Genomic DNA, 418270 nt, shown 5'->3' with positions numbered 1-418270 from the left:
AAGCCGGGTTCAAATAGCCAGCTCAAGGTTGACTCAGCCTTCCAGCCTTCCGAGGTCGGTAAAATGAGTACCCAGTTTCCTGGGGGTAAAGGGTAGATGACTGGGGAAGGCAATAGCAAATCACCCATAACAAAAAGTCTGCCAAGAAAATGTCGTGATGCGACGTCCCCCCATGGGTCAGTAATGACTCAGTGCTTGCACAGGTCCTTGCACCTTTGCCTTTACCTAGTTACCATACCCCAGATATGTCTAGGGTTTGGTGGTTTTACTTTTGCTGAGGCAATGAGGGAAGTCATGCTAAGTGAGTCATGTTAGCAGCCCAACTTCTCCCAGCATAACAATAATCATTCTTGGTCCTTTCTATTGCTTGGTATTCCCTTGTAAAAGAGAGAAAAATATACTACAAAAATGTAGTTTCAGGTGGGTAGGCATGGTGGTCTACAGTAGAAGAGCAAAATTCGGGACCAGTGGCACCTTAAAGACCAACTCGATTTCCTTGGTAGGCACTTTCGAGAGTCAAAGCTCCTTTTGTCAGATATGAGGAGCAGAAAAAGGAAGGAGTCCTTAAGAACCTAGGTCACTGGACCTAACAACTCCAGCTACACCGTCTCAGGCTCATTCACTTGTTCATCTTCCAGTGTTATATATGCCATCAAGTGTCAGCAATGCCCTTCACCTCTCTCTGTTGGATAAACAGGTCAGTCCCTTTGCAAAAGAATAGATGGACTTAAATCTGGTATCAAAAACCACAACATTCAAAAAGCACCAGGCGAACATTTTAACATTCCCTCGCTGACCTAAGAGTAGCAGTTCTCAAGCAGAGATACTTTCAAGAAAAATTACAATCTGAGATTGCTGAAATTGAGTTTATTTGCAAATTTGGAATGATGGATCCCTCAGGGTTAAATTGGGAGATAACATTTTTCTTGCATTACAGATGCTACTTTCTACGTTTCATGCTCCTGCTCTATCAAGCTAATGACAACATGTATTATAGCTAGCTTCCTGACAGAGACAATACCTGTTCCACCCTTTGCCTGGATTATAAAGACTCCTTCCTTTTTCCGCTCCTTGTATCAGACAAAGACATCTTTGACTTTCGAAAGATCATACCCTGGAAATTTAGTTAGTCTTTGAGGTGCTACTGGCCTCAAGTCTTGCTCTACAAAAATATATTTGTGCTTTAATATGCTAAATGAACAGTTGTGTACGAAGTGGCATGTCATGCATTTTATGGAACCATAGTGCTCACATGTCCATGCCTGCATTTTTGCACGAGTGTGTAGTGTACACCATCATTCTATTTGGTTTTATTTTTTTAAGATCTGAGAACCAAGGGTTGGATGAAACCTGAACAGCAATTCCAGAAATTTATTTAGAGAGTTTATATGCCGCCTCTCCAGAACATCTGCTCAAGGCAGCTTATTAAGTAAAACATGACAAAAGGATAAAACATAAAATAATTAAAAATTAACAAAAAGGAAATCTAAATTTTTTCTGCAAATAAAAATGGATAGAAAATAATGACAGTGTGTGACCAGAAAATGTAAAATCATGGGTTGCTCTTGTGAATGGGGACCATTAACATAATACATCGGCACACTACAAACTTAAAAATCAATTTAACAGTCATTATGTACTTGGATGTTTTCATAAGGAGGCTTTGCAGTTCCTTGCCACATCTGTCATGCAAATACCCAACCTATATCCACAACAATGTAAACTGATTCAATTCCATTTTCTAATCTGTATTAATAACATTCATGTGCAAATAAAGAGCACATGAGTCTCTCAGAGGTTCTTTGTGGCATGGAAATGCTATTTAATTGCTCTGGTTTCCTGAGAACTGTGTTTACTCCCAAAGGTAGAATCATGATTCTTAGGGTTCCATGGGAGAAGACAGGTAGTTAAATTGATTTATAACTGGTCTAAGTTTGTAGTTTATATGTGACCACCCAAGATTGAAAAGATGTAATCTGGGGATCAGGGCTAAAAACATAGTCCAGTCATTGTATTTAAGTACATGGAACATTGAAACAATATTGTTTCATTTAATGTTGACAAATTCATTAATAACCATAGATCCAGACGAGTTAGCCGTGTTAATCTGTAGTAGCAAAATAATAGTCTAGTAGCACCTTTAAGACTAACCAATATTACTGTAGCATTAGCTTTCGAGAGCCACAGTTCTCTTCGTCAGATGCATCCGTGATCTGAAGAGATCAGGTTCACCTGGGCTATCCAGGTTAGGGCTGTTGACTTTACACCTTGCTGTAAAAACCTCTGATAGACATGGGGACACGGATGTCTCCTGTGTACTTTCTGGCATTCCACATAAGGGGTAAAACATCTGTGTGTTGTCTATTGCAAACTGAATGTGATCACACAGGGAGAGGGATAACAGGGACTGTGGGCAAGGCTATTGGGTACTATGTATTGTGGAAGGCTTTCACGGCCGGAGAACGATGGTTGTTGTGGGTTTTCCGGGCTGTATTGCTGTGGTCTTGGCATTGTAGTTCCTGACGTTTCGCCAGCAGCTGTGGCTGGTACACCTCTGAAGATGCCAGCCACAGCTGCTGGCGAAACGTCAGGAACTACAATGCCAAGACCACGGCAATACAGCCCGGAAAACCCACAACAACCATCTATTGGGTACTGTCTGCTGATTTAGATTTGAACTACCTGCTAGGTAGCTCAACATTGCTAAAGATGTCGTGTTAATTACTTACTCTTTAATTCAGAAAGGTTTCATGTATGCGTTCGGCTTTATGCTCACAGAGAGGGCGAGCAAAAAATCGAATAAATAAATACAATAAAATGCTAGTTTTCAAATTTGCGGCCACCATACCCTATTGTATTCGTTTTCATTGAATGTCCCGACTGCTGATCATATTGTGTTTTTGCTCCAGCTATTGATTATATGGTATTCACTTGCAGTATGTGATCCGGCCCCGATCTCAATGAGAAAGGCGGATGATAACAACAACATAATTTAACATAGGGCAGGCTGGGGCGAATGTCTCCACATGTTCACCCGACACGTGTCCCTGGTGTGAAAGCCTGGGGCTCCCTGAACCCTGGTTCTGGGTCCGGAGAAAGGGAGGAAATGGTGCCTTTTCCTCGTGCCTGCCTTCCAGCTGCCGCTCTACGCATGCTTGCTCGGGAGTAAGCCCCTCGACCTCCGCGGGATTCCCTTCCGAGGAAACACACCTGGGCCGGGGCTGCATGTGGCTGTGGCAGCCGGCGGGTGCAAATGCCCCCGGCGCATCCAGCCCTCCTGCGCGTAGCGGGCGGCACCGGCTGCGCGCCTTCCTCCCTCGCCGTTCCTCCCGTGCGCCCGGGTGGCTTCTCGCAAGGACCAGCTGTTGCTGGGAGACTGGAAGGCTGCGGCTCCGGAGAGCCAGCGAGGAGAGGAACCTGCGGGCCGGGCTCGCCCATCGCCGGGGCTTCCTCCTCCCCTCCCCGGGTCACGCCTTCGCGGCTCTCCGGCGACGCAGGGAGGACAGCTTCCCAAGCCCCGCTGCCCTCCCCAGACCACCTGCCCCAAAGCTCCGGGGGGGCAGAGCATCCCGATCCGAGCGCGCCATGAAGGGAGAGGCAGGCGGTAGGTGGCTGCGCTCGGCTGTCTTGCTCTTGACGGTGACCCGGGTTTTTTTCCTTCCTCCCCCCTCCCCGCCTATAATCTCACTACCGCGTCGCTGCTGCGAAGGGGGAATCGCCGGCTTCTTGCAGGCTGGCGATCTTTGCAGTTCTTCCAGGCCGGGGGGGAGGAGAGGAGAAAGGCTGGCGCAGTTGCAGCTCCAGAGGAAGGAGGCCTGGCGGCTTGTTGGGGTGGGGGAGAGCTAGGCGAGCCTTCCCCCCGTTATTTTTCACCTGGGGTGGAAGGGAGCGATGTGGCTTCTATCCACCACTAGGAATATGGGGAGGGAGCGAGATCTCTCCTTCTGGAGGGACGCAGCTAAGACCTCTCTGCATCTTCCTTTTCCTTACTGGGGAACTGGGCTTGGAAGCTCCCTCTCCAAGCCAGCGGTCCCCATCAAGAGACGGAAGCAAAGGCTGATTGGAAAAGGCTTTTGGCAGAGATCTGAGTCGTCCCCCATTTTGCACAGGTGCCCCCTAAAATGGCAGAGGCCTGCTACTCTTTGGACAGGAGCCCCCTATTAGCCTCTTCACCAGACTCATAAGCGTCACTTGGCATTGCTTTCGCTCTGATGTGGAGGCCCTCTTCAAGCAAAAAAAGCCTGCACAGATAGAGGCTGCAAGTTGCCCCCCCATAGCACATCTACATTATAAACTGAATTCAGTTCGGCGCTGGAGGCCACCATGCAAGGAGGCCTGGGAAGTGTAGTTCTAGAGGGGCCTAGGGCTTGGGGCATTTTAAATGTACCCCATGGACATACTCTTAAAAAATCCCAAAGTTCCTTGGGAGAAGGTGTGACATATTAACTGAATTAAGTATGTGGTGCAATTGTGCAGCATTTTCACATGATACTACAGTGGGTTTTTTTTTGTATATTCTGCTGTTTGTGTGTTATGTTTGAAGACTGTAAATCCTAGAATGTATATTCTAGCCTGTGTGTGGTATATAATTGTGTTACATACATGGGAAATACAAAAGTCAATGTAAACATCCTGTGTGAAAACACTATATGATTTATATCAATTTGAAACAACTTTAGTGCAGTAGTATATCATATCAGTTTGATCTTGTACCCATTAATTGCCACAGCTTCTGCAGAATTCTGGAAACTCTTGTTTGCTAGGGCTTTGGGAACTCTGCTATTGATTATTTTCCCTCACAGAACTACAGTACCCAGGGTCCCTACAGGGTTCCCTCACAGAACTACAGTACCCAGGGTCCCTACAGACCGCAAAAGAAGGATGAACCAATTTAACAGCCTGATTCTGTGAATGTTTACTTGGAAGTGACTTCTTGTCAGTATGTTCTTTTATCCCTCAGTGTAACATTTAGCCCTGTTAATAACTGATTGAGTCTCTAAACTTTCCTTTAGTATCATAAGCATATGGTAAATTAGTATTGCAAAGTATGGCTTTGAGTACCCATGACTTAGTACTGTATGAAGACAAAATTATACTCATTCTTACTTGATACATTTCTAAAGATAGGCTTGATCTCTAAAGGCCTAAACCAGGGGCCTGTTGTGTTGTACTTTCTGAAGTGGGCCTGCATGTTGATGGTGCCATATCTATAATCTGTTGGCATGTGATCTAAAATCTTGCTTTTGATAGGTTTCTGGTTCTCTTGATTCTTTCTCATAAAACATGAGCCATTTCTGGCTTCAAACTTCAGGAATGCAACAAGTTTCTATTTTAAGCATGATAGGTTATGGAGAATAAGTACCATGCATGAGTACTTGTATGTATGGTTGGGAGTTCTATGTGTAATGAAAACTTCAGGCTTTGATGTAATAAGTATACACGCAAGGCTTTATCTTAGATCCTTAGCCTGCACCTTTTATTCAAAGATACTTCAGTTGGCCAACATTTGAAAAAAGATACTTCCTCTCATATTCCTTTCTTTGCACATCTCAATGTACATTTATATAAATTTATACATTTATACCCTGCTTTTTCTCCTCAGTGGAGATCCAAATAAGCATACAACATAGTTCTCCTTTCCTCCATTTTTATCCTTACTACAACCACTGTGTGAGGTCGGTCAGTTTGAGAGAGTATGACTGACCCAAAGGCATCCAGTGCGTTCCCGTGGCAAAGTGAGGATTTGGAGAGGGGTATTCCAGAATTGGGGGGGGTCTCACATCAGATGTTAGAAAGAGCACAGGAAATGCAGGTAATCTGAAAATGTTCCATAGGACTCTAAGAGCACTTCTGAGCCTTGGTATGACTGTCATTGTGCTCGTGTGAAAGACAGCAATGCAGTTTAAAATAGATACAAGGCTGTTAAATTGGTCATGCAAGAAGGTGGTTTTACAATCACATGCTGACTGTCCAAGGGGTTGTTTTTTTGTACTTCAATTGCAAGCAGATGCATCCTACCTTAATTATATTTTGAATCTCTTGTGTACCTTCACAGAGTACCTTCCTGGATTAGATCTGATTTTTTCTTAATCCTCCTCTGCCCATCTTCATTATTTAGGAACACTTGTCACCCATCCTGAATGGCTTAGTTTCTCTATGATCATTTGTTTCAGACTGGTATATTTATGTACCATCTCCCCATTCCCACCTCCGTGTTGCTTGTAACAGAGGTAAAAATGCATCTGCCTAACAGATGTACATTTCATGCATCTGGTGAAGTGAGGTCTGACTCATAAAAGCTAGAACGAATCAGTTTTTAAGGTGCCGCTGAAGTTTTTGTTTTTTGTTTACATTATTTATAGTTTGCCTTTCTCACTGATTACACAGTGTAATTCAATACCTTCAAGAGCTAGGACATTCAATAAACAATACAATAATATGTAGATTGCAGACATTTGAAACAATGTTGAAACAAAGCATAAGCAGTTTGGTGTGACATAATAAATGGCAGCAACAGCCAGTGCACAGTAGTAAAGTCTACAGTCTCTATCCTGTTACCGAAGCACCTCTTTGAACCATTGCAGTATAGCCCTGTTACCTGTGTATGAAAGCCCTCCTGAATAATTCAGTTTTACACATTTTGTGGAAAGTCAGAAGAGTGGGAGCTTTCTTGACCTCTTCAGGCATTCCATAAGGCGGGGGCTACTGCAGAGAAAGCATGCATGCGGGCAGATGTTGATGTAGCCCAACTGTAGGGTGGTATTTGCAGATGAGTGAAGCTGCCATGGCAGAGCATAGGAAGAGAAGTGCTCCCACAGATACGAGGGGCCAAGGCCACAAAGGGCTTTGTATGCGACAGCCCAAACCTTGAATTGATTTCATTTTTTTGTTATGTTTGAACCCTTTTTGAAATTGCACAGCTGAATGTGTGAACTGATTCAACTGAAAAACATGGAAGCGATATGAAAGTTTATGTCTCTAATGTCTTTGTGTGCTTTTATGCTTGTGGGTTTTATTTGCAGGTATTTAATGGCTGTGAATTTTAGTTAACTTACGTTTTTATGCCTTTAACTTTTATTTTATGAGCTGCCCCAAGCAGGTCTCTGAAGACGTGGCTTATAAACATTTAAAATAAATTAAAAAGTTTTTCACATATTTGGTTGGGAGTCAGCAAGTATCGAGTAACCCTAGAAGCGATCCTTAAGTAGGTCTATGCAGAAGTAAGCTGCTTTTCATTCAGTGGGGGCTTATTCCCCAGAATGTGTTTCTAGGCCAGCAACCAAGCCATGTGAAGAGATGCCACTGTCTGACAGAGAGCGGTGGAAATGAATATATAGAGACGAACAAGATTGAAGAAGTGGATCTTCACCAGAGAAAAGTGTTGAAAACAGCAAATTTTTAAAAGTGTTTAAAATGGATTGTGTCTTATCACGGTGCACAGCTATGGACTGGTGTGTACCATTGGGACGAGGTGCATGACTAGTGTTGACAGGATGTGTCTTATGTGGATGAATTGCACCAACTTTAGCTGCACATAGTGGTAGGACACAGCCCTTTGTCTGGATTATGTCGTGTGTGTTTTTAGAACAGAATCTCAGTGTGCAAAAAAGCCATTTTGGAGACTGCTTATCAGAGCTGTCTAGCTCACTCGGGAAAGAAAACATAACAGAATATGTGTTTATTTCAAGTTAGCTGGAGAGGGAATAGAGTGAGGTTGCCATATGGTCCTCAACTCCACAGTAGCGTTCTCGCTGGATTAAAATGAGATTTGCACAAACACCAAAGGCGGAATATGCCCTTTTGGTATAATTATCTTTTATTTGCTTATTACCTTAGTGTCATCTATATAAAGCTGTGAGATGAAAAATTATTCTTATTCAGAAATTTCTGCTTGCTGATTCCTTGCACTTCTACCTTCTGAAGGTGTGTCTTTCCAGCTTTGCTATTTCATTTCTTGCCGTATCCTTTATCTCTCTTCTTTTTCTTTTCTACCCTTCTCTTTGTTTGTTCTGCTGCTTCCATAAGAACCCGATTACTGGCAATGAAATGTCAAGCTATTTCCTGAACTGTCAGTCACAAACACATTTTATGGGCCTTTTGAAAGGACAAAAGCCTCCTTGATTTCACAAGGCGTTTAAATTAAGAGATTTTGAAGATTCTAGCATTTATTATATTTATATAGATCTCACTTGTCTTCCCAATGGGAGCCCAATATGGTATACGGTATAGTTCTTATCTCATAGCAACAAGCCTGTGAGGTAGTTTAGGTTGAGAGACGACTGACCCAAGGTCACTCAGTGAGCTTCCATGGCAAAGATAGTCAGGGCACATTGCTGTCCCCTTCCAACTACACCTGTTAATGCATATCTTTTGTGACTAGGGTAAAATATGAAATAATTCAGCATTTTTGTCCACAAGGTGAAAAGAATACTATGACAGACAACAGGATTACTGATCCATAAAAATCTAGGAGTCACTCACAGGACTGGGGGGCAGAATTAAGGTGACAGAGGGCATTATAATTATTTGTTTGTTGTCTTGGTTTTAGAAAATTATTCTGACGTGTGTGGCTTGGATTTTTATTCCTACCTGTTGAATCTATATTACGGCTGTATTCAAGGCCTTGTTTTTATCTTGAACAGTCTTTGGAAGTCTTCCTTGCATTTCCGTTGGCTGCCCCCCCTCACTTTGTGTTTTTGTTTGCTACTCAAAAGAAGCTGAGTCATATTTTGATCCACCCATACTGTTGCTCTCCCGGCCCTTTAAGCTATCAGCTGGCAGTCAGCAGGGGGAATCCCCCCCGCCGCCTGCCAGCTGTTAGTTTAAAGGGATCTTTAAAGGGCCAGGTAAGTGGGTTTGGGGGGGGGGCTAAGTGGGGTGGTTGGGGTTGGGGGTGGTTCTGGCCCCCACGAACAACGAACGTGGCTGGGAACAGTTCATGTTTGTCCATGTTCATTGTTTGTTGTTCATGGATGGCACCGAATGTCTAACAGGGTGTTCAGGGTTTTTTTTCCGTTCGTGCCCATGTCTAGTGGTGACAAGTCCCTTGCAGGAGATTATTTATCTCTCTTGCAGGGACAATTCCCTAGTCCACTCCAGGTGATAGTAAGACCGTTTTTGAAGAAAGCCTCCTTGGATAACTGAGCTAGCAAATGACCCCAACGAACAACGAACGTGTCTGGGAACAGTTCATGTTCGTCCATGTTCGTTGTTTGTTGTTCGTGGATGGCACTGAACGTCGAACAGGGTGTTTGGTTTCTTTCCCCCCCGTTCGTGCCCATGTCTAGTGGTGACAAGTCCCTTGCAAGAGATTATTTATCTCTTTTGCAGGGATAATTCCGTAGTCCACTCCAGGTGATAGTAAGACCGTTTTTGAAGAAAGCCTCCTTGGATAACAATGAGCTAGCAAATGACTACCCAGTCTCAAATTTACAATTCTGGGCAAGGTAATTGAGCAGGCAGTGGTGGAGCTGCTCCAAGATTTCTTGATGGAAACATGTGCATCGAACCCATTCCAATCTAGCTTCAGGTCTGGATTTGACACTGAAACAGCTCTGGTGGTGCTGGTTGATGATCTCCACTTGGATAAAGGTGGGCATGCACTGCTGATTTTGTTAGATCTGTTGGCAGTGGGTGACACTCTTGACCTCTCAGTTTTGGTCAACCACTTGACCTCACTGAGGGTGATGTGAACTGCTTTGGCCTGGTTCTCATTCATCCAAGGACTCTTCTTTACGGTTGCCATTGGGGAGAAGAAGTTGGCCTGGCAGGAACTGTCTTGTGGGGTTCCTTAGGGCTTGATTCTTTCCCCGAGGTTAATATTTATATGTGCCCTTTAGTCGAGATCATCAGGGATTTTGGAGTTGGGTGCCACCATTATGCTGATGATGCCCAGCCATATATCCTGCTGGACAAGCAACCAGAGGCTTAGATCTCAGTCCTTGCCCAGTGCCTGGATGCAGTGGTTGGTTGGTTGAGGGATACTTGGCTGAAGTTAAAGCCATTAAAAACGGAAGTCAGGTGGCTGCCTCAGACTGTGACGATAGTGGATCTTGCTCTTCCATCACTTATTGGAGTCCAGCTTACAGCAATGTACTCTGTCAGGAGTTTGGGAGTGTGGCTGGATTCTACATTATCCATAGACAAGCATGTGTCCATAGTGGCAAGATTGGCATTCTACCATCTCCACCAGGCCAGCCAGTTACCTCCATATGTGTCTCAGTCTGACCTTGCCACAGGGATTCATGCTATGTTATGGTCACCTGTTGTCTAGACAGTTCTAATTCACTTTGCGTAGTCTTGCTTTGGAGACTCCAGTTGGTACAGAATGCCGTTGCTAGACTGATGACTGATAGTGCATATCACTTTGATCTTGAAGTAGCTACACGGACTTCCGGTTGGCTTTTGAATCAAATCCAAGGTGTTGGTTTTAACCTTTAAAGTCCTTAATGGTCTGGGACTTTCATACCTATGGAAACGCCTCTCCCGATATAACCCCCTCCCCCCGCATGCCCTACAGTCTGCAATCAGGGCCTGTTGGTGGTTCCTGGCCCTAGAGCTGTTGGACTCTCTTTAGCCAGAGGGAGGGCTTTTACAGTTGTGGCTCCCTTTCTCTGGAGTTCATTAACAGAGGAGACTTGGGATCCGGTGAAATTCCAGAGTTTCTGCAAAGCAGAGATGTTTCATCTGGCGTTTAGAGGCTCAGTTAAATATGTGTATTGGCTTGACTCCATATGATTTATTTATTGTAGATAACGGCATGAGTAGCGTGGGACAGTGTTTTTTAATACGTTCTTTTAAATGTATAGGTTTTAACATTTGTATTCTGCTATGGGTTTTAATATTTGTATTTTACTATGTTACTGGGTTTTAATGTCTGTATTTCATTTTAATATTGTGTTATTGATTTTGATGTTTGTATTTTATATGTATTTGTAAACCATCTTGAGAACCAGATATGGTGGAGAGATGGTATATAAGATGAATGAATAAATGAATGAATGAATGGTGATACACTGTACAACACCCTCATCAGGGTATGACAATTTCTAGGTGCCATCTAGTCCAGTCTACCAAATATTGGCTCCTAGGGCCCAGTTAATGCTAGCACGATCCAATATTTTCAAAGAAGCGAAGACTACAGTGGATGCTTGTGTGTCTGGCGCAAGGTTCGAGCTGAGCAGGGACATGTCAGTGGGGTAGCCCCGTTACCAGGCTACTCCTCACTTCCTAAGGCTGTGCCACCTTCTTGCTTGCTAATTCACCCTGGCTAAGTAATACTGACAACCCCAAACAAATTTGCAAAAGCTTGAGAACTCAGAGGAATGCCAGTGAACGAGGTTGTCACAGCATTCACTCCCCTGTGTATGAAATGAAGGGGAATGTATAACTCTGGTTTTGGGGGAAATCATCTTGGATTTTTAGCTTCTGTGTGTTAGTGTCAGAACCAAAGCCTGTTCTTGATTGTGGATGAGTTGAGGTTAAAGTCTTCTTGATCATGCTGGCAGGCATGGTCTAGCATATATGGATGAATCCCTAGGCAAAATACTGAAACACAGCTGCTTACTTTGGCCACATCATTTAACTTTGTGTTGATGTATTAATGTATTTATAGCCTGCATTACAGAAAAAAAACCCCACAGCCATCCTATCAGAGTTCAATTTTAAAAAGGAGCGATATGAAATGAAAACCAAACCATCAAAACAGACACAACAGCAAATACAATAAGAATACATCCCCTCCCAAATTAGCAGTGGAATTAGCAGTAATCCAAATGCAAATGATGAGCATCTGCCAAATTTGCTGGGATTTAGGTCATGGAGATGGTGCTCCCTCAGAGCTTTGGAGCATTTGGGCCCCTGTAAAGGGCGGAGCATGCCCACTGCTGGGTACAATGATGTCATTGTGGCTGGAGGGAGCACTCCCATTGTGCCCTGGCCTGGGAGGCAGACCCATTCCCCAGGCCTTTTCCCTCTGCTGGCCAGGTGAGTGGCAGCAGGGGACAGAGGCTGGGAGTGGGGGATCCCCACCCCCACTAAGGGACCTGGCAGCCCTACAAGGTAGTGATGGTGTCAATGGACTGTGCATCTGAATGTTAATTTCCATGCAAATAAGTAAAGTTTGTGCTTGTTTTTTAAGTATTTAAAAAAACTACAGCCTTTCACATTTCTTGCATCTTACCTTTTTTGGTGTTGTTGCTTACAAGCAGCCAGACTACACACTCACTGATGCTTGAATTTGATTTTCAGAGTGCAGAAAACTTGGTAAGAATTCAGGGAAAGTATCATGTCTGTGCCCCATTCATGCCACTACTTAACGCTGACCTGTTGTTTCTGAACCAATGTTTCATTCTATGACTTGATGTCATATTGTCAGTGCCATAACTGTTTCCTTTCATAGGCTTATTGGAGCTCCAGGAGCCTTATCTAATAGGCTGTAGAAACTTTCGGTGCTTCTGACCTTGTATACTGCTCACTCCCATGCACTGCTATGTCTCAACGTTGATCTCTTGCTTTCTCAGTGTCTCAACTTGATAGTACAAGTATGTGAGATGTTCTCTTGATGAGTTTGCTCCAAAAGTCCTGTTTTACTGTTGGGAGGGGGAAGGAGCAAACGTGTGTGTTAAGAGGAAGGATTTTCCCACAGGTTACCATTCCTGTCAACCTGTTCTTACTGCTTAGATGCTTACCTGAGTAATTCTATGGACATATCTGTGGAAATGATCTGATTTCTGAATAAAGCCATTTGACCAAGTGCCTGGATTTCTTGCTGCAATGGTACAGGGATCTATCTGCCATAGCCTGTCATCCATAGCCTGTCAGAAAGAGGGATGAAATAGGATCAGAGATGGACACGAACCGAAATATGAACCAAAGTTTGTGACGATCCAGGCCGGTTCGTGGTTCGTGAACCAGAAGTTCATCAGAGCTTATTTCTGATGAACTGCCACAAACTTTAGGCTGGTTCGTTTGGTTCGTTTTTTGGTTCGTCACTGTGATCAGCCTGGCGCCGATCTATCAGTTTCCTAGGCAACAGGGGATGGACTTCCGGCAGATCTTCTGCTGACCCGGAAGTGGCCTTCTGCTGACCTGGAAGTGACAATTTGCTGACCTGGATGTGACATTTTCACAAACCAAACGAACCAGTTCGCGAACCGGGGCAGGTTCATGAAAGTTGGTGGTTCATGGTTCGTGAAATGCGACAAACCACAAACCGCATGGTTCGTTTTTTTTCTGGTTTATGGCCATTTCTAAATAGGATAAAAGGCTGTAAGGCTAAGGAAAGGGAACTGTGGGAAGGAGAGAGTAGAGCGGGGTCTGTCAGTGGATGGAAATGTAGATGGAAGTTTGGCTTCAAGGATGGACTTCTACAAAGTGGGCAGGGGCATTCCAACCAAAATTCTTTATCTGCCCCCACTTGATTTTGACCCGCCTTTCTTTCTCTCCAAATTCTATTTTATTTATCTCTCATTTATTGTCCGCCTTTCTCACTGAGACTCAAGGCGGATTACATAGTGTGAGATGAGTACAATCAGGATCAAGGACATTTCCATACTAAGACATTCTGTTATTGCATGGAGTCTTCCTAGTATATTATAACAGGAAAAAACGTTCAGATATTATAAACCAGTCCAGGAATGAATGCTTATTTTTGTTTATTGAAATAATGCCCCCCTTTTTTTCCTTTTCAGGGGAATTCATGGTTTTGAACTATCAAAGCTAATTTCAGTATGCTTAAAAGAAAGCAGAGTTCTCGGGTGGAGGCCCAGCCAGTGACAGATTTTGGTCCCGATGAATCTTTATCAGACAATGCTGATATCCTGTGGATTAACAAGCCAGTAAGTTGGTTATTTTTAAAAAAACTCTTTTAAGCGTGATAAAGTTATTGGCTGCAGTAGTGTAGCAATATCAAAAAAGTGGTTATGTTTGTAGCTCCTGGGAGGAGCCAGGAATTAGGCAAGGGGAGCACGCACATCCCATTTCTCCTCAGTTTGACCTGAGGAAGATGATTTAAAAGCAGTCTGAGAGAACGCTGTAAATAAGTTACTCAAGTTGGAACTTTGTTCAAAAACAATGTTTTTATTAAGATAGGAAGATCTGACTTATATGAAAAAAGGTTAACAACTTTAGGTTCTAACCGTATATTAGGATTTTGAAACTCTGCGTATGGAGAAGGATTAATAAATACATGAAAGACTGCAGAAAGAAAGGAAAGTAGAGTTGCCAACCTCCAGTTCTCCTGGAGTTACAGCTGAATTCTAGACTACAGAGATCAGTTCCCCAGAGAATATAGCTGTTTTAGAGGGTAGACTCTGTGGCATTATACCCCACTGATTTAGGGTTGCCAGCTCCGGGTTGGGAAATTCCTGGAGATTTGCTGGTAGAGTCTGGAGAGGGAGGGGTTTGGGGTGGGGAGATACCTTAATGGGATAGAGTCCATCTTCCAAACCAGCTATTTTTTCCAGGGAACCTGTTTTCTGTGGCTTGGAGATAAGTTGCATTTCTGGGAGATCTTCAGCCACCACCTGGAGGTTGACAACTCTAAACTGACTGCACCACCAAATATCCAGAAATTTCCCACACTGAATTGACAGCTTTAAAGGAGAGAGATTAATAGGTCTAGTTTGTATACTTTGATTCTCAAACATACCAGGAGTGGAGGTTTAGAAATAAGATCTCTATGAAAAATAATATGGTAGAAAATTATCAAAATGTGTTAATGCCCAAATGCTCTTGAGTAGAGATGGGCACGATCCAAAAAAAAATACCGATTAAGCCGTTCGTGGATCCGGGCGGCTGCCGAACCCAGGCCACCGATTCTAACCGATCAAGTCCCATTTCCGATCCGGAATCAAGAAGGCCAAAGCGGGAGGGCGCCCCGCTATTTCCAGCGATATAGGAATGGTGGTTGGTGGCAGCGGCTGTCAGGCCCGGTGGGCAGGGGGAGGCGGTGATGAGCCGCCTCCCTTCAGGGAGGGAGGGGACATTCACACACACACACACACTTAGAGTAGGGGGGGAAGTTTTTAAAACGGCAACGAGCTGCCTTCCCTCAGGGAGGGGACATTCCCAGGGCCGGATCTACGGTTGCCAGTGCCCAGGGCAACCGTAGTCAGGCTCTTGTGCGTGTGTGCGCACTCCTGGGTCGCCCCCCCACCTACGCAGCAAGCCGGCTGTCCCGGTGTGCTGCGGAGCTGGCGGCAGCGTGAGTGGCTTGGCGGCTGCCCGCGCCGTTCACCTGCCCCGCAAGACAAGGGGCGGCAGGCTTGCCTGCGCGCCCCTTGTCCTGGGGAAATGTGAACGGCGCAGGCGGCCTCCCAGCCTCCCGCGCTGCCTTTTGCCTTTCCCCAGGACAAGGGGCGGCCGGCTTGCCCGTGTGCCCCTTGTCCTGGGGAAAGACGAATGGCGCGGGTGGCCTCCCAGCCTCCCACGCTGCCTTTTGCCTTTCCTTTGTGCCCATGGCTTCAGAACACCCCCTCCCCCCTCCCTCCCCTGGGTTGCTGCTCTGTGGTTGGAAGGAAGCCTGCTAATCAAGGAAAGCTGGGCTTCCATTCGTGTTTCAAGGGCGACAGAAGGAGGGCAAACACAGCTCATTCCCCTGGCTCCGTTGCCCCAGGAATAAATTACTGGCGCAAGAGTGTCTGCAATTTCGAACAGAAACCGATATATCCAATCAAGTCCCGAACAAGCAAACCCCTGACTGCTGGATCGGTTGCCGTGGACGGAACCGATTAGCTGAGTCACGATGGCGCAAACGCCAAAATCGGGGTTTTTTTGAAATCGTAATTCAGATCGTGCCCATGTCTACTCTTGAGTGCTCTTTTCCAATAAGTATTCAAATTCTTAAGAGTCTGAAAATAATTTTTATATAATTAATACTATAAATACCTTTATGGTTACCAACTAGATTGAATTGGGAGATACATTAGAAATCACCATGAAGTAACATTCCTTGAAAAAAAATTAAATTGAATAGTTGGAAAAGTTTAGACTGCCAAAGATCTTAGTTCCACCTTTTTTTTTGGTTTAAAAATGGTTTTCATTTGCATCAGCAGGCAGTGGTGAATTGGCAAGGAGGAGAGGCCTTATAGAACAAAGTGTAAAAATTCCCCTCCACCCAAATAATTGTTTACAGTGCTGAAACAAGGATACACAAGGACTAAATACTCATTTCCTTTTTCTATCCTAGTACAGTCCCCCCCCCCAAATGTAGGTCATGGGAGCTCATTAAAAATAAAGTCATGGGAGCTCATTAAAAATAAAATTGCATATTTTTACTGTCGATGATAACCTGATTCCTGCTTTTTATTCCTCAGTGGGTCCACTCTTTACTACGCATCTGCGCCATCATCAGCGTCATTTCGGTTTGCATGAACACTCCAAAGACCTTTGAGCATTATCCTCCGCTGCAGTATGTGACGTTTGCTCTAGACACTTTACTGATGTTTCTCTACACAGCAGAGATGATAGCAAAGATGCACATCCGTGGCATAGTCAAGGTGAGTTTTTCAAACTCCTTATGTAAGCAAAATGACTCAGATCCCATTGAAAATATCTGCTGACAGAAAGGATTTCCTTCAGTTCTTCCTTGTCTTCACCTTCCTGCTGCTTCAGTGCAACCCCTGAAATACTGCCCTTGGGGTACAGGGCACCCACAGGAGCAGAATGAATGGGGAGCTTGATGTCTATACAGTGCGATCTGAAGAAGATACAGTCCTATACAGTGCAATCCAAAACAGAGTTAGTCCAGTCCAAGCCCATTGACTTCAATGGGTTTAGAGTGGAGTAACTCTGTTTAGCATTGGGCTGACAATGGGAAAGGGTAGTCAGCAAAGATCTTCCCTACTTTTGTCAGCAGAAATTTTATGCTGGATCCAATACATATAATTACATTCTTAATAGCGAAGAGTCCAGTAGCACCTTTAAGACTAACCAACTTTATTGTAGCATAAGCTTTCGGGAGCCACAGCTCTCTTTGTCAGATGCACGAAGAGAGCTGTGACTCTTGAAAGCTTATGCTCCAATAAAGTTGGTTAGTCTTAAAGGTGCTACTGGACTCTTTGCTATTTTGCTACTGCAGACTAACACGGCTAACTCCTCTGGATCTACATTCTGAATGGAACCGACTCTGGGTCCGAAACACACTCATGTCTTGAACATATTTGCTTGATGAGAACTCCATTGATTTTAATCAAATTTAAAATAGTGTTCATTATCAAGATGTTTTAGTGCTGTATTACCAGTTTGGTTCTTTGAAATGTGTCATCATTGCCTTTTTGTGCTTATGTGAAAGAAAGAAAATACAATGGTATGTTAAAGGTTCAGATTATTTGTTATATTTCATTCCGATTATTATATTTTGATTTTGTGTTTTCAGTATTATTTAATAGGGGGTAACAAAGGGTCTTGGGGCAGAATACTTTGCATTTAAGAACAATTGCAGTTTTATGTATTGTCGAAGGCTTTCATGGCCGGAGAACGATGGTGGTTGTGGGTTTTCCGGGCTGTATTGCCGTGGTCTTGGCATTGTAGTTCCTGACGTTTCGCCAGCAGCTGTGGCTGGCATCTTCAGAGGTGTAGCACCAAAAGACAGAGATCTCTCAGTGTCACAGTGTGGAAAAGATGTAGGTCATTTGTATCTACTCAGGAGGGGTGGGGTTGAGCTGAGTCATCCCTCCTGAGTAGATACAAATGACCTACATCTTTTCCACACTGTGACACTGAGAGATCTCTGTCTTTTGGTGCTACACCTCTGAAGATGCCAGCCACAGCTGCTGGCGAAACGTCAGGAACTACAATGCCAAGACCACAGCAATACAGCCCGGAAAACCCACAACCACCATCAATTGCAGTTTTGACCACAGTAAATTGCAAATTTTGTACATCATCTAGAACACTGGCAATTTAGGGACTCTTGTGCCCTCCCCTTCCTGCTGCAGACTACCCATTTCCCTGAAATTCTGTTTCTCAGGGGATCAGATGTCCCTCAATACACAGGGCAAAGTGCACTGGAAGTCCTCAGTAGGAGGGGGAATTAGGGAAAAAAAATAACTTTCCCATCCTTCTTTAGCAGAAGTGACGCTACACCAGTAGAGCAGCATCTTTGGATGCCATCCCATGCAGATTTGGAACCGATTTTTCAACATGAAATGACACATTGCTGTCTAAGAATAATGTCTACTGGATTGATGCTAGCTCATTCTGGATTCTGGCTTGGATCCACCAGAGCATTTTTGTAAATGGAACCGAGTCTTCCCTTGGGGTGGGGGGATTTGGGGCTGCAGCACGAGTGAGGAGGTGAGAAAGTTGGGTTCTGTGGGTAGAAATTGTTCTGTTGGTGGAAGAATTTTTGGTGGATCAAAGCCTATGTTTTGAACCACTCACATGAATTTCCATCACAAGTTTACTGCAGAAGAGCCACATTTTGGTGGCCATGGTGATGATGGTGGTGAGAATGATGGGTGTTTTAGCTCTCCCAAAAAGTGGGTTTCTGAGGCAGGCACTGGCGATTGTACAGATGCAACACAATTCAACAAAGAAAGTCCGTAGTCAACATTTAGGATTCTGTATGCATATCTGATTGCAGATGGACATGCACACTTGGAGGCACAAATTATTTCATGCAAGCTGTATGCAGTTGTTTGTGTATAACTAGGTCTGTATTTGAGTCCAGGGGCACCTTAGAGACCAGCAAGATTTCCAGCGTATAATCTTTCAAGAGTCAGAGCTCCCTTCTCATATCAGAAGGGAGCTGTGACTCTTGAAAGCTTATACCGTGAAGATCTCATTGGTCTCTATAGTGCCACTGGACTCAAATCCTTCTGTTCCACTGCAGAGCAACATAGCTACCTACCTGAAACTAGACCTGTATTATGGCCAAAAAAGGCTCATGGAATCAAAAGGCAAAATAAAGCAGATATTTCTGCATTCTGAATGAGTACGGATTTTATATTGTGATTTAACATAGTAGTTAGAACAGTGATCATTTTAGCCAGGGCTTTTTTTCTGGGAAAAGAGGTGGTGGAACTCTCTATTATCACATGTGTGCATGCGAAGCTCCCAGAAATGCATTCCCGAAGTGATGCCGCTTCCCGGAACCCAACATACTGCATTACAACAAGATAAATGTTAGTAAGCTTGGAAAATTACACTATTATGAGAGAGGATTTTTTTTTCCTTTCTGTATCTTCTACAAAAAGTGAAATCTTCCATTCCTTTTCCCAAACATTTCGTTTCTTTGGAATCATATTTTTAAAAATAGAGCCTCTAAAAATCCAAAACCCATCTCACAAATCTAAATTCTAACAGATTCTCTCTGCAAGCATAGAATTTTTTCCCCAAAAATTCTTTCTCAAAATTCCACCAAGTCTGAAATTCATAATCTAATTAATATTGAATTTTCAAATTTTCTGGGAGGATTTTGCTTTACTGGAGTAATTCACAATTACTTGCTCAACTTTAGCTGCATTAGATTTATACCTAGTTTAAAATGGTTTTTTGTTGTTGCCTGCCAACTCTACAATGGCTAAGCCGTTGTGACCTTGTGAAATGATCATAAATATTCCAACGTCCCAGACAAACAATATTCATATAAACTTCCTTAACATCCCTATGGCCACTGCAATTTCAGTGATGTTAATCAGCTGAGGATGGGGAGAACCATTTGAGTTACAGCTATTAAGACATAAGAACACCTATATGCTGATGAATATATTGATGAAAGCCTTCTGTGACGTGGACACAGCTATCCATTCCTAGCATAAAACTGGAATAACTATAACTGATACTTTAACTAATACAAATAACCATAACTGATATATTTAACACAGAACCAATCTGCATTCAAAAGCTGTGGGAACCATAACAATGTCAACTTTAGTCAACAAAAGAATGAAAGCAACACACATACACACAAGCACAGCCCCCCCATGAAAAGAAAGCAGAATGAACTCAAAGCAGCACACATACACACACAGCCCCACCCACCCACTCCCCTAATTAAAATAAAACAGAATGAACTCGAAGCAGCACACACATACACAGAAACCCCTGAATGAAATGAAAGCAGAATGAACTCAAAGCAGCTAAGCTTCCTCTGCCCCAGCTCTCTCTCTCTCACTCTCACTCTCACTCTCTCTCTCTCTCTCACTCTCTCTCTCTCTCTCTCACACACACACACACACAGAGGAATGGGAAAAGAGCAGAATGAACTCAAAGCAGCTAAACCTCCTCTGTAGAGCCCGTCCCAGGCTCGAGCAGCGTTTGCTTGCTCTCTCTCTCTCTCTCTCTCTCAATCAGAATGAACTCAAAGCAGCTTAGCCCCCTCTGCAGAGCCTGCAGGGCTGAAGGAGGAAGGAATCACGTGGGCAGATTCTAGAGCTTCCAGAACGGCGTTCCGAAGCGTTCCCCCTCAAAAAAAGCCCTGATTTTAGCTATTGAGGAGTTATTTCTAATTTTGGCAGTTGAGGAGATATTTCTAATTTATCTTACATTGTTAGATTTTTTTGTTGATTATGAAATGCCAATAATTTTTGATTTTTAGCAATACTGTCTGGTAAATACTTGGATTGCTGTGAAGCTGCCCTGCCATTACACTTTTAATAGACAGCACACAGTTACTCACTGTAGACGAAAGCTGAAATCTAAATTACTATTTGCTTATATATTCAAGAGATAATTATTCCATTTTGAAAATAACGTAAAGAATGTAATACATTAATTGTTATACCCTACATACTTTTGCTCTCAAAGTCTTTTGCATTGACATACAATAATTTCAGGCTGTTCTTTGGCTGTGTTTATCAGGGTGTGCTGGAAGTTCAATGGGTGACTAAGGGAGCATCTTAAGAACCAGAGATTTAAATAATCTTAAACTGGATTCAGATACTAGTGGTGTGAAAATATTAATTCTGTTATATAGGCTGTAGTGGTTAGAAAAGAATCTCTGTTGTTAGTTATAAAGTGCATGTTTTATAAATGCCTGATTTTCAGCCATTCTCATAAAGAATGGAAAAGTTCCATGTGCGCTGGCATGGAGTGCACTTCCTCTTATGCTATCACTTCCTCTTGATCTTGCACAAATGGAAATGTTTGTGCAATAGGAAGACTGCTCTGCATTGAAGACTAAGCAGCACACACTGAATTTGTTCGTAGAGTCTCGGCCCGTATTGATTTTTTTTCCCTCCCTGTTTTTTGACCAAATTAGGATACAGTCCAGTGGTGGTCACTCCCACACAAGCTGTGCTGAAATGAATGAGAGTTGTACTGGTGTCATTCTTGGATGAATGCACTGTCAACTAACCTAGCTTAGTTCTCATTTATTTATTTATTTTATTTGTTCCTCGCCTTTCTTTATCATCAGGTCCACTAAGAAGTCTATGATCTACAGATATAATTCTGGCTCCCTAGATAACCGTAGTTTGCACATTGTGAGCCAGCACTGGTTTGCAAATGCAGGTGAAGAGAACCTCTTTAGCATTAATCATGACGAGCACTTGTAATGTTTAAATGGGGGGGGAGGGTCTGCAAGTGGTACAGAAGGAAGGAGAGAGAGGACAAGTCTCTTTTCCTGAGCCTGACTCTGCAAACCATGGTCTCAAGGAGGCCTCATGTAATGTCTGCTCTGGACCTACATCATAGTAAATCCTGCTACTTTAAGCTTAAATGGTAAAGAGATTAGATTATTTTTAGATGATAGGAGTGAGTCACAAAACTGCTTTTGTCTGTTTTCGCTTGTTCTTAGCAGAGTTCATCTAGTCTCCTCTCTCCAGTTTGTGTGCACATGAAGCTACAGAGCAAGGTGCTAGGGAGCTCTGGTGTTTGTTGCATTTTGTTGTCCCTGTTCCCCACAGCCTCAGTGGCTGCTCCTACTTAGGAAATAGGAGTGAGCTAGCCAACAGTAATGGATCCAGACAGTACACAAGGAAGGGGTGTGAATGCATGTTTATCTCTTGGTAACTTTTAGCCATTACTATGGTTGGAAGTCCAGGTTGCAACAGTGGCCTGGAGTACCTATTGTCAACTCCACAGCAATGAGAAGGCTTAAACCTGTTGTTCATGTCATGTGTGTAGGGTGACTGCTTAAGATGGTGGCATACCTCAACATTTACTAACTTAGCTGCTGCCAGAGAGAAGTGGCTTCAAGGTTTGTGGCCAGGTTTTGATGTGTCAGCAGATAGAAAAGATAGAGTGATCTCGGTGCAGCTGGCCCTGCTACCAGTAGCAGTTTTTAAAATGGCACCAAATGGTGGGGGTAGGGTTCAGTTGTGATTGGTAATGGATGCTGTGGTTTGGTAGTACAACCATTGCTGTGCACCATTGATGCTATGCCTCTGCAATATCAGCCCAGACCAGATCTGCCCAATGTGATTTGTCAACTTGAAAGCAATCCATCAGGCATGCGTTGAGGCTGATTAAGTGCTTTTGGAAGAAAAATCCCTGTTGTTGGCCTCTAGGGAGGCTGCTTTGTGCAGTGGCGGCATTTGGCTTGGTTGCAGGCTTAACCAGACAAAAAAAGAATGCCCTTGGCAAAGGCTGCCTTGGAAGTCTATCTGGAGGCTTCAACAGGTGTAAATTGGAAGTCCAACTCCCAATAGTGGTGAGATGCAAGGAACATAAGGCATTATGCTTTGGCATCTGTACTAGCTTCCCTTGTTCCTTGCTTATGGATTTTCGTCATTTCCATTTATTTTTACTTTCACCTGTATGCTTACGCCAAATATTTTAATGCCTTTTGCACATTCTGTCCTTTCACTTTGTGATGAATTCAGGATTTCAAGTGCATGACTTCACCGTGTCAGTATGTTCTGTAGGAATCATTTTTGCAGTGAGTTAACAGGTGCCTGCTCAACTAATCAATCGAGTAATTCTATAAACATTTTAAGAATTAGTGGCATACTTCAGAACTGAACAGTAAAGTGTTGTAAAATACTACTGACATTTGAAAAGTTCCTGTTCACTGTCAACAACCTTCCTAGATAAATTGGTCTGAATCGGAGGGTGAATTGGCCTGAATTATATTGGTAAAAGAATAGAATGTCTAAAATTTACTCTCTTATGAAAAGGGAGGAAAATTTAAATGTATGGCCAAGTAGATAGAAAGACCTTGTGACATTTTATAATAATTTTTATTATTTGCTGCTTTCAGTTTTTTAAAAAATTGTTTATAATTAAGAGTTCCTCTGAGGCTGTGTTTATGTTTTGGCACAGATCCTACAATTTTGAGTGCAGTTTTATAATAAGCTTATTATCGCAAATGCCTCCCTCAAAAAGAAATCAAGTAGATGACGTTGCTCCTCTGGGGCAATGGAGTTAGCCTCATATTCAAGTAAAATATGGGTTGTTATCCCACTAAATGCAGCTGGCACAGTGTACTTCAGTACTACTTGCTCTCTGTTGGAGGAAAACTAACTGCCTCTTACTTCTGACTAGGGTAGCAATTAGGGCTGTGCTATTCGGGTTTCGCTTCGGGTAAAGATACCAGAGGTGGACCTGATTCGGCAAGCTTCAGTATTCCCGAAGTGGGGCCAGCATGCCCCGGGAATACCGAATCTCCCACCTGTGCACAGCCCTAGTAGCCATGATACCTGTAGCTTTTCAGTAGGATTGCCACATAACTTCATCAAAACTAGTAGACATGCTTCATTTATTTGTTTATTTTATTTACTTCATTTATAGCTTGCCTTTGGCACTGAGACTCAAGGTGGATGACAAAAATTTAAAAATTATTCAGATCAAACAGCAAGAACCTACACTAAACAATGCAGTAGGACTAGGATTATGGAATTAGAGAACTGCAATTTTTCAATCTACTTAGATCTTCTTTCTGAAGGTCCCACTTGTTAGTGAAAATCTCCATTGTGAGCAATTTAATTTTCTCAGCCTTCCTTATTCCATAAACATTTTGAGATTTTGCAGTGAAATTATGTCATCCAAATATAAAATGTGACTGAATTTTTGTTGAGGAAATTTCTTTGGTTTCTTTGAGATTCCGTAGAAGTTTATTTAAATCTCCCATGAAACTGAGCAATGTGTAATTTACATAGCATATGTTAATATTTTGCATGTGGTGTTTTAGTTCTCCTGTTTCGTGATTCTGCTTCAGGGTTGCACTAACAGACTGAATTCATGCTACACAAACATTTTTGAACTCCACTCTTGCTACTAGTGTGCATGTTTGAAAAATAGGAAAGCAGCTTTAAATGTGCTTCAATTGCATCAACTCATGGCCATCTCGCTGGCTCCTAGGATTAGGGGACAGATTTGAGCCTCAGTCAGCAGCACCCCACCCGCATTGAGTGCTGAGACCTCTGCTTTGCCCAGTACAGAATAAAGAGATGTAAAGCCCTTTTCTATAAAGTAAGTGTGAGAATTTGGGGCATTCCATCAGGACTGGGATGGAGAGCCAAGGCCTCTGCCCACCTTGCTAGTCTCTGTGCAGCTACTGTTGCTATGGGCTGTACATCTCTTGCTCAGGCTCCAAAAGAGGCTTTGGGTGCCTCAGGGCAGAGCTAGTTGACTCCGGAGGGGAGGGAGGAGCCAGCAAATGCAGAGATACCCCCATACACCATCCAAGGATTGACCAAGGCCTGTGACAACCCTATCCTGCCTATTTTCTACTTAATTAGAAAATACCAGAAATTTATGTCTGGTATTTTCCCTTTTTTCCCCCTAGACTGTCAGTGCAAATACTGGACTGACCAGTTCAACCCTGTCTTTCAACCTTGAATCGCTACAAAACCCATTAGGATTGTAAAATGCCACAATGGTGGTTGTCTCTGACTTTGAAGAGTTCGACAGACTAGTGCCATATTATTCACAAACTATACTTCTCCTGACCCCTCTTGGTAGACAATACCTCCCGTACTTCCTTGTGTATTGGACTCTCTCCCCTCCTCCATTTTGTTTGCTTCAGGAGCTTGTTGAGTCGCTGTGGTAAATAGCGGAATGGAGGACAGTCCCTTCTTTTTCCAAATTCTGGATATTGATTAAAAGCCTTTATAGTCTTTTGAGTTCATAGGTCTCAAGAAGGCAGGTTTAAAAAATGCTATACAATTTATTGCTCAAAATAACTGAAGTTCTTTGCCAAGCCTTTTTGTATTCCATTATGTGGGGCTTTGCTTTCTTTTGGTAGAATGTTTAGGGAGTTGCTGCCCGTGAAGAATTTCCCACCCACCCCTAACCTTCTTATGTGCACAGAGCATATAAAAAGGGATAAAAGAGCAGCCGAAAAGGCATTTGTCCAATGTTGCATATATATTTGCTTGGGTTCTGCTGAAAATCTCCATTGGTAGAAGAATTTCTGACAGTGGAGCATGACTTCTCTGCCTCTTGTTTCCCACTCCAAAAGAAATGACAGAAGTTTTCAAAACAAACTAAATGGCAGTTCTAAAGGACACTATTTTTAATTTCCCCCCCCAGATGCTCTGGTGCATGGTAGAAGATGAGAAGCACGCCACACAAGCACACGCTTTTCCCTTCCCTTTTATATGTGAATTTCTGTCTTCTTTCTTCAAAGCCAGCCATGAATCAGTGTTGCATTTGGTTTAAGGTTAATGAGAGCCATGGCTGGCTTTCAACCACAGTTTGTTAGCATGGTTAGACCCTTGTCTGCAACCCCTGGTTAAAGCTAATTATAGTTAGCATTAACATTGGCGCATCATGGTTAGCTCTAAGAATGGGAAAAATAGCATGTGAGAAGGTAAGAAGAAGAAGAAGCACGCAATCTTTTTGAGTTTGTAAAAGGATTTGACAGGACCTTGCGAAGACCATGTGGTTTTCATGGAGTATGTCATGGACCTCTTGTAGTTCTAATTATTTCTCCCAATTTTTTTGCTGAATTCCTTTGCCTTTCATGCCCTTTTATTCAGTTAATGAGCTCTGTGGAGGCTTAGAGCATTCTCCTTGCCTTTTTGACTCAGCTGTAGCCATGAAATGTGAATGTGAATTGGCGAGAAAAGAGTGCGGGAAAGCATCCTTCTACCTTTTCCAGAGTACATGAGGCTCTGTGCCTTACAACTGCCCCTTGGTGGGAAAATACGAATTGCACGTTACCGGGGGCCTCCTAACAATCCCTGGCATGGAGCAGGCATTTTGCTAGGTATAATAAACATTCCACACTGTCAGACTTTTATGCACATGTTATGGGTTCCAGCAGAAATAGTAATTACTGTGTAACAGGCAGCCATGCAAGAAGTAAGTGGCTGGAACTGCCAGGGGCTTCTGGGGAGTTGTGCCTCATCACAATAGGGACCTTTTGTCTAGCTGCATTAGATTTCAACTTTGCTTTGCTTCTGTTTGTCTTGTCCCCAAACACACTCTGCCTCCTTTCAGCATGCAGTATTTGGAGGTTGTTCAGCTGCTGCTAAGCCTTCTTTGTTTTGTAACTTCTCCTTTTGTCCTTGTGTGTGTGTGTGTGTGTATGTTTCAGGCCACTTCAGTTTCTAGAACCCCCTAATCAAAATTGTGTGCTGAAGCCAACATCTTGAGGGAAAACTGGAAAAGAATGGGAGGGCTTCCTGGCTTGGTGTCTTATAAAACTGGAACATTCATGATTAGGGAATTAGCTATCCAATATGGCATTGACTAATGGTACCTTAAAAGGCAGGAGTTATTAAAAACCTAGAAACGAGGCTTATGTAATAGGGTTTCCTATTTGTTATAATAATGAAGGTATTGATTCAGGATGATGCTCTCTTCTCTAGGCTATTTTGTTCAGGAATTAGGAAGTTTCTTCAGAGTAACTTAAAGACACAAAGCTGACTGAGCCAGCATTAACTAGGCAAGGAAAATGTAGGGCACACTTATACAGACATACCCAGTTTGACCTGCTGCCACCACTGAAAAGGCCCTGCCATATGCTAAAATATCTTAATTTAGTAGGAAGTTCAGTTGAACAGATATTACTGCAGATTTACTTAAGTGCTCAAAGATCTACATACGAGATACGACAGCTTCAATAAGAAGACGATGGGAGCAAGTCTTAAACAAGTATACTCAGAAGTAAGTCCTACTTTATTCAATGATGCTTACTCCTAGGAAAATGTTCTTAGGAATGCAGCCTGTCTTTGTGGGGAGGGTGTTAGGGCAGGACAATGGAAACAGGTGTATTTTTGATTCTGTAAGAAGAGGCTGCTGATAGCTCCTCGAAATATTTTGTGCAGGAATTCTCCATGCATTCTCTGGAGCATTACTTGTGGAGGGCAGGGGGAGTGAATATAAGCTAGTATATCTTGATTCCCCCCCCCCCTTTAATCCCTGAAAAAGGCTTAGATGTTGAGGTGGGACTTAACTTGCAGTGTAGACTGATGTCCTGAATGTGCACACCAAGTTCCATTCCAACATCTCAATCTTCAACTTAGGCTTTTTTTCATACCCTAGTTTTTAAACAAGATGCTATGTTTGAGATAGAGTTTGTATTTTAACGGCAGAATATTGATTTTGAATATGTACACCAATATTCATTCCTACTTCTCATCCTTCAAGGGAGATGTTGAATTGCACTATAATTTGTCCTCCCTTAACCAGAAAATACAATAATATAAAAATATTAATGCAACAACTCAGATATAAATGAGCAATCTAATAAATATACAGTAAATGATAATAATAAAAATACAAAATGTCCGTTGCAAATGCCTTCACTACCCACTTTCAAAGCTTAAAAGTTAGTTTTAAAAGGAAAATTTTACAATTTCAGTGTCTTAGATCTGCCATCTCATCTAGGATCCTCTAGAAGTGTGACCTTATTTTTCATGGTCCTGGCATGAGAAAGCATCGAAGTTAGGTGGAGACTCCTGCACTTGCGGCACCCACATCGCTTTGGATGCCTTGAAGTTTTAGGTGAGGGAAGAACATCCTTACCTCCTCCTCCTGTTAGTCATAAATTCTCCTCTGCCCACTCCCCTGTCTGCATATGCACACCTAGTAGCTGCTGCCTTGGCATCCTTTGGCAGCCGCTGATTGCAGGGATGTTGTCTTAGGCTTAGCACACAGCCAATTGCTGCCCCCAAAGTAAGAGTTGGCAGCTGTGCTTGGCTCAGATGCCTGACAGCCCTCCTGGCTGAGTTTATTTTCTGTTATATGTATTCTTTTTTTCTTGCTTGCTTTTCCTTTGCACATTTGTTCCAGTCTTTTTTGAGGGGGGAGAACAGCTCCTGCTTCATCCATGCTTCTTTTTATTCAATCAAGTCGTTAACTGGGGGAGGGCCACATGGCATCTTTCTGGAGGCCAGATTGGACCAGTTGCTGAATCCTAAACCAGATCTTTGACAGGGATTTCTATTGAATTTGGATTAAAAAGTCCATTAATATAAGAATTGTTCTGGTACTATACTGTAAATAAATATATACAGGGCTTTTTTCTGGGAAAAGAGGTGGTGGCGTGGAGGGCAATCTAAACTCCTCTCTGTCTGGAGATCAGGGGGCGGGGCCACCAGCCATGTGACCATTTTCAAGAGGTTCCAGAACTCCGTTCCACTGCGGTCCAACTGAAAAAAAGCCCTGAATATATATATGTTGACAGGATTGAGCCACAAGCTCTATTGAACAATTGCAAGGCCAGGAAACAATCAAGAAAAGCCAGTGTATCATTAGTGAGTAGTTATGTAGAAGGTGGGGAAATCATCCTAGACTTTTTTTGCAACCTGGAAATCTTTTCTCTGCATTTGCCGTTCCCAAGGGAAAGCTTTTCAACTTAAGCATCTGCTAAATGTGAATTCTTTTAAAGTAAGAACATACTTTCCCGCCCACTGGCTTACTTGTTTAAAAATGCCAACGAGTAAGTTCACCTGCAGGGCTTAATTTCCTCCTCTACTTCCTCCTGATTTGAGAGAGAGGATAAATGTTAACAAGTATGAGAAGGCACACACGCAAGTAATGTGACAAAAATGCAGGTGGGGATTACTCAAAACTTATTTTTCTTAATACAGGAGATGCATTAAGCATATGGTGGTTTGCAGCCAGAAGGAAAAAAAAATAAAAGCTTTATTATGAGACTAAGCCCATGCAAAATTTCTGCGAATGGAGTGGGTTTTTTTGATTTTCACTGATTTCCCCTCCCCCTGCAGACCTCTGGTTTCCTGTTCATGTTTTTCCGGGGGGGGGGGGGGCAGGAACGCCAAGGAGCAGCATTTCATTTTGGGCTGCAGTGGAAGGGAAGAGGTGAGGAAGTCTTGTTTTACCAGAAATTCTCAGGATCCAGAATTGGATTTCCTGTATTTTATTTGGAAAACTTGCTTTGCAGCGGGAAGTTTATGGCAAAAGTGGTCTTAAAGAAAGATGTTGATCCCAAAGAAAGATGGATGTCATCCAAAAGCCCATTGACTCCAGTGAATCTAGAAGGGTAGCTCTTCTTAGAACGGTACTGCCAGCGAGCTTCATGGTTGAGCGGGAATTTGAACCCCGGTTTCTCCCCTCCTAATGGAGCACTCTAACCATTACTCTGCTCTTGGCTGCATTTGTTGAATACTCACTGTTTTTCATGTTGTTTCTGTCTGGGGGGTGGGTAGGAATGGTTGGAACAGTCTAAAAATAGGAATATAGTAACAATTTAAGCTCTGCCATGTGCACACCATGTAAATAAGGGCATACAATTTTAAATTTGTTTATTTAAAATATTTATAGCCCACTTTTCATTCATTTGAAGTAGCTTACACCAAAAAGTGACACGCTGAAAAGAAATGTCTCTCCTCACGAGTGTTAAAATTTATGTGCATTTAAAATCTATAGATATATACAGATGATTCTTTGGGAAAGACAGTTTGCCTGGGAGAGATGCAATGTTTAAGAATAGCTAATGCAAACCATTGTTTGTTGCCTTAACCCTGCAATATTCTGCAGGTAGAATAAATCCAGGGGTCAGTTGCCAAGCTAAGAAATTACACCAGAAGATGTTTTTAGGGAGATACAAAAAAGACTTGCCTGATGTCATGTAAGGGAGGGAAAGCCATTGAATCCAGAATGGACCAAACACATTAACAGTGCAGTCCTAAGTAATTATTTCAATGAGCTTAGACTGGAGTAACTCTGCTTAGAATTGCACTGTTAGCCTGGTAGACGTGACAGGGCTCCTCCTGTTGACTGAACATGTTGAGAGAGAGCAGGCATGAGTACCTACCTCCTCATGATCGTTGGCTTGCAAGCATGGTGTCTGTGTTCAGAGAAGGTGTCCTCATGTACTCTGCCTTCCCATGATTGGTATTGTTCAAAAAGCAGCATTCCTGATTGCAGGAAAGGAGCGTATGCCCAGACACTTCATCCATACATTTGTATCATGCAGATGACCTGGCAGTTGTATGGATGGAAGGGGCAGGTCCAGAGTGCTTGTGTCCACTTTTTCTCCCTGTGTAATCAGTCAATGCATGGAGGGGTTGGGTATAAAAAACTACTGTGTGCTGTTTTGTTGGATTACCTCTTTTGGTATATTTTATTGTTGTTAGGCACTTCGAGCGCCTTTGGAGAGATAAGCAGGGTACAAATACAGAGAATTCAACCATGATTTGTCTGTCTACTACTTAAGTGTAGTGCAATCAAACCATGTTTGTGAAGCCACTTTTAACTGCGGTTTTACATTAACCATAATTTTAATATTCAGACATGCTTAACCATGGTTAAGGAAAAGAACGCATGATGAAGTATTATGTCTGCCTAGGGAATATACTGCATTTCCAACTGCAAGGAGTTTTACAGTAGCAAGAAGGGTCAGTCTAGTTGGGCACTTATTGGAGTTTGTGGGCAAGTAGAAGAAATAGTGTGGAATTGTTTAATCTAGATCTTGGGTACATTCACTGCTGTGCAGTGCAGTCCTATTTATTTTTTTCCTGCTACTAAGTGCTACTTGGTTCAACGGGTCTTACTCGCAGATAAGTTTGGAGCCATAAATTCCTTGAGATAACAATACAGCTCCATTACAAGTCGAAAGCAGACGCAGAATTCCTTTACTCAGTGTGATTGGATTTGAACAGAAAAATGAGAGAAGTGTGATAACCGGCTTCATGGGAAACTACCCTTCCTTCATAGACTCATTTACCCTATATGTGCCTTTGACATCCGTTGTTGCTGCACATTAACTCCTCAAAAGAGTGAGGTGATAGAATTGGCCGGCTTTGCCATAGGTTTGACACAAGTCCATAAATTATCCCAATTACTTTAAGAGAACTGCATGTAGTCCCTGGCTGAAGGTCCCGGGGTGGTTCAAAAACTCTGTATTGTCCAATTAATTTTCTGTGGACGCTTCTCCTTTAATATTTTAACTTGGAATTTTGAGGTCTGGCTGTCCTTTGTGTTCAGCTGCAGGGGAATTCTAGTGTTATTCCCGTCAAATGCTTGAATGGTAATTTCAGCACCTCGTGTGTCTTTCACCCTAGAACTGACTGACAGCCTCTTACTGTGATGTCTTTCATAGAAAATATGATTGATAACCTTAGTCGAATAACATGCTTAGCCTGCAGATCTTAATTTCCTGCCTCCTTCTCACCTTCTTAATTATTTTAGCTTTCCTTTTTCTTTTGTGTTCTCTTGTTCCGCTAATCCTACATCTCTGCAGTGCCTGGTATACTAGAACGTTCCTGCTGATTACTGGAGTTATTTTGGCATGAGATTTTGTGCTTGTGGGTGTGAAATGACTGAATTTTACACAGTAGGGCTATTTGCAAGTTCTGGGTGTACTCCACAGATGATTAAGGGAAAAAATGAAAGGCATTTGGGTTATTCTGTGTGTACCTATTATTAGGCTCATACTGTTACTTTATGAACTTGGAAAATCAAAGGTTTGTTAGCTTTTTTATTATTGATTTGCTTCCCAGTTCAGTTTAGAGGAGAAAGCCTTTTATTATTATTCTTAATCCTTGGTTTTGAACTCACAGAACTTTTAAAAGTTCCTTTCAGTGTATTTTTTTTGCCTTTTAAGGCTAAAGAAATACAGTAGCCAAAGCCAGCAATTTTGTGTTTTGCTTTTGTATTATGTTGTGTTCGGTACCATGTGTTTTGTATTATATTAAGTTGGAAAGACATACCTCGGGGGATGATGGTTATAAATAGTTATGTGTTTATACCAGTCCCCCTCCCATTTTATAAAATGGCTTCTTGGGAGTTCAAAGTCTTTCAGTTCGTGTTGAATCATGTTATTTCATGAGTAGAGATGGGCACGAACAGGAAAAAAAATGAACGCGATGTTCGTTGCCATCCACGAACAGGGAATCGTGAACAACCACGAACATGACCCTGTTCACAAACATGTTCGTGGTTGGCTATTTGTGGGAGGGAGGGGGGAGACTTGGAAGGGAGGAAAGTTCCCTGCACCGTTTGCAAACGGCATGGGGAACCTCCTTCCCTTCAAAGTCTCCCTCCTTCCAACTGGCTGGAGGGAGGCAGGGGAGACTCTGAAGGGAAGAAGGTTCCCCATGCCATTTGCAAATGGTGTGGTGAACCTTGTTCCCTTCAGAGTCTCCCTTCTTCCAGCTGGCTGGAGGGAGGGGGGAGACTTTGTCAGGAAACCCCTGACAAGCAGCTGAGTGGGGGATTTAAATGTCCCTCTTCCTGGGCTGCGCAGCAGTAAGGAGAGGGAAGTTTAAACCTTGGCAGGCTGCAATCAGCCCTTGTCAGGGTTTTCCTTGACAAGCAGCTGAGTCGGGGGTAAAGTGCCCCTGGGCTTAGATTGGGGTTTCCAGGGCAACAGGAGTTCAGACAGTTCAGAAAGTCTGTACTTACTGTTGCCAAGGGAATTGATTGAAAAGCGCCAGACTATCTGGCTTGATGAATGGCTGATGAACACCACGAACAGGGCTTGGAACGAACACATGTTCGTCGGGAACGGGGCTTCACAAACAGCTTGCTTGTGAACAGCTGATCGGGCTGTTCCATCGTTGGCTCATGGATCATGGTGTCCATGGCATCATGTTTATCAAGAGGGAAGGAGAGAACTGGTCACAGAGATGCCGTTTTCAGCAGCAGTTCATATCATTTGTAACATGCCATTCCAATATATAGTAAAACTTTTTTTATCATGGGAGTGCTTTTGTCCTCCATGCTGTTACTCAGCTCGCAATCACCCCCCTTCCCCAACAACTGGGCTTATTACATAGCTTGTATACTATTTATCCATTATATGCAAATTTTTGCAATAGGAATGCAATAGCCCTTTCTTAAAAAGTGAAAAGCGATTTTTTGAATAACTGGTTGAGACTGGAGAAGCAGTACATATAGTTGGTGCTTAATCCTTTACCAATCCTCTTTTTCTCTGCTCCAAACGTGCATTTGAAACCCAATGGGGGATATTTAGGAACAAAGAAAGTGGGTAGAGAAAGTTTGGGTGCCATCTCCTTCTGTTGTTCTGTTTCACTGGCCTGAACCAAAGCAGATTTAGATTTTTTGAGAAAGGATTGTTGAACTGTTGTTGATTCCATGTAACATATATTCCATGTAACATATATTCAAGAACTTTCATCTTGCATTCTTGGATGAATTGCCACTGGACATCTAAGCTGGATTTTCAAATGAGGTAAAGGTAATTGCTACAGCTACAGGAGCCCTTTTCAGACACATGTACTAGGAGCCTGACAACTGCAAGTACTGGGAGTGTATGCTACCCTTGATACTCCTATTACATGCAACCACCATGTTGTCTGAACAAGGGGAACTAACACATTTTACACCTCAGTAGGTTACTGTAAGTTGGCCGAGATTTGATGGCACTTTACACACGCACACATGCACAGTTTTAGTATGTGCAAACCAGTATCCTGACAAATCCAGTGTTCAGTTTGCATATACAAAAGCACGTGCAAAATATATGCATTCCCCCGTTCAAGCAACACATATATTGGGAGGACCTGTGTGCCCTTGGGATGTTCTTGGTATACAAACATATAAAAAGTCAGTGAAATATATGAAATACGTTTATGCACCATAGATGCAGCCTCTGTCCACCCATTTTCAGTCCTCTTAAGAAATATTGCCTGATTCAGACTGATCTTGATTCTCATCTCAGGACTGGTAAATGTGTTTGTGAAGTTGTGACAGTGGGGTGATGTCTGTAGTTCTTGGGTGGTGATTCTAGAAGAAACCCAAAACTCGGACCCTTTATTTAAATCAAGGCAGTGATTTAAATTGTTGAGAGAGACTGGTTGAAATAATTAATTTTAATCAAGTTTTTAAATTTCAGTTTATTTTACTGCAAGAATTTAGAGATCCCGAGATGGCAAGGATGTATTAGAAAAGGCATTCCAGAATTTTCCACATCATCTGGAAAAGAATGTCCACCTTTTTCTTTGCTTTGGAACTATTTTTTTTTATTTATGTGCAGGCTTGTGTTGACTTAACTGGTTTATCAACTAAAACTCATAGGATTCAACGATGGGGTTTTCTTGAACTGAGCGTCATTTTTATTTTTATTTTTTTTAACATTATTTATAGTCCACTTTCTCACAGAAACTCAAGGTGGATTTTACAATGTAAGTCAATACGATCAACAGCTGGGACATCAAGTAAACAATACAATAAGGTTTGGATTTCAGAATTTGAAAATAAGCAGAAATATTATACGGAGCTGAAACAAAGCATAAGTAAATAAACATGACATGTTAAACAATAAGGACATTTCTTAGCTGGAGCGTATTTACAGAAATAGACAGTACACAGTAGTATAAAGTCCCTCTTCTTTTAACCAAAGCATCTTTCTAAACCATTTTCTTACAGTATAGAGATCATTTACTTGTTAAAAAGGCCCTCCTGTATAATTCAGTTTTGCATAGCTTGCAGAAAGCCGGGAGAGTGGGATCCTTTCTAACCTCATCAAGCAAGTTGTTCCACAAGGTGGTGGGCACTATAGAGAATTTGTGTGTTTGGGCAGTTGTTGATGTCCCCATTTATAGAGTGGTACCTGCAGAAGGCCTTGTTCAGATGAGTGAAGCTGCCAAGGCGGAGCATAGGGAGAGAGGCAGTCTTGCAGAGACGAGGGACCAAGGCCATGAAGGACTTTGTATTTGATAGCCAATACCTTGAATTGAGCCCAATAACTGATAGGTAGCCATTGGAGTGACTGCAGAATGGGAGTAAAGTGAATGCTCCAATGAGCTCTTGGTAATAACCAAGATGCAGCATTCTGTACCAGCTGGAGTCTCTGAAATGACTTTGAGAGGAGACCTGTATAGAGTGCATTATAATAGCGTAGTCCTGATGTTACTGTGGTGTGGAACCAGGTGGCCTGCTCAGTTGTGTCAAGTCAGGGGGGCATCTTCTGGACTAGACTACATTGGAAGAAGGCTTTTTTTGAAGCTGCATTAATTTCTCTAGCACCATTGTTGGATCCAGTATAACACCTAGTTTTTTAACCTAGTTAGCAAGGGTCAGCTGGAACCCATTGAAAGTGGAGAGCACAGTGCCCTTCCTCTGCCTTCCCAACCAGCATCGTGTCAGCCTTGTCTGGGTTCAGTTTCAGTTGGTTCGCTTTCAGCATTTTGACTACAGCAATCAGGCAGTGGCTCAAGACCTCTACTGCATCACCCAGGGATTTGGATAGAGATAGAGAGCTGAGCCTCATTCTCATATTAATGACATCCAATTTGCATAGCCATGAAAGATTTTTCCCAAAGGCTTTACATTCACATTGAATAACATGGGGAATAAGATTGCACCCCGTGGAATAATAAGACATATTGATTTGAAGCTAAACAAAGAATTTATGCTATTTAAAGGTTGAATCTAAACAATTGATTCTTAGAGAGAAGGGTAACAATTGTGTAAAACGGGTCTGTAAAGCACCCACTCTTCCACTTTGCAGGTGCTTTAGATGTTGGGCAAACCATCTGGAGCATGCTTTCCCTTTTTGTGGTTTCTGTACAATAGTCTGGGCTGGCTGCATCCACCCTGAATTGGACATTATGCTATGATTGAGCTATAGCGATCTTTCTCAGCTGTATTATCCTATGTTGGCAATCCATTTGTGAAGGATTGCTATAGCACGTCGATGGTGCAATATCCAAAGGTGTTTGGATGCAACTTTTGAACAAGGGCTGCTTTCACACTGCTTAGCAGCCACGGAACATTGCGCCAAGCTCCCAGAACAACAGTGTCTTCCTGGCACGATTTTACTTCTGTTTACTACAAAAGGTGCTGGTTGATCCACACCCTGTCATGGCCATCTAATGGTTTCTGAATGATAGACAATTATGATTTTTAAGAAGCTTGATTTCTAAACTCTACTTTCACTAAAGGAAAAGAATTTTTTTTCTGGGTGGACAGTGTCGCCCTTTCCCACTTTACGGGTTGAGAAACTGACTGTATTTGTGAAAGAGCATGACGGAATTGAGATTTTTAGGGTCTGCAGACCACACCTGTATCACAGCATGAGAATATTTCTCTTACATTGGTACATTGACAGATAACGCTAATGTGCAAAGCTCATGAATGGAGGTAATCTCCTTTTTTCTGTAGATGGAGTTGGGAAAAGGCTGGAGGTTAACAACAACACAGCCCTTTCAGATGTTCAAGGTAAGATGGATCAAGTTCACCTTGCTTGGGGATATTTCCCTTCTTGAAGTTAACACCAGAATTTGCTTGTCTGTCAAAGCCAAAGTGGAGTTTTATACAAAGGTTTATGGAGTCTTAAAAACAGACTGTGTGTCATTGCGTCATTTTCTGTGCCATAAACATTAACCTGCATATTTCAGCTACAATTTTCTTTCTCATGGATGCTGAAAGCTAGCACCAGCTTTCCTGCAAAGGAGGTTTGCATATTGCATGTTAACTCGCAAAGTGTTTCTGCTTTGAAAATGCCCTCCAACACATAATCCATTGAGGAATGAAACCCTGTATTAGGAATGAAATCCTACATATATTCCTATACATATTCCTACATGTATGCAGTCTTGAATAAGAGGTCTATAAATGCTATGACAGTTTTGAAGGTCGTAGTCAGATCTTTATTTTTCCAGGATGGACACAAATGCAGCAGCTTGTGTTTGCGTGCACCATTCTCTCTTCCCCTAGTGTATGGAGGACCATGATTGAAGACTTTCTAGGTTGGCAAGGCTTGAAGCAAACTCAGTTTGGATGTGATGGCTGAATGTCAGGAGCCTTTCTTCCCTACAAGCTAAAAGTGGATCAACCCATTACAAAGTCCAAGCATGTGGCAACCACAAAGGCTTTGAATTAGACATGTGCTTGGAGTCCAGTGCTGGGACCTACCTATGAATGCACAGGCCTGATTCAGGTCAGGACCAGGTCATATGGGGATAGGGGGCTTCGCGCCTCTCTCCTGAAGCACTCTTTGCCCCATTGGGAAATTTACATGTAGCCATCAGTACATGTAAGTTTCTCCAGTGAGCAAACAGCACTTCATGGGTGCCATTTCAGGTCAGGATAATGGTGGAGGGGGAGGGGCTGGAAGACCCCTCTCATGTTTGCCATGGCCCCAATTGGAATCAGGCTTATGCTCAGTTATTTGTTACTGAGCACAAATCTTCTGAAAGTCCTCGTTGGGAGCATGTGCGGTTGTAATGTGTGAATCAGCCCACAGATTTGGAACTAGTTATATGGAGGTTTAGGGCTTAACTACTCATGACACCGAATGATGGCTGTAGCATTTTAAATTCATTATTTATAAACCTATGTGTGAGGGCCCAGTTTGGGTGGAGGGAAGATGCCCAGCTTGCATTTTAACTTTTATTGCATGGCTGTCACCATCTTGGTTAATTTTTGCTAATTGTATTTCCAAGTTCCACTTCCTTAATTTGAGATGTCATCCACCCTGTGCTTTTTTCTGACATGAAGCTTACAGGTTCCTGTATGAGTACTTGTATATTTCCCCAACAAGCCTCCCTGGGGCCATTTAAGATTGGGAAAATGAGGATCTGGCGTAGCATGAAGGGAGGGCTTCCTCCCTGCACAAGTCTAAATCGTGCCTCTATGCACATGATTTTTAGACAAATGGAGCTGAGATCTCCATTCACAGAATGCCTGGCTGAATATGTAGATGAACTCTTAGAATCCCTGTTAGTGGGGGAATCTAGTTTGCTGAGATGAAACAGGAATTGCATTAGGCATTAAGGTGAACAGGGACTCAAAACCCAGGAAGCCTTCAGTTGCATTCTGCATAAAAAGGGAAGAGAGGGAGGAGGGAGTGTGTGAACATGACAGCAATCTCTGCTGGTGCCCATCCTGGACAAACAGGAAGTAATTGTAAATGGGGTAAACTACTTTGATTGTGCCAGTGTGTGCTCGGCACCAAACAATCAGCTTTCATGAAGGACCAGATTTTGCACTCAGAATAAATTATAATTGTTGTGAAAGAAAGAACTGAATGAGAACACAGAGGTTAGATAATGCTTTCAAAGGGTTATCAGAAAGACCCTTGAAGGAGTACATACCCTTTGTCCTACCCTTTCAGATCTTGAGTCTTTATTGAACATTGCTTTATAGATCTGCATAGTGCAGTCTTGCATATTAGCAACTGCCTTCTAAGAAAAATTGTGAAATTGGCCATAGACAGTCCTAGGACCAATTTCATACCATGCACCAGTATTCATGCTTTCATAGTGAACTGCATATAAGCAAATGATGCCCAGATTGCATTTTAACTTTTATTGCATGGCTGTCACCATCTTGGTTAATTTTTGCTAATTGTATTTCCAAGTTCCACTTCCTTAATTTGAGAACATAATGATGCAAATAAAAAGCAGGATGGAGACCTGGATGATTCCACAGTGAATACCCCCCAGCCTGCATGAATTTTTAAGACTATTCCATTATTATTCATATTAGTGGGAAAGTCCACATGAACTCCAAATTCCGTGGTGGTCAAGTTTGCCCTGTTTCAGTAAAACATTTTCAAATTAGGTAGGGCACCCTGCAAAATGTCTTTTAAAGGCATTGTTCTCCTTTAACACAGAAAAAAGCCACCCTTTTATTTGAATGTAGTATGTGTCTCCAGGACCAAAACCACATACCTAAAGAATTCAGGCAATCAAAGAGGAGACATCAATCTTCATTAAACTTGTACTGTCAAATGATTTAACTTGTCTGTTATGACTTCCCCAGAGACCTTGCATGGGGTGAGAAATCAGATGAATACAGTAAAGAAACAGCTAAAGGTTCCTTAAGTTTTCCGGGCAAATTTGGAATACAATTTGGAGAACTTGTACACATAGTTTATATTTAGTATATCTTACCAGCTTTACTTCTTGGCAAGGAAGACAAAACTGTCCAGAAAGCTGGGAAATAAATATGAATTTGTTTTATTTTCTGTGTGGACTTTTCTTTCTTCAGATTCATTCCCTCCCTCAAACTTAGAAGCCCACGTGTAGTTTTGTTCTGCTAATTTGTTCATAACTGAAGGCTGCAGTGAAAATTCAGAATGAGCCAGAAGGGTGCTGCATCATTAACATCATTAACATTTTTCACAAACCGTGACATCAGGTCATTTCTAATGGATACATTGCACTTCTGTGTTGTCGCTTACACAGTCTCCAGTGTGAACCTAACAACCAATTCAGATATTACCTTATTGTAGGTATGGGAGTTATTCCATATTTGCATATGCAGGAAAGCATATTGCATAAAAGGAGTACACTGTGAATCTGATGGCAAATTTACTTGATCTGTATGCATAGTTATTGGTATGTTTGGTCCATATGCAGAAATCTGCAGATTCTCCTTCTAACATTTCTGTCTGGATAGGAACACACAGTTTTTTTCTTCCTCATTCTCCATATTCGAAAACTCCAGCTTTAGCCCAGAAACAAAAAGGACACAGGTAGCAATCAGCAGCACCTAAAGATACAGTGTGGTGTTATAGAACAGTTTTCCTTCTCCTAAAAGACAGTATACAGACAGTGACACCTAGTGACAGAACATGGCATTAACCTTTCTAAATTGAACACTAAAATAACTGCTGCTACAAAAATTATTTGCTTGGATACACCAGTCCTCTCCAATTTTGTAAAAGCAGCCTGGAAATGCTGTCCACAAACCAAACACTCACATCAAGAAAAGTGCATTCAAAGAAAAGGGAGAATTTCAGTTTATAATAAGAATGATCTCCATCCAAAAACTTTCTTCAACTTTATTACAAATCGTTGAAGAATTTCAGTAATAAAAATGTGAGAAAAAAGTCTTGTATAAGTCTTTGATTATGGAAACTAACTCTAACTTGCCAGTGAAGGTATAAAAAACAGAATTATATGGGTTTATCAGCAAGTTGCATTCTATGCTCAGACACAGTGGCTCAGACACATGTTGGACTTCGTTATTGAGCATAGGGTGTTTTAAAAAGAAACTGCTCTGCATCATTTTGGTAATTGTTTCTGATGTAAGAGTTGTGAAAGCTATTCTCTCTTTTTTTTTAAATCCTTTTTTAAAAAAAGTAAAAACCACATTCCAAGCTGGTATGTTTTTGGTGTATGTTCCACATGGTAATGTCTGAATTGGGTGGCTGTTCTAGAAAACTCTTTGTTGATTTATAAATGATTGAACAGTGAAAATGTTTGCTCAGAAACGCCTGCTCTACCAAAGAATTTAAAATTATGGTACACAGTGTGTTGTTTTTAGGATATAACCTTCAGGACGTTGGGGAAGATTGAAGACACATCTCTTACCAGTGAAGTTTTCAGATCAGTTGAGATGACTAAAATCCCATTTATTGCTAATTCTAGTGTTCCAAGTCATTTTGCAGCACTGAATCAAAACTGTGTGACTTCTGAATTTATGTATTTTTAAAAGTCTGTCTTCTAGTTTCTTTTCAGTTTTAGGGTTTAGTCGTATCACTTTGTGATGCTAGAAATCTCCTTCCAAAAAACCAAAGCCACGGATCCATTCAGAAACTATAGAAATGTCCATGCTATGGGATGGATCCAGTAAGTTTTCTGCTTGTGGAAGTGGCTTTTCCTTTACAACCCCAGAAAATCTTCTGCTAAAGGTCAGACGACCCTCAACTAATATGCAGCCCAGCACAGAAGGGAGCAGTATTAAGGGGGAAATCAGGTGAAATTGCCCCCCCCTTTCTTGCATGAAACAGAAAGCTCACTGATATAAGTATGTTTTTCAACACTCTTGTTACAGAAGTATTTTTCCTCCAGGGGAAAAAATTCTAAATGGGCACAAGGCAGACGTAACTCCGGGAAACTTACAACTGTGGTTTAGTGTTCACTTGTACAAATTCATGCTTCCATCCATGGTTTAGTTTTAGCTGTGATTCAGTGTTACAGCTGCACCACTGCTAACCGTTAATTTCAAATCAGGGTATGTACCCAGCGTTAGAAGCTGATTTTCACATTCTGATTAAAGGTTTCCGTGGCTGGCACTGATGCAGACGTAGCATTTCACCCTAAGTTCTAACCAGTGAAATGAAGAGATAATTAGCAGGGTAGGGAGGCAGGAGAAGGTGGGATGGCGCCCATCGTTTCTGACAAGCTATCAAGTTCCTAATAAGGGCGAGGAGCTTGCTAGCAATAAGTGTGATGTAGTGGACCATAGGGTTGTATAATTGGAAAGATTTGCTTTCCCCCCCCTACTAGTTCCCTCCCAAAGGTCCGTATGTTGGGGAGGGGGGGAGGTTACAATGCTCCTTCTACATATTGTCACCTACATCTTTCTATTTCCATAATGGTTCCAATGTTCATTATCTCTCAATCCCGTACATGCGGTTATGGGAGTCTTCTGCCCGATCTTGCTGTATAATTTTTAACAGAGTCCAAAAATATATATTTTTGGCCTTTGTGACACCCTTTGGCACCCTGTCCTGCTGTCGGTCAATTTCCAAAGTAACTGGGGAATGAGTGGAAATGAATTTTGAGAGATTAAGTTTTGAACAAGATATTTTCTCTGGCTGCATGTTCTCTCTCATAGTATCTGCTAGCAAAAAAGTCAATTATTGCTATGGGTACATATATATAAAGGAAAAGCTCATATTTTTGAGAACCCTGGGGTGCCCTCTGTGCATAAAGATACATTACACTTTCTCCATGGGACCCCTCCTGATGAAGTTCAGGCTACCCAACATTAGTCACAATGAGCAGGTTTCAACCCTGTTTGTCCTCTCCAAGTGCAGAGCTATTATTTTCATCAAAAGAACAAATGGCTACCAGTCACTCAGATGACAGTAAATAAATTCTCCACTTGAGAACATCACTTTTGTGGGTGTGACATCTGTCCTTGGTGACCCCAGCTTCTGGGTCAAGGAACAAGTTCTGTTTATCACCCACATGTCCCAAGTTATAGCCAGCTTGGGATCAAAAATACAGATGATGAATTTGCATCTCTGCCATCTATAAACTCCAAACTCGTACAGAACTGGTCTGCAAATTGTAGATCCATACTGTCTCAATTTATCTTGGAGCAATGTTACAAAGGGATAGGGAGTTTAACCCGTCAACCTCCATTTGGCTTTGCTAATTGAAAGGTTTCCCAGTTCTTTATTATTGTTTTAAAGGGAAAAATGACATGCATGTAAAGAGCAGTTTGGTGTAGTGGTTAAGAGTGTGGGATTCTAATATGGAGAGCCGGGTTTTATTCCCCATTCCTCCACTTGAAGCCAGCTGGGTGACCTTGGGTCAGTCACAGCTTCTCGGAGCTCTCTCAGCCGCACCTACCTCACAGGGTGATTGTCATGAGGATAATAATAGCGCACTTTGTAAACTGCTCTGAGTGGGCGTTAAGTTGTCCTGAAGGGCAGTGTATAAATCAAATGTTGTTGTTGTTGTTGTTATTTTTTTTTTAAAATGGGGTAGCCAGTTTTGAATACCTAAATTGAGTGGAGGTTGAAGAGTTAAACTCTCTCCTGCTTGGAACTGACAGCCAGGCTACAAGTGACAAATGACACAGGTTGGACACTTGTCAGCTTCCCTCAAGTTTTGATGGGAAATGTAGGCACCTTGGTGGAATGTTGGACAAGTGACAGTTGAAAAGTTCATTGGACAGCAGTCGGAGAGCCAAGCTGTAAAACCAGGATGGCTACATTTCCCATCAGAACTTGAGGGAAGCTGACAAGTGTCCAACCGGTGTCATTTGTCACTTGTAGCCTGGCCCTGAGGCTGCAACTTAGCTCAAGAGAAGAAAACTGAAACAAGGGAATGTCTTGTGCTTATGGCTGGGCACGGCTTGGTTCTGTTCTGTGGTATTCCCCCACTGGCTGAACCCAGTGCCTGGCTGCTGTGAATGACGCTGGTTCTGATGGCTCAATTGTCACAGTATCTCTTGCTTCAGTTTGGTTTGGATGGAATGGGCGCGATACTCTGGTGTGATGTTGGTCCCGTTGCTTCACTTTGGTTCTGAGGGGATTCCATTCTCTTGCTTCATTTTATTTATGTTGGATTAAGTTGCAATGGTATCCCTTGGTTCAGTTTGGTTTTGGCGGAATGGGTGTAATTCTCTGGTGTAATGTTGGTCCCATTGCCTCTCTATGGTTCTGGGAGGATTCCATTCCCATGCTTCAGTTTGCTTCTGTAGGGATTTCTCTGGGATGAGCATTCAAGAATGTCCCTTGGCCATGGCAGACTTGCCCCAGTGTGTTTCTGCAGCGGGAATCAGCTTTGACCTTTTTTCCCGTAGGAAACAATGGATTGGCTGGCATCACCTTCTTTGGAGGACCATAGAATTGGCTGCAGAGTCCAGTCTTCCTGAAACTTGCGGGGGAGGGGTCTTTAGAGGACAGTCAAGAGTAGGTTCCCTGCAAATTTGCTGAAGGTTTCATGAAAAATGACTCCACCCAGCATCCCAGATAGCCTCCGATTTTCCCATAGGGAATAATGGCCAAATTAAACTGAATTTCTCTAATATAGCTGAACCAAATTAGAGAATCGATTCGGTATTCCCAGAATTCAGAATTTTGCAGAATACCGAATACAAATTTCCTGATTTTTTGGAGAGTGTGTACATCCTTAGTGCAGTTGTAGGTTGCCTGTTACATGTAACATAACACCTGAAAGGAACTTGTTTGTGTTTATATTTGGATATTTTTATACCCAGATTTAAAAAGTTGTGTGAATTGTTCTTGAACCAGCTCCGAGCTGTTTTGAATTCAGTAGTACCTGAAATTCCAGTAAAGACTGTTAACAATTTACATTTTGGGGCATTCTCCAACATCATTGCTAATAAAGGAAGGATTCATATTAGAGGTGTAGATTTGGATATTTCTGAGCTGAAATTGTACCTGTCATTTACTGTTTTGTTTCGGCTTGGGGACCTCCAAGATGGCAAAAGGCACTCTGACATTCTGGGATTCCTCAAATTTCTGCCCTGACATTTTCTTTGGCGGGGGGGGGGGAGTTCTGGGTTATTTCAGCTTTCATTGAAAACAGTGGCAATAGACCTGGCCTCTGCAGTCTGCATGCCATACTTACCAATGCCCAATATTCCTCACCCCCCCCCCAATTTCTCAAAATCGAGTATAGTATAGTATCAATACCCCTGAAATTTCTGGGTAGCAGTAATAATACCTTTTCTGAAATACTGAAATGAAATTATTAAAGTGAAAATTTTTGGAATGCACACCCCTAATTCATATCTAGATCACTGATTAATCAGATATTGGTATACTGGAATTCCTGGAGATTACTGACATACCTTTATTTGAGTAATATATCAACACCTATATAAATCCTTTTGTTGTTCTTTTGCTTGCTGAAGAAACATCTAGAGCATACGTGTGGGAGGGAGAGATATGGGCCATAAAGAGCTATGTACAGCATAAGCTAGGGAAAAAGAAGATAGTGGACAATGTTCTTTTCCTGTGTCTTGGTATATCCAGAGCACGCCTCTACTCCAGATGTATTGCCACAAAATCATCAAGACGTGGAAGGTTATAGCTTATAAATACTGGCTTTTGAAATCTATAGCAAATGGTCACAGGCCCTTGTGAGCCACAATCAGATGGCAGCATGTATGGCAGTGTTCCCCCAAGTGGTGCCTATGGGCATCATGCTGCCCACCAATGGGTTTCTTGGCAGCGATTGGCTTCTTTAAAGTTTCTCTTCCCCCAAACAAATAAATAGTCCTGGCTTTCCTCTTCCTTCTTCTAGTACTTCAGAAGAGCTCCACAGGCATCACGTTTCTGTCTGTAGGGGGTGCCCATTTAGAAATAACTGCCTTCAACAATAGCTTGCAAACTTTTAGTCTTTTGTGATTGGTTGGCCCCAGCACTTCATGGCAGCCATTTTGTGATAGGGCTCACTCCCTATTTTCAAAATTCAAAAAGTGCCCACAGGCTCAGGGAGAGTGCAGACCCTTCATGTAGGGCATAAGAGCTGTTGTAGCATAGTTATTAAGTGGCTGGGCTGCAAATCAGCATTCTGCTAGTTTAACTCCCACTACTGCCATGAGCTCAGCAGGTGGCCTTCGGTAAGCCATTCGTCTCAGTCTCAGCTCATCAGTATTGTGGCAATAATAATAACTCTCACTTTGTTCACTGCTCTAAGCATGGCACTAATTTGCCCAGAAGGGTGGTATATAAGCACACTGTTGTTATTCTTATTATAAATTGTTTGGTCTGTATAAGTGGTTGTTTGTGAAAAACTGATGGGAGCTCCTTCCTAGAAACTAAACTTGCAACTTCCTGTCTTGGGATACACTATTCAATCACTTAAATGAACGAATTTTAACCTGTTAAAATTATAATTTTAAATAATAGAATATTATTGCTTCATTGTATTGAAATACTAGTGAAGTTTTTTTTTGTCTCTGATTACTTCATTTAATGTTAGCCGTTAAAGACTGCTGAGCAGCCTGTATTGATTTTTCTTTTTTCTTTTTAGGGGGATAGCTCTTATGTGAAGGACCGCTGGTGTGTATTTGATGGATTCATGGTTTTTTGTCTTTGGGTATCATTAGTTTTACAGGTAATTATATTGCATTACGAAGAATGCTAAAATTCAATTTACATTCCATCTAAGTCCTGGGTTCTGCTTAAAAAAATTTCTTAAGACAGTGCAATCTCTACGGAGAGTTATCGAACTTAATGGTCTTAGATTGGTGTAATTTTATTATTATTTAAAACAGTTTTATGCTGCTGCGGCCTTTCCAGTGAACTTAAGGTCACCAAGGCAGTAAACAATCAAAAATATTAAACTTTAAAAATACATATTGAAAACTCAGCTAAACAAAACAGATAAAATGGAAGGAGGGTCAGTGAGGGAATGCTGAACAAAACCGAACAACCTCTAGTGGAAGGCAATGATAGAGTAACTCTATCTGGGATTTTCCTTGGTGAGACTTCCTTTCTTGTAGGCAACATATATCCCCCAGGGCCAAGCTACACATGACGAATGACACTTGAACGGCAAGTGGATTGAGTGGAGGGCAAGTGAACAGAGAGAAATACACTTGCCGTTCAAGTGTCATTCGTCATGTGTAGCTTGGCCCTCAGTCTGGATCTTATTCCTCAGAGTCAGGCCAAAAAGGAAGGTATTCTCTAGGTCTGGGTAATGGTCTTTGTGGGGCAAAGGTGTGCGGTCCTCTCCTCATTTCCATTGCCTCTTTCATTATTCTACTGCAATTTCCTTATTTTCGCAACAATTGTTTTCACAGCAAATTAATTTTAATCTTTAATTAATTTTTTAAAAGTTCATTTATATCTCCCCAATGGGGTTCCCAAGCAGCTTACATCAGTCTTCTGTCCTCCATTTTGAGCAAAACGGCAAGATCATGTTTCCTGATAGGAGTAAACAGCCACCTACAGTCCCTGAGACATCCAGCTATATTTTGGTCTTCTGTTGGAGAGTACTTTTAAGCAGAAGGTGCTTTTCCTGATTTTTACAGTGGGTGACCAAAAAGAAAAGAAAAAGATGCTAAATTCTGGCATTGCTTTCTGCAAGCACCACAAATGCGTTCTGTTTCCTGACCGCGTATCTGAGAAATTTTGGCTGTATGTGCTAAATGTGTTTATTTTCAATCTGTACAAGGTTTTCAAATCTGAATTTCTTTTCAGATTAATATTTTTAATCACTTAGAGCAAACTGGATCTCTCTGAAACAACTCATACACAAAACATCAAGATTATATTTACATGCCCAAATTAATATACTTACCAAACATTCAAAGGGTGCAAACCCTCCACCCGGCAGAGCTATTTGGCACTCCCACTCAGCTTGAGTTCAATGTAGTAAATAGTATGCAGTCATTATCCAGCGCAGCGAACCAGCAGGCTTCTCAGTCCCTCATCCAGCTCTTCCTCTTCAGACCAGGGCCTAGGCTTGAAAATGAGGGAGGGCGGAGGAGAGCTTCATTGGACCCTGTGCCAGTTGCTGTATGAAGCCATAGTTAGTACCCAAGAAGGATCTGTTTGAATATAACTGCATCCTCATTTCAATAGAATGGGTTGGAAGTGGACTAACTTGGCAGTTTACACTCATAAAGGTTCCCGACAAGACTGCCTGGATCCCCAGGGGGCTGTCGGTTACCTAAGACAGTGTCAAAGGGCAAGGGAAGCCTCATTAGCTAGGATAGCAAGCTGCCACCAGCCTGTTTCTAACCCACAGCTTATGGCCAAGAGGCAAGCCTCAAACCTTCTGGGTGCTAACAGGCAAAACCAACCCTGTAAGCTGGCCACGTTGCAGGCTTGATTCAAAGAACAAATAATTAGGTAGCTTATGGCCAACCAGCCTTGGTCTCCCAAAAGGAAAAAAAAAGTCTCAAAAGCCTGAACCAGAATGTTTGAACTGAACAAGACATGAATTAAATACACGAGTTTCTTTACAACACTAATTTCCTTATGCCTCTGCAAAACTTTCTTCATATTGTTACGGGGTTCCCTATCCCCAGCAGTCCAGCAGGCTGCAGGGGGAGGAAGGAAAATTCTGTTCTGCTGATGGAAGATTTAATCTGGATCCAACCCAATGTCTATATGGTTTCTATTATGTAGGGTTTTTTTCCTTTTCTGTCAGATAAGTGGAAATTTCTGTTTCGGATTTAAATTCCATAAATGAAAAGAACTGATGCTTGATGATTTCAAGGTTAATTTATCTGAATCACAACATTCATTTCTACGGTATTGTTAAAAGTATTCTTTAAAATTGTAGAAATCAACCTTTACTTAAGCATGAGTACTGAAAGATGTCTACTGAAAAATACATTGCTTGTATTCAGTGAACTGCTATTGGAAGGGGCACAGATTTTTCCTGCATTCCTCTCTCTCCTGCAACTCCTTTGACCAATGAGAGGATTATTCCTTAGGTTGCAGGACCTGCATAGACAAGCTGCTGCGTGGGTCAGAAGGCTGCAGTAAGGAGGAGGAACCTGTTGAAATCACTGGCAGTGGCTGGATACAAATTACCCATTTGAAGATTATTTTGCATCCCTGACTTCAATATTGATTTTTTAAAAAATCATAATCTTTTGATCAGGAAAATTCAATGGGAAAAGGTATTCATTCCCCCCCCCCCCCATAATTAAGTACTGTCAAGTACTGACTTACGGAGACCCCAGATCAGGTTTTCAAGGCAAGAGATGAACAGAGGTGGTTTGCCTTTGTCTTCCTTGGCATAGCAGCCCCGGACTTCCTTAGTGATCTTCCATCTAAATATTAACCGTGGCCAGTCCTGCTTAGCTTCCAAGTTCTGACCTCAGGGCTATTCAGGCTGCTACTTTTTCCCCATAGGTGTTTGAAATTGCTGAGATTGTTGATCAGATGTCACCTTGGGGCATGCTGAGAATCCCGAGGCCTCTTATTATGATTCGAGCATTCCGAATTTATTTCCGTTTTGAGCTGCCCAGAACCCGGATAACCAACATTTTAAAGTAAGTTGTTCATTTATCTTTTGTTCTAATGTGGTGTTTTGCCAAATCTAAGCATGTGTATGTTAAGTATACCAATGGGAAAAAGTACCATTTATTATTGTTTTTATCTTAAGCATGATTATATGCATGATTATATGATTAAGCAGGACTTTTTTCCAGCGGGAACGCAGTGGAACGGAGTTCTGGCACCTCTTAAAAATGGTCACATGGCTGGTGGCCCCGCACCCTGATCTCCAGACAGGGGGTTTGGATTGCCTTCCGCACCGCTCAGCGGGGCTTTAAAAAATGGCCATATGACCATTTTCGCCGAGGGCAATTTAAACTTTAAAAAACTCCCCCCTTGTTCCAGCTAACCCAAAGTGATGTCAATGTGCGGTCTTGAGTTCCACCACTGAGTTCCACCACCTCTTTTCCCAGAAAAAAGCCCTGCTTAATCATATAATCATGAGTTACTTAATTTCAAATCAACGTGTTACACATTGTTAATGACTGAAAATATGACACAGGGGCTTTTAAAAAGTATTGATCTCTCCAACATATTTTGAGAAGGGGATTTTTTAAAAAAGTTTTAATTTTTTTTCTTTTAGGATCAAACAGTCCAACTAGTTCTGGGTTGCTATAATCTAGATCATCAGAAGCCAAAGTTCCCATTTATTATTGGCTACTATTGCACATTAGTTTTCTTTGTTTTTGAGTGACAAGGGGGATTTTGCACAATAAATACACTTTTGTATCTCATTTGTTTTACACAGTCCACACAATTTCTCTTGAAGCTGTAGATTTTTCTCTGCTGCCTTTAAAAAAAAATCTGACACCTACCTGCCTCCTCTGCCGTGGAGTCTCCCTTTCATTGATTTAACAAATCAGATTATAAGCCCCCTGTCTTGGCCTGTCTTGAATTGTTTTGTACAGAGCCTAGTATTTTAGAAACAAATAATAAATAGAAATATGTGGTTTCTCTAAACTATTTCTTACTAAATGTGCATGTGATGTATACTGTTTTCACTTACAGATTTTTTCCCCCTTAGGCGTTCAGGTGAACAGATTTGGAGTGTTTCAATATTCCTGCTGTTCTTTCTTCTTTTGTATGGAATTCTGGGGGTCCAGATGTTTGGACCTTTCACGTTTCATTGTGTAACAAATGATACAGAAACAGGGTAAGTATAAAAATCAGGATTCCTCTCACTTTATTTCAAATGTTCTTCCATATTGGGCTAAGGTGAGGTTAATTACTGTGCTGAAGAAGTCTGTCAAGCAAGAAATGGGGTCTACTGCCGAATTCCTCTAAAAGTAGAATTTGGCTTGAAAATTTAAGGGTGTCCTGAAACATCTGATTGACTAGTGGGAATTTTCCATTTTCCAGCAAACCTACCCTCTGTGCACCATTTGTAAGAAGGCAATTACAGTTCACCTGTGTATGAAATGCATTTTCTTGAGAACATCCAGAGTCTTCCTGCAGGCTGTGGCCTCCATGGTACAGAGTGAGTCTTTCTTGACACTGCATGTTAGGATGGGCTAATGTACCCAAGAATGATCACCCTTCCTATTTTTCCCAGCCTGGGTAGCAAATTTATCCGAGCATCTGGGATTGCTGCAGGTATCCACTGCTTTGAATTAGATGATTGAAGGCCCCTTCCCATTGTGCTTGGGATGGGTTTCGTACATCTCTCAAGAAGTCACATTTTCCTCTGCTTCAGAAATCAGAAGCTAGTTGCCCAGACTGAACGAAAGACACCGATTCTTTCCTTACCCCAGTCTATAGCATAGAATGCTAAGAACAACAGCTCTGGATGCTCGAATAAGTCTGGAACTCCCATTAACTCACTTTCAGCTATTTTGGAATACTCATTGCAAATTTATGTGATACAGAGCCCAGCCCGTGGGACCATGCTGAGTGCTTAGCATCAGCAGCTCTTCTAGATAAGTACTCCAGATGGGCTGAGTCCCTAGATCAGTGATCCCCAACATGGCACTGTGGTGCTCGCTGGTACTTCTGGCACTCACCATGCTTTTCTGAAATGGGTGGGACTGTTATAGGGCAGGAGCTGTGACTAGCTGCCTTCATTCAAATGAAGGGGTTTTCCACAGCTACAATAACAGCCATGGTGTTGGAGGATTAGGAGGATCGGTAAACACCCAGGTTTTCATTAGTATGGGGTTCCATTCTGCTCCTCCCCACCACGTTTGGCTTTCCTTCATTTCTTTCTATTCCACTTCTCTTTCTCTCCCCCAAATCCAGATCCAGGAAAATGTTTTTAAAGAAAGAGCTATGAGCTATCAACTAGCATTTCAGCTGCCTGGAACACCTTTTCAGGCTGTTGTAGGGAACAGAACACCTTTTATAAGAATGAGAACTGGGAGTGGGGAAGTCAGGGGGGATATAATTTGCTTCTGTTGTAAACCACTTTGAGCAATGAGGAAAAGTGGCATAGAAGTACAGTAAGCCTTGAATCTCAGTGAGAAAGGCAGACTATAAATATAATAATAATAAGCAATTATCATAGTACCTGATGTGAAAATCCAGCTGTGGATCAAAGTTTTCTTCCTGATAATCTTTGCTTCTCAGATCATTTCAAATATGGCCTGAGCCATGTGCCTTCTCCAACCTGGAGAAGGGCCAGGAGGCTAGTGGTTGCACTTTAAGCATAGCTATCTCAACTAGACAATTCACTCTAGGAATTTTCTAGGCAGCTTCCTTCTCTGACTGACAAGAGAGGTATGCCTTCCAGCTGGGTTCAGATCTTGTATTTTTGGAATACCTGGGAAGTGTGCCTTTTCAGTCAATGAGAGAAAGAGTTAAGGCAACCAGGTGCAAGGAGGCAATTTCAACCCAAGCACCTATGCATGACAGAGAATCAGTTTGGTGGTTAGGGCCCTAACAATTTTCAACAGGAAAGAAAAATCCTTCCAGCAAACCTCATGAAGACAAGGTAACAAGTAATGAGAAGGCTGAAAGAGTCAGCTGAGAGTTTTAGACACAGAATACACCTCTTTTCACTTATCACTATATATGTTTCTGAAAAAGGAGAGGAAAGAGGTGCTTTCAGTTGGCTTTTCTATTCCTCTTGCATATAGATCCTAACTAACGTTACCTGCCAGATTATCCATTGTCTATCAGTTGTGTGTCGGCCTGATGGCTGCTTGAGATTTTTGTAGTCCCTGGCAGGAATTTTATTTATGTAGGTTTTTTTGTACCCCACTTTTTCCCAATGGGGACCCAGAGCAGCTTCCATCATCATTCTCCCCTCCTCCATTTCATCTGAGTATGAGAAAAAGCTGGTTGCTTCATCTGGCTGGTGGGTTTCATTCAGATTGGTGAATAACAAGCTTTGCAGGCCTCCCCTCTGGTCTGTGGAGAGCAACCCTCTCAGGGCCAAGCTACACATGACGAATGACACTTGAACGGCAAGTGGATTGAGTGGAGGGCAAGTGAAAAGGGAGAAATACACTTGCCGTTCAAGTGTCATTCGTCATGTGTAGCTTGGCCCTCAGTTCAGCTTTGTGAAACACATTGTCTTGTTTTTAGGAATCTGTCTGTAGTGTACAGATCCTAGTCCCCCAGTGGGGGTAAGGGATCCACCTCTCACCTGGCCGATGGGGTGTGTGTGGGGGGGGGAATGGGACCAGGAGCCCCACAGTGTTGGGGACTGATTTTTATCAAATTTTTATCAGATCAGCCCATGTGGGGGCCTTTACTTTCTTGTCACTCTGGGAATGACATCATTCCTCATGTGACAAGGAAGTGTTCCAGAGTGTGTGTCCCCCTACCCAAAACTCCCCCCTCAGTCCCCCAGTTTGGGCTCAGGTGACCTGGCAACCCTACTGTAGTGCTTACTGTTCCCAGTCTGGCCTAAAAAGAAGTATGCTGCAATTAGACTCTTCCAGTTGTCATGCTGAAATGAAAAAGCTTACCCCTGGTTGCCAGAAACGCCACTCTGATTTTCTAAACATCGGGATTCCCTCCTATATTTTGAGATGAGGTGAAAATGAAAATTAAATAGGATAAGTGACTAATTTTGTCATTGAAATCAGCATAATTGAACTGACTAGCTGCTAACAAGATTGTTTTTGGGGAAAAAAACGATTGGTTCATTTGCTTTTTGCATTGTTTTTCAGCCTTTCTCTTGAGAGGAAGCTAAAACCTGTTCTTCTTCCCAGGAAGTTTTCACACTCATTATCTTGTTGTTATAATTGCTTATTTATTCTGAGGTAGCTATTTTTTCACACTATATCATACTAGGTGATCTCTCCCTCTGTCTCTTTCTTCACACAAGTAGTTCATTTGATGAAGTGAGTGGATATTTTCCACACAATCACCAAGCACACTTTGTCATCCCCCCCCCCCCCGCATTCTTCATCTTTCTTCTTGTAAGGGGTAATATATAATGGGGCAGGAAGATAATTTTATATTTACTGTATTTTTTAAAATGGGATTAAATACAGCTGCTGTTCCCCAGTAGATTGCCCATGGGGTTTGAATGTTGGAAGCCCAGGTTCAAGTCCCCATTGTGCCATAAAGTAAATTGGATTATGGAACGACTACAGTAATGCCTCCCAAAATGTGGCTTCCTGTAACGCTGTTTCATTACTGTCGCAGCTCCACAGCATGGTTGGTCTTGTTACCCAAAGGACAGGTCTCCTTGTGAGTAGGGAGAATTAGCAACAAGGAGAAGCTTGCGAGAGGGGGGTATACGAGGATCCCTTCCTCTAGAGAACCCTTTCAATAAGCAGGCAGATGCTCAGTCAAAAAGGAGTTTTTATTTAAAATACCACAGATCAATTGCTCACAAAACACACAGCACACACACAGAGCTAACTAGAAAAAATGGAGAGGAAAGTTGGAGAGAATTGCAGAGCTGGTTTTAATAGTTACCAGGTCCAGCAGATTGGAGGTGTCTGAGGGAGAGCAGCTTCAGTGTCTAGTACTTCATGGCAAGAGGGAGAAAGGCGCAGACATGCCATCTGAGGGCATGTGGAGGGTCCAGAACACACACACACTGAGCACATGGCAGGACAGTCAGATGTACTGTGAAACATGCCCTGAGGCGGGATTGAGAGTCTCTTCCCTAAAACAATGCTTTAATGGTTCTTCCCAGGGTGGGACAAAGGACTGGGAAACTGTCTCCACAGTGAGACAATGAACTAGGAAGGTTTGATTTGGTCTTCCTGAGAGGAACTAAAAGTGTAAAATTATTATTTGTTGACCCAAGATGGCTAGATGGTTGAGGCTATAATAGGAGAATGGATAAAGGATAGAATTGGCAGGGTGTATGAATCGATTCATTTAAGTACTTCTGGAGACCTCCATTGTTCCATGGTTATGCACAAACTCCTGGGTGTGGGGCTAAGTTAATCGTACTTCACTTCTCACATTCCAGTACTTTTCCATCTCCTGCCTAGTCAGGCAGCTTGTCTATGTTTTAAACACATGAGCAGAGGGGCATATGATATTGCCATATTCATAAGCCTTAATATCGTGAGGGCAAGTATGACCACTTACAGGCCTGGCTGGAAGTGAATGCAGCAGGGCCAGAGTTGGTGTAGTGTTGCCACGGGTGGGATGGCCCTCTCCCACTTAATCTGTGAGGCTGAGGAATTAAGCCTCAGTAGGAGCTGTGAGGCTGAAGGAGAAAGCTGCCGGAGCTATTCCAAAAGGAAGCGCAAAAGGCGACTAGGAGAATGCTCGAGCATGAGAGCCTCACAGAGCTAGTCAGCTGGTTCTTGCCGCCTCCTCCAATCAGCATATAGTTCTGACTGCGGAACACCTCAGCATGCAGAATGTGTAAATACCCTGAATGCATCCCCATTATGAAGTGTTAACTTATAATTGTCTCTCCTGTAGTGCTGTTTCATGTGGCACTGTCTTTCCAGGACCATATCCACAGTGTTATAGGGAGCATTACTGTATCTGCAAGGCAGGAGAAGCTTCTTCCTCATACTAATAGTTCCAGCTGTGTTATTCTGTTGCAACAAAAATCAAACAGAGTTCTTGGGGCGCCTTAAAGACCAATAAAATTTTATGCTGAAATTTTCACATCTAAATCCCTAACTGTATATGCAAATATTGGCTTTTTAAAAAATAGAATTTTCAGTCTCATCCTGGAATAATTTTTTGTTAATCTTTAAGGTGCCATAAGATACCTGTTTACCTGTACTTTAATACTTACGTAGAAGAGGGAATTCTAGCAGGTTCACCTATTACTATCCCTTCCTCGTTCGTAAGAATCTGCATTTTCCAAAATACCTTATTAAAAATACAAGAGCTCTATTGTTTGCTGCTAATCGTTTTGTGTGTCCTTGGGTATGTTGCTATCTCTCTTAGCCTAACTTGCCTCTCAGGACTGTTGTGAGGCTCAAAGGCTACTCCTTTGAAGACCAAGCTGCATTTTACATTTTACATGTGATTGCCAGAAGAACTTGCAGCAGTTTCCCATGGGAACTAAGTTCTCAAATCTGTGGAGCCTTGATTTGAATCAAGACTTCGGCTTGTGAGGACTAGGGGCTCCTGCCTCCCCCCTGTGCTGTTTTCCTGACTCAAAATGGCTCTGGGAGTTATTATTTAATGATGTTTATTGCTATTGAGGGTGCATAGTACCTTTTCAAAGTAATTTTCTTGTTTAAGGCCCTACTCTGCCTGTTTTAGTATTTCTGTTACTGGTAATGCTGACTAATTTTAACAGCTGCATGTTCTGTTGTTCTCCTTCAGTGTATTGTCCTATATTAAATCTCAGTTTGATCAGATAAGTTTCTTCTGATCATTCTAAAGCTTTTCACTTTTCTCTATTCTCTTGAGCCGTTGCTCCTTTCAGAGCATGTGGGAATGATTTTTTTTTTAAAAAAAACCCAGTTCTTGTTGTCCCCAGGTTCTTAATGAAAATGGAGAGCTTGGTTCTCAAAGTTAATTCCTGTGAGAACCGGATCAGACTGCTCTACACACGGGAACTGGCTTGCTAACCATTCTTTCTCGTTTATGACCTGTCAGCTCATCTTAAAGCTTGCTGTGATATTTCTGTATGGGGCAGCAACGTGAATAGTCAAGAAAATGAAGATCAGAACTATATAGATGATATTATAGAGGCAAAATGCAGCACTGTATTACTTTGATCGACTTGCTGCAATCTCCTGCATTAACAGTGCAACTCTGTTAATTCCCCTGGACCTCTCAGCGGCTTTTGTTATCATTGATCATATTATCCTTCTGGAACACCTTTTGGGATTGGGATTGAGCGGCGATGTTCTGCAGTGGTTCCAGTCCTACATTGAGGGTAGATTTCAGAGTGTGGGTACTAGGGTACTGCTGCTCTGCCTCTTGGCTTCTGACCTATGGGGTGCCTCAAATTTCCATCTAGTCCCCCATGCTTTTCAGCATCTATGTAAAGCAACTGGGAGAGCTCGTCTGGATATTTAGGCTGAATTGCTATGAATATATGGATCGCACAAACAGAGAGTTACTGTAAAGCACTGAAAAACACATAGGAAATTCCTACCGTAACCGGCTCACTCATGAACATATGCAAAAATAACATTGACATGTTATTTGTTGAAAAAGTTCTCGAAATGAGGGAACAAGTCGGCTCCTTGTAGAGCACAGCTGCAAAAGCAGTCTTCTTTCACGTACAAAGGAAATAAAAAAGAGACAACAAGGTTTATGACACGACAATGCATTTTGGCACTACAGTAGACATAGGCACGAACCGCAAAAAAAGCTGAACCGTGCAGTTTGTGGTTCGTGGCATTTTCACAAACCAGGAACCATGAACTCCCGCAAACTGGGCAAGTTCATGAACCAGTTCGTGGTTTTCGGTTGGCCAGCCAAGCCTTACCTGCTCTTTAAATAGCCATTTCCCCGCTGCTCCAAGCCATTTAAACTGTGGGGAACTCCTGGCTGGGCAGCCGAGCCCCGCTGTTTAAATGATCAGCTGCTTGTCAGGGATCTCCCCGACAAGTAGCTGATCTGCAGGTTTAAATGCCCCTTTCCCTGCCGCTTTGCACTTGATGTAATCACAAAGTCTACCTGCCTTCCCTCCTGTTGGCTTTTGTGCCTTATGACATCATATGCCCTTGTGACATCATGAAGAATCTGAAACAGGAGTAGCACATACAGTGGCCCTCGAACTGAGTTCTGAGGCACCAAAAACATTAGGAAAGGGAAGGGCGTTCCCAGGTATAGAAATGTTTGCTTATACTGATACTGAGTATGCACGCATGAAAGCCAGTAGTCCATCTTCTAAACTATTATGCATATTACTCTGATCCATATTATATAGCTTACTTTATGAGTTATTTTTAGTCCTTTAAATATGTTAAAGTAGAGATATCACACGGAGATGCGTTTTAGCCTGATAATTTCTCTGTTTTAATTTTTTCCCCCTTAGTGCCTCACTAATCAATACTAATAGATTCTTTGCATGTGAGGGGGTTGTCACTGGTTATAGCAATTTGAGCTTCAGACTAATCGAAGGGACTTGCTCATGTGTGACTGATGTTAGGATTACACCTTCAGTAATGATGCTGGTTCCTCTGGCTACCCATATTTTAAACAGATAATGGAATAAGATCTTACCAAAATGACTGACTGGAAATGTCCTCTCTCTCTTTCTCTCAAAGAATGTGATGTGAACAGAAAATAGGTCAGCTAAAAGCTATCTCTGGGAATGTCCTTGTAAGATTTTGTTCACGTTAACATTTCTTCCTGGCAAATTCTTAGCTCTTAGTAGCTCTTGTTTTTGCTTCCTGCTGAATGCTAGGGAAGATGATTCTCCCCCTGCCCCCGAATGGCCCTAGATGCCTTTTCTGGTAGAATTTATGTATACGTAATTTTAATGCAGAACTGTAGCCCAACTGCTTAACTGTTGTATTTACTTAATTTGGTCTAACTGCTTCTCTTTTTATCTCAACAGAAACATAACCTGGAATAATTTAGCAATCCCCGACACTCACTGTTCAAAGTTAGAAGAAGGTTACCAGTGTCCACCAGGCTTTAAATGCGTGGACCTTGAAGAACTGGGCTTGGGCAGGCAAGAGCTTGGCTACAGTGGCTTTAACGAGATAGGTCTGTCTATCTGATTTAACATTGGTTTTCAAATCCTTATAAAATATGTAGGAGACACCATCGAGAGGCATTTCATAAATGTACAGCAAAGGAGCTTTAATGTGGTGACTATTCTGCTCTGTGACAGATTTTCCCCCATCCCCGTGATCAAATTGCAGATTGCTTATTGTCTATGCAATCAGTCTGTGCCGTTGATTTCCTGATACCCTGAGGACCAAACTGCGTTTCATGCTCAGTTGCATGCAGTTTTTCTCCAGAGCTTTACTCTTTATTCTAAAATGTGGCTTCAGAAGCTGCAGTCTGCCATATCTTTTCCCCCTTTGGTGTTTTTCTCCTGACTGAACATCATACACACGCACAGCTTTTCCCTCAGAAAAGAAGGAGGGGGAGATGCAAGTCTATAACACAGAGAGAGGATATTTTTTGCAGTAATTACCACTAGAGGGAGGGTAAAGAGCAAAGCCAGCTTGATGTCCAAGCAAAGCAGCTGCTTGGGATGCCAAATCGGCTGGGAGGAGGTATGTGCCCCACATCATCTTTGGCCTGGCTTGGGGGCACCTGCAGGGCACCACTTTGGATGACACCATGTTTTCTGTTGTTCCTGGGTGAGAGTTGTGCTGCCTCTCCTTAACACGACATCCGGCGATCCAAGTGGTATTTTGGGGTGCCATAATCCAACAAGGGCACCAACATGGCACAAAATTTAAGCTTGTGCCTCTCATTGCTTCCCAGAGCCATGCCTCAGCCACCAGGGTCCAAGACAGGGGAGGAGGTCCGAGAGCCCACCAGCAGCAAACGGGAGAAAGACAAGCACAGATCTGTTATTTATTTATTCGTTTATTTTCAAAATGTATACCCCTCCTTCCTGCCTTCATCAGGCCTGCCAAGGCAGTTAGATTAAAAACATACATAATAAAAACACATCTTCAAAGCCATTCAAACCAAAGAACGTCATTAAAACAACTAAAACCAAAGCTACAAAAGCAACTAAAACCAAACACATACAACAACAGCCATTAAAACATAGGGTACGGAGGAGAGAATGCAAGACAAAACAAAGGAGTCACCCACTGGCAGAAAACAGCTATAGAAGGGACAAATGAGTCTCCCTGTGGAAAAACTTGGTGCCATGAACAAGAAGGCCCTCTCCCAGGTTGCCACCCTCCTAAACTCACAAGACGGGCCGCTGGAAGCAGGACCTCATACTGGCTGGGTAGGTTTGTAAGGGAGTAGGTGGTCCTTCAGCTATGCTGACTTCAAGCCATATAGGGCTTTAGAGGTCAGCACCTAGAATTGTGGTCAGATACAGATTGGGAGCCAGTGTAGATGGGCCAAGACTGGACTGATACGGTCTCTGTGACCCATTCCAGTCAGAATCTGGACTGAAGTATTCTGCACCAGTTGAAGTTTCCGAATACCAGGGCATACACTTCAGTGGCCAGATCTTTTCTGCCTAGGAAAAGCTGTAGTTGGCTAACCAGTTGAAACTGGTAAAAGGCACTCCTGGCCACAGCTACCGCTTGCTTATCCATAAGTAGCCTCTAGCACTTGTCTTTCTTCAAGCTGCTGGTGGCTTTGGAGGTGGGATGGGAATAACCTACATCCGTCATTGCCCTGTATCCTACCATAGCACTTAACAAAGTTTGACACCTTTCTCCAGCCTAAGAAACCTTCGCCGATTCCAGATGGGCATAAATAGAGCGAGTGCTTTCGCTTTTTCAGCGACCTCACTCGTAAAAACCCGCAATTTCCCGTCCCGGCTTACCTGCGGTCCATGGCGCTCAGTTGCGCTCTATAAGCGGACGGTGTGAACGCGGTATTGCGGGTTTGCACACTTCTGGACACTTCGTCGCCGCGGAGAGGCCCTCCCCTTTCCCTCCTTCCTTTGCCGGCCGGCCGGCAACAATATTCCCTTAATTTTTTTTTAAACCGGGCGCCATTTGCGCAGTCGCACGTTTGCGCACATCAAACTGTGCAAATGTGCACAAACGCACAAATGCACAAAAGCGCACAAATGTCGACGCTGCGTATTCGCATACCTGCGCGTTTGCGCATTTGCACAAAACACATAATTTTTAAAAAACAAAAAAACAAAATGCAAACCAATGAAGGCCCCCGACGTCAACTGTGACGGGGAGGAAACAACCAATCCCGGGTACCTCAGTTGGCCGTGCAAACATCCGGAAGTGGGACAGCACGGCACGCTGCGAGATAAAGCGGATGGAGACGAAAGTGAACGTGTGGCCGGTAAGCGATTATTTCCGCAGAAAAACTGCAATTTCTGGCCATCTGGAATCGGCCCTTGTTACAACTTAAGCGTCTTTTCCATTGGAGGAAGAGCCCTTTAAGTTGGAGGAAAACTCCTTCTACCTACTGTCTCCTGAACTCATATTGCCTCTTTCATCCAAGTCCCTGAGGCAGTGCTAGCACCACTAGGAACCCACTTGGACCCATAACAGGCAGTGCTCAGTACGTGCTTGGGCCAGAAAATGAAGTTTGCGTGCCTCTGGCTTTCTCACTAGTCTTTTGCTGCATTGTGTCAAATGGAAGAGCTACATGCAACTGAGTGTCTCTCATGTAGTTTGTCCTTTCATTTCATACTCAAATGTTGCTTTACAGACGCTTTTGCACAACTGTCCAATATCTATAAGTTTAAAAATATGAGAAATAGTCATTAACAGTGCATAAGCAGAAATCCATGTACAGAATTGTGCAGTACATCTATTAGAAATCTGTTGATTAGAATAGTCATGCACATTTCTCAGTGGGGTGGTTGTGTCCGTGTGTCCGTGCGTGTGCAAGTTATTTGAAGGGGGTTTCAGATAAAAGTGGTTATTCTGTATGAACTTGTTTTTTGTGTTCGATCTGGTCCCCTATTTTCTGATGTTGTCTCTTGAGAGAGTCATTAAGAAATTAACTACTAGTGAGTATCTGATGCAGAGACAGTCCTGAGTGTGGTTTGTTTTCCCCTCCTCCAGTATATTATTAAAAGTCTTGTTTAACTCGGTAGCATGTGTCTATTGTTTTGATGACTGTACTCATTTGTGGTGCTAACTTTGCAGAAAAGATGCCCTTGTGTTCCATGGATAAAAACCCAGTAATTGCATGCCTAATTAGATATGTGATTTTGTTTGCGTAGACTACAAGGTTTTCAACAGGTGTCTGCAAAGACCAGTAGATTACAAAGGACTTGAGTGACAGCACAGAGAGGGAAAGGGAAGTGATAGGTCAGGTGGACATGACCGTGTCATTACATTTTCCGCATAATTCAGTGTGTGATTGTGCATCTAAGTTTAGCTAACCTATTTGTGCAACAGAGTAACAGTGGTTCAGAGAGCTGTGTTCAATAAGGCTGCATTCCTTATTGTGATTTAATCTATCTTCCTCTGATTTGTAGTAGAGCAAAACTAAGGAAATTCATATTCAGGATGCTTCTTATTCTGAGATTGTTTCTTTTTTGCTAGAAATTCCATTACTGTCGATTGCCAGAACCAGACAGAATTCTCATTGCTAGGTTTTGCAGAATATGGCTCTTGTTCTCCAGACTTGTGCATCGTACACTTAGTTGCAGCACAGCCTGTTTTTGGCAGCTAGGCAGTACTATTTCTACAGTGTCCTTTACTTAAAAAAAACCAAAACCTTCCTTCTAGTTAGTAGTCATCGTGAATGGTTAGTAGTCATCATTGATGGACATTTCTTTTGCAGTTTCTGGCTGTCATCCTGAAGCTCTGCACGCATCCTTGTGCTGAAGCAATGAATGGGTGCACTTGCAACTTTCATACACCTCCCTGCCAACAGCTCCCTGGAGCTCTTGCTTTCGTGAAAGATTTCTGACCAAGGCCTTTGATTGCTCCAGCCAACTGGAGTGGACATACTAGGGCCAATGGTATGATTCAATTGTAAAGCAGTTTCCCATGTTTGATGGACCTGCCCACCAGACAAGTGTAATGCCTGTTTGTTGATGATGAGGTTAAGCTGTCTTTAGGAGGTCAAGTTAAGAGCTTGGGGGATGCCCAGGGACCCAGTCCAGTCATTTGGATAAACTGGTTGGTGCTGTTGCTGGGAGCATCATCTTTCAGTTACTTCTAGCTCATAACAGGACTGTTGTGACCTTGACTCTGCCACTGTAGCCACACTGGTCCATGCTACCATAACCTCCAGACCAGACTACTATAATACGTTCTGTGCAGGGTTGCCTTTGAAGATGTCCTGGAAATTTCAGTTGGTACTAAATATAACAGCAAGAGTCCTGTCTAGGGTCACTGACTCAGAACGTACAAACTCCAGTGCTATGAAAACTGCACTGGTTTTGCTTCTGGGCCCAATTCAAAGTGCTGGTTATCATCTGTAAAGCCCTTCACAGCCTACACCTCTTCATACCTCTTGAACTGCATTTCCTTGTATACTTCTCTGAGCCAGATATGCCCCTCAGACAACTTCCTCCTTGCGGTACCTTCTCCTAGTATTGTCTATATGGCAACTCTTTGCTTTTAGTACTTTTAGGAAGGTAGTTATGAGATAGTTATGTTCCAGAAGGCATTTGGGCTCTATTGAGTTTTGCTTGATCGTGGATAGTTTACAAATGTGTGCACAGATTGTTGTTTTGTCCATGTATGTATTAACTCAAGGCAGTGGACATATTGTGCCATCTGTGCACTGACCAGATGCGAACATCCTAGGACCGAGGTGATTGCTTAGCCTTATGTGTTAGACCAGAAGGGTTGGACTGTTTCCTCCTGAAAATGTGGCTCAGGCTTATGAACTATACACATTCCTGATTCTAAACGTAAGGAAGGGAGAGATGGAGTGCCTTCAGAATTGCTCTTTTTGTTTCTTGGTGTTATTTTAGGGGTCAAAACCTCCTATCCAGCCCAACATAGATTTCTTTAATTGCTTAATTGTAATGTGAAAAGTGTGTCATTCAGAAACTTGATCCATCATGGACTTTGTTTGTTTCTGGTGGGAAAACCCTTAAGGTTTGAGACATTTATTTGTAGGGATGGGGGAGTGGGGAAAGGAATGCAAATATGATCTTGTCACATCTTTAATATCTCCCATTTCCCATGTAACTATCTGCTTTAATTTTGCTTTAATGTTTGTTTGTCCTATGGTGTTGTTTATTACACTGAATACAATTCCTTGATTTTATGTCACATCCCTCTTTTTTACAAATTGAGATCTAAAACAGAGTCACTTTCAAGGACACTAATGTATGTTTACTCAGAAGCAATATCCACTTTGCTTGGTGGTGCTTGCTTGCTTCCCAATTAAGCATGCATACGTGTATAAATTGTAATGTTAGAAGATTAATTGGTGTAGTGGCTATGAGTGGCAGGACCCTAATCTGGAGAACCGGGTTTGATTCCCCACTCCTCCCCTTGAAGCCATCTGGGTGTCCTTGGGTCAGCTGCAGCTCTTCCAGAGCTCTCTCAGCCCCACCCACCTCACAGGGTGATTGTTGTGAGGATAATAATAATATACTTCGTAAACCACTCTGAGTGGGCATTAACTTGTCCTGAAGGGCAGTATATAAATTGAATGTTGTTGCTGTTATTGTTGTTATTGTTATTATTTATTCTTTTTTTTACACTCTGGTGGGAGAAATACTTTCAACTGTTCTGTGGCTTGTTCTCCTAGAGATGAGCCTCCCATGTGACAAGTCAGAGACCTAGTCTATATATTTTCCTTGCAGTGTGATTGACATTTTCTCTCAAGATCAGCTCCAACATTATGTTGGTAATCCAAATCAAGTAGGCTCCCGTGTGTAGGGGGAACCCTTGGAAATTGCATTCAGTCTAACGTGAGCTGGGTGGGATGGGGAAAGCAACATAAATCATGCACATCTAGGCTTAGATTGAGTGGAAGATTTCCACAAATGGAAATTTGGTGATTTAGGCCTGTTGCCTTTAACCCTGCTTCACCCTCTGACTCGCTCCTCTTGATGCTCTTAGAGGTCCCCAGACTCCAGGAGCAGCATTAGTGGGGGAGATGGAAATCCCTTCTGTCCACAGAAATTGTCACTGAATCCAAGCCATACTGTTGTACAAACTGTCTTCATGTGCCTAAGATTTCCCACTGATTCTCTATTCATTCTCTAGTCCCCTGTACCATATCCCATAGTGATCAGCAGCATTGGGCATGGGGGACTGCATAAAGAAATAAAGAAATAAAACACGTTTTTCCATAAGTAGAGCTCCCTTCAAAATATTGGATCTAGCCCAGCATTGATAGCAACAGGAATTTTAAAAGAAGTATTTGGTAGCTAGCTGTGCAGTGGATAAGGTGTTGGACTTAGCCCCTATAGTTAGAAAATATTGTGGTGAAAGTACTTAATCATTTGCTTATGCATTTGGTTTGATCTGAATGGTATTTTCAGACATTTAAGTATTTACATTTATTGAAGGCTGTCTTCTAATACTGAATCCCCATGTTGGATTACAAGAGGTAAAAGGAACAAAATCAAAAGCAATTTGTCATCCTAGTGACAAACTGGCATCCTTTTTGACCTTTTCCAGCTATATCCCAAATGTATTACTTGGAAGCGTTCCACTGAATTTGGGGTTGCTACTTCTTCATTTTGTCCAAGTTCTTATGGAGGGAGCAAAGGAGGAGATAGAGATTCAGCAGTGTGGCTGTGTACTGAGGATATCTGTATTGTACACATTAGAAATAAAAGGTGATTTTTAGAAATGGATGTGGTTGATAATAGAGCCAGTGTGATGAAGTAGATGGAGATTGTATTTGAGCCCTGGAGACATGGGTTCAATTCCTGCTAAGCAACAATGCTGACTGAGTGGCGTTACAGAACATATTCTAATTGTTTCATAAGGTTATTGTTGGCCAAAAAGGAATAACTCCACACACCCCTGTAATTTTTGAAGGAAGGGCAGTATGTAAATGGGGGGTTGGATCCAACCAGCTTTTCTGGTTGACTTTCACTACCCAAAAAGGCTATGCTGGAACCTGCATGGACAAAAGCCATGTGTGGCTGGGCTGGAGTAAAGATGGAAATTAGGCAAAAGAGATCAGAAAAACTGGCTGGATTCAACCCACAGTGTTGAAATACTTATTTCAGGCAGTGCCTCAACATCTGCTTGGCTCTGAGTTCATTACTGCTTGAACTTGTTACTAGGAAAATGTTGTCTTTGTGAAATAGCTGTGCAACTTTTGGTACAGCTTGTTGGCTGGTGAGCCCTGATATGAGCATTCTCCCTCAGAACATTCCCACGCTGTCTTTCATTTTTAAAGTTTGATCACGATCATTGAACCCCCTAAGAACAATGTATATTTCTGTTACTTCAGAGAAGGGCTTTTTTTCTGGAAAAAGAGGTGGTGGAACTCAGGACTGCACAATAACATCACTTTGGGTCAGCTGGAACAAGGGAGGAGTTTTTAAAAGTTTAAATCGCCCTTGGTGAAAATGGTCACATGGCCGGTGGCCCCACCCTCTGATCTCCAGACAGAGGGGAGTTTAGATTGCCCTCCGCACTGTGGCGTGGAGGGCAATCGAAACTCCCCTCTATCTGGAGATCAGGGGGTGGGGCCACTGGCCATGTAACCATTTCCACCGCGTTCCTGCTGAAAAAAAGCCCTGCTTCAGAGTATCTGATGCCAGTAACATTCAATAGGGGAAAGATTGCCACACTATAGTACAAGTAGTGTTTGTTGTTCTTCACATTAAAGCTGTTTTGAGTCACCCCTAATTGTATTCGTTTTTATCTGTGAACCCAGAAAAACTGTGTCCCAAGTTTAACACCTTTAATCTTTCTCTCTGAAATGGTTGAACACTTATTTCCCTCATTAAAGACTATTTTAGTGAAAGTTTGTTTTAATTACTGGTCCTCTTAATCATTCATTGTATGAGCCAAAAATTGGTACCCAATTTTCCATCGTACATCCCAACAAGCATGAAACTGAAATTTTGGAATTTAGGGAAGTTGGACAAGTTCAGAGCAGACCCTTGGGATTTTAATCGATTGCCCTGTTGATCCCAAAGCAATGGATGCCTGCATTAACCAAGGCAGTCGTGTGAAACTAATGTGAATAGATTAGTACAGCTGCTTTGTAGTGACAGTCAAAGAAAACATTGCAGCCCTTAAGCAGCATTCAGTGGAACAGAAATTCCCTTGGTGTTCTGGACCATTTGATATTAATCCCACCTGATAAATAATAGGATCTAAACTGGATTAAGCAACTTTCCAAAAAGCTTGTCCTTCTTTCCATTCTGGTTTTGTTTGCAATCAAATCCTTATTATTTGCCACCAGTCACGACTATAGGGCACCAAATAATTAGGGTTGCCAGGTTGCATTGAAAATGGCCAATAAATCAGGGGAGAAAGCAACCAGTTCCTCCCATCTCTTCCTCCCTGGCCTTACCATCTGTTCTCCCCTTTATTACCTGCAAAGATCCAAATGTGGACTCTGGCATCTTGTTGTAGCTAAGGGGGAAGTCAAAGGGATCTAGGCAGAAGGAACCAATAAAAGTTGCAGTTACTTTATTTCTCATCTATGAATTTTAAAGGTAATGCATGACCATCAAGGTTATAGCCTGGCAACCCTCCACAGTAATTCTGAGTGATTTGTTTCTCCCATGTGTACTTTTAAAATAACATGCAGGGGATAAATTTTGTAACACAGATGATGTTTTTAAAAAGTTATTAAGCTACCATGTAGAGTTTTTTTAAAAAAGAATTCAAAATAATCATAAAATTTTATATGGTTCCCCTTTTTTTTAAAAAAAACACCCTTTTATTTTAGCATATACCAATAAAACAAATGCTTTGCAAGCCCTATAATAGCCCAAGAGAATTTACAAGATTTCTTTTTTTTTTGCATGTTTGATTGAGTACTTTTAATCCCAAGAACGCTGAGATGAGCCATTTCTGTTTGTCTTGCTGAAGATGCTGTATAACTCATCCCATGAGAAAAGCACATAGAAAAATGCTGATTGCTTTTCCAGAAGAATTTTGCTTTCTTAAAATTTAAAATTGCCACACTTTGTCACTGTTCATGAAATAAATGACTCCTTGTCAGAACACCTGGGTGGTAAAGTATCTTTATTTTTTTCACTCATGGAGTTTGGAACTGCGGGATAGCTTAGATTGTTGAAAGTATGGGGGTAATAGGTTAGTTTTATGAGGTAGTGGAAGCGTAAGAGAGCAAGACTTTTCAATCCTGTTGTTGCTTATGAGATGAACAGATATTGTAAAGGAAGGCGGCCCTTCTCTGCCACAAAATGACCTGGTCCGAGGCAGGTCGCTCATGCTTTGCTCAGGCGACAAAGTTTTATTAACCACATCCATAATTTCCTCAGCTGAAAAAGCAAGCAGATTTGAAGGATATTTCCCCTCCTTCCCAGGAGCTGTCTTTCAGCCAATGATAGCTTACTACTCAACACTATTTAAATGTGAAAGAGAATTAATTTCTCCAAGGAAGGAACATAAGTGATTCAATCAGCCTGTTAATGGTCATTTGCAATCTGAATTGCCACACGCCTTGTAACACTTCTTCCCCTATACGGAAACAGGTCGAGTGAACAAAATTGTGATTTCTTCCTTTTGGTCCAGCCAGCATGGGGTTTTTTTTGATAGCATACAATAAATTGCTACTATGAAAAATACAAGGATGTTTCTTTACATGTTGCTTTCTGGATGTCCCAGCTGAGCCTTGCAAAATGCCAGAAGAATAAAAATAAAATGTCTTTATTTATTTAGGCAGTTTATAGGCTGCCTTTCCAAAGACCTGCTCAAGGTGGCTCACAAGTAAAAAGAATTTCATAAAACCTTAAAAACATTATCATTATTAAAAACAAGCATATATTCGTAGCTGTTAGCGAACTACCTGGGCAAAGGACCATGTCACACTCAGGATGCTAGCCTCCACAGAATACTGGCCTGGCCCAGCAGACCATTTTAGCATTCATATGGTAGAATTACATGACTGGCAACTTATGGCTCTAGGAATCCCTCAGCTGCTGCTTCCCCAATGCTAAGTAGTGAGAGGAGGAAACTGGGGGCAAGGTTAATGGATTCACCACTTTGAAAACCCAACCTTGAAGAAATTCATATTTTGCAATGAAGATTCTATGGGGCAGTGGGAGGTGGTTGCAGTGGAAAGGCAGCGGACAAGACGAAGCACACTGTTGCCTGCCACTTTCCACCTGTGCATCATCCGCTTTGCTTTTTTGCAGTGGAGACATATCATCCCCAGACCCACAAGTGCCACAGGAAGTTCCATGCTTGCTATTCTAGCAAAAGAGGAAAAAGCTTTCTGATCATTCTGTATTCCAGCTTTAAGGCAACCTCTCACCATACTGAAATGTGTCATTGGCTCAGTGCTTTTAAATCCTTTCTTTTTTGCTATCACTTTTTTTTTGGAAATAGGAACTTTTAGAATCCTTCAACAAGGATGTTCACTTGAGATGTACACAGTAAGGGCAGCAAAATGAATTTTGTACAGCTTCTTTGAAGCAAGCTTTGTCCACTCTCCAGAGGAGTTAGCCGTGTTAGTCTGTAGTAGCGAAATAGAAAAAAGTCCGGAAGCACCTTTAAGACTAACCAACTTTACTGTAGCATAAGCTTTTGAGAACCACAGTTCTCCACAGGATAAGAAGAAACTGGCCATATATGTATAGGTGGTGAGGGGAGGGGGGAGTTACTTCTGATAATGAGATAACCATTTATAGTCTGTATTCAATCCAAGTCTGACTGAGTCAAATTTACATATGAATTCCAGTTCAGCAGTTTCCCATTGGATTTTGTTTTTGAAAGGTTTCTGCTAAACTATGGTGTCCTGGTAGATTGAAGTGTTCTCCTACTGGCTACTGGATGTTGCCATTTTTAATTGGTAACCTTCCATGCATCTGATGAAGAGAACTGTGATTCTCGAAAGCTTATGCTACAGTAAAGTTGGTTAGTCTTAAAGGTGCTACTAGACTTTTCTATTTTGTTAACTCTGTATTTGACAGTGACAGGTTATGCTTGCTATTATTGTACAAAGCTAACTGCACAGCCAGAACACTTAAAAAGGGGTAGGTGAAACACTTGGACGGTGGAGGGAGGGAGTGACATACACCCAACAATACAAACAAGAAGAAACAAAAGCTCATTAAAGCCATCAGTATTAATGAAGAAAAAAAACATCCTCAAAGTTCTGCCGTGGATGAAAACAAAATAAAATTGCTTCATAATTAAGAAACCAGAGTTATATATTTTGGGGCACAGCTTTTGTGCCTTGAGTGGCATGCACTGAGTGGCATGCATAGACTATGAACCAAGGCAGCTGATGTAGAATTTCTAATAATAGTAACGGAATTCATTATTGCAGAATGTTCTGATGAGCACTAGTTTAGTTGGTGATCAAAGAGGATTAGCAAATGCGTAGAGGACAGGTCTGTCAGTGGCAGTTAGCCACAGTGACTAAATGATACACCCATGTTTGGAGGCAGTAACTCGTGATTGCCATTGTTAGGGGGCAACAACAGGAAGAATATTTGGCCAATCTATCCTGAATGAAGATCTTCTGGGGGTGTCTGGTTGGGTACTGTGTGAATCAGGATGTTGTAATAGATGGACCATTGGTCTGTTCCAGCACAGCTGCTCTTATGTCCAGGGTGGTATGAAAAGGTTATAAATATAAAATCTGTGCCATCATTGTATTTGGCAAACAAACAAAAAGACACGAATTTCTTACAATTTAAACTTCAAGATGAGGAGAGGCAATAGAGTGAAAGGAGGTTGATGAAGCATAGGTCTTCAGTTCCATGTCCATAAGTTTAGTTTGAACAGGAAATGAGGACCAAGAGGTTACACCAACAGCATGTAGATTTTAGGATGGATTTGAAGACGGAGAGGGTGAATTACTTTAGTGTTCTTCGAGAAAGTTTTGTGAATTTAGAGTCGTTTAAGGGAGTAAGAGATCTCAGAACAACTAAGGGTGGTGGAATAAGAGAAGCAGAGGTCACAAACCGAGATGATAAGACAATATAAGGGTGGAGAGATAAAGGCAGGAAGGTCACGGAGTGTTAGAAGTTAAGGATGAAGAATTTGTACTGGATATAAGAGTGTTCAGGAGGTATCTGCAAGGATTTAAGAAAATGTGTTATGTGGTCAGGTCTACAGTAGAAATGATTTTTCTTTGTTTTAAGTGTAAGATTTCTGGGTTGTGGTTGCCAACCTCCAGATAGTGCCAGGAGATCTCCTGGAATTGCAGCTAATCATCAACAGAAGGGAAGACTTCAGATGAATAGTTTCTTCCTAAAACGGCGGATGAGTGGCTTGACGGGAAGGAATAGAAACATTTGAGGACAGATTTATGTGGGCCTTAGGCATGAAGACTGTCTAGTAGGAGAGGGTGATCAACAGTATCAACATCAACAGAGAAGTTAAGAAAACGATGACAGAATTTTTAATTTGACAGTGAGGAGATAGTTTGGTAAGGGCAGTTTTAGTAATGTAAAGGGTCAAGGGAGGCATAGAAAGTGTAAGAGTCAAATGAATGGGAGTAAACCATGTATATATATATATATATATACATGGAAAAGGAACAAGAAAAGGAACAAGAGAGCTCAAGTCCTTGGTGAATATCGAGGAGGGGGAGACTGGGCTACTGGCATTGGTAGGACATCTAAGATAAACAAGAGGCACTAAGAATGCTTCTAATGGGTGGGCAAAGGTTATAGAATAGGGGACAGAAGCATCCATGAAAGCATCTTGCAGCAATGAATGGAAGATTATGGAAGAAGGCAAAGAATGGAAAAGTGTAGTGTGTGCATGGTTGAAGGGAAGCCAGGAGATGTTCAGACGGGGCGGAATTCTATAGCAAAGAGTGCTGACACAGAGCAGTCCTTATTGATAGCAAGATCGAATGAGAGGCCAAGGCTTTAAGTGAGGATTTTGTGCAGAAGCTGGGGGTCAAGGGTGAAGATTAAGAAGATGAAGTAGGAAGTACCTGGATCAGTCAAGGATGTTGAAGTCACTAAGGAGCAAAGTAGTAGGAGGAAGGTGAGCCTGGTACTATGGTCTGAACTGAAAACCAAGAAGGGAGGTAGGGTGGGTTTAAAGCCTTGGAAGAAAAACACAGTCTAACACAGAACATAACAGGAAAGCTGTGCTATGAGTGAATAGATTAGGATATCAAGTTATTAGAAATTTGTTAATGCATGTGAAGAAAATTAAGTCTTATCGGTTTAATTATCAGTCAACGGTAGCAAGACAGTATAGCTTTGCATAATGAAAGCAGCAGTCACAAAATAATGGAAGTAATCATTTTCTAAATGAAGGTGGGCTTTTTTTGAAGGACATTCTTATAGCAGTCCTGGTATTTTCCTTATGTAATATCTAGCTACAAAGTGATTCAGCAATTCACTCATCAGCAATGTTCTGTCTGTTATATATTACTAAGTCTGAAAAGACCAGGTATGGGCTTCCCATGATTCCTATAGTCTGAGATGGGTTTCTGTCCTCTTCATTGAAGACCATCTGCACACTTGGGTGCCTTTGTTTGTAATGAACACAATTAAGGGTGGGATTCAGATAATAAAGATAATATGTTACCAAATCTAAACTCGTTTCAGGGCTGGAGCTCCAAAGCAATCTCAACAGGTAGCTTTCTAGCCTCTGCTTGAAAACCTCCACTGATGGAGAGCCCAGCACCAGACTCATGAAAACACTGTCTCTCAAACTGTTTAAACACTTTGGCTTATGGAGGACAGTATATCCTCCAGTGCCTGGAAGCAAGAGGGCATTCAGTATGTCCAGTTGTGCAAACCAGATTCATTTAATATCTTGTATTTTTGCTTGTGAGCTTGATCAGTTGAGATTACAGAGATTTTGTGTTGGAGTGAGTAATGGACTTTAATTGGATTGGGTCTCTGATTATATCTCTGATATATCTCTGGGCATCAACCTTACATAATGCATAAAGATCACAGATGTGATTTCCTTCAAGAATCCAGCACATAGTATAAGACTTCTCTCTTCTTTTCTGATGGTCTGTATTAAACAACTCATACTGATGATAAAGCTCTCAGAGCATGAAAATGGACTTTTCTACTGCATGTCATCCTTTCCAGTTTCCTAGGGAGATCTATTATGGAAGACATTTTGATGGAGGTTGTGAAGGGCCAGGAAAGGAAATTGATGGGAATACCTGCTTCTTGTGACCTGCCTCACAGTTCCATCTCATAGTCTGTGAGGTGGGTAGCCATGTTGGCTTGCAGTAGAACTGCAAGGTTTGAATCCAGTAGCACCTTAAAGACCAACAGGATTTGTAGGGTATAATCCTTAAAGAGTCAAATCTCCCTTCATATCTAACAAAGAGAGCTATGACTCTCGAAGCTTATACCCTGGAAATCGGTGAGGACTGTTGTCCAGACAGACCCTTGTAAGATGTTGTGCAGCACCTTCTATATATGACCGATTCATTGTCACTAAGCATACACTCTTGCATGTGTTCGGATGCCATGTGGCTTGGAGACCGTGAGTGACAGTGTGAAAATGACTGTACTTGTACAGACAAAAACGCATGTCCGTGCCTCTAGAGTGCCCAAGAGACCTGAAAAGATCAATAGTAACTGGTATTTGCTAGCATATTTGATCATTTTAACAGGTTTGTAAGTAAGAAAATAATTAGATATTTTACCTAATTCAGGTGTTGGAAAAAAACTCAATCTCCATGCCACGTGTGTGGGTTAGGAAGGAACTACAGAATTCCTGGCTCACACTCATTATGCAAAATGTTCATAATCTCGGGGGGGAGGGGGTGAGTTGGGAAGCTCCTGATTCAAATCTCACAAACTCTTGAGGTGACTTCAGGCAGTCTGCTAACTCAGCTTCAGCACGATAGAGATAATGTTGGTAATGCTCGCTGACATCACCTTACAGGGTTGTTGTTGGAGTTAATATATGCAGAGGGCACTGAATACTCAGCATTGCTCTAAATGTTATTAGATTTAAATTTATTAACCATGAAGGGATGGATCATCAGTTACTGTTGTGCCTGCATAAGAGCAGTTAATTCTCTTAATTCCCCCTTTCCATTGCAGCCCCGGACTTTGACTTCCTGCAGTTTTCTCAGCCCACCAAAGGGGAATTTTTAAGAAGCTCAGTGGGCTGTAGGTGAGGGGGAGAGAGGGTGGCGGGGAAGTTCTGCTCCATGGAATTCATTCCACTGGTGGTACATAGGATGCAGTGCTGTATATTAATTCTGCATGTGCCAAATGAAATCAAGTTTCCTGAGATAGGTATCAAGATAAACATGCATTAGCACTAAAATATGCAGAAAGGGGGAGGGGAGCATTAGAATTGTTCTTGCTGTGAAACGACCGTTTTGGAAGTACAATCAGAATGTTCTAGATGCCAAAGTTGTTTCAGTGATTATGATGGATGTTGCTAAGCTCTCAACTCAGCGCTTAAGCTCAGAATACAAAAGAACATTAAATAAAATAAGAAAACAGCAGGCATAAAGTCAATTCAGACAAAAAACATTTGAACTCAGAGGGTGGTAAACTTATATAATGCTTTTCTAAGAAAGAATTAGTAGAAAAATGCATACAAGCAATTAAATGCGTGCTTATCATAGACAGGTAATGAAAGGAAAAAATATTATAGTCTGTCAATTGAAAGACGATGGGGAGAAGCTCCAAGCAGGGTTGTGGCAGATCGCCTTTATATAGATTTACTGGTTCTCAGACATCCTCTGTGAGTAAGTTTCATGTACCAACAGAGAACATAAAGTGTTTCTCAAGCTTTCCCACATTCAACATGTAATTTGAAAAAAGAGTTTGCTTAAGGCAAAGAGAAAGAAGTCAGTGAATAGATGAGAAAAGGTGGGTGGGTCTACCAAGTGGAAAGGCTTTCCTTTATTTCTTAAGTGGTCCGATGATTATCTGTATTAGTAATCTGTGGCTGATGATGTTGAGTAGGGAACTCCCCCCCCCCTACCCCGCCAACTGTAGCATTTCAGTTTACTTCATTTTTCTACTTTACCTTTTATGGTTTTCAGATTATGCATTAACAAGTATTTTAGATGTACACTGGAAGATTAAATGGCAGTTCCATGAGCGTTTTTTTCCATTTTTCCTTTAAATGTTCATTTATGTATTTGGGTTTCACACCTTTTTTTTATTGAGAAACTATACCTCAGTATTTCTGAAGCTGTGTGTGTGATCATGAGCTTTGTGATGAGAGAGTTTTGTGGGTTGTGTGTGTAGGTAGGTATATGTGTGTGTATATATAATAAATATATATATACACACACACACACATATTGTAATAGGTTGACTCAGCCTTCCATCCTTCCAAGGTCGGTAAAATGAGTACCCAGTTTCCTGGGGGTAAAGTGTAGATGACTGGGGAAGGCAATGGCAAACCACCCCTTAAAACAAAAGTCTGCCAAGAAAACGTCGTGATGTGAGGTCCCCCCATGGGTCAGTAATGACTCGGTGCTTGCACAGGGGACTACCTTTACCTTTATGTGAAGTGAATGAGTCTAGAGATTTGTTTCATAATTTTTTGTTTCATAATTTCCCCCCATTTTTTAGAGATGTTGCACATATGAGATGTGTCCAAGTGTATGGTAGTCACAGTATATAAAAAAATCTGATTGAGCAAACAACATGTGGGAAAGAATACATGTGGATAGTTTAAATTACACATCATGTTTTTGTAAACAAAGAACCAGAAAATAGTGACAAAATAATACTACAATGCATGGTAGGGAGGGTAGGAAAGGGCTGAAGCCCTGTGGAGCGTTTCCACTGGTGGAAAGATTTCAGTCCCAGGGACAACATTTGAGGATCATTTGGGGCTAGAGGAGAAGAAAGTCATGTTCTGCTGATGGAAATCTTCCATGGTATCTATCCAACCTATAATCTTCACTCCTCAGCAATAGAATGAAACAGTATCTATGAGCTGAACGACTGTGGTCACAGACTGTTATTGAACAACGCATGGCTAATTTGTACTATGCAAGTTTAGCAGACATTTGAACAAATTCCCCATATAATGTCCTGCTTATCCGTATTCATCCGGAAGCTGAATTTGACCTTTCCTCAGGGCCCCCGGTCTTCATGCAGTGGAGCATAGGAAGAGCTTTTGGTTTCTGAACTGTCCATTTACCTAAAAAAAAAAGTCTGTTATAACCTGAAACAGAAATGCACATTCTTTTGAAAACAGAACCTGCCATGCTGATTACTGATCTCTCCATTGGCATATATAGGCATTGGCATATATGCCAAGATGCAATATCAATGCCTGCTCTTTTCCCAGTCTGTTGAATCTACATAGTAGGATGTGGCATGAATTGGTAAGATAGTAGCTACAGTTGTAATTGCTCCATGGTGAAATAGTACCACTGTGTATATGTAGCTAATATGTACTATTCAAAGCTATAGTGGAAATGCGGTCTTACCATGTAAATCTAGCTGGAGGGTGTGTTACTTGCTTGTGTCTGAAGACGACTAACCTCAAGACTAGGAGTCTTCTTTTCCAGACTGGCTGTAGCATATTGGTGCAGCAGCATCTAGAATATGTTACTGGAAGGATCTGGGAGTCTGCCTTTAACAGGCAATATCTGCACTACTGCATCAGTTGCTCATTTATTTATTTATTTATTTATTTATTTATTTATTTATTTATTTATTTATTTATTTATTTATTTTTATCGTATTTATATTCCACCCTCTCTGCAAGCAGGCTCAGGGCTGATAACAACATTAAAACATTTCATATAAAACATTTAAAAACATTGTACAAAGATATTAAAATAGCAGCACTCTTTTCTTGATGGCGGCAATACCGTTGATTACAAAAAGTGCAACAGTGCAGTTGAACATAGCAGTTTAAGAACGGTGGTGGGCAGCTCTCATAGGGAGGGGATTCCAGCTTCTAAGATTGAATCTTTGCATTTTAAAGGTGATAGCTGTAAATGTATATGTACCTTAAAATATACATATTAGCAGACAGAAAACTGGCAGTAATGTTCCCCACAAACTCTGCTCTGTCTTAATAACACCTAATACCCTAGCAAGGTTCCCTAACTACATGTCAAGACATTTCAAGGAAGTACTGGTCCTATTGTAAAACTGAGGTAAAGCGTGAGGGTGGAAATCAATCAGGCCTTCCAAAAGGCCTTAACTTTGGCTGGATTGTGCCCTAAGTTTAACTTCCAAACTCCTTTTAAAGTTTCTAGTACGTTAGATTCTGAGTGGAAATGGTGAATTTCCCTTGATTAATTTTGCTCTAAGAAGACTCCAGCTGATCAAGTGCATAGAGCTATTAGCTGCAATTTTACGAAGAGAAAGGGAAAAAAACCAAATAAAACATGAACACAGCAGGATACCTTTTGATGTTTCCTATACATGCAGGTTTCTTATTGAAGATCCTTAGGTAATTTAGTTTGATTTTTCGGCTTTTGGAAGTAAGCAGCTGTTTAGGCCTACAATCCTTTTGATAACTTTTAAGGGGAATCCCATTGATTTCTAAAGAGACTGCGAGAGTATGTTTGCCTCTGTTTTTAACAATTTGCATGACAGATGCCGTGGCAGGCACCACCAAAATTAGAGTTGGCAGGCACCACCAACTCTAATTTTGGTGGTGCCTGCCAACTCTAATTTTGGTGGTGCCTGCCACGGCAGGCACCACCAAAATTAGAGTTGCTGGGTCCCCCTGTCTTCCCAGTGGGAGGTGGGGGATCTGGCACCTACCTGCTCTGTTGTCTTTCACATGCACATACGTTCTCGGGTCTGCACGATGATGTCACTTCCAGGAAGTGACATCATCACATGGGTCGCAGCCACCCTGGGAGCATTCCCACTCCCAGGGTACCAACCAGTTAAATAAAGCTTGTGTCTCCTGGGCAGTTGAGGGGGTTTACACAAATAAAAGGAGGGACTAGAGAGAGTGTGATGTTTGAACAGTCGTAAGTCCAGACGGCAGTTACCTCAGAAGTTCCTTTTGTCTCTTCCTCTTCTCCCTTCCCCAACCTCTAATCAGTATTGCCGCCACAGATGAGGTTTCAACAGATGCAACCTTGCCTAGCACAGCGAAACATTAATGTGAACTGCCCCTCTTGGATATTTGTGATGTTGCTTTCTCCCCTATAGGAGTTGTGTTATACATTTCTTTGTAAAGGAGGGGAGGTAGTTAGCTGCTTAAGCAGCATTTGGTTTAATTTGTCTGCTTGGCATTCTGTTTGTAAGTTTGTTTGCAATGCATACCTCTGAGTGTTGAATGTGGAACTATCTGAATGAAATGTAGTACATGTATTCAAGATGCAGTTCTACACTGCAAGTTCAAATACCAGTTTGAGTGCTTCCAAGGGAGGGAGGAAAATATAAAAGATATTGTTATGTGATAATATAACAAAGGCCAAGGCTTAAATTAGATATTATACATAATTGAGTGCAGGACTTTTTTTCTGGGAAAAGAGGTGGTGGAACTCAGTGGGTTGCCCTTGGAGAAAATGGTCACATGGCTGGTGGCCCTGCCCCCTGATCAGGGGGCAGGGCCACCAGCCATGTGACCATTTTCAAAAGGTTCCGGAACTCCGTTCCGCTGCGTTCCAGCTGAAAAAACGCCCTGATTGAATGTATCCCAACTTTAATTATTTTGAACAAAAACATAAATAGTTTTTAACCCTATCCTCTTGGGCTGTTTTCCCACTCAAAGATCATCCCCCTCCTACCTGCTTTCCACTGCTAAGTGAAAAGTACCTAGATCTCTCCCCTGCTTGAAAAACCAAACATGTGAGTTGTTTTTCAGTAGAAAAATGGCTGGAAGGGAAAGCCCGTTCCTGCTGTTTCTGTGTTTCCTGAGATGGCTTTTGATTTAAAAGAATGCTGGGATAAAATTACATGCAGTTTCATGAAATACCTGATTTCTCTGAGGAATAGAATGAAAACTGATGTATACCAGGGCCAGCATCAGCACATCCTGAGGCGGGGCAGCTGCCAGGGCCCAGATCTTCCAGTTGGGCTTCCTGTCGCCTCCACAGCTGCCCATCTGCTTGTTGTGAGCTCACCCACCACGCACATGCTCTACCCAGCACAATCAGGGAAGGGCATGCAAGGACTGGCAAATGAGCAAGAGGGTGGGGGAAGGATGCTTGGTGGGCAGTGGGGAGAAGAACATGGGCAGGTAGGCAGGGAGATGTGAGAAGGGGGGCACAATGGCAAGCAAGGGAGGGGAGGGGAGCCCTGGACACTGTCTGCCCAGGACCCCCCAAAAACTGGAGCCGGCCCTGACGTGCGCATTCAGAATACTGTTCTGTATTTTACATTAAAAAATCTTGGACCTTTCAGGAGGCCAAGAATCCCACCCAGAGAGTGGTGTTTCATTTGAAGAATGAGAGATTGCCACACAACATAATGTATACATTTATAAATAATTCTGAGTTTAAACACCTGTTCAGCCTCCACACCCATTTTCTGTTGCGGGGGAGGGGAGAAAAGCAAACTCAATCGGACAGATGAAAGGAAATACATTTTTCATGATATTAATTAAAATGTGGAATTTGCTCCCAGAGGACGTAGTCATAGACAGCTTTAAAAGGGAATTAGAGTCATAAAGGATAGATCCAGGGCTTTTTTTCAGCAGGAACGCAGTGGAACGGAGTTCCGGAACCTCTTGAAAATAGTCACATGGCTGGTGGCCCCGCCCCCTGATCTCCAGACAGAGGGGAGTTTAGATTGCCCTCCGTGCCACCGAGCAGTGCGGAGGGCAATCTCAACTCCCCTCTGTCTGGAGATCAGGGGGTGGGGCCACCAGCCATGTGACCATTTTCTCTGAGGGCAACCCACTGAGTTCTACCACCTCTTTTCCTAGAAAAAAAACCCTGGATAGATCTATCAGTGGCTATTAGCCATAGTGACTAATGGGAACTTCCACATTCATAGGCAGAAAACCTCTAAATACCAGTGCCAGGAGGAAACTTCAGGGGAAGGTCTCAGTCTGTATGTCCTGCTGTTGGCTCTCCGGAGTAACTGGTTGGCCACTGTGTGAGACAGGTTGCTGGACTGCATGGACCATTGCATGGACTACTTCTGTTCTTACAATAATATCATATTCTCTTTGTAGATTGCGATATTGAAATGAAAGTTTAGTTCTGAGTAAAAATGCATAGGACTGGTAAATTGGACTGTAAAAGACTTTTGCATTGCAGGGAATGCTCTGCCAGAGACATGTCAGTTCTTACTGATGGTATCAACCCAGATGGGCACAGAGCTGATCCAAGGACTTTGGGCACTGTAAGTGGTGATCACCATCCTGCCGACCCTCCTGGCCCCCTGCACTTCGTTGGTACTGTACGACAGGGTCAGCCCTCCCTGCCCTGCCCTGCCCTCCCCCCCACTGTGGGGACATGCATCCTCATTTCTCCTGCACCACATTGGAAAGCTACCACCCACATTCATTTCTGTCCATCATGACAGCAAGGGAAAAGTAAGTGGGCCCACCCTGAAGGAGGGAGGAAAAAACAGGATGCCTGTGGCTGCCCGTTGGGACTGGTGGGGGGCGCCTCTTGGGCTGCCACTTGCTGTGATAGACCCAGACACTGCAGGTGGGCAAAGGGGGCATCAGTGCTGATTGGTGATCCTCCACCTCTGGTGCCCTAGGCTGTTGGCTGGGCTGTTTAAATGTACAGGTGGTTCCATCCTTATATCCTTGACTCTGCATTCTGGAGTTCCCTGTGCTACTCTGATAAATATGCCTATTTATCAGAGTAATTAATCCTTTTACTGTCAGGGAAGCTAGTTCCGCAGGTGCAAGAAAGGAAATTACTTGGGGGAATGCTTACACAATGAAATAGATGTAACTGTGTTTAAATATAGTCACACAGGTTATTTTGATCTGATGTTGCTTTTGATCCTTTGGTTCTATAAACTATTCACTTGCCTCCTACCTTTATCATCTGTATGCTATCATTACTGCCAAATGCAGCCAAGCGGTATTAAGAATGTGTAGAAGAACTGGCAGGTCCCGCCCACCTGTCAGAGTTTTAAAGTTTTTTGATGAGGGCAAAGGTTTGGTACATGAGAGCAAGCCTAAGCAGGCCTTCGGAGAAGCCTATTCAAGTATATTCAGTGGGGCTTACTCCCACGAAAGTATTCTTATGATTGCAGTGTGTAGGACTCAACTGCATTCTTCGGCTTTGTGCACTACACATTTATCACAAGGCAAGAATGTTTGGAAATGATTTGATACATCTGTAATTTATTCCTTGGATAACAGTCATTTCTAGAATAGATGTGGCACATCAGTGCAACAATATTTTCCATAAGGATCTTAGTCAGATTGGCATTTTATCAACCTGTCAGACAGTTATTTCCTTGTAGAAAAGAAACCCTTGACAATTAATATTAAATGATCAGATATAGCTCATTAATTAATCATGGTTATGATGTTTCTGTTTTTGCAGCTTTTGCTGTTCGGTTAGCCACCTTGAGTCTGAGGGGGATAAGACCGAGTATAAATGGTTAAAATAAAAATAATTATTTGAATGTATTTCAAATGGCAATTTGGGGAAATCATTTTTTCCACATGCAATGCAATATATATTGATATGCAACATAATTTTTTTCAGCCACATACCAAACTGTTTTCTCCTTTGGTCAGAGACATCCTCTTTAAAGGAGATTAAAACATTTTATTTTAGAATACGAAAGCACAAAGGCTCCAGTGAATGGAAACAATAACCTAAAAGTGGAAACTTTCCAGGGAAGTTTAATGTTAGCTCCGTCCTTTTTAAAATGTTGAAACTCTAGCCAAGAACAGTCAGAGTTCAGTTTTGACTGGGTCAGATATGGGAAAATTCCTCTTTAGGGTGTGCTGAAATAGTTTGCATGAAGATCAAAAGTATTCCTACTGAAAGTAGTTGGGTTTAAATAAGGAATGTTAGAACTTTGAATGCCCCCCTCCCCTTTAATCTGGCAAAGAAACCACTTGCAAGGACTTTTGCTAGTGTCTTTCAAGGAACAGCCAACTGGTAACTATCAATTCCAGTCTTTGGATAATTGTTTTTGATATAACCGGTATGTTACGACCCCCCATTTTCCTTTAACCCTCTTCTTATACCCACTGGGTGGATTGCTGCCACCAGGAATTATATTCCAAAATAAGTAATATAAATTTCCCTTTTAATAACATGCTCTGTCAGGCTCCTTCGTGAGACTATGTGGCCCTGAGGATAGGAATGGGATAAATAGGAATGACAAATACTCTGGGATAAAAAAAACAAAACCAAAATAAAACTTTTATTTTTACAAGAAGCATATCAGTTTCACTCTAGTACTTAAGCTTGATGGCTTCAAAGATAGTTCTCCATTCTTAAAGTTTCCTCACATAGGCTCAATCACACAGATTTTCATAAACTTTCTCTCTTAGCCGCACACACAGTTTGCCTGCTTAAGATAATCTCTCACTCAAATACACATAGACTTTCTCTCAGGTGCACACACAGTTTGCTTGTAAAAACCCAGAAAGCAGGATGAATGTTCTCTCACAGACACACACAGTTCAGGCTTCCATACAGGTTGCCTAACTGAACTAGAATGAGAATCCCCTCAGGCTTAGACAGAGGGTACCTGCCCTGCCCAGATTGAATGTTCTCTCTCCACTCAGGGCCAAGCTACACATGACGAATGACACTTGAACGGCAAGTGGATTGAGTGGAGGGCAAGTGAACAGGGAGAAATACACTTGCTGTTCAAGTGTCATTCGTCATGTGTAGCTTGGCCCTCAGTAACTAAAAACTGCAGTTCACTCACTCCACACTCTCAGTCATCAACCAATCATCTCACTCACTCATCCCTCTCTTTCACCCCCACTCTTCATCTGTATCACACCTAACATTTAAAGACACGCATACTCTTAAAATCATTACGCTGTATATAACAAGGCATAACAAACACTCTTACAAGATGAGGAAGAAGCTGCTCTAGAACTGGAACTCTTTAAAAGCTAAAGTGTCTTTTACAATTTTGGGAGGAGATACTAATGAAAATTAAAGAAATCACTAATTATAAACTCCCCTTTGACCCGAAAATGATCTTTTTAGACCTGTGGGAAAATGTACACATCCCTAAAATCAGAAAGGAACTTGTTGCCTCATTCTTTATAGCAGCTAAGAGTGCCATAGCAACAGTATGGAAATCAAAAAGATTACCAACCATTGAGTTATGGTTTTCTAAAGTTTGGAACCATTTCATATTAGAAAAAATAAGCAACGACATACAAAATGCAGAACACTTCACAGAAAATACTGGTTTTATTGAAAAATGGCTCCCATTTCTGGAATACATAGAAGAGAATAATCTGCAACCTAAATCAAAAATTTTACAAGTTATAACAAACAATGGATATCTCTCTTTCTACTAAACTAATAGCATAATAATGTAAATACATGGATATATTTATGACAACTAATAAGAATACAAGAATAACTCTGTAGTGTACACTGATCTATTAATCAGATTTGTAATGAAGTATACTGCTTGTAAACTATTTGTTGCAACAAATGTTTCAATAAAATTTATTATATTTAAAAAAAAAAGCTAAAGTGTCTTTTAGAGAAAAAATTGTTCTACTGGTCTTGTCTTTACTAGTATGACAGCAAATCTTGTTTTGAAATGTACACCAGAGAATCAAGAATTCTTCCTTATGCTGTTCATCTTGGAGAATCCCCCCCCCCCACATTCCACTTCTAAAATAGGCAAAGCAATAACTCCCTTCAGTAAAGTTGGAAATAATGATGCAGTGTGAAAAAGCATTGGCACTGAATGATTGCTGCTAATCATTACTTAATTGTTTGTACCTCGTCTCCCAGCAATGCTTTCTAAGCAGCTACAAGTTAAAACAATATACAAAACTATAAATAACATTATAAAAGAAAAGCCAGCCACCCCAGCAATTTAAAAGGTTATTAAAATAATTATTTAAAACCCCTGTGCCCATCAATAAATAAATCACAAAGTCCAAGATAATCACAACAGAGTATTAATATGAACTGAAGAATAGGAATGGAGAGGGCAATAAAATCAATCAAACTCAAACTAGGGGAATAAAAAACAACCACACAAAGATCCTCTAAAAACTGGGGCGGGTGGGGGGGAATGGTGACTGAAGAAGGACTGAAGTTGGGGACGGGGGCAGTCCTTTCCATAAATGAGGCATCGCAACAGGCAAAGCAATGTCCTTGGTTCTCACCCAAGCGGTTAAATATGGTAAAAAAATTGTCACATGGACACCTGCTCAGTAATAGAGGATATTTTTTTATTTGTCAGCTACTTAATAATCACTTGAAAAGATCTTGAAGTAATTCTTGTTTTCTTCTTAGTGGCCTTCACTGTATGTTCCCAGATATCCATTTAGAAAAATGCTGTTGCTGCTTTCTGTCAGACTGTAGTCTCCTATATGCAAACTTTACAAAAAAAAGAGGCTCCAATAATGTTTTTATATATTAGCTAACTTTATTTTTGTAGGTTATCATGCATATCCAGCATAGATCACTCCTTAATTTACAAAGGGACGGAATTACTTCAGCTCTGTCAGACTTGTAAAATAGCAGGGTTGCAGTCACTGAATATTTTTGATTGACAGATAATGAAACGCAACAGTGAATTACATGCATTTTTGCAAAGTTCCCTGTGCATTCAGGTATCTGTTTGACAGTGACAACCATCACTAGATCCACTGATTTTAAGTGCAACATATTTTCCCTGTATTTTAGTATTGCTTTAATTTGGCTTGTCTCTTTTCTCCACAGTCGGGGACAGAGGGTGGCGCTTGGGGAGAAATCGTCACCCCGTCACCCATTGGTGTGTGGGGTCCCACAGGGGGCAATACTCTCCCCTTTACTGTTTAACATCTATATGCGCCCCCTTGCCCAGCTGGTGTGAAGGTTTAGGCTTGGGTGCCATCAATATGCAGATGACACCCAGCTGTATCTGATGATGGACGGCCGGCCCGGCTCAGCCCCAGATGTCCTGGAACATGCATTTGCAGTCGTGACTGATTGGTTGAAACAGAGTCGACTGAAACTGAACCCAACAAAGACGGAGGTCCTATACTTGAGCCATGGGGGACTGGATTTGGGACTTCGGCTCCTGACCCTCGATGGGGCACAGCTTGTGCCTGTTCCAAGGGTTAAGAGCCTGGGGGTGATCCTAGATGCCTCCCTGAAAATGGAGGCACAGGTCACAGCGGTTGTCAGGTCTTCTTTTTTCCACCTGCAGCAGACCAGACAACTTGTCCCTTACCTGTCTACCTGTGACTTAACTACAGTGATCCAGGCAATGGTCATCTCTAGGTTGGATTACTGTAACGCGCTCTACGCGGGCCTACCCTTGTGCCTGACCTGAAGATTACAGCTGGTGCAAAATGCAGCGGCACGCATCATTATGAAAGCACCAAATAGGGTGCATATTACACCAATATTGCGCGAGCTGCATTGGTTGCCAGTGGAGTATCGGATCAGGTTCAAGGATTTGGTATTGACCTATAAGGCCCTGTGCGGACTGGGGCCAGCGTATCTGAGGGACTGTCTCTCTCCATATATTCCCCAGAGGACCCTCCGATCAGGAGAAAAGAAATTACTATCAGTCCCTGGCTCCAAGGAGGCCCGCCTGGCCTCGACTAGAGCAAGAGCTTTCTCAGTCTTGGCTCCTACCTGGTGGAACACTCTGTCTACCGAGACCAGGGCCCGGCAGGATATACTATCCGCCGGGCCTGTAAGACAGAGTTGTTCCACCAGGCTTATGGCTGAGGCTGGGCCTCCACTGGCTGGAGGATATAACATCTACTCCCCTCCCTATGAGAGCTGCCCACCACTGTTCTGAAGCTTCTGCCATGTTCAATTGCACTGCTGCACTTTCTGAAATCGCCACTAAGAAAAAAAAGTGCTGCTATTTTAAATATCTTTATACAATGCTTTTAATGTTTTATGATAATGTTTAATGAAATGTTTTAAATGCTGTTATCCGCCCTGAGCCTGCTTGCGGGGAGGGCGGAATATAAATATGATACAATAAATAAATAAATAAATAAATAAGAGCCAAAATGTATAATGTCCCCTTATAAAACATCCCACTACATTTGCTTGCCTAAGATAACAAGTTGCTGGCTTCTGCTTCTTTGGTTTGTGTGGTTGTGAAAGGAATAAAATCTCAGTGTGTTTTTGGTTTCCAATTTGTTAGTCTTAAAATGTACTAGCTAGTGGCCCCATTCTAGTTCTTCTTGCATATAACTAGTAACGGTGAGTAGGGAAGTTGGCCTCCATTCTCATCAGAAGAAACATTTGGACAATTCAGTAGAGCAGTTGTTCTCACACTTCTTGAAGTGCGACCCACTTCAAAACTCTGTGATTTTGGGAATCTACTTACAAAGTAACACCATGCAACTTTTCCTCTCCCTAACACAAAAAGCAAGATGCTTTCAGCAGTTACCACTGAATGGTGTGGATCCAACTATTCTCCAAGTAGCTCTCGTCTAGCCTAAGGAGACCTCTTCTAACTTAACTGGTTCTTCCTCAGGAACAGCCACTTAATTTGCAGGAAGACTCCTTAGACTGGAGGATGGCTTCAAACTTAAGCCAAAAGGAAAGATGGGGTAGTAGGATAGGGTTACATCCACCTCAACATTTTTACATTTTATGTTTAGTATTTATAAATATAGAGAGCATGGCTGAGCAACACGCTGGTTTTTGTTACCATTTCACAAAAGCCCATTTGCTATCGAGCCTCCTCCCCCACTTCACCCTGTTCTTCCTCCTTCCTTCCAGCCTACATGCGCAACCCACTTTGAAGTCCTGTCTGAGAGCCAGGCTACAAGCGACGCCTGACACAGGTTGGGCACTTGTCAGCTAACCTCAAGTTTTGATGGGAAATGTAGGCATTCTGGTTTTACAGCTTGGCTTTCCATTACAGCTGCAAGACCAGGATGCCTACATTTCCCATCAAAACCTGAGGGAAGCTGACAAGTGTCCAACCTGTGTCAGGCATCACTTGAAGCTTGGCTCTGACTGCAGTAAAGCCTGGATAAGCACCATTCCATGGACCCACATCTTGGTTCATATCTGCATTTAGCTGCTTATGGGATTTCTCTTTCTGTTTTGGGGACAATGTATTTAGTTGACTTAAAATGTTTCAGTGCTTTCACAATGCAAAGCAAGCCTTTCAGAGCGTAGTGTAGCTCGTATCTATGAAGTGACAAAATGTGTGCCCTCATCCCTTCCAAAATAGATTCCGCACCTCACTCCTAAAAAGACATAGCCGAAATTGATTTGTCACACAGATAATCTGTTGAAACTTGCCATGAACGAGTTGATTGACTTCAAAACCACAATTTCTGAGTAATGTAAAAAGAGAATAGATGGAGACCTTTTAAATGTGTTTCAGCTGTACTCTTTTGTGACCTTGGAGGGAGGAATATTTGCTTAGAAAACTCAGTCTTCCCTCTGCTTATTTATTTATTTAGGAGTTTTCTCACCCCACTTTTCTGCCAGTAGGGACCCAAAGTGGCTAACAAAAAACACCCCAGTAATTTAAATAAATGAATGGCAAAACGGTAGCATTAAACAATCTGGGCTAGTCCTGGATCTATTGTGCTGTTCATTCAAGGCCGCAGAACATATACTAATGGGTAAGGGCCAAAACACCCTTTGGCTCTTGCCCTTCAGGTTGTTCCAAAAGTTTCCCACCTCTGGCCACACACAGGCTTACAGGAGGAAAACAAACGTTCAGTCTTGATCTTAAATGGCTGGCAGAGGTGTTGCCACAATTCCCCCCCTCCTCCGCCCATTCGATTCCCATCATGAAAAGTACCTTCATCTGTCTTATTCTCATCCTCAAGCCCCACGCTTCTTACCTTTAAAACCCTTAAGGCCTTAGGCCTGGTAACGTCCAAGAAACCTCTTCCCTGCCTCCCCCTTTTTTTGCTAGCCTCCCTGCCTACTAAAACCGGGTGTGCAAGTGAGGCTGTATAATTATGAGGTGTCAAAGCATACATTAACATTTTGCAGGTCTAGATGCCACACACATACACCTTGCTCCCATAGTGCTTCACACATTTAAAACTAACATATCAGGGAGAGAACTTCTACATCTAAGGGCCAAGCTACAAGTGACGAATGACACTTGAACAGCAAGTGTATTTTTTCCCTGTTCACTTGCCCTCCACTCGATCCACTTGCCATTCAAGTGTCATTCGTCACTTGTAGCTTGGCCCTGAGTCAGTTTACTGATGACTGTGTTGGCCATCTACGTCCGAAGAATGTTATACACAAAGACACTGTTCAAAATACCATCCCACATTTGTAGTGGTAGTCTATTCTATCACCTCAACCACCGTTCCTTCCTCCCCACCCCCGCTTTCTGCTGCTTCCTTTTGTATTAAAATTTTCTTTAAACTAAAAACTATATACCACAACACAATAAACCACAAACATAAAGAACAAGAAAAAACACACAATTCTAAACATAACACACCAGGGCTTTTTTCAGCGGCAACACGGTGGAACGGAGTTCCAGCACCTCTTGAAAATGGTCACATGGCTGGTGGCCCCGCCCCCTGATCTCCAGACAGGGGAGTTTAGATTGCCCTCCACGCCACGAGCGGCGCAGAGGGCAATCTAAACCCCTCTGTCTGGAGATCGGGGAGGGGCCACTGGCCATGTGACCATTTTCACAAAGGGCGATTTAAACTTTAAAGAACTCCCCCCTTGTTCCAGCTGACTCAAAGTCACGTCACTGTGCAGTCCTGAGTTCCACCACCTCTTTTCCCGGAAAAAAAGCCCTGGAACACACTAACAATACTTCTTTAGGCCAGGCTTCAACTCCTCGGAGGACGCTGTGCTCTGAATCCCAGCAAATGTTCAACCTTAAATTCTCAGGAGCTGACTGTGCATAAAGCCCAACAGAACACTTGAATAGCTTCTCTTCGTTTTTAGTGTGACTCATGGAATAGCGATGCTTAATGCATTGTGCTTCCAACAGTGCAATCCTAACCGAAGTTACGCCCTTCTAAGCCCATTGGCTACAGTGGATGTAGACAGGTGTAAGTTTGTTTAGGATTACACTGCAAGTGACTCAGTTAAAACTATCTGGACATTCTATCAAGTTTACATTTTATATTAAATAAATATGCTTCTTGCTCACAGGGCCTTTATATGATTAAAAAGGAAGGGGGTGTTTTCTATTGTCATCAGCTCTGAACTGAATTTCCAGTTGCCTTAGAACTAGGCTACAGTTTTTACTCAAAGATGTCCTGGCTCCTGCTAAAGGACTTTTGCTTTTGAATGTGATGTGCAGTGACTTATGAAGATACTGAAATATATTAGATCATTAGCAGGGCTTTTTTTCAGCTGGAATGCGGTGGAATGGAGTTCCGGAACCTCTTGAAAATGGTCACATGACTGGTGGCCCCGCCCCCTGATCTCCAGACAGGGGGGAGTTTAGATTTCCCTCCACGCCGCTCCAGCGGCACAGAGGGCAATCTAAACTCCTCTCTGTCTGGAGATCAGGGGGCGGGGCCACCAACCATGTGATCATTTTCGCCAAGGGCAACCCACTGAGTTCCACCACCTCTTTTCCCAGAAAAAAAGCCCTGATCATTAGTATATTCAGAATGGCAAATATTCACCTTCTTTCCTGGCCTGAAGGGTCACCAGTAGCCCCCAGATGAAATTATAGCAATTAAAATGTAGGGGATTCTTTGGAATTGGTGGTCTCTCGGATATAAATTCTTAACTGCACAGGTCTACTGAAATATGGAACTTCACTCTGAAGACCTGTTCTGCCATGGAGAAGCCAAGGGGTTAATGAAAGCAAATGAACAGAATAAAATGGCAACTAAAAGCCAAGTTTAAAATTATATTTAGCAACCTTTAAAAATAACAGCGACCATTATTATTCTTCTGGGATAATTAGGTTTATGAGATCATAGCTATCACCAATACAATTACTAAGAATTGTTAAGCAAGGATGCTTGTCAGGAAAAAAGAAAGTTTCTAGCACATTAATCTGTTTCTTCTCAGATTATGTGAAAAACAGCCAACCTTGTATTGTTCTAAATGTAATTGGCTTGGGGTGGGGGAGCTGGGAATCATGAGAAACCATAATATGGACATGAAAATGTGAACAAGTGCATTTTTATATTCAAGCTCTTAATTAACTTTACTGTTGAAATGGTGAATGTACTGGAATAGCAAATTATGCTGAATACTTTGTATAGAGCAGAAGAAAGCACAAACTAACTTCCATATATTATCTTTTGGGGAATGAGTGCTACAATGCATTAATTGCCAATGATAATCTTTAAACTTAACATACCATTAATAGTGGACCCACATCTCATTTGTGATTTCTGGCTTTATTTGTTTAGTTTTCTTATCTTGAAGCCTTAAGGTCTACGGCCTATGTCTGACAAATCTTCCTCACTGCTGGTTCTTCCTCCTTCCACAAGGACAAGTTTGCTTAGGAATGGGGAACTGGCAAGGGCGGCATATTTTCTTTTTCTCTTTAATACGTGGACGGAAAAATCACGGTAACATGTAAGAACAGGCTTAGTTGTACTTGGGTCTATCCCAGGCTGCAGAATGGGTCGCTGAGTGACAAAGTTAGATCTTTGAGTGTGGGGTGGACGGTTGTGGTAAACCATTTCAGTCAGGCATTACTTTGATGGTTGCCAAAACATGGCAAGGAAATGAGATCTATCTACACTTGAAAGGCCCCCCTCCCCTACCAGTTCTGATCAGTGTCCAGAAGTAAGCTACACTTGAAGATCCTATCATAACTGTTGATGGGAAATGGAGGAGAATATTCAGGATTCATTTTCGTTATAGTGATTATGCAGGTTTCTTCATCAAGACCTATGTGACCTCTGAAGTGAGCTTTGACTCACCAAAGCTTATACTCTGGTAAATAACAACAGTGTGCTTGATATACCACTCTTCTGGATATATTACTGCTACACTCAGAGTGGTGAACAAAGTGAGTGTTATTATTATCTCTACAATACAGCTGGGGTGCTGTGACTGAGAGGAGTGGCTTACCCATGGCTACCTGCAGAGCTCATGGCAATAGTGGGAGTCAAACCAGGAGAGTGCTGATTCGCAGTCCAACTGCTTGACCACGGTGCTACAGCAACTCTCAGGTGGTGGTGGACTCCAATTCTGGCCTTGGGGGATCACCTTAAAAGTTTCTCTGCAAGACCTCTTTCTACTGGCTTCTTCTCCCCAAGGACTTCTCTGCAATGCTTCTTTTTCTCAGATAGCCTTTTTTTTGTCGCTGTTTGATGAAACATAACGGGCTAAAACTTGTACTGAATCATTTGGGATGTATTTACCTGTGTCAGAGTTCGCAGTGAACCCTGAACTTGTCAGACAAAGACTTGGCTTGTCTGCTATTTCTAAGTGTCTGGATGAAGAAGGAAACAACACGGAAACCGGCCTCACCAGCAAGGAAACCGCATAACAACAGTCGGTCAAAGCAGATCAGAGGATTTTCTCTGACTCCAACAGTAAAGCCTTACAGCTTAGGTGTGCACCGAGTAACCGGGGGTTCTTTTGCTGTAAGAGTCGGCTTTGGCCTTCCCAGATCTTACTTAATAAGGAACCGGGGACTTTCCCTTATTACAAGTACTTTAGTGCTGTCCTTTTTTCTTCCTCCCCCCTCCCCCCAGTAGCAGGTGTTACAAAATAAGCAATTTATGGACTGAAGCCTTTTTTTTCCTTTCTATCTAGCATATGTGCTCTGCTCAGTATTTAGAGAGAAAAAATGTCCTCATATTTTGCATTCCCTGCTATTCTGTGTGAAAGATCCAGATGGTGCAGTATGAAAGGTGTGAACAATTCTTCAGTTCAGTGAATCTTTTTCTTTTTGAAACTGCCAGTGTGTGCATCAGGGGATATTTAGCACTAGGGAAGGGGAGGAAAGATTATTGACTATTTACCCACGTAAAAACTTTCCAGTTCTCTGTCATGATATTTCTGCTCCTATTTACTTGTGGGTTATTAGTGAGTTTATCTGGGGGGAAAAATTATTTGTTTAAGAAAAGAATGGCCACAAATAAGAACGTGATCAAACATCCAGGACTATCCTAAACTAAAGATGGTGTAATAAAAACATTGCTGTGAAAGGTAGGAGCATATTGGAAAATGAAATATTTGCAACTTGGTTTTTTTATTGAAAGGAAAATAATTTAGTTTATGTGCGTAACCTACACAGACATCACAGTTCAGAAAGAATGCTGGAAAGTATTCAGAAGTAGAAAATTATGGTGAAAATTAGTTTCCATGTAGTGATAGGTCCAGGGCTTTTTTTCTGTGAAAAGAGGTGGTGGAACTCAGGACCGCACAATGACATCACTTTGGGTCAGCTGGAACAAGGGGGACGTTTTTTAAAGTTTAAATCGCCCTTGGCGAAAATGGTCACATGGCCGGTGGCCCCACCCCCTGATCTCCAGACAGAGAGGAGTTTAGATTGGGCAATCTAAACTCCTCTCTGTCTAGAGATCGGGGGCGGGGCCACCGGCCATGTGACCATTTTCAAGAGGTGCCAGAACTCTGTTCCACCACGTTCCAACTGAAAAAAGCCCTGGATAGGTCCCTGCTTCTCCTAAGTTGTATTTGCCATTGCACTTAATAAATCAAGCTGTTTTTCTCCCCCAAAAGTCAAAAGCTTGAGGATTTTTAAAGTCCAAATCTGAATAACAGAGAGCCTGTGGCATTTGCAAAACCATAATTGGGGGTGCCAAGGGATTTCCAAATCCCCCCACTCATTTCACTTACCTGCCAGCAATGGCTGTACAGTGTTGGCAAGCAGACAGGTCTCTTGTTTCCTCCCCTGCCTTGAATGCTGTTTTGTCAGTACCTAGGGTGCAGGGACATCAGTCTAGAAAATGTAGCTCCGAGGGTGCCCGATATTTTTTGTCAGGCCCCCTGGCAGGACTACTTTTTCAAGGGTGGTTGGTCCTTCAGATACTTCTTAAAAGGTGTCTAAAGCATTCAGAGTTGCGAGATCCAGAGGAGTTAGCCGTGTTAGTCTGTAGTAGCAAAATAGTAAAGAGTCCAGTAGCACCTTTAAGACTAACCAACTTTACTATAGCATAAGCTTTCGAGAACCACAGTTCTCTTTGTCACATGCACCTGACAAAGAGAACTGTGGTTCTCGAAAGCTTATGCTTCAGTAAAGTTGGTTAGTCTTAAAGGTGCTACCAGAGTTGAGAGAGAGACTTTTTCTTCACTAGAGTTGGGAAAAGAGAAGGGAGTTATTTTCTGTCTTGGATCACAATCTGAATTCTTAGGTTGCAATGCCTGCCTCAAATTGGAGGCGAGTGTTGTGAGTTACCAACATTCATATTCCAAGCTTAGGAAATAGGAGCTTCAGTGGAATCACAGTTTTCAAGAACATTCTACAGTGGGAAATCTAGGATATGTTTAATTTTAAAGAAAGAAAAAGAGTGAGGTAAGGTGTCTGTATGGAGCATGTACATTGGTGACTTTCAAATTCTTAATAGCAGAAAGGAAGGGACTCAGACCAAGCTACCAAGGGTCCCACAGTCTCCGTAAGTAGGCTAGCTTACTTCATTGTTGAACATAAAGTGTGAGAAAAGTTAAGAAATGAGAGGAGTTACCATGAGCAGTTGTGGAACATCTACTTCTTTTGGAGGAATGGGCTTTTACTTCACTTCTGAATTCTCACAGCTATGACCTGGCAGGGCATTTCATCAGTTGAGAAAAACATCTTACGTTGTATATTCTTAATGGTGGGGAAGCATTGTTCCATGAATTCTGAGACCTCAGACAAGTATGACCTCAGAACCAGAAAAAGAAGCCTGGGAGCTGTAGCGGCAATTAATGCAGAGTAGAGATGGGCACGAACCGGAAAAAAAAACACCATGCAGTTCGTGGTTCGTCACCATGAACCATAAACTTTCACGAACCTGCCCTGGTTCATGAAATGGTTTGTTTGGTTCGTGAAAACATCACATCTGGGTCAGCAAATTGTCACTTCCGGGTCAGCAGAAGGCCACTTCCGGGTCAGCAGAAGGTCTGCAGAAAGTCCATCCCCTGTTGCCTAGGAAACTGATTGATCGGCGCCAGGCTGTCTGCAGTGACAAACCAAAAACTGAACCAAATGAACCAGCCTGAAGTTCGTGGTGGTTTGTCAGAAGTGGGCTCTGATGAACTGCTGGTTCGCAAACCACAAACCGGCCCTGTTCGTGCCGAATTTTGGTTCGTATTTCAGTTCGTGCCCATCTCTAAAGCATAGCTGTCATCAACAGCTGGTATTGATGGGCGGCTACTAAGATCCAAGAGTTTAAGGAAGGTGCGTCATGAGTGATCACAGCCTGTCTCTTTTTTTCTGGGTGTTGTCACTTTGCTCCCATGGAAGGACAAAACCTGCCTAACCCTCCCCTCTCTCTCCCTTGGAAGGCCCACTTTCCTCCCCTCCTTCTCAGCCAAAAAAACCAGCAGCTGTTGGATGCTGCTGGCTGCTGATCATTCACCAACCTGAGTGAGCAGTGACGGCAGCTGGGGTTGGCAGACACTGCTCTCTATACTGAAAGGACAGATGAGCAAGTGATCACTGCTGCTTCTAACAGCTGCAGTGGTCTCTCGTGTGTCTGGGACAATGAGTGAGAACCAATAGTGACCTGGAACAGCAGCTGCTGCCATTCACTTGCTTACTTGCTCTGTTGCAGCCATTCCTGAGGAAGGTGCGGTATCTTGCTGTGGGCTTCGAAACCCTAGTGAGTGTAAAGGCACTCATCAGCCCTGCTCTCCTGTCAGGTTGGCTTCCAGTAGCCAGTCTGGCTGACTTCACTGATTCTGAATAATCATTTCTTCTCTGTCAGTACCCCTCTAAGGGCCAAACTACGTGATCGAGGGGAGTGCAAGCGGAGCACAAGTGAACAGGAATACACATGAATCTGTTCACTTGCCATTCAAGTGTAATTCGTCACTTCTAGCTTGGCCCTAAGCACCGATGTCTTTCAGAATGATGTTGATTGAGTCGCTTGTCCGTTCACCCTAAAATAATGTTCCTGAGCCAGTTTTCTAAAGGCCATGTTACTCAAAGCCTCAAAGAAATTCTCTGCTTTGAATTTATTTATAACATTTCACTCCGCATCACTGTTTTTCAGTGTCCAGCACGGTTTAAAAATGCTACAGGATTGACAGTGATTCAACAACTGCTTGTAGCATGAACTTCAGAAGCATAATTTTTTTTCAAGGTTTAAAGAAAGTCCAAAACACCAGAAAAGTCATAGTCAACCCGATCCTATTTGTTTAGATGCTGGTCCAGCCACAGTCTCCAGCATACACAAAGTGCTTGATCGCCACCTAGTGGGAGCCACGAAGTTTAAAAAAGTACTGTGAAAAATTCCTGAGGAACTTGTTTGTCTGCAGTATCCCAAATAACTAAGAGTCTTGTAGTATCTTAATGACTGCTACATTTATTGTTGGTCTACAAGGTGCTACAGATTCTTTCAGAATGGAATAAAGCTCTGTGTTTGCGATCTCCCCTCCGCCATAACTGTATTTTGACAATAATGTTTGATTTCTCTTGGTAGCTGAGGGTTAATGCAGGTGGGAGCAGCCTGGTTTACAGGATTATTTTTCCTGATTAATCAACAGGATATACATACAAATTGACATATATGCTTCATAATTGGTTCAGTTCATATAAAATTAAGTTACAGCATGAATAAAAAATATACAGTCCCTTTTGTACTCATTAAAAATACAAGCCTTTAATGGGGACCTGGCAGTCAGAGAGCACCGTTGATAGACAGCAGCAGCCGTACTGCCTACTTGGCCCATGGAGCAAGGAAAGTGCATTGTTACCCACCTGGTTACATTCTAAATGATTGCCTGATTAGAGAAAATTGTTATCAATGCATTGAGATTGACTGTAAAAGATTATATTGCACTTTAAAGAGGCTGGTGAAGAAGCAAACTGAAGCAAAACGGGATGTGATTAACACTGGCGCACCCGTTGCCAACTCTCTGGGAGCGGCCTACCCGCCAAGAGCATTGTTGCCCGTCGGTTGGAACCTATATGGCCACGATGGTCTGTTGCTTGAAAGAAACAAGAGAAAGACATTTGGTGGACGATAAACAACTATCATATATAGGATGGACATAGCTTTACACGATTTTGCAAACTGGTGATGTATAAATCTTGATTGTGCTTACGCGTTTTGACTGACATTGAAGCTTATTGTATATAGTCTCCTTGGATATTTGGTCCCTCCTCTGTTTTGTTTCACTCTAAATGAGCCATGTATCCTCTCATTGGCCTGAATGATGCACCGTTATCAATTACATATAAATGTATCATTATAAATATACATCATAAAGTTACTAGTTGCCAGATAGCTTCCCTCCCCTCATTGTTGTCACAAAGGGGGAAAGTGAGGCAAGAAGCTAGAAAGGAAGAAGAGAAAGGAAGAGAAGAAACGGAATGGTGTAAAGGGCAGGAGTCTCCATTAGAGATAGCTGCCCTGCGACCCCCCTTTCAGAGGCTTCACTACCAACTTTTGGTCCCTGATCCACAGGTTGGGAAACACTGGCTATTAACACATGTTGCATGGCAAAAATATGTTGTGTGTATTTTAAGATTAATTTGACATATTCACTGTCACACAATTCTTTTCTTCAAGCATTTGGTGTGACATTTGCTAAGCAATCAGGCTTTAAGGGAAACATTACAGAAATTCTCTCAGCTGGTGCTATTATCTGTTCTGAAGAGGAGCAAACACAAATACCACCTCATCTTTCAACCCTTTCATTGCAGCAGTATGAGATTTGTTTCCATTATCATTCTTGTAACCCACAGATTTGAGATTAGCACACAGGGAGTAGGGAAGAACTGGTTGGAACCAGTTAGGGGCAATCTAGTTACGATGGCAGCGCAAGTTATGCCTTAGAAACGGTTGTAAAGCAGGTAGATGACATGCAATTTCGAAGAAAGGAGTAGGAGTGGGGTGCTGAACCATGCTTGACACCGTCTGCTTTTGCTCCTGAAATTGTCTCACTAGTCTGCATTTCTTCTACTTTGGGTTATTTTTAGGTGTAAACCCTGGCCAAGGGAAATGTGGCAAGAAGGATGGGCTGTGGAGAAGAAAGCAGTGCAAAGAGGAAGGGGTCACATATCCATTTTCTGTTCCCTGTTCATCTTCTTGAAGCCCTTGAAATCTTCTTTCCTATGCCTACTAGACACTCGTGTGGTAGTTGACCATCTGCTGCCGTCAAAGGCCATTTCACCACCTGAGCAGTTGTGTGGGGTACCAAATTCATGGAGGGTTGCAACTAGGGGTGTGCACTAAAAAAATCAGGGTTTTTTTGGTTTGTTTTGGGTATCCCAAATACCATATATATTTGGTATACCCAATGTTCAGGTCCAAAAATACTGGTATAGTATTCAGATTTGGGTTTTATTCATAATTCTGAATATATTTGGCTCCATTATTCCTCATGGGGGAATCTTTCCAGGGGGCTGGAGGGGCTGTTTTTCAAGCAAATGACACACAAAATTGTAGGGAACCAAGTTCTGCCAGTTCACTAAAGACTCTCTAAGTTTCAAGTTTATTGAGTCAAGGGATCCAGTTCTGTAGGCCCCTGAAAATGTGCCCTTAGCCACTATCATTTCCTATGGATGAAAAAACAATATCCAATGCAGGTTAAAGACAGAAACCTAAAAAATGAGCCTTAACCAAACACACGAGAATAACCACACTGGCCAAGCCCCCCAATGCAAAAAAAGTTCAACAGAACCAATGTCAAACCAGAGAATCCCAGAAGAACCAAACTTAAATAAGGGATACTATCACAAGCCCTACAACTAGTGTGAATCACAGATGCCAGGAAGAACCCAGAGCCAATGCAAACCAAACAAAACCTTTGTCAAACCAGAGAATCCTAGCACCCAAACTGGCACGCCAGTAGTACCAAGTTAGCCAGCCAGACCTGGCAGTGGCATATGGCAAGCAAACAAAATTCTCTCTCTCTCTCTCTCTCTCTCTCTCTCTCTCTCTCTCTCTCTCTCACTCACTCACTCACTCACTCACTCACTCACTCACTCACTCTCTCACACACAGAGTCAGGCTGCCTCTCTCCCCCTCCTCCTGTAGCCTGGGAAACCTGCAAACAGGGAAAAAACTAGCTGCAACCTTTAAAATGTGATTCCAGAATATATCCATATAATTCAGCAATGCAAATACCAGTTTATCTGAATATACCTGAATAACAGATATATCCACATATATACTGAATAGGTATTTTAAATTATTTTTTTAAGCCAGAAATCACACATCCCTAGCAGCAACATGAGAGGAGGCAACCGGTATGGCTTGCATCCATCCAAAGCATCTTGCCTAGATTTCCTACTTATCTGCCCAGGGTAGGGAATTAACAGCCCCCAGCCCAATTTTTCCCCAGACCCTGAGGAATTGAGAAGATGGGCAGCGGCCTTCTCATAGTGAATTTCCTCACAGTCTGTGTGGTAAGGACCTTAGAGACTGGGGAGGCTGCCTAGAATGTCACCTGGAAGTGATATCACATCCTTACCAGAAAGCATTTGCTGAGGCAGTGTTGGGGGCCCTACTGTGGCTGCCACCTGGTTACAGAGCCACCGCTGCTGGAACTTGTTCCGGACTGTGCAGGAATGGTGTAGACAGAAGGAGACTTCCTCCAACTGTGCCTCCACTCAACTCCAGGATTGGGGGGGGGGGGCGGGTGGCAGATGTGCTGCTTCTGGAGCTTGCCTTGGATTCTGCAAGGGTGGTATGAATTCCACAAGTGCTGCCTCTCCAGTTTGTGTGGTCCTCCCTCCCAAATTCATGTTGTTGGAGCTGCTTCCAACCTGGGCCTCCCCAGGGTGATACTGAAGGAAGGCTACTTGGGATGGTTTAATGGCTTCAGCTGGCCCTGCTGCCATTAAGTCTAACTAGCCCCTTACTTTTGAACAGGATTGTTAAAGCGTGCCTGAAATGCTGAGAAAGTAATGCATGTCACTTGCTTTAATTTTATTAGAAACCTGAGGGAGATGAATTGAAGAATATCGCAGGTATATGTGTCTCCTTTTCTGATTAACATACGAAACTGTGCCATAAACCTAAAAGTGAGTGTAAGAGGCCTCTTTTTTCAGCCTTATCAAGGAATTCTGCATATAAGACTTCTTTCCTCCCTATGAAAATCAGGGTGTTTCTGAGGGCCAAGCTAGAAGTGACTAATGACACTTGAACAGCAAATGAACAGACTCACATCTATTCCTCCCTGTTCACTATGTGATCGAGTGGAGTGCAAGTGGAGCGCAAACGAACAGGGAGGAATACATGTGAGTTTGTTCACTTGCCATTCAAGTGTCATTTGTCACTTCTAGCTTGGCCTTGAATCTACAGAGATAAGGGCATTCGAGGGAGTTCCAGTCTCCAAATGATGATGAAAGAAGCCAGGGCACTTCTAACACATAACAAACAAGAAATCTTCCCAACTCACTGGCTGCTTACACACCAGGAGTGAGGGAGTGGATCAGGACCCAATCACAATCTTGCTGCCACTGCCTAGAGAAAGAAAGTTGGCAGTAAATCTGCAGTGTACTGCTTTCATAGAGATTAGTTTTAGAGTTCAGCAGAGAATCTTCCGGAGGCCCGGGACCCTGACCATTGTCTAGCATTGGTGAGTTCTTGAACTAACCATTGATCTTGGTATGGGAAGTATATGTATAATATGAGCAACCCATAATATATTTCCAACTGTAATCATTCCAACTCTACTCGTTCTCTGGAAAAGTCAATAATGCTAGGAAAAGTGGAAGGCAGCAGGAAAAGAGGGAGACCTAAAATGAGATGGCTTGACTCAATAAAAGAAGCCACGTCCTCCAGTTTGCAGGATCTGAGCAAGTCTGTTAATGATAGGACATTTTGGAGGTCTGGACTTCATCAGAGTCGTCATAGGTCGGAGGCAACTTGACAGCACATAACACATACACACAATCATTGCTAATATAACACTGATGGGCCACAGGGGAATAATGACTGTGGGCCAAGCTACAAGTGACGAATGACACTTGAATGGCAAGTGGATTGAGTGGAGGGCAAGTGATACACTTGCCATTCAAGTGTCATTCATCACTTGTAGCTTGGCCCTGAATCAGGCCTTTCACACCTGGTGGAAATCTGATTTTGTGTATTCTGTCCTTGTGCTTAATATCAAGTGTACATTTTCAATATTGGCAGGTATTAGGTGATCATTTTCTTTTGCACCATACCTCGTCTTTTAAAAGCTTTTCTGAGATTGGATGGTAATTGGTAAGCTTCTATTATGTCACCCTCCCCCACAAACACATACACACACTGACTAATTTAAATGCTTTGGAAATTTCAGATCCTGTTTGTCCTCTGCAGAACAGAAAAGGGTTAACATCTCTGGCAAGAGAGGAAGTCACTGTGTCCTTACTTCAGAAGGAAATTAACTGTGTCAGAATGTAAATGTCAACACAGCCATTGTCCCCAAGGGTACCCTGTGTGCTTCTAGCAGGGAAAGAAAAAAGCTCTTTCCATACAGAGAAGGTGAAATAGGGGTGGGTGAAAGGTAAAGAGCTACGGGGACCTGGTGATCTCAGCCAATAATCCCTCCTCCCTCTGTAGATATTTCTCTTTTCCTTGGCATGATGTCATTCAGTTTCAGACTGAAATACAGTAAATGCCGCTTGTGAAAAGGAGTTTAAGGTTCATGGGTAATACATTATCGATCACAACCCCAATAGCTGGAAAGAGTTCGGGAATCGAGAGTGGTGGATAACAAATTAAACACATGCTGCAGTGATTAACATGTTATACAAATGGTTGGCTTTGACACTACAAATTACCAACTGTGATTAGTTTCTCTATGTTCCATCCCGCCCATGTGCCCATTAACTCTATTTTTCTATTCTTGGCAGTTACTTGGTTAAATGCCAATCTCGCTTTACTACAGAGTGTGAATGAACACATCCAAAGGGGACAGATCTTTGTATCGTAAGAAAATCTAGCATGTGGGACCATCTGGATTTCATTTATCTTTTTATTTTTTTGCAAAGAAAAATATTTTATGCTGTACTTGATCTATCTGTGTACATGAATAAAATAATCTGTTCCGTTTTCCCTTCTGCCTTCCCCAGCTATCATGGAAACAAGTGGAGTTGTCCCCTTTAATATATTCCTTTTTCTTGTTAAGTTGTTTGCTCCGACATTCCTCTTGAGGCTCTTGTTTCCAGCTTGTGAGTTTCTGTTGAGGAAGTTGCATCCCATGTGTTTATGCAAAGGTGGTTACTGAATGCCCCTTTCATAAAAAATGTCCCACTGCTTATGCTTTCCTCCCAAGTGAGCACAAATCTGCATTTATTTTTATGGTAGATAATATACTCTATATTGCCTATTCCTAGGTAATTTGAACCTCATGAGAAATGAAAGTTAACTGCTCTAATGTGTTACTTGGTGGGAATGTCTGCTTTTGTATATTATTTTTCCCTTTTTGAAGATCTGACATCCAGTGTTTGTAACAAATACCACTTTGGTCAGATTTTTAAATTCTACAACCGAGAGGCCTTTTATGTGGCCGCTTTATGTCTTTGCCAGCAGTGTTCATCAAGCCCAAGAGGTTAGCTTATTAGGACAAGCAATCAAGGCTTGCTTGTCCTAATATGAATGTATATGAATGTGGAACCAGTACAGACCGAAGGTCTCGGGAAAGTGTCAGTGTTTTATTTATGTGCCATATTTCTGTACATTTAACCAGATTTTCAAAACAGTTCATAACCATTAAAAACAATATCCTATTATGTATTTATTTACTTCCTTAAAACATGTATTTGTTTAAAACATTTATATGCCATCTCTTCAGCGACCTGCTCAAAGCAGCTCACAGAATCAAACATAAATCATTAACCAGTGGAGGAATTGCAGGATTCATAAGTGAATACAATCCTGAAAGCTCCACAGTTTTTCGCTTCATCATCACCATTTTTCTGTTGTTTCTGCCCTCAGTTGCTGTTCCTTTCTCCATCCTTTCACCATGGTGCCAGGGTTGAGTTCCAAACCGTGATCTTGTGAGGTTTGGTAAGACAGTATCTTAGTCTTCTCCAAACGTAGGATTTCCACTAGGTTTGCAGACAAATCCTTCTTATCTGTACATAGTCCTATTGTGTAGAATTTTTGTTCCATTCTCAGGAGCCATCGTTCAGATATATTGATAAACAACCATTAAAAACCAGAATCCTAAAAGCACATTAAACATTAGAACAATACATCCTAAAACTACTGTAACATTCCTTAAATCATTGTAATACATTTCACGAATGTCATTAGTCAGCAGTGGTATGAAATAGTTTTAATATCCCATCCCAGACATCCCACAGAATACAATTTTTTACCACCTACAAAAATTTGCATGTTAAGAAGCAACACTCATTTTTAGATGGAGCAAGTTCCATAATATTAGGCAAAAACTGTTCTTGGTAAATGATCTAGCATTGATTTGAATTCTAAGCAGGTCTATTTGGCAGATCTTAAGGAGTGGAAGGGCTTGTAAGGAATGTTCACTAAGGGGCAGCATTCATTAGAAAGATATTTTCCTCAGTGTAGAAAATATATTAGAAGGAGAAGGATCTGTTTCAGGCAACAACCATCAAATAGCATTTTTTTCAGTTTCAGCCTAGGAGTATTTCATATTCTTGTATATCTTCACATCATGTAATTCAAGGCCCAGTTCAAGGTGCTTGTATTGACCTTTAAAACTATATGGCTTGGGGCCAACTTATCTGAAGGACTGCCTTCTCTCATACACACCTACCTGTCCTCTCTGGTCATCTCCTGGAGCCCTGATTCAAGTGTCCCCACCATCACATAGTAGAAGAATAGTAACTCGAGAAACAGCCTTCTCAGTTATGGTGCCGAAATGTTGGAACTCTCTCCCTAGGGAGATTCGTCTAGCTCCCTCTATTGTTATCTCCTACTAACAGATAAAGGCTTTTTGTTTGTTTGTTTGTGTTTCTTTGTTTGTTTGACATCCCCCCAATAACTGTTATTGTCCCCCCTCCCAAGTTATATTGTTATGTCTGTTTGTTTTATATGTTTAGTTGAAAATATTTTGTATATACTTGATTTAAAATGCCGTTTTACTGTCTCAGATATTTTAATGTGAAATGTTTTGATGTTTGCTGCTTGGAGAATGTATTTGGGTAGATAGGAGGCATAAAAATGTTTTCAATAAATAACTATCTTTGCTATAGGATGTGGTGGTGGCAACCAGTCTAAAATGGAATTAGAGACATTCATGGAAGGTAGGGCTGTCGGCAGCTATTAGTCGTAATAGTTAAATCTGTTTGGAGACGTAGCTCTAAATGCCAGTTGATGTGAGGCTGTTGCCTTCATGCTCTAAGCTTCTAAGAATAATCTGGCTGGCCACTTTTGGACATAGCATTCTAGAGTAGACGGCCCTATGGGTTGTCATCTTATGTTATTTTTTCTAGTCTCATTGCATTATGCATCCTTTTTTGCACACATGTAGAGACCATGTCTGGTATTGGTCATCTCCAAATGAGAGACAAGCAAAAAGATGCTCGATTGATGCTTGATGATCTGCAGTGAAATGAGGGTTATGCTGTTCATTTTGTGCATCAGTTTAGTTTTTTCAAGTAAGTAAACATAGCCAATAACATCACAGATAAATCTGGAGGGGCATTTTGTTTCCAAAAGGAAAATCCATATGCCTGTTGATGAAATTTGATGAAGAAAATGTGAACTTTGCTGAGGAGGAAATAACTGTCCCTCAGCAAAACTTATTTCTGAGGTTTGTTAGTAGGGTGGGTGAGTATAAACAAGGACAATGTACACTTTATGTACTAAGAACCGAATGATGCTTTATACAGCAGTTGTAGTTGCCATGCGTACACCCACTTTACATCTATGCTTTTCACAGCAAGCTCATAATGTGTGAATAACAGATGTGCATCCTAAAATAACCATGTACCAATGCTTGAGAGCTCTTGCTGATCCAGACTGCTAGGTGCATGTACACAAGTGTTTACTGATGCATGCCCAATAGCTGCATTTAGTGTGGAGGAGTAAGTTTTCTAACTTTTGGGGGGGGGGGCGCTTCCTGTGCATCAGCTTACTAGCAAGCAAAGCTCTTGCTGTTATGGAGATAAGTGGAGGGAAGAAGCATCTGTGAAACAGCTTCTGCTGAATAGGAACAGAAGGAAGGGCCAATACAAAAGTTGGCCACCCTACTGAACGTTCTGTGGCAATAATGAATGATTATGATAGGCTTTAGAGAGAGGAAATAAATGGCAGCATTGGCAAGATTCCGTATTGTGTATCTGTGTGTATCCAATCTTCCCAATTTTGCATTTGGGCTTTGTGTGTGTGTGTGGGGGGGGAATAACTCTAACAGCTGTTGAACTTCATCTTGGAGGAGGAGGAGGATTACAAGGCTCAGTAAAAATCCCTAGTGATTTCTTTGACACCATAATTAAGAGTAATTAAAACCTTGAAGCTTCAAAGTCTGCCTACATATCCCGAAATAAAACCTCCCATATTTAATTACTCTCATACAATATGACGGGTTGTGGGGGAGCTTTTTAAATCCCTTCTCCAAGATACAAAGATAGAGGTGATGGACAGCTTGCAATAGATAGGTATCATTATGGACAAGTTTCACCTTCACAATAGACATTTGCCATTCCACCCCCTCCCGCTTGAAGTCTGAGTCTGGTAATTTTAAGTAAGTTTAAGGACACCTTGAGAGTAAAGATCAGCAAAGGTCAGAGTTGCAGATTTGGGAACCATAATAGCTTCTGCTTTTTAAAAAATGAAGATACGGGTTTCCAAATGATAACATTAAAGAACATCTTTTCTGGAATGTTAAAATATTCTCTTTAGTTATCGTTGCAAACCTTTTATTTTCCCACAAACCTATCCAATTACAACTACCTGTTAACACACATCACCAGTTCCAAACTACGGCCCTGAAACAGAAATATTAATTCATATTCCAAATAGCAATTTAAGGCTCTTTTAAAACATTTTAAAAATTTTAAAAATCCATTAGGAGGAGGAGGGGAGGAATAACGTTACTTTCTTCGTAAAAAGGAAAAAATATTAAATCAAAATGTATTTTTGAAAAGAAATCCAGTCAGTAGGAGAGAAAGAGAAATATGCTTACTAGATGTCAGCATCCTGATGCACTTTGAAGAACTTATACAATCAGTCCAGATGTGCTTTTTGATTAGACTTCATTTTTTTTTAACAATGCTTGCTTACAGAGAGAATGCAAGGTCTTAAAATGCTAGTGTTTTTTTTTCTTTTGAAAGGAGTAGGGAAAGAAACAACACAGGCCAGTGTATTTCTTAAATGCATTTGAGAAAAGGGGAAAGTTTATATTCCCAGGAAAGGCACAGACTCATCAGGGATGTTCAGTTTAAATCACGCTCAGTCATCCATCCCACTTCCATAGGTGGGCACAGCTGACAAAGTCAAGTATCAAGGCAAGTGGAATGGGTTCCTTCTTGCATGCTTAACTTTGATGGAAACAATTTTAGAAGTGCTGTGGTGTAAAAGCTATAATTTTGCAGAATGTATTTCATTGTGAAACTCAAAAGAGCGTTGAACTTGGGTGGAAGAGATCTGGATCCAAATCCATGAGCAGTCGTGTTGCTCACAATGTGGTCTCAACCTCATCTATCTTACAGGGATATTGTGAGGATACTATGGTAAAGAGTTGCAAAGGATGATGCAGTTAAGAAAGAGTCGATGTTTGGAGGAGAGGCCATCTGCCGCCTGGTGGTGTCTGGGTAGAAGAAGTTGTTTAAGATGGGTGCTGGAATCTTTGCAGCGAATGCTTCAAGGTCCACGTTGTGTTTATATGTAGATAAACTAATTGAATTCCTTCACAAGTGCTTCGGATCAGTTCTTTAGGGGAACCTAGAAGGATCTTCTTAAGTTCCCATTATAATAGATACAATAAGATAACTATAGAGTACAGCACATTGAGCTCTTTGTAAGAGAAGAGGGTTACATATCTTACATACATATGGTTGTGATGATTCTGCAAAGATGGAGAGCCTTCGGGGTGGGATGTAAAATTACCTTTACCTGATTCCTTCCAGTTTTGTGTCACACAGTTTCTTGATACCTCTTGTGTGTCAGTGAGAGTTGGGTAACTGCGACAGTCCACACCACAGTGCTGGAGAAACAGCCTAAATCTCAAAACACAACCAGGATATTATTCTTGCATAGCCACCATTACAGTCTTTTTTAAACAAACCAGCATTCAAGTAGCTCATAAAACTGAACCATTAGAGAAGCAAATATGGAGACTGAATATGCATCAGTGTGTGCAGATTTGTTATTGACTTCATATACACTTTATTTCTTCATTCAGCCTTTTCTTTCTGTTGAATTCTTTCAATGTGGTGATGGCTTATAACAGAAGACCTTTTAAACAAGCTTTTGAAGTAATTCTGTTGAGCTTAAAAGTCTCTCTTTGTATCTTTCAAAGTGTAGTACCACATAGGCATGTGTGCTCTAAGGTATAACTATTGCTTTTAGCTTAATTGTGAATTGTGTTTAAATGCCAGTGAGCGACAGGATATACTTGAAATTGGTATTTTGAAAAAAAACAATAAAGAGAACCAAGCTGAGATGCCACAGAAATTATACAAAGAAAGCTGGTTACAAGCCTTCAAACTCTGCAATCCTTTGCGTGTTTACTCTGTGATCAGCCCCCTTTGTATGCTTCAAATTGCAACCTTAAACAATTTTGACTCACATTTATATTGTATATCTTTAGGAGCCAGTGTTGCATCATCTAATCTTGCAGTGATAGAAACCTAATCCTAAGAATAAGACATGAAAAATCTGTGCTGCTCTTTTTGTGGTGGGCTTGTATTATGGGAAGAAACGAAAAATAAAAATGTGACTGAAGATCTTGAAAATGCTTCTTTTTTTCATTTTCTCACATTTATAGGTACCAGCATTTTTACTGTCTATGAAGCTGCTTCTCAAGAGGGCTGGGTCTTCCTGATGTACCGAGCAATTGATAGCTTCCCCCGATGGCGTTCCTACTTCTATTTCATCACCTTAATCTTCTTCCTTGCTTGGCTTGTTAAGGTACTGTAGAAATGGTTCTGTCTGAATATCAGTCAGGTTACACTGGACTCCTTTGTGTCCCTACTCTATTCTACCTGTTTCAGAGTGAGCCATTGCTTTTAAAGATCTATAATTCTTTTGTAGAATGTGTTTATCGCTGTCATCATTGAGACATTTGCTGAAATCCGTGTGCAGTTCCAACAGATGTGGGGGTCCAGGAGCAGCACAACTTCAACTGCTACGACACAGGTAATTATTGCTGATGTGACTGTGAATGTTTAAATTCCCAGTTTTTGGGGTGTGAATTTTTGCTTGTACAGTAACATGCTTCCTGCAGCTATTATAAATGGTGTCCTGTTACATATCCAGTTCAGAATTAGTTGATTTTAACACCTGCACAGTCCAATATCTATACAATACACTCACAGCATATATGCAATTTGTTAATCCTAATTAGATAATGAATAAAGTGAGTTGAAGGGGGCAGAATTCTTTCCCCCAGGGACTACTAGTTATGGGGGGGGGGAGGGATAGTTGCTTTGAACTCCAGTAACTGTGTGAAACTAACAGCAGCCAAGACAGACGTAGCATTGTGCTGAAGCAGAAAATTTATCAAGAGGGAGGGAAACAACAAGGGAAAGAATTGTTATCCTATGAAGGTATGAGAAGGAAAGATCTCCAGAGTAAAGCTGTAGGCATGAGGTGTGACTCTGTGGCAAGAATGAGTGATATATTATGGCAGAGGTGCTGAAACTTACTGACCCTTCCAAGTCCACACATACAGTAATCTTCAGAAGATCAATAACAACAACATTTGATTTATATACCACCCTTCAGGACCATTTAACGCCTACTAAGAGCGGTTTACAAAGTGTGTTGTTATGATCCTCATGACAATCACTATGAGGTGGGTGGGGCTGAGAGAGTTCCAAGAAGCTGTGACTGACCCAAGGTCACCCAGCTGGCTTCAAGCGGAGGAGTGGGGAATCAAACCCAGTTCCCCAGATTAGAGTCCTGCCACTCTTAACCACTACACCAAACTGGCTCAACAGCCGTGAGGCACACATTTTGGGGGGCAGTTTGTGTAAAAATATTAAGCTCATACTTATTGTATCATGGCTAATTAGTTAAAATGCTAAATCATAACATAACAGAATCTTAGAATTAAAGACTTGTTGAATATTACATGCATAAGAGACGGGGAGGCGGGAAGAGAACTATAGAGTGCCATTAAGTCATGACCCCCTTAAATCCATGTGAAGGGTCAACTTGACCTTGTGTGTTTGAATCCAAGTCTGCTGCACAGATACAAAGCAGGAGTGGTGGAAGAAATGTTAAATCCAAGGAGAAGCAGACTGGAGAGGAAGACAAACAGAATATATTAAAGTGGAGAAGAGCAAGAGTCCAGTAGCACCTATAAGACTAACAAAATTAGTGGTAGGGTATGAGCTTTCATGAGCCATATGTCACTTTTTCAGAATATATTTGTGAGCTGTTGCTCCACCTGGCCTGCTGGCCGCGCCCGCAGCCATCTTCCCAGGTGCCACGGCGGGGGGAGGGTCTCCCTCAGCTCAGAAACAGGCAGGGAAGGGAGTTGCTCCACCTGGTTCCTCCTCCTGCTTCCTAGGTCGTGACCATCTGCGTCCTATCTGTCTCATGTCATGCCAGCCTTCTCCTCCTCAGCTTCCTTGGGAGCCCTTCCCTTTATGGCACCTTTCCAGCCTGCCCCCTCCTAGGGCAGCCAATCTGCCCCCTTGCCATCATATCCCTTGTGCCCTCCACTGTCCCCAGCTGTACTCCCTTCCAGGGACTGGCCTTGCCCCTGTCTGTCTGCCTTGTGTTCCTCCTGCCCTCTGAGCTCGTGTCCAGTAGGAAGCTCGCTTCCATTATCCCTGGATCTCTCAGGTCACTAGCCCCACCCTTCTTCCTGCCCATGCCCGGCCAGCTGTGAGTGTCTCCTTTGGCCTGGCTGTGGGGTCAGGGCTAATGGCTTCCACCCTAGGCTTCCCCACATTGACCTGCCTCGGCGTCAGCCATGGCAGCTGCCCTGTTGCACGGGGCCTCTGCAGGGTCCCAGAGAGCTGCTGAGCTGCCAGCTGAGCTGCCATCCAGCCTCTCAGCCCTGTGGCACCCTCTGAGTGCTGCTGCGCCACTGCGCAGCTCGCCTGGGTCGTGAGTGGCTGCTGCTGTGCTGCCATGTAGCTCAGCTGTGCCGCAGGGGCCTCTGTCTTCCGGGCCAACTCCTGCCGCGCTCCCCTCATTGCCCCCCCGGCATGGCCCCTTTACCACCTCTCCTGAGGGTAAGGGGGTCAGGGTTGGGGAGCACGGAGTCAGGGGGAGCGGAGAGGGCCCACCCAGTTCCTGACACGGCTGGCGACAGCCGGGGCTCAGGGCCAAGTCTGGGGCAGCCTCAGGCAGCTCCGGACAATATTAACACTTATAAAATTTATTTAACCAAATTTATATCCTTACAAGGGCCAACTTTAGCAACCCTGAGAACCCCCATTATGACTTAATTTTTTTCATAAACATCCCCCCATTCCTAATAGCCAAACATCCCCCCATTCCTAATGGCCAAACAGCCCCTTTTCAAAACATATTACAAGCTACAAATCCTCCACGACTGATTCTGTCGTCTGATATTCTCATAACAGTAAGAACCTCATCAGCTACATATCATTTTTTTATTGCCTGTTCGTGGCTTATAAAGTCAGGTCTGAGAGAGAAGCTCATTCTGTAGGGCCACAACCTCTGATCAACCGTCCCACTGATTGGAAACAACTTGCGAACTCTGAGCAGCAGTTCACGACCTGCTGGGTTCCTTAGACCCCAGCTGGGGAAACCGTGTCTTAAACCATTTGTCCAACTCATTAAGGCAGAAACTTACAAACTCTCCTTCTGGAAGCAGAGGGTTTTTTTTTAAAATGCACAACCATATGCAGAATATGGGGCAAATCGTGGCTCGAAAAGACTATTTGTACAGTTCACAAATTCAAATCATGTACAAGTAACATTATGCTGGCTGATGTAAAAATTGATCAGTAAAAATGGCCGTTTCCAGATGGCTTACCTGCATCCGGTACGTCGCACCACGTTGTGGGGAAAACGCGAAATATCGCATTTTCGCGTAAAACTCGCGCAAGAAAACGCGATATTTCACGTTTTCCCCGCAACGTGGCACGATGTACCAGGTGCAGGTAAGCCATCTGGAAACGGCCAATGTGAAAAGTAAATTGAGTGGACCAGGCTCCTTTGGAATTGCAAACCTGATCAAGTGTATCCATTCCTACTCCCCCCTGCCAAGCTACTCCCCACAGAATAGTACTGTGATCTTTCATAGAGAGTGTTCACCAATGTTTTGAAGATGAAGGAAATCATCCAAGAACATGGGCCCCCTCTCCTGACAAGTCATGAATTTTTCCATGTTACAATAACGGAAATGTTACCAGAGGATATCTAACATGACATGCTTAACAGAAATCTGGAGCAATGCTACTCTGAGGATCCGGGCTTCCCAGCACCTGACCCACCAGTCTGCCACCCTTGGTAGCACCTGACTACTCCTGGGAGGGCCTAGTGTTGGCCTTAGAATCAGAAAGGGGAGGGGATTTCCTACACTTTATTCCTTCTCCTCTGCTTCTCAAGCTCTTCTCCGCAGCCTGGAGAGTCCTTATGAGTTCTTCCCCAGCGTACCTTCTAGCCCTTATTGAAACCCCCACAAAGCCTTTCATAGCCCTGTCCTAATCCTTGCAAGACAACAGAGCCTTATAGGGACCCAAGGAGCAAATAGACCACAGCTGCACCTGGTTCCCTCTCCTGGTGGTGGGACTGCTGGACAGGCCTTGCTGCTCCTACTGGCGTAAAGCCCCCCCCCCCAAGCAGTGGAGCTACCAATGGGCTCAAGAATGGCCCGAATAATGGCTTCATTACCTCAGCTGGCAGACCCCATGGTACAACTGGGCCCTTGGTCCAGACGGCTACCTAACAGCTTCTTGTCCCAGCCGCCCCCCCTTTGAGTATCCATCACACCAAATAAAGTTTTATTGAAACTTGTTTGCTGTTGGTTGAAGTTTGAATGTAACACTTTTCTGCATTAGTTCTGTCAGATTCCTAATTCTGAGGATTTTCTGTATGTAGACTTCTAAATATAATATAATTTGACTCTGAGTAACAATGCATGGGAAATGCACATTTGTGTTGTAGTACCCAAATAGCCATAACATAGCATTGTGCAACTCCAAATTTTCATTTTAAAAAGCCATGGCTGAAGGAGTAGGTTTTCACCAGTCTTGTAACAACTGGGAAGAGGGAATGGGAGAAAATTCTGTAAAAGATCCCACAACAGAAAGTCCTAGATGTTGTTGTCAGTTGTATTGCTAATTGTACACACATAAGGTCCTGTTTCGTGAGTGTAAACCCACGAGGCATGGAATCCCTCACATTTGTACCTAATCCCCCCAGAAAAGCCTTGTATTGTCCTATCTCTGGCTTATGCCTTCTTCTCACCCCGTGCATCTTCATTGCCTCAGTTTAAGCGTTCGTACCTTGAAGCTAACTCTTCCCATCCTCCAAGCCACTTATTTAGTAAATGTCACATTTTTATTCTGCCATTCCTTCAGGGCAGCCTACACAGAGCTGCCTCCTTTCCCCTCATTTTATCTTGTTGTGAGACAGTTGAGGCTAAGAAATAGTGATTTGTATCCAATTAGTGTTTTCTGTTGTTGGAAGGAGATTCCTAATGTCAGAGGAGGGGGTGACTTCCACCAATTCCTCCCTCTAATTAAATACCCCTGCATTGTGCTCCCATTTCCCTAAAGCAGCATTTTAGTGGGCGTGGTGGGCTACAGAGGGGGAGGGATAGGGAAGTCCTGTATCACAGCACCTGCTCTGCTCACAGATATCTCATTGGATGCAAGTAAATGACTGACCCTATTTGCTACCCAGTGAGCTTCATGGCTGGACAGGGATTTGAATTTGTCCAGTCAAAATCCACATTGGCTCAACCCCTTTAAATTGTTACAGCATTCCCAAACTCCTCCTAACCAAATTATCTTTGGGACTCCTGTGCATCTAACCTTACTGTCCTTGATTCTTCCCTCCCAGGTGAGACCAACAAAGACATAAGACATGAGGCAGACAGGCTGCTTTCCTATAAGAGTTACTTGAAATACTACAAAATTCTGCTCAACAAACTCTTTTATGTAGGAACTAATATGCAACCCACGGGAAGTTCATCATATGTGACAATCATATACTCATATTTTGTTGCTTACACACCCACCTGAAAACTGCAGGCAGTTAGTGTTGCATAGCATAAAACTATTACAGCATTTATGTAGTCTTCTAGAATGTTCAAAATGCTTCACATACATTTTCTCAGAATGTACAACCCCATAGAGGGGCCAGACTTTATTTTCCTTTTACGTATAGACTCGGGGCCAAGCTACAAGTGACGAATGACACAGGTTGGACACTTGTCATCTTCCCTCAAGTTTTGATGGGAAATATAGGCGTCCTGGTCTTGCAGCTTGGCTCTCCGACTGCTGTCCAATGGACTTCTCAACTGTCACTTGTCCAACATTCCACCAAGCTGCCTACATTTCCCATCAAAACTTGAGGGAAGCTGACAAGTGTCCAACCTGTGTCAGGCATCACTTGTAGTTTGGCCCTCAGAGTTGAGAAGGAAACAGGTTTGCTCAAGGCTATCCAGATAATCCATGGCATAGAAAGCAATCTTAAGAAGGTCTATTTAGAATCCTACTCAAGTCTATTAAATGAGGCTTACTCCAAGGAAAATATTCTTAGAATGGCACTTACAATGAAGTCCTAAGCAGAGTTACTCAGACTGGATTTCAGTGGGCTTAGACTGGAGTAACCCTGCTTAGAATGTCACTGTAAGTCTCTTAAGCAATCGACTGTAATAAACAGACCGGCATCATATGACTCTCTTCCACAAAGACAGATTCTATAACTCCCTTCTACCAAGTCTTCCAACAGAGAAAAATTTCCTTCAGCACTTTATCCATCATAAAAAGTCATTCTCCATTGGAGGAAATCTTTCTCTGTTGAAGGAAGACTTAACAGAAGAGTGTCACAATATCCAGCTTCGCAGGAGCCATAGCATCCAACCCAGAGGCTTTGAGCAGACTCCTACCTTAGGCTGGATGAAGTCCCTTTAACCTAAGAAGCGTACTGCAAAACACAGGCATGGGCAGTTTCTACTTACTGACTGTGTACAAATTTGATGCCCACTAAATTCGTCCATGAAAGGATTGTTCGTGCGGGAAGTTGAAGTGGCCTTAAGTGTACCTTTCATTTGTATCAGACCATACATATCCCCTGGCTAATACAGGGACTGCATCTTTCAGCTTAGGAACTGTAGTTAACAAAACAGTTGAGTGATTAGTGATTCTGCCAAAGTTTGTAATTACTTGGCATGGTGCGTGGACTTTGTCAGCTTTTAACGCTTGCTGCATTTTTAGGTGAAGTTTCCAAGAAGTCAAGTACATACGATTCTAGGAATTCCGTGAACGGAGCTTGCACCTGAACAGTTTAATAGCAGTATCCATCCCAGATGTCAGGGGAACTGCTCTGGGAAATGAAGTTTTCCCAAGATGCCTGAGTCCTCCACAATGATATTGGCCATAGTGGGAATGATATGTCCAAGATTATCCTTGTGCCTGTTCAGCTCCGTTTTGGAGCTGAGTTCAGATATGTATTTTAAATAGTTCTGTTTTCTGAATACCATGCCGTATCAAACTTTGCATAGGAAAGCAATGGGACCTTAGCATCTAGATTTCTTTCTAGATGGAAGTCATTGGAATGCACAGCAGTCCAGAAATGGAGTTCGAGAGGAAATATACGTTTTGTTTATGTCTCTGAACACCTCAAACACTTTTGACAAGTGTTTTTTTCCTCCTCTAGATGTTTCATGAAGATGCTGCTGGAGGATGGCAGCTAGTAGATGTCGATGTGAATAAGCCTCAGGGCAGAGCTCCAGCATGTCTACAGGTACAGAATTGTGTTTTAATAAAACTATCAGTGTAGTGTTCTCCGTGGGAACGTTGTGTTGGAGTGGTGACAGCAAGAGAAAAAAAATCACAGTGGACACAATTAAAATTCAGGCACTGCTCTAAATCCAGTCTTTACTTGTCAGTTCTGTTCTACATTATGTGTGTATAGTTAAACACACACACACACACACGCACAAGAGAGAGAGCACTCAGCAGAAGCTGTCTTTTTTTTATTCTGGTGCTATAATTTCATTCTCTTTTTGTCCATGTTTTGTTGGGTTCAGTGCTGAAGAAGGAACTGTTTGTCAGGGCTTTGGGCACATTGCGATTGATTCCAGTTTTTTTTTTAAAATTTTGTTGTTGTTGTTGTTGCTGGATATCTGACACTGGGGAATTGATGAAAACTTTTCACTGTTGATGGTTTTAATGCTGTTGCAGTAATGATGCTAGCTTAATGTTTTCATTATAATGGTAATTGGGCTTTTAGATGTCTTGTAAGCAGCTGGGCCTGGGAGAGTCCATTTTATGGAGGGATAAAAGTGATCATGGGGGTATAGAACTAAAGGAATGCTTGAAGAGCTGAACCAGTTTTAGAAGTTTCTTTAGGGCTCTGCTACTGCATAACGTATGAATAAGAAAAAATGACTGTGAAGACGCACATCAGTATACACCTCTGCTTTGCACTTCAGCTTGGGAGCTTGAAGATTTTGGGGGATTCTTTGGTAAGGCACTTTTATCTACAGTGCAACCCTAGGCAAACTTGTACCTTTCTAAATCAGGCTTGGGCGTAACTCTGCTTGAGTTGCCCTGTGGTCTCCTTAATTAGGAAGAGGTTAATCGGGCATAAATCAAAATTCTCTCACCTGCCTCTGTGTGAAGTAAGGCTTACAACACTGTTTAGGCAATAGGACACTTGTGAGTCCTGGGCCGATGGTAAATACTTAACTGTTGCCCTTTGGAGCTGGCACTTCCTAGGGAGATTGAACCAGGCAGCAAGAAAAATATATAACCTACAGGCAATAAACAAAATGTGTAATTCATAAGAATTCTATAGCTGAAATTTGCTGTCAGTACCTACATTGCAGCAAGCTTTGTGTGCAGGTTGGAGGATTCTTTCTCTTAACAGCTGTAGCATTTTCAACAGTAACTCAGTACTTATAAGATACTCCAGAACCTTAGATGCATGCTTCATCTATGGATCTGTAGTCAAAAACAAGTGTAGACGCAGCCTAAGTTGTAACTAATATATTTTGACATTTTTTCTTTTGTGTTTACTTTTGCATGGTTTCTCCAAGGCCCAAGGACAAATGTAAATCAAAGGTAGACACTAAGCTAACTTTGCTCACAGAAAGGCATACCTTACCCCACAAAGTGGGGCTCTGTCTTTATTTACATGCTAGAGAATGATGCGCGTTAATGAATTGGTAGCACTTCAAAGCACAAGCGCCAAAGGAATACAGTAATCAAATTACCTTGTCCGTGTGTTCCTGGAAACAGTCTTCATAATGTTGGGTTCAGCTTTTGTTCTGCAGACAATAAGGTCTGTTTAAGGCAATACAGTGTGTGTGGGGGGGGGAATCCTACCAATGCAAAGAAATTACATAAAAATAAAAAGTAACACATTTGGAATTTGGTGTAAGAACTCTCAGTGGAAATTGTAGGGGGGAGGAACTGCACTGATGCTAATAGCAATGTCATTGAGTTTAAACTGGTCTTATGCCAGATCTACAAAATAATATATATTTTTTAAAAAGCATAAGAGTTCATTAAGAATTGATTTGGGTATTCTGGGAAAGCAACTGCTGAGAGAATTTCTGGGGGAAATCCACTCCATGAGTAGATCCTATAATTGTGCTCTACTGAACTTTAGGCCTGCTTTTTCTATATAAGTAGAGTTGAGTCAGATTGGGAAGGGGTGCATTTTTGGGCAGGAAACATCTTTGTACCTTGTAATTCCCCCCACCCGCACACTTTGCCTCCTATGTTGTTCTTGTGTCTACTGACTTGGGGGGCTCAGAGGGAGAGAGAACTGGCAGAAACCTTTGACTAATAAAGTATAATTAACACAATTTGGTATATTATTGTATATTATTGTTAGTATTAGAAATGTTTAGATTGTAATATGTTTAAAATAATTAGTTTGAAGATAAGAAAAGTACAAAAATGAATATTGTTAAATACTCTAAAAAACAATATTATAGTTTCAATATTTGATTTTAAAGTGGGATATAGTAAAATAGAGAGAGGAAATGTTTCAGGTTGTTAAAAATCCAAATATATCTAAATAATATAAGGTTATTGTATTCTAGATAATCTTTGTAATGTGTACCTTAATGTTCCTTTAGTATAATTTGTATTTCTGTTCCATTTTTGTTTTGTATCCCTTTTATTGTTTAGAAAATAAAAAAATATACATTTAAAAAAAAAGAAAATAATGTGAGGCTTACTCAGTTGTGTCTAAATAAGATAACCACACCCTAAAATGAATCCTGCAGATCTGGGCTGTGGTGAAACTATCATCTTTTCTGAAAAGCCTTGGAAAGAATTTTATCTTTAAATGTAGACTAGGTATGAATGCTTTATATAGGAGTGCTTTATTTATAATTTCATTTACATATGCTAGTATAATTATATTCTGTATAATTGTGATTCTGGTTTATTTAATTTGTTTAGGAGAAACTAGAATGATTTTAAATAAAGTTTTTAAAAGACAAAAAAATGAAAACGTGCTCTTAAGTTTTCAAAACTGTGTGATTTGTTAGACCACAAGCTTGTCTTCAACACGTTCCTCCATCAAAATGATGGGTGACTAGTGTCACATGGGTATTTTTAAAATGACCTATTTTGGCCATTTTGGGGCTGGATTGGGCCCCAAATGGCTCCGATTGGGCTGCCGGCAGGTAGGGGAAGGTTCCCCCGCTTGGCACCAGCCAGATCCTGGCTGTTTCGGCCCCAATCCAGGCCGTTTTGGGCCCTAAATAGGCCCCAAATGGTGCTAAAATGGCCCAGATCAGGGCCAAAATGGCCAGGATCAGCGATGAAACGGCCAGGATTGGGCCGGTGCTGGGCAGGAGAGGGTTCCCCTGCTAGGCAGCCACCTGTTCCAGGCTGTTTCAGCCCCGATCTGAGCCGTTTTGGCCATTTAGGGCCCAAACCAGCCCGGATCAGGGCCAACACAGCCAGGATAGGATGTGTTGGGCTGGGGAGGGTTCCCCGCCTGATGGTGACCCGATCCAGGCCATTTCGGCCCTGATCTGGGCCATTTCGGGGCCATTTTGGTCCCATTTAGGGCCCTCCTGGGGCAGCCACACCTGTGTAATGACATCACTTCCTGGAAGTGATGTCATCATGCAGTCCCGGAAGTGCACGCGTACTGCGTGCACGCACATGTATTGAGAGGTGCACCACCTCCTCCCAGGAGTTGCCTCAGGTGAGAATTCCCCCACCTCTTTCTCCAGAAAAAAAGCCCTGGAAAGAAGTATGATCTGTAACCCTCACAAAACACCAACCACACAGATCTTTAATGGTTCTTTCTAAAGAATTGACCCATAGAAAAATGGTCCATATATTTAGAGTGAATAATGCAATATAAACCTATTGATACAATTTTTCAGAGATGGAAGCTACTAGTGGTTGAGTTTGCTTCTGTTCCTTTGAGATTCCCTTGTTGTTACCACTGGAATGTAGACTGTTCCTGTTTATTAATCATTTGCTTTTCACTATTGTAACAAATCATTTGGCACACCCTGCCAGGGAACTTGCTTTTCTACATGGTTTGCAGTTCAAACCAAAGCAGCGTTCCACCCTTCTAATTCCATTGAGGTCAATGGGCGTAGAAGGGTGTAACTCCAGTTAGGATTGCGCTGTTGGTCTTGCTATTGTTGCTGGTATAACATTTTAGCTTTCTGTAGGTTCCTGCCTACTATGAATTGCTCCTGCCTTCATGCTGTGCAGTTCTCTGTCTCACAGAAACAGTTAATCTAAATGCCAAGTTCCAAAGGACTTCTTTCCCAGACTCTGTTGGAAATAACTTATTCTTTTAATCCTGTATGAAAGACGTGCTTTCTTTTATATTGTTTCTGTTCTTGTTAAGAGCCCTAAATAATAGGGCGGGGGGGAATCGTTTATTACTCAACCTTTCTCTTCCCTTTTCTAACACTGAATGTACTTTTTCTGATAACATATACAGAGCATGCATGGTGTGATAAAAAGATACAGAAATGCAGCCAATCGGCAGTGTTGGTATGCCAGCTAGCAAAAGCCAGCAGCATTACTTAACACATAGTTTAGGGCTTGGGTTTGCATTTGCTCCAGGTGCCAGTGCTCTCCTAAGAATATTACGCGAGTTACAATTAAAATGAATAGTGCTGAATTTGGAGCGCTCAATTTATTTAGTAGATTTATGTACCAGCTCTCCAGAGATCTGCTAAAGCGTCAGGAGGAACTCTTGGCTTATCTGCTTGGTTCTTTCCCTGTGTGGGCAGTTGGTATACCCAGCTGTTTTGACAACATCTAATGATGTTGTGCCCATTCTGCACACAACTTGTGGGGTTCCCAGGACTTTATGAGTTGGATAAAAGGTAAAACATCCATTGAGGTGTATCTTGTGTAAACCACCCTCCAGTTCACATTACTGTGAGCAGATCAGTCTCAGGGATTGAGGCTCTTAATTACATGAGCTGGAGAGAAGCTTTTTAAAGAGAGTACTGCGTTTCTCATCACACCAATGTTATTTCATCGACAAGTGTGACACATGCCCCCCCTTACACACCACCACCTACCATAAACCTCCCAATACAGGTTTGAGGCTTCAGATGCTTAAAGACAGTCATAACATGCTACCTGTCTAAACCTCTGTTTATCAGGTAGAGAATTCTGACCCAAATCCACACAGGTTCCCTCTATTCCAAGACTTCACCAGACCCCTTTCCCTATATTTATTTCCCCTCACCCAACTACTGGGGAAAGGGAACTTAGTGTTTAATTTCCCTAATATACGCTGTCACCATTTGTTAAATTCAGCCCATTTGTCTCAACCAAAGTGTTTGAGTTTTGTGCTGGTTTTTTATTTCCCCTCAGCCAACAACTTTAAGACAGCCCTAATTAAACAGAAACAAGAATAACTTTTATTTACAACATAGAGCACCAAAGTAAGTAATTTTAAAACTCATAGGTATATTCTATTTAAACAGGGAATGGTTATAATATATAATTGCATCTCTGCTGCTTCTCCTAAGCAGCTTCCAAAACCTTCTCCCCCACACCAATAACTGCCTTAACTCCTCTTCCAATGGACTTTCAACTGTCACTAGCCCCAGAATTCCACCTGCTCTCATTGGCTGTTTCTCAGGAGAAGTACTCATCCTGTCTGCCATGAGCTTATCAGAAATCATGACAAAAACAATTATGCAAAAGCACTTTTTACAGCTACAGCATTCCTACCTTCCAAATTTCAACCAGGTATTTCTTTCCCCACATTGTGCTTCAACTAATTAATGTAACTCTCACTTGTGAAAATGGATAAACAAACCCACAAGCCATAAGAAAATTTTCCCCAAAACAAAATATTTAAAAAATTAAAAACCAACTGAAAGCTTGACAAAAAATATTAGGCCATCTTGTGATTAGAAAACCAAGAATGAAAAGCAAAAAAATTCCTCCCTAAGCCATGGTAATAGGGAAGACAAGTGGGGACCCACGAAGACTTACAGAGAGCATCTCATTTTCCAGTCCCCCATTATGTTCTCTTTCCCTTTCTTGCCCCCCATAGCCTCACCTCCTTTCCTGTTTCCTTATTTTCTTTCCACCCACCTTTGTCTGCCCCCTTGTCTTACGTTTCCTCTTTTCCCTCCCCAGCAATCTCTCCTCTGTGGCCCTGTTACTTGGTGCTAGCTGAGCCAGGCCCAGATGCATGGTAGGGAACCTGCATAGACTTGTTGGGGGTACTTCACTTTCCCCTATATCCTCTTCCCCACACTATTTCTTCTTTTTCTCCTCCCGGCAGTCTCCATTTGCTCATCTTTCCCTACATCCTTCTCTCCTTCAAACCCACTGAACAACTTACCTTTTATCTGCCCCCATTTTATCTATATTTATTAATTTTCTTCATTTATATACTGTCGTTTCCACAATTATGTCCCAAAGCAGCTTACATCATTCTCTGTATTATCCTCACAACAATGCTGAGAGTTAGGATGAGAGTGTGTAACTCGTTCAAAATCTCCCAGTAAGCTTCCACAGCAGAGTGGTGGTTCCAACCTGGCTCTCCTAGATCCTACTCTGAAATTCTAACCATTACATTACACTGGTTTGTGGGGAGGCCTGCTGTTCAACAATAGCAACAGCCGGGCCTGGATGAGTCATGCAAGTCATGTAGTATCAAGGCACCTGGTGGTTGACTCTGGGCCTGGCCTCAATGAGTTCTCTCTCAAAGGCCCAGAAAGCCTTGGAAAGGCCCCTGCCCCCTCCTGTTGCCCTTTACTGACAGAACTCAAGCTGCGAATGGGGCTATTTCCGGGTAATGCCAGTTTTACTGACAGAAAGCAACCTAAAATACCGGTGCTGAACTGTTATGGTTGCCTAGCAGCAGCCACTGAAGGCATCTGGTTAAAGCTACAGGCACTCCTTTTATCATTTAAGGTTTTTTAAAAAATCCCCATTATCACTATCCATCATCATCATTTAGATTCCAGAGTTTTCTGTAAACTAGTGGCATTTTTCAAGTGTGCAGGAAGATCTGTCTTGTTCATTCATGGCTCCAGTCTCCAGATTTAAGTATCCTCAGGTCAGGGCCACTTGGCTATGAATATATAAGATATTGCAGTTTACTAGTACTGGCTCACTTATGGCTGAGTTACAGAGTGGCAAGTTGAATGTATGACAAGAAGCTTAGTCTTGAGGTAAAAGGTTATAGAAGGCAAATGAAATGATTTGAGAAAACTCTTGTTGGCCTTCTACCACTGGATGTTTGGTGTAGTTGTTAAGAGCCAGTTTGGTGTAGTGGTTAAGAGTCGCAGGACTCTAATCTGGAGAACCGGATTCCCCACTCCTCCACTTGAAGCCAGCTGGGTGACCTTGGGTCAGTCACAGCTTTTCGGAGCTCTCTCAGCCCCACCCACCTCACAGGGAGATTGTTGTGGGGATAATAACATACTTTGTAACCTGCTCTGAGTGGGCATTGTCCTGAAGGGCAGTATATAAATCAAATGTTATTATACATTTGTTTTTATTGTGTTGTTAAATATTTATATATACTTTTAAATGCTCTTGTAATGTTTGAAAGGTTCTAATGCCTTGCTGTTCACTGACTTGAGAGTCTCTATTTGGGTGGCAAGATGGCATGAAAATGTTTTAAATAAAGAAATTGAGTAAATAAAGATTACTAGAACATGCTCATCACAGCTGGGGCTGACTGGGTAACATCAGGATGGACTGGATGGAATAAGTGAGGCATCAGTTCCTGGTTAAGGTGGGAGAACCCAGAGCAGAGAATATTCTATTTTCTTCCAGAATTCCATAATGGCAAAAGCCAAGGGGAGGCTGCTGTGACTCTTTCCCCTTTCACAGCAAATACCAATTTTGAAATTCATTGGGTTTGCTCCATTTCCAATCTTCCTTTCACCTGTGTAATGCCTGTGCCACTCCAGACAGATTAAGTGGATGTGCAGTGATAATGGGCTCTTGTAAGAAAGACTCCCCAACTTGACCTTATTGCTGCGTTTTGCAGAACTTCTCCCGGAGAAGTGACTTGGGAGCCAATGTGCTTCATTTTTATTGTGTTCCAGCAACTTCTAATATACCTTCAGGGCTCCCCTGGCAATCTGTGTACAGTAATATAAAATGATCTCATCCAGGGTCTGTGTAATTCAAAAACACACATTGCCCGAGGTTTGACAAACTCTCTTCTCTCTGAAGATTGCAGACTGCTGTATAAATCTGGGGGGTGACAAAATTGAATGTGTGCAATATCTAAAAATAGTAATAAATTGGTGGTTTCTTTCGAACAACTTGTTTGGCCATTTAAAAACACCAGGAGCAACCACTTAAGAGAGAATAGCAAACACTTAACACTGTACTGCATGGTACAAATTTGAAGCGTATGGATTGGACTCTCTTTGCCTTTTGGTATACTTCAGAATCATTTTTACTTGGTTTGTTTTGGGAGTGAAGCTGCTATGAAATTCAAAGCATGTTAAAAGATGTCCATTTTCTCTTTATAAAGCCAAAACTGTTAATGGCTTGACAGTTTCTCATGTTGTCATTTTCCTCCAGTACTCCCCTGTCCTTCAAGAATGCCCTAGAATGAATGTTAAATGGTATTTTACATATCCAGAACTATTTTACCCAAAGGATATGCTAACTGTGCAATCCTTAGCAACGGCCCTCTATGCCTCTTGGGCTTAAAAAGGGTGTAACTCTGTTTAGACTTGTAGTATAAGTTTTCCGAAGCTTTTTTTATAGATCAGGAAGAACGTTCATTCTTGGGAAACCTAGGGTGAGCTTTGTCAAACTGGAATCAAAGGCAAATTTGTAGAATACTATTCAGACAAACCATTTGTAGGAATTTTGAGTGAAATTTGAAGGAAGTTGCCAGGGCTTTTTTTCAGGGGGAACGCGGGGGAACGGAGTTCCGGAACCTCTTGAAAATGGTCACATGGCTGGTGGCCCCGTCCCCTGATCTCCAGACAGAGGGGAGCTTAGATTGCCCTCCGCGCTGCTCGGCAGTGCGGAGGGCAATCTAAACTCCCCTCTGTATGGAGATCAGGGGGCGGGGCCACCAGCCATGTGACCATTTTCTCTGAGGGCAACCTACTGAGTTCCACCACCGCTTTTCCCAGAAAAAAAGCCCTGGAAGTTGCTAATATTTGCGAATCTTTCAGACAGAGGGGTTCATTCGTGTAGGTGTTACCAGAGCTGTCTTCCCTTTCATCTCATTTTGAAAAACAGCATTCTTGTTTTATTCCGTTACCTACTCAGTGTTCCATTTTATCCAAATCTGTCATCTAGTGGTATTTCACTAAGGTGGTCATTTTAGTCAGCAGTATGCTTTGATTGCTATAATTGTGCTAAAGAGGGGGAAAAAAACGCTACATGGTAATTTAAATGCCTGTTTTCAGCTTGATGGGGTTTGAAATGCTGGACATAGTTAACCCCACAGATCAAGCTTTGTAGAAGAAATTAAATTGAACATTAGTTTTAATGGCGCTATTGAATACTCTCAAGACCCAGTGACATCAAAGCAGCTCAAAAATAGTTTGTAAATGCAAATGATGGACAGTGGGACCGGTGAATTAGTCCACTTCAGAAAATAATTCTAAAGCTAAGAATTCCTTTTTGAATCAGAACGCATAATACAGGCCTTGTGACTCACCAAGCCAAACACTGGCTATCACCTCTATATGGTGGCCTTGATAAAACTCTTTTTGTTACCTGCTTGGGGATGAGGCCTGAAAAACAAAGGGCCTGCCAAGAAACTGACAAGCTAAGGTAGTTAGCTGAAGAGCTGCGTTCAGCTTTGGGGTTACCAATTGTAGAAGTATGACATTATGAGTTAATTTGTCTCTTTGGTTCAGGCTTCAGCACATTTTCTGGCTCTCTTTTTTTTTAAACCGCAAGAGCTAGAAACTTAAGAGGAAGTGCAAGCACAGCTGTAGGAACACTGGGAGGGCTGGTGGAAAGAGAGATGCCCTTCTATAGATGCAGCTTTGTATGTGTAAGGGCTTAGATCTGGAGAGGGAACACGGTTGACAGGCATGTCATTACCAATAGGAAATAGGAGGGGCAGCAGGGACTTTGGGGGGTGGCTGTCAATGACAGCATGTGATCCCACTTCCGGAAACACCCTGAAGTGACATCACGCCCCTCTAGGAATCTCTGGATCTCTTTGGTAAAGCTAAGAAGAGGCAGGGTAGAGCATCCTCTGCCTCCACCAAGAAGTGGCAACGCTAATTATCCACAAATTATTTATTTTAAAATAGCAATGTGAAACTGGAATTCTAATAAAAATTAAGATTTCTGTATCATATTTCCTTGACACTACATTTGACTATAGCTAGTGCATTAGATGCTGTGAGAAAAAAGAAATTGATTTCTTCATTTTTATTATTTATACACTACCCTGGATATTTCATATAAAACGGTATATAAATGTAACAGATGCATCTGGCCAGTTGTTTCCACCCTTAATGAAAAAAAATAAAGTCATGATATTCTTCTATTTTCCATTTGTGTTTTTCTGTTTCCTTAAGTAGAATGGCTTGTAGCAGAAATTAGGCATACATTTCCCTTTAAGTATGAAAATACTCATTTCTCTTTACTAGGACTATCCTGTTGACCATTAATAAAACATTTATAGTTGATAGTTGTGCCCATACAGTGAATAGACAGTAATAACATACATTCTTAGTAAGAATTCAATGCCTATTTGAAAATGAGAATAAAGAAGCCACATCCCTTCCAAACTGTTTCCCAAAAAACTCAGAGAAAAGGAAGCAAAACTTTAAAATAGAATGAGCAGGGGACTTTTTACACATTACACACTATTTTACACATTATGCAAAGTAGAATTCTGGACTCTGGTTGCTTCAGAGAACCAGTGGGGCAATATTTTTCAATTCTTCTCCATAGTTATGGAAAAGGCATATGATACGGCATCAGAAAGCTAAGCAATAGAAGTGGGCACGGTCTGCAAAACAGACATAAACTTGACATGGTCCAGCCCGGTTCATGGTTCGCAAAAACATGGCTCATGGGACTCACGCTTTTCACAAACTTTGGTCTGTTTGGACTGGTCCATCGGTCCATGGTTCATGAGTCCAGACATCCTGATGCCGATCTATCAGTTCCCTAGGCAATGGAATGGACATTCGTAGACCTTCTGCAGCCCTTGGAACACAAATCCTAGCCCTCAAAACATTGATAGGCAGCTCTGGCTGCCAACCAGAGAGCTCCCATTCTTCTCTATGCAAGCAAGGAGCAAGAATTAATTCCCTAGGCAATGGAAGGGAGGGATATTCTACAGCCCTGGGAACACAGCAATCCTTCCCCTTAAAAACTTGATAGGCAACTCTGGCTGCCAACCAGAGAGCTTCCATTCTTCTCTATGCAAGCAAGGAGCAAGAATTAATTCCCTAGGCAATGGAAGGGAGGGATATTCTACAGCCCTGGGAACACAGCAATCCTTCCCCTTAAAAACTTGATAGGCAACTCTGGCTGCCAACCAGAGAGCTTCCATTCTTCTCTATGCAAGCAAGGAGCAAGAATTAATTCCCCGGGCAATGGCTGGGAAGTTATCTGTGTGGTGAGTGACTCTTAGTATCTACTGAAAGTTTCCTGGGGGCAGCCACTTTGAGGATCTGTAACTCGGGCCTCTGAAATGCAGTCTTGGTCAAACTTGGAGGATGGCTGGATGAGAGCCTGCTGAAGCCTTGCTGCGAGTTTGGCATCTCTGAGTGTGAAGGGGGCGGTCCTAGGGCCGCCGGAAGTGACGGACCACAGACTGATGAGCCAGTCTGTGAATGGGGCAGGTCCATGAAAAGTTCATGGTCCGTGAAATGCAATGGGCCGTGGGCTGATGGTCCATGGGGTTTTTCCGGTCCGTGCCCACCTCTAATAAGCAAGTATGGGTTTTGTCAGTGCCTGGATAGGAGACCTCCTGTGAACCCAATTAGGCTGCGTTGATTTGCATAACAAGAAATGCTGTTCTATTTCTATTCTGTTTATTCCATTTCTAGCCCACCCTCCCCACGAATGGGTGTGATGTAATGGAAATAAATTCCCCTGTGTAGTCATCAAGGACATCCTAAACTTTGTCCCTTATGTGTTAGTTTTCTACATGTATGGAGATTTCTTTTAAATTAACACAGATTTTTTTTTTAAAAAAAATGCCACCCTGAACTGTTATATCACAAACACAACATTTTTCAGTGGAGCATTTGTACTTTCAAGCCTGGTCTATACATGGAGCAGAATGATATGTTAGAAACTTAAGGTGGTATGTTGGACTGGACCACTTCAGACTGCAGATGAAAGAAATGCCATTTTTAAATTTTCCCTTCTAAAAGTTAGAGTATGACCCCCTATCTTCAGTTGGAATTGGAATGGTCCAGTCCATGACTTTAGGACTCTACTAACTCTTTCTGGTTTTTGGTTTCTCTGTATACCAGGCCTCAGTAGCTAGTCATGAATATAGAGTGATCAAATGTAGAGACTGAGTGTAAAAGCATGTATTTGATATTCCTTATATTTCAAAATTCTCTAATGTGTAGTTTGTCTGAAAGATACATATTTTTCTCTTTTAATTTTGAAGGAATAGTTACTCTCCCCACCCCACTAATGTGAAGTAGCAAACTGCAGCCTTATACAACTGAGTTCAGTTAATTTGGGTTTATTAGCTAAATTCAGTGTTAAACTAAAACTTCTGGGTTATTTGCATATTGTTAATCTCTGCTCCTGGCATTGAAGTACTGCCAATTCATTTCCATTGTGTGTCTTCCACTGAGCTGCTGCTTCTTCACGCTATGATTAGGAATCACATTGTGGACAATGTTACACCAACAACAACTGACCAACCCCATTTAGCATTTTGAAATATCACTGTAGCCATAAACATTTTCAGGCAAGAGCAATAAATCCTGTTTTGCAAGGCCATTACTATGGATGGGCTGGGGAAAGAAACTCAGGTGATATAGGGGGAAAGGCGGGTTGTAAATGGCTGTTACAGCCCCTGCCTCTAGAGACTATAGTAAAATCCCACAGGCTTGTTCACAACCACCACCACCCTGAAAATGATGGGCTCTTTTTGTTGCTTGCTTGCAAAGCTGTAAAATTTGGGGATCTCTTCCAATTCAGTCTTAATAAGGAGCCTCTTTCTGCACCCTAAAAGTACCATTGATTGGTGGTGTCTTATTTCATTGTCCACTCTGGTTTATTTAGCCTCCCAGTGTAGCATCATAAGTACGATAGTTGATCCTGAATTTTTCAGAAGAATCCAATTTTAGTTTTGGGGAAATACTTCCCTTCTTGTTGTTCCTCTGAAATTCTAGCAGTTGTGTGAAGATAGATCTGTGCATTTGTCATCTTCAGTCTATTTATTTGCACAGCAGCTGTTCTGTTAGAGATTAGACTCTGAATCTAACCCCAGAGAATCTTCATTATTTCAAATTAATCATCTGATCATTTTCTTCCTACTGGAGCATTTGATTATCTCAAAGCACTTTCCACTTTTATATGCAAATTTTGTCCTGAGTTTTGCAAAAATCTATAGCAATTAAGCAAAGCAGGGAGAAAAAACTAAGGAATTGCCTTGCAGTTGATAAAAAAAGAGAATCCAATAACAAATGTTGGTAACTGTCTTAGTAATTTTCTTTCCATTCTATGTACACAAATTACTTTTAAATAATCATAATATATGCTGTTTTGGTGGTTGAAAATAGAAGGGGGGGGCACCAGGAGCCCCTTTCCCCCCTTGCCTCAGTCCCTACAAGATAGAGCCCCTGTGATATTTTAAAAAGTAAAAAATCAAGGCTGTAAAATGGCTCTGCATCCCCATGGCAGACTCAGGGGTGCAGTATTGTCTAGCTTCGCTATAAGTTCCAAGATAGAACAATAGTTTCTTCTATTTCAGATCTTTTAACCAGTTAAATGTTCTAGAATATATTGCTATATATGATGTTATTCTAGCGTAAATATATGTATGTACAGAGAAAGTAACACGTGAAGCACAACTACATGCATGTTTGACAGCCTCTGGAGCCTCTCCAATGAGTCAGGACAATCAGATCATTCATGTGCATCAGGTACACATGTTACTTCTTTCATAGGAATGTTGGCATGTTCTAAACTGGGAACATTTGTTTATAGGAAGTCAATAGTTCACTCTCTATTGGTCTAGAATCCATCCATAGAAATGACTACGCTGTAGCGCCTGCCCCAGAATTTATATTGCCATCAGTAGATTACCTGGGGAAATGTGAGTGAAAGATTTTTTATTTTATTTTTTTGGACCAAAAGGCTGCATTCAGATTTCACAACAGAAGTTTGTTCATCATATTCTGGTTTAGCCTGCCAGAGTTAAGTAGTACTTTTACCTCATGAAAATGCCACATGTATTTTGGCACTAGTGGCTCTCAACTGCTGTATGAAGTCACTTACAGTGTTGTCCTACGCAGAGCCCATACCTTTTTAAGTTCATTGACTTCAGTGGATTTAGTTAGGGTTAACTCTGTTTAGAATGACACTATAAAGGTATGAGCTGAGAAACCTGTAGTTGAGCTTTTGCCTGAACCAAAAATGGTTCATTATGCTGTAGCCTCCCTTCAGAAATATGGGGATGATGATACCAATACTGATCTTGCCTTATAGGGTTCATGTAAGGATTACTGAAATAGCATACTTGAAATTGCCAAGACCATTGCCAAGACCACGGCAATACAGGCCGGAAAACCCACAACAACCATACTTGAAATTCCCCAGTTATTCTAAACTTAAGCACTATGTCAGTTGTATCCTAATTTTGCTGCTGCTGTTTCTTTCCAGGGCCAGCCTCATGGCACACAGATTTCAGGAGGTCTACTTTGGAGTCAGATTCTGGAAGACATAGACATTTTAATGCTTTTATTCTTGAGCTGTGCGTTAGCTATCACCGAGGCAGTAAACCCATGTCTTAAGTGTATCACAATTCTCTTCACGTAGAAAACTGGTATGTCAAGGAGAATATTAGGTCACGTCTTTGGGGTTAGAATGTGGGGCTAGAATGTGCGAAATCTGGGTTTAAATTCCTAGGATGTGGAAGATCTGGGTTTATATTCCTATTTTGCCATGAAGATTGCTGGGTGAACTTGCACTACTCTGTCTCAGCCTAGGTGAAGATAAAACGAGGAAGGGATAATCACATGTATCACTCTGAGATGCTTTGAGAAAAAGCAGGATGAATTCCTGACTTCTCGATTTGTATATGGATGAAAGGTTTTGAATGAACGTGTCGTCAATCATGTGACTCCCAAGTTGCGTCTGAAGAGCTATCACTAATTTACAGATCTTCTTCTTCAGTAAGAACTAAGCTGCTGTGTGTCACCTTAAAAAATGAGATCCTGTCTAGGGACAAGGAATGGTGGAGGAAAAGCCCTACATTTTGATTTTTTTACTTATACTGTTGGTGACTACTGCAGTAACATACAAATAAGAGAAGCATGGCATAAATTAATTCCTTTCTAAATTAAGGACAGTGTGATTTATTAAATATTGACATAAATTTGAATTAAGAAATATCAGTGGCTTTTCAAATATGCTTGAGGGAAGGACCGTGGAGAGAGATCGTTCAAGACAGATTTTTTTGGTTTTATTCATATTCAGTTGAAGTATTCTTGAGAAAGAAGACGAACCATAGGTTTTTTCAATAGAGTTGAATGGAAATTTGCAAACAAAGGATCAGTCACTCACTACTCATAGTACGTACTCTTATCCCAACTTTACCCCTGGTAAACAGGGTTTTCAGGTCTTTGTGAAATGTTTTTGACAAGAAATGAAATATCTCCACCCCCCAGCTGAAAATAAACTTGTGTACACTGTAGGTCAGTGCAAACATAATGAGTTATATCCAGCAAGCTTTAAACTCAATCTCATTCATTCTCATTATCATATCTCCTGTCCCAAGTGCCTTTTGTCCATGACAGTTCCATGATCCTTAGCATGGCCTTTTCGGTGGTCAAAGATGACCCTCACCTCCCTTTTTTCACCAACTAAAACCCAGTTGGATCCAATCTATTGCTCAACTGTATTTTAGCACAAATTGGTCATTTTCACACAGCTCGGCATAGCGCTGAACTCGCAGGATGAAGGCATAAGAATTGCTGGTTTTCTATTCATTCCTTTGAAACCCATCTGAACATATGGTAGTTAGGCAAGGGAGGCTGGCGCCAGTCATGACACTTGGTTTGCAGATGCACGTGTTTTCGTCTTTATTTTTCCGATGCTTCGTTTTCTGCAAGAATGAAGACAAAGTTTATTTATAAATATCATAGTTCAGTGACGATTTGATCTTTTGAAATTTGCAAATACAATCGGAGTTTTACTCCCTAAGCTAATAAAATACAAAAATGTATGCTGAGGAAACCATAATAGTGCATGACCCAGAGGAGACAGCTGTGTTTGTACAAGTGTTCAAAGTTTCATCTTCTTTGCTGAGCATAACTCGCTTTTAGAATTGGTGGCTTTCCAAAGTGGTTTTTTTCTGACAGCGTATAAATATCTGCAATATATAATATCTGAAGGCAAACCTATTGTGAACTAGGAATGGATGAATAGATACACTGCTCTGGAAATAATTTGGGGAAAACAGATTATTTTATCAGACATCCATTGGATGTTTGAAAAAGAGCCCTAATTCCAAATGATGTCTCAAACAAGAGACCTAGATCTTGATACACAGCGATGATGGCATTGCTGTGGCCAGAGATTAAAAAACTGAGAACCTGCTCTGACAGTTCTTGGGAGCCCTTCCTGCTGCTACTCTGTCTTGAATTAATTGAGGTGAGGGCGATGTAAGATGGGTTCCCAAGAACCACTCACGTCCCTGGATGCTGCCCAGCATCTTCAAATACTTTCAGTTGTATTGTCCGCTCTTTCGTTATACTGATCTCTTAAAAATCAGCGTTTGCTTTTAATTCTTTCTGTGCTTGATGGATGGGAAAACCTTCTGCTGAAAGTTAATTCGGTTTTATTGAAAGAGTAAACTATCAAATAGTTAAAATATATGGAGAATTTAGCCATCTATCAGGCATCGTACATCCTCTTCATGTAGGATGCAGTTGTATCATTAAGTTTACCCTTACTTGGAATTAACTATGCATAAGAGAATTAAGTTTATATTAGGTCTACAGAAATTAATTATGGTATGGGATCTCGAATTAAGATGGGGCTGCCCTCCCATTAGTAACAGGCTAATGATACACATGAGTTCATATAAGAATCAAGCACAAAATCATTTAATGTAGATTAATTGCCTTTATCCACACAGACATATTTGCAATCTAGGGTAAAAAGCAGTAGAAGAGTATATTTCTGTAGCTTATTCATGCATTTTCTGGATGAAGTAGAATATTGTGATGAGGCAACATTCACTAAATGAAGCAAGGCAATCCTAGCACCCACATGTGAGGACAACTTACTCCTTTGCTCTGTCATTAGGATGTGGTACAAATGCCTTCATTTCCTATGCATCTGCTCCTATGCCTAGAACTATCTACCTCTCTTCTTGTGCCATGATAGAAGATGAATTGTCAGGAAAAGCATATAGGTTCCTTTTTCCTGTCCCAAACACTTACTTTCCAGCAACAGAAATTCAAAAGACTGCAGAGGCAAATGCTGATCCAGTCCAAAAGCCTTTCAGAAGTTCTTAGCACATAGGCTGCTGGGAATTGTAGTTTAAAGCTATTCTTGGAAATCCCCTGTCCCCCAGGCACAGCATTTCAGGGGCATTTTGGGATCTGTGGACATTTAGGCAGGATTCAGGCCTATGTCAGTCTCTAGTGACTTCACATCAGGAGGGCATTTTGCCTAATTTATTGTAACCTGTATGCAAGAACACAGTCTGATTGATGGACAAACTGCACATGACATGTGTATTCATTGATTAGTATCTCTAACGGGATTTTTGTTCTTCTAGTGGAATTTAACTGCATTTTCAGTCGTAAAAAAGCCATGTGCCTGTATGAGAACTTCAGTTGTCCAATCAGGGTCTTCTTTCCATTCTGGTCTTCGGTTAGGTTTGTGACCAGTTGCTGCCCAAACATAGACTTGTCCAATCTGTACCTCTTGATTTGGGAACACCTCCCAGAGGAGGTAAGAAAAGCCCGTACCTTGTTGGCCTTTCAGAAGTGCTATCAGACTGAATTGTTTAAGAAGGTATTTAGAGAACCTTGTTAGTGTTTTAAGTGCTGATAGCACATAGGACGTGTTTTAATTTGGTGTTATACTGGCTACTTTGCTGTTTATATTTAGAGTGTTTTAAAATGTTATATCCATTCACTATTCCATTGGCTATTTTAGATGTTCCTCATTTTGAATCCTAGCAGTGCTGGAAGAAAGGCAGATTTAGAAATTTTCGGAGAGGAATAGGTTAAATGATCTGTTTCTCCAGAGACTTCTCACCGATTTTCAACACAGCCATCTAGGACGGCTAATTATCTCTAAGAAAAGCCTATGAAAGATTCTAATCACAGAATTCCCCTATCCCCATATTCTATGACCCTTAGTTTTATTCTGGAGTACTCAATAGCAGTGCTAAACAAAAGAAGAAAACAGTTAATCAAGAATTTCACTTACACCAATTTCTTCTTTGTAATTTAAGTAAAATACAAGTCGTTTTAAGGAAATTGCTCTGGAGGTGATGACATATCAGCAGTCTTCAGAACTGAATGGAAGTTAACTGTTTTATTGTGCTATTGTTGTGAACTTTCTGCAGTATTTTTAGGTCACTTTTATCATACACCTGTCACTCTTGAATTTTCTAGAATCTGTGTATGGTGGTTGAGAATTTCTTATGTTGTAGAGACAAAATCATAAGGTCCCTCTTCTTTATAAACTGCTGAGGAAAGGCAAATTAGGTTGAAACACAACGTTATTATATTGCTTGAGGGCAATTTTGAATGTGTTTTTATAAATATCTGGCAGGAAAAGTAGCTGCTATTGGATTTATCTTCAGCAGGTGACCATTATAGAGCAGAAACTATTAAAGTATTCTGAAACAGGCATAGTCAATGCTAGCATTTAACGTATGTTCTTCGTCTTCCTTTCTCTCGCTCTCTCTCGTTTTAAAGGATTTCAGCTAACAAAAAATAAGAGCCAGATGAAACATCTATGAATGCTGTTCAGATGATATTTTTTGGCAAAGATTATAATTTAGCAAAGAGTCGACATGTTTTCTAGAGTTTAAAAAAACAGGTTTGAATAGGGGTCTTTTGTCAGCTTGAAAACTTGAGTCAGGTTCTTTAGTTATTCGTCAAGAAATGGGTCAAATGGCTTTGTTTCCATACGAGAGAAATGCATAGTGAGAAATACTTTCCGGTGTAATTTCTCAACAGGAATGAAATTGTATCCCTCATCCAAGGAATCATCCCTACCAAATATCGGGCAGATAAGAGCAAGTATTCTATAGACAATTAAAATGTTATGTGTAGAGGGTGAGAAAGTCTTCTTTAAAAAACAAAAGTAGTTTACAGGTGATGGAAGCTTAACCTTTGTCCCTTCCCACTGCTTTTTTCAGCATTCTGGTAAATGTTTCAAAGATCAAGCCAAACAAAACACAAATAGTGGTGCCCACCCTCAGTCACTGAAGTCCTGTTCACATGTTATGGCGAATGCATGTGTAACCTGCATGTACATATATACACCTGTTTGTAAGAAAGAGCCAATGAGAGTGTACATATTACAAATGAAAACAGGGACGAGTACCTTGATAATTTGGGGTTTCACCACATGTTCAACTGTATATGCATTGAATGTAATGTGAGAATTACTCAAGTGTGTATAAAGAACAATAAAGTGTACACTGTTCACTGTAACTTATGAACAGGGCAAGAGATTGTGGGAACTGCTACTGAGCAGGTTCCAGTAAGAAAACAGGAGACTTTGGTGATTGGAATAGCTGTAGATAATGCATTCCATAGGCCATTAAAAATCGCTGTATTTAAAATAGTGCAAAGGTGTGGACCATGCCTGGATTTGTTTTAAATAGATATATCAGTACCTAGGTAGGTTTTCAGTTTGTTTTGCTAAAGATATGGTTGTAAAAGTCAGTAGTATTGTGCAGAAAGTTTGCTAAAATGTTACTGGTTTATCTTTGCAAAACAATATAGTAAGCTAAAACCAAAAAGATATATAGGAAATAAGTTACACTGCATGAAAAATACCTTACAGCCATTTGCAAACAAGCTGAATATTTATTAAACTAATGTATCACTTAATTTGGTGATATGAATTCCCTATGTTTAGAAAGGGTATAGAAAGTAATTTTCCAGAAATCTTTATGTAAGCAGGGTACTTTAGGTAACTTGCTATGAAAAAAAATCAGTGCCATGGAAACTGCAAGTGGCCAATATCTATAAGAATAGCAACACTTCTGCCCCTCTTGTGAGTGTGTTTCCCCCCCTTTTTTATTCTATGAAGCCAGATGGAGTTTAATGAATGGGCCACATAATGGATTTAAACGCAGCTAGAATCCACGCTCTGCTCTCAGAGTGATCAATGCAATTTGCAGTCCTGGCAACATCCTTTTCACAACTCCACCCAGGATCTTATGCCCTCAACTTTAGATAATTTTTTAAAAGGACAATACATCTGTCAATGGATATTAGCCATGACAACCCAAACTGGGGTAGAGGGGAGGATGTAGAGCAGTCAGAATGAAAAAGGAAGATCCTAGGTTAGGCATGTGCATTCTGAAAACAACTAATCAAAATCCAATCTGTGTTTGCACTTTGCCTTTCATATTCCTTTAGGCTGTCTAAATTTCTATTTCCATGGCTCACAAGCGGTAAGGTAGGAGCAGTGAGGGGAGAGAATGACTCAGCAGATATGTGCCTGACAGGCACACCAACTGGCTAGACCCCATACAGTACAATCCAAAGCACAGTTACTCCAGTCTAAGCTCATTGATTTCCATAGACCGGAGTAACTCTGCTTAGGATTGTACTGTTAGACCATGTTGGTACGACACAACAATGGCTCTGGTTCCTGTGAACAGCCTTTCCCCCCAATCATATTGCTGCATCACTGGCATTGAGCATGCAGTGTAAAAAATAAATCCTGCACTCTCCCAGGGCTTTTCTTCTCACAGTTTGCTACTCAAAGCATTAATTTTTTTTAAAAAACGAGCCCACCAACTTGTCAGAAACCTAGAAGCAAGTGCTAGAAGAAAAATGCTGAATGAAGAACTCTTGAGTGAGGGTTACAGTCCCTGACAATTTCATCTGAACTGGATTGAGAGGGGAGTTAGATCAGGAAAGTTTTGTGCCTTTCCTTGTCTCTAAAATGAGGATGCTGCCTGACATTCTGAACAGAGGATCCCTTGGGTGACAGGTACAGTCTTTGGGAATTTCGTCTAAATTGAAGTCCTGTAGCACCTTAAAAGCCAACAAAATTTTCCAGGGTTATACATTTTCTTGAGTCAAAGCTCACCTTGTTGGGTATCTGATGAAGTGAGCTTTGACTCACAAAGGCTTCTAACCTGTACAATTGTGTTGGTCTTTAAGGTGCTAATGGACTCGAATTTTGTTCTACATACTACAGAATAATACAGCTGCCCACCTAAAACTATCTTCATATTGGCTGGGGAGTTACAGGTGGAAATGTGCTTCCCATTGAAATGGATGGGAGATACTCTCAAAGTATTAATTGGAATATTATGTGATATTAAAGAATCCAAATAGAGAAAAAACAAAAAGAAGCAAGATTTGAACTCAAATTAAACATTGCTTGCCCAGACTAAATATTTTAGAATGCTCAAATTCCAGGGTAGTCCTGCCAGTTGCTCTGCTATATATACTCGTTGCAAACAATGTACACCCCCATTCCCTATAAAGTAAGTTATGGTTCATTCACTGGATCATACTAGTGACTGTAATGAACAATAACACTCTAAGTGGTCAGTGAATTCCTACCCTGCTCCTTCTTACTGTCTTTTCCCCAATTAAGAATGCTTCACTTTGGCTAGCCTCGTCATTGCTTGTTGTGGTCCTCATTTGGAAGACTGTTTGGGTTGCTCACAAACAGCTTGAGCCCGTTTTTGCCAGGTTGCTTTCTATGCATGTGCACACGCAGTTGGCATTCTCCATTGATTGTTAGCAGTCCAACCCTCCCTCAGACTGAGAGGACAGCTTATGAATATGGACATACCATAAGCCTTTTCCACATGTGCTTCAAGCACGTGGCATGTTGCCTGGCTCTGCAGGACAGTTCCCAACTCCAACTTGAGATGAAAAATTACTGAAACGTATGTCATGAGGCAGGACTGGCTAGCAGCCCCACACCCCGGAGATGTGCATAGATGTAAAGACCAAAGGTCTTCTGGAAGTTCCTGAGTTAATCTCACCCACACCCAGCTGATCTTCCCCCTTCCTCTTTCTTAATCAGAGTTAATCAGGGACCTGATAACTTCCCTTCCCCTAATCACAGGTCATCAATCGCTTTTCTTACCTTTAGCCACACCCAGGAAGGTTTAATCAAGCCATTCCCATTTTATTGTCTTACCTCCGGAGACAACCTTTAAGCTGTCTCTTCTGTTTGGGGGCAGAAGATGCGATCTTGCCCCATGGTACGTTCCCCAGAATAATTGGACTGCCCTGCCTTATGCTCAGTGTGTGTGTGTCCTGGAATCCTATGTACACCCTCAGACATGTGTCTGAGCCTTCTTGCAGCGGAGCACTGGTCGCTCAGCCGCTACTCTCTACTGACATCCAGTATGTTCTAGACTGGTCAGTATTGTCCGACCCTGTACTCCTCTCCCTTTTCCTCCCTATTTTCTAGTTAGCTAAGTGTGTATATTGTGTGTGATTTCATATGTGTTTGCTTTTGCTGCCCCTTTAATAAAAACCATTCCAGTTGAATTCCTGCCTGGTTCTTTCAGAGAGTTCTCTAAGGGAACGATCCTTGTGCTCATAGATGGAGATCCTGCTAGTAACCCCGTCTCACTGCTTCTCCTTGCACAATAATTCCCTCAACTCACAAGGACCTTCCCCCCCCCCGCCCCATTTAGAGTAATATGATGAATCAACTTCCTTCTCGCCACACCACATGCTACTGGCAATTGTTTAGATGAAGAATTGCAAATCTTTATAGAAATAAACTATGCAGGGGGGCAGACAATCGATTTGTTTTATTTTGACATTTATACGATGTTTTTCTCTCATGCTGGGGACTCAGATCCATTTGAAAACTCTTACTGTTTTGTATCCGTCTAACACAGCCACATTAATGGTTGCTTATCTGTATGATTTGTTATTGGTCAGGAAACCTATTTATACAAAGGGCTCGTAACCCAGCTGCAACCCTAGGTGAGGAATGTTGCAACAAAACAGGGAAACTGTGCACTGGCCAAAAGCAGACAGAAAGCAGATCGTTGAAATGACACTTTTGCTCAAACACAAAGAGAGGGAGTAAATGGAGTTATCTTTGTACTGTAATGACTTGGTCCAGTTATGACTAGACATGGGCACGAACAGCATTACAAACGGAAAAAAACCACGAACAGCCTGTTCGTCTGTTTGCGAATAAGCCGTTCGTGAGGCTCCATTCTAAACAAACAAGTGGTCGTTGCAAGCCTTGTTCGTTGCCTTCGTCAGCCATTCGTCAAGCCAGACAGTCTGGGGCCTTTCAATTAATTCCCCTGGCAACGGCAGGGACTGAACTCTGTTTGAACTCCTTCTGGCTTTAACCCTTCAAAGTACTTCAGCAGAGAGTCCCGTTTTTGCCACTGTGAAGAGAAAATGACAACAAAGGGCCCATGGATCATGCCTTTCCCCGGGTGCAATCTCTCTGAAACTTGGGGGGTCTTCGGAGGACAGTGAGGACTATGTCCCCTGCAAATTTGGTGGGTATTGGACATCAGGAAGATCAGTTTGTAACAAGTAGCTGTACCTGCTTGTGCAGTTGGAAACATGCCTGGCTCAGTGCTTGAGTTGGTAGCAAACAGTTGAGGTAGGATGGGATATGGGACAGAAACAAAGAAGCAATCCAAGGCCTGACTCCCAAGTAAGGTATGACTGACAAAGAAGGTGTGTTTGTCTGGTAAAATTGCATAAGGTGAATTTCTCAGCCCTGGCTCCAATTACTTTATAGTAGCTTTTGCTTATCATTTGTCTAATCACATTGCCTTTCATCCTAGCATGCTCTTGCACAACGTCTGTCCTTGGAACTTGTATAGAGCAACTTTGTGGAGAATCGTGTCCAAGGAAATCAGATCAGAAATAATCACGTTAACCCTACTTCTATAAAATAAAGAATAGGGACGTTTAAAGATGATGTCGTTTTTTTCTTCTACTGTTAGCAGTTCCATGCATCTTACTTGGTTTGTGGCACCTGCATTAAATCCTCAGTGTATTAAGGCCACTTCTCAAATAGTTCTCAGGCATTTTACTGCGAGGACCACCCACTCAGACAATGTCCTGTTTCCTCTGCATCCTTTGTGCCCAGTGTTGTTGCTACTGAGCCATCCTGGATCTGTTTTCTCTCAATGATGGTTTCAGCTGATTAAAGTGTCATGTCCCCAGGGCTGTTTTCGTTTGCTTCCGAGAGGAAGGACCACTTGGGAACATGGTTTAGATCCAGTTCTTTCTTGCCTTCTAGCTGTGCTTAAAATTGAGGTCATGGTCCCCAAATATTCATGAATTATTTCAGCCACAGTTCCCACTTAAATTAAATGAACCTTTGGCAGACCATTTTCCTTTCCATGAATTTCTAGTTTGATCGCATTGTAGATGTCTATGCCCTTATTTATTTCCAAAAGCATTTGGGTGGCTTATTACACACTGACATACGCTTTTAGGAATATTGCATATTTAATCACCTGTCCAGTCTATAATCTCCAGTGACCCCTAGGCTGGGAACAATGTTGCCTTTTTCACATTCATAAATTACTTACAGGATTATTAGAACACCTATAGTTTGATGCTGCCTTCACTTTGGAATGTCCCATTTGTGACGAATGACACAGGTTGGACACTTGTCAGCTTCCCTCAAGTTTTGATGGGAAATGTAGGCAGCTTGGCAGAATGTTGAACAAGTGACAGTTGAAAAGTCCATTGGACAGCAGTCAGAGAGCCAAGCTGCAAGACCAGGATGCCTACATTTCCCATCAAAACGTGAGGGAAGCTGACAAGTGTCCAACCTGTGTCAGGCATCACTTGTAGCTTGGCCCATAGTTAGTATGTCCCTCGCAGCGAGCTTGTTTTCCTGGATGGTTTTTGAGAGCTGGAAAGCATTTTGCTTGCCATTTCCTTGGTGCGGCTAATCATTTGTTCAATTTGATAATGTGCGTAGATTTTCTATTATACAGATTTCTGGCACTTACTTCTAAGTATTTCTTTCATCTCATTCCTATATTGTGAAAGAAGCTCTTTGAAAGGATCGGAAAAGATAGTAATTTAAACAAGAACAACATCTGTCCACATAGCTCTTTTCTCGGGTTTTTATATCAGCTCACCATAATATGTTCTCTGAAAAGCTCTGTGATCCAAATGGCGCAGGGCTGGCCAGGCAGTAATCCAAAAATGCCCTTCAGTTTGTTCTGCCTAGTGAGTAAAAATTCTGTTCATATGTCCCACTTCCCTGGCCTGTTTTGGAAGTAGTAAAAAGCATTCAAGAATTAGTTCAGAAAGGATTATGTGGTTTTTTTAGCCTGTGCATTCTGATAAAAATTAAATTAAAATTCATAATACATGAAGTTTTAAAAGATACCTATGCACATTTATGACCTGAGTATATTCTGTATCTTAGTCAGAAATAAAGGAAAAGATTAGTAGTATACTTTTTTGGAAAAAAGAAAAATTTCAGAACAAAATGTGAGTTCTCAGAGGGATGATTCAAAAGGCTCCCCTCTTTAAAAAACCCTCTGGTATATGTGTTTGTTTGTTTGTTTTGCCTTGGCTATATACTTCTTTCTCTCTAGTTTCAGTGGTGCCATGTTCTTCTCATACCAGTTAGGGATTATATAATGACTGAAGTGATATCAGAACACTGTTACAAACAGAGCAGTCCTAACCTGTAATGGGCACGTAAGAATGCCCATGTAACTTAGTGGCATCAGTCCACTTCCAAAGGACTTTCAGGGGGGGATGACATGAGTGGGCAAGCCTGGCCAGGCACAGGCAGCAGAGCAAGCTCCCCAGTTTCCATAGAAACTCTGGCAGCATTCACCAATCACAAGGCAGCTGAAGACGGAACCAACCTCCAGCAGCGAACGCAGTTGCTGCCTCCCAAAGCCAGTGCCCCCCCACAAGAGCCAGCAGACAGGGATGAAAGACCCTGTGATTGCAGTGCCCCCAAAGAGGCACGTGGCTTAGGAGGTCTTCTCCCAGCCCAGAAGGGACCAGCACCTGGCAGCAGAATGGGTGCCCAACTTATGGGTGGTGAGGGCCGGACTGGCAGCAAACACACCACCCACTCACACTCTCCTCCCGAGCCAAACACCTGCTTCCTCTGGAAAAATAAAAACATAAAGGCAAAGGGCTCAAAAAGACTAGACCAGGCTCAAACCCCCTGACTCTCAGGACCAGGTTCCAAGAAGCATTACAGCAGGGCCTAGACACCCCGTTGCAACTCTGATGTCACTACCAGCCTCCTGGAGCCAGACAGAGAATATCACACAAGTTGGTATGTCTGGGGTATCATGCCTGGGGTTTGTGGTTCAAACCCCATTTGGACAGGGGGGAGAAGAAGCTCCAGGTCTGACCCTTCCCCCAAATGGGGGAGCTGTGTAGGGCACCCCAGAGATGTATCCTTTTAGCCACTGTGTGGCTCCACAAGTCCCCTTCTGCTTCATTCATGGCCGTGGAACCCTCACTTTGACCATGTGCTAACAATCTGCATGCCAGCAGTGCTGTGGGAGAGTCTGGGACCCCCTTAGAGCCTCCCCTCCCCAGGGCAGCCATACACTGTCTCGGACAACCCTCCAAGTCTCACCCTGCTCCCTGCAGTGAATCTGAGGGGGAAGAAGGGGGTGGGAATCAGCCTCCTGGACCACTGCTCCATTGTTCAGCAGAACACAGTGGCACCTGGAAAACATTTGGGACCCTCCCCATCATTACAAGCCCTGAGCCAGAGGCCGTCCTCTGGGATGTGTGAAGGGGCAGCCCTATGGAGAAGAGACAGATGGGGGGGAGGGTTGGGGCAGAGAGGGGCACTGTCATCCACATACAAGCGAACACTAAGGGAGAGAGTTGTGGTACAACGCAGACTTTATTGAACTGCCAAACATGAAAGGGATGTCTTGACACAGGTTGCTAACTCCCTTTGTGAGGTGTGGCACTGGCAACTGCGCCTGTGCATGCTGCTCCCAGGAGCCTTTTGGAGGCAGGTTGAGCCATCCCTTGTGCTGCTTGCAAGCAAGCAAGTCAGACTTGCAGGTTAAAAGTTTCCTGAGGGAGAATGCTCCAGAAACTGGACTGGGAATACAGTCTGGGAGGATTGCAGGCCATGCTCCCACCTCCCCCTGTTAGAATCCCACCTGCCTGAAGGAAAATAGAGACATATGCAGCAATGGCAAGGCCAGGTCTGCTGCACCTTGGGAAGGTCTGTAGCCCCATGTGGAGGGGGGGACACAGGAGACTCCTGTGAGGCAGAGGCTGCTGGCATCAAATTGACACTTTCCCCTTGTTCTTTGACTACATCAGTTTGCTTTGCTCCTGCTTCTGCTGCATGGAGCTCTGATCCTCTGAGGGAATAAGTCCAGAGGTTGCTTGGCCACCTTAACAGGGGAGTTTAGAGAGCCAGCTCTCAGGCAGTGTGACCCACAATTGTGCCCTGTTCACTTCCTGAAGTGGGGTGGGGGGCGGGGAGGACAGTCAAGATAATCTGTGCACAGATCTGTAATGGGTTGGAAGCATCTCCTGCCCCCTCTAAGGTAGCTGTGTCAAGTACGCTTCCCTGGGACCATGAACCATGATGGCTTGAGGACCAGACTGAGGAGGCCAGCACTTGTGGCTTGTTCCCTCCCTGTCTTGGGCGAGGGAACAAGGGAGGCAGATGTGGATGAGCGGGCCAGGGCAGCCAGCTCCCCAGCTCCTCCTTAATGGTCGGTGCATCCTAGCCCCTTTGAGCCAAGACTCTGGGGATGGGGCACCTGTTAGGGGTCTGGAATGGGAGATGTTAGTCCGACACTGTGGACTTAGTTCTCCCCCCGGGGTGTGAATGCAAAATGTTTGCCCAATTTTGCAAAGTGCTACAAATTAGTTGTGGCTTTAGTCAGCATCCTGTGCTGCTCCGGACCATTTGGGCAGATCTGAACATAGAAGTGGGAGGCTGTGTTGTATCTCCTAGTACATCAGAATGTAATGAAGGTTGTCATATCTTATGTGCAGCTGGTTCTTATTTGTATTATACCTTTGGACGATATGTAAGAATTTTAAGGCGTGTATTACATTTTATTTCAAGGACTAACTAGTTTTAGATCATATAAACAAAAATCTTAGTTTATGAATGACTTAAAATCTAGGGTGGTTGTGGAAATCCATTTAAAAAGGCAATGTATTTATTAGGGTAACCAGTTGATAGTGACAGAAAAGAGTGTCAAAGTGGTGTGTATACTTCTGAGCATGGAAAGCTCTAAATGTGTCTGTTCTGGTTTCTGGATCTTTTAATACAGTCTTTATCTGCCTGGATGTTTACAGATTTTCTCTAAACCCTTGAAGACATAAGCATCCACAGTGGTTAAAATTCTGTGCATGTCACCAGTAATTCATAGACATTTCTAGACCCACTAATTCTGTCTCATATTGATGAATATAATTATTTTTATGTCTTATTATAAAGTTACACTCTGCTATGCATGTACTTTTTTCTCTTCTGCAGAGAATGATGAGATCTTCTGTTTTCCATATGTTTATCCTGAGCATGGTAGCAGTGGATGTTATTGTTGCTGCGAGCAATTATTACAAGGGAGAAAAGTTTAAGAGGCAGTACGATGAATTCTACCTTGCAGAGGTGAGTGCCAGGCATTTTTCATCAAGAATAGGTAAGGGCACCCAGGTGATTATTATTCATAAAGAACAGTAATAACCTTTGACCAATCTGTACAGATTCTTTGACAACATCTGACAGGGCTTAATGTCTAGGTTCTGAAAGACAATTTCCTCAAACAAAATGTCAGCAATAATGATATAAGACAGAAGGCAGTGCTAGGTTTTTCACAACAAACTGTAGTGAATGTACACAATTTCTGCCATTTCTTTTTCATAATTGAAAAGAAAAATTCAAGTTCACCGCCAAGTTAATAAAAGTTCAGGAAATGTCCTTCAAATTGCACTTAATTTTTCTCTGACTCAGGTACCCATTTGCTCTGTTCTAGGGCTATCAAAGTCAAATTATTATCAATATTTTGGGAGTTTGCAGCTTTAAAGTACAGAGAAGAAAAGCCTCAGCCTCCTGAGCCGTAGCTATTTTACCACTCTGTGCAGGATCAAGATCTTTTTTTAAAAGTAATTTTTACTAAAAAAAAAATAGAATGTACAGTTCATTGCCAAGTCTCACCACCAAAGCAAATCCCCCTTCATCTCAACAACAACAAAATTACAATATAATAACAAGTTCAACTATAAGTTATAATTATATAAATTGCAAAGCTTATTGATATAGCGATTATTTAATTAGCTCTCAGTCTTAACAATTTACTAATTTCCAGTATTCTATTTAATATAAAAGTAAGGCACAGTTGTACAAGTCTAATGATATATTTAATATACTCCTCCCAAATTTTTTTTTAAAAAAGATTTCAACTATCAGAAAAATAAGCTTTTTTAACGCAACCGTTTCTTAATTGGACATGTTCTGACAATTTTGATTATTTCGCAATAGACCAAACTTTTTGAATCCAAAATTTAATTGTAGGATGTTTACTAGTTTTCCAGGGTTTTTTAAGCAGCTATTTTGCAGCCGTAAGCTTGTCAAGAATGATCCTTATAAGATCAAGGTCCTTGTTGTTATTGTACATCACTAACAAGTAGGATGGCCAAGGACCCCAGGGACCGAAGTGAGTGGGTTGCGGATGGGGGGCAGTGTGGTAGTTACCACCCATACACGTAGCGCACACATGCTCCCGTGCTCTCCCATCCCACTGAACTAGCTTCAGTGCACTCAGCCATGATGACATTATTTTCCAGCATGAAAGAAGAGTACAGGGCAAACGGAAGCCAAAACTTGTCCATTTAGAGGCTTCAGCGCACCCAGCCAGCACAAAGGAGGAAACACTGATCGCCTTGAAGCCTCCAAATGGGCAATTTTGAGTTCCAGCACACCCACAGCTCTTCCTTTGTGCTTGAAAACAATGTCATTTTTCAGCACAAGGGAGGAAATGCTGGGCGCACAAAAGTCAGTTCAGCGGGATGGACGAGTACATGCCCATGCTTCTCTAGGGGTGTGAAAATAAGCCACTGGTTCGGCTCATTAAAGTGGCTTCTGGAATATCAGAACAAATTTGGGAAATGAGGCTGTAATGAGTCCCCTCTGCCAAAAAAATTGTGTGTTCCTTTTTGCACAGAGGCCAAGCAGGCAGACCAGGCAGTGGTGTGGGCCATCCCAGCAGTATCTTGTTTTCCTTAATGGCAGGGCTGTCTGCTCTCATCATGCACCCAACTGAATCCAATGGGGAGAGACTGAACCCTTAGCATTAACATTAAACCAAAACTTGCAACAATCATTACAATACAATACAATACCATATAACAATACAACAAAACAGGTAGGTGCAAAAAAACCCCAGAAACTTGCAGCCAGTAATGTCTTTGAGTTCAGCCAAGTAACTAGTTGTCTTTTGAAACTACTTCTGGGTAAGCAAAGTCCAACATTTCAGGTCCCACCAAGTGCCAGAGTCCTTTGCTACAGTCCTCTTGATTATGGAAGCAAGTGGAACCCAGGCTTCTGTCTTCAGCTTGAGAATTACAGCCCTGCAATAATAATATGATGCTAGTAATAATACCAAACTAAATATAACACATACATACCACTTTTACTCATTATTTTTTGCATACAGTGTGTTTCTGTTAGCCATATGTAAGGTGATAACAGCTCATCAGATTTCATCTCGCTCTCCAGCAGCCAGCCTTTTCCTCAGCTGCCAGGCTCTAGATACTGACTCTGTCCTTCTGGGCTAAACCAGCTATGGGGTTTACACAAGGAAATGCCAGCAACATCCATGTGGGTGTGCAAACATGGATTTGTGGGGGAAAGGGAGTCTCCAGCATCTGAGCCTCTGGCTGCTGCTAAGGCTCATGTTGTGTAGAGCAGGGTGAAAATTGGCAAGAAAAGGCAATTTTTAAAGGAGAGCCACCCTGAAGAGGTCCCAGGCATGTGAAGTTGGTTCATGCCCATTCAGTGGTCTGCTGCTGCTGCTGCTGCTGCCCTTCTCTTAGGTGCCTGGGTGCCAGGGCCACCACTGTGACTAAAGAAGCCAGACAGAAGTTTCATCTCGCCTTTCTGGGCTTTGCTGACTAAAACTGTTAACCCAGCTTTAAACGATGGGAAGGTAGCAGGAGTGTGCATTGCGCATTCACAAGTGTTTCCAGATCAGTATTCCACATGGAAGGACCGATCTGATCAGATTTTTTCCTTTCTGCTGGTCTTCCTGTAATTTCTCCATTTTCCTTTAAAATCAACTCAGTTTTAATCGGAAAGGGAGTCTGGCAGCCAGCAACCTGTCCAGTCTGCCACTTTTACTAGTAAAAAATAGGAACAAAAGAGGGACATCCTCCCTCTACCTCCCTTCCCGTGAAGGAAAAACCGACATCTAGCCCTCCCTTTTTGTACACTTTTATGCGCAGTGTAAGGAAAGGCCAGTGGGTTTAAACAGGAAGTGTGTGTGAAAGAGAGACAAATATTACTTTGGTGATCTCCAAGCGTATCTCAGGACTGCTGGACTGCAGCTTCAACGTTTGCAGTGAAACCCTAACCAGAGTTGTACTCTTTGAAGCCCACTGAAGCCAGTGGGGTTAGAAGGGGGTTACTCTGTTCAGGGTTGCACTGTTAATCATATATTCTGCAGTCTAGGTACTCCATATATTTTTCCTGGAGTGATTCCGCACACGTTGGATAATGCACTTCCAGTCCTCTTTATAGATCATTTGGAACGGATTTTTTTGTGTGTGGAACAAAAAATCCACCTCAAACGATTGATAAAGTGCATTGAAAGTGCATTATCCACCGTGTGCGGAATCAGCCCTAGAGAAGGAAATCCATCATAATGTTGTTCAGCAGGAGTTCCAATGTCCATAGAGTCAGCACATCTGAAAATAAGGTCACATTGATTTGTTTACTTGCGAGTGAAATGCCCATCATTATTAGAAACAGGATGCGTCCGCCAGAGACAGAACTTTTGTTCTGCCCTTGCCACAGCAGCATTCTGTAATTTTAACAGCATTAACCTGTAGGGGGAAATGTAAAAATGCTGCATTTGGGAGCAAAACATACTCCCCCTTCCCCTGTGACCCATACCGTTAAGAATCAAGACTGCTCCTATATGCATAGACCCTTTCTTGGTTGCTCTGTGATGTGATTGAATATTAAGAACTGTGTTTTAGATAGAACGGCACATGTTATTATACAGAATCTTGTGTGGCAGATTCTCAAGCAAAAAGGAAAAAAAAATTAAATGCCACTCTATTTAAAGCAGGAACAATTAAAGCGAATTCTCAAGCACAAAGGAAAAAAAACGCATCAAACACCATTCTATTTAAAGCAGGAACAAGCAGGAAATCTCTTCTGGAGATTTCTTCCAAGTTAGGTGGAAAATACTCTCCTTGGTGACATCTCAAACTTGTTGCTTTCCTCACTTTGTTTCCTATACAGTTCCTTCCTGGGAGGCATAACTGTTTGGGCAGAAGAAGTGGTGACAGCCTGGCGAACGATGGTCATTTATGTTCCCACCTTACCTTATAATGCTTTTTATCATTAACAAGAGCTTCCCAGAAGCTCTTACCAGTTTGAATTCCAAGTCTTCGTACAGTTAATAGTTATGGCTGCAAGACTCCGGCTTCTGTTTTTGAAAACATCAGGTGTTTTAATTGTATCCAAATGCTATGCAAAGCCTTCAATACATTTTGTTTAAAAAAATTGTTAGTGGTTTTGAGCACTTTGACAAGCATATGAAATGCAAATTATCCAACCCACACCACTCTGGAATAAATTAAAATATATTTAACTTTGTAATTGTTAATCTCATAATGGAACAGTGAAAGTGTTTACATTCTACAAGATGCTTTTACCATGACCGATTAAAAATCTTGAGTGGCTTTTTTTGTTTTAGTTGGCAAAAATCCCTACTTTTCTCTGGGCTGAGATTCTATTTGCTTGTTTTTGTATTGGGATATTAAAACAAGCAACCCACAACTATGTTTCAAGTAGATTAATTTTTGTAAAGTACACAGTGAATGTTCTTTCTTCAGACAGTAAGGTTGCCATGAGTACAGGGGCCAGAGTCAGGCAAGCCAAAATAGTTATGTGAACAAGTTCTAGGTGATCTGAACACTAAAGCTGACATCCTATGATTTGTTCCCAGTGGTGGAAGGACTGTTCCTTGGGGGAAAGGAGACGATTTCCGTCAATTCTCACCTCCCACTTCATGCCCCTACTTTGCCCTGTAAGCCATTCATGAGGAGTGAGTTCCCTGCAGGTACAAAATGTGTGTATTAAACAGTGGATTGCAGAGGGAGGCAAGAAAGCCCTGTTCTGTCTGCTTACTCTGCTCATGGATCTCATAGGATACAAGCTCTTATTCTAGGACCTGTTCTCCTTCTTATGTTTTTTCCAGGTTGCATTTACAGTCCTGTTTGATCTGGAAGCTCTCCTAAAGATCTGGTGTCTGGGCTTTACGGGATACATCAGTTCCTCTCTTCACAAATTCGAACTGCTGCTGGTTATTGGAACTACGTTGCATATTTATCCAGACCTCTACCACTCTCAGTTTACATATTTCCAGGTACCACGTAAATTTTTGCTTCAAGATAATGCTGTAAAGGGAAACTGGATTTTGTTTTGGATATATTGCAATGATAGGAAACACGGTAACATGGGTTCATATATGTGAAAGTTTGATCATCTTAGTAAGTTAACCTTGATGAATCATTTTTTTTTCTTAAAAAGGGTTATAAAGGGGTGGAAATATAATTTAGAATCACCCAAAAGGTTAGCCACTAGGAATCATGCATGTTCAACTCAGCGTTGTTTATTTTATCTTGAATAGTATGGTAGAATGACAAAGGCTGAACTCTTTGCACGCTCATCTGGAAGTAAAGCCCATAAAGCTCAGTAGTGCTTCTCCCGAATAAGCATTTGTAGGATCAGGCTGGTGTGCTGTCTGTTTAAAGCAAGTGAGTCAACTAGCTGCTTGGGGGCATTATAAAATTCCTCCTTGCCTTGGCTTGTGAAGAGAAAAGCTGTTCCATGTGGTAGCCCTGCCAATCCCCAGCTGTTTCGGCTGTTTCGCCTTCATGGGGCACTCTAACTAAAGCACCTGTCTGATTGAGACTGTGGAGTTTGGGGTCATTATACCAACTGCAGGAACTACTGACTATGGGACAGCTGACTGGAATGTTTTAGAGTGCCTCCTATGCCTCTTTTCTGCCACAGTGAGAGAGTCCAGGAGCCAAATGAGAATCCTACCATCAATCTCAAGTCAGGAAATGTTGCCCAGTAGTAAATGGCGGTATCTGGAAACTTCAGCAGCTGCTTTGGGAAGCAGGGAGGGAGGACAGGGGCCAGTTAAGTTGATTTTTTTCCTCTATTGTGTGGGACTCAGTGTGGCGTTGATGAAACCTTAACCTAGAAGTGTGTGTGTTTTGTGTGTGTGTTTTCTTGCCTTGAAAACCTCAGCAGGGGTTGCCATAAGTCAGTTGCAACTTGATGGTATTTTACCCATACACACACAAAACATTTGCTGCCATAGCTGTCAAAAGAGGGTGCTTTTATACAGGGCCGGCGCCACCATTGAGGTGGTGAGGCAGGCCCCGCGGGTGCTGAGGCGCCGAAGGGGGCGCCAGGGGCGGAGGCGCACGCGACAGAGCTGGCGTGCCTGGCCCGCAGCTGCTGCAGCCGGCTAGCCCCACACCGCCACCACCAACACACACTCCCGGCTGGGTGCAGCAGCCGCGGGCCAGGCACAGCAGGCATCTGGAGTGGCGTGTGGAACCTCCCCAGCCACCCACCAAGCCCAACTGGGAGCGCGGACAGCATCTGTGTGCCGTCCCAGCCACCCGCTGGCCAATGGGGCCGGCTTGCTGTGTGATGACGTCATCACACAGTGACATCATCACGCAGTCCAGGGGGGTGCGTGCGCGTGCACTATGTGTGCGCGCAAGTAGGTGCAGCTGCAGGCGCCAGAAACCTTGGCGCACCCCCTGCTTTTATGTGCTTACCAGACAGGAGCACAGAACCAGATTTGTATTTTTTTAAAAATAGAAATTAGCACTTTGAAATTTCTTTCCCCAGACCTTGCTCTTGCCCTCCTAGGTATTTTCCCTGAACCCACAGGTAAGGTACCTTGTAAAAGGTAACACTTTTAAAAAATAACATTTGCCAGCTTAATCAGTGCTAGGGAATTCTAATTGTAACTTCGGCATTCAACTCTGGTACAGGAAACTGTGCATATTGCCGTGATGGAAAAGCTTACACACCAAATCAGACTCCGGCAAAGTCAACCATCTCATAGAATTCCCTCCCTGCATCCATTTCATTTGGCACCTATGCTTTTGCATTTGAGATATGAGATGAAGACAGTTTAGTTTCATTTTTCAAGGCTTTTAGTGGTGAATTTTTATTATTATTGATTCTGTTGCCTTTGTTTTACTGCTGCTCTGTTGTCGCTTTTTGGTTGATATTGACATTTTAGTGCTGTTGGCTTTCATTTTAAATACTAATTAATATTACTAAGTATCAGGGCTTTTTTTCAGTGGGAACGCAGTGGAACGGAGTTCCAGCACCTCTTGAAAATGGTCACATGGCTGGTGGCCCCGGCCCCTGATCTCCAGACAGAGGGGAGTTGAGATTGCCCTCCGCACCACCAAGCGCCACAGAGGGCAATCTAAACTCCCCTCTGTCTGGAGATCAGGGGGTGGGTCACCGGCCATGTGACCATTTTTGCCGAGAGCAATTTAAACTTTAAAAAACTCCCCCATTGTTCCAGCTGACCCAAAGTGATGTCATTGAGCAGTCTTGAGTTCCGCCACTGAGTTCCACCACCTCTTTTCCCAGAAAAAAAGCCCTGCTAAGTATTATTATTTACAACTGTTCAAAGTGCTTCACAAACAACATTTTGCTAGAATCTCTGCAACCATCCTGGAAAGTAAGGGAGTGTTGTTTTCCCTATGAAGTACACAGCAGTTGTTAAGAGTGTTGGAATAGTGGGAAAACAGGGTTCAAATCCCTGCTAAGAAATTGAAACTCATTGGGTGTCCAAAAGACATTCACTGTTTTACAGCCTAACGTACCTCACAGGGTGGTTGTGAATATAAAATTGAGGAAAGAGTGATATACATTACCCTGATCTCTTCAGATAAAGGAGTGGGATAAAAATATGGCATAAAGGGGACTAGTATGTCTGTGCCTATGTGCATGGTTTGCCAGCATCTAATGAGTTCATGGTAGAGGTGAGATTTGAACTGAGAACATCCTGATTTGTACCCTGGTGTTGTTTTGACTTAGTGTTCTGCATTTTAATGGGTTTTAAGCTGTTGCACTGAGGTAATGTAAACATTATTAAATAAATTAAACCCACAGTTCCAGGTCTTATTATTGGCCTGCACAGATACTATATTGCATTACATTAGGTCCATACCCTGATGAGGAATTCTGCCCAATTGAACTTGCTGCTCCCAGTCCAGTTCCATGACCTATCAGCCAAGAGGGGGCAAGGAGAGCCAAGAAACAGTGGGAGTGAAGCTCCCACATTGATTTTAACTAACCAGCCAATTCTTTGACTACAGGCTTCTAATTGTCAAGCATTGTAGATAAGCTCTTGCTATCAAATTCAAATCCAACCGCTTTCTTTGTTTATTTGCCAACCGAGGAAACATAGCTGCAACATTTTCAGGTTAAACATATAACTTAGTGTGATAGGAAAGTCTGGAAAGAGAAAGCAGCTTCACCGAGCTAAGCCAAACCAGTGGTTCAGAGAGAGAGAGAGAGAGAGAGAGAGAGAGAGAACCCGTGTTCCATCACAGCCAATGCTACGATGAATTTTCACTTAAAAAAAAAATGAAAAACTCAGCCACGCTCATACATTATTTATAAACAAATTTGAAGTGAATGACAAGTAATTAATAATACATAAAGGGTAAATAATGAATGGTGCAGATAAATCTTTTAAAAATCATGAGCCGGGATGCAGTCAACTGAGAAAAGCGTCCTGTCTTCTGAAGTTATGGAAATATGAATAACTTTCCATATTCAGCAAATGAGATTCAGCAGAAATCCATCCAGAAAAAAAGTGCCAACTCTAAAATATCATTTGATTATATAAGAATTCTAAATTTTAGCAAATAAAGAATTTCCTGATTCCATCCGAGTCATCAGCTGTGAAGATGAGACATTTAACGGGGTATGCTAAAATTAAGAAAATGGACGCCAGTTTGTATTAGGTCTTCTGGTGCACAGACCCTGTTTGTTTCAACAAAGCAGTGGAATTTCCCAAAGCATTATACATACTTTTACTATCAACCCCTAAATACACAAAGGCAGATAAAAATAGATAGGTACGCTCATATATAGGCTGTCCCAAATTCTTTTATAGCTTCCAGATTTAGTAAATTCAATCCTAAACTCATTTTCCTGGGACTACTTAGTTGATTCATTCTTTGTCGGCAATTTATTTCCAAGTCTAGAATGGGGGGGGCGGGGCGGGGTGGTGTACGGTTCAAATTCCCACTCTTCCATGAAACTCACTGATTGATGTTGGGCCAGTCACTCTTTCAGCATAATGTACCTCACAAATTGGTTGTGAGGATAAAATAGTCACACAGATATCTATCTATCTGTGTGACTGAGCCTATGTAAAGGAACTTTAAGAACTGAACTATCTTTGAAACCATCAAGCTTAAGTAATAGTATGAAACCGATATGCTTCTCTTAAAAATAAGTTGGGGTTTTTTTCATCCCAGAGTATATGTTATTCCTATATCCCATTCCTTTTCTCAGGGCCACATAAGTCACACGAAGGAGCCTGACGCTTGGGCTTGTTATTAAAGGGGAAATTTAAATTAACTGTTTTGGAATATAATTCCTGGTGGCAGCAATCTACCCAGAGGGTATAAGAAGAGGGTTAAAGGCCAAATCTAACTGGAAAAGAAAGGAGGTCATAACAACATCATTTCAACATAGATTGTCTTTTGCCTGCATTTCTCCTAAGTCTCCTGACAAACTTCTATGATGGACTAACAGCATGGTTGAGCGCTTCGTTGCTCAACCCATAGTTCTCAAACATTTTTAAGTGGGACCCACTTCTAAACTTAAGATTAGTTTTTAGGATCCTCTTGTAAAGTAACTTCATGTTACTTTCACCCTCTCCAGTACCATTTCTTCTCTCCCCATCTGGCCTCATGACCCACCTGTAACAGAGTCACAATCTACTTTTGGGTCCTCCTGATCTGTCGTTTGAGAATCACGGATTCAACCCTTTTTGTTAAGGTTTGCAATAGTGCGTTCAACTGAAACCATGAAGGAATTCTCACATTGTGTGTGTAATGCAACTCAAGGGCTAAGGAATGGGAAGTATGCCAGACATTGGCAAGGAAATTGGTAATTAATTAGTTTTAGTACTGCTGATTTGCTCTGATCTGGATAGCCAGGTGAGCCTGATCTCATCAGATCTCAGAAGCTAAGTAGGGTTAGTAATTGGATGGGAGACCTCCATCAAAGGCCAGGGTTGCAGAGGCAGGCAATGGCAAACCACCTCTGTTAAAACTAATTTAAATAGGCATTACTTCCAAGTAAGAGTTTGAAGCTTTCATATGCTTGGGGGAAAGTCCTGATTCAAGTATTAGATTTGCAACATGGTTGCCATCAAATGTTGTTCCATCATAACATCATATTATCTGTAATGTTATTATGGATGTCATCCATAATTATATTATCTACAATGGGGAAACATGTGAGATGGACAAATGACATTGCTTCCCACACCAGTGTGGGGCAGTGCTGTCTTGGGAAGCAACCATTTCATCTATCCTTTCCTCATGGTTCCCAAAAAACTGATGGTGCACTGTGGAACTGGGCCACACAGAAGCAACAACCATACCATACAGCTAAACGTTCCATAGAAAGCTACTTCCCATGCAGATGTAATTATCAGGTTGTGGTTTATTTACAACATTCATTCTTAAGATAGTTCTTTTGCCTTTTGGATAATGTTGCATTCCCCTGTCATTTTAACCAGTCTATTGCCCACTTCACTGCTTTAAATAAATCAGGACATGAAATAAGGGAGCTATTGTAGCATAGTGGCTGGCTAAGCAGAGGAGCTGTGATTTAGAATTCCTTTGTTTAAATCTTGCCTTTGCTATGAAAACAGTAGATAGTCCTAGGCAAACCATGCACTCTCTCAGCCTTATCCTGTAATATGGGGATAACAATTATGCTTTGAATACCAAAAAAGAAATTGTTATCAGAGCCATTTGGTACATGTCGTGAATGTGGAGAGTTTAATATACATTTATGTACATTATCACATGTAAATATCATGCTTGAGCCTCCCATTCCAATATGGGTTGAAAATCTGTGACTGGCAACACATTCTCAACGCATGTACACATATCAAAGAGTACACATTCATAGACACGAATGAGATTTTCATTCATGACACATTTGCTTTCTCTACAACCCACCTTTCTCCCCATTGGCAACCCAGCTTACTCTCCGAATCTGACTTGCTCAAGTCAGAATCCAGCATTGCAGTGCCCTCCAGCATCCTTTCAAGACAAGCTGTGATGGGCTCCAGTTTTTAAAAAAGCCTGGAAGTGCTATACAAACAGCTGAAGGTTAATCCCTCACAGATACAGAGACCTTTGAAAGATAGATTACTCCAAGGAATCTGATTGGGTAGCATGAGCTGGAAACAGGAGGGTCTGTTTTCAGCCCTAGCTGAGAGGAATCGAGTATGAATAGTTGGGAGACAGAGGTCGAATCCACATTCACCCATTACCCGCATGTTTATCGGATATCTTCCGTTTGCCTCCAATCCGCGATTTTTTCCTCTTCGTTCACATTCCTGCTTCCAATCCGTCTTTCTCGCGCGTCCCTCCGGTCACACGGCCGCTCGAAAACCGCTTTTTGGGGCGGGACCTTTTTTCCCGCCCATTTTTTAAAATTTTTTTGAGCGCACTTTTCCGTTATTTCGATCTTTCCTTATAAAGAAACATCATTGAAGATAATGTTGCCTCTCTTTCCCCCACTGACAGCACTGATGGCTCTCTCCCGTTTCTTTTTTGGAAATTTGGAAGCATTTGGGAAGCTTTCGTGGGCATTTCCTATGCAGGACAGTTCAGTGCCTGAATTTTACTGAAGTTTCACTTCCTTGGAGTGTCATTATTTCGATATTTCATAATTTCGATATTACAGTAATATAAAATAAAAAAAATAAAAAACAGTTAAAAAGGAAGTTTCGCGAGTCCGTTCTGAGGGTGGATTCACCCCAAAATGATTTTTCAAACTACTAGATTTGATTCAGAAACAGCATAATCAATAAATCCAATGCTATGAAGTCAAAAACAGTCTTTTGCAGACTATGGAGCACTTGCAAGTTGAATCAGCCAATAGGAACTCTCAGAACGGCCGGAGAGACAGGAAGGGGGGTGGTTTTTTAAAAAAACTGCGTAAATTGCGCATTGGCCCATTCACGGCCACCGTGAAACTCCCGTTGAAAACCTGTGACCACATATTCGGGAGAAATGTGAATGAAATGCGTCTGTTTAATGAGGTAATGTGACCGGCACTCGGGATTGCGTGGGAAATGCGGGGAACATGCGACTTAGAATGAGTAATGTGGATTTGACCAGAGTCCTAAATGAGACCAGTTTAACACCAACAGGAGAACTGGGGAAAAGTTGGCAAAGCAGTTTGAGAAGTAGGTGCAGACTCCCGTTCGGGCCAAAGGAAGGGGATAGATCTTGTAAGGAGAGGAGACTCTGGAGAGTGAAGAGATCCCTGGTGGAGTGTGGTTGGAAACTTCCTGTGGAGACCTTCAGATTCAGGAAAGCAATGGTGTTTGGAGAGAAGGGGATTGGGGTATTAGAAAGTGGGTACCAGCTTTCTTAAACCCCAAAGAGAAAGGGAATACTAAAAGAAAGTATACCAGAGTGTTTGGGGGAAACACAGAAACAAAAGCCTCTAAACATAGGAATGTTAAGTATCTGTGAAGAGCGTAAGAACTAAAATCTTTGCATTTGCTGATTTTACCTCAGAGATATCTATGCTGAATTACCACAGAAATTTTCAACCACTAATTTCACTTGACCTTTTCCCCATAAAATACATAAAAGAGTTATTTTTGAATTTTAAAAGTGCCCGTGGTGCCATTCCTGCTGTTTAAAGTCAAAGAAGAGGGAAAGAGGAGGAGGGAATATTATACAAGCCTTTGGAGACACCTCTGTCAAAGAAGAGGCCTCAGCCTCACCCACAGCCCTCTCATCTCCTGCCATGCACTTGTCCCCTACCAGATGGGAGCGGTCTGGCCCATCCTCGGCTCACCTGGGGCCTGTCTTTTAAAGGAGCAGCTGGGAGTGGGGCACTGCAGGCTCTCCCAATGTCCCTCAAAATGTGGTGGGACTTTGTGGGGCCTGAAGAACAGGCAGAATTGAGCTTTCAGTGTGTGCCTCCTAGCCTTGAGTTCTACCTCTCCCACTGCCTCAAAAGGCCACTCTGCTCCCCAAGTAATTATGGGCCCAAGAGGATCAGGGAAACTGCCAGCCTCAGCTGTGAAGTTGCCAGCAGGAGCAGCTTGACAGCGGAGTCTTGCCTCCTTGTTTGTTGAATGGTGGGCATGGCTGGATCTGGAAGCAGCCTGGTCTCACACATCCAGAATCACTGCCCACCCAGCTTAGGGTTCCCAGGTCCCTATACCCTCCCAGTCAGAAGTGGGGGGCCCTGGACTTACTTGTTGGAGTTTCCTTGCGTGTGTGTGCTCCTGGAGATAAATGATGACATCACACCAACTACAGACATGCTCCCACGCTTTGCACAAGGCTAGTTCTGGCACATTTGGGGCCAAAATTGGCCCCAGTAAAGCACAGGAGCATGCCTGCTGCTGGCACAATGATGTCACTTCAGGAAGTGATGTTGTTGCTAGATATGGGCACGAACAGAAAACAACAACAACATGGTGTTCGTTGTTCATTGCCATCCACGAACAACAAACACTGATGAACATGATCCTGTCACGAACATGTTCATTGTTCATGGGGGCCAGCAGGCTCTCCTCCAGCCAACAAGATCCCTACTGCACCACTCCCAGAAACCCTACCTGATCAGGCATCAGGAAATTTACCAATAATAAATAATAGCTTGGTCCCAGAGCCTGGCAGCAGCCCCAGAACTTGAAGGGGTAGATCCCTACCGCACCACTCCCAGAAACCCTACCTGAGCAGGCAGCAGGAAAGGTACCAATAATAAATAATAGCCCCAGAGCCTGCTGCTTGGCCCCAGAGCCTGGCAGCAGCCCTGGAACTTGAAGGGGTAGATCCCTATCCCACCACACACAAAGAAAATTCAAGCTCCAATGCACTCATCCTGTCTCTCTAACATGGGGCCTCACAAACAGCTTGTTTGAGAACAGCAGATTGGGCTGTTTGTGGTTTTTTTTTTAGTTCATATTGCTGCTCGTGCCCATCTCTAGTTGTTGTGCCCTGCTGGGAGTGTGCCCAGTATGCACTTTCCTGTGTTGCCTGCTGTTAGTGGGTAATCACTAAGGGGGTTGCCACCTTCCGTGGATCACCAGTGATCTGCGGGCAACCAGGCAAACCCCTGGAAGATTGCCCGCTACCAACGAGCAACTAGTAAACCTAACCCAGCCCTGTCTCCGTCCCTTTTCTTTCTTTTCCTTGCTGTTTGCCTTGCATGTGGCTCCTTCTATATATCATTATGCTCTCTGTATCTTATATTCTACTGTAGTATAAAAAATATCTTTCTTTGGTTAAGTCAAGCTGTGTCCAAGCCTCACCTACAAGCCTCCTGCTCAATCATTTGTTAAAATTTTGTGCATGCATAAAGGTTCACCAGCATCCCAAATGGCTGGTGAGGGGCTAAACCTTTTCAGTTTTGGTTGTGGAGGGTCCCAGAGGAACCAAAGGCTGGGGGTAAGGGAGAATCTGCCCCTCTAGTCATAATAGATGGAACTTGTTGCAGACCACTTGGTGGACTAATTTGGGTCAAAATTGGGGTGAAAATATTTTCAAGAAATAATTGTGATCTTTCTGTTGCACCCAATCATCCAAAGTCAAGAATGTTTAGATTCTGCTGATTTCATTCATAAAAACCTGACACTTGTTTAAGGCTCTATTTGTTAACATTAACTGGTGCTAAAAAAGCTTGACTTTGGCTGGATATTACTCTTAGTTTTTAACTTTCTCAGATATGGGTGGGATTTTTTTTAACTTTTCACAAGACTACACTTTAGAAATGCATCTTTAAAAAACTATGAACACTTAAGAGGTCTCTTAATCAGAAGCACTATCCGTATTTTATCTACCAATAAAAATGTACATTGCTATTGGCTGCTAAAAGACTTGTTAATAGAATAGTTCCTGAGGGTCCCATTTCATTGAAAGCAATCGGAATTTATGAAACTGAAATTAGTGGCGCGAAATGGGCCACTGTTATAAAGTGGGCACAGAGTCCTAAATTATGTAGCATTTTTAAAGTTTAATAACACCATTCTCCGTTACTAAACTGTGGCACCACAGATTAATTGCTATCTGCGAATTAAAACCTCTACTTCCCTCCAGAAGAGACGACTCCCAGAGAACTAGCTGCCTTGTAAACGACACAGCTGTCCTGGCTATCTCAGCATAGCCTCAAATTTGATGCAAACGAAGCATGGCAATAGCTTTTCTTTTAGAGTCGTGTCCAAGTTGATTGCCTCTCAAGGTAGTGAAATAATGACAGATTTCTTTCCACTGTAAAAAGCCGATTGGGCTGTGGTGCCATTAAGGTACTTGATATTGTGGATCTTCCACACTACCCATGGTTTTGAATCTGTTTTTTTAAAAAAAAAATCCTGGGGTGTTTTATGGTAATAGGGAACATCCTATATTTTGCAGTTCATTTTTAAAAGGGCGGTATTACAGAGGGTCTTCCTATGTAAGACTGAGTAACTTTTCATTGCAATCCTATGAAGAGTCGTACTAATCTAAGCTAATTGATTTCAATGGGCTTAGACTGGAGTAACTCTTCATAGGATTGCACTATTTGTTTATTAATCTAAGTTAGTAACATACGAGCATAGAATAGAGCTTCTTTGTTAACGGTGGTATAAAAATATACTGATTTTTTTTAAAGATGCATTCCTTGAAGTTTTGAAAAACAACTTATTGGAGAGATTAATTAGGGGAAACCAAATCTCCAGTTAATTATCTACATCTCTAGGTTCTTTTGGTGGATGGGAAAATCCTCATAATATCTAAATCAACATAAACCAGGCACTGTAGGTTTTTAGCAAGAAATACCCACTCTTCCAAGGCAATGTATATCAAAATATACATTTTTTGTTGGTTTTTTTATAATTTGGGATTAAGGAAGACCTGATGGCAAGTAAAGAATTATTTTCCAGTACATCAGTATAACATAGTTGCCAAAGCACCATAAAATAAAGTGCATCCTTCCCTTATTAAAAAAAAATGCAGCCATCTACTCCTTTAACATCTCTATAAAGAGACATATATCTATGGCATCAAAAGCATCTGCCACACTGAAAGATTTAGGTCCTCTTCTGAAATCCAAGACTCCAACTGGCAAATGACAAGGGAGGTTGAAAAATACATTACTGTTTGTGTCAGCTCACATGCCAGAAATCTACCATATCCACCAGTGATCAGCTTCCTAGGGAGTTCTGTAAGGCTTTTCCAACTCAGCGAGGGTCAAAAGATTATCTTCACCTAGATACTTCTGGTGGTTAGGCAAATCCTCAGACATTCTAATATTTATGATGACAGGTCTGTGGTATCCCCAGCCAAGCAGAAAAGAGGTAGCTGGGAAAGGAATTCCCACATTTAAACCTACCTCATTTTATCCACAGGCCTGTTTTTCACCTTCCTAGGATTCCCTGCTGTGTATCAGAGCCTGCATTATTTATTAGCCTTACAATTTAGCTAGTACATCTATTGCTCTTTTTTACCGTTTTGGTTGCCATTCAGCTTCTAAGCCTCATAAAGAATTCTTTTATTGAGTAATTTGTGTGGTCTTCTGATTTCAAGCATTAAAACTTCACATTATCTTTGTGGGAGGAGTGGAAAGAAATCCAGATGAATGCAAGCCCTTTCAGACAGCTCTTAAGGAGAGATTTAAGCACATTTCACTAAAATAAATGGTATTTGAATGGGCTTAATTTTGCTCAGACGTATCCCTACAGATCTATTCTGCCCTTCCTCCAAGGAACTTAGAGCAGCTGCCCTCTGAAGTGACCCCCCTTACCACCATAAGTGTGTGCAACACCCACATATATAATGTGAAAATATAATTCTAGCCACTGCAGGGCAATTTCTTCTCTTTTATAAAAATCACGAAGCTCAGAACCTTCCATTTTACAAATGTACTGTCCCTCATGGCTGTGAAAAGATGCTGGATGGATGGACCAACGAATCAATAAATGAATGAATATGATGAAGAGTTTGAAGCTTGTTATTGTCTAGGGCTAATCCATCCCAGCAGTATGTCGGGATTCAGACTAGTATCATTCATGGAGTGATTCCGCACACGTTGGATAATGCACTTCCAATCCTCTTTATAGATTATTTGGAATGGATTTTTTGGTGTGCGGAACAAAAAATCCACCTCAAACGATTGATAAAGTGCATTGAAAGTGTATTATCCAACGTGTGCGGAATCAGCCATGGTCTTTGATGCTGCATCTGGATTGAGTTTTTGTGGAGTTTTGTGATTATTGCCCTAAAGCAGGGAAATATTCTTGTGCAAATAATTTTCTGCACTGACCTTTCCCAATGTTGAAAATGAACAACCTTTCCTCTAGTTGACTGGTATTGAGAGCCTGATGCGACAGAATATGTTACCCACCCAACCACTCATTTATTTCCAAGGACATTCTTCTGTAACCACCAGTACCTTTCATGTGGACAGGTTTTGCTAGATCACTAATTAATTACTGGGGCAAATATCACAGCATAATCTCATCAGGTATAAATTTTTTTTGCATGGATTATCTTTGCTGTTTTTAATGATGGTAATGGAATTCCAAAAAGTATAAATATGTTCTCTCACCAAAGGCCATGTCAGCCAATGCAGCAAAAATAAAAAATTCATTATCATATACAGGCTGGACTTCAGACTACTATAACCGTTTGAGCATTATTGAACTATACTGGACATTGTCTTCCTGTGATCCTCAAAAATAGTTGAACTGGATGAACAGAATAAATGCATGAATTGGTAGAGGGAGAGAGCTCTGAAGATTTCCCTGCCCTTTTCTCTTAATGAAAACAAACGGGCTAGCAAAATAGTCCCAGGAAAGATTAATGTGCTACTTAAATGTCAATTAAGTTACTTGGGGGGGGGCAGAAGAGGGCACCCATACTAAACAGTTAAATGGAAAACTACAAGGCTAAAAGTTGTTGAGTATTCCAGGAGGAATCTTAGTTCAGCAACAATTTCTCCCTCTACTCCATTAACTCCCTTTTAAATTTGTATGTAGTTACGTTTTTTCCTGTAATCTGACTTCTGCATAATATAATAGTTCATTAGCTAATCTCTCTGCTGACCCAATATAAAGCATGACCCTCAAGGGTTAAAGAGCACTTAGAAATCTGGAACATATGGACAAAGTATGTAACCAATGCTGTGCTGGGGGGAATTTGCTCCCTGGATGAAAAGGAAAGGACTGCCTCAGCAGGTTAATATCTGTGGTAAATGTGTAGTGATACAACCTGAGATACCACGTGCACTAGAGATGGGCACAAAACGAACTATGGAACAAAATTCCGTACGGAACGGCCGGTTCATAGTCAAAGAACCATGTGTTCCGTGGGACTGTGTTTTTCCAAACCAAACAAACTTTTCTTACCGTTCTGTTGCCGGTTCGAACACTTTTGGAGCCAAATACTCCCTCGCCCAGGCAACAGTGGCAGTCTTTAGCTTGCCCCCAATCTGAGGTGTCCAGGCTTGATTGGCAGCTGTCCCTGCCAACTAGAGAGCTCCCACTCTGGCCTATCCAGCCAGGAAAAGGGGGGGGGAGGGTTAGAATCTCCAAGGCAACTGAGGAGATGGGCCTTCAACAGCCATGGTAACACCAATCTCTTCCTTCCAAAACCATGTTAGGCAGGTTTTTCTGCCAACCAGAGTGTTCCTGTGTTGTTCAGTCTCTTGGTTTTTCCATAAATAGGGGAAGCCGTGTGATTCCTGGTTTCAGTTTCTCTAGAGTGGGAGAGAGAGGAGAGCTTGGTGGCTGGCTGTGGTGTTGGGATTGGGATTGGAACTTGGATCTTTGGCCTGCACTTCTGGCTTCTGGAAAAGGGGTTAAAAAGCCTCTTTTCTCTTGCTTTCTTGTTTTTCTAACTGACTGGGGAGATATTTGGGAAAGGTTCTTTTTTCCTTTCTTCCCCCGCCCCCATCCTAGTCTTAGCTTTTCAAAAAAAAAAACACCAGACTTTCCTGGGGGCACCATCTTTGGGGCTCTATAACTCAGAGATCCGTATTGCAATCTTCATGAAACTTGGAGGGTGGCTGGAGGAGAGCCTACTGAAAACTCCCTGTGAGTTTAGGCTCTCTGAGCATGAAGGGGACCATCCTGCCCCCCCCGAACCCCAAACCTCAAACTGGTTTGTAAATTGAGTGAGTTCATTAAGTTCATGTTCCATGGAAATTAACGAACCATGAACCGAGTGGTTTGGGGGGTTTTTTGTTCCGTGCCCATCTCTGATGTGCACCATTTTTAAAATTTGCTTTAGATCACTTTCCTTTTTAAAGATTATTTTTCTTTCTTTTTGTTATATGAATAACAAAACAATAAATAGAATAATAATTCTATTTATTTATTTTTACCCCTTTGGATTCAATCTTACTATATAATTGAGTAAGCGTGTTTCAGACAACCTCCTCTACACCTCTGAGCTTATAAACCTATTCTGAAACACGGATGCCGTGTTCGGCCATGCACTTTTTATCCTGGTGCTCCCACACAGGCGCTCTAGAATACAATGTGAGTCATTGGAAACCCGCTAACACCGTTATGTTATGGGACTTTTGAAACTACCGAGCTTATAAACCTGTTCTGAAACCAATGTGACTATCAGTACTCTGCAGCCATCACGTATATGAACTTATAAATAAATTCTGTTTCTGGTTAAGCAAAATACCTGTTTCATCTGAAATATAGGATTCTTATTTCTACCTCACAACCACCCCCATATGTTGGGTTAAAAGACTGGGAAATACTTGAAGCTCTAGGGGGGAGGAGGAGTGTTGGTTGTGACCAGAGCCCTCCTGTGGTTAAAATTAAAAGTAAGGTAAGGAGGAACTGTAATAAATAGCTAGGCAGTTAAAAGGAACGCCACAGGCTTAATCTCCCATTTCCCTGCATTACTTGGAGTTCCCACCATCTGCACATTAAAGAGAAGAGAGATCCAAGAGACTTCTCCAGTGTCTCATCAAGTTTTTAGCTCTAAATCTGAGTGTCTTTAAGGTGTCACAAACCTTTATTTTAGTTCTGCGTTTTGATTAGTTGTTATATTTTTGAAATTCTGTGCACTTTCTGTGCTAAGAACAGCACTTATCACTTCCCATGTCAATGCAAGTATTTATTAGAAGCTGTGGAGGTTTTTTAAAACAAATTTTATACTAAAAGGGGGGGATCTTTCAAAACTGGTTTTTTTTTTTTAAGTAAAGCTGGTAACTCTGGATCTGGCATAAATAATTAAAGCCTTTAAACCCAGAAGCTGATACCTTCAGCTGTTTTTCCCATTTAACTTAAGAGCTTACATGTGGTTTCAAGATCAAAGTCATGTCTGGTTGATCCTTCTTTGAACACATGGTCCCATTGTTGATCACTGCAGATTCATTCTTGTTTGAGTTCCACCAAAAAGCTTTTATTACTAATGTACAGTAATATACTATAAGACTGAGGGAAAACATCCAGAAAATCAATGAACTGGAACATTTGTTACTTTCTTTTTCAACATATGGTACTTAACATCAGGAGGTTACTTGAAACAAAATATTTTCTGTTATTCTCATTTGATATCCTACAGTAAAATCAATAACACTTTTCCTTTGTCTTTTATCCCAGGTACTTCGGGTCGTCCGACTTATAAAGATTTCGCCTGCCCTGGAAGACTTTGTGTATAAGATTTTTGGACCGGGAAAAAAGCTTGGGAGTTTAGTTGTTTTCACTGCCAGCTTATTAATTGTAATGTCAGCAATCAGCCTGCAGATGTTCTGCTTTGTGGAAGAGCTAGACAGATTCACAACATTTCCAAGGGTAAGTGTAAAAAAAAAAATCAGCTACACTGCTGTCATTTTCTTACAGATATCTTTTTAGTCTAGCTTTGTTAACACCAATGTTAGGAAGGTGTGAAGGGGGGCTGTTTCTATATGATGGACACATTTTTTGGCTTGTTTCTGAGGCTTTGTGGAACATATGCAGCAAAGATGGACAATGTGTTTTGATTATTTATTGCATTTTTTGAAATTCTGTGCCACTTTCTGTACTCATCAGGTATAGTTATATATGTCTCTTTGTTTCATTTGTATCTTTTTCTTCCAAAGAGTTCAGAGGAATGTATATTGCGTTGGATCCAACCAGCTTTTCCGCTGGTGAAAGTAAATGGAGGGGACTCCTTTGACTACCCAAAAAGGCCTATGCTAGGGATCATGGGACCTGAATGGACAAAAAACATATGGAATGGGCGCAGTAGTAATATATTGAGACAGATTAAGCAAAAAGCTGGCAGAATCCAGCCCCCAGACTCCCAAGGGTTATCATATCAAGGATGGGTAAGCCAAGTATTCAGTCATACTTCACTTCAGAAGCAGAGCCCAGATAGGCAAATATCAGGCAAGGATAGTCATCCAGATTCCATCAGTGATAAAGCAATAGTTGAAGAGTTTTTTTAGGTTTTTTAATGTGTCAATACGGCACTTGGTTCTGACTGTGAAAGAATCCTTCACATACTCAGTTTCAGGGCACTATGCAGCTTAGAGTCCCACAGGCATAGAGCCTCATCTTCAAAGACAAATATTCTGTGGATACTCAAAGCAATGCCTGGTACATCAGACATTCAGACCCATAACAAAATGAAAATTTCAGTCTAAGACATGGAACGTTTAGAGAGGACAAGTCTGGTTTTACCTACGGTGAGACAACCCTGTCTGGTGGCCTGTTATGGGCACTATTGTAAGGATTAATAAATATTCCATAGGTTAATTTAGGGTTTTAATTTTTTTAAAAAAATCATTGGGGGTATAGTTTAGATTTTCCACCAGCTGCTAAAATGACTTGATCTCAAAGAAGAAGCTACAGATGCTGCATTGGAGAGTGCTAGATTTATGATAAGCTTTTTCATGGAGAGAAAATAGCCATCATCCCAGGATTTTCCCCAATATCTGATTAATTGCAAACTGTATTGAATTTAAAGCGTATTGTTGGTGGTGGGAGAGTTTTGGCCTTCACTACAGTCTCTGTGTGGGAGTACTAGAGCAGCCAGAGGCAAGGATACAGAGAGGAATCCTTGAAGGACAGCTGCAGGGTAGCAGCAGGGTGATGCTGGTGAAGGATCTTTCACAGACAATGGCAGTGACACTTCAGCTAACCATAGTTAGTACAGTGCAGAAGATGGCAATGGTAAATCACTTCTGATTGTCTCTTATCTTGAAAACCCTGTGATGAGACAGTCCAAAATGAAAGAAGATACAGTGCTGGAAGACAGGACCTCCCAGGTCAGATGGTACCCAGTTGGTTACTGGGGAAGATCTAAGGACCAATTCAAATAGTGCCACTCTTAATGACCAGACTGAATTAAAGCCCAAAGGACATCCAGTTGTTGATCTGAATAGATGCAAAGGAAAGTCCAAAGCTGTGTGACACATAATAGGAACATGGAATGTGAGAAGCATGCATCAAGGTAAGCTTGAAATTGTAAAATGAGAAATGGAATGTTTAAACATTGTAATCCTTGGTGTGAATGGACTAAAATGGATTGGATTAGGACATTTTCAGTCAGAAAATTATGAAGTATTTTACTCCAGTACTGACAAACGCAGAAGAAATAGTATTGCTCTGATATTGAGGCGAGTTATAGCACAAACAATCAAGAGCTATAATGCAAAGTCTGACCGAATAATATTAATCAGACTTCATGGTAGGCCTGTCAACATTATCATTCAAGTTTATGCCCAACTACAGATTTTGAAGAGGAAGAAAATGAAAGTTTTTATGCAAGTGTCCAAGAAGAAATTGATCATACTCCTAAACAATCTACTCTGATAATCATAGGTGACTGGAATGCAACAGTAGAAGACAAAGCAGAATCAAACACTGTCAGAAAATTTGGACTACAGTTATAAAATGAAGCAGGAGAGTGATTCATAGAATTCTGTGAAACCAACAATTTTGTTCATTGTAAATACATGCTGTAGGCAACCGAACAGATGATTGTGTTTTGGAAATCACCAAATGACCAATACAGGAACTAAATAGATGACATAATTGGAAGCAGAAGATGGAGAAGCTCTATCTTTTCTGCTAAAACAAGACCAGGAGCTGATTGTGGTACAGACCACAAATTGTTAATGGCAAAATTAGAATAAAGCTGAAGAGAAATAACAAAAGAATCATAGTGCCTAAATATAATCTATATACCATTCCTGGAGAATTTAAAGACCATATAAAGAACAGGTTTGCATTACTAAGTTTAATTGATCATGAACCAGAGAAATTATGAAGGAAGAATGTGGAAAGATTATTCCTGTAGCCAAGAGAAAGGAGAAGCCTCAATGGATGACTGATGAAACTCTTAAAATTGCTAAAGATAGACAAAAAGCAAAAGTAAAAAGTGACATAACTAGAATTCTAAACAAATCTTTTCAGCTCACACACAGGCAAAGAGAACAATTATAAAGAGTGCAAAGAAATAAGAGAGCCACAAAAAATTAAGAACAAAAGGTCTCTTCCACAAAATCCAGGAAATGAAAGGAAAATTCAAAACACAACTAGGGATGCTAAAAGATCAACAAGGAAATACAGTGTCTGCTCAGGACAAAATAAAGAAAAGATACGCTGAAGACCCACCGCCTCACCGATATGGGGATACAAGGGACTGCCTTACAGTGGCTTGTCTCTTTTCTCCACGGTCGGGGACAGAGGGTGGCGCTTGGGGAGAAATTGTCACCCTGTCACCCATTGGTGTGCGGGGTTCTGCCGGGGGAAATACTCTCCCCTTTATTGTTTAACATCTACATGTGCCCCCCTTGCCCAGTTGGTGTGAAGTTTCGGGCTTGGGTGTCATCAATATGCAGATGATACCCAGCTGTATCTGATGATGGACGGACTTAGCCCCAGATGTCCTGGAACATGCGTTTGCAGCCGTGACTGATTGGTTGAAACAGAGTCGACTGAAACTGAACCCAACAAAGATGGAAGTCCTGTACTTGAGCCATGGGGGACTGGGTTTGGGACTCCGGCTCCCAGCCCTCGATGGGGCACAGCTTGTGCCAGTTCTGAGATGCCTTGGTGCATGTTCGTCAAGTGTTGGGAAACTCAATGTTAGCCGGGAAGCATAGTTTTGAAAGACAGAGCTGGCAGTGATCGCTCCAGAGGAGACGAACTCTCTCACAGCCCTCTTTTACCTCTGGCATGCAGGGCTGTTTCCCCTTCCAGAACTTTTACCCTGCTGCCCTTAGTGCTTAAAACTTTGAATTAACTGAGCCTTGGCACGGCAAAGGCTCCGGAAGGGGAGATAGCAGGGGGCTATGAGAGAATCTGTCCCCCAACACTTAACGAACACGCACCCAGGCATCTTATGTAGAGAGCCTCTCAGTCTCCGCCAAATAAGGTGAAAATGGGGTAATAGAGTCCATGAGGCAGAATTTTCCCCACCTCATAGTGCTAGTAGAGGTTCATGTTTGTGAAAAATAAATAGGTTCTCTGCAAATAGAAAACTAGCATAGCAGGGATAATGATAAAGAAACAGTTACCTAATTTGCTAAAAAAAATTTTACTTGCATGTTTTTGCAGTTTTTAACACAGAGAGGCATTAACAATATGATCTCCAGCTTCCAAAATGCAAACGATCACCTCAGAACCCTGCCATGAGTAAGCCATGTTAGTCATGATGATCCTTATCACACAGATGAAGACCTGGAGCCTAGCTTTATATTGTGGACCTCCCAGTTCTTCTGTCTTATTAGTACCTTGAGGCAATAATGTCCTGTGCAACACTGAGAGCTGAAAACACACAAGATAAATTACACGTGAACGCTCAAGTGAAGGGAGACGCAATGTTAGCTGGGAAGCTGAGTTCTAAAAAACAGATTGGAAGGCTTTGTTAATTTCCCGTCTCTACAGAGGGTTTGTTTATTTCATCTTTGCTTCCTGGAAGGCTCTGTCAATTTCACTTCCCATTCTGGGAGGTAAAGATGAAATAGACAAACCCTCTGTCATATTGTCGAAGGCTTTCACAGCCGGAGAACAATGGTGGTTGTGGGTTTTCCGGGCTGTATTGCCGTGGTCTTGGCATTGTAGTTCCTGACGTTTCGCCAGCAGCTGTGGCTGGCATCTTCAGAGGTGTAGCACCAAAAGAAATACACCTCTGAAGATGCCAGCCACAGCTGCTGGCGAAACGTCAGGAACTACAAAGCCAAGACCATGGCAATACAGCCCGGAAAACCCACAACCAGCAAACCCTCTGTTGCTTGAGAGCCAGTTTGGTGTAGTGGTTAAGAGCACAGGACTCTAATCTGAAGAGCCGAGTTTGATTCCCCACTCCTCCATTTAAAGCCAGCTGGGTGACCTTGGGTCAGTCACGGTTCTCTGGAGCTCTCTCAGCCCCACCCACCTCACAGGGTGTTTTGTTGTGGGGATAATAATGGCATACTTTGTAAGCCACTCTGAGTGGGCATTAAGTTGTCCTGAAGGGTGGTATATAAATCGAATGTTGTTGTTGTTATTATTGACAGAGCAACAACAATGTCCATCCCTGCCTTGTGTGGAGCATGGTAGCTGTCAACTAAACAAAAATGAAAGCAAAATGGCAGTCTCACAAGCTGACATGGTACCTTTTTACCATTTCCCCAGATGCTGCAAAGCAAATACATTTAGCCAGATGAGAACAATTGATTATCATGTCCATTAATGTCGCTGAATCAGAAGATTAGAACTAAAAACAGCACAAGGCACTGTAGGAACATTACTGGTATTTGAAAGAAAGGGGGGAGGAGAATAGGCAGAAAACCTTCATTCACTAATGCCTCTAAATTGCATGCTTTCACATGGTTACCTGACAAACAGTAAATAACTAGAATCTTAGGTTGCTATGGTTACCAACTACAGCATTCTCTGGCCTGTTTTTGTCTTCCTATGTTGTCTGATGGATCTGTTTTCAAGCCAATATGGACTTCTAAAAGATACTTTTGAAAGTGTTTTTCCTTTAAAAAAAAAATTGTAATTTTCTGAAGTCATGCCTAAGCTAAAGGAAATTCAAATTGTGCTTATTTTGTTTTTTAAAGTTTTGATTATTTGGGACTATGTGCTCTTATTTCTGTCTGCCTTCCCTCTGAAGAAATGGCATTGATCTCCTAAGAACAGGCTGCTTCATTTAAAAAAAAAAAGTGTGCCAAGTCCTTGCTTTACCAGTAAACAGTGCTTACTGAGAGCAGATTCCAAACACTGTAAGAAAAATGGGACTGATGCTCAACATGGCAGCCTCTTTTTGTGTTCAACTGCCCTTCCTCCTCTGTAGAGGCATTTTAAGTGTATTGATAAACCATGCTTTGCTGTTATGTGAATGAGCTTGGAAGATGCTCAAGCTTGTGAGCTCCCACCTTTCTCCTTCCCTCATATTCAACTACCTAATGAAAGGCTTCCACAGATAACAGTTTGTTTGTTTGTTTGTTTGTTTGTTTGTTTGTTTGTTTGTTTGTTTGTTTGTTTGTTTGTTTGTTTGTTTGTTTGTTTGTTTGTTTGTCCGCTTTTAACACTGAGACCCAAGGTGGATTACGCAGTTCAAATCAATATGATCAACAGCTAGGACATTCAGTGAACACATACAATAGGGTATGGGCTACAGAAACTTGAAAACAAGAATAAATCCGAATACATAGATGAGACCTATCTCATCACTGTAAAGCCTAAGTGATTAAACATGACATCTTTAATGACACAGAAACTTCCTAGTAGGAGCATATCTACATCAACATATAATACCCAGCATTATAGTCTACAATCCCTGTCCCCTTACCAAAGCATCTCTCTGAGAATTCCTTACAGCACAGCTCTGTTACCTGAGTTTAAAAAAGCCCACCTGAATAATTCAGCTTTGCATAGTTGGCAGAAAGTCCTGGCCTTCTCAGGCAGGCCATTCCATAAGATGGGGGCTACCACAGAGAATGCATGTATATGGGCAGCTGTTGATTTTGCTCAACTGCAAAACTGTGAAACTAGAAAACTATGGTTTGTCAATTACAGCCAAACTACAAACTTTGTTTTTTCTCTTCTCCACAAACTGGGACTCCAAATGAGGATCAGACCAAGTTCAGGGAAGACAATAAACCACAGTTTGTGGTTCAGGTGTATCAACATTATAGTTTCCCACAAAAACAGGAGTCTTCCATGTTTAAAGCACTGCATGAAAGGGAAGAGAGAGGGAGCAATTTCTCTCTAAAAAAAGAAAATAAATTTAAATTATCCTAACTTGGGTGTGAGGCACCACTAGCAAGTGGCCTACCAAAATTTGGGGTGGATCCACCCTGGTTCTGAACTTGGTGAGACTACTGCCAGTTTAATACCTACCCCCTCAGTTAAGACCTTATCAGCCTAGAAACTAGGTCTTTCTAAATAGATTTAAATTAAAGAGGGAGGAATCTTAAATGCAAGCTTAAACTAAATTATACCCTTATAAACTCACTGACTTCAAGGTGTACCTCTATTTCGTTTTACATTATAAAAATCTCCCATGCTTGCTCTTGTGACACAACCTGTGCTTTGTCACTGTGTCTGAAGGATGCCCTTGTGTGGTACAATTTACCTCATTCTGACATCATTATGCTGCTGTGAACTTTCTACCCCTTCTTCAAATCAGTCGCTGCCATTGGTACAAGAATACTGATCAACTCTCCGTTTAGATCACCGTTTGTAATCCGCTTCTGTGAACAATTGAAAACAACTTTTTCAAGTATTCAAAAATAGGGAATTTTATCATAAATACGGAGAGGCAATTATAAAAACAAGCAGAGTATATATGGGGGGATACAGTCATGTAACCTGAGTGTTCTTTCTTTTGACAGTTGGCACTTTGTGCTGCTTGCTGAGGTAGCCTCTTTAATTGAGGCAAAGCTAACTTGGGAGTCTTTTGCCTTGTAGGCCCAACTTAAAACCCGTTACAGAATAGAACATGTGACAAAGAAAAGAACCCAAAAACTTCGATAATCCTTCTTTATTCCATACTGCCCTCTATCAAGGTGTATAGAATCTATATGATATCCTAGAAGTTCTCTGTCAGCCTCCTCAGAAGCTTCCACAGTTTCTCCTCAGAAGCTGAAATCTCTGCAGCACATGCAGCTCTATTCCACTCCTTGCTCTCATCTTGCCAGACACACTGCTGGTTGATGATACCAGGGTTACAAACATGTCGTCTCACAATGCTTTACAACAGTTGTCTCCAGTCCTATCCCCCACGAAGGAAAAATGTTATCCATCCAAAATCAATTTACAGGCATTGCAAGGGATCTCTGTTTATGGCCAGAGGAAATCTTGCCGCTATCCATAGATTCCCCCCCCCTTTTGGTGGGCAATATATTCTCTCAGCCATTCAAGTATTTGTATGGAGCTCCAATTTGGCTCCAGACTTTCATCCCCGAAATAGAGCATATTCAGCCTGCTGGTCCTATTTGGAATTCCCAGACGTATAACTTCATTGGCTCTTTAGTTGGAGGCTGGGATGAAACAAGTTTCCACATTAGCATGGTCAACAGCAATTAGATTTAGATTACTCCTCTTTCTTGCAATCTCCTCTTCTGACTTGGCTGCTGTGACTTCTCTCAGAGTAGTGTTCGGAGACGTAAAGTAGTGTAGACAGAAAGATTACCAAAATGGATTTCTCCCACACTAACCTAGCAGTCCTGGGTCTAAACAAAGCCTGTTCTTCTGTGACTGGAAAACTTGAAGAACTTGACTAGCATCTTTTATTAGCTGATGCCAAGGCTTTTTGCCTCCATCCCCTTTTATTTGTAACAAATACTTGTGCCATGCAGAGCTGCAGTACTGCAGCCCAAGCTCTGCTCACAATCTGAGTTCGATCCTGGTGGAAGGTGGGTTCAGGTCAAGGCTCAAGGTTGACTCAGCCTTCCATCCTTCCGAGGCCGGTAAAATGAGTACCCAGTTTCCTGGGGGTTAAGTGTAGATGACTGGGTGAAGGCAATGGCAAACCACCCCATAACAAAAAATCTGTCAAGAAAACGTCGTGATGCGATGTCCCCCCATGGGTCAGTAATGACTCGGTGCTTGCACAAGGGACTTACTTTTACCTTTTTACCCTACTTGTTCCATGTTACGGTTCTGACTTACCATAGGTTGTTGTTGGCATGCTTTAATGCACTCTCTTTGGTGGAACTTCATGGCAGATTTGCAGGGATTCTTCCAGAACACATATAGTGCTTATGTGGAGCCAGATCCACCCCCCCTTTTTTTGCAAGTTTTGCTCCAAGCCAAGAGCCTCTATCCTCGTCAATGTCCTAGTTACCTTCCCTATTCATTCTGCAGATTATCACCTTTTAATTATTCTTGCAGGTAATAAACAAAGGGTCACGGGTATTGCTGCTAAGTATATTGCAGTGGCTTTAAAAATTTGAGGTAAAGTTTTGATGCCTCTTGGTCAGTTTTGTATTTTAATGATAAATTTTTAAAAGTAGTTGGATCAAATGTTTTTACCTAATACTTATTTACTTTGTATTAGTTCTTCTAATTTTATTTATATGAGAAGCACATATATCTTAGTTTAGTTGCTAAACTTTTCCTGTTTTAGTGTTACAGATAGATATTACCTGTAATTGCAAAATCCAACAGCCTCTGGGCATTTGAGACAGGTTCTGAATAAGTATGTCACTGTCAAATAAGTTGCAGAATAAGCAGTGTCTCAATGAGGGATACGCTGTCCACAATGAAGCATCTTTTGCATTTCCCCCTGTATTTCACAAAAGAGCACACCTCTGCCCCTAAGAAAACCTAGGTCGATGTCATTCCATTCCTAATTTGGTGCTTCCACACGCATCTAAAGTAGGGGTCATTTATGGATTATATTGGACACCATGTGATACCATGGTTTATTTTAACAGTGCTTAGTTTGTGAAACTAGGAAAATAGATTTTTTTTTTTTAGGGAAATAGATTTTTATTAAAGAAATCCTTTCTACAAACAAACGTAATCACAGTTCAAAAATGGAAAGGTTACAAAGTTATTAAAGTCATAAAACTGTTAATACAAACAAATATTTTAGAACATTGCAAAACCATTATCAAAACACTTCAAAAAACTTTAAAATGCTTTAAACACCAGCAAAGTTATAACTACATTCAGTTGTTTGTGAAACTAGGGATCAGCTTGGAGGCAATTGTTTGATCCTGGCTAACCTTCCTAATTCCTGGTTTCAGCACCATTGCTTGTTCCCCTTCTACCTTACGAGGAACCCAGCTGGTATCCCAGCCACCTTCATGGCACTCTGCTGAGGACAAAGTCTCACTGCATCACCAGCTCACTTAACATTAGCCAGTGGCAACACAAGGATGGGAAGCTGTGTTCAAGCATCTTTGGCTGCAGTGCCAGGCTATGATCTTCTTCTCAGAGTCTACCAAAGGAAACTGCCAGACTTTTGTGTTAACCCTTTCCTCATTAACAACACTGAAAAACAAACTCCTACTATAGATTTCAGTGTACCCTCCCACTGTGGATTTCAGTGTACCCTCCTGCACACACAAAGACAACACACACACCCCGCCAGCATCTTGTCTCTTCTGCCTCCCCGTTTCATGCCCCAGCAGATTACTTCAGAGTAATTTCTTATAGAAAAAGAGAAAGGCAACCCTCCAGAGCAACCAGTGTAAAGTGTAACCACTAGAGATGGGCATGAACTGGGGAAAAAACAAACCGTGTAGTTCATGGTTTGTCGCATTTCACAAACCATGAACTTTCACAAACCTACCCCAGTTCATGAACTGGTTCATTTGGTTCATGAAAACGTCACTTCCAGGTCAGCAAATCGTCACTTCCAGGTCAGCAGAAGGTCTGCAGAAAGCCCATCCCCCATTGCCTAGGAAACTGATCAGCGCCAGGCTGTCTGCAGTGATGGACCGAAAAACGAACCAAATGAACTGGCCTAAAGTTTGTGGCGGTTCGTCAGAAATGAGCTCTGATGAACCGTTGGTTCACGAAGCACGAACCCACCCGGTTCAGTTTGTGCCCACCTCTAGTAACCACATGAGAGGGAAAAACCTGACACCCCAAAATAATGAAAAATAATTACAAAATCTATTTGAAAATATTCTTTTTCTGTCACATAGACTGGAGCCTTTATAGGTACAATTCTGTACTGCATAGGTAATCTGCAGTCAGGGATGCTGAGTGTGGACGTTATTGTCCTAAGCAGTACTGTTTCATGGCTATTCTTTTGTTGTCTTCCCTGATTTTACTGCATGGATATCAGATTTCATGATACCAAGTGTTGGTTTTGTACTTCAGAAAGCGTAAGCAGCAGTTTCCAATAAATATTTTTGTTTTGTCTTTTATTTAAAAAAAAGTATATGTATAAAGTGAATCTTGGAGATTTTTTCCCCATTTTAGGAAAGTGGCACACGCATGTGCAAAACACTGTTGTTTTTTAGAAAAGCAAAATCCAGTTAAGTAAAGAATGAACATAGATGATGTGTGTGGATAATTTTAAATCATATACAACAGGAATTTGTTTTGGCCTCTCATAAAACCATGCATATCAGTTAATGAAGAAGCAAGAAGTGGTAGTAAAATGTTGCTGCAATGCACAGAGGGATGGACAGAACTAACATCTTCATAGTTTCAGAACGAGAGACTGATTAAGGCTGGAGCAAGAGCAATCATGGAACATTGCACAGTAAGCCCCATTCACCTGCCTTTAAGTGCACATTTAAGAAATGGCCAGCCTTTCCCTATAGAGTAAGCTGGTCTTTTGTATTTACCCTTTGTGAATCCTAGATTTGGCAAAACCAAACGAGCACTCATTTAACTGGTAGAACAAAAATATTAGATTTCTTTTATGTATTTTCAACATTTATGTTGTATATTTGAGGATGAAGACTATTTGACTATCGACATCAGAAAAGTAATACTGAAGAGGATTTTTTAAAAAATGTTGGTGTACCCCCCCCCCGCCCAACATAAGATGAATTAATTCAAAACCCTTCCATTTGCATACATCTCCAGGACTCATTTTCACAGCTGTTGGTTCTGTCAGCTAGATAGCTGCATTTCAGATTCATTTTAGCATAAATGGTGGAAAGTGTACTTTCAACTAAAAATATCTTGCTCTGAAGGAAAGATTGCTACTTGCTGAACTTAAAACCGCTATACAGTCTTATTATTTTCTTAAATCTGGTGCTTTCCAATACAGAGAACTTTAATAATAGGAAAGATTTAAATTCTATTGAGATACTATTAGAATGAAGAAAGTTTTAAATGGAAGGTTTGGTTTTCATCAAAATGAAAAGGTTATCTATCTTTTGTTTCAAAGCAACATTTATTCCTTCTAAAAATAAATGAAGTATTATAGACTTTTGTGCCATTTATTTTCCATGAAGTGCTTAAGAAGGAAAAGTTTCCTTTTAACTAATTTTTTAACAGTTGAGATACATGTGGTAGAAATGCTGCAGGTATTCCAAATGTAACCCCAGTTTCTCTCACCAGCTGCAACTGAGGGGACTGTTTATGGGACTTGGCTTGAGTAATAGAAGGGGAGGGGGATGAAAAAGGAAGTGGTGATGCTTTTAGCATACTAGTTTCAACTACTGCTAACTAAGGGAAGTTACCATTAAAAAAAAGAAAAAAGAAAATACTATTTCAAAACAAAGCCGTAGTCTCCTTAATCACCTTTTGCTCTTTCAAATATAACTCACAATACAGATCTGTCCTTATTCAACAAAGAGGAGAAATCATAAATACATAAAACGCATAAAAACTCAAAATTTGCAGTAAACTGAGTTGCATCCTTCTAGGACAATTGGCTTCAATAGACTTAGAGCCAAGCTACAAGAGACGAATTACATGAGGAGGAGCACGTGAAAGGAGTCGCAATGTTAGCCTGGAAGCTGAGTTTTAAAAGAGATGGGAGGGCTTTGTAAATTTCCCCTCTCTACAGAGCCAGGGAGATGGTTGCTCAGAGAGTTTGTTAATTTCCTCTTTGCCTTCTGAAGGCTCTGTCAGTTTCACCTTCACCTCACTAAGAGGCAAGAGAAAATAAACAAACCTGAGCAGCCATCTACTTGCCTCTGTAGAGAGGAGAAATTGACAAAGCCTTCGGATCTCTTTTAAAACTCAGCTTCCCGGCTAACATTGCGACTCCCTTCACGTCCTCCTCCTTGTGTAATTTGTCTCTTGTAGCTTAGCTCTTAGAAAGTGTAATACTGCTTAGACGCTCCTCAGATAGTTTGATTTTGCCTTTCTCCTCAAAAACCTCTCTTTTTCTCGGAAACTCTCCTTTTTCTGTTTTTTCTTCTCAGCCGCCTCCTGGGCCTCCCTCTCAGGAGCAAAAAAACCCCTTTTCCTCAAAGATTCCACTGTCTGGAAAATCCATGTGTGTACAACACATATGTACAGAGTAACTCTAGACCACTTGAGGAGGTTTATGTGGAGGTATAATTTGTGGCAGGTAGAATATATTGGAAATAGAGCCTAAATCTCAGGCTGAGTATCAGAAGGAAGGTGAAATTGCTTTAAATGGGAAACCGTTTTGATCTGAGTTTTGAATACACATCCTCATTTACGTTCTTGTGCAACTGACCCCATGTCTTTATCAGTTACATCGGATGGATCAGGTCCAGACATACTTAGAGGCTTTCTGAAACTAGTATCTGATGCATGATACAATAAAGTCAAGAGAGAGGCCAATATATGAAGAAACCTTCATGATAATAGCTTACACAAGAGAGGGACCCGCAAGAACTTGCAGGGGACATCTCATTTCCCCCTCCCCCATCATGCCTTCTTTCTCTTTCCTGCCCCCTTTACCTTCTCCCCTTTTACCCCATTTTACCCCCTTCCTTCTGTCCTTCCCACCCATCATTTGAGGGAAATAAAAATGTTGCACACACTTGAAAAATCAGCAAATTCTTCAGTCAGAATTGTTACCTTTGAATATAGGTAAATCGCTTTAAATCCTGCACAGCTTTGATTTGATGATAAAAATAGAAATGCAATTGAATTTTTCAACCCTGCTGGTTCAGCTTAACTCCCCTGATTTTATTTTGCTTTGGGGGCAAAAGTAATGAACAAATTATCAATAGCAGCAATGAAAATAAACATAACAAAACCATTACCAGTGAAAACATAGTGGAACAAAAAGAGATGAAAAGCGCACATTCATTTTATCCTGAGATAGACCCTTGGTTGCACAGTTTTGGTCCTTAAGTTCCCCTTCAGGAATGAAAATGTTTTCTTTCTTTTGCTTTGCTGCCTTTTGTAACTATGAATTCATTTGCTTACATTCATTTCACTAGTAGATCATTGCATGGGTCAGTACTGGTTTTGATACACCTTGCTTTTTAGTGAAATATGGTAGTAATTGGGGTGGTCAAAAAGGTAATATTTGGTAATGTTAATAGTAAAAGAAGCTCGCTGACTCACCAGCGTGCAGAGTTGTCACCATTGTGAAAGACGCAGTGGAGGCGTCACACCCAGGATGGGGAGGAGCGCCCAGACCACGTCCGGTCAGCAGCGTGGTAGGCGCCATTCCTCCCAGGACTTCAGCAGGAGCAACGCGTTTCCCACCCACCCTCCGCTCAATGGAAGGGAGTGAGGACTGTCACAACTTTATGGGTTTGGCGGGTTTGTGGCATTGGGCCGGATCCCAACAGGGTGAGTGGGCCACGGGTCTGCTCACCCCGACGGATTGGAAGGAGAAGGCCGCCTGGCATGTGCTGGCGGGGGATGACACTTGCTGTGTCGGGCCAGCATGGGACTGGCGGAAGATGCATCGGTCGGCAGGATGGCCCCCAATGCCAACGGGGATCCGTGCCCAGATGCTGAGCCATTGCTCCATCTAGCTGTAATCAATAAAGTTGTGGCCATTTTCTAACCCAAGACAGGTGTCATGTGAGTCATTTGAGCCGGAACGCAGACTGATATAACACATAGGTGACAAAGGTAAACGTTAAAAGTAATGTTTTGGTAATGTCTAGTAAGTACTGAGGCTGTAGATGAAGGAGCCATACATACATGTTGTGTAGACATCCCTGTTTGTTTGTATTTTTGTTTTGTTTTGCAGCATTTCTTTTTCAGAAACCTCCATAACAGACCTCACAAGGCCAAAATTGATGAGGTATTGGGGAATCTGTGATCAGGTTCTCCAAGCTTTGTTAGAAAGTAAATCTCGACCATACACAGATCAGGGCTGCTCAGGAAGGAGATAAGGTTCACTTCTTCTATCTCTGCATATATACCTATCAAAACTATCTTCCTCCAATCTACTAGCCTTTGAAAAAAAAAGATGCCTTTTGCCCTTCAAAGAGCAGCAAAGAGGTAGCCATTTTAGTAAGAAAAACAGTGCAGGGAAAGAATGGTTCAAAAATTTTCCTTTCTCCATAGAACCCTAATCTGAATTGGGTCTTGGTGTGTAGCAGTGTCTGAAAAATGGTTAATTCCATGCTGGAGATTACTGGAGAGGGATTGGAAATAAAACAGTCAATATTGTAATGTCTTGGTACAGATCATGTGGCCTCATTCAAGAATATTGTGTACCATTCTGGTCACTATTTGAGAGTCAAGAAAAGAGCAGAAGTGCTGTACTGAGTGTCTGCTTGTTTGTTTGTTTGTCTTCTCTTTTAGGCATTCATGTCAATGTTCCAGATCCTTACTCAGGAAGGATGGGTAGATGTCATGGATCAAACCCTTAATGCTGTAGGGCATATGTGGGCGCCGGTCGTTGCCATTTACTTCATACTTTATCACCTTTTTGCCACTCTGGTAAGTTGCATATTATATTCGTTCAATATTTCTATTTGATATTCTATTGTTTGTGCTATCAAAATTTTTCTCATACTGGTTCCCATGAGGGTTCAGTTAGTGCATTTCCCAATACCATGTTCCCCTTGGTATATCAGTGCAGGGGAGAGAAACTTGCCTGGAAAGATTTGCAGGGAGGGGCTTAACTCTTCCCCTTGCCCAATTCATTCTTGCAGAATTCATCCTTCCCCCACTGCCCCGCCATGCTATTTTAAATTATTTTTGGTGCCCTGCAAGGTTCTAAAACTGCAAGTGAGCCCAGCTTAAGGAAAAGTTGCTAAGGATGGAGAGGGAAGTTGTAGAAGAGACTCAATTGGCACGGCTGAGCAATTATTCCTTCATTTTGCTCATCTTCCTCCGCAAATTTCTCTCTTTGCATCTCCATTCCTATTATATTGGGGTGGGGGGAGCAAGCATTTACCAATTTAAAAAACCTCATGTTCTGCTGTGTCTTGCCACTCTTTGCAGATTGGCCTTGATAGTGAGATTCTCGCTAATAGCAGTAGGTTGTGCATATAATGCTGCCCACAAAGGATATCACCACTAAACAGGTAGTTTGGCAATGCTGGTCATGTGTTTGAGGAAGTGGTAAAAGGATAGGTCTGCAATTAAGTCCCTCCCTAACGCACATAAGTTTACAAGGGGAACAGAATTCTACATTCTTGCCTGTCCTCTGAAATCCAGGGGTGGGGGAGCTATGTCTTCCATCTTTTACCATAGTAAAAGCAGTAAGAGTAGTAACACACTTCCAACAGAAATCCATTTGACCACATTCCTAATGGTGCTTTGTCAGGAAGTGAAATGTCTATTTATAGAACGTTTTCCTAATACCATGAGCAAAGGACTTGCGTAACACCCAACTCTACAAACCAGTTATACTCCCTCTGTGGCTCTTTGACATGCCCTTTGTGGCTCTTCTGAGCACCATTGCCCAATGTGGCACCTGCCCCAGGTTACAGGAATGTGGGAAAAGTCCTTACCTGGTAGGACTTACGGTTGGCCAGTAATTTCTACCTCGAAACTACCACCACCAAAGTGAACAGGTAAGCTGCAAACCTCCCTGAGGTGTAGGCCTCATGCTATAGATGGACATAAATGTGGCTCTTTGATTTGAGCTGTGGAGTGAGTACCACTGCAATAAACAAACAAGCAAGTGGAGCTACATACACCAGTTAGGTTCTAGATGTAGGAATTTAATAAAGAAAATTACATTTTGCACATGGAAGTTTACTTATGTATATACTAGATCAGGGAACGTCAGTTAATCCTTTAATGTAGATCTAGACTTTGGTTCTGTGGCAGACACAGAACCACTGGTGGCCCAGTGGTTGTTGCAGCACAACAGTGAGGTTTTAAACAAGGCCATCCACCTTCTCATAAGCTAATATTATAGTTGTTAAGCACCAAGAGCACTCCTCCAGGTCAGGGATCACAGTGAAGCAGGAACTTACACTTATTGTGTAGAGATACACACTGCAGTTGATTGCATCCTGCCTTTAGCTGTAATTAAATTGAAGTCTGACGCATAAAAAGCTTCAGGACACCAACTGCTAATTAGAATGTATTACAATGCTTTCCTGTTGTATGATGCCCAAATGAGCACATGGGAAATGTCATTATGCTACAGCATGCCCACTAACAGAGCAAACTAACTAACAATTAATACAGCGTATGAATAAAGGTTTTGTTTAAGGCTCCTTTCTTCTCTTTGTAGGTTTTGATCACTCTGAGATTTGTTCATTGTTGGACAATAAATAGACATCTTTCCAGAGTATGCTAGACATGAAAAGTTCTCTCCCCCCCCCATTTGCAGTAGCCTAAATGGTAGAGCAGTTTTTAAGGGTTCCCATAGAGCTTCAGGAGGTGCCAGCTAAATCCAAAATTTCTCCATGTTGGATGGGAATACCTAATTGCAGATGAGTGGAGTTGCCATGCTTTCATGCGTCCCTTGATGCTTCTTGGACCTTTCTTCCTTGAAAGCACACTCTGAGTGATTCTGCACATATTGGATAATGCACTTCCAATCCTCTTTATAGATCATTTGGAACGGATTTTTTCATGTGCATAACAAAAAATCCACCTCAAACGATTGATAAAGTGCATTGAAAGTGCATTATCCAACGTGTGCGGAATCAGCCTCTGTATCCCAGAGGGAGGAAACGTCTCTGATTAAATCAGATTTAGGTTGAAGGGGAGCTATGGCAAGACGGTCTAGTACATCTTGGGGTAACCATTGGGATAACAGGTCAGCAGCAACAAATTTTAAACCTTTTATTTGATCCAGATGATATTGTGAATGTCATGAGTATGAATTTGGAATCCACTATGGAGTGGATGAGGGCTAATAAAATGAAATTCGGTGCAAACAAAATGAAAGTACTATTGGCTTTCCATATTTCCTGGTGTTTGGCCTATATTAGGTTTCCCCTCAGAGAAGAAGTTCAGTGATTTGGGGGAACCTCGAGTGCCAGCTCTGATGATGGCCTGAGAAATGGCATCAGTTTTGACTTGGTGTTCTAGCTGAGTCCCTGTTTGGAAAGAGATGATCTTGCCACAGATGTTCATACTCCGGTTGTGTAAGATCCAGTGTTGATTACTGTGACGTGTTGTAGTAGAAGCTGTCAATGAAAACTATTCAGAAACTTCAAATTGTTTAGAATTTGGTGGCTAGGTGAGAGACTTGCTATGTGGCACCTCACTACTCAATGCTTTAAAATCTTCAGAGGTTCCAGTTTCTTATGGGCTTCGTTTCAAAGTGCAGTTCTAACCTATAATGTTCTGAATGGTACAGAATCGGGTGGTACACAGAGGACAGTTTTCTTCCCTATGAAACTGTCTGTCAGTTGAGATAATCTGCTTGAAGCCCTTCTCAAGGTTCCCCATCTTCTGAAAGTAGACAGATAGCTACCGGTGAGAGGAATTTTGATCTGGAATTCCCTCACAAGGACATCATTGTCTGGTTCCTTCATTACTGTCTTTTAGATGCCCTTTAATGTCCACTAGGTTTCACTTCTCCTCTATGTTTTTAAACTGTTGTTTTATGTATATATTTATGTATACTTGATTATTATTAATCATCTCTTATTATTAAGAGTTATTATGAAGTTGTTTTAGTGTATTTATACACTACTTATACATACTACTTTGAAGGCTTTTTCAATATATCTTTCTCAAAGAGAACAATGTCTATAAATTGCACAACTTATATTTTAGCACAATAGAACCATCTATGTATTTGTGTGCTTATAATTGATACCTGCTTATGATGAGTTCATGAGATTACTGAAGGAGGGTCCATGGATGGATGCTTATATTGAACTGCTTTGATTTTTAAAAACCTTCTTTCATTTGGGAAAGTATGAGTACTGCTCATGCGTTTTATCTAATGAGCATTCATGTAACCTATTGATCCCCAACATAGTGCCCACTAATGGGTTTCCAAGTGGCCATTTGTTTTGTCAACAAAATATCTCTTCCCCAATGTAAAAAGTCAGTCCTGGCTTTCTCTATTTCACTGATGCCAGAGGCACTTCAGAATAGCCCAGGAAGCATCATCTTTGTGTTGGCAGGGAACACCCATGAGGAAGCAGCTGTCTGTGTGTCATAGGAGAATGCTTGACTCACACTTCCCCAGCATTTTGTGATTGGACCCAACACCTCATGGCAGCCATTTTGTTTCCATATTCTCAAGATTCCAAGAATACCCATAAGCTCGGTAAAATTGGGTACCCCGAGCTAACCCATTAAAAAGAAGAAAATAATGATAAGTTCCAGCACTCAGAATGAGAAGGGTAAAGCTCAGAAGTGCTAATTGTATGCGCTTGGAAACGGAGCCTGTAAAGAGCCAGAGAGAATGAATAGCTTTCACAACAGAAGCTGGAATAGAATTTAGGTTTGAAAAAATACCCCAAAAACCGTGTTAGGAGTGAAATCTATTATTAAAATCCAGAAGGGAATGGAGGAAGTTAAACAAATAATAAGTTGAGGTTTAAATGTTCTTTTGTGACAGCGCTCTACATTTGTTTTTGACATTCTGTAAAAATCTTCATTGTGTGCCTGTCATTCTCAGCTATAGAGACTGGAGCTAATCACAGATTAAACCACCAGGTACTGCTAAACTTCTTGATTTTTTAAAAAAAATCAGCTTTTAATTATGATTGTGCTTTGGGGCACAGTAGGAAATAGCCTGAGACGAATTTTGCAAATTAAACTTCTTACTACTGGAGAGCGGGGGAAACCTTTCTGAGAGATACTATGTTTGCCAAATATGCTGTCCCCTGTTCTTTTTTTAAAAAAACCTTCTCTTTTCATTCTGAAAGTTGGACACACCTTTTGGTCTACAAATAATAAGTTGCATATATGCAGCCTACTCCTATCTGTTTAAGGAACAGTGAGTTTATTAAATAAAGTAAATAAATAAAATAATCCATTCCAGTTGCCTCCTAAAATGAGCCAATCAAGAAAGAAAGCACAAGTAGGAAGAGAAGTTGTGTGGATACAAGCTCTCTTATGCACATCATCCATGGCTAGCATAGTGATTCAGGTGAATGTGATCATTGTTGCTGGGAAGATGCTTTGTCCCTGCAATATCTTCTTCCCTTCCAAAAATCTTGTTTCCCCTCTCCCTTGTTTTCTTGCCCCTTTTTCCCTCTGGCAGTGCACCACACATACTAAAAGCCATAAATGTCATATCCTACATGTTAACGAAGCAGACATTACTACCTTAAGTGCATGTGTAACCGTTTATGAGTATTGAAGGGATTTCTTCTTTATTTGAAGGAGGGTTGCCCACTCCTGACATTTTCTGAATATACAATTCCATGTTCCTGGCTGTAGTGCTGCCATTGCCCATCCATCTGGTTTGTTTGTACAGTAGGACTGAAAACTTGAGCCACAGTTGAATGGGAAGATGCTTCGCTGTGCTGGGGTGGGAACCAGTGTGAAATTTCTTTGAAGGCTATTGATAGAAATTCAGTCGACAGTTCACAAATTCAGTTCTCATATGCTAGATGAACACATGCCGCATGCCCTATCCAGTCACTCCATTTCGATCTCAAAAGGAACGCTGTGAACAGCTCCCAGTTCAGGCTCTACATTTTCTTCATGTAATATTACTGCTACTACAAAGGTATCATTCTCCGGTTGTACAAATTCACCAAAGTCTCAAGCAGACACTATATCAGGACAATTTCTTTGTTACTTCATTTATACCCTGCCTTTCTTCCCAGTGGGGACCCAAAGTGGCTTGCACCGTACTCATCTCTACCATTTTATTCTCACAACAACCCTGTGAAGTAGGCTAAGCTGAGAGTGTATGTCCGGCCTAAGGTCACCCAACAAGCTTCCATGGCAGAGTGGGGATTTGAATTTGCGTCTCCCAGATAATAATATAATAATAACATTCGATTTATATACCGCCCTTCAGGACAACTTAATGCCCACTCAGAGCGGTTTACAAAGTGTTATTATTACCCCACAACAATCACCCTGTGAGGTGGGTGGGGCTAAGAGAGCTCAAGAGAACTGTGACTCGCCCAAGGTCACCCAGCTGGCTTTGTGGAGGAGTGGGGAATCAAACCCGGCTCTCCAGATTAGAGTCCCGTGCTCTTAACCACTACACCAAACTGGCTCTCAAACTGGTTAGTCTGACATTCTAACCCCACTACAAGTACAGTTCAATCCTAAACAGATAGTGTAATCCTAAGCAAAGTTACGCCAGTCTAAGCCCATTGAAATCAATTGGCTTAGACTGGAGTAACTTTGCTTAGGATTGCACTGAGAGTTACTCAAGCCTAAGTCTGTTGATTACAATGGACTTAGACTGCAGTAACTCTTCTTAGGATTGCACTGGTAGTGTAATAGTTGGACTAGGAGGAGAAGAGAAGGATGTCAGCTGTTTTCAATCCCCATTGGAAAGGTGGGGTATAAATGATGTAATTTTTTTTTTAATAGACTGCTGCACACAAAATGACCATTCGCTGGAATGGCCCATTATGTGCATCTATGTGCCCATGCACATGCACTGAGAGGTGTTGGAGAAATAGGAACTCTGTGGAAATCTCTTTCTGCATATGCTCTGTGTTCACCTGGGGAAGGATAGAACTCTCACTAATTTCATTCGGTATTTAAGAATTCATATCAAGCCTAGGTTAGAGACTGATTGAAACCAGACACTGCAAATTGCAATGTACATGAGGTGTACCATTTTATTGCACCAGACATATTGGAAGCCAATGGAAAATGAACCTGCATCTTCTTGTAGTCATTAGTAAAATTCTCATGAATTTTTGTCGTCATTAGTACTACATGAATTCTTGTAGTCATTAGTAAAATTCTCATGAGAATTCTTGTAGTCATTAGTAAAATTCTCATGAGGAAATCCTTATGTTTTCAGTAATTAATATATACTTTTAATTCTTTTGTAGATTCTGCTGAGTTTGTTTGTCGCTGTTATTCTGGACAACCTGGAACTCGATGAAGATCTAAAGAAACTTAAGCAAGTAAGCTTTTTCTTGTTGGGTTTCAGCAGCAAAGCAATATCATGCCTTCATTTCTCTGTGGAAAATACAGATGTAAAGAATTTTTTTACAAAATGAACTAAATAAGGTTCCTGTGCTGAGTAATAGAACATGAAATATGCCAGTCCAGTTATTTTCTTATGAGTATTGTTGATTTTTCATATTGCACCCAAAATAGTTCTTAACACTTTAGCTTAGCACTAAAGGAAAACAAGTCAGTAATTTTCTATTATAGAAACTCAGGAAAAACATCCCAGTTTGGTGGTCCTTTTAGAATGCAGACATTGCCCATGCTACACAGTCTTTCTGCAAGGAATACATGTTTGATGCTGCCTTCTCCAGGAAGGCTAGTGGCTTATACATGACATTGGTTACAGCACCCAAGATTAGGGTAAAAAAAGACTTTACTGTGATTGGAATAGAGTATGGAATACATTGAAGGAACCAACTTTTAAACCCAGCCTACTTGGAACCTTAGCAGCTCTCCCAGGAGTTCAACTCTGCTTGAAGGCGGACGGCTGATTGGGAGCTGGTGTTAGAGGCTGTGTGCATGGAGCACCACCTGTGAGTGTGGAGGAGGAGGATGAAAACCCTATGAATCATGCCCTATGTAAAGCACTCTTTTAGAAAATGAACTGAATCATGCCCTATGTCTATTAATAATGCAGAAGTAAAAAGCAACGAGCTGCTTACTAAGGCAAATGTTAAGATCTAGTGAAGTTTGCAGAACCATTTTGACAGTGGGAAATTGCTACCTTAATGTTGCATCTTAAATTGTCCCTCCTTTCTCCAGGAGATGAGGAGCTTGTTTCATAAGAGACCATTTTATTAGCTAGTTAATGCAAATGTTGCACATGTTAGTATTCTGTTCATTTGGGACCCCAGTGAAATCTACTAGCCAAGTGAAATATTATTTGAAGTCTTTCTCCTGACCTTCTTTCCATATTTGAGAAGGCACTGGTGCACCAATGGATCTGTAGCTTACTATCCCTGTGTCACTCGAGGACTATATCATGCCATTGAAGAAAAGGAAAAAACAGTGATTACATGGTGCATATATGTGTGCTTCTCAGAGCATGTGCACTACTTTGCTGTAACAGTGCTGTCTTTGCAAAACGTCACTCAGTGGTCTTAGAATTCTCTTCTTTAGACATGTCCCCACATCATATCTGGAAATGTCCCTTTAAAGGTATGTTTAGAATGAAAGGCACTAAGAAATTGCTCCTTTGAAAGGGATGATTGTCCAGCTGATTAAGTGACTCAAGGAGAAAAGGTTTTCCCTTGAGCTAAATGTGATGGAATCCCTGGCTTCATGTTGATTGCATTTGCGAGCTATTCTACTGAAATAGAGGTTTTCTTATCACAGAAGATAAAGCAGAAAGAAGGTGTGTGTGTGTTAATTCAGTGACATTTTGACTTCTCCATTATATCCTAGCCTTAAGAAGAGAAAGAGTAGTTGCTGTTTTTGTCAGGCATATTTTCATAATGGCAATGGCTTTGTATCATTGTGGAAGGAAATATTGTTCCCCATCTGTAATTAAAAAAACTAAGTGGAATGCCAAGTGACGGCTGATTAATTTGCTGTGTGCTGATTCTCTGGAAGTGTCTTATGAATACCAATTCGACATGCATCACCTTCTGCAAAATTCTCTTTGCCTGTGTTTGTTTTCATTTTCCATCCACAGTAGCCATAAAGATCAAGGTAAGAAAGAAGGCTTGCTTCAGTAATTAATGGGTGCCTGGAAGGAATGCCTGCTAATCAGCTTCTTCTACCTATTCAATTATTTCTGGAGAAAGGGCTCACTCTGGATAATGCTATTGTTATTATCTTGGGGCTGTTTCAAACATCAGAAAATTGTCCAAGTTCAAAGACTCACACTCATTTACATGTACAGATGTACCCTTATTTATGGCCTACCTGAAATTAATAGACGTCCTATCATTAACAGCCTTGCTCAGATCTTGTGAACCCGAGGCCGTGGCTTCCATTACTGAGTCAAGCCATCTCATGTTGCATATTCCTGTTTTCCTACTGCTTTCAACTTTTCCTAGCATTATTGACTTTTCCAGAGAGTCTTGTCTTCTTGTGATGTGAGCAAAGTATGGTAGCCTCAGTTTTGTCATTTTAATTTCTAGGGAAAATTCAGGCTTGATTTGACCTAGAACTCATGTACTTGTCTTTTTGCTGTCCATGGTATCTGTAAAACTCTTCTCTAGCACCACACTTCAAATGAATCAATTTTCTTCCTTTCAGCTTCTTCATTGTCCAGCTTTCACATTCATACATCCATACATAGTAATAGGGAATACTATAGTATGAATTATCTTGACCTTGGTCCCCAGTGACACATCCTTATCCTTAAGGATCTTTTCTAGTATCTTCTATTTTTTTCTTCACGTCAACCCTATAAAGTAGGTGTGGCCGTGGGGCTTACTTGGGCAGCCTGGTGAGGTCCATGTGGCATCTCTGGGTCTTTGACAGGCTGATCAGAAGTAAAAATGGCCAGACTGAAGGGAGTATCAGGATACTACCAGAGGGCAGGGGACCGGACCCACCCTGGCCAGCCTCTCAATTAAAAGGCAGGGGAAGCAGCACCACAGGGGCAGACAGAGCACAGAACATAGAGCTCCCGCCCGAGGCATGAACAGGAATGGAGGCACCTGGAACTGAGCAGATGAGAGGTGCCCAGCAGCCAGCCACAGGGAAGAGCAGCTGTGGATGGGGGGGCTGGTGGTGAGTGCAATTTGCAGAGCCTGGAGGTGCCTGATGCCCCAGCCTGTGGCATGAGGGAATGCTCTGCACCTGCTGAGCTCCTAAGGGGGGAAAGAGGCTACAGGGAGAAAAAGTGTAGGACAACACACATGGGAAGGCCAAGGAGGAAAAAAGGTGCCTGACTGGAGAGTGGAGGAGAGGTCCCAGTCTGAGGCCAAGGGAAATGGTGACATTAGGTAAGATTGAAACTGGCCTAAAGTTACCCAGTGAAATCCGTAGCTGAGTGGGAATTTGAATATCCAGGCCTTCCCAGTTAAAGTCTGACACTTTATCACCTATACGGCACTGGTTCTTGGTAGTCTCTACAATATGATCGTATAATTCATAGTATCTTATATTACCGTTTACTGTGCAACTCTAACTGTCCCAGTAATAATAGATGTAGACAGTAATTTCCCATCCATGCTGCTATAGAATGTTGCCTTATAGAAGAATGGTACCCTCATTCCACTTGTTTATATTTTTCTTTTGCTATTGTAGCTACTGGGATTGTTTGATCAAAGGAGAGAATGGATTGAGGAGAGAGGAGAAAACATTAACATGTTCTTCTGCCATTTTCTTGCTTGGAAAAAAGTACAAATAACTTTTTCTCAGTAAGATTAAATGCAGGTTGGGGGTTGTTTTTTTTCCCCAGAAAGAAAATAGCAGGAGAGGCAAGAGTTAAAGTGTGTCTCTCTTTCTCTCCTTCCTTCCCTTATGAAACAATCGGGGAGGCTGCATTTGCAAAAGAAGAAGACATCATATAAAATAAACATGGATAAAATGTGGTATAGTTAAGCTTGTAGAATGAAGACATGCTGTGGACCTTGATGTGGCTTTAGCAAATATTACAGGGTATCTCTTCTTGATAGAGTGCAAACATTGGCTCTGAAAAAACAGCTGCATAGTAATAGGGGTGCCATTCAATGAGGGAACTAACTCCCTCTAACCTTACCCAGCTTGGCTGGAGGGATTGTTTTGGGACTAGTTTCCAGAAAAGCCAGGGACAAGGTTATACCATCCCTCTCAGTCATCTGTTTTTACTGTGCAATTTGAGAGAGAGCTTTTGTGTTGACCTACACACCTAAAATACAAGGGAAACTTTTGAGGCTTCTTCCCAGACTCACCAAACCTCACAGGATTCCACCTCCTGGCTGCATCACAAAACCTGCTCAGGGCTTCAACCACTGACTATCTCCCAACCCTTCCCATTACCAGACATTTTGAGTGTGTGTGTGTGAGTGAGTGAGTGAGAGAGAGAGAGAGAGAGAGAGAGAGAGAGAGAGAGAGAGAGAGGAATGTGCCATTAAGTCACAACCAATTCATGGCAACCCTAGTCCCAAGGCATTCCAGGCAAGAGAGAAGCAGAAGTGGTTTGCTGTTGCCTTCCTCTGCACAGTGACCCTAGTCTTCCTTGGAGGTCTCCCTTCCAAGTACTAACTGTGGCCTACCTGGGCTCCGAATGTTTGTGTGTAATAAAACTAGAGTCTTAAAAATATGTACACACACCATGTTTTTTTATATGTGTGTGTGAGTATATAATTTTTTGTAAGTGAACTGCAGCATTGTTTGGTTGTGGGGTAGAGGTCTGTCTCTAACAAAAATCATGAAATATTTATTCTTTTGATTGTTGCTTGTGAATAAATGTATGCCACGGGTCATTGTATTTCAATGTAGTTGCAGTCTTATGCACACTTTTTAAAGTCCCTTTAACCTCACTGAGAGGCTATAAATAAGCGTGCATGGGGCTGTTCTGTAAAAATACTTGATGAGACAACCAGTGGAGAAAATGTAGAATATAGACTTGAACTGGGTTCACTCTGCCATGGTGTGGAGTTCATTCCCAGTTGTTTGGAAAGTTGGTGGTGCTCAGTCAAACCTACTTCACCAGGTTGTTGTGGCCTTCTGAACACTCCCTGGAGGAGAGTTAGGATGTGAATGTGATTTGTTTGTTTGTTTATTAACTGTTTTATATAAATGGGTGGAGTATTTTTCTTATTCATTTTAAAGAAGGTGTGACTAAAGGTAAGGTAGTGCTGAAAACGATGGGAATAAGGAGTTATATTGTCAAAGGCTTTCACGGCCGGAGAACATTAGTTGTAGATTTTCCGGGCTGTATGGCCGTGGTCTTGGCATTGTAGTTCCTGACGTTTCGCCAGCAGCTGTGGCTGGCATCTTCAGAGGTGTAGTACCGAAAGACAGAATTCTCTCAGTGTCAATGTGTGGAGAAGATGTTAGCAGATAATTTATATCTACTAAGGAAGGTGGGTTTGGGATGAGTCATCCTGTGAGAGTTTCCCAGGGTGTGGAATGCTAATGGGGGGAAGCTTCACTGTATCCTGAGGAGGTTCTTTTGCATATGGATTGGTGGTTAGTTTAAGGCAAATTGGTAGGTCCCAGGGTGTGGAAGGATTGTACGTGGATCAAAAGAGGCCCACGGATGCTCTGTTTCGCAAAAGCTCACAAAGCCCTGGTATCTTTTTTGTGATATGATATGCCACTTGGCTGTTTGGGTAACCTTCCTGAAGTAATAAAATAGGAACATGTGTAAATGTAAATCATCATCTGAAACAGGTGAGCTAAGATTACTGTTTCAGGACAATATTCTGACACCCTTTAAATCAATGAACAACTCCCCGTTGACTTTATATGTACAAGAACTGCACACTTCATTCTGAATTTATATTCCTTCAAGGGTTTTGTGTTGCCAGTATCCTATTGATTTTAACTTGTTTTTTAGGAGTTCATTTCCTTTTTCAGAGAAAAAATATTAAACATTTCATTAAAATGAAAAGGGTTCAGCTGAAATGTTTCAAAGTTGAAAGAGAAGGCACACCTGTTACGAATGTTAGCATTGGCCTTATTTCAACTCTGAAACTCAAGAGGGCTGTAATGGGAATAGAAATGGGAATGTAAAAGATGGCAATTGTCTGAAGATTCTGAATTCTTGGTAAGTCATGGAATAAGCTGAAAAGATGTTATGCATGTATGTATGTGCGATGGCATACACATTTTAAAAAGCCTGGAAGAGCTGTACATGCAGATTTCACAACTATTAAGGGTTATTCCCTCACAGAATCAGAGAGTTGTGACAGGCTACTCCAAGGAATCTGATTGGGTAGCATGAGGTGGCAAGAGGGGGGGGGTTCAGTCCTCGTAGCGGTAACCAGCATGAAGCGTTGGGAGATAGAGTCCTAACAGAGAGAGAAGTTTTAACACCAACCGAAGAACTGGGGACGATTGGCAAGGAGGTTTGGGAAGTAGATGCAGAGTCCTAAATGGGCCAAAGAAAGGGGATAGATCTTCTAAGGAGAGGAGATTTCCCTACCCAGTCAAACAGGGAGGTAACTGGAGAGTGAAGAGATCTCTGGGTATGGTTGGAAACTGCATGTGGAGACCTTCAGATTCAGATAACAACTGAAGGAAAGCACTGGTGTTTGGAGAGAAAGAGGATTGGGGTACTAGAAAGTAGGTACCAGCATTCCTAACTCTAAAAGTGACAGAAAATACTAAAAGAAAGTATATTAGAGAAAGCCAAAGGAAGAAAAGTCTCAAAATACAAGCATTGAAGTATCTGTGGAGAGCATAAGAACTGAAATTGTGCATGTTCTGATTTTATCTCGTATGTGTGTGTGTTGAATTACCTCAGAAATTTTCAACCCCTAATTTCACCTGACCTTTCCTTTCTAAAATAAACTACTTAGTTATTTTTGGAATTATAAAAATGCCTCAGGTGCCATTTCCATTGGCGAGGGAACATCATAGTATGCAACATATGTCAGGTTGTTCCATCAGAAGGTTATTGAGATTTGCACTGGAGGGCCTTGAGATGCAAAGGAGGCAGGAGTGGGTATTTTGAGAAAACTCTATACAGAAACAATTTTGAATCTTCTAAAATGTGGTGGAATTGGTGAATTCCAAGTCATTTTTTTCAGCGCTTCTGTCTACCTAGGGGGCTGTACAGGACTTCTAGCAAACATAGAGGATGAGAGCAGGGCCAGCAGATGTGATCCTTGTACATGCCTTCAATGTAGAAATGATAGGACATCTGTGCAAGGCTTGTTTTAATAACTCTTTGGAAGACACACTGGGAACAAAGATAGTCCTATGAACTGCAAATGCAAGGCAGATCTTTCCACCATCCCCCTCTGAAAGAAGCTGTCTGAGCCTCCAAAAAAAGCTAAGCTTAGCCAAAAATTGACCAGGTCTAAGGCTTGAATTGAGGAGGAGGAATCAGGCAAAATTACTCCCTGTTGGGCCAGAATCCTTGCTGACTGAATGGCCTTGGCTAAGTTCTCCTCCTTTCTACTGCCCCCCTACTCTATGCCCAGTGAGTTTTTGGCTTTGGGGTTTGCCAAGGGCTGATTTGAAAGGGAGAACAAAGTGCCCATCTTTTACAGGCTCCAGCTTATTATTTCTCTCCCATGCTATTGCATCAGCCTTGTTTGAAATACGAAATATAAAACATAATGAGGTTATTTGAATCAACATATGTGAAGCAAAGTACAGCTAGAAATTCCGCATCAAGGGATGTGGGGAATGAAGTTAAATCTGTTTTAGTCCAGCTTTTTGCTATCCTTGAACAGTCTTCCATCAGGATTGTCAGTTTTCTGTCTCCCCTGGCACTCCAGGGAATGTAGCATGAAAAATATTTGCAGTTTCACACATCTATAAGTGAAAGTCTCAGGGTAGCACCAGCAGAGTTGTACAAGCAATTTCATGGTCTGAAGCTGGTTCCTATAAATTGATTAACCTGGACTGTGTGTTCTTATTCTTCAGAGACCTTGGCAGATGTGAAAGGGGATATGGGTATGCAGCATTGTTACCTGTAGTTGGCCGGCAGTGTGAAGGCTCTCTGTTGACCATCTTGTCCCCCCTCCCTTTTCTAGTCAACATGGCAGTAGCCTGGTCCAGCCCTAACCTCAGAGGCTGAACTCTGAACTGAAGAGCACACCATCTACATGTAACTTTCAGTACCTGTAACTTTGCCTTGGCTGGCCCTGGTATTTATAGTTCCCATGAAACAGATGGGTTCAGATGTACACAGTGAGATAAGGAGCAAGTGTGAGGCTCATGTACATCCCCAGCATCCTTTTACCATATCTAAAACTAAATTGGGCAATACTGTATTAAACAAAACAAAAAAAGGGCACATGTTATGGATGGAGATAATGGAATTCTACAGCTTTGCTGTGGTTAGGCTGAATGAGAGAGAAAACCTTTGATAGAACTGGGAAGGGATTCCCAGGTCTTCTGAGTCATCATAATCCAGTTCTTCTGTCTGTTTGCAACTTATTTAGCTTACTTTTTTTTCAGTTTAGTCTTTCAAAGGAATATTCTCTTGGGAAAGATCAGCCAATCTTTCTCTTTCCACTGCATATTTATGATTTGAATGGTGATGTTGTTCATTACTTGAAAACATTATTGCTGTGCAGTGTTACCTACAGCCATACATTTTCTCCGGCCTGAATATTTGCAGTAAATGTATTGTGTTAAATGAATAAAAAATTTTGTCACAAACTAATGTACCTCAAGTTTTTTCCTGCGTGCATACACAGGTAACAGTTCACCCAATTTGGTTAACACTTTTCCCCCCTTAGCCTTGATCATTACGTTGCATATCGAGATCAGATACAACAAACTGCCTTTTCCATTCACTGTTATCTTTGAAGCTTTCATAATTGCTTCTTTGCTTTTCTAATGTAATTATAATTGTATCGTATGAAAAATTGCCTTGAGATTTTACTCTGTGCTCCAGTGTGGGGTAGGATTGGATTCACAGGTGCTGTTCCACTGGTGTTAAGGCAGTGGTTTCTCCTTCCCACTGTAAACCCTCACTTTGCCTGCTGCACTGTTCAAGAGGAGAAGAGTTCTGGGGAGCTCCATAGGCTACAGTGGAAAGGGGAGGCAGAAAGATGTCAGTGTGCCAGCTTCACTCCTTTGGTGGTAATTTGGATTCAGCCCCGGGTTCCTTCTTTTGGTGCAAAGTACAACGGATACTATCACAGCTATAGCCATCAGCACTGCTGTGCCAGCAAGGTGATCTATGGAAACCATAATTCAGTGGAAAAGTAAATGATAGAGCATGCATAAAGTCCTATGTTCAAGCACAGGGACTTCTATATAAAAACTGAAAGAAGCAGAACATGGTGGGGGTGGGAAGAATATGGTTAGACTAGACAATACAAATCTATTCAAAATTCTTTTGTCTTTGATCTGATACGGTCGAAGGGGGGGGGATAGAATTTCCCTTTGGTCTCCTCCCCAGCTTCCAAATAGCATGTGGACTTGGGATGTTGACATAACCCTCTGTCACATTTTTGTTAACTGTAATAAGAAAGGAATATAGCATTTTACACTTTTATTCAACGCTTCCTACAGGCAACTCAGAGAAACATACATGGTTCTCTCTAGCGATGCTACAAACTTTGTGGTGACCATATTTGACAGTCAAACATACCATGTTTAACTGTGAATATTAGATGTGGCCAGTCACCAGAAGAACTGTTTGGTTCAGCACCAAATGATTCAAACACCTGTACTGGGCTTTTGGAAAACGCTGCTGATCCAGCCACGAAGACTGCTAAGGTTAACTGAGATAAACACTGATTGCTAGATTTTTTTTTTAAAGCACAGCATTTATTTATGACTTATTTATGAGTTGTCATTTCTTTAACTGTTTGTTTAAACAATTACTGAGTGGAGCGGCATTACAGCAAGGGGGGTGGGATTAGAATGCTGGACTGTGTGAGAACTTGCATGTATCATGGAATCCAGAGAGTCCGTAAGTTCTGGGATTCTGTCCAGGGTCCACCTGCTCCAAAGTCAGTGGGTTGTCACCAGGTTCCCACTAAGTCCTAGCACAGGGGTGTGAGGTTCTGCCAAGTAACTCTCAAAAGGCTTCCCTGCATGAGTCCAGGAACTGCATGAGTTAAAGTATTTTATCTGATAAGCTACTAGTTAATTCCCTATTACATTCCTTGCCAGGAATGGTGGTTCTCTACAAGCATATAACGTATATAGGATTCTAAGCCCAGTCCCTGAGTTCCCACCCCCGTTAGGAAGCAGTTAGCTAAGTTTAATAAATGAGCAACAGGATACAGCAGAGATGATGTGTGAGAAACTCCAAGGCCATGAGGCTCGGCTTCTCAGGCAAAAGAGAAACCGCAGGCTGAGAAAGAGATAACAGGACGCTGTCACATTCCAGGCAGAGAACAGCTTCTAACATCAGAGTCACCCAGAATCAAAGAGGCCTTGCAGAGTATGACAGGAGACGTCCTGACATGGGGCTTGGAACCAAAGCTTCGGGGGTTACCAGACTGTACTTGGGAAACCAGCTAGGCTGAATCCCATCAAAAGGTAGCGTGTGGCCAAAGTCAGGCCAAGGCACTATCTTAGTATGAAGCCACAAACCAATGACTCAATCCCTACACAGATACAAACTATAATTTGTTTATTATAAACACAGCAGGTTAGGTAAAATAACAAAGAGTAGTTAATCTGAAATCTAAACATGCCTGACAGAATCATATTGTCAGTATAACACAGGGTTCACCGTCAGAATTTCCAGGAATCAAAACAGGATTGTAAATCCAGGTAGCCCTTCTTAGCAGTTTCAGGGGAGCCTTGCGCCTGTGAGAGATAACAAGCTTCAATATGTCTCTGGAAATGAGCTCATCCTTTTTATTAATGCTTACCCGGAAGGCTGTGAGACTCTGGTCAGGCAGGCATAAACTTTTAACATGCCTTAAGCCCAAAATGGCCCGGTTCCTCACAGCATACATACCGCACTGTACCGCAACAGTAGAAAGTAATACAATGAAGCAACCTGCCAAACAACTACAAACAGTTAGATGGACAGACTATCTGTTGAAAAATCTATTTGGAAAGAAGCCCAAGAAATAGTTAAGATGAAAATGTCTTAAAGACTCCAGTGCTATTTATACCTTTAAAAAAGGGAGGAAGAAAGAAAGGAAATCATCTCCTATTTGCAAGGAGTGAACAGGATATGAGCCAAACCAGCGGTTGCTCAATCATCCCTCGTTCTTCAGTCCTTAAATGGATCTTAGGTTGTCATTAAAGCAAGTGACACATTTTGTAAAGAAAGAAATTTCATACTTTTAGCAGTTGCATTTTCCTGGCAAGGAGATGCAGTGATGGAAAAAGCTTTACCTGTTGTTTTCTGCCTGTCATCAAGTACTAACGCTGTTAATTTTTTCACACCCAAAGAAGAAATTATTACAAGAGATAGTGTAAGTAAGAGAGTTTCTTAAAGCACATTTTATTGCAGAGAGCAAAAATGAATTAATGAAACCATCAGAAGGAAATTGTACAGCAGTAGGTTTTCAGGTTTCGTCTGCACAGGCAGTTTTATCAAGGCTCTTTCCTAGCTCTAAAACCCAAAAAGGTATAGAGTGATTCTTGTAGCTCTTTAGGCAACAGTTGGAGAGATTTGCTTCTATACACATATGCTTTGTTCTCAACCAATCTGAGAGTCTGAGATATGTCACATAAGAGCTCCATCCTATTTTGTCTCTTGGAGTATAAGGTCAATGAAGCAACAATGACCTTACTTTGGAAGTCAATGATCTGGAAAGTAATTGAGTGCATAACAAGTATATTTGCTATCTTACTGGTACAGCTGCCCACCTCTTTTCAGTCTTGAGGGGTTGCCAGTATTTCTTGATTATCCTTTCTATGGCACACTTTACACTACAGAATGCTTTACAAATCTTAGCTCGCTGTTGAGAAAGGCAAAGAGCAGTCTTTAATTTTTCCAAACCTGGTACCAGGTGGCAGCACTGAGCTGCAAGCATAGGTCAAGAAGTCCCGTGACGTCACAGTCATATGACAGGAAAGAAAAGCCGGGGGGGGGGGGAAGCAATAAAAAAGTAGATGTGTAAGGCCTTGCATCCTAACACATGGCACACTATGACTTGAAGACCACTATATAGAGGATAATCTCAAACAATGAAGGTCTTCAGTCTCAGATGGAGCAAAGGCAGCAAAGCATCTTCAGAGAGATGCTTCTACAATGTGGACAAGCTACTGAGATGCACTCCTTCATCTATATAAGGACTACACTCAGGGCTGTCATGAAAGACTGGCCTGGTGAAGCATCTTCCAAGGCTTTTGGCCCAACAGAAGTTCCACTATTTAAGACTGGAGATGTTTAGCTCATCAACTCCAGCCAAGAATTAGAGATCATTTACTATGTATGTTCAGGTGTGCACAAAAGGGGGATACCCTTGGTTGGTAACATTTACCCTTGGTAAATGTTATCTGCTGAGCCCCATGCCCCAAATCTGGAACTGGTCCTTTACACACTTCCCTGAAAGAATACACATAAAGAAATCAGGCTTTCATCGCGTGATCTAAGTGCATGGGTAGTGTCAGGGCTTGCCGCCGCTGCCGCTGGGCGTGGCATTGGGCGGTCTGCTCCTGACGTCATAGGGGGGCCAGGGATGCTGCAGGACCCTGCTCTGTGAAAGGAGGGGCGGTATACCTCACCCAGACTCCCTCTCAGTCCACTCGCTGGCCTGCTCAACCTGGCCTGCTTGCCCCCTGTGTCCTTCTTCATCCCCTCCTTCCAGAACTCTCCTCCAAACCTCCACTCTTGCATTGCACCGCTCTCACTCCACATTATCACTTCTTACTCACATCCACCACCACAGGGCTCTTCCCAGCCAGCTTTTATAGGGCTTCCTTCTACTGCCCCACCCCTCTTCCAGCCTGGTCTTGGGCTGCACCAAGCAGTTGCAGCTGGGGTAGCTGATCTGGCCCCACTGACCAGCACCAGCTGTGCCTTGTTCCCTGGCTGCCCAGCCTCCCTGCCTTGGCTGATTGCTGAAGGCCTGTCCAGCTGCAGTCCCCTGGCTAGCAGCTCGGCCTCCCTGGCTGAGCTGATGGCTGAAGGTGGGTCCAGCTGCGGCTCCTTGGCTGGTTGCCCAGGGCTTCCTGCAGAGTGCCTCCAATAGCCCCACCTGGAGTGGCTTGGCTTCTGGCAACTCCTGGGCCAGGCTACTATTTTCTAGCTGGGGCGTGGCTTTGGGCTGTTGGGGCTGCTGCTGCTTCTCCTCCTTAGGTAAGGTCTTTGGGTGGGTGACTGCTGGGCCCCCAATCCCTCTGCCCTTGCCCCCTTCTGCCTTGCTTAGTCCCCTTTCCTTCCCCAGGGGAGTGGGACTCGCTGGCTTCTCTCTGTCTCCCCCTGACTCCTGAGGCCCTGGGCCTTTGCCTCTTGCCCCTGGCGCCGGCAGGTTCTGGCTCCATTTGCCCGTGGGAGGGGATGACCTGCTGTCCCCAGGCTGCCCCCTCTGCTTGCCAGTCAGACCGGTTGACCTACTGCCTGCTGGCTGACCGGTTGACCTGCTGGCTGCTGGCTGCCCCCTCTGTTTGCCCATCAGCCCGGTTGACCTGCTGCTCCCTCTTGTCAAGTCTGGGAGCTGGGGCTCAGACCCCGGACAGGTAGGAATATATGAGAGAAAGTACTCCTGTGTTTCCGGGCCATAAATGGTAAATTTTTGAAACAGGACCACTCACCACCGGTGCCAGGGTTTCTGGTGCCTGCGGCCACCCTCCCATGTACACATGCACAGCGTGCGCGCCCCCCAGACTGTGTGATGATGTCATCAAGTGATGACATCATCACGCAGTAAAGACGGGGCCATTGACTGGCGGGTGGCTGGAGCAGTGCGAAGAGGCTGCCCGCGCTCTGCATGCCACCCCGGCTGCCTGCCGTCTCTGGCCCGCAGCTGCTGTGCCCGCCCAGGGGGTGTGTGGTGGCGGTGCGGGGCTGCCCGCCGCCAGCAGTGCAGACCAGGCACGCCAGCTCCATGGCACGCTCCTCCACCCCAGTGCCCCCTCCAGCCCCACAACACCCGTGGCCCCCACCTCACCGCCTCAATGGTGGCACCGAGCCTGGGACCACTGTACCTAAACCTGATGAAAATGATATTTTGAATAGTTCTTAACTATGAGCCATTGCTATAATGCAAACGCATGAAGTTCTTCTGAACAGAATTTGCAAAATAAATAAAATACATGTTTTTAATTTTGTAAACTAAATAATTTTATAAAGTAAATCAGAATTCCTATTATCCTATAATAATTCTTATTATTATTACTATCATTTTTTTTAGAAGATTGAAATATTCTACTACTACTTTATAGATGGCCAGTAAAGAAGACAAGCTGTATGGAATATGATCCCATTAACTATATATTTGTAATAATGATCTTTTTTCCACCCTTTGCCCACAACTTGGTGCATTATCCTTTCAATAAAGCACACTGCAGGTATTAAAAAGTGTGGTGATCCATTTGGAAAATTATTTTTTGGTTTGTTTCCTTAAATGTTGCTATATATTAAGTTGATAGGTTCTGAGAGCCCTACAGAAAGCTGTATCTTGAGATAACAAGATTCTTTACTGTGTACAGTTTCTTTTAAGGAAAAAAAACTAGTGAAAGAACATGCTATTTTTATAAATGTTGCTAGACACTCCTGCTGCTCCTCGAGTTTTTTATGTGATTGTCTAGAGAGTAAACGAAGACACTCCATGAGATCACAGCATCTGATTCTGCTGTTTGGCAACATTTTCCCACGAAATCATATATGCCAAGTTTTCCATTTTTAGGGCCTTTTTTATCATGAAGGATTTGCACTAAAAACAATAAAAAATGAACAATTCAGCTTCACAGGTAAAATTCTTGTCATATCACACACGTATTCAGGAAGCTGCCTTCTACTGAGTCAAACCTTTGACCTAGCAAGGTCAAGATTGTCTAGTCAGGGGGGTTGAATCTAGGACTTTCTGCGTGCAAAGTAGCTGCTCTGCTCTTCCATGAGCCGTGGTCTCTGTCTGGGGACAAAGGGTTCCCGCATTCCTGGCAGTATTGTGCCCGAGCAGGAAAGCCGGAAGCATTCCGGGAAACAGCAGGGTTCTTTTGTCCAATTATTGGGCTGAATATGTGATAGATTTTTTTTTAGGAAGGAGTTTTGTTTTGTTCTTTACATTCAGAAAGAGGCTGTTTGCAGCTGGAAGTCTACTCTGCCACTTTATTCTGCTGCACATATCAGCCAATTACTCTGACTTTGAAACGTTTGCTCAAGAGTAATGAGAGCACATAATGTTCCATGTCAACAATGCACAGGAAGGGCTAGATTATGTTGAGTGTGTGCCTATCATACTCCATTTGAATGTGATATCAGCCCTGGAATATTTGGTTTATTATTTGCAGGGAGTCTCAAGAAGCTTTCTGTTACAAGGTCAGTTGCTGGCTGATTTTTCACAAATGACTTAATATCGCAAGGTCAATGATTTTCATGTTGAGTGCGACAAGCTTAGCACAATTTATAATCAACAGGCACACTGCTCTGTCGTTAGAACACTGCTGTCATCAAGAACTGTACTCAGAGTGTGAAAAGCCAGTGGAGAGGAAATCATTTCTGCCAACTCTTCCCAAAGCAGGTCAAGTTTCACAAACCCCATTGTATACATCTGCATGTTAATTGCACCCAATCAGCATCTTGGTTCCTTTGAGAATGAGTAATAATTAACTTTGTTCTGGAAATATTTCCTTTGTAGTATTTCAGTGCTTAGGAACATCAGGCTAGTAACCGATTACCCGATTCATTATGACCCAGGAGTTCATTCATAGCACATGTGAGGGATATGCCACACAGCACAATTATAGCAGCAGCAGCACAGTTATCTAGGCAAAGTCTCTGGCATTGATTGGACTTTAGCTACATTACATAATAGCCTTGAGACCTTGGCCATTTCCACACACGTTGAATAATGCACTTTCAATGCACTTTCATAATCCTTTAGAAGTGGATTTTTTGCTCCACACATGGAAAATCAGTTTCAAATCTTCACTAAAGAGTATCGAAAGTGGATTATCCAACGTGTGTGGAAGCAGCCCCTGTATCAGATGTTTGTGCCTGGATGGAAAACAGGTTGAGAGCCCCCTACAAGTCATTCTGAGTTTCCCGAAAGAGCAGGATATCTGCAATCAAATAAAGGGGGCATTGAGTAAGCAGAGGCCTATTTAACCCCTTCCACGGCCCCAGTAAATCCAATCTATAGCTATATACTCTGCACTGAGCTCCTCAGAAAAAGGCAGAATAGATAGTACCTGGATAATAAAGACTTACAGTAAGTGGAAAAGATTAGTGGTAAAACCGCATTTTGAATTGCATCTGTACAGGCAATGGTGAGGCTGGTACCCTGGGCAATGAATACATAACGCGCCATTGTTGGATGAAAATAGGCCAGAACTTTATTGATTACAGGCATAGGGTGACAGATCCACTGCATTGAACAGTCCCTTGCATCTCGATGGACACTTCCCCGGCATGCTTGCTGGGCACTGTAGGATGGCAAGGGGCTGTACTCCCAGCCAGCAAGGCCCAGGCAGTCGCTGCTACCCAGGTGAAACCTGCAGTGGCCATCCCAGGTGCATACCCTTCAGCTTCCCCCAGATCCCTTAAGGGGATTTGAAAAAGGGAAGAGGTGACCCGCCCAGTCAGCATGACTCACCCCAGTGAATCCAGCCCAATGCCTCAAAAACCACAACATTGTGACAAGCAACCCCTAGCCGCAGGTGGCACCAAGGGACAGAGGGAGGGAGACCATCCCACACCCAACAAAGGAAAGGCAGTACCAACCATGAGGGGCTGCTGGATAGGAGTCAGGTCCCTCCTAAGCTCCACCATTCTCTCCTCCCAGCTGATCCCTTCACCCAAACATGGCACTTGTCCTCTGCCCCAGCCTCACCTGGCTGCAATGTTGCCTGCTGATAAATCTATGGGCCCCTTTATACACTTATGGATATACTAAGGAATAGATAATCTATGAAATATGCCACACTCCTGTTTTCTTACCCATCACTACAACACAAAGAAGACGAATTGCAAAGCTGTTTTTTAATTTTATTTACATAATTTGCCGATCCATTAATGAATTCCTTTTTCTTTCAATAAATCTTTTCAACTATTTCAGAATGTCTGTGAGATAGTAGTAACCCTAAAAGCTATTTCTAAGGGAAATATTTAATGCATCTGTCCTGATAGATATTTCATAAGTAAATCATGTTACTGTTAACTAATATAGGCAAGTTGGCTGTAAGAATTCTTCTGACACCTAGAAAGTAGTTTAAAATTCCTAAAATGTGCTACATTCTCTTTTGCTCTAAAAATAACATGTGAATCCTTGCAGAATGAGATACCCTCTGGGCTGTAGCATAAACAGTGTATTTCAGGTCAAAACAGCACAAATCAAAATGTCACAAACAGCTCTTCTCTTTCCCCGCCCATCCGTAACCTGATTTTGATGTTATTGGATAAGAGAGCAAATAACAGAGACATTTTGCAAGCCACTATCTTAGCTTATATCAGCGATACACATCCAGTTTGTTAATCCTTAAATTACATTGATTCTTAGTTTGATTTTAATTTTAGCCACATTGTGGATCATGTTTTGCCTCATATGTCTAAAGAGACAAATGAAGGTTTAAAATGGGAACACATCTGATCAATCTCTCCCTAAGGCAGGATAGTAACTTCCTAAAGCACTCTTTGACACATCCTTGTCTACTCTTTTCTTAAGAAGAGAAGGATTGAATAATTGATCTCCCCTGACCCTTTTTGAGTAGGAAGATGTGTACAGACTGGACCTCTACCTTTACGGTTATATCACCTGATAAAAGAAACCATTAATCAACTTGATATTACTTGATTAATTCATTATATCTGCATAAGAATAAACAATATTTCTGAAGGGGAAAAGATTCTTTTTTGTTAGGTGATGCCATGGCGCACTGTGCTCTTTTTAAAAGTGGTATCCCTCCCATGTGGCTAGAAGGGAGAAAGCCTCTTCTGAGCCAGCACTTGTTACTCAGGTCTTTTGTAAGCATTTTTCACAGTAGTAATTTAAAAAAAAATATGATGCTCAGTCAATCATAGCTGTCTTTTTAATCAATTAAAAGGGTTTGCTTCATATATATATATACACACACAGGGCTTTTTTTCAGCTGGAACGCGGTGGAATAGAGTTCTGGAACCTCTTGAAAATGGTCACATGGCTGGTGGCCCCACCCCCTGATCTCCAGACAGAGGGGAGTTCAGATTGCCCTCGGCGCAGAGGGCAATCTAAACTCCCCTCTGTCTGGAGATAAGGGGTGGGGCCACCAGCCATGTGACCATTTTCTCCGAGGGCAACCCACTGAGTTCCACCACCTCTTTTCCCAAGCTATATAATGGGAGGGGACATGAACTTGATTATGTAGCACACAAAGGTAGTGACTGACCTGTTAATTGTATGAATCAAAACATGGGAAGATTTTTAAATGTTTTACTTAAACTTACCTTTCTGTAGCTGAGATCACTTTTACTTTTGCTATCCTCAATTGACAGGAGTAAATAATTGTTTCTCTTGTGTTTTTGGAAAACTGTTGACATGTGTTCCCTTGAAGCCATCTCATTTCTAGCCTTAACATATCCAGTTTTTCCTTGTGTGATGTCTTCTAGACCCTTTTAATATTCTTGTAGCTCTCATCTTACTCAGTTTGTCAGTATCATTTTTGAAATGTGAAAGTACATCTCTGAACAGAGAGCACTGGGGTTATAATAAGATCTTGGCAGGTCTTGTTGGAAAAATACTACTGCAAAACCATGGTTGCAGCAACCAGCCTAATATATTCCAAGTGAATGTGTTTATGTGAAATAATACAGTTATTTTCTGTTTAAAATCATGTGCGTCATTTATAATTGTATGCATTTAAAAACAATCTAGCACCTGCTAGTATTGCCAGCTGGACTTGCCCTACCAGGCTTCTGTACATTGCAGATCGTCTTGATGTGTAGAAATCAGCAGGTGAAACTTTTCGCATCATGGAAGATAAACGTTAGCCCAGGTACGAAGTGTGAACAGACCTCGTGCATAGAGGAGAGCAGGACTCTGTCCCCCAGGGGTCTGTGCATGCTACCAAATATCTGCAGTAAGCTGTACATGCCTACTTGTGCAAGACTTCATTGTATAATCAGAAACCTTCATTTCCAGACATTCAGCTGTACACATAGATATAGAGGAAAACAATCCTGTCCCTATCTATATGTGTACATTATATGTGATTTTGGTTGCTTCCACTTAGAGGTTTTGTTCCCTACTGCCCCCCCCCTTCACTGTAGCAGTTTACACATAACTTTGTCTTCCAAGTGGCCCCCTTCCAGGTTATCCCCAGCTTTGCAGCATAGTTTCCTAGTGGTTAAGTGATTGGCTTGTGAATCAGTGTTCCGCTTATCCAAGTCCCACTACTGTCATGAGCTCAGGAGGTGGCCTTGGGTAAGCCACTCCTCTCAGCCCCAGCTCCCCAGCTGTATTGTGAGGATAATGATAACCATTCTGAGTGGAACACTAATATGTCTAGAAGATCAGTATATACTGAAGCTACTGTACTTTGGTCACATCATGAGAAGACAAGACTCACAGGAAAAGACAATGCTAGGAAAAGTAGAAAGCAGTAGGAAAAAAGGGAGACATAGAACAAGATGACTTGACTCAGTTGTCATCATGGACAAACATAACTACATACAGGAAGCAGAGAGACAACTCTCCAACACAACATTCTATAAAACACTACCTTCTGAAACTACAGAGCAGTACAAAAGAGAATTCAATAAAATATTAAAGACACTCCCCACGGACATACAAGAACGTATCCATACGGACACACCCCAGGAACCACGACCAGGAACATTCTACCTATTACCCAAAATCCACAAACCAGGTTACCCAGGATGCCCCATTGTTTCAGGAATTGGACTATCACAGTAGGAGTCTCAGGATATATGGACTCTATCCTCAAGTCCTATGCCACCAGCACACCCAGCTGTTTACGGGACATCACTGACTTTCTCAGAAAAATACAGTCCATTGACAACCTACTAGATGACACCATCCTAGCAACCATGGATGTGGAGGCTCTGTACACCAATATCCCACATGCAGATGGACTACAAGCCATCAGGAATATTATCCCGGACAAAACCACAGCACACCTCACCACTGAACTTTACCACTTTGTACTCGCTCACAATTACTTCAAATTTGGTGACAGCTTATATCTACAGGTTAACAGCACAGCCATTGGCACACACACGCTCACCTCCCATCCACTGAAACTACTCCTGTACTTAAGATTCTTGGATGACATCTTCATCATTTGGACCCATGGGAAGGAAGCCCTTGAAAGATTTCATCAGGACTTCAACAACTTTCACCCTACTATCAACCTGAGCCTGGACCACTTTATACAACAGTTACACTTCCTGGACACCACTGTACAACTACATAATGGACAGATAAATACCACCTTATACCAGAAACCCACCGACCGATACTCATATCTACATGCCTCCAGCTGCCACCCTAAACATACCACTTGGTCGATTGTCTACATCCAAGCCTTACGTTTCAATCGTATCTGCTCCATTGCTCTTGATCGGGACTCCCACTTAAGAGATTTACAACAAGCATTTTTGGGGCTACAGTACCCACCTAATGAAGCGAGGAAACAAATCGACATGGACAGACTAGTACCCAGAAACAACCTGCTCCAGGACAAACCTAAAGGAACTAACAACAGAACAGCACTGGTTGTCACCTGGTTGTCACCTACAGTTCCCAGCTCAAACCCAATGTATCATCAGTGACCTACAATCCATCCTGGAAAATGATGCCTCACTCTCACAAGCCTTGGGTGGAAGACCTCTCCTTGCCTACACTCAGCCTCCCAACCTTAAACAACTTCTCACCTACAACCATGAATCGGCTAGCAGAGTCACCAGCACAGGTACCAGACCCTGCAACAGACCCAGATGCCAGCTCTGCCCCTATATCTACCCAGGAAATACAATTACAGGACCCAATGGCATCAACTACACTGTCTCGGGCTCTTACAGCTGCTCATCCTCCAACGTGATGTATGCCCTCATGTGCCAACAATGTCCATCTGCTCTGTACATTGGACAAACCAGCCAACCTCTGCGCAAAAGAATAAATGGACACAAATCTGACATTAAAAATGGCAACATCCAGAAACCAGCGGGAGAACACTTCAATCTATCAGGACATTCCATCAAGGACTTAAAGGTCACTGTAGTTCAACAGAAACCTTTCAAAAACAGAATCCAACGGGAAGCTGCTGAATTGGAATTCATATGTAAATTTGACTCAGGCTTGGATTGAATAGGGACTATGAATGGTTATCTCATTATCAGAAGCAAATTGATCCCATTATCAGAAGCTACTGATTGCATCTACTTCCCCCTCCCCTCTCCACCTATATATCTGACCAGTTTCTTCTTACCCTCCATGCATCTGACGAAGAGAACTGTGGTTCTCGAAAGCTTATGCTACAGTAAAGTTGGTTAGTCTTAAAGGTGCTCCTGGACTCTTTTCGATTTGACTCTATAAAAGAAGCCATGTCCTCCAGTTTACAAGATCTGAGCAAGTCTGTTAATGATAGGATGTTTTGGAGGTCTTTCATTAATAGGGTCACCGGAGGCATCTTGACAGCACATAACACACACGCATAAGCACATTGTTGTTATTGTTGTTGTTGTTTCCAAAGCCTGCTTTAGTATAAAATTACATGAAAGATTGTACTCAACAGATTTGGTCTCAGAGTGCACAGGAAGATACAGATTTCCACACCTCCCCACCCACATCTGGCACTATTTCCCCTTCTGCCTGCCATTTACCTTCCACAAACACACAGCAGCAGGCTTTTCCCTTTTAAAAAAATCAGTAGTATGCATATTGCTATAGTGTCATAACACATATATCTACTATTTTAATTTTTTTTTAAAAGCACTCCAGTGGTGGAAGCATTTGGGGAGGGAGGCAGAGCATAAGAGAAAAGCATTTGCAGCGGCAATGAGAACATAACAATGAATGGTCCCCATGTCCCCCATATGGAAGCAACCTTTGAATTCCTTAATTCTGCTAGAATCACTGATGTTTGTACTGATGTTGGCTGCTGATGTTGGCTGCTGTTATAGGCACAGCTACAATGGCTAGTTGAAAAGTTGACAACCATAATACCAACAGGTCTTTATTACAGAACTCAGCTGCTTTGGGGATTGTATCACTGATTATGGAGCTTTTGTTTGTGTTTAAAAAAAAACACTGAGCAGAAGACAAATACATCTTCTGCTACTTCATAAAATGTCTGTTCAAGAAAAGAAGTGCTGTCATCTTAGATCACATGCTTCTTGATGCAGGGGCTTGTTTGCTTATGTTACTCTGTAAAGTGCCTTGCATATAAAGAATAATTCGCTTTAGCCAAGACAGACATCACAGGACCTTCACTGGACCTTCTTGTTCTGGGACTGCCCAAGAGGCCAAGCGAGTTCAGTAAATCAGTAGAGTTGTTCACACTGTCAGGTTTTTACGGGGCAAAAGGGGAGGCTGAAACAAGATGATAAGGTGGCTGTTTATGGATATTTATGAGAGTAGAGAGGGATATAATTCTTCAAGTCACTTTTTTTTCTGTGCATGTCCTTCTAGCACTTCCCTTCATCAAGCTTACATTTAAAAAAAAACAATTCTGACAAAGTGAATAATATATCTGATAAATCTCACAGGATTATTCCTCCCTTCTGAGCAACCTATTCACAATGATGTACTTCTCATAATCATTCCTATGCATAAGCATTACTCAGAAGAAGGCACCACTGCACTGGAAGTTATTCCCAAGTAAGTGTGCAAAGGATTGCTGCCTTAAAGCCCTGGTGCCCACACCACACAAGTAGCAAACAGCAGCCAAGAAAATTGTGAAGGCAGGCATGCATTCTTAAAGAAGCTTTGATGGCTGGAAGTGATCTTGACATTGTATCTGAGGACATGGCTCTGACTCATGAAAGCGCATAATGGAATAAGTATTGTTAGTGTTTAAAGTGCCGCTGGACTTCCGTTTTGTGTTTCTCAGACCAAATCCTCAGCATGTTGCAAATGTGTGTTCCACCAACATCCAAATGTACAGGTGTATTTAAATCCATCTTTGCTTCACCAATAATACAGCAATGTAAAAACTTCTGGGGACAATCCAGTCTCATTGCTTTCTGTTTTCACGTTCCATATCACATGCTCAGCTTTGGGACAATTGATTTTCACAGTGATGAACAGTGTTTGTGTGAGGGCTGCACATAGGCGTGAACTGAATTGTACCTTTTTTCTTGTTTTGTGGAAACACGAAGGCATCATTGTGTGGCCTCTTTTTCTATCCTTCAATCAGTTTGGTATTTTGGTATTCTTGACTTCAGTTGTTGTCGGGGGTGGGGGCAGTTTAACTGAATGCTGCTAATCCAGTTGGGTTGCTGTGGTCAACCTTAACCAAAATTTATTTTCTGCATTTATGCTTGCAAGATTCTCCTCTTTTATATTTTATGTGTAAGAAATGTGTGTCTGTAGCAAATTATTTTTCCAGCCAACTGGTCTGCCAGGGGAGGGCACTAGAGTAAAAAATGCTGAGGGACTGGGCCGGCCCTGGGGACTCTCACAGCCAGATAAGGTGGTGTTGTGGAATAAGAGCAGCTCACCTTTTTCAGTCAGGCATATTGTGTGTGTGTTCTGACAGGAGACCTAGAGGGAATTATGGTCTTTGGGGGGTCCATGGGGGCTTTTGGCAGTTCTGCATAACAACTCACATCTTGGTTGCTGCCACTCAACTAGCTTCCTCCCACAGCATAAATACCATGGGTGGTTTCTGACCATTCCGAACAAGCATAAATACTGACATTTCTACCTGGTTAGTACATATTTTCCTCTCTTCCTCAAAGGATTTTAGGGCAGTGCAATAAGGCTGTAAGGTAGGTTAGGCTGAGAGAATACGACTATTCCAAGGTCATTCATTGCAGTGTGGGAATTTTGAACCCAGGTCTTCCCAGATCTTAGTCCAGCACTCTGCCGATTACACTACACTGGCTTTCTGTTTTCCTCTTTTGATGCAACGCGCATGTTGTGGGAAGGGAGAATTAAGTCATCCATCTCTCCTGCAATGGTCTCTATACATCTGGAGCTTCTGCATCTCGTCCTTCGAAATTTTCTAGCTCTCACTTCCCAGCTTATACAGAATATACCATAGGGGGATGCAGAAGTTACTCTTACTGTGTGAGCACCACAAACCACTTTAAGAAAGCGGAACATACTTGGGAAAGGCCTACTCCCGTATGAACCTACCTGACCTCAGTTATCTTCGGAGGCCCTGCTTCAGGTGCCCTGTTAACTGAGGCTAGACAGGTGGCAACTTGAGAAAGGGCCTTCTTGACCACTGAACCTTTGAAACTCCCTCCCCAGGGAGATTTGCCCGTCTCCCTCTGTTTTTGCCTTCTGCCATTGGTAAAGTATGTGTGTATATGTTTTGGTGTTCCCTCACCGACTCTCAGTGGTCTCCTCCCTGTTTGTGTGTCTCTATGTTCATGTGTTTACATGTTTTAATGTTTTGATTGCTCACTGCCTTGGTATCCTGTGTTGGGAGGAAAAGTGGCATACAAGTGTTTTAAATAAATATAGCTAAATTTAAAAATAAGGTTACAATGCTGCTATTTCCTCATTTTGGAGTATTTGGTCTTCTTATTGTTTCTCTGCCAATTTCCTTCACTAATTTTTGGCATTAAATTGCATTCAGGATAGAATTTGTTTAGATATATAACAAGTGTTTTTTAACCTTATGAAATATACAGAAGTGTCAACTGCCTTTATATACAGGAAGGTCCCACAGTTGTGTTCCATAGAGGTCTCATTGTTGGCTGCAATTTTTTTACAGGAATGTATCCTGAGGTCAAGGACTTTTAGACTCACTCATATTCTGTATAACTTTTATGTTGAAGAACTGAGTGTTTTTAAAATTATAGTCACATCGAAGCATTGCTATTCATAGACACTACTATGAGCAATTTCATTTGGGAAATACCCAGAAAAAAGTATGCTAGAGAGAAATATACCTTTCTTTTATATATCAGATCCTTGTAAATAGTGTTTATTACAACTAGCAAGATAGATAAGTATCAAGCCTTTTTTAGTTACCTTCAAGCAGAGCTCCATGCAATGCATGTAAGATGGTATTTTCTATATTCGCTCTGTTGCAATGGTCCTTTTGCAACCTAAATAAATAAATAAATAATATAACTATTTTTAGGATTAAAAAGCTTTACAGAAACCATTTTTTCATTCCTAGTGAAAAAGTACCTTCTTTTACAAGAGTTTGGAACTTTTGATACTTAAAACATTCTTGCCTAAATATAAATAATGTAAAAACATATCTCCATCATCTAGCAGAATTTTGCTAGTTACACTGGTTCACATATTGTCCGCATTCTGGTATTTATGAGATGAATTCCAGTATAAGGTGCAGTGGTGATGATCATCTTAATATACGTTGCCTTCAAGAAGCATGAGGAAATGTAGATGATAACCTTAGCGAGGAGATTACTTCCAGCCATGTTAGTTTGTTGCAGCAAAATAAAACAGGGACAGTGGCATCTTAAAAACTAACCAACTTTGTTTGGACTTGATAAAGTGAGATCTGACTCATGAAAGCTTCTGCCAAAATTTTGTTAGTCTTTAAAGTGTCAATGGACTTCCATTGGCTGGCTGGCTGGTTGGTTGGTTTTAAAGAAAGAAGCCCATGGCTTTTACATAAACTGTACTGGGTGAAGTTTGCACTGAACTAAAAATGCATTTCTTGGAAATTCTCAGTTAGGTAGTTGCTGTTGATAGGAAATGTGCCCCCCACACACACATCTGGTATGTATCTGGATCAGAATAATACTGATTTTGGAGTGGCTGCACACCTCTCGTTGTTGCTCAGTAATGAGGGTAACAAACTCTGAGGCTTGGTTTAGATATAACCAAAATTAATTCAGATGTCATGCAGACCAGAAGTCCTGGCTTCAGAACTAGTTTGATGAACTTTAAATTAGAGGCGTGACCCACATTCAAAACAATCTCATTAGTAGGGTATTCTGCATTCAGAAGGTTACACTAGCTGCTTTAAACCATGCATTTTTGTAAGGATGTCTCTACCTTGGGAACTCTGAGTTAGTTGGTAAGGAGACATAAAAATGTTTTAGATGATGGTGGTGGTGGTGGTGGTGACGACAACAACAATAACAACCAATACCACCACCACCATGATGATGATAATATCTTTACTGAGTTTTTGGGTGGTCAAAGATACACTCTATTCACTGGGTCCAAGCAATGAAAGCTGATTCTAGGGCAAAGCCTAATGCAAATTATGCTATATATATAGCATAACATAATGAAAAGGTATTAAGGTATTACAAGCCCACTTTATTACCGTAAAATACCTCTAGAATGACAAAGGTTTCAGGTTGATAAGTGTTCTGATCTTGCAGCAGAACACATTTCACCAAATTGTAGCAATCGTTTAAAACGTCCCTTTGACTTCCCAATTGGTTTGAACTTTTCACATTCACTAGGAAGTCTCTCTGAGCAGTTGGCCAGCATGTAAGTAAACTCCATGCACACTGGTACTGGGTCCCCTTTCATTTTAACCAGATGATTGATTTTAGGCAGGTTTGACCTTTTTCATAAATTGAAGCATGTGCAATACAATAGAATATTTCCATGAATTCCTGTAAATATTTTTATTTTGTTCAGTTCTTTTTATATCTATTTTACATGGTTGTAGTACTTTTGGCTGTTTAACAAAGTGCCAAATACATCTTTGAGATGTGTAAATGTACCTCCAGAGCACATGATAATGAATCATGAAGAAGATGTGGAAGAGGTGCGGACGAGACCCATGATTTATTTTTAACCAGAGTCTGATTTTAAAAAATCAAATCAAATTAAAACTTACTGTTGTCCAATTGTACCATCTCTTAAACTGCCCACATTTGCAGAAACACATTTTTTCCAATCTGATACAGAGGGGAAATGGACACCAATGAAATCATAAATTTTAGAAATTAGATGCATTTATTGTTTCTTCTAATATATTAAATTGCATTACAGAAGTATTCATTCATTCATTCATTCTCTTCATTTATACATGGCGTTATCCCCAGTAAGGACCCCAAACGGTTTACATTGTCCTCCTTTCTTCCATTTTACCCTCACAATTATCCTCTGAGATAGGATTGGCTGTGAATGTGTGACTAGCCCAAGGTCACTCAGTAACCTTCCAAGGCACAATGGAGATTTGAACCTGGGTCTCCCAGATCCTAGTCGGTACTCTAACCATTACACTATGCTGGCTGTCAGTACAGGGGTCCAGCTATATAGAGGTGGTAGCTGGGGTCTCTAGTGACCACTGCTTCCCCAGTATTATCTCATTTGTATACATTTCCCTTCCATCCAAAACCTGGAGAAAAAATCTGAAGAACAAGGAATAGTTAATATTTGCTTATCTGGGTTAACATAAACTAGCTATTCTCTGTCAACATAAACTATTTGATTTCTAAATGAGAATTTCTGCACATCGGGGAGACTTGGATCTCAACTGCCTTGCCCTGTAATGTTTAATTTTTTTTCATCAAAGTAATATGGGTCTAACTGAACCCTATGCTCTTTGAATGATCCCTCAATTAAAAAGAAAAACACCAGGAAGGTGTCAAAACACCATTCAGCTATCAACCACTTTACTATAGGGAGTACACGTGGAATGTGAAGATGAAAGAGGAAATTTTTTAGGAGCAATGTCTTTAATATTTATACTGCTTTTGGAGTAAGAACTAGAGATGGGCACGAACCAGAAAAAAAGCAAACCATGTGGTTTGTGGTTCATCAAATTTCACGAACCACGAACTTTCACGAACCTGCCCCTGGTTTGCGAACTGGTTAGTTTGGTTCATGAAAACATCACATCCAGGTCAGAAAACCATCAGTTCCGGGTCAGCAGAAGATCTGCAGGAAGTCCATACCCTGTTGCCTAGGAAACTGATTGATTGGCACCAGGCTGTCTGCAGTGATGAACCAAAAAACGAACCATATGAACCAGTCTACAGTTCATCATGGTTCATCAGAAATGGGATCTGATGAACCACTGGTTCGCGAACTATGAACCGGCCTGGTTCGTGTTTAATTTTGGTTCATGTTTCAGTTTGTGCCCATCTCTAGTAAGAACCCCAAATGCTTAACAGGATTAAATCAATTTAAGAACATGTGACCCTTATAAAAAATCTGCATAAGAGCTAATTTTTGGCTGAATAAAAATGTAATTAAACAAATGGCAGGCAGATGTCACTTTTCTCAAAAATCAAATGAACCACAACCATTTGAGTGTGTTGGTTGAATGTGATGTCAACTCATAGAAGATATAAATCTGACTGGGAGCTCAAGATCAAATGTGACTGTATAACGAAGAGCATTACTTAATTTTACCATTTATCTACTACTGAATTATAATTTTGTGTCTAATAAATGAAGAATGTGTTGGGAATCAACAACCTTTTACTTACGCTAGTGGGGTTTTTTCATTGAAAATAGGATTAGCTGACAAACACACAATAACCAAAGTTCACATAATTCTACTGTGTTTTCCATATTCTTTCAGATGTAAAAATTTTTCAATAATGAATGCTAATGTTCACATTCCTCACTGAATTAATTTATTGTGAGGTATTTGACGAACTGAGGATTCAGTAGAAGAAAACAAGAGCAAAAATGGTGCTTGAATACTAAGAACTAATTTTCAACCTTTCCAGAGCTGAGACCCACCTTCAACCCTCAGGGGACAGAATGGCATCCACTGAACTTGCAAACACATGGCAGGAAATCACATGACAGGGAGAAAGTGGCAGAGTTATTACCTCACCACTGTTGATGCTAAGAATGTGGGCAAGAGATCACGAGCTGGGGACAGGAAACAAAGCTAGGCATCAATGAAGAACAAACCAAGGTTCACCACCATGGAAGAATGCTCTCTGCTTCTGAGTGGCCTTGCATTGCTGGTTTTTACTCTCTTCAGCTTAAGTGCAAAGGCATGAGTTGTGGAGTCCTTACTTTCTACATGTGTTATCTTAGCTTTAGGTTCTTCCAAAAATCAGCCAAAACTGAGAACTCTATAGATTCTTGCAACCAATAGGAACAGGAGCAGACTGGGACAGAGAGACAGCACTGGATAGGGGCCCTGGCCCAGCCTGGCCATACCCACAAAAGAATGGAGGAAGAGAGGCAGCGTGCCTGCCCTTCCAGAAACCTGTTTTTAATCTCTTCATGGGGCTCAGATGGACTAGGAGCCTTACCAGCGCAGACCTTGGGCATGCTGGTCACTGCATCCTCCAGGCTGCATGGGCTGGGCACCACTTCCTCTGGCCACATGAGCCTCAGGTGGGCCATGTGCTGCCTCCCCACATGGGCCCTTCTCACCTCTGGGATGGCCTGGCCTGAGTGGGGTGGGGGTCAGCCCACTGGGAGAAGTCTCAGTGGTCAAAATGGCAAGTTTGCCTCTGAACAGGTACAATTAGACAACCAAACTGAAGGGCCCTGTCTATGGGATGAAGACCACTGCTGAATAAAATAGTGAAAGAATGAGGAAATCTCTAATAACGTATATGAAATGCAGACCTGCAGAGCTGTTGTTTGGTACAGTTTAGATCATAGTTTCCCACAATGGTGCCCATAGCCACCATGGTGCCCACCTATACTTTCCTGGTGCCCAAGTGCTTTTAGACCAGCTGTGGCTTTTGTCCAGCAGGGATTCTGGTTGACCACTGTCTATCTAATTCTCTATTCACAGCGATGTCAGAAACAGCTCCAAGCAATTGCAGATGTATTTCAGAACTCTCCCTGACACTTGCAATGGAATGCTGAATAAGAACTTGGCTTTCTGGGTGCGTCAGAAGCCTGTCAATCAGAAAATTTATGTAATTTATGTAAGTCTTTAAGCAAAGGACCCAAATGAGTCCTTTGCTTAAGACTTATCTATAACATATTAAATATTTGTCTGAGGCTACCTCTCCCTCTGTTCTTATTTCAGAAGTCATATTTTAATCAGCATTTAAAGGTTCCTCTTCAAATATGTGTCCAGTCTGCATGTCATCCTCTTGAAATTATACCAGTTTTAATCTTCTGTTCCCCCCTGCCCTTTCATACTCAGTCTTTGTAGCACTGGATTTACATTCATAGCCCTTCTTTGCACTTAATCTCATGTTTCGGTACTTTGATCATAGGGTGGCATTCAAAATTCAATGTGATATGGCAATTTCAGCCATTGTAAATTGCTCCATGGAAACCTATAGCATCCTTATATTTTCCATCATCTTATTGCTGTGTGCTTCTGAGGTATAGGAGAAGGCTTCTGAAAAGCGCTTTGGGCTGCTACTTTAATATGAATATTAAAAGGAACAATGATTTCTCATAGCTATCCACAATTGCATTTGTTTTTTGATAAGTCATCATCATTGGGGTTTGTTTTGGTTTTTTGTTTTTCATTTTCAACTATATTAAAATGTAACTGCTGGGGTTTTGCATAATTTCTTTCAAGTTGTTTTTTCCTCCTTCAACAGATGCCAGATGTCTGCCTCCACCCCTCTCTCCAACAAATAATATTAGTTTGCAGTTTTGAGGAAGACTCTTCTGGCATACTCTCCCCCACCCCTCCCAATCTTCAAAATACTGTGTTGGATCTGATTCTCTTCAGGATTTGCAGCATATCTCAATTTATTATCAAGCTAGTTCTAATTAGTATACTGCTTTTGTACTCTGAATTTATTAGAGAAGATAAGGTTGAACGTAATTGTGGCCCTTTCAATGCCCTTTAAGGCCTCTTTCCCCTTAGCTCACTACACTATCCTATCATTAATCTGTACCCTTTGTTTATAAACTCAAATGTTTTTCAGTCCATGAGGCACTTTGGTTGTATCAATGATAACTGTTGTGAGGTTGTTATCCTTCTACACAGGAGTCTGGGGAGCAGGAGCCAGAGCCCGTCCTTCAGATACCCTCCTCCTTATCTATGATTAGATGTCCTCCATCAGATACCCCTGGGATTGTACAAAAATCTAATTATATTGTTCCTTAGCTGTTCACTTCCCTCAGCAGTTGGAAGTTTAATGGGGCAGCCTTTTATAGAGTCAGTTTACTTCTGAGGAGAGAGTGCTTGGAGGCTTCCGTTGGTATTGTGAGGCCTTTTTTTTATATGTAAACTTCCGTTGAATCTAGAAAAGCACTGAACTGGGCAGTACAAGTTATTTAAGCAGTATCAGTTTCTATCAAAACCACATATCCCAACCAGCTGTAAATATATTCATATTTTTGTCCCCTTAATTGGTTACTTTACTGTTTTTCTCTAGCCCAGTCCCAACAGGTCTAGTTTGTCAGTAGCAGGTAGCTGCCAGCCATGAATACTAATCTAAGAAAACTTCTTGCCATCAGAGACCCTTGAAGATTATTTATAATGACTAATTATTCAAAAAAGCCTGAAGATAGCTATCTCTTCTCTTGACACAATGCAATGACATACCCATTACAGTATGTTCATTCCTTTGGGAAGAAGTGTCTAGAGAATTTGCTAGACATTAGTTTACTAATCTCTCTAGAACTCTTCTTTCCTAATCCTCTCATAGGCATGCCTGTATTTGCTTCCAGCTTTCTTTCCCCCTCAGACTCCTCTAGGCTTAGCTGTACTAGCAAATTCCTTGTCCTTGATTGGCAGAGGGTAATGACCAGTTAGATTGCCTCCAGATACGCAAGCAGGAAGTGACACTTCCTGAAGAAGCATCAGGAACTTCCAAAGCTAACTTGCTTAGTATGTGAAGAATGTTTCAATGTCTCAGTAGATAAGGAACAGTTCTTTCATCACAGTGCCCAAAACCTAATTTAATTTGAATGTGTTGAGATTTACATATTCAGACCCATCCTGCCATACAAAATCTCCTCAGTGTGAGATGTGTGCAACAGTCCTTTTATCTACAACAGATGAGCCTAATAAAAGGAAGAAGTAATATTTATTTTCTTACCAGTGTGTTAGAGAACTGTGAAGAAACACATAAAGGAAATAACAAATATTTACTATAACATTCTTTGAATTTTAAGTCTTTCAAGAAATGGACTGCTGTAGTTTCAGTTGTATGGGTAGTTGTTAAAAAAAATGAATGTCTGAACAATGTCAGTATGCTCTAAAGTTCTTTGCTGCCATCTTGTGTTTCGTCAATTGATTGCTCTTGTGGTCTTTGATTTCTGAAATATCCAAACTTTTTATTTGACTCCCCTCATCTTTTTTTTTAAGCTGAAACAAAGTGAAGCAAATGCAGATACAAAGGAAAAGCTCCCATTACGTCTACGGATCTTTGAAAAATTCCCTAACAGACCTCAAATGGTAAAAATCTCCAAGCTCCCTTCAGATTTTACCGTTCCCAAAATAAGGTAATCTCAGCTCTCTTTTGTGACCTACTAGGCCAGTATGAATAACATTTTAAGATACTCCTTCTCTATTGTGTCTTTGATTTTTTGTCAGCCTCCGCCCCTTCTTGGATGCCTCTGTCCTTGCTTCTTCAGTGGAAGTACTCTTATTACATTCCATTTTTTAAACTTTCTTATTGACAGAATTATCTGTTTTTCATTTTTAGTTGGAATATCAGTGGTACCCCAAAATAACACAACTGTGGGTTAATTCATATAAGTCATTGTGCATACCTAGAAATAGATTCCTGAGGATCCACAAGGTGGGCCCTGTAACTGCTCCAACTCATGGCAAGCCGCATATTTGTATTAGTGTTAAGATTAATATTATCATTGGCACACAGCCAGTATGTGTCAAGTTAGTCAGTTTGGTGTAGTGGTTTAGAGTGCGGGACTCTAATCTGGAGAATCGGGTTTGATTCCCCACTCCTCCGCTTGAAGCCAGCTGGGTGACCTTGGGTCAGTTACCTCTACCTCATGTGCTTACTTAACCAATTGCATTGATAATTAATCTCTCATAAAACTGTAACCCTAAGGACAAGTTTCCAGTATTATCAGAGACTGGTCAGTCTTCTGAAGGAGCATCAGAAGAGTGTCATGGATTAAAAGTCTGGATACCCGTTCCAGAAACTTACAGCCTGATTCTGTGCCTTACTTTCTCAGAAATGAGATCCATTGTGATCAGTGGGGCTCACAAGTGAACTCCACTGATGCATAAGATGCATAAGTACATGCATAAGATTAGACAATTAAACTATTTTAATGGCCATTCTTTTTCTCCAGGGAAATCTGGGAACAATATTTCTGGGAGTCAACTCATTTATGCCTCTCTCATGGAATTCTCAGCATTTTCACCAAGATATTTTAAAAGAATTTAGATCTCACATTTCTTCATGGTGAAGCTCAGGCAATGTGCATGAGGTTCCCAGAAGGTCTCGAACTCGTGCTCTGACCCAACACAACCTGTTTAGATTCAGCAAGATTGCTGTGCCGTGTCCTTTTAAGCCATATACTCAATGCCCCAAACCCCCCAGCATTTTTTTGTAGATGCCAGCGACAATTAAAAACTGTACAATGTTGAGGTACGATCCTTGAAATCCTTCCTGTGGTGAAGACAGAGGATTTCTTTATGGTACTGGTTTGCTTTTCCTCAGTAGCTCTTTCAAGGCAATATGTTGGGGGACAACGGATATTCATGTTGGAGTGGAGTGGGATCAAGGTGACAGGCTCTGCCCCAGCTGCTCTCTGTGCGCTTGTGAAACCTGAGAAAACACACCACATTACACGTTCACGTTAGGGGCTGTCTTTTAGTTTCAAGAAGCTGGGGCCTGTGGTGAATCATAGTAGGGAGGAACAATTTGCACAACCTTCAGCTGTTCTAAACATTCCATCCTTCCTGGAGAATATTTAGACCTCATTAGTTCAGCAGCTTTACTATTAGATAGTGATATCTGAGAAGGCTTAATTTCTCTTGTATTGCAACTCTGTACTTCTGGACATATTAGATGAGTCATCTAGCTCTATATTGTCTGCTTTGGCTGGAAGCAGCTCTCCAGGGTCTTAGGCAGAGAAATATGTTTTGCAACACCGGCTTTTGTGATTCTTTAACTGGAAATACAAGGGATTGAAATTGGGACCTGCTGCATGCAAGTCATGTGCTCTGCCTCCAAGCCACAGATCCTCTCTATGCAAAGTAAATGGTAAATGTTTAAGGAAAAACATGATTAAAGCAGAAAATAACTTGTTTGGGGACCGTAGCTTAGCAGAATCAAAAAATCATGTTATTTTGGTGATTAAGTTCAAATCTGCTTTGTATAATATGTCCTCCATGGTTTTGAGTTTTCCATTTTATCTTTTGTCCTAGCAGTGAGCAATTATGACACATTCCAAACAAAGACTACTTAGGATTATTTTAATCACTAACAAACAAAATATGATTTGCTCTCTCACACGTGCACTCTCTCTCTCCCTCTCTAATTAAAAGGGAAAGCTTTATGAAGCAGTTTATCGATCGACAGCAACAGGACACAACTTGTTTATTAAGAAGGCTTCCATCAGCATCTTCTTCCTCCTGTGACCACTCCAAAAGGATGGCTATTGAAGAAAACAAATATATTGACCAGAAGGTAACAATAGCAAAAATATGTAGTTGTGTTTGTGTTCTCTACACTTAACATGAACTAGAATCATGCAAGCATGTGGAACCCTTAAGGGAGATGACACAGCTCCAAATGCACATCTCAGCACTTCTTTATTGCTGGCAACACAGAAGCCCATTTCGTCCCTGGGTGATGTAACCCTGCTAAGCTGTGAGCCTAGTTTTTGATAAGCATTGTGAATACAAAGGGCTAGCTCCAGAATCAGTCAAAATGTTAACAACTCGGATTGGATCCAGACTAAATTGGTGTTCTCCACTCGTTCCTGATTCCTGACTCAGCCCCCTCTTCATGTTCCTCCTCAGAAACCCCCCATCCCTCAGGAGCAGAATTTTGTGAAGATCAGTGAGCTACAGTGGAATGGGGAGGCAGGGAAGTTCCATTCCACTGGTACAAAATTTAATGTGCCTCCAGTCCCTGCATTGCTGTATTGTGAAAAGATGGGCAATTTTTGCTGCATCCAGACTTACCAAGCAATAAAGCACTTATTCAGTTCCACATTACAAAAAAAAAAAATGTGCACAGCTCTATCCATGCTTAGTACACAGAATTCAGAACATACAACGCTAGTGGAAACAGAATAAAATGTTTCATGTCTAACCAAATGGAGTAACAGTGATCATGCTATGGGGAAAGCCCATCACACAAGAATGTGTTCTTGTGTTGCATACAGAATGTTCAGTCTCCAGCATCTTCAATTTAAAGATTTTATATATGCACTGGCATCAGTGAAAGACATGGACAGGCACCCCCTAAAGCCCTTGCCCTGGTCAAGGTTCCCTTCTGATTGGAAATGTTGAGTCAGTCTCTTGCTTCCTAATGGGGGATGTTGCTACAGTGGAGGAAGCAGCAGGCGGGAGTCACATCCCCTGCTGTTTTCTCCAGGCTCCCCTTCCACCAGAAATGGGCAATCACTCCTGAGGCCCCTGACATCACAGGGGTTTCTGGGGCATACTCTCACTTCCTACTCCTTCATGTTCCTTTTAGGCTCACTGTTATTAGAGGGCAAGGTAGTCATGTTCTCTTAGCTACAATGCAGAAGAGAATGACAATTGGGGAGGAGCGGAGTTGGCCCAGTTTGGGAGGAGAAAAGGAGCTGCAGTGAGAAGAAAATAAGCCATTAAGGTGGGCCAAATTTGAGGGGAGAGAGCAGGAAATGGTAGTGGAGATACCAATGACTTTGCCTAAGGGCCCCTAAATGTGCAGCTGGCTATGTCTCAAATAGCTGATTGGGAATTTTTGCCTTGTGACTTCAGAGAATGACTGCCATTCAGAGCAAACAGTTCTAGGTTATACAGAGCAATGGTCAGACTTGATATAAGATAGCTTCCTGTGTTTGATGAACAGTTTAATGCTTTGGATGGAACATCAGGTTGCATTTTTATAAGGCAGATTCCGGCTTTCTATAGTTACAATTACCATAGCAACTTCAGTGGATCATTCCACCCCACCCCCCCGGCCATGTTCTCTTTCTAACACAAGTTTGGAATTAGTAACTTCAGAAAGCAAACACATGTCTGTGCAGAGTAGAATTAGGAAAAAGCATGTGTGCTGAGAATATTAGTTAATCAGACAAAACTGTAACGAAATAAATTAAATTCTGCTAACAGATTCTGCTCCTTGGTGCAGGCTTCATGTATACTGGAGAATCTAAGGGCCATACTAGACGTTATAGTGTCCACGGGTCCAGCCTGTGGAAGCTGATGCCTTTTTAAAGCTGAACCCACCATTTGAAAATGTTTCAGTGGCCCACAGTACTGTAGGACCACGTGACCTTATGTGCATGGTTGTGTTTTCCCAGAACCTTTTCAAATTCCAAAACAACCTGTTTCAGCACTTGAAAAGGTGCGGGTAGTGGGGAACAAGCTCTTTGCAGTGCTGCAGGGCTTGATCAGGATCAGACCTCACAGCATTTTTAAATGGCCAAGTTCAGCTCTAAAGTGGCACCTAGTACTGTCTAGTTTGGTCCGAGAATATTTCATGTCATTCAGAACAATGAGAATTTAAGCTTTGTAGCCATTTATTTATTAGGAATTTATACCTTATTTTTCTCCTCAGTGGGAACCCAGAACAGTTTACAACATCGACCTCTTCTACCATTGTACCCTACTATATAAAAGCCTAACCGTGTTCTAGACAACTCACTTTCTACCCTGGTGTGCCTCCAGAGGGCACTGCCATGGAGGGAAGCCCAGATGAGGCAGCCAGGCCTTGAGAGAGCGCGCCATGGCAGGAAGCCCAGACCAGAATCAGGCACGGAGCAGGCGGCAATGCCTGCTCCTGCCTTCATACAACTGGGATCAGGAGTAGAAAGGTGGCAATGCCTGCCCCCGCCCCTGCCTTCACCCAGCTGGGATCAGGAGCGGAACAGGTGACAATGCCCAGCCCCTGCCTTCACCCAGCTGGGATCAGGAGTGGAACAGATGGCAATGCCTACCCCCTGCCTTCACCCAGCTGGGATCAGGAGCGGAACAGGTGACAATGCCCAGCCCCTGCCTTCACCCAGCTGGGATCAGGAGCGGAGCATATGGCAATGCCCAGCCCCTGCCTTCACCCAGCTGGGATCAGGAGCGGAGCAGATGGCAATGCCCTTCCCCTGCCTTCACCCAGCTGGGATCAGAAGTGGAACAGATGGCATTGCCTACCCCCTGCCTTCACCCAGATGGGATCAGGAGCAGAGCAGGTGGCAATGCCCTTCCCCTGCCTTCACCCAGCAGGGATCAGGAGCGGAGCAATTTGATATTCAGGGAATACCGAATTTTTTCTTTGGTTCGGTATTCCCAGTTCAGATTTATCAAATTTTTGTGTGTGCGCACACACCCCTACTGCATATTGTCAATGAAAAGGAAACCAAGATACATTCATTGGAAAGGGCAGCTTTATTGCTCCATAACAGCAACAACCAAGAAATGGGGGAATTGAATTTGTAATGGAAATAATCCGTTTCATATTTGTCTAGATGACTGGTACAATAAGTTAAAGTTGCTTTTCTGTTTGTTTTACAGCTCCGCAAATCTGTTTTCAGCATTAGGGCCAGAAATCTTCTGGATAAGGAAACTGCAATCAATAAAATTCTTAGGTAACTGTTGTGGTTTAATGCTGCCTCCCATGTGATTTATAAGTTGCTCTCTGCTGATGAATAATGAATCATTTTTAATCATTTTGCCCAACCCTCTCTCTCTCTCTCTCTCTGTATGTATGTGTGTGAATGCATGTAACAACGTTTAAGCTTTGCATCTGAATTAGTATGACTTGATGCAAAGCTGCTAGAGGTTGACAGATGTGTTCAGTGGAGTTGTGTATCAGGGCCCAAATGCCTTCCTGCCACAAATTCTACTCATTACGCACACACACACACACACAAACTCAGGAGCAGATGGGAAAATTAACTACCTTTGACTACAATTGCTGGGCAATCACTTGTTATTTATGTAGTTTAACAAACAGAGACTAAAAAGCAGAGGTTCTTTAATTCAACACAAGTAGAAGTTTTGGGTGCTGGCTCTGGCATGCAAAACTGGATTCTTGAAGAAGAAGAATCCATTTTTGCATGCCAAAGCATGCAAAATGGCCCATTTTTCAAAGAACAAATAGCTTCCATGAGCAGGGAAAATCATCCAAATTGGCCCTTAAAGTTTATGTGGGAAGTTATGCACTGAATATAATCATTGCTTATGTTCATGTTTTCCCTGAGCACAGTTGTGTATATACTGCCTTACCAAACAAATCAGGAAGAGTGATCCATGCCACTCCCCAAAGACATGGAGTAGCAACTTGGCCTAATTTAAAACCACTTTGAAATTGTGCATACTGTAAGTCCTCCAAGGTTAGTCCCTGTGTCATAAAAGTAAAATCTGATGTTCCATGTAACAAGGTACCCAAAATCATGAATTAAGGTACTAGAGATGTGCATTCAGATAACAACTAATCAAAACCTAACTGAATCAAAACCCAACTTTAGTATAATTAGAATAACTAGTCCCACTACAATGATGAAACACACAGATCTGACCATTAGTCTGACATCTGTTTCCTTGGTAGTGGGAGGAAGAGCAATCCTACCACCCACTCTCAGCTGCTATTATCTTTGGTAGAGAAAAGCAAGTTCCATTCACATAAAGAAAATAAGGGACTTCTTTTTTAAACACAATCAGAGCACGCAGTCATGGGACATTAAATAAACCTTGTCCCCTGCCATGTGGTTGTGTTGCAAATCAGCACTCTGCTGGTTCGAATCCCTCTACTGCCATGAGCTCAGCAGATGGCCTTAGGTAAGCCACTGTATTATTGGAATAATAATAACACTAACTTGGTTCACTGCTCAGAGGGGGACACTGATCTGTCTAGAAGAGCAATATAAGAGTGCAGTTGTTGTTGTTGTTATACCGGCATTCAAAGGATTTTTCTTCTGGGCAAGCTCTAGTACTAGAAGTCAGCTGAATTGAGTGAAAAAAATCTGAAATGAATTTTCAGTTAACCTAAGCAGGATAGTATGAGATACAGACAGGGTTTAGCTTTTCTCCCTTGCAGTTTGTTTTTATTAAAAATAGACTAACCCTAGTTTGAGGACCCCCAGAAAGGTAGCAGAACTTCCCAAAGGCCTCTTCATTATGGCAGCTGTGCAACTGATTTTGGGGGGGGGGGGGTTGCGTCTAAAATAGGGATGCTTTTCCCACTCTACCTATTCCCACTGTGCATGTTTAAGTACAGTTCTGCAGTCCTTGAGAATTTCAACCCAGCTGTATAAAAAACAACAAAACAAAACGTGTTTCCCATTAAGAGCAATGGGATAACAGTTTTTAAAAATCAGACAGGTTTAAAATGTTTCATGAATAAATATTACTAATAATTGAAAAAAAGACCAAAATAAAATGTCTAGTCACATCCCAGTTGAGTACCTTGTGGTGATGAATGTGACATCAGCATTAGTAAGAGGCATTTAACATTCCGATGTAATTTAGGTGATCTTTTCAACGCAGAATTTCAGACGTTGCTGATATGATTTAAGACCCAACTATGGGAAGCAGTAGCTTCCCTGTCTAGGGAACTCAGGTCTTTTCCACACTGGGTTTTTTCATCGGTTCTAGCCCTAAATTGCATCAGTTTCTCTCCAGAGTTCTGCATGCATGATCAACATACTCTGATTCAGTCTCCAAACAGCTTCCCAGTCTGTATTGAATTCTGTACAGTGAAAGGTTGCATCAGTTGCCAAGCAGATGTGTCAGTCCTTGGCAGGTAAGTCCCCAAGTTCTCCACAGCAATCACACAGGTGAATTGGTTGAAGTAACTTTTATTGGAGATCTATCAGGTTCAAGGTGCTCAGGCAGTGGAATTGGCAGAAGTGAAGTGTTAAGGAAAAGCATGGTTAGATATAGTGTAATGCCCCAGCCCCAGGTTAGAAGTCCGTTGAAATTCTGGCGCGAACACCAGAGACAAAAAATATCACAGTTTAGGCTACATCTACTGAGTAAGCATGAAATCATCCCTGTTCCCAGGAGAAGCCTCGTTTGTGTTAGGTGCAGCCAGTCTCAAGGCCGATCGCTTCAAAAGGAAAAGTATTCTGCTTCTTCGGGAGAGTGTTTATGTTCAAACAAAGTAGAGATAACACCCTTAATTTCCCAAGAACAGGCAAGGAGAGGTAATCAGAACTCATCATAGTGTCAGAGGTTCAACAAGTGGCATATAACATACACATGGAATGGAGTGCAGGCAGGCATACATGACAAGATGTTTCCCTTGGGTTTTGTTTGTTTGTTTGTTTTTTGTGGGTTTTCTCTATGCACACAAACCCCAATGCGTTTTTTTCCCCAGGGAAGTCAAAACAGGGCATTTTTGAAGTGCAGAATGCTTTCTTCGGTGTGGACCTGGCCTTGGGCCTGCTTTTCACCCTCCCCTTTATCCTCCTGCATCCTAATTGGTTCAACCGCAACCAATCCATTTTTTTCTTTAAATTTTTTTTTTACAACAGTCTTGCAGTGTTGCAATGTTGGTGCATTAAAAAAAAACCTTGCAAGTTTCCTAAGCCTATCAGCTGCAGTATGGCTTCTAGTGGCTGAAACTAAGTTTGGGGAAAGTACCTTATTTCGTTGCTGGATTTATAAATTTCAGTTTTGGTGACTTGGTAGTATTTCAAATCATTCCGCTTGTCTGAAACAAATGATCTTCAAAACAGAATGAATTTTTCTATTTGTCAATATATCAGAGGGCCAAGGAGAATACACCTGTGAACATACTCAGCATGCTGAACATACTTAGCATGCCAGACAGTTCAACTGAAAGTTCCGCTTCCCTATATTTCCACAATAATGCGACTTTATTTTCATAGGGCCTGCACTCGTCAGCGCATGTTGAGTGGCTCCTTTGAGGGGCAGCCTGCAAAAGAAAGATCAATTCTTAGTGTCCAGCACCATATACGTCAAGAACGCAGGTAAAGAGTTATTAAAATGTTTAAGAAAAATGGACAGTGTGAGGCATTGCTTTAGACCTTTCTAAATGAAGACTAACTTGCACAAAGAACTAATGTGTCCATTATTTAAATAATAACAGTAAAATTCACTGAAATTTCCAAAGGTTTTTTTTTATTTTAAGCATAATTTGCTTCCATAATATTACAGTTATCAGTTTAAAACAGTAAACGAATAGAAGAAAGTTGCTTGTGCTTTGTCCAGCCAGCTTGGGGAATCTTACAAGTTTCTGATGTAATCTGAAAGAAAATGATTAGAATTTAATGTACTTTGTATTGGCACACTGTGCGGGACATCATATAAAGATAATGTTTGATCTCAGTATTTATCATCCAAACGAATGTGATTGTTTCAGGTCACTGAGACATGGTTCCAACAGTCAACGGATCAGTAGGGGGAAATCTCTTGAAACATTAACGCAAGATGTAAGTCTAAATACAAATTATGAGTTGAGTAATGGAACTAAAATGCTCATGACAGAACATAAATGCTGCTATCATTCATTATATAATGCTATATAAACTTAATAGTTTTGAGACATTGATTTTGTCAGCACATAGCTTTAAAGAAATGAACAATAAAATATCTCACCTTATTATAAATTCTAAATAAAGAAACTTTATAATTTGCTTCTGTGGAGAAGTACAAATATGATCTGTTCTTCTTTTTTTTTTTGATAGAGTTGGTATAATAAGGAAACATCTGCAAAAAAGTGAAACATCCGTTATTTTTATTACTACTAAATGACAAATGCAATATATTTTTAAACTTTTGTATAATAATCACCTGCTAAATAACAGGTAAAAAATGAATGAGTTCAACTATGAGAACTTGACTTGGATAGAGAGATTTCCTGCTGGCTCAGAATCTGCAAACCCAAAGACCTTAGACATTCCTCCACTTTTTCTTCATGAGTGTGCCCAAGCCATACCACAATCTACTCTAATTCGCTTTACTGACTACAACAGTCCTTGCTCCAATCCTATCCCACCCTTCTGTGCCCTATCTATTATATAATTCAGCTGTCTTTTCTTGCCTTCTTATTTTCTCTGGTCAAAAATTTAAGCAGCCAGGAGCAAATCACACCGTACTGATGCTCTTCTAACTCTATTCCAGGGCACATTTTGAGGGGGAACGCACAGGAACGCAGTTCTGGCAGTTCCCCAAAGAGGTCACATGTCAGGTGGCCCCGCCCACCTGACTCTTGGCTATTTTGGGCCCATTTCGGCCTGGATTGGGGCTGAAACGGCTTGGATCAGGCCTCTGACAGGTGGTGGATTACTCTCCCACTCAATAGTGGCACAATCCTGACCATTTTGTGCCCCTTTTCAGCCCCTTTTTGCCATTTTGGGCCCAATTTCGGCCCTGAATGTCCAGGATTGGGTCCAAAACAGCCAGAATAGGTGATGTCAGGGGGTGTGGCATATGCAAATCAGTTATATTAATGACACTCTTCCGGTGATGGCAAGAGGCGTGGCATATGCTAATAAGTTATGCTAATGAGTTCCTCCAGCTCTTTTTCTACGAAATGACCCCTGCTCTGTTCACCCACAAACGCAACTGTGGCCCCTCCCAGTGACTAGGACTAACTGGTTGCGTCCAAGCTCTACAGGAAGATTTCTGTGCTGTAGCAATCACATTATATTGAATAGTTTCTGTGACTACAGTGTGGTGTCATGGTAGGTTCCTGGCTCCCATTCTTGCTCCATTGTCTAATATAAACTAGGCTTGGAACCTATGGACAAGTTCCACACACACTACGCAACCTCTGCAATAAAGCACACTTCCTCTTCCAAATGCACAAGGGCCCATTGAAAAACACTGATCTTGCACAAATGTGAGGAAGAGGATGCACAATCCATGGCAGAGACTGTCTACTGAGCACAAACTTGTTCATAGGATCTAGGCCATAGTACGTTGCTGAATGAATACTTCCTGTAAGTTCACAAAGTTTCACATAGGCATACTAGAAAAATTTACTGTTTCCCCAGATTTCTAAAGTAGCCACCATTGGATGAAAAACAAAACTCAGCAGAATGCATTTTTAAACAAAGCTTTTCCTGTTGCCATGCATAATAATGTAGAAATAATATAACCTTTAGTTCTGCTGAGATCCTTGTATATATTTCAGTATGTAAAAAATAGCTAGAAATAAAGGTTTCTTTTCTTCCATCCTTAAATTTAGTAATCAATTTCTAGTTGAATAGACCAAGTGACATTAAAGGGTTAGACCACAATCGAACCAATGTTGAGCCCTTTTAATTTCCATTGATTTCACTGACTGAAATTTAAACATGTGTCTAATTCTCCTATTGAAATCCATAGAATGGAAAAGTGTTTAATGACGGCTGGCTCATGCCCTTGTCTAATGTGTTTAATGGTCGAGTACCCAGATTGCAATAGCTGAATGTAATAACTAATCAAGTTACTAGTCAAGGTTTCTCAGTACCAGAATAAAATCCTTATAACATAGTACTAATGTTCAAAGTGAAAACTTTAAAAGGTTACATACAATTACCTAAATTGTCTAGCTTTGATCTTACAGAAGGGAAAAAAACGCAGAAAACTAATTTTTAAAATACTTGTTCTGCTTCCAGCATTCTAACACTGTACGGTACAGGAATGCACAGAGAGAGGACAGTGAGATAAAAATGATCCAAGAAAAGAAAGAACAAGCTGAAATGAAAAGGTATTTTGGATTTAAACCTCTTTAGTTGTCTTATATCAAACATCTTTACTGAATGATCGATCAAAAAGACACTAATGACAGCGTATATGATACAGTTTGATAAGTTAAATGCATATGAAATATATCACTAACCAAGAAAGAACATATGTATAAACTGTATTTGTTCCCTTTAGAATATATGCAGATGCAAAAGAGGAAGACATATTTTTAAAGGGCGATACATGGCCATTCTGATTCTTTATGTGTGCATTTTTTATTTGAGCTTTAAATTACTTGTGTGTACAACAAGCATTTGTTTAGGGGTGGGGAGGCCAGGATCACACCTACTGGCTTCAACCCACATGCACTCAGGGAATTCCCTGCCACTTTGTTTCCAAAGGGTTGTGCAAAACGCTTGGTTTTTTTCCTCTTTGCAAGGCCTGAAACATGGCTTGGAGGGAGGGAAAAGCAGCTATTTAATCCTTTCCTGGCTTTTAAAGCCAGGAGGAAAGTGCAGTAATGTTACATTGTTGCAATGCTACAATGTTGCAATGCTACAACACTGCTACACTTTCTTGCCTTTGAAAAAAAAGAGTGTGTGCATACGCCAAAGGAGGAAGGGAAAAACAGCCATTTAGCCCTTTCTTGGCTTTAAAAACTAGCAGGGAATAAGCAAACTTCTGCAAGCATGGGAAGCAGAAACTGAAATGCTTTGAAGTTCCAGCCAGCATTTGAAAGTAGCAATACTTTTTTTGCACGCAAGAGAACTGTTGTTCCTTTCAAACACAGGAGCTTTTTTAAGCTCATGGAGGATCCCACTCTCATCAGCTGAAAAGCAGCTGGGTGCACACCTCTACTGCAGAAAGCTTATCTCTGGTTGCCTAGGAAACTGATTGATCGGTGCCAGGCTGTCTGCAGTGATGAACTGAAAACAAACCAAACAAACCAGCCTAAACTTCATCCCAGTTCGTCAGAAATGGGCTCTGACAAACCACTGGTTCACGAACCACGAACCAACTAGGTTCGTGACAAATTTTGGTTCGTATTTCAGTTCGTGCCCATCTCTATTTTTGATATTACTTTGCCATTAGTAGGCATGTGGCTGGGTAAGCAGTCAACAACAACCTGGTTTCAGTGGTTTGTACAGTTTCCTTTCTGATCCAGTGTAATTAACTATCTCTGCAAAAAAGAGATATTCAAAGCATTACAGTGCAGTCCTAAGCAGAGTTACATCCGTCCAAGTCCATTGAATTCTATGGGCTTAGAAGGGAGTAACTCTGTTCAGGATTGCACTGTTAACCATCTAACAGGGCTTCTAGCTCCCCATATAAAAGAGCATAAAGTAGGAATTGGGAACGAAATAGGGGGACTGGACAAGGATGCCCTCCTCATGATTGGCCAAAAGTCAATCAATGGTGACCATTACAGCTGTACATTTTGTTTTCAAAGTCCAATATTCTATCATTTGCACTGCAGTGGTTCTGTTATTAGAATCTGTGAAGGTGTAGATATTTGATTGCATCTTTGTCAATGACTGACTATTATGCAAGTTCTTACATTACTCTTAAAAAGGAAAGTCCAGGAAGAGGAGCTGCGGGAGAATCATCCATATTTCGACAAACCTCTTTTCATAGTTGGTCGTGAACATCGATTCAGAAATTTCTGCCGAGTGGTTGTACGGGCTCGCTTTAATGCGTAAGTATGTGACCACTTATGATTAAGTGTATATACACTAAAAAGAAATCGGTATTATTTGGATCCAGGTATACAGAATATCATATATATGTGATATTCCTGATATTTGGGTCCAAAAATACTCGTATAGTATTTGGATCCAGGTTTTATTTAGGAATCCAAATATATTTGGCTACATTATTTCCTATGGGAGAAACTATTTGTGGGTCTAGAGATTGTTTTTGTGTGTCCACCAAAATTGCAGGGAACCTAGTGCTTTCTGTCCAATGCAGACTCACCAAGTTTTAAGAGTCCAATTCTATGGGTCTCTGAACCAATAAACCAATAAAACCCAACAAAACCAATGCCAAATCAAGGAATCTCAGTATATATATTCTGTTCAGAAATACCAAATTGCACACACTTTCTTTGATATAATGAGTGTGTGTGTGTGTGTGTGTGTGTGTGTGTGAGCGAGAGAGAGAGAGAAAGAAAGAAAGAAAGAAAGAAAGAAAGAAAGAAAGAAAGAAAGAAAGAAAGAAAGAAAGAAAGAAAGAATAATATACCATAATAAAGCTTTCAGGATTCTGAAGGAGTGCTTCCTCTGTTACAGTTCTAAAACAGATCCTGTTACTGGAGCAGTGAAAAATACCAAATATCATCAACTTTAGTAAGTATTGTAACTTAAATTGCTGTGGGAAATGGATAACTTTTTTTGCAAAAAATGTTATTAAACATTTCTTAAGTATGGGGCTTTCTGTTGAAACCTATCCTTGCTGTATGTCCAATAGATGTTTATCAACTCTTCCTCTGATAATCTTATTTCATTCCTCTGATAATCTTATTTCATCTTGCAGTGATTTGGTGGGATTGGTAACTTACCTGGACTGGGTAATGATCATTGTTACTATATGCTCCTGCATTTCAATGATGTTTGAGTCCCCCTTTCGACGAGTGATGCATGCGCCAACACTTCAGGTAATTCTATGGATGTAACTCTCATTTGTTGTACAAACTGATCTCTGATACAAACTGATCTCATTTCTTCTGGCATTAAACATTGGTCTTTGCTTTGCTTTCCAGATTGCTGAATATGTTTTTGTAATCTTTATGAGCATTGAACTTAATCTGAAGATTATGGCTGATGGCTTGTTTTTTACTCCAACGGCAGTCATAAGAGACTTTGGGGGTGTCATGGACATATTTATCTATCTTGTAAGTTTACATTCTTTATGAAGTTTTCTCAAACATCCTTAACGTTCCCTGCTAAATTTTATTTCAAAATTTGAATTGGAGTCTGTGTGAGGAACTAAAAATTATTTGTATTCATAGATTCTGTCTAAACTTCAAAGTACTTTCAGTATTTTACCCATCGTACACATCAATCTGAACACTTACTTACTTTTAAATGTTTGACAAATGTATATGCTAAAGTGTGATTCAGTTGTACTGTTTCCTAGTAGGGTTTTTTTATCCATTCTGCTCTCTTCAGTATTTATATCTTCTACTCGGAGAGGCCATGGCTCAGTGGTAAAGCCTCTGCTTTGCATGCTAAAAGTCCCATATGCAATTCCTGGCACCTCCAGTTAAAATAATCGGATAGCAAGTGATGTGAAAGACCTCTGCCTGAGATCCTGGAAGAGGGCCACTGCCATTGAGAGCAAACAATACCGACTAATGGTCTGACTCAGTATAAGGCAGATTCATGTGTTTCTCTTGGCTGTAAATTAAGTTCTCAGCTGGTTTTATCTTTCTATCTGTTCATCCCTCTTAACTCTTTAACATCATTATTTCCCCCTCTTGCTCTCTTCAGTGCCCTGCCCTGCCACTGGACTATTTATTTTCCTTGTTTGTTCTTGAGCTACAGAGCCAATTTATCCAAAGAATGGAATATGGGACATGAGCCTTACTGGTGTCTTCTATAGTGACATCCAAATCCCATTTCCCACAGAAATGGAGAGAAAGAAGCATCAAATCAGTGGCCATTTCTTTCCACTCATTGTCTCTTGGTCTTAGTTTACAATGCAAATGTCTTCTGTATCCAGTCTGATAATGCTCTTTTTTCATCTTGGATGCCTGAGTGTTTATTCACATATATGTGTACGTCCATCTGTGACACTTTTGCTTATAGCTGAATCTGTGACCTGCATCATACATCTGCTACCAGCCTTATGTCTAATCATCAATTACCATTTCTCCTTTTCATTGGGTTTTCTATGTGTGAGACATGCGTTCAAGTAGCTTCTGACTTATGGTGACCCTATGAACTAACATTAAGTCTTGTTCAGGTCTGTCCGGTGCTGTCACTTGTCATACTCAGCAACATGTGGTTGCTGAGTATGGTTATAGTTATGAGTATGGTTATAGTTGAATGCTATTCCTTTACTTGCCCTCAAATGTTATTCATCTTTTGAACCCACAATGTCCTGTGCATGAGAGGCATTTGTTCCTGCTGTTATCTCTGTAATCCTTTGAACTGCACCAGGCCCTCTTTCCTTCTCCTGGGAAGAAGCGCCTACCCAGATGCCATGACCTTGAAAATCCCATACATCAGTTCTGCTGTTTTCCTGCTTAAACCTTTTCCCTCTGGGCTTAGCTGACCATTAGTCTGGAGGGAGGGGAAGGATCTTAGAATTTACCTGCACTCTGGAAACCTATATACCGGGCTTTTTTTCAGCGGGAATGCAGTGGAACGGAGTTCTGGCACCTCTTAAAAATGGTCACATGGCTGGTGGCCCCGCCCCTGATCTCCAGTCAGAGGGGAGTTTAGATTGCCCTTTGCACCGCTTGGCTGTGTGAAGAGCAATCTAAACTCCCCTCTGTCTGGAGGTCAGGGGGCAGGGCCACCGGCCATGTGACCAAGGGCCACCGGCCCTGTGACCAAGGGCAATTTAAATTTTAAAAAACTCCCCCCATGTTCCAGCTCACCTAAAGTGATGTCATTGTGCAGTCTTGAGTTCCACCACTGAGTTCCACCACCTCTTTTCCCAGAAAAGAAGCCCTGCCTATATATGTTTGCATGTGGACATCATTCCTGGCAAATATGGAGTAAGATCCTGATACTAGCAGCTTTTCAATAAAGTGCTTTTACTGCTTACAGTGGAGTCTTTTTGAGAGTTGCTTGGCAGATCCTTATAAGGTCTTGCAAACTGAAGCCCGAGGCTTCCTTTATGGAGTCAATCCATTGAATGTTGGGTCTTCCTCTTTTCCTACTGCTTTTAACTTTGCGTAGTATGATTGTCTTTTCCAGTGAGATTTGTCTTTTCATGATGTGACCAAAGTCATTTTAGCTTCTAGGGATAATTCAGGCTTGATTTGCTCTAGATCCCACTTATTTATTTTTTAAGCATTCCATTTGATCCCTTTACCACTGAAGTGACTCCTGAGAACCTACTTTTCTGCTTTGTTTTTCTGAACTCACAGGTTCCGTTCCTTCTTCTTTTAATTCCTCTTTCAGTTCAGAGGAACGTGCATATCTTCCTTGGCATGCAACTTGTAGGGTGTCCTAGCTGGCTAGACTTCAGAATGGAATCTGCCTCCTTTTTGTGCTTGTTTAGTACATGCCTGTACTTGGAATAAGAAATAAATGTATTTTATGTAATGTCAAATTTCTCATATTCGGCATTGTATAAATAATAAATCCAAATGTTATCTAAAAGAGTCTGTTTTTAAAATTCATACAAACTGGCTAACACCATGAACAAGACTTCTGAGTGAAAACATTATGAGCTTGATTAAATCTTACAGAAATTAGAATGTGTCACAGATATAATGAATATAATTTGTCACAATGAATTTATATTTAAAGCCTGCGTGCCTACAGTCAGAAAATGAGGTCATTTCTCACAAAGCCTTCTCTCTTTGATCAAAAATTCTACATGAAATGTACATTTTCCAAATAATTTCCAACATCTTGAAAAACTACAGAAAAAATTTAGTTAGTATGTGTTATACCATATTGATTTATGTGCTGTTATTTGAGAAATGAAAAAGTTGCATTAATCCTTTTTTTTCAAAGACTGACTAATTTTTTTAAAGAAAAAAAGATGTATTCCAATTCTTAATCACCTTTGCTGAGAACTGAGTCCTATCAAAATAAAATGAGTCATGCTTCCAAGAAAAGGAGGGCAATCCAGTCTCATTGAACCCAACGAAATAATTTTAATGTCTTTTCCAATCCCGTCAAAGCCACCCACACCTTCATTTCAATCAACAAGCTACTAATAAAAGTCCAGTCTGATGTCACTGCTCATAAGAAAGTCACAAAGCTCATGAGATTGACTAAATCAATAATTATCATTGTACAAGGGATTCAGGGTTCATACTTTGCTATTTCCTGGGGGCAGATATATATACTAAACTGGCAGGGAGGTAGTAACAGAATTAAGATGGGAGGATTCCCTTTTTCTCTTCTCCTTTCTCATATTTTCTGAAGGGGTTCAGGGTTTTCGTTTCTACTTATTTATTTATTAAGATACTTATGCCTTATCATTCTCTCGCCGTCAAATGGTAGCTTCTAACTATGGCTGTCTGTTGCCTCTCATTTCTGATAAGGTAGCTCTGGAAAGAGGAATCTATTCTCTCCTCAACAGTTGATTGGTAACAGCATTTCTTTTGCCCAGGGCTTTTTTTTCTGGGAAAAGAGGTGGTGGAACTCAGTGGTGGAATTCAGGACCGCACAATGACGTCACTTTGGGTCAGCTGGAACAAGGGGGGAGTTTTTTGAAGTTTAAATCGCCCTTGGTGAAAATAGTCACATGGCCGGTGGCCCCGCCCCCTGATCTCCAGACAGAGGGGAGTTTAGATTGCCCTCCACACAGCAGCACGGAGGGCAATCTAAACTCCTCTCTGTCTGGAGATCAGGGGGTGGGGCCACTGGCCATGTGACCATTTTCAAGAGGTGCCGGAACTCCGTTCCACCGCGTTCCTGCTGAAAAAGCCCTGCTTTTGCCTCTGTCTCCATATCCTGCACATGTGCCTACTGGAATGGACAGGTTTCCTACTAAATCCTCTTATATCCACTGGTGTAGTGAACCTCTATGCCAATGTAAGACTGTTGAAACTGTTATGCTGGTGTATCATTGGTAGTACAAGTGTGGTAACTTGAGTGAAGGAATGGAATGAAGCTTAATCAGAATCCTATATTCTCTCAGGGTTTGCTCTCATAGCCAACACAGCATTACATTACATAACATTACAAGGACAACGCTGGTGGCACACGTAATAACATTTCCGTTAGACTCAGTTGGAAGCTTCATGTGGAAGAGCCACTTCCTCAACCACATCAGAGGATTTCCAGGGAGTCAGATGGGAAATCATGGTGCAATTGTGTCGGACTAGGATCTGAGAGACCCTAGCCTTCACTTTGTCTTGAAGCTCACTGGGTTACTTTGGGCAAGTCACTCCCTTTGCCCTACCTTGTCTCACAGGATTCTAGTGAGAAGAATGGAGAAGGGGAGAATGATGCATGCTTCCTTGTGTGTCTTGGAGCAAGGGAAGGATAAAAATGTATTGAATAAGTAAATAATAGTAAGCTCTAGAGCTCCTTGAGTACTGATACATATTGCCATGGGTTCTACATAGGGACGGAAAGGGGACTTGAATGTTGCCTGGTATGGTTGCAAAGGTCCCATCCTTGATGTCTCTTCTGGCTGCTCCTGTGGTGGTTTGTTGCAGAGATGAAATCTGGGTTCTGTTCTTGCCATCACTGCCTTCTAAGAGCTGGGTACAGATCCACAGATCGTATTTCCGTTGCATTGCTTTTTTTTTTTTTACACTGAACCAGGATGTATTGGTTCAGTAACCTTCTATGTCCTTGCTGTTTTTTTCCTTATGTGGCCTTTATCTCTCGCTCCTGTGAAGTGCACATCATCCTATTCAACCTATTAGTTGATGCCTAATGTGTGAGGGCATCATTGGTGAGTGTAATTGTAATTGGCAGGTTGTGAAAGGATTTTGTGGACAAGTTGTTATTGTTTCTGTAAGCACTCCCTACCGGTGGGTGGTGCTTTTATTCATCTGAGTTGTTGGTTGGTTCTATATTGTTTCTAGTTGTTCTGTGCTCGGAAAGGGGGAGTTGACAATGACAAACTGTTTTGAAGAATTCTTCTGAAGGCTGTGCAGTAGATCAATTGAAAACCTTCAATAAAGCTCCTTGAAGAAGTGTGTTAAACTATGCTGGCTCCTTTTTTGTGTCCCCTTGTGCTATTATACTGTTTTCTGCTTTCCTATGGGTGTGTGTGTGTGTGTGTGTGTTAGCGCTGTGACCATATTAGATTATCAAAGTAACCCCTGGTATAGCCGGAACAGTAGCATAGACTGCCCATGTCCATTTAGGATGGCATTTAGTTCTGTGTAAAATAGCACATTATGTTGTGGGTTCTTATTTCCTTATCTGATTGGATTCTTAGTCTTCTTTCATATCTTTCAAAAGGTAAGCTTGATATTTCTCTGCTGGATGCCTCAGAACGTTCCTGCTAAATCGGGAGCTCAGCTCTTAATGGTGCTACGTTGTCTCCGGCCCCTCCGAATCTTCAAATTGGTGCCTCAGATGAGAAAGGTTGTCCGAGAGCTCTTTAGTGGCTTCAAAGAAATCTTTCTAGTAAGTGCAGTTTTGTTTCCATTCAAGTCTTCAGTAGCTGAAGAAAGAACACATTTAACTGTAACCTAAATATTGCAGGCTTGAAATTCTGTTTGTTCTTGTGCCCTGCAGCCATCTCCGAGTCCTTCTAGTTATCTCCTTGTTGCATCTATAGAGTAAGGGAGTCGGAAATAACAGGCCATGGTGCTGCTTATACCACTTTCTACAGATTTTTCTGCACATGCTGAGTGATCCATTTGCAGCACACAGTCTCTATACCTCATTCTTTGAAATTTTATCACTGTTGTGCTATGTTTGGAAATCCTAACGCTTGGGCTTGGATCCCATGACAATGTTCTGTGCTTTATTCTTTCTGGCCACTGTGAAGACTGTCTTTTGCTCAGGCTAGATACTTCCTCTCAGGGTAGGTACTTCCACAACACTCCTTGGAAAACTTTGGTCATGCACAAACAGAAGAACCTAGCCTGAGACAAAGCCGGTGGCTCAGTGGAGGACAGACTGTATGTATTGTTAGGAAAGGAAGTTAAAAATAATTCGAATTCAGAGTTGCAATGGATCTTGAATCAATAGAGAGTCAGATGCTTGATTGCTTTTAAAGAAAACTTTACTCTAAAGGAGAAAGGTACATGGGGTTACTACAAAACAAAGAACCCTATCCCCTACATCTTTACACTATGGAGTACAAACTTAGACTAACACTAGGTCTTCTCCTTCTTCTTGACCTTAGAGAGGAAATCACCTGACCTATTGACCAATAGTAGTTTACAAACGTATCTCATTTCCCTGGGCTTTGAATTAGGTAAGGCTATTGGCTCACTGCCAGGTTTCTCTTCCAGGTCAGTACAAAACAATAGCACACTGGGCAAACATATTAACCCCATAATGACTGAATGTCAGACCTAGCAGCCTATATTCCAACACGTGTAACATTTGTTCTAGAGAAAATCCTCTAGGCAGTAGATTCATTGCTATCATGCTTCCTGCGTTGAATGCAGTTGTGCAGGTGTCCTGGGCTTCCATGCCCCTCCAAAGCTAAATAGATGATCCAGAGAATCCATCAAATGTAAAGGGCCCATTGCTAAGGAGACCTAAGGGTATGTGAGAAGTTTCTGACTGTGTTTGTGTGGCAGAGACAAGACAAATGTGTATATGCATATGCATGCAGAGCAATATTTGTAGATACTTATGCAAATAAAATGAAACATTTGTGGATGTGCACATACTAAGATGAAATGTGAATGGTTGTGTATTATTGCAGAGAGTGTACATCATGCTCAGAATATACTAGTATGGGAATCAAGATTACCCGTCTACGAGTTCATCATGGGAATCCATGTGAATAGAACATGGTATTACAGGGGGAAAATAGACATTGACAAAAATAAAACAGAATAACAATTGGGCAGTATTCCCCATGCCACATCTGAAAGGAATGTTTCTTTCTTAGAATATACAGAATCATTGAGAAAGGTCAGGCTAGTGATCAACCAAGTTAAATTCCTTGGATTATACTGTGACTCCGTTCCCCTAATGAGGAGGCCTGCTGTACCAGGGAAAGGGTTCCTCTCTGAAAGGGCGGGGGTTGTTTTCTCCCACCTGTTGGATATTAGATCTGCCAGGTTCCCCAAGAACAGGTGCCAACCTGATATGAAGGAACTCGGTTTGTTCTTTTCCATATTATGCATTTTGGTCCTGGAGACCCTAACCTCAAATATTCTAGCAGCCAATTCACAGCGCTGATTTTTGTTTTTTCCTCCCAGACCCCACCAGGAGGCAGATAGTCTTGTCTCCAAACAAATTCTTTCTTCACTGTTTAATCCTTTTACTAATCCCCTCTGCCTAAATTTTCTACTTTGCATGAACAAATCAAACGTTTGGGTCTGTTGGTACTGCTCAGGAAGAGCAGTTTTGCGAGGCTGAGTGACATACTAGCCCAAGCCTTGCCCAGAAAGACCCCACTACCCCTACCCTACCACTCCACTGAGTGAAGTTTGAAACTTTTTTCCAGGCTGAAGAGCCTTTCAACAACTTAAGCGGCTCTTCCTCTAATGGAGAAAGGTTGAATCCACATCATTGTTTCATACTTTGCAGCAAAGCCCATAATCTTGATTAAACTACTGCTTTATTAGAGGTATTCACAGAGGATCTGGTCATTAAACATAGGCTATTTGAAGGAAGTTTGATTACTTTTAATTCGTCCTTACAGGTCTCTATTCTTTTGCTGACATTAATGCTTGTTTTTGCAAGCTTTGGAGTTCAGCTTTTTGCTGGGAAATTGGCTAAGTGCAATGATCCACACATTATTGCAAGGGTAAGAATAAGTCTGTTTTCTTCAAAGACCATTTGCTTAATTTACACATAGGCAACAAAGGAGACTCATTACAGAACAGTGGGAAAAGATTATTTATTTATTTAGATATTTATACCTTGCTTTTCTCCCCGAGACCCACAGCAATTGACAACATCATTCTCCCCTCCAAGTGGGGAGAATATCTAGCTCATACTAATATTTCTACAATGAATAAACATGACTAAATGGCTCTTGAGTAGTGATGTCACTCAAGTTCAGAATTGCCTCATTTGGGAAACCAGGTTGTCTTGTCATATTTTTCCAATGTATTATCAAATGAGCATCATTGCAGCAACCGTGCTTCTCAGTGGTCGGGGTCTGGAGAAAAAAATGGATCAAATTTTGAAGGGCAATTGAAAGCAATGGCAATATGATAATGCACAATCAGTGATATGGCAACAGTGCAGATAAACACCAACGCCATACTGACTTGGACTTAAGGGCGGTTGGACATCAGTACTCCTGAAATAAGATATGGTGGGTTGGATTCAGCCAACCTTTTCCCTCAGTCTTGCCCAATCCACATCCTTATTACAATCCCCATTTCATGTGTCTTTTACCCATGCCAGTCCCATAATCCCCAGAAATAGTCTTGTTGGTAGTCAAGACTATTTTGTACCAACTTTTGTTGGTACAATTTTGTACCAACTATTTTGTAGCAAGTCCCTTTTGTAGTAGTGGAAAACCTGCTTGGATCCAACCCATTGAGGGTCTTACGTTGCAGCAACAAGCTAGTACTGTATCTTCCAAGTAACTTTGACCAGTTTGGTGGCAAGCCCTCATGCATTAAAGTAGTATAGGCAGGGTACTCAAGTGGGTCTGGTGTGAAGGACAGCTTCTAGTTCAGCCCTCCTGGCATCACAGCAAATCCCTGCCTATAGGTGAAGTATGCAAATACTCAATGGCATGAGCCAATTGGAGGCTGTGGAATCTCAGGGAGATGGAGAAGAGAGGAAAAGTTGGGTTTTTCGTCAGATGGGGTGAGGAAAGCAACAGAGAAACGGGGGTAACCTACCAGGAGACCGTTAGATAACAAGCAAAGGAGAGCAGAAGCTCTGCTTTAGAAAAGTTACTATTTCACACACCCACGGCCTCAATGAAATGACAAGCTGTTCCTGTCAGAGAAAGAGGATGATTCTACTTGGCATTTCTCACTAAACTCAAGAATCTTAACATCTTGAAATAGTGTTAGCTTGTCTCTTGGGACATTTCCCTCAATCCCCTTACAAGTCACTATCCCACTGTCTCCCTTAAGGTAACACTGGATGCTTGTTACATTCCTCCCTTCCCCACTGGCCCCTGAGCCCTATGTATCTAAACTATAGATGTCTGAGTCCTTTTTTTTCTTCTTCATCTGGCAAAGCCCAACTACCTAGCTGTCTAGCTCCTAGTAGTTTCCCTTGTTTCTTTGTCACTTTACCCAGTCCTATTTGAGACTGAGTTTTTCCTCTCTCCTACCTGTCCTTGATTGGCTAATGCTACTGAGTTTCTGTGCACTTCCTCTGTAGGCAGGAGTTTGCTGTGATGCCTGGATGGCAGAACTCAAGGCCATCTGTCACAGCCAGTTAGTGGTGCTGTCATCAGCTTTATCATCAAAGCAGGTGGAGAGTAGCAACGGAAAGAAGGAGTCACCCAGCTGGTGACTGGTGTTTTTGGTTTGATGTGCATGTTCATTGTTGGGCAAGGACGTATACACACCTCTTTGGCTGTAGGGTTTTTTCATCATGAATAGCACCTTTTCCATGCATGTATCGTCCTTGCTGGAGACAGAGGACCCACGAGTAAGGTATTAGTCCATTCGATTTTTTTAAAAAAAAATCCTTCCAATTCTGTGTATGATACGTGGAATATTTTGATTTATCTGCAGAGAGTTATTTCACCAGAATTATTTTATTGTTATGGCAGGAAGACTGTTATGGAATATTTCGAATAAATGTAAGTGTTTCCAAAAATCTAAATTTAAAACTAAGACCTGGTGAAAAGAAGCCTGGATTTTGGGTGCCCCGAGTCTGGTGAGTAGTTTATCTTAGCCTGTTAACTTCTTTCAGAAGATACAGATAGTAATCTAGAATGTGGTCCAGACACTAGGCTATTTAATAGCTGATTTACACGAAAGAAAAAAATGAAAGCTTTATAACTACAGCTTTGACTTTTGAGCATTATTTGTGCAGTGGAAAGGATACAGCTCACATCTGGTAGTTAGCACCTACGCATGCTATGTAGAGGCAGATGACATCAAGTGTGAGCTGGCTCTTTCCATATAGGTGTGATTTTCCCCAGCCACGGAAATCAGACAGATAGCACAGACATTTTTATGTGCGCCTAGCCTTATACATAGCATTTACAGTGGTGTTCACGCAGATTTCTGAGGACCATCCCACCTCCACCATGCATATACTACCAATGCAAATGCCTGAACTGCCCCACAAGTAACTCTTCTTTCCAAACATTAGTTCCCTCACTGTCCTTTGAGCTCTAAATTGCACAATCCACAGCACATCTGGGTGCATTCTTAGTAATAGTGTGCCAAAAGCAATGAAAATAATAGTGCTGGTCTATTAAGTGCGCCAAAGTTTTTAAGAAGTTTAACCAGCATGACTAGAGACTGATGGTACTGGGTATGTGTAGCCGAGGGGTAATAAAACGATTTGAGGCATACAAAGCAATTTTCAAGCGCTATAAAGGCTACAATAGAAGAGCTGGATATATTAGTTCTGCCTTGTGAGAGAGGGAATCGGATTTTCTTTGCAGCCACATTCATTTTAGAGCTAGACAAAGACAAAACCAGTTAAACGTTAGATGTCCCAAGGAAATTATGGAATACACTCAGTGACTTTATAAGACAGAGTGAATTTTTTATTTATTACACTTGTATCCAGCCCTTTTTTTCAAAAAGCTTAGAGCCAGGGCTGATGCCAGGATTTCTGGCGCCTGAGGTGGGATACCTACTTGCGCCTCCTGTCCGTGCGTGCGTGCTAAGCTTACACACACTCTAGCCCTGCGCGATGACGTCACTTGTGATGTCATCGCACAGGAGCATCCCCCTCACCTGAGGTGGGCAGCAATGGTGAAGGGGCAGGGAGGTGGCCTGTTTCCCCGCTTGCTGCCGCACCGCCTGGGCACCTGGCTTGCCGACAGCTGAGCCGAGGCAGGCAGCAATGGTGAAGGGGCGAAAAGGTGAGCGGGGACGCAGCCGACTTCCAGGTCGGGCAGGGGTCATCGGGGGCCAGCACGGTGCCTTCTTCAGAGTTCAGCGCTTGAGGCGGCTGCCAGTACCACCTCCGTGGACGCACTAGGCCTGCTCAGAGCACTTATCATGTGGCTCCAGATTCTGGTCAGAGCCATGCTACTGTACTAAGTGATCCAAGATCATTCACTGGGCCCAAGTGTCCCTCAAAAACTGTCCTCAAAGGGTTTCAGTGATTAAGCACTAGTGTGGATCCAGCCTTCCTTCAAGGAGTCTTCCTCCAACTTAATGAGAAACTGGAGAAAGTTACACTTAAATAGGAGGAAGGCTCCTTAGACTGCAGGAAGGCTGCAAACTTTGTTCAGTGCAGTGGCATGAAATTATCTAAAACCCACAGAGGGGAGCCCCAAAGGGGTGATTTGGAGCTGGGCTTGGTACCTTCTCCCCCTCCTGCCTCTCTATTCCCATTTAGCTTCTTTCCAATGTTGTGATTCTAAGCAGAGTCACACCTTTCTAAGTTTGTTTATATGAGCAGAGTACTACGTGGCAGAACCAACAGCATTTCAAATGTTTGCCCATGTGTCTCTCAACAAGGCACCAGCATCAACATATATTTATACCCAGCAATATGATGAAGGCTCTGTTGTGATATGCATTATATGTATCATCAGATGCTTCCTTTCTTAGAAAGAGAAAAAGAAAGGGAAAGAAAGGGCATGAGGAAAATAGAAACCAGTATCCTAGCGCTTGTATTACTGTCCTGCTGCAGAACCTATTCATGCATGGTGGGTAGAAGGCCTAAAGAAACAAACGAGGAGCTCTGGAAATAGTGGTAATTTTCAACATTAAGCACAGGCAGGCATTTTGCTCTTTCAAAAAAGGTTCCAAATAGTGTAGTCAGCCATTTTGCTGCTTCGTTCCCGAATATTGTTGTAATTTTTATCTTGGAAAAGGAAAATTACAAAGAAACAAACATCCATTGCTTTCATGTGAAAATTCTCTGTAATGGTTAAATTAGGTTGCATTGCAATTTTGGCTAAAGCACCAAATAATTTAATGTCTGAAATTACGTGTAAATAAAAAAGTACCACTCTTCACTAATGAAATAATGCACTGTGCATTGAGTGGTCACTGAGGCTGTGATGTCTACAAAATTCCTTTATTTTGTTTCAATATAACTTGGAAGTAAGCAGTTTGTAGTATTGTCAAAAGTAGAGTTATACCTTCTGAGACTATTGAATTTAACTTTACTTAGTATGGCAATGTAAGGCACACTACAATAACACTTCACTTTGAAGCAGAAATAATGAAAAGGCTTTAATCAGCTCAGTGCTAGCCCCCCGCCCCCCAGCTTTTTGCAAAAGCAGAAAATGTGCTTACCATGGGGAGGGCAAAAAAATACAATTTGTTAGGACTGGACTAGGATTTTAGGGAAGGAGTGCATGGCACTGGTTGAAATTCAGTCATGATATTCAAAAAAATCTGCTTACTGATTTTGACAGTGCTTCCTGGATGCAAGCTAGAAGTTGTATTCCACACCTAATAAATATTTTTTTTAGCAGGAGTCAAAATGCCACTTTTGTACCTGGTTGTCTTCTCTCTTGTGTTTATTAGTTAGTCAGACCAAAATGATGTCACAGAGAAAGCATCAGAGATACCACAAATGAATCCAAAAGGTAGCTAGGGAAACTTTCCAGTCCCCCAAATTATATTTAGAATTCCTATGGGCTCCCCCAATTTTCAAGGAGCAATCCAAGAAGGTCTGCTTGGAAATAAGTCCCATATTATTCAGTGGAGTTTACTCCCTTAGGACTGCAGCCTCAGTTATAGTATGTAAGGCCCTACAGCATGGTTTAATAATGTTATTTAACTTCATTGTTTAGTTTATGATCTTCAATGGGTATAGCAAAAAATTTTACTTTCCTAATAATGGTTTCACCTCTCCTTTGCTGTCTCAAGCTAACTTTAGACAGACAGACAGACAGACAGACAGACAGACAGACAGACAGACAGACAGACAGACAGACAGACAGACAGACAGACAGACAGACAGACAGACAGACAGACAGACAGACAGACAGACAGACAGACAGACAGACAGACAGACAGACAGACAGATAGATAGATAGATAGATAGATAGATAGATAGATAGATAGATAGATAGATAGATAGATAGATAGATAGATAGATAGATAGATAGAACATCTCTTTAGGATGTTATATTAATGCCTCTATGGTTGAGAATTGCATCACTCATTGATTTCACAAAGAGTTTTGTCATTGAATTCAGTGTTTTCAGAGTCCGATCTAATTAGAGAAACAGTGAAAGAGCTTAACAGCATTAATTTTCCTTCTTGCCTTGCAGGGCTAATCCCCGGAATTTTAATTTTGACAATGTTGGAAATGCCATGCTAGCATTATTTGAAGTCCTTTCATTAAAAGGATGGGTGGAAGTCAGAGATGTCATCATTCATCGTGTGGGGCCAGTAAGCATGAGCTTCAAAGCTTTCTAATGTTTCATTCTCTTTTTTACAGGAGAATAACCTAATTTTTTATGTTTGCGCAGATCCATGGCATCTATATTCACGTTTTTGTATTCCTGGGCTGCATGATTGGATTAACCCTTTTTGTTGGGGTCGTCATTGCTAATTTCAATGAAAACAAGGTAACAATGTTAGGCTTTGTATTATGTATTCAGTTATATTTGTATTTTGTGTCATCTGTAAAATGTGGTTCTGTAGTGATGAGGGTGGCCTAAAATTACACAGTTTTGGTTGATTGATAATTTCAGCCGGTTGATCAATTGAATTTAAATACATTAGCATGTCCAGAGCCTCAGTATAGGCACCTTGCTATGAGCTAGAAAGATCTATGAGATATCTGTGCTGTAGCACAGTGGTTAAGCTGTTCTGCTGTGAATCAGCACTCTGCTGGTTCAAATCCCACTACTGCCATGAGCTCAGAAGGTGGTCTTGGGTAAGCCACTCCTCTCAGCCCCAGCTCCCCAGCTGTATTGCGGGGACACTAACACTCATTCACTGCTCTGGATGGGGCACTAATCTGTCTAGAAGAGCGGTATAAAAGTGCAGTTGTTGTTATTGTTGGTTGTTGTGGATTTTCCGGGCTGTATAGCCGTGGTCTTGGCACATGCCAAGACCACGGCTATAAAGCCCAGAAAATCCACAACAACCATCGTTCTCCAGCCGTGAAAGCCTTCGACAATACAACGTTGTTATTGTTATTATATCTTGCAACAAGAAAGAAAAGCCATCAGTGTTGACTAGTTTCTAGCCAAGAGTCATCTTTCAGGCTTGAGAGCGCAACTCTCTTTCTCTCATGTGTGAATTCCTCCCCCCTCCCTTTTTTTTTTTTTGAGTTCTCCATGGTTAGCCTTACGCTATACTAAATTTGTCACTAACCATATAGGGCTGCTCACCTAAGGAGACACCCCTGTCATGAGTCACAAGCACCCACTTGGTGGACAGAACAACGAAGGAGGCCTGTTTCTGGGAGTCACAAGAGGCCAGCTAGCTACAGGGCGTAGGTGTGCAGCACCTAGTTCCCCTGCCAGCAGAGAACCACTTGCTCGCATCTGGGGCAAGAGTGAGAGAGCACAGCATGGCCTAGATGGAGCAGTGAAGGGCCATGGTTGAGGAGGTAGCATGGGAAAAGCAAGGGTGGGGAACAGAGAATGAGGAATGCTTAAAGGAGATGAGGAAGGTTGCAGGACTGGCTCATAGAAGGAGAAGGGAAAGCCAAGCAGCCAAATAGATAAGGATGGGAAGAAGGCATGGAGGTGAGAAGCCCAGGGCTTTTTTTCTGGGAAAAGAGGTGGTGGAACTCAGTGGGTTGCCCTCGGAGAAAATGGTCACATGGCTGGTGGCCCCGCCCCCTGATCTCCAGACAGAGGAGAGTTTAGATTGCCCTCCGCGCCGCTGGAGTGGCGCGTAGGGCAATCTAAACTCCCCTCTGTCTGGAGATCAGGGGGCGAGGCCACCGACCATGTGACCATTTCCAAGAGGTTCTGGAACTCTGTTCCCCCGCGTTCCCCCTGAAAAAAAGCCCTGGAGAAGCCTATGTAGGAAGAGCCAGAGGAAGGGAGATGAGCAGGCAGGACCCATGTGCCATTAACCATTGGGCAAAGCCATGTATCAAGCTCCAGCAATAAGTTTGATTTTTACCACCAGTCTGTCTTTTCCACATTCCTTTCCCATCAGAGGATGCTATACCATATTTGACTAGAAGTAGATTTGTGAACTCTGTTTTAAGCCAACCGTGGTTGGCATTAACATTGCTGCAGATCCTTCAGAAAAGGAAATGGTGTCTCCTGAAAGGGCAGGGGGAAATCAGAGAGGGAGGACCCATCTTCCTTACTCTCCCTGGAATTTGTTTGACTGTTTCATATACCTGAAACAGTAGCCCACACACACTCACCAATATGGGAGCCAGTTTAGTGGTTAAGAGTGGCAGGGCTCTAATCTGGACAACTGGGTTTGATTCCGCACTCCTCTGCCTAAAGCCAGCTGGGTGACCTTGGGTCAGTCACAGCTTCTTCGAGCTCTCTCAGCCCCACCAACCTCACAGGGTGATTGTCATGAGGATAATAATATCACACTTTGTAAACCACTCTGAGAGTTAAGTTGTCTTGAAGGGTGGTACATAAATCACATGTTGTTGTTATCGTTCATCTGCGGTCTTTGGTGCAGCCCCACATAGAGACTGCGTTTGCTTAGGCCAGCCAATTGGAATAGGATTTTTCAAGCTTTTAGGCTATTCGGGGGAGGGCGACTTCCCCTGCGGACCACCTTGGCCAGTTTTTCCCACCGAAACAGTAATGCAGTGAAGAGGCCACCCCTCATTTTCCCTCAGTTCGTTTTTTGCTGTCATGGAGAACCAACTCTCTTTTAAGCTTAGTAGTTAGTGAATCATTATATTTGTTGTTGTCAAAAAAAGTAGTGTAGTGTTGTGGTATTTGTTAGTTGTTTAGTGTATATAGTTCATCTTCGACTTCATAGAAGGGTGAGTTGTGGAGCTTTTTCGCCCACTGGGGGCCAACATTATAGATCGCTGCAATGGCAGGTAAGTCCATTTTCAAAAAATGTGAGGGCTGCGTGACCAAAATGGCAAAGACCGACAGCCATTTGTTGTGCCTGGCTTGCTTGGGAGAGGTGCATGTGGTGAAGCATTGCAAACACTGCCAACTGTTTACTCCCAAAGCGTGAGGAGAATGAGCGGTGAGACTTAAAGCTATGCTCTGAGAAAGAGCTATGTCTAGCTTTTCATGCCTAGCAGCTAAGAAATCTGCCCTGGCGGAGCAACCCACGAACTCGACTTCTGGAACTGTAGTGGATCAAACACCGACATTGTATCCAGTGTCTACAGAGTCACTGTCGGATCCATCAATTCCAAGTACTTGAACCTGACCACGCTTTCAGTCCCAAGAGACTTCAGCCTCAGCTTGCTCCAGAAATAGCATTTTGCTAGTCGAAGGCGATCTTTCAACTCCTAGAAGGGGGGGGGGGGCGGGTGTCAAAGTCACCGATTCCAATTGGAATGGAGGAGAGTGTTGCCAAACCTTGTAAGCCCAAAGATAAGAGCAAACATAGATCTCGGCAGTGAACGGCTTCACTTGCTCCGATCCCCTCATCGGAGCCAAGTTGTCAGATACCTCCACCCCCATCCTCAGCAAGGAGATCGAGCTCTGCTTCCCCTGCATTGGGCAACAGCGCCGAGCTGACAGAGCATTGGAGACAGAGGTCCAGTTCCAATGAGAGATCTTGGTACCACCAGACAAGAGCACTTTGGTATCCACCCTGCCCTCCGCCGGGTTATCTGCATGACTGGAAGTACTACCCAACATACCTTTCTTGGCTCCGAGATCGTCCAGGTTGGTTCTGAGCAGGTCACATGAGTCGGATAGCACATGGTACCCTCGAGCCCGTCCATCAGGCTTGCAATGTGGTTCAGACTCGGATTCAGAAGGGGAGCTTCTCAGATCTGCACAGAACCCTAGCTGTACTTCAGAAACCATCACCAGAGGAGGCAGTAGGGGAGTCAGAACAGAAGTCCCTGACCATTGACTACAAGTTGTACACTGAACAAATGATGCATATGGCAAAGTCTTTATGAATTGATGTTTCAGCACCCCAGCCCAAGGCCAGGGATAATATCCTGAAACATATTTATGCTGACTCACCTGAAGTAGTAGCCTTTCTGATGATAGAGGGCTTTGTTGAAATAATGGATGAGCTGTGCCAGAAACCTGCTTCTATCCGTGCCACAACAAAAAAGGAAAAGGCTCTCTACAAGATTAAAAAAGACAAGTGTCCTTATCTCTTCACTCATCCGCCAGCATCATCTATGATAGTGGAGGAGTTGCAAGCAAAACTGACAAGGTAGTTTTGCTACTCCAGCAGACAAAGAAGGGAGGAAGCTGGACGCAGTGGGAAGGAAATTTTATTCATGTTCTGCTCTTACAATCAAAATGGCTAATTTCTTAGCCGTCATGAGTGGCTATCAGATTTTCTTATGGCAGAAGATAGCTTCATGTATAGATGCCTTACTTGAGGAAAAGAAACTGCTCACTAAGCTCATTCAGGATGAAGCTACCATCCTCTAAACAACAGATCAGCTCTAACAGACACATCCTGGATACAGCAACAAGAGGTTTGAATATGGCAATTGCCCTACAAAGACATGCTTGGTTGAGGGCCACTGCATTGCCCTTGGAGACCAAAAATAAAATAGAGGACATGCCTTTTGAAGGGGGCACACTGTTTTCAGAGGCAACAGATGACTATTTGTCAAAGAAAAAAAAAGATCAACAGACGACCAAATCATACGTTATCCTGCCTCAGTCCTCTGGATTGGCATTTTCCTAACAAAGCCTCAACAGGAGAAGTTACCAGTCCAGGAGGGAATACCATTTGTATAGGTTTCAACCTTGCAAAAACTAGTATCTCTACGAAGCTCAATATCGAAACCAAAACAGTCTCGGAGACGGCCAATGGGAAAGGCAAAGTCGAGCCAGCAAGCCCAAACCTCAAAAGACCCTCTTCAGGGTCATAGGGAACAATTATGACTAGTAATCAGTTCACAAGCTGCCAGCCCTAAGTCGTTTTTGAACAGGTTATCAGTTCTTTGAGGCTTGGCACGTCAATTCTGAAGATGTGTGGGTTCTGTTGATTATTTTCAAAAATTGGAGTTTAATACATTGCCTCCTACGTGTTATCGAGACAAGCTCCTATGAATGTTCCCCCTGAGTTGCAACAGGGGCCCTGCAAAGAATGCCTATCTCAGATAACCCTTTTGGGTTCTACTCACGTTTCTTTCTGGTAGATAAAAAGGATGGGGGGAAGAGACCCATTTTAGACTTGCGTGGCCTGAATGAATACCTACAGGCATCTAAGTTTAGGATGGTCACCTTACCCTGAGTAATTAATATGATTACCCCAAACGTGGTTTGCTGTGTTGGATTTGCAAGATGCATATTTCCATATCATCATCTGCCAAGAGCATAGAAGATACTTGCGTTGCAATTTTCAGGGTGATATTTTTCAATACGCAGTGCTGCCGTTCGGTCTAGCTACAGCCCTAAGAGTATTTACCAAATGTGTGGCTGTAGTGATAGCCTACCTTGGGAGGTTGGGTTGTGCCATTTACCCATATTTGGAGGATTGGCTGATCACTGCCCAGTCACCAGAGGAGTTGCTATCCCACATAAGCCTCATACTTACCACATGTAAAAAAATAGGCCTTGTGGTGTATGAGAAGAAATCCAATTTGAAACCTATCAAGGTAGTAAAGTTCATATACGTGACTTTGGACGCCACAGCCAACAAGGCCTTTCTGCCTCCAGAACATAGTGAGAAACTAAGGGCATTGGTACAGTGCTTCCGAAGAAATAGATTTCAATCCGCCCACTCTGTTCAAGTGTTGCTGGGCCTTATGGCCTCGACCACAACAGTGGTCCGTCCCCCTGGCACGTTTGAGAATTATGATACCTCTACAGCTGTGGTTTATCAGGTGATTTAACCCCCAGACCCAGTCACCCCAGACAAAATTGTCTATCCCAAGAAAGATATTGTGTTCCCTGATACAGTGGGCGGACGCTAATAACCTGTCTAAAGGGACACCCGTTGGGTTTCCTAGTCATGATATCGCTCTTACCACAGATGCTTCTCTGGAAGGATGGAGAGGTCATTGTGAAGACATGGCTGTTAACGTACTATGGTCTGAGAGCAAAAAAGAAATGTCATATCAGTTTTTTTAGAGTTGATACATGTTTATTATTCACTTAACTCATGTGCAGATACGTTGTCTGGGGGAAAGGTCCCGATTCTGTCAGACAGTGTGACAACTGTCTTCTATATAAACAAGCAGGGAGCGACAGGGTCTACAAAATTGTGTCGAGAAACTCTCCAGTTATGGGATTGAGCTATTTCCCAAAATATTACACTTTCTGCACTCCATATTGCAAGTTCCCAAAATACCAGAGCAGATTACTTAAGCAGGCTAGGAAGCTTCCATCATGAATGGGTTCTGTCAGACAAATGCACACAACACATTTTTCAGATATAGGGGCTCCTGGACATTGATCTCTATGCCACTCAAGAGAACAAAAAAGCCTCCCATTTTTGTTCAAATGGAGGCATAGGCAGGAATTCAGAAGAGGATGCTTTTCAAATCAAGTGGACGGGAAGCCTCTTCTATGCACAACTACTACAACAACAACAAAGTTTATTAGCCAGAGGATATCACATTCTTGTCTCTTCTATGCCTTCCCTCCAATTCCCTTCGTCCAGAGGACCAATCTGCAAAATTCATGCAGATCAGATCAAATGTATCCTAATAACCCCATTCTGGCCATGACAGCTGTGGTTCCATATACTCAGTGACATGGCCAAAGGGAACTATGTGCATCTCCTGTTAATACCGGATTTACTGTGCTTTGGGCAAATACGGCACCACGATCTGAGCAGGCTACACCTGACAGCATGGTTTGTAGAACACTAAACGTCCCAATTCTCAGAAGAGGCGGCAAACATCATCTTAAATGTTCACAAACCTCAACTAGAACCTCATATGCCTTAATGTGGAACAGATTTGCCGTATGGGCTGATTCAAAGGGTATAGCCCCTGATACTTATCCATTAAGTGATATTTTTGATTATCTAGTGTCACTACAGGCTTCTGGCTTAGCTTCCTCATCTATCAAAGTTCACCCAGCAGCTATTTCAGCATTCCATACCAGTGTGGACGGTAAAACGATTTTCTCCCACTTCCTTTCTAAGATGTTCCTGAAGGGGCTATATAACCTATACACCCCATGAACCCAGATAGTTTCACAATGGTCCCTATCACTAGTGCTGTCAAGCTTGATGCTCAAACCCTTTGAGTCAATGGAGACATGTATCTTGGCTTTATTGTCAGCTAAGGTAGCATTGTTATTGGCAATTAGTTCAACTAGGAGGGTCAGCGAATTACAAGCATTAAGGGTAGATCCCCCCCTTTCTACAGTTCTTTCTAGACAAGTTAGACTAGTCTCCAGTCCCTACCTAAAGTGATTTCCAAATTTCATGTCTCCCAGTGCTTGGCTTTACCAGTGTTCTTTCCCAACCCTGCCTCTCCAAGAGAACAAACACTCCATATATTGGATGTGAAAAGAGCTATTTTATTTTACATAGATAGAACAAAGACATTTCACAAGAGTCAAACATTCTTTGTGTGTCCTACAGGTCAAAACAAGGGAAAAGCTGCATCCTCTCAAACCATTTCTAGATGGGTGGTATCAGCAATTAGACTTGGTTATAAGATAGCGAAGGTCCCCTGTCTGTTTAACCTGAAAGCACACTCAACGAGGGGAGAAGCAGCATCAGCAGCATTCCTGGAGGGAGTACTGTTGGGAGACATCTGTAAGGCGGCCACATGGTCTTCAGAGGAGACATTTGTCAAGCGCTATGCAGTGGATGTCAACTTGTGAAGAGAGACTGCTGTGGGACAAGCGGTTTTACAGTCACTCTTTGTTTGAGAGCATCACCCCACTTCCTTAGTGAGTAGTTTGCTATTCTCCCTATGTGGGACTGCACTGAAGACTGCAGATGAAAACAGAATTGCACTTACCTGTAACTGCTGTTCATCTAGGTCTTCGTGCAAGCACATATTCCCTCCCTCCTGCTCCACTGTGAGCTCTCTGAGAAGCGTATTACTGGAGACTTGCAGGAGTGCAGAAGAACTGAGAGAAAATGAGGGGTGGCCTCTTCACCGCGTGACCATTTCGGCGGGAAAAACCAGCCTGAGGCGGTCCGCAGGGGGGATTGCCCCCCTCCAGTAGCCTAAAAGTGTGAAGAATCCTATTCCAATCAGCTGGCCTGTGCCACGTTCCCTTCTTAATTTGTTTTTTCCCAAAAATGTTAAAACTTATTGTTTAGAGAGCCTGAGTCATCTACAGATTGCTTGAGTGTTAAAGGACCAGGTTTTGTGTACAACATCTCTTTAAGTGCACCAGGCTGTTTGTTTAACTGAGTAAGGGTGTGTGGGTGTATAGAGAGAGAAAAACAGACAGAAGCAGGCCTGTCAGATTGACTCTGATCTCTAAGTGTCAGTTGGTGGCTGCTACCTGTGTGTGCTTTGCTAACCTATTGTTGTTCTTGCTAGAGAGGCTGCTCAAAAGGGTGGCCTTATTTTGGAGCTGAAATGAAATGAACCAGAGTGGGACTTATAACACTAGGGAAGGAAGATTTTCAAAAGAATAGGGGCAGTGGAACTGAATTCATTCCTCTCATTTTTATCCTGCCCTTCCCTCTAAAAGCTCAAAGGCATAAATAGTTTCTTCCTACCTATTCTGTCCTCACAACAATTCTAGATGATAGACAAAGGCCGTTTCCACATGGCCAAAGCCTCTGGAAGATTGCGCGAAACTCACAGAATGAAGCGTCTTCCTAGCGTGATTTCCCGGCACAATCCCCTTTAATGGCACGATTTCTGACGTCATTGAGCCGTTAAAGTGGATTGTGCCATGAAATCGCTCTAGGAAGATGCTGTGTTGTGTGAGTTTCATGCAATCTTATGGGTGCATGTGAAAACAGCCTAGGCTGAAAGATAGTTTCAGGTGGGTAGCCATGTCGTCTGTAGTAGAAGAGTAAAATTTGGGTCCAGTAGCACCTTAGGGCCAAGCTACACATGACGAATGACACTTGAACGGCAAGTGGATTGAGTGGAGGGCAAGTGAACAGGGAGAAATACACTTGCTGTTCAAGTGTCATTCGTCATGTGTAGCTTGGCCCTGAGACACCAACTAGATTTCTAGGGTGTGAGCTTTTGAGAGTCAAATATAGTTGGTCTCTAAGGTGCTATTGGACCCAAATCTAGACTAAAAGAGTGTCACGGGCCAGTGAGATTCATGGCAGAGTGGAGATTTGAACTCAGGTCTCCCAAGTCCTAGTACAGTATATTTATTTATTTGTTTCGGTTTATTTGTTTGACGAAATTTATATCCCACTTTTCTGCACTCCTCAGGGCCACTAAGACAGCTACAACTACTACCCCACACTGTCTTTTTTACTTAAGTATATAAGTTCTGCTGATGTACAATAGTGAAGTGGCTAAGAGAATGAGCTATGATCCAGAAGGTCCCTGGTTCAAATCTCACCTTTGCCACATGCTTACTAAGTGGCCTTACACAAGCCACTCTCTTCAGCCCCATAAATGCAATAATCAAAAAGAGTCCGGTAGCACCTTTAAGACTAACCAATTTTATTGTAGCATAAGCTTTCGAGAAACAACTGTGATTCTCGAAAGCTTATGCTACAATAAAATTGGTTAGTCTTAAAGGTGCTACTGGACTCTTTTTGATTTTGCTACTACAGACTAACACGGCTAACTCCACTGGATAAATGCAATAAGGAGATGGTAATAAGGGCATACCTCACAGGGCTGTTGTGATCACAGCAAGATAATGCATATGAAGCTCTTTGAGCAATGAAAGTGTGATGTATATGCTATAGATTATCATGCACCGAACAAGGTTTCCATGGGGACTCAGAGAGCAGACCTAAACTGGCCTACTTAGAATCCTGTTTGGGATTCTATTCAATGGAACCTACTCCCAGGAAAATATTCTTAGGATTGCGCTGACCTTCAGCTTTGCAATTTTCTGCCTCAGGAGACTTCACAAATCCTGAATCCTGTACCTAAGGCATTATTATTCTAATTGGGTTTACATGTTCAGGGAATAGAATAAAATGATTAGCATGCTACTCCCTGCTCTGACTTTATAAGCCCAATAAATACATTTCTTTTGTTCTTCTTCCTTGTTTAGGGAACAGCTTTGTTGACTGTGGATCAGAGGCGATGGGAGGATCTGAAGAGCAGACTGAAGATAGCACAGCCTCTTCATCTCCCACCTCGCCCAGGTATCAAGGCAATTTTAATTTGGTTCATGTTGAGCACAAGTGTTCGTAATTCTGCAGGAGTCTAGGATTCAAATTAAAATTGTAATCAGGAGGCCACTAGGAGGCTGTGCATAAGTTAATGTGGAAATGCGCTCCATCTATCAACTGCTGCATCCGGCTATTAAAATCAACTCCCCAAAATGTTGCGCTCTGATGGTTTTAGGGTAAGTCATAAGGACAGAAATGAATTCTTAAATTAAAGATATTTGCACTTGGCTGCTAATGATATGAAAGAACTGTATTAACCTGACAGTAGTAGAGTTATTATTTTTTCATGCACAAATGTTGAGGAACATAGTTAAAATATGAAATTGTTGCAGATCATTATCAGTGGATGGTGGAAATCTAGATAGAATGTCAGAAAATATAGCAAGAAACAAACAAATTATGTGTTTTATTAAGTCTGTTGCTTTAAATTCTTCCCCCTCTCCAGATAACGATGGATTTCGAGCCAAGATGTATGATATTACGCAGCACCCATTTTTTAAGAGAACTATCGCTGTGCTCGTCCTGGCCCAATCCGTACTCTTATCTGTGAAGGTATTTTTCTGTACTTGTGAACATCTTATGAAGTAGGAGATTAAATGGAAAAAATATGGAAAAAAGGGAGAAAAACACCCATGGAACCTTCAGAATCTGTGATGATTGAAAATGAAACATAAGTCAAGGGAAAAAATTTAGAATTCTTCTGCTTCTTTTTTTACACTCAAGTGGAATGCTGAAGACCCAGTGACAACTCCTTTAGCGGCAATGTCTGTCGTCTTCACCTTCATTTTCGTTCTCGAGGTATGATCATTCCCATCATTTTCTACTAGTATCTGACGAAGGGAGCTTGACTTTCAAAAGCTTATACCCCAGAAAATCTTGTTGGTCTTTAAGGTGCTACTGATTGAAACTTTAGTCCAGCTATGTTAGTTTGTTGCAAACAGATTGTACAAAAGAAGCCAAAACAACAATAAAGGTTCTGTTCGGACATAACATGAAACCCTGGTTTATTTTAACTACGGTTAGTTTGTGAAACCAGCTTATAAATAATCATTCAAATCCAGCTTCATACAAAGATACCATAGTTAAATGTTATTTAACTGGCCGCAGATGCTGGCTTAATGGACCCTAGCCCCTGCATTCAGACAATAACAGTAGCCATAGTTTAATTAACCTATAGTTTTGTGCAGTGTCTGAACTGAGCCATAATCTGTGGTGTTTAAAGTCTAAATGTTTATTGTGGCATAAATGTTTGTAAACCATATCCCGTATACAAGATAAATGTAAGGAGGAGATCAGTAGGATAAGATGAGGGAAGATATTTTACAAAAGAAGTTCAAATCAAGAAATAGGCATATGACATTACTATACAGCATACATACGAAAGCAGAGTCAAAAGAGTAAGCGATCCACACATCCCTGTGGGTGTGAGCCGCCCCAGTGGGTGATGGATGGGCAAAAGTAAGCTGAACACTGCATATAAATCTCTGAGAAGGGACCATGACTTTCTGTGGTGAACTAGCTACTCCCGAGATTGATTGAGGCAAAACTAATAGTGCCAGCAGGGCATATGAATTCCAACTCAGCAGCTGGAATTTCTCTTTGGAGCTGCTGAAGTACAGACCCGTAAGTCTGTTCCTTAAAGTCCAGGGAGGTTGAAATGCTCACCTGCTGGTTCTGAGGTATTTCCATTTTTAATGTCCTTCATCCATTTATTCTCTTGCACAGAGAGAGTCTAGTTCTGCCAATGTAAATGGTTAAAGGGCATTTCTGGCTCATGTTAGCATATATCATGTTTGAGGATGTGCAGGCAAATGAGCCTTTGGTACTGTAAGGAGAACAGAGTTAGTGCCAACCAAGGCTTGTTGCAGAGGCTATTATCTGGGCTTGTCAACCCTCTTCATGGATTCAGTAATGCAGGTTCTTAGCATCTTTTGTTCAGTGAAGTGCTGTGCATATTGATAGCACTATATTGTTATTATTGCTGTGGATGTTGTAACTTTTTAATCTGTTTGTATGCACGCTGATTTACCAATAATACTAACATTTGTGGGGGGGGGAGTTGATATTACTTTCATGTAGGGATATTTTGAAGAGCAGTTGCAACATGTCAGTTGATTTCCTGTAGGTCACCATGAAGATTATTGCCATGTCGCCTGCTGGATTTTGGCAAAGCAGAAGGAATCGCTATGATCTCTTGGTTACGTCCCTGGGTGTCATATGGGTGATACTCCACTTTGCTTTAGCTGTAAGTTCCAGCGAACTCCATTTTCTACCATTATGCTCTGGTACAATCACTTCAATATATCTGGTCACATGGGAGGTTCAAATCTTGGCAATTGGTCTGTTTATCTAGTGCATTTCTGTCCTTCCCTTCTAAGGATCTTGGGGCAGTGTACATGGTTCCTTCCCCAAGTTACCCTCAAAACAACTCTGTGAAGTCGATGAGGCTGAGAGAGAGTCATTGGCAGAGTGGAGATTAGAGTGCAAGCTGCATAGCAGAGTGGAGATTTGAACCTGCATCTCCCAGATCTTACTCCATCCGCTTGGATCCCACAGCAGATTTTCATGGACAGGGGTGGTTTTCATTTATTCACCTCCCATTGCAAACCTCCAGCTCCCTCCATGCTTCCCCCAGAAGCAGTGTTTAGTGTGGTATTGAGCACTACAGCAGGAGTGGAAGCTGAAGAAATCATGCCTCATGGATCCTTCTGCCTGCAGAACTCTCCAGAGGATTCAAGCTCCTATATGCCACTGATTCTCAGCGGGGCTCTCCAAGTCCTGTTCTTTTAAGTACCCAGGAACCATAAAACCCTTTAGATTGTGGAGAGTGAAGGAGCTTTTTTTAGGATCACAGAAAAGAGAAGGTTTTGATGTTTTGCTTCCTCAGTGCTTGATTCTGACGCATTCTTGGCAGCACAAACTCGTAGTCTACTTTGTAATTATGATAAAAATTGTAGATCAATCAATTAGACAGCCACAAACTCAGAACCAACACAGTCTGTCTGTCTAGTACATTTTCTTGGTAACTATTCACAGTAAGAGCCAATAAGGGCCAATTTATTTCGTCTTGCACTGTCTGGTGTTCATGACAAATACAGTGTTCAGAGAATAATGTTCTGAAGGCTTCCCTGCAGGCCCAGATCCCCACAATTAAGAAAAGAGAAACATAGCATTTCCCATGCTTGTTCTTGGCCTAGTTCTCACCAAGGTTGTAAACCTGTGCCCAGACTGTGCCCTTTCAGACTGAATGCTCCTCTTGTCTAAAAACAGCCTCCACACAGGAGACTAGATGATAGAGGGCCAAGCTACAAGTGATGAATGGCACAGGTTGGATGCTTGTCAGCTTCCCTCAAGTTTTGATGGGAAATGTAGGCGTCCTGGTCTTGCAGCTTGGCTCTCCGATTGCTGTCCAATGGACTTTTCAACTGTCACTTGTCCAACATTCCGCCAAGCTGCCTACATTTCCCATCAAAACTTGAGGGAAGCTGACAAGTGTCCAACCTGTGTCATTCGTCACTTGTAGTTTGGCCCAGAGAGAAGCATTCTAGCCTAACCTTCTCTTGACATTCTTGTTTTCTATATCAGACATTTTGCTTAAATTTTTAGGGATGGAGGAACATTCAGGGTCAAGCTACAAGTGACGAATGACACTTGAACGGCAAGTGTATTTCTCCCTGTTCACTTGCCCTCCACTCAATCCACTTGCCGTTCAAGTGTCATTTATCACTTGTAGCTTGGCCTTCAGTGACATGAACTCTTACCTACAATCCAAAGTGGCATGTCCAACATATCAGACCCATGGTGTTTCTCTGGGTTTAGAAAGACAGCGTTTGTTCATTATTCTAAGGCATAGGAGAGGGTGTGCAAAGTGTTTGTAGTCTGAGGTTTAATTTGTCCATAGTTCAAAGCTTGGTACACCTGAAAATACACAGAGGCATTTGTGTGAGCTGAGTCCCTACTTGTGACAACACAGTTTCAAAACAAGGTACCACCCATGCATGCTGAAAGTGACCAGTTAGGAGCTATGCCCTATAAACAGCTGGCCATGTGGCTGCATTTTTCAAGCCTCAGGACACACAAAGGAGGGCCTTTATTCAGGACTTGCTTGTGGAATTCAGTGCCACAAGATGGGGGAATCAGCTGAATTCATGGAGGACAGGTTTCTCAGTAGCTGTCAGTGATGATAGCCAATTGGAACCTTCATGTTCAAAGATAGGATGCCTCTGAATATCATGCAGTGGGGTCAAACAGTGGGTCGATGTTGTTACCTTCATTGTCTCCTTCCAACAGTTGACCACTGTTGGAAATAGAATGCTGGATGCAGTCGACCTTTGGCCTGATACAGGAAAGCTATTCTTAGCACAACAACACCACCATTCGATTTATATACCGCCCTTCAGGACAACTTAATGCCCACTCAGAGCGGTTTACAAAGTATGTTATCATTATCCCCACAACAAAACACCCTGTGAGGTGGGTGGGGCTGAGAGAGCTCCAGAGAACTGTGATTAGCCCAAGGTCACCCAGCTGGTTTCAAGTGGAGGAGTGGGGAATCAAACCCGGCTCTCCAGATTAGAGTCCCGTGCTCTTAACCACTACACCAAACTGGCTCTTAAGCTATCATCAGCCCATTGGGGTGGTTTCTACCCCATCCAAGCACTCCACTGAGCAAAGGTGGAAGCCTTTCTACAGCTAAAGGAGACTTTCTACAGTTTATGTGGTTCTTTTTTGAGGAAGAGGCACTTAATTTGGAGACAGTCTTCTTAGGGTGGGGGAAGGCTTCCAACTTTGCTTACTGGGATGGTGTGATAGGGGTAGGATCCACTCTGCTGTCTCCATATAAGAATGAAACATAAACAATGAATGAAAGTGCAACTTGCCTTTTTCACTTAGAAGATGTTGCTGATACACTCATTACCTTTTATATGTGTATTGTTGTGTTTAACACTCAGAGCAGCTGTGTTCAGACATACTATTGGAGGAAAATAAAACTGTGTTTCATTCCAGAATCCCTACACATATATGATGGGAGCATGTGTCATTGTCTTCAGGTTCTTCTCCATTTGTGGCAAGCACGTGAGTACAAATTAGGAGTATTTATTTTTGCAGCAGTCATGTATTGAGTATAAATGAGGTCTTCTTTTTTGCTTTTGCTTTCAAGAAAGCAGTCCTAAGCAGGTCTGTTCAGAATCCTCTCTTCAGTGGAGCTTACTCCCAGGAAAGCATTCTTAGGCTTGCATTGAAAGCCATTCTAAAGCATTTGAAAAGCCAGGAATTAAAGCAAAGCTCAACAGAAAGCTAGACTAAATGTTTAGTCAGCCACGTCAAAAACATTTGAAAGCCTCTTGAAATGAAACTGGAACAGGAATAGCTGTGCCATCCTAAGCAGCGATATACCATTCTAAGCCCACTGATTTTAGTAGGCTATTAATTCAGAATAGCCTATTACCCACCCTCAGGGGGAAAAAAAACCCTGATGTGATTGTTCTAACTAGAAGTCATTTAGGTTATTTGTGGGATTTGGGGCCAGTGGCCATAAGGGTTGGTATGCATAGATTCTAGGCATTAGCAAGACTGCTCTACCTTTCAGGATTGCATTAAAGGAATTTATATCACTTTCCTCTACTGTCACTGGAGCCTTATGATTTGGCAACCCTCTGGGGCCAACAGGACCAAGAAACAGTGTAGTGGTATACTAATTATCATATATTGATGGGAACCAACCAGCCAGTTCTTTGGCTTTTGGCTTCTAGCATTATTCATTCGCATCAGCAGCAGAAGTTTATGCTTCCTTTCCATTGGTTTGTCTTATGTCTTTCCAGGTGACACTGAAAATGCTGCTGCTGACTGTAGTTGTCAGCATGTACAAAAGTTTTTTCATCATAGTAGGGATGTTCCTGCTGTTGCTTTGCTATGCTTTTGCTGGGGTAGTTTTATTTGGCACTGTGAAGTACGGTGAGAACATCAACAGGTATGGAGCTTGTTTCTTCTTAATAAAGTAATTGGTATAATGATATTTTTGTTTTGAGAATTGGAATGCTTGTTGAATTATTGAGATGCTCAGAACATTGGACCCTGTGCCTGATACCAGAATTCATGCTTGTACAGTAGGTTTATGGACACAAAAAATATACACAGTGTCTATATTATAGTAGTCTATATTAGACATGGGCACGAACAGAAAAAAACCCCACGAACATGGTGTTCGTTGTTCGTTGCCATCCACGAACAATGAACAACAAACATTGACGAACATGACCTGTTCACGAACATGTTCGTTGTTCATGGGGGCCAGCAGGCTCTCCTCCAGCCATCAAGATCCCTACCACACCACTCCTAGAAACCCTACCTGAGCAGACAGCAGGAAATGTACCAATAATAAATAATAGCTTGGTCCCAGAACCTGGCAGCAGACCTGGAACCTGAAGGGGTAGATTCCTACTGCACCACTTCTAGAAAACTTATCTAAGCAGGCAGCAGGAAAGGTACCAGTAATAAATAATAGCTTGGCTCAGAGCCTGGCAGCAGCCCTGGAACTTGAAGAGGTAGATCCCTATCCCACCACACACAAAGAAAATTCAAGCTCCAATGCACTCTCGCTGTCTCTCTCTCAAACTGCCAACAGCAACTGTCTCTTCCTCACTGTCTGCAAAACCAGAGCTGGGAGCCTCCCTCCCCCCTGCTCTTTGCTTCCTTGTAACAAATTTGGAGCTCCACACTTGAAAGGAAGACCTGCCTATCAAGCTAAATTGGGCTTAGATTGGGGTTTCCAGGGCAACAGCAGGAGTTCAGACAGAGTTCAGGCAGTCCCTGCCTCTGGTTGCCAAGGGACTTGATTGCAGGTGCCAGACTGTCTGGCTTGACGAACAGCAACGAACAGCAACAAATGAGGCTTGCAACGACCACCTGTTCGTTTAGAATGGGGCCTCATGAACAGCTTGTTCACGAATAGCTAATTGGGCTGTTCGTGGCTTTTTTTTGTTCGTATTGCTGTTCGTGCCCATCTCTAATCTATATATGTACCACCCCCTTTGTTAGTCTGTGTAAGAGGAATAACTTGATGGTAAAGGATTTGCAGAAGAATGTGGAATTTACTATACAGAAGGCACAAACTAACATCACATTGTAAAAAATGGTCAATGTACTATATACGGTGTTCATGTTAAGGGCCAGCCAAGATGCCGAAAAATGGGAAAATAGTCCAGTGAACTCTAATTCAATTTTCCTTGCTTCCTAGAACACATGCAGTTGTTCTATACAGAGTCATGCCCCAGCGGTCCATCTAGTTTAGCATAAGCAGTGGCTCCAAGGTCTGAAGGCAGAGAAAGGTCTGGTATTTGAAATCCTTATAACTGGAGATGCTGCCTTCTACTGCTGAGCTACAGGCCATTAAGCTGAACCCAGTGTGGGGAAGAAGGAAGGATTGGGCTATAAGATTCCTTATGCTGAATTTTCTTGTGATACACTGACTCAATTATTTGTTTATTTGTTTAAACACAGGCATGCCAACTTTTCATCAGCTGGTAAGGCCATTACTGTACTCTTCCGAATAGTCACAGGGGAAGACTGGAACAAGATAATGCATGACTGCATGGTAAATTAAACACAACTCTAAAAGACATAAAAAAACACAGAGGCACCCAGCACCAAACAACTTAGCTTTGTATCTTAGAAGTGGTGTTCTTTTTTTAAAAAAATGAATCCTTCACACAATCTCATTTGTTGTTTTTTGAACATAGTATAGGAATAATTTCATGAATTCAGATCTACCCATCTTGGCAAAACACCAGCAGATACACATGTGTTTTGCCAATCTATATATCCCCATCTTTGATTCAATTGCTAGTTGGTAAATATTTCTCACTTTTTGTACACATATGCTCACAATCCATGTTGGTGCAATAAATGCTAAAACACGATACAAGTTTCTCAGTAGTCTTCGCCACCTTCAAGTATGTGTAGTATTGTTCCACAAAGCTCACACTGTTTTTATCTCTAACCATCTGCTTTTAACTTTGCCTGAAATATAAGCAAATATAAGCACACAGAAGTGTGGAATGTACCAATGGTCTAATCCTTTAGACAGTACGGTTCCCTCCTTTCTGATTTAGTAAGAATAGGCTGAAAGGTCTCTGCATAGCCTTTTACTCTGCCTCATTGTCCATGGTGAAGTCTACAAGGAAAGTCTTGAGAGTTTGGGGCTTCTGAAAGTCAATCTTTTCTAAATACTGGGAGATCTGCAACCTTTTTTCAATGTAAATAGCAGCCATAGGGGCAGAGAGGATTCACATCAAAACTGTGGTGCAAGAGGAGGGACGTTTTATACCTTTCTTGATTTCTCTATCTTTCCCTTTCCACAAAATTGCTCGATAGAAGCAAATAGAAATGGAACGTGGAGTCCATTTTATATCCAAAAGAGGCTAAGGGGTGAAAACAGCAGATTGAAAATTCCTCCTACAAAAAACCTCTGCATTCTGATTCTCCCATCCTGTTAGGTGTATTCCTCAATGGGGAACCATTAGTGGAAATGTGCTCACCTAGGAAAACAAATTCAGAGAAGAGCTACTGGGGTGTAAACAATGGTTTGGAAAGGAAGAATTCCAGTATTTCACTCCTGCATGCCTAATTCTGTCTTTTACATGACTGAGGGAGATATGGGGAAAGATCCAAAATACAGATCTGCTGCCATTTCCTTGGCCCTTCAGTCCTTACTATGTTGCCATAGTATTGTTATCATTTTAATGACCGTATTGTTCCCTAACTATGTTTCTTTTGTAGGTTCAGCCTCCTTTTTGTACACCAGATAACAACACATACTGGAAGACAGATTGTGGAAACTATGCTGGTGCACTTATGTATTTCTGTTCTTTTTATGTCATTATTGCATACATAATGCTGAATTTGCTTGTGGGTAAGTCATCAATTACTGTAATAAAAACTGGCATTATTTATATCTATGTATAATGTTTATGAATATTTGTTTATTTATAAGCCACCTTTTAGTCCTCTAGGGCCCTTCAAAGTGGTCTACAACACTTAAACTATATAAATAAACAATATAGTAAATACAGTAAGAATAACATATGCATACGGCCCACCATAAAACATAACAGTTAGTATATCTAATAGCAAAGTAGCTGGCCTCCATGCCAATCATAAAAACAACAAAACCAAGCCACCCAAAAGGTAGGGGTCTCTACACATGTGTGGACCTACCGTACTATGCTGGAAAAGATTGTTCTGTGAATTAACACAAAGAAAAACACACACAAAATGGCCCAGTGAGGACATAACATGCTCCAGGAGTATAGACTACTGAGAGTAGTTGAGAGTGAAAAGAAAGTGGCGGGGGGCGGGGATGAACCTTCTCAAGACACTGAGTGCTTATATAGGGGAGATTTTGAAAGGGGGGAACAGAATTTTTGTATTACCCCCCCCCCCAGAAAAAATCCTTGTGACTGTGTTTTTTTTAAAAGGTCACTAAAATAATAACAACAACAACATTCGATGTATATACCACCCTTCAGGACTACTTAACACCCACTTAGAGCGGTTTACAAAGTCTGTTATTATTATCCTCACAACAAGCTCTCTGTGAGGTGGGTGGGGCTGAGAGAGCTCCGAGAAGGTGTGACTGACCCAAGGTCACCCAGTTGGTCTCAAGTGGAGGAGTGGGGAATCAAACCCAGTTCTCCAGATTAGAGGTCTGCCGCTCTTAACTACTACACCAAACTGGCTCTCAAAAGTTCAGTCAGTAGCAGGGCTTCAATGCAAAATCAACAAAACAAATGCTGGGCAAAAGTTTCAAAAGTGTTGTAAACAACTGGATTGGAGAGCCTGTGTAGGAAAGCCATTCCCCAGGAAAGGTATGCAACCATAGACAGGGTTCCTGTGCCTTGCAGTTGTGAACCTGGTATCAGGAGGCAACTGAAACCAGAACAAAGACTCCACTCCAGATCTTACCATATAGAGTGAGGACGTAATAGGAAAGGGTGCTCAAGAGTTATTATTGCAGGACTAGCTTATAGTTTTAACACTGGAAAAATATGCAGGATTTAATTCCTGCATTTTATACAAAGTTTGCTCTGTGTTTAACAATACGTGGGTCAGAAGAAGGATGATTTGTGAATTAGTTGTTTGGAATAGAGGTGGGCATGGACCAGGAAAACCCACGGGCCATGGGTCTGTGGTCCATGGTGTTTCACAGACCACGGACCATGAACTTTCACAGTCCAGTGCTGGTTCGCGAACTGACTGGGAGCGCTTTAAATGTTAAAGCACTTCCAGCGCCACTTGCCAGCAGCACCAGGAGCACTCTAAGGGGGGATTTAAATGTTAAAGCACTCCCGGTGTCGCTTGCCAGCGGGCGGGGACACTTTAATGGACCATGGACCAACTGACCAGCCAAAAGTCCGTGGGGTCTGTGGAAAACAGGCGTTCCGTGACCCGCCAGTTTGCGAACCGGCCAAACTGACGAAGCAGCCTAGTCTGTGTTAAATTTTGGTCCGTTTTCCAGTCCATGTCCACCTCTAGTTTGGAAAGTGAATAATTCTCCTTTGCATGTGTATATGAAAGGAACATACAGTGGGCCTTGACAAAGCTATTATAATCCTCACTTTGCTTTTTTGCAGAGCTCAATTTCTATTGAAGTTAGCGGAACATTTTCAAAATATTCATATTACTGCTGGTGTATCAAATTGTCTAATGTGAATTAGATAACATATATCGGTTTGTTTATGGATGTTCACCTGCAGATGTTAAGATCAAGCACAGAAGTAAACATCTATTTCACAATATATATGTAGCACATGTGTATGTAGCACGTATGTTTGAAAGTTCTTATACTGTGTTTAATGTTGGTGTCTTCTATAGCGATAATCGTGGAAAATTTCTCACTATTTTACTCTACGGAAGAGGATCAGCTCTTAAGTTATAATGATCTTAGGCATTTTCAAATTATATGGAACATGGTTGATGACAAAAGAGAGGTAAGAGATATCGTCATAATTCCATTTGAGTTAGTTGCCAGAAAGCATATGCAGTTTTCCAATTACCTGCAGTAACTGAAAACTAGTTCCCCTTTCCTATGAATGGCCAGTGGTGCAGTTTGCTTATGACATTTCTTTTCAATATGTATGCTCAAGCTAAATCTAAGTTCAAAAGCCTTGAATATGCTTGCAATGACTTAAGTTTTGGATGTATTGGTAGATTATTAGAGAAATCTTAAGCCAGTCTATTTTGAAATATGTTCCATGTTATTCAATGGGACGTAATTCCCAGGAAAGTCTCCTTAGGACTGTATCCTGTATCTTCCTGTACAGAAGATCTACCGAACATCTACCGAAATAGAATCTCTTAATAAGTATCCATAATTTCAAAGCTGTTATTTCTCCCTAGGGTGTGATTCCTACTTTCCGGGTGAAGTTTTTGCTGAGGTTGCTGCGAGGGAGGCTGGAAGTTGACCTGGACAAGGACAAGCTTTTGTTCAAGCACATGTGCTATGAAATGGAGAGGCTCCATAATGGCGGAGACGTAACATTTCATGATGTGCTGAGGTACACTGGGAAGCACACGGACATTTGGAGCACAGTCCTAAGCAGATTTACCCCCTTCCTAGCCCATTGACTTCAATTGATTTAGAAGCATATAACTATGCTTAGGATTGCACTGTTCATCTCCCTAAATTACTGATGGCTTTCTAGCCACTATTGAATATAAATTACAAAACAGTGTAACAATACAAATTTGTTTTTAGGGATTATAATTTATTTTTTATGTAGGATCATAGAAAATTTTAATAAAAACTAAATTAACATTCTTTCCCCAATATACATCTACACAGAGCCAGTTCCCATTACTCCATTCATCAAAAGAATCTGTAACTGTTTCTGGTTGTGTGGACTTGATTAGCAGTGCCATCCTAAGGGAAATTATACCTTTCTATGACCATTGACTTCTGTGGACTTAGAAGGGTGTAACTTTGCTTCTGTCAGCAGAGACAGATGCGAACTTCAATTGTATGTGTAAAGTGCCATCAAGTCACAGCCACTGTATGGCAACCCCTCAAAAGGTTTTCAAGGCAGGAGACAAATTGTCTCCTGTGTGTAGTGGCCCTGGACTTCCTTGGTGGTCTTCCAGCCCTGCTTCACTTCCAAGATCTGATGAGATTAGCTTAGCCTGGGCTATCCAGGTTAGGTTTTTTAAAAAATCATTTATAACCCACCTTTCTCCCCAGTGAGGACCTAAAGTGGCTTACCTCATTCTGTTCTCCTCCATTTTATCCTCACAACAAACCTGTGAAGTATGTTAGGCTGGGTGTGTGCAACTTGCCCAAGGTCACCCATCATGCTGCCACAGCAGAGTAGAGATTTTAACCTGGATCTCCCAGATCCTAGTCAGATACTCTAACTGATACACAACACGCGGTGTCTAAATAAATAAAAAGCCAAACATCCCAATCCTGAGTGGTTCTGTGCTTGTGATCAAGGGAGGGGTGGAAGGGAGTACCTGGACTCACTAGTCTCTCCCTTTCCCCATGAAAAAGGTTATTAGCTTTGTCCAGGGGTCATTTCGTAGAAAAAGAGCTGGAGGAACTCATTAGCATATGCCACACCTCTTAACATCACCAGAAGTGTGTCATTAGCATGACTGATTTGCATATGCCACACCCCCTGACATCACCTATCCTGGCTGTTTTGGACCCAATCCTGGCCATTCAGGGCCGAAATTGGGCTCAAAATGGCAAAAAGGGGCCCTAAATGACTGAAAGTGGCCATTTTGGGCCCTTTTAGGCCTGGTTTGGGGCCGAAACGGCCCAGATCGGGTCAGTGCTGGGCAGGGGATTGTTCCCCCACTCGGCACTGATCCAATCCAGGCTGTTTTGGCCTGAATCCAGGCCGAGATGGGCCCCAAATGGCTGAAAGTCAGGTGGGCGGGGCCACCTGACATGTGACCTATTTGGAGAACTGCCGGAACTGCGTTCCTGCGCATTCCCGCTCGAAATGAGACCTGGCTTTGTCAGAGGAGACAGTATTGACCACATTTTTAAAGGCATCCATACTTTACTCCGTGAGTTATTAAATTGTGGGATTCACTGGAAGCACAGATGGCTAAAAATACAGATGGCTCTAAAAGGGGATTAGACAGGTTTGTGGCGGTTCATCAATGACTCCTGGCCATGGTGACTAAGGGGAAACTCTACATTCAGAGGTAATAAACTTTGGAATGCCAGTGGTAGGAGGCCATACTATGGAAGATCATAGTCCCTGTTTGAGAAGTTAGTTGGCTGCTGTGTGAAATAGGATGCTTGGCTAGATGGATCACTAGTCTGAACCCACAGGGCTACTCTTAAGTTCTTATTGCACTGTTACCTTAGTGATTGTTAGCTGTTTTGCAGATCCTGTTAGGAATGGCAAAAGGGAAGTATTTTTCTGTTATAAAATATTTAAATAAATACTAGTATGACCACCCATGCAGGTTGTGGACTGGTGTACTCATTTCATAATAACCATTAGATTTATTAATATGCAGAAAGCTTTTTTTTTTGGCTGTTTTTTAAGATGGAGGTTACTATAATTTCTTAGCTACCTTTCACTTCTAATTTTCAGGAGACCCGATGGAATAAGTTTTAACTAACCCCAAGGGCATCCGGTGATGTCTTAAAGAGCAAGACGATCTGTTTTCCAAATGAATCGTTGTTTGCGTTTTACAAATAGGATTGAAGTAACCTCACTATTATTATTCTTATACATGTGTATATTTCTTCTAGCATGCTCTCATATAGGTCAGTTGATATCAGGAAAAGTCTTCAGCTGGAAGAACTGCTTGCAAGGGAGCAACTGGAGTATACGATAGAAGAAGAGGTTGCCAAACAGACCATACGTATGTGGTTGAAGAAGTGCTTGAAACGCATTAGAGCCGTAAGTTTAATAATGTTAGTCATAGAAAAAGTCAAGGGTGAAACCTTAACTTTTATCACTCGTCTCTGTTGCTACATTCCCCCTTCTCAATACGTTTGGGGAAATATTATTAAGCAACAAAGTGCTTATTTCAGAATTTTTTTCTGCTTTTTAGGTGCAGGTTTGTATGTGTGTTTATTTTTTTTACTGGTGCTATTTTCTGAGAGATGTTTTAATGTTTATGATTTGTTAGGAGGAAATACTGCTATTGTATTGAAAACTGAAATTTGGCTTGAGTAAATTGATATTCATTTAAATTCTAAACATCCCTCACATGAGCGAGAATGATGATTTTCTACAAGTGTCCTCTATGTGAAGTACTAGAATAAATCTAAAAAGGGAACGTCGACTTTAAAACTTATTCCCTGATATTTAAGGTGCTTCTGAACTCGGATCTTGATATTCAGTGAGGCTGACCATACAAATGTTGCTTTAAAGAACAGTAATCAACATTAACATAACCCCCTCCCCAATTTTTGTAGTCATGTTACAGTTTTGTATTCATTTACGTTGAAAACCTTCTACTTGGAAAGTTGGTGATGTGTTGAAATTTATAGGAGGGAAGAGGGAAAGGAGAAGATTTTCTTTGGGTTTTGGATGGATTCCAGTACTTCCCATAGAAGACACATAGAAATTTTCATCTTTCTAGTTCATGTGGTGGATATAATTTAAATATACTCCTTTAAGTATACAATGTCATGATACATAGAAACCATGGCTGAATCCACACACCCGCAGAGCGTCCCGGAGTTGCGCTAAATGTTCGCTAAACACCCAGAAGTGTAGCGTCTTTCTAGCACGATTAGACGCTACACTTCCGGGTGTTTAGCGGACATTTAGCGCAACGCGGGGACGCTCCACGGGTGTGTGGATTCAGCCCATGTAACAATGTAACATGAAACTGCACTTCATAGTTTTTTAGAAGAGTCCATATTATTATATTGTTAATCTTATATAGTATCTAATTTAAAAGCCACTAAAAGTAATTTACTTTAATAGCCTGTGGATGAGCTCTATAAATATTTATTTCTTTTAAATGATCATTTTCTTTAATTGTCACTTTGGCTGGTCTCATAAGGTAGATTTAATTTTAAATTCAATGGTATATATATACAGCTTTAAAGCTAAAAGATAAACACTGCCTTTTCCCCTACCACTGCTAATAGGAGTTCAAGGGGAGAGGGTGATTTCTCTCAGATAAGAGGAATGAGGCATGGTTTCTTTTAAAGAAAATTAAATGTGTCTGGAAATTGGATCACTGTTCTTCAAAATCCCATCTGTTTTCCCCCTTTTACAAAGAAAAAAATGTGAAAAAATGTGAAAATCAGAAACAAAGCTAAATTTTTGAAGAATACCTTTTAAAGACATGGAATGGTTATTTTGTATTTTTATAGAAACAGCAACAGTCATGCAGTATTATCCATAGTCTTCGAGAGAGTCAACAGCAAGAGCTTAGCCGGTTCCTAAATCCACCAAGCATTGAGACAACACAACCAAGCGAAGATATGAATGCTAACAATCAAGATAATGCACAACCTGAGGTAAAGTCCTTTTTCTGACGTTCAGGCATAAACCAGAATTTTCAGTTAGAAAGGCTAAAATTTTTAATTTCTCTGGGCTCTTCAATATGTGTTTCTACACTCTAGCTTCAGGTCCAGCAAAACTACTTCATGAGCCCACTGTAACCAATGTGAGAGTGACTGAGAGCGGGACCACAAGTGACGCCTGACACAGGTTGGACACTAGACTGCATCCTGGTCTTGCAGCTTGACTCTCTGACTGCTGTCCAGTGGACTTTTCAACTGTCACTTGTCCAACATTCCACCAAGCTGCCTACATTTCCCATCAAAACTTGAGGGAAGCTGGCAAGTGTCCAACCTGTGTCAGGCGTCACTTGTGGTCCCGCTCTGAGAGTCAAATTGCATAATGTTCTAGAAATAAGAGTGTTTACTGTGTTTACTGTGATTAGCATTATATACATTAATATTATGCTTATGTTTAATAGAATATTTTTGTGATTCAAAACCAACAAAATAAGAGCCAGTAAGGAAAAGATCTTGCTTGCTCATTGTGCCTCTTTAAAGGCTCATTAATTTAAGGAGCTATATATCTTGGAGCTATATTAATGAATTTTATCTCTTTTTTGCTCTATTCAGACAAGTAGTCAACAGCAGCTCCTTAGTCCAACACTTTCAGACAGAGGTGGGTATCGACAAGACTCTACTGACGCCGGTAAACCTCAACGGAAGTTTGGACAATGGCGTTTGCCTTCAGGTAGGTGAAGGTTATCATCAGATAGCAAGATGGGACCTCCAACTGGATGTGGCAGTTGGAATGGGAAACTCTGTTTAAGGATGGTTTATTATTACAAGAAGGATGAAGATGTACACCCCCTAGGGGAGAGGCCTTTCTGCCACCCCTTCATTAGAACACTCTGCATAACTCTACAGCATTTCATATTTTTCTGATGAATCCACAGACTTCTTTTCGATTGGCGAGGATTCCAGAGCATGTTCTTGGTACATACGAAGTTCTGTACCTACTATGCATATCTGATGACCCATGCAAACATTCGATTTTTAAAATTTAGCAGATCTCCAAGAACTGCCTTCCTCCCTCATGGGCATATCCTGGGCAGACCCTTGTTCCTAGATTGTGCAGCAAGCTGTGTATGATCCACAGCAGGAGTGCTGCAAATGAGTTCAGCAGATGAACTTTAATCATTGAAACTGACGACTGTAATATTTCTGGATCTGCAGATAAAGACTTAACAAAATGAGGAATGGCTTAAAATAACTTTAATTTGAACATCAAAGAGTGCCATCTTAAACAAAGTTACCCCATTCTAAGCCCATTGACTTGAAAGGACTAAAAGTGGTGCAATTCTATTTAAGATGGCAGTGTGAAGCATATTGTAAAGTATTATCTAAGTCTTCTTCTGGAATAATCTAAGGTCATATGATCTTAGGGCAACTAACAATTCCCTAATGCTATTAAAGATTTGGGAATGTCTCTAAATTATAGATCCTGTCACCATAATGATCATTAATAGAAACTATAAACAGTCATTGGAAATCAATAAAGAAACCAATATGAGGATTTGTTACTCGGTTTCTGCAAACTGTAGAACATTATGGTTGCTTTCACATGGTGTTCTTGTTCCATGTCCATCCATCCCCCCAACTGCAACAGTTTTTATTTTGAATTCTGCAGGATTTCATCATGCTTCTGCTAACCTTTGGGGTTATCTTACAGCAGTTTCCCCCAATCGTTATTTGTACTGAAAGAGGGTTTGGTGAAAGTATGGACAGAAAGATGCTGATTTTTACACCTCCTCATCCACTTCTGGCACATTTTCCCTGTGCACGCAGTATTTCTTCACCACCATATCCCTTGGTGGGCTTTTTGCCTTTTTAATTATCAGTAGTAGATACTTTGGTATAGTAGATACATTGGTATAGTATAGGAGAGACTTAAAGGGAAAATACAGGAAATTACCCTGCATGAAAACAACCTATGACTCTACATAACTGATTAACAGCTATAAGTATCTTAGACTAAGCATGTGTTCCAGTGCTGTGTTGGCTACAGAAACAAGTATTTAGAGGACCTAGGTTGGTTGTGCTAAAAACAAGAGTTTATGGTTTACATAAATCCATTCATCTTTAAGGCATTTAAAATGTGACACTAGAAAAGGGTTTTTTTTTAAATCCAGTTTTAATACATATGTAAAACCTATATTCTACAATATAGATTAGATATTAAGGTCTGTTGGTTATATATATTGCAATTGAATGGTATGCTTCTCCTCTGATATTTTTGAGAGTTGGTTTAGTCTCATGCTTAGTTCTGTTTTTTAGCTAGAACAAGTCCCTGCCTAGTCAGTTCTGTTAGCTAGAAACTGCATGAGCTTCTTTGTTCTGAATCCATTTCCTTGCATCTCTGTATCTTGTTAATAAACAGATGTTGTTTTGAGCACATCCATCTCTGCTGTAGAAACCTGAGTAATCTAATCGTAACCAACAACTAAAAGGGAATACTACAGACATAAAATTTTTAATGTAGTACAGAAAGAAGAGAGCATTGTTGAAAGTAGCACAAAAATAGCACTTCAAGCACATTTAACGTCTCAAAGGTGTTTTGTTTCATTGAGTGAAACTTTTTCTTTAGTGTGAAAACATCCTTACGCTTAGAGTTAAAACATTAAGATAGTGGCTGAGTAAAACATTTATAGTAATAAGTATTGTTCTATTTAATTTCCTAGCTCCAAAGCCAATAAGCCATTCAGTGTCTTCAGTCAATTTACGGTTTGGTGGCCGCACAACGATGAAGTCTGTTGTGTGCAAGATGAATCCCATGTCAGATGTGGCTTCTTGTGGCTCAGAAGTCAAGAAGTGGTGGACAAGGCAGCTCACAGTGGAGAGTGACGAGAGTGGAGAGGACCTGCTCGAGATCTGATTGGGAAAAGATGCCCTTTGGAGTCACACTTATGCAATTGTAACTTTGGACTGAAATCCATTTCTTCTTGTTTTTAAATTGAAGATCTGGTTGACCTACCATTTATAAAAAGTCTTTGGACTCACTGTCCTTCAGCTTGATAAGATATTCTACTGATTTGATATCTTATCTATGTGATGATTATTCATGTCAAGAAAACTAACAGTGATTATGTTCACTGAAAAATGAAAAGTTTATGGCTCAAATCTTAAGTCATATGACTGATTTTGGACAATAGAGGCTGGTCCATTTGGGTGAATGGGGCAGTGCCCCACCAATTCAAGCTGCCCTCAGCTTCATCAGGCCTTAGTGTCCAGAGGGTGGCAGGCTATCAGTTCTATAGTCAGTCCTGTCTTTTTCTAAACTCAGCACTGCAAGCAAGCAAATTCCTCAACACAAATACAGAGTGCCCCCCCCCCTTACAGGCCCATCCACCTCGGTACTCAACCTGAGATCTGCAGTACTCAAATTCTTTTTTATCTCATAGACACCTCAGATTTAAAATTGGGTGTGTTGAGTAGTGTGTTTTAGGAAAGGGGGTGAGGATGTGGCAGAGTTTCTTTCTTGAACTGGATAATCCTACCGTTGCAAACAGTAGCAAAAGGAGAAGTTGCATCAGGTTGGCAACTGTGCGGTGTTAAGGAACTGTACAACAGTGCGTAAATGTTTTTAGTATCATTGCACAAAACCAGACCTTGTAGGTTACCATTGACCACTTTGCCTTCCACCCCACCAAAGCAGATCGGTACCAGCCACCGCTGATTCTTGGTTTTCTTTCTTCCAGCAGCCCTTTGAACCACATTGCAAGCTCCTTTTTGGATCTTTGTGGGGGAGCAGGATCTGTGAAACCGCTTTGTAGTACAGTGTGGCAAGAAGTTATTAGGAAAACCATTAAAAGCCACAGTTGATACACCCAAGCATTTCTAGACACTTAAAGAAAAGTATTGGCTTGATCTTGATATTTGGGAAATTTCACACAAAAATAATTTGTAATGAAGTGTCTATTTCTGTCCCAATGAGAATATTTGCCTGATACAAGAAAAAAAAATTAAAATGTTTTTGGTCCTCAGCTTATCCAGTACAGATATTGACAAACGTCGTGCAAGGACCTTAGGCAAGAAATCTCTTTTTTTAACTTAACTGTGATGCACATGTTCCATACTAGAATAGGTTTCTAGTATATGCCTCTGTGTTGACAACAATCACTTGTAAAGGCTGAGACAGAGAGCCAAGCTACAAGTGATGCCTTACACAGGTTGGACACTTGTCAGCTTACCTCAAGTTTTGATGGGAAATGTAGGCATCCTGGTTTTACAGCTTGGCTCTCCATTACAGCTGCAAGACCAGGATGCCTACATTTCCCATCAAAACTTGAGGGAAGCTGACAAATGTCCAACCTTTGTCAGGCATCACTTGTAGCTTGGCTAAGAGAAAACTGAGTGAGGCCTATATTCAACTTAACCGCAAGCAACTCTTTCTAAACAAGTGATTGGTGCTTTCAGAGCTAAACCTTTTGCCGTTCTGAAAGATGCATGTATGGACCTAATCCAGCAATTATTGCTGTGTGCAAAATCCTGGGTGCTTCATAGTGGTGTGCAGAGTTACTCTGACATATGTAATGCATCCAGGAAGTTTGCTTCTGCATTCAGTTGCCCTTGATGAAAGTAAATATCTTTAGTATCATTGCACAAAACCAATCTTATCGGTTGAATAATTCACTGTGTAAAAAAATCACCACTGTGTTCAATTTCTGAAGTACTTTAAGCGTGTAGTGTTGACATTTATGTTATGCCTTTATCAAGTTCCCTGTCCTTGTTTTCATTGCAGATGTCCTTATTTTTTAGGAATATGTGATACTAACTGTTGTGCTATGGGGAACGTGTTAGGAAAACAAGACACATTGCTGGTTTTAAAATACTGTTAGCCATGTTTGATGTGAATTCTGTTTTCTTCAAGACCCTATGAGTGTGCAGTTGCACTAATATCAAACAAGCTTTATTATGTAAGAGTTTATTACAGACATATTTTTCTGGTCTTTTCCCCTTGTTCTTTGGTGACCACTGAGGTCTAGCAGGTTCTATCCAGGACTCTTTCCTGGCTCAACTGGCCTGTCCTCTGGGTTTCCTGTGACCACTGAAGGTCCACAAGCCAGTCAAGGCCTACATCTGCCTCTGTCAACAGGAAAGAACACTTCTGAGATGATTCACTTAATAATTATTATTATATACTACCCTTCAGGACAACTTAACACCCACTCAGAGCAGTTTACAAATTGTGTTATTATTATCCTCACAGTAATCACCCTGTGAGGTTGGTGGGGCTGAGAGAGCTCCAAGAAGCTATGACTGACCCAAGGTCACCCAGCTGGTTTTAAGAAGAGTAGTGAGGAATCAAACCTGTTTCTCCAGATTAGAGTCCTTCCGCTCTTAACCACTACACCAAACTGGCTCTGAATGATACATTCAGAGCAGATTTGAAGATGTCAAGTCCTTAATGGAGAGTCAGAAGATGAATATCCTCCAACCAGTAACCTTTTACAACCTCTGAACTAGAAAAGAGTGTCCCAAGCAAACAGGATACACCTGCTAACAAAGAGTAATATCAACCCACTTTCCGAACTCTGTTTTTGCATTTGCCAAATTTGGTTACAAACAAATTTGTGGAGAGCTTCTTTTTACTACCTGTCTCCTCCCATACACAACTGCACTTATAAATTAAAAACCACACTGGTTTGTGAATATATAAAATGGATGGGTAAGAAGCCCTTCCCAAATTTGCAGCAGATTAAGTCTAATCTACTCCAAGATTAAGATTTACAAAAGGATGCAACTGGACAGTGCGCCAAAAGCTATTGATCATGCCAGGAGGTAGACATCTCTTGCGTGTGTCTGTTGGCAGAGCAGGATTCCTCTGTAGCATTAATGAGCAGCAGTCAATGTTAATGACTGCTGTTCAAGAAATATCAAGACCATGGCACAAGTTAGCAATGTAAGAGCTGGTTTAATTTATTTCAGTATCTCACATTTCAGCCATGTTATTTCTTCATTTTGTGTGATGGTGAAAGAACGGGGCCACTTCTCTGGCAATGTTAACGGACTAAACATAGGCCATGAATCCACGTTTCCATACAAATGGATGTTATGTAGCCAAACAGTGATGAATAACAGCCATCTTATTACTACTACAGTATTAAACAACGTACAAGGAAGGGGCAGGATTCTGATGCCTTCATACAAAACCGCAGAGCCTTTAGGGTTTTGTAGCTGCGTCCCAATCTTGACACCTTTGGGATGGGATCTTTGCCACCACCCTTATTTCCTATGGAAATTATGTTGTACTACCATAACACGGTGTGGGATCTTCTAAGAGGCTCACCAGAAACTTAATTCTTCATTAAAAATATTCATTTAAAAAACTGAACGTTGTCCATGTTCTCCCGAGAGCCTTGTGGGTAAAATACAAGCAACCCTGAGAGCTAGTTTTCCTTTTTTACTCATTCTTCTGTTAATGCAAAATTTGTTTAGACCAAAATAACAATTCCCATCAATTCAGAAAGTGTTTAATACCCCTTGGCTGCACTCATTATTTTGAATACTTTTGTCTTTACAGCATTACAATGTACCTGTGTCTCTTGTACATTTACAGTTTAGGTTAACATTCATGCTAGAAAGAAGTTTAAAAGTTCCTACAAGGTGTTTATTAAGTCTGTGCATTCTGTTGTTTAAACTATATTGCAGTAAAGGTCTACAGAAAATGTCATTCCCATCATTGTCAAGGACAGAATTTTGTCTTCTCTTTTGTGTCCATTTGAACTTCAGATTTTGTACCAAAACAACACCGAACAGTCAATAGGAGTGTTATTGGATTTATAAAAGATGTTTTCTTGAACTTTCAATAATGTGCTGAACTGCAGGACCTTTCTGAGCTGTTACTATGGCAAATGTTCTTTTTAAAACTCGGGCAAGCATTATCCTTTTTGCCTTATTGTCTCAATAAAAATCAGCTGCTTTCAGCAATTCTTTTTATGGTCCAACTTCCATTCGCATGGCATTTGCTGTTCAGGATTCTCACGTGTTCTATGCAGTGCTTATATTTCACACAAACTATCAGCTGTTCTCAGCTACGTACCTTAAGGCACATGAAATGTTATTTATTCTGTTGGCCATTGGATCCTGAGAGTGGTGCTCGGACTGGCATACTTGATCAAGTGGAGAGCAAGTGAATGGCAAGTGAACAGGGAGGAATACACGCGAGTCTGTTCACTTGCCGTGCAAGTTAATTCATCGCTTGTAGCTTGGCTCTGTGTGAAGGAACAGCTGTCTTGAGCCTACAGGCTGCTTAGGGTTGCCAGGTCCCCTTACCCTCCCAGCAAGTAGATCCCTTTGCCGATCCCTCATGCTCACAAGGTGCCCATGCGCTCCTGGAGCAGCACGATGAAGTCGCTTCCAAGAATAACATCATTGCACCCGTAGGGGGCACGCCCACCGCTCACTGGCCCGGGAGGCTTTTTGCCTCCCAGGCCTATTCCCTGGGGGCTCCCCCCACACCATTCAGGTGAGTGCTGGCAGAGGTCAGAGACTGGGAGCAGGAAATCCCCCACCCCCACCAGGAGAGTGGCAGCCCTTAGATTGCTCCATTCCTCAGCCTTAGGCCTAGGATTATAGCGGCTGCCATTAACACTTCGGAATGGATTCTGATCCAAGAAACTTTTTTTGCTTCATTTTTAACTACTAGTACCTCGTTTACAGTAAAACAAGAGAAATGAGAAGACTTAAAGCTTTGATTTAATGAGTATATTAATCAACTAATGCCTTAGTTGATTAATTGGTGAGGCTTTGAAGCTTCCATTAACTCCACAGGAACAGCTCTAGTGTTGTTTTTTAAACTGGCATTCCTTTTTTGACTATTTTGGTACCAGTGTGTTACTTTAATAGGGAAGGATAAAAATTATATTTATTTATTTATTTTATTCGGCTCATACCCCACCCTTCCTGCAAGCGGGCTCAGGGCGGCTTCCAACAAAATATGCAGTTAAAAGATTCAGTAAAAACATTATAATCACTTGACCCAAATAACATCAGAAAAGTCCAGGCACCACTGAGCAAATCAGGCTACTGCAAAGTCACCATAAACCATGTGCACTGCCATGATCCAGGGCAGCTGCAAAAGGAGGGCATGGCAGTCAGAAGGGGAACAGAATCTGAGAGGTCATTTTTGTTTAAAGGTGAAGGTAGTCCCTTGTGCAAGCACCAAGTCATTACTGACCCATGGGGGGACCTCACATCACGAGGTTTTCTTGGCAGATTTTTTACAGGGTGGTTTGCCATTGCCTTCCCCAGTCATCTACACTTTACCCCCAGGAGACTGGGTACTCCTTTTACCAACCTCGGAAGGATGGAAGGCTGAGTCAACCTTGAGCTGGCTACCTGAACCCGGCTTCCACCAGGATCGAACTCAGCTTGGGCTGCAGTATTGCAGCTTACCACTCTGTGTCATGGACTGCAAAGGATAATTATTATTTGATTTTGATAACAGCCACAGATATTTATTTCACTTCAATCAATCAATGGAAGGGCAGGAGATAAATACTAAAAATTCTTTAATTTACAGCCCCTGCTTGTAATTATCAGGAGAATGATGAGTGCTAACAGTGCAGCACTGCTTTTGAATTTTGTTGTTTCCTGCCTAGATTGCTCTTCTGCCCCCCTTCGGGGGGGGGGGAGTTGGGAGTACTTTCAACTGTCCAAAGGCACCCCTGAATATTTTGCAGCACCAACCACCTGGCACAGACTGACACAAACAGTACCAAATTGCAAATAAGGATGTGAAGGTCAGAAAACGGCCATCTGGTCAGGTCATAATCTTTCATAGGATTCCTAAACCCAGCAATCAATTCTAAGGTCCCCACCAGCTCTTTGGTGTGTGGTTTTGCTGCCAATTCCTGACTCTGAGCAGGGGGAGGTGTAGTTTCAGCTGATGGATGGAAAGGAGAAAGTCAGCTGTTATGGCCTCTCTTGTCTCTGTGCTACAACCATCTGTCCACATCTGCTGCAAAGCAGAGCTGGAACAGTCTAATCCACAGCAGGTTGGGAGGGGGGAAATTAGGAGATTGCAAGAGTTCCTTTGTGGACAGATCCTGCACCTGCCATCTGCCTTGCATCTATTCAAGGCGCAAGAGGCCCCCACCTGGCTCAGGAGTTTGGCAGCCCAACACACTGTGCCTTCTAATTCTTCCCCAAACATCGTTCAAGCTATTTGATCAGGGAGGGAAAAATCATGCTGACTTGTCTTTTGCAGCCATCCAGATGTTCTCTTTAACAAAAACCTCATGGATTTAGAGGTAAAAAGAAATCATAGAGTAATTCCTTCCCTAATTTGAATGCCGTAGCTTAAAGATCCATGCATACATACAGATCATTGGCAGAAAATTCTTCATCTTGCATTATTCAGCCTTTGCATAGCAAAAGGAGGCTTGCTAGAATTCAATTAACATCCCTCTTAACCTCAAGGCCTTGGCAGTCACAGCCTAGGTACACTTATAATCCTATATTCTCACTGAAATACTTTTGAGGAACCAAGATTTTAACCTATAACCTATTATTTAGCATAGTTAAGACTTCTCCCTCTACCCTGACCCTTCTCCTGAGTAGACATAAAGGCCTGTGGAAAGCAATAGAAAAACTAGTAGGGGAAAAACCAGGCCCAGTTGTGTGGTGGGGAACCCACAAGTGGGCACCTCGCTTTCCTCCTGTGTTCCCCTGCCCATACTATTTTCTCTTTCCTCCCAGCAGCCCCTATATCGCAACTTTATCTGCTTCCTTTTCCCCACCCACTCACCAACCAACATTTTATCTGCCCCTTCATCTTCAGCTATATTGATTATTTTCTTTATTTATACCTTGCCTTTCTTCACAATGGGAGCTCAGAGCAGCTTACGTCATTCTCCTCTCCATTATTTTATCCTCACAATATTCTGAGGTAGGCTGAGAATATGTAACAGGCCAAGGTCAGCCAATGAGCTTCCGTTACAGAGCGGTGATTCAAATGTGGGTCTGTCAGATCCTAGTCTAAAACTCTAACCACTACACCACAGTGGCTTTCACGGAGTGGCTGCCGTGGAACAATATCAAGCAGCTAGTCCTCAGAGAATCGTTTATGTCACATGGTATCATGTTGCCCAGTGGTTGCTGCCATGCAGGGCCCCAATGGGTCCTCCCTCAAAGGCCAAAATAACCCTGAAAACCCTGCTTCTCCCTGCCTTTTACTGACAGAAAGGAAAACTTGAAAGCTGGCAATACTGTTGTGAGTAAAAGGCTGCTTAATGATGGGATGAAGGCAGAGAAACTGGATGAGTTGATGTCAGTTTTCACTGTGGAAAATCTGGGGTATGTGGTATTCCCTCACCGGAGCATCTGTTTTCAGCAACGGTATGAGGAGTGAAATTCTAGAACTGCTGGACAAATTAAGAACTAGTCAGTCTCTGGATCCAGATGATACATACTTGAAGGGTCTTACGAAACTCAAATAGGATACTGTTGATCTTCTGTAACTTATATTGTTGAAGGCTTTCACTGCTAGAGAACATTAGTTGTAGATTTTCCGGGCTGTATGGCCATGGTCTTGGCATTGTAGTTCCTGATGTTTCGCCAGCAGCTATGACTGGCATCTTCAGAGGTATAGCACTGAAAGACTCGGTGCTACACCTCTGAAGATGCCAGTCACAGCTGCTGGCGAAACATCAGGAACTACAATGCCAAGACCACAGCCATACAGCCCAGAAAATCTACAACAACTAACATATGTAACTTGCTGCTAAAATTGGCCTCTGCACCACCAAGTAGTAACTTCTTTCTGTCTTTAATGCTAGAGCTCAGAATTGATATGCCACCCCCTCCATTGACCAGCTTGACACCATAGATAGTTTAAAAATGGGATTCAATCTTCATGAACGGCAGCCAAGATGATGGTGAAGGGAACCTCTGGCTTTCCTAGCATGGTTCAGATATAAGACCAAACCGTGATTTGATTTTACATGCATCTCCCCTCCTCTCTTCCCCTCACAGAATCAACGCATTACATCTGTGTTAGTGTATAATTTGTCATTGCCAAGTTTACTAACTGACAAACTAGAATTACAACAAAACAAAGCAGGAGGAGGTTGTATGTAAGCGAAAAGCTGGAAACCTCTGGAAAGAAAATGTTGCAGATTTTTATATTATGCAGTTGACACTGTCTAGAAAATGTACTCCTGGACATCTCTTAGATTTTATAAAGTGGCCATTGTATCAAGATATTATCCAAAGAGAACTTTTTGCAGAGTGTCATGTTATGATCACATGCTTTATGCTTACTAATTCAAATTGATTGCTATTTTGCCAGTATTCTGCTGTGGCTTCTTTACAAAACAAAGCAAGGATACCATTGAGCAATATTCCTTTTTTCAAAGTTTATGTCTGCCAAGTTTTTGAGTAAACTATGCGTAAATTTGCCCTCATTCAACCTCTAACTTTCCATACTTAATAACTGAAATAATTCAGTCAAACAAAAGTCAAATCAAACTTGATTTTTACCTAAGGTTGTTGTCTTGTTGAACTGAATGATCAAGACTGAATGGTACATATTCTAAGGCAGCAATTCTGTGCACCTGACTTGAGAGTAAGCTCCACAGAGCAAAGTGAGAGTAAATTCTGAGTAAACATGCATGAGATGGCTGCAATCCTATGTACACCTAGGAATAAGCCACATGGAGCTCGGTGGGGCTTACTGCTGAGGAAAGTTTAGATTAGGCTGCTTGTGTGAATTTACACGTGTATGTTCACTAGTTATTCTATTGTCTGGAGACTACTTGAATGGGAAAACATCCATTAAAGATCAGACACCACGGCAGGGGTTTCTAAATTGCCACATGTCATACAGACATTTTTGTGCTCAGCTGTGAGCCACTGAGTGACTCATTCTTAAGCTAGAATTTGACTTACTCTAGTTGCAAAAAAAAAAAACCATTTCAGGAAACTTCTACTCTTTGGACACTAGAGGGCTAGCATTACCTTACAAATTGATTTCTGCAAACAACAACCATCAGATAGTGTCAGCTTTCTGTAGGGTAGCAAACATTCTTTTTTTAAAAAATGTTCTGAGAAAGCTGGAGTCTTAGTACTTGCAGGAAAGTTTGCATGGTTTTGTGGTATCTCTAACTTGGTATTTCTATCACAGTTATAGGACGAAGTATTAGCCTTGAATTACCCCATCAAAATGTATTAGGAAATATTTTCAATAATTAGAAGAAACTGACTGCACAGATGTTATCACATAAGTCTGTGGCTGTAGTGAATTCTTCCTTAGTTTTGTAGACCATACCATGGTGGTATTCATAGCCAAACTATAATAATGTTAAAAATGAACGTGCCAGAATGCAACTTGATGAGGCCAAGCTGATGAAAATGGTGGCAGAGTTTATGTCTATCTAATAGCTGAGCCACGTGAGAGAATTTTAGAATCATTGATTTTCTTGTCCTTGAATGACAGGCAGCACCAGGCAACATTTCCTCATCTACACAATTATTAAGCAGGTAAAGCTTTTCCCACTTGTGTTGCTACTTGGCTGGGGGAGGGGAATGTCCTACCCCTTTAATAGAGGTGAATATACAGAACGTACAGAAGCTAGCAATTTTACAAAGGGAGCAGAATTGTAGTGTATTCCACTGTTTACTGTCTGTATTATATTGGTCTTACTGCTTTGTCTTCTACTTTTGTAATCCATTTTATGCTTTCTTTATGATACGTCACGTATGATCTTTTTTTTTTTTTTTGCACTTCTGTAAAAAAAAATGTAATCCTAGTCCAGTTATGTTATTTATCGGATGCTGCATTGTTTACAGATGATAGATAGATAGCTAGATAGATAGATAGATAGATAGCTAGCTAGCTAGCTAGCTAGATAGCTAGCTAGCTAGCTAGCTAGCTAGCTAGCTAGCTAGCTAGCTAGATAGATAGATAGATAGATAGATAGATAGATAGATAGATAGATAGATAGATAGATAGATAGATAGATAGATAGATAGATAGATAGATAGATAGATAGATAGATAGATAGATAGATAGATAGATTCTGCCTTGAGTCTCGGCAAAAAAGGCAGCCTATAAATAAAGTAAATAAAATAAATAGTAAAGAGTCCAGTAGCACCTTTAAGACTAACTAACTTTATTGTAGCTTAAGTTTTCAAGAACCACAGTTCTCTTCATCAGAAATGACATCATTTGGTGTTGGCTGTAGATCAAACTAATATTCAAGGGGCAGTCAGGAGGCCCATTTTAAAGGCAGGCAATCCTGTTCATAAGCATGCTGAGAAAACTTCCCCTTGCATCCTTATTGTAGCCTGTAAAGGCACAGAAGCCCTTCCATGACCTAAATGGACAACCCAATACTGGGCGTCAAATGTGTTTCTGAGATGAATGGTTCACAATCTTGTCCCTCTTGTGGGTAGAGCCATCATGTCAAAAATCAATCTGTGTTTATCATATGCCTATATGATTTCCCTGTATGTTTATCATATAGGTAAATGTTTACTTCCTGACACCTCAAAATGGGCAGGGTTTTTTCCCACTTTGCCAGAATCTTTCTCATTGACAATGCTGGCATGTAGTATAAATGAGAAGAACTTTGGACCGCAGAAGCTCCATGAGAAACATGGAATGAAATCAATGTTTGCTTGAAGAAGAAAGAAGAAGAAGCAATGTCCTGCTGAGAGAAACAACTGATGCAGGAGAAGGTGGGGGATATGTTATTGATCGCAGGTGACCCAAACAAAAATAAAAACCTTGATTCAATGAAGTAACTTGCCCGGGCCGTCATACTTCTTCTTTGCACAGGGATTCACTATGGTCATTGTAATCTCCAGAGCTGCTTTCCGCGTTTGATAGGCAATATTGAATACAACTGTGCTTTATCACCCATTGTGTTTCTGAAAGTGAGCTGGTATGGAGCAGGAAACAGTGAAAAAGAAAGAGGGGCATGTTTTCCCCTTCAGGTTAGTAGACAGAAAGAGCCTTTGCTTGGCTTGTCTTCTTCCTAATTTTTATATGTTGTACATCAAGACAATGTGAATGGGCCCAGAATGGGATAGTTCATTCTTATTCAGCACTGTACACTAGATCAGGTTATTGATTTATCTTCAGTTTGTAGATAAAACCCAGACTAAGGAGGAAACTGTTTTCACACTTGACCTCCGGCATGTTCATCAGTGAATTGTTTCCTAGCAGGGTCTCCGGCATCTGTTCTTAACCTTTATCTGTTGGTACCTCTTTGCCCACAGCATGAACGTACCACATATGGTTATATCTTCCTCGCCACCCATTAATTGGACATTACAAAATACAGTACATTCAGCTAGAAATTATAAAATCAATGTTTCTTTTCTCTCTTTAAAAAAAACACTTCTCATCATTTATCACAGCTTTTCTACTTTCTTCTTGCTTGCTTTGAGTAATCATTGCTCACAGGAAGCAGAAGTTTTTTCTGGAGAGAATCTTCAAGACTTTGTTCTCAGTTGCCATCAATGAAGTTGAAGAGATCTGAAATAACATTGGGAAAAGAAGTAAATGGTTGATTAAATCTTGCCTCGCTAATCTTTTTATAGTGAGGAACCAAGAAATGATCACATTTTCAGAAAAACACATGGTACAGTCTGGACTGTTTTGAAATGAAGGTGCAGATTTCATGTTTAAATGCCATCCTATTTTATTATTAGGTTTTGTAATACCCTGCAGTCTTGTATTCATTTGAGTAATCCTGTTCAAACATGATTCTAATATCATCTGGAGAGGGTAGAGGAGGGAAATTAATCTTGCAACCAATTGAAATGATTAAACAGTAGAATAACTATAATGAAAACAAAGCAATTACTAAATAAAGCAAATATAATCCAAATACAGTTTCTATACATGCCTTTTACTCTGAAGTGTTAGGGTGAGACATGAAAAGGTGATTCTCACATCATACTCTTTTGTTTTTATGGAGTCGTTAGGGCAACGTCCAATAATTTTCGTACTGAGCATTTCGGGGTACAAACGGTACAAATAGCATTTATCGTGTATAGCCAAAGGCCATTACAATCAAACACAAAGAATGTAAAACATACATTGTAAATGACACTGGGGAAACCAAGTCATAATGTCTGGGTGCATATTCTTGGAAATGTTATTCAGAATTCTTTATTCTTTTGGGATGGGTCCCAATCTTTTGATCTAATTTATAATACATAAATTACAACAAAGAAAATTTTCAGTTGCATCATAATTGTCAGAACCATCTTTTGTGGAAGTATCCCTTTTAGCCACGATGTATTCAAAATGTTCAACTCAATCATCCCCATCCCATGTTCACACTCATTTTATTATTGCACAAACTCTTCTGGTAGATTTGCATTCATGAGAGACTTTTGGATCCCCGCATTTCACGATATGATGTTGCAAATGAGAACAGTTTTTCTATAATGTGACTTTAACAATATTTGGATGGGAATTTAGGGAGTAAACCCTAGCATGTCTGCTCAAAAGTAAATCTTTATTCCACAGGGCTTACTCCCAGGAAAGTACAAGCTGTAATTTGTCATGTGCAGCATCCCTTGTGTTTATAGTATTTTTGTTGTTTGTTTGTCGAATGCACAGAATATACTGTGGACTTCATCATACACAGCACTGTTATCTTTATTTGTGTGGGTTGGGACTGTCAGTTGATCACAAAAAACTGGCCAAATATATCCCTGCACCATTAAAAACAGGCTGTCTCACAGAACTCAGCAGGTAAAGCTTTTCACAGTGTGGTGGCCAGCATTAGCAACTGCTAAAGCTTGCAGATCAAACAGCCCCTAAGAGCACAAGAACAGGGATCACTGAGAAATTTGGCATCCCTGTTACGGATGAATATCCCACGAAGATATAATTGACTTTGCAAAGTTCCAAAGACATGCCGAAATTATTTGTATTTTTAAAGAATTCTTTGTGGTAATAAGGCTACTGGTTGGTTTTGAAAACTAGGGTCTATTTGTACTTTGGGGGGTGGGGTGGGAAGTGTTTGCCTTTTAAGATTGCATTAATCATATTTCACTCTTACAGTAGCTGGAAGTACAGAAAAAGAATACAAATAAATCAGAAGGATTAATATTTTCAAAGACTTCCCTTGAATGCTGTCGCAGAAACTGCCTGGCTGGTCCCATGCTGAGATCCATATCTGTCTTGGCATCTTGTAGTATTTCAACTTTTATCTTCTGCTTCAGTGACAAAAGTGATGCCTGTGAAGGTACTGCAAGACACGGTTACAGTTCCATTGTTCTTTGATCCTTATTGCCTATAGAAATGGGATGCTACAAGAACTCCTACAAGAATTTTCTGGACAGATTCCTGTGCCTAATGATGATTACTCATTTGGAGTGCTAAAAAGAAAAATCGTTACCATTCCTTTTGGTGTTATTTTTGTACTTGTTTCTTCGTGTCTTTTAGAGTGCTTATGCGCATGTTTCCCTTATTAATCTCTGTTCATTTCCTTGCTCATTTGTTCACTTACTCATTTACATAACTTAGACTCCCTATATCTATTATGTCACCCACTTCCTTCTTTACTTTCTGTTCCTCGCTTTCTTTTCCTTACTCATTTCCAAAATAGACATTACACGATACCCATACCAATACATTCCAAGTACATTGTTTGATAACAAATTGTATTCATGTAGCACAGTCCTATGCACTGTGAAGTTTAGTACATGTAGGCTGATTTTGCACACATTGGATAATGCACTTCCAATCCTCTTTAGAGATCATTTGGAATTGAATTTTTTGGGTGTGAAACAAAAAAATCCAATTCCAAACGATTGCTAAAGTGCATTGAAAGTGCATTATCCAACGTGTGTGGAATCAGCCATACAGAAGAATGGGCAAGATTTCTGTGATGTTTTATTTCCTTTATGAGACTTATATTATACTGCATCCCTGACTTTCTTAAGGCCAAGCTACAAGTGATGAATGACACAGGTCGGACACTTGTCAGCTTCCCTCAAGTTCTGATGGGAAATGTAGGTCTTGCAGCTTGGCCCTCAGACTGCTGTCCAATGGACTTTTCAACTGTCACTTGTCCAATATTCCACCAAGCTGCCTACCTTTCCATCCTCATATGGACACCAAGGTGGCTAACAAATTAAAGCAGATTAAAATTTTATCTTCAATTGAATACAAAAAAATAAAACCAACAGTTAAAACATTGGGGAAGGAGGAGAGATCATTGAAGAAATGCCAAGCCAAGTAAGAAAAGTCTTCACCCACCAGCAGAAGATGGCAACAAAGGCGGCAGGTGAATCTCCTTGGGGGAAGAGTTCCAGAGACTTGTTGCCACTGCTGAGAAGGCCCTCTCCTGGTTTGTCAGCCTCATAGTCTCAGGGCCAAGCTAAAAGTGACGAATGACACTTGAACGGCAAGTGGATCAAGTGGAGGGCAAGCGAACAGGGAGAAATACACTTACCATTCAAGTGTCATTCGTCACTTGTAGTTTGGCCCTCAGAAAGCAAGGGGGGCACAAAGCACGGCCTCCAAAGAGGATTGCAGTGGTCGGGTGGGTTCATAAGGGAGCAGGCAGTCCTTCAGGTATGTTGGTCCCAAACCATATAGGGCTTTGAATACCAGCATCAGCTCCCTGAATTGTGCTTGAAAACCAATTGGAAGACAGTGTTGATGAGCTGAGGGCCAAGCTACAAGTGACGAATGACACTTGAACAGCAAGTGTATTTCTCCCTGTTCACTTGCCCTCCACTCAATCCACTTGCCGTTCAAGTGTCATTCGTCACTTGTAGCTTGGCCCTGAGACTTAAGTGATAAGATCCCTATATGCCACTCCAGTCAACATCCTGGCTCCAGTATTCTGCACCAACTGAAATTTCCAAACACTTTTCAAAGGCAGCCCCACCTAGAGCACATTGCAGTAATCTAATATAGATGTAAACCAGGGTATGTATCGCAGTGCCCAGATCTTTTCTTCCCAGGCAAGTCTGTAGATGCTTAACCACAGCTGTCACCTGCTTATCCAGCAGTAGACCAGCATCCAAGAGCATCTCCAAACTACAGACCTGTTCCTTTGAGAGGAGTGCAACCTCATCCAGAACAAACAGGTGTGACCTTAAATCCTGGGTCAGACCTTCCACTCACCAGTAGCTCCTCCATTTTGCTGAGATTAAGCTTCAGTTTATTAGCCCGCATCCACTCCGAAAATACCACCAGGCACCAGCTCAAAGTTTCTACAGCCTCCCTGGGATCAGCTGTAAGTGTGAGATAGAAGTGAGTGTCATCTGCATGTTGGTGCCAACTCAGCCCAAATCTCTGGATAACCTCACCCAGTGGTTTCATTTAAATTTTTAAAAGCACAGGGGACAAGATGGAACCTTGAGGAACTCCACAGGCCAAAGCCCAAGGAAATGAGCAGCAGTCTCCCACCACCACTTTCTGAAACCTACCCTCCAGGTAGGAGATGAACTACTGCAAAACACTGCCTTGGAATCCCAGCCCAGAAAGGTGGTCCAGAAGGATACCGTGACTGGTGGTATCGAAAACTGCTGAGAGATCCAGGAGAAACAACAGAATCACATTCCCTCTGTCAATCTCCCAGTGCAGGACATCCACCAGGGCAACCCAGGCTGTTTCAATCCCATAACCAGGCCCCAAGGAAAGGATCGAGATAATTTATCTTATCCAGGAAAGCTTGTAGTTATCTAGCCACCACTTTTCAATCATCTCGCTCAAGCATGCAACATTTGAGACTAATCGATAGTTGTTGAAATCTCCTGGTCCAGGATGGGCTTCTTGAGAAGTAGATGCACCAGGACTCGGTTTAGTTTTCGCAGCCATGTCGGACGCTCCTCTCCGCAGGTCCGAGAGGAAGCATCCGAGCAGCCTGACCGGGCGGCTGATCTGCAAAGATTAGCCCCCAGGACTCCCAGGGAGGGAGTCAGGGTCCGGGACGCGGCGGGAAGAGCCCCCTGGAAATCGATGCAGGGGGTAAATTGCCCGTTTGTCCCCATGGAGGCCGGCAGACGTGCGTGGCACCTTGCGTGCTGCCAGGCCATGGAAAACGGCAAAGAACAGGACTAGGCGGAAGCCTGTGAATAAGCGAATCCCTTCTGTTATTACAAGCGCATGTGAAGGAGTGGTGGGATCTGAAGTTAAGAAGACTCGGATTTCTTCCCCCTCGCTGAGTTTCGGAAGGTTGGCGGTCCCCCCCCCCTAAAATGGCAGCGAAAAAGCAGAGTCCTGCTTTGGGCAAGTCAATTTCGGCTGCCCTGCAGGGAAGAGGGGAGTCGCTCGAGGAGCTGGTGAAAAGGTCGGTTATCGAAGCCATAAAACCCTTTGTTGACAAGCTGAATGAAACAGATCAAAGGGTGGGCTTAATTGAGAGCGATGTGAAAGCCATCAAGGAAGTAGCGGGGGGGCAGAGAAGTCTGCTTGGGAAAATGCGTCACTCATGAGAGCAACGAACAAGGAGCTAAAGCTGGTGGAAAACCAGCTGATCGGGCTGCAAGTGGAACGAACACAGACTATTTTGTGCCTCCAGAATGTTAAAGAGGAGGAAAACGAGGATCTAAGGGATCTTGCCTCGGAATTATTGGCGACACCCGCGAGGGCAACTAAAGAAGAAGTAAAAAGCGCCATTTTGGAAGTCTGTCGGGCTTCTTCAAAATATGCAACGAAGCGGCAGCTGCCTCACGAGATCTTTATTGAGTTTTCATCTAGGAGGGTCCGGGACACTATCCTATACAACTCATATAATGCGGACTTGGACTTTCTGGGAAATAAAGTCAAGATACTGAAGGATGTTCCATTTCTAGTTCGGAAAAGAAGATTTAAGTATAAAAGGCTGGCAGCTCTCCTGAGGGAACGTGGGATAAAGTATAAATGGCTATTTCCGGAAGGAATTCGGTTCAGTTACAAAGATCAAGCTTACAAGATAAATTCAGAAGATCAGCTAAGGGATTTTGTGGACAAAAATCAAGAATTTGGGCAAGACACCAAGCAAAAAGAAGAAGATCCGAAGCCTGAAGGGAGGGGGGAGGCAACGAGCGCTGCGGCTGTAGCTGCTCAGAGAGAACTGCGTCCGAGGCCTAGGGGGGGGAAGAAGACTTAATTTGAATTGGAATTTGAATTATGGCAGTATGAAGGGAAAGCATTGTAGTGTAGTGTTTATTGTTTGTACGTTGCCTTCCCCTTTTTTCCACCCCCCCTTCCCTTTTTCTTTTTTCCTCCCCTTTTTCCTTCCCTTGTACTTTCGTAGTTTTTTGTAGGTTTCTGTTTTAGATATTAAAAAAAGAGAGAGAGAGAGAGAGAGAGAGAAGTAGATGCACCACAGCTTGCTTCAAGGGCGGGGTCACCTCTCCTTCTCTCAAGGAGGTACTAACCACCTCTTGGACCCAACCCCGCTGCCCCATAGATTTAATTAGTCATAAAGGGCAAGGGTCATACAAAAAGGAGGTAGGCCACAAACCTCCAAGGATCCTGTCCACACCCTCAGACTAAATATACTGAAAAGTATCCCAAACAACCAGACAAGTCAGTACCCTGGCACCAGATGATCCTGTCACTGTTAATGTAGAGTCTAAGTTGGAACAGATGGGAGAGATTTTATTTGCAAAGTGCTGAGCAAAACTACTGAGCAATCTACCTCCTCTTGCAGGCCAGGTCCCAAAAGCCTCTGACCACCTGAAAGAGCTCTGCTGGCCTACATTATGCAGACGCAACGATGGAGGGAAAGTGCTGTTTCATTGCTTGCCATCACTGCCATAGAGTATGATTTAAAATGAGCCCTTGGCAATGTCTTATCATATTTGTCCTGAGGCTTCCTCCAATGTCACTCTAGCCACCTCATTTGTCCTTTCATCACCTGTAGCCCTTCAGTAAACCAAGAGGTTACCTGGACTCTAACACCTGAGAGAGGGCACATGGCAGCAATTTTGTCAACAGCCTGGGTCATTTCCTCATTCCAAAGGTCAACCAGGGCATTGCCAGGAGCATCAATTTTATTAACAAAAAGATCCCCTAGAACAGGGGTCCTCAACTTGTGGCCTGTGGGCTTCATGTGGCCCCTGATCAGCCCATGGCGAAGCGTGAGAATGCTCCTGGGGCAGTGCAATGATGTCAGTAACATCGTTGCACTGCCCTGGGAGTGCGCCCTGAGGTCCGTTCTATGCCTTCCTCCCCCGCCAGCAAGGTAAGTGGAGACAGGGGCAGAGGGTAAAAGCAGAGGATCCCCCACCCCCACTGGGGGGGGATGGGATCCTATCCCCCTCCCACTCCAGCTAGGAGTCTTCTCATGCATCCATGATTGCAGGAGCCAGTGAGTGACCTCTTGGGTTGAGAGGGAAGTAGTACTCTCTTAGCAGGGAAGCTTATGGGTTTACCCTTCCCACATCTTCCTCCAGCCAAGTTCCCCTGTCCCCGGCATTTCCCTGCTCAAGGTGGGAGGCTACCCTTTCATTAGCTCTCTCTCTATCTGCCCTTTTTTGTAGGGTCCCCAAAATGTTAGCATGTGTAGATTTAAATCTCAAGGCAGTGTATTTATTAAGAAACTAGTAACAAAGGCCATTGTGGGAAAAAATACAACGGGCTCTAGAAAGGGGAGGGCGGGCAGGCAGGCATTGCCTTCTCCTCCTCCATGACTGATCCTGGCCAGGTGAAGGTGAGGGGTGGACATTGCCACCTTCTCCATTCCTGATCCCAACTGGGTGAAGGCGGGGGGCAGACATTGCCACCTGCTCCTCTCCTGATCCCAGCTGGGTGAAGGCGGGGGGCAGACATTGCCACCTGCTTCATGCCTGATCCCAGCCTGAGCTTCTCATCATGGCCTGCTCTCTGGAGGGAGAGCTGCCTCTTCTGGGCTTCCCTCTACTGCAGCACCCTCTGCTGGTGCACCAGGGTAGGAAGTGAGTTGTCTGGAACACAGTTAGCTTTTTATATAGTAGGATAAATCTCAAAGTATTCAATGTATTTAGGATTGCAACTCTGCCATCTGGTAGGTCAGGTTCATAATCTATACCTAGCCTATACTTATGACCCAATACTCCTTAGAACTGTAGAGGCAGGGTATCTTCTTTTCCTTGCCATGGTCGAAATGAAAATCCCCAGCTAATAGCAGCTACAATGGGATGGATTTGATGGGGAAGGGAAGAGTTAGACCCCTAAAACTATACTTCTCATATCTTTATTTATTCAAGGATAATATTGAAACTCTGAAACTGCTGCTCTGCTAAGAATTCGGTAAGATGATGTCTGCAAATGAAAGTGCTGTTTCAAAAAAACAAAAAATTGCAGATGAGCACTGTTTCTTTAATGGCAAATGGACTAAAGCAGTTTGAAACTGTCTCATTATTAAAGGAATACAATGTTAAAAGGCACTTTGAATTCTGTCACAAGAGCTACTCAATATATCGAGGGGTGAGCGTGAACAAGATATATTCTCTTAAGAAATCAATATTTTTGCAGCAAAATGGTTTTAGAAAGCACTTTGAAGAGAACCAGTCTACTGTGAGGGCCAGCTATCATATTATTAAATGTATTGCTGAGAGTGTAGGCCATTCACTGATGATGAATTTGTTAAAAAGTTCATGGTTAAAGTAATGGAGGAAATGTGCCCTCATAGGGTATTTTGTTGTGGGGATAATAATAACATACTTTGTAATCCGCTCTGAGTGGGCATTAAGTTATCCTGAAGGTTGGTATATAAATTGAATATTGTTGTTGTTGTTGTTATCTGTGATTCTGTAGTAGTTCAAAGGAGGAATCAGCTGCCTAGGGTGGTGGTGAGCTCCCCTTCACTGGCACTTTTCAAAAAGAGGCTGGGTGAATATTTGTCAGGGATGCTTTAGGCTCATCCTGCATTGGGAAGGGGGTTGGACTAGAAGGTCTGTATGGCCCCTTCCAACTCTGTGATTCTGATATCTTGTGTTAGTTGTGTCAGTTCATGTGCATCTACAATCACCAGGCATTTTGAAGAACTAGAAGAAAAGCAAGTTTGGTGTAGTGGTTAAGAGCACAGAACTCTAATCTGGAGAACCCGGTTTGATTCCCCACTACTCCACTTGAAACCAGCTGAGTGATCTTGGGTCAGTTACAGCTTCTAGGAGCTCTCTCAGCCCCTCTCGCCTCATAGGGTATTTTGTTGTGGGGATAATAATAGCATACTTTGTAATCTGCTCTGAGTGGGCATTAAGTTGTCCTGAAGGTTGGTATATAAATCAAATGTTGTTGTTTTTGTTTTTGTTTTTGTTGTTATATAGCTGCATATGTCACTAATTGTCAAGGCAAAAAGTTTTTTTCCCCTTTGGCATTAGAGGTGAGTAATGACATTATAGACACCACTCAACGACTAATATTTATCAGGGGGATAGTTCCTGCTTCAGAATTACAGAAGAGTTGTGTGCACTGCAGAGTTTGAAAGGTTCTACAACTACAGAAAACATATTCTTGAAGGTGTGTGAATCAATAGAAAATCTTGGTCTGAGTTGGGATAAATTGAAAAGGATCACAACTGATGGTGCAAGAAATATGGTTGGAAGTAAAACTAGTGTCATTGCAACCATCAATGAAGAGATACTGAAATTAAATGGTACACTTTCCATACAATTTCATTGCATCAACCATCAGCAAGCCTTGCGTAGTAAGATTTTTCAGTAGGAAAGTGTGATGCATATTTTTGTATCCAGCATTAATTACATCAGGCATCATGGCTTTACTCAGCATCAGTTTCATCTTTAGTTCTTCCCAGGAAGGTTTAATCAAGCTTTCTCAATTTTACTGTCTCGCCTCTGGAGACAACCATCAAGTTTTGGGAGCAAGACATTAGCTTTGCCACAGGATACGCTTTGCTCTATAATTCGGTTGTTCTGCCATGTGCTTGGTGTGTGTCCTGGGATCTCCCCCCATGCACCCTCAGACTCAGGTCTGAGCCCCCTCCTTCTCCCTGCCACAAAGTGAATGTTGCTCAAGGCTGCTACTCTACAGGACATCCTCCTCTTCTCATAGACTGGTAAATATAACCCAATTCCAAATCTAAGTCCTATTTTCCCCACTGTTTTCTAGTTAGCTTTGTGTGTGTGTATGTGGTGTGCATTTTGTGCAATTGATCCTTATTATTTTATAAATAAAAATCCTATTGGTTAAACATTTGCCTGCTTATTGAAAGAGTTCTCTACAGGGACAATCATTGTATACATAGGTGTAATACCTTGCAGTTACCTGCCCCTCACTGCCTCTTTTTGCATGCTAATTTAAGTAACATGATGGACCAGTTGCTCTTGCTAGTTCAGATCTGAGCCAGGGAAAATCGGCTCATTGTGTTGCAGTATTTATTTATGGTGGTATTTTCAGAGAAGTTGTTATCAGCCATGCTCTCCCTCTTGTCAGAGCTTTCCTTTCCCAACTGAAAAAAATGAAGTTGGGTAAGAATGAGTACCTCCTCTCTTGTCCCAGTAGAAGCAGCAGCCAGTCTTCCAGCTGGAAAGGTGTTTGTCAAGAGTGCAGCAGGAGGGAGGCTGTTTCCAAAACTTGGCCAACTTATCAGAGCTGCTTATTAAGAGCTGGCCAACAAGAATCAGCCTTGGAAAACGGTTGGAAAGGTTAATACCATTTTAGTCATTAGCATTGTGGTCCCTGGAGATTTATTTATTATTTATTTAACAACATTTATACCCTGCCTCTCTGCCCTTATAAGGGTCACCAGAGATGGTTGATGCAGCAGCCTTGCTAAAGCTAAGCAGGCCTGTATCAGGTTTCTGTGCATATGGGAGATTGCCAGGAAATCCTATATACATGCCTTAAGGTCCATGGGGAAAGTACAGTACAAAAATAATAAATATATGCATGTTTCCAGAAGTGGTATGGTGTGAAACAGCTGGATGAGTCACAGAGGCATGAAGTTTGAGAAGTTGCTGTAGCACATAGCTCCAGTATTTTTTTTACATGGTTTTGTCTCTGGCAAATTGTATGGTAGTTGTTTCACTTTGGATGAAGGCTGGTGGTAACTTGTCCACCATTGCACAAGTTGTACAGAGACAGGGGATGTGTGGATTGTTTATTGGAATGGCACAAAGTATGTGTCTATTACTGAATATATTATGGGAAGGATTTTTCCAATTAAATGCAAAAATATCAAGAGAAGACTCTGATTTTTGGCTTTGGAAAATGACACGATTTATTCCATTATTTATTCCATTACAAGGTCTCTTGCTGTCAAAGGTTGGGTGGTTTCTAAGGACTTTCAAGACTGGAAACCAAGTGAGCAAATTAAATGGGACAGGAGCGTAAAGTGAACGCTAGGCTTTCAGCTGTTCAAGAATGTTAAGCAAAACATAAACTGTTCTTTGAAAAGGTCACATACTAGAAGCCATCATTTTTAATAAGGCATTCCTCACAACACTTGAAGCAAAAGAACCAAGTTGTAAAATATTGTTAACAAAGGCTTCTGAATTGCCATGACGAAAGGACCTATGTTGTTTTTTATATGCTCCAACTGTTCCCAGTGCTGGTAAATCACTGTCTTTGTTTGGTCCCTTCTGTCTGTTTGTTTTTCAAGAATATTTTTTTGTAATTATTTGGGTTGTCATTCAAGCTCTCTTCAGGATCCCGAAGTTAAATCCCTGCTCAAAGAGGAGTGGATGCATCTCGACAGTTGTGCGCACAGTTGTCCTCAAACAGGTTGGCTGAGATATAATCACAAAAAGAGATGATCTCAAAATCCTGTTAGACCAGGTATTGCAACTGAATCAGGTTTCCTCCCCGCCCCTTCGCCCCCAGCAGAGTGAGGAAGCAGAGTGAGGAAGATCAGAGGGATCTTATTAGGGACCTAACATAATTGTGTATATATACAGAGAGAGAGATGGGGTGCTAGCTACGTGGCTAAAGAGTGGAAACAGTTCTATGGAACGTCCAAAAAGAAGGCAGAAAAGGTTGAGAATAGCATTCTACGGGACACACAAGCAGAGAAAGAAAGTAGAGACCCACATGCCCATCTAACTAGCTTTCCACATGCTGCCCCCTGCTGGAGCCTCTTTTCTTTTTTGTATACCAGATATCACATATTCCAACATCCTCACATGCCCACTTTGATGGCAATTTCCTGGAAAGCTGCTGGTGACACCAGGAATGAGCAACTCTGCCAGCTCCCCATTTGTCAACCATTATTTCCTCCCACTCTGCTCCAAGTTCACAGGAGGAAGCAATGGGTGGGTTAATGCCCATTGTTGGACCCATTGAACTGACTGACTCTACAGTTAGGGCTGCCAGATCTCGTACTATATTAATAGTCTTTCCTCTGGCAGCCCACTCCCCCTATTGTTCAGTAGGGTGGCAGGAGGAAAATGCCAGGAAATTCACCATCACTGAGCACACGGCATCACTTCCAGTGTAACCCCATAGACTGATGAGACCTCCCAGAATTACAACTGATCTCCATACGACAGATATCAGTCTCCTGGAGAAAATGGCTGCTTCAGAGGGTGGACTCTATGCCATTATACCCTGTTAAGGTCCCTCCCCTCTCCAAACCCTGCCTTCTCCAGACTCCACCTGCAAAATCTCCAGGAATTTACCAGTTTGCAGCTGTCAACCCTACCATAGAGTTTTAGCTAAAGCATCACCTCATCACTTCCAGGGTTGTGCTGGAAGTGATGTCATGCTGTTGAAGTAACTGTGATTTGAATCCTCCCCCCAACCCCCTGCAAATTGCCAGTTGGCTGGAGCACACAGCTAAATGGCACGTGTAGGCTCCACAGGACAATTACAGGACCCAATGGTGAAACTACACTATCTCGGGCTCTTACAGCTGCTCATCCTCCAACGTGATATATGCTGTCATGTGCCAACAATGTCCATCTGCTCTGTACATTGGACAAACCGGCCAACCTTTGTGCAAAAGAATAAATGGACACAAATCTGACATTAAAAATGGCAACATCCAGAAACCAGTGGGAGAACACTTCAGTCTACCAGGGCATTCCATCAAGGACTTAAAAGTCACTGTAGTTCAACAGAAGCCTTTCAAAAACAGAATCCAATGGGAAGCTGCTGAATTGGAATTCATATGTAAATTTGATTCAGTCAGGCTTGGATTGAATAGAGACTATGAATGGTTATCTCATTATCAGAAGTAACTGATTTCCTTATCAGAAGCCAACTGATCCCATTATCAGAAGCAACTAATTGCATCTACTCCCCCTCCCCTCTCCACCTATATATCTGACCAGTTTCTTCTTACCCTCCACTCATCTGACGAAGAGAACTGTGATTCTCGAAAGCTAATGCTACAGTAAAGTTGGTTAGTCTTAAAGGAATGACTAGATGATATCTGGATTTAGGGATTAAGAAGCATGAACAATAGAAGAAAGAGGGCTCTTAGGTTTAACATAGAATAAGTGAGAGTTTGAAAACAATATATATTTGTTGCAGAGAAAATTGGAATTCAATTTGTAGTTTAGTTGTAGTCTTGTTTTTTCTTATCCTTTTAAATTGTATTTTCCTTTATTATTACTAGCTACTTGTTTGTTATTCTATGTTTATATGTATTGTATTTTATGTTTATATGTACTGTTAGTGTGGGTTTTTTAGAATATTGTGGTTTTTTAGCTTTTATGTTTTCTGTTTATAGCTTAAATAAAGAAAAATTCACACACAAAAAAAGACATAAATATTTTTGTTCAATATCTCACCCAGTTCTCCTCCCTACTACAACCCCCCCTCCCATCCCATATGGATTTTGTCCAGGCAGGTCACATAATCCTTTCAGGGTAATGTAAAGAATCCCTCCTCTTTTTTTCACCACCAAAACCGCTGATTGGATCCAACCCAAGGAATTCATTTCAGAGAGCGAATTAATGTGGTATGTGCTTGAGTGGAGATATCAGTGCTTGCTTTCCTTCCCCCCCCCCCCATTCATTGCACTTAATGAGGCACCTAAATTTGACTGTTCTGTTGTGGTAGTGGTTGTGGTTGTGGTTGTGTGTGTGTAAGAAGTATTTATCCATACTTCCTGTTATCAAACCAACAAGAACCACTTTTCATATTATTAGCCCCTGGCTAATACATATGCAGCTGCTAGTATAATGATGATATCCCTTGCAGAAAGAAGCATTAGAGCTGGTTGTGATTCTGATTGATATTTAAAGGCCTCATTTTGTAGAGGTTGTGTGCAGAATTGTTGCTTTTTTAATGAACGAAATATAACCTCCAGATTGTGAATTGTCACCACGATGTTTCTGTCATACTGTCATCTATTTCAAATGCTTTGTCACTATATTTCTAAACTCCCAAAAGAGAGCTCCCCCCACAACTCTTCCCTTTTAATGGGTAAGATGGGGGTGGGGGGAATCAGATTTCTAAGATCAAATCCAGCAAGACATTCTCTGACAAGTGGCAGAGCTGGTATGTACTCTAATGTGCATTGTCATATCATTAAAGTTTACTGAAGCACAAGAAGAAACAGGAAATAAACCAAAATAAAGCTAAAATTGAAATGAACGCAACGCTGTTTTTCAACACAATTTGAAAGCCCCTTACAACCCATCCATCTTTTCAAAAATCCCAATAAATTATTAAATCCTTTTTTAAAAAAAAAGATAATCCATAAGCATCACTGAGTCCATTGGGGCTTATTTGGGTAAATAGACTAACAGAACAATTTTACAAACACTTCCCTGGAAACAAACCCCTCTAAATAAGAGTCTTTCTACACAAGACCCCTCGGCGCATGTTCGTCAAGTGTAGGGAGACACAATGTTAGCCAGGAAGCGTTGTTTAAAAAGACAAAGCCGGAGGAGGTCCCGCTCCTCAGAGGGTTTGTTAATTTCATCTTTGCTTCCCCCAAAGGTTCTGTCAATTTCACCTCTTGAGTCTAAAACTGTGTGAGATCACAACCAGAGGACAGCGAGGAATGGAAATGGGCTGGATCTGTCTTCCAGAGCCAGGCTGACTCCTGGAGAGATTATAATGGGCTGAAGTTTCCCTTCTCGCATTTCACAGCCCCTTCACACAGCTTCAGGGTATAGCAAAGCCTTTGTCCTGCTCCCAGCTCTGACTTTTTAAACTACCCTTCCCAACTAACACAGCATCTGACATGTATTCGTCACGTAGCAGATGTCTTCTGAATAGGATTCTGAGTAGACCTGTTCAGGATTGCTCTCTTATTGTTACAACCTTGGAATCTGATACTTCAGTCCACATACAAGCTGGATCTAGTGCGTGAGCTTGGGGGGTTGCAAAGATTCTTGTTAAATGGGATACACATTCATTTTGCTATTCTGTTGTCAACATTGCAAGTCCTGTATGCTTGTAGTCTCAGCAAATACAGCCATAGGCTACCTTATACTGTCCACTTACATGCACATAAATGGTCCTGTTTGCTTCAATGGACACATTTCTAATGAGTGATTTCTTTTTTAAAAATCAGTGGGAATTTAAGTAAGAATAACCATCTGTGTATCCCACCCAGTACTCCTGATGATATACTGCAGAAAGGGGGCCTCTGTTACATTGCTACTGGAAATGGAGTATATCTATGAATATTATATACTCGTACTCGTACTCGTATTCGTACATACGTACATACATACATACATACATACATACATACATACATACATACATACATACACCTTTGCAGGTAGGCATGCATTCACTCCGTTGAAGGGATGGGGGGGGGGGAGGGTGCACACATATGCACAGGAGTTCTATGTCTGCCACCCAGTGCATGCAGACAGATATTAAGGCAGAAAAGCCAAACGTGAGTTCCCAAACACTATTTGCAAAGTTCAAGAGAACCAGGATTTTATTGGAAAGGTGGAATATTGCAATGGAAAGTAACTGGAGCGCAAAGCATAGGTTTTCAGTGCTAGACATGACAGTAGCCGACCTGTGTCTTGGAATGTGGCTCTGCCTCCATTGTATTCACAAACACCTAAAAAGCGTGTGCGATCAAGAAAAAAGAGAGGATGGTCATCTTATATTTGTATAAAAGTGACAGGTATGTTTTGTAATAAAATAATTTCCTGTGTAATTTAAGGGGATTGTCTTACATTCAGTGTCGTCCTTTTGAGTCAATATAATAAAGTGGAAGCGAAGACTCAAGCAAAAAAAAAAAATAGGGGGGAGAGCTGCTGAAATCTCCTCCCACTGACGGCTTCCCTCTTGTCTCCAGTGTTGTTTTTCCCCTTCATCCAGGGTCTAATACCAGCCCAGCTGAAGAAAAGTCTCTCAGGGAAATTCTACAGGAAGGAATAGTCGTAAGCCATGAGTCAGGCTTTTTCAACCCTGACTTGTGCACCCCTTTTTGCTCTTGAAATGATGTCCTTTGGACCCTTGCTTTATATGTGATGAAACAGGTCAGCATTTAAAGAGGTGGGTCTACCATCATCAAATCTCGTTTGGCCCTTAAAGGGTACTACAGCAGTTCCTGGTGGGTATATTTTAATACGTGTCCTCGTGGCAGTAGGAGTATACCTCCTTGATCATCTGGCCAGTGTTTTGTCCATCCCTCATCTTCTACATGAGGTGTTGGACCAGTATTTTGTACTTCGGCTTGGGATTGGATTTGAATTAGCTTCAGATCCTGTCTCTGTGTTTAGCTTTGTATAAGAACTGGAAACATATAAGCTCTTGGAGAAAGTCTGAACTCCCATTCGACCACCCAGCTTAACAAGTGAGGGATTAATTGTGTGGCTTTTGCTCAACAGCTCCTCTGGTAAAATGGCACCTGAGCATTCATTTTCTTTTGTGATCATTTACTCTAATTTTCCGGTATAATGTAGTTCCATGCAATTTAAAGATATTCAGGGGGGAAGTGCTTTGTTTGAGTGGAACAGGAATGGGAGCTCTTGCTTTCCAAATGAGCTTTGTGCATTTGTGACATTCAGGAGCTTTTTTTGATTATCTTTCTTTTGTTCAGCATAAGTAACTGTGACAAAGACTGGATCAAAATGAAAAAAGGAGAAATAATATAGAGCATGGGAACAATAGACAAGCCAAGTGGCTTCAGAGGAATTAAATGGCATGTAATTAAACTATAGAATTGCTATCAATAGATATTTCAGTCCAAATAGTAGTGCAGGAATAAGAATATACTTCCTCTTCTCTCTCCTGTCTGCTTCCCTGTAATCAAAACTCTAGTGTGGTCTTACATGTGCAGCCAAATGAAATGGGTAGAGGTCGTGAAGATCTTGTGCAAATTATAAGCATTGCTGAACCTTTTGGAAACAATGCTTTTGAATTCAGAATGGAAGTCAGTGGAAAGCAGTCCAGAAAGCCCAGTGCAGTTACATGTGAACAGATGGATCCTCTGCATGTTTCCCTGAAGTAAGCTCAGCGGGTCCTGCTGTACTCAGTGGGGCTTATTCCCAAGGCAGTGAGCGTAAGACCACAGCTTTAATTTCAAAAAGGCCAAATTTCTCAAAAAAATTAGAAGATTTATTAAAAGGATATTGAACAGCAAATTTAGTAAGGTCAAGAGGTTACGTGATTATTTAAATCCTCATTAATAACAGGCTCAGACAAAAGGCAAAACAAATCCAAACTAAAGCTTGCATATTCAAATAGCAGTTTTGAGGAGGCTGTAAAAGGGTGGGAAATTCTTCTTTCCGTGGTAGGCATTTATAAAATGATGAGAGGACAGAGTTATCAAGGTTTTTCCCCACATGTGCAATAAAAGATAGGGCTGAGGGAAAAGTGGGTTGCCTCATAGACAAAAAGACGTGGGTGGTTAGGACAACTGGATGAGATGACCTCTTCTTTCTCTTCTGTCGGCAGAATATTAATAGGGTACAATCCAATATATTCATTCTCACAAAATTTTAAACTTTTTATTGCCAGATCACTCGAATTCTTGTGATGTTAACTTTTCATATGAAAACCATATTCAGGTCCTTTGTTTTATCTGAGTCTGATCTGGACCCAAGAGTGTGGATCAAAACATCCACACTGGGGCTAGGGACAGGAGCGCAATATTTCTACAAAAGTGTGGGAAGCCCCGGTTTGCAGAAAATCTGAAATCGTAAAAAGTACATTTGAGAGTTAAAACCTCCCTATATTATAGAAGCAACATGTGCAGTTTTAAGAGATGAATGCACATGTTGTGGCGTGGGTTCTCCTGGATGCCATCGTTCTTCAATGCAGGCAAGAGGGCAGCATGGAGCTGGCAAGAGCGTGGTCAGAGTACATTCTGTAGGTTGTAACAGCAAGGCAAAGTCAGGACCAGTGGGGGCCGAGTGGTTGTCACTGGGGCAGATCCGAGTCGTAGTCCAAGGTCGCAGTCCAAGGTAGTCCAAGATTGCAGAAGCTAGGCAGAGTCAGATTCCGTGGCGGCAGGGGTGAGGGTGATTCGACTTGCTGCTTCCACAACCAGTCTCTCCCCCTCTCCACCTTTTAACACCGAGGTGCTTGTTTCACCACTGAGCTGCACCTGGTCCAGCATGCTCTCTCTCCATTCTTGATTGTCTTCAGGTGTCTCCAGGCCGCTATTCACATGCTTCACCTCCTCTCCCATAGTTTGCACTAAACCCTCCTTCGCTTCTGCTCCCAGGCTCTGACAACAGAGGGAGCAAGGTGGTCAGCGGAGTGTTGGTCAGAGATGGGAGTGGCAAGGTAGGTAGCAGGGTGCTGGTTGAGACAGCAGAAGCAAGGTGGGTAGCAGAGTGCAGGCTGGCAATGAGGGAGGTGAGTCAGGGGCTGGTAGGTGCATCGCAGGCCAAGACTGACAGAAAGCCATCGCCAAGTGGTCGTTCCTTACGGGGCAGGGTAGCCATGGCTTCTGATGGTGGGTTGTCCATTGGTGGCAGCAGGTAAGGCCTTGCTGTGGCCCCTCCATCCTCTTCCCCTGAGCGATCTGCTTCATTGGAGCTAGCTGATAGGTTGGCTGGTGGGTGGAAGGGTAGAAGGAAGCAGGAAACGGGGAGAGGCTATGGGAGATTCCAGGAGGTGAGAAAGAAAGAATAGAGTGGGTAGGGAGTAAAAGGGTAAAATGAGATGTCTCCCACAAGTTCTTGCAGGTCCCTAACTTGATATTTTAGTCTGAATGTACTATGAATGTGAGGTAAAATGTGTATGCATGAAATCAGCAATTGCTGTCTTAAAATTACAAAACCTATCATGCAGTGTAGCTGTGAACAATTAACAATACTGCATGAACAATTGGATGTACAATTGGAACCTCACTGAAATTTTCAATTGGCAGCTGTGTTTTGCATAATGTAAGCTGTGCAGTGCTTCAGGGACAAGAGGAACTGTTGGCAAGAGCTCCCTCGAACTATCACAGTACCATAAGTTGCAGCTCTGAACCAGCACTGAGACCTTTGCACCAGATCCCAAGAGGCCCAATTCATTTTTCATGCAAATCACCAGCCATTTCATGAAGTCTTATGCATATAAGAACAGATAAATGCATCACATTTCTTCAAGCACTGCAAATAAGATTTTAAAAATCCTAATAGTGTAACAGTTTAACTTTCCTAGTAGCCTTTTACTCTCTTTTGTCCATAAACCAGATATAAGAGAAAATAACCTTACATTTACTTTGGTTTCATCCATGCTATATAACCTATAAATGGGACAGCATTTTGGAAATGCCACCCTTATCTTAGCTGTTGAACCAATTACTACTGGAAATGCTTACCTGCAGAATAGGTCGAAGAGGTAAAATAACCCAGCCATTAACCGTACATTAACCTTCATAGTACACAACCTATTAGGCCTTTGTTTATTTTGAAATGACGTCAATTCAATTATTTTGCAGTACAGGATATAAAAATAACTGCTTTATGTAGTGCCAAAGGTAAGTTGTCACTAATATGGTTATTAGAAGACAGGCTCATCATTTTTCCCACTAGCCTTCTAGGAGACAGATAAGAGAAAGGTCAAGGGAACTTGTTACTGCAAATCGGCTTGAGCAGTACCTTGGACAGGCACAGGGCATGTGTTGGATTTAGTGGAAAGTTGACTAAGAGGCTACAACTGTGGAGATATTTTATAAGGCGCCTTGATATGTATTAGATAAGCACCAGGTTCTCACCTAGATAACAAAAATGCAAACCATGCATATTAGATAAGGGATATATTTATTATCAATTTCCATTTCCTCCCAGAAACAGTATTTTATCCTTTATCCTTTGATATTCACTCAGAGTTACTGAGTGAGCATGATAGCAAAATATGGGTCTAAACATGGGTTTCCCTATAATTTTCACAGCAATTATTGTACCGACCTGGATTTCACCACAATTTACAGGTGTAATTTTTCATCAGTGTTGCCTTCATATAGCTTATCCAGGTGTCTTATTCACCATGAGTCCTATCTATTAGGGGACCTTGGCCAAATCCACACTTACCGGCATAGTGCTAAACAGTGGCTGGCATCTTCAGAGGTGTAGCACCAAAAGACAGAGATCTCTCAGTGTCACAGTGTGGAAAAGGTGTTGGCAGGTCATTTATATCTACTCAGGAGGGGTGGGGTTGAGCTGAGTCATCCTGTAAGAGTTTCCCAGGGTGTGGAATGCTAATGGCAGGAGGCTTCACTGTATCCTGAGGAGGTTCTTTTACATATGGATTGGTGCTTGATGTGCTAATCTTCTCTGCAGGGCTATTGTCGGGTGTAGAATGTTTTGTTTGCCTGGTGTTTTTCAGAACTGGAAACCATGCTCTGTTCATTCTTAAGGTTTCTTCTTTCCTGTTGAAGTTTTGCTTATGCTTGTGAATTTCAATGGCTTCCCTGTGCAGTCTGATAAAGTAGTTGGAAGTGTTGTCCAGTATTTTGGTGTCCTGGAATAAGATACTGTGCCCTGTTTGAGTTAGGCTATGTTCAGCCACTGCTGATTTTTCAGGTTATCCAAGTCTGCAGTGTCTTTCATGTTCTTTTATTCTTGTCTGGATGCTACGCTTTGTGGTCCCGATGTAAACTTGTCCACAGCTGCAGGGTATACGGTATACTCCTGCAGAGGTGAGGGGGTCTCTACTGTCTTTTGCTGATCGTAGCATCTGTTGTATTTTTCGGGTGGGTCTGAATACTGCTTGAAGGTTATGCTTTTTCATAAGCTTTCCCATCTGATCAGTAATTCCTTTGATATATGGCAAAAACACTTTTCCTGTAGGAGACTGTTTAAGTAAATTACTAAGTGTCAAGAGAAGTTGGAATGTTCTCCCACTGGTTTCTGATTGTTTTTTAACATCTAGTTCGTGTACACTTACTCTCTTGTGTAAAGACTGTTCAGTTTGGTCATGTAAATAGCAGAAAAGCATAGCTTGTGTATGACAGCATTTTATCAACTTGGATGATGTGTGCAGATGAATGAGCCCTTAATAGCAGTTTTGGAAAGTGGGGTCAAGATGCAGCCAACTTACGGCAACTCAAGGCAAGAGATGTTCAGAGGTGGTTAGTTACTCTCTGCCTCTGCATAGCAACCCTGGCCTTCCTTGGCGGCCTCCCATCCAAGTACTAACCAGAGTTGACCATGCTTAGCTTTCAAGATCTGATGAGATTGGTTTAACCTGGGCCATCCAGGTCAGGGCGCCCTTAATAGTACAGGTAATGTTATTGAATCCTGTAATAATGTCACTTGAGTGGATATGAGACAAAGTGTAAGCAGTCGGCTCAGCCTCCGCCATCTTTAATAGACATTTTAACATGGCTGCCAGTGATATTAAATGGCAGTGGATTTAAAATGGCAGCTTATATTGCAGCCAGAGGACCTCCAGCTAACAGTTGCTGAGTCCCACCCAGGAGACCCAGGCATGAATGGAATGCCACATAGGAATGCGGCGTGATTAGAGGTGATTGGATTTGCAGTCCCTTCAGCCCCTAAGGAATCCAGCACAACAACACATTCCTTTCCCTCCTACGGTGATGAGATCTCCTGTCCTTGATTGAGGAGCTAATCAAATGGCATTCATAAGTATTTACAGTATTCCTGGGAAAGTACATTCCCCCAACTAAATTCATCAACTTAGCTCCAGTGGACTTCATTAACAAACTATCCCTTTGTGCAGCGCTAGAACAAATTTTGCATTTGCTTTCACATGCCCCGGCAGCTACCAATCAAGGTAATCAAACCTTTTGTTAGTCCCAGCAACTGACTGTTGGAGTCTTTGTTCTTTGTCTTGTTGCCTGTTAGAGTCTTTGCTAGGTGAGTTCTCCCACCTCAGCTCACGTTTTACCTATAAAGGTAAAGCCCTGGCCTCATTCAAATTGTACATGCTTACCGGATCCAAAGCACTGTTCCCTTGAGGTTTGCCCTAAGCCTCTTGCTCCCTTGGCTGAGAACACTGTTATTTGAAGCTCTCCCTCCGCGAACTCCCCTGCTCTCCGGATAGGTAATTATCGCCTTGCAAACCCTCAAATCTATCCCACCTTCACCACTGCTTTTCTTAGGCCTCTTGTGTGTTTGTGTGTGTATGCATTTGCCCCTTGAATAAAAATTACCCTTTAATTAAGGACACCAGCTTCGTCCTTAATTAAGGACTCCGTAAATTATTGGTGAAGAGATCCCACGGTTACCAGCCTCTCACATAGCTGTCATCCTTGCTTGCTAATGCCCCCCGCAAATTCTATTTACTTGCAAGGAGACCAATTCAGGTAACAAAAGTAGGCACCAAGTTCATTCCATACACTAGTCTCTAAGTTTGTATTTCTGTTTGGTAATCCACTGATAGTGAATAGTTGTTTCAAATTGGGGGGCTGTATATCACACAAGGCCCATGAGCGGTACAAATGTGATTCTATTACAGGGCTTGGATATAGACAATGGTTTGTATGGTGTTCTTTGGATAGCAACTAAGAACATGTAGGTAAGTTTAATTATTAGTAGGTTTCTAATATAAAGAGCTATTTGTATGTCCATCATTTAGAGCTGTCCAGAAAGTGTTGCCTGGACTGATCCAGGCTCAGGTTGATTGCTGATCAGAAGCTGTTAAAGTCCTGGTGGTATTTCATAAGGGCCTCTTTCCTGAGGATCAAGATGCCAAAATGTCATCAATGATGTCAAATAGATGAGAGACACCTGGGGACAGGTTCTGAAGAAGCATTCTAGAACTGTCATAAAGGTACCAGCATACTGTCAGACTGTGCAGGTATCCAAGGCAGTGCGACTTAACTTGAAAATACAGGGCGTTCCCAAACCTGAATCCATTGGGGTGAGTTTCAATTCACACAAAAGCAAGGGTTGCTCTAGTGTCAGCAGGGATCTTTGTGTGGGGTGATGGTAAACTCTGATTCATGAAAGCTTATTGCTTAATAAATTACTCTCAAGATGCCAGAAGAGTCTGTCCAAGAGCTGGAGCAGACTAACAAGGCTGCCTATTTGGAATTTTGCTTTATAGAAGGCACTGAATTTAGCTGTATGAAGTGGAAATCCATAACTTCATGAAGAAACGTTATGCCTGCACAAACAGCTGTGAGTGTAAGGTGCCATCAAGTCACAGCTGGCTTAAGGCAACTCCGTAGGGTTTTTGAAGCAAGAGACTAACAGAGATGGTTTGCCATGTCCTGCCTCTGCCTAGTGCTCCTGGTCTTCCTTGAAGGTCTCCCATCCGTTTCCTATCCAAGGCCAATCATGCTTAGATTCCAAGATCAGGGCTAACGTGGATCAACCAGATCAGAAACAGATGAGCTGAAGGTGAAAAATCCACTGCAGTCCACATACTACACAGACTATGGTGAAAGATTGTACCACACACTCGCAAAGAAACTACATTGCCATCAGATCAGCATCCTTCCTTCATGGCAAACCAGAGAAGATAAAAAAACATTTGGAGTCCACTCCACTTATGCATGTGGCTTGTGCGATCCCTACCATATTAAATTGCCTCAGAAGTCAATTACTACATTTGTAGTCTTTATGTCTCCCACCAAGCAGATGACCATGAACCATCAGGAGCTCCACATATCTACCTACCCCAGATTCGGAGCATTTGCAACCCATTTTTCCTATCTAATTCATCAGTGCAGGGTTGTAGGTAACCGTGATTATTCTCTCTAGTTCTGCCCAGACATCAGTGATACCCAGACATCAGGTGCACAAACATCAGGCCTTGGACAATTTGATAAGAAGTCACGTACCTATGTGCCCATGCACACAACAAGCCTTCATAATCTCTGTTTAAATGCATCATTCTCATCTCATCCTCATCGGGCAATCTGGCCTTCACTGAATGTGTGATAGGTCCCAGAGGTTTGGCGTGGAAGTCTCTGCTATGCTGTCTATCAGCAAATAGCTTCCCAGTGACTTCCAGCATCCTTTTCAAAGCTTTAGTGTATAGTCACTGCAACTGAGGTTTAGAGTCTTCAGCCTGTATCTTAAATCTTCCATCACCCAGCATCTCACCTGCGTGCCCGTCTCCATTTGCCACTCTGGCATTCACTTACTCTCCTCTTTCACGATGGGAAGCAGATCTTGGCAGCAGACCTGGGCACAGAGGCACGCTGCTCATGGGGGTGCACTTCTGACAACCCCGCTATTGCTGTCACAGTCTGGCCATGAGATGTTCTGTCACATTAAGCTTTCTGAAAACTGTGCAGTTCCTTCTTTGATGTTGGCAGGCCGTGGCACTAATTTAAATGCCTCCTACCTCCTTTCCCAAACAAACACTTGGGCATGTGTGCAATGCAATGTGTCGGGGCTGACAGCTCTTTGGGAATTAAAACTCCCCCAAATGACTCTCAGCAAGCAAGGGAAATGGCATTGTGCCTTGTCTGGTTTGCAGATTTTAAATACAGAGAGCCTCCGGTGGCTTATTTTTTTCATTTTCTTTAACTCAACAAATGAGCAGCTTTCTAAAAAGAAAAGGTAATGTTTTAGCCCATGAAAAGAAAAGGAGAAATATTTCCTTACCATTCTGCTACCCCCTAACCAACTTTGAATAAGAATATCTAAACCTGAACCAAAGACCTTCCACATGGTAACTCTTTGGCTGTATTCATAAGTAACACATAAATGCAGTTAAGAAAAAAAGATGCATGGATTTGGCTTGTTGCCAAGATTGTGTATGTACCCTCTGTGTCTTCTTGTGCAGAGAACTGGGCTAAAAGCCAACTCCTTTTACCATTGATGTACACATACAGACGAGCAGGGTGTCCAGGGTTAGTTCTTCCTCCTTTTAATTGGGTTTGTACACCAGAGTTTAACCCAAATTTAGAGTCCTGACTAGGTTGGGGGGCACTATATCAAAAGTAACCAGAACTAGTTTCTTCTAGTGTGATTCTCTTAGCAAGAAGTGAAGGGAGAGAAGGGAGGCATTCACATGAACCTGGGTTCAAGCACATTTTTACTTTAATTGCAGTTATGTGGGATGGCGGAATATAGCCTAGCATTTTCTTCCAATTTCTTATGCATCCTGTACCTCTTGGATTATTCCTTGGACCTGTGTAGTGATTTTAAAGAACGTGTTCTATGAGAAGCCATGCATCTCTACAGCTGAGTCTCCAGGGCCACTCAAGTGGATAGGCAGTTATCAATAGTAAGTAACTTATATGCCAAGATAGACCAAACCCCCATAGCCAGTCTTTCTTTTCAAAGAAACACTTGTCCTTATTTTTACAGGCCCTACTAGATTTTGTCTTAAACAAGTTTTTATGAATCAGTGGACCATCTAACTGTCAAGAGAATTAGCTTTGGATCTTTGCTATCACAGCACTACTGAACAAATGTCGAAATGCTTTGGTCTGAAGGGAAACAAGCTTTCTCCGGGCATCTGGTCAACAACTGAAATGGATAGCACAGCAGCATTTGAAGAGGATATATGATGCAGGCTGGAGTACGAGGGAGAAAATTTTAAATAAGGGCTAAGCATAAATTTTAAAAGTGCTGTAAGCACTCCAAGAACAGAAGATCTGCTGGGTCAGGCCAAAGGCTCATCTTCCCAAGCGTCCTATTTTGTATTCTAGCCGCCTTCAGAAGAAGAGTAGAAAACTTGAAAGGGGATGCTGGATCTTTCTCAAGCACTCGTTGGTTCATTCATGATAAATCTGTTGCTCTCCAGCTTACTGGAGATCATATGCTGAAAGAGATGTGCCTTTGGTCTGATCCAGCAAAAGAGTGGGTGGCTTGATTTATTTTTTTTCTTGGGAATTCTTGTAGTGGATTTTTTGTTGCCATGGTTTCCACTCATAGAATCTTGAGAGTCACAATTTGATGAGAGGGAATGGCCCAAAGACTTCTCTTGGAGATATCCCAAGCTCCATCAGAGAAATATAGCTTTGAACACCAGATGTGTAGCTATATACATACACACTTACTGTATCTTTCTGTCACATACACAGAATTCTCCATATTTTCTTTCTCACTATAGCTAATCTGTATAACTTGCTCTCTCATGGGCAAATTCTCTGAAATTTCACCAAATTGATTCCTAGCGTCCTGTGAGGGTAAAGCATGATAATAGAAAACTATTGCAAAAACACTAAGAAAAATAAGATACCACCACCAATAATAATATTATAATAACATTCAATTTATATACCGCCCTTCAGGACAACTTAATGCCCACTCAAAGCGGTATGTTATTATTTCCCCCACAACAATAATCACCCTGTGAGGTGGGTGGGGCTGAGAGAGCTCCTAGAAGCTGTGACTGACCCAAGGTCACCCAGCTGGCTTCAAGTGGGGAATCAAACCCAGTTCTCCAGATTAGAGAACCACAGTCTTAACCACTACACCAAACAGACCCACATGATCAGATCAAAGGTCATCTAGTCCAACTTTTGAGCTCCAACAGTATCCTGCTGAATGCCTCGAAGAGAACTGGCAGGTAAGAGTCTTACTGCGTATGAGAGGAAGCCATGACAGTTAAACAGACACACAGTCGATACAAGTTTACAGAAAGCGATATAGCCATTGCCTTAGCTGAATTGAGTGTTGGCAAAGTAGACAAGAATAGTTTGCTTTTTGTTCTAAGATAGCCAGATGGGTGTTGGTTATCTTGTACTGTTGTTGTTGTGGGACTCTCAGTGCTCATACTGGCTGCTTGCACCTTCTCGTATGGAACACTGATAGATATATTTTCACAAAGAAAACAGACAGACCCTACAAAGCTCCCTATAGCATTTCCTGGCTCCCTAAAGCATACTTGCATAGCATTATTGTTGTAATGCAGGACTATTATAAAGGGGAGCCAGGCAAATATTTCTCCACCATCTTTTGGTTGAAATTAATATATTCACTGTGTCAGCTATCTCAGGAGTGTGACCATCAATTCAGGATGTTGCTCGTTCCCAGGATTTTTCTTTAAAAGAGTCATGCCATTGCTACACGAGTCTGTCATTGCAAAAGCAAAGAATGTGAAAATTTATTTTCATCACGGACAATTCTAGTGATTCTATTCCACAGTATATCATGCTCAAGAGTTCCCAGCAGTATTTTCAGCCAAGACTTTCTACAGCTACCAAATCCCATGTTGCTGATGAGAGGAAGCATTGGCAAATGTGCAGCCAGAGCTGACAGCCGGTTTGATGTATTTTCTCACAGCTTCTCCAGGTCGCTGTCTGGTTGATGGGGGAAAAAAGGAGGGTATAGTACATCCTTTGCAACGCTGACTGTTTTTTCTAAAGGTGCCCCAGCAAATTAAATAGAAACAGCAGATATAACTGTACAGAGGGACAATATATAATCATAATATATATGTAATCCCAGGGCTTTTTTTAATGGGAACGTGGTGGAACGGAGTTCCAGTACCTCTTGAAAATGGTCACATGGCTGGTGGCCCCGCCCCCTGATCTCCAGACAGAGGGGGGGTTTGATTGCCCTCCATGCCGCTGAGCAGCATGGAGGGCAATCTAAACTCCCCTCTGTCTAGAGATCAGGGGGCGGGGCCACCAGCCATGTGACCATTTTCTCCAAGGGCAACCCATTGAGTTCCACTACCTCCTTTCCCAGAAAAAAAGCCCTGTGTAATCCATATTATTCCGAAGTTCCCTTTGTAATTAATCCAACCTTCTAAAAATATATGTGCCAAACATAAATTACAACTGCATCAAAATAGTCTCTAATTTTTGATAATAATTTCAAAAGTTTTTCATTTGGCACCACTAAACCCACTGCAGGAATAAAGCAGACGATTTGCATTGTTATACTAGTGTTGTTCAACATTCCTTTGTTCCTTAAGCTTCTGCTTTTCTGTAAGCTGTTTTCCTTGTTCATCCTCACAGTCACCAGCCTAATGTGCCCACATTGGAGTTTGGTCCTATTGGCTGTGGTGACCCATGTGTTTTTTGTGTATGAGATTCGGTGATGTCATCACATCAACTGAACTGCTGTGAAATTACCTGGTTTATCCCAGCCAGTTTGATTAAAACATCTGGGCAAATTTGGCTGGAAATAGAAAGAAGGACAATTGTGCCAAGAAGCAGAACTTTAAAACAATGCCAATGTGTTCACAGAGAGCACCAAATATCAATACCTGATTTTGACATTAATTTTTTAAAAATCCTCAGGTAAGTAATTTGGGTTCAGCATTCCTTCCCTATAAGAAAAAGTGAAGGAGGTCAGGGCAGAGGTTTATACAATTATGCATGTGGTAGAGAAACTGGATGGAGAGAACTTTTTCTCCATCTCCCTTAATACTAGAACTTGTAGACACCCCATGGGGTGAAGTTCATGGCCGAACAAGACGAATTCTTACTCAATAAGTACTTAAGTTGTGACATTCACTATCAGAGGACATAGAGATGGAATCTGACAAAGCCATGGAGGACAGATCTGTCAGTGGCTATTCCCTAAGTATGTGCTGTTAAGTTGCAACCCACTTATGGTTACCCCAGCAAGGGGCTTTGAAAGGCAAGTGAGAAGCAGGGGTGGTTTGCCATTGCCTTCCTCTTCAATGGTAATGATTAAACAGAACCTTCATTTTCAGAGGCAGGTAACCCTCTAAATGCCATTGCTGGGAGGGAACAACGAAAGAGGTGTTGGCCTCCATGCCTTGTTTAAAGGCCTTTGGGGAACATCTGCTTGGCCAGAGTGTGAAATAGGATGCCAGACTAGATAAACCATTCATCTAATCCAGCATGGCTGCTCATATGTTCCGTGTTTTTTCACATTAGGTTGAAAAGTGGTGTTGGAAAGTGCCGTCAAATTGCAGCTAACTTGTGGTAACCCAAGAAGAGTCTCTCTGCATGAGGCAGCTTACACAAGAACACTCAAGTGTGTAGACAGACACAATGTTTTCTCTTAGCCTTCCTGAAGGGAAGGTGGAATTGACAAAGCCTTCAGGGAGGTGATCTTTGCCAGCTCTGCAGAGAGGTGAAATTGACAGAGCCTTTGGCTCAGTCTTTTTACACTGCACTTCCCAGCTAGCATTGCATCTCCCCACACGTGAGCATTCTTGTGTAAGATGTCTCATGTTTAAGAGACTCCCTGCCTCTGTGTAGCAACCCTAGATTTCCTTAGCAGTCTCCCATGCGAGTACTAACCGGGGCCCATGCTGCTTAGTTTCCAAGAGCTGACAAGATCAGGCTATCCTGGGCCATCCCGGTCAGGATATGTTGGAAAGTACTTTGTACTAAATGTATAGACTTAGAACTAGTCTAAAGAGAGCAGCTTGATGAGTTCAGCCTCACTTTGAAAGAATTTGGCCAGAAAGGACAACGTTTTGAATTTAAAGACTGATTTAAATCAGTGAGCAAATTTTTCCCCACATATATTATTTGTTCGTATTTTGAGAGTGAACTTATTATTATCCATTTACTCAGTTTTAGATAGCTTTCAGAAAATTGGGACTAACAGATATGTATAATTTAAAGAACATCCCCATAAATATGTTTGTGGTAATTGACTTCAAAGCCATAAAGGCTAAAACTGACCTTATTCACCAAAAAAATCTTTATTGGTAAAAGAAAAATGCCTCTCACAAAGACATTCCTGGACAAAGCATATATCTGTATCTATTATATACAGAATATATGGGGAAAGTATATTACTCTAGTTTTATCATCAATGATCAAAGCAGTAATTTGTAGCACTGCTAAAGTTAGCAGTTGAGACAAAAATCATGTGTCTCAGTCCATCCATAAAATGCAGTTTGCAGCCTCTGTTTGGCTTGGGGCCATGCATAAAAGAGGGGGGGTTAACCTTTCAATCTTTGCTTTTTCATTATGCAAAACCAGCTGCCTTGTTCTGCTATTAGCATTTTGAAGGAGGAAGGGAGCTTGTTACAGAGTCTCTCTACACAATACTTTCGACATGTGTTCTTCATGTATCAGGAGATGCAATGTTAACCGAGAAATGTAGTTTTAAATGACACAGCTGGCGGAGATCGCTCCAGAGGGGATGGATTCTTTCACAGCCCTCTGCTGCCTCTGGGGTCTCCCATTTTGGAGCCTTTGCCCTGCTGAGGCTTAGTGAATTCAAAGTTTTAAGCAGCAAGGACGGCAGGGTAAATGCTCTGGAAGGGGAGACAGTCTTGCATGCCAGAGGCGGTGGAGGGCTGTGAGAGAATCTGTGCCATACAGAGCAATCTCCGCTGGCTCTGTCTTTCAAAACTGTTCTTCCCAGCTAACATTATGTCTCCTGACACTTGACGAACACGGGCCCCGGTGTATCATGTAGAGAGACTCTTAGATTTTCCTCAGTACAACTTGAAAAGACCTGTTACAGTGATTTGGCCATTAAAACATGTTAGGGCTATGTGTACCATGAGTTATGTCAGTTCTACATAACTGTCTCCAAATCTCTGCAAAGCTACATGCAGTTCCCTGAGTATAACTATTTCTGTTTCAAAGGCACAAGCTGTAGGTTTCCTCTCATGCTCAAAGTGGATCCTTCTGACTATATGAACCATAACTGCAGGATAGAGACTTCAATGACAGAACAACTGGTGGGGATGAATACAATGTAATAAATAAAATGCAACTTCTCAATATTTGTAGGCAAGGTACTTCATTTCTGATGCGAAAGTGTGGGGAACATCTGGAAATTCACAGCACTGTAGAAATCAACGTAACATCTTCCTTTAAAATGACATAAATTTGGGCTCATTGATTCTATTCTATTGATTCTCCTGCTGGGAACTCATTCCCAACTAGCCCAAGTTTCTGGTCCTGTAATCTGTATATTATAGAGGCGATAAGGAAATGACAGATTAGAAAAATCAGGATTTTCACTCCCTCGCCACCAAAGCAAGAGATGAGTAAATGCATGGCATGAATTTCAGTTCACGTTATAAGCACGGTACTGTCTTTCCTGTTGCCCAGAGGGCACAAAAAAAGCAGAAGGCAATTTTCCAAAACATGAGCAAATGTGTATACAATTGCTTACCAGTAGGGGAAAAAACCACCATCTGACTTGCAATTATGCTACTTCTTTGCTCCCTATTGCTCATTTACATAGTGACAGGTGAGACTGGCAGATGCTATAATATGTTTTGGCATCAAACTGAAATCATAGAAGAGGGGGGAAACATTACACACTTGCCTATCTCAACAACTCCTACTGCTAAGTATTACTTGTGCCGTCTGTTGGTTGAGAGTTCCCTTTTTGCTTTCTTCTGCTTGTCTGAAGAGGAGGTCAGGACAGCTCTTAAATGGATTTCCCAAGTATGAGTGGCCTAGTACAAATAACTGTTTTCCTGCATGTTTGCTGTTTATGTTCATAGATATAACTGCAATGCTCCATAAAAAAAACAGACTAAAGTGAAAAGATGTTATAGAATGGATAGTATCCTAGACATTAACGCCTATAAAACATTTCACCTAAGTTACCTGCCTATTCTTAAATGAATATCAGTTATAAATAAATTGGTCCTGACTCTTAACAAGCTTCATTCAAAACATGGTGGCCCCATGGAATGGAATGGAATGGAATGGAATGGAATGGAACCAATATTTCTATCTCACAGCAGGTAAAGCCTCCTCTATTGGAAGGGTCTTTGTGCTTGTAGAAGTCATCTTGCATCAGTGAAAGGGTCCACTGTTAAGAGAATGGATATTCATTGACTTAATAGAATTATAAATTTTGTGTATGTGGATTACTGATTGTTTTCCATCCACTTGCGAGTGTCTCGCTCCTTTGGCATATCATTTGTGGTGGAACTTCTTTGATTAAGTAGGCTTCCCATTACAACTAGGCAGCTTCTCACCTTGACTCTCAACGGAGAATTCACAATCAAAACAAGAAGGTCTTCTTCGTGATATCAGAGAATGAAAAAAAAAACTCAAATGTGGCATGTTCTTTACAAGGTGAGGTCTGTCAGATCCAAAGGCCATCAGGTATCAATCATGTTAATATCAAAAGTAACCAGGTCAGTATGTATACATTATAAGGTGGTTCTAATATAGATTAGATTCCAGCAAGAAAAATGCCCTCTGAAAAAGAATGGATTTTTGCCTGTTTTCCAAAGGTTGACAAGTGAGGTAGAAATTCCACAACTGTGGTGCCACCACAGAGAAAGCCCTGTCACACTCTAGATGGCATAGGCGTTTACATAATGCGAGGCCCCCCTAACATTATTTTCATGCAGTGGGTAGGATTTGTGGGTTTAATAATTTAACCAATGTTATTGCTGTAAGCCTAGTGGGCCATTTTAACGAGTTGCTACTTATTTCAGAGCTGATGTGTCACAAACAAGAAACGGTATGCAGCCAAGAGCCTTTTCTTTAAGTTCCACCTCACTACTTTTTTAAATGGAATCTTTTTTTTCTTCCTCCTCCACTTCTGTTAGTGAAGCATGAAGCTAAGCAGGTTATAGGGCACTGATTAGATGCAACTGTAGGTGTGGATCTATGTGTCATTATAAGCTAATTTTGAATGGCTGCCATTACAATCCTACTTTGACTATATGAAATAAACTGATTCTGCTTTGCTTAATTCTGTGGTGGTACCTGCCTTTATGCACAAAATGCAGCCTGAACAGAAGTGAAAGGTATTATTGGACTTTCAAGAATATAAACGAGAGCCAGTTAGCATATTGTCATAACATTACTAGAGATAGATTATCTTTAATTAGCCATTCTTGATGCATTTAAGTGAGGATGTATCCAGTTAATAAAATACAAGGCATGCTCCAGCCAAATTTAGACTGTTAAATCCCAGTGATCTTTATAAGAGCAGTTGCTTACATTTTTCTCCTCTGAAATCAATGCTATTTAATAGTTATAATGCCAAATATTACTACCAACTCACCAGCTTTCTAAATTAAAAGGCATGCACATTCAGTCGTTCACTTAATTTCTTCTCTATTTTTTTTATGGCAAGGTTGAAATCCTTATAAACTCATTTCTTGTGCATTTCCATAGATGCCTGTTGATGAGAAAGCCACGAATAATTGTTGTCCCACAGCCAAAGACAGAAGCAACTTCTCTCTCATTAAACCCCCATTGCCAAAAGATGTGCTGTGTCATCAATCATTGATACTACAGATTGTAAATTCTTGCTGCAGCTGAGCGGGGTTCCTATACATTACTCTCCCAAGTAGAATTTGCAAATCGTCTCTAAACTGCATCTTAAAAAATAAAACAAGTTGCCTGCTGTTTGATTATATCATTGGAGCTTTGATTGGCTCAGATTGGCTGTTAATACTCACTGGAAAGCATAAATTGCATCCTGGAGGATACTGGGGGAGTTTTTTCCATTAAAGAAAAGAAGTGTTTAGTATAAATGGCTTCCCTCCCCCCACCTAATTTTAGTTTGGTTTTTTCACATACTGTATAGCTTTCAAAGTTATTTCCTTCCTTATAAAAAAAAATCCCAGCAAACGGGTGTCCTGCAATTTTAACAGTAAAATCATATTCAGGAATACCCAAACAGAAACCTATTAGGTTTAATTCATGCTTTAACTCAAATAGACTATGCAAAACGAATCGCCAAGTAACTGCGGAGTTGCTCCAAAAGATCATATGCAATGAAATCCAGGGCACTTTTACTTAGAAGTAAAACTCATCTTGTTCTTCGGGCCCAGCTCCCAAATAAGTACGCATTAAGTTGATTACTATCTAAGATTAATTTTTAACTTCCAACAATTCTTTTGTCCACACAAATAGGATTGAGAAATCATGTTTCATTGACAAGGCTTCTCTGCTGCCCCACATCACTTGATGAAAACAGGTTCACAAGTAAGTGTAACCCTTTTTTAAGGAGTACATTTTCTAATTTGTTCAAAAATGTTCTCAAAGAATGAGATTCTATAGAGCCACTGTTTATATTTTAATACGTGCAAGTGATTTTCTTACATGAGTAATGACACCATCAGGAGCAGAAATTGTGCGAGAATTCCATTTCCTTTTCAATGAACAGGAAAATCATCATGAAGCTGCAGTTTCTAAAGGACGGACCACTTTTTGTCCCTAACCCCCGTCTCTCTACATCCTTTAAAGCAAATAATAGATGCAGTGCAGAGAAAAAATTTGGGGGGGGGGGGTTGTATTCAAATATAGACATATCTAATGCCGGCAAAGTAAATAGAAGGCTGCCTGGATAGGAGATGGGGGAAAGGGGGGCACCATTGGACAACTGTGTGACAACACTTCCAGGCATGATGTCTCTTTCTATGATAAAACCATAGAGTTTCTGGTGATTCCTAGAGGGACATGACATCCCTTCCAGGTTTTTCCCAGAAGTGACCACAGCATCATGGCTTCCCCCACCCCAATGGGAATTTGGCAGCTCTATCCACAGGCAGAACTGAATTATTTATCTGTTGGTTGTTGTCAGGAACTACAATGACGTCAGGAACTACAATGCCAAGACCACGGCAATACAGCCCGGAAAACCCACAACAACCATCGTTCTCCGGCCGTGAAAGCCTTCGACAATACATATTTCTCTGTTTCTTCTAGTAATGTTCAGAGTCCACATGAGCAAGACAAGGCTTTATTTGTGCTGCAGTACACAAAGCCTCAGCCAGGCATCCATCTTGGAACCTGCTTGCACTAATTTCATCTTCCTCAGGAGCATGCCCAGTCTGACAGCTCAACAAAAAATATCTGCCTCTTGGCCACTAGGTGGCAACAAACAAGAACATATATTATACTTTTCGTCAGTTCTTCTGAAAGCTGGTCTAGGTCCCGAGGAGGGCACGATTGGACAGGTTGTAGGCGTTCAGAATCAGAACTAACCCACTGGCTCAGTAGACATATCATTTTTACTCTGCATGGAATGCCCCATAAGTATTAAATTATTCTTGGTTTTCATGACTGCCTCTTTAAAGTGAAAGTGCTCAAGGAAGACAGCTGGCCCTCAGGTCATGCTCCCCATCCTGTCTCAGAAAGATAGAGCCTTTAAAGAAATTAGAAAGTAGTATTCTGAGCTAAAGCTCAAAACATGATATCCACGCCCCTTTACCTTCTACTTTCAATTATTTTGCTCTATCATCTGCTCTCAATTTCTTTGAGGTTAGGGAGGTGCTCGCTTGCCTGTAATGAAACAGCAATAATTCCACAGTTATCAGTAGGAACCCAACAACCCATGTGCCAGAATAAATCACTCATGTTTTGCACTGTGGATGATTTGCAGCTTCCTAGTCAATCTGATATCATTTTTGAGGTCAGAGTGCAGCAAAATTGCAGCTTATTCCACTTTCCTACCTAATACCCATGTCGAGTATTGACTCATTTCCTGCAAATGGGTCCATAAAATGCCTTCGGAAAATGTTCAGACCGGGATGTCATAAATGCCACGAGTGCTTTTCTGTTGCTAAGATGTTCTTTAGCAGAGTGCCTCGTCTCCTTGGCGATATAAGAATATACCTCAGTAAACAATGTTAGTAACCTATCAAGAGACCTTCACCTTAGTGGGCACCTGATGCCTGTGGAAAACTCATCATATAATAAACAATCTCCAGAAATGAGATTTCAAGATGACAAGACATTTGTTATTTTTAAAATGTTATGGTGTTTGCAGAATATTTTCCCCCTTTTTTTTAAAAAAAAAAACTTCTTCTGTAGAAGCAGCCTCTCCTAACTGTAAGTTTCTCCCATTAGATTTTTCTCTTGCTTGGTATAATCTATCCATGAACACGGTCTGGAGCTTTTAAGAGCTCTGAATTTATTTTTCTTATCGAGTACAGCAAAGGCCAAAACACCACAGCCACCCACAAAATCAAACTTTGTAATACAATGATTTATCTTTAAAACAAAAGCATTGACTTGAGGCATAAAGCAACATTCGAAATGTTCAGAGGCCCTGGTTTTTTCCTCTCACCACTTCCCATTACGGTAGAGATGCTTGCCTCATTACATATTATTGCTACTTATCACTGCAGTTTTTATCACCTGTTGGGAAGATGCTTGCACTATTTCAGTGCCATTTTTCCCTAGACCATTTCCCTACTTCTTCTTTGCCCTCCCTTTGTCACACTTGCACATGTGTCTGTTGACCCACTTAAATATGTCAATTCTCTCCTAGTGCTTTATCTGCTATAGGGTTGTCAAGGATGCTTATAAGGAAAATCGCATAGGTCACCACAACAAATCTGATTAAACAGCAGTCTGAACAAATGAGGCCAAATGACACCAAAGAGAACTTGTTCAAACCATGAAACACCTCATTAGCTACTGTAAGAAAAGTATACTGGGGTGGGAGACAAAGAAGGAAAACAGCCCTATAATCTCACCAGGCCGAAGGCTCTCAGTGTTCATATTGCCTAAGCCTAGTGGACAAATTTAATTTTACTCATTCAGCCTTTCACCATTGACCTTTATTTCCAGAGATCTGCTCAAGGTGACTCACCAAGTGCCAACAATATAGCAACCTGCTTTCCTACTCTTTTCCTTTACAAAGTACATTTGGGGAAATGGAAGAGAAGAGAAACTGAGAGGGCAAAGAGTTGGAAATGAGAGGGATGTCTAGCACAGCATTTCTGGGATGAATTCAGTCTTTTTGACCTTTCAGAGAACTGTCAGAAAAGCCTGAGCTTTTCCTACGAACCTTCTGAAAATGATTGAAAAGGCAGACCCCAGTCCTAATTAAAATGGGTGAGTTTAATATATCTCTTGTCAGAATTATACAATCAGTAATATCAGAAAGTTTGTGAATTTCAGAATATACAGAATAAAAGCTGGTATGACTCTTAGAGGACATTAGAACAACATTCAACCACATGATTCTGGAATTCTGGTGTGTTTTTTTATTGGACTGTTGTGTTGCTCTATTTTTTTAAAGAAGATCCTGGCTAGGATTACTTGTGTTGAGTCCCATAAATGATGAACAAGAACAGCCTGGTTATTTTGAGAATATACCGATTTGTAGTGGAAATAGCAGATGTTTAATATGTTCAGTATTTATAATAGAACATTGTCAGGTTAACAGACTGTTCAGAACACATTTGGTGGTTGTACCAACATTAAGGTTTCATTGATCTTCCATGAGTCGCAACAGTGTGCATGAGTGATTTAGAAAATCTCTACGCTACAGCTCCAAGATAATTTTAGACTCCTCTTCAGCCCAGAATTAGCTACGTATTTAAAACTGATGAAGGCTGCATCAAATGCTCCTTTTTCTGGCACAATCAATTTGTGTACCAGAGAAATGTATTTTTAGCATATGCAGGATAGTATGTATATGTTCCATGTCTGTATTCTTCACGCATATTTTATATATGATACAGGCCATGGTTTTTACGTTTACTCATATAAGTATCCTACTCATACCCCTATCATTTTTAAATGCACTTACCATATTTTCTGGACCATGTAAGTATGTTGTGTTAGGAGTTCAGCAATGACTGGCCCAGAGAGTCATCTGTTACCATATTGATGCTATAGGAGTATACAGCAATACCCATCAACATTTGGCATGCACATTTTTTTTTTCACTAGCTTGTTGCCCATGCTTCATTACAGTATTTAACTACTTTAAGTCCAATTATAATACTTATGAGTATGTAACATTTTTTGGTTTGGGTTTTTTTTTTTAGTTGGTTTTGTATTATAATAGCATAGTGCCCGAGCTTCACAAAAGTATTTGAAAAAAGTGAAGTGTGTTGATGCCAAAAACTGATGAAGTGAAATTCGAAATGTAACAGTTATCTAAGAGATTTTTAGAAGGAAAAGATTGTAGTGCAATAAATAAAGTGAAAAATATGGATTTTTTCTACTGAAGGACCTCTTTGTAGACCACATTGGTGGTTTTCTCCACAGGTGCTAGGATCACCAGGCTGCTGGGTGAGCTCACTCTGGAGCAGGCCACGTAGAACTGCTTGTGTGAGATGCAGTCAATTCCTGCCACCTTCAGTGTCTGCCCCTGGGACTTATTGATTGTCATAGCAAAGCAGGCCTTGAGGGGAAACTGCAGTCTCTTAAATTCAAAGGGGTTCTCTGATGGTATGCGTGGTATGAACCCCAAACCCCGCTCCCCGAGCACTACCAGTGAACAGTGTAGCCTCGATTACCTTCCTGTGGAGGGCTTTCACTCACAGTCTGGTGCCATTGCAGAGTTTGGGTTGGTTGAGGTTCTGGAGCAGCATCACTGGAGCCCCCACTTTGAGGAGAAGCTTGTGGTCTGGGAAGCCAGGAGGGTTGAGTGTGTTGAGGAACTCCATGGGGTAGTGGACCATGTCATCCATTTGCCCCACTGAGTCCCCAGATCTGTACTCAATTTCTGCCCCTTTGAGGGAGTTGTTTTTCATTAATGATGGCAGCCTTGTCATTCCTGGGGTTCAGAATGGCACACTTGCACAGCCAGTCCATGGACTTCTCCATTATAGTGATAATATCAGGATATTTTGTGGCTGTTAGGTCTGCTAGGGTTGTCACTACTGTGCCCAGATCTGCAGGTATGGTCACCTTTCCCTTGAACTCAGGATATTCTCTGTTCCCTACTTTTAATAGGAGTTCAGAGAATTCCCTAGCAGACACCTCAGCTCTCAAGTGGACCCTCATGTTCTTTCTTAGTGAGAGTTTCCTGATGGAAGGCCACAGATACGATGCCTTGGCACACAATAACCTCATCAGCTCAAGTTCCCCTTGGGACTACTGGCAGAGTCTGCCAGAAGTCTCCAACCAGCAGCCCGGTGACTCTACCCATCACTCTCTTGTAGCTCCTGACATCTTTGGGGGTTATGCTCAGTGCCTCAAAACACCCCTTCCTCCTTTTAGCTTGGTGTATCCTGCATGATGTCTGCCAGGAGGCTTCTTGGGGGCAGTAAAAGGTGATGGCTGCAAGAGGTGTGAGGTGGAGTTGGACTGAGGAAGGGGTGGTGTAGTGGGCACTTCAACAGGTTCGTGTGAGAGGTTCACATTAAAATAGCCCCTAGAAAGGTCATGCAGCAACTCCCCATGAACATTTAAAAACTCAGTTGCCATACTGACTTTTATATTCAGGAGTCTTGTACTGTCTTTCTTCAACTGTCTGCAGTTTCTTGACCCAATTTTTGCCTCAGAACAGAGTTCCACAACTGAACCATCAGAGAGAGGGGGGTGCAAGCAGGCAGGCATCACAGTAGGGTTGCCAGGTCCAAGTTGGGAAATTCCTAGAGATTTTGGGGGTGGTGCCTGGATAGAATGGGGTTTGGGGAGGTGAGGGGCTTAGAATGGTATAATACCATAAAGCCCACTCTCCAAAGCAGCCGTTTTCTCCAGGGGAACTGATCTCTGTCACCTGGAGATCAGTTGCAATTTTGGGAGATCTCCACCCACCACCTGGAGGTTGGCAACTTTACACCACAGGGAGATTGGCAACCCTAGTGAACTTTTAGGGGAAGACTGTGAGGTGCTTTTTACCTCAGGACACATTCAATGACTCCCTGAGCAACTGTTTAGAATGTGGGGCTGATCCACTTATGCAAATGACCTTGAAAGCTTGCCCAATCAGGGAAGAGTGGCTGAGTTGGCAGTTGGCAGGGCGGGGGATGAGCAGCCTCCCAGCCACACAGGGAAGCTGTATCCCTATGGGAAAACACATTTTACCCCTTTTTACCCCCTTAGGGGGCAAATTTCTTAAAGTTCCTTCTTTAGTGAGCCCCTACATCACAAAAGGAATGTCCTGTCCAAATGTCACGTTTCTAGGTCCAGGGGTTTGAGCTGGGCATTGATGAGTCAGTCAGGACACTTGTCTTTATATATATATATATATATAGATTATATTCATTGTCATGAATTTTTTATTATTATTTTAATGATGCTTGTTTTCATTCATTTTAATGGGGGATACATTTCTATTTGCAACTTCTTGTTTTCCATATAACTTGGGTAATTAAAAAAAACCAATATAGAGGGGAAACAGCAGCAAATATTCTGCTTGCACCTCCAGGAAGACAGGCAGCATTAGAAGAGGAATAATGGGGATAAACATTATGCTTGCACCACCTGAGAGCTAGCAGAATTACCAAGGGAGACATTATGCCTATACCTCTCAGGAAGATGGTAGCAGTACATAGTAAGCAGAGGATGAAATCTGGCACCCCCAGGAAGACAGGCTACAGGTCAGAGATGGTATGTGCAACTGGTATAAACAACACAGAGACAAACTCACTGGGCTGTATCCTGTGTTAGGAAGAGGATGTTCTTCCATCCTACGGGGCCTTCCTCCAAATGAAGTGGCTGTTTCACGATTAGAGAAAGAGCCACTTGTGTTGAAGACTATTTAGAATGGAAAGAGGTTTCAAACATTGCTGAGTGGAACCTTGCTGAGGCCGCTATTTGTGAGTGCTGCGATCAGGAACCCACACAGTCAGACGGGCTGACTTAAACCAACCATTAAGTCCGCAATGATCAGTGGAAATATTGTCAAAGAAAGACCTGTGACCTCTCTAAACCAGGCATTTGTTCATTCATTGACATCTATTCATTCATTGTCATTGTCAAATGTCTGTTGCTTTCCATTTGTATTCAATATCCTAATGAAAATAATAAATGGGGCTTTTTCATTCACATTCCATTTCTTTGGAAAAACGAATCTCATGGTAAGGACACTTAAATGTGATGGGGAATACATGGATGCCTACATAAATGTTTTATCCATAGTCTGTTTTCTAAATTAACTGACCCTCAATCCATGTACTCGCAGAGGAAAACATTAAAACATGTGCTGCCTTCTATGTGGTGCCCTCAAGTCATAGCTGACTTATGGCAACCCCTGGTGGGGTTTTCAAGACAAGAGGTGGTTTGCCATTGCCTGCCTCTGCAACCCTGGTCTTTGTTGGAGGTCTTCCATCCAATTATTAACCAAGGCCAACCCTGCTTAGCTTCTGAGATCTGAGAAGATCAGGCTCACCTGGGCTATGCAGGCCAGGGCACTGCCTTCTATGCATTGTTTAAAAATAAAATTGAACTGTCTTGGAGTTTTATGAAAGAATCCTGTCCCTGAGTGGAAGAGACATTAGTGGAGTTAAATACCTTTATGAGGACAGCACACACGCAGGAAAATGTAACGCTTCACTTGAGAGCAAGAACACTTATCAGCTACATGTTCCAGGGTGAAATAATTGCTTGTGGAGAAAGAGCCCCCTTCAGATTCCACTTTCTCAGCCTATCTCACAAGGTCATTGTGAGGCTAAAATGGAAGTGAGGAGAGCAATGTAAGCCATTTGGGGTATGCACTGGGGAGAAGGGCAGGGTATAAACGGAGTAAATAAATAATTCTGTTTCCTTACAGCCCATCAATGTACCAAAGGGAAATTCTTGGTCATTTTTGACTGACTGCAAATGAAACAGGGGCAATGGCCAAGGAGGTACAGAGCCCTGGCTACGTATTTCATTTATTGCTGCTGTTTTAAATATATGTATCTAAAAATGCGCATCTCTTGGGACCCACCAAGCCAAACACAGCCCACCACCAGCTAGAATTTTCAGGGACATCCAGAACATCTTCAATATACCTATGTCGTATCCAGTTTTGGGGAAAACATGACATCAGGTGACATCATTTCAGCCCCCAGACATTTCTCCCACAAGGCTGAGGAGCAGGAGAGCAGGTGGACCCACCACAAGAAGAAGGGAAATGGTCAGCCTATTTACAGTTGTAGCTCTAGACATCAGTGCTGCCAGATCAACCTTGAATTCTGGCAAAACTTCTCTCCAGTGCTGCTTTTTGACACTGCCCTACTAGAGTACTATGTACACTTTATAGGGGTGTGCAATCTGGGATTTGTGAACTGGCTAAATAGCCAGATTTATGCCAATCTGGTATAATCCGGCTATGCTGATTCACACTGGAGAATCCCAGATCAGATCCGGGAGCCTCTACTCAGATGGGCCAGATTATTCGGTTTAATTTGGCAAATGGCTTCTCCAAGCTTTTTCTTTTTCAGGCATGGGGGAGGGAAGGCAAGACCGTCCCCCTTGGCCCATGCCCTCAGAGCTCCTCATGCTCCCAGTTGGCTCCTCTCTCAGCCTCTGACAGCTGCCTTCTGTTCTTCCCAGCCTCCCCCTGCTCTGCTGCCGCAGAGTTTCGAGCCATTTCATGCTGCTGCTCTGCTCTCTTGTTGCTGCTCTGCCTCTGCTGTCTGCTTTTCTCCTCCATGAGCCCTTTAAGCCATTGGTGGCAGCTGCCTTTTAAACTCTGCCCTGTGGCTTGTGCAGGTCCAGTGAGCCCCTCCTCTTGCGTCAGTTTTTGAGGGGGGGGTCTCTGGTTTGACATTGGTTTCCTTGCTGTAGTTTGGTTCTGTTGGGCTTTATTGGTTCATCCTGCATTGGGAGTGAGAATAGCATCGGGACTGGCTTTTGGCCAGAGGTTGCCTTTGCTAAAGTTTCTCTTTGCCTGATAAACCTTGGAAACAATGGAGAGTGACTGGGGCACCCTGTTCAGGGGCCCACAGAATTGGACCCCTGGGTCCAATCTTCCTGAAACTCAGAGGATCTTTAGTGAACAGGAAGAGTAGGTTCCTTGCAAATTTGGTGAAGTTTGCTTGAAAAATGCTACCCCAACCACTCGGATAGTTTTCCCCATAGGGAATAATGGCCAGATAAATTATGGATGCTCTAATCCTACTGAACCAGATTAGATAATCTGACTCAGTTTTCAGAGATGCCGAATTTTTATGGTGTCCCTGAATCCGGATCCAGATTGAAATGATTTTTTTTTTCAAAACACGTCACATGCCGATGCTTTACATTACTTTAATGCTCAACTTGTTTCTGGGGTTTTCCATACAGGGATGGGTTTCCATGGTTTTTACCCATAGCCATGAGGGACTGAGGCAGAGGAAATGGCACTGATACAAATAGGACTGTAAAGATCCGGACTTTCCCATCCACTCCACCTCTTCTGCGATCTTTCTCAAGACCTTGCCACAAAGCAGGTTTGGGAAAGATTGCAGGAAAGGCAAGGGGGGGACCGGGAGATGCATAAAAACACTGTGGAGAAGCGGGGGGGGGGACTTCCCAACATCCTACCTGAGGCAAACAATTTGGGTTTAAGTGGCCTCTATCTGAAGGAGTGTTTTCCTCTGGAAACGGGTCCTCTTCTGTAGCTCCCATTCATTTCTATGCGGATTGTACAGGAGAACGTCTTGAGTGGGTTGTTCTATAAATTAATGGTTGAAGAATAAAGTTAAGACACTATTTGCGGCAATTACAAAGTGGAAAGCAGACTGCTGGGTGGAAGATAGGAATGTTAGACGTAATGAAAAGTCTTTAAAATATTCCAGTGGATAATTCTTTTGACAATTGGACCTTCTGCTTTGTTTAAGAGAATGGCTGTTGAGCTGTTTCATTCTGAGCCTGTATAGGTCAAGAAACGTTGTTCGGGTCTCTGCAACTGTAATGATAGTTTAAAAAAACACAGCAGTTTCTACTTTGCCTTTGCTGGTGTTTTTTTTTTTTAAGAGTGATATTTGGTTCTGTACTGAGCTACATTTGGCTCTGGAGCCATAGGCTGTAGACCTCTGGTTCTCAGCAAACCTGGAAATAATTATCTTGCTGCAGGTAAGGTGAAATGGTGCAGGAACAGCATTAGCAAGTGAGCTGGAAATGCCTTCAAAACTCCTTCATGGGGCTGTAGTCTGCGGGCTCAAATGGACACATTGGACATGGGTAGGATTGCCACATGTCCAATGTAGCATCGGGGAATCAACACTCTCAGGCACTGCTGATCTGGATTCGGCTTGCAAGTGTCATGCAGGGGAAGGAGGGGCCTTCCCTTCTGCATTGTTTACCCAAGCCAAAGCGGCCTATTGACCCTGCTGTGGGGTGCCACATGCTGCAATGGGTACACAAGAAGCCCCACAACAGGGCCAAAATGGGCCCCCCACGGCCGCGTTGGCTTGGAAAAACAGCATGGGAGGGACGACCGTCTCCCCTCCATGCTGTGCTTATGGGCCAAATCCAGACCTGCAGTGCTAGGGAGTGTTAGTGCCTCGCTGTTAAGTATGACAGGAGTTGGGTTGAGGAAGTCCTGATTCTGATCCAGCTTGTGGGGTTTGCCACTTTGTCTGAACCATGTGTGCTTCCAAATTCAAATTGCCAACTCCTTTTTTCATACACAGGAGCCTCTTGAGCATTTTCTCTCCCATTCAAGAAATAACAATTAATCTCCCTGAAAATCAACAAGCAATCAGTTTAACAAAGGAGGATCACTCAGCAGCGCATTCATTGAGCAAGATCCATCAGAAGACCCAGTTTTAGAAGGATCCTGCAGTAAAAACCTGGCAGCCTTCAAATCTGCTCATGGCCAATCAGAATACATTTGTATACTTTATTTTGTATTCCATTTTGGACCTCTGTCTCCCAGTCTATCACATAAATCAGGCATTCAGAATCAACATATAGGAAAATGCACTAATCCAAATGCTATGGATTTATTGCTTTTGTTTTTGAAGCAATTTGGTGCCGATAGCAAAACAAAAAAGCAGGAGCCCCGTAGCACAGAGTGGTAAGCTGCAATATGCAACCCAAGCTCTGCTCACGACCTGAGTTCGATCCTGGCGGAAGCTGGGCTCAGATAGCCGGCTCAGGGTTGACTCAGCCTTCCATCCTTCCAAGGTCAGTAAAATGAGTACCCAGTTTCCTGGGGGTAAAATGTAGATGACTGGGGAAGGCAATGGCAAATCACCCCATAACAAAATGTCTGCCAAGAAAACATTGTGATGCGACGTCCCCCATGGGTCAGTAATGACTCGGTGCTTGCACAGGGGACTACCTTTCCCTTTAGCAAAACTTGCTCACTGGTCCTTTGCAGTTCTTGAGAACTAATGTGTCTGCTTTCATTCTGCACTGTCATAGCTGCCTTGTTATATCACAAAAACACTAAGCCAAAAAGAAATGACATCACCGTAACTGTTTTAGGTGGCACAAGGGCCATTGATGCTTTTAGCTTCTGCAAAAATTTGACAATATTTTAAAGTAAAATTTCCATAAAACATATTACTCGATAAATAATATGGGTAATACAGCAGTTTTATTACCATAATATAAAACCATGGAAGGTCACAACTTAATCCATATACTGACAGAAAGTGTTATAACACCAGGACAAAGCACCATCAATTGTTTAGCCTGTAAATATAGGTATTAGGCTCTGCACAGTTAATTGTTATCATCCTGTGGGAAATGAAATCACCACCTATTGTTCCCTTGCTACAATGTCTAGAATTTAGTTGTGACACATCAACACTTGCAAGTTTGAGAGTTTGTTTCTGGGAACTGGGAAAATCAGCTTTTATATTTAGAGCCCTCCTTGCAAACTCTTAATACTTAACACATACTTTAGGTAGTTGGGAAGAACAGTTTGCAAACGAGCTATCGGAATCACTATTTTAAAGTGTAAAATGGTGTGTTAAAATTATTGCCATTTTCCTAGAACCTAAAGAATACAAATCAGTAAGATACTCTAGCAAAAGCAGGAAATGATGTATAAAAACTATTTAGAAGAAAATTCAGTTTCGGTTACCATTTACTGATTCCCGGTTTTCACTGTTACATGGATGGATTGGTGTATAGCTTTTCTAGTTTAACCATCTTTCTGGCTGCTTGTATAAGGTTATGAGATTATATTATATTATATTATATTATATTATATTATATTATATTATATTATATTATATTATATTATATTATATTATATTATATTATATTATATTGTGGCTATTTTAATTTAATTTTAATTAATTATGGCTAATTAAATTTAAGGCAGCATAGAGGTAAGTCACTGCAAAGGCATAACAAAAGTGTTTAAAATCAGATAAATAATAGGGCAAATGATATTTATGCAGTTCTACAGTGGTTGAAGGATTATTTCTTTTGTAAAGCACCTCAAGCCACAAAATCCTGAGGGCTGAAACAAGCCCTCTTGTTAATAATATATAATTAGCACCATTCATAGCTGCCCCCCTCCACAGGTATGCAACTACATTGATCCATAGTAAAAATCATGTAATACCTTTTATAAAGTCCAAACAAAGTAACACAACCCTGCATGCAAGCTTTTGAGTTTACCAGAACTACTCTATACAGGATCTGATGAAGAGAGCTGTGGTTCTTGAAAGCTTATGCTACAATAAAGTCAGTCTTAAAGGTGCTACTGAACTCTTTACTATTTTGCAACTGTAGGGTTACATAGCTAACTCCTCTGGATCTATACAGGATACTGCCGAAGGCAATTTCAGGTCACGGATGTCCCCCTCCTTTTTTTGTTTAACATCAAGAGTCCTGGAGGACTTGAAGCTTGCACGATGTGTTGTGTTATTTTGACTGAGGTATAGCTTGGCTTTCATTTTTGGAAGACACCTGCAAGAACAGTAGATGAAGGCAGGCAAATGACAGAGCTCAGTATCTGCTTTGCGGTCACCAGGATCTTTGCAGACAAGCACAGAATAAAGACAGCTGTCACAGATTTTGGGTAGTAAATATGGTACAACTCTGCTGAAAATACAATAGGATCTACAACGAGCAGCATAGCTAACAATTCGACTTACATTCAGTGTGGATAATAACAGGATACCGAGGAGTCACTCCTCCTGTACATAAATATCCCTAATGCCTGAACAGGTCCATGTAGCACTCAGCCTTGGAACAGACTTCTGCACTATTCAAGCACCTGCTTGCCAAATACTATCAGGATTTTGAGGAGAGCAAGATTTGAGTCCAGTAGCACCTTAAAGACCAACAATATTTTCCAGGGTACAAGCTTTTGAGAGTCAAGCTCCCTTCATCATATTTTGAGGGGACCCTGCTAGATCCTTTCTTCCTAGGCATGAGGTCTTGTTCATGCATCATGGCAACTCCATTTCTAGCTGCCTCCAGCCTGCTCTTTATTCGACAGTGGCTACATATGAATATGCAGAGTCCCTCTTTTGCTATCCATCCCCAAAGCCACCCCTCCATATCCAACCTCTTACTGAGAAGGCATTTTAGAGCCATCCGAGGTAATGGTTTATCACCCCAACTTGTGGTAATAAATTCAAGCTTTCCTTACACATGATGACTGATCAGAAAGGGAGGGGCTGTGGCTCAGAGGTAGAGCATCTGCTTGGCATGCAGAAGGTCCCAGGTTCAATCCTTGGCATCTCCAGTAAGGATCAGGTCATAGGCGATGTGAAAGACCTCGACCGGAGACCCCAGAGAGCTGCTGTCAGTCTGAGTAGACAGCACAGAGTCTGATAAAGAATACTTCATCTGTTTAAGGTTTCTTCTGGCAAAGAGCAGGGCAAAATGGACCTCTCCTGCCTGCCAGGATCTTGCTTTTAGGTACAAGCTACTGCTTTAGGTATTGCAAGGTTCACATGCTACAGTGAACACAAATACATCTTTCTTGTGGCTGAGACACCAGAGAACTGCTGTAGCATGGTGGTTAAGTGTTTGGGTTGCAAGCCAGCACTCTGCTAGTTTGAATCCCTTTACTTCCATAAGCTCAGGTGCCCTTGAGTAAGCCACTCTTCTCAGCTCCAGCTCCCAAGCTATTTTGTAGGGATAATAATAACATTGACTATGTTCTGTGCTCTGAACAGGCACTATTCTGTCTAGAAGAGTGGTCTATAAGGACACTGTTGTTATTATCATTATGTATACATTTGTTTGGTAAAAAAAAAAGCCAGTGTGTGTTCACTTTCCAAATGAAACTGGGAACCAGTGCCTGGATAAATGTGGTATTTAAACCACATGTTCAGCAGTACCTGCATTATACATGACACATGAAATACTTAATACATGTATAAAGAAAAATCATGTGTATATGCACTCAGTGTAATATATGAATTGGGGTGGTTAAAGGACATCACGTACTGGATTTTGAGAGAGCTCACTCTCTGCTAGAGGTCACAGAGAGCCACCTCCAGTCAGGGAAGACAATTTTGAGCTATACATGCATTCAGTAAAACTTGTGAACAGACTTACAGGGCAAGTATATGGAGAGTTACTCCAGGCGATGTCCATTGACTTCAATGGGCTTAGACTGGAGTAACTCTCCATAGGATTGCACTGTTAGAGTTGGAATGCTTTGTTGTACATCTGGGCCGTTCCCACACGGCTTACCTGAACCCGGAACGCTGCGCAGCATGCCGAAAAAATCGCAGAAGATCGCGTTTTCTCTCGCGAGTTTTGCGCAATGTTGCACAACATAGTGTGGCTTTTATAGAACAGGAGGATAATACTGTTTAGCACTCATGTCTTTTCAAAGCTGTCCCAGGAAAATATTAGTCACAAAATATCACTAACAGGCAGTAGTCAGTCAGGTATGCAGTTATTAATGAAGCCAGAGTCTTCACAGTGCCTCTCACCATATATATCTTAGGGACCTCCAGAACATGGAAGCAATACAAAGAATAGGAGATCAATGTTCTCTTTTAAATAGAATACTGCCAGTCAACCCCAGAGTCACAAAGCTTTCCGTAAAGGATCATAAAGGAAAGAAAACATCTGGAGACTTCCTGAACGGCACATGGGATCCCAGCTAACTGGAAATGGCCATGAAGAAAAAATATCTCCGTAGCCAATATTTTTCTCTGCTGGTATCAAATGAAATTCATTTGGTATCAGCTGGAGTTTCTGTACTGCTAATGGAAGTTATTTTCAGTTATCACATCAGTCCATAAGTATACAAAGGCAGCAATTTTGTTGGTAATCTAGAGATCAGTTGGAATGCCAGGGGTATGCTTTAGAATGTTTCTGCAGTGACAAGCCTTTATTTTAATACTTGTAGTACATCAGAAATGAAAAGAGACAGGCCAAAAGAGCATTCAGCTAGGGTGGAGATTAGGGACGGAAACATTTCACAGTGCGAACATCTGAACTCTTAAACACGAGGAATGCCTAGAAAACCCAGTGCTCAGTGGAGAGGAGCTATGCCTGGAACCCGATTTTATGCCCACAGATGTTTCTTTAAAGATGATAAACGATAGCGCTGAAATCAATCAGGGTGGGAAGGACAGGATTCCCAAGCAAATTCTGGTAACTCAGATACGACTACAAAGCAAAGTTGATTCCGCCCCCCCCCCCATCTATTGATACTGTTTATTTGGGGATTTATTTTTTCTTTTATTGTTCCAGTGAGCTAAGGATGGTGGCTAGGGTTGTGCGCCCCCGTCCCCCAGCCCCTGTATTTTATCCTCATAATAACTCTGTAGCTGGGAAGCACTAGCCACCCTAAGGTGTGATTGGTGATAACATTTATATGTGTTGTTAAGCCTGTATATAATATAATATAGTTTCCGTAGAGTGGAACTGTATTTATTGATGTTTTGTTAATGTTAGCTGCCCTGAGCCCATTCGTAGGGAAGGTAGAATATAAATCTAATAAAATGAATGAATGAATGAATGAATGAATGAATGAATGAATGAATGAATGAATGAATGAATGAATGAATGAATGAATGAATGAATGAATGAATGAACGAACGAACGAACTTCTTGGTAATAAAAGAAATTTGAACCTGGATTTTGCATGTCTTCTTAATCCAGCTACTGCACTACATCTGTATTTTAGCACACACAAAAAAAGAATGCTAAGAAGTACTTACTTGCCTTAAAATAATTCGTAAAGATTATCAACAGCTATTAGCTGTTGTAGTTGAATGGAATTTCCATGTTCAAAGGAAATATGAATACCAAATATTGAGGATAAATGATGGGGGAAATTGGTGGTTGCTTGGAGGCTTCCTAGAGGAACTGGCTGGTCACTGTTGGAAATAGGATGGTAGAGTAGATGGGCCCTGGGTATGATCCAACTAGGTTCTTTTTTCTGTTTTCATGTTCTAAAGTATCTCTCAAATCAGAATTTTGAAAGCAAGATTTGGAAATATTTGTAATTCACAATCATGAATTTGAATTGATTTTTCTTCCAAATGTCAACGTTCAGTAAAATTTCATTTTGGTGTTTTGGAAATAAATTGGTCAATCTTCATTACACCAGATGGCTCAGATACACCCACTGTTCTTTAGTCTCTAAAAAAGCAACAGTATCAAACTGCCTTGCAGGGATGAAGGAAGTGGAAGGGATTTAGATACAGCCGCACACAGAGATTTAAATGAACTATTAAGAAAAACTTTCTGAGGAGCCAGTTTATCAGGATGTCTTTCCAAGTTAAAAACAAATCCAATTACTGAAGGGTTTAAAGAACAGACTAAGTAAAATATCTTTTAGGATGGTTTAGATATCAGGATTAAAAAAAATTCACAATTTGTTCCATGTACCTAACGTGGCTGAGAGCTCTTGATTCATAAACAGTGGCCTTCCATGATACAGCAGTAACTATTCTTTCAGAAGTAATTAGTGAGGGTTTGCCATTAAAAAGGGATGGGAGTTAAAAAAAACTCAACCGAGAAAGTCTAAGCTCTTGGGTGCACCTAACGTAGCTTGGTTCTCTTCCAAGTTTGTGGTTATAATCTAGAGAAAGATAGAGACAACTAAATTCCTCTAGAACTAAAACAATTCAGATGTTTATGTTGGCACAGGAGGGAGTCAATGGGACTACTTTCCCTGAGACTTAGTTGTACTTGCTGTTCTTTATTCTTTAGATCATAATTTTATGATTCTAACAATACAATCTTATGCACAATTACCGCAGTCTATGGCCATTTAAATCAAGAGGCATTGGAGTAAAAGAGCTGGGTTCTTACTTTCCACAAGCAAGCGAATTCTCAAGATTGACTCTTACATGATGTCCCCATATGGAAACTGATGAAAAATGCTTCCACAGAGCACCTGGAGAATGCTTGAAAGTGACTCTCACTGGTGATCAGTAAGAATGTGCCACACCTGCCCTCCAAGCAATGACACCTGTCCACATGGTAAGCAGTTTGCAAACATGCCCTTTGTTCAGAGGCACTAGCAGATAGAAGCATTTCATGGGAAGGCTGCCACATTTGGGTCAGTCTTTATAGTGCAGTACTAAACAAAAATAGTTGTTTCCAAATGCATTGAAGGCAATAAGGTTATAATTGTATACATTTGTTTAGGATTGCACGTAAGTTGCCCTTTCTTGATGGATAAATAATGAAGTCCTTCACATTTCCAGAAAGCATTTAAAGAGTCTTGCAGTATAGCTGTGTCCCATAGCAGTAAATGGGACAATACGCCAGGTTAATTAACCTAGCCATAGCACAAGAGAAGTGAACCTAAGATGGAAAGTGCACTCCTGCATAAAAAAGTAGAAGGAAACTATCCAGCTCCTTATCATGTTCCGATCACTCTAATAATGTGAACAAAAGAGGAGGAAAGCGTTAACTCACTCAAGTGAAGTGATGTTGAGAACACACAAGGAAGAGTGAAGTGGTGATTATAAACGTCAGTGTTTGTTATTGTTAAGAAGAAATTGGGTCTCTGAAGTTACAGAAAGCTGGCGGAAAGCAAAAAAGAGGTTTAATTAAGTCACACATTGGGTTCCCCAAAAGGGGCCTCCTGTATAGAGAAGCAATTTTGAGTTACAAGAAAAGTGTGTCTTTCCTTATGTTACTGCCCTGCTGCTTGAGGAGAAGGTGGGGAGTCAAGAGTGGTCCCTAGGTACTGAGGCTGCCAGCTCTGCCTAATTATCTCCACCATTTGTTTTTCTTCTGATGAATAATTCCCCCATAGAACCATTCCCCTTTGACCCACCCACATCTCTGTGCCTGTTTGACCAACTCTTCCACACACGCCCCTTCTCTAAAAGCCTGTAGGAATCTCTTGAGGCCTCTTTTGCTACTGAAAACAAATTCCCGAGAGGTAATACAGTGTCTGTATTAATTTAAGCTGCTTTACCAAATACTTGAGGTTGGATCCATTCAGCATTTCTACTCCATCTCCTCCAATCACCCTCCTTAGTAAAGCCCCCATCCCACATGGCTTTTGATAACGCAGATTCCCCAGTGTAACCATTTGGGATGGTTAAAGGGGTTTCTTTCTTCCTTTCTCACCAGTGGGAAAGCTGCTTGGAGCCAACCTGTTCTCTTGGCCAGAGCCACTTCAAGGTGCTTTGTTACCCCAAGCAAGGTAATGCTCATCACTTCTTGGGTGGACTTTGCGGCCAGCCAGTTCCAAAGCGATCTTGGGAAGGACCTGGTTGGCATCTGGGCAGAAGCAGGAGGGGATTCCTGTCACCTCCTGTGCAAGTTCTGCTGGGAGTGATTCCTGTGGGATAAAAGGTAGAGGCATGGAAAAAAGAGCCGTTTGTTTGAGAAAAATAAAGTCCTTATCTGTATCAGTAAATTAAGTAAATCAATAAACAAATTAAATCATACATACGAGTAGCTAGCTAGTAAGTAACAAAGTAACGAGGCTATACAGATGTGTGCCTGCATCTGCATCAGCGTCTCACACCTGCTTGCTGGTAATTAACCCTTTTATGGTTTCTGAACAGGATTGACACTAAGCCAAGGTTATACTTCCAGGTTAGGTCTCACAAGATCAAAACAAATGTGTTAACCCAATAACCGGAATTTGGATCTTGCCAACTCCCAATTCCAAGGCTGTGCAGTGTCCTCCTCCCTTGAGTGACTCCTCCAGAGAACTGCCCGTTTTCTGTAGTCGCTGAAACTGAGGCTAATTTAATTTCTTTACCGCTATGAGTTAAAAACTTACTAAGGAGGAAGCATCTCAGCATCCTTCTTACTGTGATGAGAATGCCGAGGGATATCTTGGGTATGCTACTCAATATGTTTAAACTCAGCCTGTGGAAATCAGGCAGATATATTTGTGTGACAGTGCAACTAGAAAGAAGATAATGTTTCTGTTCTTTAATCTCTGTTTAGAGAAAAATAGACAAAGGTGTGAAGACACACCGCACCTACCCAGGGAACTCTGTGATAAGCAGATACACACAGAGATACAACTCCCGCACACGCATAATGGCATGCATTTTCCCAGTTTTAAATCATCCGCATGTAAGAATTCTTTGTGCCGCTGTACTTTCTTATTTCATTATCCTGAAACTACTACTCTTTGGTCTCCATTGGGATGATAGCTCTAACCATAATAATGATTAATCCTGGTGCATTGGGGTAAGAACAAAGATGAGAGGAAAGGGTTAGATGAGAAAGGATGAGAGGCAAATCAGTTGGAGGGAGATGTCTGAAACCAAAATTTAAAAAATGATGTACCCCAACCTAGGTAATACTATACTAATACACAGTTATTTACTGATGGCATATAAGAGGGAGAGCCATGTTCACTTCCCAACCTCCCAAAATTACTCTGGATCTGGAGCCAGATTGGTGTAGTGGTTAAGAGTGTGGGACTCTAATCTGGAGAGCCAGGTTTGATTCCCCACTCCTCTACTTGAAGCCAGCTGGGTGACCTTGGGCTAATCACAGTTCTCTGGAGCTCTCTCAGCCCCTCCTCACAAGGTGTTTTGTTGTAGGGATAATAACGACATACTTTGTAAACCGCTCTGAGTGGGCATTAAGTTGTCCTGAAGGGTGGTATATAAATTGAATGTTATTATTATCTTGCACAAAAATATGAAGAGATCCCCAAAATTTCTTGACTCCAGCCTGAGCAACCTTTTCCTACCACAGACTGTTTGGAGAAGCCTTCCAAATTTCAGAAGTGGTATACCATGCAGCCAAGGCAAGGGGCTGTTGTTTGAGAAACACAAATGCACCCAACACCCCCAGGGGCACAAGGTAATACTTCCAAAGACCTTTTGATCTAAGCTCTCATTTCTTTCTCCCTAAAGACATATATATATATAATTCTGGCGCTGCTGAAGCCTTCTCATTTGTAATGGCTTCCACAAAGGTTTCTATAAAGGAACAGATCATTAAAAAAAAAAGGATTCCCCCAGTTACCAGTGCAGTGCCAAGCAGAGATGCATCCATTGAATGGATTTAGAAGGCTCTGAGAAGGATAGCACTGCAATTTACTGAATGTTTTGTTTTATTACAGCATCCCTGTTTCAATATGCTATTGCTTCTCATATTGCTGTCAACGTGATTTACATATTTAGCATAACATCTTTGCATCTGTTTCATTTCCTTTGCAATTAAGCTTTTTTTTTAGCTGCTACTAGTGTTTTTTTTAAGCTGCTAGTAAAAAAAGAGACTTGAAGCCACTTACTCCTAGGTGATAAAGACTCACAGTAAAACCATAGATGGAGTAGAGTGAGAATTACTGTAGCAGCAGGAACTGAAGATAAAAGAGGATTATGCATGATGAAATGTAATAATTGAGTAGAAATCGCTGAAAAATACCAGATGGATGTCAGGATTCCACACAGTTCTAATATGCTGGTATGGCCCTTATCGAGCTTCAATTCTCAAATTTCTTATGTGTAATTGAGGTTTATTGATATAGTACAAGGCCCAGTTAATAGGTGATCATAAACAAGACACGGCTGTATTCCTTCTGTATCCCAGAATATGGCCCTTGTCTGCTTGGCTGGAGAGACCTTTGTTAATGACCCACCATAAGACACGGCTGTATTCCTCCTCCTGCTTCTTTTCATAGTGCACGAGCAGTAATGGCTCTGTGTAGAATTTAAATTGCAGAAGGGCCTGGGGCAGAAAAGATGAGGTGAGCAATTATGTGAACTGCCAAAAGAGGCTTATGTGGGATTTCTATGTTGGTTTTGAGCAAAACCAACAATAACAACAACAAAAAGAAACATGAATATATAGAGCAATGATTTGTCTAGGCCAGCATGAAATTCTGCAGTGTTCTAAAAGCTGGTTTAACTATTTATTTAATTGATGGGGAAAATAGAAGAAGCCATGCACTTGTAAACATGAGTGTTTTCCTCATTTTTTTTAAAAAAGCTCTGTATTATAACCATCATGGTATGGTGGTTAGAATAACGGACTACGGTCTGGGAGGCCTCATGTGTTAGGGACTGTGAAGACTAGGTCCAAATCTATGCTGGAAGACCTGCAGCTACACAGCATGCTACACCAAGGTTTGCTTTCAAATGTAAGTTGGCACCATTTAGAGACTGTGGAAAGTCTTAGATCGTGTAAACTAGCTTTGTTGTTTTACATCTGTATGACTTCTGACATTTGTTGGCTGTTGTTTGTCTTTTTGTGTTCTAATAAACTATGTAAATATGTTTTTAAAGCAAGTAGTCTGATTACTTGTTTTCTCACATCCCGAGGGGAACTTACGGGCCAACCTGTGCAGCTCCTTGACATGGAAGCTTGTTGGGTGACCTTGGGCCACTCTGCCTAACTTACCTCCCAGATTTGTTGTGAGGATAAAACAGATGAAAGAAGAATGTTGGAATCTGTGTGACTGCCTCTCCCCCTATGTTCTGCCCCAGCAACTTCACTTATCTGAACAGGGCCTTCTGAAGATATCAGCCCACACTTGGGCAAAATCAACAGCTGCCCACACACGTGCTTTCTCTGTGGTAGCCCCCACCTTATGGAATGACCTACCTGGTCAGGGAAGCCCCTCCTCTCCTGACTTGCTGCAACTATGCAAATCTGAATTATTCAGGAGGGCTTTCTACCCATATTTCAGGACAGTGAAGTCTTTCGCGCTCGGTTTTTACAGCATGTTCGATACCGTTTCACATTCCATGTTTTCCTGACTTTGATACTTGTCATCTAGTCATGTGATGCTGCTCCAGGCTATGTTAGCTTTTTCCCGGGGTATCTGACTACGGACATATCGTGACTTTTTTTTGCCTCAGATGCTGACTCGCGTTTGAGTCAGTGAAAGTAAGCGTAAAATGTTTGCCTCTCCCCCCCTTTTTTTTCCTATTGCAAGTTGATTGGCCAGAGCAGATTTAACCACACCCACCCTTGTCAGCTCCCCTAATGCTTCTTTTTGCCATTGGACAGCAGCCGTTGCACCAAGTAGCAGCTCAGCTGTGTCCATTGCTCGCCTCCTCTGCTTCCTTCCCAAATGAGCAGAGGTGGTGCTGGCTCTGCCCCTTCCCTTCTCATCTCCCCATCTGATTTTTTTTACTGCTTCTGAAGAGTAGTATCATTGAAGTGTTAAGCACTTTAAAACAGAATTGTGGGCATTTAACAGTCGTGGAGATGTAATCTTTCTCCAACACAAACCTAAGAAGATTATTTTCTTTAAAGCGTTCAGTTGGGACCTGGTTAAATGGAGTGGTTCCCCCTCCGACACACACATACACACACCCGTTTCCATCCTGCAGCCTTCCCTGTGTAGAACCAGCTTTCTTTTATTGCTCTTCTCTGGTTGCAGAGAACAGTAGAAAAGGTGGGGAGGGGGGAGAAGGAAGATCATTCTGTGAATAGTAGGCAGTGGGGGGTTAAAGGATTGGTGTTAATCTCAGTGCAGCTGCTCTTGTGCTGCCTTCTAAGTAAAAAGACTCAAACTTTCAACAGTTAGGGTTCGAAATGACAGCACAAAGAGAGTGGAGATTCTTAGTCTTAGATGCAGAGGAGTTAGCCGTGTTAGTCTGTAGTAGCAAAAACTAAAAGATTCCAGTAGCACCTTTAAGACTAACCAACTTTATTGTAGCATAAGCTTTCGAGAATCACAGTTCTCTTCGTCAGATGCATCTGACGAAGAGAACTGTGATTCTCGAAAGCTTATGCTACAATAAAGTTGGTTAGTCTTAAAGGTGCTACTGGAATCTTTTTGTTTAGTCTTACCACGCATGCTCAAACTTTAAAAAAAAAAGTGACGTGTGTTCAGTAGCCCACAAAGCTCGCAGTAGAACAAGTGAATATAAAATGCAGCAGGGAACGTGAGACCAAGGCCGGATCCACACTACCTATTTGTTTCCACGTCTTTTTCACAATTGGCGTGCTATTCATGCAGATACTCACACGCTTTCCCATTCCGTGTGTTTCCTGCCATCACCGCGCCACTATTGCGCCTTCCCTCCAAACCACATGATATTCGCAGAAATCCGTTTTCTTCCCCTTTTTTTTAACAGTGCATAATGGTCGGTATACCGGTAAACCAACCGTAGTGAGCAGCGGTTTGTGGGGGAAAAGAAGCGGTCACCGGAGCATGCGCATGTCACACGGGGACCATTTCCCAATTGAGTTCCCCAATTTTCAAGAGTGCAAGTTGCTAAGCTGAGCAATCCTGGATTTCCTACAATGTAATAAAGTGTTCTGTGATGAGAAAAAATGAGCCAATCAAAGATAAGGGGGAGGGTACATTGCCAGTTATCAAAAGTCAAGGTATCAGTATACCGGATAATTGACCCTTTTTTAAAAAAAAAAAAAAAAAGGGAAGTGACGTGCGCCGTCAATTCTGACGGCAGAGGATGGAACCGCCCACGGTAACGCTTTACTCGGTGGTGTGTGGAGAACTGATTGCGCCATGAAGACGCACCGGAGGGGTGGATGTGAGGATGCACAGCCTGGTAGCGGAATGAAAGTGATTGCCACGACAGCGCAAGATAAGCTGAAGATGAGTGAGTGTGGATTTGCCCCAAATCATGAGCAGAGAGTGTAAAAGGGGGCGGTTCCAAGCTGGTGCGAAGGCTATAGGTCTGGCTGCTCAGATCTATCGCTTTTAACCTTGAGTGTGAAAGGGCACTCTGTCAAAAGAAATGGCTCAGAGATGCCTTGGTAGTGATGAGGACTGAATGCTTTGCTATTGGGTACTGTCTGCTGATGTAGATATGCACCTACTAGTGAGTTTCTACATTGCTAAACACGCCATGGAAATTAGTTATGCTTTGTTTCAAATAGGTTTACAGTGCAATCCTAAGAAGAGTTACTCCAGTCTAAACCCATTGACTTCAGTGGACTTAGACTGGAGTAACTCTTCGTAGGATTGCACGATTAATCTCTCTGCTTAGCTTTATGCTTGTTTAAAAAAAAAATTCTGCTACCATTCCCTATTGTATCTGTTTCCCTAAACGTCCTCCTAACTATTCTTCACTATTATACTTTGCTCAGTGAATGACTTAGCTGTTAATTATCTTGTATTGTCATTTGCACTGTTGTAATCCAACTTGGATCTCAGTGAGAAAAGCGAACTAGAAAGAAAGAAAGAAACCTATGACCTTCATCTTCATCTAGCCTTCAAAAACATTATATAATTACACACCCACAGCACAAGCAGTAGCCAGTGTACGCAGGTATGAGTTGGAATGGGTTTTTTAAATGCAATATTGACATTTGTAGATAAGTCAGCATTGATGAAAACATCCCTTGCTTAAATGTCACAAACGTTGCTTTGATTTCAACAGCAAGAGCTAAGGACAAGAGATTTAGAAAATACAGCATTGCACTAAAAAATAAGGCAGGGATCCAACATACTTACTAGGACCTCTTTGGTCTTAGTTTTGGGCCAGATTACACAGAACAGATGCATACCTGCATCTTTCTACTCCAGTCACAAATGTAGTGGAGTACAGTTTCTAGACAAAAGGAGTTCAGGCATGGCAGATGCTAAGCCCACCTGCTTCTTTATTCACTATCAAAAGTGAACCTGACCTAGAAAAACGAGCTGGGATAAAAGGCTGCTGGCAAGAAAGTAATAGGCATATCCTCTTTGCCATTTAAAGTGTATCCCGTTTTACATGTGATTGGGACATAGATGTGTTTAGAGTCCCTGGTCAATTGCTGTCACTGGTAGTTTATTTACACAACTTATGGTGAACCCAGCAAAGGGCTGTTATGGAAAATGAGGTGGTTTGCAAGTACCAACCCTTCTTAGCTTCTGAGATCTGACAATGGCTGCTTCCACACACGTTGGATAATGCACTTTCAATGTTCTTTAGTGATCATTTGGAACTGGGTTTTCATGTGTGAAACACAAAATCCACTTCTAAAGGATAACTAAAGTGCATTGAAAGTGCATTATTCAACATGTGTGGAAACGGCCATCATCAAGCTATGCCATATCATTCCACATCCCGTCTCTGGAAGTTCAACTGTAAGTAAAACTGCATAGGACTGTATGAATGTTTCAGACATGTCTTATTACATTTGTTTCCCACTGTTCCTCTGTTGTAAAATTCAAAGTTGTGTACAGTTTTGCAGGAGATCTCCCACTTAGACATAACCAGACCCCAACCTATGTAGCTTCAGCAATGCATTATGTGCTTTCTGAAACAGAAGAAGCAAAGCTAAAACAATCCCATTGATCATTGTTGTTTTCTTTAGCAGTTTCAAAGGAATGGCAAAACAATCCATCTGGAGTCTCAGATTCAAAACACTTTGGGTTGCAGAGCAAACTGAGTGTTTGCTATTAGTATTAATTATTTCTCAGGTGCACCAAGTAGGAATGTATTTATATTCCAAGCAGTTACTTTAGAACGTGAAACATGAGAAGAGAAAAAGATCAATGAGCAGCAAAAAAAAGTCTTTTAAACTCTGTTTCTGTCTCCCTAAAGGAATGGCCTCAAAAACCGCCTAGAGTCATGCTGCTGATGTGCAGCTTCTAATGCTGATGAAAAGACAGAGATGTCTAGAGGAAAGGAAGCATAAGTGCTTCACGCTCATGTACACCTCTTGTTACTTGTCTTGTATGACAGCTGATTATTTCAGATATGACAGAGACAGCCATATTGTAGGCAGAACCTACAGAAGTCACTTGGATAAGGAAACAGGAGAGGTAAAACTGGAAATGCTGGTGGTGAATTGAGGGGGAGGGCTAAGGTCTAGCATGCACCCTGCAAAACCGTTAACTGCGTATGTCCCTGCTTATTCCCAGCGAGGTGATCTCTCCTTCTCTAAGGTCACCAGTTCAGGATCCAGCAGTGATTAACCAAGAACAAACACACACGGTCCAGAATTCATTTGCATTCTTAGATCCAGAGGAGTTAGCCGTGTTAGTCTGTAGTAGCAAAATCAAAAAGAGTCCAGTAGCACCTTTAAGACTAACCAATTTTATTTTATTGTAGCATAAGCTTTCGAGAATCAAGTTCTCTTCATCAGATGCCTGATCCGAACTGGTCAAACTCTTCTGTATTTGACCAGTTCGGATCAGGCATCTGATGAAGAGAACTTGATTCTCGAAAGCTTATGCTACAATAAAATAAAATTGGTTAGTCTTAAAGGTGCTACTGGACTCTTTTTGATTTTGCATTCTTAGACACTCCACACTCCAGTGAGCATCATCGCTTAATGCTGTCGTGTCTACAGCCATTAACACACAAACCTCTCCATGGAAATCTGCCACGGGTGCTAGTGATGATTATGGGTTTCTACAGTTTGGTTCTCCTTTACCTTTGGTTTCTACCTCCTGTCCATCAACTGTATAGAATGTTGTACTGCCCCACCAGCTTTGGGGAAGAGGTTAAAGCCGGAACAAGCTGGAAAGGGCCAGAATGGGCATTAAACAAATAGTGGTACCACAAAAAAAAGTAGGATGTGTTAAAGACACTGCAGAACAATATTTTAGAAATGAAAACATGGAAATACCATGCTTTTATTAACCCTTTCCCTGCCCAAATGCTCCCAGAACACCACAGAACATGCCAGAACGGGCACTAAAGAAATGCTAGTACCACAAAAAACAGTGGGAAGTATTAAGGACACCCAAGAACAATATTTTAGAAGTGAAAATACTGAACTGGCATGGAACGGGCACTAAAAAACGCTAGTTAACCTTTTATTAACCTTTTCCCTGCCCGAATGCTTTCGGACCCCATTATTCCCTGTGGTCAATCACTGTCCCCATTATTCCCTGTGGACAAATGTGCTTTCCATTATTCCCTATGGACAAGCATACTCTACATTATGGGCAGTCTATGTCCCCCTTATTCCCCCCTTATTCCATGTGGGCAAGCATGCTTTCCTATAAGAAAGTGTGGTCTCCATTATTTCCCTATGGGCAATTGCTGTCCCCATTATTCCATGTGAGCCCAACATTCCCTATGGGCAAGCGTGGTCTCCATTACTGCCTATAGGCAATTGCTGTACCCAATATTCCCTATGGGAAAGCTTATTCTTCCTTATGGAAATATTCTGTTTTTATTCTTTCCTGTGAAAATGATCCCAGAACAACACAAAACAGGTTGGAAAAGGCACTAAAGAAATACTAGTGCCACAAAAAACAATTGGATGCATTAAAGACACTGGACAGCAATATTTTAGAAAGGAAAATGCTGCACTGTTGTGCTTTTATTAGCCCTTGCCCTGCCAAGCTACTCCTGGGACACCACAGAACAGGCCGGAATGGGCACTAAAGAAATGCTAGTACAACAAAAAGCAATGGTAAGTATTAAAGGCCCTGCAGAACAATATTTTAGAAATGAAAACATGGAAATATCATACTTTTATTAACCCTTTTCCTGCCAAAATGCCCCCAGAACCACGCAAAACAGGCTGGAACAAGCATTAAAGAAATGCTACTACCAAAAAAAAAGTGGGGGGGAGCACTAAGACACTGGAAACAATACATTAGAAAAAAGAACAGGGTAATGTTTTGATTTTATTAACCTCTTTCCAAACTAAATTCATTTTCAACAAAAAATACTTTATAACAATAGTTTCTAAGGCACACCAACCAGCCGTGATGTACCAAGCTACAAAAGTTCCACAGAACACACATTTCATTACTGATTAGATTCACTGATTTTGTGCAAAAACTGCTTGGAATGGCTATTTCTTTGACTACAGCAACCAAATTCACAGGAGCAACAGAACTAACAGTGCAACCAGCCGCAAAAGTCCCACAGAATGTCAGGTCCAGTATGTTTCTAAACTGTACTGACTCCATTTTCTAATGCTTCTAGTGTTTAAGTGCTTTCTCCCCAGGTGCACCAGTTCCCAGGCAGCATTCCCACCAGAGGAGATTGTTGTGTCTAACCCAGTTCCACCAAGCATTGGCCTTGAAGGAGAGCAGCTTCCCAGGACTGAAAGATGTTGTTTTGAGAACTGTGGGGGGAGGCTGTTCCAGATGGGTATTGTTACTCTGTATCCTATGCTTGCTCTTCATTGGTAACAATGATCATGTACCATCCTGAGTCTCCTATTCAGGACAGTGGACTATAATGGACCTTTTCTGCAATAAAACTTCCTTTGCTAGACATTGGACTTATTCTTGCTTCTAAAGGGAATCTGGCAGAGAGTACCTTATCTAGCCACAGTCTGACATTTTGTTACCAATCATGTCTGAGTCGGGCCCAGCGGAATCCAAGGTTGTCCCGGACAGGGATCCTTTGTTCGAGCCGTATGTGTCTCCCGACAAACAACCCGTACAAGCCCAAGACTCCCAGGAGCTGGGAGCAGCCGGGAATGGAACCGAAGTCTCCACTTCCACCCCGCCTCTCATCGACCTCAGTGCTCGGGTCGAGACCGAAGCCGACCTCGGGGCAAGGCCGAAAGCGACCGCTCTCCCCTTGATTTCGGTACCCACCCCGTCGGAGTGGGGTGCCAGACCCAGAGAAACTAGAGAGCGTCGTGTAGGTGGGCTCCATCCTCGAGTTTCTATGGAAAGGCGCCGAAGCCTAGGAACCGTCCTGGAGCTAGACAGCAGCCAATCATGGAATTATTGGAACAGGACGCTCGAGCAGACGGAAGAGGACACGTCTCGCCGCGGCGCCCTGAGTTGGGATTACTCCGAACTTGCTCCGTGGAAAGAGCCAACGGAAGTCCCTGAACAAAGTTGGGAGCAGATACAAGGTCGCACCTATGCGGTGGATACCAGCATCTCGGCCGTAACGGGCATGGCCAAGGGGATCCTAGCCGCGAGATCGAGAGTCGTCCAAGGGGACCCTCCTCCTTGGGGCCCCTTGTCCCCGGTGAGTGCAACGAATGAAGCTTCCACGAGCGAACAACCGGGGGCGAGTCGTATGCAACAGTTAGAAGCTAAACTGATGGATATGGAAGAAAGTTTAGCTCGTGCCATCCATTTAATTTCGGCAATGGGAGCAGGGGAAAGATTATCCCCTGAAGAGATGGCGATACAGATAGCTACCCTTCAAAGTGTCATATCCTATCCGGTGGAGGATGCCCAACAGCAGCCGTCACCTACCGGCGAAGGGGGCACCTATCTGGGCGAATCGGGAGAGCAAACCGAGGAACTTCCCGAGCAGCAAGAAATTCCACCGAGAAGGGATGACTCGGTTGAGCCACCCGGAGAGACCCCCACCGAACAACCTAACCAGGAAGGGGATGCGCCCCCAGATGAGACTCCCGTGGAGAGGCCTACAGAAGGTGACGAAAAGCCAAGTGATACACCGGTGATACCCCCTCTTACTTCTCCTATAGCGGTCCGGCCGGACCAAGAGGGAGCCCCGCGTCAACCGCCAAACACTGTCCCCGTCGGCCAACCTACGGGAGAAGGTCCAATAGCGCCCAGAGGCCAGCCGCTGCTTCCTAGATTGACGACGCCCGGAGGGGCAAGCCCGCGCGGCCTTCCACCTACTCAACCCTCGCCGCTGCGGCCCCTCTTACCTCGACCGCAGCTCACACCGGTGCAGCAGCCTCAGGACCAGCCCGTCTTGCCACCCCCGAACCAACCGGGACGGCCTGCACCACTACGACCCCTCCGACCGCCTCCGCAGCGGCCGATCCCAAATCAACCACACCAACCTACTCCACCTCGACAGCCACCGCCAACGCCTCCGGTGTTACCCGCTAGACCGAGGATACCGCCACCTGCTCGCCCGCCATTGCAGCCGCCGGCCCAGCCAAGGCCAACCCCGCCAGCGCAACCACGACAACCTCCGCCCGCACCACCAGGTCAACCCCAGCCGGCACCGCCGGCTCGACCGCCGCCAGCACAGCCGGCACCGTTGCCCCTACCGAGGCCCCAGTTACCTCCGCCTGTGCCTCAGGGACAACTAGAAATGCCGATGGACTTTTACCCAGTGCCTGCTCCGAGACAAGACCTCCCGATGGGCTGGGTAAAGCTGGAAGCCACCTTCGATGGGGACCCCTCCAAACTGGGATTTTTCTTAGTACAAGTGGTACAGTTTTTCAACCGTTGGGGGCACCTATTCGGCAGCGAGGCCAGTCAAATTGAACATCTCGGATCTCGTCTACAGGGCAAGGCAGCAGACTGGTATGTAGGACTATACAATGTCGGGGCCCCAGAACTTGATACTCTCCAGGGGTTGGTGGATGCTATTCGAGCCCAATATGAAGACCCCTTAGAGGAAACTAGGGCCCGAACAGAACTGCAAGCCATCAAACAAGGCAGCATGACAGCAAGAGACTATGTTACAAAATTCCGACAATTAGCAGCCAAGTGCCCCAGGTGTGAGGAGTCCACCAAAATTATCCTGTTCAAACAAGGCCTTAACCCGAGACTTTTGGACAGAGCCCTCATGCAAGACAATCCCCCTACGCTGTTAGGGTGGATCCAACTTATTTGTGAAGTGGAGAATCGCATATTAGAAGTCCGTTTGGTTGAACAACAACAACAAACGGGACAAAGAAGACCATTAACCTTACAGAGGGCGGCACGGGGAACTAGCTACGCCACCCGTGGAGCGAGAGATGCTAGATGGCAACAAGGGCTGTGCCTGCATTGCGGACAGGCTGGTCACTTTGCAGCACAATGCCCTTACCGGCCTGTGCAAAGACCTCCGCTCCAACTACGCCGTCCAACTCCGGCTCAGTTTTCTGCGCCCCAACGCCCGACTCCAGCACCCCGGGCGAATAGAGGTCGCGGCACTTCCCAAAGGCCAGCCTCAGAGAGAGGGTTGGAAGCGGAAGAAGTCATGGAATATGATCCCGCTTCCCCAACCGCAGAAGTCAATCCAGAAAGTCCCCAGTCGGGAAACGAAATGGATCTGTCGTAAAAGGACCCAAACGACAGATCCACCAGAAGCCCGTCCCTGCACGGGACCGGCCACCTGGGTCCATTTTATTCATGCCAGTGACTCTACTCAACCCTGAGAGGAAGATGCACATTCGGGTGCAAGCCCTTATTGACTCGGGCTGCTCAAGAGACATTATCGCCCCTGCGTTAGTCAATGGACTAGTCCTACCAACCCGGGATTTACAAAATCCAGTAATCTTTGAACAAATGGATGGTACCAATATGAATCCTGTAACAACGGAGACCATCCCAGTAATCACGGGCATGGGGCAACATTGGGAGAAGAGGTCCTTTGTCATCAGCTCTACTGCCAAGTACCCGTTAATTCTAGGCAGTAGATGGCTATGTGATCACAACCCCTATATAGATTGGGCACAAGGATGTATTACCTTCAGTCACACCAACTGTAAAAATCACCGTTGGAATCAGAACTGGGGCGACGATCCAACGCATAAAGAAAAGGCCCTTCTCACCCAAGAAGAAGTCAGCCAAATACCCGAACCGTACTGGCCCTTTCTAAAGGCTTTCTCGGAGGAGGAAGCGGATACTCTACCCCCGCACAGACGTACGGATTGTGCGGTAGAAATTTTACCCGGAGCCTCACTGCCCAAAGGACGGCTCTATCCCATGAGTCTCCATGAACGTGAAGAGCTTCGAAAATTCATTGACACCAACCTCCAACGCGGATTCATACGCCCGGCCACCAGCCCCCACGCCGCTCCAGTCCTCTTCGTGAAAAAGAAAGATGGCGGACTCCGACTGTGTACTGATTTCCGAGGGTTAAATGCGGTATCCACAAACAACGCCTATCCTATACCGCTCATCCGAGACCTTCTCAACGTCGTGGCCCAAGGTAAGATCTTTACAAAATTAGATCTAAAAGATGCTTACTTCCACGTTCGTATTAAGGCAGGGGATGAGTGGAAAACGGCTTTTAATACGCCCCTCGGACAATATGAATACTTAGTTATGCCTTTTGGTTTGACGGGAGCCCCATCCGTATTCATGTCCATGATAAACGAAATTCTACACGAATTTCTGTACAAAGGGGTGGTGGTGTACCTTGATGATGTGTTAATTTACTCAGACAACGAGGAGGAACATATCCAAACCGTACAGAAAGTATTAGCCACCCTGATGGAAAATAATCTGCCCATCAAGTTGTCCAAATGTGAATTCCATAAAACCGAACTTACTTACCTCGGGTATTGTATCTCCCAAGAGGGTCTGAAAATGGATCCAGCCAAAATACAAGCGATCCAAGACTGGCAAACACCCACCACCCGTAAAGAACTGCAATCCTTCCTGGGTTTTGCCAACTTCTATAGGGATTTCATAGCAAACTTCGCCCAAATCACGCTCCCTTTAACAGACTTGCTAAAAACCAAAGATAAAGGGGACCAAGCTAAGAAACCATCTTCCAAACTGCTATGGACCCCCGATTGCCAGGCGGCCTTCGAATATTTAAAAAAGCAATTTGTAACGGAACCCGTCCTCTCCCACCCCAACGAACAAACCCCTTTCATAGTGCAGGTCGACGCCAGCGACACAGCGATTGGGGGAGTTCTGCTGCAGAAGGGGGAGGATGGGAGGCTGCGGCCTTGCGCTTTCTTGTCTAAAAAGTTTTCGGAGGCGGAAAGAAATTGGAATGTGTGGGAGAAGGAGGCCTTTGCAGTAAAGGCAGCCCTCACTAACTGGAGACATTGGCTGGAGGGGGCGCGATACCCTTTCGAGGTCTGGACGGACCACAAGAATTTGGAGGCCCTCCGAAGCCCGCGCAGACTGAATGCTAAGCAATTGCGATGGGCGGAATTCTTTTCCAAATTCAACTTCACTCTAAACTATCTCCCGGGCAAAACTAACTTTTTAGCGGACGCCCTATCGCGCATGCCCCAACACAAGAGCAAAAGGGAGGAGACTGTCGACACTGTATTCTCACCTACGCAACTTGGGGGCGTGGTGACCACTCGCAGTCGGGCCAAGCTGCCCCTCCCGGCTAACCAAGAATGGAAATCGAAACTCAAAACTGAAGTAGAGAAAGAGGGGGATAGGGCTCCACGAAACAAACTAACCCAATCCCCACACGGGGATTGGCTAGCTGGGAGCAAATTTTATGTCCCAAACAGCCTCAGGCTGGAGATCTTACAGCGCTGTCATGACGCTCCCACTGCTGGACATTATGGGTATTTGAAAACTTTACACCTGATCCAGAGACAATTTTGGTGGCCGGGCATGCGCAAAGACATTTCCCAGTACGTTAGTTCCTGCCCTATTTGCCTCAGCGCCAAAACCAGGAAAGGGAAGCCTCCGGGTCTCTTACAACCCTTGGAGACACCAAACAGACCCTGGGAAGTAATATCTATGGACTTTATCACTGATCTGCCTATCTCTAAAGGACATAATAGTATCTTAGTTGTGGTAGATCTGTTCTCCAAGCAAGCTCATTTTATCCCTTGCACTGCTATACCCTCCGCTCGAAAACTAGCGGATTTGTTTCTAAAACACATTGTAAAATTACATTCCTTTCCGTCCAAGGTGATTTCGGATCGCGGCGGACAGTTCGTTGCCAACTTCTGGCGGGAGCTTTTGAAAATGTTGAATATTGAGCAAGGCCTCAGTTCAAGCCACCACCCACAAACCGACGGGCAATCCGAAAAAACAAATCAAATATTAGAACAATTCCTTCGTTGTTACATCAATTTTCAGCAAGATAATTGGGTGGACCTCCTCCCTTTGGCCGAGTTCTCATATAACAACAGTGTACACGCTTCGACGGGAGAGGCCCCCTTCAAAATTGTCTACGGAGCCCACTTCAACCCCTTCCCGTTGGACGCACCCCCTCTCCATTCCTCAAAATTGCCAGATGTGTCTTCATGGTGGGGGGAGGCGGCACAGCAATGGACTCTCATTAAAAAACACCTCGAAAAAGCCAAACTGGATTACAAAAAATACGCAGACCGCCATCGTGTGGCCGAATGGGAATTACAACCCGGAGATCATGTATATATTTCCACAAAAAATCTGAAACTAGCTCAAACAAGCCGCAAACTCGCTCTAAAATTCCTAGGACCTTTTCCTGTGCGCAAGATAATAAATAAAGTGACTGTTGCTGTAACTTTGCCCAAGAACTTGCGCCATGTGCATGATACGTTCCATGTCAGTCTTCTGAAAAGAGCTCCCACCGACAACAAATGGCACGTCAAAGCTCCACCCATTCCAACTTTGATTGACGACCAAATACACTATGAGGTACAACAAATCTTGGACTCTAAGCTCAAACGAAGCCAGCTTTTTTACCTCATTCGCTGGAAGGACTTTGATTCTGGTTACGATGAATGGGTGAACTCTGCACATGTTCATGCTCCTAGATTAACCAAGGCTTTTCATACTCGCTATCCATATAAGCCAGGGGGGGATCTATTTTAAGGGGGGCAGAATGTCAGGTCCAGTATGTTTCTAAACTGTACTGACTCCATTTTCTAATGCTTCTAGTGTTTAAGTGCTTTCTCCCCAGGTGCACCAGTTCCCAGGCAGCATTCCCACCAGAGGAGATTGTTGTGTCTAACCCAGTTCCACCAAGCATTGGCCTTGAAGGAGAGCAGCTTCCCAGGACTGAAAGATGTTGTTTTGAGAACTGTGGGGGGAGGCTGTTCCAGATGGGTATTGTTACTCTGTATCCTATGCTTGCTCTTCATTGGTAACAATGATCATGTACCATCCTGAGTCTCCTATTCAGGACAGTGGACTATAATGGACCTTTTCTGCAATAAAACTTCCTTTGCTAGACATTGGACTTATTCTTGCTTCTAAAGGGAATCTGGCAGAGAGTACCTTATCTAGCCACAGTCTGACTTTCCGCTACCCTTTCCGCTGCCCTTTTCAGACAATGTAGTATTTTGCAGAAAAATAAGGTGGAAAGGGCATTTCCCACACCTGCCACAAAGACAGGTGTCATGAGGCTCTTCATATACTGTTAAATTTCATCTACAGCTTCTCTGGATCTTGATGGAAAGGAGAGAAAGTTGAGTGTCAGCCACATATTGGTGACCCTCATCCAAAATCTCAAGATGATCTCTTCCAGTGGTTTTGTGTAGAACTTAAAAAGCATTAGAGACAAGACAAGATCAGTGTTGCCTCACTGATTCATCCTTGTTCGTGTATTTTCTGTTTTTAATTTTTATTTTTATGTATTTTAAAGTTTGCTTTAACGTACTTTAAAGTTTGTTTTTAATGTTTTTGACTGTTGCCTTGGGGACCCTATATTTGGTAGAAAGACAACAATGAAATATTGTAAATAAATAAGTAATAGTACCCCATAGACCAGTGACCCAGAAGGCAAGCAGACGTCTCCCAGCAGCATCTGTTGAAAGCTCCCTTCCAGAAAGGACTCGAACCGGTCTAGCATAGCACCAATCAGGCCCATCTCTGCCATGTGGTTCTGAAAGATTGTTACGCAAAAGCCTACCCGTGTCTGTACCCCTTCCCTTAATGAAAGTACTCTGATCATGTCTAGGGTGCAGACCAGAAACCAAAGGGTTAACATAAAATGGGGCTCTTGTCCCATAGAGAGTGCTATTCTTGCTACTGGGAGAAATGACAAAGGGGAATGGGGGGTGGGGAGGAGGGAGAAGCCTGGGCTTGCTGCCTCCAGATAACTCTCAGTGTGGCATTAACCAAACAAAAGCATTTATGATGGGAAATTAACCAGGCAAAACACTTAAGGATCCCCTGGTAATGCAGTAGAGTTGTTGCTTGACAGCTGTGGTCAAATGGCTGAAAGAAAACAAATTGAAATTGAACCCAGATAAGAAGCAACATCCCCCCCCCCCACACACACACACCATGGGTCAGTAATGACTCAGTGCTTGCACAGGGGATTGGTTGGGAAGGCAGAGATTTTGAAAACATTGGGTTTCCCATCTTTAGTGGGGTTCAGTTGACCCTTACTGACTCCAAGTCTGTTCATCAAGTGTAGGGAGACGCAAGTTAAAGCAGCTACAAAAAAGGACTTCTCTCATTTCAGGCTAGCCTGCCCACAGACGTACTTTACCTTCACAGCCAATCTGGCCACCTGGATTCATGCCACGGTAACATCAAGACTAAACTATTATAATGCACTCTATATAGGAGATTCCAGCTGCTGCAGAAGACTGCAGCCCATTTACTTTCAGGAGCTAGGCAGAGCATGCATATGACTCCCGTTCTGCAGTCACTCCACTAGCTGCTCATCAGCTACCAGGCTCAGGTCAAGGGTTTGGCTATCACACGGCCTTGGCCCCTCATATCTGCAGGACCACCTCTTCCCTCCATGATCCACCATGGCAGGTTTGCTGCCTGCTGTTCCGATCCAATTCTCCATTGTTCTCCCCTGCTGAAAATCTGGCAAACTATCCTTTCCAGAACTCACTCATAGCTCGTCCCTATCTTTTTATGGAACTTGGCAACCCCGTATTTCAAACAGTTTTTGTGCAATGTCTGAGCAAGTGAAAGAGTTGATCGCTAGTTTGGATGGATTGTAACCTCTACATTTAGTTCAAGATTTTTCTGCAAAGAAGGGTGCACCTGATATTTGTATAAACATATATCCTGTCCTTAAGTGGCTCCATCCTGACCCTTCCATGCCATGAAAATCTTCAAGTGCCCATTTCTTCTGTTAAAGGGACAAGACATTTTTCTCCAGAACGGTTGGTAACCCTGCTCCAGACCACTTTGTCTTTGATGCTTCCCGCTGTTTTTTGTGGTTCTATCATTTCTTTAGTGCCCGTTCCGGCCTGTTCCATTGTGTTCCAGGAGCATTTTGGCAGGGAAAAGGTTAATAAAAGCATGCTATTTCCATGCTTTCATTTCTAAAATATCGTTTTGCAGTATCTATAATGCTTCCCACTTTATTTGTGGTACTAGTATTTATTTAGTATCTGTTCCAGGCTGTTCCATGGTATTTTGAGAGCTTGTTGTCAGGGAAAGGGTTAATAAAAGCTTGATATTTTCATGTTTTCATTTCTAAAATATTGTTCCCTGGTGTCTTTAATGCTTCCCACTGTTTCTTGTGTTACTAGCATTTCTTTAGTGCCATTCCGGCCTGTTCTGTGGTGTTCTGGGAGCACTTGGGCAGAAAAATGGTTAAAAAAAGCACGCCAGTTCAGTGTTTTCACTTCTAAAATCTTGTCCTGTAGTGTCTTTCTTGCTTCCCCCTGTTTTATGGTCTTAACATTTCTTTAGTGCCTGTTCCAGTCCAGTGTTAATAAAAGTATGTCAGTTCAATGTTTTCATTTCTATAATATTGTTCTTTAGTGTCCTTAATACTTCCCACTGTTGTTTGTGGTGCTCGCATTTCTTTAGTGCCCATTCCGGCCTGTTCCATGGTGTTCCGGGAACATTTGGGCAGGGAAAGGGTTAATAAAAACAAGATATTTCCATGACTTCATTTCTAAAATATTGTTCTGCAGGGTCTTTAATACTTCCAATTATTTTTTATGGAACTAGCATTTCTTTAGTGTCCATTCCGGCCTGTTTCGTGGAGTTCCAGGAGCACATTGAGAGGGAAAGGGTTAATAAAAGCATGCTATTTCCATGTTTTCATTTCTAAAATATTGTTCTCCAGTGTCTTTAACATATCTCACTGTTTTTGTGGTACCAGTATTTGTTCCGGCCGTTTCCAGCCTGTTCCAGCTTTTACCCCTTCCTCGAAGATGGTGGGGCAGTACAATATTCCATACAGTTGATGGACAATAGGTAGAAACCAAAGGTAAAGGAGAACCAAACTGTAGGAACCCATAATCATCACTGGCACCCGTGGCAGATTTCCATGGAGAGGTTTGTGTGTTAATGGCTGTAGACAAGACACCATTAAGTGATGATACCCACTGGAGTGTGGAGTGTCTAAGAATACAAAACAATTCTGGACCATGTGTGTTTTTTCTTGGTTCATCACTGTTGGATCCTGAACTGGTGACCTTAGGGAAGAAGGTTCTTGTATGTTTATACACGTTGTCCTTCCCTAAGGATAAACTATGTGGCATGGATAATGGACCAGAGAGCGCACATTGTTGGGAATAAGCAGGGATATATGCAATAGGGCTACAGCTGAACCCGCTAAGGTGGGCCAGTGCAGGGCGAAGCCTCACAAAAGAACTATAACCACAGCTTTCCCTTCAACATACCTGTACCATAGAAGGTACATGTGAAGTGGTCAGCAGCAGTAAGTAGTATGAGAAGGTGCAGATTATTTAAAAAGAGTAAATAGGTATAATATCTATATTTATGTACTTGTAGCCATGTTCAGATGTTACAGTGAATGCACATCCAGAGAGTGCCCAGTGTACACTTGATTTTTCTTTATACACATATTTAATAATTTTCATGTTACATCCAATGTATGTACAGTTGAAGTTGGGATTGAAACCACAAATTTATTGGGATAGTTATCCTGGTTTCATCTGCAAAGTGAACACAAGTTGGTTCTTATGCACATACATTCAGGGAATAGATGCCTTCACTGTAACATGTGAACAAAGCTAAAATAGGGCAATGACATCTAATGATCCATCCATGATCTACAATGTGAGTATATTTTTATTTATTAGAATAAATTTATTAGAATAAATAATTATTGCCCATCATAATCCACTTCATATTTTACCTAGAACTGCATGTTGGGTATACAAACATCACATTCAAGGGAGTGGACACAATCGCAGATTCTAGATGGAAGAAATTGTGTCTCTCATCCTTCCTATTTTCAGTTTTCCAGTACTGTGTATAAAGACTGAGTGCACGCTAACAATAGGAACAAGGAAGAGCCCTTTGGAAGAGCTGGATCGGGAGCATCTAGTCAGCATCCTGTTTCTTACAGCGACCAATCATATGTTCCCAGACAACTTACAGGCAGGGGGCAGAAGCCCAAACATCTCCTTGTTACCTTCCAGCTACTACTATTCAAAGGTACACAGCTTCTAAATGTAGAGGTTTCATTTGGTTACCATCAGGGCTTTTTTTCTGGGAAAGAGGTGGTGGAACTCAGTGGTGGAACTCAAGACTGCACAATGACATCACTTTGGGTCAGCTGGAACTCAAAACCGCACAATGACATCACTTTGGGTCAGCTGGAACAAGGGGGGAGTTTTTTAAAGTTTAAATTGCCCTCGGTGAAAATGGTCACATGGCTGGTGGCCCGGCCCCCTGATCTCCAGACAGAGGGGAGTTTAGATTGCCCTCCGGATGGCAATCTAAACTCCCCTCTGTCTGGAGATCAGGGGGCGGGGCCACCAGCCATGTGACCATTTTTAAGAGGGGCTGGAACTCCGTTCCACTGCGTTCCCGCTGAAAAAAAGCCCTGGTTACCATAGCTAATAGCCACTGATGGACCTATCCCCCACTAATTTGTCTAGCGTCCTTGAAAAGTGGCCATCTAAGCCAGTGGCAACACTACATTTGGTGACAGAGAGTCTCCAGATTTAATTCTGTATTGTGTGAAGAAATGTTTCACATCTATACCTGACAAGCATGGAAACAATATATTGTAATCCAATATAACACTTTGCAAGAGAGGATAAATTATTTTCCAAGTTTCAGTCACAGGCATGTAAAAAAAAAATTGTCGCTGTCTGATCTGTAGTAAGAAAATCAAGACAGAGTGTCAGTTCTAGAATTTATAAAGTCCGACAGGAAAGCATTGCTTCAAAAGGTTTTGATGTGTGTGGGCAGCACTGTTTGTTTTGTTTTGCTGAAAGGATCTGACAGAAATTCCAGTCAGTGGTTAGCAAGACCACTTTATGCATTAGTAATAATAACATACATTAAAAGGAGGAATGCCACCGAGTTCAGTTTTTCAACTGAATCTTTGCCCTACTCAAACCGCCTGCAACGCTTTGGCCCACAGATCAAAGATTTGCAGCCCTGATAAAGAAAGCTTCCCCCCCCCCCACCACCACCAATCTGCTTTTTACTCTTGCTGGGGAAATCCTTTACCCCTGAGAAGCTTCACATCTTTGGATCTATCCTCTCTTCTTGAAGCAAGAGAAGGAGACGTGATGGAATGGGAAAGGAGGGGGAGGGGAATCTGGCTGGCTGCAAGGAGGATAAAGTTATGACTGTGAAGGGCAGCCGTACCTGGATTTAGACCACTGGTCTTTGACTGTTGAACCACCAACACCCACCAAGTACCCAACCTGAAAACTGAATGCCATCCCCAAGCAGCGAGTAGAAATCTAAGTACTCCTTTATTGCTATAGGTCTTTTGATGAAATATGCAAAAAATGCACAGGTCTCAGGCAATCTTTCAGTCAGACCTCGTGCACCTGCTAGCCATCATCAGCCACCATCCAACTCCTTAACCTCAGGCTGAAAGCTGGAATTTAACTGTAACTCTGTACACTTGGATGTCGTGACTTAACTTAGTGGTATACCCAGGAAACGGTCAACTACACTGTGGCTTAAAAAACAGCAACAAAAAAACCCTTCTTTTATTTATCAAATGCAGCCCTATGAGGTTGTTTGAGTTAGAGGAGAAAGATGTGGCGTGAGAGACAGAGGGTAACGTTAACCCTTTCCTGCCCTGCCATTTTCTCATGGGTGGGGGAGAGAAACTACCTCCTCCCCAGCGGCTTTAACTTTCTTGAGGTAAAGGATTTCCCCAGCAGTTGGGGGGAATTTTTCTTTCTCTCTCTCTTCTCTTTTTTTGCTATGCAATTTTTGTTCGCTCTTGAGGAAAACTGTGGGTTAAGGAGAGTGCGATGCAGGAATGTTTCACTGTTATGTTTGTGTACATTTGGAAACAATTTAAAGCAATTATATTTTCAAGTGGTTTAAGAGTCTCTAGCAATAAACTGACATTCCAGGAGGTTGTAAGAATACTTAATACAAACTCTAATACTGGGAAAAGACTTAAAGATAATTTCTTTCTCCCAGCCATTTCTGCCACCCCCACTCTCCCCTCCCCACCATATTCTGTAACAGGGGATCATAACACTGACCAGCCTTACAGGGTTATTGTAGAATTACAATATATCCAAAGTTCTTTGAATATTCTGAAGTGCTATAGAAAAGCATATTATTCTTATCATCATCTTGGACCCAAAAAACAGTGAGCAGAGCCAACACCTTGCCCATAATAATGGGTTTCATGCAATCCTCATTTGCGTGAGTTCGTGTAAGAGATGTGCGGTCACAATGGTTCTCTCCCGTTGCTGCAGCTCCTGGCCCCTGCAGAAGAAACAAGGGCTTATTCCACACATATTGGATAATGCACTTTCAATGCGCTTTATCAATCGTTTGAGGTGAATTTTTTGTTCTGCACACAAAAAAATCCATTCCAAATGATCTATAAAGAGGATTGGAAGTGCATTATCCAACATGTGCGGAATCACTCCTGAGCCAATATCCCACCAGCTGATCTTAAAGCACCAAGTGCACTGTCAAGCGTTCCATCCCTTTGATGCCTTCTGTCCTCAACTCCTTTTATAGCAAATATTTCATAGGCATGCGCAAAGTAAACAGCAATGAGATACATGTCAGAAAACGATTGCGATCTCACAGCATGGGGTGCACTAATCTTGTTGAAGGCGCTGCCTCTTGGTTTGGGCTGCCAGACATCCTTCCCCTTTCCTGTCCCCTGCTTGCTCAAACCTGCACCTGTGCTCAAAGCATTAATCAGCACCGTCCAGATGGATGTTAGTGACAAGGCCTTTGGGCAAAGCAGTATTATAAATTGACATTCCTAACAAGGTTGTTTGTTTGAGTGTTTCTATTTATAGAACTGGTTCAGCACTCATTGATAAGCTCCACACTCCTCAGACATGCAAATCTCACACTACATTTCCATATTCCTATTCAGGGGCTGCAATCCTAGGCACACTTCCCTGCAAATAAGCTCCCATGAACACTGTGAGATAGAATTGGGCTGTACTTCACATTCGCTGAAAACTGAGCATCTCAACAGTCTTCATTCCTTCTACTGAGTGTACTTGTCTTGTATCATATTGATAAACTGAGAGCAGAACCACAAGTGACAAAAGGCACAGATTGGACACTTGTCAGCTTCCCTCAAGTTTTGATGGGAAATGTAGGCAGCTTGGCAGAATGTTGGAGAAGTGACAGTTGAAAAGTCCATTGGACAGCAGTCAGAGAGCCAAGCTGCGAGACCAGGACGCCTACATTTCCCATCAAAACTTGAGGGAAGCTGACAAGTGTCCAATCTGTGCCTTTTGTCACTTGTGGTTCTGCTCTGAGTTGCCTACAGCCTTACAGCATTCCTTGAGTGTGCCTCAAACCTTTCAAAGCTGAGATTCCTGGAATTTTGCTTGTAAAAACTTAAGAGGTTTAACTGTTTAATAATCGCCAAATGATAATTCTGGGTATTGGGGTGGTATCTTACTTTAGGCTTGACGAAGTTCCTGTAGTTTATGGGGCTTTCCTGCAGTCTAAGAAGCTGGAGTGGAAATGGAACGACTGGAGTTGGAGGATGGCTTAAAATTTTGCTTAGAGGAATGGTGGGATACAGGCCACTCACTCTGGAAAACTGTTGAGAAATTGTATTGTCGAAGGCTTTCACGGCCGGAGAACGATGGTTGTTGTGGGTTTTCCGGGCTGTATTGCCGTGGTCTTGGCATTGTAGTTCCTGACGTTTCACTGTGACACTGAGAGATCTCTGTCTTGTGGTGCTACACCTCTGAAGATGCCAGCCACAGCTGCTGGCGAAATGTCAGGAACTACAATGCCAAGACCATGGCAATACAGCCCGGAAAACCCACAACAACCATGTTGAGAAATTGCTCCAAAGTGCCACATACTACAGGAAGTTTACATTCAGGCTTGGTTGGCAGTCTCTTCTTACCTACATTTCCATTTCTGGCCATGTGATTTGGGCCTACCTACCCAGGTAAACTGATGTAATAACTGTTGTGTAGTGACTGAGCTTCTATCTGAGCTTAGGCTCCTAAAACCCTCATTCCTATTGGCTGTTTTCCTGCTGGCTGCATCCAATCCACTATGTACAATAAAGTCCAACCACAGCTCTGTAAATATGTTACATTGTATATAGTTAATGCAAATGATGGTATTCTTGGGCGAGTTGAAATTATTGCTGGCTGAAATCACTATTGAGCACAAGGCTCAGTACATAATAATAACCGTTCTGCCTTCTCAGGAACCCTGCGAGACTGTAATTCTGTGAAGGGGCTGGAAATCTCTCAGAAAATTTTCAACTGTAGCAAGCTACAATTCCCATGCTTCTTTGGGGAAAGTCACGACTGTTAAACATATGTGCACTGTAGTAGCTAAGTGTTAGGATGTATTTCTCGCGATTGATTTATATGTCATACTTTAAATGAAGAATTTGTTGCTGTCATCTCAAGAAATGGAGGGTTCTTTGCAAGTGGGAACTTCTCTTTTCCTAGACCGAAGATGGTCTTTCTGTAGCACCTGTGAACTTGCAAACCTGTCTTACTTTGAAAAGTATGTGGTGTTATAATATTGGGAAAGCACAGAATTATAGATTACAAGGCAAGAAGAAATTATTTGGTACCTTGTCCATACTAGAATCCTGAACACATCTGCTCCCCTCTGGTAGGAATGTAGATACTTCTATAAATGCTACAATTTCATTTTGTTTATTAGACTTATATCCTGCCCTCCCCACAAGCAGGCTCAGGGTGGGTCACTCACAACATCAAAATTACAGGTATAATTTACGTTAAAACAACTTACATCAAAACAGTAAAACCATCAATATCAACAGTCACAAAATAAAGAGGCATCTGCTATCAGTTTCAGTCTAAAGCTGAATAAATAATAAAGCAGCAGGCAGATTAAAGTCATATCCAGGGCAGGGTGGCGGGATGTGGGCAGTCAGGGGGGATGAATTGCCTCAGTGAAAGGCCCAGTGGAACAGCTCTGTTTTACAGGCCGTGCAGAATTGCAACAGATCCTGCAGGACCCAGATCTCAACTGGAAAAGTGTTCCACCAGGCTGGTGCCAGGGACAAGAAAGCTCTGGCCCTGGTGGAGGTCAAGCGAATGTCCGTCAGGCCGGGAACCACCAGCAACTGCTGGTCCATAGAACATAGGGACATATGGGGAGCGGCATTCTCTCAGATATGTTTGTTGAAGTAAGAAAACCACACTGATTCCTCCACCACTGTGGGCCACATTTGAGAGTGAATTTAGATTTGCATTTACAATACCAAATTCACCTTTTTCGTACACATATTACTTCATAATATCCCATGGTGCACCCATTCATACACATCATTACATACATTACATGAATCACATTCCATACCATTAGAAAGCAGTCTCCTCTACCACCATGTTAAGGATTACATACTCAGGAATAACATTGTTATACAATAAGTACACATCCAAGTCCATTATGAGAATCCAGAATCAAAACCATAAAGAATCATTCAGAGAGAGAGAGAGAGAGAGAGAGAGAGAGAGAGAGAATGATCTATTTCACATACAGAAGTGGCAGAAAATAACTTTTGAAAGCAAAGAATGTCAAAGACAACAGCTTTCATGGACAGTTTCAAGGGTAGTATATTCATTGCCTGCCAAGTGAGGAATCCTTCAGATATCATCCAAATTTAACTTCCTCACATAATTTTAAGATTCTTGCTATCTTTAGATGGTTTGGGTGTATGAGGTGAGCTCAGTTTATTCAGAAGTATCCTAATATACAGGAAATTATAAGTCTTTCCCTAATATCGTCTTCAAGAATACAGAGGATAGTCAGGGTACAGAAACCACTGAGTCCTGAAAAAGTGTTGCAACTTGCATAAGAATTTAATACATATGATTGCATACCTCTCTTGTTGGAATCCTTGGATAAGCCTAATAAATTGTTCAGAGAAAACAAAAATACCTTTTTAAAATGAATCCAACAGTACATTGGAACTAAAATTCTCTCTCTCTCTCTCTCTCTCTCTCTCTCTCTCTCTCTCTCTCTCTCTCTCTCGTGCTACAATAATTCTTAAGAATCTATTCTAAAACTATGTACCTATAAAAACCTAAAATCTTCTGATTTCCAGTCCAAAACTGGACAATATTTTACCACCAGAGGTCTCTTCAGATGTTTACAGTTTATGCACATCCAAAGGGCAAGATCATGGAAATACTCCTAAATCCCATAGTTGTTGTGTTGTCTGAAAGGGTCAATGTACAAGTTTTCAGCTTCAGTGCTCCCAAAACAGAACCCTGAAAAATTGAGCTTTGGTGTAGCATATACAGAGGCTGTGTACACTCATGCAATATCCACTCTTTGTCCCTTTCAGACAACATGGCAACCACACATACCAGGAGAATTGGGGGTAGTGCATTCTCCCAATACATGTGGTTGGCAGGCTTCTGGCACGAGTGCTTATACTGTCAGAAGAGAGCTTGTTTCTTGCATCAATTAGGATGAATCAAAAAGACTTCGTGCAGGAAAAATCCCAATCTGGAAGTAGAAGTTGACATAGTTCCAAATCCTAGAAATCTTTAACTTAAATTAATTCACCTTCATCTACAATAATTGCACACTTTTTAAAAGGGGGGAATACAATCCTCTTCTTTTTCTTCAATTCTGAACAGGCCAAGATGGTTTAATCTGTGTTGAATTCTACATTCCTGAAACTATTTTAATTATTCTTAGGGATCCTGCTAATTTTGCCACAAACATGTTGGACACTTGAATTTACCATATTCAAACGTGTCAGTCAGAAATGAGCTGTTCAGTTCATGCCAAACTGGCACAATGCCCTGCCAAACCGGCTTGCAGAGGTTTCTTGCAAATCTGTGTACACACAATGACATTGACAATTCAAACTGATTTGCAGCCATTGACACTAAGGATTATTTTGTCAAACATCGAAGGACAGGATTTAAGGGTGTGCATAATGGGAAAAAATGAGCTGAAATTGCACACAGAATTCACTGCTTTGGCTCATTGAAGCAGCTTCCAGAATGCTGAACCAAATCCAGAAAACTAAGTTCAAACGAGTCTCTCCAGCTAAAAAGTTTTTGTGTTTTATTTTGGTTCGTGTCTTCCAGTAGCAGGGAAAGAGAGAAACGTGGTAAATAGCACAAGAAAAGCAAAATTACCCACGTCTGGCTTACTAACACTATAATACAACCAATGTCAAGCCTCACAGTGGTATAAAGCAATTCACACAGAAGTACAAGGCTTAATATACAATTTCTTCAGTTTTAATAATTGCAAACCCTACTCATAGGCGGAAAACCATTCATACTAGTGCTAACATGGAAGTTCTATGCCAATAAATAAAGTGCAAGGTGTCTAAAGTGCTATTCATATATTCATATATTGCACAGAAAAAATAAAGTGCAAATACATTAAGAACACCATATACACAAGTCCACTCAGTTATTGTAGTTTCCACAGCACCGTGTATCCGCTTCGTAGGTAAGAATTATTCAATGTCAATTTCCTCACAGATGGCATAGAACTTCCATGTTAGCACTGGTATGAATGGTTTTCCGCCTGTGAGTAGGGTTTGCAATTATTAAAACTGAAGAAATTGTATATTAAGCCTTGTACTTCTGTGTGAATTGCTTTATACCACTGTGAGGCTTGACATTGGTTGTATTATAGATTTATTAGTGTTAGTAAGCCAGACGTGGATAATTTTGCTTTTCTTGTTCCAGTAGCAGGGAGGCACTGGCCCTATAGGGGAAAAAAGTGAGCATGAAGCAAGATTGTTTTTTGCCCTTGTTGCAGCCCTCTCCTACTTGGGAACAACCCCTTGTGTAAGCAGTCGGACCGGCCTCCACCATCTTTAATAGCCATTTAACATGGCTGCCTGTTGGAGTCTTTGTTCTAGCAGCTAGGTGGGCTACCCTACCTCAGGGCACATTTTACCCTATGAAATAGGGACCCTTGCTCCATTCAAATTGTGCAGCAAGCTTATTGGACTTGAAGCATTGTTCCCTTGACGTTTGCCCTAAGCCTCTTGCTCCCCTGGCCGAGAAGGCTGGTGTTTGAAGCTGTCCTTCACAGACTTCCCTGCTCTCCAGATAGGTAATTATCGCTTTGCAACCCCTCAAATCTATTCCACCTTTACCACTGCTTTTCCTAGGCCTGTTGTATGTTTGTGAGCAATCTTGTATGTGTGTTTGAATTTGCCCCTTGAATAAAACTACCCTTTAATTAAGAATACCGACTTTGTGTGCATCCTTGGGATAGGATCCCATCAATTATTGATGGAGATCTCGTTGTTACCGCCTCTCACATAGCCGTCTTCCTTGCCGCTAATTCCCCCACTTGCTTGCAAGGACACCCATTCCCAGTAACATTTGCTTCACCTGCCAACACTCGCCTTCTAAGTGTCCATTGTTGTTGTTGTGTGTGTTGTTGTGCTTGAGGAAAAATTCAGTGGATCAATAGTTTAGACTAGGAGGGGGGCTAACGGTAGATGCTGTTTTTGGTTAAGCGTGAAAACAGCTGCCCCAGAGCCTTGTTTCCTCACTCCTAAAAAGAACAGTGTGCATTTCTGCATGTGCATGCCCAAAGAACCAAAACGAAAAAATGAAACTGATCAGTTCCGAGCCAGGACTGGCTGAACCAAAACAAATTAGTAATGAAATGGGATGATTCCCAAACTCTTGGAACCGAAACGGAAACGGAAACTTTCTTGAAGCACACCCCCAGAACGATTTTATGAAAATACAGCATTTATTTATGATAGTTTGTTTACTTCATTTTTACCCTGACTTTCTCCCCATTAACAACCCGAAGCAGAATGCATCATTCTTCTCCCCACCATTTTATGACTGGCTCATGTGATTTAATTCTCTATTTAAAGAATTGTCTGTTGAGCAAAACACTGATGCAGCAGGGACGGGGCAGGGTATTATAAATAGACTGGGCTGTGTCAGAGAACACTTGTGTGTGAAAAGCCAGTTGCACGGTATTGCATGATGAAGGAACACAGTGAAGCGACGTGCCAAGCAGCCATAAATGGGTTAACGAACAGCTGATGCGATCATGGAAAAATCAGATTGCAGTTGGTGAACAGGACGTGAGATGAACTCGTGAGTGTTCAAGCATCCCGAGTTATTCTTTATACTAAAAAGGAATAGCACTTTTTGACCTTACTTGGACTCTAAGCTCATGCCACTGAAGATAAAGCTCCCTGAGATGACAGCACCAACCAAGCCCATAGCAAGCACTGGAACACTAGCCATCCTTGATAATATTGTTATCATGGTAACCTGGGGCACAATGAAATCCATTGTGACCTGCTCTCTGATCATCAGTGACATGTTCCTTACCACACTCTAGTGAAGCACCAGAACTGAAGACATACAATATCACACTGGTTCCGGTCATGCAGACTTGTAAGTAGATAGCCCCATGAAGTTAATTACTTAATTAAGTACCGTGGATGGAACTCCTAGAGCACATCTGGTAAACAATACCAGGGCAGACCTGAGGGGGACACCAGAACTTTGTAAGCTTTATAGTTAATCCCGCAGCATCACTTGGTGTACAGGGTTATTGTAAGGTAAAATGGAGGGGAGGTGAAACCCTTAGAGGAAGAGTGGAATAAAAATGTACTGAATGCATAGATGTCTAACACACAACTTCCTCTTCACTCTTTGTTTCAGATATTTGACAAGGCTGATAAAATGACCACAGTTACTGGTCAGATACTTACTGCTGTGGCTAGTCTGAGAGATACAGATAGAACCAATATTGAAGCAGCTGCAGCAATGCTGACTTCAGTCTTGAAAAAACAAAGGAATAAACTGAGGACCAAGGTGCTTCAATAGATGACGATAGTATGGGGTTTTGTTCCTACAAATCTCAGAAATTGTGTTTGTATACCCCGTATAGACCCTACGGACATCTGTGGTATTTGTTGTGAAAATTACTGAATTTTCCAAAGGTTCTAGTAACTGTTTTTGTTCTGGTCTGTTATCTTATTTACCTCACAAGGAAAAGAGCAGTCTAAGAATATGAAATGACTTTCCGCTGTCCATTACCATATATAAAATGCAGCGGCGGGGGAGGGGGGATCTATAAATAAACGTTTTGAAGAAAACCATGTAAGTGCAACGGTGCTCTGCCAGCATTAAAATAAGTGACCATTCAGTGCACCGATCAAGGGGATGCACAAATGATATATACATCAGCTAATAAGGCCTTTCATGGTGGTGGTGGAAAGTGTCCTCGAGTCATAGCTGATTTATGACGAGCCCTGCTGGGGTTTTCAAGGCAAGAGGTTTAAAGAGGTGGTTTGCCACTAGCTTCATCTGCATAGCAACCCTGGTCTTCTTTGGAAAATACTTTCATTACCCTGTTCACACAAACTGGCAACCATGCACATTGAGAGGACCATAAATAATATAATTTCCCTTTATGTGTAATTTGAGCACCAGAGTTGTAATGACTGAAAAGGGCTATAGCAGGGGTCCCCAATATTTTTAAGCCTGCGGATACCTTTGGAATTCTGACACTGGTTAGTGGGTGCAACCACAAAAGGGCTATCACAGGAGATAGAGCCAAACACAAAAATGTCAGGAAATGAGGTAATGCGTAACTAAAAGTAACTCTTCAACATTTCAGGCAGAAGCTCTGTTTAACAAGATGCCTTTTAAAATGAACATAGTGTTTTAAGATATTTTCTTGGAGCTTACCTCAGTCACTCAGTGAAGATCCTTATGCTGTGGGGGCAGCTGCTCCTAAAGCAACATTTTAAAAATCTCAGCCAAGTGGATCTCCAATGGCCAATCAGAAAGCCCCATCTGGCCTTTTAGAAAAACTTGGCAGGGGGTAGGAAAGGTGTTGGCAGGTGCCACGGTGCCCGTGTTGGTTTTTGTTCCACAACCAAATATTATCTAAATATTAAATGGTGTTACATTTATCACTGAGGACTAAAGTTGCCAACTCCATGTCATGAAATTCCTGGAGATTTGTTGTTGGAGCCTGCAAGGCAGGATTTGAAGAGGGAAAGGACCTCCTGTGGGGTGTAATGCCATAGACTCCGCCTTCCAAAGCTGCCATTTTCTCCAGGGGAACGGATCTCTGTAGTTCAGAGGTTAGTTGTAATTCTAGGAGATCACCAAGCCCCACCTGGTGGTTGGCAACACTATTGAGCGCCGAACACTATAAAAGGAACAGTAAACAGAAAATATTTAAGAATCATATGTGACAATGCCTTATCTGTGTTATTTTTTTTCAGGTACCAGAAATCATAGATATTATTTATTTCCACTTACAAGCTCTCCAGGATCCCATTGCTAGAAAAGCAGCCATGGATGCCATTTGCCTGTTGGCTGATACATACACAGAGGAAGTGATCTCGAGTCTTCTGAGCCTCTCGCTGCCCTGTGACACGTAAGGAACAGAAGTATTGTCCATATTTCCAAAGAGGAATACAGGGAAGAAAAGTCTCTTCACTGGAATGTGTTTCTGATTGTTGTGATGAAGAAATGGGAGGACTAGAGTGGAAACAGTGTAACTGATTCCACATTTTCAAAGTACCTTCATCTTCATACCTTTACCAGACTATGCTAGATAAATGCACCCCTGTCACTTGGCCCTAATGTTACATTGCTGTACTGAAAAAGAGGGTTTTAGAATAAATTCCTTATGAGGAAAGACTAAGAAACTGGAGGCTTTTAGAGGGAAAAAATGACTGAGGGCCAAGCTACACATGACGAATGACACTTGAACGGCAAGTGGATTGAGTGGAGGGCAAGTGAACAGGGAGAAATATGATGGTTGTTGTGGGTTTTCCGGGCTGTATTGCCGTAGTCTTGGCATTGTAGTTCCTGACGTTTCGCCAGCAGCTGTGGCTGGCATCTTCAGAGGTGTAGCACCAAAAGACAGAGATCTCTCAGTGTCACAGGGAGAAATATACTTGCTGTTCAAGTGTCATTCGTCATGTGTAGCTTGGCCCTAAGGGGAAAGCATGATACAGGTTTATACAATTATGTACAAATGGGTAAGAAGTTTTCCTCCCTTTCCTGTAAGACTAGATTTTACAGACACCTTATGAATTTGACAGGCAGTAGAAAGGAAGGAATTTTTAACTGAAAGTGTGATTCATTTATGGAAGTTAAGGTGGCGTGTAGTGGTTAGAGTGTCAGGCCGCGAATCTGGTAAACCCCGTATTCAAATCCCCACTCTTGCACGGAACCTTGTACACATCTCACACTTTCAGCCTAAACTGTCTCACTGGGTTGTTGTGAGGATAAAATGGAGGAAAGGAGAACAATGTAAACTGCTTTGATGGCTACTGGGGAGAAAGACGGGGTATAAATGAAGTAAATAAATACATTCGCTGCAGTGGGAAGTGGTGATAGACACTCGTTTAGCTAGCTCTAAAAACGGATTCGGCGTCTTATTTAGGCTGCTTCCACACACGTTGGATAATCCACTTTCATTACTCTTTAGTGAACATTTGAAACTGATTTTCCATGTGTGGAACAAAAAATCCACTTCTAAAGGATTGCGAAAGTGAATTGAAAGTGCATTATTCAAAGTGTGTGGAAATGACCTTAGTCACAGTGGGAATCCATCCCATGTTCAGAGGCAGTAGTCCTCTGAATGTGAATGCTGAGGGGGTGCAACAGTAGGGAAGGCTGCGGCCTACTTTCCCTGTTTTTAAGCCTTCTGGGGGCATCTGATTGACTGCTGTGGAGAACAGGATAGCATACAAGATGAACCATTGGTCTGATCTGGCAGAGCTGCTCTGGCTCCCTTGTATTATAGGCCATTTGTTTCCAGTGAATTGATAGAGATGATAACTTCTCTGTCACTCTTTATTTGTGTTAGGAAGCAAGAATATCCATTCTCCCCCCTCCCCTGCCTCCCGGTTCATCTCTGGTCCCAGAATTCACATTCTTTCCTGAATTCTTTTCCATAGTAGTTATTAGATTCTTTACGCATTTCAGAACAACCTATAGAGATCCAGAGCCTCTGGATAGGTGCAGCATACTTTATAGCCTAGATTCCTGTACTGACAACACTGAGTTGGACTCTTCTCTGCCTACTTGGTCAAGTAGGGGATAGGGATTAGTCAGAGTTCCTTGATTTGGAAACTCAATTTGTAGCAATAATTGCTTATTCAAACCACAGCCAAAAGGTAAAATTAAGTATTTAGGGATTGAGATCCCAAGCAAATTATCAAAATTGTACAGGCTAATATGGACATGCTAAGCTAGATTTGAAATACTGAGCAAGCATTAGATATTTCTCTTTGGGGTAAAGTTAATGCAATTAAAATGAATCATTTATCTGATTTGATTCATTTAATTAGAGGCTTGCATGTAACTATCCAAATTACCTGTTTCTGTAAAATAAACTCTATACTCTGCAATTTTAATGGGTTGATAAATTATTGTGTATCGCATATTCAGAGCTGCAGTTAAACAGGGAGATTTCCACTTTCTAACAGCACAGATTTTTTACTTTCACATCTAACACCTCCGTGCCCCTTTTATGCAAACAAAAAGGCTTAGCTTTGAAATAGCTGCAGCCACTGCATGGCATTGCAGCACTGGGAGCAATAGCTACATGCGGGGGGCGGGGGGAAGAGTCGCTTATCATTAGTTCTGCAACAGAATTAATTAAGGACCTGGGATAACAATTTTCTGTTTGATCCTTCTATGTACCAGATGTCACCTTTTTGGCTTAACCTCAATTTGAAATAGGTGAAGGGAAAAACAGTTAATGGGAAATCTGAGCTTACTAAGTGTATCATTTATTAAACTTCCAAGATCTCTCCAAGCTGGCAGGGACGGGGGGAGGCAGATTTGCCAAGGGCCCAGAAAACCAAGGAGCTGCCTGCCTCAGTTCCCGTATATCTCATTGGCTCTTGCCCTAGCCTGCCCATCAGAATTCTTGCTATTTTGTTTTCTCACATGTACACCCACAGCATTATGCCCCCATGCTCAAGCCCTGGTAGGGGGAAGCGGGAAGGTTCCCAGCATCACAACTGCCCACATCTTACCCTCTGAAATGTCCGACTCCTGATGTCTTTTGAGGAACTACAATCAAAATATGACCTCCTCGTTAGACAGCTTTGAAAATACACACCACTGCACAACTCTCTTAGGGCCAATTAACTATTGCCAGCAAACTACATGGAATTTAGAAAGGGGGCAGGGGAGATTGTAATACGTGAGAAGAGATGCTATTAGGGTTGCCAGTGTCCAGGCAGTGGCTGGAGATCTCCAGGCAGAGATCAGTTCCTGTGGAGAAAATGACTGCTTTGGAAGATGGACTCTATGATATTATACCCTGCTGAAGGCCATCCGCCCCAACCCCATCCTCTTCACACCGCACTCCTAAATTCTCCAGGAATTTCCAAACCTGGAACTGGCAACTCTAGATGCTATTCTTGTTTATTTTGATGTATGTTTATGTTCCTTCCAAAATCAAAACTTAATTTTAAAAAATCAATACACAAAATGGAAGCTTCCTGCACTAACTTCCCCCTTGGCATATCCTTCACTTAACATAGGATAGGGTTCCCAGCTCTATGCTCACAAATGCCAAGAGTTTTTTGTTGTGGTGCCTGGAGGAGGGTGGAGTTTCAGGAGGATGTGACATTATTTCTGGGTGACACTATAGGAATTTCCTGTAATCTCTATGGTGAAGATGTTAGCCTCCACCCCACTTTTTCTCCTGCTTCTCAAATTATCAAGGGCAGGAGTGTTGCCAAGTAGGCCCCCTCCCCTGCTTTAAAGCCTGCCATGAACTGTGCTAGAGTTTCCTGCGTTGCTGTTTTACTGTTACACCAAAGATTGCTTTACACGTGTGTGTGTGTTAATACACGTGTCAGTTTCCTGCCTGCGTGTCAATTACCTTGCTGCTGCAATAGACTGTGTGGTTCACCGACTCCATGTTTGGTTAACTGCACAAAAGGACTCTCTTTCTGGGCAGCCCTGCCCTGACCTGTATCTGGAATTCCCAGTGTGTGTTTGGACTGTGTTACAAGTGTGCCCCGTGCCTGCATTGCCATCTACCACGGACCGTGCCTGTTCCCTGCTTTGGACTGTGTTTTGTGTGCTGTTTCCCCTGCCTCCATGGAAGCCTGCCTCATATGGGCCCAAGCCGCTGCTAGCAGCCGGGCGCCTGCCGGGGAAACCTCCAGCGAGCCTGGCTAGGCGCTCCCTGGTCAGTTCCCGCCTGGAGGCTCCCGCGGGCCGGTCGCCGAGCTTGCCCTCGCTACCGGGCAGCCTGCTATCCAGCCCCAGCTATGCCCAGCCGGCGTCCATGTTCTTAGGCAGCCAGAAGACCCAAGGAAGAAGCCTGCTTTGGGAAGCCATTTCGGCGAAGCGGGCACATCACGTCCGCAGCGAGAGCACCTCGCCCCGCTCTGCATATCTTAGGAGCCGCCCCGGAGAAGAACTAAGTGCTGACCATCCCAAGCACTTAGAGAATGCATCTCAAAGAAACCTCCGCATTCCAGAAGCTGATGACATCAGGACAAGCCCTGTCCGCTGGAACATCCTTTCAGCCCACTTGGATTTCCCCCTCCCTCTTTTGTCCCCTCTTCCTGAGGTGTCACTTATCACAATCTGATTACCAAAGTGGCCCATCCAAGCCATTCAGTAGCCCATTAGACCCTTTGTTTTAATCTGTGAGAACCACCAAGTACAGCACCAGCCCCAGGGTACGTTTTGGGGTATTTAAGCCGGCCTCTCAGACCGCATGGGGCGCGTGCCATCCTATCCAGACTTCCTTGCTGTCCATCTGTGGTTCCAGTGCTGGCATTGGACCACTACCCTCGCTGCTGTGTCTCTGCTTCGCTCCAGGATAAGTGAGTATTCCCCCTATCATCGTTGGGAACCAGCTAATGCGAACGTCTCTGTATTTCCTACTCTGTATTTCCTAGATCCTGTGTGTTCCTTGTATGATTGTGCAAGTTAGGCTTACGCCACACTAAATACACGTGTTTGGAACTTATTTGTTGTCTGCCTCTTTTTCACTAGAGTGTCTGGGATCGGGACCTCCGTATACATAGGTTATGATCCGCGCTTAATATTAAGTTACAGACTGCTACAGCTAATTCCCCATTATAATAAAGAGCAGTTCTGGTAACAGTTTACTGGTGGAGAATGCGGGCATAACCCAGTTCGTGTGAATACACGTGAGTCGACACGCGTGTCTTCAGCGAACTGACTTAGAGGAAAATTTTCCAGACCTCAGTGTAAAGAGCGCAATTTAGCTCAGGGAATTAAAAGTGTGAGTGTGTGTGGCTCTAGCGAGCATTTCTATCTTGTGGGTTGGCTTTTCCCCATTTCCTCCTTCAGCCAGCTTTGGACTACTTGCCTTTTGTGGTGCACCGCGAGGCCCTCCAGCCGTTATAACCGGTGTACTGTGGGTGAGGACCTCTGAACTGGTGAAGTTCCTGGCCACCTTCCGGGCCGCCTAAACGCGTCTATGTGGGTGGGATCCCAGAAGTAGGCTCTAGATATATACGCATATATACTTCCTGAAGCAGCACATATAAAACTCTTTTCCACCCTCCCCCATCTCTCCTAAGTCCGTCCAAACCCCGTTCCTGCCAGCACTTAGGCTTCAATCCCCGCTCCGGAGGAAACGTGAAGGGATCGATAGTCCGTTCGTTTGTTTAGTTAGTTTAGCTTTGGGAATCTAAAGCCAGGTTCCTGAAGCCCCACGGCAGCCGGCCGCATCGTGCTTAAGAGTTTTAAGTTAGACTCTTGGGCGCCTTTCCGCTTGCGAGTTTTAAGTCAGACTCGTGGGCGCACCTCGCTTGGGAGTCAGTAGGACTCTTGGGCACACCTTTGCTTGGGAGTTGTTAGAACTCTTGAGCGCACCTCGCTTGGGAGTACAGTAAGCTTTACTCCTGGGCACTTTTGCTTGGGGACGTGCAGAGGCAGTCCTTGAGCACTTTAGTCTTTTGGTCTTAGCTTGGAGGCAGTTTAACTGTTTGTCTCTGAGCACGAGGCCTGGGGACACTTTGAGTTTAGTTCTTGGGCAGAGAGCTTGAGAGCATTGTTGGCTTCTGAGCAGAGGCTTGGGAGACCCCTTAATTGCAGTTTCTAAGCAGAGGCTTGGGAACACTTTTTGGTTTTCTGAGCAATAGGCTTGGGAGACCCCTGAGATTTGGTTTTCCGAGCATTGGCTTGGGAGACCCCTGAGCTTTGGCTTCTGAGCAGAGGCTTGGAAGCACTGAGCGTTTTGGTTCTTGGGCTTAGAGAGCTTGAGAGCACCTTCTGAGCCAGTGAACTTTTCCTGGTCCCGTGGCTTGTAGGCAAGCTTGAAACGGGAATAGGAATTTTCCCCTCTCCCCCGGAGGAGAAGGATTGAGTGTAGGACCCTTAGAAATACCCTTGTAAACCTAAAAGTAAAACCTTAAAACCCCCTGGTTAAAAAAAAAAAAAAATCCTTGAGAACCGGCGGGAAGGATAAACCTCCCAAAGGAACATAGAGAGGAAAAGTTGTTAAAACCCCTGAGTAGTTTTGAATAAAAAGTAAAATGTACCGGGCAAACCCCACCGTGCCCCGCCTGGAGAAGTGGCTAGTTAAGAAGGGAGATTGCCCTTGGGAAGCCGGTTCCTTCAAGGGACCCGACCCGCTCCAGATAGTTAGAAGCGCCTTCCAGGATTTCTGTGACAAGGAGAAACCTAGATCGAGCAAAAAGGACAGATATGGAGCCTGGGCACTTTTCACTGCCCTGCAGGACAGCGTGTCCCTAATTAGTAAGTTACAAACCACGCAGGAGGAGCTAGAGGAGAGGTCAGAGCGAGAGCAGGACGCCTTGCGTCTAGAAATCCAGACTCTCAAGACTAAGCTAACTGAACAGGAAAAAGAGTATGAGAGAAGAGCAGTTGAGTGGCGTGCCGAACGCGTCAATTTCATACTAGAAAAGCAAGGAATAACTACCGCCCTCCAGGACGCTCAGCACAAGGCTGAAGCGGCCACCGCTCGTGCCGACATGGCTGAGCACACATTAACTGAGGGACAGGAGGAGATTACTAAGCTCACCCATGCCGCCCGGTTCATGGCGGACCACAACCAGTCTAAAACCGCAGCCGCGGATCATTCAGCTTGTAAGAGGGAGCTAGAGGCCCTGAAGCGACACTTGGGGATGCAACAGGCCGTAATTTCCGCCGTGCACCCCTCAGCCCTCTTGGCCCTCCCAGAAGATAGTAAGGATAGCTGGGCATCTCAGTCGCCCCAGCCCGAGGAAGCCCCACAGCCCCTCCACCCAATAGCCACTAAAGAAATAGTATCCATGGACAAGGATGGCAGAAAGACAGACCGGGTCGTTAAGGAAACCCGCAATTGGAGGCCCGACGAGCTCCAAGCCATAGCAGATCGCATGGGACCCCTAAATCGAGACACAGCTATCCAGTGGTTCACCCATGTGACCACCTCCCAGCCCTCCGCTAGTGGTTCCGATGTAGCCCAACTGGCCCGCCACTGCGCCAGCCCCGAAATAGTCACAGCCCTTAATGCCTACGTGTCCAACCGAAGGCTAGCCACCCGCAGTCAGTACGGGTCCATCAAAGAACTGTGCGCATTCCTATGGCCCACCAAAAGCTTGAAAGCCCTGTACATTGCAGAGTCCCAAAAGCCCGGAGAGGACCCAGAGGCATATTTAGCTAGGAAGCAGCTTCTCGCTGAGCTAGCAGACGAAGTGGACTTAGATGCCAGCGATGTACCCGACTTTGACGAGTTAGAATTCAGGAGGGCAGTTATAGATGGACTCAACAGCACCACTCGCCTAGCCCTGGCAGGAGTAGAACCTGGGAGCATCTCATGGGGAGACCTGGAAGCTCACATCAGGAGCATTGCTGGCCTGTTGCGAGAAACCGGCGCCATCCGCCATGTGAAGTCCCCGGCCTCCCGTAGGAAGGGGAGCAAGCCGATAAGTGCAGTCACTTACGCCAATCATGGCCCCCACTCTCAGTACCGACCGCAGGGACGCAACTCGTACTCGGAGGCAAGGGGAGGAATCCTGAGGGGAAGGAGCAGCAGTTTCAACCGGGGAAGAGGGCCAAGGGACTACCGCCCGGGAGTTTCCTTTGCACCCACCCCGAGTCACGGTTCCTCCTCCCAGCAGGGACCCCACGAGCCCCGACCGCAAGATGCGCCCCTAGCCCCTTCCCATTCTCGAGCATCGCACCCGTACAACCATCAGGTCTACCCGCCTCCAGATCAGTCTAACGCTTGGGGAGCATCACAGGGCGACCACGAGGGCTACCGGGACCGTGGCAGCACGCCCCAGTCCAGGGACTCCCTTCGCTGGGAACTTTGGATGCATCTCAAAAACATTGGAGCGAACATGGAGCTATTCGATGGAAAGCCCACGTCCGTTCTAATGAAGGCGATCATGGAGTGGGAAGACCAGCAGCAGCCCCCAGTACCCCCGTCGGCGCCCCCTTTACCGCCAGACCCTCCCTTCTCGAGTCCCCCGATAGCTGCGGTCCGGGAACGCCCGAGCCCCAACAACCCCTTTAGAGGAAGCGCCGCTTCCACCGACCAGGGTGCAGGATCAGAATAGGGTCGCCCCGAGTCCCAGTCTCCTTCCGTGGGCATAGTTGCCAAACTAAAGCCGGACACATGGGGGAGACCGACAGTAAAGGCAGGGATCGGGACTCCCGGGGAAAAGAAGAAGCCTGCCACCCTCCTCATAGATACCGGAGCTTCACTTAATATACTCCGGCCCACCTTAGTTACGAAGGGCATCCAGACCCCCACAACCATGCAACTCGCCGGTTTTGGAGGCGGCATGCAGGAATCCCCGGTCTGGCAGGATATCCCCCTCTCCGTCGGGAACCTGGCCACCCGGATTTCGGCATGCGCAAACCGGGGAGAAGATGATGGACTTCTGGGCATGCCGTTCTTCCGAGCCGAAGGACTGACCATTGACCTAGCGAATGGACTCCTGTGGCGCATCCCAGGAGGCCCAGACTTTGTCAACGCAGTCCATCGATGTGCAGCCCTTAAAGCCCCTTTGCCTCTCGCCCCCATCACAGGAGACCCCTGGGTTCAGGACTTTCCCGAAGTGTGGGTGGCAGACAAGGCCGAGTGTGGGATAGTGAAGGGCGCCTGCGTCCTGATTGAAGGAAAGGACCCCCCTCCCCAAAGACAGTACAAGTACCCAGCAGAAGCTGAGGCAGGGATAGCCAAGACTATAGAAGGACTCCTTGAGTGGGACGTCATACTCCCGATGCAGTCCATCTGCAACGCCCCATTGTGGCCAGTTCTAAAAGCAGATGGAGTGACCTGGAGAATGACGGTCGACTTCCGTGCCCTGAATGCCACCACCCCTCCAGTTGCCCCGGTTGTGGCCAAGTACAACGAGATCCTGACGGCCATTGCCGCTGGGTCCCGGTTCTACTCGGTCATAGACCTGGCCAACGCTTTCCACTCCATCCGGTTGCATGAGTCTTGCTGGTACAAGTTCGCGTTCACCTTCCGCGGCCAGCAATACGCATTCAAGCGGACACCCCAGGGATTCCACTCCAGCCCCAGTATTTGTCATGCCCATGTGGTTCAGATGTGGGAACGCCTCCAACCCTCCTCGAGGCCCCACGTACTGAGCTACGTGGATGACATTTTGGTCCACGCCCCTACGGAAGAACTAGCCCGCCAAATCACCAGGGAAGTCCTGGAACTCCTCCGCGAGACTGGGTTCAAGGCAAGCAGGGAAAAGGCCCAATTGGTGCAGACCAGCGTCAAGTACCTGGGTCTGACCCTGGGACCCGAGGGTCGCACCCCGGATGCCCAGCGAATGGAGGTCATTTCCAAGCTGCCTGCACCCACCGATGTCCCCTCACTCAGAGCCCTTCTAGGAACTTTTAACTTCTCCCGAGACTTCATCGAGTCCTTTGCAGACAAAGCTCGCCCCCTTTATGCTCTCCTCAAGAAGAACACTCCCTGGGAGTGGGGACCGGATCAACAGACAGCCTTAGCCGAACTGAAGCGCAGCCTGGCCGCAGCCCTGGCCTTAGCCCATCCAGATGTTACCCAGCCATTCTTTATTCAGCTAGCCGTGGCAGACAAGAGCATAGGAGCCACGCTCACCCAGCAACAAGCGGGAGCCGCTAGAGTAGTAGCCTATGCCTCTCGCAATCTAACTTCAGTGGAGACCAAGTTCAGCCCATGCGAAAAGACTTGCCTTGCTCTAGTCTGGAGTCTGACCCATTGGGAATTTATCATAGGAGGCTCACGCACCATAGTTCAAACCACTCACACGCCCCTCAAATATATTCTGTCTGGCAAAATACAAGATGGACAAGTCTCAAACGCCCGCATAGCACAGTGGACCCTGGCCCTGGTTAACCGCGGAGTAGAGTTTAAAAAGGAAGCCACTGAGCCACCAGCCCCCTATGGCCTGTTAGTAACCGGGACTGAGCATGAGTGCCCCCTGGACCCGCCACCGCAGGTTGTTTGGCCAGTCACTTGGGGAGTCCCGCTAGAGGAAGCCCGACTGAACGGCTTCACATGCTGGTTCTGCGACGGCTCCTCCTTTCACGTTGGAGGCTCCCCTCGGACAGGCTACGGCGCTGTGCGAGTGAGCGACGCATGCACTCTGAAGGGTCCAGCCCGCCCCTATTCCAGCCAAGCGGCTGAGGTGCAAGCGCTTCTGGCAGTGCTTGAGTTTGAGCCCCCAGAAAGCCCACTCGCCATTTACACAGACTCGGATTGGACGGCCAAAGCCGCCACGGTCTGGCTCCCGGTATGGCAGAATCAGGGGTGGAGAGTTAGTGATGGGAAACCCGTAGCCCACCTACAGCTGTGGCAGCAAGTAGCAGCGCTCCTTCAGTCCCGCTCAGGCCCAACGCAGGTTACCCATGTCAAAGGACACCAAAAGATAAACTCAGAGACCGCTTATTGGAATGACCAGGCAGACCTCGCAGCCAAGGCAGCCGCTACTGAAAATGCTCCCTTACCGGAACCAGCCACCGATTGTCCCCTCCACCCTGTCACCACCCGAGCACAAGCGCGCAACCAGGCTCAGGGAATCGCAGGAACACTAGACCTAGCACAACTGCAGATATCTGACCCAGAAGTAGCTGACCTCCTAGCCGCAGGAAGAGATCAGACAGGAAGATTATTGATCCGAGAAGAAGAAGGCATAGTTTGGGCAGTAGATGCAGCCGGTGAACGCCACTGGGTAGTGCCACTGGAAGTCAGGGCCGACCTGATTCAGTTTGTCCACGAGCAGGGACACCGAGGCAAGGATCTGACTCTGGAGAGGGTCAAAGAGGTTGGTTGGTGGCCTGGCATGCGCACCGAAGTAGCGCAATGGGTAGACAACTGTCTGTCCTGCGCTATGGTCAATGCAGACCCAACTGGACCTAGAGCTCCCCTCCAGCATCAGAGAATTGATGGACCCTGGGCTCGTATACAGATTGACTTTATCGGTCCCCTTCCTCCCACTCCCCGCGGCAATCGCTACTGTCTCACTGTCATAGACCCCTTTAGCAAATGGGTTGAAGCGTTTCCGTGTAAGCGCAACAATGCAGCCACCACAGCCAAACTACTGTTTAATAATGTTTTTTCAAGATGGGGCATTGTGAGAGTCATGGACTCCGATTTAGGCTCACACTTCATCGGAGAAGTCACACAGGAACTTTGCAAGGCGCTAGGCATCCAGCAACGCTTCCACATAGCCGGCCACCCTCAAGCTTCAGGCGCCATAGAAAGAACCAACCGGACCCTCAAGGAGGCTCTCCGCAAAATGGTTCGCTCCTCCGGGAGAGACTGGGATGAAAAACTCCCCATAATCCTAATGGCCATCAGAGGCACCACCGCAGTCCACGGGCTCACACCCCATATGGTAATGACAGGGCGAAGAATGCAGCTCCCAGAAGCCTTCTGGCTAGATACGCAGCTCCCTTCTGATATGCAGCCTGTAGTAATTAATGACGCCTGGGTTCAGGACCTCATCTCATCCATACACGCCGTCCACATGCAAGTGGCCCAGAAGTTGGGCACAGCTCAGAAGGATATGGACCGCAAATTAGGATGGGTCAGGAACCCAAGGCAGTGGGAAGAAGGACAGCTCGTTTTATATAGAAAGTTCTCACAGAAGGCACACTCACTAGCCGCCAAATGGCAAGGCCCCGTCCCAATCACGAAAAGAGTTTCTCCAGCCGTCTATCAGGTAGCTATCCAGAGGAAGACAGGAGGCACTTGGCTAAAATACTTTCACGCCTCTCAATTAAAGGAATGGAAAGGAAAGCCGCTCCAGACCGCCCCACCAGTGTATGACCCTGGGGGAGCCGCCGCCAGCCCAGCCCCCCTCTGCCCAGTGATTCGCCAGATCTCCCTACACCCTGGGCCAGAGATACCCTGTGTCCCCTTAGACCAGACCTTTGTAGACTTAGTATAAAAGAAACAGTAGAATATGTAGATATAGGTGTGAATGTCGAAAGTTTTTCCAGTTCTATTCTTTAACTTCATTAGGCGGGCCCCACAGTTGGGACCCTTGGGGAGGACACGGCAGCCAAAGCCAAATAGGACCACCACCGAAAGTGATTCTTAATTGGATTTTAGAGCCGCATGTTCGGAAAAAAATTGCACAGGCAAAAGAGATTTGCTGTGTGTGAAAGTGTTTGGAGAGGCTTTAGCCCAAAAGTGAATGCAGTCTTCCAACGTTGAAACCACCAAAAAAGGTGATTTCTTTGTTTGAAAACATTTCACCCGCCGTGCTGGTGAAGATCCCGCATCTACGTAGATTCGGGGTCTCACCTGCCAGACCCACGCTTTCGCATGATGGTCGGCTTTGGCTTTGAGGGCCGTGCCTCCCCTGGAAAAGAACCCCCAGATAGCCCAACATCCCTCTTTTACTAATGTTCATATTCGTCATGGTGAGTTGCTATACGGCGCCACCATCCAGTACGCTTTAGTGCAAAGGTAAAAGACCCGCCAGTATTTTGTAAATATGTGCCCTCTGGAATATGTTATTGAGGTGCGTTCGCCACGCACAAGGGGCAGCGTGCCTCATTTACATAGCCAGGATCCCCCGCGCCAAGATGACCCCCGAACAATCCAGACACAGTGGCGCCGGCAGATCTCGGCCGTCTCCGCCGCTTTTCGATAAACGCCGCCGAGCGCCCTCGGCTCCACTTCGGCCCTTTCCGCCAGCAGCCGCCCGCCCCATGTAATCTTTTCCCTTGCCCGTACCGTATAAGGGAAAAGAAGGGGGGGGAGACATATTGAAGTTTTAATGAAGCCACGCCAGGCCTTCCAAGTGAGGGCAACCCGAAAGTACCCCACACCCATATGCTTCTTGCTCAGTGTATTTTTCTTTTCGCCCGGTGTACCTTTTTTTTTTTAACCAGAAAACGGGGCCTCCCGAGGGAGTCCCTCCAAAAATTGGTAGTCCTGCAAACATATGACGAAAGCCCATTTTTAGGAAGGTAAGCGAGGGCCCCCGTCTGCAGCAACCCTTATAGTTACTGGATACCGCTCTCTAGGTTTTTCTTCCTTTTAAAGCGGCAAGGCCAGGCCGAGCCGGACCGATAGCTCTCAGCCCGCAAGATAAGAGCAGCCCGCCGCCAAGCAAGGGGCACCTGAAGGCCACATAGCCTAGGCACCCAGGGACCCCTGGGGCGAGTTTGCATAATCCCGCCTAACGCACAGCCGACCCTTGCTCGACGTAAAGACGTTACCCTCTGAAATATACATGCTTTAGAAAGAAACCTTCGCACAGGAGTTCCCCAGAGCAACAAGCTGGAAGGCTCGCTTAGTGCCCCTGGGACTTCTCGTTCGAACCCCGCTTAACATACAGTGCTGGCAGAAAAACGCTCTCCCTTTTCTTTCTCCCTACTTCACTTCATTTATTTTGCTGCAAGAAACTCAGGGAACCTGTACTTATATCCGCAGGTCTCCCCAGGACATTTTCACTACAGAAAGGAAAGGAAGGCCAGGAGATGAGGCACCTGGCTACCCTGTGTTTGCTCGTGCTGGCAGGCACCCTAACAGAGGGACGCCCGTCCAAATTAATGCCCTACCCCCACTGGAGATGTATAAATACCCTGGCAGGGAATGAAATGATGGTCTGCAAAGTTGTGCAGCAGAGCAATATGACCACCCCCACGGACCGCACTAACTTCCGCAGTTGCGAAGAGCAGTGGATCCGGCCCCCAGAGCTTGTTATTTTATGTGTGGGAGTAAAAACCATGTCCCAAGAATTAGTATGCTATTCACCTACTGATACAGTTTCACCACTTGCTCCGATTCCTTGTATGTTTCTTCCCCGTATCAGGCCAGCCCCCACCGCAGTCCCGGTGGTAGACAAATATACCACCCCTGCCAACTTCGAAACCTCGCCATTTGTCACTGAGGCTTTCGGACCATACTGTGAAGTTATTTTAGTGTCGGCCGCAGTATGGAAGGCAGGAGACCCCTTTAGAATGACCATCCTACTAGGCACCACTACCACTGAGTCTGCATCAGTCACTGTCACGCCCCCTTCAGGCACAGTTCTCTCCTTTGCTATAGAACGCTGGGAGAACCTGACCTGGATTGTAAAAGAGGAAGACCTAGCCAAACATGGCCCACCCGATTGGATACTGGTTCAGCAGACGCCCGAATGCCAAACCAAGCCCCTAGTAGAGAAATTTCACCGGCTTGGGCTGCTCTTTGTAAACTTGACTCATGAACCAGGCAATTATTCCCTGCTGATCCGGACCCAGGAGACCCACACCATCCAAATTGACCCTTTGATTGCTAGCAATGAACAATTAAGCCAAGGCGGCACGCATATAGTGGGCTCCCATGTTTTGAAAACTGACATTCGAGAGAGAGTTCTAGTCCGCCCGCAAATGTCTTTGAAAGAAATCCGCATAGACTTAGCTGAGCTAAATGTAACCCAGAGGCTGCCGCAGTGCGCTCCCTATCTGGAGGCTGGTAGCAAGGGTTGGAATGCATGGCTACAACTGTGGATCGATCCCTCCCCCTCTCTCTCGCGTGCCAGACGAAGCATCGCCGACTGGACTGCTCCTGCAGCCGGAGGCTTAGCAATCATGGATTCGGTCAACATTGAGACTCTCGCTAATAAGTTTGCCCATGTCACGACTAGCATCTCCGACTTAGGTAAACCGGTGGTGCAGTCCCTAAATTCCATTTCGAATGGGCAACATGAGATCAGCTCCATTCTAGTTAACTGGGAGAGTCAAATTGAAAGAGATTTTTCTCTGCTGCTCAAAGGAACACAGTCTGTGGAACGCAACGTGTCAATAGCCATGGCATGTATGCAAGCCCAACAATTAAACCAGGCTGTGGCCATGGGGCTAATTCGGCAAGCCATGGATGGGCATTTGCCCCTGGAAATTAAAAGATTGATTATGCCCAAATTGTCACCCATTGAACTGGAGCTTGAATCCTGGTGGTCTCTCGTAAATTCCTCATTCTCACCAACCACCCAGGAGCTTAAATTATTTTTATTAACGGCCAGTGCGCACGAGTCATTCCACGTGTATCCAGTCGTGCCTCTGGGACTCCAAGTCAGCGACACCGAAGTCCTCTACGCCCGCCACCCTGACCATTGGGCCCGCTTCACCCCGACCGGATGGCAGCTCGTCAGCCTCCAAGGGTGCCAGCATCGAGACCAGACCGGCTTCATTTGCCAGGACCAAGCCTTTGCACCGCATCACCCCTGTGTAGCCCCGCAAGTCGACGCCCTCAACGAGTGCTCTTTCGAGGTCGCCCGGGAGAACAGCTCCGCTGTGGTCTACCTTGGGAAAGGATGTGCCTGCGTGCGAACGGCCTGCGACTTTGTGGTCCTGAATTCGTTCCAGCTCAAGCCCGTGATCCCGGGAGTCAACCGCTGCTTCTGCAACCTGTCTTCGGTAGCAGCCTGCGATTTCACCTACACGGTACCGGTCTGGACCCAAGAAGAGATCCTGGTGGCACCCTCCATCTATCGTTATGTGAAGCCCATTTCCCTTGGCATCGGTCTGGAGCTACTCCATGAGCTCCTGACCCACCCCCAGCTCCACCGCACCCTCCAGAGCATCCAGAGGGACGGGGACACTACTGCTTTGGTTGTGTCCCACAACGGGAAGGAGATCCTGGACCTGGTCCAACGAATCAAGACCACCGGAGAGTACTCGTGGTGGGAAACCCTCTTTGGCTGGAGCCCCACTGCCACTGGAATTTACAATTTGGCTTTGCACCCGATCGTCGTCATTTTGGCCTTTCAAGTCTTGTTGTGTGCCTCACTGCTTTACCTGGGCTGTTGGAGCCGCCGACAGCTCCAGCGACTCCAGCTGTCTTACCGCTTGGATCACTATAACCCCGACCTTCTTCTGCCTTAAGGGTTGTTCTTGGCGCCCCGTTTTAGCCTTTGTTTGTTTTATTGCTTGTGCTGGTATGAACTATGCTTGTATTTTACTATGTGTACGGATCCTGAACCAGCCCCATGGACGCTTTGCCGCTGGACACCGCTCCGAGGCCCTCTTGTGGACTAGGGGGGGACGTATTTCTCTGCCTCCCAGCCCACGGCCCGTCTCCAAACGACCGCCAGCAGCGCCACCTCCATGAGGACTAGAACTGTGTGCCTGAAGCCCTTCTCGCCGCTCACCGATCCTGCTCTGCGGATTGACGCAGACAGCAAGGGGGGGTGGAAGTGTGTTTTGGAGCACATGGACTAAGTTTGCTTGTTCCTGTATATATGCAACCCAGTCTAGCAGCTGTACTGCGGACTGAGCCGTCTGTGACCTTTGTTGCTCTATTGTTTTATGAGTTTCTTTCCATGACTTTTATGAATTTCACTCCCATGAATTTAGCCCCGAACTAGCCCCTCCCTCTACCTACTGCAAGTGCGCCCATGATCTTCCCATGAACTGGGACCCTTTTATCACCCCCTATTAACTTTATCCCTATGAAGTTGATTTTAACCTTAGGAATTGCCTTTTTAACCTGACTCCCTCCGCCGAGGTAATTCTAGCCTATTTATCATTTTATGAATTGGGTTTTATCCGGGACTTCTCCTGAGCAGTCTCTTTTAAGGGTTATTTTATTCCTGCTTTTAGACTCTATGAATTTGGTTTTAATCTGGCCGCATGAATTGGTCTTTTAATTGCAGAGTTTATTTTTCTGCCCCCATGAGCCCCTCCGCCGCTTACCCTCATGAATTATTTCCTCGCACTTGCTTTTATCATTGCTGCTTTTATCTATGAGTTGGTTTTAACTTCCTGGTTTATTGCTTTTAATCATATATATATCTATGTATTTATGATTTTAACCATCTATGAATTGTTCCACCCTCGATGAATTGGTCTATGCCTTGCTTGCACATTTCACTTTTATCTTGTATGAATTGCTTTTTATCCTGCATTCATGAATTGACCCATGAATTGCCTTTGCTTTTAATCTTATGCCTATGAATTAATCCATGTATATGAATTGCTCCTTGTTTTTAGTGCTTTTAATCCACCGTGAATTGCGAATGAGTTACCTCCAGTTATGAATTGATCTATGTACGCAAAATATGAATTGTTGCTGCTTATATGCATGAATTGCTCATTGCTGCCTATGAATTGCTGTCTATGTTGACTGTAGCACTTAGCACACCCCCTGGTGTGAACCCAGAGACCTGCAGCCCATTGGCTGATCTAAATTGCACTTATTCGGTTAGGTGGTTCTCTAAACTAAATTTTTGAGTGACGCCTCCCCCTCCTTCCCTTCCCACTCCTTCTTCGCTCGAAGCTCGACCACCGGACATTGCCGACCACCTCGCCTTTGAAGTCAAGTTCGGAGACCCACGCGCCTGACGCCACGGGGTCTCCGAGGGGGGGAATTGTTGCCAAGTAGGCCCCCTCCCCTGCTTTAAAGCCTGCCATGAACTGTGCTAGAGTTTCCTGCGTTGCTGTTTTACTGTTACACCAAAGATTGCTTTACACGTGTGTGTGTGTTAATACACGTGTCAGTTTCCTGCCTGCGTGTCAATTACCTTGCTGCTGCAATAGACTGTGTGGTTCACCGACTCCATGTTTGGTTAAATGCACAGCCCTGCCCTGACCTGTATCTGGAATTCCCAGTGTGTGTTTGGACTGTGTTACAAGTGTGCCCCGTGCCCCGTGCCTGCATTGCCATCTACCACGGACCGTGCCTGTTCCCTGCTTTGGACTGTGTTTTGTGTGCTGTTTCCCCTGCCTCCATGGAAGCCTGCCTCATATGGGCCCAAGCCGCTGCTAGCAGCCGGGCGCCTGCCGGGGAAACCTCCAGCGAGCCTGGCTAGGCGCTCCCTGGTCAGTTCCCGCCTGGAGGCTCCCGCGGGCCGGTCGCCGAGCTTGCCCTCGCTACCGGGCAGCCTGCTATCCAGCCCCAGCTATGCCCAGCCGGCGTCCATGTTCTTAGGCAGCCAGAAGACCCAAGGAAGAAGCCTGCTTTGGGAAAGCCATTTCGGCGAAGCGGGCACATCACGTCCGCAGCGAGAGCACCTCGCCCCGCTCTGCATATCTTAGGAGCCGCCCCGGAGAAGAACTAAGTGCCGACCATCCCAAGCACTTAGAGAATGCATCTCAAAGAAACCTCCGCATTCCAGAAGCTGATGACATCAGGACAAGCCCTGTCCACTGGAACATCCTTTCAGCCCACTTGGATTTCCCCCTCCCTCTTTTGTCCCCTCTTCCTGAGGTGTCACTTATCACAATCTGATTACCAAAGTGGCCCATCCAAGCCATTCAGTAGCCCATTAGACCCTTTGTTTTAATCTGTGAGAACCACCAAGTACAGCACCAGCCCCAGGGTACGTTTTGGGGTATTTAAGCCGGCCTCTCAGACCGCATGGGGCGCGTGCCATCCTATCCAGACTTCCTTGCTGTCCGTCTGTGGTTCCAGTGCTGGCATTGGACCACTACCCTCGCTGCTGTGTCTCTGCTTCGCTCCAGGATAAGTGAGTATTCCCCCTATCATCGTTGGGAACCAGCTAATGCGAACGTCTCTGTATTTCCTACTCTGTATTTCCTAGATCCTGTGTGTTCCTTGTATGATTGTGCAAGTTAGGCTTACACCACACTAAATACACGTGTTTGGAACTTATTTGTTGTCTGCCTCTTTTTCACTAGAGTGTCTGGGATCGGGACCTCCGTATACATAGGTTATGATCCGCGCTTAATATTAAGTTACAGACTGCTACAGCTAATTCCCCATTATAATAAAGAGCAGTTCTGGTAACAGGAGATTGCCCTCTCCCAGAAGGAAAATGGCAAGCCTTCCAAAGAAAGAGGATTGAAAATGACTTAAATGATCCTAGTAGTACTGTCTCTCTTGGGGGACCTAAAGCAGATTTGAAGTACCAGTTCAACCTCTTTCATACCAGTACTCCATACCAGAGTGAACTAGCTTACTTGTCTTGCACCCCTCCATGGGAAATTAGCCATTTAGGCTGCAAGAACATTTCAGTGGTCGCAGTATCTTCTGCATCAGCTTGACAGTGCATGAGTGAATTATCTTGCACTCTTAATGTGTTCCTATGCGTATTGTTTAATGGCCAGACAGGTATGCAGAACTGTGCAGTTTTAGACTGTGGATATTGAAGCAGCCTATTCAGATCCCTAAGAGCCATTAGAATGTGCCTTAAGCAGAAGTCTGCAAACACAACAAAAATCCAGTTTTTCAAATAGTAACCTGCTCAAGGAGCTGAGTTCTGTGCAGGCCACACCGGATTGTTGTGGATCTCAAATCAGAACCGTACTAGTTTGCAAGAAATGCATTATGAGATTGCCTCTTAGAGACAGGCTATTCATCAACTGGCCTGCAGGGATTTATTTGTATGATTATTTATTTATTACATTTGTATCTTGCCACATGACTCAATTGAGCCCTCCAGGTGGCTATTTATAATGCTGTAGTATGCCAAATGGCTTGTCCTCATGCTCAGAAAATACTAACACTGCAAGGCTGCAAGTGCTATGAGAGTTGTGAATACTGCATTGCAGACAATTAGAGTTAGTGAAGGTAGTTTGTCAGCTGTTTTAGGTATAGATTGTAAACTACTGTTAGATTATAGGGATTCCAGATTTTAAAATTTACCTCATTTATACCCCACTGCTCTCCACAAGGAGGTCTAAAGTGGCTTACCACATGGTCCGCTTCTCAGAGTCTCTCTACACAAGACGTCTGGGCACGTGTTTATCAAGTGCCAGGAGACACAATGTTAGCCAGGAAGTGTAGTACTGAAAGACAGATCCTGTGGAGATAGCTCTGGAGGGGATGGATTCTCTCACAGCCCTCCGCCGCATATGTCATGCTGGACTGTTTCCCCTTCCAGAGCTTTTACCCTGCCGCCCTCGCTGCTTAAAAGTTTGAATTAACTGAGCCTCGGCAAGGCAAAGGCTCCAGAAGGGGAGACAGTCCAATGCACCAAAGGCAGCGGAGGGCTGTGAGCAGGGGTCATTTCGTAGAAAAAGAGCTGGAGGAACTTCTTAGCACAACTTATTAGCATAACTGATTTGCATATGCCACACCCCTTGACATCACCAGGAGTGTGTCATTAGCATAACTGATTTGCATGTGCCATACCCCCTGACATCATCTATCATGGCTGTTTTGGACCCAATCCTGGCCATTCAGGGCCAAAATAAGGCCCAAAATGGCAAAAGGGGGCTGAAAATGACCAAAAAGGGGCCCAAAGTGGTCAGGATCGGGCCACTGCTGAGTGGGAGAGTGATCCACCACCCATCAGAGGCCTGATCCGGGCCGTTTCAGCCTCAATCCAGGCTGAAACTGGCCCAAAATGGCCGAGAGTCAGGTGGGCGGAGCCACTTGACATGTGACCTCTTTGGGGAATTGCCAGAACTGTGTTCCTGCGTGTTCCCCCTCGAAATGAGCCCTGGCTGTGAGTGAATTCATCTCTGGAGAAATTTGTGCCAGCTCTGTCTTTCAAAACTACGCTTCCTGGCTTACATTGCTTCTCCCAGCATCAGACAAATATGTGTCAGATGTCTTGTGTGGAGAGACTCTAAGTTTTAACCCTATGCGGTAGGTTAGGTTGTATGTGACTGGCCCAAGGTCACTCAGGAAGCTTCTATGGCAGAGTGGGATCTGGGTCTCTCAGATCCTAGTTGGACACTCTAACCAGTGGTTGCCTAAGTTTCTAGTCCTCGTGGTTGAAAAGGTAAGTTTGAAACGGTAATGGCAAACTAGTTATAACAATACTATTAGTGGCAATTGGCAAACAAGCTTACAGGTATAGTGGATACATCCTTTGCAGTGCAGTCTCAAGCAGAGTTACACCTTTCTAAGTATATAGAAGTCAATTATAATTCTGCTTAGGACCGAACAGCTGGTTTCTTTGCTGGTCTTATATGTATCTAGATTCAGTAGTAGGATGGCACTTCAGGCATGCATACTCGAGTCACAAAGGAACAGACCAGAAGTGTTGGTGTCTGTATTCACGGGTATTTGTTTTGTTTTGTTAATTTCAGGCACGTCACTGAAATTTGGGAAGTTCTGGGTCAAGCTAAACAACCAGTCAGACTCCAGGTTCTGGTGAAGCTTCTTGAAGTGCTGAAAAGAAGACCTTGCCTCCAGCATGAATCCCCTAGCTTGACCATTAAGGACAATTCCTCCCTTCTTCCTCTAGCGGTGAGCAAAAGACAAATGTATTAATTCCTGAACTCCACACTGCACTGCTGTAGATCATTGACTGAGAACTAGAAAATGGCACAGCTGTGACTGGAAACCACCACCCAAATAAAGGATTAAAAGTAATAGTTTTACAGTGTTATCCTAAACCGAGTTATACCTTTCTAAGTCCACTGAAATCAATGGGCTTAGAAGGGTGTGTCATGAGGATTACACTGTTAAGTATTTCAGTTCCCTGTGGGATTATGGCTACATTCTCATTTCAAACTATGGCTACATTCTTATTTTGGACAAATAAACATTGTTCAAGGGCTTCCAACTTTGGGTTGGGAAATTCCTGGCGATTTGGGGGTGGAGCCTGAGGAAAGGTGGGTTTGGAAAGAGGAGGGACCTCAGCAGGGTATAATGCCACAGAGCCCACTCTCCAAAGCAGCTTTTTTCTCCATGAGAACTGATCTCTGTCATCTGGAGATCAGTTGTAATTGCAGGAGATCCCAGACCCCACCTGGACGTTGGCATTGCAACTCTAATTTGGTCTTGGATATCAGATCTTGGAGAAAGAAAATAATCAGGCAGGAGAGGGAGAGAAAATGCAAGTTATCCTTCGGCTGCAATTCTGTTCCATGGACATGTGTCTAGGATCCATGCATCCCCTGATCACACACAGAATTTACACTCAGAATTTACCTTGGTAAACAGTTTTTATGCAAAGCACAATTAAGTCACCACGCATTCTTCCCTCCAAGGGCACCTGACCTATGAATTTGCCCATTGATTAGAGCTTCCTACTGCTTCTCGGTGAAGGGATAGTAAAACAATGCACTAGCTATAATACTCCTAAAACAACTAAAGTCACAAAGATAAAACCATGGTTGGCACAAGATTATGGGAGGATGTCAAGATCTCCAGAATCTGTCATAATGCCTTGCTTATGCCTGGTACCTAGCTTTTTAAACATAGGTAGCTTTTTTTAACCCCCCCCCACCACTTTTTGTTGCTTATGTTGGATTGGGGTTTTTGTTTTAATTTTTTCCCCCTTGCCCTGGTTTACGCAATGATTTGTTAGAGTTTCCTCCATGGAGATCAGGGTGACATACATGGGCTGTCCCCTTTCTGAATTTATCCTTGCAACAACCTTGTACAGTAGGTGAAGCAGAGAGGAAGTGATTGGCCCAAGGTGGGCATCATGGCAAAGAAGAGATTTGAATCTAGATCTCTGATCCCTTAATACATACATACACACACATTCTCTCTCTCTCTCTCTCTCTCTCTCTCTCTCTCTCTCTCACACACACACACACACACACACACACACACACACACACACACATTCTTTCCTGTGCTGGTTTCTCTGATTGTTTTGTATTATTTTTACGCTGTGGATTTTTTTGAAGAATAGTGCTGCTTTTACTTTTTATGCTATTTGTTGTATTTGTGAATAGTCCTAATGCTGCTATGTTTTGCTGAGAGTTATATTGCTGAACTCATTAATTGATTATAGGTAATTTTTTAAACTGTTTATTTGGAAGCTGGTTAAGGAGCATATTTTTCCTGAGAGCCCCAGAAAGCAACATTTTTTTAATAAATAAATGTGCCTTCTGCATTCTGTTTCAGGCAACAAAGGCCCTGTGCATAATATTTAGGAATAAAAAGTCCAAAGTGCCTATGAACAGCTTTTATGTGTCTGTGATCATCTTCTTGGTTATTCAGCTGCATTACTTGGTGAATTTTCCAGACATTGAATATGGAATGGAGGAGAGTCTCAAAGCATCAAGCTATATAAGGTAACAGTTACTGAGTAAACATCAGATAGAACAATGCTCTGTTTTCTGTGCCTTCAGCAAAGATTCCAGTGGCTGTATTCTGATTAGAGATGGGCACGATCCGCATTACAAACATCAAAACCCACGAAAATGGCAATCGCGCGATCGTGACCTGGCAGATCGTGATCGTCCACGGCCAACAATCCAGCAGTCAGGAGAGGCCTGGATCATGGCGTTCGGGCTCGATTTGGGAATCCAGACACTCAGGTGCCAGCAATCTATTCCCCTGGCAACAGAGCCAGGGGAATGCCTGAGCTCTGTTTGCCCTCCTTCTGTTGCCCTAGAAATCCAAATGGAAGCCCAGCTTTCCTTGATCAGCAGGGCTTCCTTCCAACCACGGAGCAGCAAAGCAGTCACAAGTTGGGAGAAGACACCCAGGGGAGGGAGGGGGAAGGGGGTGTTCTGTAGCCATGGGCACTCCAATCTCATCCCTGCAAACCCTGATAGGCAGCTCTGACGGCCAAACACAGACAGCCAAACACAAACACAGATGCCACCGGCATCACCCACCGTTCCTGTATCGCTGGGAACAGCAGGGCGCCCCTCCGCTTTTGCCTCCATGATCCACGATCCACGATCCGGGTTCGGGAACGGGAGATGGTTGTTGCTGTTCAGGAATTCAGGATTGTGGTCTGCACTGAACCACGATCTTCTGGTTCTGTAATTTTTTTTGGTTCGTGCCCATGTCTAATTCTGACCACTACAACATGAGAGTCATTGGCAGCATCCTATCATCCAGCCTAAGGAATCTTCCTCCAACTTAAATGCCTCTTCATCCAATGGAAGAGCCGCTTAAAGTTGCAGGAAGACTTCAGACTTTGCTTAATGGAGTGGTAGGATACAAACCACTAGAATTAAAAATGTACTTTGTCAAGAATCATTTTCTTGATGTCATCCCAAATAGATTTGTTTAATAAATCCCTTTGGTGTCAGTAGAAAATAATCCCCTGTGTGTACACTTAAGACTGTAGGCCTAGCACAATTCTTTTAATAGAGCTAGGAAAAGATACTAGGCATTTACTGAATTGTCTCATACTCAGAGCCAAACTAGAAGTGACGAATTACACTTGAATGGCAAGTGAACGGACTCACATGTATTCCTCCCTGTTCACTTGCACTCCACTTGCACTCTACACAATCGTGTGGAGCACAAGTGAACAGGGAGGAGTACATGTGAGGGCCAAGCTACAAGTGACGAATGACACTTGAACGGCAAGTATATTTCTCCCTGTTCACTTGCCCTCCACTCAATCCACTTGCCGTTCAAGTGTCACTTGTAGCTTGGCCCTGAGTCTGTTCACTTGCCATTCAAGTGTAATTCGTCACTTCTAGCTTGTCCCTCAGTTCCTGTATGGACTAAAAACTCAAACAAAAAAGCAGCAACAGGGTGAAAATTGGCATCCTGTCCCCATTATTGCATTTCCATAATGTGAAAATCATGAGCATAGTGCAGGAAGTTTTGCTAACTATGCTTTTGATAACTAATTTTCACCATTGTGGTTTATTGCTAGTGCTTGTTATTGCTGTAGGCTACATCTGGTGATATGTTGTGTTGATGATGGAATTTTTCCCACTGGTGCTCATTTGTTGGACATGACTGGTTTGTCATTGGGAGGCTTCCTTTTTTGTTACATTTTAAATAAATAAATGCTTAGTCCCTTTTTTAATGACTGCGTTTGTCGGGGAGGAGGAGCCATGTTGTACGGCTTGTTCTAAGTAAAGTTCCCATCCAAATGCCCAAACTCTAATCTCCACTATCCAGTTTACTAGCTTAACCATTTTATTTAACTTGTTTGGTGGCATCATTTCCCTTGGCCTGCTGCTTTTAGTGCCATTTTTGTCTTCCAGGTTCTCCCCCCTCCTCCCCCATTAATCACTTTGGAGTTGCCAGCCGGTTGTGGATCTTGTAGAGAACAGGATAAATTCGAGATGCACATAATGGATGAGATTTGATTATGTGATCACATCACGAAAAGCAGATTGACAGTGCAATCCTATGCAGAGTTACTCCAGTCTAAGAGCGGGACCACAAGTGATGCCTGACACAGGTTGGACACTTGCCAGCTTCCCTCAAGTTTTGATGGGAAATGTAGGCAGCTTGGCGGAATGTTGGACAAGTGACAGTTGAAAAGTCCATTGGGCAGCAGTCAGAGAGTCAAGCTGCAAGACCAGGATGCCTACATTTCCCATCAAAACTTGAGGGAAGCTGACAAGTGTCCAACCTGTGTCAGGCATCACTTGTGGTCCCGCTCTAAGTCAATTGAAGTCAATGGGCTTAGACTGGAGTAACTCTCCATAGGATTGCACTCTAAGTCAATGAAGAATGATGACCATGCTTCTTGGTCCCTATAGGCAATCCTAACCAATCAGGGATCATGCAGTACACGGGATAGCATCACTGTATTATGTGCCAATTAAGTTAGGCCACATATTGACATCACTAGAGCAGAGAATGTCAGCTGAGAAAAAGAGCATGAGAGGACAATGCAAATAAATAAGAGAACATTTTTTGCAAGCATTGCCAAAAATAATTGAGAATGGGGAGGGGGGGAGAGACGCTATTTGACACTGCCAAAATGATTGCAAAAAAAAAAAAAAAGCAAGTAGTTTTATCTTAGCCTTAATTAAAACTAGAGTTTCAGGTTTAATTAGGGCTGCGACTGTAATGTGGGACAGGTTTCTACCTGGGCTTTCTAATTAGTCTGCCTTGGGAACTCAATATTTTGGCGGTGGCTTTACTTACTCATGTTTTACATTTGATTTTCATCCAGAAAGTGACAGGTGCTGCAGGAGATGGAAATTTTAATAGGGGGAAAAATCCTCTTCCTCTATGTAGATCTAAATTTTGCAAATCTTCTATGTCCATCAAGGTGACTTTCTGTGGCCACCAAAGCCTGTCTACTACCATTTTATTCTGCCCTTTCTCCAAGGAGCTCAGAGTGAAGTTCTTCTTACCTCCATTTTATCCTCATAACAGCCCTGCAAAGCCGGCAACAATCCCAATTGCTCTAAAGCAATATTCTTTATGATTTTTCAGAGAATATTAGTGGTAAAATATACGGTGGGCTTCTTTAAACCAAACATCTTTATCAAGGATTTAATACTTTTTATCTCACGCTTATTACCATACGTTCTCACTGCCCATAAAATGCTTTTCTTGTCCTGAATGCAGCTGTGCCGTGGAAGCCTTAAAAACTGTAATTAAAAGGGAGAAGAAGTCTTGGATGTGTTTTTTAAGTCTAGCAGGCGGCTGGGACCTTTTGTCTTCACCAGAGAATTACCTTGAAGGAGTTCTTCTCCTAGCCAGGTAAACCGTGGAAGATCTGTGTTTGTGGCTGGTACTGTTCCGCCTGATTCCTACATGTTAAAAATGTTTATTTCCTTCCAGATCCATTGTCAAACATTATCGGGGGCTCGATTACGCTATATTCACCAAGGTGATACCACTCCTGCATCATGGGGATGACAAACAGAAACTAACAGCAATGGCCTTTTTCACTGCAGTAGGTCTTTCCTTAGCATCTCCAGGCAAATATATTGTTGACTCTTTTGTATAGCATTGTCCATCGTAGCTGTGCATTATGGGAATGACACACAAGATTGAACATGTGCCTCAATACTCCGCAGATATATCACTTATATACGTGGTCAGTTCTTGCCTTCCAATGTCACCTGGAGCACACCTTGGTTAAGGGAGAAAAGAAGTATTCCTACATACATACACAGATCTAAAGCTGTTGCTCTGAAATTTGCATATCTCACAAGGAACCTCTATGAGCCAAGCTACAAGTGATGCCTGACACAGGTTGGACACTTGTCAGCTTCCCTCAAGTTTTGATGGGAAATGTAGGCGTCCTGGTTTTACAGCTTGGCTCTCCATTACAGCTGCAAGACCAGGATGCCTACATTTCCCATCAAAACTTGAGGGAAGCTGACAAGTGTGCAACTTGTGTAAGGCGTCACTTGTAGCTTGGCTCTCAGTCTGGAGTTCAATACCAGACTGAACAGACTAGGGCAGGGTATATTTAGGGGCTAGGGAATATATCATCCAATAACTTTGGGGTATCTATCAGGGAATCTTAAACGTTGCCACCTAGATAAAGAATGAAAGCAGGTTTTCCCTTCTACAGAGCCATTTCTTCAGTCCAAATCTACATGCCTCATTCAGATTCTTTCCAGTTGTCTTTTTTATACTCCCCCTCCCTACTTTCCTCCTTCGTTTTTGGTCCCCACTGCCATTCCTTTCTCAGGATTCTGTTTCCAGGTTCTTTCCTTCCCTGGCCACCTTTGCTGCTTAGCAACCAAGGAAGATTGCCTTTATTGGAGGGTATTGCTTGGTGGCAGGCTTGCAGCATCAGGAAGGGGGGAAGCTGGAGCTGCATAGGCTTGCACAGGGCTAGCTGTGGATCCAGTGGGAGCTGGTCTAGTCCAGCATGGGCCAGTGACACCCTTCAGAAAAGGCAAAAGTCCCTCCACTCCTCATGGCTTCATACAGTGGCAGCCGCAGGACAGGATTAAGATAGGCCAAGGACCTAAGCTATGCCAAGTTTAATAGGACACATAGCAGTATCAAAACAAAATATGAAACTTGAAATCAAGTGGTCGTATTTAGAGGCCTCTCATCATTTGAAGCTTTCTTAGCTTAACTGGGGGGGGGCTTCATTTAGCTTTTCTGCAGGCAACATCACTGTAGGAGGGTTCCGTGGATCAGATTTGATCCCAGGGATGATTAGCGACAATCAGGAGCTTTGCACTTAGTTTGACAGTGTTCAGATCTTGTACTGACTTGTTTGACAAGGCCTGGAAGATCTTGGACCAGGTTCTGCCACCCACACAGCCTATTCCACTCCATTTCACTATGAGTCTGCCTTCTTGATGAGAAAAGAGGAGGAGGAGGATTTGTCTCTAGGGGGATACCTCTCTCTCTCTCTCTCTCTCTCTCTCTCTCTCTCTCTGTCTCTCTCTCTCTTTCTCTCTCTCTCTGTCTCTCTCTGCTCAGAGAGGGTGCTTTGCTCCTGTTATTATTTTGGTACTGAGCTCATGTTGGCAAGCCTTTTGCTTTTCTAGTTAGCAGCTACAGCAGGGCTGATTTGATAGTTTCCAGAGCAGTGCCTCCCCTTGTTTCCAGGTCCTAGCTTGCTTCAAATGCTTGCTGTAGAAAGGCCACAGGCTGCATAGCAGGGGTGTATCCTGACCTGAAGGGTCCTTTGGTATGGCCCTTTGGGGGTATCCCAGGTGGTTCCAACCTAAAGATGCATTGATGGGCCGGACATTGTTTAATGTTGTTTCTGTGCCTTTATCTTCAGCAACTTTATAATCTATAACATCCGAAGTCCTTTTCTGTATTTTGTGTATGTGATGGAATGTGTTGTTGTGTACCTGGCAAAGAATGGGGGGAAACGTCTCAGAGTCTCTTGGTGTATTCTTGCTTGTTTGTGTTGTTCAGCTGCTTTCTTCTGAGTCCACCTATGCAGTGCTACAGAAACAGTATATCCTGAGCCTGCTGAAGAACTGGAACACTGATCCAAACTCAACCTATCGCTGGCTCAGTCTCCATGGGATGGGCAATGTTGCTCTTCACCTGCAAAATGTGAGTGTTGGTGACTTCCCCCTCCCCAAAAAGTGGTATTGCATTTTTTGCAGACTGGTCAAAACTGGCAAGTACTTTGCTTGGGTCTAGTAGCACCTTAAAGACCGACTAGATTTCCAGGGTATGCGCTTTCGAGAGAGGGTTTTATTTATTTATTATTTATTGATTTATTTAGATTTCTATTCCACCCTTTCCACGAAGGGCTCAGGGCAGATTACAGCATATTAAAACACATTCAAGTTAATTTATACAGTTAAAACCATAAGATTGATTAAAAATAATATAATATACTCACATATAAAATATATATATTCAGATGGCGGCAATCAATAGCAGCAGACACAATTTGGCACGATAAGGTGGTGGACAACCTTAGTAGGAAGGGGTTTTGATTCTCGATAGCTCATGCCCTGGAAATCTAGTTGGTCTTTAAGGTGCTACTGGACCCAAATCATGCTCTTCTACTACATCCCAACATGGCTAACCACCTGAGAAGATCTTTGATTAATCAAAATGCACCCCTGGAAGAGGATGTGGCTCAGTGGGGGAACACCTGCTTTGTTTAAGCCACAGTACCTCCAGTTAAAAGCTCTCATGAAGCAGGTGTTAGAAAAGACTTTTCTCAGCCATGGACCCTGGAGGGCTGTTATCAGAGAAGATATTGCTAAGCACCATTAGTTAATGGACTGAATCAATATAAAGTAGATCATGAAGCCAGAAGGTGAGGAACAAGTAATTTAAGAAACAAGGGTCAAATCCACATTACTCATTCTAAGTCGCATGTTCCCTGCATTCCCCACGCAATCCCGAGTGCCGGTCACATTACCTCATTAAACAGACGCATTTCATTCTCATTTCTCCCGAATATGTGGTCACAGGTTTTCAACGGGAGTTTCACGGTGGCCGTGAACGGGCCAATGCGCAATTTACATGGTTTTTTAAAAAACCACCCCCCTTCCTGTCTCTCCGGCCGTTCCGAGAGTTCCTATTGGCTGATTCAACTTGCAAGTGCTCCGTAGTCTGCAAAAGACTGTTTTTGACTTCATAGCACTGGATTTATTGATTATGCTGTTTCTGAATCAAATCTGGTAGTCTGAAAAATCATTTTGGGGTGAATCCATCCTCAGAACGGACTCGCGAAACTTCCTTTTTAACTGTTTTTTTTTTAAATTTTATGTTACTGTAATATCGAAATTACGAAATATTGAAATAATGACATTCCAAGGAAGTGAAACTTTAGTAAAATTCAGGCACTGAACTGTCCTGCATAGGAAATGCCCACGAAAGCTTCCCACATGCTTCCTAATTTCCAAAAAAGAAACGGGAGAGAGCCATCAGTGCTGTCAGTGGGGGAAAGAGAGGCATCATTATCTTCAATGATGTTTCTTTATAAGGCAAGATCGAAATAACGGAAAAGTGCGCTCAAAAAATTTTTAAAAAATGGGCGGGAAAAAAGGTCCCGCCCAAAAAAGCGGTTTTCGAGCGGCCGTGTGACCGGAGGGACGCGTGAGAAAGATGGATTGGAAGCAGGAATGTGAATGAAGAGGAACAAATCGCGGATTGGAGGCAAACGGAAGATATCCGATAAACATGCGGGTAATGGGTGAATGTGGATTTGACCAAGGTTTTAATTTGAAGCAGAGCTGCAGAACCTGTTTTGGATGTAAGGCTCTAGCTTGGATGCCATGGAAAATTTCCATAAATGAAAAGGATTTCCATCCATGAAGCATATCTTCCTCACCTCCCCTTCCCTCTCTGCAGCCTAAAATGACCCCTGGAATGTTATTCCTGGGAGACAGGAGACCCCACCCTAGGAACAGCACAAGTGTGGCAGTTGGAAGTCTGTAGTGGGAGTGGAGAACTGGCAAAATCACCTCCCTTCGGTCTATGGAAATCCTCTGTGGGATCCAAGGCCAATCCCTGGAATATGAGAAGTAATAATGAAGAGTTCCCCTGAGCACATGCAGAGTGTATTTCCCTTGCCACCGAGTATCACGCCAAGATACATCACGCCTCCCAAGATTACAACAGAGGTGGGATTTTCAAATAAAATAAATCAAACTGTCAATTCCATAACTATTAGGTCCTACAACTGGAAAATTGGCTCACTTTGGGGCAAGTTATCTGCTTTTAAACATTTAGAGCAAAAATATATATTGAGTCCGATCTCACAAAGACACTTGTAGAAGGAGTTGTCAGAGCAGATTTTCCCTACCTGCTGCCTATCCTGAAAGTCACTGAGGGTTGGGAGACCCTGGCCGTCGTCACACGGGCATCTCTTCCGTTAAATTTACAGCATACAGCGTCCTACCTGTTATCGGCACAGTAACGTTTCTTTGGGTCACCTAACGGCTCTTTGCGCCACCAGCTGTCCACACCAAAGCACTCTGTTCTGTTCTCTCTAACCAGGCAGAAGCAGCTCCTCCCCCTTTTTTAAAAAAATATTCTGGCGTTTAATTCCGCTATAACGGAATAATAGCATATAAACATTCCGTTAGAGCAAAACATTATGACCCTTTTGTTTTTCCAACTTTGAAATTATATAAATAGCCCTTTGCCCGCAGAAAACTTCCTGTCTGACGTGATCCCTATCGCTGACGACTCTGCCATGGCGATTGAGTCATTTTTACTTCAGCAGAAAGTTTGCATTGTGTTATGTCGTTATGGCGTTATAAGGACATAATAAAAATTTTAAAAGGAGTCGCAGGAAAAAATGGATTCTGGGATTGAAGGGAGGGCATAGGAAGTTGCGAGGCGAAATACATCAATGTGAGGCATTCACACTGAGGCACAAAATAGCGCAACTATCAAGCACAAAGCAGAAGAGAGAAAATCGCTACAGTGTTGGAATAAGGTGGGTGTTTGCCGGGAAATAGCGCCATTTTAGCGCTAAATAAAAGCCCGTGTGACGACGGCCCCTAATTTACAAAATGGACCAGAGTACAGGCGCTGCCTTGATGAGGGAGGGGGAAATCTTTGTGAGGTGAACACTGACTTTCAGAGGGAGAGGGCCCATGGCTCAGTGGTACAGCATCTGCTTGGCACACAAAAGGTCCTAGGTTCAATCCCAGTCATCTCCAGTTTAAAGTATCAGGGAGGAGGTAGAAAGACATCTACCCAAGAAGACCCTGGAAAGCCATTGCCAGTCTGAGTAGACAATACTGACCTTGATGTCTGAGTCAGTACAATACAGAAGAAAAATAAATCCCTAACAGTCATCGTCTCCTTCTGTTGAGTGAATGAGTCTCTGCAACACTAGCTCAGAGTTAGCACTCTTCATTTTCTGGTAATAATATACAGTGTTATATATTCTGTGGAATTGCTACTGCAGGTGATGAAATGCTAAGGGAATTCTGGTGCTCTTTCAGAACAAAGAACTCACAGAGCTGATTCTGGGAATCCTTCAGAGTTTTCATGACCCTGATGAGAAGGTGGCCTTGACTGCTTTTGAAGTCATAACGAGGATGGCTGCGAAGAAGAAGAATGTTCTGGAATGTGTGACGATTGCCAAGCAGCTCCAGCCATTCTTGACTGATGTAAGGCTACAGACTTAAAGACGATTCACACTAAGGTTGTTTTGCATTGCTGAATGATTACCGTTCTTTCATTTGCTGACAGCACAGTTGAAATGGGGTTCCATGAGGCATTTCATACAGCTTTATATCCCCAAGTAAAATCCATCCCCTTGGAAGTAGAGAGCCGGAATGGTGTAGTGGCTAGAATGACGGACGGACTAGGATCTGGGCAACCCAGGTTTGATTTCCCGCTCTGTCATGGAAGCTTTCTGGGTGACTTTGAGCCAGTCATATATTCGCAGACTAACATGCCTCACAGAGTTGTTGTGAGGGAAAAATGGAGGAGAGAAGAATGAGGTAAGCCACTTCAGAAGATCCCTATTAGGGAGAGAGGCAGGGTATAAATGCAGTTAAATAAATGAAATATTCACCTTCAGTAAGGGTTCCACTTTTCCTTTTATTTTTCCTTCTGTTCTGTTGTATTCACCTTACTGAATTATTTCCTGTTCCTCTTCTCTCTGGCCATACAATTTCTTCGTGCTTGTGAATCAATGGTTAATTATCCATTTTTTTCCCTTTTGTGGATCTGAGAGGTTTAAGTGCCTTGTTTTTATTTTGTAGCCATCCAAAGCCATTGCTCATAATTGTTTCATTTTATTATTGTATAATTGTAATAGCCCTGCTTTGAAAAAACAATTGTTTAAAAAAATAGAAAGAGCAATGGCTTTTGCTAAGTGCAAAATAAGACACTCCCTCCCCAAATGATACTTTAAAATTGATTCATGAATGGTGAGATAATTAGGCAGCCCTGCACGGGAACATGAAGAAATTAATTACACTGGAAGAAGGATGGGCTAAAAAATGTAAAAGGAAGTACCTCTTGGAACATTCACTGTTTACATAGGATGGTGCTGTAGTTATATTTTATGTCCAAACTGAAGGGGGATTTATTTTAGAGTACTCTGTTTTTCAATTCAAACCCCTTTCAGCCAATAACCTTACACAGAATCAAGACTCCAAAAGCAGTGATCTTTAAAGAAATATGGGTTTATTGTTTATAGAATAAACCCACGACACAGTACACCTTTTCAAGGCTGAACTGTGTAAGGTCCAGTTACATTGGAGGGCTTTATATACCCTCGGCACTGATTGTTTACAGAATAATTGCTATTTGTTTACAGAATAAAAGATCAAAAGGTTAGTACAAATACCCTTTCAGAATGACGCAGCATGACGCAAAATGAGCATTTCCCAGAATACATAGTAGCTGACAAGCTTGGGAGACAAATGAACTATACAAACAGTTGAGACATGTTTCTGTTATACTCCTAGGAAGGAATGCATTCAAGGTTAAAATCTTAATTATCTTAACCAAAACAAGAAAATGTTTATATTTTGCTGGGTGACCCTTCTTGCCTACCCGAGACCTAGCTGACTTGCAGGTTGTGCTGGCAGGAAGAATTCTGACACGAGAGCAAGACTGTCTATCATGTCTGTGTGCTTTGTGCGATCTCAACGTGGATGTATGCTCGCAGCAAGATTTTATAGAAAGGGGTCTAAAAATCCTTTAACACAAACACATGGCAGAAAAGCGAGCTGAAAAAAAGAGGACAATGGAGAAATCACTGCATCATTCTCTGAACTGTCCATTAAGACCAAGTGAATTAATCGTGGCAATTCCAGACTAAGACTGCAATCCTGTGCCATTTATTTGAAAGTAAATCCCATGTTACTGGATGGGATTTCCATGCATAGGATTGCTCTGTAAATTGCTAATCTGGAAAAGGTGCTTAGAAGAGTTGTTCCCCTGCAGTCCTAAAAGCACTTAGCTGGAAGGAAGCCCCTTTGAACAAAATAGAATTTGCTTCTGAGAATATATGCTTAGGATTGCACTATAAATGAGATTAATTTAGGGGGGAAATGTAAAATCTTTATTATTATTTAATTAGCTTAATTATTTGTATCCTACGTTTGTCTCTCAAGGGGCTTACAATACAAAAGAGAAAATACAACAGAAAAAAACACAAGAGAAAGGGTGGGGAGGCTTCTGAATATAGAGTAAGTCTTGCTCTCTCTCCTGACTGAACTTCTGGACAATTCATGGCTGAGAAACTCAAGCTAAGAGCCAAAGGGCAAGAGCCCAGTGATTTGCTTATAGCCACACCCAGGCCCTTAAATACCTGTGGAGCAAGAGAGCAGGTCAGCTGGATGATATTACATTTCTGTTAGCCAGCTAGAAGGTCCTTTTGTCCCCTGAAAATAGTTATGAGCCACTGGTAAGATGCATCCTTCCTGTTAGGAAAGATGCCATTTGATCAGGCACATGTATGCTTTTGAATTAAGATATTTTCATACAGTGATCTTTGCCTGATGAGCTTTGCTCTTTAGTCACCTGTTGAAGGCTCATAAATCAAAATGTTGATACTCTTACACAAAAGGCTCTAATAAGAGGTACATTGTTGTCCATGAGGACCACAGTGATATATACATTTTTTATAAAGGTTTTCTGATTGCTTAGTGGTAAAGAGTGCCATCAAGTCATAGCTAACGGATGGCGACCCCTGAAGGGGTTTTCATGGCAAGAGACTAACAGTGTCAGGCCTGGCTAGGGGATTCTCTCAGACTCTCCACTTCATCAAACATTGTATGAGTTAAAGATCTTTATTAGAGATTGTTCCCTAGAAGTGCACTTGTACGTAGTAATTGCCTGGAATGCCAAAGCAAAGTCTTCCCAGAAGGTTATACCCCCAGTCTCCTCCTCCCCCCAGTTCAAATGACAGTCAGTTTAAAGTTGGCGCAGAGCTCAGAAGCGTGAAAGTCCTGGAAAAGATGCAGAGTCGAAAAAATTTCCCAAGGTCGGTTCCCAAACATTCAGTCCCAGCTGTACTGATAACCCAAACAAAGTGTAGAAGAGATACAGTGAAGCAAGAAAGTGACTACACTACTACCCACCCCAACTAAACTACTACTCAGGGTGTTTTTTCGGGGAAAAGAGGTGATGGAACTCAGTGGGTTGCCCTTGGAGAAAATGGTCACACGGCTGGTGGCCCCGCCCTCTGATCTCCAGACAGAGGGGAGTTTAGATTGCCCTCCACGCCGCTGAGCGGCGCAGAGGGCAATCTGAACACTACTCTGTCTGGAGATCAGGGAGCGGGGCCACCAGCCATGTGACCGTTTTCAAGAGGTTCTGGAATTCCGTTCCACTGCGTTCCTGCTGAAAAAAAGCCCTGCTACTACCCCACCCCAGTAGATCTAACTTCACAGGTATGGCAGACAGGCTGGCTTGCCTGTCTGACAAACAGAGGTGGTTTGCCACTGCCTGCCTCTGCAACCCTCGTCTTTGTTGGAGGTCTCCCGTCCAATACTAACCAAGGCTGACCCTGCGTAGTTTCTGAGATCTGACAAGATCAGGTTCACCTGAGCTGTCCAGGTCAAGGATTCCTATTGCTTACTGGCTTGTAAACGGCAAGTGGCCCAATGAATCAGAATTACCTCCAGCTGACCAGCAGAAGTCCCAGTATTTCTTCAACCTCCTTAAAGGTATTGGCTGTCAAAGGTCAAAAAGCTGCTTAGTTTATTTGTTTGTTTGTTTGCCTGCCTGCCTAATTCTAGAAACAGGCCATTCCCAGCTCCAGAATCCTTTCTGAGATAACAACACAGAACAACACCCCTTCCCAGTTGCCTAGCCCTTTTAGTCTTAATCTAATAGTACAAAGAAAGCTCATCAGGACCACTATTCCTGTCCAGCTCCTTCCATGCCCCCTGAACCCAAAAGATAAAATTGCAAAGACGAGGACATCCCCTCATGAGTCAGTAATGACTTGGTGCTTGCACAGGGGACTACCTTTACCTTTACTTCTCCATAAAAGCATGGGAAAGAGAGAGATTCGGCCAAGTTATGGAACAACTGCCAGTCTCTCCTCAAGGGTCCTGGGAGAGTTTTGCGTCAGGAAATTCTGGGATTCATGAATCCATCATTGATCTTCTGTATTCGTTTAAAGGATGCAGCTATGCGTTCCTCTCTAAATTCAATCTATCAAATCGTGTCGCTTTTCCTTCTTCATTTCCAGGGCTTTCATTCACACAGTAGTCAATGGTGGGTATTGATTCTGTCTCTGCCATTGATTCTATACTGTCATTAGAGGCGTAAGGGGAGGGGAGAAGCAGTATGTCCTTCACCGCCACTCTACAGTGTTGAGAGGGAGGATGGAACTTGTAATTAATCCATACAAATGGGGAGCCAGAAGGAGAAGCAGGGGGATACAGGGGAAAATTCTGTGCCCGTTCCTTTTTTCCCTTGCCCCCATCATAAATTGATTTCAGGAAGGTGGCTTGGCTACTGATCCTGATCCTGCCACCACCCCTCTCACTGCTTCCCACAATTGCTTCAGCAGCCAGGGAAGCCAAGCCTATTTGCATACCCACTTTATCCCTCAAATATTTTCTGTCTTTCTCACACACACTGTGATTTTTTCTGAACTGGAAGGGGCTGTCCACCTTTTTACCTTTCCAAATCCCCTCTGCTTTTTTGCTTTCAGAGTCCACATGCAAATGCTAAACATTACAAATAGATAGAAAAGTGCATATACTGCTCTCTTATCTGCAATTGAGTGATATAGCTGTGTTCACACCTACATTGATAAATTACGTTCTCCTTCTGCAAGAAAAGCAGTTCCCAGAGAAACATCTGTAGCAGGCACACTCTATAGAACTCTAGACATATCTGGATTTAAACTTAAACTGTATTCCCATTCCGTCTCCTGTGGAAACATAGTTCTTTAAGGGAATGTCAAGGTTCTCTATTAGCTCCTTTCACAATCTACAGCCCCCAAGATTCTTTGGTGGTATCGGGCACACTGATGCTTAAAGTGGAACAACTATATGCTTTTCAAGCATTAGAAGCAGAGTACCCTTCAGTTTTTACACATTACAGAGTAGAGTGTATGGCCTTCACAGCAGAGGGTAGAAATGTCATCAGCAGGCGTTTATTTAACAAAGCAACAGATACACTCAGACCAGGGCAATCTGATTTTTGCCTATCCATATCGATAAGGAAAGTCAAGACGTGTTAATTTGTTTGCCTAACCCCCAATTACATTGAATCTCAAAAGCAGAAGCCACACTGCAGCAAAGTAATAGCTTAAAAAAAAAAACATGTGTTTGAGTCTCTCTACAATTCTCTACATATGGGGATCCTGGAAAATGATCAACGGATTCCTCCTTTCAAGGGTAGGGATCACTCTGAAGTCTCACAAGAAAGGCCGTTCAGTAAAAGTCTTCCTCTTTCATTCCCAGGGGAGGGTCAAGGTATGCTGTGCTGCAAATCAGTTGTTTCAAGTCCTCCTTAAGAACCCAGATTTGAAAGATAAACCCCTTATGCAGGACCAAGTTCTCAACAGTATCGTCCCATTGTTGCTGAACATGCAGGATCAGCATCCAGAAGTGGTCAAGGTAAATACCGTATTCAAAATGACTCAATCCTACAGTATTGAAAATAGTGTCAGGGGATGACAATAGTACCAGTACAAAGGCAGAACTAGCCCTCCTGTGGTGCTTGAGCTAGCGAGCGAGAGTGGTGTAGGGGTTATGCTCCAGAGTAGAGGCTGAATCCACACTTACCAGCACAGCACTAAACAGGCAGAATGAGAGCATCTTTCTGGCACGTTTTATGATGTCATCGCGCCATGATGCCGCTTTTGTGGTGCGATGATGTCTTAAAACCTGCCAGAAAGACGCTCTCACTCCACCTGTTTAGCGCTGTGCCGGTAAGTGTGGATTTTCCCAGGGTCTGGGAGACCCAGGTTCAAATCACCACTCTGCCATGAAAGCTCGCCATGAAATGTTACTTAGTAATGTTACACAGTTATAAATACTAAACACGAAAATCAAAATAAAGTTGTTAGGTGCTGAGGAGGGGGGGGAGTAGTTATTTGCACAAAAAAATACAATACTCTTCGAAGTAGGTCCCTCTTCAAAAAGTCTGAGGATCTCTGCCTTGAGCAAAACCACCCTCTCTCAGTTTCATAGCAATTTCATTCATTGCTATAACTCTATTCATTGCTATAACTCCAGCCTTCCTTGAAGGACTGTTGTACAGATCAATGAGACAATATAAATAAATAAATAAATAAATAAATAAATAAATAAATAAATAAATAAATAAATAAATAAATAAGTCTATTGGACACATGAACCCCAGCTTGGTCCTGAAGAAAGCAATTTCTGAACAACTTAGAAGCAAAATGTGTAAAGGATTGGTTCCCACGAGAGATGAAAGGTGCGACATCAAGGAGGAGGGGCCGTGAGTGACTCAAAGGTAGAGCATCTGCTTTGCCCACAGAAGGTCATAGGTTCAGTCCCCCAGGCTCTCCAGTCAAAAGGATCCAGTTGTAGGAAATATGAAAAACGTCTCCCTGAGACCCTGGAAAGTTGCTGCCAGTCAAAGCAGACCTTCATACCCATGGTCTGACTCAGTATAAACCTACTTCAAGAGCTCATGTGTATTCAGATGATTACACCAGCAGCATATTAGGAGTTAGAGAGCAGCAGCTAATTTACACATATTTACTACAACATATTATAATTAATTACAGTGTCATTTGAAGCAATGCGGTGTTATTTAAATGCCTTTTCCCTATTCTGGAATTGTTAAAAGCAAATAGGAAATTGGGTAAAAAGCTTGCTGCTGGGTTTGGAAATAACAACACCATGATAATGCAGGGCTTCTTATTGCTTTGAGTTTTGGAGATAGATTACCATCATGATTTTAAGTTTAGCTCTGTAATTGTAAGAGCATGATGCCTCCTTTGCAAAATGAAATTGGTAAGTCTCCTAACAGCAGTTACTAAAAGAATCAAGTGCACTACACTCAGCAGGAAACACATTGTATACATTTGCTGTGGATTGTTAAAGCATGATCTGTATTTCTTCAATCTATGATGTATTTGCCTTCATTCAAAAATTTTTTTTTTATCAGCTGTAGATCTGCATACTCTGCAATCGCATGAATTGGGAGCCTGGCAACCATGTGTAATGGGAGCACGCATTCCCAGTGATGCACCCAATGTGTGTGATTGCTGTATCATGTAAATTGGGCAATGTGTGGATTCTCCCTGCCTCCAAACACAAGAACCAGTATAAGCACGGAAAATCCATGTGTTGCCCGATGTATGCAATCACACATATTGGGTACATTGTAGGGTCCAGGCTCTCACAATATGTGTGTTTAGCAGGCTCTCATTTCTGATTAATATAATGTCAGCCCAGACCTTCTGTCTTCCTATTTGGGGAGGAAATTTCTTTACCTGCTTTTGTTTTACAGAGTTGTAGAGAGAGCTTAAAACAGTGCAAGATCTTCTTGGGATGGACTGTAAATGACAGCCAGGGGGACTCTTGGAATTTCACCTGCAAGCATCTTGTGAGGCCACTCTTACACTCTGATGTGTTCCATTCATTACTTTCTGTGATTTCAAATATCAGCAAAAATGAGGGAGTGGGGGGGGGCAACAATGTGAGGCATGTAATGTATGCCACTTGCCATGCCTCTTTCACTACTGCAACAGCCTACAAACTTCTCCTTATAGAATAGTCCACTGATGCCACTTTTCAGCAAGAATGCTGAAGAAGGAAGGTCAGCATTGTCCATCGTAGCTGTGCATTATGGGAATGACACACAAGATTGAACATGTGCCTCAATACTCCGCAGATATATCACTTATATACGTGGTCAGTTCTTGCCTTCCAATGTCACCTGGAGCACACCTTGGTTAAGGGAGAAAAGATGTATTCCTACATACATACACAGATCTAAAGCTGTTGCTCTGAAATTTGCATATCTCACAAGGAACCTCTATGAGCCAAGCTACAAGTGATGCCTTACACAGGTTGGACACTGGTCAGCTTACCTCAAGTTTTGATGGGAAATGTAGGTGTCCTGGTTTTACAGCTTGGCTCTCCATTACAGCTGCAAGACCAGGATGCCTACATTTCCCATCAAAACTTGAGGGAAGCTGACAAGTGTGCAACCTGTGTAAGGCGTCACTTGTAGCTTAGCTCTCAGTCTGGAGTTCAATACCAGACTGAACAGACTAGGGCAGGGTATGTTTAGGGGCTAGGGAATATATCATCCAATAACTATGGGGTACCAAAACTGCATATCTATCAGGGAATCTTAAACGTCTTAAACGTCTTAAACGTTTTAAACGTCAGCGACAACAAATACAGGCCCCTGGGCTAGGGTTGCCCATTCTGAGTTAGGAAATTTCTGGAGATTGGGGGATGGGCTCTGAGGAGGCCTCAGTTTCTGAGGGGAGGGCCTCAGCAAAGTATAAAGCCATACAGACTACCCTCCAAAGCAGTCATTTTCTCTAGGGCGCTTTCCAAATCTCATACTTTGGAAATGTAGCTGGTCTTTAAGGAGCTATTGGGCCCAGATCACGGTTTTCTCTGGAGGAACTGATCTCTGTAGCTGGAATTTCAGGAGGTCTCCAGGCCACACTTGGAGGTTGGTAGCCCTACTCTGGGCCAAATCTCTCTGTCTCTCTTAGTATGTTAATTAGTTAGTATATTTTTATCCCACTTCTCTCCACAATGGGGACCCAAAGCAATTTACAATATATATATATATATTAAACAAATGTACATTAAACAGTTTTAAAAACACAAGACAAAAAGTAGGCATCGCATGGCTGTGATCCATGGGCCAAGATCCCTTAGTCTCTTGTCCACCAGCTTGCATTCCCAGCAGGATATAGAGACACAGTTAGCCTAGACATCCCCATCTGGTAGCCATCTTCCCTTAAGACCCACTTCTACACAGGCACATATATAGATTGGCCAATCCAAGCAAAACATCTGTAGCAGCATGATTTTCCAAGAGATCGATATGCTCTGCCTGCAGGGGACTATTGGGGCCCTGGCCCTCTACCTTTTCCTCTCTCAAGAAATCTTATTGCTGGCCTCTTATGTAGGGAGGGGGGGGAAGCTTCAAGCCAAGTTTGTTGTTGTTTGGAAGAAGACTTGATGTGTTGTTGATATTTTACAATCTGGACTTTAGATTGGTTTGCTTGAAAATTTGAGTGCCACTATATAGTGGAGGTTTGCACTAAGACATCAATATGAAAACCAAAGGTATCACAATGCCTACACCAAAGTACAACCCACCAGTATGGATGTCCTCAGCAAAATCAGCCCAAAGCCCTCTTGAATAATATGGGCCGTTTCCACACGGCTTAACTAATTCTGCAAAATAGCAAAATCTTGTGCAAAATCTCACGAGAAGACGCTGTTATCACGCGAGAAGACGCTGTTATCGCACGAGAAGATGCGATAACAGCGTCTTCTTGCGAGATTTCGTGCTAGATTTCACTATTTTGCAGAATAAGGTAAGCTGTGTGGAAACGGCCATGGACTTACATGCCTTTCCGAAAGCTGAAAAGAAAAGTGCCTCTCAAACCATTTTTGGGGATCCATTCCTCAGAGCAGAGACAGTAGAAAACCTCTTGCATGGGTTAGGTGTAAGGCAAGCCAGTGATAATGATAAGACTGACAAAGGAAGTGATGAATCAACCAAGTCTGGTTCACACCACAAGCAACCCAGATGGCTGCTTGGGGGACCAAACTAGACAGGAGTGGCAACAGGGAGGACAGATACAAAGAAGCACAGGGGAAGGCATGCACTTTCTCCTCTGCTGTTACTGATTTGGGATCTCTCAAAGGAAATGCCTTTTTACCTGCCTTAGATTGCCCCTTGGCAGCATGAGAGGAGCAATGCATGTTCTTTCAGACCACTGCTGCCCATACACAGCTTGCTCTGGCCCTGGAGTCTAAGCAAAGCTGGTACATGCAGGAAGAGGCAGTTTTCCATCTGTTGAGTCCCAAGCCATGAAGGGCTTTAAACATATACATACAAAGACAGCAAAAATAGCTTCAGATTAGGATCCATGCTTCACAGGAAGCTGAAAAGACAAAATTAAATGCTGACTCACAAAAATTTCTAATGGATCCCTACTAGGGTTGCCAGGTCTCCTGAACCACCCGGGCAGGAGGTCGGAGGCCCGGCACCTACCTTATGGCTTCCCATCTTGGCCTGCATGATGACGTTACTTCCTGGACATCATTTCACGGATCACATGCTGCCCTGAGAGCACTCCCGCGCTCTCCAGGGGGCCGAATCAGGCCCAAATCACCCCAAATAAAGATGCTGCAGAGTGCGGGAATGCTCCTGTGATCTGCAGCAGCCCGATTTGCATGAGGGGGGAGATATATATATGTGAATATCTCTTTGTGGGGCAATATCCCATCACTCACTTGGTGCAGGATATACCACCTTTCCATACACACATATATGTGTGTAGCAGAGTACACAGTGAAGTCCAGTGAGAAGAAATATAATTTAAGATAAGTTTGTTTAGTTGAAAAACTTCATTTAAAAACTATTTACAATAATATAAACAACAAACGGAGAGAAACGTTCATGTCTTGTACAGGAGAGAGAGAGAGAGAGAGTTTCAGCAACAGACATTTTTCAACTGACACAGTACATAACAGAATCTTCACTCACAGCAGGGAGGGGATAGGTCAGCAGCTACAGATAAACAAACTATACAAAGTATCAAACCTTTCACTCTGCAAGCAGTCTGTACATTCAAATTAGGCCACAGTGTTTCATTCCTACAATTTGGGCTGATTTGGGCAGATTTGGGCCAAATCAGCTGGAATCCGGACCAAATCCAGCCAAATCTGGACTGAATCCCGCCAAATCCGATGTAGGTGGTCTTTGTGACTCATATCAAAATATTTGCTTTCTAGGTGAAGGAGTACCCAGGAAAACTAAGGAACTTTCTGTACCAAGCACAAGATTATAGCCAAAATCCACGAAAGTCTTCAAGTACCATAGCCAACATGTTTATAAGTAAATAGAACCACTTTTTCTCTACCCCTTTCTTAAATACTGCCATAACCCTACTACTGTGCTTAGCAACAGGAAGAGCTAATCCAAATTTGCTCTATGACTTCTCAATTCATTAATCCAGCTCACATTCAAAAACAACTTGTTAAAGGTTTCTCTTTCCTTGGTGTTTGCCTCAGTTCCTTTAGATCAGTGCCCTATGGGCTCATGAGAGACCTTAGCATATCACATATTGATCTGATCAAAAGATGAGTAATGGTGAATCTGTGAGGAACAGATTGACCAGTGTTCAACATAAGTGCTCTTCCCCAGCTGTTTGCAGAGAAGTGCCGAGTATGTTCTAGAGCGCACTGTCAATTCATGTAGAACCTCATAAACTTGGTTGCTGCTCCACATAAATGAGGAGTATACTTCAGAATATATCCTGGAATCTTTTGAAATTATCAAGGAGTTCCTTAACAGAGTAATCCATGTGAGAAAAGTACCATGGAAGTGGAAGGGTTGAAAACTACTGCTTTAGACTTTCCCACAAAATACTGTCTCATTGTCATGTTCTGTCTAGGAGTCAATCAGATTCTCAGGGATAGCATCCATAATTCTAAAACTCCCTTCTCAGGGATGCTTTTCAGGCCTACTCTGTTCAGGGTTAGTATCAAGGCTTGGTATGGTAGAACATCTGCCTGTGGCTTTGCAAAGGCCAATTGCTGACTGGAGATACCTGGATTATCCACTTATACCACGAATGGGAAATTGGTCCAGAGGCCCCATTTCATGCTAGGAAGAGGTATATGGTGCAGAGCATGACTCATTTGCACTCAGCCCTTGCCCATATTGAGGAGAGAGCATGGGAGAATTGCTATGGGTTGTCAGGTTCAGACTGGGAAATTCCTGGAGATTTTGTGGGTGGAGCCAGAAGAGGGGGGGGTTGGGTGGGAAATGGATTATTGTCCTGCTGCTTTGTTTTATTTTTTAAAACTACATTTTGCTTTATGTTTATTTATAGTTCTGCTGTAAACAGTTTAGGTTTTAAACCAATAAATATATCTTAAGCTTAGTCCTCCAGCTAGCAACCTGGGTCATTGCCCAAGGTGGTGGCAAAACATAAATAGGACCAATTGTCACCAGAAAGTGTGAGAAAATGAAACTGAATCCAGTGTCAATGGCCCTTTTTATTTACGTTCAGTATGGCATATCTCTAGGCTGCATCTTCGAACACATGGAATCTGGCTTTGTGCAGAAGGAAGAAGTTGACATCTTGCGGCAAGGTAAATATTAATTTATGCCAGTTTATAAGCTATCTGAATTGCCTTGTCTTACAGGATTTGATTGTCTATCACTGTCTGCCCAGAAAAGAATGGAAATCAAACAAACAAGTGGGGGACCCACAAGTACTTGTGGGGAACATCTCATTTCCCTCTCCCCCACCATGACCTCCTTCCCTTCCTTGCCCCCCATAGCCTCTCCCCCCTTTCCTGTTTCCTTCTCTTTTTCCCACCCACCTTTATGCACCCCTGTCTTCAGTCTTCTCCCTCCTCCCCAGCAGCCTCCCCACTGTGGCCCAGATGCATGGTGCCAGCTGAGCCATCCAGTTGCATAGTGGAGAACCTGCAAGGACTTGCTGGGGGTATTTAACTATCCCCTACATTCCCTTATCCATACTGTTTCCTCTTTCCCTCCTCCTGGCAGCATCTATATGCTCTCCTTTCCTTACATCCTTCGCTCCTTCAACTTCACTAAACTTCTTTTATCTGTCCCTCATGTTCATCTATGGTTATTAATTTGCTTCATTTGCATACAGCCTTTCTCCATAATGGGGACTCAAAGCAGCATACATCATTATCCTTGCCTCCATTCTATCCTTACAACAACCCTGATAGGTTAGGCTGAGAGTGTGCGACTGGATCAAAGTCATCCAGTAAGCTTCCACAGCAGAATGGTGATTTGAACCAGATCCTACACTTAAACTCTAATCATTAAAATACACTGTTATGAGGTGAGGCTGTTGAACAGTAACAAGCATTAGGGCCTGTGTGAGTCACACAAATCATGTGGTATCAAGTCACCCAGTGGTTGCTTCTGGTCCTGGCCCCAGTGAGTCCTCCCTCAAAGGCCAAAACAACCCTGGAAAGGGTCCTGCTCGCTCCCCCCCCCCCCGCCTTTTATTGACAAAAACCAAGCCCAGAATACTGGCTAAACTGTTATAATTGTCCAGCAACAGCCACTGAGGTAATCTGGTTAAAACTAAAGGTGCTCCTTTTATCAGTTTGGGTTTTTTTAAAATCTCCTAATGTATTTTTTTAGATTTCAGATTGTTCTGCAAATCTGGGGCATTTTTCAGGTGTAGAAAGATCTGTTTTGCCCATTCATGGCTCTAATTTCCAAATTTAAGTATCCTCAGATCAGAGCCATGGCTATTAGTATATAAGATCTGAGACTTATAGAGAAATCTGTCTCAACCAATCTATACTCAAATTGGTACATAAAATACACTTTATTGTATCTTTTGGCTCTGCCATGTTCATTTACGGATTCATAGGAATTCTTCTCCATATGTCCCTGGATTCTTTCTTGTGACATGGTATGGTATCTGCACCATATGTTGAATTTCAGCCATGACAATGTCCTTGGAGATTGTAAAGAGAATTTCAGTAGAAAGTCATAATTGCACATCAGAGAGGAGACACGGAGCTTGTGTATCTTCACTTGCAAAACTAATGTTGCTCTCTCATTCCCATCTTATTTCCATAAAAGCATGCACATGAAAACACTCACTCACAATGTAGCCTTGTTCACTTGACATATTGAGCGTGAAAATATAGCACAAGTGAGGAGCAGGAACAAGTAGGCCTAATGCAACCACGGGTACACACATCCAGATTGTACTTGCATAGGTTGGATGAACATAATTAAAACATGGCTTTTCCAGACATTCATGATAACAGGATTAGATCTTTATGGATTAGATCCTACCCAGAATTTCTGTGGGTGCAAGGAGGTACAATTTTTAACGGTGCCTTCCTTCCACAGGAGACCTCTGATTACTCCCATGCCATTTCTGCCCCCCATCACAGGAACACAATTTTGGGAGGGAAAGGTAGGCAAATCAGCAAAAATTCCCTCCTCCTTGAGTGCGTGGAAACTCTAGGGATCCAAGCCTACATGTGTACACACTGTACATCAGTAGACACTGTACTTGCACTCTGAAAATTGCATGTTCTTGTTTCCACTCCTCTCTATGCATGTTATTTTCACTGTGGATATGCTGACTGAACAGAGCTGTCTCTTTCATACACAGCGATGCACAAACATTTAGCATCCCCTATATCTACCGCATACCCACTCTTATCTTTAAATTGAGATTCTCTACACTCCAGCATGGCATGCTCCTTAGTTAATCTGACCTTGTCCAGAACTTATGGTGTAAGTGTCAGGGTTAAAAACTGGGTTATCGCTGCATTACATTGTTGATCTTCCCTTTGCTTCTCTGTTCCAGCTTTCAGGTCTTTTCCACCAGGAAAAGAGCATTCTGTCCCGATCGTCCCTATTGTCATAACTCCAAAATCAATGAAAGTATGCAAGCATTGCCCAGTATTACTCCGATGTTTCTGCTATTTCTCACGGTAAGTTTGGCTTCAATCTGTTGTTGTGTGGAAATGAAGAATTGGATGACAACAGTTACAATGCCTTTCAGCAAAAAGAACGAAACGTGTACAAATGCAAGTAACAATATTGAGTGGGGAAATGCAGTGGGTAGCATTTGCAGTACTGAAAATATTTAGAATTGATATCAGTTTTGTAACACATTGAAGAAATTTCCCTCTTCTTGGAGCATCCTGAAAAAATTGTGTGTGTGTGTGTGTGTGTGTGTGTGTGTGTGTGTGTTTTACCTCTACTAACAACCTAATAATGCTTCTGTTTCTTGTGATCTTTTCTGCCTTACAGATCCCATAGGTGATTTCAGTATCTGAAGCTAATATCCTTCTGAATAAAGTGGACTATATGAAACATCACCAGGAGGTGTTATTGTTGAATTCATGTCTGATATTAGACAGCCTTGCCACTAGAATTTGGTAGGAAAGTAGCATTGAACTTGTTAGGGGAAAAGTGGACCATTCAGCGCGTTGTATTCGAGAGGGGTAGCCATGTTAGCCTCCGCTACTTTAAAAGTTGACAAATTTATTGCGACACATGAAGCATATCATCATTGGATATACTTCACACATCTGACAAAGCTGCCTCTGGCCCACAGTAAATTTATAACATATTAAATCTGTTATTCTTTAAGGTGCAACAATTTACATTTTGCTACACTGTCCTGCTATCCTGTTTTAAGATTCTCTCGTTTTAATACCATCATGTTATATAGTCATCAAAACTGCATCCTTAAGAAAGAAGCATTTAAAATCCCCTTCCAGATGCTGCTTTGCTACTGACCAACAGAAAAGAGAGAGAAATTTCTCGTGGGAATCAAACCAAGAATTAATATACTTTTTATATGATATTATAAGGTAATTTCAAAGGCAATTGCAAGAAAATTATACAAACTGTTTATATACAGCCAATAAAGATGTCCAGAGAGTCTATCATCTGTGTGTATTCCTTAATGTGTATTCCTTATATCACGGTGTGCAGATGAGTCTTCACAAAGTCTTCTCATATAAATTCAGCTAAACAGCTTCTCATATGCATTCAGCTTGGAATATAATCACAAAAGTCTTCTCATATAAATTCAGCTAAACAGCTTATCATATACATTGCCACGCCCAATCTGGGGCCGGCTACAAACAGATTTCGTCCCCTTCTTCAGGGGCGTGGTTTATAGCTGTAAAAAACAACATTCTTACTTTAATATACAATAACCAACATTTAAGTATTATTGCAATCCCCCAAGCGGAACTGACCTGTTGTATTCATACAGCATAGGGTATTTGAATCAATAATTATAGTGGAAACGTGTGTCTCCAGTATCACAGTCACAGCAGCTGTATCTTCTCCTGCTTGTGGCCAAACCCTTCAACTGCGGTTTAAATCACATACTCATTATCCAATCTCAAAACTTTAAAGCAACATAACTGATTATAAAAAACAATTCAATGATAGTTCCGTATTGAGGCCGTGCGGTCTGATCGTCTGCAGAAAGACAATCCAAAATGCTTCCCTCCTCAGTAGCTTAATTTGATTTGCATGTCCCTTAGTTACAACCTCCAGTACCGCTACTTTAAAGGAATTTTCTTCATGACGATGCTCGATAAAATGTTGTACCAGGGGTGCTTCCATTACTCTGTGTCTAATTCTAGACATATGTTCAAAGATCCTAGTTTTCAATGGTCTTATCGTACAACCCACATAAAAAAGAGCGCAGGGACATTCAAGTAAGTATATCACACCCGATGTGTAACATGATGCAAAGTGTTTAACTGTCAGTTTCCGTTCCTTAACAAAAATCTCCTTCCCCTCTAACATAAATTTACACAAAGTACATCGGCCACATTTAAAATTTCCCACAGGTAATGATGTTTCCTGAAGTTGAGTGCGCATCATAGCATGAACTAAATCATCCCTTAGGCTCCTGGATCTTCGTAAACCACATAACGGTGGTTGTTCACATCCCGCAATCTCCTCAATAAGGGGCCAATGGCGAGCTACGATTCTTTTAATTTTATATGCTAAGGGTGTGTAGTCCAATGCCCATCTAATTCTTTGATCTGGTAGGGCTTCCCGAGTCTGAAATAGTACAGATCTATCTATAGCTCTAGCCTTAGAAAAGGCTTGAGATATAATTTTAGATGGGTAACCTCTATTAGTAAACATTCGTTCCATCTGCCTACCATCCCTGTCGAAATCAGTTATTGTGGTGGAATTCCGTCTGATACGCAAAAATTGGCCATATGGTATATTTTGTCTAAGGTGCCGGGGATGGAAGGAACCAAATTCCAAATATGAATTCTGATCTGTCTCTTTACTGTAGGTTCTGACCTGTATCTTTTGGAAGGCATCCCGATATGTAACTACATCCAAAAAATTAATTTGGTTGGGGTCTGACCGCCAGGTGAATTTAACATTCGCATCCCGTTCATTAAGCCATTTACAAAAATCCGGTATCTGGGCAGCTCCCTGAAATAAAAAATATAAATCATCCAGATATCTACAAAAGAAAACAATATTACCCCTGAAAGGCAGAAAAGAGGGCTGGGAACTGTTTGGTAAGGATGTACTCCCCTACCCCAAAATCTACTTTTCTTATGCTGCTTTTTGCTTGGGAAAATGAAAGTTATAATAATTTCCCCCTTCCTTTGAGTCCTCGCTTTGAATATGTGGACATAACAACTCTGCTGTATGAGACCAATGTAATACAGCATTTTATTTCCCTCAGCAGTCAACCAGATGCTCTCTAGAAAGGGCGTCTGATCTCCAACCAGCCTTCAGCTTGGCCTCTCCCCCCACACACACACTTTAAATAGGGACAACTATACAGTTGCCTGTTTAATGAGGACAAAAAGGAATTTTACCCTTTGGAAAACTGAGTCTCAGATCACCATGGATTTTCACCTTCCTCATAATAGAAACTTAGAAACATAGAATCATACAGCTGGAATATATTGTCGAAGGCTTTCACGGCCGGAGAGCAATGGTTGTTGTGGATTTTCCGGGCTGTATAGCCATGGTCTTGGCATTGTACTTCCTGACGTTTCGCCAGCAGCTGTGGCTGGCATCTTCAGAGGTGTGGCACCAAAAGACAGAGATCTCTCGGTGTCATAGTGTGGAAAAGATGTTGGCAGGTCATTTATATCTACTCAGGAGGGGTGGGGTTGGGCTGAGTCATCCTGTAAGAGTTTCCCAGGGTGTGGAATGCTAATGGCGGGAGGCTTCACTGTATCCTGAGGAGGTTCTTTTGCATATGGATTGGTGCTTGATGTGCTAATCTTCTCTGCAGGGCTATTGTCGGGTATAGAGTGTTTTGTTAGCCTGGTGTTTTTCAGGACTGGAAACCATGCTGTATTCATTCTTAAAGTCTCTTCTTTCCTGTTCAAATTGTGCTTATGCTTATGAATTTCAATGGCTTCCCTGTGCAGTCTGACAAAGTAGTTGGAAGTGTTGTCAAGTATTTTAGTGTCCTGGAATAGGATACTGTGTCCTGTTTGAGTTAGGCTATGTTCAGCCACTGCTGATTTTTCAGGATGGCCAAGTCTGCAGTATCTTTCATGTTCTTTTATTCTTGTCTGGATGCTGAAGCCCTGGGCTAGGGTTGCCAGATCCCTTTAGTCCCCTGGTGGGGGACTGGGAACCCAGCACTCACCCTCCATGGCGATCGGTGTCCCTTCTAGCATGCGTGCTATGCATGCACGTGTGCACTCCCGGCGCGTGTGATGATGTCACTTCCAGGAAGTGATGGCATCATGTGGGTCAAAGGGCAGCTCCGTGTGCGCTCCTGCACTTGCCAAAGGGCTGAATTTCCCCCCATGGGCCCAATTCAGTGTGAAATGGACCTGTTACAGGCACACCGTGCCGCCCGGGGGTGTGCCGTGCCACCCTGGGGTGTGCTGCACTGCCGGGGGGCGTGCCATGCTGCCGGGGGTGCCACGCCACTGAGGGGATGCCACGCCACTGGGAAGGTGCTGCGCCACCGGGGCGCCCTGGGGGCATTCCCCCTGCTGGCCAGGTAAGTGGGGTTGGGGGAGGAGGTGGGAACAGGGGATCCCCCGCCCCGGGCAGCCCTACCCTGGGCAAAAATACAAGATGAGGCCCCAGAATCACTGCAACCCCATCAGGCCCCCTGCCATGCCTGTCTCCTGCCATCAGGTCCATACAAGGGGCAGCCCTAATCTGTATGAGGTAAAGAAGGAGTCATTGCTGTTCCAGGAGGGGCAGATGTGAATGGCTGCTGCTGCTGCACAAGCTGCTCTGTCAGGGGGGCAGGGCTGGGACAGTTGAGGACCCCAATGAGGGGTTTGGGGCAACAGTCCAGTTAA

General features: G+C 42.5%; 2 protein-coding genes across 3 annotated transcripts; both read left to right on the top strand.

Moving 5' to 3' along the window:
- The first annotated feature begins 13730 nt into the window (after positions 1-13730).
- Positions 13731-272013, top strand: NALCN (sodium leak channel, non-selective). Of its 2 annotated transcripts, XM_054974070.1 has the most exons (43): positions 13731-13838; positions 16317-16499; positions 45741-45824; positions 48581-48720; positions 49749-49877; positions 57621-57772; positions 105773-105915; positions 106039-106143; positions 112819-112905; positions 141468-141599; positions 146416-146583; positions 162100-162291; positions 177088-177225; positions 183690-183764; positions 215794-215930; positions 217951-218092; positions 221128-221201; positions 224448-224549; positions 224942-225011; positions 227184-227275; positions 228827-228949; positions 229542-229598; positions 229786-229906; positions 230012-230143; positions 235362-235529; positions 237736-237840; positions 239785-239891; positions 243433-243553; positions 243634-243732; positions 253387-253480; positions 253953-254059; positions 254231-254305; positions 255633-255752; positions 258515-258583; positions 259330-259478; positions 261008-261101; positions 262286-262418; positions 264380-264495; positions 264905-265062; positions 267276-267426; positions 268860-269006; positions 269622-269739; positions 271730-272013. In XM_054974070.1, exons 1-43 carry the CDS (start codon positions 13731-13733, stop codon positions 271921-271923), a joined length of 5211 nt encoding a protein of 1736 aa, XP_054830045.1. In that variant the 3' UTR covers positions 271924-272013. The 2 variants fall into 2 exon arrangements, with proteins under 2 accessions (XP_054830045.1, XP_054830047.1); XM_054974072.1 differs by lacking the exon at positions 112819-112905.
- Positions 272014-365066: 93053 nt separating this feature from the next.
- Positions 365067-414268, top strand: LOC129326197 (maestro heat-like repeat-containing protein family member 6). Its single transcript, XM_054974363.1, has 14 exons — positions 365067-365135; positions 365537-365689; positions 367114-367268; positions 388304-388463; positions 390078-390247; positions 393459-393593; positions 393675-393789; positions 395733-395876; positions 399245-399412; positions 404687-404842; positions 406713-406808; positions 410201-410303; positions 411500-411565; positions 414243-414268. The coding sequence occupies exons 1-14, from the start codon at positions 365067-365069 to the stop codon at positions 414266-414268; spliced, it is 1716 nt and encodes a 571-aa protein (XP_054830338.1).
- The last annotated feature ends 4002 nt before the right edge of the window (positions 414269-418270 follow it).

The sequence above is a fragment of the Eublepharis macularius genome, chromosome 3 (assembly GCF_028583425.1).
Source record: "Eublepharis macularius isolate TG4126 chromosome 3, MPM_Emac_v1.0, whole genome shotgun sequence".
Taxonomy (NCBI): Eukaryota; Metazoa; Chordata; class Lepidosauria; order Squamata; family Eublepharidae; genus Eublepharis; species Eublepharis macularius.
The sequence above is the reverse complement of the archived record's forward strand: the minus strand, read 5'-3'. Positions and strand labels throughout refer to the sequence as shown.

What these genes read in the sequence shown, in the direction of transcription:
- NALCN (XM_054974070.1), top strand. Translation starts at nt 13,731, where the DNA reads ATGCTTAAAAGAAAGCAGAGTTCTCGGGTGGAGGCCCAGCCAGTGACA. An exon ending in CAGTGGCTTTAACGAGATAG is followed by an intron (nt 57,773 to 105,772) that starts GTCTGTCTATCT and finishes TCACATTTATAG; the next exon opens with GTACCAGCATTTTTACTGTC. An exon ending in ATCTAAAGAAACTTAAGCAA is followed by an intron (nt 183,765 to 215,793) that starts GTAAGCTTTTTC and finishes TTTTTTTTTAAG; the next exon opens with CTGAAACAAAGTGAAGCAAA.
- LOC129326197 (XM_054974363.1), top strand. Translation starts at nt 365,067, where the DNA reads ATGACAGCACCAACCAAGCCCATAGCAAGCACTGGAACACTAGCCATC. An exon ending in TTGATAATATTGTTATCATG is followed by an intron (nt 365,136 to 365,536) that starts GTAACCTGGGGC and finishes TCTTTGTTTCAG; the next exon opens with ATATTTGACAAGGCTGATAA. An exon ending in CCTCCCTTCTTCCTCTAGCG is followed by an intron (nt 388,464 to 390,077) that starts GTGAGCAAAAGA and finishes ATTCTGTTTCAG; the next exon opens with GCAACAAAGGCCCTGTGCAT.